At 39.7% G+C, this 572,397-nt stretch overlaps 10 protein-coding genes and 2 non-coding genes across 28 annotated transcripts; 6 read left to right on the top strand and 6 right to left on the bottom strand.

Annotated features, from left to right (window-relative positions):
• Positions 1–44,728: 44,728 nt before the first annotated feature.
• Cga (glycoprotein hormones, alpha polypeptide) lies at positions 44,729–65,858 on the bottom strand. The gene is made up of 4 exons (XM_090337714.1): positions 65,775–65,858; positions 48,062–48,168; positions 46,304–46,488; positions 44,729–44,957 (listed from the first exon to the last, which is right to left on the bottom strand). Exons 2-4 carry the CDS (start codon positions 48,159–48,161, stop codon positions 44,880–44,882), a joined length of 363 nt encoding a protein of 120 aa, XP_090193840.1. The 5' UTR covers positions 48,162–48,168; positions 65,775–65,858; the 3' UTR covers positions 44,729–44,879.
• A 42,864-nt stretch (positions 65,859–108,722) lies between these two features.
• Znf292 (zinc finger protein 292) lies at positions 108,723–174,549 on the top strand. 2 transcript variants are annotated; one of them, XM_090338471.1, is made up of 9 exons: positions 108,723–108,750; positions 109,046–109,242; positions 136,451–136,605; positions 136,787–136,865; positions 140,203–140,338; positions 152,310–152,512; positions 157,361–157,497; positions 161,289–161,430; positions 164,935–174,549. In XM_090338471.1, the coding sequence occupies exons 2-9, from the start codon at positions 109,075–109,077 to the stop codon at positions 172,030–172,032; spliced, it is 8,118 nt and encodes a 2,705-aa protein (XP_090194597.1). In that variant the 5' UTR covers positions 108,723–108,750; positions 109,046–109,074; the 3' UTR covers positions 172,033–174,549. The 2 variants fall into 2 exon arrangements, with proteins under 2 accessions (XP_090194597.1, XP_090194598.1); XM_090338472.1 differs by lacking the exon at positions 108,723–108,750 and having other exon boundaries at positions 109,159–109,242; positions 136,451–136,510.
• Positions 174,550–191,982: 17,433 nt separating this feature from the next.
• Gjb7 (gap junction protein beta 7) lies at positions 191,983–204,235 on the bottom strand. Its single transcript, XM_090337713.1, has 2 exons — positions 204,140–204,235; positions 191,983–193,232 (listed from the first exon to the last, which is right to left on the bottom strand). Exon 2 carries the CDS (start codon positions 193,204–193,206, stop codon positions 192,412–192,414), a length of 795 nt encoding a protein of 264 aa, XP_090193839.1. The 5' UTR covers positions 193,207–193,232; positions 204,140–204,235; the 3' UTR covers positions 191,983–192,411.
• Positions 204,236–217,477: 13,242 nt separating this feature from the next.
• Smim8 (small integral membrane protein 8) lies at positions 217,478–244,931 on the top strand. 7 transcript variants are annotated; one of them, XR_016536487.1, is made up of 6 exons: positions 217,792–217,981; positions 222,466–222,596; positions 228,052–228,209; positions 232,237–232,448; positions 233,863–234,078; positions 235,233–235,317. XR_016536487.1 is itself a non-coding variant. In XM_090338467.1 (4 exons), exons 3-4 carry the CDS (start codon positions 228,075–228,077, stop codon positions 232,393–232,395), a joined length of 294 nt encoding a protein of 97 aa, XP_090194593.1. In that variant the 5' UTR covers positions 217,478–217,549; positions 222,466–222,596; positions 228,052–228,074; the 3' UTR covers positions 232,396–232,665. The 7 variants fall into 7 exon arrangements, 5 of the variants coding, with proteins under 5 accessions (XP_090194593.1, XP_090194595.1, XP_090194594.1 ...); XR_016536488.1 differs by lacking the exons at positions 233,863–234,078; positions 235,233–235,317 and adding an exon at positions 244,841–244,931; XM_090338467.1 differs by lacking the exons at positions 217,792–217,981; positions 233,863–234,078; positions 235,233–235,317 and adding an exon at positions 217,478–217,549 and having other exon boundaries at positions 232,237–232,665.
• C8H6orf163 (chromosome 8 C6orf163 homolog) lies at positions 234,911–250,808 on the top strand. The gene is made up of 5 exons (XM_090338465.1): positions 234,911–235,322; positions 237,279–237,373; positions 239,693–239,800; positions 244,841–245,043; positions 250,304–250,808. Exons 1-5 carry the CDS (start codon positions 235,175–235,177, stop codon positions 250,734–250,736), a joined length of 987 nt encoding a protein of 328 aa, XP_090194591.1. The 5' UTR covers positions 234,911–235,174; the 3' UTR covers positions 250,737–250,808.
• A 13,108-nt stretch (positions 250,809–263,916) lies between these two features.
• Positions 263,917–309,855, top strand: Cfap206 (cilia and flagella associated protein 206). 4 transcript variants are annotated; one of them, XM_090338462.1, is made up of 13 exons: positions 263,917–264,131; positions 265,156–265,264; positions 267,453–267,536; positions 269,274–269,364; positions 273,280–273,468; positions 275,286–275,444; positions 276,731–276,939; positions 283,278–283,397; positions 286,415–286,613; positions 292,898–293,035; positions 295,263–295,456; positions 304,472–304,615; positions 309,423–309,855. In XM_090338462.1, the coding sequence occupies exons 2-13, from the start codon at positions 265,157–265,159 to the stop codon at positions 309,648–309,650; spliced, it is 1,863 nt and encodes a 620-aa protein (XP_090194588.1). In that variant the 5' UTR covers positions 263,917–264,131; position 265,156; the 3' UTR covers positions 309,651–309,855. The 4 variants fall into 4 exon arrangements, with proteins under 4 accessions (XP_090194588.1, XP_090194586.1, XP_090194590.1 ...); XM_090338460.1 differs by having other exon boundaries at positions 265,152–265,264; XM_090338464.1 differs by having other exon boundaries at positions 265,152–265,264; positions 304,472–304,679; positions 309,423–309,498.
• Positions 309,856–321,464: 11,609 nt separating this feature from the next.
• Positions 321,465–343,100, top strand: Slc35a1 (solute carrier family 35 member A1). Of its 3 annotated transcripts, XR_016536486.1 has the most exons (9): positions 321,465–321,543; positions 326,155–326,332; positions 332,129–332,288; positions 332,465–332,617; positions 337,276–337,342; positions 338,389–338,565; positions 338,983–339,117; positions 339,991–340,134; positions 342,193–342,258. XR_016536486.1 is itself a non-coding variant. In XM_090338458.1 (8 exons), the coding sequence occupies exons 1-8, from the start codon at positions 321,528–321,530 to the stop codon at positions 342,318–342,320; spliced, it is 1,014 nt and encodes a 337-aa protein (XP_090194584.1). In that variant the 5' UTR covers positions 321,465–321,527; the 3' UTR covers positions 342,321–343,100. The 3 variants fall into 3 exon arrangements, 2 of the variants coding, with proteins under 2 accessions (XP_090194584.1, XP_090194585.1); XM_090338458.1 differs by lacking the exon at positions 339,991–340,134 and having other exon boundaries at positions 342,193–343,100; XM_090338459.1 differs by lacking the exons at positions 321,465–321,543; positions 339,991–340,134 and adding an exon at positions 331,335–331,949 and having other exon boundaries at positions 326,255–326,332; positions 342,193–343,100.
• LOC150059961 (small Cajal body-specific RNA 18) lies at positions 327,308–327,385 on the bottom strand. Its single transcript, XR_016536545.1, has one exon.
• Positions 327,464–327,605, bottom strand: LOC150059960 (small Cajal body-specific RNA 17). Its single transcript, XR_016536509.1, has one exon.
• A 1,443-nt stretch (positions 343,101–344,543) lies between the features above and the next one.
• Rars2 (arginyl-tRNA synthetase 2, mitochondrial) lies at positions 344,544–389,919 on the bottom strand. 2 transcript variants are annotated; one of them, XM_090338456.1, is made up of 20 exons: positions 389,676–389,919; positions 385,016–385,089; positions 381,694–381,796; positions 379,379–379,462; positions 373,569–373,666; positions 371,197–371,252; positions 368,101–368,184; positions 363,679–363,755; positions 356,135–356,293; positions 354,347–354,453; positions 353,446–353,541; positions 351,215–351,275; positions 350,092–350,168; positions 349,311–349,435; positions 348,706–348,773; positions 348,512–348,621; positions 348,027–348,122; positions 346,833–346,907; positions 345,304–345,367; positions 344,544–344,665 (listed from the first exon to the last, which is right to left on the bottom strand). In XM_090338456.1, the coding sequence occupies exons 1-20, from the start codon at positions 389,745–389,747 to the stop codon at positions 344,579–344,581; spliced, it is 1,773 nt and encodes a 590-aa protein (XP_090194582.1). In that variant the 5' UTR covers positions 389,748–389,919; the 3' UTR covers positions 344,544–344,578. The 2 variants fall into 2 exon arrangements, with proteins under 2 accessions (XP_090194582.1, XP_090194583.1); XM_090338457.1 differs by lacking the exon at positions 389,676–389,919 and adding an exon at positions 389,494–389,575.
• On the top strand, positions 389,691–446,945 carry Orc3 (origin recognition complex subunit 3). Of its 4 annotated transcripts, none has more exons than XM_090338453.1 (21): positions 389,691–389,769; positions 392,018–392,072; positions 394,870–395,010; positions 399,965–400,062; positions 403,841–403,982; positions 407,722–407,826; positions 409,002–409,153; positions 410,295–410,425; positions 412,521–412,680; positions 415,094–415,207; positions 417,683–417,816; positions 419,027–419,090; positions 426,539–426,655; positions 427,645–427,724; positions 431,093–431,226; positions 434,133–434,209; positions 435,804–435,904; positions 441,451–441,592; positions 443,133–443,249; positions 444,070–444,149; positions 445,295–446,945. In XM_090338453.1, exons 1-21 carry the CDS (start codon positions 389,746–389,748, stop codon positions 445,398–445,400), a joined length of 2,274 nt encoding a protein of 757 aa, XP_090194579.1. In that variant the 5' UTR covers positions 389,691–389,745; the 3' UTR covers positions 445,401–446,945. The 4 variants fall into 4 exon arrangements, with proteins under 4 accessions (XP_090194579.1, XP_090194577.1, XP_090194580.1 ...); XM_090338451.1 differs by having other exon boundaries at positions 410,292–410,425; XM_090338454.1 differs by lacking the exon at positions 394,870–395,010 and having other exon boundaries at positions 410,292–410,425; positions 445,295–446,944.
• Positions 446,946–453,000: 6,055 nt separating this feature from the next.
• On the bottom strand, positions 453,001–472,174 carry Akirin2 (akirin 2). The gene is made up of 5 exons (XM_090338450.1): positions 471,855–472,174; positions 459,837–459,980; positions 456,140–456,289; positions 453,937–454,008; positions 453,001–453,681 (listed from the first exon to the last, which is right to left on the bottom strand). The coding sequence occupies exons 1-5, from the start codon at positions 472,087–472,089 to the stop codon at positions 453,671–453,673; spliced, it is 612 nt and encodes a 203-aa protein (XP_090194576.1). The 5' UTR covers positions 472,090–472,174; the 3' UTR covers positions 453,001–453,670.
• Positions 472,175–572,397: the final 100,223 nt, after the last annotated feature.

The following is a 572,397-nucleotide window of genomic DNA, read 5'->3' as shown; positions in this document are numbered from 1 at the left end:
AAGGTAGTGAGTACATTTCTTGTCAAACATTGTCATCCTCCCTAATCTTTTTTCCCTCATCCCCTAATAGCCCCCAGCTGTAAAGGTCATTTGCAACATATTGTCTTAGTATTGCTGTTACATTGGCTCACCCTTTGTCCTTTGTCTCACCATTTTATTGTTCCCTTCTCTTCCCCAATCCAGATAAATGTACATACAAGACACTGTATCAAAATCGAACACAAAGTTTCTAACAAAAGGAAAGCATGATCCACTCTGTGGTTTTGGAAAGCATCCTCCAATGGAAGACAGGGATAAAAACATGAAGACCACTCAGACAGGAGTTGAGAAAAGTCAGAGAGAGAGAAGGGGGAAATCTATTCAAGAAAGGAGGAATAAAGTGAGGGAAAGTGGAACAGGCACCAGTGACTTACACCTGTAATCTTAACTACTCAGGAGGCTGAGATCTGAGGATCATGGTTCAAAGCCAGTCCAAGCAGAAAGTCCATGCAACTCGTATCTCCAATTAACCACCATAAAAATAAAAGTGGTGTTGTGGCTCAAATTGGTAGAGTGCTGGCTCTCAGCACAAAAGCTCAGAGATAGCACTCCTTGGATCAACAAAAAGAGGAGAGGGGGGGAGAGAAATGAAAGAAAGAGAGGGAGGAAGGAAGGAAGGAAGGAAGGAAGGGAGGGAGGGAGGGAGGGAGGGAGGGAGGGAGGGAGAAAGGGAGAAAAGAAAAGAGGGAGTAGATGCTGTAGAGACATCAGAAATAAAATTAGAGGACAAACTCATAAGTGGGGCTAACTAGAATGCAACCTTTATAAATTGAAAGAGAACAAGACTTTGGGCTGCCAAAAACACCAGTTAAGCCTTTCAACAATAGAACATTAATTTCAGAATTGGAAGTTTTGGTAGAATAGACAAGTGACTTTGCCCTTGTTCCACTTTAGAGTTTGTCTACTCTTACTCAATCAGTCAAGTTGGCAGAAAATTCCATGTAAATTCTTAACTGATAGCACTACTCTTTCATTGAGACCTCCTAAACATATCGGTGACTTTCCAACTTGGCTAAACAAATGATACTTGCTCCAGCAATTATCCCCTATCTGTCATCTAACGCACACTTACTAAGCACCACAAGTTATGGTAGATCCTAGATATGCAATGATGAACCCAACAATACAGGTAACTTTCCTGACTGAGATTTCAGTACAATGAAAGACAAAGATGTAAAGCACGTTTCAATACAGTGTGTTAAAGAAAAATATTTCTCAATGCTAGCTGCTCAAGAGGCTGAGATGAATGAAAGTTTGGAGCCAGTTTAAGTGGGAAAGTCCATGAGACTCCTATCTCTAATTAAGCACCAAAAAAACTAGAAGTGGGGCTGTGGTTCAAGTGGCAGAGTACTAGCCTTGGGGGGGGACATCCCAAGGAGAGAACCCAAGTGGCCAGCTCAAGCCCCAGCAACAGCACCCCCCAAAAAAATTCTTTTTTCTTTTTTTAATTGTAATTAATAGAATGGTTACAGTTATATTCACCAGATAGAAGATGCATTACTACACATACATTGATAACCCTTCTCATGTTTTTGTCCCCATTGCCCTCCTCCCACCCCCTCCCCTCATCTTGTTTTCACCCCTTCCCTTTCCTATTTCAAATAAACAAATAACTATATATACAATATACCAGATGACCAGGTAAGATAGTATAACAATATGAGATAACCAAGGGACAACAAAAGAGATGAGAAATAACATAGTCTAATAAGAACAACAAGCACACATTATATGGCTCTTGTTTCCATATCCCAGAGTTCCTTTCATTTAGCCTCATCCTATATGTACTTATGTATCTAGGTTTTGAGCTATTATAATCCTCTGCTAGGAGAGTCCAAGGTTTCTACTGATTATGACGAATGAGAGAAACCATTGAGCTTATGTTCCTTTGAGTCTGGCTTACTTCACTTACTATGATTTTTTCCAAGTCTTTCCATTTCCATTGCCACATATTATTGATCCAATCATCTACTGAGGGGCATCTGGGTTGGTTCCATAACTTTGCTATGGTAAATAGTACTGCATTGAACATCGTTGTGCTTGTGGGTTTAGTATGTCCTTGTTTCTGGACGATTAGGTAAATGTCGAATAGTGGAACTGCTGGGTCATCCAAAAAAAAATTCTTGTATATGTGATTCTACAAATCCATAATATAGTCAAAGACTGTGTTTGTCAAGTGATGCTGACATTCTGTCTAGAGATCTCCCTTTAAAAACAAAGGATCACATGATTTAATATGTTACTCCATAAAGTCATTTAAATAAAAATTAATATGAAAATAAAATCCCCTAAGTTTTCCACATTTTATAGTTTGAGCAATAACAAGGAAAAGTTTTAAAAAAAAAAAAAAAAAGAAGGAATTCTGGGAAGATGGCAGAGTCATTCTGAGCTCTGGCCAAGATACCAATTTAGCACCAGTTCTAGCAGAAGGTTTGTAGCTACAGAGTGACACCAACTAAGCTGTAACAGCACAAAGAGGAAAAAGTCAGGCAGTCTGCTTAAGAAAACAGACTTGAGTCCATATCAGCAGCTGCAGTGGCAACAGCTGCCACTCCCCAGAGCAGCTGCACCAAGACAAAGGCACTGGAGCCTGAGCACTCAGTTCCTCACTTACCTGCAGCATAGACTGGGTGACTGACTACAAACAGAAATCTTCATCCTGCCAGCTACAGACAGATGCAGATCGCAGAAGGAGCTGAAAACCAAGGGGAAGTGTGAGTACCTCACTAAAGACATTCTCACTCCTGTTCAGCACAGCATTGGGAAGATAGCCCCTCCTCCACCAGCCGAGGAGCAGTGCCATCTTGGCTACTGGCAAAGACCCTACCAGACCAACTAGCAGGTAACTGGAGCCTGAGAAATGGTGCCAACAGCACCATTTCTCAAAAGGGCAAAGGATCTGACCAGTGGCAACTTAGCCAGGCAATTGGTTCCCTGCCCTGGAGGGAGCAATTCCTCCCTGGGTAGGGGCAGCTTTCCTCTCCCAGTAAACAGAGCCAGAGGCAGCCCCACACTAAGGCCACTCTCCCACTGAACTGGCAAAAACAATAGTGGCTCCAGGCTGGGTCAGAGTGAGTCCTGAATCTCCACATTGATTCTAGGTAGAATACAACTCCACTCACATTCAAGCTACCGAAAACAGCCAACTTTCTCCTGCATGACACATAAAGGTCATCACCCAGCCAGCAATTACCTCTGGTGAGCAGTCACAAAGACCCCTAAGTCTGTAAGGCAGAAATTTTTCTACCCACTCAAACAAACTGATTGGAAAAATCAACTAAGCCAAAGGAAAATGAATTATCTCAAGGAAATAAGAGACTTCATAAAGAGAACGGATCCTGAATTCAGTGGTGACGTAAGTTTCCCCAAAAAAAACTAAAGAATTTTTTTCTAATTATAATTTTTAAAATTTTAATGTTTTTGAATTATTTTCATTTATTCTTGTTCCTTTTTTGTGCATTTTCTCCATCTTTAGCCCCTCTTTTTTTTCCATTGTGGATCTGTTCACTCTTATAAACACAGTGACAGCAATTACTAGACAGCCTACTTCATATGCACATACTTGATTCAGATTATATTTTATTGACTCAATCGCCAATTTTTCAACTTTACTGTTTTTAATCTTAGCATTTAAGTACTCATAATTGTGAGGCTTTTTATTATTGATATCTTTTATACATTTTTATTTTATATTTTTATTCTTTTTTAAGTTTGACTTTTCTTAATTTTTTATTCATTTGTTTTCTTTCTCTCACTTTAGGTCACAGGTATCTGCACTCTATTCCTATCCTTCCCTGAATTACTGTTCTCTTATTTCTGCCTTTTGCTTTTTATAATACCTTTCTATTTCTGGTACCTTGCTCCTTCTTGGATTTCTATAGTTGGTGGATCTACAGTTGATTGTTGTTGACCCAGACTGTATATGAATGTGTTGAATTAAACTGTGGATCTAGAGTGATTTAAATCTCATGGGGATTGGATTTTGGTTTTTTGCATTTTGCCATAAAACTGTGGTCCATGATGGTATAGGATTTGTGTGTAAGCACACAAAAGGAGAGAGAGAGAGAGAGAGAGAGAGAGAGAGAGAGAGAGAGAGAGAGAGAGAGAGAGAGAGGGAGAGAGAGAGAGAGAGTGTGTAAATACCAGTTTATGATTGTGAAGCTCTATAGTCTGGGCAGCTATAGAGAACTAAGTTGGTTATTATCTGAAAATTGTAATCTTGTGTGGTATTAGTCTTGCTCCCATTTCCAAAAGGGCAGAACTAGAAACTCAAGAAAAATGGCAAGTCAAGGAATCACATCTCCCACTCAGAGCAGTCAATGGAAAACCCAGACAAGAGTCCTCTAATTGCTCCACAAATACTACTGGTAAACATGATCAATGAAAAGTTTGAAAGCATGAAGAGGGATATACATGAACAGGATGAAATCAATCAAAGAATAGCAAAGGAATTCATAGGATCCACAGACAAAAAGCTGAATGAATTCCAACAAAAGCCCAATGAGACTACAGCCTCTAAGCTAGAAGACTTCAAAGAGAGCACTCTAATCAAAATCAAGGAAGTAAAGAAGTCCATACAAGATCTAAAACAAGAGATGTAAGCCATCAAAAATAACCAACTGAAAGGAAGGGAGATGAAGAACAAAGCAGAAAGTATTAATAGCAGATTAGAAGACGCAGAAGAGAGAATATCTGGAATTGAAGATTGTCTAGAATTTATAAAGAAAGACCAGAAATTTATTCAAACCAAGTCCAAGAAATATGACAGATCTCTTCAAGAGCCCCAAAATATGATTAGGAAGCCTAATTTAAGGCTAATCAGTATTGCTGAGGGCCTGGGGAAGGTTAATGGAATTGGGAATATACTTCAGGGAATCATCTCAGAGAACTTCCCAAATATCCATAAGGACAGGCCCATTCCAGATACAAGAAGCTTTTAGAACCTGATGAGAAAAGGACAGCGACAGCCACATTATAATCCATATGGGATCAATAGAGACCAAGGAAAGGATCCTTAAAGCAGCCAAGAAGAGAACAATCACCTACAAAGGAAAATCAGAATAACAACTGATTTCTCAGCAGAGACTATGCAAACAAGAAGAGCATGGAATGATATATGCCATGCCCTAAAGACAACCAAGAATACTGTACATAGTTAAGTTCTCAGTCATAGCAGAGAGGAAAATAAAAACCTTCCACAGCAAGGAAAAATTGAAACAGTATATATTGACAAACCAACATTCCAGAAAATTCTCAAAGATGTTCTACACATTGAAAATCAACACAAACATGATATTGACAGATAAATGACACCTAAAAAGAATATCAGATAATTACAGCAAGAATTGACAAGTCACAGGCCCTAACAAAATAGGAAACATGGCAGGAACTGATAAATAATTTTCAATCCTAACCCTCAATATCAATGGAATTAACTCTCCAATTAAACAACACAGAGTGACTAATTGGGTCAAAAAGCAAGACCCATCTTTCTGCTATCTTCAAGAGACACATCTTGCCCAAGAAAACCAAACATATTTGATAGTCAGAAACTGGAATAAATCTATCAAGTAAATGGCCTCCATAAGCAGGCTGGAGTTGCTATCCTCATATCAGATAAAATAAACTAAAATTAGTGAGAAGAGACAAAGAAGGTTATCACATACTACTAAAGGGATCTCTCCTTCAGGAGGATCTAACCATCCTAAATATCTACACACCAAATGCCAGAGTACTCAACTTCATTAAACAAACTCTACTCATACTATAAACACACATAGATCCAAACACAGTGATTACTGAGGACTTTAAAACACCACCATCACCTATGGATAGATCAACCAGGCAAAAACTCAACAGAGAAACCTCAGAATTGAACAACCACATAGACCAACTAGACCTAACAGACATCTGCAGATCATTCCACCCAGCAACACCGGAATACATTTTTTTCAGCAGCGCATAGAACATTTTCTAAAACAGACCACATTTTAGAGCATACAGCAATCCTATGCAAAGTCAGAAACACTAAAATTGTTCCCAGCATTCTCTCAGACCACAACAGCATAAAATTGGAACTGAACACCAATCTCCACCAAGGAAAACCCTGTAACTCCTGGAGATTGAACAACGCATTGGTGAATCACCATGAGGTCATTGAGGAGATTAGAACAGACATTCAACAATTGATGGTATTTAACAAAAACGAACAAACAAAATACCAGCTCCCTTGAGACACAGTAAAGGCAGTACTCAGAGGAAAATATATTGCTCTAAGTGCCTACATTAACAAATCAGAAAATCTCAAACCAACAATTTAATGGAGCAACTTAAGCTCCTGGAAAAAGAGCAACAAACCAATCCCAGTTCCAGTAGAAGAATACAAATTATTATAATTAAAGCAAAATTAAAATGAATTAGAGTCCAAAAAAACTACCATGTACCTGGATTGGAAGAATTATCATGAAAATGGCAATCTTGGCAAGGACTATCTACAAATTCAATACAATACCCATCAATATCCCAATGTCCTTTTTAATGAAATAGAAGAAGCAATCCAAAATTTCATATGGAATAATAAAATCCCCAGTAGAGCAAAAACATAGAAAGAATCAACAAAATGAGGAATTGGTTCTTTGAAAAAGTTAACAAACCTGACAGACCCTTAGCAAATCTGATGGAAAAAAAAGAAGAGAGAACATCTGAAATATCATCACAGAATTTACCAACATTCAGAGCATCATATGGGAATACTTTTCAAACCTTTATGCCAACTAATTTCAGAATCTAGAAGGGATGGATGAATTTCTAGCAAATATTGACATACCCAACTGAACTGAGAAGATCCAAACCAACTAAACAGACCTATTTCAAGTAATGAAATATAAATGGAATTAAGAGACCTCCCTCCCATCCAAAAAAAAAAAAAGCCCAGGACCTGATGGATTCAAACTGAATTCTCTAAGATCATTAAAACAGAGCTCATACCAATATTGCTCAAACTCTTCAGTGAAATTAAAAGCAAAGGCTCCTTACCAAATTCATTCTATGAAGCCAGAAACCTCAGAATTGAACAACTGCATAGACAAACTAGACCTAACAGACATCTGCAGATTATTCCACCCAGCAACACCAGAATATACATTTTTTCAGCAGTGCAAGGAACATTTTCTAAAACAGACCACATTTTAGAGCATACAGCAATCCTGTGTAAATTTAGAAACAATCCTTAGCAGAAAGGACAGCACTGGAGGAATATCAAAACCAAACTTTAGACTCTATTGCAGAGCTACAGTAATCAAAACAGCTTGGTACTGGCACAAGAACAGGCCTGAGGACCAATGGAATAAAACTGAAGATGCAGAAATCAACCCACAGACCTATGGCCACCTAATCTTTGATAAGGGAAGCCTCTTCAACAAATGGTGTTGGCAGAATTGGTTAATCACCTGTAGAAAACTAAAGTTAAGCAGGGCACTGTGGCTCATGCCTGTAATTCTAGCTACTCTGGAGGCTGAGATATAAGGATCAAGGTTCAGAGCCAGCCCCAGCAATAAAGAATGAGAGAGACTCATCTCCAATTAATTACTAGAAAAAGAGAAATAGGACTGTCACTCAAGTGGTAGGGTGGTAGCCTTGAACCGAGGAGCTCAGGGACATCACCCAGGTCTAGAGTTCAAGCCCCATGACCCACAAAAAAAAAAAAACGAAAGAAAGAAAATTAAGTTGAATCTGTCTATGTCACCTGCACCATAATTAATTCCAAATGGATCAAAGACTTTTAGGTAAAAGCAGATACCCTGAAAACTTTACAAGAAGGAATAGGAGATACACTAGGACTCCTTGGCACAGGTCGAAACTTTCTTATTAAAGACCCAAAAACACAACAAATTAAAGAAAATTTGGACAAATGGAATTGCATTAAACTGTAGAGCTTCTGTATGGCAAATGACGTAGCTAGCAAGTTAAACAGAAAGCCCACAGAGTGGGAGAAGATCTTCATTAACTATACCACAGACAAAGGGCCTCATATCTCAAATATGCTTACAGCTCAAAAAATTGAATCTCTCAAAAACAAATCCTTAAAGAAACACTATCCCATTAAAGGTGGGCTAACAACTCAAAGAGAGGGGCCAGGAGTTTGGCCTAGTGGTAGAGTGCTTGCCTAGCATACATAAAAACCCGAGTTCAATACCTCGGTACCACATACATAGAAAAAAAAGCCAGAAGTGGTGCTGAGGCTGAAGTGGTAGAGCTCTAGCCTTGAGAAAGTCCAAGGACAGTGCTCAGGGCCTGAGCACTGGCAAAAGAAAAGAAAAGAAAAGAAAAAAGTCTAAAGAGAGACTTCTCTGAAGAGGAAAAAAAATGGCCTATAGACACATGAAAAAATGCTTGACATCTCTGGCCATAAAAGAAATACAAGTCAAATGACTTTCAGATTCCATCTCACTCCAGTTAGAATAGCCATGATCATGAACTCTAATAACAACAGATGCTGGAGGGGATGTGGCCAGGAGGGATCACTACTACGCTATTGGTGGTAGTGAAAACTCCTTTAACCACTATGGAAAGCAGTATGGCAGTTCCTCGAAAGACTAAACATAGAGCTCCTCTATGACCCAGCCATCCCACTCCTGGGCATTTACCCAAATGTCCAGAAACAAGGACATACTTAACTAACCAGCAAAATGATATTCTTTGCAGCATTATTTACCACTGCTAAGATATGGAACCAATGCAGATGCCCCCTCAGTAGATGAATGGATCATGAAGATGTGGTATTTATACACAATGGAATTCTACGCCATCAGAAAGAACAACATGCCCCCATTCGTAAAGAAATGGAAAGATTTGGGGAAAAAATCATATTAAGTGCAGTAAGCCAGGCACAAAGGAACATAGGCTCCATGGTTTCCCTCATTTGTAATAATTAGCACACATCTAGGACTCACCTAGCAGAGGATCACAATAACGCAAAAGCTAGATACATATGGTCATATAGGATGAGATTATACAAAATGAACTCTAGGGTCTGGAAACAAGTTTATCTTTGTGATTGTTCTCAATGCACTATCCACAGTTATTTCATTTCTCTTTTTTTTCTCCTGTGGTTACTGTATCTGACTTTTTCCATGTGGTTACTGTATCTGACTTTGTCACCTGGCATGTTGTATAAACGTTTATTTATTTGAAATAGGGAAGTGAAGGGAGAAAACAAGATGATTGGTGTGAAGGGAAAAGGGGCAAAAACATGAGATGGGGTATCAATGGAAAGGGGTTCAAGAATTAATGCACCCACTACCTGACCAATATAACTGTAACCTTTCCATACATTACTCCAACAATAAAATAAAGTAACAGCTCAGTGCTGGTGATAAAGATTAGAGTGCTTGTCTGTAATCCTAGCTGTTCAGGAGGCTGAAGAGAGAATTGCAATTCAAAGCTAGCTGGACAGACAATCTATGAGATTCTTATCTCAATTAACCAAAGAAAAAGGCAGAAGTAGAGGTGGGACTCAAGTGTGGCACCATTCTGAGTGAAAAAGCCAAGTGAGAGCAAAATACCTAGAATTCAAGCCCTGGCACCAGCACAAACTTAAAACTGCAAGCGTGTTGGCACAACCCCAATGAATTCTAGAGCAAGCTTGGAAAACAAACATGATGTAGATAAAAGTATCTGTCCACCTTTGAGCAGACACGTGGAACAAGAGCCATGCGAGCAAGGCCAAGACAGACTGCTCACTTCATCTCTAACTTTGACCATAGCTCAGCAGAGCAGTAAGTGTTTCAGACTTGACCCCAAACCATCTTAGGCTAGTGCTTTTTAAGTGATTTGCTCTATGTATTTATGCTTACATTAACTATACATAAGTACATTTCATCTTGTGGGTTTATATATTTCTGAACCAGTCCTTTTATGGTCCTAATAAAATCCCCAAATCTTGAATACCTCATTCAGGCAAGATTAAAGAACTAGAAGAACTTACCTAGCCAAGATCTGGAGACCATTGACTTTATCTCTCTGGTGTGTGTGTGTGTGTGTGTGTCTGTGTGTCTGTGTGTGTGCACATGTGCACTCGCACACTGGTCCTGGGGCTTGAACTCAGGGTCTGGGCACTGTCTCTGAGTTTCTTTTGGTCAAGGCTGGCACTCTACCACTTGAGCCAAGGCTCCCCTTTGTCTGGAATTTTGCATGCTGTGTGGGCCTTGTAACCACAGCATCCACGTTGTGTATTATTTAAACATAACTAGATTAGGAGACCAACACAAAGGCAGAAGAAGAAATTCAAGTCAGAATTAAAGAAAACCATAAACATTTTTATCAGTGAAGAATTGTGTCCACTAGTTCCTACTTACTGGGAAAATCTTAGAAATATATATGAGAGTAACCATAATTTATTACATTACTTCTCTCAAGTACCATATTTGGAATTAAGTTGGAACTTAACAATGGTAGATTGCAAAGAACGTTGAACTGAAAGTAAGACAACTTATGCCTAAATTTGTATTCCAAAGGTATTATGAGTCAGGTGTGGCTGGCTTATGCCTATGGTCCCAGCACAGAAGTATCGGAGGCAGGAGGACGGAAAGTATAGACTGGAGATTCTTGTCAAGAAAGAAGAGAAAGAGAGAGAGAGAGAAAGAGAGAGAGAGAGAGAGAGAGAGAGAGAGAGAGAGAGAGAGAGAGAGAGAGAGAGAGAGAGAGAGAGGAAAACCTGAATGTGAGTTTGAAATTTATTTAATCTCTCAGAGCCGTTACAAAAAATAAAGGTAAAAAGTGTCAATTTTCCAACTTGCTGCGAGTGTTAAATTACATATTTTTTTTAGTGCTTTGGTGAACTGTAAACTAGAGATAGGTGAAAGAAACACAACAGAAACAAAAAGAGATTGGGAGGGATGGCAAGAAAAAATTAGAAAAATCTCTAAAACTTCCTAAGATAAGACAATATTCAAATTGACATGTTTTGATACTGAGGAGCCAAATGTCAGAGTCTCATACCTATAATCTTAGCTACTCAGGAGACTAAGATCTGAGGATCACAGTTCGAATCCATCCTGGACAGGATGGATTCTCTTCTCTCCATTTGACCACCAAAAAGCCAGAAATGGAACTGCAGTTCAAGTGGCAAGTGGTAGAGCAAAAGAAGCAGAAGCACCTATACTGGCACAAAAATATAACAAAACAATAATAATAACAATATAGTAAATGAAACTGGATATACAGTATTCATCCAGAATGTTTAGGTAATTCTAAATCACACCCTGATTTTATAGAGCCTCATTCTCACCAGGTCTAATACAATAGGACTTCCGGTGATTGCCTTGAAGAATAAAGATTTGCCATCATGTTATATTGTGACTAGAAAAGACATTGGAGAGCATTTTCACAATCTCCCACATTGAAATGAGGAAACAGTAACACCAAAAAGCTTTACAAGTATTTCAAATGTAAGAAATCATATTATTTATTTTTAACTTAGCATTTTATGTTTTTCCTGTCTCAAAATTCAACTTACCATTTTAATATAAATAATACCATCTCTTATTTAAAATATATAATTAAGGCACATCTGTATTTATCGAGACCTGAAATTTGTCTTTAAACAGCAGTGCAAATATGATTATTTAAACACATTTACATTGTGAAATTATGTTATGCAGATGCTTTGGCTGAAATTGTCCTGCAATTAAAATGCCCATTATTTTGCCTTATTAAAATCTGTACTTAGGACAATTCCATGTCGCCCTCTACTGGCCATGATTTTATCATGCAATGCGCAGTCTGAATTATTTCTGCCTAGCCTTCTCGCCTACTTTATAATATTCTTAAACACTAGAAAGATTGATGTAGGAGATAAAGTAAGTAAATTTAAAAATATAGGTATTTACACCATACAAGAAAGAATGTATCAAAAACATTTAGGAAGAAAATAAGCCTAAAACAACTGATTACTAGGTATATTTTCTAATATTAAACAATCATAACATTGCCAAGTTTCACCTATAGTTAAGTGAGTATGCTTTCAGGATTTTTCCTAATGTAAATTTTTCTAAGTGCACAGAATTCTGCAAGGATGGTATACGGTAAAGGGCAGGAAACAGAAAAATCTGAGTAAGTAAAATCTGAGTAATCACTTAAGATAACCTTAGGACCAAAATTTCACTAACACATAGCCCTGATTCCAAACAATTTTACACATATGCGTTTATGTGTAGCGGTCATATGTACCTACAGCTTAAAACCACACATCTGACACACTGACAAACGGTAACCCCTAAAATGAACCAAATTACGACTAAGCTAAGATTGTGATTAAATCACCCAACAAAGCATCTGTGCCCTTCCATGGTTCAACTTTGCCATAGTTACACTGGCAGCATTATTTTCTCTACATTCCTTTTCTTCTTGTTCTTGTGTGCCCTGGCTTATAGTCTCAGATTTCTCTCTTATTTTCTACTTTTCCCCTGTCTTTTATATGTCAATCCAATGGATTAGCTTGCTAGGGCTGCTGTAATAAAATACCACAGACTGGTTGCCTTAAATAATAGAGATTTAGTTCCTTAATCGTGGAGACCAGAAGTCCAAGAACAAGGTGTTTTCAGATTTTCTTTCTCCCTTTCTCCGGAGGGTCTTCTCCTTAGCTTACAGATAACAACATGTCAGTTTCCTCTCAAGAGCTTTCTTGTGTGGGTATGCATTTCTAATGCCCAACTTTCTTCTCCTGATAAGGACATGATTTAGGTTGTCAAGAAGTAGAGCCTTCCTCCTAGTCTCATTTTATTACTTTAAACAACCAATCTCCAATTATAGTATTAAGGGGTCATAGACTCAAAATAAAAGTTTTGAGGAAACACAATTCCACACCACTAATGGTTACCTAATACAGAGGCTTCATAGCACTCTTTCTCAAGTGAAACTGGGATTATAGGCTCAGCCTCTGGGTGAGAGCCACTTCTGTTTCCCCACACATGCAAAAGTGCTGCTAACTGTTTGGCTCTACCCAAGTTTTCTCTTTCCATGAACTCAGAATCTTATCAGCCTTGGAAATTTCCCTATCCTTTCTGTCAGCCATTCAGTCATTTTTTTTTTCCAATTCTGGGCTTGAAGTCAAGATCTGGGAGCTGTCCCTGAGCTTTTTCAGCTCAAGGCTAATGCTCTACCACTTGAGCAACGGCCTCTTCATTTCCAGTTGTGTGTGTGTGTGTGTGTGTGTGTGTGTGTGTGATTAATTGGAGATAAGTATCCCATGGACTTCCCTGCCCAGTTTGCCTTTAAACTGAAATCCTCAGATCTCAGCCTCTTGAGTAGCTAAGATTACAGGCATGAGCTACCAGTATCTGGTTCATTATGTTTGTTCTTCTGTTCTACTAGGTGAGGCTCAAGTTGAGTCACAAGTTCATCATGTTTGCAAAATGTGACTTCTTCTACTATAACAATACCAATAATAATCATTATTATTATTATTAGCACATGTTCAAAAAATTAGGGGATGAATACTATTATTGTCTTCATTTTACATGTGAGAAGACATAGATTGCCATACTAAAGTGACATTTTCATAGTCAGATAGCCAGTGAGTGGCAGAATGTGATTAAAAGTTTCCTAACACCAAGTCCCATTCTTTTCAGCTATTTCCATATACTGTCCTGTTGTGGGCACACCCCAACATATTTCCTAACAGCCTCTCTTAGGAGTCAACCTTAGATGAAGCAACAACTAAAAACATTCTGTGACATTTTAAATAAAAATTCCACTAATAAACATATGCTTACACAAATCTCATTTTTTAAAAAAAAAAAGTCAGTAATGGAATGCCTGTAATTGCAGCATTCTGGAGACTGAAAAATAAGGATTCCAAGTTGAGAATAACCTGAACTAAATAGTAAGACCCTTTCTTTAAAAAGTAAAATAAATCCATGTGCCAGGGGCTCATGTCAGTAATCCTGGGATTACTGAGATCTGAGGATCACAGTTCGAAGCCAGCCTGGGCATGAAAGTCAGTGTAACTCTTATGTGCACTAAACTGGCTGAAAGTGAAGCTGTGGCTCATGTGATAGAGTACTGGCCTTGAGTACAGATAAAATCCCAGAGATAGCATCCCTCAGTTTAAGCTCCAGGACCAGCAAATACACACATACACACACACACACACACACACACACACACACACACACACACACAGAGTAAAATGAAGCACTGCATTGTTTGTGACATTTTATTTTATTTTGGCTCTAGCATACTACCACTTGTACCACCACTCTATTTTTTTTGGCTTTTATTGGTAGTTTAGTGGAAATAAGAGTCTCACAGTCTTTCCTGCCCAGGCTGGCTTTGAACGATGATCCTCAAATCTCAACCTCCTGGGTAGCTAGAATTATAGCATAAGTCATAGGCATAGCTATTTTAAAGATAGTGCCCAAATGATGTCCCCTTATCTCCATCTTGAGGTAAGGTCTCTTGTTCACTTTCTTTGAATCTAGAAAGATGTGTAACTTCTGGGATCAAAGTAGAACAGTATTATTCTCTGATTCCTGAGGCCAGACCACAAAAGGCCATTAGTTTTTACCTAGGCCTGTTAGAAAGTTTGCTCTGGATTCTCTGATTCCTGAGGCCAGACCACAAAAGGCCATTAGTTTTTACCTAGGCCTGTTAGAAAGTTTGCTCTGGATAAGGCCACCACCATAAAAGAGATGCTTGTACCCCAACCACTGTGCTGAGAGCACAGGGTAAGTGCTGTAATGGAGAGCCAGCATCAATGCCATGAGCCCAGTGTGAGCCTATGGATGCCTGCAGCCCCTGATTTGTGACAGGAAGTATGTGACACTCCAGGTAAAATCTGCCAACCAAAGGCCTTCAAAATGGCAAACGAATAAAAGATTGCTGCGAATTGGTATCTTTGGAGTCATTTCTTATACAGCAGTTACCACCAGTACATCACTCCATCAAATGTTTACTTCATAGTGGCATGTAATACCAGCTACTCAAGAGGCAGCAATAAAGAGGATCCATTTGAAGCCAGTCCTGGCCAAAATGTTAGCAAGAGCCCATCTCAAGCAATAATCTGGGCATAAGGTAATATAGAGTCCCAGCTACATGGGAAATAAGTAGGATCACAGTCTGATGCTAGTTTCAGAATAAACCAGGCCCTCTTTGAAAAACACCTAAATCAGAAAGTCTGCATTGTGTTTCAAGTGGTAGTGGTAGGGTAACTCATAAGGCTATGAGTTCAAACCCCAGTACTTCCAAAGAAAAAATGATTTCTCTTGTTACCTCAAGCTTTAGACCTTGTCCCAAATCTCCTAAAAACTGGCAATCACATTCAACTGTCATTGATATGTCTAAATAAATTTCTGACAAAGGCATCCAGAAACAAGAAATTCATGAAAGTAAAACAGAAGTATACAAACACAATTCTCTTTTCTTTCTTTCCTTCTTTCCTTCTGTCTCTGTCTACATTCTTTCTGCCTTTCTGTTTTTCTTTCTTTTTTGTGCTGGCTTGAACTCAGGGCCTAGGTGCTTGCTGTCTCTGAGCCTTTTAGCTCAAGGCTAGTGCTCTACCACTTGAGCAACAGCTCTACTTCTAGCTTTTGGGGGGTGGTGTTTTTAACTGAAGATAAGAGTCTCACAGACTTTTCTACCCAGGCTGGATTTGAACTATGATTCTCAGATCTCAGCCTCTGAATAGCTAGATTATAGGGCATGTGCTGACAGTACCTGGCTTATAGATACATTTCTGAACATTGTTGACTAGTTTCACTCTCTTTTTGTTCTTTTAGAAGTTAAGGTCCTGAACCTTATTTGCTCAAGGCTAGCATTCCACTACTTGAATCACAGCTCTGCTTCTGGCTTTCTTGGTAGTTTACTGGAGATGAGTCATACAGACTTTCCTGCCTAAGCTGACTTCAAAGCATAATCTCCAGATCCTCCAATCTCAGCCTCCTGAGTACCAAGGGTTACAGACATGAGCACTATGCCCAGACCTAGTTTCATTTTTTTAAATTAATAAAATGCTGTTGTTTGAAAGGAACATACAGAGAAGCATAAATGATTCAAGGCTGAAGTACTCTGGGAAAAATATGGCAGAAAGATTTCTCCTCCCATGATTCTCCTTCCCAGCACAATGGACTATTCCAAGGCATCTTGTCTATGGCCACTATATTTTTCCAAGACTCTGCTGTGGACATTGAGGCATCCAAGGCCTCACACACTTAACAGTGCACCTACCTTCTAGCCCAGTCAAGGTTCTAGATCGTCACAAATAGCATACACGACTTCCAAGGACATGGCCTTTCTCTACATACCTAATCCCAGCAGTTCACCCCACCTCTCCTTAAAGCAAAAGTCTCCACCTCAATTCACAAAAATCACACACACACACACACACACACACACACACACACACACACACACAGAGCTTCAACTTTTAACACTTAAAACTTTCAACTTTGCCTTGTGTCCATTGGTCCAAAGTGGCTGCATGGCTGCACAGGATGGGTGGTGGAATAAACCAGGGCAGTTAGAACAGTGGCTGGGGCTGAGGAGCAGCTGCCTGGGCCCCGAAGCTGCCACACTGGGTGACAGTCCAGGAGACATCTCCCCACCCCCTGGTGTGGGCGGCTCTTTTCCCTGGCCTCTGAATCCCAGCCTTTAATTTCCTTGGGAAGAGGCCGGTGAAGGGTCAATTCTCTCCAACAGTCTCCAATAAGAAGAACAAGATGGGGGGAGGCCATTAAGGATACATGCTCTTTTTAGAGGGTCTCCATGGCCGGGGGTGGGGGCAAGGGGGCTTGAAGGTAGGGGTTATTTGTGCAGGACCTCTGGGGCCTGCTGGAACCATGACCTGAGCAACAAGAGCCCAAGATCCAGCTCCCCTGAGCTGCCCAGCCTCAGCCAGCATGGCATGGGTAGAAGCCTCAGCAGAACTCCAGAGAGCCTGGTGGCAGAATTGTTCCAAGGTTGTAATATTAGTGGAAGAAAATGTGAGATGAAGGAGTTTCTTATTAATTTTTCCCAGCAAATAAGAGTCTGCGTATTCCAACTGTACTTTTTTCTCCAGCCCTAGGAATGACTGGATAATAATGTACATACACTTTAACAGGTTTTTTAACTTTTTTTGCCAGTCCTGGGGCTTGAACTCGGGTCTGAGCACTGTCCTTGGACTTTCTCAAGGCTAGAGCTTTACCACTTAAGCCATAACACCATTTCCAGCTTTTTCAATGTATATGTACCGAGGAATCAAACCCAGGTCTTCATTCATGCTAGGCAAGCACTCTTACTGCTAGGCCAAACTCCCAGCCACTTTAACAGTTTTTAAGAATTTGATCAATAAAATATGGCTTAGGGTCTTCATATGGCTTAGGGCTGCATGCTCAAACTCTTTATGGTTCACCATAAAACCTTACCTTGATTTATTTGGAGTAAACTCTGCTAATTTATTATTGATATTAGATGTCAGAATTGGCCCCAATTCTACCCTGACATTTATTGTGGGGGAGTCATGGGGCTTGAACTTGGGGCCTGGACACTGTTCCTAAGCTCTCCAACTCAAAGCTAGTGCTCTACCACATTGAGCCACAGCACCACTTCCGTTTTTCTGGTGGTTCACTGGAGATAAAAGTCTCACAGACTTTCATACCCTGGCTGGCAGCTTTGAACCGCGATCCTCAGACCTCAGCCTCCTGAGTATCTAGGAGTACATGCATGAGCCACCTGTGCCCAGCTCTGTGACTTTTTTTAACTAATATTTAACTCCTGTGATGACCCCCCCTCAGCTGATCATGCTGAAGACCACCTCAGAAGAACTAGCTTGTCCCATGACTTCAGTGTGACTCGGAAGAAGGAGATGCAGAAACTGCTACCGGAGCAGATGTAGACTGTTCTTGAGCTCCTGAGCGGTAACTTACTAAATAACCTGTAGCAGAGTCCTAGCTCAGCCAGATTTTGGAATCAGCCTATCTCCATCCTCCACACGAAGAGCTAATGGAGTATCTCTAGTCTTCAAGTGCCTGGCCTATCTGCTCAGTTGGATTCCTGTCTGCCTGCAACACTCCATCCCTCCTCACCACCATCTTCCAGTTTGCATGATTTGGTAGTGACATCCAGGCCACAGAGGTGGCATCTGTGAATGACAGAACTGTGTCTTGTGATAGGAATGTGACCAGCTGGGAGCACTGGCTATGTCCTGCATCAATGAACTCAAGTCCAAGAATCCCAGGCCTATGAAACTGGAGGAGTACTTGCTGCGCATGTCCCAGCAGACTACCTCCTGCAAAAGATTACCAGAGATCACAGTGCTCACATGGTGAAAAGAAGGCTGGAGGAGCTCCATGAAAGGTACATTGAGTTGACTGACTTTCTGTGGCTCTTCTAGGTGTACAAAAGAGTTGCCATTTTACAAAGCCATTTTTGAATCCAGTGCATCTTGACCCATATCTCCTCTTCCGATATTCTTATCCATCCCTCTGACGCCATCTTTAAGTATATATATATATATATATATATATATATATAATCAGATAAACAGAGGCTCCAAGAGAAAGTTGCTCAGGTTTATACCTGAAAAGCCAGGATTTAAAGCCACAGAGTCTGTTCTTGACTGCCTACACCTCTTGTTTGCATATGTGGCCACTTTTGGAGGGCTGACAAATTTAAAAGTCATTTGGGGGATAAGGAAGTAGTTCTCAACAGGCCAATGTGCTGTGAGCTCCAGAAAGTGGCCTTAACTGACACAAACTGGGATCTGAAGTATTTTGGAGGACAAAAGTAAACTTGATGACAAGAGTCTGAAAGTCTAGACTCTCCAAAAGCATATAACCCTTTGGTTTCCCTGAACTCTTATGCCAACCAGAGACAACATCATAAACTATTACCCTTCAAAGTCTTCAGCTAGGTGCAGTGGCTCATGCCTGTAATCCTAGCTATTCAGGAGGCTGACATCTGAGGATCAAGGTTCAAAGCCAGCCTGGGCACAAAAGGACCTGAGACTCTTATCTCCAATTAACCTCTAAAAAACAAGAAGTGGGGCTTGGCTCAAGAGTAGGGTAGTAGCCTGAGCTGAAGAGCTCAGGGACAGCCACCAGGCTAGATTCAAGCCCCATGATCCACAGAAGAAGCGGAAGCAGAGGCGGAAGCAGAGGAGAAAGAGGGGGAGGAGGAGGAGAGAAGAAGAAGAAGAAGAAGAAGAAGAAGAAGAAGAAGAAGAAGAAGAAGAAGGAGGAGGAGGAGGAGGAGGAGGAGGAGGAGGAGGAGGAGGAGGAGGAGGAGGAGGAGGAGGAGAAGGAGAAGGAGAAGGAGAAGGAGAAGGAGAAGGAGAAGGAGAAGACGACGACGACAACGTCATCTGGGAATGTGGGAATGTGTCTTAGTGATGGAGTGCTTGCCCAGTATGAAGGCCTGGGTTCCATTCCTCAGCACCACATAAACAGAAAAAGCCAGAAGTGGCACTGTGGCCCAAGTGGTAGAGTGCTAGACTTGAGCAAAAGAAGTTCAGTGGCAGTGCCCAGGCCCTGAATTCAAGCCCCAAGACTAAAAAAATAGAAGTCATTCATTTCACCAGTGAGGCTATCCTGACACACAGAAGACCAAGAGAAAACTACCAAGGAGCACATTTCTCAGCCCCAGTCCACTGTGACACCATCTTTCCTCCTGCCCCGCCCATAGCATCATAGAGGCGCCTTACAGCTAGAGTCCCAGCCTGATGTCCACATTTTGTTCACAAAATTCAGTCGTTTCAAATCCAAGAGCGAGAACCATGGCGTACACCACTGCTCGGTTACAGGATCTGGAAGCCGCTCACTCTGAACTACTTTTTGTAGTTAAGAATATTTTTAGTAATATTCTGATTGGAGGTCAACCTAAAGAGTAGAATGTCAAAAGGACAAGGCCCAAGCCCTCCCACCACTACCCCAAAGGGAGACCAAAGGGCAGAGAACAGAAGACTGAACCACCACCAACCCTTGAAGGCTGGAGGCCACAAGTGGATGAAGAATCCCAAGGTCATCTACTGAGGTGGCCATTCCTGTCATGAAGAAGAATTGTCAGCATCAACTCTCCTGGTGTGCCAACATAGGAAAATATCCAACCACCTTGTGTCCCCTCGGTAAGCATCCTCTACTATCTAGACTTAAATCAGGAAATCCTACAGGACCAAGCTGTTGCACTTCAGGATACAGAGTACAAATCACCAACAGAAGACAGTCAACCCTGCAGAACCTCCCCAACCAACAAGAAACACATAATGGTAAGCTCCAAAAGAGACTTCTAAACATCTGGGCCTCAGCTTCAGAAGTTAATCCATCCCTCATTTTAGGGCCCAATGATTGGACTTCAGTCCACCATAGCAAAACCTGCTGGTGATGAAGTTAAATCACACAGACCTGTCTCCACTATCAAGGGTATCCTAAACACCTGCACTGGCCAATGCATCAAAGAATGGGGAAGTCATTGGTATTCTGGCTGCCAGGAAACATTCAGCAGTCAAAGAGACTAAACCAGGAAAGGGCAAGGTGTCATTGAAGGTCCTTTCGACCATGTGATTTGACTGGAGCCCACCAAATGCTACTGAGCCTCCTGCTGCCGGGAATATATTGACAACTGAGGACACAAAATTGCTGCAGACCACCACACACACCAAAAAGGAGCATAAAGCAAAGATCTGCCCATTCATGGACAGCTATGCTGGATTCAAAGGTAAGTGTAAATTCATAGTCAAGAAGGACAAACACTGCAGGGCATCCTCGTGCCTATCACTTCAAATACACAAATACTGGAGGGACAAGATTTTAAATGTATTGACAAAAATAACTTTGAGCTACCAAAAAGTTGAGTACAAAAGTTGTTAGAAACACCATCACATCAGCAGATGATGTTAAATTAGACAGGACCTCCTCAAACATCACAAAGGTTCGACATGAGCCCCAAAAGACTGCTAGACTTATCCACTGTACACCTAGCCGCTTGAGATGCGGCCTTGGAGATTAAATGGTGCAAAGCTGCCTCTCCTGCAAACCCTCAAATCTCCAAAAGCAAAGGAGGAAACATAGACTCAAGACATCCAACTCCTATAGCAGTAGAGGATTTAAACCAAGATAAGGACACCTTGCTGAGCAAGAGCATGCAAGAAACTAAAAGCCCTCATCAGCTGAGCCACAGCTGTTGAAACCCTGGCTGCAGGGACATTGGAACTGGATGAGGCCACAGACAACACCAAGATCATGGGTCAAACTGTTAGCTCCACAAGGTGGTAGTGGGCCAACCCACTGGACTCCTGCCTGCTACAGCTAATCCCTCCCAAGATTTTAAGCTTATCAGGCCTTCAATAGTCACTAAAAATGTGTATCTCACCATGAATCCCCCAGGAGCAAAAGGCCATGCCACTGGACTTTTGGCTGCCAGGAGGAATTGAAAATCAAAGAAGCTTAACCATGCAAGGATGACTCAACAACAATAGTGCACTAAATCTGGTTCTTCAGACAAGTTAGACTTCTGTCTCCCAGGGTTAAAGGGAACAGAATTTAAATGACAGAGGGCCACCACAAGGAATAAGACTGCATGTGATCTTGGAATTACAGGTACCAACCTCAGTTGTTTTCATCCCCAAGTGCAAAAATTACATGAACTTACTAACCCTGGCCTCCCTTGCCTCCATTTTTCTCAGTCTCTCATGAATATCAAATGTACACCTGTAGGTGTACCCTAGTCTGAAAGTATTACCCTATGTTTCAGCCATGCTCCTGCATGGGAAAATATAATCCATTGTACATGGATTATAGAAATCGTAAATGGTAAAAAGAAAACCTTTAAATATAAATTTCCTTTTTAACTATATATAAAATATGTTTGTCTAAGATTAGGCTAGAATTTTTCAATGTGATTTCAAGTCCAGTATAAAACCTTTTCATGATATATATATATATATATAATTTATAAACTTTGAGACATATTTGCACATAGTATATACAATTTTTTCAGAAATTGTAAACAAAATAATTTTCCAGAAATCTTCCTTTATTTGCATGTGCAAATGAGTTTATATAAAAATTGGATGAAAAATTGCCCTCAAGTGTGGTCTAGTTTCAGCATTAGTATTTTTCATGTGTACTTTATGCTTTCAAGAATTTGTAGGGATTGCAAAATTTCCAAAGTAATTTTTCCCTATGACTTTAGAAAAAAATTGGACTAACACCAAATTCTCCTTCAATGCAGTTTTAAATACTAGCATTTACATTCTTAGGAAATGTGTTTAAATATATATAATTAAAATCATAAAAGAGGCTTACAGCTTCTCTCAGATTGTGTTTTCTAGGTACTATGTTTCTGGTAATATCTTCATTAGTTACTGACCCCACAGATAAATTCACTTATGAAACCTGTACAGATCATACTGCATTGAAATTTCCAAGTTTAAGCATACAATTAACTCCCCCCTTCCCAACCCCACCCAAGTAAAAACGAGCACATTCTTTGCCTAGATCTTCGCCTCTAACATTATTTTTTCAACAAAAAGAACCTGGACACGAAGGCCCAGGTTTGATTCCTCAGTACCACATACATAGAAAGAGCTGGAAGTGGTGCTATGGCTCAAGTAGTAGAGTACTAGTCTTGAGAAAGCTCAAGGACAGTGCCTAGGCCCTGAGTTCAAGCCCCAGAACTGGTAGAGAGAGTCAGAACTAGAGACAGATACAGAGAGGAATAAGAAAGAGTAATGAAGGGGCCAGGAGTTTGGCCTAGTGGTAGAGTGCTTGCCTATCAGCGCGAAGACCTGGGTTCGATTCCTCGGACTACATGCATAGAAAAAGCTGGAAGTGGTGCTGAGGCTCAAGTGGTAGAGCTCTAGCCTTGAGAAAGTCCAAGGACAGTGCTCAGACCCTGAGCCCAAGCCCAGGACTGGAAAAAAAAAAGAAAGAGTAATGAAGACAGTAAATATGACCAAAGGACATTACACGAAAGAAATATTATAAAGGACTCCCTTTGTACAATTAATTCATACATGCACACACACACACAGGTGTGTGTGTGTGTGTGTGTGTGTGTGTGTGTGTGTGTGTGTGTGTTTGTGTGTGCTGCTACTGAGGCTTGAACTCAGAGTCTCACATTTTCACTTGATTTTTCCCTCAAGGCTGGCACTCTATTATATTTCTAGTTCTGGTTTTTCAGTAGTTCATCAGCAATAAGAGTCTCAGGGACTTCCTGGGAGGGCTTTGAACTGTGATCCTCAGATCTCATCATCCTGAGTAGCTAGGTGTAAGCCACCAATGTACAGCATGACAATTTTCTTAACCAGAACCTTCCTCTTAACAAAAAGCAGTAGAAAGAAAATAAAATGAATCATTGTTTTGTTTATTAGTTATAACTCACATTTAGCTGGTTTGGTCTATAAATTAAGACCAAAAGAAAAGAAAAACCAAAACCAGTTGATTTGCACAGTGAATAAACCTATGCGATATATTAGGCCTACCCCATAAAGGTATTACCCAATGTGTCTTCAGTCTTCAGCTCTGACACTCTTAATGGAACCATATGTCAACTGAGTTTATTGCATATGAGTAGTATTCAGGAACAAACAGGAGAAATAATATGGGGTTCCCAGGAGGAAGTAAGAAGTTATTGATCTGGTGCAATAGAGTTCCTGCAGCTGCCTTGTGGGTGGATGGGTACGTGGGTGGGTAAGTGACTGGGTGGAGAAAAAAAACAGGTTGGTACAATAGAGCTCGCAGAAAGAGGAAGATACCCTTCTACACTTTGAGCAAATGTGATTTATGAGTATGAAATGCTACCACAGATTACCACCTAGCAACCACACTAAACCATCTGTACTTACCTAGTAACTGCTCCAAATAACTTGAATGCTTCTATTTACTGAGCTAGCAATATAAGACACTAAAGGAAATAGATAGGGAATTAATACTTTAGTGATTATAGATACTTTCCAATGCTGGACTTTACATTCTGGAAGACCTTCCTCAACCAAAATCCTACCTATAGGATACCTTCCACGATAACTTTGAAAATACTTTTATTTTTAATAAGCATTGCTTATAAGAAAAGATACTATAATTGGCCCTGCAGAAGCAAAAGGAGGAGGTGACCCAGGAGGGGAAGGAGGAGGAAGAGGAGAAAAGCAGAAGCAAAAGGAGGAGGAGAAGGAGGATGAGGACTACTTCAGGTGAAAGATCTAAGATACGAAAGAGAAAGAAGTGTTCTGCCCTTTTTGAAGGGCAGGTCATTCTGGGTCATGCCTAATGCAGCTGCTGTCTATTTTCATTTACACTCACATAAAAGCCATTCAAATTAGAGAAATCACCCCTGCATCTTTTCTTTGATGGTGATACCAGCCTCTAGAATTCAATAGAAGTTTTTTGTTGTTGTTGTTACAGCTAGTTTGACAGCAAACCTCCCACTAAAGGTGTTGAACCAAGCAATTCCCTGTGGGACTGATATGGCCTAGTGCTGATACTGTGCTGGGAGCAGATAAAGGGAACCAAGGCCTGGCTTAATCCTAAGAGGCAATAGCAAAGAGCTGTCAATCCTCGGTGCTTCCCAGAGTTGTTGTCTTGAGGTGCATCGCACTTCTATAAACATGGAGAGAAGAGGCAGCACGTTCCAAGAAGTGAACCAAGGAAAGGTCACATGCAGTGTTTATAATAACCCAGATGTCCCTCAACAGAGTGGACATACGAACATTCAGGCCACCCCTGGCAGGGCAGTGGTGGACCAGCCCCTCTGCTTCCTCACCAATGACCCCAGGAAGCAAGAACAAAACAGCAGACACTGCATATTTTCATTGTTCCAGGTCAACTGTGAGCCAAGTCAAGGATATAGTCCTTTTTATTTTCCGTAGTGTTACTGGGATTTGCCCTCAAGATCTTACTCCTATGTTTAGCCTTCTGAGGCACTGCCATACTGCTTTCTATAGTGGTTGAACGAGTTTGCACTCCCACCAACAGTGCAGTAGTGATCCCTCCTGGCCACATCCCCTCCAACATCTGTTGTTATTAGTTTTCTTGATCCTGGCCATTCTAACTGGAGTGAGGTGGAATCTTAGAGTTGTTTTGATTTGCATTTCATTTATGACCAGAGATGTTGAGCATTTCTTCATGTGTCTATAGGCCATTTTTGTTTCTTCTTCAGAGAAGACTCTCTTTAAGTCTTTGGCCCATTTTTTTAATGGGATGGTTGTTACTTTGGAGATAAGTTTTGGAGTGATTCAATTTTTTGAGCTGTTGATATTTTTTAGATATAAGGCATTTGTCTGCGGTATGGTTGGTGAAGATCTTCTCTGTACACTTCCTAATTAATTTACTAGCTATGTCCTTTGCCATACAAAAGCTCCACAGTTTAATGCAGTCCCATTTATCCAGCCTTTCTCTGATTTGTTGTGATTCTTGGTCCTTATTAAGAAAGTTTCGACTTGTGCCAAGGAGGCCTAGTATATCTGCTATTCCTTCTTGTAAAGTTTTCAGTGTGTCGGCTTTTACCTCCAGGTCTTTGATCCATTTGGAGTTAATTCTAGTGCAGGGTGACAAAGAAGGAACCAACTTTAGTTTTCTGCAGGTGCTTAACCAGTTCTGCCAGCACCACTTGTTGAAGAGGCTGTCGTTCTTCCATTCTATTTTTTTGGCTCTCGTCAAAAATTAGGTGGCCATAGGTCTGTGGTTTAATATCTGGGTCCTCAGTTCTATTCCATTGGTCTTCAGGCCTGTTCTTGTGCCAGTACCAAGCTGTTTTGATAATTATAGCTCTGTAATAGAGTCTAAAGTTTGGTATTGAAATTCCTCCTGCACTGTTCTTTCTGCTAAGAAGTGTTTTTGCTATACGGGGTCTTTTATTATTCTATATGAAATTTTGGATTGCTTCTTCTAGTTCTCTAAAGAATGACGTTGGGATATTGATGGGTATTGCATTGAATTTGTAGATAGCCCTTGGCAAGATTGCCATTTTCACAATATTGATTCTTCCATTCCGGGAGCATGGGAGGTTTTTCCATTTCCTCAGTTCTGCTTTAATTTCCTCTTTCAGGGTTTTAAAGTTTTCCTCAAAAAGATCCTTTACATTCTTAATTAAGATAATTCCTAGGTACTTCATTTTCTTTGAGGCTATTGCAAAAGGAGTTGCTTTCCTGATTGTTGCCTCATTCCTCTCACTGTTGGCATATAGGTAGGCAGTTGATATTTGAGGGTTAAATTTTATACCCTGCTACCCTTCCAAAGTTTTGAATCAGCTCAAGGAGCTTGGGAGTAGAGTTTATACTATTCTTTAAATACAGGATCATGTCATCTGCAAAGAGGGAAAGTTTTACTTCCTCTTTCCCTACTTGGATGCTTGCTTCTTGCCTTATTGCACTGGCTAGGAATTCTAATACTATGTTAAAGAGGAGTGGAGAGAGTGGGCATTCTTATCTCGTTCCTGATTTTAGAGGGAATGGCTTTAGCTTTTCACTATTAAGTATAATACTAGCTGTGGCTTTGTCATACGCAGCCTTTATTATATTGAGGAATGTTCCATGGATTCCTAGTTTCTCCAGAGCTTTGAACATAAAGGGGTGATGGATCTTGTTAAATGCCTCCTCTGCATCTATTGAGACAATCATGTGATTTTTGTCCTTGCTCCTGTTGATGTGTTGAATTATATTAATTGATTTCTGTATGTTGAACCAGCTTTGCCTCCCTGTGCTGTATCCTGTTTGATCATAGTGTATAATTTTTTGATGAGTTGTTGTAGACAGTTGGCCAGTATTTTGTTGAGAACTTTTGCATCGATGTTCATCAAAGAAATGGGTCTATACTTCTGTTTCTTTGATGAATCTCTGTCTGGTTTGGGGATGAGGATTATACTGGCTTCATTGACTGTGTTTGGTTAAAGAGCCTTCATTTTCAATTTCGTTGAAGAGCTTGAGGAGTATTGGTGTGAGCTCTCTTTGAAGACCTTATAGAATTCAGCTGTGAATCCATCTGGCCCTGGGCTTTTCTTAGGTGGAAGGTCTCATATTGTCATTTCTATTTCAGTGCTTGAAATAGGCCTGTTTAGTTGGGTTAGTTTTTCTTGTTTCAGTGTGGGAATGTTAATATTGGCTAGGAATTTATCCATTTCTTCTAGATTCTCAAATTTGTTGGTGTAAAGGATGCTCTGGATCTTGGTAATTTCTGTCATGATATTACCATTTTCGTCTGTGATTTTATTTTGGTATGCTTCCTTCTTTTTTTGGTAAGATTTGCTAAGGGCTTGTCAATTTTGTTAATTTTTTCAAAGAACCAACTCCTTGTTTTGTTGATTCTTTCTATGGTTTTTTTTGGACTCCAATTCATTTAATTCTGCTTTGATTTTAATAATTTGCTTCCTTCTACTGGGATTAGGATTGGTTTGTTGCTCTTTTTCCAGGAGCTTAAGGTGACACATTAAATTGTTGGTTTGCAATTTTTCCAATTTGTTATTATAGGCACTCAGAGCTATAAATTTTCCTCTGAGTACTGCCTTTGCCGTGTCCCAAAGGAGCTAGTATTTTGTGTGCTCCTTTTTGTTAAATTTCATAAACTGTTGGATTTCTGTTTTGATCTCTTGGATGACCCATTGGTGATTCAACAGAGTATTGTTCAATCTCCATGAGTTACAGGGTTTTCGTTGGTGGTGATGGGTATTCAGTTCCAATTTGATGCCCTTGTGGTCTGAGAGAGTGCAGGGAATAATTTCAGTGTTTCTGAATCTGCCCAGGTTTGTTTTATGCCCTAAAATGTGGTCTATTTTGGAAAATGTTCCATGTGTTGCTGAAAAGAGTGTATATTGTGTTGTTGCTGGGTGGAATAATCTGCAGATGTCTGTTAGATCTAGTTGGTCTATACAGTTGTTCAATTCTAAGGTTTCTCTATTGAGTTTTTGCCTGGTTGATCTGTCCGTAGATGAGAGTGGTGTGTTAAAGTCACCTTCTTTGTCTTTTCTCACTAATTTTAGTTTGAAGTCTATTTTATCTGATATGAGGATGGCAACTCCAGCCTGTTTATGGGGGCCATTAGCTTGATAAAGTTTATTCCAACCTCTCACTTTCAAAAAATGTTTGTTTTGGGGGGTAAGATGTGTCTCTTGAAGACAGCAGAACGATGGATCTTGCTTTTTGATCCAACTAGATAGTCTATGTCATTTAATTGGAGCATTAATTCCATTGATATTGAGAGTCAGGATTGAGAAATATTTATTAGTTCCTGCAATTTTTAAAAGCTTTCATTAGGGCCTGTGTCTTGACAGTTCTTGTGGTACTTAGATGGTATGAGTTTTAGGTTCCATTTCTTTCTCTGTATTACATTTGTGTTGATTTTCTATGTGTATAACATCTTTGAGAATGTTCTGTAATGTTGGTTTGCTTGCTACATAATGTTGAAGCTTTTCCCTGGAATGGAATGTTTTTATTGTTCCCTCAGTTATGAATGAGAGCTTAGCTGGGTACAGTATTCTTGGTTGGTAGGTATTTGACTTCAGGGCATGACATATATCCTTCCAATCTCTTCTTGCTTACATGGTCTCTGCTGAGAAATCTGGGGTTATTCTGATTGGTTTGCCTTTATAGGTGATTGTTCTCTTCTCCCTGGCTGCTTTTAGGATCCTTTCTTTGGTCTCTATTGATCCAGTTCAGATTATAACGTGGTGGTGGGAAGTCCTTTTCTGGTCAGGTCTGTTTGGGAGTCTAAAAGCTTCTTGTATCTAGATGGCCTGCCCTTCTGGATTTTTGGGAAGTTCTCTGAGATGATTCCCTGAAGTATATTTCCAATACCATTGACCTCTTTCTCCAGACCCACCTCAATACCAATTATCCTTAAATTAGGCTTCCTAATTGTATCTTGGACCTCCTGTAGCATTTTCTCATATTTTCTAGATTTGAATTGACTCATTTTCTGTTCTTTCTCTATAACAACTAAATTATCTTCAACCCTGGAAATTCTCTCTTCTGCATTGTCTAACCTGCTATCAAAGCTTTCTACTTTATTCTTCATCTCCCTTGCTTCTAATTGCTCATTTTTGATGCCTTGCATCTCTTCTTTTAGATCATGTATGGATTTCTTTAACTCCTTGATTTCCATTTGAGTGGTTAGCTCAGTAGCTTTATTCTCTTTGGACATTTGTTGGAGTTCAGTCACCTTTTTGTTTGTGGATTCTAGGAATCCATCCATTTTTCTTTGAAAAACCTTTATTATGGCCTCCTTTATGGCTTCCCCTTTTTCACATATCACCTTGTTTATGGTTTCCTCTTGTTTAGCTATGGCTTCGTCCCTTATCTCTTTATGTTTTCACACTTTTCATTAATGGTGTTTATCAATTGCATTTGTATAGCACTTGGAAGACTCTCCTCTAGATTTGCCACTGACTGCCCCATTGCCTGTTTATGTTGGTGGGAGATGCTGTTCCTTGATTTGACATTTTTCTTGAGTTTCTTGTTCTGCCCATTTGAAAATGGGAGCAAGATTAATACTAAACAAGATTATAATTTTTCAGATATAACCAGCCTAGACCTTTTTAGTTGGCTAACAATAGATGTTCACACTTTTAGATTGGTAATATATCACTCTCTCTTTCTTTTTGTGCACTTACATACAAATCTAATACAATCACAGATTACTGATTTATGACCAAAACAATAAGCCCCTCAACCCAATCTCTATTGTATTTAAGTCCCTCTGGACCTAGAGTATAGTTGAACACCTAGATACACAGCATTGCTCAAAAACCATCAAATGTAGATCCATGCATTATAAGAGTTGAAGGATGAACAGAGGACCAGAGATAGAAAAATAATATGAAAGACAATAAGGGAGGTAGGAAAAGAACAATGCAGGTGTGTAAGATTTTTATAGTAATGAAGAAAAGGTATCATGTAAGGATAACTGACCTAAGGTGATAGACAGGTAGAATATTTGAGTAGAAAGTTCTACCAGCAGAAGTGAAAACTTCTCCTCAGAACTACTCACAAATTGCTGGATTTTCTGGTTCCGTGAAGCTGGCAGGTCCGTGAACCGGCTCCGGGCTCACGCAGGCTCTGTGTGGCTCTGTCTGCAGCCCGCAGATCTGCGCTGACATGAAGCGCTGTCTGCTCCGCTGCTGGCAGGGCTTCACGCTGTCTTCTAGGCCGGTATTCTGCCTTTTTCCTCTCTGACTGAGATCTCTGTGTCACTAAAGCTTACTTAGGATCAATTTTTCTTAAAGAACTGTCCCCTACACTGCCAGAACTTGTATCTTGGCGGGAGCTCAGTACAACTCATACTGAACCACTGCCATCTTCCACCAATCTCCTTGTATCTTCTTTTATAATACTAGCAGCAAAATAAATTTTAAAATTGCACAAAAGAACCAAAGTTACAAAAAAAAAAGGAAAGAAAGCAAAGGCTCCTATTCTTGCCGTGTGTGTGTGTGTGTGTGTGTGTGTGTGTGTGTGTGTGTGTGTGTGTGCATGCTGATCTGGGGGCTTGAACTCAGGGTCTGAGCACTGTTCCTGAGCTTTTTTTACTCAAAGCTAGTCCTCTATTACTTGGGCCATAACTCCACTTTTTTTGCCAGTCCTGGGGCTTGAACTCAGCACCTGAGCATTGTCCTTGGGCTTTTCCTCAAGGCTAGCACCCTGCCACTTGAGCCACAGCACCACTTCCAGCTTTTTATCTTCTATGTATGTGGTATCGAGGAATTGAACCCTGGTCTTGGTGCATGCTAGGCAAGCCCTCTTCCATTAGGCCAAACTCCCAGCCCCCATAACTCCACTTCTACATTCTGATGATTCACTGGAGATAAAAGTCTCATGGACTTTATTTAGTCTGGTGTTGAATCTCAATTCTTGGATCTTGGTCTCCTGAGTAGCTAGGATTACAGGAATGACCTACCAATACCCAGCTACATTCTTGCTTTTGAAGCAGTAGGTTTTGTTGTTGTTGTTTGTTTTTTTGCCAGTCCTGGGCTTGAGCTCAGGGCCTGAGCACTCTTTGTGTTTTCTCAGGCTAGGGCTCTACTACTTGAGCCACAGCACCACTTCCAGCTTTTTCTATGTATGTGGTACTAAGGAATCAAACCCGATCTTCGTGCGTGCAAAGCAAGCACTCTACCACTCCCAGCCCCCTCATTGGGTTTTTTAAAATCTTACTTAAAGAAAAAACAATCAGAGATTTTCTTCCATTTCCAAATCCCTCTTTTGGTTTGTTGGTTGTTTTCTGGCTTGGGGAATTGGGGGTGGTTGCTCCTTCTTACCACTTGGTGGCACTCAAAGCCCACAGAAGATTTCAGAACGGCATTGAGCAAAAAATAGAAAACAGCCCCAGGAGGCTTTCAAACATCTACACACACATTTAAAATATTTTTTTTCTCTCTTACTAAGACACAAAGAAGCACAAACACTAAAGGAAAGGCAGTGGCCATCTTTAGAGAGAAAGAAAACAGCACCACCACCGAACAAAGCAAGAAACAAGCAAAAAAGTTAAAAATGTAAAAGGCAGCTGGCTGGGACAGAGATTATTACTAAAGTGGTTTCACCAATCAATACTGTGCAATCTCCTTTAGCTCAGGGTGTGACTCAGGGCTTACAGCAGTGATAGAATGAAGAACCTGTCAGAAAGGCTTGGATTCGTGATTTTAATCCGTTTGTTTTTCTTCAATTGCAAAGAAGCAACTGCAGCTTTTGCCACCCCTCAGCTAATTTTGCATGTGTGCAGTGCACTGTATGCCTGAGTGCATATGAATGATGAGGAGATGTTAAATGCATCTTGTAAGATGGCTCAGAGGCCGGCCCTTGGGTCCAGATGGTCCATCTGGCTCCAGTAACTATCACCTTGGGAAAAGCCAATACAAAATGCCACTCAGACAAGCAATTATTACTTTGTCTTAGATAAAGCAACCTAGACTTTCTCCCTTTGTCCAACCACTGAAAGAAAAGGGTACAAACCCAAGGAGAAAAAGAATAATGAGCTTTTTTTATTACCTATAGAGCAAGTGTTGAAAGGTCCTTTGCCAAAGAGAAGATCAGAATCGACTGGTTCCTACTCCATTAACATTTTCTTTTGTAGCTATTCTACCATTTCCCCTCATTTTCAGGATCTTATTCCTGTGCCCATTTATCAAATGCCTGTTTCACACAATATAGGTAAAGAATAACAAAATAGTGAATACTGAGGAGCATTTGTTACATGTCAGGTGTTAAGTACGTCACCTTCTCACTGGCCTTAATTGCTTCTAGTTTAGAAGTATGAAAAACCAAGCCTGAGCAATGCCAAGTGTGAGGATACAGAGCTAGGAAATGCACTGCTCAGCACAGATGCCATCTGAACCAGAGCACAAGCTCTTGCTTCCCCATGAGCACTCTGCATCTAAATCTTGGTGCATCCTTTCTCAGTAAAGGAGGACGTCCTGGGTAAGAGCCATCTGGCTGGCCCTGCCCCCATCTGGCTTCCGCATCCACAGAGCAGAGTTGTGGTGTGACCATGAAAAGAGATAATATTCTCGTTCTCCACTCACCCACCCACCCAAACTAAGTCAGCCCCCTCTCTGCTCTCAGCAGATAGATTCACAAGAGTTCCCATCACTGCCTTTGAGGAAGTTCAAACTTTAACCTCTGAAGATCCAGTCTTCAATCCAGTCTTGAATCTGCTGAAACAAACCAACACCAGATCAACGGGAGAAAGAGGCACAGAAATGTATTAAGATGCACATATGAGGACCATATGAAATATGAAACTCAGAGCTTCCATAACATCTTTATGAGAAGAAAGGGAGATGAGGTCTGGAAGGGCTGAATGAAGTCCCTGGATGAAGGAGAGACAATGGCCCTGGGTATGGAACCACTCCGGGACCCCAGTTCTTAGAGGCTCCACCATCTGAGATGTCACCAGTCCTGTGGGTGGCAGAGGTGATGTCCTAAGACATGGGAGTGTGGCCTAGTGGTAGAGTGCTTGCCTAGCATGCATGAAGCCCTGGATTCAATTTCTTAGTACCATATACACAGAAAAAAGCCAGAAGTAGTGCTGTGGATCAAGTGGTAGAGTACTAGCCTTGAGAAAGCCCAGGCCCTGAATCCAAGCCTAGGACTAGCAAAAAAAAAAAAAAGTCTCAGAGTTTGACCAAGTGATAGAGTGCCTACCTAGCTTGCACAAAGACCCAGGTTCGATTATTCAGTGTCACATACATAGAAAAAGCTGAAAGTGGTGCTATGGCTCAAGTGGCTCAAGTGTGGCTCATGTCTGATCCACAAAAACAAATATCTGGCCAGAAGTGATGAGTTTCTTACTCATAGCTCATTGGTCAGCATAAGTCACATGTCCCTACCTACTTTTCAGAGGAGAAATGCATGGAGACTTCTTGATAAGCATTCCTGCATTTGTTTAATTATCAGACACACTACTCTGCATCACTGCACTAAGATGCTCGTATTCCTGGACTTCTGTGAAAGTATAGGAATTGAAGAATGTATTTAACTAAGTCAGCCCATCAGAGAGACTGGATATTCTAAGCTGATGGCTGGGTCAGGAAATTAAATTCCTTCTGAGCCACAGCAACATCTGTTGTTCTGAGTTAAACTAGTCACCCAGATATTCTTGGGTATTTTTTCTTGGTGGAATGAGTATTGCATGTGACTGGAACAAACACCTTCTCCCTTTAGAGTAGACAAAGGACAGGAAACAAACACTCCAATGTGGTCAAACACAGGATGGAAGACAAGATTTCCCTGGTATGGTGATTTCATAGTGTGATTGGAAGGGTCATGTGGTCAGTTTTGCTTATGTCATCTGGGGATGAAGGTACACTGAGCACTCAGCCCACAATACCTTCCTTCATGCAGAAGTGAGACAAGGCAGGACAAACTACCCAGAAATGCCTCCAATTTGAGTGAAGCTGAAACTTCACTCAAGGGGTTAAAAACAATCATCATCACTGGTGGATCATGCCTGTAATCTTAAGTACTCAGGAGGGTAGGATCAGAGAATCACAGTTCAAAGCCAGCCCAGTCAGTAAAGTTTTGAGATTCTTGTCTCCAATTTACCAGCAAAAAGGTGAAAGTAGAGCTGTGCCTCAAGTGTGAAAGGACAAGCCTTGAGCTAGAAAGCTAAAGAATAGCACCCAGGCCCTGACAAGTCCCAGTACTGGCCCCAAACAAAAAGTGCCAATCATCATTGTTTCCTTTTGCTAATGCTTAACTCAAGATGTTTTCTTCTAGGCAGTTATATGGAGGAAGAAATGTAGACTACAGGATTTTCTAAAATATAGATCTAACCTCTCAAGGCAAGCAATTCAGAAGCAAAAAGACAAGTCCATTCTTACTTGGTCTCTTCTGTCCACCTAATGAAGCTTTTAGAAACAGAAGCTCTCAATTAAAGAAGTACATTAGCAACAAGTATGGTATTTTGTACTTGGCCTCAAACACTGGGAATTCTGATTCATGGGATCTAGGCTTAAGCAAAGGCAGAAGTATCTACAAGTGTTAGAATATGATTTTTTGCCAGTCCTGGGCTTGAGCTCAGGGCCTGAGCACTGTCCTTGGACTTTCTCAAGGCTAGAGCTCTACCACTTGAGCCTCAACACCACTTCTGGCTTTTTCTATATATGTGGTACCAAGGAATCAAACCTGGGTCTTCGTGCATGCTAGGCAAGCACTTTAACCACTAGGCCAAACTCCTGGCCCCGAATATGATTTTTTAAGCCAGGCAATGCAATAAATGCCTACAATCCCAGTACAAGGAAGGTTGAGACAGGAGGATAGAGATTTGAGGCCAGCCTAGGTGATATATGGAGCTCAAGGCCAATCTCTTTTACATAAACCTTGTCTCAAGACCTAACAATTCTAGGGAAGAACTCAACCAGTGTAATTCCTTAGAAAGGCAAAATCGTAAATTCAACAAAATAAACACCAGGAAAGAGGTACTTGAAAGAAATAGGATGCGATCAAAGGAAGATGAGTAGATAAATGAAGGAAGAATGGGGGTATGAGTGCAGTCAAAGTGCTATGTATATACTACAAAATGAAGAGTAAAGACGGGTAGGTTGGAATGGATGGGTGAGAATATTGAAAGGGGTGAGACATTGGTCAAAATGCATTTTACACATATGCTGCTTTGTTGAATGGCAACTCCTGTGTACAGCTACTTTAAGATAACAAAAATATTTTTAAAAGATTTAGAAATTTACTGAACAAAGGATTAATACGTAGAATATGTAAAGAGGTAAAAAAAAGTTCACCAAATTACAAATAATCCAACCAATAAATGGGCAAATGAGTAGAACAGTTTTCAAAAGAAAAAGTACAAATGGGGGCCTAGTTGGTAGAGTGTTTGCCTAGTATGCACAAAGCCCTGGGTTCAATTCCTCAGTACTACATACACAGCACCACATACCAGTAATGGTGCTGTGGCTCAAGTGGTAGAGTGCTAGCCTTGAGAAAGCCCAAGGACAGGGCCCAGGCCCTGAGTTTAAGCCCCAGGACTGGCAAAAAAAAGTATAAATGGCAAATAAGTACATAAAGAAATATTTAATGTCCTTAGGCATACAGAATTGAAAATCAAAATGACCTTGAGGGACCAGAAGTGTGGCCTAGTGGTAGAGTGCATGCCTAGAATATATGAAATTCTGGGTTTGATTCCTTGGTACCACATTCACAGAAAAAGCTGGAAGTGGTGCCGTGGATCAAGTGGTAGAGTGCTAGCCTTGAGAAATCTCAAGGACAGTGCCCAGGCCCCAAGTTCAAGTCCCAGGACTGGCAAAAAATAAAAAATAAAATAAAATAAGTGACCTTGAGGTGGAGTAAAAGGACTCACATCTGTAGTCCCAGCCACTTGGGAGACAGAGATAAGAGGATTAAGATATAAAGCCAGCTCAGGGTGGAGGGTGGGGGAAGAAAAAATGTAATGAGGCTCTGTTAAAGAACAAACTATGAATGGGTAGTTCTTGAACTTTTCTTTTTTCTTCCTTTTTTTTTTGTCAGTCCCAGGGCTTAAACTCAGGACCTGAGCACTGTCCTTGGGCTTTCTCAAGGCTGGAGCTCCACCACTTGAGCCACAGCACCACTTCTGGCTTTTTTCTATGTATGTGGTACTAAAGAATCAAACCGGGTGTTTGTGCATTCTAGGCAAGCACTTTACCACTAGGCCAAACCCCAGGCCCTCTTGAACTTTTTTCTACCATAAAGCTGTGGGGTTTTCCCCCAAGGTAGTGAATAAAATATACTGGAGCATTTAAGTGTGTTTTTATGTTTATTTAAGGTATAAACATGATGTGCTTATATCTATCTAGACAGTAGAATTATGGTTATAGGTAAGGACCTGCACAAACCATCATCTAACACAGTCAGAGCAGATACTTTTTGACCATAGACACATTTTGTTTCTTCTCTGAGGTATACCCACTAATTTAGCATCTAATGGTGGACCTTTATAGTCTTCCTACAATAGTGATGGCTATTTGTCTCCTTCCTTCCACATTGTGTCTGTGTATGCATATGTGAGAGAGAGAGAGAGAGAGAGAGAGAGAGAGAGAGAGAGAGAGAGAGAGAGAGAGAAAGAGAGAGAGAGAGAGAGAGAGAGAGCATTCCGATACTGAGGCTTGAACTAAGATACTCATGCTCTTGCTTAGCCTTTTCTCTCAAGGCTGGCACTCTACCACCTAAGCCACAGCTCCACTATCAGCTTTTTCCTGATCAATTAGAGATAAGAGCTTCACAGGCTTTTCTGCTTTGTCTGTCTTTGACCTTCTACCCTCAGATCTCAGCTTCCTAAATCACGAGGAAAAGCCACCAGCATATAGATTTCTTCCATTTTATTAATTGGAATTCTTCCAAAAGAAAGAGATAGCCCCCCCCCTCTCTCTCTCTCTTTCTCTCTCTCAATCCTTCTCCTCTCTCGCTCTCTCCCTCTTTCTCTTCTCCTCTCTCTCTGCATATATATATATATGCATTTGTGTGTGTATGTGTATGTGTTAATAATTCATATTATTGTAGATATGTGAATGCTTATTTTATGGGTAACAATCTGATAACATTCCTACTCATTTTGTTTCACTATACTCTACTCTGGGCCTTTGGGAGTTTTTATAGGTTGTCCCTGTGCTTTTCCTGCAGGCCTCTAGCAGTGGATGTTTCCAATTGGGAGGTTGTATTTCAGCTTTTAAAATACAATAAGCCTTGTAAAAAAAAATAAAAAAAAACAGCCTTGCTACACTCTATGCAGAAAAGCCTCTGCACCCATGTTTCTTCCAACCTGGGAAGAGGCTGATAGGGAATGGTTGGCTATACAGGGCTGGTATCAGGTGACATCATGTTTAAAATCATCTTCTGCTATCTTAGAGGTGGATGTGAGAACCCATGTAAATGGAGATGTTCTCTCCTAGAGTGTTAACATCATGTATCATTAGAGCCCTAAGAGAATCTCCTGCCATTTGCACAGAATACTTCGTTAATTGTGGTGGAAATAAACAAGAGAAATCCTGTTACAGAAAACTTGGGTTTGCTAACCACTATCCTGAGCTACATGGATTTGGCCATGGATTTGTTGTCCTTTTGTAACAGGACTTCAACCTGCAACTCCTTTGAGTTCTTAGGCACCTCTACCTTTCCAGAACAATTCTGGAAGGCAGAAGGGCCTTTGAGAGTCTATTTGGGGGAGGAGGATGGAAGAGCTGGGAGAATTTCCAGGGAACTAAAAGGAAAGGAAGAGATCTTTAATATTCTCAGTTATCACTCTCCAAGCAGTCTCCCAACCTTCAATTGCACCACACACTGCTTCTTTCTAGTCTTACATTACAGCTTTCCTTTCTTATGTTTTGGCTGAAATTAGGTCAGACTATAGAAAAAAATACTATTTCTGTTCTCAAATGGAATCAAAGATTTATTAGGTTCTGATATCTGAGATAAAAGGATCTAGAAACTTCAAAGGTTGATGCAACTGACTGCTGCCCTAGGTAGATTGTGGAATTGATCCTGAATTTCTTCAAAGATGTAGAAGGGGTAAAACTCTTTGATAGGGAGATTGCTGAAGTACCCAGAAAGACTACCCAGGTGCCTAAGTCCCCTGTATCTCTGCCACCCTTCCTTCTTCTTCTGTCTTTCCTGTTCTGAGGGAGTAAAAGGTACAAAGAGGGCAGCTGAGAGGTCCCGCTGCAAAGCTCCCATGTGAATTGCCAACAAACTGCATAGCTGGCTACCAGGAAGGAATCAGTGCTCTTCAAAGTCTGAGGTCATGGCCCCTTCCTTCTTTATAGTAAACTCAGCCTGCAACTCTCTGGAACCATAACAGCACATGATGTTCACCATTCTAGCCAATTCAGCTCTCAAGTTCACACATGATAAATGAGCGTGTATGTGTGTGTGTGTGTGTGTGTGTGTGTGTGTGTGTGACAGAGAGAGAGAGAGACAGACAGACAGAGAGAAAGTGTGTGTGTGTGTGTGTGTGTGTGTGTGTGTGTGTGTGTGTGTGTGTGTAGTTCTCTAACCTACTGCTTCCCATCCTTTCATCCCATGGTACATGTAATAAATTGATGTATTAGGATGTATTTGTAAATATCCATCCATACATATGGAGCTTTATTTGATAGACAGACACAGACAGACAGACAGACAGACAGACAGACAGACAGACAGAGACATAAGCTGAAGGTATGGTTCAGTAGTAAATCAGCTACATAGAAGTAAGGGGCCCCAAGTCCAAACCCTAGAACCACACACACACACACATACACAAAAAAAAGAACTTGCAAGGGCCAAGCATTTGGCCTAGTGGTAGAGTATTTGCCTAGCATGCACAAAGACCTAGGTTCCATTCCTCGGTACCACATACATAGAAAAGCCAGAAGTAGTGCTGTGGCTCAAGTGGTAGAGCTCTAGCCTTGAGGAAAGTCCAAGAACATTGCTCAGTTCCTGAGTTCAGCCCCCAAGACAGGGGGAAAAAACTTGCAAGAAAAAATACAGCTTCAGGCCGGGAGTTTGGCCTAGTGGAGAGTGCTTACCTAGCATGCACAAAGCCCTGGGTTTGATTCCTCAGTACCACATACACAGAAAAGGCCAGAAGTGACACCGTGGCTCAAGTAGCAGAGCTCTCGCCTTGAGAACAGTGCTCAGGCCCTGAGTTCCATCCCCAGGACTGCAAAAAAGAAAGAGAAAAGGAAAGGAAGGAAAAGAAAGGAATGGAAAGGAAAGGAAAGAAAGGAAAGGAAAGGAAAAGAAAAGAAAAGAAAGGGAAGAAAGGAAGGAAGGGAGGAAGGAAGGAAGGAAGGAAGGAAGGAAGGAAGGAAGGAAGGAAGGAAGGAAGCAAGGAAGGAAGCAAGGGAGGGAGGGAGGGAAAAGAAATGAAAAAATACAGGTTCAAATATGTGTAACTTTCTGATAAAATATTTTCCAAGCCAGGTGCTAATTACTCATGTCTGTAGTCCTAGCTTCTCACAAGGCTAAGATGTGGCCATTCAAAGCCACCAGGGGCAGAAAAGTCCCTAAGACTCTTATCTCCAATTAATAGCAAAAATCTGGAAGTGGAGCTGTGACTCAAGTGGTATAACACTAGCCTTGAGAAAAATGCACAAGGATAGCACCCAGGCCCTGAGTTCAAGTGCCAGGACCAGCACCAAGAAAAAAAAAGTCAAATGTCTGGATGAAAATCTTGAGCTTATTTCTTTAGTTTTACAATTGAAATGGAACTTATTAAATTCATTATTATGACGTTTTTAATGACAGTCAGTCCCCCCCTCAAAATTTATGCATTAAAGCCATTAGTTCACAATAATTCAAAGCTCAAAACAATTTAAACTATATGTGAAAGGCCTTAACGGTTTTTCCTTTTCTTTCATGTCATATGTAATGTTGAAATTGATATTAGTGGATGGATTTTGAAATTTAATTTAGCTTCTCAAATATTCCTAAACAATATCAAAGCTATTTGCCAAGTGTACATGCATTATAGCTATCACCTCTAGGGAAATGAACTCCAGGGAAAGAAAGCAGGAGAAGGGTTTTTTTGTTGTTATTTTTTTTACTTTTTGTCTTATTTGTTTATCTGTCTTTGGCAAGGGAAGAGGGGAGAATAGAAATGAAGAAACAAAGGTGAACAAATACAGCTGTGGCACTTACTAGACGCTTCGCTGAAAATGAAGTAGACAGCTTGTGGCTGGGGACAGGAGGGAAAAACAGAGGAGCAAAGGAAGGGGTGACAGTGTCCAAAAAGAAATCCATGCCTTACCTGACCTATCAAATTGCAACCCCTCTGTATATCACTTTTATTATAACAATTTAAAATTTCTAAAACCGAAAAAAACCACAACTAGTTCAATGCAACCAGGACACAGCAAAGACAAGTGACCAAGAGACCCTCCCACACACAAAGACACCCCTGCCTGGTGTCCTTAAAACATAGGGGCACCCTCTAGCTCTTCCAGGAGCAGCACATGGCTTGTCCACATGGGGCAGCAGTGAGCTCAGAAGCCATGGAAGAAGGAATAGATGAGAACTGAAGCTGGGCCAATCTCACAGACCACTCTGACCACCCAAAAAGGTGGACCCATCTCTGATGATCTGAGGATCTTCCGTGTCACAGCGTGGTCGCAGGGACAAGAATAACTGTGGTGGTGACCATAAGTAATTATGATTGCTACTGAATTCTCTCCCTAATACTCAAGGATAAGGTTTGACCCCATCCCACTATATCTTCAGCTCAAGCACCTAAGGAGCAATGCTTTAAACACAGCCCATTTCCCCACCTTCCACAAAGATACTGTTAGTTTCTAAGTCAAACCAAGGTTCCAGCTGGGCACAGTGGCTCACACCTGTAATTCTAGCTACTCAGGAGGCTGAGATCTGAGGATCGCAGTTCAAAGCCAGCCCGGGCACTAAAGTCAGTGAGACTCTTATCTCCAATTAACCTGCAGAATGGTGCTGTGGCTCAAGTGGTAGAGCATTAGCCGTGAGCTGAAGAGCTCAGGAACACGCCCAAGCCAAGAATTCAAGCCCGAGGACTGACTGACAACAGCAACAACAATAAACCCAAATGCCTTTTGATCCTTTCTCTTTATCCCACTAGAGCATCTTGGGAAAGCTCTTCCTCCTCAGCTCTAACACCAATTTGTCTAATTACCCCCAACATGAGTTGCAATTGAGAAAAACATGTGTAGAAGTAAATTTACACATATTGAAATTCTACTAGCTGTCAGCTTAGTTGAGAATCCATTACTGTTCACAGACAATTTACAACAAAATAAGTTGTTTGAATTTAAATGTACCTTCTGAACAAGAGCATTTAGAGAAAATAGATATAGTTTGAGTATTTTCCATAGGAGCAGGAGGGGGGGTGTGGGCCTGTAACCCCAATAGGATTACTGAGGAATTACTTCATAAGCTGTAGTATTAGCACAAGGAAAAGAAAAAGAACAAGAGCAGCTTTCTCTGTCTGACATTGGCTCCTCACCCAAAATAATTAGATGTGCCTCCTGACTCTTACAGGAGGAGCCCAAAGATGCGATGCCTATGTGCCTCTAATGATACAAAATATGTATCAAAATGAACTCCAGGAAACAGAAACTAGAAGAGTTCTTTTTATTTTTGTGTTTGCCTTCATTTCTTTTTTGTATAGTTTGATCATTTATCTTTTTGGGGAAGGTCAGGGGAGCATAGAAATGGACAAAGAGTGAACAAATGCAGCAGTGGTCCTCACTAAACACTATGTGGAAAACGAATTATACAATTTGTGTGTGGAGACATGAGGGAAAAACTAGAAGAAGCAAGAGAAGCGGTGACATTGTCCAAAAAGAAATGTACTCATTTCCTGGCTTATATAACTAACTCCTCTGAAAACCACTTCTCTAAAAACAATATTTAAAAAAGAAAGAAAGAAAGAAAAACATGTTTCCTGGAAAAGCAAATACATGGGAAAGTGACTCCTTCTGGCACAAAGTATTTGTCAAGAAGTGGACATTTGTCTTTTTAAAAAGTGTATGCCAATGGCTGGGAATATGGCTTAGTGGTAGAGTGCTTGCCTAGCATTCATGAAGCCCTGGGATCAATTCCTCAGTACCACATAAACACAGAAAAGTCTGGAAGTGGAAAAAAAAAAAGAAAAATACAGAAGTGGTGCTGTGGCTCAAGTGGTAGAGTTGCTAGCCTTGAGCAAAAGACACTCAGGGACAATGCTCACGTCCTGAGTTCAAGTCCCAGGACTGACAAAAGGTGCATGCCAGATGCATCCTTCTTTGAAGAGATGCCCAAACATCAGTTATCACAGCCTTAGAGACCTTGAGCCTACGTGATAACAGTGTAACACCAAGAGTGATTCAATGTGCCAGGTGTGAGAACAAAGAAAAAATGCTATCCTAGAATGACTGTAAGTCAAACTCTGCCTTTTATTATATATATATCCCTGATGTCAAGGGCTCAGTGTCTCCCAGTCTGCTTGCTTCCTTACTTAATAAAGCTCTGCCAAGGTTTCTTACCACTGTGGCTTGACCTGAAATCCTTATTCTGCAATCAAAGTCAAGGACTTGGGACTAACCCCTAAGTGTAGGGTCTCTACTTCTAAAGGGGAACTTTACAACCCTCACCTGGAACAGGCGGCAGAATTGTGACAAGTGTGGACTGTCACACATGCTCATGTTAGAATCCTTACACATTTCAACTCTGTGAGTCTTCAAGGAATGTGTCATCTTCCCTCTCTGCTGCCGCATACACCCTGTCCATTTCCCCAGGCATTGGCACAGTGTGCAGCCATTCACAACCCCAGGAATCCCCAACACACATCTTCATTTCTTCCTAATACACACATACCAAGATGTCCTCTGTCCTCATACATTACCTGGCCTATCACCCTGACAAAGAGAATTGCTTAGATCCCAACTAAAAATCCAGGTCCACGTTTCTCACCTTTCCAGTCTCCTTCATTTACTGCTCCAGTGGTTGTTATAAACCACAAAGCTGAGAACATTAGTCCTTCCATAGAACTTCTCGAAGTATTCCTTTCTGTATTTCTAAGGTGAGAAGATATGTTTGGGAAAATAGCTTCAGAGGGGTGAGAGGAGCAGGACTGAGAAGGTCCTACCCATAGCAGAAAGTCTCCTGTTGGTCCTTAGGTTCTTTAATTTGTTGCACTGGTGCGGTGGCAGGGGGAGTATTTTGAGGCACATCTCACTACATGGGCCTATGCTAGCCTCAAACTCATCCTCCAGCTTCAACCGCCAGAGTGTCGGGGTAATGGACAAGACTTAGCACATCTAGCTTTATGTCATTGCTTTAAATCCAGGTTTTGCAGATCTGTGTTCTATCCCATATCTATTGTTTAGTGCATACTCTGTTGCTTCAGGAACTCTCAGGCTTCATGTTATACAGAGGCCTCCTTGATAGGTCTATCTTGTTGATGTTGCACCCCTCCCTATCCAGCTTCCTGTAGCCCATTCACATTATAGTTAGAATTCTGTGACTTCATACAGTTTCCCATCTTGGGTGTTTGCTTGTGCTGGTTTTTCAAGCTAGAATGAACCTTTCCCACATTACTTACTTCTACTCTGGACCCAGTTCAAGTACCAGTTTGTCCTGGTATTTCCTGACAAACCCTAACTTCTTTTATGCCACTGAAACCCAGATCTCTCCCACAGCCTGTATCTTCTTTCCTCACTGCCCTGTGAACGGCTTCAGAGCATGGTGTGTGTCTTATGCATCTCAGGACCAGCAGCAGGCTTGCCACATGGTAAAATTTCACCCTTGATGCTCACCTAGGTTGATCTAGGAAACTGTGAGGTTGTCCCTTTCCTCAGTCAGCACAACCCGACTATCGCTTTCATTCCCTCTGTCAAATAAGAGGATCTCGGACCTACAACGCCACGTCAGTCAAGGGTGTGTTCATGTATTTCTTCCTCTGACAGATTCCAAACAAAGTCCCTACCCCTGACAGAGAACTGGGTCTCAGTGGACATCTACCAAACATTTGACTGAACCAATGATTAGCTTAATCTTTCAGATTAAACTAAGTTATCTTTTGTTAACCATAACTTCTAGATAATCCCCCTTTTATTTTTCCAGATCTGGGGCTTGAACTCAGGTTCTGGGCACTGTCCTTGAGCTTTCTCAATGCTAGCATTCTACCATTTGAGCCGCAGTACCAGTTTCAGACTTTTCTGTGTATGTGATACTGGGTATATACTAGGCAGGCACTCTACCACTAGGCCAAATTCCAGCTCCAAGAGAGAATCCTGATACCTCCAAACCCTTATGATCTAGCAAAGTATCCACTCAGAAATGGGCCTTCAATTAATGGCTTATAGACTTTTCTGCTTGGCCTAGCTTTGAATCATGAACCTCAGATCTCAGGCTCTTCTGTGTCTGTGTGTGTGTGTGTGTGTGTGTGTGTGTGTGTGTGTGTGTACTGGGGCTTGAACTCAGGGCCTGGGTACTCCCCCTTAACTTTTTGGCTCAAAGTTGGCATTCCACATGTCCACTTTAGACTTTCTACTGGAAAATTGGAGACAAGAGTCTCATGGACTTTCCTGCCCAAACCATATGCTTCAAACCATAATCCTCAGTTCTCTAAGCATTTAGGATTACAGATATGAGCCTCTGACGCCTGGCTTTGGCTTTACTTTAAAAAATAAAAAAGGTAATTCCATGGCTGGGTGATGATTTAAAAGAGTTTATTTCCAGTGGAACAAACTTTAAATGGTTATGAGATATGCTATATTTATCCCAAATGGAAAGATTGAGACTGCTGATTGCAGTGCACAGGGTAAGGAGGAAGGCGACAGAGCTGCAGTATGTTTCTGAAGCACACAAAATGGTCTGGCAGGGGGGCTGTGTTTCATAAGGCCGCAAGCACTGAACAACTTCATTTCCCATTCCATGAAATCAGCAGTCATCAACATAACGGTGTACAAAATACTTAAGATTTGTGATAATAGCAAGTATTACAGTGGCACTCGGTGTGGTTCTCCACTCTGGCATTTCCCATTACTGTGGCCTACAGGGAACAAAGGTGGAGGGATGGAGAGAGGGGTGGATAAACAGACAGACAACATTTGAAAACGTTAAGCAAAAATATTGGTAAATAAATAGGTGTTGCTACATTAACACACTCTGCCTTTCAAGGCTTCTTTTTACTCTAACAGCTGAAATTCATTTTATGTAAATATACTGTCCTGATTCCCAACCTCCCTGCAGTCATCTCTTTCCCTACTGTGAACAAATCCAAGCAGTACCAGGCTTCATTCGTTTTCCTTTCAGTACTTGGATTATCATTTTTGTTTCTTGTGTGGGAAGGGTTGTTTTGTCTTGGCTTGATTTGGTTCATTATAAAAAGTAAGCCTAGGGTTGTGTATATTCTAGGTCTTTGGCATATTCTCAGTTTATGAAAATACTCAACTTATTTTTATTTTGCCACAATCAGCATCAAACTCCAGGGCCTCACATACATCCCAACTCTTTTTTATATAACTTTATTTTTTACTGGCACATAACAATGTCATAATTTTATGGGCAAGCATAACAGTTTGATACGTACAAGTCATATAAAATAATCAACTCAGACTCACAGCATGGCCATCTCCTTGCATATGAGTTATTACTTTGTGGGAAGAACTTTTTAATTTCTTTCTTCTAGTTCTCTACAAAACACACAACAGGGCTGGGGTTGGTGCTCAAGTGGTAGAGCTCTAGCCTTAAGAAAGTCCAAGGACAGTGCTCAAGCCCTGAGTTCAAACCCCAAGACTGGGAATAAATAAATAAATTATAACAATGGGGTGAACTATTGCTAGCCTACTGTGCTGAGAAACATGAGAACTTTTTTTCTACGGGTGTGCAGGTTTTGGGGGGTTTTGTTTGTTTTTTTTTTTGTCAGTTGTGGGACTTTAATCTGGACCTAGGCACTGACCCTGAGCACTTCAGCTCAAGGCTACCACACTACACCTTGAGTCATAGTGCCACTTCCAGTTTCCAATGGCAAATTGGAGATAAGAGTCTCATACACTTTAATGCCCTGGCTGGTTTTGAACCATGATCCTCAGACCTCAGTCTTCCTAGTAGCTAGGATTACGGGTGTGAGCCAACAGCACCTGGCTGTCTGTAGTTTTGTACCCAATATCCAAACTTCTGTTTTCTTCCTCCCTACTTTTACCACTAGTCTACTCCCTACTTCTCTGAAATCAGCTTATTTTTAACCTTAGTTAACTCTGTTCATTTAAAGTTCAAATACAGCCCCTGCCCACACAAAAGCCTAACAGAAAAATGGGTATTACATTTCATGGGTGTTCTATGAACAATTCCCTGGTTTCATTGGCAGAAATCTTCTCAGATCCTTGAAGTTCTTACCTTTGTAAATGCTTTAGCCACACAGCACGTGGCCTCTGAGGTGATGTTTTTGGGGACGAGCATTGTCTTCTTGGACCTGGCTGGAGTGGGGTATGCCCTGGAGAAGCAGCAGCCCATGCACTGGTAAATAGGGGCCCCGAGCTTGGAGAAGTATTTGTTTTCCTTTAGTTTGCATTCTGGGCATCCTATCAAACAATAAAAAGAAAGAAGAAAGAAAAAACCAAAAGGATTCAAAGATACATTGAAAATTTCCATATAATAAGATGGAAAATAGTCCTTTTCATAGACAATGAAAGGGAAGTAACTTCTTTTGGTTACATGTTAATCTTCATATATAGTATTTCTATGAATTATGATCATGCTATGGGAAACCAACTTTTTTCAGAAATCTCACAGGAATTTCTCTCCCTTCCAGTATGAATTTATCTCAGTGCTAATCGTGTGTGTATAGAGAACATAAAACTTGACAGATGAAAATGCCACATTCTGAAGGGAGAATTTTGCCCAGAGGAAAAATATTTTCCCTTTAGAACTTGCTATTGTTATTTCCCTACAGGAACTCCAAATATTGACAGAGAAAAAAATATGTCAAAATTAAGATAGCTTAGTGAACACAGAGCGCCTGATATTAGATCAGCATCTGCACTTGGGATTGGGGATTAAAATATTACCATGTATCTAGAGGAAAAAGCATAACAAATAGTTGCTCATAATTTTATACCAATGGAATGAAAATTTTCAAACAATGCAGCAAAACAAATTGCTGCATAAAACTGGTTTTCGTGGGAAGTGGAGTTGTAGTCAAGTGGTAGAGCACAGGCCTTGAGCAGAAAAGCTCAGGAACAGTGCCCAGGCCCTGACTTTAAGCCCCAGGACAAACACAAACAAAGAACTCTGGGAGGGCCAGGAGTTAGGCTAGTGGTAGAGTGCTTACCTAGCATGCACGAAGACCCAGGTTCAATTCCTCAGTACCACATACATAGAAAAAGCCGGAAGTGGTGCTGTGGCTCAAGTGGTAGAGCTTTATCCTTGAGAAAGCCCAAGGACAGTGCTCAGGCCCTGAGTTCAAGCCCCAGGACTGGCAATAAATGAATAAATACATAAATACATAAATAATAAGAAAGAAAACAAAAACTCTGGTGGGGGGAAAAAAGGATTTAGCTAGGTATCAGAGGCTCACATCTATAATTCTAGCTACTCAGAAGGCTAAGGATTATAGTTCAAAGTCAGCTGGGGCACAAAAGTCCATGAGACTCATATCCAAATAAGCACCAGAAAACAAGAAGTAGCAATGTGGCTCAAGTGGTAGAGTGCTAGCCTTGAGCTGAAGAGCTCAAGGACAGAGCCCCAGGCCTAGAATTTAAGCCCCATGACCAATAACAACAACAAAAAAAAAGGTTTGTTTTTCACACTTGTTAACTGATATGACAATTTTCCAAATCATCCCAAATCTTCTGGGAGAAATGTAGAGGAAGAAAAAAACTGAGGTAAATGAATAAGGATGATTTTCTTGTAAAACTAATAAGGAGAAATAATGAGCCTGTTTCAAATGAAAATGTACCAGCTGCTACTTAAATGGATGTGTAATACACCATTTGCTCTGTACTGTTTCTGAACCTAATTTAATTGTATCTTCACCATCTTCAAATGCCTAGCTATGTATCCAGCAGTGAGGACTTATCACATTTGAAACTATTGATGTCCATCCAGAAATCTATGTTATCCTGATTAATTCAAACCCAAGTTTTGGCTTCATACCCTGCATGGTAAACTCTCCATCGGGGAAGGAGTGGAGAATATGCAGAAACACAGACAAGGTGGCCAAAACGACAGCTGCATATTTCCTGTAGTAATCCATGGCTCTCCTGTAAAACCGGATATTAAGAAAAAACAGTCATAACCATCTCATCCAGTAATAACAACAGCCAATAGTTTTAACATTATTCAAAATATTCAGGAATGGCTTGACCTCTCTGCCTTCAGTTCTACAGCCATGCAAATAAAACAAGTTCCTTTCCAGGACCAGGCTAGGAACTGAATCATTCCATTTCCCATAAAAACCACTAGAATCAGAGTTAATAATAACAATCAACACTTTGAAAAACATACCATCTTAGCTGGGCACTGCTGGCTCACACCTGTAATTCTATCTATTCAGAAAGCTAACATCTGAGGATTGCAGTTCAAAGCCAGACAGGGCACTAAAGTCTGTGAGGCTCTTATCTCCAATTAACCACCAGAAAACCAGAAGTGGCATTGTGGCTCAGGGACAGTACCCAGGCTCAGGGTTCAAGCCCCACACCAAAAAAAAAAAAAAAAAAATGTCATCTTGACCAGGAGTTTTGCCTAGTGGTAGAGTGCTGGCCTAGCATGCACGACGACCCGGGTTCAATTCCTTGGTACCACATACTTAGAAAAAAAAAGCTTCATTATGCTCATTGTTAAAATTTAAACTTAGGTATCTAATACATGTATGCATACACACACACACACACACACACACACACTCACAAGCTTACATATATTTACAAATGATATGTGTCTTTTCTATTCTCACATTCCCGGGCTAGAGAGCAGGAAAATAAAACAATATCCCTCTGGCTACTTGCTTACCAATGACCTGTAAGTCTCATTGCCTGTCATGTGGCAAGGGGACTCAGGAGAGAATGTCTATCACCATTTCCTACCTAGCACATTTAGCCCTCTGGAATCAGACCTGTGGATACAACTTTACCTAAGGACGCTGAGGACCTGAGGTCAGGCTTTCCAAGGTCAGCTAAGAGATGGGCCAGATTCAAGGATGATTTTGGTCTCACTGTATCTGCAATGGGTTGGGAGAAAACCCAGGGGGCATTTCAAGACATTGGTTTTATCAACATATGTCCAAAAATAAAAGCAATTTTATATAAGATTAGAGTGACAGCCGATCACCAGTGGCTCATGACCATAATCCTAGCTATTCCAGTGTCTGAGGTCTGAGGATCAAGGTTTAATGCCAGCATGGTCAGTAAAGTCCATGAAACTCTTTTCTCCTATTAACCAGTAAAGATATGGAAGTGATGGTGTGATTCAAATGGTAGAGCTCAAAACTTGAAGGAAAAAAGCCAAGCAAGAGCATGAAGCTCTGAGTTCAAACCTACTACTCCAGTACACACACACATACACACCAAAGGCAGATACTTGTATCTCTATTTTTAAGTGTAAGAGTTAGAAATTGCGCACACTCCAACCATGAGAGTTGAGAGAGTCAATATACAATACAATACAAAGTTTAGAAAATCTATGAAAAATATCCAGGACTTGGGACTAGGTGAATTGTTTTTAGACTTGACTGCCATAGTTTGATACATAAAAGAAAAGACTGAAGCTGAGTGGCAGTGGTTCATGCCTATGATCCCAACTACTCAGGAGAAGCTGAGATCTGGAAAAAATCTGAGATTCTTATCTCCAGTTAACCAGAATAAAACCAGATGTGGAGGTGTGGCTCAAGTGGCAGAGAACCATTCTTAAGTGAAAAAGCTAAGGGAGGGTCCGGGAGCTTGGCCTCCTGGTATAGTACTCGCCTAGCATGCACCAAGACTGGGGTTCCATTCCTCGGTATCACATATAGAAAAGCCAGAAGTGGTGCTGTGGCTCAAGTGGTAGAGTACTAGCCTTGAGAGAAAGCCCAAGGATAGTGCTCAGGCCCTGAGATCAAGCCCAGGACTGGCAGGAAAAGAAAAAAAAAAGCTAATGGACATTGTTCAGGCCCAGTGTTCAAGGCCCCATCCTGGTGCAAATATGTATATATATGTATATGTATGTATATATATATATATATATATATATTAAGAGAGTGGGGGAGAATTGCCCCCCATTTGTACTTTATTCAAATGGAAAGTATTCAGCATTCTTAGCCATTAAGGAAATTCAATTTCTAGCTACAATACTCTGAACTTCTCAAATAACACCCACTGCTGGCATAGATACAAAGAAATAGAATGAGTCAGACATTGCTTGCAAGAATTTAAAATGGTACAGACACTCTGGAAAATAGTTTCTTCTAAAACTAAATGTGAACTTACCTTATGACTCTTCAGTTTCACTCTTGGTCATTTATTTCAGAGAAACAATGGCTATGTTCACACAAGAAGACTACATGAATGTTCATATGAGCTTTACTTACAATAGCTAAAATTGAAAAATGCACCTATATGCAACAAACTAAGGTACACTAACCTTATTTGAAGCTTATTTGAAAATTTATTTTATGCAGTTTTAACCAAATATTGCCAAAAGTATACATTTTTAATTGAAAGAGATTTCAAAGGGAAAAGTTCAAATTTCTGTACACATATTATGCAGTTCAGTCCCACAATATTGTTGTATGAAAAGTGTTGTATAATCTTCTGGATGTTTCCTTGATATTAATTTGGTGGCAATGTTTTTCAACATGGAAATGTTGCCCCAAAAGCAAGGTAAAAGTGAATACACTAGCCAGTACCTAGCTACTCAGGAAGTTGAGATCTTGAGGATCAAGGTTCAAAGCCAGCTTGGGCAGAAAAGTTTGTGAATTTTTATCTCTAATCAATCAGCAAGAAGCCAGAAATGGAAGTGTGGTTTAAGTGCTGGCCTGAGTGAAAAAGCTAAGGGATAGGGCCTGAGTTAAGTTCCTAATACCAGGACAACATACACACATATACAGTGAAGATGCTGAATTGAAGTGATAAAGTGAAAATCTGAGATTAAATCAGCATGTCTTTGGCCTATATTGGGTGGTGTTAGGGAAAAAATGAATCAAGTAGCTACAATGTTTAAAGAGCATATGCCAGATGCAGTGGCTCGTAGTTGTAATCCTTGCTACTCAGCAGCTGAGATCTGAGGATTACAGTTCAAAGCCAGCCCAGGCACTAAAGACCAAGACCAAGAGACTCTTTTTTTGTTGCTTGGATATGGGATTCTTTTTTATTATTTTTGATGGACCAAGAGACTCTTATCTCCAATTAACCACTAGAAAACCATAAGTGGCATTGTGGCTCAAGGGGTAAAGTGGTAGCCAAGAGCTGAAGAGCTCAGGGACAGCGCTCAGGCCCAGAGTTCAAGCCCCATGACTGACAAAAAAAAAAAAAAAAAAGAGCATAAGTAAAGTCAAGAGCCAATGGTTTGTGCCTTTAATCCGAGCTACTCAGGAGGCTGTAGTCTGAGGATCAGGATTTGTTGATTGTTTGGATAAAAGAGTCTGCCTGAGCTGGCTTAGAACTTTGATCCTCAGATCTTACCCTGACTAGCTAGGACTATAGACATGAGCCACTAGTGTGCCGGGCTAAATATATGTATACTATGTGTGACTAATTATGGGTTTAATTTATCTTCATATGTAATTAACACTAAATAAACACTGCTTTTTTCTAAGTCAGTGGTTCTCAAAGTGAGATCCGAAGATTCCCAAATACCTTCCATATGTGTATGTATATGTCTGTGTGTGTGTGTGTGTGTGTGTGTGTGTGTGTGTGTGTGTGTGTGTGTGTGTGTATGTATGAGACCAAAATGATTCTCACTGCCTGTGAGATTCTTAATGTCCAATTAACCTTCAAAATTTCTGAAAGTGTAACAGTGGCTGAAGTGGTAGAGCACTAGCCTTCAGTATAAAAACTGAAGGACAAAAAAAAGGAAAAAAACAGGGGCCGGGAGTTTGGCCTAGTGGTAGAGTGCTTGCCTAACATTCACAAAGACCCGGGTTCGATACCTCGGTACCACATACATAGCAAAAAGCCAGAAGTGGTGCTGTCGCTCAAGTGGTAGAGCCCTTGCCTTGAGAAAAAAATCCAGGGACAGTGCTCAGGCCCTGAGCCCAAGCCCAGGACTGGCAAAAAAAAAAAAAGGAAAAAACATTGTGAAGAAAAAGGAACCGTACTGCACTGCTGGTGGGATTGTAAACAAGTTCAGCCACTCTGGAAAGCAGTTTGGAGGTTTCTTAAAGAACTGAAAATAGACCTTCCCTATGATCCCACCATACCACTCCTGGGGATCTATCCTGAACATCATGACCCAGGATATTACAAGGACACCTGCTCAGCTATGTTCATCTCTGTGCTATTCACAATAGCCAGGTGATGGAAACATTCCAGATGCCCTACTGCACATGAATGGATACAGAAAATGTGAGATAGGTAGATAGATAGATAGATTAGATAGATAGATAGATAGATAGATAGATAGATAGATAGATAGACAGACAGACAGACATATACATACAATGGAATTCTACATAGCCAACAGACAAGATAAAATAATGGCATTTTCAGGGAAGTGGATGAATCTAGAGGGAATCATGTTGGGTGAGACAAGTCAAGACCAAAGGAACAAAAGGCACATGGTATCCTTAATATGTGGCTATTAAATCCAAACAGTACAAGAGCAAGGACTCAATATTTGCATACCCAATGCTATGGACATGGTATTGGAAATATAAACACAACTACATAGACATAAAAATCTATGACTCTATAGACATAATGTTTTATTACATATATGTATCTATGACATATAAACCCTCAGCCTAATTTTAATTATGTTCTAAAATCTAAGTGCCAGTTATTGTATATAGAGATTCCCTTCCTGAATACTTGTTTGTTAAACACATCATTTGAAAAATGATGTAAAAATCAATGTTAATAAATTCTTTAAATAAAAAAGGAAAAAATAACAACAAGAAAAAACAAAAACAAAAACAAAAATGAGAAAAGCCAACTCAGTAACAGCAACCAGGCCTTTGACTTCAAGTCCCAGGATCAGTACAAGTAAACAAATAAATAAATAAATTCTTTTTATCATTCATTAAAACGTTTTGTTTCAGTATTTGGAAGAAAAATTAATGATTGGAGCAATAAAAGCAATTTAATTTACTTATAATTTAGATTGTTTAAAAAATATAGGAAATAGGGTCCGGGAGTTTTGCCTAGTGGTAGAGTGCTTGCCTAGCATGCAAGACCTGGGTTTGATTCCTCGGTACCACATACATAGCAAAAAGCCAGAAGTGGTGCTGTGGCTCAAGTGGTAGAGCCCTAGCCTTGAGAAAATCCTGGAACAGTGCTCAGGCCCTGAGCCCAAGCCCAGAACTGGCAAAAAAAAAAAAAAAATATATATATATATATATATATATATATATAGTTGGGGCTGGGAGTTTGGCCTAGTGTTAGAGTGCTTGACTTGCATGCATGAGGACCAGGGTTTGATTCCTCAGTACCACATACATAGAAAAAAGCCAGAAGTGGTGCTGAGGCTCAAGTGGTAGAGCTCTGGCCTTGAAAAAGCCCAAGGACAGTGCACAAGCCCCGAGTTCAAGCCCCAGGACTGGCCAAAAAAAAAAAAAATACCTTCAATATCATAGTCTCTATCCATCTAGCACCAGACTAATCTGCAGTGTCCACCCTCTTTCCCTCTGGCCACTCATCACATTAAAACAGCATGAATCCTCCCCAAAATGCATTTTCTCAAGTTGGCCTATATGGATTTTTTTCTCCTTTCTCAGCCCATTCACCTCGAGGTTCAACCCAAAGCCAGAATAAACAACTCTGCCCTGGATTCATCTATCATTCATGGATTCAGTAAATGGTGCTCATGCTATCTCTACGTCCATGTGAAGTTTTTAAGGGTGAAATTTCTAGCCCTAGATTAAGGCATGAGATAGATGTTTAGTATAATTACATTCCATTGTACTTTAGAGCAATAATAATGTTAGAAAAAAAAAGTTTTCCAACAGACTTGTCATTCACCATGAAGAAGAAGACAATTCTTGAATGAAAACTTAAAAGCTCAGTAAAATAAAATTTTCAAATAAATTCATCAGAGGCAGTATATTTGACTTAGCTATAGTTTGTTACCACCTAAAACATGGATCTGCAGGCATCATGTAGCCATAGGCAGGAGGCATCTTATGATAAGATACAAGCATCATATGAATTCAAAAGAAATGATTAATAGTAAGAATTATTTCATTGATATTCCTGAGACATTGAGATATCCTGGCCACTGGCTAGAGAACTTATCTAACCAAACACCTCCTTAATCTTAGAACATAGTCATTCTGTTCATACATTTACATATATATTTGATTTTGATTATTGGTTTTCTGATGAGCTGTTGGCTTTTTTATCAGAATTAGCTGTATATAAGAGAGTATATTGTTCTGAGCTAAATAAACCTCAATTCTTTATATACTAAAAAAAAGACTATACTTGTTCTATGATTTCTTCCTTTATATATTTATCATTTTCTCCTTGCATTAAAAAAATCAAGGGCTGGGAGTGTGGCTCAGTGGTAGAGTGCTTGCCTAGCATGCATGAAGTCCTGGGTTTGATTCCTCAGTACTATATACACAGAAAAGTCAGAGGTGGTACTGGGGCTCAAGTGGCTGATCTTGAGCAAAAGAAGTTCAAGGGCAGTTCCCAGGCCTTGAATTCAAGCCCCAGGACTGCCAAAAAAGAGATGACACTGATCAAGAAGTATTATATTCACAGACTGCTTTTTTATATGGCACCTTTTTTGTACAACTACTTAAAAATAATAATAAATCAAATACAGAAATTATCAGCACATCTCCACGTACATCAAAGCATTCACATTTATGGGGTGGGGTGCGTGTGCATGCAGATGCACACACACACACACACACACACACATGCCGCAGACCGACTCAGCGGGAGTGCGGGGAGTCTGGATTCACAGGTCAGGAATGGATTCGGCGATGACAGGCAGACACAAACGCAAGGGAGGTTTGAAATCTGCTGCGAAGCTTTACTTGTAAAATGTGAGATTATATACAGTCAAAGTAGAAGTACTTTCTTTCAGTTGGCATAAGGTCAAAAGATTACAATCATGTTTAAGAATGGTTACAGGGTACATTTTTCTGAGTAGAAAAGAAACTTCTCCCTCCATTCTAAGAAGCTATGGTTAATAAGTCAGACATTATGGTTAGGCGTCATCCGCCTTGGCATTAATCAATATTAGTTTTGTTTACCATTTGTTCCATTCTAGTTCTTCCTATGATTCTGTTTCTGAGTCAGTAATTATTACCCTGTGCCAGGAATTGTAAAACCTTAAACCTAAGAGTCCATTGTTGCTGTTCAGTTAGAGTACACTACGGTGCTCTAGCCCTTCTAATCCTTTCCCATGTGATTCATTATGTACTTGCAACATTTACACAAGTAATGCAGACGCATTAAAGGCATATTCAGGCAAACTAACATTTATTACTAATTCAAAGATCATATTTTCTGTTTTAGTTTCTAATTCTGTCTTATTATTAATAGAATGCATTGAGGTCATTAAGGCTGCTGTGGGTGCGTCTTGCGCCAGAGTAGCCGGGCATCCACTTTTAGTTCCTGGAACATCTAGTCGCTCAATCAATTGTTTAGGCCACTAGCTGGCACAGAATATTACTGCCATACCATCAACTATCAGAAATGAAAAGAGTGATAAAAGAATCCCAGCACCCAGCATTATGAGCATTCCATGCATATGTCCCGGTCTCTGCCAGGGACCTCCAGGAGGCCTGATCACCATTGGTGTGAACTTCAGGACTGGCAGTCATTCAAGCTCTTTCTGCTCCATGCTGCACAGACTCCACTGGAGTGGATGTAGCACACACACACACGTGCTCACACAGAGACTTGAACTCAGGGCCTTGCCCTTTCACTTGGCTTTCTCATTCACAGCTGATACCACACCTTTGATCAAACATTTTGCTCTTCAACTGAAAATAAGAGTCTCTCTGATTCTTCTGTTGGGGCCACAAGTCTCAGTTCTCAGTATCCTGAGCAGCTAGGATTACAGGTGTGACTCAGCACCACCTAGCTCACAATCCTTTAAAAAATATTTCTATTAGCATGTGTTAGTTGTACAAAGGGGTTTTGTGATATTTCCATATATTCATATAATGAATGCCAATCAAGCTCATTTTCTCCATCACTCTCTTTCTCTCATCTTTACTCCCTCTTCTTAAAACAATTTCAACAAGTTCCTTTGTTCTTTTTCATATGTGCATATAAACTCCTGGGTTCTTAAAATGATGTGACTGCAACAAAAGACAGCATTCTGGAAAATATAAAATTGCCATTCTTCAGCCTGGTACTGGCTCACACCTGTAATCCTAGCTACACAGGAAGCTGGGATTTGAGTATCAAGGTTCAGAGCTGGTGAGGGAAGACAAATCCATAAGGCTCTCATCTCCAATTAATCAGCAAAAAGTGAGAAGTGGACTAGCCCTTGAGCCATAGCGCCACTTCCCATTTTCTAGTGATTAATTGGAGACAAGTCCCTCAGTCTTTTGTGCCTGGGCTGGCTTCGAACCGTGATCATCAGATCTCAGCCTCCTGAGAAGCTAGGCTTACAGGCATGAGCCACTGCTCCCGGCTATACATATATTTTTGCTACACCAAGCCTAACATACACACCTAAGCACATATCTATAAAATACCATACCAGAAAGATTAAAAGTAGCTGAAACCATGTGATATTCTGACCGTCACTTTCAGCCTGCTCAAGCGAGGGAAGGTTTGTGGGTTTCTAATGGTGGTGATAGCTGGGGTGACTCATCCATGCACTCCACACCAGGAAGCTCCAGTGACACATAGCCAGTTTTTGAGATGACTAGCTAACATTTGGGGCACAATTCTATGGTAACTGACTTCTAGAGGTTAACCTAAGACTCTACTCCATGAGTTGCATCTAATCCAGCTACCTACCAAGGAAAGGAATTGGCTGTCTCCAGTTTTCATTAATGAAAGAAAACGTTTTAGGGCCTAGTGGGTCTATGGACAGGCTGTTTATGAAGCAGAGGACATGCCCAAGTGATAGCATCTTGTGTGGACCAGAAAAGATAGCTATAGCTGAGCTTCATGAAGTCTCTGAAGCAAAAACCCTGAAGAGAAAGTGGGATGGCTAAATCCTACCAGCTTCTAGTGGGTGGGTGTTAAGGAAACTCACCTTACAGTATGCCTGACTGCAGTTTTCCTTCCTTGTGATCCCATTTCAGGATTACTGGTATAATGTGTCTTGATCCCCCAAGTTGGCAGTGAGTATTTTTCATGTTCCTGCATTCCTTTTTCATCTTCATGAACTCTCTGACACCAATAGATGCTCAGAAGTCACCTTCAGGTATTTAAGTGACCTAAGCCTTTGCACATTTATTGATAGTTTCCCCCAAAAAGCAGTGACACAAGATACTACAATCTGCCTCATTCTATTTTCATTGTTACTTTAAGATGCTTCACAATGTTAATATAATAATTTAATAAAAATCTTGGTATTCTCCATTACTCTTCTGGCTTTTCTAGTACATCAGCATCTTTAAAAGTTTTACTGTATGCTGCCATCAGAAAGAACGACATCGCCCCATTTGTAAGGAAATGAAAAGATTTGGAAAAAATCATATTAAGTGAAGTAAGCCAGACCCAAAGGAACAAAGGCTCAATAGTTTCCCTCATTTGTAATAATTAGTACAAACCTTGGACTCTCCTAGCAGAGGATTACAATAGCTCAAAACCTAGATACATAAGGCCATATAGGATGAGGCTAAATGAAAGGGCCTCCAGGATATGGAAACAAGAGCCATATAATGTGTGATTGTTGTTCTTACGGTACTATGTAATTTCTCATCTCTTTCGTTGTCCCTTGGTTATTCTCATATTGTTACAGTATCTTACTTTGCTATCTGGTATGTTGTATATATGATTATTCATTTATTTGAAATAGAAAAGAGAAGGGGGAGTGAAATGGGAACAAAAAAGGGTATCAATGTGTGTGAAGTAATGCACCTTCTATTTGGTGAATATAACTGTAATCCTTCTATTAATTATAATAAAAAATGTAAAAAATTTACTGCATGCTGCAAATCTATATTGCAAAAACTCAATGTGAAAATTTCATAGGACAAACTCAGTATGCAATAAAATGTTACTCTTTCAAGGAGAAGTTCTAATGTTTGTCATTTAAAAATACTTCAGTTTTGGGGGCTGGGAGTTTGGCCTAGTGATAGAGTGCCTGCCTAGCATGCACGAAGACCCAGGTTCGATTCCTCAGTACCACATACATAGAAAAAGGCTGGAAGTGGTGCTGTGGATCAAGTGGCAGAGTGCTTGCCTTGAGAAAAGCCCAAGAACAGTGCTCAGGCCCTGAGCTCAAGCCCAGGACTGGCAAAAAGAAAAAGAAAAAAGAAAAATACTCCAGTTTTAAATTGAATATTGTTGGTGTAATAACTACTGTTAAGAATAAAATAATAGGGGCTGGGAGTTTGGCCTAGTGGTAGAGTGCTTGCCTAGCATGCACGAAGACCTGGGTTCAATTCCTCAGTACTACATACATAGAAAAAAGGGAGAAGTGGTCCTGAGGCTCAAGTGGTAGAGCTCTAGCCTTGAGAAAAGTCCAAGGACAGTGCTCAGGCCCTGAGCTCAAGCCCAGGACTGGCAAAAAAAAAAAAAAAAAAAAGGAAGAAGAAAAGAATAGCCATGTGGCTCACACCCATAATCCTAGCTACTCAGGAGTCCTGAGATCTGAGGATCACGGGTCAAAGCCAGCCTGGGCACTAAAGTGCATCAGACTCTTATCTCCAATTAACCACCAGAAAACTGGAAATGGCACTGTGGCTCAAGGGGTAGGCAGTAGCCTTGAGCTGAAGAGCTCAGGGACAACACCCAGGCCCAGATTTCAAGCCCCATGACTGACAAAAGAATAAAATAATAAAAGTAATAAACCAGACAATGGTGGCTCATGCCTATAATTCTAGCTACTCAGAAAGCTAAGACCTGAGAATCATAGTTTGAAGCCAGCTGAGCAGGGAAGTTCAGGAGACTTTTATCTCCAATTAGCCACAAGGAAACCGGAGGTGGCGATCTTGCTGCTCAAGTGGTATCCTTGAGCATAAGAAATTCAGGAACAACACCTAGATCCTGAGCTCAAGAACTAGGATTGATAAATACACACACACACACACACTCGCACGCACATTTGACACAATCATAGTGTTAAATGTTTTTTCAGAAATGTAAATTTCAGAAGCTAATATGGGACAGTATTATAGTAATATAATATTCTTCCTTGTAATTTATTAAATTTATGGATTATATTATGTTCTGTTTATTTGAGCTGTTTTTGTGACTCCTTTTGAAACAGTCTCATTTGGTAGTATTAAGGTAGTCCAGGAATCTAATTCAGTGATCCAGTAATGCCTAATAAACATAAGATGCTAGATTCGATCTCCAGCACTGAAAAAAAAAATGCAGGAGGGAACGGGGAGAAATGAATAGAATCATTAAGTCTTATGGTACTGGAGCTATAAAAAAAAAAGTGGGAGGAAGACAGAGAGAAACACAAAGTTAAAAAATATATGTAATTTTCCTGAAACTTTTCACTAACCAAATGAACTACTTTATTGGTTATCAGTCCTGGCACTTTATTTAGGAGGTAGTGATACATGCCTATAAACCCTAGGAGGATTATGAATTTGAAACCAGCCTCAGAACTGCAGTAAGTTCAAAGCCAGCCTGGGCTACATAGTAACAACTGTCCACTCTCCAAAAATAAATGGAAGCAAAGGAAGGAACGGAAGAAGAGATGAAAGGGAGGAAAATGGAAGGGATAAAGAAATAATTGTTTTATTTTGATAGCTAATTTTTTTATGATTAGAGGCACATAGGCATTTGCACCTTTGTGTTCCTCCCCTAAGAGGAGAAATAATTTTTATGTGATTAAAAAAAAAGGGGGGGGCTGGGAGTTTGGCCTAGTGGTAGAGTGCCTGCCTAGCATGCACGAAGACCCGGATTCAATTCCTCAGTACCACATACATAGAAAAATCCAGAAATGGTGTGGTGGCTCAGGGTAGAACACTAGCCTTGAGGAAAGCCCAAGGACAGTGCTCAGGCCCTGAGCTCAAGCCCAGGGCTGGCAAAAAAAAAAAAAAAAAAAAAAAAAATCGGCCGTGACTCACGCCTGTAATCCTAGCTACTCAGGAGGCTGAGATCTGAGGACGAAGGTTCGAAGCCAATCAGGCACAAAAGAACCTGAGACTCTTTTTATGTATTTTTTTATTGTAATTAATAGAAGGGTTACATGATATTACAAGAACCTGAGACTCTTATCTCCAATTAACCTCTAGAAAATGGAAATTGGAGCTTGGCTCAAGGGTAGGGCAGTAGCCTTGAGCTGAAGAGCTCAGGGACAGTGCCCAGGCCGAGATCAAGCCCCATGACCCCCCTACACACAAAAAACTGCAAAAAAAAATTGCAAAGAGAGGCCTTTAAGTGTTGATTTCTATGACAGGTCATATGTCCCAAAGATAGCCACAAAAGTTCTCTCAACAGCATGGCCTTGCCTCTTACATATCAAAACCTAGAATGTCTATCTCTGTGCCCATTGTATCTCAGTAACTGTTACAACTGCTGTAGCCATTAGAATATGGCAGAAGTGAAAAACATGAGTCATAGGTGTGCCCCTTACCTGACCTGGCAGCTCTACTTCCTGTCTCTTAGAAACTAGCTGATAAGAAATGCTGTAAGATACAGGTCCATATATTCACCCATAAGCAGTGGGACTAAAGTAGGATACTCTCTTTTTTGCCAGTCTTGGGGCTTGAACTCAGGGCCTGGGCACTGTCCTAGAGCTAGCACTCTACCACTTGAGCCACACTCCTAGCCCTAAAGGAGGATACTATTAAAATATGAACCCAAAATTGTAACTCCTCCAAACACTTAAAATAGTATTTATCAAACCGAATTCCAGGATATGGAAACATGCTTTTTGTTTCTGGTAGTGGAGGAGGAGTTTGTTTTCACTTTGGAATTTTTTGGTTGTTATTTCTGTTCTTTTTTGTCTTTTGGGGGGCAAGGGGATACAGAAATGGAGGGAGGAAGGGTGAACAAATGCAGGTATAGTACTCAGTAGACATGTGGAAAATGAATTGTGCAACTTATGGGCAAAGTGAAAAAGGGGGTGATATTGTCCAAAAAGCAATGCACTAGTTACCTGACTTATAAAATAGTAATCCCTCTACACAAAACCTTAATAATTATCAAATTATAGTTGAAAAATAAAAGATATGCTCTAAGAGTTGGAGGTGTGGGGGCCGGAAGTGTAGCCTAGTGGTATTGCCTGCCTAGCATGCATGAAACCTTGGATTCCACTTCTCATTACCACATACACAGAAATAGCTGAAAGTGGTGCTGAAGCTCATGTGATAGAGCACTAGCTTTGAAAAACCTCAAGGACAGTTGCCTGAGTTCAAGCCCCACATGTGGAGATGAGGGAAAGAGTCCCCATGGCTGACAAGAAAGTAAGCATGTGAGTGACAAGACCACCCCAGTTGTGCTGTCAGATGACTCCATCCCAAGCCACTGTCCTTCTGACTACACAGTATAAGAAATCCAAGTTAAGGACCATCCAGTTGAGCTTCCTCTACCAGTAGGATTCTGAATGACAATAATCATTTCTTGTTTTACCCACTAAGTTTTCAGGTAGTTTGATGCACAGCACAAGGATGACTAGAACAATTACGCTCTTCTAATAAAACTTTCAGCCAGGTCTCTGTGGCTCATACTTGGGATCCTAGCTACTCAGGAAGCTGAGAGTTGAGAATCACAGGTGAAAATTAGGCCTTACAGATAAGTCCCAGAGCCACTTCTTGGAAAAGCTCTCTTCTCCATTCAGCAAAAAGCCAGAAGTGAAGCTGAGACTCAAGAGACAGAGCATTAGCATTAAGCAAAAAAAAAAAAAAAATGCTAAGAACAATGCTCAGGCCTTGAGTTCAAACTCCAGTAGCAGCATGTGTGTGCACACCCGAACACACACACACACACACACACACACACACACACACACACACACACACACATTCTCCATCTAGTCTCTTTGCTTTCTCCCAGAATTCCCCAAACTCCCACCCCTACCCTGCTTCTATGTCCAACTGCAGCAATGGATACTATAAGAAATCTACCCATTTAAAATTCTAACAACTCTGTTACAGCAAAAGCAAAAACAAAACACTTTATAAAACCAGAGTTGAAATTGAAGTGAAAGCACATAAATCTTTTATAAACAATGACTACTCAAGTTTCTAAAACAATTCAAGAAAATAGCAAGGTATAATAATGCAATTTGGGTAACTAATATTTTGAATAACCGAATTGGTATTAAATTGAATAATTAAGATATATCTTTGGAAAGTTAAAATGATTCCTCATCTACTGTAAAATATATTGCTTCTGAGTGGGAAGGAAAAAAATATAGAGCATAGTTGGCATCAGTGGCTCATGTCTGTAATTATAGTAACTCAAAAGGCTGAGATCTGAGGACTATAGTTTGAAGGCAGCCCAGATAGAAAAATCTGTGAGATTCTGGTTTGTTTGTTTGTTTGTTTGTTTGTTTTTTTTTTGGTCACTCATAGGACTTGAGCTCTGGGCCTGAGTCCTCTCCCTGAACTCTTCAGCTCAAGGCTACTGCCCTACCCCTTGAGCCACAGCACCACTTCTGGTTTTCTGGTGGTTAATTGGAGTTAAGAGTCTCATGGTCTTTAGCATCCCGGCTGACTTTGAGCCTTGATCCTCAGATCTCAGCCTCCTGAGTAGCTAGGATTACAGGTGTGAGCTACCTGTGAGCCACCAGTGCCTGGCTGGAAGATTCTTATATCCAGTTAACTGGCAAAAAAGCCACAGTAGAGCTGTGTCTTAAGTGGTAGAACAGCAGCCTTGAGTGAAAAACCTGAGACAAGGTTCTGAGTTCAAACTTCAGTACACACACACACACACACATTGTAGAACCTCAGAAACAAAAAGTCTAGATGAAATTCCTTATGAATGAGTTTGAGCTTCTCTATGGCCAGTGGATACATTGGATCACTTTTCTTTTCTTTTTTTTTTTTTTTTTTTGCCAGTCCTAGGGCTTGAACTCGGGGCCTAGGCACTGTCCATGAGCCTCTTTGTATTCAAGGTTAGCACTCAATCCCTTGAGCCACAGCACTACTTTCAGCTTTTTCTGGGTAGTTTATTAGAGATTTAGTCACATAGTCTTTCCTGCCTGGGCTGGCTTCAAACCATTATCCCCAGATCTTAGCCTTCTGAGTATCTAGGATTACAGATATGAGGCACTGGTGCTTGGCTAGGCCTATAACCCTTTACATGCCCTTTACTTCAACACCAATAAAGAGGAAAAAAATACACTTTGGCTTTCTAATTTCAACTACTCAACAAGTCACCATTTCAACTAATGTAAATAAAACAACAAAGTATCCCTCAGCACCTGTGGGGTTTTGTTTTTGCCAAGACATTCTCATACCATTTAAAAGAAGTCAATAACATGACATGTCTACTTACAACCTAGGCACATTCTCCTGCATACTTAAACTACCTCCAGGTTGTCCACAATTTATAATATAATACAGGGCTGGGAATGCGGCTTAGTGGCAAAGTGCTTAGCTAGCACACATGAAGCCCTGAGTTCATTCTTCAGTACCACATACACAGAAAAGGCTGAAAATGGAAGTGATAGAATATTAGCCTTGAGCAACAAAAGCTCAGGGACAGTGCCCCACCTTGAGTTAAAGCCCCCTAAATTGGGGGGGAGGGGAACTAGTACCAATATTCGCTATAGTTTGTTTCAAAAATAAGATCATGCTCTATATACGAAATGTTTTATTACATAGATTAATATGTATCTACAGACCCTCAGCCTAATTTTAATTATGTTCTAAAATCTAAATGCCCTGATTGTATATAGAGATTTGCTTCTTGAATATTTGTTTGTTAAACACGTCATTTGAAATATGATGTAAAAATCAATGTTAATACATTCTTTAATAAAAAATAAGGTCAAGAAAAAAAATGTCTGTATGTGCAATTTTTTCAAACCTTTTTATTTGAGGGCCAAGAGTTTGGCCTAGTGGTAGAGTGCTTGCCTAACATGCATGAGGACCTGGGTTCAATTCCTTGGTACCACATACACAGAAAAAGCTGGAAGTAGTGCTGTGGCTCAAGTGGTAGAGCTCTAGCCTTGAGAAAGTCCAAGGACAGTGCTCAGACCCTGACTTCAAGCTCCAGGATTGGCAAAAAAAAATTACTTGAAATCTATTGAATCCATGGCTGTGGAACCTATATATTAAAAAGAAAGAAAGATTGGGGGTGGGGGGAGGGAAATGGGGACCAACACATGTGAAAGGGGATCAATGTATGGGAATTAATGCACCATCTATTTGGCAAATATCATGTAACCCTTCTATTAATTACAATAAAAAATATATGAAAAAAGAAAGAAAGAAAGAAAGAAAGAAAGAAAGAAAGAAAGAAAGAAAGAAAGAAAGAAAGAAAGAAAGAAAAGAAGGAAGGGAACCAGGTGTGGTGGTTCGAGCCTGTAATCCTAGCTACTCAGGAGGCTGAGATCTGAGGATCACAGTTCAAAAACCAGCCTGGGACTAAATACCATGAGACTCTTATCTCCAATTAACCACTAGAAAAGCAGAAGTGGTGCAATGACTCAAGGTGGTAGCCTTGAGCTGAATAGCTCAGGAGCAAAGCCCAGGCCCAGAGTTCAAGACTCATGACCAAAAAAAAAAAAAAAAAAAAAAATCCTATAGCTGATTTTTTTTCTTTTTCTTTCTTTCTTTTTTTTTCTTTTTGCCAGTCCTGGCTTGAACTCAGGACCTGAGCACTGTCCTTGTGCTTTCTCAAGGCTAGAGCTCTACCACTTGAGCCACAGAACCACTTCTGGCTTTTTTCTATGTATGTGGTTTGGAGGAATCAGAACCTGGGTCTTCGTGCCTAAGCAAGCACTCTACCACTAGGCCAAACTCCTGACCCTGCTGATTTTTTTTAAATGGAAAAATGATTTCAGAAATCCATCACAATTACCCAATCAGACTTGAGCAAGTAACATTACTGCAAAGCTGGAGAAACACTACCAGCCATTATTTTTGTAGCATTTTATGAAAGAAGAAAATGGAAACAGTATTCAAGAAATCCTGGTGTTACTATTCAGTGTTTCCATGGGTGTATTTATTCAAAATGTAATCAGAATATATGACCAAGTAGGCTACTTTATTGCTGGCCAACTTGAAGCTACAGTTTTACATCTTTTAAAAACATAATAAGACAGTATCACCAATATACATAATGTCTACTTGTCCTCTGTCTGGCCCCTTGCAACTAGTTAAAATAATTCCTTTCAAGTGACATAGAGTAATTCTTGAGAAAAAATATTTAGAGATAGATAAGCAGGCACTTGGAGCCTCATCAGGAGACATTTGATTTCTGTCTTCTGTTATATAACATTTGAGCTTATGATAACAGACCACAATTTTTCAGATTTCCTTCAACTTCCATCATGAATGCTGAAAAGAATAATGCCCACCTTTTATTTCTCCTTTTTACTAACATTTCTGCACAGACTTTAACCATTCCCATCCCCCTACTGTTTTGCAAATATTTTACTCATATTATTTCATTCGTATTACCTTCCTCTGGAGTTTTGTGCAGGATGTGTTCAGGGCAGTTGATTGTGGATCTGAAGAGGAATTATAATTTCTTCTTGTGATTCCCCAGTAACTGCAGTTAATAAAAATCTCACCTGGCTTTTATACCAGCAGAGTAATAAAAACTGCACGCCCCCACCCCTCCATCTAAGCCCAGGGATCAACAGTAAATTCCAGCCGATGATTGGATGGTACTTGCAGTAATTGCCATGACCTCAATTTGATCTTATCTTGTTTCAATCTTCAGATCATTTTTTGTTTTGAGCCATCTTCAGGTAGTGGTGATTGGAAGGTCAGTTTATGAAAAGAAGAAGATTTGGTCATTTTCTATGTAATTTTATCAAGACCTACACGCAACATCCTGAAAGCTGACACTTTCCTATAAACAAGACTCTTAAGAGTATCACAGTTAATTAGCTAAGTACTTGATGTTTTCATAAAGCAAGAAGAGCTACAACTCCAGTTAATAGATATGTAACCTTTCCGGAATTATTCCAGTAGGAAATAAAAACACAAAATATGACTATTTAGACTTTAAAAAAAATTAATGTGCATCTGGATTTAATAAAGATGCATAAAAAGGCACAAGGAAGTTCTGCTAAGGACTGCTGGCGTTCCTCGTTTTTATAAAGTTCAGTCTTTGCCTTAGAAAAAATCATATTAAGTGAAGTAAATCAGACTCAAAGGAACATAGGCCCAATAGTCTCCCTCATTTGTCATAATCAGTAGAAACCCTGGGCTCTCCTAGCAGAGATTTACAATAGAACAAAATCTAGAGACACTAGGCCAAATAGTATGACACTAAATGTAAGGACCTTCAGGAGAAGGAAACAAAAGCCATATAATGAGTGACTGTTGTCCTTAATGTACTGTTATCACTCATCTTTTTCACCATCCCTTGGTTATCTCATATTGTTACAGTATTTCACCTTGTTATCTGATATATTTTTTATGTGTCTAATTGGTTATTTGAAATTGGATAGGGAAGGGGGAAATCAAGATAAGGGAGGGAAATGGGAACCATGTCATGAGAAAGGGTATCAATGTTTGTGAAGTTATGCACCCTTCTCTTAATCACAATAAAAAAAATTATTTAAAAAAAAGTTCAGTCTTTGCCTCAACAGGAAAAATGACTTGTCACATCCAGAACACTCAGAGTGTTTATTTTTTTACCTTTTACTATTTTTCTATGCACGTGCACCAATGCTCGGGTTTCACCTTGGGCCCAGACACTGTCCCTCCACTTTTTAATTGATTAAGGCAGGTGCTCTACCACTTGAACGACACTTCTACCTCCTACTTTTTGAATTGGAGAAAAGAGTCTGGCTTTGAACCTCAATTTTCAGATTTCAGCCTCCTAGAAGCTCCATTTTTTCCACTTGGATAGCAGCGGGATTGGTGAGGGAAAAATACAAACACTGTTTTTCAGTCCTTTGCCATTGCCTACCAAAGGCTAAAATTTGAGTTTCCATCACAAAGAAAGTAAACCAGTCAAGGCAACTCACGAACTTTTCTGGATGAAGTTCTAGAAGTATGCAATGCTGCAAAGAACATGTCAGCACTTTTGCCTTGCAAAGTGCTATAACACAAAACACAATTAAGTATGTAAAACCTATGCTAAATGCAAAGACTTTTCCTAATGAAGAATCATCATTTACTCACTTTCTTTCCTTAAATAACCACATTTGTAAATGTTTTGTGTTTATCTAATTTGGTTTATTAACATAATCTGAGCTTCCTAATAGCAAAGTATGATTATCGCAAACATGTTGTAATTAGAACATGAGATACATAGATACATGAGATACATAAAATCATTGCTGTTTCTAATAGTTTTTTCTTCAGTAATTGCGATGCTATATTATATAATTTTTGGATTTTCAAGCAATAAAAAAGCAGACAATGAAAAAAAAAGTGTTCTTCTATTCCATAATCTTCGCTTCTACTTTGCAAGGTATCCATTTTTATTTATTTTTTCACCAGGCCTGAGGCTTGAACTCAGGGCCTGAGCACTGTCCTTGGGCTTTCCCAAGGCTAGAGCTCTACCATTTAAACCACAGCACCACTTCTGGCTTTTCTGTGTACATGGCACCAAGGAATCGAACCCAGGGCTTTCGTGCATGCTAGGCAAGCACTCTACATTCCTGGTACCCAGGTCTTCGCACATACTAGGCAAGCACTTTACCACTAGGCCATGCTCCTGGCATCATTTTTAATTTTTTGGATGCTATTACTGTGGTCCGGGCTCTGTCCCTTTGCTTTTGATACTTAAGGCTGGCATGCTACCAGTTGAGATAGTTGCATTCATTCTCTAACACATTCCTAATATTTTCAGAAATGTTCTACATATGGATAGACATGTGCTCTGAACTTTTGTTGCATGTACAGGGAAGCCCAAGAAACAAACACAATGTTCAGTGCCTTTCTTTCTTCTTTGTAAGCCTAGCAATATTTCAGTGAGCTATTCTTTCTCATATCTAAATGTGTGGATCTAACCCACATTGGGGGTGGAGGGTAGTCCTAGGGCTTGAACTTAGGGCCTGGGCACTATCCCTGGGCTTCTTTTACTCAAGGTTAGTGCCCTCCCTCTTGAGCCACAGCTTGACTTCTGGCTATTTTTGGTGTTTAATTAGAGATAAAAGTCTCATAGACTTTCTTGCCTGGGCTGGCTTCGAACCATGATTCTCATATATTAGCCTTCTGAGTAGTTTGGATTATAGGTGTGGATCAGCAGCACCCAGCTTAAGCCATGCTTTTTTTTTCTTTTTGCAGTCCTGGGGCTTGAATTCAGGGCCTGGGTATTGTCCTTGAGCTTTTTCAAGGCTAGTGCTCTACCACCTGAGCCACAGCACCACTTCTGGCTTTTCTGTGTGCATAGTACCAAAGAATCGAACCTAGGGCTTTCGTGCATGCTAGGCAAGCACTCTACATTCCTGGCCCTAAGCTACACTTTTTAATAACACAAAGTTATTGTGGGCATTTAATTAAACCGAAGACTAAAGGTATAGCTCAGGTTAGAACATTTGCATAGAATGTGGGATGTATTGAGTTTGAGTCATTTATTCATCAAAAATACTTACTGAACCAGCTCTTCCTTACGGATCACATAGCTCGGTGGTAGAGGGTCAAGAATTTGGGAGCTGAGGATCAGTCAAAGAATTTACTAAAGTGGGAGACTTTACACCATTAAAAGAAATAGTAAACAGTCAAAGGAGTACAGCTGTGCCAAGGCAGAATTCAGTGTCAGGTGTTTGTGTTTGTTTGTACTAGGGTTTGAATTCAGAGTGTTGTGTTCACTTGACTTGTTTGTTATGCTAGTGCACTATAACTTGAGCCACTCCTGCAACACTGCTTTTTATTGGTTATTTTGGAGATGGAGTCTCATAGACTTTTCTGTCCCAGCTATATTAATATACCTTATCATGAATAGCTAAGATGTCTAGCATCTATCTTGAATGTCGGACTTTATACCTTGATTTGAGCTACTTAGTTATTTGATTAGCTGACCTCCATATCATGGGCCTTGTTGATTGGTTTTTCCTTTCCCAGATCATGGTTTGAATTTGTTCATGGGAACACTTTGCAAGTTTAAGGCTGTTTTCTCATTCCATAATTTGAATTGCTCTTATGTGAAAATGTCTGCAGTGTGGGGCTGCCCCTTCCTCAATGAACCTCATTCTTGATATTCTGCTCTTCTTTCCTGGTCTCTTTAAGGAGATTTGCTTTCACATAGATCCTGGCATCGTAGCCAGCTTCTCACTGTCAAAACCAATACATGCCTATAAACCTAGCAATTCAGAAGGCTGATGTCTGAGAATTCAGAACCAGCCTGGGCAGGAAAAAAAGCCAGAAGTAGAGCTGTGGTTCAAGTGTAGAATACAAGCCTTGAGCCAAAAAAAAAAAAAAAAGCTTAGAAACAACTCCCAGGTCCTGAGTTCAAGCCCCAGGCATGGCACCCCCCCCTCTCCTCGCCACACCCATACTATAATTACTAATATGCTCTGGTTCCATGCACAGTTTTATTTCTAGAATAAATTTCTATTTATTTGCTTGTTTATTTACTTATTTGTGTGTGGGAATTGAACCTGTGGCCTCCTACTTATGAGCTAAATGCTAAGTATGAGCTCTACCACTGAGCTACGTCATCAGCCCTACTATGAGTTTTTAAAAATGGAATTGCTAATCAAAGAATATGAATATTTTAAACTTGAATAGAGATTGTTCGAAGGCTCTCCTCTACCTTTCCAAAGCTGGTTTCATGAGACTTGTTAATACTTTATGAAGCCAATAAATGAAAAAGAATATCTTATTTTTATTTACCTTTATTCAGTTTTGAGTAAGGTGGACAGCACCTCACAAATTACGAAGCACTTCAAATGCTCCTGTGGCCTGTTCAAAACTCTCAAGTTTTAAAATTTTGGTCTCTAATTTTGGCTTTTGATTCCTGTAGTACTTTTTACAGTATCATTATGTGGTCAAATTTATCTGTATTTTACTCTTAGACTTGCAAGTTTTATTGAATAAAATGTTATTAAAAGGGGGCTGGGAGTTTGGCCTAGTGGTAGAGTGATTGCCTAGCAAGCATAAAGACCCAGGTTCAATTCCTCGGTACCACATACATAGAAAAAGCTGGGAGTGGTGCTGTGGCTCAAGTGGTAGAGCTCTAGCATTGAGAAAGCCCAAGGACAGTGCTCAGACCCTGAGTTCAAGCCCCAGGACCGGCAAAAGAAAATGATATTTTAAAAAAGTGTCCATATTTTATCCTAGAATGTGTATGATTTCCTTTACTTTCCTTTTATTTCATATACAATTTTTTGGAGCATGAATATTACCAAGATAAAAGCTATGTCTTATGAAACATTGTTGGTAAGACCTCAGGATCGACTCAGATGTCAGGCAGTCTCTCAAAGGAGAATCACAGTCTTTTCCTAAGGAATCTCTTTCCCCTGATGTTACAGATGAAAACCCTAAATAATCTTCTAGTTTCACTCATTCTTGTCTGACTTGAAGATCACAGATTTTGGAAGTCACACAACTATGTAATGCATTGCTAACTCTCCACTAGCTTTACTGTAGGTAACACCTCTGCTACATGGGTTATGAGATTGATTATTACTTCTCAAGGACCTGAAGTTCAATTTGGATGAAAACACTGACTCTTCCTTTGGACCTGAAAGTATCCTATGACTGGCTGGAATAGAACAAGAAGGCTTAGTGTTTCAGATTTCATAATGCTGCTGTCCCTTTGTTGTCTTTGGCTCAAATTCAGTTCAGGTCTGCATGTAGACATGTTGATCATTTGAAAAAATGTTTCGTCTAGAACCTTAATGCAGAGTTAACTTGACCTAGACCTGCCTAATATTTCTCCTCCCCCTTGGAGACTAAAGGTATCTCCAGCCAACAGACCATAAAAGAATGGGAAAGAGGTGGAGCCTCAGTCCCAGGCTGCCTATTCCAGGAAAGGATGTGAACATTCCTCCTCCCTCGCTCTTTTTTTGCTTATCTCCCCCCTCACTATTCCTATTCTACACCTATTACAGCTCCTCAATACCCCTGTGGTTGAAGAGCTTCCTCTTCTTCCTTTTTGCCACTGAACTTCTTTCTCCCCAACACTCATCTCTCATCCATTGGTTTTTTCACAGGATGTGCTACTCGCCCTGCGTTGGGTAACATAAGAGGTAAAGGAGAAGCCAGGAGGCAACGACTCATGCCAGTAATTCTAGCTATTCAGAGTGTGAGAACTGAAGATCCCATTCAAAGCCAGCCCAGGCTGGAAATTCTGAGACACTCATCTCCAATTAACCACCAAAACACTGGAAGGAGAGTTGTAGTTCAGGTAAAGTAGACAGCCTATTTAGCAAGAAAGTTGAGGAATAGCACAAAGAAAAAGGAAAAGAAGGAGTTGTCCTATTTTTCTAAATCAAAATGACAAGCCCATCTCTGAAACAACATATATAGACAATCCTTTTTACTTTACTGATTTGGAAATACTATTACTATTACTCCTAAATATGTTACTTGGAGATCTATTATTTAATAATATGGGGGTCTTTGGCCAGAAGTGTAGCCTAGTGGTAAAGTGCCTGCCTAGCAAGTATGAAGACCCAGGTTTGGTTCCTCAGTACCACATACATAGAAAAAGCCAGAAATGGTGCAGTGGCTCAAGTGGTAGAGCTCTAGCCTTGAGAAAGCCCAAGGACAGTGCTCAGGCTCTGAGCTCAAACTCCAGGACTGGCAAAAAAAAAATAATAATGTGGGGGTCCATAATTAATATTTATTTTCAATAGATTACATTAAATGCTTTGAATTTGTTATTAGATTTCACTATTATTTTCTCTCTATCAGGTATATTAACCTGCATAATCAAGGGCATAAAATTGTCTGCAACATTGGGATTTACAGTCAACATTCCCTTTTGCTTCTCAGAGGCTACTAACATCCCTATTTCCTAATAGCCACTTGACTGATGTCATATAGCTGTGTCTCTCAAAAATGGGTTTCAAGACCAAGAACCAGTGGCTCACACCTGTAATCCTAGCTACTCAGGAGGCTGAGCTCTGAGGATCTCAGTTCAAAGCCAGCCTGGGCAGGAAAATCCACAAGACTCTTATCTCCAGTTAATCACCAGGAAACCAGAAGTGGTGCTGTGGTGAGAGAGTAGAACAGCAACCTTGAGCATAAGAGCTTAGGGACAGTACTCAGGCCTTGAGATCAAGCCCAGTGATAGAAATAAAAAAAAAAAAGGAAAGAAAGAAGGAAGGAAGGAAAGAAGGAAGGGAGCGAGGGGCAGAAGGGAGGGAAGAGAAGAAAGAAGGAAGGAAGAAAAGAAGAAAGGAAGGAAAGAAGGAAGGAAGAAAGGAGGGAAGGAAGAAAAGAAGGAAGGAAGAAAGGAGGGAAGGAAGAAAAGAAGGAAGGAAGGAAGGGAGGAAGGGCCATGTTTCAGCTTAACTCACAATTACCAGATCTTAGTCTAATATGCAGATTACTAGGTCACATGTGAAACTGGGTCAAGATCTTAGCTGATCCAGAAACTTATGTTTTATCTGTCAAAGCTTGAAAACCATGATTGCATTGTTTTAGTAAGCCAGAGATGTAGGTATAGCACAATATGATTTATTTTCAACTTTGATGGCCCCTGTGGCATAACTAAATTGAAAATGGTAAAGTCATTTGTTCAGCTGCGTGAGCCTCACTCTCCACAAACAGCTGAGCCACATCCAACAGTAACAATCCGTGATCAACTGATCAACATAGCCCCAAGCACAGAAACAATGCTCCTCTGGTCACAAACAGAAACAGGCAGCAGTTTCTTGGATGAGATAAGGTTTTTAATTAGAGCAGCAGAAGGCAAGGTGATATAACTGACAGTTAGAAAGAAGAACCTGAAATTCCCGGCTACAGTATCTCCCCAGAACTGATGGACGAGAAGCAGCTTCACTTGACACAGCCTAGAATGTTCTGCACTGATTCAGTCAGAACTGTGTGACCTAATCAATAATGCAAACATCCTGTGTCTCAGGATAACAACCTCTGTCACTTGAACACTCAGAGATAATGAAACTTCTGGTACAATTATACGTAATCTTCCTCCGGATAGAAATGTCAATAGACAGAGTACGCCGTGAAGAAAGGGAGGGGAAAAAAATCTCACAGGTGAAAAGTAATTGGTTGGACATTTTCCCATTCCTTTTTGTTTTGTTCATATCTCCTCCTGCTTCTATTTCTGAAACCTTTCAGTAATAGGCTATCAATGAAAGGCTTCACCAAAGAAGCGGGTATTGTACAAAAATAGAAAAAAACAAGCAGCAATTGCACTGACAGAGTGCTTCAATTATGCTTATCATACAGCATAGCTGGAGGGAATGAATGCCCCAAAGACCTCCTACTCTGATTTTAAGGGCAAACCTTAAGAGACATTGGATATTGCAGAGATTTGCTTAAAGATATGCATCCTAGAAGGCTGGTGAAAGGTAAGGGTGCACTCAGAGCCCTGTCCATTCTCCTCTTTCTCCATAACAATAGCTATGTGCAGCTCTGAAGTCGAGGAAGAGCTTGGTAGGAAGAAGTCAGGGCCCTTGTGCTAAGGGAAGGAGCCATCCCAATGGGTGATGCTTTTGGTGTGGGTAACAGGTACCTCATGTTTCCAATGAGAAAGACAGACTAGCCTAACAATCTCAACTCTTAAAGGATGGATATGCCAGGCAGCAGTGGCTCACGCTTGTAATTCTAGCTACTCAGGAGGCTGAGATCTAAGGATTGAAGTTTTTGGAGCCAGCCAGAGCAGGAGAGTCTGTGAGACACTGATCTTTAAATTAAATCACAGAAAAAGCTGGAAGCAGTGATGTGGCTCAAGTGGTAAGAGTACTAGCCTTGAGTAAAAGAAGCTCAGGGTCAGCACTCAGGCTCAGAGTTCAAGCCTCAGGATTGAGGGGAGAAAAAAGAATGAAAATGTGTTTTAGGAAGAAAAGAAGCTGGTGCCAGTGGCTCATACCTATCAATTAGCTACTCAGGATTTAAAGCTGAGATTTAAAGACCATTGTTCAAAACTAGTCCAGTAGTAAAGTTGGTGAGATTCTTACATTTAATTACCCAGGAAAAAGCCATAAGTGGAGTTGTGGCTCAAGTGTTAGAATGCCAGCTTTGAGCAAAAACGCGAAGGAGCAGCATTCAGACATTGACTACAAGCCTGAGTACCAACACACACACACACACACACACACACTCACACACGGCACACACACAAGCAAGAGGAAAGAGAGAGAGAGACTGAGTCACATTAGTCACAAACATTATGCCAGCAAGCCTCCATTCTTTCACCACTGAGCTCTGGCTGAATTGGAAAGAGATGGGGCCAGATGGGAGCAGGGGGGAAAGGTTGCCCCACTTTCTCTTCTCTGTGTCTGATCAGATTCAAAGGCCATTTGTGCCATATTTAGTTCTCCCAGCTTATTCTCCCTTGGAGTTGTTTTTACTTGAGTCATTCATTCATTGAAACACAAAAGTTGGGTTCCAAGAAGAAAAAGACATAAAACTTGTGTATACAGAGAATTACCAAGGAAACGGGATATCATAAAATATAGAATGACAGTCATCAACCACAACAGGGAGAGAAATCAATACCATTGTTATTTCAGTATCTAGTCCTTTCTCACTATCTTCCAAATGCCATACTTTTAAAATCAATCCTGTTTTGAAAAAAAAATTTATGTTGAGATAATTAAAGACATTTTGAACATAGTTCCAGAAACAGAGCTAGAATTTCTGGTCTAAAGTACAAAGCGCAGGCAGTTTCTGAAGTCAGAATTCTGAAAGCATCTTAGTTGGGTGGTTTGGGATGAAGATGACTCAGGAGGTGGCAGCCATATGGTCATAGGGGTTGTACTCATCTCAAAGCCCCACAAAGGCTGAAAAATCAACTTCTAAGCTCAGTCTCAGGGGTTTGGGCCAGCCTCAGTTCCTCCCAGGCTGGCAGACAGAAGCTTTACTACCTAACTATGTGGATATCTGTGTGACTGCAAACAACAGAGTGAATGGCTTTACTGGTGAGGGTACAGAGAAACTGGACACTCATATACTATATAATAACTATTTCAACAGTATTGGTGTGAGTACTAATAGTGAAGACTGGAAAAGACTATGATGGTTATAAAGTTGCATGTAACAAACATTTGTGGGTATGTGTGTATACATGTGATAGATATGTTATGATCCAGCAATCTCTCTATTAGGACTTTATCCAAGAGAAACTAAAATAGGTGCATACAAATATCTACACATAAAATGTCAAGTTGGGAAGATGGCTTACTAGTAGAGTGCTTGCCTAACATGCATGAAGCTTTGGGTTCAATTCCTCAGTACCACATAAACAGAAAAAGGAAGAAGTAGCACACTGGGTCAAGTGGTAGAGCACTGGCCTTGAACAAAAGAAGCTCAGGAATAGTGCCCAGGCTCTGAGTTATATCCCCATAACTGGCAATAAATAAATAAATGCATATATGTATAAGTATAGTTGCTCTAGGCATAAATCAAAAATCTGAAAACAATTCAATTTTTCTCAAATTAGTACATATATACATAATTTATAGCATATCCACATAAAGAAATATTACTAAGTAATAAAAAAGAAACATGCTACTGATCCATGAAACACCCTGGTGTCTCTCAAAAAATCATGCACTAAGTAAAAGAAGTCAGACATTAAGAGGGTAACAGTACAATCCATTTATATGGTATTCTGGAAAGAGTAAAACCATAGGCACTGAGATCAGATCAGTGGCTATGAGTAGAATAACTGGACAAACTACAAAGGGAGAACGCAAGGGGACACAAGGAACGTGTCCTTTATCTGTAGTAAGTGGTGGTTATGTAGTTTTGTCCATAGTCATACCTATGTCTATGTCTACAAAGAATAAGTTGTACTTGTCTTTATTTTTTTTTTTTTTTGGTCTTGAGGCTTAAACTCCAGGCTTGGGCACTGTCCTTGAGCTCTTCAGCTCAAGGCTACCACCCTACCCCTGGGCCTGGGCATTGTTCCTAAGCAGTTCAGCTCAAGGCTACCACCCTACTCCCTTGAGCCAAGTCCACTTCTGGTTTTCTAGTGGTTAACTGAAGATAAGAGTCTCATGGTCTTTAGTGCCTTAGCTGGCTTTGAACTGCAATCCTCAGATCTCAGCCTCTTGTGCAGCTAGGATTACAAGTGTGAGCCACTGAGCCTGGCTGTAACGCAAGTCTTGTGTAACTATAACCCCTCTGTACATCAACTTTACAATAAAAAAGATTAAGTTGTATATAAATTATATATCAGCAGAACTGCCTTTGAAAATAAAATAAAAATAGTTAAGCATGATGACTCACACCTGTAATCCAAGTACTTGGGAGGGCTGATAGAAGGATCATGTGTTTGAGGCCAGGTTGAGGTACATAGTTAGACTGGATGTGTCAGAGCCTGCTCCCCCAACCCCCACCAGGGATTGATCTTAGCTGCAATGCAGGTACTCAACATGTTTGAAGCCTGAGTCCAATCCCAGCACTATAATCCTAACAACAACAAAAAAGGAGGAAGAGTCAGAGGGAGGAGAAGAGGAAGAAGGAAAGTGAGAAGGACATTCTAATCAGAAGTAAGAGGAAAAGAACACAGAAGTATGCAATGAGATGTGTTTAAAATACTCCAAAAAAGTTCAGTGTCACAGGGCAGAACATTTCAGTGTCAATTTGCCAATAAAGTTAGGCTCTATGATGTACAGTGATTGACCTATTTTCATCCAGCAGGTTTGGGGGAATATTTTTGTTTATTTGTTTGTTTGTTTGTTTGTTTGGGGGGGATGTTGTTGTTGTTCATAGGGCTTGAACTCTGGTCCTGGGTACTGTCCCTGAGCTCTTCAACTCAAAGGTAGCACTCTACCACTTTGAGCCACAGTGCCTTTTCTGATTTTCTGGTGATTAATTGGAATCGCACGGACTTTCTTGCCTGGGCTGTCTTTGAACCATGATCCTCAGAGCTCAGCCTCCTGAGTAGCTAGGATTATAGGCGTGAGACTCTGGTGCCTGGCTAGTTATTAGTTTTCTGTACAGTTTGAAAATGAAGGACCCAGAGTATGTTCAGAGATAGAGACTTGTGCATGAGACTCTGGATTTGATTATCTGCAACACACACACACACACAATGAAGAGACAGACAACAAATTGACATAACATTTCAGAGGAAGAAATGAGATTTTTAAAGAAGAAGCTTTTTTGTGTTTGAGAATATGTATGTCAATGTTGTGGCTTGAACTCAGGGCCTTAGACACACTCCCATGACTTTTTCATTTAAGGCTAGAGTTCTACCATTCAATCCAGACCTCCACTTATTGTTTTTTGATGATTAATTGGAGATCAGAGTCTGACATATTTTTTCTGCCCAGGCTGTCTTTGAATTGTGAGCCTCTGATCTCAGCTTCCTGAGTAGTGAGGATTACAGGCAATAACCCCTAATTCTGACAGAAGCTATTTCAGATCAGAATATAATTACAAATTGCATTCATTTTATAAACCATACTGTCTATGTGACTTTTGTGAGATTGGTGGGGAACTTTAAAGGAAGAATTTGATCTAAACAGTTTAACAAATAAAAAAATGTAAAAATGTTCTGCTAAAAACTGAGAAACTGTATCCTCAGCATGTGCTGATTTCTGCTTGTGCATCAGTTGGAGATGACTGTGTGGGAGAGTTAACTGCTCTGTAAAATAGGGAATTAAAATTTAAAAGCTCTTATGCATATTTTTAGAGAACAGAAACAATTACAATGAAATGTAACTCAAAATCCAGTTAGTAGAGTTGGCATTTAAATTGGCTGTTTAATTAGCAAAATTCTATATGATTAAAGTAGTTACTTGAAAATGTCTTTCAAAAAAGTAAAGCATTTTTAATATGCTCTAGTTCTTAGATGATCTACATAACTTCATCTTTGCATCCTCCCACCCTGAAATCGACTTCTTCTATATTTTGAATTAATGAGCTCTTGGACTAATGCTTTAGAAGAAGCGGAAAATAAATGAAAGCAGAAAGAAAATCTTATTTGACAACAAAACATACTCAGCCTCAAAAAAAAAAAAACTGTCAAAGAGTACAAGAGCGAGGACTCAGTAACTGCATACCCAAAACTATGGACATGGTAATGGAAATATAAACATAACTATATAGACGTAAAAACCTATGATTCTATAGACATAATGTTTTATTTCATAAATTAATATGTTTGTATGACATACAAACCCTTAGCCTAATTTTGATTAAGTTCTCATAACTAAGTCCCAGTGATTGTAATTAGAGATTCCCTCCTTGAACACTTGTTTGTTAAACTTGTCATTTAAAATATGATGTAAAAATAAATTCTTTAATAAATTCTTTAATAAAAAAACTTCAATGATTAAATTAATATAAGGGAGAAAATGTTTGTCTTCATGTTCAGGTCTCAAGATCTTATCTTCTATTCCATCAGAATTATGAATGGGGTGACTGATCATCTTTGAGAGTGTTGATGAAACAGAGAATTCTTAAGCTTGTGATTTAAAAAAAAATCCTGCTGGGTGCAGTCAACTCATGCCTGTACTCTTAGCTACTCAGGAAGCTGAGATCTCTGGGTCTCTGTTCAAAGTCACCCATGGCAGAAAAATTCATGAGACATATCTCTCTAATGGACTACTAAAAAGCTGAAAATGGAAATGTAGCTCAAATGAGAGCACTGGCCTTGATTGAAAAAAAAGACAATTTTTAACAATTAATTTTTTTAAACTCTTACTTGTAACTCTAAGAAAGTCATTGAGAATTATTTCAGTCCCTATTTTTCACTTAGAACTAAACCAAATAAGAATCCTGCAACCCTAGCCAGCTACTCCTAAATACATTTCATCTTTCTAGAAAACTGTGCTTCCCAATTACCTTACATCTAAGGTGAAATCACATGGCCAGTTCTTGTGAGTGAAATGTAAGAAGGGATGTGCCACTGCCCAGTGGAGGCACAAAAGAGAGGCATCCCCCTCCTCCATTCTCATTTCCTTCCTTGGATGCCAGGAAGCTTTGAGGAGACTTGTTGAACATGGTAGAGCCTTCTCAAAGAACTGCATACAGCAGCTGGTCACACATACTGTGACACGCAGCCATCACTTTCCCAACCTCCACCAACAACTGCTTTGATCTTCAAGGTGAACAAGACATGAGCAACACTGTTATTAGAAGCCACTGGGGTTTGGAGATTCTTTTCCTAGGTTATTTATTTCCCCCAATAAGAAATTCTCACATCTGTAATCCTAGCTACTCAAGAGGCTGAGATCTAAGTATCAAAGTTTGAAGCCAGCCTAAGATGGCTACTAAGGACCATAAAAGCCAGAAGTGAAGCTGTGATTCAAGTGGTAAAACACCAGCCTTGAGTTTAAAAGCCCAGAAATAGCACCATGACCCCCTGAGTTCAAGGAAGGAAGGAGGAGGAAGACAAGGAGGAGGAAGAGGAAGAAGAAGAGAAACGGGAAAGTTGTTCCCACTATGACTAATCTAAATGTAGTATCTAAACAGGGTTGCCTCTGTGTTCTTATGCTTTAGTTGTCTATAGTAGATTTTGGCCTTTGGGGGACCAAGTACATTTTCAAACTTAAGAAAAATTTAAACTGCTTTCCCTAGGAAAACAAAGAAATACATAGGTGCTCAAGTTTTCATCTAAAATATCAAGAAGTTTTATGAAGTTCAAAAGGCTTAGTAAGGCTCAGGTTAAGAAATCCATTAGTAGCAATTAGTACACTAGAAATATGGAAGATCTCAGAAAAGTAAAAAGGAATATTATATCCAAGTTTTCTAATCTTGTCTTTCCTTTCTTCTATATCTTCCAGTCCTATTCATGTCATTGATGTTTGAACTTAAAAACAGAAATTTTAGGCCTTCAACATTGATTTTTCTGTCTCAAAGCAGAGTTGTCAATGTAACAGTCCTAATGCCAAACAATTCTGTGAGTTTGCCTTTTGATTTCTGTATTGATTGTGAACCATTTCTGCCTGAGAACAAACAGCAATGTGACAGTCAGTGTGCTATGTCAGGCACTACACAGATGCTCTTATATCTAGCATGCCTCTCAAGACCTTTCCAATTTTCCCTGGTTTCTCTCTGTATCCTCATCTTTTATCTCCTTTCTATGGATTTTGTGTACATTTGTCTATACCAGAGCTTAAACTTAGGGCCTAAATACTGTCCCTTAGCTTTATTCATTCAAGGCCTAGCACTCTACCACTTAAGCCTTCCTTATATTTCTGGCTTTTTTAAAAAAACTAATTGCACAGAAGAGTTTCACAGATTTCCTGCTCAGGCTGACTTTGAACATCCATTCTTAGATCTCAGCCTCCTGAATAGCTAGTACTATAATTGGGAGCCACCAGTGTGGCTTTCCCCCCATACATTCTTGTTCCTATATTATTATATTACTCATTCATATTGCACTGAATCTACCATATCCTTTATGCCTCTGTGACTGAGGGAATATCCTTTCCCTTGACAGCTGAAAAACTCCAATTATCATCAATGATGCAGTTCAAACACTGTTTTTATGGAAATCATGTCTAGTTCACCTACTCCTGAATAAAGTATCTCAAGTGCCTTTCAGATATCATCCATGCCCCTGCAATTGGATGGATCACATCCAGCTAGGATTTATGGCTTCTTTTCATTGCATTATTAGTTCTTTTGGAGTCAAGACTATATTATATATTCTTTGTGTCACATACACCATGACACACTTAGAAACATGTCATGCTCTCAAAGAATTCACCAAATGTTCTCCAAACAACCAAAACACATATCATATGTTCAAGATCCTAGTGGAATGAGCATAAATTATTGTGTGACTACATAGATAGAAAAATTAATTTCCAAAAGAGGAAGGTGATAGAGAAGGTGGAGAATGAAGGATATGTTCCCTTTTCATTGCTGTGGAAAATATACCTGTGAATAAAACTAACTTAAAAAGGGAAATATTCTTTTTATTCTTATTAATGTTAAACAGGTGTTGCAAGTCTGGTGTGGTGGCTCATGCCTGTAATCCTAGCTACTCAGGAGGATGAGATCTGAGAATCATGATTGAAAGCCAGCCCGGGCAATGCAAAGCCGTGAGACTCTTATCTCCAATTAATCACTAGAAAATGGGAAGTGGGGCTATGACTTAAGGGTAGGGTGGTAGCCATGAGCTGAAGAGCTCAGGGACAGTGCTTAGGCCAGAGTTCAAGCCCCATGAACCGCCCCCCCCCCCACAAAAAAAGGTGTTGCATTAGTAACAAAGGAGTTGCATTATGAAATTTTTATAGATGTATGCAGTGTATTTTGAGCAATATTATATATACCAGGCTTGGAATGTGGCGTAGGGGTAGAGTGCTTGCCTAGCATGCATGAAGCCCTAGGTTCAATTCCTCAGTACCCTGTAAACAGAAAAAACACGAAGTGGCACTGTAGCTCAAGTGGTAGAACACTAGCCTTGAGCAAAAATAGCTTAGGGACAGTCTAAGCTTGAGCAAAAGAAGTTCAGGGACAGTGTCCAGGCCCTGAGTTCAAGCCCTAAGACTGGCAAAAAAAATGTATGTATGTAAATCATATGTATGCGTATATGTCTATATTTCTATCCTGTTACCCCCAGGTACCCTCACCTGATACCTGGTACCCTCCTGATAACACCAGGCAATCCTTAGATTTATATTCAGATTTCATCGTCATCCTCATCCTTATCATCACTATCCCTTTAGATCTAGGTTCTACATAAGTGAAAACATGTTAGAAGCAGTAGCTTATAGTGATCATACTGCATTCTGGTACACTAAAGGTCAACAACTACTTGACTTTCAGAAAACATCTTTGTGCTGACAAGTGCAACTTGTTGATCTCACACAACTCAGACTATCAAAACGAAATCAAGTAGATGGCTGAAAGAAGAGGAATGTTGTAGAGGCTGAAAGTCCAAAGTCAAGTTGCCAATATAACAATATAATCCTGTTGTGGCAGAGAGAGAGAGAGAGAGAGAGAGAGAGAGAGAGAGAGAGAGGGAGAGACCACATATTCTGGCATCTCTTCTTATGAGTAATAATTACATTGTGTAAAAAGTATTCATTATGTCATTGACACCTAATTACTTCCTGAAATTTCCATCTCCAAATACCATCATGTTAGGTGTTCACCTAATAGCAGTCTTTATAACAAAATTACTTAGTAAGCAATGAAATAGTTATGCAGAAGCTGAGTTTGGTTTGTTGCTATTGTTGTTTGTTTTGTTTTTGTCAGTTCTGAGGCTTGAACTCAGGGTCTGGGCACTGTCCTTGAGCTTTCTCAAGATTAGTGCTGTAGTACTTGAGTGACAGTACTGCTTCTGGCCTTTTCTGTGTATATGGTACTGAGGAGTCGGACTCAGGGCTTCGTGCATGCTAGACAAGCACTGTACTACTAAGCCATTTTCCCAGTCTCCAGAAGCTGAATTTTGCAAGAAGGACTTGGAGGGTGTGATGAATCAAGAGGCTTATCCAAAAGGTAAAGGTGCAGGGACTTTATGGTGATCTGCATATGTTTGTGCTTGCATATGCTTTTGTGTGCACACATATGTGCATGTGTATGTGCGTGCATGAGTGCACACACACACACACACACACACACACACACTGATTTATGTCTTCAATTCAACATGCCAGTTTATGAGAACAACACATCTTCATCAATGTCCTCCTTTCCATCATTCTCCTGCATCTCTCCTAAGCTCATTCATGCCTTCAAGTTAATTGGTTCCATTGTCACATATGAGTATTATGACTATTTGTCTACCCCTCCTCTCTCCTGTCACACAGTGATTTCTTGGCAAAAGCACTTGAAAAATTCCTCTCATTTGTAGCATTTAGTTCTTAACAATCTGGAAGTATAGCTTAATGGTACAGCTCTTGGATTGTAAAACCTGAGTTACAAAACAAAACAAGCCAAGCCCAGATTGTTCAAACCTATAATCCTAGCTACTCAGGAGACTAAAATATAATGATCTTTATTCATAGTTTGAGAAGGAAATTCTGTAAGATTCTTATCTCCAATCAATCACCAAAGAAGCCAGAAGTGGAACTGTGGCTCAGATGACAGAGCACAGGCCTGACTGCTGATTCTCATAGGGAAATTTATATTTCAAAGTAATCCTTGTGGATTTTTTAAGCCATCTGAAGATTAATGAGAAAAGCAGAATCTAGGAGCATAACTCTCCCCAAACCTTTCACCTGCTGAAGTAGCTCCATAATCACAAAGAGGCCTTAACAAGAAACACTTCTCACCCACAACCAGTTAAAAAAATAAAGGAATTATAATTTGTTATATTTAACTGTTCTCCTTCTACATTTTTATGCTTCTAAGATGGAATTTGACCTAGAAGAGATCCCAGAACTAAAACATTATTCTTTCAAAGACCTATTCTTTCCTTGGCTGATTTTTGTGGAGGTCTTCGGTTCATTTTCACTAATGACCAAGTGTGTGTTTATCTTCTAACATATGACCATATTCTGGTCTGAATTTCCTTTCTATGATTCTTTTTTTTTTTTCCTTTAGAACAACTTGTTTGAATTCGGGATCTCTTGCTTGATTCAGGGCAGACATTTACCATTGAACCATACTTCCAGCCCTTTTTGTCCTTGAGAGGTGAGTTTCACTTTTAATGCAGGCCTTTGCCTGGACTTTGATCCATCTATTTGAGGCTTTCTGTTATAGTTAGGAGAACAAGAGAGGACTGCAATGCCCATCTATTGGTTGAGAAGTATTCTCATATGTATGCCTGGGTTGGCTTCAAACTGTGATCCTCATTACTCAATGTCCTTTATAGTTAGTATTACAGATGTGAGTCTCCAATATCAAGCTCTATGACTCCTAATACACTGATTGTAGGATATGGATGGAGCTCATTGGTAAATTTCTTGCCCAACATTCACAAGGCTCTGAGTTTGATCTCTATCATGCAAAATGAAATAAAATAAAACAAACCATAAAACTCACTGATTATACAGCTATGTAATAACTTCTTTAGCTTTTTTAACTAAATAAATATTTAATTGATCCATGGATATTCTTTTTTTTTTTTTTGGCCAGTCCTGGGGTTTGAACTCAGGGCCTGGGCACTGTCCCTGAGATTTCTCAAGGCTAGCACTTAACCACTTGAACCACAGTACCATTTCCTGCTTTTTCTACATATGTGGGACTGAAGAATTGGACCCAGGGCTTTGTGCATACTAAGCAAGCACTCCACCACTAGGCCAAACTCCCAGCCTGAATATTCTTTATAAATAGCTCTAGTTTATTAATTATGCATTTGTTGCATACAGTTTGTAAAATGAGAAGCTGAGAGAGCAAGTTGTTTGCAATTGAACTGCTTCCTGAATGTCCCTTTATTGATTGTGCCACCCAAAGCACTTTATCCCAAGCTCAGTGATGTACTATATAATACATGCTTAGCATTCTTGAGACCTGGTTCCAATCCCAGACCATTTTTTTTTATGGCTACATCGTCTCATCTGTTCCATAGGGCCACTAGTACAAAGTATGACACCATACCTGAGCACATTAGATGCCTGGCAGGCTTTAAACTTCAATTCTCAGAGTCTTCTCCAAAGAAAAAACAAAAATGGCCTATAGACACATGAAGAAATGCTCAACATCTCTAGTCATAAAAGAAATGCAAATGAAAACAACTCTAATATTCCACCTCACTCCAGTTAGAATGGCCAGGATCAGGAAAACTAATAACAACAGATGCTGGAGGGGATGTGGCCAGGAGAGATCACTACTACACTGTTGGTGGGAGTGCAAACTCGTTCAACCACTATGGAAAGCAGTATGGCAGTTCCTCAAAAGACTAAACATAGAGCTCCCCTATGACCCAGCAATTCCACTACTTGGCATTTACCCAATTGTCCAGAAACAAGGACGTACTAAATCCACTAGCATAATGATGTTCATTGCAGCACTATTTACCATAGCAAAGATATGGAACCAACCCAGATGTCCCTCAGTTGATGAGTGGATCAACAAGATGTGGTATTTGTACACAATGGAATTCTATGCTGCTGTCAGAAAGAATGACATTGCCCCATTTGTTAGGAAATGGAAAGACTTAGAAAAAATCATATTAAGTGAAGTAAGCCAGACTCAAAGGAACATAGGCTCAATGGTTTCCCTCATTTGTCATAATCAGTAGAAACCTTGGGCTCTCCTAGCAGAGATCTGCAATAGAGCAAAACCTAGATACATAAGGCCATATAGTATGACGCTAAATGAAAGGACCTCCAGGATATTGAAACAAAAGCCATATAATGAGTGATTGTTGTCCTTAATGTACTATGTTATCTCTCATCTCTTTTGCTGTCCCTATGTTATCTTATATTGTTACAGTATCTCACTTTGTTATCTGATATATTGAATATATTTGTATTTGGTTATTTGAAATTGGATAGGGAAGGGGGGAAAACAAGATGAGGGGTGAGGGTGGGGGGGAGGGAAATGGGGACCAAGACATGAGAAAAGGTATCAATGTATATGAATTAATGCACCTTCTATCTGGCAAATATAATGTAACCCTTCTATTAATTATAATAAAAATATATGAAAAAAAGAATAAATAAATAAATATCCTAAAAAAAAACTTCAATTCTCAGATCACAGTCTCTTGAGTATCTAGGATTATCAGTGTGGTCACCAGTGCCTGGCTACAGTAATTTTTTTTTTTTTTGCCAGTCCTGGAGCTTGAACTCAGGGCCTGAGCACTGTCCTTGGTCTTTCTCAAAGATAGAGCTCTATCACTTCAGCCACAGGAGCACCACTTCTGGCTTTTTCTATGTATGTGGTACAGAGGAATTGAACCCTCATCTTCGTGCATGCTGGGCAAGCGCTCTACCACTAGGCAACACTCCCAGCCCCTATAGTAGGATATTTTTGTGTGTATGTGGATCGAGGGGCTGAACTCTAGGCCTGGGCACCATCCCTGAGATCAAGGCTGCAGCCTTACCCTTTAAGCCACAGTGCCACTTCTACAGTAGGATATTTTGAGACATTTTTTTTTTTTTTGCTTGTCCTAGGTCTTAAACTCAGGGCCTTGGTGTTGTCCCTGAACCCCTTTGTGCTCAAGACTAGCATTCTACTACTTGAGCCACAGCCCCACTTCCAGTTTCTGGGCTGGCTTCAAACCTCCATCTTCAAATCTCAGCCTCCTGAATAGCTAGAATTACAGATGTGAACCTGGATTTGAGATAGCTTTTATTTATATGTTTTTTACATAGATCTTCAGTAAAAAAGAAAAGGGTTAGATGGGGCAGGTTTTTGGGGTTTTTTTGGTTTTTTTGTTTGTTTGTTTGTTTGTTTGTTTGTTTTTAACTAAGACAGCAGTATCAGGCTGATATCAGAACAAGCTACATGAAATGTGAAAAATATCCTTTCTCTTCTCATCTACTTTCTCCTCTTCCTCTTTCTCCTCCTCCTTTTTTCTCCTCCACCTCCTGCTCCTTCTTTTGTTGAGATTGTTTTTGACAACTTGATGATAGTAAACACATGCAAGACTTCAGGCATTCTCACACAGTAAGACTAAAGAATATTCTTAGGAGAGGAAACAAAGGCTCAATGTGTCTGTGCATCTAATCATATAAAATATTTATCAAAATGAATTTCAGAAAATGGAAACAAAGTTATTTTCTTTGTCGCTATTTTTGTTTCATTTTTGCCATGTATTTTTGTTTTCTTTTTGTCATGTTTGTTTGTCTGTCTTTAGGAGCATAAGGGAAAGCACAAACATGAAGGGACAAGGGCGAATAAATATAGCAGAGATTCTCACTAAACACTGTGTTGAAAATGAACTATACAGCTTGTGTGTGGAGATGGGAGGGGAAAACTGGGAGAGAGCAAGGAAAGAGGCAACATTGTTCAAAAAGAAATATACTCATTACCTGACTTCTGTAACTGTAACCCCCTGTGCATAGCCTTCATAATAACAATAAAATTTTAAGTCTGCTTCTAAAAAGCAAATTTTTTTAAAAATAAATGAATGTGGAGCCAGGAGTTTGGCCTAGTGGTAGAGTGCTTGCCTAGCATGCACAAAGACCAGGGTTCCATTCCTCGTACCACATATACAGAAAAGCCAGAACTGGTGCTATGGCTCAAGTGGTACAGCATTAACCTTGAGGAAAGCCCAAGGATAGAGCTCAGGCCCTGAGTTCAGTCCCCAGGACTGGCAATAAATAGATAGATAGATAGATAGATAGATAGATAGATAGATAAATGCATCCAACTCCCAAAACTAAAAGGAGACAACTTAGAGCTATTAGAGCTAAAGTTACTGAAGATATTACAACATTTTAGTTAGAATAGTATTCATCAATAGTAGAAGCAGAAAGGGAAAAACAGAAAACTAAAAAACATGGCTGAGAATAAGTTCATATATCCAAGAATCAAGGTAGCAACTAGAGGTCTTGGTAAAGAAAATTAGACCATTACAGGTCTGGAATACTTAGAGATGATAGAAATGAGCAACTGCCATGCGAGAAGCCAAGCTTTCATCCATTAGTTTGCTTGTATGAAGGTGCCTGGAAACTCCTGCTCTCTATGATGCCATTTTCATGAGATGGACTACAGTCCATCCAAGTAGTCCAGCCTGTCATACTTACTTGGGTTCTGTAAACCATCTGCAGGTTTCTCTTACCTGCCAGGAGGAATTTAATGATTAAAATCTCCCAAAGAATAGTACTCATATATTTTGACATGGTACTCTATTAATAAGGATAGAAGCATATTCGTTTGACTTTTAAAAAAAACTCACTGTAATTATTTTTTACCACACTGTTTTCATTGAATTAATTTAGTGTTGTTTGAAATGTCAACTTGGATGTCTAGGCACATGTAATGAAAGCTTCCCAAGAAATGCTTTGATAATAAAGGAGTAAAAAGAAAAGACTAGTATTTGTTATAGTACTGGGTTTGAATTCTGAGTTTCATACTGTCTAATCAGGTTCTCAACTTCTTCAGCAAATCATGTTTCTATAGCTTCAGATTTTTATAAAAATAAAAATATAGCAGCCAGAACACGATGCCCACTCTCTCCCCTTCTCTGGAACCCTTAGCCAGAGCAATAAGGCAAGAGAAGAACATCAAAGGGATCCACATGGGGAAAGAAGAAATTAAACTATCCCTGTTTGCAGATGACATGATCCTCTACCTGAATTACTCAATAAGCTCCACTCCCAAACTCCTAGAATTAATAAACCACTTTAGTAAAGTGGCAGGATACAAAATTAACCTGCAAAAGTCAGTAGCCTTCTTGTACGCCAACAATACACAAACAGAAGGCCAAATCAAGAAAATGATACCATTTGCAATGGCCTCCAAAAGAATAAAATACTTAGGAATTAACTTAACCAAAGATGTAAAAGAATTATTTAATGAAAACTATAAAAAAACCAACAAAAGAAATTAAAGAGGACACCAGGAAATGAAAAGACATCTCATGCTCATGGGTAGGGAGAATCAACATAGTGAAAATGGCTATACTGCCAAAATTGATATACAAATTCAATGCAATCCCCATCAAAATCCCAAAGACATTCTTTACTGAAATAGAAGATATAATACAAAGGTTCATATGGAACAAGAAAAGACCTAGAATAGCCAAAACAATTCTAGGCAAAAAAGAGCAATGAAGGTGGTATTACAATACCAGACTTCAAACTCTACTATAGAGCCATAATAACAAAAACAGCATGGTATTGGCACAAAAATAGACCAGAAGATCAATGTAACAGAATAGAAGATCCAGAAATAGAACCACATGTCTATAGTCAATTTGTATTTGACAAAGGAGCCAAAGATATACAGTCGAACAAAAGAATCCTATTCAATTATTGGTGCTGGCAAAACTGGGCAGCTACATGCAGAAAACTAAAAATTGACCCTAGCCTTTCACCATGCACAAGCATTAACTCAAAGTGGATCAAAGACCTCAATGTTAGACCGGAAACCATGAAACTGTTACATGATAGAGTAGGAGAGACCCTGGAACTCATAGGCACAGGTAAAAGATTCCTGAACAGAATCCCAGGGTCTCAGCAGATTGGAGACTCAATAAATGTGACTACCTATAAATAAAAAGTTTCTGCACAGATAAAAGCATAGCCACAAAAGTATAGAGACAGCCAACCAACTGGGAAGATATTTACCAATAATACATCAGACAAATGCTTAATATCCAGTATCTACAGGGAACTCAAGAAACAAATCACCCCCCCAAACCCAACAAACCAATCACTAAATGGACAAGGGAACTAGAGAGAGACTTATCAAAAGAAGAGTTTAAAATGGCAGAAAAGCATATGAGAAACTGCTCATCATCCATGGTCATAAAGGAAATGCAAATAAAAGCAACCCTAAGATACCACCTTACCCCAACAAGAATGGCCAAGATTTTGAACTCGGACAATGACAGGTGCTGGTGGGGTTATGGAGAAAAAGGATCCCTACTGCACTGCCAGTGGGATTATAAACAAGTTCGGCCACTCTGGAAAGCAGTGTGTTGGTTTCTTAAAGAACTGAAAATAGACCTTCCTTAAGATCCCGCCATACCATTCCTGGGCATCTATCCTGAACATCATAACCCAGGATATGATAAGGACACCTGCTCAGCTATGTTCATCTCTGCACTATTCACAATAGCCAGGCTATAGTAACAATCCAGATGAATGGATACAAAAAATGTGGTATATCTATATACAATGGAATTCTACATAGCCACAGTCAAGATAAAATAATGGCATTTGCAGGGAAGTGGATGAATCTAGAGCAAATCATGTTGAGTGAGACAAGTCAAGACCAAAGGAACAAAAGGCGCATGGTATCCTTAATATGTGGCTATTAGATCCAAACAGTACAAGAGCAAGGACTCAATATTTGCGTACCCGATGCTATGGACATGGTATTGGAAATATAAACACAACTACATAGGCATAAAATTTATGACTCTACAGACATAATGTTTTATTACATAGATTAATATGTATCTATGACATTCAAATCCTCAGCTTAATTTTAATTATGTTCTAAAAATCTAAGTGCCAGCGTTTGTATATAGATTCCCTTCTTGAATACTTGTTTGTTAAATACCTCTTTTGAAATATGATGTAAAAATCAATGTTAATAAATTATTTAATTAAAAAAGTTAACAGCCAGAAACAAATTTCTACAAGAAGAAAGGAACTGTATAAAATCAACTATAAACACTCTGAGCCTCTCTCTCTCTCTCTCTCTCTCTCTCTCTCTCTCTCTCTGTCTCTCTCTCTCTCATCATGTTAATGACACAAACTTCAGAGAGATTCCGTCTCCTTCATCCTGATCTTTTATAAATAAATAAATAAATGTTATTTTAAAGGCCAAAAAGCAGCAAGAGAATAAGGGCCACTTAATATTTGCAATTTGTGAGAAGTTAGGGCATCAGGTCAGTTGCAAAGACCTTTTTCCTCTTCTCCCCTTCTCCCCTCCCCTTGCTCTCTCTCCTCCTTCTTCTCCTTCTCTTCTTCCTTCTTCTCTTTTAAAAAGATTGTTTTATTGTTTCATAAGTCAGGTAAAGAATACTTTTATTTTTATTTTTTGCCAGTTCTGGGGCTTGAACTCAGGGCCTGGCACTTTCCTTGGGCTTCTATTGCTGAAGGCTAGCACTCTACCACTTGATCTACAATACCACTTCTGGCTTTTTCTGCTTATGTGGTACTGGGGAATCAAACCCAGGGCTTCATGCATGTTAGACAAGCACTCCACCATTAAGGCACATTCTCAGCTAAGAATACATTTCTTTGAGGGCAATGTCATCTCTTCCCTGGTTCTCTCCCAGTTTTCCTCTCCTATCTCCACCCACAGGTTACATAGTTCATTTTCTACATGGTGTCTGATGAATAGCACTGCTGCATTTGTTCACCGCTTGTCCTTTCTTCTTTTTGTTCTAGTAAGGGGGCTTGAATTCAGAGCCTTGATCTCTTGCTTCACTTTTTTCTGCTTAAGATGGTATTATACCATTTGAGGCACACCTCCAATTAACCAGGACTTTTCCTGGTTATAGGTCAGAATTTTTCAGATCTGTCTTTCCAGGCTGGTTTTAAGTCCAGATCCTCATATTGTACTCAGATCTTAGGCTCCTGAGTAGCTAGGATTACAGGAGAGAGCCATTGGTGCCTGACTAAGCAGAAACTTCTTGACTTTCTTGTGGTTAATGTGCTTTGTAGAATGTGGTACAACTCCAATATATGGTACTTGATCAAAAGTTAGAATCTGAATTAGGGTAACAATTATCACTTAAATGCTTAATTAGAGGCACCCTTTAAAATAAGGTGCCTTTTCAAAACCTTACATACATACAACAACAAAAATTACCTTTTATGAATAAGAATAAGGTAGATTTTAGGCCAGGAATGTAGCCTAGAGGTAGAGAACTTGCCTAGCATGCACAAAGACCTGAGTTAGCTTCCTAAGTACCATGTACACAGAAAAGGCCACAAGTGATGCTGCAGCTCAAGTGGCAGAGCACTAGCCTTGAGAAAGCTAAAGGACAGTGCCCAGGCACCAGGCAAAAAAAACAAACAAAAGAATAGATTCTTACCAGATTAATACCTTGTTTTCAGGGGGCCAGGTTCTCATTTTATGTAACTTTGGAAAATCAAATTGCACCAAAAGGTAATTTTCCGCAGGGGAAACTGGTTACACATGTGAACGTTCTGAGACCACTAGTGAAATTCTAAATCCAGCTAATGTTGGTTGAGTGCAACACACTTTAATAGGAATGTGAATCATTCTAGTAATTTAAACAAAGGATGAACGGAATGATTAAAAGGCTTCCCTGTTCTCTAAGTATATGCCACTGAACACATGCACAGATGACCTCTGCACCAAGAATTGTTTTTCTATTCAGTATTCCATCCTTCCCTCCAGCAGTAACATAGGCAGCTGTTTTTTGTTGTTTGTTTGTGGGTTATGGGGCTTGAACTCGGCCTGGATGCTGTCCCTGAGCTCTTCAGTTCAAAGCTACTGCCCTACCCTGGAGCCAAAACCCACTTCCCATTTTTCTAGAGGCTAATTGGAGATAAGAGTCTCAGGTCCTTTTGTGCCTGGGCTGGCTTTGAACCTTGATCCTCAAATCTCAGCCTCCTGAGTAGCTAGCATTACAAGAGAGAGCCACCACACCTGGCTTAGCAGCTGCTTTGATAAATTATTAGATGTCTCATTTTATGCTTATCTAACATCTGCCTTAAACATATTCATTTCAATGTGTTGCTTCTGAAATTGTTTAAACGGTAGCATCCTCCATTTTCAGACACACATTTCTTAGAGTTTCCTAGGATGGCTTTACCCAATTATCCTAAATGTATGACTTAAGACAATACAAATGTATTTTATTTTCATGAGAGAGACCAGATGCACTGCATGGAGCCAGGCACTGTGGCTCACATCTTTAATCAGAGCTACTCTGGAGGCTCAAAGTAGGAGAACCACATTTGGAGGCCAGCCCAGGCAACTGATACTCTGGACACAGTAATACTTATCTGTCATTCCTGCTACATGAGAAGTGTAAACAGAAAAATTACAGCCCAGGCTGATCAGGGCATAAATACGAGACCCAATTAAGAACAAAATAACAAAAGCAAATGGGACTGAGAGATGTGTGGCTCATGTACACTTGCTCAGCAGAGAGTAGGTGCAAGGTCCTTAGTTCAAACCTCACGACTAAAAAGAAAGGAAAACTCCAAATGGGTCTGATTGTGCTGAAATCAAGGTAATACCATTGCTGATGTCCCTCTGCAAGGTCTAAGAGAGTGCCTACATTTGTGCATTTTCATTGCTAGAGGCAGCGACAGTCCTTGTCTTGTGGCCCCTTTCATCTTCAGAGCCAGCAATGCCTGTCAAGTCTTCCTCAAATGGGATCACTCTGACCTACAGCCTATGTCTTCCATATTTAAAGGATCCTGTAATCACATTGTGCACCAACCCAGATATTCCTGAATAACTACCTTATATTAGTAATCCTGCAAGTTCAACTTTTTCTTGCCATATAACCGAAAACATTTGCAAATTCTGGGGGCCAGGATATAAACACTTTTGGAAAACCATTATTTTGACCAATAGAGCACTGTAGTTTTACTGCAAGTTATCATATTCCCCAGACACATTTGTAGATATTTTTTTTGCCAGTCCTGGCGCTTTGAACTCAGGGCCTGAGCACTCTCCTTGGGCTTTCTCAAGGCTAGCATTCCACCACTTAAGCCACAGTACCACTTCCAGCTTTTTCTATGTATGTGATACTGAGGAATCAAACCCAGGTCTTTGTATATGCTAAGCAAGATTTTTACCACTAGGCCTGACTCCTGGCCTCTCATTTGTAGATCTATAGGTGAAAATCTCTTATGGGCCCAATGATATATTCTTCTCTGTCTCTCTGTCTCTCTGTCTCTGTTTCTGTCTCTCTGTCTCTGTCTCTCTGTCTCTCTCTCTCCTTTCTCTCTCTCTCTAATCAGTAATAGGACATGAACTCTCTCTCTCCCTCATCAGTTATAGGACATGAACTCAGAGCCTGGATGCTGTTCCTGTGCTATTTTGCTCAAGGATAGTGTTCTACCACTTTGGGCCATAGCTCTACTTCCAGTTTTTGAGTGGTTAATTGGACATAAGAATCTCACAGGGATTTTTCTGCCTGGGCTCGCTTTACTACATTCCTCAGATCTCAGCCTCTTGAATAGTGAGGATTATAGTCATGAGCCACTGGCACCTGACTCAATATTTATACTGTAAACCAGGATCTCTCTCTTCTCTCTCTCTCTCTCTCTCTCTCTCTCTCTCTCTCTCTATATATATATATATATATATATATATATATATATATGTATATACTGGTACTCTATCACTTGAGCTCTGGCTTTTTGCTGGTTGATTAGAGATAAGAGTCGCATGAACTATCTGACTAGACTGACTTTGAACTACAATCCCCAGATCTTAACCTTCTAAGTGTCTAGTGTCGGAGTTTGTAGTCCTCGGACTCTCATGACCCACAGGAGGGATAGAGAGAACACGCCCTGACCAGGACAAACTGTGAAAGGAAGGGTCACTCGCACCCAGTCCTCCCTCACCTGAGGACAATCAGACATGTCAGGGAGACCAGTCAAGGCTGGAGCTCCTTTGTTGAGGAAGTACATTTAGCTAATATAGGGTGCAGGAGTCTATCAGCACAAAGGTGGGCAGGGTCGGGGTAGGTACTCTCATTGAGGAAGTAGGATGCATGTGTTGTCTGAGAGGGCGGAAGGGTTCGATCCCAGAGGTGACCTTACAAACCACAGCCATGCCTTCCAACCAGGCAGCAGGCACCATCTCAGCCAGGTGCGGTCCCAAGACCAGGGAATGAGCACTGGGCCATGAGTTAGGCCTCCTTTTAACAGCATAGGTTTCCATTTCCCTGATGTGACATGCCCCATAGTCTAGGATTTACAGGCATGGTAGAAATAGGATCTTTGCAGAGGTACTTAGATCAAGATAAGGTCATTTGCTTGGGCTTTAATCTGACTATTGTGCTTATTAGAAGTGGAAACTGCTATGTGACGTCTAGACAGAATGATACATGGACACACATAGATTACAGGTATAAGCCACCATGCCTGGCCTGAGTGGATACTTTCTATTCTATAGTAATTTTTTAATCATCATGGATTCCAGAATATGCAAAGCTTTACATAAAATGGAGATGTACCCAAAGACCAGTGATGTTGAGCTTTCTGCATTTCTTTCAAAACTTCTTTGTTTAGAAGTATTTGAGGGTTTTTATTTTACATTTTTTAACACAATTTTCCATTGCATTTTGAGGCCTTGTAGTATCTAATCAATGCTATGGTGTTCTCTGCAGCCTATGTAAATTATAAATTCAACCTCACTTTTGATATTGGTGGTGTGTTTTTAGCACTCTCACAATAAATTTATTCTTTTCTGAAGAACTGTACTCAAGGCACTGATGCAAGAGTGATAAGAAAAAGGTGAAGATGACAAACACTCCATACAGAAGACCTTGTCTCCTGAAATAGGAAGCATCATGGGAGCATTTTATCCTGAATGGACTTTCTTTGAAGACTTCCTGGTGCACACAGGAGGATACCCTGGCAGCTGTGCCTACACAATATGACCCTGTCTGCTGCTAAAACTGAGTGGGTTACACATGTACCATCTGATTCTCTTTCTCAAGAATTTGGAATTGGGGTCAAGGGTTCTTTAGTTGGTAAGCAGAACTACGTGAATGGAAATATGGAAATAAAAGTCCTAGAGGTGCATCAATTCTGAGTACAGGGAGAACTAGAGAAAACAAATGTACAGAAATCAATGGAATCTATTTGTCTCCAGAATGAATATAACTGAAGCAGGATTTCTATTGTTCCTGATCAATTTCCATGTACTGGCTAACTCTCACCTATGAGGGTGATTGCCAGCTTTTTATTTTCTTAACTTACTTTATAGGAAGTATAAGTCATTTGTAACCAACAAAATGTTGACCAAGATAGGGGAAATTAAATAACCAGCTATAAGACAAAGTACAAGAAAACATCTGAAGTAAGTGACAATTAAGACAGCTTTTCTTAGGAGAGATTTATTATGAAAAACACTGGGAAATTACTTTGGAGTGATGGAGAAAAATGATATTAAGATTTATTGCTAAGTCTGACCATGTGTGGCCTATTTGGAAAAGAAAGTAGTCAAAACTCAATTCATGGCCCAGAATCTAAAGCTTGGAACAATATCAATTTCCTGAACAAGAAATAGGAGGACCAAAAGCCAGCTTTGAAGCTGGACACTGGTCCTCATATCTGAGGACTCTTCTTTCCAATTAATCACCGAAAAGCTAAAAGTGTTGTGGCTCAAGTGGTAGTGTGTACCCTTGAACAAAATCTCAAGGACAGCACCCAGGCCCTGAGTTCAAGCCTCAAGACCATCACAAACAAACAAAAAGCTTACCTAGGTGAGGGAAAGCATGGCAGGAAACCTGACAAATTCATTTTGGGATTGAGATACTTGTAAACACATCTAAATGGATCTATCGAGCAACCAAAGTAAATATGTCAAGTTGTAGTTCAAGGGGAAAAATGATTTGGCAATATGTTCATAAAATAACAATTTTAAAACCACAAAAATGGATGATGACAAGAGTACCAAAATACAGGTTATAATGCAAAGGTTGGTGGCAGAAACCTAGAAAACACATTCAGCAGCCTGAAGGAGTTTCCAGCAAGAGCTAAAAATCACCATAGTAGAAACCCATTATATCGTGGGTTGGGAGAGTAAAGGGTGGGAGAAATTAATTACTCAATGTCCTGAGTAACTAAATGCAAATCCAGGTCTTATATATTTCAGAAGCAATGCTCCTACAATTAGAAACTCAGCAGTTGTATCAAGCAGTATTAAATGTGTTACAGGTGGAGAAATTATCTCCTACAATACCACAGCTGGACAGACAATGGCTTTCTGAGATTAATGGTAGAAATAATAAGTTTGAGCTTTATTTCATGAAGGTCCTCACTACAGACTTTCTAGGTATCCTACACTGTACATTGCAAAGTGCATGTATGATCCTGCGGTCATCACCAGAATAAAATGCTTTGCTTTTTCTGGGCTTTAAGGAAAATATTTGAAGTAACCGAAAGCACCAAATGCATAAAGCTCATACAGGAAAGTAATCGTGATCAGTTATCCTCTGAAAAAACAAAAAATAGTTGCTGTGCACACTAGTGGTTCAGATCTCAGGCTGAGATCTGAAGACTATAGTTTGAAGTCAACCTTGGTAGGAAAATTTATCCAGCAAAAGCTGGAAGTAAAGCTGTGACTCAATTAATTGAGCTCTAGCCTTGAGCAAAAACGCTCAGGGATAGTGCTCAGGCTCTGAGTTCAAGCCCCATGATGACAAATATAAAAAATGGAAGGAAGGAAGGAAAGAAGGAAGGAAGGAAGGGAAAAAAGGAAGGAAGGGCCAGTTAATGGAGAGAAGGGTAGATGGATGCAGTCATAATATGTAATATACATTTGTGAAAATAAAACCAAGTAATTTGAGGGGATAGGTGAGGTTGGGAAATGATGGAAGGAGTGACACTGCCCAACGTGAATTGAAACTCCTAGGTACAATGATTTAATGGCAAAATAAATTAATTACTAAAGATAACAAGAATTAGCTTACAAATAGCTCAAATATTTTTTAAAAAGTAAAATACTCCAAAAAGCTGAGTTTATCATAAACCTAGTTTTCTTAGAGCCTTATAACTTCAAACATATACCCAGCAGTTTCTAATACTTCTGTAAGGAGAAACACATACTGATCCTTTGGAAGTTTAAAAAAATAACACTTTGACTTTAATCTTGAAAGTTCATTAGAAGCACATTTGATTCATTTTGAAGTCCTAGTTTTATGTATTTTATAGGGAAAGAAAACATATAAATTTCTCATGGTTTCTCCTTTCAGCTTTATGCTCCTGCTGTGTTGCACAAGTCAGTGCTTTGCAAGAAATGATTCTTGCCTTCTAAATGATGATCCAGTGCTGCACACCGCTGTGTGCTTAGAGAGTTCTGTTACTTTCTGAACAGGAAGTAGGTCAGCGCATTAAGGAAGGAAATCCTGCAGTGGAATGGAAATGACAGCAAAATGCAGGCACCCTAAAGTAAAGGTGAAGTGTCTCCTTGCCTCCTCACATGTGTTCTATATAAAACAAGTGATGGCATTGGTGGCTCACACCTGTAATTCTAGCTACTTCTAAGAAGGCTGAAATCTGAGAATCATAGTTCAAAGCCAGCCCAGGAAATCTTGAACTCCAATTAACCACCAAAAAAGCTGTGGTTCAAGTAGTAGAATGCTAGCCTTGAGCAAAAAGCTCAGAGACAGTACCCAGGCCTTTAGTTCAAGCCCCATGACTCACATCAAAAAAAAAAAAAAAAAAAGTTAAGCAACTGGGAATCAAACCTCTCTCTTATGTCACTAATTCCAAAGGAGAATAGACACTGTTTGAATGGCAGAAATTTCAAAATAGAAAAAATCAGTTGTGTATTTCTATCCTTTATTGATTTGAGAGAGTATGTGGCCCTCTTCATGGTACATTTCATATTTCCTTAATGAACAATTAATTTCAAGCTAACTATATTTTATGAAATTTCATATTAATGTAAAACAGTTAATAATTGCTTGAGATAGTCCCAGTATTAATCATATCTTTAAAATTATTAGCAACTATGAATAAGTTAAAAGATTCATAAATTGATCTAAAACTATGTTTAACAAAATGAGGTATTATTTAAAATTCTAAAGATTTTTTTTCAGTCCTGGGGCTTGACCTCAGGGCCTAGGCACTGTTCTTGAGCTTTCTCAAGACTAGCACTGTACCACCTGAGCCACAATACCACTTCTGGCTTTTCCCATGTATGTGATAACTAAGGAATCAAACCCAGGGTTTTGGGCATGCTAGGCAAGCACTCTATCACTAAGCCATACTCTTGGCCCCCAGGCAGTAATTCTTAATTAAACTTTTTTTTGGGTGCCGGTCCTGGGGCTTGAACTCAGGGCCTGAGCACTGTCCTTGGGCTTTCTCAAGACTAGAGCTCTACCACTTGAGCCATAGCACCATTTCCAGCTTTTTTCTATGTATGTGTTACTGAGAAATCGAACCCCAGGGCTTCATGCACGCTAGGCAAACTCCCAGCCCGATAAACTTTCTTGACTTAAATCTTTAGGGCATGAACTAGTGGTAGAGTATTTGACTAGCATGCATGAAGCCCTGGGTTCGATTCCTCAGTACCACATGCACAGAAAAAAGCCAGAAATGGTGCTATGGCTCAAGTGGTACTGTGCTAGCCTTGAGGAAAGCCCAAGGATAGTGCTCAGTTCCTAAGTTCAAGCCCCAGGACTGGCCAGAGAGAGAGAAAGAGAGAGGGGGGAGAGGGAGGGAGTCAGAGAGAAGGGGGGAGGGAGAGAAAGGGAGAGAGAAAGAGAAAGGGAAATTACTGCCTGGTACTGGTCTTCGTACCTGTTATCCTAGGGAGGCTGAGATGTGAGGATTGAAGTTCAAAGCCAGCCTGGACAAAGATCCACAACTGGCGATATGGCTCAAATGCTAGAGCACAAGCCTTAAGTAAAAAAGGCAAGTGAATATGAAGGCTCCTGAGTTCAAGCCCCAGGACCAGCACACACACACACACACACACACACACACACACACACACACACACACACACACACACACATTCACTCTCACTGTGTGTGTGTGTGTGTGTGTGTGTGTGAGAGAGAGAGAGAGAGAGAGAGAGAGAGAGAGAGAGAGAGAGAGAGAGAGAGAGAGAGAGAGAGAGGTTGAAATTCTGATGTTTGCAATGTAGTTCTGTAGATGCTTAGTGCAACAAATTCAAAGAAAACAGATTTTCTTCTCCAAAACTGATGGAAATATTACTTGGCCAACATTTTGGAAGGGAACTTTGGCACTGTAACAATTAAACTGTGCTACATTTTATCTGTTTGTTTAATTTCTTCTGTGTTGGAGATCAAATCCAGGATGTTCAGCCTGCTAGGCAGACTCTTTACCACTGAATCATAACCCAGCCTTTTTATTGATATAATAAAAGATTTCCCCAAAACTGATTTGCTTCGTGTGAAATTTACTCCATAGACATCTACTTACCTAAATAGGCATATATAAACACAAGGGGTGCTTATGGGTTCTTGTTTTTATCTTTTTGGGGTGGTTTGGGGGCTTGAGATCAGGGCTTCACAGTTGTTAGGCAGGCAGTCCATTGCTTGAGACATGTACCAACATTTTAAAGCTCCCTTTGCTGGCTGGGAGTTTGGCCTAGTGGTAGAGTGCTTGCCTAGCATGCACTAGCATGCCTAGCAGACCCAGGTTCAATTCCTTGGTACCAATGCAAAGAAAAAAGCCGGAAGTGGTGCTGAGGCTCAAGTGGTAGAGCTCTAGCCTTAGTTCAAGGACAGGGTTCAGTCCCTGAGCTCAAGCCCAGGACTGGTTAAAAAAAAAAAAATCTCCCTTTGCTATAGTCACTTAATTATTTCACTGAGTTAAGGTCTTGCTTTTGTGCCTTGATGGGCCTGGATAACAATCCCTCTACTTATACTATTTCCTGTAGATGGGGTGGCAGGTGCATGTTATTATGTCTAGCTTTTTATGTTGACAGAGTTTTCATAAAGTTTTTGTCCAGGCTGGAACTGAACCACAATTCTCCTGATCTAGCATCTGAAGTATCTAGGATGATAGATGTTAGCTACCATTTCTACCTGAAAAAGGAGGATTTTTAGTAATAACAAAAACACTTCAAATAATGTAGTCATCAATGGTTAAATTTTTTATTATTCATTATTTTTATACCATGGAATACAATGTGGCCATTAAAATAATGTTGATATGTACTGATTTCTAAGAAAATGTAAGGTTGGGGTGGGGATGTCAGTTAATGGTAGGTAGGGCACTGATCATAGAAGTGTAAAATCCTGATTTGATACCCAGCACTGAAAAAAAAAAAAAAAAAAAAAACAAGAAACAAAATTCAGTTAGAGGACAATCCATGTGAGTTGCTATAATCTGATTTAAGAAAGTCACACTGGTCACAGTGGCTAACGCCTATAATCCTAGTTACTCAGGAGGCTGAGAGCTGAGGATCATGGTTCAAAGCCAGCCCAGGCACTAAAGACTGTGAGACTCATCTCCAATTAACCACTAGAAAACTGGAAGTGGTGCTGTAGCTCAAGGAGCAGGGCAGTAGCCTTGAGCTGAAGAGCCCAGAGACAGTGCCCAGGCCCAGAGTTCAAGCGCCACGACTAACAAAAAAAAAAACAAAAACAAAAGTCAGATGGGGGCTGGGAAGGTGGTTTAGTAGTAGAGTGTTTGCCTAGAACGCATGAAGCCCTGGCTTCAACTCATCAGTACCATATGAACAGAGGAATCCAAAGTGGAGCTGTGGCTCAATGGTAGAGTGCTAGCCATGAGCAAAAGTGCCCAGGCCCTGAGTTCAAGCCCCAGTTAATGGCAAAAAGAAAAAAGAAAGTCAGAATTTTTTTTTAAATCAGGGTGTGTGGGGGGGGGGCGGTACTGGGGTTGAAACTGAGAGTCTCAAGCTCTCACATGGCTTTTCTGCTCAAGAAAGGTGCTCTGCCACTGGAGCCACACCTTTACTTTTGGCTGGTTAATTAGATATAAAAGTATCATGGATTTTTCTGCTTTGGATGGCTTCAAAGAGTAATCCTTAGATCTCAATCCTTATAACTAGGATTATAGGCATGAGCCACCAGCATCTGATGTGATTTTATTTTCCGTTTTGTCCCTTTACTGCTTGAAGATTTTATCACAAACAGAATTATATATATATATATATATATATCTCCATATGCCCTTATATATGAAACAAGAAAAATGGCTTTCACTGTAGCAGATACAGAGAATGTTTTGTTTACAATGCTGGGGATCGGATAGATAAAGCCCCTATCCTTGCAAACTCTTTTTGATAATGTTAAGAAGTACTGCAATTCAGACCGTTTTAAAGTGGTTTCTGCACTGGAGTAGAGGTGGGGAAAGTGTGAGGTAAGAGTGTGTTCAGAATTCTTTTGTCTTTTAGGTAAAATTGATGCAAGTGCCTTCAGTTTAAGGGAAAGAAGAAGGCACAATTAAACAGCCAATGTTTTAGAATAGCTTGATTCAAAAGAGTTGGGAATGCAAGTTTCCAGAGCCAACCTCAGTCAAGTATATCAGATATTGTAGAGTTATGTTCTAAGAATGTGCATATTGATCAAATTGAGTACTTTTTATAGACTTGGCAATTCAAGAGGCTGTGCTTGTCTGTTGGTTGGTTCCTGCCAGTAATCTTATTTACCCGAGAGGCTGAGGATTAAGCTTCAAAGAGAGCCACAGCAGAAAAGTCTGTTAAGACTCTTATCTCCAATTAACCAGCAAAAAGCAGGAAGAGGAGGTGTGGCTCAAGTGGTAGATTCCTAGCTTGGAGCGAAAAAGTTCAGAGACAGCCTTCAGGCCATGAGTTCAATACCTGGACCAACACCAAAAAAAAAAAAAAGAATCTCTCTCCCCTCCACCTCTCTCTCCCTCCCTCCCTACCCCCCCTCACACACACACACACACACACACACACACACACACACACACACACACTACAATTACTAATAGAGTTATAGAATCTTTGGAGCATGCATGAGGAGGAATCTAGAACAAATAAGTCACATCTACTCTGGTTACAGGTATTGCATCCGACACTACAATTACTAATAGAGTTATAGAATCTTTGGAGCATGCATGAGGAGGAATCTAGAACAAATAAGTCACATCTACTCTGGTTACAGGTATTGCATCCGGATTTGATTTTACCAGAGCAGATTAAGGAAAGTGCCACACAGCAATGCTGGTTATAGCGGAACACAAAAGCTTGAGGATTTAAACGGAGGAATAGTAAGAGCATATTTCTCTAAAGAAGTGATAGTATTTGGTGGGAATAATCCTTGTTCAATATATGAACACATACAACTCAGTGATTAAATTACTGTTGTTGTTACATTGAAAAGTACGAGTTTAAGATTCACAGAGCAGGGCACGGTGGCTCATACCTGTAATCCTACTGGCTAAGGAGGCTGAGATCTAAGGATTGCAGTTCAAAGCCAATCCTGGTAGAAAAATCCCCAAGACACTCATCTCCAATCAACCACCAGAAAGCTGGAAGTAAGAGTTGTGCTTGATAGTGGTAGAACATTAGCCTTGAGCAAAAGAGCTCAAGGATAGCTCAAGGACCCTAAGTTCAAGTTCCACCACCACCACCAACAGCAAAGATTGATAGAGATCTGCAAAACTCCTAAAAAGCTGTAAAGTTGATATCTAAAAGAGGGAGATAGCCCCATATATACCCAAGTTTATTACATTTCAACAGTCTTATATTTTAAACCTACAATGTCACATAAGTGATAGCTACATATTTTTAACTGATACTAGATTTCTGATGAAGTAAATGATATACAATGATTAAAATTCAGAAATATAAGGCCAGGGATGCAGCTCAGTTATGCAGTGCATGTCCCAATTCAAGGTCTTGTTTTCACTCCCCACCACCACAATAAGTAAAATATGTTAGACATATTAGTGAAAGGAGGTGCCTACGCTTTTCTCTTCATTTATTTGGAGAAGGGCTAGGAATAAATTGTCAATTTTCCATAGAGATTGTGTACATCACATTTATCATTCTAAAGTTTTATTTTCCCTATTTCATGATTATTTTCATCTTGATAAATTAGAAGTTTGGATAATTGAGGCTCTCATTAAAGCATTTTCTTTTTTCCCTTTGTGCCTGTGTGGGCATCTGCCTGTCCGTCTGTACTGGGACCATCTCTTAGCGTTTTGTGCTCAAGGTTGTCGCTCTACCATTCGACCATATCTCTCCCTCCGGATTTTCAGTGTTTAATTGGAGACAAGTGTCTCACAGACTTTTCTGCCTGGGCTGGCTGATCCTCAGATCTGAGTCTCCGGAGTAGCTAAGATTATACACAGTGAACCATAGGTGCCCGGCCTCATTTTGTATTTTAGCTTTTCCTCAATTGGAAAGGAAAAACATTCAAATAAAATGTAAAGAAATCCTAGAAGTTGATATGCTAGACTTTTGGCCAGGACAGAGAGAGAGAGAGAGAAAGGGGGGGGGTGGGCGAGAGAGAGAGAGAGAGAGAGAGAGAGAGAGAGAGAGAGAGAGAGAGAGAGAGAGAGAGAGAGAGAGAGAGAAAGAGAGATATCCCAGGACCGAACTGAAAATAACCCTCTGAAATGTGAGCTTAACGTTTGCTGTGTTTGGAGATCATTTCCATATGCCGCACAGCACCTGCTGTATGTTTTCAACATGTTGACTCGTCTGCTCTTCCTCTCCAGGAAAATGTCTTCCCTGGAAACGTGTGGTGTGTTCCTAACAGATGCAAATAGCGCTTCAACTCCTGCACCCTCAGAGTCCGTGGGCACGGCAGATTCCCAGACTCTCCAGGGACTTTCTATTGGCCCCAGTTCCAAACAGACTCCAGGCCTACGTGGTGCGATCCCAAAGCTGCGTGGGGCCTGGCCGGCCCTGCCCTTTGGAAGAAGGCAGAATGAGCGCGCTGGAGACGGAACAGCAGTGTGCGCCCCGCGGCCTCCGCAGCACTCCGGAGCAGCCCTTCCCGGGCGTTTTCCGGAGGTCCAGCACCCACCCTAACGCCCCGGAGAGGCTCCCCAATCTGTCGAACTGGAGGCCCCGGAGGCCTCTCGTGGTATCCAAGCCCGGAGCCACACCGTCCGGCTGCGGGTTTGATCTGCAGCGCTGGGTGGTGGAAGGCTGGAGCTTGCAAACGTCGCCAGCTCCGACCGAACGCTGGGCGGCGGCGTGCAGGCCCCCGAGCCGGAGCTGGGCAAGATCCGAGGCGCCGCCGAGGCTGGGGGGGTGGGGTGGGGGCGCCCAGCTGGGCTCCGGCCGGCCGGGGAGGGGCAGACAGGGGGTAGTGGAGCGGAATGCAGAGAGCCGGTGCCCGTTCCGGCTCAGCTCCCCGGGGCCCAGGGTGAGAGCTGGGGAAGACAGAGGGAGGGGCGCGCGCTCCCCGCTCTGCAGGGCGGGTCTCGCTCTTTTCCCCGGGGCCCGGCTGGCCAGCGCCTCGGGGCTGGAGACAGGGAGAGCTACTGGGAGCTTCTGGCTGGAGCGATCACACGCCTTGCTCGCTGCGTTCCTGAGGCGCCCCTCTGGCTCGGCCCTGCCGGCCTGTCACCCGCACGGGCCCAGCTCCCTTCCCGGCCTGCGGCTCGGTTATTTCCAGAATGCCGGAGCGCGCCCTGGGCGGCCGTGCCGTGCGCCTAGGCGACTCGCAGCACCAGCTTCCGTCCCCCGGAAGCGTCGCCTCCACCCCCTCCCAAGCGGTGCCCCCCGCCCCGGCTTTCATCGATCGCAGAGGTGGGGGAGCAATCTGTATCTGCCTCCCAGATTTACCCTGAAACCCAGTGCGGCCTGTATGTGTACACCACGCCCATAACCGTCGTGCCGAGTGCAAAATGGGTGGTTTCTCGGTGTGGATATGCACTTCCGTGGAGACGCGGAGCTCTGGGTCCGTCCTGGGGCCCGTTTTCGCTTTATGGAATGGGTTTTGGATTTCCTCTAGGAACTGTGTGTGTGTGTGTGTGTGTGTGTGTGTGTGTGTGTGTGTGTGTGTGTGTGTGTGACAGAGACAGAGATACCAACAGAACTAGCCAAGGCACCCTGTGTATACTTGTTGTTGCATTGTTTCTATAGATAACAATGAGATTTCTGAAATCTCCAAAATCCACTTGTGAAGGGCTATTTACAATTCTTTTCATTTAATTAAAAGCAAAACCTCTCACCTCTGTAGAGACTCCGAGGCCATCTAGTCCCACTAGATAGCACCCTGGGCTATGGCGATGTTTGGGATTGCAGGTCACTTTTTCCACAAAATGTTCACGTTCCTTCAAAGAAAGGGTAGTTTTTATTCACTTCTAATTTTCCAAAAACAGGTAGTACCCATGAATATTAAGTATTTCCTAAATATTGATGGTACTCACCCTCTGTCCTTACATTTCCAGGGAGCTCTACATATTTCTACATGAATGCAAAAAAACATAAAAAGAAAGCAGTGTCCACAGGCACTAAATGAAAAGTGAAGGATATAGCTGTCTGTGGTGATAGATATTTTTTAAACAGTAGTAGTGCTCAGAATCAATTTGCTAACCAAGACTCCTTAGCTATAAAGTTATCATGAGCATGAGAAGGAATGACTGACATTCCTACATTTTCAGGCAATTCCCTGCCCCTCCCCCATCCAAGCCAGGTTCAGCACTTGTACTTTATCACAGAGCTACTCCAAAGCACTCCTTTAAAAAAAAATTCGGTATTTTGGTATATTTCTCTTTGGATATTTCTCTTTTCTCTCCATTTTCTTCTTTACTATAGATTTTGTGTGGTGTAAGTCATTGCAATGAAACTGAAAATGAGGTAACCTTTATCCCTAGTTTTTCTAGTGCATTTGGCTAACCTCCTTTTTCTTTTCAGATTGTTCAGTGGAATTAAGATAATACTGAACAGTGCTGGGTGGTGTGGCCTGGTGGCTCATGCCTGTAATCCTAGCTACTCAGGAGATCTGAGGATCATGGTTCAAAGCCAGCAGGGCACTAAAGACCATGAGACTCTTCTCTGTAACTAACCACTAGAAAACCAGAAGTGGTGCTGTGGCTGAGGGAGTAGTGGGGGGGAGTCTTGATTCAGCTCAGGGACAGCACCCAGGCCCAGAGTTCAAGCCCCACGACTGAAAAAAAAAAAAAGAGATAATACTTAAATATTGAAGTTTCACTTGCAATTTCATTTGTACCTAAATTATATAACAAGGGAAAGTAAGGTATAAATACTAAAAATCATTGGGACACTGTTGGTTTATTTGCTTCAAAGGCAGACTGAGCAGGAGAGTCTATAAGATTTAGCTCCAACTAACCATCAAAAAGCTGGAAGTAGAGCTGTGGTTCAAGTGGTAGAGCACTAGCCTTGAGCAAAACAGGCTCAAAGGCAGCTCTCAAGCCCTGACTTTAAGCCCCAGGACCAATGCCAGGGGGGAAAAAAAATCACTAAAAGTTGGCTGGTTTAGAACATTAGAGAGTATGGGCAAAGCCCAAGCTCAGGGAAAGCACCCAGGACCAGACTCCAAGCCACATGATTGGGGGGGGGGAGTACCCCCCCAAACTTCCGTAATTGTTGCATTTCAGCTCTCAAAGATACTGTTGTATCCTTTCTCAGTTTTTCACACTGTTCTCTGGCCTCTACTACAAGTAAGCACTTGAAGATTCTAACTTGTTAATATGTAATATACTGATACTGTTTCTCCTAAGGACTTTGTATCTGTTTACCTTATACATTTGCTCTTTTTTTTTTTTTTTTTTTTTTTTTTTGCTAGCTGGGGCTTGGACTCAGGGCCTGAGCACTGTCCTTGGGTTTTCTCAAGGCTAGAGCTCTACCACTTGAACCTCAGCACCACTTCTGGCTTTTTTTCTATGTATGTGGTACCGAGGAATTGAACTTGGGTCTTCGTGCATAGTAGGCAAGCACTCTACCACTAGGCCAAACTCCCGGCCCTATACATTTGCTCTTCAAACATGACAGCGGGCTAACATTACAGAACATTCTGTTAAAACAGCATATATGGGATTTTTTCTATCACTATTAGAAATTTTTGGAAAAGAATTCTGCACAATGGACTTTAAAAAAATTTTTTTTTCTTTTAACACAGTATTTCTATGTGGCTTTCAATTCTGAATCCTTCTGTCTCAGTCTCCCTAGGACTCTGGTTTCAGATGTGCACCATCTCGCCAGAAATTTTTTTTTAAAGATGTTTGTAGTAGAAGGTACAATTCAGCCAAAATAGAATAGTGGAATATCTAGATGTACCTACATCATTGTTTAATTCCTGTAGACCAAAAGGAAAATAGGCCTCTTGGCTCTAATATTAACAAAAATGTTACGAGCTTTAGGACTTAGATTTTTCTGTACTAACCCTTCTACTCTTTTAATTCCAGGTATTCATTCCTTTCTGTTTAAAATTTGATACAGAATGCCATCTCTATTTGAAGCACCCGGGAGGAAAATGCTATTTTTGATAATTCTTTTAACAACCTTGTTTTTTTTTTCTTTCCAGCCTCAATTTTCTCTCTTCCATTATGATTTTAGTAGACCATTTATTGCTGTATTTTTTTTTCCTCGACCTACTTTCAAGTGCTTTCATACATGCTCTCAATCTCGATGATGTCTGTGGTGCCTCAAACCCCAGTGAGGCAGATTTTAGTTGATTACCCTTTACTTGAGAAAAAAAAAATATCGTGTGGTTTAAAAAGATCTGGTTGCAGCGTTCCTAATTTCATCGTCTGGATTCTTTAAAAACTACTTCATACGGGTTTGCTGCATTCTGCACACCTCATTCAGTGCTGACCCAACGGATATTTTTCTTTGTTGCCTCCCGTCCCTCCAGAGCATGAGTTTCCAGGGGAGAGGCTTGCTTGGGCTGAAGCGAAGAGTCCGGTGGGACGAGGCCGGGGACCCCGCGATCCCGCCTCCCGGGCCTGGGGAGACGCCACCGTCGGTCCTGACAGCTCGTCCTCTAGCTCCGACTCACGTTCCCGCTCCTCGGATGGATTTCACCTTCTCCCCCATCCCCTCCTCCCTGGCCTGTGAGCAGCCATTGCCCCAGGCCGCCCGGACCTGCCGCCGGCTCAGTCCGGTCGCAGGGCTCCGGGACGGCCGCGCGGGGACGGCCGGGCAGCCCCTCCCCGGGCCTTTCCCAGTCTCGGCCCCCACGTGACCGTGAGCAGGTCTCCACGGGCCCGCCCCTTTCGGCCGCGGCGGCCCGCTTCCCGCTGGGGTAAGTAGCCCGCCGTTTCCCGCCCCGCCTCCCTCCCGCCCTTCTCCGCCCTCCCCCCTCACCCCCGGGGCCGCCCGGGCCAGCACCTCCGGCGCCGCGGCTCGGCGCGCCGCTGTCCCCGTCCCCGCCCTCCCTCCTCCCCCTCCCCCCGCACGGCCCGGCCCCCACTCTCACACCCCCGCCCTGCGCCCCGCGCCCGCCCCCTCCCGCGGCCCTTTGTACGTGCTCGGCGGCGAGCGAGCGCGCCCGGCACGTGACCCCGCCGAACGTGGCATTGTGTTATCACGTGACCCAGGTGCGTACGCGACGGAGCGGGGTGTGAAGATGGCGGACGACGAGGCCGAGCAGGAGAGGTTGAGTGGCGGGCGAGGCGGCTGCGTCGTCGAGCTGCAGCGCCTGGGCGAGCGGCTCCAGGAGCTGGAACGGCAGCTTCGGGAGAGCCGGGTGCCGGCCGTGGAAGCGGCCACCGACTACTGTCAGCAGCTCTGCCAGGTGAGGGCGCCGGGGTCCCCTCCCCCTTTCCCCGGCTAGGCGGGGGGAACCGGGGCGCGCGGGCTCCCGGCGGCCGAGCGGGGGTCGCCGCCGTCTCCGGCCTCGTCGGCGCCGCCGCCCGGGTGCGAGCGGGGAGGAGGAGGACGGCGCCTTTGTGTGGCCGCCGCGGTGGCGGCTGTTGTCGCCCGCAGCTCTGGGCTTCACTGGGGGGGAAGGGAGTTGTGGTCAGGGCGGAAAAATCCTCCCTCCCTTTCCACTCCCGGGAGTCGGGGCCGCGCGGTCCCGGGGGCCGCGGCGGAGCCCGCGAGCCGGGAGAGGGCGGCGGGAGGCCGGAGGCCGGGGCTTCTTCCTCTTCTCATTGTGCGCGGGGGATTACCCGGTCCCGCGGCCCGGCTTCCCACTCCGGCGGGCCTCCGCCTGCCTCCCCGGCCCGGGAGTCCGCCGCCGTCCCGCCCCCGGCGCCGTCCTCCCCGGCTCCCTCCCGGCCTTTGTTGTGGGAGTTTCTCGGCCGGCGTCTGAAGGGGTCTTTGTTGATGTTCCACGGGGGCCGTCCCCGCCGACCCCTCCGAGCTGGGCGAGCCCCTCCGTAGAGGGGGCGGAGGTTGTCCACTGCTGCCCGGGCTAGCTCCACTCATCTCCGCGGGAGGGGAGCCTTTCCTCCACGGCCAGGAGCTGTCTCTCCATCCATTCGAGGAGGATCACTTGTCCTCCGGGGCGGCCTTTCCAAAAGCGTCTCCTCCTTGGCTTTCCCCCTCTGGAGGAGAACGTGTTCTACCCTTCTTTGCACTTTCCTCCCCACTCCTCATTTCCTACAGTCCTCCCTGTTTTGGTCTCTTGGCGAATGGGAGAAGGTCATGTACTGGTCAGTTTCAGATCTTTCCATCCTTTTCTCGACCAAGGACATTGCTTACCAGCAACTGCGTTCCAGGCAACGTTTAGAATTTTTTTTTTTTTTTAGTAGTCTTAAGAGAAAGATTGGAGTTTAGGCCCTTCCAGTTTACGTTTGATGTTTCATTAAGATGTTGCTGGCTTTGAAGATCTTAAATTCTGTTCATTGAGGCGGGGGTGGGGGGAGGGAGGACCCACACAATTTTTACAAGTCACCTTAAGAGTTAACTCGTGAACCTATTACTTCAGAGAATTTACTTTGGGCATACTGGACTTTAGGATGGACAATGGGGTAAAGACGATTTTCACTTTTTATAGTAGGTTATAATTTCACTTAGGTTTTAGCCTCCAAATTCTTCAATCTTTCTTCATAAAAACAGGGATGGATACTTGGTCGCATACAAAAGAATCTCCATTGCGGTGTGCCCATTGTTGTCAAGAATTAATTCATTATTTTAACAAGAACTTGATGAGATCAAGTAGTGACTGTCTTAAGTAATATAAGTCTGAAGGTAAAACTAAAACGATTTGTCATTTCTTTGAATCTCTTAAGCATAAAAGAGTTGTTGAAATTTGCAGGTTTCTCTGCCCTGAAAGTACCTACTTACTCTTACTTGGTTTTTAGATGGAAAGATTTAGAGAGTCTTCTATTTACAAGTAGACTCAGTATTTGTTGTTGTGAGATCAGAACTCGAACTCCCCGTGTCTGATGCTTTTGTCCATAGGTTTCCACTGTAGCTCTACCATCTGAGCCACGCCTCCAACCCCGCAGCTTTTTAATCCGTGAAAGGTATTAAAATTGTAGCATTGCTGGTTATTCCCCTGATAGTGTCTGCTTATGACTCAAGGTTAATTATTACTAATTATTATATACTTAACTAGCAGCATTTATAGGTGAGGTTAATAATTCTTGGAAAATGGAATATTTGAAGCTGATATTACATGATTACTTTCAGCTGGGCCTAGTTGCTCATAACTAACCTTAGCAACTCCCAAGCCCCCAACCCCCGTCCTTTGGTGATATTAAGAATTGAACTCAGGCCCTCACACTTAGAGGCACCCTATCACTTGAACTATGCCTTTATAGCCCCTTTGAATGTTGGTTATCTAGGTAGGGTCTCGCTTTATAACCTGGTCACCTGAGCTATGATGCTCCTACTTCTGCTTTACTGTTCCAGATGACAGGAACATCTCCCTGTGCCTTTTGAACCCTTTGTCTAAGTTGGTCTCCAACCAGGAGCCCCAGTCTCCTAATTTCTTCCTCCTAAGTAGCCAAGATTATAGGCTTGTTGAACCACTTTTCTGAATCCTAGCTACTTTTCAGGCTGAGGGTTCAAGGTCAGCCCAAGCAAAAAGTTTACAGGACCTCATCTCAACCAGTAAAAAAGCTAGTGTTAGTATATGCTCTTATCATTTCAGCTGTGAGGGAAATGTAAATAGGTCCTATGTATACATGTGAGATCCTATTTGGAAATTAAAGAAAGCAAAAAGGGTTGGGGATATGGCTCATGTGGTAGAGCCGGCCTAAAGTCCTGAGTTCAAAGTCCAGTACTGCCCACCATTACATGTAAATTTATCACTTTAATGATGGTTTTAATGAATAAAACAATATTTAAAAAATCAGAAAGTATCACATGTGAATTGCTACTGTTACTAGTGCTGATGGAAAACATCAAACAGAAATGAAATGGATTTCAAGAATTACAGATTATGTGTCTTGCATTTCAGTTCCATAATAGTATGCACTTAGAAGTGATCTCTATTATTTGAAGAGGATATATTTGATAATGTTTGATTTGCTGTAAAATATTTCTATTGATGTTTGATTCTCACTAGAATATTTCTATTTTTTAAAAATAGCATATTTTAATGATCCTATCAAATGGAAGATAACTTGGAACATTATTTTACAATTGTATCTTAACTATTATCAATTGGGCTTTTTTCTGGGGAGGGGGTTTTAATCTTTGAAGTAAAAAAAAGCATCACTAGGGAGTGAGAGTTTGGCCTAGTGGTAGAGTGCTTGCCTATTATGCATGAAGACCCGGGTTCGATTCTTCAGTACCACATACATAGAAAAAAAAAAGCCAGAAGTGGTGCTGAAGCTCAAGTGGTAGAGTTCTAGCCTTGAGAAAGTCCAAGGACAGTGCTCAGGACCTCAGCTTGTGCTCAGGACCTCAGCTCAAGCCCAGGACTGGCAAAAAAAAAACCCCAAAACAAAAAACGAATCACTATCAATAAGGTCATTTCATTTTTCTTCCCTTCTCCAGTTTTTACATGAATATTCTATTAATTTGAGGAAAAAGTCAAATACTTTCACCAAGTACTTTGTTAAATTATCATAAAAAGAAAATGGTAATGGGTTGGGAGTGTTTTATTTTTTGTGAAATAATAATTAAAAAGTTTATTGTTGGGGTGATGTACAGAGGGGTTACAGTTGCATTCATCAGGTAATGATACATTACTTCTTGAACACTGTTACCCCTTCTCATGTTTTTCTCCCCCTCCCACTTATCTTGTTTTTCCCTTACCTTCCCATTTTCAAATGCACAAATAAATGTATATACAATATGCCAGGTACCAAAGTCAGATACAGTAACAACATGAGATAAACCTTATTATTTTTTGATACTAATGTTTGAACTTGGTACTTTAATTTGCTAAGCCATGCTTCTAGACCATTCCCTAGCATTTTGATAGGAAGTTGAGCAAAGCAGTGTGTTGTGTGTGTGTGTGTGTGTGTATAGTTTATTAGAGCAGTGTAAATAATAGTGTTCACACTAAGAGGGCTGGGAATGTGGCTTAGTGGTTAGGAGGCTTGCCTACTAAGAGTTAGAAATTATGGCTGGGAGTTTGGCCTAGTGGTAGAGTGCTTGCCTAGCATGCACGAAGACCCGGGTTCGATTCCTCGGTACCACATACGTAGCAAAAAGCCAGAAGTGGTGCTGTGGCTCAAGTGGTAGAGCCCTAGCCTTGAGAAAATCCAGGGATAGTGCTCAGGCCCTGAGCCCAAGCCCAGGACTGGCAAAAAAAAAAGGGGGGGGGGAAATTATGGCCAGGCTGCCAGTGGCTCATGCCTATGACCCTAGTTGCTTGGGAGACTGAGATCTGAGGATCGGTTTACATGGCTTAACCACCAGAAAAGCCAAAAATGGCCTTGTGGCTCAAAGTGGTAGAGCGCTAGCCTTGAGCTGAAACGCTCAGGGATAGTACCTAGCCCAGAGTTCAAGCCCCATGACCAACCAAAAAGAAAGAAATTATATCTTTTTCAACTTTATTTTTTTCTAAGATTTTCCTACTGGGATATTGACATACTTCAAGAAGGTCAAGATGGACAACCTTTTTTTAAGAGTTAATAGGCCTCAGGGTTGACATTCAGTATCTTTGTGATGAGACTGTTCCCTTGCCTAGCTATTTTGAAATATATGTGACATTATTGCTGACTATATTACCCTTCTTAGTAATAGTATATTTTATTTATTTGATTGTAACTATACTATTGACTAGTCTCCTTTGAGTTTTCTTCCTTTTACCAGTAACTGGTAATACCATTCTACCACCACCACCTACTCCTCCTCCTCCTCCTCCTCCTCTTTTTTTTTGCCAGTCCTGGAGCTTGAACTCAGGACCCGGGTACTGGCCTTGGGCTTTCTCAAGGCTAATGCTCTACCACTGCAGCCACAGCACCATTTCTGGCTTTTTCTATGTATGTGGCACCAAGAAATTGAACCAGAGTCTTAGTGAATGTTAGGCAAGCACTCTACCACTAGGCCAAACTCCTGGCCTCAATAATACCTTTCTTATTCCTTCTGTGAACACCTGTGAATGAAGGCATTCATTTTCTTATTCCTTGCTAATTTCATTGAACATTTCATCCAGTTCCATCCATTTTGGCATAAATCACAGAAGGCATCCTTTTTTATGGCTAAATGGTGTTCCATTGTGTGTGCATGTGTATAGTATTTTTTGTCAGTTGATAGATACATGTAATGTAAGTTGATTGTGTATCTTGGCTGTTATGAACAGTGCTGCATGATGTATAAAACTGCAGTTCTTGGATATATATTGAATGGTAGGATTGTTGGATCATATGGTAGTTGCTTTGTCTTTTTGATATTACTGAGGGGAAGAGATGCTTTTCTTTGTGGGGACCTCCCCTCTTTGATATGGGGATTATGTACTCTTTCCTGCTGTTTTAGTGAAGTTGAGAAATTTTTCATATACATATGCACTTCATAAACCTTTTGGCCATGTATAGATCTTCTGAGAAAATTCTATTGAAGTCTATTGCCCATTTTTTTATTTTATTTTATTTATTTTTTTGCCAGTCCTGGGCTTGAGCTCAGGGCCTGAGCACTGTCCTTGGACTTTCTCAAGGCTAGAACTCTACCACTTGAGCCTCAGCACCACTTTTGGCTTTTTCTATATATGTGGTACCAAGGAATTGAACCCGGGTCTTCGTGCATCCTAGGCAAGCACTTTAACCACTAGGCCAAATTCCCGGGCTCGTATTGCCCATTTTTTAAAATCAAATTTGAGGGGTTTTTTTTTTGTTTTGTTTTTTTTTTGCCAGTCCTGGGCTATGAGCTCAGGGCCTGAGCATTGTCCTTGGACTTTCTCAAGGCTAGAGCTCTACCACTTGAGCCTCAGCACCACTTCCGGCTTTTTTCTATGTATGTGGTACCGAGGAATCGAACCCGGGTCTTCATGCATGCTAGGCAAGCACTTTAACCACTAGGCCAAACTCCTGGTCCCTAATTTGAGTTTCTTATATATTTTGGATATTAACCCTTTATCAGATTGTAAAAATTTCCTCCTGTTGAGCAGATTGTCTCTTTGCTTTTCTTTTCTGCATTATACAGAACTCTGAAGAATCTTTTTTAGTTTGCTATAATCCCATTTTCTTTCCAAAAAGCCCTTGTCCAGTTCAATGTTTTTGTACTATTTCTCCTATGATTTCTTCTAGTAGGCATATAGTTTTAGGTTTTTAAATCTTCAGTCCATTTTGTTTTGTATATAATGAGAAAAGTTCAATTCTCTACATGTGGTTATCTATAATTTTTCCATTTATTAGAGATTGTATGTTTCCCCAATGTATGTTTTTCTTACCTAGGTAAAAGATCAGTTGAATGTAATTGTATGAATTAAAAATAAATTCATTTGTATTTTGAATTTTTACCTTAGTAGAAAGTGTGCCGGAGGATAATAGCGAAACCCACAAATACAGAAGTTGCTTAGGAGCCCCAGTTTATAGATTCCCCCCTTGCCCCCCCCTCTCTCTCTGTCTCTCTCTGTGTCTCTGTGTCTGTCTGTGTCTGTCTGTCTCTCTCTCTCTCTCTCTCTCTCTCTCTCTCTCTCTCTCTCTCTCTCTCTCTCTCTCTCTCTCTCTCTCTTTTTTTTTGCCAGTCCTGGGGCTTGAACTCAGCCTGAGCACTGTCCTTAGGCTTTCTCAAGGCTAGAGCTCTACCACTTGAGCCTCAGCACCACTTCTGGCTTTTTTCTATGTATGTGGTACCGAGGAATCGAACCCAGGTCTTCGTGCATGCTAGGCAAGCACTAGGCCAAACTCCCTGTCCAGATTCTCTTTTTTTAAATGATGTAGGATGAATAACAGATTTCTTGAGTTCAGAGAAATAGAATAGAAATGAAATGTTTTTCTTATTGTTAACAAGTTGTTTTGCTCCTTATTTTGGGTTGCTTCCTGGAAACAAGTTCCACTGTTTGTTATTTAAATGAGCATTTGTAGGGCTGTAGAAACTTCTTAGTGGAAGAGTTCTGGCTTAGCATGTACTAGCCCTAGTATGCATTCTTAGTGCACACACATATGCACACATACACATAAATGCACAGAAGTAAAACAAATGAGAAGGGTAGATACAACATACACCTATGAAAGTACCTGTAATAAATCTTAAAAACCTTCTGTCTTTTGAAAGTCAGCATTAGTATGGATAATATAGGAAATTTATACTTTAAATTTTTATTTATAATGTGATGATAGAATATCCAGAAATCACTTCTTACACTTATCTGCTCTGGAGTCATTATTATATTTACTATATATAAAAACTGGCTATAGTTGAAGCCTCTGGGACTATTTTGTAGGGCTAGTAATTACTAATATAGTACTTCCATTGAGTACCTATTATTTTTGAGCCAAGCAGTTGGATCACAATTTCTGGCTTCAAGTAGCATGCTGTGTCTAGAAGAAGGTAGGCAAATAATTTTAGGAAATTAAATCATTTATATTAGGGATAAATATAGCAAAGAAAAGTTAATTATTTGGAAATTTAAACAAATATTCCAACAGCAGAATTTTTTTTGCAGGATATTAGATAATCACTGAAGAGAATTAAACAGTGGTTTGTCATACATATGACAGGAGTGGCAGTTGCTGCTATACTTTTGGTAGCTGACACCTGTTTGAAATTTTTTAACTTGTTTCTGTGATTCTCAAAATTGAACCCAAGAACTTCTGCATGCTAAGCAAGTGTTCTACCACTGAACTGCACCTAAAGTGCAGCTTATGTTTTAAATAATTGAATTGCATTTGCAGAACCATGTATGTTATATATGTGTATGTGTGTATAAATATGTATGCATATATATATATATGTATTGTGTGTGTATGGGTGCTTACAATTTCTCAGTTCATATAACCAGTGCTTCTCAGTTGGCATCCTTCTCTTTTCTAGAGAATTTACATTATGCTTTACCTATGGATAGTGGCCTTTAGCACCTATAGACAGTCCTGTCCATGGAGATTTATCCTCCTGCCTAAATACAGTGCCCCTTTGAAAAACACTATAAACCAAAATGAAAGCATTGTATTCTGACATAATTTTGTAGTTGTTACATTCTTCTCATATTAAGGTAACTAAGCTCCAGAAATAGTTTGGAACAGGTCCAAGTAAAGACTCTTCATCCAAGTCAAAATATACTGAACATGAGAAGAAACTTTCTACAGGATCCTAGCCTCTGTGTGTGTGAGTGGGTGTGTGTGTTTATGTGTATGTACATGTATATGTCTGTGTACCTGTGCACCTCCCCTCCCCCCCACATGTCCTGGAGTTTGAACTCAGGAGGAGAACACTGTTCCTTAGCTTTTTCTACTTTTTAGTGGGAACTAGGGTTTAAATTCTGGCCTGGGCATTTTCTCTGAGCTCCTTTTTCTCAAGGCTAGCAGTCTACCACTTGAGCCAAGGCTCCACTATGACTTTTTCTGTGATGATCAATTGGACATAAAAGTCTCACAGACTTTCCTACCTGGGCTGGCATTGAACCACAATCCTCAAATATCAGCTTACTGAGTAGCTAGATTTACATATGTGAGCCAGCCATACTGGCTGCAACCAATTATTATGCTGCTGCTGCTTCTCCTCCTGGGGCTTAGGGCCTGGGCATTATCCCTGAGTGTTTCTGCCCAAGGCTATAGTACCTTACCACTTGAGCTCCCCCTCTTAACTTTTTGATGGTTAAATTGGAGTCTCATCAGCTTTCCTGCCTGGGCTGGCTCTGAACCTCAATCCCCATATCTCTGTCTCCTGAGTAGGATTACAAGCATGAGCCACCAGTACCCAACAACCAATTATTTTAACTGCTGTTTCAAACAACTTGCAGGCCATTAGTTTAACATCAGCTAAAGATCTGGTGCTTAGCATACAATAATTTCAGTAGAGTTCAAAGTAAGCCTTGGGGGCATGGTCAAAGTGCATATGCTTAGCAGGTGAAAGGTCCTGAGTTCAAAACCCAGTACCACACACTTACATTTCAGAATAGCTGATAAGCACACAGACCTAGTATATTTGAGGACACTGAATTTGAACTGACATTTATTGCTTTTACTAACAAATTTGGCATGCTTCATTGTCTTGTCTAAAGCAGGGTAGGTGGTCCATTGCATCCAATACCAGCACTAGGGAGACTGTGGTAGTCAGATGCTGACGTGTACTATGTAGTGAGACCTTGTCTCCAGAAAACAAAGCCGTCTCCCCCCCCCCCACAAAAAAAATCAGCTGAATAAACAAAAACCCAAAGGCAAGGACTTTTGGTATCATTGACAGTCTGTCTTTTAGATATTACGGAGGATGTAAGATACAGGAGTCTCTAGTGGAATATAAATTAATAAGATAATACTTAAATATCTCTTCGTGGAGACCATTGAAGAGATGTCAGAAGGTAGTAGCTAATGAATTTTGCTTTATTTTTTTAGCTTTTTATTAAAAATGTAGTTATATTCACAACAAGGACTACAGTATGATAGTAGATGCCATTCTAGCACCTTGGGTCAGGGGGAGGGGAGTAAGCTGTACTACCCTCTAATATTTACAAAATAGTAACAAAATTACCTAGTGGTGTAGTTGCTCAGAATGTATTCCTGAGGTTAAGCCAAAGATGACTGTACATAAACTTGGTCAAAAATAAAAGATATTGAAAGGAGGCTTCGAACCCAGGGCTTCATACATGGTAGGCAAGCACTCTACCTCTAGGCCAAGCTCTAGCCTCACAAGTTGGTTCTTTTGTTTATCCATGTTTTGTTTGGATTTAGTCATGGGGGGGGAGGGGGGATGTTTGAAGCTAGAATCTTTTTGCTAGTCCTTGTGCTAGAACTCAGGGCCTGGGCACTGTCCTTGGGCTTTCTGAAGGCTAGCATCTTACTTCTTGAGCCAAAGCACCACTTCCAGCTTTTTTTAAATGTGTATGTGATACCAAGGAATCGAACCCAGGGATTCATGCTTGCTAGGCTTAGCATTCTACCACTAGGCCATGCTCCTGGCCAACTTTTTTCTTTTTAGATATTAGAGGCTAATTTGTAGGACACATTAAATCAGAAAAAAATATGACTTGCTTGTTAATTAGTGATAATTACTTTAGGTATTGAGGGACTAATAAGTCATTTAAACTTTCAAAGTTTAGATAGTACTCATGGGAAATATTTTCTAAAATGTTTATAATTAGTATGATTACATACTAGAAATATTAAATTCCACTTTCCAGATTATACTTATGCCAATTTTAACAAAGGGAAAATTTTCACCAAGCTTTGCTTGACTGCAAAACCTAGTGACTTAGAGAAAAGCCATTTTTTTATGGGTGGGAGGAAGGGATATGTGGTGCTTGTCATTCATGCTTACAATCCTGGCCTTTCAGGAAGCTGAAGTCTGCAAAGTTTTGAAGCATGCAATGACAGACAAGTCTGAGAAACTCTTGTCTCCAGTTAATTAGTAAAAGCTGGAACTGAATAGTAGAGAATCAACCATTATTGAAAAAGCCCAGTGAGAGCACATAGCCACAGTACTGGGACTCAAAGAGAAACATAGGAACTGGGTGCTGGTGCCTCCTATAATCCTAGTTACTCAGGAGACTGAGATCTGAAGTCTGCAGTTTGAACTCAGCCTGGGCAGGAAAGTACTTGAGACTTTTTATCTCCATTTGATCATCAGAAAACTGGAAGTGGAACTGTGCCTCAAAGTGGTAGAGCTCTAGGCTCAGGGATAGTACCTAGGTCCTGAGTTCAAGCCTATGACCAACAAAAAAGAAGCATAAGGCTGGGTGGGGGATCTGAAATGGTAAAGTGCATGCCTGCAAGCAAGCCAAAGAGTTTGAGTTCAAACCTCAGTACCACCCCCCACAAAGTCATTTTTATTACTGTTCATATATCTACAGGTCCACTGCCACATTGCGGGCTAAGTAGTTATATGTTTATTGTCCGTCAGTAGGATTTATTGGACTATTTCTCATTCTTACCTTTTGAACTCAGTTAACTTGTTTTTCTCTTATTTTTTTATTGTAATTAATAGAGGGGTTACAGTTAGTTATATTTGCCAGATAGAAGGAGCATTACTTCACACACATTGATACCCCTTCTCATGTTTTGTCCCCATTTCCCTCTCCCCACCCTCTCCCCTCATCTTGTTCCCCCCTTCCCTTTCCTATTTCAAATAAACAAATGAACGCATATGCAATATACCAGATTACAAGATAAGGTACTGTAACAATATAAGAATAACCAAGGGACAACAAAAGAGATGAGAAATAACATAGTACATTAAGAACAACAATCACACAAGATAAAGCTCTTGTTTCCCTATCCTGGAGATCCTTTCATTTAGTCTCATCCTATATGGCCTTATGTATCTAGGTTTTGCGCTATTGTAATCCTCTGCTGGGAGAGTCCTGGGTGTGTACTAATTATTACAAATAAGGGAAACCATGGAGCCTATGTTCCTTTGGGTCTGGCTTACTTAATATGATTTTTTTCCAAGCCTTTCCATTTCCTTACTAATGGGGCAATGTCATTCTTTCTAATGGCAGCATAGAATTCCATTGTGTATAAGTATCACATCTTGTTGATCGAATCATCTACCGAGGGGCATCTGGGTTGGTTTCATATCTTTGTTCTGGTAAATAGTGCTGCAGTGAACATCGTTGTGCTAGTGGATTTAGTATGTCCTTGTTTCTGGATGATTGGGTAAATGCCAAGTAGTGGAATTGCTGGGTCATAGGGGAGTTCTGTGTTTAGTCTTTTGAGGAACTGCCATACTACTTTCCACAGTGGTTGAACGAGTTTGCAACTCCCACCAACAGTGTAGTAGTGATCCCTCCTGGCCACATCCCTGCCAGCATCTGTTATATTAGATTTCTTGATTCTGGCCATTCTAACTGGATTGAGGTGGAATCTTAAGAGTTTTTTTGATTTGCATTTCTTTTATGGCCAGAGATGTGGAGCATTTAGGCCTTTCTTACTTCTTCTTCAGAGAAGTCTCTCTTTAAGTCTTTAGCCCATCTTAATGAGGTGATTGTTTCTTTGAAGATTGTTTTGGAATGATTCAATTCTTTGAGCTGTTGATATATTTTAGATATGAGGCCTTTGTCTGTTGTATGGTTAGTGAAGATCTTCTCCCCTCTGTGGGCTTTCTATTTAGCTTGCTATCTATGTCCTTTGCCATACAGAAGCTCCGCAGTTCAATGCAGTCCCATTTATCCAAACTTTCTTTGATTTGTTTGTTGTGTTTCTGGGTCTTTTTAAAGAAATTTCTGACCTGTGCCAAGGAAATCTAGCGTATCTCCTATTCCTTCTTGTAAAGTTTTCAGTGTATCTGCTTTTATACATCGAGGTATTTGATCCATTTGGAGTTAATCCTGGTGCAGGGTGACATAGAAGGATCTGCAGGTGCCTTACCAGTTCTGCCAACACCAATTGTTGGAGAGGCTGTCTTTCTTCCATCTTATTTTTTTGGCTCCCTTATCAAAGATTAGGTGGCCATAGGTCTATGGGTTCATTTCTGGGTCTTCAGTTCTATTCCATTGGTCTTCAGGCCTGTTCTTGTGCCAGTACCAAGCTGTTTTGGTTACTATAGCTCTGTGATAGAGTCTAAAGTTTGATATTGAAATTCCTCCTGTGCTTTTCTTTCTGCTAAGAATTATTTTTGGTATATGGGGTCTTTTATTATTTCATATGAAATTTTGGATTGCTTCTTCTATTTCCTTAAAGAATGACATTGGGATATTGATGGGTATTGCACTGAATTTGTTGTCACTGTTTTGTCCTTTATTTAGTAGCCTACTTTCAGCAGGAAGAGTGTAAGTCCTATTGCCCTGGTGCTTTTCTTTGTAAGCCACACACATGTTTATTAATATCCCCTTGAATTCTGTAAGTTGCATGGTCAAACCTAGTCTCTGTGGGGAAGACACTGATTTCCTTTTATTCTCCACTATAATTCTGGACATTTTTATAGATGTTTACATTTGTTCCCCTCCACTTCTGTCATCCAGGTACATCTGATTACGTGTTTTTTTCCTGCTTTCTAATCTTAGTCTTTAAAAGAATTAAAAATGTCCTATCCCAACATTATGACTTTGGAAAATTAAAGGAATGACCTCTTTTATTTTACCATAGTTCTTGACCTTAATATTAAATCTTGTCTGAATTTTGTGAATAGTGTTACAGTCTAATAATAGCACATATTGTCCTAGTCTTGGACTTCTTTTTTTCTTAACTGATGTGAACTTGCTTTTAACTTTGTAAAATTTCCTGAAGTGTCTTCCTACTTCAGTGGCAGCTTTTTTGAAGCCTAATTTTAGAGAATTTGATTTTATAATAATCCATTAAAGATGCTTTTCCAGCATGAGGCGAGTTTCCATTGATGAATGTGGATATGCCAGTAGAAGATTTGTTACCTTTATAATTCAGGTCTTTCCTTTGTCCAAAAGACAAAAAACAAACACTTTTAAGTGTAGAATTTGAATAACTGGAAATGAGAAAGAATTTAGGATTACACAATTGACTAAAAGTATAGATTATGAACTACAATTTGTATCCCGGCTTCATCACTTCTGGTGAGATCACAGATGTATTTTGCCTCTGTTGTCATATAAGTCCTATATAGCTTTAAAGCTGTAAGACAAGCTGGGCTCTGGTAGCTGATGCCTATAATCCTAGCTACTCCTGAGGCTGAGACCTAAGGATCTCTGTTCAAAGCCAGTGCAGGGCAGGAAAGTCTGTGAGACTTGATTCCATTTAACCACCCAAAAGCTAGAAGTGGAGCTATGACCCAATAATGGCTTATGTTAGATAGAACTCCAAGCTTTGAGCAAAACAGCTCAGAAACAGTACCCAGGCCCTGAGTTCAAGCCCCAGGACGATCACAGATAAACAAAACAAAACATTTCCCCAAAGCTGTAAGGCGCAGCTGAGCTCTTTGCTTATGATACTGAAATTACAGACTCAAGATTAGCAACTAATACATTTATGAGGAATTCATGTGAGATTCCCCTTCATAAAAGAACATTAATTTTAGTGAAATGTTCAGTTTCTTGTCTGAATAGTGGCTTTCAAGTAAGAGACAGGGAGAGGGAGAGGACAGAGGACAGATGGCAATAGGCAGAAGGCAGAGGGCAGAGACATAGACATGGAGTGCACACTTATTATCCTGCATTTACTTACAGGAGACAGGAGTATCTTGAGTGTAGGCTACATTGAGTTACATAAGTTCCAAGTCAGACTGGAAAACAGCAAGGTCTAGTCTCATAGAATCAAACGAAACAGAAAAAACACCTTACCAAAGTCTTGTCTAATACCTTGAGCATTAAACTCTTCAGGTGGGAAAATCTAAAAATTTACGGTGATGCTGGCAGAAATTTTAGAATTCAAGCATAATTCTCTTCCTAAACAGGTGTTTATTTTCTTTTTTTTTTTTTTTTTTTTTTTTTTTTGCCAGTCCTGGGCTTGAGCTCAGGGCCTGAGCACTGTCCTTGGACTTTCTCAAGGCTAGAGCTCTACCACTTAAGCCTCAGCGCCACTTCCGGCTTTTTTCTATGTATGTGGTGCCGAGGAGTTGAACCCGGGTCTTCATGCATGCTAGGCAAGCACTCTACCACTAGGCCAAACTCCCGGCCAGGTGTTTATTTTCTTAAGTTTCCCTGTTCTGATTCCTTTTCTGTACTCTACCAAAGACAGCAAGTGTTGATTGTCTTAGAGACATAATAAAGCTTACTCAAGACTTTCATGTTTTATTTATAAAGATTTGTGCCATTTATTCTTTTCTTACATAGTAAAGTATACTAAATGTTTATTTTTTGGTACCCAAAGCTTATGTCTGAAATCATGGCACTGTTAGTATGTATAGAGTATAATTACATGCATGGTGCTTTATCAGTGGAGTAGCAAATATTAGCTAATAGTAAAATGTGTGCACAAATAGTTTCACAAAAAATACTTGCTAAGATTGAATTCTCAGAATTTATTTGAGAAGGCTTTATCTGCAGTTTTTATTGCCTTTCTTTGTTTTCCAAGGAAGAAATAGTGTTCAGTTTCTAGTGGGTCTTTTTTATCTATATACTTGCTACTCACTTCCAACCTTTCTAATTTTCTGTCTTCTTTCCAGCATCCTTGTCTTTAGATATATAACCTGCATATGTCTCTGCTTTTTACTTCATTGATTATCCTCAGCTCTCATCTTTCATCTGTCTCTGTTTCTTCACATGTGTTGAAACTTCTATGTTGAAGAAAGTTTTAACTTGTTTTCTAATCTTTATTGCCAGATTTCTTGGAAAGGTACAATATACCCACCCACCCCCCTCCCCCCCAGTCCTGGGGCTTGAATTCAGGGCATAGGCACTGTCCTTGCTTCTTTTGCTTAAGGCTAGCATTCTACCAATTGACCACAGAGCCACTTCTTGCTTTTTCTGTTTATGTGGTACTGAGGAATTGAAACCAAGGCTTCATGCATGCTAGGCAAACACTATTACTATGCCATGTACTCAGCCCCAGTATTGCTATTTCTTTATCTTCCATTGCAGCTTGAATTTTGTTGTTCACTACTACAAAGAAAACAGTTCATTTGGAAATGAACTTTACAACTTAGGAGGAAAGTAGGAAAAAAACATGGAAGGGGGGTAACTGTTGGACAAGAAATGTATTCTTTTTACCTTATGTATGTAACTGTAACCCCTCTGTACATAACCTTGACAATAAAATTAAATTAAAAAAATAGTTCATTTTGAGTGTCATTTGCTCTTACTTGTAATCGTAACTACTCAGGAGCCTGAGATCAAGGATCACGGTTCAAAGCAAGCCTAGCCAAGAATGTCTATGAGACTCTTTTCTCCAATTAATTACCAAAAAGTCAAAAATGGTGCTGTGGTTCAAAGTGGTGGAGCATTATCTGTGAGCATAGAAGCCCAGGGACAGCACCCAAGCAGTACATAGGTCTCAAGATCCAGGACTAAATAATGTGTACACACACTCATACCCAAAGTATTACTCAGGTATTATCTTTCCAATCATGTACTTTTCACTTAAGAGGTAACTAGTTGCCAAACTTAATCTTGTTTTAGGTATTTTACTGTGGAATTCTGAATACAGTTCATTTATATTTAAATGCTCAAATATATTGATGTTTTTATTTCAGCAGTCTGGATTCCCAGGCATTTTTATTTTTTATTTATATTTTATTACCTTATCGAAGTTATACAGGGCAGTTTATTGCTACATTTCCGCAAATACTAACAATATATTCCAATCAGTTTTATCTCTTCTATCATTTTCATTTTTCTCCCTCCCTCAAACTATTTCAACAGATTTTATTGTATTGTTTTTTTTCGTTGTTGTTGTTGGTCTTGGGGTTTGAACTCTGGGCCTGGACGTTGTTCCTGAGCTCTTCAGCTCAAGGCTAATGCCACAGCTCAAGGGCTCAAAGGCTATGTATGCCCTGAGCCACAATCCCATTTTTCCTTTTTTCTAGTGGTTAATTGGAGATAAGAATCTCAGGGTATTTAGTGCCCGGGCTGGCTTTGAACCATGATCCTCAGATCTCAGCCTCCTGAGTAGCTTACATTATAGGCGTAGCCACCAGGCTGGAAGTATTCTCATCATTTTTATACTCCTTGTTAGCCTAAGGTATGCCTCCCTAACCCCCAAGCTGATTTCTCATCCCCTGCCTCTCCTCACTCCCCTACTGGTTAACAGATTTTATTGAGGCTTTTTTGTTTGTTTTATTTTGTTTTGGTCACTGGGGCTTCAACTCAGGGAGCTGCTGTCCCTGAGCTTTTCTGCCTAAGGCTAGTGCTTTACCACTTTGAGCCACACCTCTACTTCCAGTTTTCTTTGGTTAATTGGAGATAAGTCTCATGGACTTTTCTGCCTGGGCTGGTTCCAAACCTCAATTCTCAGATCTCAACCTCTTAAGTAGCTAGAATTACAGGCATGAACCATCAGTACCCAGCTTTCATTGAGGCCTTTAATATTGCTTTCCTATGTTGTTGCAATATATTAAAAAATTATTCACTTCCCCCCCAGTTTATTCATCCTTTCTTTCTCCCGTCCCCCTTTCTTCCTAGGTATTTAGACTTATATTCAGTATTTATGCATATGCATTATGCACATAAGTGTATTTATGTCTGTAATATTGTAATATATATGTATGTGTCTATATATATATATAGTCATCTTTTGTTCAACACTTCAGCTACTATAAACAATGCATCAGCTATCTTTTTTGGTAAATTGATTTACTTCTTCGAATATATGCCATATAGTAATGTGGTAGGATCATAAGGTTGGTTTGATTTTTGTCTTTTGATGAAACTCCACACTGAGTTCCATAATTTTTGCAGCAGTTTACATTCCCACTAACAGTGTGCTTTTCCCCTACCTCCTCACCAGTATTCATTGTTTTGTTAAGTTAATGGTAGCCTTTCTGATTGGGGGAGATGGGTCTTAATGTGGTTTTTATAGCTAAGGATGTTGAACATTACTTTATGTATCTGCTAGCCATTCTTCTTGTGGGAACTGTTCAGTTGCCCATTTATTGACTTGTTTCACTTGACGTTTATTATGTTTTTTTTTTAATTATTTCTGGATGTTTGTCCTTTATCTGTTAAATAGCTGGCAAAGATATTCTTCCATTCCATAGTTGACTCTTGGGTCTATAGAGTCTGTTTCATTTGCTCTGCAGAAACTCTTTAATTTGATATAGTCAATTCCATTTGTTAATTCTTGCTCCCAACCTCTGGAGTCCCATTCAGAGACATTTACATTTCCCTCCACATTTTCCTGTAATAAGTTTAACTAAGTTTCAGTTTTTTGTTGTTGTTGTTTGTTTTTGCCAGTCCGGGAGGGGGTTGTACTCAGGGCCTGAGCACTGTCTTTGGGCTTTCACAAGGCTAGAACTTTACCACTTGAACCACAGCACTACTTCCTGCTTTTTCCTATGTATGTGGTACTGAGGATTCAACTCGGTCCTCATGCATGCTAGGCAAGCACTCTACCACTAGGCCAAATTCCTGGCCAAGTTTCAGGTGTTTTTACTTGATTTTGGTACAGGGTAGAAGATAAAGGTCCAATTTAAATCTCTTGCAAGTGGATAACCAGTTGTCCCAACACCATTTACTGAAGACAGTATCTTTTCTCCAATACATATTTCTGGCTTTTTTGCCACATATTATAATGCTTGGCTGTAGCTATGTTGTTTTTTCTTGGTCTACTATACTGTTCTGTTGGTCTTCAAGACTGCTTTTGTGTAATACTGAACTGTTTTCATTACTATAGCTTTGTAGTGTCCTTTGAAGTTTGGTATTGTGGTACTTCCAGTAGTGGTCTAGTTTCATTAGAATTGCTTTTGCAATTCTTCTATGCTTCCATATACATTTTTGGATCTGTTTTCCTTATTCTGTGAGCAATGGTAGAATTTCAATAAACACTGCATTGAATTTGTAGGTTGCTTTTGGTGGTATGAATGTCTTTCTTTTATTTATTTTGTAAGTATATATCTATTAATTGAATCCAGGGCCTCATACATGCTAGGCAAGGGAAAAAAAAGCTTTACCACTTGAATGAGGACCTCAATTCCCCAAGATTTTTTTTTTTAATTTTTTTTTTTTTATTTTTTTGCCAGTTCTGGGGTTTGAACTCTGTTTATGTGATACTGAAGAATTGAACTCAGGGCTTCAATGCATGTTAGGCTAGACAAGCACTCTTCCATCAAGCCACATCCTAGCCCCCCGAAGACTTTTAGTAGACTAAAAATAAATACGTTTACCAAGAGTTCTTAAGACTTTTTAAATAACAGACATTAGATAGAATAATTTGTCTGAGCAGAACTTTTTTCTATACATATGTACACTTTTTTTTTTTTTTTTTTTTTTTTTTTTTTTGCCAATCCTGGGCCTTGAGCTCAGAGTCTGAGTACTGTCCTTGGACTTTCTCAAGGATAGAACTCTACCACATGAGCCACAGCACCACTTCTGGCTTTTTCTAAGCATGTGGTACCGAGCAATCGAACCCGGGTCTTCGTGCGTGCTAGGCAAGCACTCTACCACTAGGCCAAACTCCCAGCCCCCCCCCTCCTTTTTTTTAAAATCCTAATAAAGAAATTAATGATACTCTGTAACTTTGTAAGTTTGGGGCATGACAGCAAAGCTATAAAGGGAGCTGAAATGAAGACATCAGAAAGGGAGATGAAATAGCTCAGAGATCTACTGGAGAAGAGTATAGGGAGATAGAAGTAGTCCACTCTAGAATCTAAAGATCTTGTCCTTTCCTGGGGGGATGGGAACAGGTAGGAGGGTTAATCAGGGGGAATTGAAGCTTGAGAAAGTCCGTATGGGAATGTAAACAGTAGTCACATCAAAAAATTTGAGTCTTGGGCCAGGAGTGAGGCCTACTGGTAGAATGCTTGCCTAACATGCACAAAGCCCTTGGCTAGATTCCTTGGTATCATATACATAGAAGAAACTGAAAATGCTCTGTCACTTGAACCACAGCACAACTTCTGCTTTTTCTAAGTAGTTTTTTGGAGATGAGTCTCACAAACTTTCCTGCCTGGACTGACTTTGAGCCAGGATCCTCAGATCTCAGCCTGAGGTGTGAGCTCTAAGCCTTGAACTTTCTCCTTAAGGCTAGAGCTCTACCACTTGAGTCACAACTCCTTTTTTTTGCTAGTGTTTTGTTTTGTTTTGCCGGTCCTGGGCTTAAGCTCAGGGCCTGAGGACTGTCCTTGGATTTTTCTCAAGGCTAGAACTCTACCACTTGAGCCTCAGCACCACTTCTGGCTTTTTCTAAGCATGTGGTACAGAGGAATCGAACCTAGGCAAGCACGCTGCCAGTAGGCCAAACTCCTGGCCCCTTTTTTTTTTGCTAGTTTATTGAAGATAAGTGTCTCATGGACTTTATACTTCATGGGCTGGCTTTGAAACACAATGGCTGGCTCTCTACCATTTGAGCCATAGCTCCATTTCTGAGTTAATTTTCTTCTTTTTGTGGGGGTCAGGGATGGGTACTTAACTGGAGATAAGAGTCTCAGAATTTTCTGCTCAGGCTGATTTTGCTTAAATCTCAGCCTCCTGAGTAGCTGGGATTACAGGTGTGAGCCCATTAGTACCTGTATATTTTTTAATATTTACATTTGAGTAGAATTACAAATTGATGTTGAATTTTGATGACTTTTTATGGATTTCTTTTATATGCATTGCCTGCAGTATGACAGACAAGAACCATTGAATGTCTACGGTTTATATAAACACTGCAGTAAATATGATAGCTTGAAAAACTAGGAAAAGATCTAAAATTCATTTGTGGAAGTAGACATCAGAAAGAAAGTCTTAGAGAAGGGATGCAATTTGTGGGTTATTGTGAAATGGAAGAAGACTTCTGAAATTGAACAGAAGGTTCTAACACCAGGCACAAATGAGTATTGCTAATACAACTTGATGAATTGAAGTGGTTAGTAGAATGTACATATTTTATATTCTGGCATAGCTCAGTTCAATTGGCTTGTAGCTTTTACCTAATTATTCTTACTCCCTTCTTCCCCCCAAAACATACAAGCAGCCAGGGAATTTGTTTCATTTACTGTTGGAACAATGTGTGTGCACGTATGTGTGTGTGTTTTAAAGTTACAGTAAAAACATTCAAATGTATAGATTTGTCTTAAGGTACATGCCGGCGTTTAGTCTAGTAGTAGAGTGCTTGCCTAGTATGCATGAAGACCTGAGTTCTATTCCTCAGTACACATTTATAGGAAAAGCTGGAAGTGATAGAGCTGTAGCCCTGAGAAAGCCCAAGACACTGCTCAGACTCTGAGTTCAAGTCCTAGGACTGGCAAAAAAAAAAAAAAAAAGAAAAAGAATCCTAGCTACAGCCTACAAATTTTGTATGTTCGATTTATCATGTAGTTTGTGTCAGAATATTCTGATTTATCATTTCTCCTATTCATGACAGCACATCTAAAAATTAACAGTGGTGCTTGTCTTTGTAGTTGATACATAAAGTTGACTTGATACCCCCTTTCTCTGCTCCTCCCCCTCCCCCTCCCTCCCTCCCTCCCTCCCTCCCTCCCTCCTCTCTCCTCTTCCTAGACCTCCCCCCCTTGTGGGGCTTAAATTTGGCATGGGTGCTGTCCCTAAGGCTATTGTTTTACCCAAGGCTAGTGTTCTGTTACTTGAGCCACAGCTCCACTTCTGGCTTTTTTTTTTTAATTTACTTTTTTATTGTTACTGTAAAAGGTAAAGTGCCACTATTTACCTTGCTCTTTCCTAGTTTTTCTCTCCTATTCCTACCTACAAGTTGTATAGTTCATTTTCAACATAGTGTCTAGTGAATACCATTGCACTCTGGCTTTTGTGATGGTTAAAGATTAGAGTCTGGTGAAAGTTCCTGTTCTGTGTGGCATTGAACTGTGATCCTCAGATCTCAGCCTCCTAAGTAGCCAGGATTACTGGCACGAGTCTCTGGTGCCTAACTTGATCCTGACATTGTATCCCCATCTTCTCTCTCATTTTAGAGGAACGTACTCCTGATTCACAAATCCTCTGGTGTTTTTGAAGAGTTGCCCACCTCCTTTTAAAATAGAACCTACTTAGGAGTTTTCATAGTGTTAATACTTATCAGGCCTTTTGTTTCTTGTTATTATTTTAGGGGACTCTGGAGGATTGAAACCAGGGACTTAAGATACACCAAGTACTTTCTACTCCTGAGTAACATTAGTTTTCTGCTTTCCAATTTAAAATTTTTAATTTATTTTCCTGCAATCCTGTTTTCCTCTTTTTTTTGAGTTTATGGAAGTATTATAGTTTTAATGAAGTCTAGAGATTGCAGGCTATCAGATATATGTGTCCAACTGTATACATCTTTCAGAAAACGAGAAAATACTTTGTTTTTAATAGTACTAGATATTATACCCAGGGTTGCAAGTGCAACCTGCTCCAGCCCAATCTCACTAAACAGTCTGTGAGCTAGATCATGACCTTGCTTCGTAACTCAATCGCCTAATGCTAGGATTATAACTTTGTGCCCACGCCCAACAAAAATGAATGTTTTTATGCATGAACCAGAGGTTTGGCGTAAAGGTCAAAGTTATAAGATATTATTTGCCTTCTTAGTTTGTATGCAGGAGAAATTTGAAGAAAATACTTGATAGATGATACTGTAAAAGATTAAGCTCAGACAGAAGCTTATAGAGTGATTGTAGAGATTTGAGAACTGTAAAGAAGTGTCACGTTCTAATTGTTTCTTAGAAAATATAGCTTTTGGTGGGCATGTGGTGGCTCACACCTGTAATCCTAAGGTTGAGATCTAAGGATCATAGTTTGTAGCCAGCTCAGGCAGAAAAATCCATGACACTTATCTCCAGATAACTGCCAAAAAAGCTGGAGGTGGAGCTGTGGCTCAAGTACTCTAGCACTAACTTTGAAGCAAAAAAGCTTAGGGAATTAATGGCATACAAAAAAAGGAAATACAGCTTTAATTAAGAATGCCTATTTATGGTAACACAATGACTTTGCTATCTTAAATTTGTTTATAGATGTACAATTTTGAAGTGCCGGATTTTATTTTGCATATGGTGAATATCAATAGTTGTAACCCACACAAAGATTGTTATTTTCAGTAAGTTTTAAGAAAGTATAGCCCCACAAGACTAAAACATTTGAGAACCTGCACTCCAGAGAACCTACACTCCAGAGAATCCTAGATGTAAGTTAGAATCCTAGATGTAAGTTAGAACATGACTATAACACTAAAACATATCCTACACGCCACTAGTCTTATATTTATATAGAACAATAAGTAATTTAATCCTTATGTTCATTAAATTAAACACCTCTGTGAATTCATTTCTGTTTTGTTTTCTCTTCTGAAAATCCTTGAGGGAACTGAAGGAAGCTCCTGAAAGTCAATTTATTATCTCTTCCCCCAGAGAATGTGTTACTCGGTACTGATTTAAATAGTGAGAAATCGTCTTACAGGCTTATCTACTGAAAATGCATTTTTCTTCCCCATGAGGTAAAACCTGGCTTTTAGCGAGCAAAAGAACTTAATTTAGTTGTTTTTGGACCATAGATTTGGTTTATCTTTAACATTAACATGTTATTTGGGATAGGGAAGGATGGAGAGGCTTGTAAGAAAAAGAGATGGAGAAAGTATTGTTAATGATAGAACAATATACTATAACCTATCTTATCATTGTATTTCTTTTGCCTGTACCAGGTTTGTCCTATAATTAATATACACTTTAGAGTCTGTTCTACACTTGAGGGTCTGTTCTGTCCTCTTTACCATTTCTCCTGTATCACCTATTTAAACTACATTTTTTAAAGATTTTATTAACATTGACTTTTACATCATATTTCAAATGTCATGTTTAACAAACAAGTATTCAAGAAGAAAATCTATGTACAATCATTGGCACATAAATTTTAGAACATAATTAAAATTAAGCTGAGGGTTTATGTCATAGATACATATTAATCTATGTAATAAAACATGATGTCTATAGAGTATATACCCATCATAGATTTTTTTTTTTTTGCCAGTCCTGGGCTTTGAACTCAGGGCCTGGGCACAGTCTTTGGACTTTCTCAAGGTTAGAGCTCTACCACTTGAGCTACAGCACCACTTCTGGCTTTTTTCTATGTATATGGTACCAAGGAATTAAACCCCGGTCTTTATGCATGCTAGGCAAGCACCCTACCACTAGGCTAAACTCCCCGCCCCCCATCATAGATTTTATGTCTATGTAGCTGTTTATGTCTCCATAACCTTGGGTACCAAATATTGAGTCATTGCTCTTGTACTATTTGGGTCTAATATCCACATATTAAGGATACCATGTTCCTTTTGTTCCTTTGGTCTTGACTATTCTCACTCAACATGATTCACTCTTTCATTCACTTCCCAGTGAATGCCATTATTTTATCTTGTCTGTTGGCTATGTAGAATTCCATTCACAGTTTTTGTATCCATTCATCTGCTGTAGGGCATCTGGGTTGTTTCTATCACTTGGCTATTGTGAATAATGCAGAGATGTACATGGCTGAGCAGGTGTCCTTATCATATCCTGTATTATGATGTTCAGGTTTTAAACTACATTTTAAGTAGTGACTTTCATCTGTGTGTATGTGTGTATAAATAGAGAAGTTGACACATTTATTTCTGTGAAAGGGCAAAGGAATAAAATATTAGTGGGGAAAAGTTATGGGGCTTTGGGTCTTCCTGTGTAAATAAAAATCATATTCTTTCCTCTACATGGCTTTTTACTTTTGAAAATGAAGGCCCTCAGTCTCTGGATTGATTCTTCAGCTTTGAAGAATAGATTCTTACTAGCTTTAAAATCAACCATCATCATGGGGTTGGGAATGTGGCTTAGTGGTAGAGTGCTTGCCTAGCATGCAATACCACATAAACAGAAAAGCCCAAAAATAGTAGTGCCGTGTGGCTTAAGTGGTAGAGTGCTAGCCTTGATCAAAAGAGGCTCAGGGACAGTGCCCAGGCTCTTAGTTCAAGTCCCAGGCCTGGCCAAAAAAGGGGGAAAAATCAGCTATCATCAACTTATAACCTACTCTTTCCGCCGCCCCCCCCCTTCCCCTTCCCAGTTGTGGGGCCTGAACTGGAGGCCTGAGTACTATCCTTGAGTTTTTCTGTTCTATCACTTTAAAGCCACAGCATCACTTTCTATTTTATAGTGGTTAATTGGTGATAAGAGTCTCATGGATTTCTCTGCCCTGTCTGGGGTGGATTTGAATCTCAATCCTGAGTAGCTAGCATGAATCACCTGCACCCAGTGTCATCTGCTTTTTAATTCTCTCTGTGTGTCTCTGTGTGTCTCTCTCTCAATATTGGATCTAGGGCTTTTTACATGCTAAATACTTTATCACTGATCTATACCCTCTGCTCTTGAAATCATCCTTTTACTTTTTTTCTTTTGGGGGGAGGAGTGGGGCTTGAACTCAGCCTGAGCACTGTCCCTGAGTTCTTAAGCTCAAGGCTACTGCCCCACCTGTGGGCCTGGGTGTTGTCACTTGAGCTCTTTAGCTCCAGGCTACTGCCCTACCCTTGAGCCAAGCCCCACTTCCCGCTTTCTAGAGGTTAATTGGAGATAAGAGTCTCAGGAGGTCCTTTTGTGCCCAGGGTTGGCTTTGAACCTTGATCCTCAGATCTCAGGCTCCGGAGAGGCTAGGATTGCAGGTGTGAGTAAAGCTCCTTTTACATTTTTTAAATTCAATTTTCTGAAGTACATTGTGTTTCCACTAACTTTTTCCTAACTCTCCAATAGCTAACCAGTGTTCCACAATTCTGTTCAATTCTGACACTCATTTTTTAGTGGTACTGTGACTTCTCAGATTTAACGGCTCACTTTCACAAAGCTTCTCTCTCTCTCTCTCTCTCTCTCTCTCTCTCTCTCTCTCTCTCTATCTCTCTATCTCTCTATCTCTCTATCTCTATCTCTCCTCTATCCAATAGAGGATACTAGAGCCCTAGGTACTCTGCACTCTGCCAAACCCAACTACGAAGAGACTCTGCCTTTCATTTAGATATGATAATTTGTTAGGATGACAGAAAATACTATAGTTGCTATTATAATTTATCATAAAGTATAGAGCTAGAAGTATAATGGAAGTCTGAAGACCCCACATGCAAAAAGCCTTTGTGTCTGTGGAGTTGGAATATGCTAACCCTCTTGGCACATGGATATATGATATTCAGAAGCTCATTGAACCCTATAGTTTAGGAGTTCACACACAGTTTTTATTACAAAGGTATAATTCATTAAGTTTCACTCTAGTCATGATTTGATCTTTCTGCCAATCAGATCCCACTTTGAAGCTGTATAGATGTTCCCTAGCCAAAAACTATCACAGTAACATGTAATAGAGACATTGATCACTCACATTTTTCAGAGACTTTCGGTCTTTGTCTGAAACTGAATTTCTGAAAAAAAAAAACAAACACCATTTGTTTGCCATACCTTTATGCATATGGCACAAGCCATGTTGAGGTAATGTCTAGAGGAGTTACAGTTATATTTGTCAGGTAGTAGGTGTGTTTCTTCTCATGCATTGATACCCCTTCTCATGTTTTTGTCCCCATTTTTTTTTTTTTTGCCAGTCCTTGGCTTGAGTTCAGGTCCTGAGCACTGTCCTTGGACTTTCCTCAAGGCTAGTGTTCTACCCTGAGCCACCGCACCACTTCTGGTTTTTTCTATGTATGTGGTACCGAGGAATCGAACCTGGGTCTTCGTGCATGCTAGGCAGGCACTCTACCACTAGGCCAAACTCCCGGCCCCTTTGTCCCCATTTTCATTGCGACTTTTATCTCCAATTAACCACTGGAAAATCAGAAGTGGTATAGTGGCTAAAATTGGTAGAGCACTAGCTTTGAGCAAAAAGAGCTTAGGGACAGAGTCCAGGCCCTGAATTCAAGCCCAAAACTGAAAAGAGGAGGCTGGAGGAATGATTTGAATGATACAGCACCTGCCTAGCAAGTGGAAAACCCAGGGTTCAATCCCTAGCACCACAAATAACTAAATTCAGCCTTGTTGGTTTTAATGACTTACTCCTGTAATCCTAGCTACTTAGAGGTGGAGTTGGAAGGATTGTGATTTGAGGCTGTTTGGGCCAAATTTTAGTGAAACTCTCATCTCACTAAGCCTGGCATAGTGGTTTGAGCCAGTGATTCCAATGTTAAGCAGAAGGCTGTAAGGAGGAGGGTCAGGGTCAGAGGCTGGGCCCAAGCAAAAACATGAAAGAACTTGACTTTAAAAAAAAAATCAAATTTAGGCTAAGGGTTTTATTTCATAAATTAATATGTATCTATGATATACAAACCCTTAGCCTAATTTTGATTGTGTTCTAAATACTAAGTGCCAGTGATTGTATATAGAGATTCCCTTCTTGAACACTTGTTTGTTAAACATGTCATTTGAAATATAATGTAAAAATCAATGTTAATAAATTATTTAATAAAAAATAAAGTGGTATTTCAAAATAAAAAAAAATAAAATTAACAAAAAGGGTGCAGCGGGGCAGGAGTTTGACCTACTGGTAGAGTGCTTGCCCAGCATGCATGAAGACCCAGGTTTGATTCCTCAGTACCACATATATAGAAAGCCGGAAGTGGTGCTGTGGCTGAAGTGGTAGAGTACTAGCCTTGAAAAAGCCCCGAGGACATGCCCCTGAGTTCAAGTCCCAGGACTAATCCTCCCCCCGCCCCCCCAAATTACCTGGTGATGGTGGGTCCCGCCTATAATCCTAGCTGAGATTTGAGGCTCATGGTTCAAACCCAGCCCAACCCAGCCTGTGCAGTAAAGTTCCTGAGACTCTATCTCCAATAAACTACTTAGAAAAAGCCAAATGTGGCACTGTGACTCAAGTGGTAGAGCATTAGCCATAAACACAAAAAAGCTCAGGGAGAGTGCTCCAGGACTGCAAAAAGGAAAAAGCAAAAATAAAAATCACCCAAAGCAAAACTAAATTTTTTTCTACAAAAAGAAAAAGTCAATGTATTTTTCTATTTTGAATAAGTTTATTATTTCTTCCAAAACAGACACTCCTTGAATATGCAGAGAAATGGAAAACTTCAGAAGATCCCTTACCTTTATTGGAGGTATACACAGTGGCTATCCAAAGTTATGTTAAAGCTCGACCTTATCTTACCTCTGAATGTGAAAATGTAGCATTGGTTCTGGAACGCTTGGCATTGTGAGTAAACCCTTAACAAGTAAATTCAGAAAACATTTAGCATTTTTTTTAGTGCATTGTGTTTCAGGCCTTTTGATAATTTAACTTAAAATAGATGTATGGGAGTCTACTGATATTAGAATTACTGAATTTATTGTGAATTTTAATAATTGTTTGTATCCTTACCAACTTTTGTTTTTAGAAGCTGTGTTGAACTTTTATTGTGTCTGCCTGTTGAATTATCAGATAAACAGTGGCAACAGTTTCAGGCGCTGGTACAGGTGAGTATTTTTACCTCTAGTAAGATTTTTTTTTATTAAAGAATTTATTAACATTGGTTTTTACATCATATTTCAAATGACAAGTTTAACAAGTAAGTGTTCAAGAAGAGAATCTCTATAAAGATTTTTTTAAATATTTGTTTTTATTAAATAGTTGTACAAAGGGGTTTAAGTTGCACAAGTCAGGTTATTACCATAATACATCTTGGTCAATGTCATTCCTACTCTTTTCCTCCATCTTTTTGTCTAATAGATTTAATATGGGTATATCTTACCAGTTTTTTATATTTTTTTAAAAATTGGGTAATCTTGAGAAAGTCCAAGAACAGTACTCAGGCCCTAAGCTCAAGCGCAGGACTTCCCCCCCCCCCCCCAAAAAAAAATGGCTAAGCAAAGTGTCTATAATCCTAGTTACTTTATTAAAGAGGCTAAGATCTGAAAATTGTGGTTTGAAGCCAACGTTGGCAGGAATGTTCATGGGACTCTTTATGTCCAAGAAACCACTATAAAGCTGGAAATGGAGCTGTGGCCCAAGTGGCAGAAAAATCTCAAGAACATTGGCCTAGGCCCTGAATTCAGTCCCTAGAACTGGCAATAAAAAAAATAAAGTCTTAAGTTTTAACACACTGAAGGAATGACACACTGAAGGAATGACAACTATCAATTGTTAGTTTGCATATGATACATACATGTTTGCTAATTGAGCTTAAATATTGTGCAATTATTTAAGATGAAATAATCAGGGATTTGCCAGAGCTTTAAAGGAAAACAGAATAAAATGCTCTCATTAGATTTAGAATCAGTACAATTACTAATGATCTGTAATATGCTTTGTTGTAAGAATTTAATATCTATCATTCAATTCTTATGATTATGTTGGTTGTAAAAGATGTATTTCTACACTTTGAAAGATGAGGAAACTTAGTCAAGGACTAAGTATTAAAAGATATTAAATTCTTAAGACAACGTTGGTTGTGAAAGATGTATTTCTACATTTGAAAGATGAGTAAACTTAGTCAAGTACTCTTAAAATATTTATCTGAGCCAGGCACCAGTGTCTTAACCTGTAATCCTAGTACTTAGGAGGCTGAGAACTGACGATCCAGGTTTGAGGCTAGCTCTCACACAAAAGTATGTGAGACGTTTATGTCCAGTTAACCATGAAAAAATCTGGAAGTGGTGCTGTGGTTCTAGTGGTAGAGTGCTAGACTTGATCAAAAGGAGGCCAGGGACAGCACCCAGACCCAGAGTTTAAACCCAAGAACCAGCACAAAATAATAAAAAAAAGAAAGAAAGAAAGAAAAGAAAAAAATATATATTTGTTAAAACTCAATAAAACTAATATCACAGAAGAGTTATTTGAACCTAGATTCAAAGCTTTTCCTCCTGTATCTGGGAGTGCCTGCTTTGGTTGCTTTATTAATGCTATTTTTCTACTTATGGACAGTACCATAGAATTATGCAATGTGTCTGCTTTTAGAGCATTTTCAAAAATGCCAATTTTCAAGTACTAGATTATGCTGACTGTATTATTGCTTCAAGTGAAATTTCATTAATTGTTAAACAGTATGTTTCTCTTGTCCCCCTCTCCCCTCCCCTCCCACCACTTGCCTTCTTTCTTTTCTTTTTCCCCCCTCTTCTTTTCCCTGCTCTTCTTTCTCTCCCCCTGCCCCTGACGCTCCAGAATTCTTAACATTTGGGCCTCATATTCCTCTGCAACAAATATTTTGAAGAGGGGTTAGCCTTAATTAAGTATGTGAAGCAAGATATATCTAGGCAGAGAAATGTGTTTTTCTATTTGAATGTTAAACATTATTAAGCTGGGCGCGGTGGTTCACATTTGTAATCCTAGGCACTCAGGAGGCCGAGATCTAAGGATCAAGGTTCAAAGCCAGCTGGGGTGCAAAAAGACCTGAGACTCTTATCTCCAACTAACCTCTAGAAAATGGGAAGTGGGGCTTGGCTCAAGGGTAGCATGGTAGCCTTGAGCAGAAGAGTCAGGAACAATGCCCAGGCCCAGGGATAGGGCGGTAGCCTTGAGCTTAAGAGCTCAGGGACCATGCCCACGCCAAGTTCAAGCTCCATGACCCACAAAACAACAACAACAACAAAAATTGAAATCTATGCCTAATGCGCAGTGCTTATTGAGTACCAAAGGGTTTCACAGCATCTTACATATAGATTTTTAATAACTGTTGAAATGAATGTGTCTTACCTTGTTTGTCCTTTATCATACTTTAGCATAGTAGTAACTTGTTCCTTAGAAGTTGTTTTTCTCAAGGCCGGGAGTTTGACCTAGTGGTAGAGTGCTTGCCTAGCATGCACAAAGACCGGGTTCAATTCCTTGGTCAGTACCACATACATAGAAAAGGCCAGAAGTGGTTCCGTGGCTCAAGTGGGGTAGAGCGCTAGCCTTGAGAAAGCCCAAGGACAGTGCTCAGGCCCTGAGTTTAAACTTCAGGACTGGCAAAATGAAATAAAATAAAAGTTGTTTTTCTTCCCCAGCAAGCATTTTATTTTTAGGCAAATAGATATTTCAGAACTTACTTTGTTTAGCTTTCAGATGGATTCTAACACCAAATTAAATATTTTTCAAGTTAAAGATTTCTTACAAAGACTACTGAACAACTTATAATTTATTTATTACTTATTTTTTGGTCAGTCCTGGGGCTTGAACTCAGGGCCTCGGCACTGTTGTTCGAGACTTTTTGCTCAAGGCTAGCACTCTGCCACTTGAGCCACAGCGCCACTTGCAGATTTTTTCTGTGGTACCTAGAAATCGAACACAGGTCTTTAAGCTACACTCTCTGCCCCGCAACTTATACTTCTGATTTTGTTTCCCAGTGTTTAATAAACTTTTAAGCTTTCACTTTTGAGATAAAAGCACTGCTTGATCCCTTTTTGTGTAGGTTAATAAGAACACTATTGCAGAAGTGGAAGGAGGGATGCCAGGGAAGTAGTTGGTAAGCACTGTAACACGAGCTTCATTCCCAGCCTAGATAGTAGTGTGAATCCTTGTGTGTTCAGCTGCTGCTCAAAAAAAATTTTTTTTCTTAAAACATATGAACTTGGGCAGAATAACAAGTTTTTGTTTTTTACTCTAGACATTGTCATTTAACAACTTTACATGTTTCCATTTCATTTTGCTCTCATTTTTGAGCAATTGGTACTCTTGAAATTCATTTTTAAATATTAGTATAGAATTCATCCATTGATACGGTGATATAAAATTTTAAGATAAAATTCTGCTTTTCAGAAGTGTAGTTATATTTAAAACCTGTTAATATTATTTTAGAAATCTGTTGTAATTCTTTGGTTGTTTATTTAATATTTATAGGTAGCTCATGAGAAACTGATGGAGAATGGCAGCTGTGAATTGCAGTTTTTAGCTACTCTAGCTCAAGAGATTGGGGTATGGAAAAACCCAGTACTGCGCACTATTCTTTCCCAGGATCCCTTGGAAAAGGATAAAGGTAAATTTTCTAGAGAAAGAATGGGATGGGGTGAGAGACATTAGGCTTCAAAAACATATGTATCTAAAGTAATTTAGACATAATTTATCTTCCAAGACAGGTCTGTTTACTTAAATGTTATCTGAGGTACTTGAAGTCCTTTGTTTTAATGAAAAATATTTTTTTCCCATGTTTTCAACAGGCATTCACTATAGCATCCTGGCAAGTGTCAGTGTCAGTTATGTTTAATGATTTATTTAATATAAGGAAAATACAAATAGGACAATTTTCCTCAAAATAGAAATCAGTGCTATAACTTCAAATCTTCTGTCTGTACGATTATGGGCTGGGATATAGATAGATTAGTGGCAAAGCACTTATCCAGCAAGTGCAGTGTCCTGGGTTTGATCCCTAGTACCAAAACAGAAAAAAGACAATAAGAAAATTGCTACATTCTCAAACATTATTTTATATTGTGTTGATGTAATATGAGCTCAGGCAATTAAAAATGACAGTGAAACCAGCAGATATTCTATTGGAAGTAGATGGCTAAGTCACTACTATATACAATCATATTGAGTGTTTTAAGTTATGTATATTATGATGAAAAAGCCTAGTTGTCTTCTAGATAGACTTTTATTTTGGGGGGAGGTGGGGGATGCAGTTCTGGGGCTTGAATTCAGGGCTTGAGCACTGTCCTTGGGCTTCTTCAAGGCTAGCACTCTACCACTTGAGCCATACCACCATTTCCAGCCTTTTCTATGTATGTGGTGCTGAAGAATCAAACCCAGATCTTCATGCATGCTAGGCAAGCACTCTACCACTAGGCCAAACTCCAGGCCATACACATCCCATTTTTAAAACTTCTCTTTAAAACACTGATTCCTGTCTACTTCCTTTTCTGCAATTTTCCCCATGCTTTTCTAGACTGTTACCTGTTTTTTAGTTCCCACAAGAAATGTTAGCATCCATTTTCTTCAAAGATATCCACAGTTACTATAGTGTTCATAAGATCTTGAGAAATGGAAAATAGTAGACCCTAATTATTTAAAATAATAGCAAGAAATTTGAAAAGAGAATCTTTGCCAGTTTTTTTTTGTTTGTTTGTTTGTTTTTTTCCTTTTTGCCAGTCCTGGGCTTGAGCTCAGGGCCTGAGCACTGTCCTTGGACTTTCTCAAGGCTAGAGCTCTGCCACTTGAGCCTCAGCACCACTTCTGGCTATTTTTTGTATGTATGTGGTACCGAGAAATCGAACCCGGGTCTTTGTGCATGCTAGGCAAGCACTTTAACCACTAGGCCAAACTCCTGGCCCTGCCAGCTTTTTTGTTTTGTTTTGTTTTTGCCAGTCCTGGGCCTTGAACTCAGGGTCAAGCATTCAGGGCCAAGTCCTTGGGCTTTCTCAAGCTTAGAGCTCTACCACTTGAGCCACAGCACCATTTCTGGCTTTTTTTTCTCCTCATGTATGTGGTACCGAGGAATCAAACCTGGGTCTTTGTGCATGCTAGGCAAGCACTCTACCAGTAGGCCAAACTCCCAGCCCTGAAAAGAGGATCTTTTTTCCAATAACTGATTTATCTCTAATAGATTAATACTAGTTTATTTCTGGCATTATATTATACTTTCTGATACTCACTTTCAGAGCTACTGGGTGATGATATATTAGTAGTAATATCAAGTTTATATAATTGTATAGTTTTATGTAGTTTCTAACAATACAGAAAGTGTTTATGAATGATTTAATACTCAAAATGATCCTGTGATAAAGATCTTTTACAGATGGTGAGTGGAGGCTCAAAAAGATGTAGTTTCCCTTTCATAGTGCTCATGGAAAGAGGCAAAGCAAGGGATTAAATCAGGGCTTCAGTACTATATCCTTTTCTAATATTCTCTTGAAGTTGGCCTAATAAAATTACAGCTTATCTAAATAAAAAATTAACTTCTCTTTTCCATTGCTGGCACCCAAATAGAATTTTGACAGATCCACATATTATAAGAAAAAGAAGCTCCTACCTTACCAGAAGTTTAAACTTCATTTTAAAAGATAGTGTGTTTACTAGGCACCAGTGGCTCATATCTATAATCAAAGCTACTCAGGAGGCTGAGATCTGTGGATTGCAGTTTGAAGCCAGCCTAGGCAGGAAAGTTCACAAGACTCTTATCTCCAGTTAACCACCAAAAAACCAGGAGTGGTTTAAATGGCTTTGAATAAAAAGCTCAGGGACAACACCCAGACCTTAAGTTCAATCCCCCAAACAGTGCATGCTTGCTAGCGCTCTGTGTCTCTTTGTGTCTGTCTGTCACTCTGTCCAGTTCTCCCTCCCTCCCTCTCCCCCTCGACCCCCCCCCTTGTCGTATGCTCTTGTTTGCTTACTCATGCCTAACATTGTCTTTATTGAGTGATACCTGTCACTGCCAGTGTCTTGGCCACCTTCCCAGATCTCTGTTGCTGTACTTCTTGATCTTTACCTGATCTAGCCACTGAAGGAATTTGTACTATGTTTCCAGAAATTTCTTCAGAGTAAATGGGTTGTCCAGTTCTAATAAAACTATGAAGCACCTAGAGAATTAATGTGATTTGAGTTTGTAGCCACATTCTTTTTTAGTCTTCTATTAAAATCATAGACCACAAATGTTTTTTTTATATTTTAAGACCCCACTTTGTGTTGTAAATTCTATAGATTTTGACTAATGTGTAGAGTCATATGTCCGAACACATGTACAATATTGGGATTTGCTTTACTGTGTAGAACAATACTAGTTGTTTTTTGTTTTCGTTTTTTGCCAGTCCTAGGTGTGAACTCAGGGCCTGAGCACTGTCCTCTGGCTTTCTCAAGGCTAGAGCTCTACCACTTTAGCCACAGCACCAGTTCCAGCTTTTTTCTATGTATGTGGTACCGAGGAATTGAACCCTAGGTAAGCACTCTACCACTAGGCCACAGTCCCAGCCCCCAATACTAGCTGTTTTATCTGCTTAGCCTTCTCTCAAAGACCTGATAATCTATTCACTATTTGTGTAGTTTTGCCTTTTCTATAGTATTATATAATTTGAGTTAAGAATGTGGCCTAATGATAGAGTGCTTGCCTAGCATGCACAAAGCTCTGGATTCGATTCCTTGGTACCACATACAAAGAACAAGCTGGAAGTGGTACTGTGGCTCAAGTGGTAGAGCTCTAGCCTTGATCAAAAGTGCTCAAGGACAGTGCTCAGGTCTGGAGTTCAAGCCCTACAACTGGCAAAACACACACACACACACACACACACACACACGTTTCAAGGACTTATAAAGGATTTAGGCAGTTGGGAATTCTTGTCAGCAGTGAATTGTAATTCTCTTTTCTCCAGTCTTTTACTTGCAGTTGGTAGTCTTTAGCTATTCTAATATACTTGTGGTGGTATCAAATTACTGTTTGAATTTGCATTTCAGTAGTGACATGATATTGAACATCTTTTCAAATTAATATTCTAGATCATACTACTTTTGGGGTAGGGGTGATATGTTTAGTCCTGGAGCTTGAACAGAGGTCCTGGGCACTTCCCTTGAGCACTTTTGCTCAAGGCTGGCACTTTACCACTTAAGCCACTTCCAGCTTTTTCTGTGTATATGGTACAGAGGAATCCAACCCAGGGCTTTGTGTACATGCTAGGCAAACACTACCACTAGACCATACTTGTGGCCCTAACAATACTTTTTTTATTAGATACATGAGTTGCTAATATTGTATCCAATTACTTTTCTGTTTTACTCTTGATACTGTTATTTTCCTGTATACCATTTTAAGTTTGATACTCTCATATATCCTTCACTTACTTTTAGTATCATTGCCAAGAAAGTACTATTAAACCCAATGCCATAAAATTCCTAGGTATTTTATAGTTTGGAATGTTGTTTAGGTATTTATTCCATTTTGAGTTAGGATATTGTGCATGATAAAAGTTCAGCTTCATTTTTTCACATGTGGATATACAGATTCTCCAGCACCATTTTTTGAAGAGATTTTCTTTTCTCCATTAAGTTATATTAGTATCACTTTTGAAAATAATTTCACCAAATTCAGTAGGGTTTCTTTCTTGACTGTTCATGGTTTATGTCCTTTTTTTGTCAGTACCACATTGTTTTGATTACCCAAGGTTAAGAAGATGATTTCAAGCCTGGAAGTATGGTATTTGCCACTTTATAGAATCTTTTCAAGTTATTTTACTTATGTTTGAGTCTTTATGATTCAGAATTTTAGGATGAAACTTTTTGACTTTTAAAAACTGCCATGATACTTGATAGAGATTGGGTTGACTCTGTAAATTTCTTAACATCATTCCTCAAATCCAGTTATTTGTGTTACCTTTTAATTTCTTTCAGTAATGTTTTAATAGTTCTCAAATGTGCAATCTTCCTGCCTCTTTTTAGTTTTCTTTATTAGTTTTATACTATTGTTACATGGGTTTTTTTCTGAGTTTTTAAAATTGTAAACACAGAAATATAAATGTTTTTATGGTTTGGTGTCTCAGTTCTTTTTACGTAATTGTTATTATAAAGGTGCTGTTCAGAGTTACATGTCAGTGTTACAGTTACATGTCAGGTAAAGAGTACAATTTCTTTTTGAACAATGTCACTCCGTCCCTCTCTCCCAGTTTTCTCCTCCCATTCTCCCACGCAAGTTCTTTTTTTTTTTTTTTTTTTTGCCAGTCCTGGGCTTGAGCTCAGGGCCTGAAGACTGTCCTTAGATTTTTCTCAAGGCTAGAACTCTACCACTTGAGCCTCAGCATCACTTCTGGCTTTCTCTAAGTATGTGGTACCAAGGAATCGAACCCGGCCGGGTCTTCGTGCATGCTAGGCAAGCACTCTACCCCTAGGCCAAACTCCTGGCCCCTCTCCCACGCAAGTTCTATAGTTCATTTTCACCATAGTATCTAGAGAGTACCACTGCTGCATTGTTTTGTTGTTTTTTTTTTAACCTTTAAAATTTAGTAAGTTTTTTGTTGTTGTTGTTTTTGTTTTTGTTTTTTGCCATTCCTGGGCTTGAGCTAGGGCTGGAGCACTGTCCTTGGGATTTCTCAGGGCTATAGCTCTACCAAGTGAGCTTCAGCACCACTTCCGGCTTTTTTCTATGTATATGGTACCGAGGAATCAACCCAGGTCTTCGTGCGTGCTAGGCAAGTAGTCTACCACTAGGCCAAACTCCTGGCCCAAATTTTTAGATTTTTTTAAAAAACTTAATTCCATATTATTTGCTGAAATGATGATTTACTTCTTTGGAATGTCATATTTCTTTCTCTTGCCTAGTTATTAAATTACATCTAAGAGGAAATACCTGGCTGGTGTCCTTTTCCACTCGACCCCCACACCTTTGAAGGCAAGGGAAAGCCACTGAAAGTTTTTCATGGTTTTACCTCTTCAAAAAAAAAAAAAGTATATGCTTTAAAAGCTGAACTCATAAGTATCCTGGGTAACTAAAAGGAGAAGTTATGAGAGGGTCTGAGTAATATGAAAGAGGGACAGACCTAGAAGATGGTCTGATTGCTGATTTGATCTGGGAGTGGAGCTGCTGTGGTGGAGAGTGGACATAGAAAAATGGTAGAATGAATAGAGTAGCACAACTAGGTAATAGACAGGATGTGTGGGCATGTATCCATTATAGTTTATATCAAGACTATTTCTGAAACCAGCTCTAAATCTCTGGCCTATGCTAGCTCAGGAGATGGAGTTGTTTTGGTGATACATATTGTTGTATGAAATTTTTATATGGTGCTTGAGTTGAGAAGCTGTGAGAAAAATATAATGTAAAGGCCATTGTATGCACACTTGGGTAGGGGACTGTGAACTCAGTAAATAAGTTGGCCCTACTTTAAAGGAATCTGAGGAACTAGAAGAGATGTGTTACATAATTCTCAAAAAAAAAAATCATGGTCAGATTTATGCTGTGATTTATTTGTTATGAAAACCACAGTGCTTTCAATTCTTACATGGGTACTAATTTTCTTGTTTTATATTATACAAGTTATTCTTTATGGGAAGAAGGCTTTTTTTTTTTTTTACTTTGATAAATTGGCTCATGCATTTACCTTGATCTCATTTATTTATTTATTTATTTACTTACTTACTTACTTACTTATTTAGTCGATCTTAGGGTTTGAATTCCGGGCCTGAGTGCTGTCCCTTTTGCTTACGCTTAAGTTCTTTTACTTAATACTAGTGCTTACCACTTTAAGCCACAGCACTACTTGAAATTTTCTGGTGGGTAATTGTTGAGTCTCACAGACTTCCTTGCCCAGGCTAGTTTTGAACCATGATACTCAGATCTCAGCCTCCTGAGTAGCTAAGATTACAGATGTGAACCACCAGCACCCAGTATCTTGACATCTTTTCTAGAAGTCTGGCAAGCACTAAAGCAGGTGGCCTTCATTATAGTTTCTATGAAGAAAATCATGTCCTTGTTGGAGAGAGTAATGAAAGTTGTAGTGGTGGAAAAAAGAATGAATATGCTTGAGTATATTCTTTCTTTGAATCATGATTTTCAGAATATGTATTTAGTTTCTTTTGATGACTAATACTACACAGTTGTTGCTGTTTTTTACCATTAAAAAGCATTATTTTGATTAGAAGTAAATAAATTAGTCATATGGTGGAATTTCTTTTCCTGATCAAGATAGATGTCCCCTACCTTTACCTCTAGTCCTGATTTTGTTATTGGGTAGTCTTCTGCCCTAATATTCTATATTTGTTTCCTTTGTAATTTTAAAAAATCCATTTTACCTTAGTTTGGCATTGGTCTCCAACATTATAAACAAGTATGTGGGGCCAGGAGTGTAGCCTAATGGTAGGATGCTCACCTATTATGCACAAAGCCCTGGGTTCGATTCCATAGTACTTCATACACAGAAAAAACCAGAAGTGATTCTATGGCTCAAGTGGCAGAATGCTAGCTTTGAGCAAAAAGTGTTCAAGCGCAGTGCCCAGGCACTGAGTTCAAGCCCTAGGACTGGCAAAAAACAACACCAGCAATTTAACAAAAAAGCATGTCTAGCTTCGAAAGTTTTTAATAAATGTTCTTTTCATAAATGATTTACCATGGAAATTATTTCACATAATTTTCCATTCTAACTTGCATGATGTTTTTTAAAACTACTTTTTATGTTTTTAAGTACTTGTACAAAGGAGTTATTCAACAAATCCGTTTATAAACATGATGCATTTTGATAGATGTCATCCACATGATGCTTTCTTGAGATTTATTTAAAGGGATGATTTGCAGTCTACCTCTTAGGAACAGTTACTTTAGTTAGATACTTGACATCTTTGTTTTGCCATAATCTTTCAGATACTGTTTATTATGAGTTTGGGTGAGAGTATTATACTCCTAAAGATTTCTTATGAGATAGTTGGGTTAGGAAACTGAGGTTATTAGTGGTGGTGGGTTTTTGCTTTTGTGGTGTTTTTAATTACATTGCTAGGGTAATGTATAGAAGAGTTGCATTCATGAGGTAGTGAGTACATTACTTCTTCAACATTGTTACCCTTCTCCAGGTTTTTCTCTCACTTTCCCTTCCCTGACTTCCTCCCAAGCTGTAAAGTTCATTTTTAATGTCAATTACTTATAACCAGGATAGCATTATATTAATTTTATTTCTCATAAATCTTTCATTTAAAATCCTTAGAGGCTGAGAATGTGGCTTAGTGGTAGAGTGCTTGCTTGCCTAGCATGCATGAAGCCCTGAGTTCGATTCTTCAATACCACATAAACAGAAAAGGCTGGAAGTTAAAAAACAAAACAAAAAACCAGAAGTGATGCTGTGACTCAGTGGTAGAGTCCTAGCCTTGAGCAGAAGTGTCCAAGGACACTGAGCTCAGTGGCAGTACTTAGGCCCTGAGTTCAAGCCCCAGAACTGGCAGAGAGAGGTGATGGGGAGGGTGGGAGGGAGAGAAGAAAAAGGGGAGGGGGGAGGGAGGAAGGAAGGAATCCTTAGAATTGGCTTTGATATTGAACTTTACATGTAAATATATTTCCAACATAATGACGACCAGTGGGTTCTGCATATGCTGTTTGTGCTTTTTTCAAGGCAACAAACTCATGTTTTTAGTTTGCTTATATTCATTCTGTATTCTTTTTGTTTGGCTAACATAAAGAATAAGTAGTAGGTTTAAAAGTCTAGAAAGATGAAATTTGGGATCTTGTGTTATCTTGCTTATATATTTATGATTCTAATACTGAGGAGCCATGTTTATATGGACAAATCTTGCAGTACAAAGTATAGTTAAATGTAAAAATAAAGGTACTAGAAAGAAGCACAGGATAAAGACCATTACTCATTTTCTATCTTTTAATTCACAAACTAGAAAAAGTAATGAAGTTTATATATAAACCATTTTAAATTTAATTGTTAAAAGTTTTCCAAAGGATTCAGGCTAGCTGTCACCAAATGTATGTTTGAAAATGATTGTAATAAAGAAAACCTGGGGGCATGCACAAAGACCCAGGTTCGATTTCCTTGGTGTACCATATATCTAGTAAAAGCTGGACTTGGTACTGTGCTAGCCTTGAGAAAGCCCTAGGACAGTGCTTAGGCCCTGAGATCAAGCAGGACTGGCGGGGAATACTTTAAATTTGAGCTTGCTAAGATTTTTTTTTCCTTTCATATATTTTTAATTGTAATTAATAGAAGGGTTACATTATATTCACCAGATGGAAGGTGCATTACTTCACAAACATTGATACCCTTTCTCATGCCTTGGTCCCCATTTCCCTCCCCCCACCCCCGCCCCTCATCTTGTTTTCCCCCCTTCCCTGTCCTATTTCAGATAACCAAATAGAGCTTGCTAAGATTTAAATTCTCCTTCATAGGTACAAAATATATTAATCCTATTTGAAGATGACCAAAAGAGAATAATGAAACCCATAGGTTTGAATAAAATAGAAATATTTTATGCATAAGTGTTTAGGCATATATTGAAGTTTATCAATTGAGACTTCAAAAAATAACTTAAACCCACAAAAGGTTTAAAAGATTTGTTCTTAAACATTTTCCCCTTCTAACTTACCTCCTCTCTCTCTCTGTCTCTCTCTGTCTCTCTCTGTCTCTCTCTGTTTCTCTCTGTCTCTCTTCCCCCCTCCCACGGCCTCTGTCTCTAAGACTAGTACTCTACCACTGAGCCACAACTCCATTTCCAGATGTTTTGGTAGTTAATGGAGATGAGAGTTTTACAAACTTTCCTGCCTGAACTGGCTTTGAGCTGTGATCTTCAGATCTCAGCCTCCTGAGTAGCTAGGATTACAGGAGTGATCCACCAGCAGTCAGCCTAACTTAAATTTCAGTAGATATTTTGATTCATTCTAAAAGATTTATTTTTTAAAAGATAGATGTGGGATGAGAATGTGAGCAGTCTCAAGCACAGAGAGGCTCAGAGATGATACCCAGTCCCTGGGTTCAAGCCCCAGGACTGGCCAAAATAAATAAATAAAAGTAGGGCTGGGAGTTTTGCCTAGTGGTAGCATGCTTGCCTACCATGCACGAAGACCCGGGTTCGATTCCTCGGTACCACATACGTAGAAAAAAGCTGGAAATGGTGCTGAGGCTCAAGTGGTAGAGCTCTAGCCTTGAGAAAATCCAAGGACAGTGCTCAGGCCCTGAGCTCAAGCCCAGGACTAGCAATAAAAAAATAAAAATAAAAAAATAAAAGTAGACTTCATCTTTGTGAAATAACATTGTCATTAATGAACTAAATATCAGTTAACTTTATTTTTTTGGAACACCCAGATGTCCTTTTGTGGTTGCTCAAAAATCTACCTACTATTCTAGCGTTATACATTTTAGGAATATTAAACACTGTGATTGAAGAGTAACTGTTAGCCAAGTGTTGGTGGCTCATGCCTGTAATCCTAACTACCCAGGAGGCTAAGATCTGAAGATCACAGTTCAAAGCCAGTCCAGCCATGAAAGTCCGTGAGACTCATATCTCCAGTTAACTACCGAAAACCAGAAGTGGCACTGTGGCTCAAGTGGTAGAACACTAGCCTTGATCTGAAGAGCTCAGGAACAGTGCCCAGGCCCAGGGTTCAAGCCCCACAACTGACCAAAAAAAATACAGAGAATAGCTGTTATAGTAATAATGATACATTATAATTTTAATGGAATTATAGAATTTAATGTACAATTATTTTTATCAACAAGAAACTTATTTTGAACCCATTCTGGATGACACTGTAATAGGCAAAATTATTTTAATGCAGTTTTTTTAAAGTTGGCAACTAGCTTATCACTACTCATGTATGCCTGTAATCCTGGTTACTTAGGAGTCTGAGATCTGAGGGTCATGGTTGAAAGCCAGCCCAAGTGGGAAAGTCTGTAAGATTCGTATCTCCAATTAACCACCACAAAAGTCAGAAATAGAGCTATGAGTCAAGTGGTAGAATGGTAGCCTTGAGCAATAAAGCTTACCTAGACTCTTTAAGACTTACATCAACATATGTGCGTCTGCATGTGCATGCACGCACGCACACACCCACACACAGAGTCAGAAAATGAAATAGATGATACACGCCTATAAACCAGTACTCAGTAGGCTGAGGCAGGAAGATTGTCAGTCAAAGGCTAGACTAGCTCTGTAGAGAGTGCAAATTTAGCTTTGAAACCTCATCTCAGAATTTTTTTTTCTTTTTTTTTAAATTAAGATTTTTTTACTCATTTACAATAAAATAACTAAGTGAAGTTACAAAAGGCATATATTATTGCGAAAAGAACATATACTCCACATTTTATCGATTAATAATGGTAATCATAATTTAACATAATAAAAGAATATATATATATTGCTTTCCATCATACTTGATAAATACAGTATGAACAAAAATTTCAATGTATACTTTTCACAAAATAATAAATAAGTTAAATAGGGTTTTTTTTTCCATATTGAGTTGTGGTGCAGTGGTGGAATCAACTCAAAACAGCTAAAAATTCAGCAGTTATTCCCCAACAATTACAAACTAAGCTCTGCCCAAGGCTTCCAGAGAGCAGACAAATGGTTCTAAACTAAGCACCCCAAGTGGTGACAATGAAACCAGTAACCAGTATTAAACTTTGGAATGCAAGGATCCCCCCCAAGACATATAACTGTTAAAACTTAAAAACAAAAAACAAAACCACACAACAAAAAGACAAACCCAACCCTAAGGGTCTGAGTACTACTTCTATCAAGGCATATTCTTGGCAGATTCTAAAAGCTTACAGTTGAGCAAGGTGGTGGCTGGCTGGTTTGTTTACACTGGTCTGAGACAGTTAGGAACTTCCTTCCCGAGTTCCTACATCTGGACTGTCACTAATGCTTTTCAAGTGAATGGAATGGTGGTTGGTAGCTGCTGGTGCTGGGCTGACTTTTCCTAGTCTCAAACTCAAGAGACCTCAGTCGTGGAGATGGACAGGCCGCTGAAGATGGGCAGGCGGCTGAAGATGGGCAGGCGGCCGCCGGGGTCGAGTCTGGGGGACTCGGAGCCGCTGAGGCTGCCCGAGCTCAGGGAGAGAGCGGGGAGGGACTGAAAGTTATGCTGGAGTGGGGGGCGAGAAAGAGGGCAGAGGAGGGCAGAGTGGACGGGCAGAGGCGCCCGGAGTGCGGAGCGGCGTGTGGGGGGAGGAAAGGAAAGCAGAGCACGCACCTCGGCGCCCGGGGTGCCCGGCCCGGAGCCTGCGGCAGCTTGCGGGCTGCTGGAACTCCTGGAACTCGGCGCAGCCTATATAGAGCCCTGGAGCGCTGTGGTGCCGGGGGAGGGCGCAGAGCACTGACCCCGCTGGGTTCTCCAGGCAACGCCGCCTGCCCTCATCTCAGAAATTTTAAAGAAAAAAAATATAAAAAGGTGACAGTGAAAACCTGAAGTATTATGTAATGGCCTAATTTGCAATAATAGAGAATAGAAAAAGTGAGTTTTCTTTTTTTTTCTGTATGAATATGTGAATTACAAGTGAATTATTACCAAATGTTAATAATCTATTATGTCTTGTTTTTTAAAGTGAATGAATTTTTAGCTTTTGAGGGTCCCATCTTGTTGGATATGAGGATTAAACATCTAATCAAAACGAATCAGTTAAGTCAAGCAACTGCTCTAGCAAAGCTGTGTTCTGACCATCCAGAGATTGGTACAAAAGGTAGTTTTAAGCAAACTTACCTTGTCTGTCTTTGCACATCATCACCAAATGAAAAACTAATTGAAGAGGTGAGTATATTTTTGTTAGTAGAAAAACTAATTTTTAATTATATTGTAATGCCTTACTTCCCTCTGCGCAAATAGTTAATGGATGTTGACAATCAGCCTATTTTATTATGCTCTTGGGTAGGGTCAACTTCATTCTAAGCAGCTATCAGATTATACGTAAGCTTTTTATTTATCTTCTATTTTGAATAATGTGGATCTCTTGATTGGTTTGACTAAATATGGGGAAGATGATGATATTTAGGCAGTATACTTGGAAATATTTTGAACTTGCTAATTTAAATAACAAAGTTTGTAGAAATGAATCATATAAATTCTCTAAATATGTGTAATATATAGGAATATATACATTTTATGTAATATATAAAGTACATTAAGAGTAAATATTCTATGCACATATCTGTATAAGTTTATTTACATGTGTTTTATGATTTCAGAATTCTGAATCATAATGTAACTGAGAATTTTACATTTCAAACTCAGCTTTAAAGTGAAGTTGGCAACAAGGAATATTGAAAGACAATGTCTAACAACTTGTTAAGGAATTCAAATAAATCTTAGGAGTATATTGAGCAGTGTACAGTGAACTCTGAATGTATAAAAATACTTGTATCTCTCTAGGCTCCGGTGGTTTGTGCCTGTAATCCTAGTTACTCAGGAGGCTAAGATCTGAAGATCACAGATTGAAAACAGCCTGGGTGGGAAAATCTGCCAGACTCCTGGATTAGCCATGAAAAAGCCAGAAGTAGCTCAAGTGGTAGAATGCTATACTTGAGCAAAAGAGCTCAGCGTCACTACCTAATCCCTGAATTCATGCCCCAACTGGCAAAAAAATAAAATAAAAATATATAACTTTGTATGTTTATTCTAGAGCAGTAGAGAGAGGAAAGCAAAGGAGTTTAGAATAGACTTAAGGATATATTAAGAGAAAAGCTGGGATATAAGATAAATGACAAACCTGGAACAACAATTTATAATAGTAATCTTGCTGTTCAAGAGGGTAGAGAGCAGAATGATCACAGACGAGGCCAGCTCATACACAAAGTTCACAAAACCTTAGCTCAGCCAGTAAAAAGCTGGGAACTGAGGGGTAGCCTGTCATCCTAGCTAATGAAAGAAGTGTAAAGAGGAGGGTCACAGATCATATTTGAAAAATAGCTAGACAAAAATGGATAGGGATGTAATTTAAGTGGTAGATTTTGTAACCTAGTTAGCACAAGAACCTGAATTCAAACCCCAGTCCCACTTAAAAAAAAAAAAATACAATGACAAATTACAATCCATTTGAGTAGACAAAAGAGATTATAATTAGAAACTAGAAAAAACTTAGTAATCCCATGAAGTTAGAGATCATGAGTACATGATGGTTGTGTGCTTTTTCTTGAGAAGGTGAGCAGGTAGGCTATAAACTTAGACCAAGGTAAGAAATGAGCGTGTCCAATATGCTGAGAGTACTGACAATACTAGGATTAATGATTACAGGCAATTTCTAGGCTGAAGTAAAATCACAAGGCATTTTCCCATTAGTTTGGACATTAGACAGTCTGTAGAGTTTTTTTCCCTCTTTCTCTTTTCACAAGTAATAACTAGACAATTGACACTGATGTATAATATTTCTTGAAATAGCCTTTAAAACGTGTGTAACATTAAGTGCACAGTATATGATTTGTAGTTAGTGAGGTGTTAAATGTGAATATGGCTAGGCCCCAACTCAAAGAAGCATAGTTTCTAGTGGGAGGTCATCTAAACTTAGGGTTTAATCATTTGAAGTTGAAGGAATGAATTTGTAATCTCATAAACATCTGTATTTCTGTAACGGCTCAAATGATACTAAGCACCTGCCTAGCATATACAAAGCCCTGATCTGAGCCTCAGTAACTACCCCCCCCCCAACAGATCAGAGATGTTTGAAGTATCTTGTATACATATGAGTAATTACACGTACAAAAATGTGCATTTTCAAGTGGAGTAGGCTAGCCCCAGTGACTTACTCTGTAATCCTGGCTGCGTGGGAAATCTAAAATTGGTAGGCTCACATTTTGAAACGAGACCTAACAAAAAGTTTGTGAGCCCCTATCCGCATCAACACCCAGTGCAGTCTACCTGTGTGGATGTTTGGTTCTAAACCAGCCAAGGCAAGAATCTCACAAGACCCTACCTCAACAGAAAAATCTTCCTATGCAGGGAATAAACCGTATCAGATCGGTACCATACATTAAATAAGGGAAAGAGAGTAAGTAGGGGAGGGATGAGTCCAAAGGAGTGACATGGACAAGTTACATTGTACACATAAACTGCCTTGTTAAATAAATAAAACTGTAGCATAAAGTAGGGGAACATAGCTCAAATGGTAGAACCTAGAAAACATGGACAGCCTTTAATTTAAACTCGACTCCTACCAAAAGAGATGGGGGCCAAAGAGGATAATTCCATTGGGAAATAAAATCTCTTTATAAAGAAAGAGATACCACCATTAATGGGATTAACTTAGGTTGAAAAGAAACTCAAGCATGATCAGTAACATCTTCAAACATAATATTTATATAAAATTATAATTATAATACCTATATAGATGTTGAATTATTGATTGATAATCATGATTGAATGGTAATTCTTCAGTCCTGTTTTGTTTTGTTTTGAGCCAGTCCTGGGGCTTCAAGTCAGGGCCTGGGCTTTCTCAAGGCTAGCATTCTACCACTTAAACCCAATGCCACTTCTGGCTTTTTCTGTGTATGTGGTACCAAGGAATCGAACTTGGGGCTTGATTAGGCCATGCTCCTGTCCCCCAATCCCTTCCATTTAAATGAAATAGAGTAGTTTTTAGATAAAAATTTGCTAGGTATAGGTTGTTTATAGATAGAAAGTGTAAAAGGAATTGAATTGTAAAAAAGCATTGCCCAGAGGCTTTTTATTCTGCCAGGGGGGCATTGTTTGTTCTGTGACAGTCCTAGGACTTGAACTCAGGGCTTGAGCACTATTCCTGAACTCTTTTGTTCAAAGCTAGCTCTCTACCACTTGAACCACAGCCCCACTTTTGCCTTTTTCTTTGTGATTAATTGGAAATAAAAGTCTCACAGACTTTCCTCCCCAGACTCACTTTCAATCATGATCCTCAGATCTCAGGCTCCTAAGTAGCTAGAATTACAATTATGAGCCATCAGCGTCAAGCTCTTTGTTTTTGAAAACAGTGTTTGACTACTTAGGCCCTTGGTAAGTAGCCTCAGTCACCTTAGTGCTGAGAATATAGATATGAACAACTATACCCAGATTAAGTTTCAGTCTTTATTTTGTTGCTAATTATACTATCTTTGAGAAATCATTGTTATTAATTACACAATTTGATACATTTTAGTCCTTTTAATGTTTCCTACCCAATTTCATATATATATATATATATATATATATATATATATATATATAATGAAATTGCCACATCACACTTACTGTCATTATCAGAGATCAACCTTGGAGCTGGGAGTTTGGCCTAGTGGTAGAGTGCTTGTCTAGCATGCACAAAGCCCTTGGTTCAATTCCTTGGTACCACATATACAGGGGAAATAAAAAAAGAATTAAAGATCTACCTTAAGAATACCTGTATCGCCAGGCTCGGTGACTCAGGAGCTAGCTACTCAGGAGGCTGAGATCTGAGGATTGAGATTCAAAGCCAGCCCAGGCACAAAAGGACCTGAGACTCTTATCTCCAGTTATCCTGTAGAAAATGGGAAGTGGGGTTTGGCTCAAGAGTAGGGTGGTAGCCTTGAGCTGAAGAGGTCAGGACAGTACCCAGGCTGAGTTCAAGCCCCATGACCCACAAAAAGGAAGGAAGGAAGGAAGGAAAGAAGGGAGGGAGAGAGAGAGAGAGAGTACCTGTATCATCCATTTGCATAAACACTTGTTCAGTCCCAAACACTTGATATTTTATACCTATGCACACTTTTGCTTACCCAGTATTTGATGAGGAGAAAAAGATGACCAACTAGGAGAGATCCAGTCAGTTCTTTGGTACATGGGTGTTAATGATCTGTGTTCTGTCTTCATTCTACTTTTTGCCATATGTCATTGTGCTGTGTGGTAAGTAGTTTTTCTATTCTGGGGAACACAACCTGATTTGCTATTTTGAAATGCTTATCACAATCCTTGTAGCAAATGGTTGCAAAGGCGATAGAAATGTATAAAGTACATCAGTGTAAAGAGGAGTAGTAAGTTTACCTTAAGAAAGAGTAATAGATGTGAGTATATCATTAAGTGAAGCAAATGGCTTTCAGCTAGGTTATATGAACATATGCATAAATGTTGAAAAGCTTTGAAATGGAGTACATTTCAATGAAAACCAGTATAGTGGAAAGTTGTAAAAACCTAACGCAAGCCTATTTTTATAGTGATGTAGCTATATAAAATGTTTATTTCCTCCAACAAATAGTTTTAGTCTGTCCATTATAACACCCACCTTTCTACTGATTCCCAATATTCATTTAAATCAGGTAAAGCTGAGAAAAATACTACATTTTCCTTTTTCAGTGTCAGGATCTCATTTAATGGGCAATAGGTGCTTATAATTAATATTAGTTATTTAGTGAAATTTTTTAAATTCTCCTGGTTGGTTTCCCTGTTTCTTGTCTGTCATACTTTGTATACTTCACATATATTTTACTGGCTATGAAGAAAGATTATCTCTTAAAGCTATCACCTAGTCTTTGTCTCAGTAATGAACAACTTGATAGTGTGAAAGTTATGGCATTTTATTGATGAAAACATTAAGATGTTGTAGTGAAAATCTGAAGCTATTACTACAGAATATTCTAATTTAAAATATGCCTTTTTATGGCACATTTCTGTGTCTTTTTTCTGTAGATTTCAGAAGTTGACTGCAAAGATGCACTAGAAATGATCTGTAACTTAGAATCTGAAGGTGATGAGAAAAGTGCTCTTGTTTTGTGTACTGCATTTTTATCACGTCAGCTCCAGCAAGGAGATATGTACTGTGCTTGGTGAGTTGGTTTTCTTTTTCAAGGGACAGTTTGTTAAATAGCAATACAAAATTGGTCTTAAGAATTCAGATAGTTTAGAAATACTTTTTAAAATCTTTTTAAACCTCACCAAGATTGAAATCACATTTTTCAGATACTGTGTGTGTTGTAATGCTTGCCGTTAGCATGTACAAACCCTGGGTTGATTCCTTGGTACCATATATGCAGAAAAAGCTGGAAATGGTGCTGTGACTCAAGTGGTAGAGTGCTAGCCAAGGATAGTGCTCAGGCCCTGAGATCAAGCCCCAAGACTGGCAAAAAAAAACCCCAAAACTGATTACCAAGTAGTTTATGTATTTTGGCCTTCCTTAAAACTTTTTTGTATTAACCACATAATCCCTTAGCAAGCATGCTATTTAAGTTATCATGTCAACAAAACTTTAAATGTTGAAGTTATCTAATACCACCCTGGAACTTTTCAACTTCATAAGCAATTTGTGGTTCAGTGTGTGCATTTTTTTCTTCTGCTTAATTTCTTAGCTGCTTCACTAGATGTTATCATTTATATTTGGAAATCTAATTCATTTTCTAACAGTCAATGAGAAATTATTCTACTTTACTAGCTTCTAAAATGTTCTCCTTCAGTGTATACTTCATTGTGTGGTATATTTCCAAACAAATTGTTTAGGAAACCACAACTAAAGTTAGCTTCTATTAACTTAGAGGACTTAAGGCTATTTGTTTTTCATTAATGTTAATTTATCTTGTCAGCCAACAACATTATTAGTCTTTCATGTTGTAGTTATTATGACAACACAAACGTTGATTTATAACAATCTGTCATTTAAAAATATCAACTGATATGTGACATACGTAAGAATATAGGACAGGGTCATTAAATGGTTGTATAATCAAAGAACTTACAATGAGAATTATCAAGGTTTACTGAGCAGTTGATTTGTATTATGAAGGAAAAAATATACATGTACTTTAGAATAGAATGACTTAAAATCAAGTAGAAAAATTATGGAGATAATAACAGATTTATTAAAGCAAAGTAGGCTTTATAGGCATAATAGTATGGAAATAAGCAGTAACTAACAAGTCTGTGCTCTTTTGGTTTAAAAAGGCATTGACGCCTGAATTTTAGGGAATAAACAAGAGCAATCTACCAGACTTTTAAATAGAAGGCAGATATGTACATTAATGTATAAGAAGCACTCTTTTGGAAAAGAGTAATAGGCATTTATGGAAGAGGAAGTTAATCATACAGAGCTGAGAAAAATGCCAACCAGAAAGCCAATGAATACTATAGCTAGGAAGTTATAAAGTTCTCCTTATACATATGGTGTGAAGTAAAAAAAATAACAAAGCTTCCAATTTCCAGGATAGTAAAAAGGAAAGATTCAATGATAATGATGCAGTAAATTAAAGATGGTGAATTGAGGAGAATAGCTTGTCACCTTTTCATTTACAGTCATACATTGTTTAACAACAGGACACATTTTAAGAAAAATGGTTAAAGGCACTTTTGTCATTAGACAAATACTACAGAATGTAGTTAAAGCAAGAGGCTGCAGTGGCATTACATCACAAGATTGTGTGGTCCTTTTAGGGCCATCCTCTGGCATGGCTCCAGTGACTGAAAATGTAGGATGCATGACTACGGATTTCAGGTTTCAGAAGAGATCAAATGGAAAAGACTTGCAAAGAATGAGAGTAGTAAGAGTGTAGGAGAATTTCACTTAAATCACTTATGACTTAGAATTCAAAGAATCAAAGAAATTATGGACAAGGGACTAGGAGTATGGCCCAGTGATAGAGTGCTTATCTAGTATTTATGAAGCCCTGGATTTAGTTCCTTGGTACCACATACACAGAAAAAATGGTGCTGTGGTCAGGTGGTAGAGCACTAGCCTTGAGAAAGCTCTAGGACAGTGCCTAGGCCCTGAGTTCTAGCTGGAGGGCAGCCCCCCCCCCCCAAAAAAAAAAGAACAAGCCAGGCACTGGTGGCTCAAACCTGTTATCCTAGTTACTCAGGAGGCTGAGGTCATGGTTCAGTGCTAGCCCAGGCACAGAAGTCCATGAGACTCTTCTCTCAATTAACCACCAGAAAACCAGAAGTGGCACTGTGGTTCAAGGGGTAGGGCAGTAGCCTTGAGCTGAAGAGCTTAGGTATAGCACCTAGGCCCAGAGTTCAAGCCCAAGACCAACAAGAAAGGTGAAAGTAGTTAAGACTTGTGAAACAAATTTTTGAAAGTCATTATGTAGGTTAAAATCTAATAAATGAGCAAAATGTTCAAGTTGGCAGAAGTAGAAACAAGAAGTTTAGTTATAAAGACCTGGTGGAAAATGTTGAAGCTATGGAGTACATAGAGAAAAAGGAGAATAAAAATGAGGTAAGGGGCCGGGAGTTTGGCCTAGTGGTAGAGTGCTTGCCTAGCATGCACAAAGACCCAGGTTCAATTCCTCGGTACCACATACAGAGAAAAAAGCTGGAAGTGGTGCTATGGCTCAAGTGGTAAGAGTTCTAACCTTGAGAAAGCCCAAGGACAGTGCTCAAGCCCAGGTCTGGCAAAAAAAAAAAAAAAAAAATGAGGTAAATTTATTACTCTACTCAGATTGTTTCCTATGTAAAACTATTTCATTTAAATTTCAAAGTTAATTTTGTTTTCACAATAGACAGGTGCCTGTGGCTCACACTTGTAATTCCAGCTCCTTGAGAGGCTGAGATCAGGACAATTTTGGTTTATAGCCCACCCAGGCATACACACCAAACCCCTCCTTAGCCCCCATTCTACTGGCTCAGTAGGATGTGACAGTCATTCTAGCTGTATGAGAAACTGAGATTGAGCTTAGGCAGAAAAGTCTTATGAAATTCCTCTCTCAACAGAAACTGGGCATGGTGACATGCACTTGTCATCCCAGTTATTGTAGAAAGGGAAACTAGGAAGATCACAGTCCAGTCACATGCATAGCAGTGAGTCTCTTATCCCAAAAGTAAAAAGAGCAGAAAAAGATTTGGAGGCACCTGCCTAGCAAGTGCAAGATTAATACTGTCCCCCTAAAAGTATTGGCTTACCACAGATTAGTTTCTTCTATATTTTGTCTCAACCATGATTCCTTTATGCATCAAAAATAACTTTAGTTGATTTTAATTTAAAGGATGGATGAGTTTTGTTTGTATGTTGTGGTAGGATTGAAGCCAGGGTCTCACACACTCTAAACAATGCTGCACTACTGAGCAATATCACCCCTAGCCCTAGAAAAAAATGCTTTTAAAAAATCATCTTTTCACTTTTTTTTCATATGCACTTACACATATACTGACAGATTAAAAAAACTATTCCTTTTTTTTCCCCAAAGTTCTATAACTTGTGCAAATGTTAAATGCTTTCTTAATAAAAGATATGCTGGGGCAAGGAGTTTGGCCGAGTGGTAGAGTGCTTGCCTCGCATGCATAAAGGCCCAGGTTCAGTTCCTCGGTACCACATACATAGAAAAAAGCTAGAAGTGGTGCTGTGGCTCAAGTGGTGGAGCTCTAGCCTTGAGAAAAGTCCAAGGGCGGTGCTCAGGCCTGCAGTTCAAGTCCCATGACTGGCAAAAAAAAAAAAAAAAGTGCTACTGGGACTGAAAAAGAATAGAGATGAATAAAGTATTTGTTCTTTAGAAATAGTCTGAATCTGTTACCTTGCATTCCACATGTATCATTAGTATCAAAACCAGTTTTCAAATACAATGAAAAGACTGACATATAGTCTATGATTATTATATTATTGCTCCAACTTATCTCTTTACTTTTTGTTTTTAAGGGAACTCACTCTTTTTTGGAGTAAATTACAACAAAGGGTAGAACCATCAATACAAGTGTACCTAGAGAGGTGTCGTCAACTTTCTTTGTTAACAAAGACTGTATATCACATTTTCTTCCTGATTAAAGTTATTAATTCAGAGGTAAGAATAAACATGGTATCTTTTCTTAAGTTAAAATTAATAAAATATTTAAAATTATATTATTTCAATACTACTTCAAGTGATTTTTTTATTGTTTAAGATAGTGATTTTCTTATTAATCCTGTGATACATTTGATCCAGAAAAAATTAAGAATGCAATTGAAAAGGAAGGGCTTGCTATTAACCTTATAGGAAAGTAGTACACAAAATAATAGGATTTCTATTCTTCAGTTTTGTTACTAGGTATTATACTACTTTGAGAATATGGCTATTTAGAAATGTACAAAGTATAAAACAAGTATAAAGCAATATAAAAAATTTCAGGGCCAGGAGCATTGCTAGTGGTAGAGTATTCTCGCATGTTCAAAGCCCTGGGTGTGATTCCTTGATACCACATATACAGAAAAAGCCAAAAGTGGTACTATGCCTCAAGTGGCAGAGCAGCAGTAGCCTTGAGTAAAATGTGTCCAAGGACAGTGCCCAGGTCCTGTTCAAGCCCCAGAACTAACAACAAAAGAAAAAGAAAAAATTTTATTGCTAGCATTATGTATTTGCCAGGTGTTGGTGGCTCATTCCAGTAAGGCTACTAGTAGCTATTCAGGAGACCAAGATCTGAGGAGATTCCTGGTTCAAAGCCCTCATGGGCAGCAAAGTTTGTAAGACTCCTTTCTCCATTAACTACCAGGAAAAGAATAGAAAAGCTGGAAGAGGAGCTGTGGCTCAAGAGGTAGAGTGCTAGTCTTGAGCAAAAAAAGCTCAGGAACAGTGTCTAGGCCCTGAGTTCGAGCTTTAGGTTGGCACATACACACACACATACACACACACACACACACAACCCTTATGCTACGAAATAGCCACAGATGTCTGTAAAATAAAACAGGTAACTTACTTTACAGCTAAGGTTGCAGGAATATTAAGGAAATTTGTAGGTTTTTCTTGATAAAGTTGAAACTATACTAGAACAGAAAATGTAAACTAATGGGTTCTTGGTCTTGCCTAACCTGGTGGAGATTAGGATAGGAAGTAGCTCAGGTTTAAATATTCTCATAACAATAGGAGATAGCTATATGGAGATCAGAGAGAAGTCCTTGGGCCCTCTCATGTTGAAGAGTTAAAGAGAGTTACATCTGAGCCCTTACTATACTATCCTTCACCTTTCCCACCCTATGCACACATGTGCTTGATAAGGCATGTCACAGATGAGAATGTTTGGCTATAAATATTGTGGGGCTCAGATCTATCTTAAAATGGATTAAAATAACCGCTCAAGCTATGTGAAAGCTGTAAGTAGCCAGGTGATCCCACCTCTTTTCCAGTTGTCCTTTTTTCCTGTGTGTGTGTGTGTGTGTGTGTGTGCACGCGCGCGTGCGTGTGTGAGTGCATGTCTATCTGTCTGTGTCTGTGCCTCTGTGTGCTCATGCGTGTCTGACTGTCTGTGTCAGTTTGTGCCTCTGTGTGCTCATGTGTGTTGAACACATTCATACATACAAGCACACATTTGCTTCCTCATACCTAGACCTGGGTGCTGCCTCTGAGATTTTTGTGCTAGAAGCTAATGCTCTACCACTTGAGCCACAACTCCATTTTTGGCTTTTAGCTAATTGGATATAAGAGTCAGTCCCAGGCTGGCTTTGAACTTTAATCCTCAGAATTTCAGTCTCCTAGTAGTTTTAGGATTTACAGAATTGAGCCATTGGCTCCTGGCTTTTAATAGGTTTCCTGCCAGGCACCAGTAACTCAAACTATAATCCTAGCTACTGTAGAGGCTAGAAAGAAAAGACCATGATTCGAGGCCAGCTTGGACAGAAAAGTCTACAAGACTTCACCTGCAAAATAATGGTCAAAAAGCTGGGCTGTAGGTGTGGGCTCAAGTGGTAGCAAGCCATTAGGACAAGAAAGCCAAGTAAAGCTGGGCATTGATGGCTCATACCTGTAATCCTAGGTACTCAGGAGACTGAAATCCAAGGATCATGGTTCAAAGTCAGTCTGGGCAGAAGAATTCACATGTGAATTTTATCTCCAGTTAACCACTCAAAAAGTGGTATTGTGGTTCAAATGGTAGACCACCACCCTTGAGCACAAAGACCACTCAGGGACAGCACCTAGCCCCACAGTCATCAGGGAAAAATAAGGAAAAGAAAAGCCAAGGAAGAATGAGGTCCTGAGTTAAAACCCCAAAGTAAAAATAACAACAATCATAATCGTAGATCATAATTATCGGTCCTATTTTCTGAAAGTTAGGCTTACTAGACAGATGTCCTACTACTTGAGCCATGACTTATAGCCCTTTTTGCTTCATTTTTACATAGGCTCTTGATTTTCCCTGGGACCAGGCTTGGGCTATACTGTTATCTTCCTATCTCTACCTCCCATTTAGTTGGGATTACAGACTTGGACCTGAGAACAAAGGAGGAGTTGTTAACCTTTGAGGAAGGTCTCACTAATGTTCTTGCCTTAAACTGCAATTCTTGTCTTTACTTCCCCCTCTCCCCTCCAATAGCTGAGATTGTAGGCCTGAGACAGAAGCCTGGCCCTCTAAGCTATAGGCTATTCTTTTAGAGTAATATTTTACTTCTCTTTTGGCCTGTGAATACAAACACTCAGTTTTTTGTACTTTTTGTATGTGTGTTTGTTGCTCTTAGGGCTTGAACTCAGGCCTGGGCACTGTCGAGCTTTTTCGCTCAAGTCTAGTGCTCTACCTCTTGAGCTCCCTTTCGGCTTTTGAGGGGTTAATTGTGGATGTTTCATGGACTTTCAGCCTCCTGACTATTTTTTTTTAATTCCCTATTACAAATACTCCAGTTCATGAATGTGACCACATCCTGTAGCTGGCTGGTTTCTTGTAAACTGTTCCCATTTATTCTTAAGAACCCATTTGACCTTTTTATACTGTTCATCTTTCTAGCAACTCCCACCTTCATAACTCATAGCTAATAATAGTTACAGATGTCCATTTAAAAAAAAAAAACAACCTGCTTAACCATAAAGTAGGTACTTTAACACTAACCCCCCCCTTCACACACACACGCATACACACACTAAAAATAAAAAACATTTTGCTATACTTGAAAATTTTCCCATTACTAACCAGTTGGGGAATTTGAGCACTTTCTCAGTTTTCTTACTAAAAGCATTACATTTTGAAAGGATTGTAAGGAAGTGGGCTTAATGATAAAGATGACTTCTATTTATCATTTAGTCATGTATAAGATATTATATTAAATTCTACCAGGTCGTATATACATTTGATCTCACTTAAAGTCAGAAATGTTAAAAAGTTTAAGTGCTATTTTGACTTAAAAGGAATGTTTTATACCTGGGTCTTAACTTGTAGTACTTACGCTTGTGTCTGCTATACTATGTAGTTTATTTTATACAAACACAACCACACACCACAGTATACTTCAGTAAGATTTGAGAAAGAACACCTTGATCTTAAATACCAAATTCCAAAATAACTCTGTTCTAATCAGTTTAGAATAACATTTTTTATTTGTTTTTCAGACTGAAGGGGCTGGTCTTGCTACCTGTATAGAACTATGTGTAAAAGCTCTTCGCTTGGAATCTACAGAAAATACAGAAGTGAAAATATCAATTTGCAAGACCATTTCTTGTTTGTTACCTGATGATTTGGAAGTTAAACGTGCTTGTCAACTGAGCGAATTTTTGATTGAGCCCACAGTAGATGCATATTATGCTGTGGAAATGTTGTATAACCAGCCAGACCAAAAGTATGATGAAGAGAATCTTCCTATACCAAATTCACTGCGCTGTGAGCTCTTACTTGTTCTGAAAACACAATGGCCTTTTGATCCCGAATTCTGGGATTGGAAAACCTTAAAACGACAGTGTCTTGCCCTAATGGGAGAGGAAGCATCCATTGTGTCTTCAATCGATGAATTAAATGATAGTGAAGTATATGAGAAAGTAATAGACTACCAGGAAGAGAATAAAGGAACTTCTGTGAATGGACTTTCTGGTGGAGTTGGTGCTAACTCTGGTTTTTTTAAAGACATTGGTGAAGACAAGCAGAAAAAGAAAGAGATAAAACAATTAAGAGAGAGGGGATTTATATCTGCTAGGTTTAGGAATTGGCAGGCCTACATGCAGTATTGTGTGCTATGTGACAAAGAATTCCTTGGACATCGGATAGTACGGCATGCTCAGAAACATTACAAAGATGGAATTTACAGTTGTCCCATATGTGCAAAGAATTTTAATTCTAAAGAAACTTTTGTCCCTCATGTCACATTGCATGTTAAACAATCTAGTAAAGAGAGACTAGCCGCTATGAAGCCATTAAGAAGATTGGGAAGGCCTCCTAAAATCACAACCACGCATGAGAACCAGAAGACTAATACTGTTACTAAGCAGGAACAGAGGCCTATAAAAAAGAATAGTCTCTATTCAACAGATTTTATAGTATTTAATGACAATGATGGTTCAGATGATGAAAATGATGACAAAGATAAATCTTATGAGCCAGAAGTAATTCCAGTCCAGAAGCCAGTACCTGTTAATGAATTTAATTGCCCTGTAACTTTTTGCAAAAAGGGCTTTAAGTACTTTAAAAATTTAATTGCTCATGTAAAGGGGCATAAAGATAATGAAGATGCCAAGCGCTTTCTTGAAATGCAAAGCAAAAAAGTAATTTGCCAGTACTGTAGACGGCACTTTGTGAGTGTTACTCATCTCAATGATCATTTACAAATGCACTGTGGTAGTAAACCCTACATCTGTATACAGATGAAATGTAAGGCTGGTTTTAATAGTTATGCAGAACTTTTAACCCATCGGAAGGAACATCAAGTCTTTAGAGCAAAGTGCATGTTTCCCAAATGTGGAAGAATTTTTTCAGAAGCTTATTTATTGTATGATCATGAAGCACAACATTATAATACCTACACTTGTAAGTTTACAGGTTGTGGTAAAGTGTATCGTTCTCAGAGTGAATTAGAAAAGCACCTAGATGAACATAATACTCCTGAAAAAGTTCTACCTCTTGAAGATCAACTTAGTTCACCAGGAGAATCCATTCAGCCTTCCAGAGTAAATCAGAGCACAGAAGAGAATAGTGAGAAAGACAAACCAGTGCTTCCTTCAGAAAACATTGAGAACAGTAGACCAGTAGATACAAGTAATGTTTGGGATAAAAGCAAAGCAGAGTCCACTGTCAAACAAGACCACATCTCTGCCTCTGAACTCAGGCAAGCCAATGGACAATTGTCAAATGATTTGGAAAACCCTACTACAACTACTTTGCTTCAAGCTAGTGAAGTAGCTGTGTCCATCAAGGTGTCTCTTAATCAAGGAATAGAGAATAACTTTGGAAAGCAAGAAAACTCAACTGTGGAAGGCAATGGTGAGCCGCTGGTCAGGAATTTATGTACACCAGTTAAAGATACTTGCAATGATCTGTGTCATCCAAGTTTCCAAGAGAGGAAAGAACAGAATTGCTTTCATGAGACCCAGATTGCTCAGAATGCTTTAATAAATTCAGAAACCCTTAAAATAGAAGACCTTAACCCTGAAAACTTAGAAAGACAAGTCAACAGTCTGATGACCTTTTCTGTGCAAAACCAGGCTGGATTTCAAAACAGTTTGCCAACTTCCAAGTTTGAATGCGGAGATAATGTGAAAGCATCATCTAATCTTTATAATTTACCTCTTAAGACATTAGAAAGTATCACATTTGTTCCATCCCAATCCAACCTAAGTAGTCCAGTAGGGACTCCATCAGTGCCTCCAAAAGCTCCAGTTCAGAAATTTAGCTGCCAGGTAGAGGGATGTACTCGAACTTATAACTCTTCACAGAGTATTGGGAAACACATGAAAACAGCACACCCTGACCAGTATGCCGCATTTAAGATGCAGTGCAAAAGTAAAAAAGGCCAAAAGTCAAACAACTTAAATACACCAAATAATGGAAAGTTTGTTTATTTTCTGCCGTCACAGGTGAGCAGCCCTAGTAATGCATTTTTCACATCACAGACCAAAGTCAATGGGAATCCTACCTGTTCCACCCAGCATGCTTCACCTTCCATCTTCCCAGCTCATTTAGCAAATGTGTCAGCTCCATTATTGCCCCCAGTGGAAAGTGTCATGAATCCAAATATTTCTTCTCAGGATAAAAATGAACAAGGTAGTGTGTTATGTTCTCAAATGGAAAATTTGTCTAATACTACCTTGCCAGCACAAATGGAAGATCTAACCAAAACAGTTTTGCCATTGAATATTGACAGTGGCTCAGATCCTTTCCTTCCTTTACCTGCAGAAAGTAGCTCGATGTCTCTCTTCCCTTCACCAGCAGACAGTGGAACTAATTCTGTTTTTTCCCAAGTGGAAAGTAATACAAATCATTATTCATCACAGATTGAAGGAACCACAGATTCCTCCTTTCTAAAGGGGGGCAGTGGTGAAAATGCAGTTTTTCCTGTTTCCAGTGACTTTAGTAATGCCATTGCTCAACAGTCCGTACCTGAGAAAGTAAAACAAGATCGAGGGCGGGGCCCTAATGGGAAGGAAAGAAAACCCAAGCACAACAAAAGGGCTAAATGGCCTGCAATTATCAGAGATGGGAAATTCATCTGTAGCAGGTGTTACAGAGCTTTTACTAACCCCAGGTCATTGGGTGGACACTTATCTAAGAGGTCTTACTGTAAACCACTGGATGGAGCAGAAATTGCTCAAGAACTTTTGCAGAATAATGGACAGCCTTCTCTTCTTGCCAGCATGATTCTTTCCACAAATGCAGTAAATTTGCAGCAGCCTCAACAGTCCACTTTCAGTCCAGAAGCCTGTTTTAAAGATCCATCATTCCTGCAGCTCCTTGCTGCTGAAAGTCGCTCCTCAACCTTTCTACCAAATACATTTCCTCGCGTGAGTAATTTTAATACCAATGTTAGTCAAGAAGGAAGTGAAATTATTAAGCAGGCTTTGGAAACTGCTGGCATTCCCAGTACATTTGAGAGTGCTGAGATGCTTTCTCAGGTTGTGGGAACAAGTTGTGTCTCAGATGCAGCACAAGTAAATGCTACAGTGATGCCAAATCCAGCTGGGCCAACCTTGTTGCCGACTGTATGCCACCCAAACACTCTGCTCAACACCCAGAATAGGATACCAAACTCCAAAGCTTCCACTCTTGAAGAAGGTAGCAGTTTGCCTGTTTTTCCTACAAATGACTTATTACTAAAGACTGCTGAAAATGGTTTGTGCTCTAGTTCATTCGTTAATTCTACTGGGCCATCACAAAACTTTAATAGCAACAGTTCACGTGTTTCAGTGATAAGTGGTCCTCAAAATGCAAGATGCAGTCATTTAAATAAAAAAGGAAACAGTGCATCTAAGAGAAGAAAGAAAGTTGCTCCTCCACTAATTGCTCCTAATGCTTCCCAAAGCTTGGCACCAAGTGAGTTACCAACAGTGGGGTTTATAGCGAAGAGCGCTGAGATCCCTACTACTAACCTTCATTCAAACTGTGAACCTCAGGTTTTGGTGGAAAATATAACACAAAAATTAAATAATGTTGACAATCAGTTTGTGACTGATGTAAAAGAGAATTTCAAAACAAACCTTGAGGCCCAAACGGCATTAGCTCCTTTAACATTAAAAACTGAAAATGGTGATTCTCAAATGATGGCTTTGAATTCATGCACAGCAGTGAATTCTGATTTACAGATTTCCGAAGATAATGTTATACAGAACTTTGAAAAAACTCTTGAAATTATTAAAACTGCTATGAATTCTCAAATACTTGAGGTAAAAAGTGGATCTCAGGGTGTTGGTGAACCATCACAGAATGCTGTGAATTACAGCATTCCACTTCCTTCAGTACACCCTGTACAAGATAACAAATTACCTGATTCTTCTCAATTTTCCTCTTTCCTAAGTGTCATGCCAACAAAAAGTAACATTCCACAGTCTGAAATATTGCATAAAGAAGATCAGATACAGGAAATTTTAGAAGGCTTACAAAAACTGAAATTAGAGAATGATCTATCCACTCCAACAACCCAGTGTATGCTAGTAAATGCATCAGTGACACTGCCTCCTCCCACTAAGCCAATTCCAAATGTCACAGTTGTTCAGCCAGCTTCTGAAATGATACACATTCAGTTTGGTGATAGAGTTAATAAACCTTTTGTGTGTCAAAACCAAGGCTGTAACTACAGTGCTATGACAAAAGATGCATTATTTAAGCACTATGGTAAAATCCATCAATACACTCCAGAGATGATTCTTGAAATTAAGAAGAATCAGTTGAAATTTGCTCCATTTAAATGTGTGGTACCTACATGTACAAAAACATTTACAAGAAATTCTAATCTCCGGGCACACTGTCAGTTGGTACATCATTTCACAACAGAAGAAATGGTAAAGTTAAAAATAAAAAGGCCTTATGGAAGGAAATCTCAGAGTGAAAACTTGTTGACCTCACGAGTTATACAAGTAAATAAACAGCCAGCTATAACAGAGGAAAATAAAAGGGAATTCCAGCCTGCTTTAGAATTGGGATCAGAGGCAGAAAATGCCCTCACTAATGTTGCATTGATCCCAGAAAAACAGCTTACAGAAAAAAAAAGTCCTGACAAAACAGAAATTCCTTCACAATTAATTACAGTTGTATCTGAACCATTTAATCCCAATTCTCTCACAAACATACAAACCAAAGTCCGGAAAATTAGAAAGCATAGGAAAGAAAAGGAAGAGAAAAAACGCAAGAAGCCAACATCCCAGTCTCTCGAACTTCCAACCAGATATAGTCCGTACAGACCTTACCGTTGTGTTCACCAGGGATGCTTCGCTGCCTTTACAATACAACAAAACTTGATCCTTCATTACCAGGCCGTGCACAAATCAGATCTTCCTGCATTCTCTGCAGAGGTTGAAGAGGAAAGTGAAGCTTTTAAAGAAAGTGAAGAAACTGAAACTAAAATCATGAAAGAATTTCGGTGTCAGGTTAGTGATTGTTCTCGAATTTTCCAAGCAATCACTGGCCTGATACAACACTATATGAAACTTCATGAAATGACTCCTGAGGAAATTGAAAGTATGACTGCCTCTGTTGATGTTGGCAAATTTCCATGTGACCAGTTAGAGTGTAAGTCTTCATTTACAACCTATTTGAACTATGTTATTCATCTTGAGGCAGACCATGGAATTGGATCAAGGACAAGTAAAACAGAGGATGATGGCATATACAAATGTGACTGTGAAGGCTGTGACAGGATATATGCAACGCGATCTAATCTCCTCCGACACATTTTTAATAAACATAATGACAAACATAAAGCTCATTTGATTCGGCCAAGAAAACTAACAACTGGTCAGGAAAATATCTCAAGCAAGGCAAACCAAGAAAAATCAAAGCCAAAACATCGGGGAACGAAACACAACAGATCAGGAAAGGAAGGAATCAAAATGCCTAAGACCAAGCGAAAGAAAAAAATTAATTTAGAAAGCAAGAATGCAAAGATTGTGCAGATTGAGGAAAATAAACCCTATTCTCTGAAACGTGGAAAACATGTGTATTCCATAAAAGCCCGAAATGATGCCTTGTCTGAGTGTACAAGCAGATTTGTAACCCAGTATCCATGTATGATAAAGGGATGTACTTCAGTTGTTACAAGTGAGAGCAATATAATTAGACATTATAAATGCCATAAACTATCTAAGGCATTTACATCACAACACCGCAATCTTCTTATTGTCTTCAAAAAGTGTGACAACTCTCAAGTGAAGGAAGCTTCTGAACAAGAAAGTGATAACAGCGATGTGAAAGCTTCTGACACATGTGTGTCAGAGACCAGCGACAGCTCAAAAACAACCACAGTTTCACAGAAGGAATTTGAAAATAGTGAAAAAGATGAAGTGGATGAGCTGACAGAATTATTTATTACAAAGTTAATCAATGAAGATAGCACAAGTGTGGAGGCACCAGCTAATACCTCTTCAAGTATAAATAATGATTTTCAGGAAAAGAATCCCTGCCAACCAGAAAGACAGAAGGCAGGTAATCTGAAAAGAGTTAATAAAGAAAAAACCATTCCACAAACTAAAAAAAGGAAAGTTGAGAAAACAGAACCAGAACTTACAGTTGAGTTAGGCAACATAAGGAAAGAGGAAGACACTGCTGTTGGGATCCAGACCACTGAGGAGCATCCTGCATCTTTTGACTGGAGTTCATTTAAACCCATGGGATTTGAGGTATCATTCCTGAAATTTCTTGAAGAGTCTGCAGTAAAGCAGAAGAAAAATGCTGACAAAGACAATCCACATAGTGGAAATAAAAGAACCTCTCATTCAAATTCAAGGAGAAACACTGATAAGACTGCTATGACTAGTGGAAATCATGTATGTTCTTGTAAAGAAAGTGAAATCTTTGTACATTTTGCCAATCCCTCTCAGCTTCAGTGCAGTGATAATGTAAAAATTGTTTTGGACAAGACTCTAAAAGATTACACTGAACTTGTCCTAAAGCAGCTTCAGGAAATGAAACCTACCGTCAGTCTGCAAAAACTTGAAGTTCATTCAAATGACTTAGATATGTCTGTCATGAAAGAAATCTGTGTGGGTAAAGCCACAGGCAGAGGGCAGTACTGATAACTAATGTACCATATGTCATTTATAGTTTTATTTTAAGTAGGAAGCCATTGAGCATGCTGTAATTGTGAAAGGTTTTTTTTTTAAATTTTTTTGTTGATATGATTTAATCTGCCCCTTTCCCAAAGAAAAACTGAAAAAAAAGAAAAAAAAAAACCATGACATTTGTCATGTAGTACTTTTTTTTTTATCCCTATGGGACTTGAGGAACAGAATGAATGCTTTAGTCATTGTAAATATTTGAGTTAAGCCTCAGATTTCTATCTATGCCCCTTTTCCTGATAAACTAGCCAGAATTCTGTGTGATTGGTATGTTTCACCATGTCACTGCTCATGTATAACAGTAATCTTTATTTGTAGATACCTTTTTTTGTATATATTTATTATTGTAAATCATTTGCTGCCACCAGCAGTCTGTAAGTCTAAACTATTAAATGAGACATTTATATTTGGAATTTTAATTTTTAACTAAGTGATCAAGTTTTTAAAACTTTTATTGTTTTAAATTAACTTTTTTGAACTAAAAATAGAAACTGCCATAGTTCATTGATTTTTACATGAAACATATATCTTCGAGATGATCTTAAGGTTGTTTCACAAAGTAGGCATATTATAACAACACTTTGTCCTGTTTTGTAAATTTGCCATCCAGAATTTTTGGGTGGCATGTGAAATTAAGCACTCTTTAGTAGTTTCTTAGCTACAATTTCATTTTTTCTTCATTACTTCTAATTGGACATAGTTATTATGAGTCCATGAAATCTAATAGAAATGTGAGTAAAGGATTTCCTACATCGAAGATTTTAAACATTGGTATTTTAACAACAAAATCCCTTTGTGAATGTGATAGAAACTAGTAGTGTGGAGCAGTGTAAATATTTGAGATGGTGATTTGTGAAGTAGCCCAGTATTGCCTTAAATAAAATCACATTTCATTTCTTGTTTTATACATGTGAACTCTTAAGGTTCTCCCCCCTCCATTTTCTGAGATTCATAGATTGGTGTATAGCTTTAAACTGTATAAACTTTTGTGGAAAGAATTTTTTAAACATTTTTACAAATCTTGAAATTGGTATCATCTAAGTGAGCCCATCTTGTGTTTATAAAATACAAGAATCCTTAACATTTATAGTTACATGAAACACTTTCTATAAGGAAGTTGGATGTTTTGATTTTACTGTTTATAGATGTTAGATTGTACAGATTTGTCTGTATTTTCTCAGCATATCTAATGATACATTTTTTTTCATTAGATCAGTCTTCAAAAACAGTATTAGTTGTAATTGATTATTTTGATTATTCACTATATAGTTCTAGTTTAGTTTTATTCACCTTATTTATATTGTGGATTTATGCCCAGAAGTAGAAGTTATTTTAGCAAAATTGAGGATCTTCATTTAATATCCAACTAAAATTAATACTAGAAACAAAAGAAACATCCTTTGAATATTTACTTTTTGTTTATCAGAAATAGCAGCATTACTGTTTTACATTGTGTTATGAACAGATACATTCACAATATTATTAGCCTGAGATATTAATGATATTGTGATGATACAAAAAAAATATGTATATTCCCTGTGCAGCATCAGATTTACAGAACAAATTGAAGCACTTAACTGAAATTGCTGGTATTCTGAATAAATAAGCATGGTCAAGGTGTGAACTTTTCTTTTGGAAAATATTTTTTAGTATTATAGTTTTATTTTTAAGGCATCATGGTTATGTTGAATAGTAGGGCTCACCTACTTAGGGTTTATTTTCAGTATGCATAAAACTGGACACATTTAAGGCTCCTACACTTCAGTAGGTTCACTGTTAATTTAAAAAAGGTTTCTTAATGTGTAATTAATATATGCCTTCTTTAAACAGTTACCAAATTTTAATATTAAAAATTTTTTGGCCAGTCCTGGGGCTCGAATTTGGGCCTGGGCACTGTCCTTGGACCTCCTCAAGGCTAGTGCTCTACCACATGAGCCACAGTACCACTTCCAGCTTTTTTTGTGTATGTATATGGTGCCAAGGAATTGAATCCGGGGTTTCACAAAAGCTCTCTACCACTAGGCCATACTCCAGGCCCTAATACTAATTTTTAACAGTTGAGAATGTTTTCATTAAGTTTTCTTGGGAGTTGACCTCACCTTTAAAGGTAGGCAGTTAACAAAACAAAAACAAGTAGATTTACTTCTAATTATTGTTTGATGAGTCACTGTTATGTGAAAATACCAATATATTGGAGCCTTTCTTTTCCTTTCTTATTAACTGAAGAAAATTGACCACTAGACATTCCTATAAATGTCCTCCTCTCATATTTTAGAGAGTTTACACGGAGTGCTGGGGTTTTTGTTGTTTTAATATTCTGGGTACTATGTGCTCAAAATAATTATGGAAATGTGGCTTTTTTAGTGTGAAATAGAAAAATCTAGTATAAAACAATGAGCTTACAGGATAGCATGTTGGTAAAATTTGAGATGAAATGTAATGCCTAAGTATTAAAACATCCTAAATTGTTTTTCATAGTATAGTCTTTGAAATGTCTTTTTCCCACAACCTCACCTCAACTTGCTCAAGCTTTTGACATTAAAAAAAAATTTTCCCCTCTTTAACACTTAGAGAATATTAACATTACAGCTCAGAATTGTCGTGGTTACATCATTATGTTAATGTTTAAGTTTTGTCAGTGTTTAATTCATTAAGGTTTAATTGTTTTAAAAGGCCAGATAGATAAAGATTTTAAATGAGAAAAGGGGGTTGAATGTATTTAAGTTGAGTAATTTAACCGGGTGCTAATTTTAGAGAGATAATTGACTTTATATAAAGGATGAAGATTGGATGAATAAAATTAGCAAAGAAACTTGAAAAATAGTCATTGCAACAAAACAAGCAGATGGAAGCAGAGTCTGCTGTAAATGGAGTTGGAAAAGAAACTGTTTATAGGAGATGCTAGAAAGTAATACATTATGAAGTAGCTTTTCTCAGAACTTTTTATATCAGGGCCATGAAAATGAGTTATAATTAAAATTTTCTAAATTGTGTGTTATAATAGCTCCCTCTTAAAAAAAATCTAGTGTCCATTAGCATATTGAAGATTGAAAAGTTCTATAAAGAAAGCATGCCAATAGTTTCAGCAGAAATTTTCTAGGCTAAATTGAATACATTTGTTCTTTTTTGAAGTTAATGATTATATCACACTGAATTACTACTCTAAAGAACAAACTAAGAAATGCTGATCTAAAATGATTTGTCATTTATTTGTGTACCAGGTCACTGTATCAGCTATATATAAAGGGTGATTCGTCTCATCTCTTTATACAAAGTAATTCTTGTACTGTATTGACTCTTAATATCATCTTATATCCAAAAGTAGTTGTTGGATGTCAGCTAAATGTAGCCAGTCATTTATGCAGGTAAGTTCAAGTCCTTAGGACTGGTGCAAACAAAAACAAAAAATCCAGTTTCCTTCCTTGTTCATCAAAGCTGCCCACCTGTCCAGACATTTGTATCCCACTTCCTGTTTGCTACTGTTTAATCCCCACTACCACCCCAGGTTTCAACTTAGTGTCCTAAACACACTGCCAGGCTTACATGCCTATAGCTGGTGTTCTACCATATAATCCATTCCTTCAGCCTGGCTTTTGGCTAGACCTGGAAACTTTTATTCTTGCATATTTGTTAGATGTTTAATCACTTTACCTTCTGTCACTACTATTTGATGAAGTAAATGATACTACTGGTGTCCTGTTCAAACTATATCTGATTTAAAAACCAAAACAAAATTTCTACCTTATCACAACTCCCATTTGCAAATGATATGCCATCACTTGTCCTCAGATTATTGTGCCTAGAGACTGAATTCCATTGTTCTATACTCTCCTTTGCAAAAACCTTCAACATGTTTTCCCCCTTCATAATTTTCCTGTAAGAATCCTAAAATCGTTCATCTACTTGAGCCATTGAGTTGAAGAAAATTACTCAAAAACTTGATAATCTCAAAACTTAAGTATTTTCACCAGGAATTGGTAGTTCATGACTGTAATCCTAGCTACGTGAGAGGCTGAGATCTGACGGTTGTGATTCAAAGCCAGGACAGGCAAAGCCCTCAGAAAAAGCTTGAATTGGTGGTATGGGTCAAGTGGTGAAGTGCAAATGTAGAACAAAAGCTCAGAGATAGCACCCAGGCCTTGAGTTGAAGTCCCAGGGCCAGCACAAAAAAATAATAAAACAGGGCCGGGAGTGTCGCCTAGCAGTAAGAGTCTTTGGCTAGTGTGGATGAAGCCTTGGGTTCAATTCCTCCTTACACATACCAAGAAAAATCCGGGAGTAGCACTATTACTCAAGTGGCAGAGTGCTATCCTTGAGCAAAATGTCCAGACAGTTCACATACCCTGAATCAAGTCCCAGGACTGGCAATAATAATAGTAAATTCTCCCCAAAACAGGACCTTTAACTTGATTCCACAAGCACAAATGGTACATTTTCCTGATGAAAACTTAAAATTGTGCATTACCTTTTTCAACTCGACCTCCAATTTGTGTCCTAAAAATCACAATCACCACCCTCTTCCAAGCTGTCATCAAAGGCTCTTTTTAAGCCTTTGCTTTGCTGGGGCATTCAGTAGGGGTTAATGGCTCTTTCCTTAATATTCTTAATGGTTTTCTTGACTTTTGTTTTCTCTATCTGTCTTGGTTCCTTTATCTCTGACTTTACCCCCTACTTAATCTCCTAGAACCTGACCTTCAGCCATTATATATCTCTACTTTGAATGATTTTAGTCTCTTCTATAGAGTTAAGTATGTTTCAGTAACAAACTTTTCATTATCCTAATTGCATGTACAAGTAACTGAATTGTCTTATATCCAACTTATTTTTTCCCATTTCCACGATCTGTCCCTCTGCCAGGATTGCCATGTATGAAATGTGATGTCTCTGCGTGAAGGCTCTTGGATGTTATCCTAATAACCAATCGGGGACCTCTGCCTATATTTACAGTGATTGCTCTCCATGTCATCATAACCTAAATCACAGTCCTTTCTTGCCTTGCCTGTCAGAGCTGATCTCGATATTACCTTCTCAAATTACGTTGTTATAAATCTGATACAGAAGGTTTACAGTAAAGAGTATATTTCTTTCTTTTTTTTTTTTTTTTTTTTTTTTTTGCCAGTCCTGGGCTTGGGCTCAGGGCCGGAGCACTGTCCTTGGACTTTCTCAAGGCTAGCACTCTACCACTTGAACCTCAGCACCACTTCTGACTTTTTGCTATGTATGTGGGGTACCGAGGAATCAAACCCGGGTCTAGGCAAGCATTCTACCACTAGGCCAAACTCCCGGCCCCTAAAGAGTATATTTCTTTTTGGGCATTGTCACTCTTGCACTCTCCCTGTATTGTCTTTATTCCAGATTATTCCCCCACCAAACAGCTACATTTAAAAAAAAAATTTCCAGTCCTGGGCTTTAGCTCAAGACCTGAGCACTGTCCTTGGACTTTGTCTAGGCTAGAACTTTACCACTTGAACCTCAGCACCACTTGCAGCTGTTTTCTTTGTATGTGGTGCTGAAGAATCAAACCCGGGTCTTTGTGCATGCCAGGCAAGCATTCTACCACTAGGCTGAACTGGTCCAACAGTGACATTTTTAATCTTGAGGGAGATGTTGTTATCCGAGTCACATTGCATTTTTAATATTGATTTTTTTTTTTTTTGTCTTGCTTCAGCTCAGGGCCTGAGCACTGTCCTTTGGCTTTCTCAAGGCTAGGGCTTTACCACTTGAGCCATAGCACTAGTTCTGGCTCTTTGTATGTATGTGGTACTGAGGAATCAGACTCAGGTCTTCATGCATACTAGACAAACACTATCACTAGGCCACACTCCTGGGCCCCAGTACTGTTTTTGTTTTTGTTTTGCCAGTCCTGGGCTTGAACTCAGGGCCTGAGCACTGTCCTTGGATTTTTCAAGGCTACAGCTCTACCACTTGAGCCTCAGCACCACTTCTGGCTTTTTTTTTCTATGTATGTGGTACTGAGGAATCGAACCTGGGTCTTCATGCATGCTAGGCAAGCACTCAACCACTAGGCCAAACTCCCAGCCCCGCCCCAGTACTGGTTTTTTGTTTGTTTTTTAACTACGGTGAAAGTAATCAGTAGTGAATATTCAATGCTTGGATAAAAATACCTCATTTTGATTCGGGCGAATTGCAGAGTTATCCTAGTGTACAAGATTTGTGCCCAGCTCAATGGCTCATGCCTGTAGTCCTAGCAACTCAAGAGGCTGATATCTGAGGATCGCAATTCAGAGCCACCAGAGCACAAAGTCTGAGACTTCAAATAACCACCACAAAATCGGAAGTAGCACTGTTGCTCAGGGGATAGGGCAGAAGCCTTGAACTGAATAGCTCAGGGACAGTTCAGGCTCAGAATTCAAGTCCCATGACCAACCCAAATAATAATAATGAATGAATACTGAGAAGGGAGGTCAGGCTGAAATCAAAAAAGGGGATGGACTATTACTGAACCTGGCAGGAAGATTGAGGATGACAAGTGATATTTTCAAGAAATCAATACTAATAAAGCACTATTCAAATTTTAGCTGATACTAATATTGTTTGAGTATATTTTCCACCTCCTTAGGAGGTAGAAGTTGCATAGAAGATGGAACCTGGACCCATGGATAAAGTTGGTGGTGGTGATACATAAAATGGGATGCATCTTAGACTATCTGATAAATGGTTCTTGTTGGGAAGAAAGAAAAACTTGGAACAGCTAGCCTTGTAAATGGAGGAAGTGAAGATCAGAATGGTAAATGTTTGAGATGAATGGGGGAGCCACGTATAGGTGTTTCATAATGCACAAAGACAACTGATTGGATAAGGAATGCAACGTCTCACATTGACGGCATTGAGATTATATGATTTTTCCTTCCCCTCTGCATACATTTACCTTGTGCTGGCCCATAATTTTCTCTCCCCACAATACACTCCTGCCTGAACCACATGGCGGTTTTGTTTTTACTTTTAGCAAACCTTCCTTGCATCTGTTGCCAAAGACCCAGGAAGGGATGGTCAGGAGTCACTGGATTCTCTCCTCTCTCTGAGAATCAATCCACCTCCATCACCCCCCTCCTTGGAGGGTGCCAGGTGCTGGCTATGCATCTGCCACACACTCTTCTCTCTACATCTGGCCCTGGAAACTGAGGCCCAACCATCAAATGTGCTTTGCTAGCAAAGATGTCTAATCATTCTGTTGTTGGCTATCTAAGTTCGTTATCTGTACATAACTCTGTTGTCAAAGAAAAAAGGTTATGTGGTTTTTCTAATGGTGATACTCAGTTTCATTTGTGAGGTAGAGAATGAGGATTTTTCAGTCCTGGTCAAAGTAATTCATCAATGAACAAGAATAAACAGGAAATAAGCCAAGAGGACCAAAGAAGATGGTTAAGGGATTTGAAGTCTTAATAGAATATGAGAGAGAATATCATGGGAATACAGCCAATTGGTACAAAAGACTGGGACACAGACTTAGGACTTGAGGAGCAATGAATTTGTTAATGTCTGGAAATGGCCATAGAGGAAGATTACTAAAATAGACTTGAGATGAAGGAATAGTTGGTATTTGATGAGCTCTAAATGAAAATGTGCTTAGAATTAGTGTGAAAAGACTAGACCATGTCCTAAGATCCAAAATTATAGCAGTGTTTCTAGCATGTGTGGTACATTATTATTATTATCATTATTTTATTATCATTATAGCCAGTCCAGCCTGTGTCTTGAATTCTAAGCCTGGGCACTGTCCTTGAGCTTTCTCAAGACTAATGCTCTACCACTTGAGCCACAGCACCACTTCCTATTTTTTCTGTATGTTCTCAGGGCTTCCTGCATGCCCGGTGTGTACTCTACCACTAGACCACTCCCAGTCTGTGGTACATAGCTTTTTAAAAAGCTTGGAAGGATGTTCTTGACCCAGCCATGCAGGAAGATCCAAATTCAATTTAGTTGTAATAGCCAGATATATAAAACCAGCTTTCACGAGGCAGAAGCGGAAGAATCATGAATTTGAGGCAAAGCTGGGCCTCATGTCTCATTTCAAAAAGATAATGATGGCTGGACATAGTGGCTCACGCCTGTAATCCTAGCTACTGAGAAGGCTGAGATCTGAGGATCAAAGTTCAAAGCCATCTCGGGCACAAAAGGACCTGAGACTCTTTATCTCCAATTAACCTCTAGAATATGGGAAGTGGGGCTTGGCTCAAGGGTTGGATGACAGCCTTGAGCTGAAGAGCTCAGGGACAGTGCCCAGGCTGAGTTCAAGCCCCATGACCCACCAAAAAAAAAAAAGTAATAATGGTGAAGTTGTAGTGTGTAGTTTTTGAAACAAAAATAGAGTAAGCTCCATTATGCATTCTAGGAAGGACATAACGAGCAGAAGGTAGGCAAATGTAGTATTTGGAATGGAAGTCTTAAGTGTAATAGAATAGAAACTAAGAGAAGAAAAACAAATTTTGTAATTATTCAAGCCTAGTTACCATATTTTCAATCTGTTAATGATAATTAACACCTATCAATAGAACTTTCTGTTTCCTCCTCCTCTTTTTCTTCCAGTCCTAGGGCTTTAACTCAGCCTGGGAACAGTCCTTTGAGCTTTCTCAAGGCTAACACTCAACCACTTGAGCCACAGTGCCAATTCCAATCCAGCTTTTTCTGTGTATGTGGTACTGAGGAATTGTACCCAGGGCTTTGTGCATACTATGTAAGCACTCTCAACACTAGGCCACTTTCCAGGCTCCTTTGCTTATATTTCTTGCTCAAAGTTTTTTTTTTTAAGACTTTTTTGTGTTGCAGTTTTTTTCATTAAAGAATTTATTAACATTGATTTTTATATCATATTTCAAATGACATGTTTCACTGACACTTTAGAACATAATTAAAATTAGGCTGAGGGTTTGTATGTCATAGATACATATTAATCTATGTAATAAAACATGTCTATAGAGTCATAAATTTTTATGTCTATGTAGTTGTGTTTATATTTCCAATACCATGTCCATAGCATTGGGTATGCAAATATTGAGTCCTTGCTCTTGCTCTTGTACTGCTTGGATCTAATAGACATACATTAAGGATACCATGTGCCTTTTGTTCCTTTGGTCTTGACTTGCCTTGCTCAACATGATTTGCTCTAGATTCATCCACTTCCCTACAAATGCCATTATTTTATCTTGTCTGTTGGCTATGCAGAATTCCATTTTATGTATATATACATATATATATTACATTTTTTGTATCCATTCATCTGCAGTAGGGAATCTGGATCATTTCCATCACCTAGCTTTTGTGAATAGTGCAAAGATGAACATAGCTGAGCAGGTGTCCTTATCATATCCTGGGTTATGATGCGCAGGATAGATGCCCAGGAGTGGTATGGTGGGATCATAGGGAAGGTCTGTTTTTAGTTTTTTAAGAAACCTCCACACTGCTTTCCAGAGTGGCTGAACTTGCTCCCTCCAGCAGTACAGTAGGGTTTCTTTTTCTCCAGCATCTGTCACTGAGTTCAGAGTCTTCGCCATTCTTGTTTGTGTAAGGTGGTATCTTAGGGTTGCTTTTATTTGCATTTCCTTTATGACCATGGATGATGAGCATTTTCTCATATGCTTTTCTGCCATTTTAACGTCTTCTTTTGATAAGTCTCACTTTAGTTCCCTTGCCCATTTAGTGATTGGTTTGTTGGGGGGGGATTTGTTTCTTGATATTGAGCATTTTGTCATGCATTATTGGTAAATACCTTTTCCCAATTGGTTGGCTGTCTTTCTACTTTAGTAGCTATGCTTTTATCTGGGCAGAAACTTTTTATTTTTAGGTAGTCCCATTTATTGAGTTTCTCCAATCTGTTGTGACCCTGGGATTCTGTTCAGGAAGTTTTTGCAAGACAGGTGTTGCAGTCACCTTTTAAGGTGAGGAAATTGAATAAGATTAGGAAATGTTAGTTATCTTACCAAAAAGATATATGATTAAGACAGTAAGTGGCAGAACTGAAAGTTAAAACCAGCAAACCAACTCCAGCTTGTGCATGCGTAGATTTGGAATATATATGCAGTTGAGTAACATTATAGACTGTTCAATGTTTTTAGCTAGAAATAAAAGAAATTGCCCTGGTACCTGAAAAGAAAATGTTCTGTAGGTGACAAGGAAACTATTAGAAACCAATGTCCACGTGAGTGATATTCTTTTAAGGGCTGTGGGTATATGTGTGTCTGTGTATGTGTACACGTGTGTGTGTGCATGCATGCATGTGCATGCACATGCTGAGCTTTTTTGGTCAAGGCTAGTATTCTATCACTTGTATAGCTCCACTTTCAACTTTTTATTTGTTGATTGGAGATAAGAATCCCTTGAACGTTTCCTCCTTGTACTGGTTTCAAACTGTAAGCCTCAGGTCTTAACTTCCTGAGGAGACGGAATTACAGACATGAGCCACCAGGGCCAGGGACGGCTCTTTATTTTGTGTGCATTTTTCTTATTTGACTAATATTCACACCAAAGGTTTAAAAAGAACATCCTGGAACCCGATCTGTGTGAGGTGAGTAGGGAATGGGGGGAGCAAAGGGGCAACGACAACTAATTACCTGGTAATGTATAAGGCAGTTCTCATTTTGGTTCAATGTGCCTAAAGCAAAGCAGACAAAAACAGGGCTTGCCTGTTGCTTTAGATGTCCATTCTTGGTTTTCTTTTTTTCTTTTTCTTTTTCTTTCTTTTTTTTTTTTTTTGCCAGTCCTGGGACTTAAACTCAGGGCCTGGGTGTGGTCCCTGAGCTTCTTTTGCTCAAGACTAGCTCTCTGTCCCTTTAGCCACAGTGACATTTCTGGCTTTTTCTGTTTATGTAGTACAGAAGAATCAAACCCAGGGCTTCATGCATGCTATGCAAGCCCTCTACCACTAAGTCACACCCCAGCCCCATTCTTGGTTTTGACACAAGGTGCAATTCTTAATGGAGCTACTCAGATTGTGCTGTTGCTGCATATAAAAGAACTTTTGCAAAGTACAGACAAAAAATAATGAGCCAGTAGTAGCTTTCCAGGCAATTATTGCTGATCACATACCACAAACGAGGGAATGCTGGAAGATGAACAACTTGGGGTTTCAGCTTCTTTCCTACTCAGAAGAGTTGGGTAGCTGGAACAGATCCAGCATATGCTTGAATCAAATGTCATACTTTCAAAGAAAGAAATGGCAGGAAATTGACCATGGTTCACATATTTACTACCATTGCTTTTTTAATAAATTTGGAGGCCAGGTGTGGTGGCTCACATCTGTAATCCTTAGCTACTCAGGAAGCTGAGATCTGAGGACCACGTGCCAACCCGGGTACTAAAGAATAAGAGATTCTTTAACAATAGAAAATGAGAAGTGGGGCTGTGGCTCAGGGCCAGCACCCAGGACCAGAGTTCAAGCCCCATGAACCACAAAATAAAAAGAAATTTGGAAAAGTGTCTCCTGAATGTAAAATACAAGATAATCTATGCTGCACCTGTGTGCCCTAAATTAGAGAAGCTAGGAGAAATGGGAATGAACCAGTGTGCAGAAGCAGAGAGTTTTCTGCCTAGCTTCCGGTTGTAGTTGGTGTGTATGGAGAGTGTTGTAAATTACAGCATGATGTTTCATTTGCCTCCATCAAGGAACTAAGTTTTTTGTTCCCCAAAATTGCTGGATGGAAGTGGATTTTCAGTTTCAGGTTTCATGTACACAGCCTTTAGTACAATACTGGCTGGGTACCCACAGGTTGGGTATAAGAAGAGTGAATGATTACAGGGATCCTTGCTTGCCAAGATCCTTTGATAGCTGCTAAATTTTCACATTTACTTAATAAAGTGCAGTCATCTTTTAAAAAACTGAATTTCAGGCTGGAGGTAAACCTCAGTGGAAGAGTTCTTACCTCATTTGTACTGGGACAACAATGTATTTGCTAAACCTACTTAGACACAACCGTATCTACTGCCATAGTACAGAATTTTTTTTTCCTTTTGCCAGTCCTGGCCACTGTCCTTAAGTTTTGTCAGAGCTAGCATTCTACTACTTGAGCCACAGCACCACTTCCAGCTCTTCCTGTGTATGCAGTACCAAGAAATCAACCCAGGGCTTTGTGCATGCTAAGCAGGCACTCTACCACTGGGCCATACTCCAGGCCCTACAGAGTATTTTCATAAGTCCATATGCTCCCAAAAAAGGTTTATCTAATGCCATTGTGGCAGCTTGGTTTGTTTACTTACACATGAGCCTCATGAAAGCATTATTGATGGGAAGAATTAGAAAATTAGCACTTTGACCTTACAAAAACTGGCATGGGGAATTTAGCAACATCCTACAAAGCAGGTCTCCTCATGCCTGGCTTAGACCACTTTCTACAGTGCTGCTTGATGGTATTGCCATTTCCAAGCAGAATGATGGTGGAAAGTGTCATGATCACATAATGATATGAATACGCAAGAGCACACCATGCTCTCAATTGGGTACAGTAAAATTTGAAGTCATTTCACATGGCATACATTGAGTAACCGTAAAAGCTGAACATTTTCATGTGATTATTACCAGGCTTTTTCCAACTGTGTGTGTGTGTGGGGGGGGTTATAGGTTCTGGGCCTTCAACTCAGAGCCTTGGCACTGTCCTGAGTTTTTTGCTCAAGACTAGCATTTGGTACCCACTTGAGCCAAACTCCACTTACCGTTTTTTTGCAGTTTAGTTGGAGATGGAGTCTCACCCACTTTCCTATGTGGGCTGGATTTGAACCATGTGATCCTCAAATTTCAGCCATGTGAATAGCTGGGATGATAGGTGTGAGCCAGGAGCTCCTAGTTCCAACAAAATTTTGACCACCACACACTGTAGATGAACAAGTAGTATACAAAGAGACCACTGCTCTGCCAAAGATGAAAGACAAAAACAGCCCAGTTTGTTCTGTGGCAATGATGTGATCCTTTACCACATGATGAAATGGTTGAGTTAGATTTAAGCTTTAGGTGTGGCTGGGTTTTCTTAACCTCCATCGCTCAAAGATGATATCCTTGACAGAAGATAATTTGAAAGTGCTAGGGACTAGAGAAATAGCTCAGTGGTCAAATACTTTCCTGACATTTATTTGCAAGACCAATGCACTGCTTAAACACAAGACCATATCCTGGAAGCCAGCATCCCGGGGGCCTACTTATCCCTCCACCCCACCCCTTTCCTTTTTTGACTAAACACATTTTTCTCTGAAGTAGTAGGTTGAAGCAAAAAGACAAACACGATCAGAAGAGAACTGAAGTCTTTTTCTACCCAGGACCAAGGCCTTAGTACTGCCACAGCTAAGAGACTCTAACTCAAAAGATTCCAAATGGCTTGGAAACTGGTCCTACCTAGATAGTAGGAACAACAGGTAATCCTAAATAGCTAGGTGCCACACCCTATCCTCATTTCTTACACATCAGTTCATTATCACTTCATTATCACTGTGAGGAGTTAATGCTGCTGGTGATAGTTTACTCATACGGCACCACTTGACACAGCTCTCCTAAGAGACATGTTCTTGCTGAGGTTAAATCCTAAACACTATTTGAAGGAAAAGTTACATAGTAGGTAATGTACATATATGTACATATACCTTTTGCTTCAACAAAGCAAACAGGTTCTATAATCCTGATAAAAATTTGGCAAAATTTACGTTCAATCTACATTGACTTTCCCACCTTTATCAGAGGCCTAATTGAAAAAATTACATATACTTTTTAGAATATATAGATATATGTATATATTCCTGGGACTTGAACTCAGGGCCTGAGTACTGTCCTTGGGCTTGTCCTCAAGGCTAGCTCTCTGCCACTTGAGCCACATCACCATTTTTGGCTTTTCTATGTATGTGATACCGAGGAATCCAATCTGGGCCTTTGTGCATGCTAAGCAAGCCCTCTACCACTATGTTTTATTATTTTTGACAATGTCTTGCTATGTAGCTCAGGCTGGATCTTGAACTTGAGACTCTCCCTGCTGACATGCCCTGGCACACCCATCTGCACAGTCATTTTTAGTAATGTGTATAACATTCAATATGTGCCAATGATTTTTAGTACCTGTCACAGCTTATTTTTTGTAATTAGGAGGTTTGCTTTCCTTGTAAGTTCCTAGAATGTCTTCCAGGCTTAACATTGGTCAGCTTTTGCTGGGATGAAGTTAGCTCAGTGTACTTTAATTTACATACATATTCCACAGGCCTAACCCTACAAATAGTTGTATTTGTACACAGGAGTATATGGCCACACGATGGCAGACTAACACTAGGAATATACATTTTGGGCTAATTCTAGTAAGTTAAGCTCAGTTTTATAAAAGGACAATTAAGCCTTTAGCAATAGTTCTACCTTAGAATGATGGATACATCGGCATTCATAATGGAAATAGTTGAGACAATATCGATTCTATGTGTTTAGTTTTCTAATAAGGTTAAAAAATAGCAATAATAGCCAGGCTCTGTGGCTCACACTTATAATCCTAACTATTCGGGAGGCTGGGATCTGAGGATCATGGTTCAAAGCCAGCTGGGGGAACTAAAGTCTGTGAGACTCTTATCTCTAATTAACCACCAGAAAACTGGAAGTGGGGCTGTGGCTCAAAGTGTAGCACGGTAGCCTTGAGCTAAAGAACTCAGGGATAATGCCCAGGCCCAGAAGGGTGGTAGCCTTGAGCTGAAGAGCTCAGGGAGATGCCCAGGCCCAGAGTTCAAGCCTCATGATTGACCAAAGGAAAAAAATAGTGATAATACACGGTGGTGTTAATATTGCAAAGCTCTTTGAAACAAGTCCAAGAGATTTCTGAAACACTGGATTTGGATTTTTTAACTGGATACCAGCTGTGTCACTTTGTGAAACATTGGGCAAATCATTGTTTATTTTATCTTGCAGGAGTTGATTTGTATTGTTGATATAAAATTTTAATATGTTTTTCCAGTCATGGGGCTTGAACTCAGGGCCTGAGCAGTGTCCTGGAACTTTCTCAAGGCTAGTGCTCCACCACTTGAGCCACAGCACCACTTCTGGCTTTTTCTGTGTATGTGGTACCGAGGAATCAGGTCTTCATGAATGCTAGGCAAGCACTGTACCACTAGGGCAAACTCCTAGCTCCATGAATTAAATTTTATAGCATAACTATAGTGTAAGCTTTAAAAATATGTTCATTGGTGCTTGTCAAACTGCTGTGGACTAAACCCAGAAAGTAAAATGATGGGGAACACGATGATCACCTGCGGTTGAGATGCTGCTGCCAATTCAGAGGCCTGGGGACATCGCTCAAATGCCAGAGCATTTGCCCAGCAAGTTGGAAGACCCGAGTGCAGGCCTCAGTACTACAATAAAAAGAAAAAAAATATATGTGAGCAAATGACATAAAGATAAGTAAGTGATAAATCCATGTGTGGTTTATTGTAATACCTAATAGGGTTGGGGGGGGGGGTTGTTCCAGTCCTGGGGCTTGAACTCAGAGACTGGACACTGTCCCTGAACTTTCTCAAGGTTAATGCTCTACCACTTGAGCCACAGTGCCACTTCTTTTCTGTGTATGTGGTACCAAGGAAATGAACCCAGGAGCTTTATGTATACTAGGCAAACATTCTACCACTAGGCCACGCTTCTGGCCTCACCTGACAGTTTTTTTTTAATAACCACCACGTGTCAGTGAGCTTCATGGCTCATCTCATTGATTCAATAGCCCTGCCATGTTCTATTTTGTATCCCCATTTTGCATTATATTTTGTTCTCTGACAGTAAAATTTGACCCAAACATTGCCAGAGAACTTTTTCCAAGGTGCAGTAAAAAATGAAATTATAGAACATATTGAGTAAGTACTTTGCATGTTACTATAATGCCATAATTGTCAAGAAAATAAATTTTCTATTTTAGTCAAGTTGCCTAAATGCTTCATTATAAAGAAATAGCTTGTTGCCCATGAAATCTGTTCTTTATAATTCTGCTGCACAGACATATTTCTGTGTACTCAGCTCATGTAGGGAGAGAGCCAAAACAAAGTCTCATTTTGCCATTGTCCAACACACATTCTAGAAACTAGAACCATAGCTGAAGGAAATTTGGAGAAAATCCCACTACACCACCATATAACTCAGAAGCATTCTTTTAACATCCCTTCTAGTGTCTTGTGTCCTTATTGTTTTTATAAAGTGATCATTTTATTGGGGAAGTTCAAATTAATAGAAATTTCCTGTATTAGACCTTATATCTCTTTGATTTTGCTGCCATTTGTCCTGGTCCTCAGCCAATACAATGTTGGAATACAAAATGAGCTGTTTCCTCTTTGAGTACTGGAAATGGCGTTCCCTATAGTATGAATACAGTCATCTGTTTATAGAAGCTTAAAGTAATCATTTTAAAAAATAGTCTCCTCCTATACTTTGCTCATCTTAAGGAAGTGTACAGTTAGAATTCCAAGGACCTCGTGTTGCAAAATAAAATCAGTGCTGTTCTGAGAAGATTGATGTAGACAATTACTTCTTACACATCACTTATTCTGAACAAAATTCTATCCTACTAAGATGATTAGCATGTTTCAGTTTTGCATCCAACATACTAGCCTTTTTCGTATGTTTTCAGTACAAATATGTATGCCTTCTATGTCTCTATGCTAGTCACTAATGTGAATATATTTAGGAATTGGGTTAACTGAAGGAGATGAGCATGTTGTAGCTGGGCTTCCTCAAGACTAGCACTCTACCACTTGAGCCACAGCACCACTTCTGGCTTCTTCTGTGTATGTGGTACCAGGGAACTGAACCCAGAGCTTCATGCATGCTAGGTAAGCACTCTAACACTAGGCCATATCCCCAGCCCAAATTGCTAATCATTTTCAAAATAGGAAATTTGTTTGACACAGTGGGAACAAACAAAATGGGTATGTGAGAAATTGTCAGAATTGTTCTCAATCCCCAGGATCATTTACAGCTGGAGAAAGATTTGCTTTGATAGAAAAGCTCTGCATGTTTATTTTAGAGAAGAATTTGTAGGCCTGTTACAGAAATTCTCTCTCAGGTTCTGGTCTAAAAGCTCCAGTTGAAATCTGACATACTTTCTCCTGTGTTCTCCACTTCTCATCAATTTGATTTTTTAAAAAGATTTTATTAACATTGATTTTTTTACATCATATTTCAAATGTCATGTTTAACAAACAAGTATTCAAGAAGGGATTCTCTATACACAATAGCTAGCACATAGATTTTTTTTTGTCAGTTGTGGGGCTTGAACTCAGGGCCTGAGCACTGTCCTTGGACTTTTTCTCAAGGCTAGAGCTCTACCCTTGAGCCACAGCACCACTTCCTGCTTTTTTTTTTTCTATGTATGTGGTGCCGAGGAATCGAGCCCTGGTCTTCGTGCATGCTAGGCAAGCACTCTACCACTAGGCCAAACTCCTAGCCCTGGCACATAGATTTTAGAACATAACTAAAGTTAAGCTGAGGGTTTGTATGTCAAAAATATATATCAATCTATATAATATAACATCTATAGAGTATCCCATCATATCTGTTTTTTGCCAGTCCTGGGCCTTGAACTCAGGACCTGGGCACTGTCATTGGGCTTTCTCAAGGCTAGAGCTCTATCACTTGAACCATAGCACCATTTCTGGCTTTTTTCTATGTATGTGGTACTGAGGAATCGAACCCGGGTCCTTGTGCATGCTAGGCAAGCCTCTACCATTAGGCTAAACTCTCAGCCCCCCATCATATATTTTTCTGTCTATGTAGTTATGTTTATATCCCCAAGACCATTCCCATAATATTGGGTACCCAAATATTGAGTAATCACTCTAGTACTGTTTGGATCTGATATCCACATATTAAGGATACCATGTGCCTTTTGTTCCTTTTGTCTTGCCCAACATGGTTTGCTCTAGATTCATCCACTTCCCAGCAAATGCCATTATTTTATCTTGTCTGTTGGCTATGCAGAATTCCAGCGCCCAGATTTGGGGGCTTTAATAAGTAAAACTCTTGAGAATGTTCTTATAAGAAGCTCATTTTGTGAGTTAAAGTTATACCAACAAACTTAGCATAAAAATAATTTTCTATTTAAATATAACGTCATTTCTACTGTCCTTCTTTACATATCTTTTCATTTCTTTTCTCTATAAAGAAGAAAAGCAAGGGATACATGTGCCCAGTAATCAGATCTGATATCTTGGGCATCACTTACCATAATGGGCAGGAAGAGGTTGAACGTCAAAAAGATATGTTTGATAGCAAACTCATTTTCTCCATGAAACAAGCCTTTGTCTCTATTCTAGCTCTGCACCTGAAACTGTATTTTCTAGATTTCACCTCAAAAACCTTAAATTTCTTTAACCACCTATGCATAAGCAACACCCAAAGGCAAAAGACTTGGTAATCTCTTAAATCCAGCAACAATCCATAGGATTAAGTGAAGAAAGGAGAAATCACAAAGATCCCTTCTTGCTCTGTTCAGTACACAATGTTTAAGGAAGATTATAAGCACCAATTGTAACATAGTCTGTAGACTACATAATGACCCAGATTATCTTCTCTGTGTGTGAATTGTAATGAAACATTTTATTCTAAGGAGGTCAGGGCAGAAAAGACAGGAATAATTGGTTTTAGTTTAAATTATGTTGTACACTGAATTTTTGGTTAAGAAATTCTCAGAGGGGAACAATTTTAGCTATCTTACCAGTCTTGCAAATTTTGTTCTAAACTTATCAGAACAAATGTTTTATTTTACAAAATAATCATAATCAGTGAAACAAAATATCACAAATCATTTTCAAAAATAATGTATCTGTGATTTAAAAAACAAAAGTAACAGAAAGTTCTGGTTTTCAAAACAAGTGAGTAAACTTTTACATTATATACTACAGTGTAACAATATAGAATATATTTTATTTGTTCTAGATAACCTGTGTTATTAATATGTTATTAAATGTTAAGCAAATCGTGTCATCTTTTTGGATATTGTGAACTCCTGTTATCTGTAGTAATTTATACACAATTTCAATATTCTTATGGTCAAAAGGTTTGTGAGCAGGTTTGTTGTTTTTGTTGTTTTGCCAGTCCTGGGGTTTGAACTCAGGGCCTGAGCACTGTCCTTGGGGATTTTCCTTCAAGGCTGGTGCTCTGCCACTTGTGCCACAGTACCACTTCCAGCTTTTCTATGTATGTGGTACCAAGGAATCGAACCCGGGTCTTTGTGAATGTTAGGCGAACACTCTACCACCAGGCCAAACTCCCTGCCATGCATGTTTTTCTGTGGCCTCTCCTGCTCCTGGTTAGTGTGCTACTTTCACTGAGCATTCCATTGCCTTGTGTCTCTGGAATTACGCTTTCAGATGCCTGCTGTCTTTTGGGTTAAATATGCAATGACTTTTATTTCTAATAGTCCACTTACAACCAAGGACCGTAATCTTCAGAGTTTTGAATTCTCTCATTGACCATACATCTCTTGCCCCCTTTCTTTACAAAGTCTGAGGCTTCCTGAGGGAGTTGAAGCCTTGAACACCACTTTAGAGAAATTGCCAGGACTTCCACAGAGGAAGAGTCACTTTTTATATTAGCCACTTCATTGTACATGCATTATGATAAGATAGTTACTTTAAAAAGAATTAAGAAAAGCTTAAAGTTTCTATTCTGACCCATCTAAATTCTTTTTTTTTTTTTTCCAGAGCTGAGGACCAAACTCAGGGCCTTGCACTTGCCAGGCAAGGGCTGTTCCGCTGAGCTAAATCCCCAACCTCCCATTTAAATTCTTGAAAGAATGCATACATTGCCTTTCTTTTTCTTTCTTTTCTCTTCTGTCTTTTTCTATTCCTCCTCTTACTTTCCCCCTTCCCCCTTCTCTTCTCCTCCTCCCCCCTTCTCCTCCCCCTCTTTTCCCTCCCTTCTCCCCCCTCCCCTCTCTTCCTCCCCCTCCTCTTCCTCCCCCTCCTCCTCCTCTACTGAGTCTTGAACTTAGGAGCTTGCACTCTTGCTTGGCTTTTTCATACAAAGCTGGTGCTCTACACTTGACCCATACCTCTACTACTGGCTTTTTATTGGTTGATTGAAGGTAAAAGTCTCATGAACTTTTTTCCTGGGCTGGCTTTGAAACTAAATGGTCAGGTCCCAATGTCCCAAATAGCTAGGAGTACAGGCATGAGCTGTCAGTTCCATTTCTCCAGGCTAATTTACATTATCTAGTAAAAACACAACTTGTTTATCCAAAAAGAATGCTACAACAAAATAAGGAATCCTTTGCAGCATTTAGAACTAAGAGATACTTAAAATTTTTTAATTTCTCTCAAATAATATCGACACTAACACCCCTAGTTTTCCAACCCAGTAAAGATCTTGCTTAAGAAGGATGCAAGATTTCTTTAATTTTCTTGTGTATCAAAAAGTAACTTTGCTTCAGGTTTCTGGGGTGTACCTGTGGCCAAACCTAAATGATGGTTATAAAGCTGGGGAGCAGCGTCCATCTCACCACATTCAACATAACTGCCATGACGGCTCTCGTATTCTGAGCACTTGAGCTTTGTAGAATGTTTTTGGAGACTGCACTTGAGAACCAAAAAACTCAGTTCAGCAAAATTCAATCCAATGCACAAGCATGAGGCAATGACCAAGAAGAAGATGAAGATTGTTTTCTCCGTGGGTTTGGAGATGAAGCAGTCCACAGTGTTGGGACAGGGCTTCAAATCACACTTCATAATGTGGGAAACACTAAAACCACCATATAATTTACAAAATAAAACAAGGAAGCCAATTTCAAATCCAGTTTTCACGATGAGGCTGATCAGGTAAGTGTACCATAGGCCTCCATCCATGGCACCTGGGCTGACATAGAGTTTCTTTCTGTGCCTTTGCTCTCTGTTCTCTCGATAGGCTACGTGTAGGACCACCAGGAGAGAAGGCGTGGATACCATAATCAGCTGTAAGGCCCAAAGTCTGACCTGGGAGATGGGGAAGAAGTAGTCAAAACACACATTTTCGCAGCCAGGCTGTCGAGTGTTGCACTCAAACTGCTTGTCTTCATCCTTCCACACGTGCTCTGCGGCCACCATGTAGACTAGCAATCGAAAGACGAACACAACAGCCAACCAGATGCGCCCGATCCCGGTTGAGTATTTGTTGACTCCACTTAGGAGGTCTCTGAGGAACATCCAGCTCATGATTCCGGCTCACAGGTGGCAAGAATCTGCAAAAGAGCACAATTCCATGTTTCCTTTGTTTCTATCCCATTGACCATCTCACTGTTTTCTAGAATCTAGAGATCAGAACTGCAAAAGGAGATGACACAACTGGTCCATAAACGCAGTGCTTCCTTGCCCACTTTGGTTAGTCATTCCCCTCCCAATCCTCACTCAATTCTCTCCCTAACTCTCTCTCCCTCACTTTCTCCTCTCTCTGTAAAATCTCTTTCTGTGGACCCAACTATTACTACCAGGTTGCTGACTCTCAAATCTGTAGCTCCACCCCAGATTTCTGCTTCCCACTTAATCGTCACCTAAACGTCCCACAGAAATCACAAGTTCGATCTGTGCACACAGAATATCCTACTTCCCCTGCCTTCTGACACTGTTATCTTGTTGAACAGGAAGACCAACAGCCAAACAAGTTAGAAATCTCATATTCATCTTGGAATTCCTCTTCCATGAGTCTTTTATTTATTGCCCATCAAGTTCTTATTCCATCTAAACATCTCTTAAATTTCAAGGTGCTTCTGAAATCTCTCACCCATACATCCCCTATTTCTAGTACCATCCTCTCCTCTCCTTTGATAGCATATGCTCAATGATACTTAGTTCTCTCTGTCTCTGTCTCTCTTTTTCTCTTTCTCTCTCTCTGTGTGTGTGTGTGTGTGTGTGTGTGTGTGTGTGTGTGTGTGTGTGTGTGTGTGTGTGTGTGTGTGTGTGTGAATGCTGATCCTGGATCCTGAACTCAGTGACTGGGCTGTTCTAAGCTTTTTTTTTTTTTTTTGCCAATCCTGGGCTTGAGCTCAGGGCCTGAGCACTGTCCTTGGACTTTCTCAAGGCTAGAGCTGTACCACTTGAGCCTCAGCACCACTTCCAGCTTTTTTTTCTATGTATGTGGTGCCAAGGAATCGAACCCAGGTCTTCATGCATGCTAGGCAAGCACTTTAACCACTAGGCCAAACTCCCGGCCCCTCTAAGCTTTTTTTTTTTAACAAGGCTACCTACCATTGGACCCACAGCTCCACTTATGGCTTTTTAGTAGTTAATTGGAAATAAGAGTTTCATGGAATTTCTTGCTTTCATAGTTGGGCTGGCTTCCAACCATGATTCTCAGAACTCCGCCTCTTGAGTAGCTAGCATTACAGATAAGAGCCACCAGTGCCTGACTGCTACTTGGTTGTCTTATATTTGCCTCTATCTCTTGCTCTTTTCAGTCTAAAAGTTAGTAGAAAATTGGGGGTAATTTCTGTTTAATTTCAGTGACATTTGTTTTCTGGCACTTGTCTGCTCCCATCTTGCCAGGACTGAACTCAGCGGGTTAAGTCCTAATTTTTACTTACCAGACCCAGTGTATGTGGAGTTCTAATCAGTACCTTTGAGTTGGTTTCTCAGGGCCACCTGGTAAGGTAGATTGTTTTGCTTTGTTTTTGTCTGTTTGCTTTATGGTTGTTATAGTTTTGTTCTGTGAAATGAGGAAGCTGAATCTGAGAAAAGAAGCCATTTTTCCAAAGTCACAAAGTAGCAACAGGGGGACAGTACTCCAGGCCTGCCATGAACTTGCTCTGATTTCTCAGGAAAAATTTTTACCTTTTCATGTCCTGTTTTCTGTTATGGAAATTCATTTTCTCCCCACAGAATCAGCTAACAAAGTATCACAGAAATTGTGTTGTAGGTCAGGAGTTTGGCCTAGTGGTAAGAAGACCTAGGTTCAATTCCTCAGTACCACATACATAGAAAAAAGCTGAAAGTGGTGCTGTGGCTCAAGTGGTAGAATTCTAGCCTTGAGAAAGCCCAGTACTCTCAGTGCTCAGGCCTTGAGTTCAGTCCATATGGCTGGCAAAAAAAGAAATAGTGTTGTGAAGAGAGCCAAGGGGGAAAAAAATTGGAATATTGTTATAACAGCATACCTACTGGAATCTATTACATTCTCTCTTACAGAAGGAACAGTATTGAACAAGCCCACACATTAAAACCCTGAAAAGACAAATTAAGGTTAAGAGGTATTTTTGGAATGAACACATACGTGTATACAATGTCCTATTCAATAGAGAATGAATATTTCAATGTCCTTGTTTTCAGAACAAAACAAAATTGTATTAAGTAAAGAGTAGCTTCAATCTATCTGAAAGGTTAATGTCTTTATGAAATATTGAAAAACAAAGCTCCAAAGATTAAAAAAGGAAAACAAAAGCTTTTATGTTTATGACATGTCATTAAGCATTTATCCATATTACTCAAGGGTATTTATATAATGTCACAAAACATTTTAGAGAAAAATGAAGAGTCAATACAGATGCATTGCTAAAACCAAAGAAAACAATATTTAAGCAATTGACCCACTGAGTGGAATCGGAGGACTAGAGCTATCAAATTGCAGGATTGCTCATCCTATATCAGATTCTTGGCTGATGGAAAAGTAGTGGCTTTTCTCATTGTGGAATGGTAGTGTAATGTTACTTCACTTTTAATTGAGTGACTTAGCATGTGGGTAAAAGCTTGGCCACAATGGAGAACTTTCTGATTCAAGTTGAAGCTCATCAGTGACAGTGATGGACCCTACATGACTTACAGGGCTGGTAAGGCTTTTTTTTTGTCCTGGGCTTCAGCTCAGGGCCTGAGCACTGTCCTTGGACTTCCTCAAGGCTAGAGCTCTACCACTTGAGCCACAGCACCACTTCCAGCTTTTTTTCTATGTATGTGGTACCGAGGAATCGAACCCAGGTCTTTGTGCATGCAAGGCAAGCACTCTACCACTAGGCCAAACTCCTGGCACCCTGGTGAGGCTTTTATGAGCCCTCAAAACAAGTACAAGATAGATCAATGCTCAGTATGAACTATGAATATCACTTTCCCTTGCCACTGTAAACATTTTCTCCATGTCAAAGTCTTACCACTTCATAAATGTAATATTCACTAATTTAGTTGCACATAATTCAATGCACATTGAGTGTATTGTGTTTAAATTCCTAGTAAATTCAATACATTTAAATGTATTGAATGGTGGGCAGAATGTTTTCCTAGAATGTGTGAAAGTCATAGGTTCAATTCCCATCACTGCAAAAAATGAAAGTATTGAATGCAAAACACACACCTTCTCTGTTTCACACATGGTAAATAATAATCAAGAATCTCCACATGGGCCAGGATTTGGCCTACTGATAGAGTGCCTGCCTAACATGCACAAAGACCTGGGTTCCTCTGTACCACATACATAGAACAAAAAGCCAGAAATGGTGCTGTGGCTCAAAGTGGAAGAGCTCTAGCCTTGAGAAAACCCAAGGACAGTGCCCAGGCCCTGAGTTCAAGGCTCAGGACTGGCAAAAAAAATCTCCATGTAATAGATCTCAAGCATTTTTGGAAGTACTTCATTAGGTAAATTGATTGTGTGTGTGTGTGTGATGGTCCTGGGGCTTAAACTCAGGGTTTGGGCATTGTCTCTAAGCTTTTGTGGTCAAGGCTATGGTTCTACACTTGAGCTACAACACCATTTTTTGGTGCTTAATTGGAGATGAGACTCATGAACTTACTTGCCTAGGCTAGCTCCAAATCACCATCCTCCAGTCTCAGCTAGGATTACAAATATGAGCTATGAACCATGAACACCGCACTAATGTCTTTTTTATTTCCAGTCCTGGGGCTTGAACTCAAGCCTGGGCACTGTCCTTGGACTTTCTCAACATTAGTGCTCTACCACTTGAGCCACAGCACCACCTCTGGCTTTTTCTGTGTATGTGGTACTGAGAAATCCAACCCAAGCCTTTGTGCATGCTAGGCAAGCACTCTACCTTTAGGCCACATTCTCAGCCATTAAAAAAAATCTATTAGTTTCAGTCATTTTAAAAGTGTTCAATGGGGGCCAGGAGTTTGGTCTTGTGGTAAGAGTGCTTGTCTAGCATGCACGAAGACTCAGGTTTGATTCCTTGGTACCACACATATAGAAAAAATATAAGCTGGAAATGGTGCTATGTCTCCAGTGGTATAGCTGTAGCCTTGAGAAGCCCAAGGACAATGCTTAGGCCTCGAGTTCATAGCCCAGGACTGGCAAAAAAAAAAAAAAGAGTTTAATGCATCCTTTTTCTTAAATTTCCAGTGATCACTTTGTATTTTGAGAGTTGTCACTTTTTTACTTTGGTTTTTTGTTTATGTAGTGCTGGGAGAAAAACACAGGATTTCAGACATAATGGGCAAGTGCTCTGCCCCTAAGCTACATGCTGAGTTCCATTTGATTATTTTTAATTAATTAGTTAATTAATCTTGCCAGTCCTGGGGCTTGAACTCAGGGCCTGAGTGCTGTCCCTGAGCTCTTTTCCTCAAGACTAATGTTGAACCACTTAAGCCACAGGCTCCACTTCTAGGGTTTTTTTTTTGTTTGTTTGTTTATTTGTTTGGGGTTTTTTTTTGGTGGTTAATTGAAGCTACGAGTCTCACTGGACTTTTTTGACTGGTCTGACTGAACCATGATCCTTAGATCTCAGCCTCCTGAGTAGTGAAGACTACAGGTATGAACAAACCACCAGCACCCAGGTCCACTTACCTATTCTAAAGTCTCAGTTCTTCTATAACTTCCTCTTCTCTGCTCTGAAGTAACAGTTTACCTCACAGAAATTTAGTATGGGCAATTCAGTTAAAATATTTTAGAAAGTAAAATGTTCAATATTTCCAGTACCAAGAATAAATCAGAAAAGTTACGAATTCTCCCCCCAGTTGATAAAATTTCAAAGAAGAGAGAGGAGAGCTAATGGGATGATTAATTTTCCCCATGCAAAAGAATTCAGTTGGACCCTGTCATTCACAAAAATTAATTCAAACTGCATTTACAACCTAAATATGACAGGTAAATCTATTAACCTATTGGAAGAAAACATAGGGCAAAATCTTCATGACCTTCGATTTGATAATGGCCAGACCACAAAAGAAGAAAAAAGAAATTGAAACTTAACCAAGATTTAAAGCTTTTGTATATCAAAGGATTTACCAAGAAAGTGAAAAGACAATGCATAGACTGGTATTTGTTAATATGTGTAAATTATGTATCTGATAAGGATTTATATTCAGAATGTATAAAATGTTATAACAAGAATACTACTTAAAAATGCAAAGGAGTTTCTCCAAAGATGTACAAATGGTCAACAAACACATGGAAACATCACTAGTCCTTAGAGGAATACAAAACTTTAATGCAGTACCACTTCATATGAGTTTGACTACAATTTAAAAAATTCAGGTGTTGGATAGGAAGTGGAGAACTGGAGCCCTTGCTCATTGCTCATGCAAATATGAAATAGTGCAACCCCTATGCCAGGAAAAGCCTGGCAATTTCTTAAAAAGGTAAACAGAAAATCACCATAAAATGGCCCAGCTAGTTTACTCCCAGGAATATACCCCAAAGAACGGAGCAGAGGATCAAACATATTTGCTCAGCAAGGTTAACTGTAGCATTACACTGAAAGCCAACATGTGAAAATGAGCCAAGGGTGTACTTGCAGATTAACACTGTTTTTTACATCATATTTCAAATGACATGTTTAACAAGTATTCAAGAAGGGGATCTGTCAATGCAATCACTGGCACATAAATTTTAGAACATAACTAAAATTAAGCTGAGAGTTTGTCATAGATACATATCGATCTATATAATATAACATTATGTCTATAGAGTATATATCCTATCATAGATTTTTATGTATATGTAGTTATATATCCAAGATCGTGTCAATAACCTTGGGTACCTGAATATTGAGTCATCCCTCTTGTACTATTTGGGTCTAATATCCACATATCAAGGAGACCATGCGCCTTCTCTTGACTTATCTCATTCAACCTGATTCACTCTAGTTGCATCCATTTTCCAGCGAATGCCATTATTTTATCATGTCTGTTGGCTATGTAGAATTCTATTGTGTATATGTACCACATTTTTTTGTGTCCACTCATCCTTAGTGGGGCATCTGGGTTATTTCCATCGCTTGGTTCTTGTGAATAGTGCAACGATGAACATGGCTGTGCAGCTGTCCTTATCAATCATTTCAGTTTTAAAGAGTGTAGCCTAGTGGTGCTGTGGCTCAAAGGGTAGGGTGATATAGCCTTGAGCTGAAGAGCTCAGGGACAACACCCAGGCCCAGAGTTCAAGTCCCACAACCACACAAAACAAAAAAAGGAAAAATTCCCTGACTTTTTAAAAATAAAAATGAGGATCTGTGGGCTTCCTATGAGTTTGTTGTTATATGCTTAAGGATATATAGGGGGTGGGTTATGTTTGTGTATGCTATTCTGTGTGTGTGTGCCTGTGAATGTGCATGCATGCATGCAAGCTTATGTGCCAGTCCTGAAGCTTAAACTACCCCTGAGCTTTTGTCCTGAAGGCTAGCACTCTATCACTTTGAACTACAGCTCTATTTCCAGCTCTTTTGTAGGAAATTGGAGGTAAGAGTCTCATAGACTTTCCTGATCAGTCTGGCTTTTAACTACAATCCTCAAACCTCAGCCTCCTGACTAGCTAGGATTACAGGCATCAGCCACTGGTACTTGGCTTTGTGTGTGTGTGTGTGTGCACACACATGACCAGTACAAGGACTTCAAATCAAGGCCTGTATCTTTTTCCACTCAAGATTCATGCTCCACTTCCAGCTTTTTGGTAGTTAATTGGATTTTTCTACATGGACAGGCTTTGAACTGCCATCCTCAGAACTCAGCTTATTATTTCCATTTAGAAACACACAAAAGAGGGGCCAGGAGTTTGGCCTAGTGGAAGAGTGCTTGTCTAGCATGCACAAAGACCCAGGTACCATTCCTCCATGCCACATATTTAGAAAAAAGCTGGAAGTGGTGCTGAGGCTCAAGTGATAAGAGCCTTGAGAAAGTCCAAGGACAGTGCTCAGGCCCTGAGCTCAAGCCCAGGAGTGGCAACCACCCCTCCCCCACCACACACACACACACACACACACACACACACACACACACACACACACAAGACGGGGCTGGGAGTTTGGCTTAGTGGTAGAGGGCTCACCTAGCATGCACGAAGACCTGGGTTCAATTCCTTGGTACCACATACCTAGAAAAAAAGCCAGAAGTGGTGCTATGGCACTAATGGTAGAGCTCTAGACTTGAGAAAGCCCAAGGACAGTGCTCAGGCCCTGAATTCAAGCCCAGGACTGGAAACACACACGCACACACACACACACACACACACACACACAAATTAGAAATTAGAAATACAGGATGACTAGCTCATAACAGGATCTCAGCATTGATGCATTCACACTTATGAGAAATCCACAAGACACAAAGCCCTCACACCAAGCCTGTTTACCACTTTTCTTGCACATATGTGCTCAAGATACAACCAAACAAATCCTCTATCATTGTCTATCACTGCTTTTACTTTACAACTACAGGATTCAGTATTTTCAAAACCTAAAATATTTATTACCTAGTTCTTGGCACAAAATGTTGGACATTGATCAAGATGTATTGTACATATAAAAAGAAAACATAATGAGTGGGTTTCAGCAGGAAGCAAGCCTGTCCATAATTGGAATGGAGACCAATAGTAGATAACAAACCATCACTTGGCCCATGGAACAATAGGCCTGTGGCAGACCAGAAGATTACATGACAGAGAAATTAAAAATAATAAATATGGGCTGGGAGTTTGGCCTAGTGGTGGAGTGCTTGCCTAGCATGCATGAAGGCCCGGGTTCAATTCCTCCGTACCACATACTTAGAAAAAAGCAGGAAGTGGTGCTGTGGCTCAAGTGGTAGAGCTCTAGCCTTGAGGAAAGCCCAAGGACAGTGCTCAGGCCCTCAGATAAAGCCCAGGACTGGCAAAATAATATAATAATAATAATAATAATAATAAATATACTGAACAGGCCAAAATTCAGTAATTAAAACAGAAACAGGAAGTAAAGGCTGAAAAACAATGAACTTGTCGCCTCTATCCCCTTTCTTTTTAGGTGTCCTTAAATAATCTTTAAATAAGTTAAGTAGAAGCTAAAAATGACACATTTGGCAAATGAATGCTCTGAATATTACACATTGTTTCATGTCTTGAATAATAAGCTCATCTGAGACCATTTAGTCTTCAGATTTTGAGTAATTATAACACTCACGTAAACCAGGATTTAGGTTATAAACCCACCCTAAACCCATTTTCTCCATGTGTGCAAACAGTGGAATGATGATGGGGTTCTAGATGACATGACATCTAGGTGAGAATTAAAGATGGAGTCCCACAGACAAATACTAAGAAAGGATGTCATGTTAAATCTTCCGTCCTATTTCCTGCATGTTTAAATAGGAGGCACTTCTTTTTTTATTTTTATTTTTTGTCGGGGGGGAGGGCAGTGGGTCAGTCATAGAACTTGAACTCTGGTTCTGGGCTCTGTCCTGAGCTCTTCAGCTCAAGGCTATCGCCCTACCCCTTGAGCCACTTCTGGTTTTCTGGTGCTTAATTGGAGATGAGTCTCATGGACTTTAGTGCCCAGGCTGGCTTTGATCCTCAGATCTCAGCCTTCTGAGTAGCTAGGATTATAGGCATGAGCCACCACGCCCAGCATGGCGATACTTCCTCTTCCCTAAGTCTCCCTACTTTATCCAAGTCTGCAAAATATATCCATGTTAAACCCCTACCTACTGTGTTGAGGCAGGAGAGATTAGCAAAGTGGGGCATGATAAATAGCAGCGAACAGCCAGGAATTCACAGATGAGCATTGTATTTGAGTAGTTCAATTAGAAATGCAGAAGCACTTATCTTTCTTTGCTTTAACCAGTATAGTCTTTATGAGGTGCATAGTAGCACAAGGAAAAAAAAATAAGAACAGCTTTCTTCATCTGACTTTGTCTGCCGGCCCCAAATAATTAGTGTACTCTGAAAACTGATCAAGGATACCCTAGAGAAAGACACGTGTTCTGCAAAAGGAAATACTTAGGAAAATTATTCTTGTGGCATGAAATACTTCTAATCAAGGATGGACCTTTGTCTGTAAAAAGTGGATCCATGGGGCTGGGAGTTTGGCCTAGTGGTAGAGTGCTTGCCTAGCATGCATGAAGACCCGGGTTCGATTCCTTGGTACCACATAGAAAAAAAGCTGGAAGTGGTGCTGAGGCTCACGTGGTAGAGTTCTAGCCTTGAGAAAGTCCAAGGACAGTGCTCAAGCCCTGATCTCAAGCCCAGGACTGGCAAAAAAAAAAAGTGGATCCATTCTTTGAAAGGATGCCCAAACATCAACAATCAAAGTGTGACAAGCAGATGAGTCTTAGTGATGCTGGACACAAGTGATAAAAGTGTAACACCAGAAGTGATTAAATGTGCTACTTGTGAGTACAAAGAAAAACACCCTAAAATAACAAGTCAAATCCTGCCTTTAATCATATATATCCTGATGTCAAAGAGCTTGGCATGTCTTCCTTTGAGCACCAACTCTTTATCTGCTTCAGTGTGCCTTCACCTTCTGCTTGCTTATTTACTCAATAAACCTCTTACAAGGTGTTTTTTGTTTCTTTTTTGTTGTGACTTCTACCCATGTGCACCATCCGCACACATAGAAGAGTCTCAGGGACTTTCTTTCTTACCTGGGCTAGCTGCAAGCCACAGTCTTCAGATCTCAACCTCCTTAGTAGCTAGGCTTATAAGCATGATCAAAGACAAGTACCTGGGACTAAAGCCATAAATGAGGGTCCACACATCTACTGGGAAATTTCACAACCCCTTACCTGGAAACTGAGCCAGTGTAAGAGTCTCATTCTGTGAAATACCTTGAAAAGCTTTTTGTCATGGTTGTTCTTATGATTTGCATAGCAACTGGAAAGGTGAGGGACCTACCCTCTTTCCCACTAGCAGGCCCACCTTCAAAGAACCCTGGTTTCTGACTCCCTCAATGAGAGATTGAATTTCAGTGAAACAATATACCTTTTTGTTTGCTGACTTCCTCAATGAGGGATTAAATTTCAGCAAAAAAATTTTTTTTGTTTCTTTGCCAGTCCTAGGGCTTGAACTCTGTCCTTGGACTCCATTTTCTGAAGACTAGTACTCTGCTACTTGAGCCACAGCACCACTTCCAGCTTCTTCTATGTATGTGGTACCAAGGAATTGAACCCAGGGCTTTGTGCATGCTAGGCAAGCACTCTACCAGTAGGCCAGGCTCCCAGCTTCACACTTCCGACTTTTTCTGTGTTGAACTGGAGATAAGAGTCTCAGACTTTCCTGCCCCAGCTGTCTTGGAATCATGATCCTCAGACCCCATCCTCCTGAGTATGATTATGGGTGTGAGCAATTGGCACCAGCTCTAAAACATCCTTTGTCCAGTAAATGTTCCTTAAGTTTTATTTGATTGGTTTTGTGCTATTTGATATTTCCTTTGTGAATGTAGATGCAAAAGCGCTGCCAAGTTTAAGGCCCTTTACATCTAGTTTTATGTTGTGTACATGTAAATGACATGTTAGTTCAGAACAAAATGTTAGCCTCAGGAGTCCATGAGAAACATGGAGATGAAAGAACACCTACTCAGCCCAACACACCACTTGCAGGGTATTTTAATTCCTGTATAAATACTGGCATCGTCATTTTTAGAGCATCTCCAATCAGGAACAATACTAAGGTTGCTCTCATCCCACACGATAGGTCACCAACAGGTCCCAGGCTGTAGTTGTTGGCTGTCTTGCTCATTGCACTGACCCACTGTACTCTGAGCTCCAGAGAGAAGTTTGTCCTTGACCCATGCCTCCAAAGGTCCTGTACTGAATCCCTTCATTCCACATGCTGACTGACAGAACATTAACTTTTGTAATCATTCACATTACTGCTTTCACGGAAACAGTTTCGAACCAAGTAACGACTACTTAATTACAAGAAAAATGCGATCGTTCCATTCCATTCACAAAGCCTGTATATGAAAAATAAGCTTACCTCTCAGTACAGATGTGGAGATTTAGAAGAAATCCAGTCACTCATTTGATTGTTTTTAAAGCACGAGTCGATTACATTATTTCCCTGAGAACAAACTTGTGCTTGAAGCCCAGGGAAATGGAATCTAGTGGTTTCCAAGGTAGTTTGAGCCAAATAGGTGTAACCTGATCCTTTGTTTTGGCTCATAACTTAGATGTGGGTTGCTGGGTCTCTGCTATTTGCAAAGTATATGAAAAGAACTGAAACTGGAAATATGAATTCAAAGTCCCTGTCTCTCTCACACACACAGTTCATTGTATATTCCTTTCTATAAAAGCTTATCCTTACAAAGATGCTGCAACAATGAGACTGCTTCATCTGTGTAAATGATTTTTCCAAGGCATTATCAAATGCTATCTAATAAAAAAATCAATAGGCAAAGAACAGTTTAGGCAATCTATCTTTAATGAGCTTATTTGATCTCACTTTATATATCTTAGTCTTAGAAATTTAGAAAGTAGCTAGGCATGGTGCTAATTCTAGCTCTTGGGAGGTAGAGGCTAGAGGATTACATGAATTTGAGCTCAGCCTCAACTACATAGGGAGACTGTCTAAAAACCAAATGTTGTCTAATAAGAAATGTACTCTTTGTGTGACATATAACTAACTCCTCTGTTGTTGTTGGGTTTTTTTTTTAGCATTTTCACATAGAAACAAAAAATAAAAATCCAGAAAATAGAAAGACATGGTTTTTGTGTTCACATTTTTTAAAATAACTGTAATGTATACTCTTACCGTGAGGTTGGGATATAACAGGAATAAAAAGAGTAAAGATATTTCTCAAATTCAAAAATCCTTGATAATGGATATTTCCTAGGTATATGACAGAAGCAGAGAAAGAACTTTAAAATCTTAAAGCATTTATAGAGAACAATTTCTAGTATGTTTTTGTCTAGAATTAGAAGATAGATAACAGGGAAAATGAAATTATTTCCTCTGAGAATAAGAATAGCTTAGAAACAGAGTTTTACAGTTGGAAATATTAGATGTCATAAAATATAATGTTTTCATTTAAAAAATGCTTCAGGTGGCAGAGCCTCTATGGAAATAGAAGGATTGGAGACGGAATCCACATCTGAGAGTTTTTCTTTTATGATAAGGGATTATACATACATGGATCCTGAGAGATTCAGGGCAGGTTTTCTCTGATGGCTCTTTTGCTCATGACTTTAAGCTTAATTCTCAGCTAGGTGCTGGTAACTCACACCTGTCATCCTAGCTACTGAGAAGGCTGAGATCTGAGGATCACAGTTCAAAGCCAGCCCAGGCAGGAAAGGTTGCAAGGCTCTTCTTTCCAATTAACCTTGAAAAATTTGGAAGTGGAACTGGGATAGAGTGTGAGTTGTTAATAAAAAAAGCTCAAGGACAGTGCCCAGGCACTGAATTCAAGCCCAAGTTACCAGAACAAAACAAAACAAAATTAGTTTATCTCTATGTATTAAATTCAAAAAAGAGTATAATGTATTTATTTTAAAAAATCAGCACTAAATAAAGCTATTCATTTCTGTTACTGGATAATTATTGGAGAAACTTCCTTCAGATCCAATACAAAAAATTTGTTCTTCATTTTTTTCTTTCCATTTATTGCAGTACTATCTTATAGATAACTTATTTAAAATTTAATTTTTGAAATTGTTATTTTAAAGGTGATTCTCCAGAGCAGTTACCATTTTGTAAGTCAGGCAATGAGTACAGTTCTGTTTCAGCATGTCAGCCCTTCCTTCACACTCTCCCAGTTTTTCCCTCCCACAACCACAAGTTCGTTTCCTTTTTTTTTTTTTTTTGCCAATCCTGAGCTTGAACTTAGGGCCTGAGCACTGTCCTTGACTTTTTCAAGACGAGAGTTCTACCACTTGAGCCACAGCACCACTCGTGGCTTTTTTTTTTCTCTACATGTGGTACTGAGGAATCGAACCCAGGTCTTCATGCATGCTAGGCAAGCATGCTACCACTAGGCCAAACTCCTGGCCCTTATTTCCTTTTTATAGAGATCCCAGGACCCCAGATGGTTGTTCCCACTGACATTTGGGATGAGATTCCAAAGTTTGTCTCTGGAACTATTTATCTGTTTTGGTTTCCACTTCTTTGTTCATAATTAAAGACTCAGCAACTTTTGCCTGTTTGTCCTGAGACACTTTCTGCTAGAACAGTTGAGCTGTTTGTTGTTAGGCCGGTAGTTTGTTGTTAGGACAACCTTGAAGGTAACCTTCCTGAACAGCTGAGCATTAAGATTCAGAGCGTCTTTCAGTAATGCCAGCACTAAGCCACATAAACACATCACATAGCGATCCGCTCAGGCACGGCTGCAATTTCTGACAACAGTTCACAATGCTCTTTCAGTATCTCACACAAAAGCTAGAAGAAAGTGCTACCAGGGCAGAAGGTGATGAGGAAAGACTCTAGAGAGAGGTGGAATACAAGTCAGATCTTTATGGAATGAGAGGTATGGACACCAGGACACTGCTATAATTTAGGAAAAGAAATTTAATTCTTCTGCTTCCATTTTGGTTTGAGAGAAACAAATATTAAAAAAAGACTAGAGGATTATCACATAACATCATCTTGAAGTCAGAAATTTTCAGATGAGGACAGGCGCCCATGCCTCATGTCTCTTATCCTAGCTACTCAGGTCTGGCAGGAAAAAAAATAAGAATAATATTGTTTTCTGCTCCATTTATTTATGTAGTCATTCATTCATTTTATATTTGTACTGATACTGGGACTTGTTCAGCCTTCTTTTTCCTGTCTTGTGTTCTACGTTTAGAATCATGCCTCCATCTAATATTAGTTGATTAGTTGGAGAGTGTCTTGGACTTTTCTTCCTGGGCTGGCTTTGAATAAGTGATTCTCAGATCTCAGCCTCCTGAGTAGCTAGGGTTATGGACATGAGCCACCATGCCTGGCCTCTACCTTTTAGGTTTCTATTTTGACAGCTACCTCTTCAACATGAGAAGGTGGTTTTGTGAGATGACCAGCAAGAGCTCAGAGCAGACTGAGCCTTTGAAGGACCAAAATATCCCCCTGAAGGGACCGTCCTGAGGTCAGAACTAGAGGGATATCATCTTACCAATCAGGTTGTTAAGAATTTCCACAGAAGCCAAGGGATGATGACCTGTGATCCTAGCTCTCAGGAGGCTGAGGTTTGAGGATAATGGTGGGAGGTTACACTTAACAGGAAAGTCCCTGATCCTCTTATGTCCACTGATCTTCAATCTTCCTCTTATTTCCAATTAACCAGAAAAAAAGCCAGAAATGGAGCTCTATTAAAAAATTAGTGTTTTGAGGGGAAAAAGAAAAAAAGTTCAGGAACAGCACCCACCCAGACCCTGAGTTCAAGCACCAGGACTGACACACAAAAATTGCAAGGTGGGGAGCACAGAGGAAGTGGAGGTGTGACTCAGTAGTAGAGTGCCAGCCTTCAGCAATAAAGCTAAGGGACAGCTCCGAGGCCATGAGTACAAGCTCCAGTTACCTATCCCCCCTCCCCCCCCCCCCCGCCCGCACACACGACACACACACGATGTATCCTTGACATTATCCAGGAAAAGGGTACAGCCTCTGACATTTCTCTGATTTGTTCTATCTGGCACTTCTGGGAACATGTCTTCTTGACAGTTCTGGACTCAGACATCATTTTCACAATTAACTTCTAGATTTACTGAGCAATTGTAATGCATACAAAATTACTCCCTACACAATGGATGGGTGCAGGCTGAGCAGGCCTTACCTGAAATGAGTAAAGCCAATACTATACTGGATTTTGGGGGTCTATATACATTGTATTTTGAAGATTAGAGTTGTAAGCACAACATTATTTCTGTTTCACACATATCTTAAACACATGCATAGTCTGGGATAATTTTAGATGATATTTGTAATACCTTTGTGGCATGAAGCACAGTTTTTATATGGCAGTAACAGGGCTGCCGTACACAAGATGGCTCTTCCCTTGAAGATGTTGAGTAAACTATGGTCACCTGCTTTTCCTTCCTTCCTCCCCGCCCCCCCCCCCCTTGTGCTGGTACTAGGACTTAATCTCAGGGCCTGAGCACTGTTCCTTAGCTTAATGTACAGTGGCATGTTCCACTTCTACCATTTTGGTGATTACATGGAGATAAATCTTACAAACTTGCATAACCGGGCTGGCTTCAAACCACAATTCTACAGCCATCAAAATCCTGCTTTTAACCATGATGCATTACCAGTTCAAGTGTTAGGTGCGGAATCAGAAACTTTTTGGTCTCTGGAGCTGAATTTTAAGTTTTCTGATTCGGGATACTTAATATACAAGATAAAGTTGATAAAATTTAATCCACTAGCAGAAGGATAATATATTTATTTTAATTTTTATTGTAATACGTAACACTTGTTATGTATTATGGAGTATGTTATATATTATGTATTATGGAGTTGTCCTCCATGCAAGTGATACATGAGAAGAATATGACCAAGACATTAATGTTAGCATCAGAGCGGGCTACAAAATTGAAAGTACTTTCATTGCTGGTGAATACAGCACTCTCCTCTGAACTTGACCTTTATTATTTCTCAACACAGGATCTCTCCCAACAGTGGTAAGGTTCTGGTCTTTTGGGTTCTAGTTAGAGACACTTGAGACTTTAGTTGTGGCCAAAGCTGAACCATTGGCAAACTCAATTAGGTCAAGAAGATAGTGACTAGGTGATGAGGATATCTAACCACATTATTTAAAAAAAAAAAGTAAGCCAGGCACCACTGGCTCACACCTATAATCCTAGCTACTCAGGGGGCTGAGATCTGAGGATCATGGTTCAAAGACAGCCTGGGCTCTTAGCTCCAATTAACCACCAGAAAACTGGAAGTGGCTCTGTGGCTCAAGTGGTAGAATGCTAGCCTTGAGCTGAAGAGCTCAGGGACAGCACCCAGACCCAGGGCCTGACAACCCTATCACCCCCCAAAAAACAGCAAAAATAAAATAGCTGAAGCACCTGCATAAGCAAAGTACAAGGGAATTACTATCAAAATCTGATGTTTCCTCTGTTTCAAGATTTTCTGCTTTTCAAGGGATCCCATAGACTGAGTCTGAGTGCTGGTCCTCTTTCTTTCTTAGCTTTGGGGACTTGTTTAAGATTATTAACTTTAGCCCCCATGAAGTTATTTCAAGAAGTCATGCCTCAGTTTGCATCAGAAAACATAAAGGAGAGAAATTGTATGAATGCAACAACTGTGGAATGACCTTTATTAAGAATTCATGGCTCGGGGCCGGGAGTTTGGCCTAGTGTTAGAGTGCTTGCCTAGCATGCACGAAGACCCAGGTTCGATTCCTCGGTACCACATACATAGCAAAAAGCTGGAAGTGTGCTGAGGCTCACGTGGTAGAGCGCTAGCCTTGAGAAAGTCCAAGGACAGTGCTCAAGCCCTAAGCCCAAGCCCAGGACTGGCAAATAAAAAAAAGAATTCATGGCTCTGTACTTATAAAACACACAGGAGAGAGAAATCTGATTAAGAATCATGGAAAACCTTTGCGCCTCAGTGTTTATTAGAGAAGTGATTTTCATAGAAAAAAAGTAGCAAACAGAACAAATGTTCAATGACTTTTAATCAGTCAAGAATATGGAAAGCATCGATTTCTCCACTACTCCTCTAAAGACTCCCATTGTATGTGGGGTCCATGCATTATAATAATGACATACTACATCCAGTGCAATTTTTGAATGGAAGATGTAATTCCATGTTTATTATAAAATTTGCACTGAAGTCAAATCTCTCAACACTATTTTTTTGGTGGGTCATAGAGGTTGAACTCTGGGTTTGGGCACTGTCCCTGAGCTCTCCAGCTTAAGGCTATCGCCCTGTCCCATTCAACCACAGCCCTGCTTCCCCTTTTCTAGTGATTAATTGGAGATAAGAGTCTCTTGGTCTTTAATGGTCTTTACTGTCCAGGCTGGCTGTGAAAGTCAATTTTCAGATCTCAGCCTCCTGAGTAGCTAGGATTACAGATGTGAGCCACCATACCTGTTAACAACTTTTATTCCCTTGTTCATTCCTGAAACATTCAAAGAATATGGAAGGACACGCAGTTGGGTATATATTTTCTTTGTGTGTTGGTACAAGTCTTGGCAGCTTGAACTCAGAGCCTAGGCACTGTTCCTAAGCACTTTTGCTCAAAGTTAATGCTCTACCATTTGAGCCACTGCACCAATTCTGGTTCTTTGGTGGGTAAATAAAGAGATGAGTCTTTAGAATTTTGATGAGTAACCCCCAAATGACTAGTTTTTTCCTTTATATTGAATTAATCACTAGTTATGTGTTGTTTGAGACTATTTACTCTTGCCAATTCTGTTTTTTTCTGAGTTATAATAAAACATCAGTGTGGATAATATGAAAAAAAAGATTATTAACTTCTCTGAACCTCTATTTTCATGTCTAGCAAATGGGAAAAGCATTCCTTACTTTAGTGTTCTTGCAGTGGTTAAGTGAAACAATAGCTACTCAGTAAATGATCCTTGAGAACAACATTCACCTGGTGTTGTGAAATTTCCTGGTCAGAAACTAACCCAAGAAATGACAGAAGTATGCACTGATTTCAAAACACAAAACCAAACCAAATTAGCTGTTATTATGGGCATCAAAATGCTTATAGGGAGGACTTGTCTCTATATTTCAGAACAACTGTTTCTTGCTATGATTTGGAAACATAAAACTACGTAAAGAAGGAAGTACTTATCTCATCCTAAGTCTATCACAGTAATTTTGAGCTATGCCAGGCATTTGTAAATTTACATCAGTTAGAACAACTTTAGAAATTGAAGAAGCATTTTTTTTTTTGCTAGTCTTGGGGCTTGAGTGCAAGGCCTGAGCACTGTCCTTGGACTTTCTCAAGGCTAGAGCTCTACCACTTGAGCCTCAGCAACACTGTCTGGCTTTTTTTTTTCTATGTATGTGGCACTGAGGCATCAAATCCAGGTCTTTGTCCATGCTAGGCAAGCACTCTACCTCTAGGCCAAACTCCCAGCCCCTGAAGCATTTCTTAATAATGATTGACATAATAATGATTGACATAGTGGTTGAACGAGTTTGCACTCCCACCAACAGTGTAGTAGTGATCCCTCCTGGCCACATCCCCTCCAGCATCTGTTGTTATTAGATTTCTTGATCCTGGCCATTCTAACTGGAGTGAGGTGGAATCTTAGAGTTGTTTTGATTTGCATTTATTTTATGACCGGAGATGTCGAGCGTATCTTCTTGTGTCTATAGGCCATTTTTGTTTCTTCTTCAGAGAAGACTCTCTTTAAGTCTTTGGCCCATCTTTTTTTTTTTTGGCCAGTCCTGGGCTTGAGTTTCTCCAGGCTAGAGTCCCAACACTTGAGCCACAGCACCATTTCCAGCTTTTTTCCATATATGTGGTACTGAGGAATTGAACCAAAGTCTTTGTGCATTCTAGGCAAGCACTCTACCACTAGGCCAAACTCCCTGCTCTTTGGCCCATCTTTTAATGGGATGGTTGTTACTTTGGAGATTAGTTTTGAAGTGATTCAATTTTTTGAGATGTTGATATATTTTAGATATGAGGCCTTTGTCCGTTTGTATGGTTAGTGAAGATCTTCCCCCCTTCTGTAGGTTTCCTAATTAATTTACCAGCTATGTCCTTTGCCATACAGAAGCTCTGCAGTTTAATGCAGTCCCACTTATCCAGCCTTTCTCTGATTTGTTGTGTTTCTTGGTCCTTATTGAGAAAGTTTCGACCTGTGCCAAGGAGGCCTAGTGTATCTCCTATTCCTTCTTGTAAAGTTTTCAGTGTGTCAGCTTTTACCTCAAGGTCTTTGATCCATTTGGAGTTAATTCTAGTGCAAGGTGACAAAGAAGGATCCAGCTTTAGTTTTCTGCAGGTGCTTAACCAGTTCTGCCAGCACAACTTGTTGAAGAGGCTGTCTTTCTTCCATTCTATTTTTTTGGCTCCCTTGTCAAAGATTAGGTGGCCATAGGTCTGTGGTTTAATATCTGGGTCCTCAGTTCTATTCCATTGGTCTTCAGGCCTGTTCCTGTGCCTGTACCAAGCTGTTTTGATAATTATAGCTCTGTAATAGAGTCTAAAGTTTGGAATTGAAATTCCTCCTGCGCTGTTCTTTCTGCTAAGAAGTGTTTTTGCTATACGAGGTCTTTTATTATTCCATATGAAATTTTGGATTGCCTCTTCTATTTCTTTTTTTTTTTTTGCCAGTCCTGGGCTTGAGCTCAGGGCCTAAGCACTGTCCTTGGACTTTCTCAAGGCTAGAGCTCTACCACTTGAGCCTCAGCACCACTTCCGGCTTTTTTCTATGTATGTGGTACCAAGGAATCGAACCCGGGTCTTCATGCATGCTAGGCAAGCACTCTACCACTAGGCCAAACTCCCGGCCCTGCCTCTTCTATTTCTTTAAAGAATGACATTGGAATATTGATGGGTATTGCGTTGAATTTGTAGATAGCTCTTGGCAAGATTGTCATTTTCACAATGTTGATTCTTCCAATCCAGGAGCATGGGAGGTTTTTCCATTTCCTCAGTTCTGCTTTAATTTCCTTTTTCAGAGTTTTGAAGTTTTCACCAAAAAGGTCCTTTACATTCTTAGTTAAGATAATGCCTAGGTTCTTTGTTTTCTTTGAGGCTACTGCAAAAGGAGTTGCTTTCATGATCTGGTGAATATAATGTAACCCCTCTATTAATCACAATAAAAATTATTTAAAAATGATTGACATTTGTGACTTTAAGTCACATGTCCAATGTGAATAACACTTGGTTCTCCGATTTACCAAAATGGTAAGAGTGGGTTGAGTGACTGTGTGCTTTCAGTTGTTGCCTCCAAGAAAGTTCATACATCTTGTGACTAACTGATAGTAAAAGGACTAGGGAAAAATATAGCACACAGGTGCTGACTATCCGGGGCACATAGAAATGATCTCATTTGAGCGCCATTTCTATGTCTAAAATTTATTTTCAGCCCTTTACATGTGAACCTTGATTTTTGTCACAGTTGAGCCCTTCCTGACAACATGGTGACAACGAGTGTGTCCCATGTAACAGCCAGGCATTGGCAAAGCCGCAGGGCCCAGTCTTGGGCCCAGCCAGACTCCATGTCTCCTCCCAGAAACTGAACAGACTTGGTGTATTTGCATATTGAGTATTGTATATTTTCCTTCTTTCTTCTTCCTTTCTGTCTTTCTCTCTCTCTTCCCTCTCTCCCCACCCCTCTCTTTTCTCTCTTTGTTGGTTGGGGCTTGAACTCAGGGCCTGGGCACTATACCTGAGGTTTTCTGCTTAAGGCTAGTGTACTACCACTTAGAGCCACACCTCCACTTCCAGTTTGGGGGTGGTTAATTGGAGATAAGAGCTCATGGACTTCCCTACCCCATTTGGCTTTGAACTATCATCCAGAGATCTCAGACTTCTGAGTAGCTAGGATTACAGATATGAGCCACCAGCAACCGGCTTCCGTGTGGAAGAGAGCTGCTTACCATTGCTTAGCTATTATCAGTTTACCTAGGATACTGAATGGCAATTCTAGTCACTTAACCTTACTGACAGAAAGTTAACTATCAGTTCTAAGCTGTCCTTACCCACACACACTTGCATGTAAGAGCAAAATGAATTGGAAGTTGTCGTGCTTGATAATTTGAGACGTCACAGTATAAAAATGAGTATGTTTTTAATGTCTTCAAATCAAAGAACTATTCCTTAAAAAACTTGTATCAAGGGGTAAGAAGAACAATTGATTTTATACATTGAACTCTTGATTGAAGTTGCCCTGAAGGCTTCTAAGTGTCTGTGTGTGATAGATCTGGAAGGCTGACGCCCTAGTGTTAATGAAATTGATATGCTTGGCATATGTAAAAGGTTTTTTCTTCCTCTTCGCCTGTGAATAAGTTTATGTTGGGATAGAGCTTACCAAGTTTGGTATAGATAATGCACTCATCTAACTGTGCCTCTGAAAACCTCATGGTATTAGACTATTTCATAAATAACTGTTTTTATGGTCTGTGGTGGGGCTTGAATTCAGGGCCTGGGCATTTTCTTTGAGTGCTTCAGCTCAAGGCTAGCACTCTACCACTTGAGCTACATTGCCAATTCTGGCTTTCTAGTGGTTATTTGGAGATAAGAGTCTCACAGTCTCTTATGTTTGGGCTGGCTTTGAACCAAGATCCTCAGATCTCACCCTTCTGAGTAACAAGGATCACAGGCATGAGTCACCAGCACCCGGCTTTCATAAATAACTTTTAATCCAAACATAGAGATATGTTAACATTTTTTTAAATCACCAGTTGCCAACATGATGTGGATAGTTCATCTGGGCTCTGCAGCTGATTCCAGTTTGACAGCTGTCTACTGATATCTGATATTAATAGGAAAATACCTATCTTCACATAAGTTCTAAGTGATGCTCTTTCTTCCTTCTGCTGCATAATTTGGTACATCTTGCCTCTGTAACCATTTCATAATTTATGGCAGAAGTTTGATTCTCCCAACTATTTATGTTTGGCCATGTTTACTCAGAATACATACCTGAATGCTATAGCTTCACACACACACACACACACACACACACACACACACACACACACACACACACACAGTAGAATGAAAAATAACTTAAATGCAAGTTTATACTAAAATTTCAACTTGCGTGATGATGAGTTTTGTGATACTACTTTGCTAATAATATAACCATTCTTTCATTTTTACTATTAAAAAGTAGAAATTCCAAGGCCCCACTGGAGACCTATAGGATCAGAGGCTATGGAGAGAATGTATCTTGGCTCTGCCCTATGTATTTTTCATCTCCAATGGGCCTGTTGGAACATGCTTTCTAGTTTCACTGCTTTTTAGCCTCTCTCACATCACATGTATTCATATCATATTTCTCAAAGGAAATCATAAGCCCAACCCCAGAGTCCAAGTGGGAGGGCATGGAGAAAGAAGTAGAAGCAGGAGGTGAAGAACTGGCAGGTTTGGAAATTATCAGAGCACACTTAATTTTCATGTAAATTGGTCAAAGGAGTTGGATATACTCCATCCATGTTCACTGTATCATTTATTTTGGCTCAGCTTTAAAGAAAAGTCAGAGTTTATGTTATTTTCAAAGCCCTGTCTTTGACAAAACACTGCATGTTGTTTTTATTAATATTGTAAGTCAACTGTGAAATCTTTCCTGGCAAAAAAATTGTCAAAAGCATCAGTGCCATTAGTGATCCCTTGAGAAGCTGCCAGGCCACCAGTGTCACCAGTTTCAGAGCATAACCTGGGAACCTCTTTTGAGCTTACTTATCTTTCACTGATTTGATTGTGTTTTCACACAGAGGGTCCCCTTCTTTATGCAATTCCATAAAAAATAAAGCCTCCTGTTAAAACACTATTCAATATTTATATAGCTGTTCATGAGTAAACATTATAAATGTACCCAGACTGGCATTGCTTTTCAAAGTAATAATCTCTTGAAAGAATTATTTAGTCATATCACTTGCACTATAAAATTGGTAAGGGCTTTATGCTACTTCCTGTTCTTTTTAGTTTATGCCCTCCTCCTCCTCCTCTTTCCTTTTTCCTCTTTCTCTTCAGTTATGGAGACTGAACTCAGGGCCAGGGTGCTGTTCCTGACCCTCTTTGTGCTCACAGGTCTCTATTACTTGAGCCACAGCACCACTTCTAGTTTTGAGTGGTGCACTGGAGATAAGAGTCCCATTGGAGACTTTTCTACCTGGCTGGCTTCAAACTGCAATCATCAGATCTTACTGAGTATTAGAATTACAGGTGTAAACCACCAGCACCCAGCTTTAGTTTATGCTCCATTCAACTATTTATTGGATTACTTGGGATTGCTCTCGTCTTGCTTTTGCCTCCATACTGATACTCAGCATGGTTAAGATTAGTGAAAATCTTAAGGGATAAAGTTTGGGTCTGTTGATAATGAAACACAGCAAAGTTTGGTAGCCCTGAAGTTGTTCTTAACTTGGGACCAGTTTCGTCATGGGATTTATTTATTTAGCCAGTCTTGGGGCTTGAACTCAGGGCCTGAATGCTGTCCTTGGGCTTTCTCAAGGCTAGAGCTCTACCACTTGAGCCACAGCACCACTCGTGGCTTTTTCTATGCATGTGGTACTGAGGTGTCAAACCCGTGCATGCTAGGTGAGCACACCACTAGGCCAAACTCTCCAAACTCTCAGCTCCTTTGTTTTTTTAAAGAATGTCTAGTAACAATGAATTTTTAAAAAATTAACCTTGAAATAAAATTAGGTTTAATTTGACTTGGAAGAACAAGTTTTAAATTCAAAAATCCAAAGATTGACATACACCCATCCCCAAATTTGGGTACCTGTTGATATAACTTACCTCTCAACAAACTTAAACATCAAAAAGTATGTAGAGCAGGGATTCATACCTGTAATCCCAGATCTCAGGAGACTGAGATCTAAGAATCACAGTTGGACTCTAGTCTAGGTAGGGAAAGTCCATGAGACTCTTATCTCCAATTAACCATCAAAAAGCTACAAGCGGAGCTGTGGCTCAATTGGTACAGTGCTAGCCTTGAGCAAAGAAGCTCAAGGGCAGGGGCTAAACTCTGATATCAAGTCCCAGGACTGGCATGAGAGGAAGGAAGGAAGGAAGGAAGGAAGGGAGGGAGGGAGGGAGGGAGGGAGGGAGGGAGGGAGGGAGGGAGGGAGGGAGGGAGGGAGGGAGGGAAGGTAGAGAATAACTATGGTCTCAAATATAACTGCAGACATTTTGCATTTTAGAATCTCAAAACCCTTAATAGAATGCGCATGTAAATTGCTCCGCCTCTAAAGCCACCATAGTTTGGAAAGAGCCCAGATATAAGCCTTCAAATCAAAATGCCCCCCACTTCCATGAAATAAATACATATTTCTAGATGCGTACATTTTGGGGGGGGAGGAAGGGGGTCGGTCATGGGGTGAACTCTGCCGCGATCCTGGAGCTTTTCTGCTCAAGGCCAGCACACTACCACAGCTGCACCGCCCCCAACCCTTCTGGGGGTCATTGGAGATAAAGAGTCTTGCGGCCGCGCCTGTCCCATCTGACTTCAACCCCAGGTCCTCAGATCTCAGGCTCCAGAGTAGCATGGACAACAGGCACGAGACAACAGCGTCCGGCTGGATTTGTTTATGCAGAACTCATACTGGAAACCCAATGGAAGTCTGAAAAGGAAAAGTTTCAAGAAAAAGGAACCTACAACAAGCCTTCCAGTCACCTAGCGCGGGGGGCAGCCGGTGCGCGGGGACCTCCAGGGCGCAGGGGGCGCTGTGGGGCGCCTTGCGCGTGCCGGGCGTGCTCGGCCGCTCCGCCCCGCAGGCGCCGGCCAGGCCGAGCGCGGGCGGCGCGCTGCGGAGTGGACCCTGCGGAAGGTGAGCGTCACCGCGATGGCGGCGGCGGACTCGGGGACGCGGGCTCGGGGACGCGGGGCGCAGCCTGGAAGGGAACGTCGGTTGTGCGGGGCCTCCGTCCCAGGGGGGACGGGCCTGGGCGCCTTCCCTCGTGGTGGCCCGCCGGTGTCCTCCCCCGCAGCGCCCGAGCGCGCCGGCCCGCCGTTTCCCGGACGTGACGCGCGACGCGCCGGCGCGGGCCCGGGCCAGGCCGCCCCGCTCCCCGGGCCCTCGCGGGGATGCGGCTGTGGTGAAGGGACTGTCGGGGCGTCTCCACGCCCGGAACGGCGTCCGCGGCCGTTTCCCTGCGAGTCGGCGCGCCCTGGCCTCGGCGCAGGCCCGCGGGAGCGAGGGGACCCCAGAGCCCCAGGAGGGCTGCGACAGCCGTGGAACAAACCTTTCTCCGTTTCTCGGGTACAATGAATAACAAGGGCTGGGTGTGTGCGCCCGCACCGGGCTTGAGCCCCGGGCCTAGGTTCCCCGGGGTTGCCCCTTAGCCTTTTCTGCCTAAGTGCTGGCGTTCTCCCACCCGAACCACGCCTCCACTTCTGGCTTTTTTTATTTATTTATTTTATTTTTTGGCTAATTGGAGTCGGAGTTTTATGTACTTTCCTGCCTCGGCGGCCTTAGCACTGCAATCCTCAGATCCCAGCCTTCTCAGGTAGCTAGGTTTCACAGACATGGGCTGATGGGCCCTGGTGGAAAACGTCTTCTCCATTAAAAACTCACTTACGTTTAAGTCGTGTCATAACGTGTCAATGCAGTCTTTCTGTCCTTTTAAAGATGGAGTGAAGTGGTAGGAGTGGGTTGGAAATGGGGAGATCTTCCTACCGGTGCATAATGGCCCTGGCTGGGATTCTCTTAGGTTAAAGGAGGGTGGACAGTAGGACGAAATAGTGCGGATGATGACACGGCTTCTGTTTTCTGAACCTCTAAGCCTTTTCACTGTTAGTTAATCCGTGTATATTTTAATCAGCACCTGTTAATAAAGATAAGATTTGAAGCTATAGTCTGGTGTTAGTGGCTCCAATCTAGACTCCCAACTATTCAAGAAGCTTAAATACAGGATCCTGGTTCCTGGTCATTCCTAGCAGACAAATCTGAGAGGCTCTTAGCTCCAGTTAACCAGCAAGGGCTGAAAGTAGAGGTGGTAGACACAAGCCATTGGTGAAAAAGTCATGTTGTTCTGCCCAAGTCTCAGGACCACCAAGAGACAACCGAGAGTCAGACGTTTGGAAATGCAAAAGCAAGGCTTTATTCAGGCGGGCTGTCAGCTCGGGCTTGGTCCCACACTCCCATACAGAAGGAGCCTAGGAGAAGCCCGGAACAGCTTTTCTACAGGGCTTTTAAAGGCAAAGACTACAGATTTACATTAACACAGCAATCAGCTATTGGAGTGAGATAAGGTAGGGGTTAGGGACAGTTCAGAGCAGTTCATGGGAGATTCCCATGCCAGTAGAGTCCTAATTAGCAGTCTGAGGGTAGTTGTATGGTTTTAGAAAAACGAATGTCATCCCTTGAATTTACACGAGTTCTGCTTTAGAAAACAAATGCCATCCCTTGAATTTACACGAGTTCTGGTTAATTTTAACACAGACAGGTCAGTTCCTGGAACTTAATGGCACCACAATTCTGTTTTTTTTAATTTTGTGCACTTTTGGGTCACTCCCAGTTTACATAAACAACAAGATGGCTGCTTCAGAATGGGGGTGCTTTTTTTAGCTCCTCAATATGAAAATGTAAAGACTAAGAGCAAGAGTGTGGCCTAGTGGTAGAGTGCTTTCCTAGCTTTACACGAAGCCTTGGGTTCAATTCCTCCGTGGCACATACATAGAAAAAGCCAGAAGTAGGGCCGGGAGTTTGGCCTAGTGGTTAAAGTGCTTGCCTAGCATGCATGAAGACCCGGGTTCGATTCCTCGGTACCATATACATAGAAAAAAGCCAGAAGTGGTGCTGACGCTCAGGTGGTAGAGCTCTAGCCTTGAGAAAAGTCCAAGGACAGTGCTCAGGCCCTGAGCTCAAGTCCAGGACTGGCAAAAAAAAAAAAAAAAGAAAAAGCCAGAAGTGGTACTGTGGTGTGGAGAAAACTCAAGAATAGTGCCCAGGCCTGAGTTCAAGCCCTAGGACTGGCCAAAAGAAAAACAAGAAGAAGAAGAAAGTATTAATGCCCTGGACCATTTAATACTTACTTCTTCTCCTAACTACTAGATGAAGATTGTGGTTCAAATTAAGCATACTAGAAAATAAGTCTAGACTCTACTCTGTAATTAACCAACCAAAGGCTGGAAAGATGTGGTAGACAGCCAGCTTTGAGGAGGGAAAGCCAAGAGATAGAGATCAATGCTTTGAGTTCTAGTCCTACTGCTGGGTTTGTTTAAAAGAAAAATTGAAGCTCTCCTAGAGTCAGCCAAGCTTTAAAAACCTCTATTCTGTACTAAACTTGACTTTTAAATTATTTTAAAGGTGTTGTGCCACAGAGTTCAATTTATCTTCTAGGATAGTATGAAACTAAAGTGTATTTTTACTCACAATTAAAATAGTTTCCTTGGTTTGGAGATCAGGTTCAGTTGATAAAGCACTAGCTAATGAATGGAAGTGTCAGGTACCAAGTTGCAGTCCTGGTCCAGTCCTGGGCTAGGACCTAATAAAATATATACTGTTTTCATTTAATAATTCCCTGAGTCTTTTAAAAGAAATGTTGTGATGATTGTTGAGGTTTCTGCTCAGAAACTTTCTACCATTGTAATTTTAATTACAGAAGGGTTTGTTTCTAAAATGTATATTAGAAAATGGATTTCCCACCCAAATTCTTTCATTATTTATATCTTGATCTAATTTTCAGGTACAGTATAATACCAGTTGTTAGATACATTCTAGATTATCCCCTAAGCAAAATTTTACTGAGGTAGAGAAAAATCACTAAAAAATGACCAGTCCTAATTCTGCCTGACTTCTAGTAGTGTGTGCCATTATTGATGGAATCCCATTTTTACAGTTTCACATTTTCACACAAATGCCCTCGAAGAGTTGTATAAAGGGGCCAGTCCTGGTTCTCTATTGCTCCATTTCCACATTGCATGATTCTTTTCCAGGAAGGAAGGACAGAGGAAAAAGATAAATTGAGCAGGTAAACAGGAAGGGACATGTAAGATATGGGGCATAGGATGGGTCTTTTTCTAGGCAAATATTTTTATGCATGTGTATACATATACACATATACTATATGGAAAGTAATGTACGCATACATTGCATGTGTATATGTGCTCACATATATACAAACAACAGTTTCTTGATCATAATGTAAATAAGAAGTGGGTGATAGGAAAAAGAGGAAATCAGAATAAGGATATCTGGACAGATCATACAGCCTACAGTGCTTGATTTATTACTTGCAAGTTGGCCCACACACAATTCAAAACTAAATTACTTTGGAGCAGTGTGGTATTGAGTTTCTTTCACCCCCAGTAAGGTGTGTTTGTATGTTTGATTTCTCCTTTTAATACAACAAAGGAGAGTCATACATGTATACTTTAATTCAGCTTAAAAATTAAGTAGATTTTGATTAAGTTCTAAATACTAAGTCCCAGTGATTATAAATAGAGATTCCCCCCTTGAACACTTGATTGTTAAGCTTGTCCTTTAAAATATGATGTAAAAATCAATGTTAATAAATTCTTTAATAAAAAAATTAAGTAGAGACTGGTTAGTGTTCTATGCATATATTAGTTACTTGGAGTGGTTTGGAGAGAGAAGTGGAGGATATGATCAGACTTAGAAAGGTCTGATGGAAATGTATTTTTTGTTATTTCCTCTGAATGGCAGTGTCAGAATAACTTACTCACCAAGGTGCTAGTGGCTCTTGCTTGTAATCCTAGTTATTCAGTAGGCTGAGATCTGAGGATTGCAGTTCTAAGTTGGCCTGGGCAGGAAAGTCCAAGAAACTTCATCCAGCTAGCTACCAGAAAACAGAAGTGGAACTCTGGCTCAAAGTGGTAGAATGCCTGCTAGCTTTGAGCAAAGAACTCAGGGACAGTGTCTGGGCCCTGAGTCAAGCCCCAGGACTGACCCCCCCCCCCAAAAAAAAAACAACCCCAGAACAGTTTATTGCTATGTTTTGAGAATGTGGTTCATTTTTCAGCTTTGATTTGTATAGTTTACCTTGTTTATGCAAGAGGTTTGTTTTCCCCAAAAGTATCGACAGTGAAGAAACAACTAATATTTTGTGTTCTTTATACATACACTGTATATATGAGCTAGTCACATGAATCGCACATGGAAAAGTTTTTTTATTCTTAATGGTTTTCATATATACAACAAATTCTTGGCTACTAAGACCCTTTCTGGCCCCAGTAATCTCATTTTATTGATAGTATATGTAGTTGGGAAAAGTTTCTTGTTAGTATAATTAAATATATAAACAAGTTCTTGCAATTTTGGAAGGACTTTTTAAATATCTTCATTGCTTGGCTCACAAGGAAAAACATAGTAAAGCTGAACTGACTGACCCCACTTATAATAAAAGATGAAATAATGAGAAATATTATTTTTATCCTTTACAGAGTATCATAAGCAGTAGAAATTGTGGTTATATTGGTGCTTTTGAAATATACATATGTTTTGCAGCCTAAGTATTCTTCACTAATTTGGGTAAAGGCTAAAGACTTACAGTGCTTTATTAAGGTGAATATAAACATGATGTACAGATTACTTATTTTCATGATTACAAAGGAAGTACATGCTTATTTCAGGAGGAAAGGAGTTGAAGGTATCTTGGAACAGTTAGAATTTGTGTTGAACCATTGGAGAGATGATTATGGCTTTTTTTTATTAACCTCTATCACATAGGTTGAATTTCGTGACATTCACCATCACTACATCCCTTTAATTTCAAAATACAGGTTGAGCATTCCAATCTGAAAATTGGAACTCTGAAGTACTCCAAAATCTGAAACTTTTGCTTATCAACCTGATGCCACAAATGGAAAATTCCATAGTTGACCTCAAGTGACAGGTTGGAGTCAAGATAAAGGTACACAGTGTGCAGTTTATTCAGCATCCCCAAGAGAAAAATATTACCCTCTCAGGCCCCTTGAGCTACAATAATTCTTTTCTGTACATGCCCTCCCTGGGAGATGAAATGGCATGTGTGCAGGCCCAGTGGGCCTGTGACAGGCACCAGGATCCCAATGGAGCCAAGACCTTTGTACTCTACTTGCTGTAATGTTTGGCTTCTCCATTACTCAGTGGAATAATAACACTGAAAATGTCAAAAAGACCTTCAGATTCCCCTATGGGTACCAGTGATAAAAAAAAGAGAAAGCATTTATGTTTATCGATAGCACAAAAAGTAAAACTATTGGAAAAATTAGACAGTGGTATAAGTGTAAAACATCTTACTGAAGAATATGGTGTTGGAATGACTACTATATATGACTTAAAGAAACAGAAGGAAAAACTGTTGAAGTTCTATGCAGAAAGTGATGAGCCAAAGTTGATGAAGGATAGAAAAACACTACATAAAGCTAAAAACGAAGACCTTGATCGGGTATTGAAAGAGTGGATCCGCCAGCGTCGCCATGAGCGCATGCCACTGAATGGCGTGCTGATCATGAAGCAAGCAAAGATCTATCACAATGAATTAAAAATTGAAGGGAACTATGAGTACTCAACCGGCTGGCTGCAGAAATTTAAGAAAAGACATGGCATTAAATTTTTAAATATTTATGGTGATAAGGCATCTGTTTCCAAAGCTGCAGAGAAATTCACTGAAGTGTGTAATGGTAATGATTCTCCAGTTGTTCAGTCATTGACCAAGGGTGAACTGGATGAACGGGCTGAGAATCAAGGTGATCATGGTCATAGTGATGATGCAGACAGCGTGGCTAACACGTCAGGGAAAGTGCCCCTTGATGACATGGTGCGGCTGTGTGACGGGCTCATCAGAGGACTAGAGCAACGCGCATTCATTACGGAACAAGAAGTCATATCTGTTTGTAAAATCAAAGGGAGACTTCTAAGACAAAAAAGGGTGTTCATGAGAGAAACGACTCTAGGAAAAACACTTAAAAGCGCCATCCAGCAGAACGCGTCTTCATCCTAGAGGACCCACTTCCTGGTCCCTCAACTAACTGCTTTTGATGTTTTTTTAGCCACTTAAAAAGGAAAAAGTCCTTGGTACCACATACATAGAAAAAAGCCACAAGTGGTGCTGAGTCTCAAGTGGTAGAGCTCTAGCCTTGAGAAAGCCCAAGGACAGTGCTCAGGTTCTGAGTTTAAGCCCCAGGACTGGCAAAAAAAAAAAGGAAAAAGTACAGGGCCCAGTTGGTTTTTAATCAAGCACAGGTGTTATTTGACGCTGAGGTGGGATTTGGCAGCTGCTGTGCTGCTTAGTTCCCGTGAGCACATGAGCTCACTGTACAATGTTATACCATGGTTTTTAGTCACTATTTGTGTGTAAGAGGAAGAAAATGGTTCTTATCACTAATAGCATAAGAGTTCAGTGTCAATGAGGGTGAGGCCAGGTTACCACAGACCATACGTGTGGATGGCTAAATAGTCACTGTAGGCAGCCCTTATTTCATGCCCCACATGATTAAAAATATTGCGTAAAATTACCTTCAGGCTATGTGTATACGATTTATACAAGGGGCCGGGAGTTTGGCCTAGTGGTTAAAGTGCTTGCCTAGCATGCACGAAGACCCGGGTTCGATTCCTTGGTACCACATACATAGAAAAAAGCCAGAAGTGGTGCTGAGGCTCAAGTGGTAGATCTCTAACCTTGGGAAAGCCCAAGGACAGTTCTCAGGTCCTGGGCTCAAGCCCAGGACTGGCAAAAAAAAAAAAAATTAAAAAAAATATATATACATATATATTTTTATACAAAATCTTAAAAAAATTTACATTTAATCTTCGGTATCATTCTCTGTGTATAAATATTCTAAGGCCCAAAATAAACTGTTAAACATATATTTAGAGCCAGGCACCAGTGGCTCACTCCTGTAATCCTAGCTACTCAGGAGGCTGAGAACTGAGGATTGCAGTTCAAAGCCAGCAGACCCAAAAGACCGTGAGACTCTAACTAACCACCAGAAAAGGAAGTGATACTGTAGCTCAGGGGTAGAGCACTAGCCTTGAGCTGAAGAGTGCGGGGACAGTGCCAGGGTTCAAGCCCCACTATTGAACAAAAACCAAAAAATAACCCAAAGCATTTTTGGTCCCAAACATTTTATGTAAGGGATACTCGACAACTAGTGAAATTTGTGTTGAGTAGAACTATGTGTCCCCATATGTATATAAGCATATGTATGTGTATGAGAGTGAGAGATGGAGTGATTTAACAATATTTCATTCCCAGTACTTTTTGATAAGCTGCTCTGAGGTCCTCCTGTGCTCTATGATATATATTCTGTGTACCTGCTTCCCCCATTACCTTGCCTTCCCTGTGAACAACTTCATTCCACTTTCCATAGGATATCTTTGTTTTAATTGTCTGCAGCTACTTTCTAATAATAAAAGGAAAATACTGTTTCTATTACTGTTTCGGGATAGACTTTTTACCTTGATACATTAACTTTTGGGGGCGGGAGGCCTTCCTAGTATTTCTTTTCTCCATCTAGCCCCAGTAGTAGAAAACTCTGAGGCCATGATTCAAAGCTAATAGCATGGCATTGTTTCCTATGTAACATTTCTTGCAGATATGGCCTGTTAACAGTCTTGAATTATAATTTTACTTTAGTGATTTTTAGAATCTTACTCTTTCCTCACAATTGTAGTCTAACAGGATTTAAGCAGGGAGAGAAACATCATTGATAACAATTTATGGCACCTGGCAGTCAGTATTTATTACTTAAAATCTAAATACATTTATAGACATCATCATATACCATTCTGTTTAAGAGGAGGAAAATAGAGCACTCATTTTCAATAGTGAAAATACCAGAAGCAGTAGATTGATGCCACAGGAGAAATGGGGAAAGCACTTAGAGTTATCCCCTGTTCCCCAAACGTATTTGTCTAAGCTTCTGAAAGACTGATTCAAAATTGAAAAAATAAAATGTTTACATGCATGTGTATATGCTGGTATTAGGGGTTTAATTCAGGGCTATACATTCTTGCTTGGCTTTTTGGCCCAAATCTAGCATTCTACCACCTCTTCATTTCTAGTTTTTTTGCTGGTTGACTGGATATGAGTCTCAGACTTGTCTGGTCGGGCTGGTTTCCAGCCTTAATCCTCAGATCTCAGCCTCCTGAGTAGATAGGATTACAAGCATGAGACACCAGTGCCCAGTTGAAGTGAATTTTTTTTGTTGTTGTTGTTTTTTTGCCAGTCTTGTCCTTGGACTTTCTCAAGGCTAGAGCTCTTATTACTTGAGCCTCAGCACCACTTGTGGTTTTTTTCTTTGTATGTGGTATGGAGGAATCGAACCTGGGTCTTTGTGCATGCTAGGCAAGCACTCTGCCACTAATGAGGCCAAACTCCGGCCCAAAGGGAAATTTTTTTTTTTTTTTGCCAGTCCTGGGCTTGAGCTCAGGGACTGAGCTCTGTCCTTGGGATTTCTCAAGGCTAGAGCTCTACCACTTGAGCCTCAGCACCACTTGTGGCTTTTTTCCTATATATGTGGTACCAAGGAATCGAACCCAGGTCTTCGTACATGCTGGGCAGGCACTCTACCACTAGGCCAAACTCTGGGCCCCCAAAGGGAAAATTTTTAAGAGAGATTCTGGGACTAAAAAAAAAGTGAAAAGTCCCTTCAGATGTTGCCCATAGTGAATTAAACAGCAGATAAAAATAGTAATTTGTGTGGAAGAAAAAAATTACTGGATACAGTTTGAATGATGAGGAAAGTGCTTTAGTAGTCGTTACCTCATATGCTGGTAAATGAAGTGACAAATTGACAACTGCTTTGTTCTATGTAGTGTATTTTACTGTCATTTCCCAAGTTAGCTAATTCCCAGAATTTTCATTTGTTTCCCTGTAATTACCAAGGCAATAACATGCCCAGATAATAACAAACTTACTGATGACTGAAAAAAACTGACAGGAGCAAAACAGTATTTTTAAAAATCAAATCAGCCATTATGCCCACCACATTCCCTCACTTAGTTTATGTGTTGAGTTTCATTCCTTCAAATCTATCATTCTGTAGCCTTCAGCCGAAGGAATAATTCACATAGTGAAAGGTCATTACTGAAGCCAGTAGTAGGAGAAAAAATTCAGATTTTAGGTGAGGAAGGAGAATGGAAACTACCAACATGAAGCATCCATTGACATGACTGCTGGAACACAGATGTCCATAAAATCACCTAGTGGAGTGAAATGTGAGATCCCTGAAGTATTCCTGGAAGACTGCAACTATCATGAAATTTAAACCTCTCTAATTTGGAAGAATTTAAACCTATCTAATTTACAAGAAGCAACCTATTCTCGGGAGTTAGCAAATCTTGAAATTTCTACAGGAGCGCTCACGGAAATAAAAATGGAACTACAAAGCTGTAGTGAGGAAAGCATCAAAAATGATAACTAAAACATGCATGGAGAAATAGTGGTGAAACAGCCTACAGTGAGCATTTGTGGAGAAGTCTTCACCTTCAAACAGATGTTCATGACAAGGTATTTACATTTTAAGTGCTTTAAGTGAATGCTTTTTGATCACTGCAGCACAAATAGTTTGAACAACCGAGCTGATTTTCTCCATAAAGTTGCATATTTTAAAGTATATAAAATGGAAGAATAATGAATAAAGAATACTTACACAAAACAAGCATCAGTGACTGTCTAAATGTGAATGTTTGGCCCTTCATAATGTTTATTGTACAGAAAGTTGTGGCATGTCTCCCAAAGAGTTTTATCTTACACTGTCATTAATTTCAGCCTTTGGAAGGTTTCTTTCTCTACTTCTTATTTCCCACCTTACCATTCGGTGACAGGAATGATGGTACCTGGAAGAGAAAAAATATAAAATGTTAATGCTTCAAATTAGAAGAACCAGAAAACAAAAGACACACTTGGTTCTAACTGGACAGATTTAGAGTAGCTGAAAGAGAAAGGATATTTAGACTAAGGAGTTTACAGAACATAATCTTTCCAGAGAGTCACTGATAAGCAAGGGTGAAAGCAGGAACAACTACTGATTTACCTTTCCTGCTCTGGACAGTGGATGCTTGGGTGAACCCACAGAGGAAGGCAGAGACTATGGGGATTATCCCTGGGACGATCCTTCATGTTGTACTAGTTTAGTATCAGAAATCCATTCTGTAGACTTCTTTTAGCTTCGTGATTTATTGGTTTGATTTGGGGTTTTTTGTCTCTCTTTTTTAGATTATAATTTACCAAATAAAATTTGAAACATCACTTAGATAGTAAGAATTGACATCTACTTTGGGTGCTTGTCCAGATTTCAAAAGAAGAAAGTATTAGTGATTTCATTTTTTAAAAAAAGGTTTATCAAAGAAACAATAATGAAAGAAAAATATCTTGTTTTCAGGTAATAAAACATTGTCAGTCAAGATGTCTTCAGCACCTGAGCCTCCATCATTTAAAAAGGAACCACCCAAAGAGAAAGACTTTCCAAACCCAGGGCTCAGAGGAGTTCGTACAACGACCTTATTTCGAGCTGTGAATCCAGAACTCTTCATTAAACCTGTAAGAAAGACAGGATATGACTTGACTCAGGCTATGAGAAATATCTCCTATTTTTCAGTAGTATTTGGTCTTATTGTAGACACGTTGACTAATAAGACCTCTCTGAATAAAAACAAATGAAAATGTTAAAAGCCACTTTACCTATAAATATGTATTTAAGACATTTTTGAGGCATTTGGGTGTTATAATGAAAATGGTTACATATTCATTTATTAACTGCAATTAATATTTTTATTGTATTAATATGAAGGTAATTTTATGGTTTAATAAGGTGCTATTAGGTAAATAAGTCTCCTGAAATGGAGACCAAAATGAAAAGCTGGTAAGTCTTACAGGCTGAAATCTAGTCTTTACTAATTTTTACAGTGTAAGTGATATCATAAACAATTTTTGGTGTGTTCATGCTGGTCCTGGAGCTTGAACTCAAGGCCAGAGCATTGTCTGAGCTCTTTTGCTCAAGGCTCGAACCACAGTTCTGCTTTCTTGCCTTTTGTGCTTAATTGGAAATTAAGAGCCTCATAGAAGTTTTCCACCCAGGCTAGCTTTGAACCTGACCCTCAGATTTCAGACTCATGAGTAGCTAGAATTCCAGGTATGAACCACCAGCATCCAGCTGATACTGTTACGGGTCTGGATTTGCGAACAGTGAGACCACTTTAGTCATAATCCGGAATGGAAAAGATGTTTTGTTGAGCTAGAAATGGCTGATGCATCAGGATGACTACCGAAGTCGTGATCTCAGAATGTCATGCAAGGCTGTCTCTGGGGACTCCCTTTAACCTTGAAAATCACAGGAATTTCCCTCCCTGCCTAGTTTGAATGTTTTGCTTATTTCTTGGGAACCTGGGAAACGAGGCAGGAAACAGATCAGAAACCATTTGGTAGCACAATAAGAGTTGCCTCCTGGAGTTGGGGGAGCTTCTGGTGCAAATAGGCCACTATAGTCACTACAAGCTAGTGGGGGAGGGCTTTGGGTAGGAGTGGGACAAAGCAATTTCAGACACTTCAATCACTAGAGCCCGGTGGCTGCATAAAAACAGTAGAACAATACTGGCTTTTTCTGGTAAAGGATCTGCCTCGTTACCTTCTGAAATATATAGCCAGTGTCCTTTTTTTTTTTTTTTTTTTGTCAGTCATGGTGCTTGAACTCTGGGCCTGGGCGCTGTTCCTGAGCTTTTCAGCTCAAGGCTACAGCTCTACCCCTTGAGTCCTTGAGTCACAGCGTCACTTTCTACAGTCAGCATCTTACAAGTATAGGTCATACAGAGCAAAATAGATTGAGGACAAGTACAAATTCAAACCAAGTTTAGCAAGTATGGCTACAGGGCTTTTTGGTAGGGGTTAGCACCAATCAATAGAATAATACTGGCATTACAAATAATATTGGAATACTAAAAATTGGAACAAATTAAAACAACTTGTTTACCCCACTTCAATATCATAACACTATGAAAAATTGTAAAATACATGTTTGTATACTGTTGTGGAAGTAGCTGATCATTTATATTGTATGAGTATATTTGATTTAATGAATTTCTTTTTGAAAAAAATATCTTCCAGTTTAAAATAAAATCAGCTGGGAGCTGATGGCTCACACTTGTAATCATAGCTACCCAAGAGGTTTAGATCTGAGGATTGCAGTTCAAAAGCTAGACTGGACAGGAAAGTCCACTAAACCTCCAATTAACCACCAGAAAACCATAAGTGGTTCTGTGGCTCAAACTAATAGAGTGCTAGCTTTGAACAAAAGGGTTCAGGAACAGTGCCCAGGCTCTGAGTTCAGCCCCTATGATCACCACCACCACCACCACCAAAAATGAAATTATGAAACTAACATTTAAATTTTTAGTTATGGTAGTCATTATAAATTGTTTTAAGGCAAGTTATTTTATATAACTAAGCTAACAAACTTTGAACTAATATATTTCATTGCTATAGGTTTGACATTGTTTTACAATTAAGCTTTGAAATAGCAGTATAGAACTTATCCTTGTGTGCTTTCATTTCGGAAGTTTTGCTATGAGCAATGACCTTAGCATCTTTTCTTCTCTGGAGAATGAGACCATATTCACTTATGTGCTTACAGCCATTTGTTCCAAATGTTCTATTTTTTGTTAATATCTTTCTGTGCCTAATTTATAAATTAAACATTTTATCCATATGTATGTTTAGACAAAACATAGTCTAAATGTATATAGGATTTGGTTTCAGACTTGGGTCTTAGATCTTGGGTCTTAAATCCAGACTGGGTAACTACTGTAAGTCAGCAGGTATGAAACAAGCAGAAAATACTATTTGGAGCTGCTGTGGCTCACAACTGTAATCTAGTTACTCAGGAGACTGTTTGCTGTTTGAAGCCAGCTCAGGCAAGAAAGCCCATAAGACTTTTATCTCCAATAAACTGCTCATAAAAAGCTGGAGTGGACCTAAGGAACAAAAGGTGCATGGTATCCTTAATATGCGGTTATTAAATCCAAAGTGTACAAGAGCGAGGACTCATAACTGCATACTCAAAGCAATGGACATGGTAATGGAAATACAAACATAACTATATAGACAAAAAAACCTATGACTCTATAATCATAATGTTTCATTTCATAAACTGATATGTTTCTATGACATACAAACCGTTAGCTTAATTTTGATTAAGTTCTAAAGACTAAGTCCCAGTAATTAGAGATTTCCTCCTTGAACAATTGTTTGTTAAACTTGTCATTTAAAATATGATGTAAACATAAGCCATATAATTAATGATTGTTGTTCTTAAGGTACTATGTTATCTCTCATCACTTCTACTGTCCCTTGGTTATCTCATATTGTTACACTATCTCACTTTGTTATCTGATATATCGGATATAATTGTATTTGGTTATCTGAAACTGGATAGGGAATGGGGGAAAACAAGATGAGGGGTGGGGGAGGAGGGAAGGGAAATGGGGACCATGACATGTGAAAGGGTATCAATGTGTGGGAATTAAGGCACCATTTATCTGGCAAATATCATGTAACCCTTCTATTAATTACAATAAAAAATATATTAAAAAAAAAAGCTGGAGTGGCCCTCTGGTTCAAGTGGTAGAGTGCTAACCTTGAGCAAAAAGAAATTCAGGTACAGTGCCCAGGCCCTGAGTTCAAGCCCCAGGACTTGCCAAGAAAAAAAAGGAAAAAAAGACTTTATATCACTGTCATGCATTTCCATTAACCTAAAGAAAGGGCAATTTGTTGGAACACAATCATTTAAAATGGGGTGTCTGCTGAAGGTCAGGTTATAATAGAGAAAACACTTCCCTGGAAGCTTTTCTGTATTTAAATCTCTCCTAATCTTCACCCTTGTTCAAGTTACATCACTTTGCATAATATTTGTTCCAATCACTAAACTTCTTTTTTATTCTTTTTTTATATTTTTATTGTAATTGATAAAAGGGTTACATGATATTTGCCAGATAGAAGGTGCATTATCACTAAACTTCTTAAAATAATAGAGCAGGTTTCCAGAAAAGAGTATATGCATTATTATTATCGCTGTACCTAATTTAGGTTATGAGAGGCTCTTTGACAGTTATTTGTGGGCAAGAAAAATAGCATGGGTACTTTATCCTCACTTGTTAGTCCGCTAAATTGGGTTTGCGAATGGGAAGACTGGAGCACAGAGAAGTTAAGAAACGTCTCCCCGTTACACAGATACCACTGAAGATGCTGAGCACAGAGCAATAGCCATGGCTCTTTTGCTCATCTCTCTTCTTTTACCCATCTGAGAGTAGATGGCCAATATATCCAGGCTGGAGAGAGGCTGGAGAGAGCACGAGCAAGAGTCTCTGTAATCTGTAAATAATCAGTAGTTGAACTAATTGAATTAGAATTGCTTGATTATAATAGAAACACTGTTTTTGGACTGCTAGTGTGGTGGTAAGGAGTTGGCAGCATATCTGGAGGAACACAAGAGCTATTTTAATCTCTTCATATTTCTAGTCTTAGTGGGGCTTTACAATTTTTTGTTGTTGTTTTGTTGTTTGTTTGTTTTTGACAGAACAAACCAGTAATGGCTTTTGGATTGGTGACCCTTTCGCTTTGTGTGGCTTACCTTGGTTATCTACACGCAACACAAGACAATAAGAAGGACCTCTATGAAGCTATTGACAGTGAAGGACATAGTTATATGAGAAGGAAAACGTCTAAATGGGATTGAAGTGCTGATTCCTGCAGATAGAGCTTCCTTAGAAACCTTCCACTGGAAGCGTTGTGAGTGAGCACAGTCATATTTGGTGTCATATAAAATGGTAAAATGTGGTGGCCCCCAGTACACTCTAGTAATACGTCCCATTACACTTAGCAGTTGTTACCTCATTCTTTTCCCACAGATTTTGCCAATATTCCCATCCTCTTGTAAAAGTGCCTTAAGGATAGAAGTTATTCTTGTTAATTGTTGTGTTCTGCAAAATAAAAGTATCTAGTGCTATTAAATTTGCACGGAGTTTTTAATGTTTTAAACCTGTGTCTTCACAAGTGATAGGAAAATTTAGTTGTTGGTTTTTTGTGTAGTTGTTTGTGGAGGAAATTTTCATTTTCTACCTGACATAGAACCTGTATATGTAAATAAATCATAATTTTAAAGCCTCGAGTCAACATTAAAGTATGAAAAATAAGAACTGATTTGGCTCTGAAATAATTTTTATAGCCATAGATGGCTCATGTATTTTGATTTCTAGTCCATCTATTTTTGGTTCAGAATTTTAATTGGCAAGATACCTTTCCTCAGTTACTAAAATAATGAAGTGGAAGGATGGTATAAATAGTGAGTTTTTCTTAAAGTATATTGTACTGGGCTATGGTGGGCTTTTTTGTTTGTTTATTTGGTTTTTGTTGGTGGTAGTGAGGGGGGGAGGTCTTGAATTCAGAGCCTGTGCACTGTCCCTGAGCTCTTTTTCTAAAGGCTAGTGCTCTACCACTTTGAGCCACAGCACCACTTCCAGTTTTTGAGTGAAGATAAGAATCTCATTGAGACTCAGCCTCTTAAATAGCTAAGATTACAGTTGAGAGCCACCACTGGCATGTGTCCTGGGCTATGTTTTTATTTGACTATCAAATGTTTCCTGGTTTTGTTTTGTGTATTGTTTTTGTTGTTGTTTTGGTGATACTAGGCTTTGAATTCATGGCTTCTACTTTCTAGGCTGGCATTCCACCACTGAGCCACACCTACAGCACAGCTTTTTGCTGATTGTTTTGGAAATGGAGTCTTATGAACTTTCCTTGTGAATTTGAAGGCTCAGGCTGCCTTCCAACCACAATTCTCAGGATCTCTTAAGTAGCTAAGTTTACAAGTGTGAGCTACTGGCACCAGCATTAATTCTAGTTTTTAAATAACTAGTTTAACTAGTCTCGCTACTTAAGAGGCTGATATCCTGAGAATTGTGGCTTAAAGTTGATTTGCACTGGAAAGTCCACTATATTCCATTTCCAAAATAACCAGCAGAAAGCTCTAGTTGTAGAGTGCCAGCCCGTGAAGCAAGTTACGAATGTGTGAGGCCCTGAGTTCAAACCCCAGTATTGGAAAGAAACACACACAACAACAACTAGAATTATGCATGAGGCAATAAGTATAAAATAGTATTTCCTTATTATAGTTGTCGCAGATCTAAGGTTCTTTTGTTTTCAGCTTCGGTACTTGATGTCACATTGCCATTGTTTGAAATTATTTTGCTCTTCAACAAAATAAGTTGCTACTCGGTGTCAGGGGAAATACTGATCCAGTGAACTGTCTGAAGGTTATTATCATGGCACAGGCAAGCAACAGAAACTACATGGGATGCAGCCAGCCTGAAGCCATATAACATCCATGTAAAGGAACCAAGACAGCAAAAGATACTGTCAGGTACTAGTTGTGAAAAGTAAGGTGACAGAAGAGTAACATTGCATTTTAGGAACAAATGCTTAGTTAACGTTCTACAGGGTAGTTAACAGGTTATAGTACACCTTTGTGTGTGTAACGTTTCAGAGATTGTCAGACTGCACTGATTGCTTCCATCCATTCTCTGTCAAGTAAGGATGTTGCCAGCAAAATAAAATTCAGTCATAAGATTTTGAACATGCAATTTTGCCTGGTTGGATCATGTCTGTTTCTGGTTAAGATAATGGTGGGTTAAGAGTGAAAAGATTTACCCATGCTCACAGAAATTCTAAATTAGGATAGAAACGTAGATCTCCTTGCTTCAAAGTCTAAGGATATTTTTGGCCTTTCTATACCTCCCTATATGATAAATGTTTATGACAAAATTAAGCAGTCACATTATCCTCATATGAGATGTTCAGGTCTTAATTACTGAAACAATTTTGAAACAATTATCTAAAGGATTGGACCTTTAGTAAAAGTACCTTTAGTCTAAGCGAAACCAAGTTTTGGAAAATAGCAGTTTGTTTTTAAAAAGGGATGGTCAGGGAAGACAGTTACAGTGTTTACAGTATTTACAGAGTCCAACTCGTTAAAAACTATCTTTCTGTGGAAATTTGCTTGAGATGGACAAAATGGACAGATTGGATCTTAAAGCAAGTTTTGATAAGAAAACAACTTCGTATTATCTTTAAGGCATGTAATTAGTTACATCAGACTAATACTGTCATAAAAATGAGTGGCTGCCTCATGCTGCTTTTTCCCCATTATTTCAAGTTGCTTTTATGAGCAAAGCCTGTCTTACCCAGCAACAGTTGCTAAGAAATTAGCATATTAGCAAGACCAGAAACAGTTAAATCTGCCCAAATCCAATGCCCATGCCGTATGACAGAGGTTTTTAGCACCATTCTTGAACCTTGGGCACGTAACTTCTACCTGATCATGACCATTTCCTCCTTCCCAGCCTGTTGCATTTTCTTAGGATCTAATCATCTTTCAGCTTTCTAAACTTTTAGCTTCTCTTGAAACCGTTGATTATCCTAAGATTATTTTAACTAAAATTAGAAGCTGAAACCTAACAATGATAAAGAATCCAGATTATACAAATTTTGTTTGTTGTGCTGTTTGTAATAAAATAGTTCCACCAGCCCCTTTTGGGGACACCTTCAAACGGATCTATGAATACAAGCCATTTAAGACCCGCTTTTACACCCACAAAGATATACTGGGTAAGTGATTGAATTCTTTTCCTTTGTCCTAACATTTAATAGCATTTTATATTACTCTTCCAGTAACATGAGTTGTTATATGGAGCTGGGTGCCAGGGCTCTTGCCTGTAATCCTAGCTCTTCAGGAGGCTGAGATCTGAGGATTGCAACTCAAAGCCAGCCTGGGTACGAAAGTCCATGAGACTAATCAGTTAACCACCAGAAAACCAGAAGTGACACTGTGGCTCAAATGGTAGGGTGATAATCTTGAGCAGAAAAGCTCAAGGATAGTGCCCAGGCCCAGAGTTCGAGTCCCATGACTGACCAAAAAAATTTTGTTATATGGACTTTTATAAGCTTTTCCTTATCCCAAGTTGCTTGTCCCTACAGGACTTCTGATATGGAAGGGTCTGTGCTGGAGTTAAGCTTCTTCACTTACCAGTTAGGTAGGATATTTAGCCTCTCACTCCATTTCCTTATATGTTAATAACAATATGCTGGTTGTTATGAAGCTTTAATGAAATATCTGTGTCTATTATACCAAGCTAGAACATCATAGTAAATGTGAGTTCTTTTACTCTTGGCCTTTACTTGAGACTTTCCATATGTAGAGGAGAGGAAAATGTTCTAAATAATAATAAATAAATGAAAGAATATAGCTTCTAAATAGTAGCTAATGATGAAAGTAGAAACATAAATAGCATACTTATATGCATATATACATATAATGCAAAAATAAGTCAAAGCATAATTACATAGTAATTTAATGAGTAAAGATGTGAGGAATGAAGAATAAGTATGATAAGATTTTAGAGTGAAAATCACTGTAATTTCAATACACAAAAGGTTTGTTTCTCACAATTATAAGCCACCTCCCACAATTACTCAGATGAAAATGGGCAAAACAATGACTAGCCAGCTCTAAGCACTCAGTTCTTGGTATCAGGTCCAGCTCTTCCCCTGCTTATCTCCTCTAACTTTGTAAACTTATTACCTTATCTGACTAGAAAGGGTATTATTATGGGTTCTTATTATTTAAAAATCCAATTAGAACACTAACAGAAACAGTAAACTAGCCCTGAGCTCAATCTCATAGCTAATAAAACTCATGAAAATCTACACGTTAGAGGAAGTATATTCATAATGTGTTAAAGAAGACATTTGGGTTTCGCTCTTGAAGCAGAAGGCTCCAGCACTGAAAAGAGTAAGAAGAAAGGAGTTAGATGATGTGCTAATATCTCTGAGGTCTTGTCCTTCTACCTTGAGTTCACAAAAAGTCCATTTTCTGCAGGGTATTTATTTCATGTAACTACCCAAGTTGCCTGCTGTCTGGACTGAGTACAGTAAGAGCCTAACAGTGCTGCCTGATTCATTGCTTCAGCTCAGTTAGGGAGAAATTTTCTCTTCTGATGGATTTTTTTTTTTTTTTTTTTTTTTGCCAGTCATGGGCTTGAGCTCAGGGCCTGAGCACTGTCCTTACTTTCTCAAGGTTAGAGCTCTACCACTTGAGCCTCAGCACCATTTCTGGCTTTTTTCTATGTATGTGGTACCGAGGAATTGAACCCGGGTCTTCGTGCATGCTAGGCAAGCACTCTACCACTAGGCCAAACTCCCGGCCCCTCTGATGGATGTTTTTAGAGAAAAATGTACTGACTGGGTTTGTAGCTCAGTGGTAGAATGTGTTGTTTAGCGTGTGAAGTTCAAGGTAAAAAAGAACTACAAGTTATTTTAAAATAATTAGATTTGGAGCTAGGAGTATGGCCTAGTGGTAGAGTGCTTGCCTAGCATGCATGAAGCCCTGAGTTTGATTCCTTAGTACCACATACACAGAAAAACCCAAAAGTGGTGCTGTGGTTCAGGTTGCAGAGTGCTAGCTTTTAGAAAGCCCAAGGACAGTGCCCAGGCCCTGAATTCAAGCCCCAGGACTAATAAAAAAATAATAATTAGATTTGTGATTATTTCTCTCCAAACACACAGCTATTGGGGCAAATATTCTAAAGCATGAAGACCAGTTTCGGGAGGAAAAACTCAAAGAAAAAATTGCAAGAGCAGAAGCTAAAGTATGGGATCAGGTAAAAAGTTTAAAAAACAACCTGAAGAACATCTTTTGACAGTTTCTTCACTCTGGATTTGTGTTGAAACAATAAACACCCTATCGTAGGAAAGAGCATAAGCTACAGAGTCTGACAGAACTGACTGAAAAGCTGGGCATGGTGGCTCATTCCTGTAATCCTAGCTATTCAGGAGTATCTTGGTTCAAAGCCAACTCGGGCACTAAAGTCAAGTCCGTGAGACCTTTATTTCCAATTAACCACCCGGAAACCAGAAGTGGTGCTGTGGCTCAAGGGGTAGGGTGGTGGTCTTGAGCTGAAGAGGTTAAGGATAACACCCAGGCCCAGAGTTCAAGTTCCACAACTGACAGAAAAGAAAAGAAAAGAACTGTCTGAGTCTTGGCTAGCTGTGGGATCTAGGGCAAGGTCTTAAAGCTCTTCAGTCTTACCTTCTTCAACCATGAAAGGGTCACAATGATGCCCTTTTAGGATTCTTGCAATGGCTCAGTGAAACTGGTGCCTGGCACACAGCAAGTACTCAGTAAGGAGTGGGCCTCCATCAGGAGTATCCTTTTAGACTATGCTTTCTGTAGTTGATTTCTGTTTTCCTGATTCTCATTCAGTTACAACTTAAATAGGAAAAGAGCATCTGTGTTGTAAGTGGTTTATCATGACCTATGTAACATAAATTAATGGCATCTTTGTGTGCAGTATGGAATACATCTGTACAAGATGCCTGGTTTATCATGGTCTAATTCTCTTTGCATCATCTGTCTCCATCCTTCATACTGCTGGTATGGTAGTGAACAGCTGCAGTCCCAGCTACTTGGGAGTCTAGAGCAGATCAATTAAGCATATCACTTCAAAGACCAGAGCCAGGGCAGCATATTTGAAGACAACCAGGCAAAAGATTGTAAGGCCTGATCTCAACTAATAGCTGGGGGATGGTGGTGTGTACTTGCAGGAGGCATAATTAGAGGATCACAGTCCATGCCAGCCTGGGCAAAAAGGGAGATCCTATCTGAGGGGGAGGGAGAGAGAGAGAGGAGAAAGGAGAGAGAATCAAAGCAGTAGAGCACTTGTATACTTAGCTGTGAAACTGAATTCAAACCCTAGTAACTACCAAAAAAGGAAAGAAGGAAGGCAGGAAGGAAGGCAGGCAGGCAGGAAGGCAGGCCCCATCTCAATAAGCCAGGTGATAAATGTCAGGGGCACCTGTACTCACTGTAAGAAGGAAGATCATGGCTAATGTTCGCCTGAGTAAAAGAACATGAGGCAATACCAGTAAAATAACCAAAGCAACAAAAGGGCTGACAGTACAGCTTAAGTGGTAAAACAAGACCCTCAATTCAAACCCGAGGGGGGGGGGAATTAAAATACTTGCAGGGCAGGACAAGCCACAGTACTGAGAATATTTTTTATTTCTTCATAAAAATAGATTACAGAAAATAGTATTGTAATTGCCCAATATTAATACTAGCAAAAGCTTAGTAAATATATATTTTCAACATACAAAATAGTCTACTGCAAAATTTGAGGGTTTTTTTTTGTTGTTGTTGTTGGTGGTGGTGGTGGTGGTGGTGGTGGTTATGGGGCTTGAATATAAAGCGTAGGCACTATCCCTGGGCTCTTTTGCCCAAGGCTAGATCTCTATCCCTTTGAGCCACAGGACCCACTTTTGATTTTCCGGTGGTTAACTGAAGATAATGGTCTCATGGATTTTCCCGCTCGGGCTGGCTTTGAACCATGACCTCTGATCTCAACCTCCTGAGTAGTTAGGATTACAGGCCTGAGCCACCAGTTCCTGGCTTGAGTCATCTATCTTTATTTTAATAAAGTTTCAATTTATTATGAGCCATGAACTACTTATTCTTCCCACCGTAAGGGGACATTCTGGACAGCCTCCAGTTTAAACGTAAGCATATCTCCCATTCTAAGTATTCTCTTCAAATAAATAGCAGAACTTCTTTCTGAGCCACCAGATGGTACTCAGCTTCTCTCTCAACCCCTTCTAGTTTTGCACATCAGTTCACTTAATCTGTTTTCCAGATTATGATGAGCATACATTAACTAATGTGCCAGAGAGAAGACAACAACTGAACAGTGATGCCCTGTTTGTCCACAGCTCCTGATACAGGAGTTAGCCAAGGAAAGCAGTTGTGCTGGGCATCTCTGGCTAAAAGATCCTGCCTGCTGAGGGGGTAGAAGGGGAATCAGATGAGCACCTGTGTTAGTTGCTGCCATTATGGTAATAAACATGAATAGCAATATAGCCAGGTGACAAGTTTTCCTGTGTTTATCGTGATTAAATGAACTCTGTTGTGTTTTTTCCCCCCAAAGGCCAGTGAACTCCAAAAACAAGCAGTGGAGAAAGCACTAGAAGATGCAGATTCTAGACACAAATTCGAAATTCTGGTTTTGGAAGAGAAACATCAAAAAGATTTACAGGTTTTATTATTGTTTTAACAAAAATTTGTTATCTTAAATTACTTAAGTTAGTAAAGAAAAGTAAGTACCTAAGTTGTCAAAGGGAATTAGAGCAAAATTAATAATTTGCAAAGTCTAGGAGTTTGTTTGTGCCAATAAAAGTCTTGAACTCAGAGTGTTAGTTTTTTCACTCGAGTGGTGTTCTACCAGTTGATCAGTAGCACTCCTTCCAGCTTTTGAAAGGCTAATTGGAGATAAGAGTCTCATAAGCTTTCCTGTTCAAGCTGGCTTGGAACTGTGATCCTTAGGTCTCAGCTTCATCAGTAGATAGTATTGTAGGCATGAGCCAAGCCACATTGCCAAGGTGTCTTGCAGAGGCTAAGAGAAAGGCACTGAAGTTGCATCAAAGAGCTACTAAGTTCCATAGGCTCAAAGGTTTCCTCATTGTCCTAATCAGTAGAAACCTTGGGCTCTTCTAGCAGAGATTTACAATAGAACAAAACCTATATACATAAGGCCATATAGTACGACGCTAAATGAAAGGACCTCCAGGATATAGAAACAAAAGCCATATAATGAGTGATTGTTGTCCTTAATGTACTATGTTATCTCTCATCTCTTTTGCTGTCCCTTAGTTATCTCGTACTGTTACAGTATTTCACCTTGGTGTCTGATATATTGTATATATATATATATATATATATATATATGCTTATTTGGTTATTTGCAATAGGATAGGGAAGGGGGGAAAACAAGATGAGGGGCGGGGGTGAGGGAGGGAAATAGGGACCAAGACATGAGAAAGGGTATCAATGTATGTGAAGTAATGCATCTTCTATCTGGTGAATATAATGTAACCCTTCTATTAATTACAAGAAAAATATATGAAAAAAAAGAGCGACTAAGTTCCATGAGGCAGCAATGCTTACTTCTTTACTGAATCTAGATTGTTAAGAAATATCTAGATATTTCATTATTCTTTTTGTGTGAAGCAAATGTTAGAAATAGTGAGGAGGGTGCTGCTGGCAATGTCATTCTTTCTGATGGAAACATATAATATATATATATAATGTATATAATATATATATATCTTTTTTTTTTTGCCAGTCCTGGGCTTTTTAGCTCAGGACCTGAGCACCATCCTTGGACTGTCTCAAGACTAGTGCTCTACCACTAGTGCCACAGCACCACATCAGGCCTTTTCTATGTATGTGGTACTGAGGAATACACCACATTTTCTTAATACAGTCATCTACAGATGGGCAACTGGGTTGGTTCCATATTTTAGCTACGGTAGATAATATTGCAGTGAACTTGTGCTGGTAGCTTCTTTGTGGTCATTTGGGTAAATTCCCAGGAGTGGGATTGCTGGGTCATTAGGGGAGCTCTACGTTTAGTCTTTTGAGGAATCGCCATACTGCTTTCCAGAGTGGTCAAACAAGTTTGCACTCCCACCAACAGTGTAGTAGTGATCCCTTCTGACCACATCCCCACCAGCATCTGTTGTTAGTATATTTCTTGATCATGGCCATTCTAACTGGGATGAGGTGGAATCTCAAAGTTTTTTTGATTTGCAATTCCTTTATGGCCAGAGATGTGGAACCTTTCTTCATGTGTCTATTGGCCATTCTTATTTCCATATGAAGTCTCTTTTAGAGAGATTCCTAGACTTAATTTCTTCTGTTGCCTATTTCATTTTTGAAAGTTTTTACCGTTGGCGGGGGCCAGGAGTTTAGCCTAGTGGTAGAGTGCATGCCTAGCATGCACAAAGACCTAGGTTCAATTCCTCGGTACCACATACATAGGAAAAAAAGCCAGAAATGGTGCTGTGGCTCAAGTGGTAGAGCTCTAGCCTTGAGAATGCCCAAGGACAGTGCCCAGGCCCTGAGTTCAAGGTCCAGGACTGGCAAAAAAAAAAAAAGATTTTACCATTGGGGTAATCAGAGTGAGAATTTGAAAACAATCTGAAGCCTATGGGTTATTGCAGAGAATCGAATTCAGGGACTCATAGGTAAGTATTCTGTTAGTGAGTCACAACTCTTGCCCTCATAATAACTACTTAAATTGTGTAAGTAATTTCTAAAAGCCCGAAGTGAAGTTCAATTCCCCTTGAAATCTGGGTGCTCTTGGCCTGGAGCTTCAGATAAAGATGTTCTCTGGGCACAGAAAATGACTCTGGGTCCTGGGCCTCCACAAAGAAAGAGGTGTTAGGAAAGATCAAGTGGATGAAAAGAAAGAAGGCAGAGACCTCAGCAGACCAGGACAGTCATTAATCATGGCTGCAGAGGGACTCCGCGGAACACCAAGCAGCGTTGGAAAACCAAGGAGTGGGTCATGTGGGGAGTTTTACATTTTTATACATTCCACAATTCGTTGTCCTGTCCAGCTGGGGATTTATTGTCTGACCTGTCCTGTTTGGGATGAACAGTGCAAACAATCTTGTTTGGGGTTTTATGGTAGAGGTGACAGTCCTGCACTTTCAGATAAGGTCAGGGGTGAAGTTTTCCTGAGAACCGGAGGGGTCTCCAGGGGAAGGTGGCTAGTGGGCCCGGAGAGCAACTTGGAATTATGAGAATAAAGCAGATTCCCAGCAAGAGGCTAGTGAGAGTTAGGGAATTTTTAGGCAGGAGAATTCTGTTTTTTATTCCTTTCTGCTCTGGGTAAGATGTCATTTGAAGAAGATTCTGCAGCAAGGAAGGAATGGAGGTTGGGAGGGAGGAGAGGAGAAGGAAAGGAAGAAGGGAGGGGAAAAGGGAAAGAGGAAGGGAGAAGGGATAGGAAGGGAAGCAGGGGGAGAAAGAAGGAGGGAGGGAGGGAGGGAGGGCAGAAAAAGAGGAGGGAGGGGGGAAAGAAAAGAGGCCTAATATATGTATATATACATATATATATATATACATGTGTTTATATAATTATCTTAAGATTGCATCTGGGGTTTCAGAATGAAATTAAATTGATGAATGAATCTCCTGAAAGACTGAGTATTTCAGCCAGTGATGGAGGAAAGAACTGATAGTTTGGGTGGATATTTTTTTTTTTTGGTTGATAGTGGGGCTTGAACTCTGGGCCTTGGCTTTGTCTCTGGGCTTTTCAGCTCAAGGCTAGCACTCTACCACTTGAGCCACAGCACTATTTCTGGTTTTCTGGTGGTTAATTGGACTTTCATGCCTAGGCTGGCTTTGAACTGTAATCCTCAGACCTCAGCCTTCTGAATAGCTAAGATTACAGGCATGAGCCAGTGGCACATGATGGTTTTTTTTTTTTTTGCTTTGTTTTGTTTTTGTTTGTTGGTCTTGGGTCTTGAACTCACAGCTTGGGTTCTGCCCATAAGCTTTTTCCGCTCAAGCTTTTTCTCCCACTTTGAGCTACAGTGCCATTTCTGGTGTTCAGGTGGTTAATTAGAGATCAGAGTCTTACAGACTTTCCTGCCTGGGCCGGCTTTGAGCCCTAATCCTCAGATCTCATCCTCCTAAGTAGCTAGGATTACGGGTGTTAGCCACCAGCACCTGGTTTAGAATGGACACTTTTGAACCCTGGTTTCCATCCATAGTTTTTTCACTGACTTGCCAGGTGAACTGACTTATTTTTGTTACGTTTTCTTGATGTCTTTCCTAATGTAATATCCCAGCCATTTTGGGGTCCCCGAATCCCTCAGCAATGGAGTCACCAGCACTCAGTGACTGGAGCTAGGAGTCAGTTTAATAGCAGTGTTACTGTTCGCCTTTGGGCTGATAGAGAGCAGCCCTGCCCTTCCATGCGGCTGAGCTTTTAAAAAGGAGAGGACCACACACAGGTGGTCCTGTTTGCCAGGAAAACACCACACAGCAAGCAGTTTGTGTTTTTACAAAAAAATAAATCAATAAAATTAGTCCGCTAATCCTGATAATACTACACTAAAACAGAGAGAAAAACCTACCTTTAAAAGAAACCCTTGATACTTGTGGACAGATTTCTTTCTTGCATATATTTCTATCCCAACACCCATTCCACAATTAGGTCATTCTCTTCCAGTTGCAGTGAATCTTCTGGGAACAAGGATACAAGCCCTCCAAGGTAACATCTGGGCCAGCAGTGCTGGCACACAGTAGAGTTAGGTATGCATTTCTAAAAGGATAACATGGTTTTCCATTAGGAATGTTTGTGAGGCTCTTCTCTGCAGGTCTTGGTCTGTTTTCTTTCTGTGTTCCATCATGAGGTGTTCCTACTCCACACCACTGGAGCTCCTGTCCCACCACTAAAGAGATGCAATGTCTGAACAATGGCAAGGTCTAGAAGGCAGGTGTTTAAACCTGCAGTGACCACTCCAGTCTTCACCAGAGCTCGGGGTCCCTCCTATCCTGCAGGCACTCGGGAGGCAAAATAACACCTGAAATTTACCAGACTTACTGAAGTAGAATTTTATGATATATTTCTAACAGTGTGTGATCATAGTATGACAATTAAAATTTTAAAAACCTCTGTGCTCTGGCACTGGTGGCTCATATCTGTAGTCCTAGCTACTCAGAAGGCTGACGTCTGAGGGTCATTCCAAAACTAGTCTGGGTAGATAAATTCAAGGCCTTTATCTCCAAATAACTAGCAAAAATTTTAAAAATATTTTCATTGTAATTAATAGAGGAGTTACAGTTATATCCGCCAGACAGAAGGTGCATTACTTCACACACATTGATACCCCTTTTCATGTTTTTGTCCCCATTTCCCTTCCCCCACACTGACTTAATTTTTTTTTAAAAGAAAGACTGTGAGGCCGTGAGTTCAAGTCCCACTCTCAATACCAGATAAAGGAGGCCCTAGGTCCCATCCTCACCAGTAAAATGAAAACAAAAAATCCTTTTACCCATCTGTTTTCATTTCAATATAATCTCTATGTCATATCTATTTATACCACATAAGTTGGTCCTTTAGATTTTGTTTAATAGCATATTAATGAAAGTCTTTCATAGGATTCTCAGTGCTTCTCAGGTAACAGGCACACCTTCCGTTATGGTTTACAGCTGAGCTTCAGTGTTCATTTTTCCAACATCAATGCCAACACATCTAAACTAAGTTTTTCCTTTGCTAAAGGATATAGAAGCTAAAACCAAAATGGAGATGTTTAAAAACATGGATGCAGAAATGCAGAGAGAGCACTCAGCTGCTGAACAGCGTATGGTCCACAGAATCCAGAGAATCATGATGGAGTGCCACAGGGAGAAGATGGAGGCCGTGAAGAAAGCTAGGGAAGAGGAAAGGCTCATCGCTCACAAAGCAATACTGGCACAGAAATGGTATTCCACAGAATTTGTGCGCAACTTAGTGTCTGCCTCTATCAAAATCCTCCTGAGGAAAGGGAGAGGTTAAGGTGGACAGGTGGACATGACCTAGCTTTTACCACCTGTCCGTCCATCCGTCTATCTATCTATCTATCTATCTATCTATCTATCTATCTATCTATCTATCTATCTATCTACCTATCTATCTATCTTCAATACTAGAGATTGTTCTTAGGGGTGTGTGTGTGTGTGTATGCCAGGTCTGGGTTTGAACCTAGGGCCTGAGCCCTGTTCCTGAGCTTTTTGCTTAAGGCTATTGTTCTACCACTTGAGCCATAGCTCCCTCCATCCTTTTCCTGGTTAATTGGAGTTAAGTTTCATGGACTTTCCAGCCTGGCCTGGCTTCAAACCATTATTCTCAGTTCTCAGCCTCCTGAACTACATCACACATGAACTACCAGAGCCCAGCTATTTTTCCAACTTTATGATTATGTAGTTATATGGAGAGATAACAATTCCATAGGTTAGACTATGAGTAAAATGCATCTTGATCAATGTCACCCCTCCATCATTCTCTCCTATTTTTCTCCTTCCCGTTCCTCCCCTCAGTGTTACTTTGGTTTTACCTAACTTTTCTCAGGCTGGTATCAACTTACGATCCTCCTGTTTCTGTCTACTGAAACTTGGATTATAGGAATACACTACTATATCCAGCTGTTGTTCACATTTTTTGAAACATATCTAACATGTATTGGAGTGAGTATGTGTGTGTGTGTGTGTGTGTGTGTGTGTGTGCGTGCGTGTATGTGTGTGTGTTTCAAAGGAAAGTAGTGAAGTATTTATTATGTAGAAGAACCTAACAAAAGGGATTGATATTTGTCATTATTTCTGAAGTTCTATATGGTCTTTCTCAGTCATTTCCCCTCAGCCCTCTTCTCAAGAGGTAACTATTCTCCTAAACACGCTGTTTTTCATTCTGTATCTGAGGATAAAAGGAATCAAGAAGCCCCTTTCCCTAGCCTCGCTCATACTCTACTATAGATGTGTTACTTCTTCATATTAGTATCATTACAAATGAATCTATGTTGTCTAAAAGGCTGACTTCATGGGAAAGTATAGAACAAAACTTGCATGTCCTGACTCCTTGCTTTCTCCTGCCAACTGCCTCCCACACTCAGTCATTTTGCATAACAGGGTCACACTCTTCATACTCTTCTCAGTATTCATAGACACAAAAAAGCTCATAATCACAACTTCCTTTACAAAAGTCATTAGTCCCCGAGTTTGTCTGAAGCAAGAGAAAACCACTGTTTCCAGATGTTACGTGATTTGCTCATGGCTCCTGAGCTGTAGCAGCAGGACTGGCATAGAGACCTCCTTGTTGGCCTTCTGATTGTCCCTTGTCCCTTTCTCTTTGCTGTCTGACTCAACAGACATATTCAAGTGTAGATAATTAACAAGTAAAACTATTTCTCTTTAGAACTGTGTGGAAGAGATGAGGGCCATGATAGAGGCAATTTCAGGGCAACCCTCCCCCTTCGGCCTAGAGAATAATCACTGTGTGTGGAGGAAAGAAAGGCAAAAGGATGTATCTGGAGGAAGCAGAGTCCTGGGAAATAGCAGTTGTAAGTCATGAGGGGGCCAGAATAAAGAAAGGGCAGAAAGTGAACTCAACAGACTCACAGGTTTCCTTCAGGAATGTAGCCTGAGAGGATGACCTCGTCTCCTCCAGCCCAGCCAAAGGGGAAATGGCCCATCCCTCTTACAACTAGAATCTCTTTAAATATTAGGCAGAAAAAGTGAAAAACGGGTGAGATAAGACAGTAAGTGGGGTAGGTAAGCAATGTTATTTTGACTGAGGAGTTTCAAGGTCTCAGCAGTTTATCAGGGGTATCAGTATCAGATGTGGCCTCGGTCTCAAGTTCTCTTCCAAGACTGTTGGTGCATTTTTCCAGGAGTAAAGGGAGAGGAGATGATTCAGCAGGGCCAGGAGCAAGGACAGTTCTAAGCTATGGCTGTGAGGTGGGAGGTGGGTGTTTAGGTTAAATCATTTTCCATCAACAGTCGTGTAGAGAAAGGGAAATCCTCCTCCCTTCCTCCTTTTCCTTCTCCCTACACCTCCCTCCCCCAGCCCCCGCCTCTGAGTCCACTCCTCACTCATACCTGTGAGCTTCTTCTATTGTCCCTATTCTGGTCCTTTCCTCTGGGATGCTTAATTGAAAGCCTTTCGGTGTGCATCTTGGAGGTAATAAATAAAGCTTAGGGAACTGACATGTTTTTGTTTGAATATGCCTGATTAGAATGTCTGTTTTGTCCAGTGATGTTTCTCAAGCCCTGGCATATGATCAACCTTCCTTGTATTTACTGAACAAGGTCCAGTATGTGATCAGTTGAGCTCGACCACATACCAGATTTCGTTTCCAGACATTGATACACTCCAAGGATTTTTTTCTTTTGTTTTCTAACATTTGCAGAGGGTAATTTATTCAGGGAAACCTCTGATTAAAATTCTACTGGAGAGCCTTTGTTTAGCTACCAGTGTTCATCTAAGACAGGAATTCAGAACAGTTACTTACGAGAGATTTCTGAAATACGTGGAGTAAGATGATAAGAATCTAAAGAGATGGTCCAGAAAATATTAGACCCTTAAGTTAAAAAAATTTAAATATCCCCACTCGGAAAAGGTTTCATTGTTTTATAGCCCAAGGCAAGACATGAATAAAGCAGCTGCTCAGGAATTTTCATGGCCACGGCTGTAATTCCTAATGACAACTACCTTTTATTCAATACCCAGTACCCACAGAGTCTTTCGTATAACCTTTGTATAAGCCTTTTCTAACCTCCTGTCTATATGAAGATTAAGACCCAGAGTCTTAGAGAGAAATGAAGCAAACTGACCAAGGTTAGCTGGATAGGAGGTGACAGGGTTTAATTTGGATCCTGGCCTTTATGATGCCAAAGCTTGAGACCTTCTATTATCCTCTGCTGCCCTATAGGAAGTTATGTGAGTTATCTAGAGCACTGGGCCACTTCACTAGAGATTGTTAAGTGTCTTCTGTGTGGCAGCACTGAACTCTGCCACAGAGAAATCACGATCTTGCCTGGTACTGTACACCTGTCATCCCAATGCCAGGAAGGCTGAGGGAGGAAGAAGAAGCCTGGAAGCCAGCCTGGGTTACAAAGAAAAAGAAAAAGGAAAGTAATCAGGCCCTTCCTCAACTTTATGTGAAGTAACCAAAGTAGGGTCGCCTTTCTGGAATAAGGTTGAGTACACCCTGCTACAAATAACACTAGGGCACTAGGGGAGTTCAAAGTCCTGAAATATTAAGCAAAGCCTAGATGGGGTCTATGGCAAGGTAGGGGTTTTGGGTGATTTATTCTTTGAGGAAATTAGTCTTGGGTTGAGTGCTAGGAAATGGAAGTCCCATTTGTGAGAGAGGAAACAGAACAGAAAGAGCAGAGATGCGTAATAACAGGGCCAGCAAAGTGCAAGAGTTCTAGTAACTCTTAGGATGCAGAAGACTGGAATCTTGGCCTGGCCTCTACACCTATCACTTCTGTAATTCCTGCCTGAGTAGCCCACTGGTCCTCCAACCAGCCCTGGAGCCATGGCTCCCCAGAATCCCCAGTTAAAGATCTGAATACATTAGGAAAACGTATTGCGTTCTCATCTTTGGGAGCACAATGACTATATCTGAAATAGACATAGTCATATAACAGTCCTGATGTTCACATGGAAATGGATGAATAGCCTATTATGGGCTATCCAGGCAAATGATTTGCTCTGCTCACTTTGGCTCCATTTTATGTACTAATGAGTTTGGGAATGCATTTCACCATAGCTTAGGAATTGCTAATGAGAAAAATGCCCTGTTGGTTCTTACTATCTTTGAAGCTAGTGTTTTTATTGGTGCATATAGAAAAGGGGTTATTAAGAAAAACATGCTGTGTTAGCACATATATAAGGAAGTGAAAATTATATTTAACAGGTAGGTTGGAAGAAACACCCAGATATTTTTTCTTTAAACTTATGAGCAATATATCTTCTAACCATTTCAACAGCCTTCCAAACATAATGAGAAAGAGTGCTGAAGAAGTCCAAAAGAGAGACTGGAACACTGGCTCATACCTGTAATCCCAGCTACTCAGAAGGATTGCAATTTGAACCAAAATTTAGCCACACCCCTTCTCAACAAATAAGCTGGACTTTATGATCAATGCCTGCAATCCCAGCTATGTGGAATTGTATATGTATGATCTGAGGCTAGCCCCAGGCAAAAAGCTCAGTAAACCTATTTGAAAAATAAAAGCAAAAAAAAATGGAGGCATTGCTAAGTGATAAAATATCTGCCTATCTATGAGTTCAAACCCTAGGCCTGCCAAATTAAAAAAAGAAAGAAAGAAAGAAAAAGAAAAAGAACAGAGGTCAAATCAACTATTGAAATGGCTTTTCCATGCTTTTTGACACAGCAAATGCTCAATAAACACCAGTCCTTGCTGTGAATGGTGTATATCCTAACTGGTAGGAAAACCAAAGAAACTAAAGACCAATGATATTTGCTTCAAGACCAGAAGTGGGGCAGGCTTAAAAGTCATGATGAAAGAACCAGAGAAAGTGAGACTTGTATACTGGGTTTGGGGTTTCATTGAAGATGAGAGTTTCATGGACTTACCTTCCCAGACTGGCTTCTAACCATGGTCCTTAGAGCTAAGCCTCTTGAGTAGCTTGAATTTCAGATGTGAACCACTAGTGCCTGGACTCTTTATGGTTAAACATAATTCACTTACGATTTTTCTGACTCGGTAGCCTCAGAGCCCAAAGTTGCCATGACACATTGGACTAATGACCTTTCCCTGGGCAGCTTCCTTGTCCCAGGAAATACTTTTTTTTTTTTTGGCTAGTCCTGGGACTTGAACTCAGAGCCTAGGCTCTCTCCCTAAGTATCTTTTTGCTCAAGGCTAGCACTCTATCACTTGAACCACACTGCCACTTGGTTTTTTCTGAGTAGTATATTGGAGATATGAGTCTCATGGACTTTTCTGGCCAGGCTGGCTTCGAACCTCAAGCCACAGATCTCAGCCTCCTAAATAGCTAGATGTGAGCTACAGCACTCAACGAGGACATCCTTTCTAATTGGGTGTTAATAGCTAATGCTATCTAAACATTTGATCTGTACTAACCTGTTTACTTAGGATGGACCTAACAACATGATGGTTTATCTTTTGTGAAGGCAAAATGATGGACTAATTTATCCATTTGTATGATGTTTTCTAGCAAGGCCATGGAGGAGTTCCTGACCACTGGTGCAACAGCTATGAAAGACCAAAAGGAGAGCATGGGCCGGTTGATGAAGGCCAAGGAACATGAAATGAATGTGTACTATGGCATGGCTCAAAAGCAGAAGCAAGAAGAGGCACAGGAGGTGCTGCAGGAAGCCGAGAAGACACACCAGGCCTTGCTTGGCACTGTGAAGGATAAGCTGGTGAACACCCAGGATGAGCTGCTGTCAGTTGCCAAGCAATTGGGGATCATGACCAACTGGAAGAATTTCCTGGAGGAGGAGTTAGAGGAAACTAGAGAAGCGTTCCAAAAATACATCAATTTCACTTTCCCTAAGCTTTCACCAGGACATGCTGATTTTATTTTGCCAGAAAGGAAGAAAACACCTTCGGATCTTGTTCAGGAAGATGAGTCCATTTTTGATTAGAAGTTATCAGCTGAAATATCCCCTTCAAAGAGAGCATTCATCTCCAAAACAAAATAAATATACTCAACACAATGGATTGATCCTCAGTTTTATGCTGGGTACTATTGGGCTATCAGTTAATATTTTGATGGAATGCCAAAATATTCAAAAGGACATTTAAGGGTGTGGCTCAAGTGGTAGAGTACTTGACTAGAATGCAAAAGGACCTGAATTCAAGTCCTGGCACCACCAAAACAAAAATATATTTAAAATCAAGCAGAAGTGTCATGGAGAGAAATCAAACTGATTAGGAGGAAATGTTTCTTGAGAGAGTCTGAACACACCAGGGTGTCTGTCTGTCTTTACCTGTGTCTATACCAAACACATAACTATGCTAGTGCTTGTTGGGTAGATGAGACGTGAAGGGACATGTTAATTGCAGTAGAGAGATTACTGTGTGACAAACAAAAATAGTGATATCCCCTCTAATTTGGTGAAACAATATTTGAAATCTCAGACCTGAGTGTAAAATAATTCAGCAAAGACTAAATTATTTTTGCTGGTTGTGAAAGAAAAATGTGTCTGTAGAGGTCAGATATCCTCCTCCACAATGGTAAATCTCCTGTGTTTAATAGCCAACCCCACACTGGGGTAAGGAGCCTTGAGTTAATGCTGCAAATCTTGAAGAAGCACAATGTTCTGAACCAACATGTCGACATTTAGTAAGTCAAAATGGAAGAACACCAAAATCATTAAAATTTCTCATAAAATTTACTCACTGCAAGGTAATATTAATAACTATTCAACTTATAATTAATATAATCAACTTATTATTGAGTGCCTAAGAACAACGAAACTGAAAGCGTGTTTCAGGTAACTGAGTGCCAGGTCTAGGCACTCAGAGTCTGGGCCCTGTCCCAGACAAGCCATAGCTCCACTTCTGGGTTTTGGTGGTTAACTGAAGAATCTCAGGAATTTTCCTGCCTGGCTTGTTTTTTTTTGCCAGTCCTGGGCTTGAGCTCAGGGCCTGAGCACTGTCCTTGGAGTTTCTCAAGGCTAGAGCTCTACCACTTGAGCCTCAGCACCACTTCCGGCTTTTTTCTATGTATGTGGTACCGAGGAATCGAACCCGGGTCTTCATGCATGCTAGGCAAGCACTTTAACCACTAGGCCAAACTCCCGGTCCCCTGGCTTGGTTTTGAACCATGATCCTCAGATCTCAGCCTCTTGAGTAGCTAGGATTGCAGGTGTTATTCACCAGTGCCTAGTGCAAAATTCCATTCTTGAGCAAGCTTTGGATGGATTTTTGATGTCATTGTAGGCTTTCCTTAGGGTAAAAGCAGCAGCTTGGTTATAGTTGCAGTGTGGCCTCTGCCTGGTATAATGTCTCTGTTCTAGAGATCATGGGACAACTGCAAGATGATGGACTGCTGAAGAGCAGGAAATTATGGCTATACTGCTTTGCAATGTACCTTGTTCACCAGAAATGTAGAAGAAAGGCAGGACAGAAGTGGTTGCTACCCAATTTGACAGATGTTACAAACCACCATCTCTCCACATGTGTACATGTATGGAACATGATAATCACATTATAGTTTAAAGTTGGAAGTTGAGGCATTCTCTCAAAGCCAATCAGCTAATTGGAGCAGAACCTATATCAACCCTACTAACACATGTTAGTACATCAGGCTCCTTGCTTAGCTTAGCATGCTCTTCTCCTAGGCACCACTAGGCCCAATTACGAAGTAAATAAATAATCAGCTTCCACCTCCTTTTACCTTGAGATGGCCCTCCTTTAGGGCAGCTGTGACCATATAAGGCAGTAAGGTCCCCTTAGAGTGACTTTCAGGCCTGGGCAACTGCTAAACCCCTGTCTACTACCTGCTATAAGTACTAGCCACCATGATGAAGTCCTAAGCTGGCAGGTCCACACCAGATGCCTGCCTCTTAGGGGAGACACCCCTACCACCATGGATTATAAGTAGTCACCTCAGACATACAGGAACCTTTGCTCCCTGTGAGAATTGGCCTTGTCAGTGTCTTTGCTGGCAATAAACTTTTCTTTGTTCTATGTGACTATGTGCCTGCCTGGTTTTCTGCATTGGAGCTCACAGTACAACATCTTGGAAAGTCCAAAGCCAAAATAAGCATAAGTAGCAAGGAATAAGAGTAGAGGTCAGATGAGCACAGGAATTATTTCCAAAGCAATGTTCTCTGCAATCAAAGAAGAGCGTAAAGATTTTATTCTGGGAGCCTATAGTTACATATTTAGAACATCAGAAGCTGAAGAAGCTGGGGCTTAGTGGTAAGAGTGCTTGCCTAGCATGCACAAAGACCTGGGTTTGCTTCCTCAGTAGTACATACACAGAAATAGCTGAAAGTGGTGCTGTTGCTCAAGTGATAGAGCTCTAACCTTGGGAAAGCCAAGGACAGTGCTCAGGCCCTGAGTTTGAGCCCCAGGACTGGCAAAAAGAAAAAAAAAACTGAGCAAGCTCATTTGAAGGACACCGTTTAAAAGATGAAGATGGAGGACTCAATCAGCCTTAGCCGGATCAAGGAGCAGGTGATGAAGTGGGTGCACTGGGGCAGGAGAACTTCCGGCATGCTGTCTTTTTTTTCTCCTAAACAGTTTTAACTGCCATTATGCACAAGTGATATCTATGAAGAGTTAATGTTTCTCTTCGATTCTTTCTATGAAATCAGAAATTCAGCTGGAGGAAAAATTATTTACTTGCAATTTTTTTGCCAGTCCTGGGCTTGAGCTCAGGGCCTGACCACTGTCCTTGGACTTTCTCAAGGTTAGAGCTCAACCACTTGAGCCACAGCACTACATCCAGCTTTTTCTATGTATATCGTACCGAGGAATCAAACCCAGGGCTTCGTGCATACTAGGCAAGTACTCTACCACTAGGCCACCATCCCGGCTCCAAGGAGAATTTATTGAACACGTCCCCTCTTTTTATTTTGGGCAATGATTCACTAAAGATGCTATCAAGGCCACAGATATTGTAGAGGTTGGTGAATTAAGAAGACAAGAAGGCAAGCCAGGTGCCGGTAGCTCAGGACTGTAATCCTAGCTACTCAGAGGCTGAGATCTGAAGATCACAGTTCAAAACTAGCACCTGCACAGAAGTCTGAGAGATTCTTATCTCCAATTAACCACCAGAAAACAGGAAGTGGTTCTGTGGTTCAAGGGGTAAGGTGGTAGCCTTGATTTGAAGAGCTCAAAGACAGCGCTCAAGCTCAGAATTCAAGTCCCACAACTGACAAAAAAAAGTGCACTAGTACTGCAAACAAAATAAAATAGAGAATGTATAAAGTCATAAAAATTATTAAAAGGAAATACAGGACTATGGTTAGTGTTAAGACTGGAAAAAGGAAATAGGACACTTGTCTATGGGGGATATTTTCCCTGAACTTGATAACAGAAAGCACAGTAGCTTTTAGAGGAAAGAGCTTTTGAATTTTAACAAAATTAATTTCTTAGTTGCTAAGAAATTTGAGCTGAAAATGTATTGCCTTTACTGCCAGAGTAAATGCCATGAATCTCCTAGATGACCTTCTGTGGCCATTAATGATATTACCTTGTTAGCAAATTGAGGACATTGGTGGATCAAATGTTTCGAACCTTAGTAAAGCATCAGTAACACTTTAAAAAACAATGATCGCGTAACTAGACACATTTTCTTTAGAGAGATCTTCTTACCAATGCTATCAACTACATTCTCTTTCAAGTCTAGATCCAAATGTCATTTTTTTCCCCTAACATTATTGTCATATTTTTGGAGCCATTCAGAGAAATACATAATTGAATACTTTCTAGATGACGGAAATTCAAAGTGAAGCCGTCCTGTGACATGCAAAGGAACCTAAAGCCCTGTTAGAGGTCACGTCAGCTCTCAAATTCATGGGCTAAATTTCTTTGTAAGTTACCTAGTCTTGGGCATTTTGTTATAAGACACAAAATACAACACAAGGGAATCTGTTACAGTATGCCAGAGACTGGCAAACATCATCTGTAAAGAATCAAATAGAAACTAATTTAGTCTTCACAGGTCAACAATCTCTGTTGCAACTATTCAACTATTTCTTTGCTGATCAAACAAATCTTAGATGCTACATAAATGAATAGGCATGCCATTTCTAATGAAACATTTTATGGATATTGCAATCTGAATGTCCTATGTCATAAAAATATTATTGTTCATAGGCTTTTTCCCAAGTCCTTAACAATATGAAGCCCACTCTTAGCTTGCAAGTTGTTGTTTAGGTCTTAAAATATCTTGCAGAGTCTCTCACATTGAGGATTAGGCACAGCAATGTGATCAGATACTAAAGGGCTCTCATGGGTTCATCCATTGATGGGTTAATAATTGCATGGCCTAGGGGATGTGGTAGAAGCTATAGGAAGTGGTAGCTAGTTGAAAGAAGTGGCAGGGGATAGATCTGATGAGTATATCTTTCCTGCCCTCCCCCAGTCCCTCCTGCCCTCCCTCCTGTCCACCATAAGGTAAACTACTTTATCACAAGCTCCCTGCTGTGATGTTGTCAGCCCAGAAGCAATGGTGCCAAGTGACCATGAATTGAGAGGCAAAATCAGTTGTTCAAGTTGACTTTCTGAGATATTCTTGCCACTGCAATGAAAAGATGACTGACATACATCCACAAACAGGGAGAGGAGCAGGCCAGATGTGACCTGCTCTGGATTCTAGGGCCTAGCTCTATCTGAAGAGATCACAGATATAAAAGATGATTATGGAAGATCTTCTTATAGAATTACTTCCACCAAGAAACAGAATCAGTACTTTATCAATAACTGAGCAAGAAGGGAATGTTTTTAAGTAGAATAAGCTATTTCATTTATTTTCCCTGATAACTACTGAGCCTACTGAACTTTAAACATTTGGGATACGCTGGGTTAGATGGAACTGGTAGAGGACATGGAATTTATATGAGGCTGAATGAGGTAAGGATTCAGAAGAGGGCAAAGTCCAAATGAATACCAAAGGCAAGCTCTAGAAAAGAATCTTGTAGATAAAACATTATTACAGATTAAGAAATAGTTGTAGGTTGGGCCTCTGTAATCCTAGCTACTTAGGATACTGAGATCTGAGGATCATGGTTCAAAGCTAGCCTAGGCAAAAAAGTTCATTAGACTTTTATTTCCAGTTAACTACAAAAAAAAGGGAAGTGGAGCAATGGCTCAAGTAGTGGAGCACTAGACGAGCACAAAGCTCCTAGGCTTTGAGTTCAAGTTCCAGGATAGGCATTAAAAAAAAGAAGATAGGAAGGAAGGAAGGAAGGAAGGCAGGAAGGCAGACAGGCAGGCAGGCAGGCAAGGAGAGAGGAAGGGAGGGAAGGAAGGAAAAAGAAGAAAGAAGGGAAGGAAGGAAGGAAGGAAGGAAGGAAGGAAGGAAGGAAGGAAGGAAGGAAGGAAGGAAAAAAGGAAGGAAGAAGGGAGGGAGGGAGCGAGGGAGGGAGGGAGGGAGGGAGAAATGAAGAAGAAAAAGAGAGAGAGGGAGGAAAAGAGAGAGGAAAGAAGCAATAGTTGTGTCATTTATTATATAAAGAAAAACATAGATCAGGGATGTAGGGTAAATGAATGAGTAGTTTCTTGAACACCTATAGTGATGAGGCTGATTCTTCAACCCAGTAGCTGGGGACAAACATGTTTGGTGCAGTGTGAAGTGTGCAGTGTGAAGTGCTCACAAACATGTGGCATTCTCCATTTTGCCTCCACATGCAATCTAGCTGTCTCACCTCCTAGCCATCTAGGCATTAAATTACAGTTTCTGGAAACCAAAATGCACCTGCCACCTTCCTGCTCTGTGCTCGCAGGTTCCTGTGCGCATGTTCCCAGGACTGACAGAGTGTGCTCCTGCCTACAGTCTCATTAACTTGGTTTCTCTTGAGTGCTTGGACACACACCCTAGTAAGTGAATGCCTTTCATCCTGACACCCTGACCTAAGGAGTTCATTTGTGACCACCTAGACCTCTGTAATTATAATGCACAAATTAGACTTGTTGTGGTGCTCTGGTGTCCATTTGAGCTGCATAGCAACAACACCTTAGACTGGGTAATTCACAAATAACAGAAATTACCATGGTTCGGGAGGTACCAGCAGATTCTGTGTCTGGTTGAAGACTCTGTGTGGCCGCCCATGTCAGGATGGGCCAGCCAGCTCCTTTTCAGTAAGGGTGTAAATCTCATGGAGGAGGGCTTGACCTTTATGACCTGATTACCTCCCAAAGGCCTAGTTCACCAACACCAGTCATGTGTGACACATGAATTTGGGAGACACACACACACTTTCAGATAATAAGATGAATACAGGTCACATTCCTGTAGCCACTGGCTGAAGAGAGGGCAAAACTCCAAGAGAGGGGTCATCCACAATGCCCAGCATACAGGAAAGAGATTAGCCCTCACACTAAACACAAATGCTGAACTCTCACCTCTTCAAGAGACTTCTATTTCATTCCTTTGTAAGCCCAATTTTGCTCTATTTTGTTCAAGCCTCAAACAGTCAGGGGGGGCGGGGGTCACATCTTGTAAACAGATTATGGTGCTCTGTATTATATCTCTTCCTTAATTTGTTTTATTACTCTGGATGTTAGTAATCCTGGTTTAAATATTTAAATTTAAATCCTAAAGGATGTTTTAAAATGAGTTTGTTAAAAGGAGAGCAGTGCCCCCATGAGGCCATATCTAGAACGGCAGCTGTGTCTTTTGAGCGCCCTGAAGGGATAAAACTCACCATCTGGAGGAAATGTGCATGAGCCTTTCTGTGCAGACTCTGGCCTAAATGAATTCTACAGGATTAGAAGTCATGGCTCTTGAAAGAAGTCCTTTTTTAAGGTATATTCTCTGCCATTCGTCAATCATCTTGCACACAAATGTTTTCACAAAGCACCTGTGAGATGACATCTATGTCACACATAGGCTGAGACTGTCTGACCTTAGGCAAGTTACTCCATCTCTGTGCTTCCACTTTCTCATTTATAAAATATGTACAATAATTCCCTGCTGAGGGCCAGGAGTTTGTGGTAGAGTGGTTCGATTCCTGTGTCCAATTCCTTGATTACCACAAACACAGAAAAGCCCTGGGTTTGATTCTTTGATTACTACAGACACAGAAAAAGCCAGAAGTGGTACCTTAGCTTAAGTGTAGAGCACTGCCTTCGAGAAGGCTCAAGGACAGTGCCCAGGCCCTAAATTCAAGCCCCTGAAAATAATAATAATAATAATAATAATAATAATAATAATTCCCTGCTGAAATAACTCATTTTCAGGATTAAATGATACATAAAATGTTTAACACAGTGTCAGGCTTATTGTACATGTTTAGCACAAGTTCCTCATTATAGCTCCTGTATCTTGTTGAAGCTCTCTTTCTTTTTTTAAGTTTTATTGTAAAGGTGATGCACAGAGTTATATAAGTCAGGTAATGAGGACATTTCTTTTTGAACAGTGTTACTTCCTCTCTTGTTTTCTCACAGATTTTCTCCTCCTGACCCACCCCCGAAGATGTATATAACGTCCATTTCTAGTAAATATCACTGCTGAATTGGTTCATTTTTTTTTGGAGGGTTATGGGGCTTGAACTCAGCCTGGGCACTGTCCCTGAGCTCTTCCGCTCAAGATTACCACCCTGCCCTTGAGCCAAGCCCCACTTCCCATTTTCTAGAGGTTAATTGGAGATCTCTGGTCCTTTTGTGCCCAGGCTGGCTTTGAATCACAATCTTCAGATCTCAGCTTCCTGAGTAGCTGAGATTATAGGTGTGAGCCACTGCGCCAGGCTGGTTCATTCTTTTTTTTTGTCAGTAGTGGGGCTTGAACTCTGGTCTTGGGCACTGTCCGTGAGCTCTTTAGCCGAAGGCTAGTACTCTACCACAGTGAGCCACAGTACCACTTCTAATTTTCTAGTGGTTAATTGGAGACAAAAGTCTCACGGACTTTTATGCAGGGCTGGCTTTGAACTGTGATCCTCAGATCTCAGCCTCCTGAGTAGCTAGGATTACAGGCTTGAGCCACCAGGGTCTGGCTTTGGTTCATTCTTTGTTTCTGTGCATCTCCTTTTGCTCCCCAAATCAGATAAACTTATATACAAGACAAAGGGTTCAGAAATTTTAAAAAAAGCAACAAAAAGGAATAAACCAAAAGAAAAAGAAAAAAAGTGAACTGAAAACAGTACAATAAAAATAACCTTTTCAGGGTGTGGTGGCTCACGCCCGTAATCCTAGCTACTCAGGAGGCTGAGATCTGAGGTTGCGGTTCAAAGCCAGCCTAGGCATCCAAGACTGAGACCAAGATTGAGATCTCCAATTAATCACTAGAAAATGGGAAGTGGGACTGTGGCTTCAGGGGTAGGGCAGTGGCCTTGAGCTGAAGAGCTCAGGGACAATGCCCAGGCCCAGAGTTCAAGTCCCATGTCAACAACAACAACAATAACCAAAAAACAAAACCTTTGTTTTTCTTTCTTGGAGTTCATTTCCTCCAATCATAAACACACAGCTATTGAGCCCTGTGATCATCTCCTAAGAGCACCCTTCTTTGTTCTCATTGAGAATGTGCCATTTAATCAATCATGTCCAAGTGTAATTGTCTTTTACTATCCATTGGGTTTACTTGTAGATTTGTAGGCACATTCTAATACAAATGAGGGAAACCATGCAGCCTATGTTTCTTTGGATCTCCCTTATTTGCTTAGCACAATTCTTGCCAACTCTTTCCATTTCCTTAAATGAGGCTATGTCATTCTTTCTGATGGATCTTTCTTCTCTTTTTCATGCCAATACTAGGGCTTGAAGTCAGGACCTGGGTGCTGTCCCTTAAGTTTTCCACTCAAGGATGGGCACTCTTTAACTTGAACTACACTCTCCACTCTAGCTTTTTAGTGGTTAATTGAGGATAAGAGTCTCATGACCTTCCCCTCTGGACTAGCTTCAAACTGCAATCCTCATATCTCAGTCTTCTAAGTAGCTATGATTACAGGTGTGAGCCAGCCCATTTCATTTTTAATCAGCCCGATTAATAGGAAGGGGGGAGAAACTACCATCATACTTTGCTGGGAAATTGGTAGACTGTGGTAAAACTGTAAACATCAGTCGTAAGATCCCAGCCTGAATATAGGTATACCATAGTCATCAACAAAAGAAATTCAGAATGTGGCCCTCATGCTCCCATATGGGAGCATGGCAAAGGCTTACATCTTGAAACTGCTGAGTAGGAGATTCACTGACCTTGGACATTTCCTTTCTTGCTTGCTTGCTTTTTTTCCCTCTTTCTTTCTTTTTTGTGGAACATGGGGCTTGACCTGTGGGCCTGGGTGCTGTTCCTGAGCTCTTGAGCTCAAGGCTACTGCCCTACCCCTGGAGCCATAGCCCCACTACCCATTTTCTAGTGATTAATTGGAGATCAGAGTCTCTCAGTCTTGGGTGCCGGGCTGACTTCGAACTGCAAACCTCAGATCTCAGTCTCCTGAGTAGCTAGGATTACAGGCATGAGCCGCTTTTTTTTTTTTTTTTTTTGGCCAGTCCTGGGGCCTGACCTCAGGGCCTGAGCACTGTCATTGGACTTTCCTCAAGGCTAGCACTCTACCACTTGAGCCACAGCACCACTTCCAGTTTTTCTACGGATGTGGTACCAATGAATCAAACCCAGGTTTTTGTGCATGTTAGGCAAGCGCTCTACCACTAGGCCAAACTTCCGGCCCCTCATTTTCAAAACTTCTCTAGGCTTCAGTTTCCATTTTGTCAAGTACAAATTATACTAGTCACAACCTAACAGAGCTAATATAGATCCTTGGTGGTAGTATGTGCCCCAGGGGATGTGAGGGCTCAGGAACAGGGCAGCCAGACAGAAGTCAAAGCAGAGAGTAGGCCATGCCAATTCGGGCTAGAGCTGGAGAGGCTCTCCATGGAAGAGTAAGGCTCCACTGATCTTGAAGCTTAGATAGGATTGGGACAGGCAAGACCAAATTCAGGAAGGAATAGTATTATCCAAAATGCTGAGAAGGAAATTGGAAGGAGTATTAATTACTGCAGATAATGTTTTAATTCCAGTGTTGATCATTGTATGTGGATAAATAGATAAGTACTTAATGGATAGTTTCTGATTTCCAGGATACTGTGCATTATTTCTTTCTAAAAAAAATTATTTTTTGCCCAGAGAGGTGGCTCACGCCTGTAATCCTAGCTACTCAGGAGGCTGAGATCTGAGGATCATGGTTCAAAGCCAGCCCAGGCACTAAAGTCCATGAGACTCTTATCTCCAATTAACCACCAGAAAACCAGAAGTGGTGGTGTGGCTTAATGGATAGGGTGGTAGCCTTGAGCTGAAGAGCTTAGGGACAATGCCCAGAGTTCAAGTTCCACGAATGCCAAAAAAAAATTTTTTTGTCAGCTTCTTTATAGGAGAATCCGTAGATCTTGCATTTTGAGTGTATGCAATTGTATAGTTGGAGGTGTGGAAGAATTAGTAATTGTAGTGCCTTTTTAAGCCACCAAGCGGCTCCCTTACACATGAGAAAGCTCTAGTGTCAGGCCAGCCAGGAAATTTTTTTAAAAAAAATGTTTTTATCAAGGTGATACACAGAGAGGTTGCAGTTCCATAAACCTAGTAAAGAGTACAGTTCTCTTTTGATGTTACCCTTTCCCCTGCTGTCTCCCAGTTTTTCCCTCCCATCCCCACTCCCAAGTTGTGTAGTTCATTTTCAATGTGAATTGTATATTTCATTTTCAACATAGTATCTAGTGAGTGAATACCACTGCTGCATCTGGTCCTCCTTTGTCTCTCCATTTCTACACAGGAAATCTTAACTCATTTAAGTAGTTGTCTCATACTTTATATTCTGGAGCTGAATTTGGAAGCAATGTTTCCCCCTGGTATGAAAGATGGCATTAAAACAGCAGGAAGGAACATCTCCCTTCTTAGCAGCTGCGTTCGCCTTGTCAACTTGTGTTTTTCCATCTGGGAATGGAAGTGAGGTCCTTGGCAGGACTCATGGCTCCGAATTCTGTCATAGAGATTTGGATTTAACAGCGCCTCATTTGCACATGCTTGTAGGCTGTACAGATTTGGATATCTAGCAATTCCAAAAATCGGGGTTCAACAGTGACAGCAGTGACATGCCACCATTCCCCAATCTATGATATGAAGTGCCACAGATCTCTGCTTTGTATAGGAAGTAGTATTGTTGGAAGTAGAGTAATTAGCCTCTCTTTTTATCAAGTGGATCTCCCAAAAGAACTCAGCTGATAGACTGAGCTGCCACCTAGCCATCTTGGCTCATAAAGCTATCCTATTTTTTTTTTGCCAGTCCTGGGCTTGGGCTCAGGGCCTGAGCACTGTCCTTGGGTTTTCTCAAGGCTAGAGCTCTACCACTTGAGCCACAGCACCATTTCTGACTTTTTTCTATGTATGTGGGACCAAGGAATCAAACCCACATCTTTGTGCATACCAGGAAGCACTCTATCACTAGGCCTAACTCCCAGCACCAGCTATCCCCCTAAGGAAAAAAATAAGTCTACTATCAATAGTTTTTTTCCTTAGGGGGGAAATCATTAAAGAGGCTCATATCTGTAATCCTAGCTACCCAGGAGGCTGAGACATGAGAATCACAGTTGGAAGCCAGCTTGTGCAGGAAACTCTATGAGGTTCTTATCTCCAATTAACTGACAGAAAAAGCCAGAAATGGAGCTGGGGCTAAAATGGTAGGCCACTAACCTTGACCACAAAACAATACAAACACACTAGGGACAGCGACCAGACCCTGAGTTCAAACTCCAGAACTGGCACACATATACACAAAAAAAGTGAAAGAGTAGGTTTAGTTTTTATAATGGAAAGCATCCAAGTAAACTATATAGAGAGAGTCAGGGTCTTGCTATGTACTCTAAGCTAGTCTTAAATGAATAATACACCTATCAGTCTCCTGAGCACTGGAATTAGACATGTGCCATTCTGCATGACTACACTAAACTATTTTTAACACATTTATAAGCTTAACAGATATTTGAATGAGTAGGGAAAATTTCATGCATTTAATATTGTAGGACAGTAGTAAAATATTAAGAATATTTAACAAATGAATTTAACTGAAAACAAATTGCTATTATTGTCTGTCAACTCAAACCATAGGTATTCCCAGCTGAAGGACTATGCAGTGGAAACAATCCAGCAGAATCCCTGGCATTTATTCAATGACAGGGAAACAGCTCCTGCTATTCTAATGTGGATCTTTTAGAAAGTTCAGCAAAGGTGAAAGGAGATTGAAAAAAAAAAGCTCACAAATTTGAGAATCTGTGCATTACAAAGCCGGGCAGAGAAAATATTTTTCTTTTAAAGTCTGTCCTTTTAGTGCTTTACAGAATAGGAGAGATCATTCCAATCGGGGTATATCATTTCCACCTCACTCCTCCTCTCCCAAGAGCCTCTAACCCTCTGCTCAGTCAGTACAATGTCAGCCTTCTGTAGCCAGGGAAACTTTCCAACTCATTTAAAAGACATAAAACTTCATTGTCCTTTCCCCCTCCCCTTCCCTTCCTCCCCCTCTCTCATCGATCTTGGGGCTTGAATCTGCCTGGAAGCTGTCCCTGAGCTCTTCAGTCAAGGCTAGCACTCTACCACTTCAGCCACAGCGCCACTTAAATTGGAGATAAGAGCCTCACGGATTTTAGTGCCCGGGCTGGCTTTGAACAGCAATTCTCAGATCTCAGCCTCCTGAAGTAACTAGGATTACAGGCGTGGGACCACCTGGCTCCTGCTGACTTTGCACTGCGATCGATCCTCACACACATCTCGGCCTCCCGAGTAGCTAGGAATACAGGTGTGACCCACCGGTGCCTGGCTTCGTTCATGATCTTGAAAGCACTTTTCCCTTTTAGCATCTTGGCGTAACCTGCTGCAGACTGTTTTTGGTAACAAGACACAACACTATTAACACTAGATAGTGCTATAAGAACTACAAGTTCCCACCCTAGCAAGTTGCTCTTTTAGGCAATCTTGTGTTTTTGAGTTTTAATCGCTGAGGTTGTTGGTAAGCAACCCTTTCCGGCCTAGGATTTGGGTCCTCTGTTTTGTCTGTTTCAACTGGCCCCGCCTTCCCCGAGACCCCGCCTCCTCCCAAGGCCCCGCCCACCCCCAGAAGGCTCCGCCTCGGCTCGAGAGCTCTGTCTCCATGGTTACGCGTCCACCACTTAGAGCAACTAGCAGCCGCTAGGGCGCAGGAGAGGGCTTGGGCTCCGCGGCAGCTCCGGACTCCGGTCAAGGTCGGTCCTTTCGGGGCTCGGCGCCCTTGAACGGCGGGTGTACGTCACGAGAACACGAGCGTCCGGCAGCGAGCAGAGCCGGAGGTCCGTGGTCCCTGAGTGGAAACGGCGGAGACTTTCTTCGGAGGCGCCCAAGTCCGCAGGTCAGACCTGGGCCGCCCCCTGCTGGCGCCACTCGCTCTCCCAGCAACCGGAGGAGCGTCCTTAGCAACCGCGGGGCCTGGCCCTAGCAGAAATACCCCCAAACCCCACAGCCCTACGCATGCGCACTCGTAACTACTTGAGTACCTATTCCAAGGAGCTGTTTAAAGTGCTTACCACCTAGGTAGATTCACCCAGTCCCCGAACGTCAGGAAAATGCAGCCACAGTACCGTGGTTATTCAGATGAGGAATCCGCCTACCCAAGAGGCCGTTCAGTGTGCACAGAGCTGGACAGCCGATGGGTCAGGTCTCGACCATCCGGCTTATAACGGGGCAAAACCCCTCCAAAATGGTGCTCTAGGAACGCTGACTTAACCTTACCTTCTGTTACCTTCATTATATGTGCCACTCTAGCCGCGAAAGTTACTCTCCGGCAAATCAGGAAGCTTGATTGGTTTATCACCAATGGGATTAATTACGAGTTCCTTTTCTGCTGTGGTGTACAACTCTCATGTTTTGAGTTGCCCTTGTTTCCTGAAATGCGGATCTCAACTTGGATAGGCAGAAAAGAGAAATTAGATGATCTGAGCAAGAGGTTTGTTTTTATTTTACCGCAGAACTCCCTTACAATTATGAAAGGTCGCTTAGAGAATGTGCTGGAATAAGCCTTTCCTTGTCCACCTGTATTTTGCTACTCTCACAGAGTTGGCTTCTTACCAAAGTCTTTCCTCCCTTCCAAAAAAAAATTTAAACAACTACAATAGGTAAACTCACCTTTGATAGCCACCATCATTTAAACAAATAAGAAATCTGGTCAGTCTTTTGATGTCTCAGTTGTTTTTTGTCATCAACAAAGTCCATGGGGGTTGGGGGAACCAGAAGAGACCTGGATACTAAGAATTATGATGATAATAGGTTAGTCGGCAATATTATGATTATAAATAAGAGTGGAGGAGAACTCTGAAGAGGAGAAAATGATATGTAAATGGATTTATTACGAACCACTTATTGCTTTATTTAGCCAGAATGCCTCCCACGCAAGCTGAAAGTGTTATAAAGAACATCATACGGGAAATAGAACAGGAATGTGCAGCCCAAGGAGAAATTGTTTCTGAAACTGTGGTTGCTTTCATGGTAAGAATAACTTTTTTAAAAATAAATTATTGATTAACAAAAACTAAATGTGATGCTCATTTTCCTTACAGTTTAGCATAGTTTTCCTAGATATCTTTTTGTCAAAAACATAGTAAAATAATCAAATTAGTGGAAAAATACCTTTTAAAACTCTAATATTGTGAGCTGTATATGGTCACCATTGGGTAAAACCTTGCAATCTTCACGCAATATTGCCACACACAGAGAGCAGTGCAATTTCTGATGATCAAATGTCAGGACCTTGGTTTCTGGAGAGGAATTTTTTTAAGTTGTTGTTTTATTTATTTTTTCTGTTTAGGTGGTCCTGAGGAATCTAACCCAGGGCCTCAGAGTGCTAGGCAAGCACTCTACCCCCATAAGCCACATTCCCAGCCAAGAACTTGGTTTCTAAGCTACATAAGCCCCCATCCTCTGAGCTCTTCTGAGGGAGCAGCTGAAGTTTCTCCAGAATGCTTGACCTAAAACACAGCTCTGTTATTTTCATGAACAAAATGCCACTGAGACAATTTCAGTATCTTTCTAAACATTTTTATTATTATAAAGGTGATGTACAGTTACATAAATAAGGTAAAAAGTACATTTCTTTTTGGGCACTGTCACCCCTTCCATGAGTACTACTGCCATATTTGTTCACCCTTTGCCTCTGCATTTCTGTGCCAGTATCTATCTTAAAAAATGCTGTTTCCATTACTGAAGCAGCAAATAACAATAAGAAAAAAGGGTCAGCATTTTCTTCTTAGTAAGATTTAGAAATAAGGTTTTTGTTGTCATGAAAAATCCCTAAAGGAGAAAGATAGGAAAGAAAGAAAAAAAAACAAATACTTTTCCAGTTCTGGTTAACTGTTTCTAAACAGACAAAAAGAAACTAGATAAAAGGGAAGTTGTGAAGGCCGGGAGTTTGGCCTAGTGGTTAAAGTGCTTGCCTAGCATGGACGAAGACCTGGGTTCGATTCCTTGGTACCACATACATAGAAAAAAGCTGGAAGTGGTGCTGTGGCTCGAGTGGTGGAGCTCTAGCCTTGAAAAAAAGTCCAATGACAGTGCTCAGGCCCTGAGTTCAAGCCCCAGTACTGTCAAAAAAGGGGAGAAGTATTTTTAGAACTGAGGGGACAGATTGCTTCTCTATATGAAGTAGTCTAGAAGTTATTTACTATGTATAGTGTTATGAGCAGCTACATTTTATGGATGTATTTGTAGTGTTATTCTTTTATACTTCATGTCATGTTTGTTTCTTCACTATTGAATTTGTAGAAAGACAGCCATTTTGTAGGAGAAAATTGAATTTTCAAAAACTGTTAAGCGATTCTCACGATGTGTGTGGAGCCTTACTTTCAGACATGTTTATTATTAGGTCCTAAGGACATTTCCTAGGAAGTGGAGAGACTTGAATTTTACATTTCTCACACTTCCTAGTTATTTGAGCTTATTACTCATTGTTTTATACTTGGCAGAGTTCATACTTAAATCAGAATTATGGAAAAAAAATCCCCTAGTGTTTTTAAATTAAAGAAATTTCATTAGTGCTTATATTACTGTTTCTTGTGACTTTTTATCATTGTCAAATCTTAACTTCTCAGAGATTTTTTTCTTTTTTTGCCAGTCCTGGAGCTTGAACTCAGGGCCTGAGCATTGTCCTTGGGCTTTCTCAAGGCTACAGCTCTACCACTTGAGCCACAGCACGACTTCCACCTTTTTCTATGTATGTGGTACCGAGGAATCAAACCTGGGTCTTCAGGCATGCTAGGCAACTGCTCTACTACTAGGCCAAACTCCTGGCTCTGACTGCTGCTTTTCTTCACCTACAAATGTAAGGTTTGACAAATTGAGTTATAAGGCTTAAAATATCAAGCCCTAGGAAATCATGAGATAATGGCTGTAGAAAGTGGAAATGTAAAAGAATATGGGGGGGGGCGGGAGTTTGGCCTAGTGGTTAAAGTGCTTGCCTAGCATGCATGAAGACCGGGGTTCGATTCCTCGGTACCACATACATAGAAAAAAGCCTGAAGTGGTGCTGAGGCTCAAGTGGTAGAGCTCTAGCCTTGAGAAAAAGTCCAAGGACGGTGCTCAGGCCCTGAGCCCAAGCCCAGGACTGGCAAAAAAAAAAAAAAAAAGAATATGGGGATGTTTTGAGTGAATTTCTCAGTAATAAGGACACTCTTCCTCCCAGGTGAAAGCTGTTGTCCTGGATCCCAGTAATGCCTTTAACATGGATAGAACCCTCATCAAAAGTGATGTGCAGAAACTTGTTAAGGTTATTATCCAATAATGCTCGCTTGAAATTACTTTTTATCTTACTTTTAAATACAGTATTCATTTGTGCTAGCTGCATAAGAAAGGCTATGAAAATGATACAAATAAATGAGGGATTTGGGGACCAGGAGTTTGGCCCAGTGGTAGAGTGCTTGCCTAGCATGCAGAAAGACCCAGGTCCAGTTCCTTGGTACCACATACAAAGAAAAAAGCCAGAAGTGGTGCTGTGGCTCAAGTGGTAGAACCCTAGCCTTGAGAAAATCCAGGGACAGTGCTCAGGCCCTGAGCTCATGCCCAGGACTGGCAAACACAAAATCTATTCATGTACCATCTAATGTCCTGTTTGCCTGGGCTGCCATGTGACTTTCATCCATGCTCACAAAGTAGTTAATCTACCTGGAGGTGGAAAGATGGGGAAGGCCAAGAACAGAATATGTGCACCAATGAGTCAGTCTCTCCCCCCACTCCTCCCTCCTCCCCCGCCTCCTCCCCCCTCCTTCCCTCTCCTCCCCCCTCACTCCCTCTTTCTCTCTTCCTCTCTCCTTTCCTCTCTTTCTCTCTCTGTACTGGGGCTTGAACTAAGGGCCTAGGCATTGTCTCTTCGAATTTTTTCCACTAAAGACTGGCACTCTACTACTTGAGGCATGTCTCCACTTTTGGCTTTTTGCTGATTAATTGGAGATAAGAGTCAATTCTTTATCCAGAAACAGAATTGTTAGCTGGGCACCAGTGGCTCATGCCTCTAATCCTAACTACTTAGGAGGCTGAGATCTGAGGATCAAGGTTCAAAGCCAGATGGAGCAGGAAAGTCCTATGAGACTCTTATCTACAATTAACCACCAGAAAACCAGAAGTGGCACTATAGCTCAAGTGGTAGTGTGCTAGCCTTGATCTGAAGAGCGCAGGGACAGTGCCCAGGACCATAATATTATTGGCCATAATATTGGAGGTGACCCTGGGGCATTGATTAAATGATTCCTACTCCAAATTGGGGTCTGTATTAGTAAGAGTGAGCTTGTATAATCCCATCTTGATATCTTATTAATTTTTACATTGAAAAATGATCAATTTCTGTCATATACTTGTACTGTAAAGTTAAATAACTCTACTTTAAAATTTAAGTAATTCAATATAATTTATGCTTTTCATTGCTAAAGAAAAAATCAAACGCAAAATAATCTTGTAAAACAAGTATGTATTTCTGAAAAACAATTTTAAGAATTAAGTTCATGGAGCACCAGTAATGAAATCTAGTTACCCAGAAGCCTGAGGTCCAGAGAACCGTGGTTTGTAGCCAGCATCCACAGAAAAGTCTGTGAGACTAGCCAGCAAAAATAATCAGCAAAAAGCAGGGCTTGGAGGCCTGGCTAAAATGGAGACTACCAGCCAAGCAAGCAAACCTTAGTTCAAACCCTAGACTCCAGGATTCTGGAGCATCTTTCCATATTTAGACCACTCACACTTAGTAAGTAGATTGGGCTTCTTGCCTTCAGCTAGATATTAACCACCAGCGTGTGATGATAGAAGGGAACACAAGGCAGATTGCTGACTACTTGGTATGTGTTATTGGGTGAGTGATTTGTCAAGCCTGAAGTTGTCAAGGAGATTAAGAACAATGAAAGGGGTTGTTGGTGGATAAGCATCGCAAACTACTGCTTTGATGTGTCCCTGTGTTTCTGAAAATAACTCAGCATATTCTAGAGTGTAACAAAAATACTTGCTGGCTGTTCTTTTCTAGCTGTGTGTGACTCGGCTATTGGATAGTAAGAATCCATCCCTGGATACTATTAAGATGCAAGTCTACTTTGATATGAATTACACAAGTCGAGGTAATGCATGTAATTATGCTCAAAGTTTTAAAAATATAGTGAGATAAGTCAAGACCAAAGAAACAAAAAGGCGCATGGTATCCTTAATATGTGGCTATTAGATCCAAACAGTACAAGAGCGAGGACTCAATATTTGCATACCCAGTGCTATGGACATGGTAAGGGAAATATAAACACAACTACATAGACATAAAAATTTATGACTCTATAGACATAATGTTTTATTACATAGATTAATATATATCTGTGATATACAAACCCTTAACCTAATTTTGTTTGTTTATGTTCTAAAAACTAAGTGCGAGGGATTGTATATAGAGATTCCCTTCTTGAACACTTGTTTGTTTAACAAGTCATTTGAAATATGATGTAAAAATCAATGTTAATAAATTCTTTAATAAAAAAAAATATATTCAAGGCCAGGAGTTTGGCCTAGTGGTAGAATGCTTGCCTAGCATGCACAAGGACCTGGGTTTTATTCTTTGTACCACATACTTTGGAAAATCTGGAAATATTTCTGTGGCTCAAGTGGTAGAGCTCTAGCCTTGAGAAAGCCCAAGAACAGGACTCAAAGCTCTGGGACTGGCAAAAGAAAATGTTCAAAAATGTTTCAACATACTGATCAAAGTTTTTGTCTTGTATTTCAGATAAAGACTTCATTTGGGCCAGGAGTTTAGCCTAGTGGTAGAGTGCTTGCCTAGCATGCATGAGGACCTGGGTTCGATTCCTTGGTACCACATACATAGAAAAAAATCCAGAAATGGTGCTGTGGCTCAAGTGGTAGAGCTCTAACCTTGAGAATGCCCAAGGACAGTGCCAAGGCCATGAGTTCAAGGCCCAGGACAAGTAAAAGAAAGAAAGAAAGAAAGAACGAAAGAAAGAAAGAATATATTTCATTTGGTTGATAATGAATTTAAATGTTTGATAAAATAACTTAAAAAGCAAAGAAAAATAATTTGAATTCAGGCCCCAATGCTTGCCAAGCAAGTATTCTACTGCTTGAAGTACATATGCTTCAGGCTTTTTTGATTGAGTTCCCATCTAGGGCCTTGTACTTTTGATTGAGGCAGGCCTTGGACTGTAGTCCTCCATTTCCCAAATATATAGCTGGAACCACAGGAATGAGCTGCCATGCTCAGATTGTTTTGCTGTAGTCCCTGCCTCTCCTGGGCTGGGCTAGAACCATGATCCTCCTATTTTTGTCTTCCAAGTAGCTTATGGATATAAGCCACTTATGTTCACCTAAGTTGGGGGACAGTACAGGACTTTGTGCTTGCTAGGCAAGCTCTACCACTTGAGTCATACCTCTAGTTCTTATTGCTTTAGTTTGTTTTTCTGATTGTGTCTCCTACTTTTATCTGTTATTAGCCTTGGACTGTAATTATACCACTGCCTCCTATGTCACTGAGGTTGCAGTCATGACTCACTTTCCAGCTTGTGGGGGGGGGGGTTGAGATTAGATTTAACTTCTGCCTATGATAGCCTCAAATTTCAGTCCCCCAATCTCTGACTCTCTGATAAGTTCTTTGTCAGTTTTTTGAAATGTTTTTAATTTAAAGTTTTACTTAACTTTCTGTTACCATAACTTTCAGTTATTTGTAAATACTTGAGACCATCAATTTGTACCAAAAAAAACGGTTTCTTTTGGGTCACAGTGTTACAGGTCAGGCATGATCAGCTGATTCTATTGATTTGGTCTGTGGTGGCACATCGTGGCATGAACAGGTGTCAGTGGCAAAAGCCACTCACCTCATGGCTGGAAAGCAAAAGAGTGGAAGAGCCTGGAGGCCCCACAAGGCCTCCTGACCCAAACATCTCCATCTAATGTTTTCCCATCTCCCAGTCATGCCATGGGCTCGGGACCCAGCCTATAGCATGTGGACAGGCTTTTGACAGATACCACCCTGAACCATGGTATTGGAAGAATTTAAACTTGTTAGGAATTTGAAATGAGAAAAATATTAATGACCTTTATGAATGTTAAAAGTCAACTTGTTTTTTGTTAACTTAAATTTCTTTGCTCATAAAAATTATGGTTCTAAGCCACGCACGGTGGCTCATGCCTATAATCCTAGCTACTCAGGAGGCTGAGATCTGAGGATCAAGGTTCAAAGCCAGCCAAGGCACAAAAGGACCTGAAACTCTCATCTCCAATTAACCTCCAGAAAACGGGAAGTGGGGCTTGGCTCAAGGGTAGGGTGGTAGCCTGAGCTGAAGAGCTCAGGAACAGTGCCTAGGCCAAGTTCAAGCCTCATGATGCCCCCCCCCCACAAAAAATTATGGTTCCAGGGGCCAGGAGTTTGACCTAATGGTAGAGCGCTTGCCTAGCATGCATGAAGACTGGGGTACGATTCCTCGGTACCACATACATAGGAAAAGCCAGAAGTATTACTGTGGCTCAAGTGGTAGAGCTTTAGCCTTGAAAAAGTCCAAGAACAGGGCTCAGCCCCTGAGTTCAAGCTCCAGGACTGGCAGCAAATAAAAATCATGGTTCCAAGCATATTGATTGATTGATTGAGTGAGTGTTTAAAGCAGACAGAATAAGTTTATTGAAAAGTGAGAGAAAAGTAACACCACTTTCTGTTTGGAGAGCGGCCCCAAAGAGCAGTCCCAGTGGCCTGCTTTTAAACCTATGCCACTAGTACGTAATAGTTAGAAATTATACCAGTCCATTGAAGTTCAGGTTTTTAATGTGTAAATCTATTACTACTTGTTTATTATTATTATTATTATTATTATTATTATTATCATCATCATCATCATCATCATCATCATCTTTGTGGGTCAGAGGGCTTGAACTCAGCCTGGGTGCTGTCCCTGAGCTCTTATCTCAAGGCTACCACCCTATCCTCCTATCCTCGAGCCAAGCCCTACTTCCCATTTTCCAGTTTTCCAGAGATTAATTGGAGATAAGAGTCTCAGGTCCTTTTGTGCCTGGGCTGGCTTTGAACCTTGATCCTCAGATATCAGCCTTCTGAGTAGCTAGGATTATAGGCATGAACCACTGAGCCCAGCTTTGGTTTATTTTTTATAGTATATATGTGACTTTCTAGCTGCCTCACAATGGCAGATAGAAACTTAAGTTTTCTATAATTTAGAATGTGCCTCCATACATATATATATGTACATAGACAGTTGAACACACATATGTGGTATATACCATACAGATAACATATTAATCATATATGCCATATATATAATATAAGGTAGTTATCTGTGATGAATTGGAAATGAAAGAAAAATAAACAAAATTCCTTTGCAGATTGCCTCTGTTGCCTCTGACAACAATTAATGTAGCCATTAATTGTTTGATTTCCTTTATCTTTTGTTCTTTCTGTAAGTAGTTTGTTATGCTATACATGTCAAATGGTATCTTTTGCTTTTTCTACTTTATAATAGTGAAATTAGAAATTGATAAAATAGTCAAAGGCCTGGAGAAGATTAATTTTCCTTTTAAACTTGTGAAAGTTCTCAGCATAGTGTGGTGTCACAGGAAATTTATCTAGGACCTGATTAGAAAGAAGAAGGTAATTTATAACACAGGTGTTTTCATATAGTACAAATATAAAGCATGTATTTACAATGTTTATATATACTAGTATTTTTTGCATGTAGTGTAGAGTATGGGGGGATGTTTGTAGAAATGGGTTTTTAAGCACTTTCTGCTCAACTGAGAAGTTCTAGTCCACTCTTATACTGTTTGGCTTGTCTGTTTCAAGACAGTATTCTACTGTAATGTGCTTCCCACTGGATTTCATTCTGAGGTTACTTGCTGGCAACTCATTATTATTTTTCATCTATAAAAATGCTTGTTTTGTGTAGTAAAGTTGACAGATCCATGGCAGATTTTTCTCAGACCTTATCTGAGAAGAATTCTAAATATAAATATATGAAGTGCTGTTATGTCAATTTTAGAGGATTTTCTTGAAGAACATCACCGGGTCCTTGAGTCTCGATTAAGCTCAATTAGCAGAGAAATTACGGATAACAGAGCATGTGCTAGAGAGGAACTGGAAAGTCTCTACCGAAAGATTGTCAGCTATGTTTTACTCCGCTCTGGGCTTGGGTCCCCTACAGACATCAAGATTGTCAGAGAAACAACAGGTAAGAAAACAACAAAATTCTCCACCATTACATTGTATAAAATATATAAGAGTGTGAAGGATTGAAGTAGCTAGGATTGATCCTAGCTACTCAGGAGACTGAGACCTGAGGACTGAAGTACGAAGCCAACTTGGGCAGAAAAGTCTGTAAGACCCTTATCTCCAATTAACCACCAAAAAGCAGAAAGTGGAGCTATTGCCCAAGTGGTAGAATAGTAGCCTTCAGCACAAAAGCTTAGGGATAGGGCTAGGAATGTGGATTAGTGGTAGAGTGCTTGCCTAGCATACATGAATTCCTGGGTTCCATTCCTCAGTAATACATAAACAGGAAGTGGCACTGTGGCTCAAGTGGTAGAGCACTAGCCTTGAGCAAAAGAAGCTCAGGGACAGTGCCCAGGCTCTGAATTCAAGCCCCAGGACTGGCAAAAAAAAAAAAAGCTTAAGGATAGCACCCAGCCCCTTAGTTCAAACCCCAGAAGCAGTGCGCACAAACTGCACAGATATCCATGCGCGCGTGTGTGCGCGCGCACACACACACACACACACACACACACGAAGAAAAAACAACCTTAAAGATTTATTTGCAGCCCACACCTCCCAAGGTAAGGTACTGTTCATTTCCTCAGAGTTGTAATACCTGGGTGGTGAGTGGTGGGCAGTGGAGCAGGTGAAAGGAATGGAGTCTAAACTGTCAACGGCAGTGACTTAACTGCAAAAAACACCCAATTCATCCTTTCAAATGAAAGGATAGATGGTAATGTGTGTGTGTGTATGTGTGCACACACACATGTATGCTCATACATATCTGCACTGGTACTGGGTATTGAACTCAGGGACTTGCATTCCGGCATGTCTGTCTCTGCTCAAAGCTAGCTCTCTACTACTTGAGCCATACTTCAGCTTCTGGCTTTTTGACAATTGAAAATAAGACTCTTACAGACTTTCCTGCCCAGACTGCTTGGAACCATAATCTTTGGAATTCAGCCTCCTGGGTAGCTAAGATTATAGGTATAAGCCACCAGTGCCTGGCCCATGATGTTTTAAAAGTACTAATTTTTCAATTCAAAGCCTTAAAAGGCTTATTTCCAGACATAGTTTTCAGTGGTAGAAAGCCTACCTAGAAAGTTTGTTTTAATACCTATTGCCACAAAACTGCTAATGGATCATAATTGTAAGGCCTCAGTCAAGCCAGTGGCATGCTCAGTAGAGTGCTTGCCTTAAGGAAGAAGCTAAGGAACAGTGCCCAGGACCTGAGTTCAAGCCCCAGTACTGGCACACATAAAAAGGACATAAGAGAAAGGAAGGATAAGGAAATGCAGTCATTATACTCATTGCATAATATGTAAAAATTGAACTACATAACTGGAGGGTAAGGCCAGGTGACATATGGAATTGTGGCCTCTTTGTACAACCATTTAAATTAACACGAGTGGCATTTTTAATAGTTCCCCTGTATAAAATAGAATAAACTTTGCTATGTAATTTTTTTGGCTAGTCCTGGGGCCTGAGCCCAGGACTCAGGGCCTGAGCACTGTCCTTGAGCTTTCCTCAAGGCTAGAGCTGTAGCACTTGAGCCACAGCATCCCTTCTGGCTTTTTCTATGTATGTGGTACCAAGGAATTGAACTTGGGTCTTCATGTAAGCTAGGCAAGCATTCTACCACTAGGCCAAACTTCCCGTCCCCTTTGCTATGTATTCTACAATCAGGTATCATCCATATAAGGGATTGTTTAGATTACATGATTCCACTGAAGGAAAGAACCATGTCATTGGTAATGGATCTAGGCCATTATTTTCCCTTTTCACAATCTGTTCCAGCTGCCCTCCAGAGCGTTTTTCCTCAGGCTGAGCTTGGAACATTTCTTACTCTTGGTCGGAAGGACAAAGAACGGCAAATGGTGGAACTTACCATGATTATTACTGGAATCCGCTTATTTAACCGAGACTGTGGGAAAGGAGGAGAAGGCATCGACGACTGTATGTGCATCATTTGATGAACACAGCCCATTCCATGGCATAGATACACAACACCCTAGCATTCCCCATGGGGAGGTTGGCAGTGTGTGTGTGTGTGTGTGTGTGTGTGTGTGTGTGTGTGTGTGTGTGCCTGTCTTGGGTCCTGAACAGAGAAACACAGAGCTTGGGCACTGTCCCTGATTTTTTTCCCTTAAAGCTAACACTCTACCACTTGAGCCACAATGCCACTTCCAATTGTTTTTTGGTTTTTTGGAAAGGTGATTATTTGGAGACGAGTCTCACAGGCTTTTCTGCCCTGGCTGGCTTCAAAGCTTGGTCCTCAGATCTCCCCTGAGTAGCTAGGATTACACATGGTTTCTTAGGAACCATCCTCATTTGTATTCTACTAAGGCAAGACCATGAAGCTAGAGTGAGAAAGGGAGTCCCCAAAAGAAGTGAGGGGTCCCCCACAGGCCTAGCCTTCCCAGCCCAGAGGAGATAGGTATTTACTCAATCAAAACAAGAAAAGTCAGCACCTGGACTAAAGGGGACCCTGGAAAGAAATAGTTGTTGATACAGATTATGCAATGAAAGGTCCCAAAGTAAGTATTTGCAAACTTATACATTCAGTAATGTATAGCATGTTTTATGTATATTGCCTTGTCTTGTGTGTGTGTGTGTGTGTGTGTGTGTGTGTGTGTGTGTGTGTGTGTGCATTCACATGTGCATGTGCATGTAAGTGTGTGCTGGAATATTACTGGAGTTTGAGTTCAGGGTCTTGTACTCTTGTCTTTTTCCCTCAAGACTGGCCCTCTATCACTTCAACCTTTCTCTTTCCAGATGCCTTGCTTTTTTTTTTTTTTTTTGCCAGTCCTGGGCTTGAGCTCAGGGCCTGAGCAATGTCTTTGGACTTTCTCAAGGCTAGAGCTCTACCACTTGAGCCTCAGCACCACTTCCGGCTTTTTTCTATGTATGTGGTACCGAGGAATCGAACCTGGGTCTTCATGCATGCTAGGCAAGCACTTTAACCACTAGGCCAAACTCCCAGCCCCCCCTGCTTTTTTGTTTTTCTTTCTTCTCTCTTCAATACTGGGGTTTGAACTCATGGCCTTGGGCTTGCAAGGCAGATACTTTATCACTGAACCACACCCCTGGACCTGTTTGGTTTTTGTAAGCTGGGATCAAACTAGAGCTTTGTACATGTTAGGCAAGCACTCTTAGCTACATCTGCAGCCCTTTCTGGGCTCTTTCTCCTTAATTCTTTCCAGACTCCCTCATTTCTGTCTTCTCATATGCTTTATAAACAGTGCCAGAGATTCTCCGTGAAGCAATCCCAGCCACCACACATCACATTGACTACCAGCTTCAGATTACCCAGGAACTTGCGTATCGCTATACAGCCATCCTGGAGAAAATCTCCAAGAACCCACTGTTAGTTAAGGAGTTTCAGTCACTTCTGATAAAGGAAGCACTATACAATGTTCGACAATATGAAATTTTCCTTCAGATCATTTTGGTGAGTTAATGTTATAAGAGCCAGTCTTTTCCGTATAGCCTGATGTCTTTAGAGCAGACGACTAATTGAGGAGGCAACAACAGGAGTGTCTCCATTCATGTTGCATTGATAAGACTGAGAATTAAAGTAGCCAATTTTAGCTGGGTACAGTGACTCGTGCCTGTAATCCTAGTTACTCAAGAGGCTGAGATCTGAGAATCGAGGTTCAAAGCCAGCCCGGGCACTAAAGAATATGAGACTCTTATCTCCAATTAACCACTAGAAAACCAGAAGTGGCGCTGTGGCTCCAGGGGTAGTGTGGTAGTCTTGAGCTGAAGAGCTCAGAGACAACGCCCAGGCCTGGGGGTAGAGTGGTAGCCTGGAGCTGAAGAGTTCAGGGACAAAGTACAGGCCAGAGTTCAAACCCCACAATCGAAATAATAAATAAAAATAAATAAAATAAAATAGTCAAATTTTGGTTGAATTAACATGTCAATGTACTTTAAAACTGTTGAAATGCAGCACTACCCTTTTTATTTTATTTTATTTTTGGTCAAGGCTAGTGCTCCACCACTTGAGTCACAGCACCACTTCTGGCTTTTGTGTGTGTGTGTGTATGCAATATCCAAGAATTGAACCCAGGGCTTTATGCATGCTGGGAGCACTCTACCACTAGGCTATGCTCCTGGCCTGGCAGTGCCCTTTCTTTGAGATGAAAAGCCACTCAGAACTTTTATATTAACCAGGTGCAGTGGTGGGCACCACCTCAGAATTAGAATAGTCTTATAACCATGTTGGATGACTTTAGATCAGAGAATTTATTCTTTTTTTTCCTCCCAGTTCTAGGGCATGAACTCAGGGCCTGAGCACTGTCCTTGGGCTTTCTCACGGCTAGTGCTTTACCACTTGAGCCAAAGTACCACTTCTGGCTTTTTTTATGTATGTGGTACTAAGGAATTGAACCCAGGGCTTTGTGTATACTAGGCAAGCACTCTACCCCTAGGCCACACTCCTGGCCCATCCTAGGAGGGAGGGAGGAGGAAGGATTTATCTCTGTTCATTGTTGCTTCACCCATTTTCTTGGGCAGAACATCATGGCGATGGGAGTATGTGGTAGGCAAGGTTCTTCATATGATGGACAGGAAGTAGGAAGAGAGGCAGACAGAAAAAGAGAGGCAGACAGAGAGAGAAAGAAAGGAGGGAGAAAAGGAGGAGGAAGGGAGAGAGAGAAGGAGGAAGAAAGAAAAAAAGGAAGGGAGGAAAGAAAAAAAAAGAAGAGTGAGCAAGCAAGTGAGTGGCCATAACAAGATAGAGACATGACCCCAGTGACATACTTCCTCCAGAAAGGCCCACATCCAGAAGTTTCCAGAACTTCCCAGTGTAGCACCCAGTAGTCCCAATATTAGCCTGTTGGGGACACACCATTTCATGTAGATAAGGTAGAGCAGTACCTTGCGATGCTGATGTCGATATTGCTGTGTGTGACATGCTTCGGCCATGGCAGTGTAGCTGCTTGCTCCATTTTGGAAGGGAACAGGCTGAAGGAACGTTATTTTTCCCTGTGCTCACTTTATTGATCAGGTATCCAATGTAGTTTCTACCTATCAGTTTCATCCTCTCTGTAGTTAGGAGTGGACTGAAGTCTCTTCATTTTCTCTTTGATGCTCACAGTTGTCCTTTCAACTGTTATAAGGAAATACGGTTGATTTTTATAGAATGAGTGTTAGTACAACTAATATTATCTCTTGGCTATAAAGTATCCATGTCTATTTTGCTCAAACTTCTAGTCTTGAAGTCTATGGCTATATTTTTAAACAATTAGATCGTATGAAGAGATATTGGTAAAAAGTTTTGAGGTTCTGAATTTGGCTTTAAAGACTGTCTCTTGCCAAAGTGAAACTTAGTTTACATAAACATTTTTTTTAACCCAATCGTATCGTGGGTAAAGTTGTGAGTTGTTTTACTTTGTCATGATCAGGATTTTACCTAAAAAGAAAAGGAAAACTTGTCCTGTCCTCTGCCTTGCTGAGAGAAGAGAATTCCTTCCAACAGAAAATAGTGCTGCAGTTATGGTTTTGTGATAGAAGCTCCTGTCTAGCAAGCATGAAAACCACAAGTTCAAAATCCCAATGTTATATCCTCTAGACTCTAAAAAAAACACACATCAAGATTTTTTTTTTTAGAATTTCACATTTTCCAATGTCTCCAAGGTCTCTTCACAAATGAGTCAATATAGGGAACTTTGATTTTTCCTGAGAAGTAAAACTTCAAGTGAATGTGTATGATTTGGTGTATGCTGGTCCCGGGACTTGAACCTGGGGCCTGGGTAGAGTCTGTCAGCCTTTGTACTCAAAGCTAGTGAGCCACCACTTGAGCCATAGCTCCATTTCCAAGGTTTGGATGGTTAATTGGAAATAACAGTCTCAACAGAATGCCTGCCTGGGCTGGCTTTTCCTCAAATCTCAGCCTCCTGAGTCGATGGTGCTAGCTCCTGACACTGGGCCAATTATGTTCTTTTTCTTGCATATCTAACACAAAATGATCCTGATAACATTCTTTTTATTGTATTTTATTGTTGGGGTATGCACAGAGGTGTTACAGTTACATTCGTCAAGTAGTGGGTACATTACTTCTTTTTTATTTTTTTGCCAGTCCTGGGCTTGAACTCAGGGCCTGAGCACTGTCCTTGGGCTTTCTTAAGGCTAGAGCTCTACCACTTGAGCCTCAGCACCACTTCTGGCTTTTTTCTATATATATGGTACCAAGGAATCGAACCCGGGTATTCATGCATGCTAGGCAAGCACTCCACCACTAGGCCAAACTCCTGGCCCCATACTTCTTGAACATTGATACCCCTTCCCATGTTTTTCTCTTACGTTCCCTCCCCCTACTACCCCCAATCATCTTGTTTTTCTCCTTCCCTTCCCTATTTCAAATAAACAAATAAGCATATATACAATATGCCAGGTACCAACCAACGTCAGATATAGTAACAGCATGAAATAAACCATAAGGGGATAAAGAAAGAGAAAAGAAAGAACTGGCACTTTTAAGAAAAGCAATGACAAAGATGAACCTCTTGTTTCCACATCCTGGACTTCATTTAGCTTTGCCTCATCCTATATGGCCATGTGCTGAGAACCCCTTTTAGGAGCACAGTGCGGTATTGTTATTAGCTCTAGGCACAACACTGGACAGAAGATCTGTAAGCTGCTTTGTCTCCCATCACCTCAACTCCCTGTTCCTCTTCTCCTCTCTAGCTTCGTATCTTTTTTCAGACTTGTTCAAAGTTGTTCACAGAAGACAGTATGAGGAACTTATAGATGTAAAACAGAACAAAAGAGATAATGCTGGTATCACATATGTTCTGGAATTATTAGGAAAAGTCAAGAAGTTGCATGTACCTGCCCACTTCATGATGAGACCATGCTTGGTGCATTGGGCCCTGGAGTGCCATTTATTGTAGGTCAATGTAAGTGTCGAGTGTTATATGATGTAGACTTTTTTTTTTTTTTTTTGCCAGTCCTGGGCTTCAGCTCAGGGCCTGAGCACTGTCCTTGGACTTTCTCAACGCTAGAACTCTACCACTTGAACCTTAGCACCACTTCTGGCTTTTTCTAAGTATATGGTACCAAGGAATCGACCCGGGTCTTTGTGCATGCTAGGCAAGCACTCTACCACTAGGCCAAACTCCCAGCCCTGATGTAGACTTTTTTTTTTGTATTTTTTATTAAAGAATTTATTAACATTGATTTTTACATCATATTTCAAATGACGTATTTAACAAACAAGTATTCAAGAAGGGAATCTCTATATACAATCACTGGCACTTAGATTTCAGAATATAATTAAAATTAGGCTGAGGGTTTGTATGTCATAGATACATACTAATCTATGTAATAAAACATAATGTCTATAGAGTCACAGATTTTATGTCTATGTAGTTGTGTTTATATTTCCAATACCACGTCCATAGCATTGGGTATGCAAATATTGAGTCCTCGCTCTTGTACTGTTGGATCTAATAGCCACATATTAAGGATACCATGCGCCTTTTGTTCCTTTGGTCCTGACTTGTCTCACTCAACATGATTCGCTCTAGATTCATCCACTTATGAAGTAGACTTTTGTGTTTTGTGTCGAACAAACTGAAATCTTTGAAGGCTTCAGTGCATTTTCATATCTGATTCCTAAAACAAAACTAACAAAATGAGGAGATGTATGTGATAGACAATAATTTTTGTGCAACCATAAAGCATGAAAGGGATAATATTTACTTAGCATTCTGGATAAAGCAGAACGCATGTCCCATTTATGAGTAAAACTTACGTTGGATGAAGTATGTTGACACTGTTTCGTATGAAGTAACAACTTTTTGAATAATTAATGATTTAGAAACAATTACTTCATAATTCATTTTTGTTACTTAGAAAACATGCCACACAGCTGGGGGTACAGCTCAGTGGTAGAGTACTTGCTTGCCTAGTTATGTGTGAAGCCCCAGGTCTGATCTACAGCACTGAAAAAAACAAAAAAAGGGTAGTAAAGAATACAGAGTATCAGCTGGGCTCTGGTGGCTCACACCTATAATCCTAGCTACTCAGGAAGCTGAGATCTGAGGATCATGGTTCAAAGCCAGCCCAGACACTAAAGTCCGTGAGACTCTTATCTCTAATTAACCGCCAGAAAACCAAGAAGTGGTGCTGTGGCTCTAGGGGTAGGGTTGTGTACCCAGGCCTCACAACTGACAAAATACAGAGTATTGACCAAAAGCCATGGCCTAGTGGTACAGTGCTTGCCCAGCATGCATGAAGCCCCGAGTTTGATTCTTCGATACCATACACACACAAAAAGCCAGGAGTGATGCTGTGGCTCAAGTGGGAGAGCGCTAGCCTTGAGAAAAACCCAAGGACAGTGCCCTGGCCCTGAGTTCAAGCCCAGGACTGGCAAAAAATAAATAAAAAGAATACAGAATATAATTAAACTGTACATTGCAATTTTTTGTCTCTTTAATAAATGTCATTCTGCTGGGTATAGTGAGTGGCACACCCTTGTAATTCCAGCACTGAGGCAGAAGAATTATGAGTCTAGGGCAGCCTGACCTAAACAGCAAGACTCTGTCTGAAGGGGAAAAAAAGAAAAAAGAAAAAAATATTATTTAACTGTACTAACCAACTTACCATGGTTTCTAGTCCTCGTTAAGGTCATGCAGTAGGATGGATGAGGGCTGGGCTCTGTGCTTTGAGGCAGCTTACCTTTTTGTCCTTCATCATTTTATTCTCACCTGTTCTACCCTTACAAGTATTTTAAGTGTTGTTTAGCATCTAATAAAACAGATGTTTGTAAGTATTACAAATTCAGCATTTGGTGACTTATTTTCACATAGGTGTATCACAACCACAGTTGTATCAGAAATAGTGAGGGTTTTTTTTATTGTTGTGGGTTTTGTGGGTTTTGTGTGTGTGTGTGTGTGTGTGTGTGTGTTGGTATTAGGGATTGAATGCAGGGCTTTATGCCTATTTTGTTCAAGGCTAGCCCTCTATCACTTGAGCCACACCTCTATCTGGATTTTGCTGCTTTATTGGAGAAAAGGGTTCCTAAGGTTTGTCTTCCTGGACTGTCTACCTTAATCTTTAGTTCTCATCCTCTAGAGTAGATAGAATTACAGGTGTGAGCCATCAGTGCCTAGCTGCAGTAGGGTTTTTGTTGTTGTTGATGCTGTGCCTTTTAAATTTTTACATAATTTATTAAATCTTGGTGTCAAAACCATTTTCAGGATTGGGAGTTTGGCTTAGTGGTAGAGTGATTGCCTAGCACGCACGAAGACCCAGACTCTATTCCTCAGTACCGAATACAAAGGAAAAAGCCAGAAATGGTGCTGTGGCTCAAGTGATAGAGTTCTACCCTCGAGAAAGCCCCAGGACAGTGCTCAGGCCCTGAGTTCAAGGCCCAGGACTGGCAAAAACAAAACTAAACAAAACCATTTTCTTTTCAATGGAATATTTGTGAGAGTTATCAAGATAAATGGGAAAATAATAACCACACAGCTATGCAAAATGGATTCCCAGAAAACTATCTCAGAAGGATAGCTAGATTTCATATTTAAGAAAACTGTGTACATTTGAGAACAATTCTACCCACTGTATCTCAAGGGATTCCTCCATCCTACAAATACTAGCAGAGCATCATCAAATGCCATTCCTGTTGTGGGTGTTAAGAAAGCCTTGGAGAGTGGTTCTCTGTTGTCACAGAACCCAGAGTTATAGTGTCAACAGGAACAGGGAGAGAAGATGGAGCTTATAACACACGGGAATCCCACTGAAATGATGAAAACATTAATGCGACTGTTTTCTTCACAGTCAGATATAATTAGTTGTGCTCAGGAAGTGGAACTGATGATAAGGCAGTTAGGAGCCCAGATGGAACTATTGAAAACAACTGTAAAGTCAAAGACAGCTGTCCCAACCTCACAAGTCTTTGTAAGTATTTGTCATCAACTCTGACTGTTGTAATTTTTTTTAATGGTACTGGAAATCAAACCCAGGACAATCTCATGCTAGGCAAGTGTTCTACCACTGATTTATTATACAACTAGAATACATTATATGCAGTATGTTTAATGCTGATCATGAGGCTTGAACCCAGGGCCTGGATACTGTCCCTAATTATTTTGCCCAAACTACCATTCTGCTACTTAAGCCACAGCTCCACTTCTAGCTTTTTGGTGGTTAATTGGAGATACAGCTCACTGACTTACGTGCATGGGCTTTGAACCTGAATAGATGGGATTACAGACATGAGCCCACCAGCACTTGGTCTTTGGTTTCTCTTTGCAACCTGTTACATAGCCCAGGCTTGCCTTTAACTCGTGATCCTTCTGGCTCTGCCTTTTGAGCGCTGGGATTACAGTGAGCGTGTGGCATAACTTAGATCTTCTTAAAAACAAGCTTATCAAGAAAGTGTAATATATATATATATATATAGGAATATATAGGAGTATATATATTCCTATATATGGCTATCTATCTATCTGTCTATCTAGGAACTATCTATATATCTTATGTATCTCTCTATCTAGGAATTCTTTGCTGCCATCAGAAAGAATGAGAGTGCCCCATTTGTAAAAGTTGGAAAGACTTGGAAAAATTATATTTAGTAAAACCAAAGAAACCCCATGGTTTCCCTCATTTTGTAATAATTAGCATGTCTAGGATTTTCATAGTGGAGTATCACAATAGCTCAATAGTACATAAAACCATATAAGATGATGCTAAGTGAAATGAACTCCAAGTTATGGGAAACAAGAGGTTTTGCTTTGTGGTTGTTGGGGTTTTTTTTGTAATATACTGTGTGAAGTTATTTCTTTTTTCATTTCATTTTTTCTTCCCTATAGCTTATCCCCTGTTGTCACTGTATTTAATTTTGGTACTCTGTGTATTGTGTATACTTTTATCTGAATTAGGGAAGGGAAGGAAAACAACAAAATGGTGAGACAAAGGGTGAACAAATACAACAGTGATACTCAAAAGACAATATGATGGAAATGAATTTTACAACTTGGGGAGGGGGTTGGAAGGGAGGGAAAGTGGGAGAAAAATGTGGGAAGTAAACACTATTCCACAAGAAATGTACTTACTACCTTACTATGTAACTATAAACCCTCATTACATCACACCAACAATTAAATTAAATTTAAAAATCAAAAAAGCAAACTTACTTTTTGAAAAGTAGAATTTAGATATAAAGTAGGATTTTCATATAGAAAACTCCATTTCACAGAAGAAATGGTAAATCTTTGCAGCTTCTGTTGCACCAGGTATTGAAAGTAAAAACACAAAACAAAAAAAATGATTTTGAAATCACTGCAAATTTTCAAGCACAGTGCTTTGGTAACTAAAAAGCAATGTGGTTCATGATCTGTGGAAAAAAAGACAGCTCAGGAACAATGAATTATGGGTATCAGAACCACCTTCTCACCACCAAGCAAGACAAAATTCTTTGAAATAAAATACAAGTTTATTTTCTTATAAATCCAACTTTTATCTATTGTGCAGTTTCACAAAACTTTCTCTTAAAGGACAACTATACTTCTTTTTAAATATCCTGTTATTATAAAGGTGATGTACAAAGGGTTTACAGTTACATAAGTCAGATAATGAGTATATTTCTTTTTGAACCATATCACCCCTTCCCTCACTGTCTCCCATTCCTTCCCCTCCCGTCCCTACCCACAACATGTAAAGTCCATTTTCCACATCGTCTCTAGAGAGTACCATTGTTGTATTTGTTCTCCTTTTTGTTCTACCTTTTCTTTGACAAGACAAAAGGAAAAGACAACACAAACAGCAACAACAACATCAAATCTCTTGTTTCCTTTTCTTGGAGTTTATTTTGTAAAATATTATTTTCTATGAGCATATGCACATAGCTGTTGAACCTCTGTGCCCCACTCTTATGAATATCCTCTTTTGGTCTCATTGTGTGAATATTGTGTGTACAGTTTATCATTTCCCAGTGTATTTATTTAAACCATCCATTGTTTTAGCGTGTAGAATTGTAGGCACATTCTAGTTACCACAAATGATGGAAACCATGCAGCCTGTGGTGTGGAGGATTTCACTTATTTATTTATTTATTTATTTATTTATTTATTTATTTTTTGCCAGTCCTGGGCTTGACCTCAGGGCCTGAGCACTGTCCTTGGATTTTCTCAAGGCTAGAGCTCTACCACTTGAGCCTCAGCACCACTTCCGGCTTTTTTCTATGTATGTGGTACCGAGGAATCGAACCCGGGTCCTCATGCATGCTAGGCAAGCACCTTAACCACTAGGCCAAACTCCCGGCCCTTCACTTATTTATTTTAATATAACTTTTTTCTAAATATTTCTATTTCCTTATGAATGGTACAATATTATTCTTTCTGATGGAACATAGAATTCCATTGTGTGTATATACTACATTTTCTTGAGCCATTCATCCACTGAGCAGCATCCTACATCAGAACCAATTCTAAAAGACTTCGATGTAAGACCAAATACCATGAAAATATTACAGGAAGGGATTAGGTAAACACTAGGGCTCCTTGGTATGGGTCAAAACTTCCTAAGTAAGGATCCTAACACATCAAAGAAAGACTGGATACATAAGATCATATCAAACTGAAGAATTTCTGCACTGCAAAGGACATTGCTAACAAGATAGATAGCCCACAGAATGGGAGATTTTTTTTTTAACAAGCTATGCCTTAGACACGATTCTCATATCTAAAATATACTTAGAGCTAAAAAAAAAAAGCACCTCAAAAATAAAGCTCAAGTGGTCGAGTACAAGTCATGTGCAAATAAAGCCCTGGGTCTAAGCCCCAGTACCTGCACACACACACACACACACACACACACACACACACACACACACACACACACACACACACTATGGAATACAATGACTTATACATTTTTTCACACATTGCAATGTGGGTTATTTTTCTCTCCCTCAGCCCATCTTCATTGCGCTGGCCAACCTCTGGACCAGCTTTCAGGATGAAACTGTTTTGATTAGCGTCCTCAGTAACCTGACCACACATCTGGAGCCATTCCTGGGCACTCATGAACTTCTCTTTCCTGACAAACTCATGCAAGAACTTCTTGAAGGTGTCATTGTGAAGACGGATGTGTACAGAATCAAAGAGCATATGGGTAATGAAGACTACCCCATCATGCTCCCTCCTTTGTAGATGCTTTCTGGGTTAAGCTCACTTTTTCTTTAATACTTTCACATTATAAGTCTCTGGTAAAGCACTGAGTGTCTTTCTTGGTTGTCAAATTACTACTGCTCATTATGGCAAGCACAAATTATGTAAACTTTTATCTAGCAATGACCATTCTGGATGCTAGTCTTCATAGTTTTGTGAATAATGATTATATAATAGGGTTATTAGAGACAGTATTAGTTTGGTAATGTTGAGATTTGAACTCAGAGCATTGTACTTGACAGGCAATTATTCTGCCACTTAAATTATATACCTCAGTCTTTTTTGCTTCATATAGCGTATGACAAATAAATATTAGTATAGGCTTCCACTTGAGATCCTTCCATATTTTTCTAGATGGCATAATAGACACGAAAGATACCTATTCCCTAGAGATTTTGTTCTTGATGTGTATGTAGTAGGAAAGGATATTAATCCTTGCTATAGTTGTTAGAAATAAATCCCTAGAATGCCATTTGCTAAGTATTTACCTCAGATCAAGTTAAGAATTTATAAACCAACAGGCCAGGAGTTTGGCCTAGTGCTAGAGTGCTTGCCTAAGCATGCATGAAGATCCAGGTTCGATTCCTCGGTATCTCATACATAGAAAACACCTGAAGCAGTGCTGCGGCTCAAGGGATAGAGCTCTAGCCTTAAGAAAGCCCAAGGACAGGCACTGAATTCAAGCCCCAGGACTGGTAAAGAAAAAAAAGAATTTATAAACCAATACCTTTTGTCCCTGTAAAATTAAGCTTATTTTAGGTCCTTCAAGAGGTATGCTGATTCTTTTTTTTTTTTTTTTTTTTTTTTTGCCAGTCCTGGGCTTGAGCTCTGGGCCTAAGCACTGTCCTTGGACTTTCTCAAGGCTAGAGCTCTTCTGCTTGAGCCTCAGCACCACTTCCGGCTTTTTTTTCTATGTATGTGGTACCGAAGAATCGAACCTGGGTCTTCATGCATGCTAGGCAAGCACTTTAACCACTAGGCCAAACTCCCGGCCCGGTATGCTGATTCTTATAGATTGCCTGTATTGACAAACTTTTTAACCTTTTGGTCTTTTCTATCTTAAAGACAATCCATAATTCATGAGAAATGCCAAAGGAGAGTCAGGACCTAGAGTTAGTACCTAAAATTAAAGTTTTTTTCAGAATATTAAATTAGATATATCAATTTCCTTTTCAAATCCTATTTTGGTAAAAATAGAAAAATGTTCCAATAATTTCCTTTCTTGCATATTTATATGTGGAAATGTTTATAAGTTGAACACTAAATCAGACTCAAAATTATCTTGTCAGTTTGGGATTTTAATACTTATTTCACTTCCTTACAACTGTATGTGTAGAAAAAAAACAAACCCAGCAAGAGCCTACCTGAAAATGTAAAGCAAAAAGGGTGGGGTCTAGATCAAATAGTACAATTTTGTCTAGTAAGTGTAAGGTCCTGAGTTCAAGCCCCAGGTCTACCAAGAAACAAGCAAGTAAAAAAGACAGTATGTCTAAGCAAATGTGAAATGAAATCACACAGTGAAAGTCACCACATCCACTGAGCTCAGCCCTGTTCCTTTTACCAGGGTCATTCACCCATGACTTCTGAGATCTAGATGTCTTATCTCAAGGTCAAACCCCACCATCACCAGAACTTTGTCTTCATTAGAACACACTGTCAGGGTATTCTCCAGTGAATTTTAAGAGAGCCAATTTGTGTGTGTGTGTGTGTAAGTATGTGTGCTTGCACATGTACCAGTACCAGGATTTGAACTCAGGATCTGTGCTCTTTCTTATCTTGCTTTCTTGGCTGGTACTCTACCATGTGAGTCCTATCCAGCCCTTGATCCCCAGGTCTCAGCTGGTCAAGGAGTTAGGATTATAGGCATGAGCCACCGGTACACAACTCCAGTGTTCTTTTAAAATAATTTAATTTACACCTGTCTAACATATCCTTGCTAGAGGCCTTGAGATTACCCAGGAAAACTCAGAGATATATTTTTCCAGATTATGTATTAATTTCTCATTGTAGCTATAAGGTTATTTGTAGGTCTACTGTTTGTGTTTACAATCATGTATGGAGATGAAAATGGGACTGTAAAAATTAAGAATTTTAGGGAAATAATGAATTCTTAATACATTATTGTTTGTGTGAAAGAGTCAGTTTCATAGCAAATAAGTAAACTAATAGATATAAGGAACAATCTTTAAAATTTAATGAACAAATTTAAATGCTACTTTAATAAACATCAAGTTAGTAAGATAATTCTTGGACTTCTGTTTTTCAGATTCACTGTCCTAAAAAGAAACATTTTGTTCTTTTTCGCTGGTCGTGGGGCTTGAAATCTTGGTCTAGGAGCTGTCTCTGAGCTCTTCATTTCAAGGCTAGCACTCTACCACCTGAGCCACAGTACCACTTCCAGCTTTTTTTGCTTATGTGGTACTGAGGATTTGAACCCAGGGTTTCATGCATGCTAGGCAAGCACTCTACCATTAAGCAACAGTCCCAGCCCTCAGCTAGTAATATTTTTTGCCAGACCTGGGGCATGAACTCAGGGCCTGAGCACTGTCCTTGGGCTTTTCTCAAGGATAGCACTCTACCACTTGCACCACAGCACCACTTTGGGCTTTTTCTTGCATGTGGTACCAAGGAAGCACTTGCATGTGATACCAGGCAAGCACTCTACCACTAGGCCAAACTCCCGGCCCTTCAGCTAGTACTTTTTTTTTTTAAAGAACTCTCCCATCTTGAAGAAGTTTCTCGTAAGGAAGGTCTGGGCCAGCAGGAAATCGAATGCCCTGGCAGATGTGCATTGGTCAGCTCTGTCATTGTAGAATATTCTTTTTTTCAAGGAGCCTCTCCTGTGTGTCCATTCTGAGGCAAAGTCCTACTTCTCATTTTTTTCCATTAAGTTATGTTGACCTTGGAAAATCACTGTGATCATTTGTAGTTGGAACTCAAGATTTTATGGGTTGTTTTTTTTTTCCCAAGGAGACTGGCATAGGACTGATCTTTTTACCTCTGCTTCCAGTATAGTTGGTATCACAGGAACATACCACCGTGCCTGCTTATTGGTTGAGATGTGAGTGGGGGGCTTGTCTTACTAAATTTTTCTCCAGACTGGTCTTGAACCTTGATCTTCATAATCTCTGCCTCTTGAGTATCTGGGATTATAGGTATGAATCAACATGCCTGGCCCTCGTTTGTATTTCTTTGCATAAACAGCCTCACCTGAAATCTGCTTTATAAATTATTATTGTACTCTTTAAGTGGTTGTACAAAGGAGTTACCGTTCAATAAATCAGTTTATGAATATAACACATCTTGATCTACATTATTTCTTTCATCATTCTTCCTCATCCTTCCTAACCCTACCCCTCCTGTCCATTTTTTTTAATTTTGTAAGAGATGCATTAATTATTTTTGTCAGTCCCAGGGCTTGAGCTCAGGGTCTGAGTGCTGTCCTTGTGCTTTCTCAAGGCTAGAGCTCTACCACTTGAGCCACACTACCATTTCCGTTTTTTTTTTCTTTTTGTATAGTACCAAAGAATCGAACCTGGGTCTTCGTGCATGCCAGGCAAGCATTCTACCACTAGGTCAAACTCCCGGCCCCAGAGATGCACTAAACTTTATGACTACACTCTCCTGTCCTTCTCTTTATTCATCTACTCTGCTCCCTTTGGCCCTTCCCCCTCTTTGTTATTTTACTGGACTGTGAGTTAGTCTTTAATGGAATTATACCATCTGAATTATTGCTTGAAAATACCATATTTCAATTAACACATCTATGCATACTTGTATAGAGCCCTGAAATATTTACTAGTACACGTATAAATTAGTTCTAGCTTTCACATATGAGAGAAAACATTGTTCCTTTGTTTCTTTGGGCCTGACTTAATTCACTTAGCATGAATTTTTCTAGATCCATTCATTTGTTTATAAATGATACAGTATCATTCTTTCTAATAGATGACTAAAATTCTGTTGTACATATATACCACATTTTCTTGATCCTCTCATCCATTGAGGGGGCATGTGGACTGATTCTATGCCTTGGCTGTGGTAAATAGTGCCACCGTGAGTGTGGTTGTGCTGTTGGCTTTACTGTATCCTGATTTGGGACATAATCCCCAAGAGTGGAATTTCTGGAGCGTAGGGTAGTTCTTTTTTTTTTTTTTTTTTTTGTCAGTCATGGGGCTTAGACTCTGGGCCTGGGCACTATCCCTGAGCTCTTCAGCTCAAGGCTACCACCCTATCCCAGGAGCCATAGTGACACTTCTGGTTTTTTAGTGGTTAATTGGTGATAAGAGTCTCACAGACTTCAGTGCCTGGGCTGACTTTGATCTGTGATCCTCAGATCTGAGCCTCCTGAGTAGCTAAGATTACAGGGATGAGCCACCATAGCCAGCTATAGGGTAGTTATATGTTTAATTTTTGTTTGTTTGGAATCCCTGTACTGCTTTCTGAACAAGTTTATATTCCTACCAATACTGTATTAGGGTCTTTCCCCCCTACACCCATACCAGCATCTGTTATTTTTGTATTTTTAATTTTTTTGTTAGTCCTGCACTTTGAACTCTGGGCCTGGGTACTGTCCCTAGGCTCCTTTAGCACAAGGCTAGTACTCTAGAATTCTACCAGTTGAGTCACAGCATCACTCTAGCTTTTTCTGTGATTATCTGGAGATGAGTCTCACAGACGTTCCTTCACTGGCTGGCTTCCAACTGTGATCCTCAGATCTCAGTCTCTTGAGTAGCTAGGATTATAAGGGAATCCAGCTCAAGTATCTGTTATTGTTTATATTCTTGATAATGTCCATTCCAACTGAGGTGAAATGGACCCTCAATGTTGTTTTGATTTACATTTCCTTTATGGCCAGAGTTGTTGAGGATTTCTTCATGTGTCTATTAGCCTTTGAACTTCTTCCGAAAAGGCCTTGTTTAGCACACTCATTTATTAATCAGGTGGTTGATTCTTTGAGGGTTTAGTTTTTTAAGCTCTTCATATATTCTAGATACTAGGCTACTGTCTGATTATAGCCGGCAAAGATCTTCTCACACATTCTATAGGTTGTCTATTTAGCATGTTAAGTAGACAATAGCTTGCCCTTTGCTGTGCAGAAACTTCTGAGTTTCCTTGATATGCTGAGCCCCTGGAGCTTTACTCAGAATGTTCTTGCTTGTTCTGAGAAGTTGTACAGGTCTCATATCCAAGTCTTTGATCCATTTTGAATTGATATTAGTACAGGTGACAAATAGGGCTCTTGTTCAGTTTTCCACACATGAAACACTTATAGAGATTGTCTTTTTTTTCCAGTCTATGTTTTTAGCTTATTAAATATTAGGTGGCTATAGATCCTCTTGAATATTAGATGGGTATAGATCTGTGGCTTTATTTCTGGGTCTTCTATTTTGTTCCTTTGGTCTTTGGGCCTGTTTGTTCTGGTACCAAGCTATATTTATTATTTTAGCTCGTGTAGTTAGAGTTTGAAGTAAGGAATTATTATTCTTATGACACTGTTTTTTTCTGCCCAGGATTTCTTTTGTGATTTATGGTTTATGATTTTTATTTATTTTTATTTAGCCAGTCCTGGGCTTGAGCTCAGGGCCTGAGCACTGTCCTTGGACTTTCTCAAGGCTAGAGCTCTACCACTATGTCAAACTCCCGGCCCTATGATTTTTTTTTTTTGCCAGTTGTGGGGCTTGAATTCACAGCTGGGGCACTGTCCTTTAGTGTCCAAGGACACTCTTTGGCAAGTGCTTAAGGCTCACACTCTGCCACTTGAGCCAAAGCACCACTTCTGGTTTTTACTGTGTATGTGGTTCCAGGGAATCAAACCCAGGGCTTTGTGCTTGCTAGGTGCACACGCTACCACTAGGCCATGCTCCATGAATGTTTATGGTTCCTTTTGTGCTGGTACTGGGGCTTAAACTCAAGGTGTGGGCACTGTTCGTGAACTTTTTTGCTCAAAGCTCCACTACTGGTTGTGTGTGTGTGTGTGTGTGTGTGTGTGTGTGTGTGTGTGTGTGTTTAAAATTACAGATAAGAATCTCAGCCTGCTGAATAGCTAGGACTACAGGTATAAGCCTCTGATGCTTAGCTAACAATGTGGTTTTGTGTCAAGGTTTTATCAATCACAAAAAGTGCAAAGCAATAAAAAGCTAATGTCTGTAACAAAGCATTACTAATTGGTTTTGAAAGTTTAATCTTTTCAATGAATGCAAGTTTTCCTACTTATTTTCATTTTAGAGGAAAGAGTACCTTTGGATATCAGAAAACTAGAATGGCTTTTTCCAGAAACCACAGCAAATTTTGACAAATTGTTAATTCAGTATCGTGGATTTTGTGGGTATACATTTGCCACGACAGATGGTCTTCTCCTACCAGGTACATTTCTGATAATGCTGCTCCTCCCCTGTACCCAGTGCTCATTGTAACTCAGTAGTTGATGCTTTAATGCTTCCTGGGATTGGATGGTAAATTGGAAAAGACACTACTATGTCTCCATATTGAAGATACATGCAGTACAACCTGGTACCTTTGCATGATTGCAAGTGATAAGTGATAGCATGTTTATGCAGTTTGCATGTCCTTCAACTGCAATGCTTGTGATAAGATATATTGCAGATATTAAAGTACTTTGAGTTCAATAAATATGCATATTCGTAATGAGATTTGTTGGGGATGGAGCTCTAATCTTAATATATTTACGTATACATTGGATATACAGAACCCGAAGATATCCAGTATTTTTAATGCACCTGCATTTTGACCAGGTCACATGTACACTCTGCCACTTAGGACATTATCGGGGAGACATTCAAAATGTTCTTGATTTGGGTTACTTCACAGTTCAGAGTAGGGATGATCGATCAGCTGTGTTGTAGAACATGGCTATATTATGAAACATGTTCCACTGGCTCATGCCTGTAATCTTTGTTGCCTGCCCAGCCCAGATAGCAAAGTTCTCAAAGCCATCTCCCATCCCCCCCTAAAAATGCTGAACTGGTTAAATTGAAGCTAAAAGTCTCACACATAGGCTGGGCATGTGACCTAATAGTGGAGTGCTTGCCTAGCATGAATACAGCCCTGGGTTTTTATTCCTGGGTACCACATGCACAGAAAACGCTAGAAGTGGTGCTGTGGCTCAAGTGGGAGAGCGCTAGTTTTGAGAAAACTCAAGGACAGTGCCTAGACCCTGAGTTCAAGACCCAGGACTGGCAAAAAAAAAAAAGTCTCACAGACTTTCCTACCTGGGCTGGGATTCTCAAAATTTAGTCTCCTGAATAACTAGAATAACAGGTAGGAGCCACTGGCACCCAGCCCTTTTCTTCTAAGAGAAAAGAAGACAGAGGAATGTAGAAGGACTTGCCAGACTTTAGGAGGAGTTCAGATTTTCTCCTGAAGAAGCTAATCCTGACTACTTTATTTCTGTGGACAGCATCTTTTTTTTACTACATGGCTTTCTAGGTGGCAGCACCAGCTGCATGATCCCATGGGGATTTTGTAGGGCTTCCCTCCTCCTACCTGGCACACTTACACCCTCAGGGGATGCTATGACTTGTTCACAATCACTGTCTTTTTCAGATGACTCCAGTTACTTCACTGCCCACCACCCTTGTCCTGGCTCCCACTGACCCAACCACACTGTCCTTGCTGTTCAGAAACGCTTCCTTGCACCAATGATTCTTTTGGAGGAAAGCTCCCCCAAGTGGCTCATGCTCTGTGCCAGGCTTGCCATCCAAGCTCTAGCAGAAAGTACAGTTAGTAGGCTATAGTCCAGGCCAGTCAGGGAACAGGGGCACTCTTTCAAAAATAATCAGAACAAAAAAAAGGCTAGAGGAGTGATTCAGATGGTAGAGCACTTGACTAGTAAGTGTGAAGCCCTGAATTCAAATTCCAGTACTACAAAACTAAAATAAAATCTAAACTATAGTTAGCTTAATATAAACTTCACACTTACCATTCAATAATACATATAACTATAAACTGACACATTAGCAACATAAAAAATGTAATTGATATAGTAAAAATAGAAGCTGGGCTCATGCCTATAATCCTAGCAATTCAGAAGGTGGAGATCTGAGCATCACCATTCAAAAGCCAGCCCAGGCACTAAAATCTGTGAGACTCTTATCTCCAATTAACTACTAGAAAACTGAAAGTGGGACTGTAGCTCAAAGGGAAGGTGGTAGCCTTGAGCTGAAGAGCTCAGGGACAATGCCCAGGTGCAGAGTCAAGCCCCAAGATCAACCAAAATAATAATAATAATAATAAAAAGAGTATGTGGACTGAGATGTGGCTTAGAGGTAAAGCACTTGTCCAAAGCTCTGTTTGATCCCATCTACACACACACACACACACACACACACACACACACACACACACACACACTCACACTCACACATGCACATGGGTACACATGTATATACACACTCTCAAGCAAAGAAACCAGGAATGTAGAGGAATAGTTCTATGGGTTGTGATAAACAGAATCACTTAATAATACATACTTGGGCTGCGTAAGATGCTTAGCCACCAGTACCAGCACCAAAATTAGTAACAGCAGGAGTAGTAACAATTCTCATACCTATTTCCATTGTTGTTCTTTCAGGAAACCCAGCAATTGGAATTTTGAAATATAAAGATAACTATTACACTTTCAATACCAGAGAGGCTGCATGCTCATTTGCAGACAATCCTGAACACTTTATTAATTTAATCAAAGAAAAGGCCAAGAAGAATGCAGAGTTAATCCAGCTACTGGAACTTCACCAGCAATTTGAGACCCTCATTCCATATTCACAGGTAAGCAAGCTCAATGCTTTACGAGTATATCACATTTAAAAGTGTGGTTTGTTCAAAAGTTATACTCTAAAACCAGGCATTGGTGGCTCACACCTGTAATCCTAGCTGTTCAGGGAGATAAATTCAGTGCATAATGATTTTGAAGCCTGTATGGGCCAGAAAGTCCATGAGACTCTTATCTCCAAATAACCACAAAAAAAAGGAGTGGAAGTATTTATTACTCAAGTAGTCAAGCACCAGCCTTTAGTGAAAAAAAACCCTAAGAAACAGAGACCAGGTCCTGAGTACCAGGAACAAAAAGATTTTTATTCTGTAGAATGATTCTCAAGTACAGACAGAAACAAGGACAGAGGAAGGTGTTTATAATTGTTCAGGAGGGATTCCAACTTGAAAATGAATCCATGCTATATGAATCTACAAAGTTTAATAAAACAACATTTCAAATCACACTGATGAGTTAAAGACAAAAACAAAATTTGAAGGATAAAAGCTTTTAGTTAAAAACTTGAAATGACAATATTTCTGGATTCAAGTGATGGAAACCGCGTTGTTTTTATATCTAAAATTAAAGACACTCATTGAGCATGGATAACATGGAGTTAGAAAGCAAGTAAACAAGTTTAAACTGGAGCACGTGGAAAGGCCACAAAGTGGACCGAAGATGTGGTTAGTGTACATCTATGCCCGTTCTTAATTTGCCAATCATGTGCTCAGTATGGACCTATTGTGTGCCAGGCATGATTCCTAGCATGGTAGAATGAATACAGAGCATGTCCTGCTCAGTCACACCCACAGGCTCCGTGTGACTCCTGTCTCTCTCAGCCCTCACTTTTAGCTGGGCATTCTTTTGCTCTGTCATTAAGTTCATCTCTTTTATCATTTTTAGAATTGTTAGTATAAAGTTGATGTACAGTTCAGTCAGGTAATGAGTACTTGTCTTTAGGGACAATGTCACTCCTTCCCTCACTTTCTCCCAGTTTTCCCCTCCTCTCCCCACTCACAAGTTGTATGGTTCTTTTTCAACAGTGACTAGTGAATACGACTGCTGCATTTCTTCACCCCTTTGTCTCTCCACTTACCCTATCAAAGACTGATAAATGAACAAACAAGACAATAACAAAGAAATAATGTGGCTTAGGTGTGGAGAGCTTGCCTAGCATGCATGAATCCCCGGGTTTGATTCCTCAATACCACATAAAGAGAAAAAGTCAGAAGTGGCACTGTGATTTGAGTAGTAGTGTGCTAGCCTTGAGCAAGAGCAGCTCAGGGACAGTGCGCATGCCTGGAGTAAGCCCCAGGACTGACAAAACAAACAAACAACAACAACAAAAACTTCCTGTTCCTATTTCCTAGAATTCATTTGATAAATATCATTTTAGAGCCAGGAGCATGGCCTAGTGGTAGAGTCCTTGCCTAGCATGCACAAAGACCCGGGTTCAATTCCACATACATAGAAAAAGCTGGAAGTGATGCTGTGGCTCAAGTGGTAGAGCTCTAGCCTTGAGAAAGCCCAAGGACAGTGCTCAGGTCCTGAGCTCAAGCCACAGGACTGGCAGAAAAAAAAACATTATTTTATATGATCATAGGCACATAACTATTACACTGTTGTTTCTACCCTAAGAATATGCTTCTTTGGTCTCACTGTGTGTGAATGCCTAGAGTGATGTATAACTCATCATGCCCTAGTGTTCTTTTAGATATAGCTTCTGCATAAGAGTTTGGCTTACATCACTTAGCATGATTTGTTCTAGGTCCTTCCATTTCCTTGAAAATGACATATTATTCTAGTGGCTATGTGCAACTCCATTGTGTATAAGTATCACATTTTCTTTTGGTCCACTCATCTGTTGCGCATCTGGGTTGGTTCCTGTCTTTAAACTGTATGGTTGAAAATGATTATTCCTGAGTTTATTCCTTTTTTCTGATATGAGGCTGGATCTTGAACTTGGTGCCAGCCACCACTTTCATTCATTGGCTGGCATTCTACCAACTGAACCACACTTCCAACCCCATATTGCTCTGTGTGTGTGTGTGTGTGTGTGTGTGTGTGTGTGTGTGTGTGTGTGTTTAAATTATGAAGCTTATGGGTTTCGGTACCACTAAGCCAGCCTGCAGGGAGTCATGCAGTAATTGCACTGTCCTGCTGGCCACAGAGGATATTCAGGGCGCATGGCTGAGGGGAACAATGACTTAGTGTGCAGGATGTGTGGGAAGGAACTGCAGTGGTCAGGACCCTGGACAGCGTAGTTGGCACTGTTCTGCGATTGTGCTAACTGAGCAGAACACTATGTACTGCAGACACTATGTACTTTATCTTTTGAATCAAGCTGTTCTGCAGAGCCTTCTAGTTTCCTCCTGCTGTGGCAAGGCATCAACAACACTGTCTTTTCATCTCCTTCTGTGCGTGGACAAAATGGTAGGTTTAAGTCTTTGCCTTAACTGATGGGTTACTCTCAAAGTGATTACCCATTCTGCTGCCATATACCTAGGTTTGAAATTTTTGACAATTTGACAAGATTTGTCATTTTATTATGTAGTTTTTGTATGTATTTTTCTGATAGTGAAATTCAACATTCCCTCCTTCCTCCCTTCTTTTCTTTTTTCTAACTTGGTACTGGGATTTGAACTTGACTTGTACTCTACAACTTGAGCCATTTCTCCAGCTCTCAGTATTATAAAGCATTCTGGTTTTGACTTTTTATATTCTGAGCCAGTTTTCCTAACATAATTTACTGGAAAGTGTATGCTTTTCCCCCTGAATATGATGCTCATCAAGTATACTAAAAGTTTTCCTATTAAATGGGTCTGTTCATAGTCTTTTAATCTGTTCCATTGGTCTATATTTGTGTGTCTGTGGTGATGTTGCTCTGTGGTAATTGCTATTGCTTTGTAATACAGTTACTCATTGTTGTCCGGCATTCCTTGAATACCAGAATCTTGAGAAGGCTCAAATCCTTTATATAAAATGGTAGAACTTTTCATATGACCTACAAATATTCTCACACATACTTAAATCATCTCTATATTAGTTATACTACCTAGTACAATATAAATACTATGAAAATGGTTGTTATATTCTTTAAGGAATGACAATAAGAAAAAAGCCTGTACATGTTCAGCACATACTTTTCCACCCAAAATATTTCTGCTGGTTGAATCCAGAGCCTGAGCTATGAAAGGTTCTTAACAAATCAACCTTGTTGACCCTCAAGTCATCTGGGATTCCAACTGGAATTGTATTAAGCTAGTGAAATAATACATAGATGAATTTGTAATCTCTTATGTAATAAATTAGTTTTCTTCATAAAGTAGTCCTTTCCTTGTATATTTTATATTGCTATTACATCAGTTATAAAACTTCACCACTTTAGGATATTTTTATTGTTTATTTTTATTGTTTATTTTTTTGGTTGGTTGTGGGGCTTGAACTCTGGGCCAGGGTGCTATCCCTGAGCTCTTCAGCTCAAGGCTATTGCCCTACTCCTAGAGCCACAATACCACTTCTGGTTTTCTAGTGGTTAATTGGAGATAAGAGTATCACAGTCTTTAGTGCCATGGCTGGCTTTGAACTGTGATCCTCAGATCTTAGCAGCCTGAGTAGGGAGGATTAGGATTACAGACATGAGCCACTGCACCCAGCTCCCATCTTACTTAATATTAGGTTAGGTACTGATTTTTTTTTTTGCCCTTCAACAAAGCAGTGTACATGTGCAATGCATCCTGATCCGTGTCCACTCCCACATTTTCACCACCTTGGCCCATCCCTTACCTTCTACTTCTCAGTTCTGTGGTATATCTGATGAATTCTTGTCTGCATTCTCTCCCTTTCCCTTTCATTATTCTGCTCCTTTCCCCCTTAGCCCCACACTCCCCACTCACAAGTACTCATTTCTTGGTACTTATTTTGTTGACCTTTGTCTCATTCTTTTTAAAACATTATTCTGTTTGCACTTTGCATAACACCCAGTGTGTTTACTTGTATATGTGTAGGCCTATTCTAGCTACCAGAAATAAGGGAAACCATGCAATCTATTTTTTCTGGGTCTGTCTTACTTCACTTGATATTTTTTCCAAGTCTTTCCATTTTTCAAACATTATGTATCACTGGGGCCAGGAGTTTGGCTAGTGGTAGAGTGCTTGCCTAGCATTCATGGAGACCCAGGTTTGATTCCTTGGTACCACATACATAGAAAAAAGCCAGAAGTGGTACTGTGGCTCAAGTGGTAGAGTTCTAGCCTTGAGAAAGCTCAAGGAGAGTGCTCAGGCCCTGAGCTCAAGGCCCAGGACTGGCAAAGAGAAAATTACATATCACCAAGTACTGATGGGTTGTGTGATAACAAACCAAGAAACTCTTAACTATAATTAAACAGCCAAAAGCCAGAAGTGGAACTGTGATTCAAGTGGTAGAGGATTAGCTATGAGCAAATAAAAGCTACAGGAGGGAGGGGGTACCCACCTAGTTCCTGAGTTCAAGTCCCAGTGATTACACTTACACACACAATTATACAGCAATTCTGACCAAATAAAATAAAAGGCTAAAAAGAAAAACTACATGGGGTAGAAATGCATCCTTCTCCATAATAGCTTTGTATGGGGAATGGTGGGTATTGAGGCTTGAACTCATCCCTGGACACTGTCCCTGTGTGTTTTGATCAAGGCTAGCGTTCTACTACTTGAATAAAGCTCCATTTCCATTTTTTTTTGTTGTGGTTGGTTAATTGGAGGTAAGAGTTCATGGACTTTTCTGCTGAGGCTGACTTTAAACCACGATATTTTTTTGAAGTTTTGAAGTCTCTGCTTTTGAATTTTGGGGGGGTCATGGGACTTGAACTCTGGGAGCAGGCGCCGTCCCTGAGCTCCTCAGCTCAAGGCTACTGCCCTACCCTTGAGCCACAGCACCACTTCCTGTTTTCTGGTGGTTAATTGGAGATAGGAGTCTCGTGGCCTTTAGTGCCCAGGTTGGCTTTGAACTGCAATCCTCAGATCTTAGTCTCCTAAAGTAGCTAGGATTACAGATGTGAGCCACCAGCACCCAGCACTTCTGGCCTTTTATGAGCAGTTTATTAGAGATAAGAGTCTTACAGACTTTTTCCTGCCTGTGCTGGCTTTGAACTATGATCCTCAGATCTCCGCTTCCTGAGTAGCTAGGATTACAGGCATGTGCCACAGACACCTGGTTATGCTGCTGATTTTTTTTTTTAGAATTGAGTTTTGATTACTTCCCTGAGGATGCTTAAGCTTGCATATTGAACTCCTGCTTAGCAACCTTACTAAATTATCTTCTTAATTCCAGTAATTAGTATGTTGAGAGTCTGTTGATATTTTCAGTATGCTGATTTTTTCATGTAACTGTCAGCAATCACATCTGCAAACAGTATTAGTTTTCCTCCCAGTTTTTATGCTTTCCTTTATTTTCTTTGAAACACTGAACATTTTTTTTAAACCCAGTTTATTGCCTTATTTCAAGGGAAGTGTTTGGGGGAACCCCATGATGTGGAAAAAAATATCAAGGCTAGTAGATACAGAGAAAATAGTTTTGAAACAACAATATACAAAATGAATAATTGCAATCATTTAAAAAAAGAAGATTCTTGGAGGAAAACCTTTAATTGCTGTTGCAGGAAGTATGAAGTAGAAATTGATCAAATCTAGAACACGTAATTGGTTTGTAAAGTTCTGGCAGCAATGTAGTATCCCAGATGGTTAGGTTGAGCTAGCATTGGATGAGAAGGAAAGCCTATGGGGGGCTTTGGATAGTTCCTAAAGGAATATTACAATTGTACATAACCAAACTATGATTCCATGTTATAAAGTTTTATATGGCAAAGTGATATTTTTTTTAAATAATCAAGCACTGCAGTTTCACGGCAATAGTGGCAGAGAAAATCTAAACAGAATCATTCAGGTGCGATATCTAACTCCTTGTCACAACTCAACATGACTACCCTGTCCTCACGTGTAAGCCAGGCCACAGATACCAGGGGAAAGCATATACCACCTTCCACGAGCAGTCTGTGTGTGTGTGTGTGTGTGTGTGTGTGTGTGTGTGTGTGTGTGTGTGTGTGTGTATACATGCTGTTCCTGGGGCTTGAACTCAGAAGCTTGGGTTCTCACCCCCCCCCCGCCCTCTGCCTCCATTTGTGTGCCAGTCCTGGGGCTTGAACTCAGGGCCTGGACACTGTTCCTGAGCTGCTTTGCTCAAGGATGACATTCTACCCCTTGAACCATAGATCCATTTCTGGCTTTTTGTTAGTTGGAGATAAAATTCTCCATGGACTTTCCTACCTAAAATGGTTTTGAAATCATGATCCTTACATCTCAGCCTCCTGAATAGCTGGGATTACAGGCGTGAGCCTCCAGTGCCTACCTAAGAATTATTTTTTAATGTGAGCTTTTCTGTGACTTTTAAAAGGTACTTTCCCATCTCATAAAATATGAGATTGTTTTTTTGAATAAAAAGGCCTATGAATAGATAATGTACTATGTGTATATGTCGAATGTACGATGTCTATATGTCTATTTGTCTATAACTATGTATGTAATTTTGGAGGTATAATATGGCCTCTTGTCACATTAAGCTCCAATGTTATTTTCACTCCAAATTACCACCAAATTAATTTACTTTTTAACTCCAGTTGTCAAATTCGTTCAAGTTGTACTGTACTTACACATCATACATAATGCCTGTGATATGGGTTAGAAATGTTTCTATCTTAGGTCTAAGTAATTAGTGGGATTCTGTTTTGTACAAAACTTTGATTCAGAAAAAAAAACTGTTACAGGAGCTATTTCCAAAAATTTATTTGGTTAACTATCAGAAAACTGGAAGTGCAACTAAGTGGTAGAGCACTAGCTTTGAGCTGAAGAGCTCAGGGACAGTACCCAGGCCCAGAGTTCAAGCCTCACAACTGACAAAAACAAAATACAAAAACACTGTAAAGGTGATGTACAGAGGGGTTACAGTTACAGTACATAAATCAGATATACATACATTTCCTTTTGAGCCTAAAATTTCTATAAATTAGAAAAATATTGACCATTGCTATTGGTCAATAAAATGGACCATCTTATTCTGACTTTAGTGTTTGACCAGGAGTTTGGCCTAGTAGTAGAGTGCTTTCCTAGCATGCACAAAGACCCGGGTTTGTTTCCTTGGTACCACATGGTGAAAAGCTGGAAGTGGTGCTGTGGCCCAAGTGGTAGAGCTCTAGCCTTGAGAAAGCCCAAGGACAGTGCTCAGGTCCTGAATTCAAGCCTCAGACTAGCAAAAAGATGACTAAAAGATGACAAAAAGATGACTAAAATCATGAACCAGCTGCAAGAAAAATTTTGTTGAAAAATGTAATAAATTCATCTGTCAATGGATGGAAAAAGTAGAAAATGCTAACAGACACACTTGTATATTAGAAACATTCAAATAAATGTGCAAATAATGATGACAGTGTTTTTTTTTCCCACATGGGGAAGAGAAAGTCAAAGGACCCACTGCAGTCAGGATAGACTTCGCTTGCCAATAGACAAAAAGTTATTTAACAGAAAGAGAAGGAAAAGTCAGGTGTGCCAAGGCTGCTGCCATGAATGTGTCTGTCCCTTGGTCCTGGCTCCTTTTCAGTGGCTTCAAGGGCTGCAGACCTGAGTCTCCCTCTCCAGCTCCCATGGGATCTTGATTGTGATCCTATTCACTTACATTTGTTTCTGCTGTACTGCACTGTTGTCTTTTGGTGTGCTTTTATCTAACTAGATTACAAGATACTGTTAGCCAGCATCAATGGCTCATGTCTGCAATCCTAGATACTTGAGCTTTCAGTTTGGAACCAGCCTAGGCAAATAAATCTGTAAGACTTTTATCTCCAATTAACCAGTATAAAGCCAAGTGGGGATTTGGCTCAAGTGCCAGTGTCAGCTTGAATTTAAAAAAAAAAAAACTAAAAAGAGTGCAAGGTCCTAAATTCAAGCTGGAGTAACCAAAAAAAATGCTCTATGTCAAATGGTGAGCATTAAATGATGTTCTGTGATTGATATGGGGAGAGTAGTATCTTCTTCCTCCACCCTGTCGATCACTCCAGTCATATTAAATGCAGCTCCGGTGTGGCTTATTTAGCATGAAACCCCCAAATCCTCAGTGCTGGGCATATCAGCAGGAAATCAGTCTATTCTACAGCAAACAAAAAACAACAAAACACTGAAAACCTAGCATCATATGCTATGTATGCCTAAGTTTAAGTTCAAGATATATTTTAATGAGGGTTTAAACTGATGTGATATATGATTTATGATATTTAGTGGCCACTTATTGTCCATTTTAAATTTCAAACTACTTCCACTAAATTATGTACTTAGTTTACCAATTGTGGAAAACGGGCAAGGACGTTTGAGGAACTCAGAGTCATTCTCATCTTCATTAATATACCTCCTCCCATTTCAGAGAATTACACACAAAGCCAGGCTATGAGGAAAAATGGACATTGAGTTTACTGATTATGAGCTTATTTACAAGTCTGTTCTATAGTCAAGAATTCTTATTTTTCCAGGCTTAATTATCTGTATATTGCGCTTTATTCTTTGTGTTTGTGCCAGTACTTGGGTATGAACTTGTTCTGAACTCAGAGCCTTAGCTTTTTCACTTGAGGCTGGCACTCTATCACTTGAGTCACACCTCTACGTCCAGCTTTCTGTAGAGATAAGAGTCTGTTGGACTTGTCTGCCTATGCTGGCTTTGAATTAGTTATTCAGGAGGATACCAAGTGTCCAACTTAATGGGTTTTCAGTTTTCATGCCCGTCCTAGGAGTTGAACTCAGGGCTGAGCACTGTCCCGAACTGTTGTTTTCAAGGTGAGCTCTCTTGAGCCACAGATCTCCTTTGGCTTTTGGTGGTTAACTGGACACAAGTCTAATGGATGATCCTGACCAGGCTGGCTTTCTTGAACCTCAGCTGCAGGCATGAGGCACTGGTGCCCAGCTCAACTTAAGTGTTTTACTCTTCACAAGCACTAACTACAAAACTCCATTTTTTAGATGAGAGATATCGACAAACATTACATAAAGCCGATCACCAAGTGTGAAAGCAGCACCCAGACCGACACACACATACTGCCACCCAACATCGTGCGGGCCTACGAGTGGAACGAGTGGGAATTAAGAAGAAAAGCCATAAAACTGGTGTGTAGCAGGACTTGCTAAATTAGTTGGTTGGGGAATTTTTATAGGCTGTTGCTCGTCTTTGGTAAGTTATTTATAAATTCTACAGTTCTTTGCTAAGATGAAAATTAGCATTATTTATAATGTGCAGCTTAAATTGTGACATTGCGACACTAAAGGAAATGGGGCTATGGCTCAAGTGGTAGAATGCCATCCTTGAATTAAAAAGCTAAGAGACAAGACCCAGTATCAAAAACAGAAGATTATAAAAACTTTTTTTGTAATATCCCAGCCATTTAGGGGGAACCTCAACAGTCCCAGTAACTGAGTCACCAGCACTCAGTGAACTGAGCTGGGAGTCATTTTAACAGCAGTGCAGTGGCTACTCTCTACCTCGGGCTGATAGAGAGCAGCCCTGAGCTTGTGGGGCTGAGCTATTAAAGGTAAACATCACTTGCAGGTGAGCTGAACTACATACACAGGTGGTCGTCGTCGTGTGACGTCACCCAGTCAATAACCACAAGGATGGAACCACACGCAGGTGATCGGAACCACACGTAGGTAGTTGAGCAGGTTACGCATTTTTACAGAACAGAATTTGGCAGCTAAGCTTGCCAGGTTATTACTATTTTAAACTATAGTGTTAGGAAAATGGAGAATGGAAAAGGAATAGCTGGTCTAGATCGTTAACAGGTGAGGACTGAGGACCAGCAAGGGGCAGAGACCTTCCCGTGGGATTGGAGGTTGTACAGCTAAGCTGGGACAGGAGCTGGGGTTTCATGGGGTCTAAGCAAGTGGGGGGCAGAAGTCAAATACAAAAGCCATTGGGTTAAGGGGTCTAGGGCCTTCCTGGTTGGAGTTGCAATGGGATGCTTACAGCTAGGCTTAGATAACTTACCCTGCTGGAGTCAGGCAGTCTGGTGGCTTACCTGGTTATCTGCATGAATTGGGAAAAACAGGATGAAAGTCAGTCCTTTATATTCCATTTTTGGATACATAGAATGGGTAGAGAGGGGAGCAACACAGAGTTATGGAACCATTTTGGGGTGCTTGTAAGAATTACAAGCACCATCACTGTACTAAGAATTCCATAGCATATGCCTCACTTAAAAGAAATATATTCAAGTACCAAATGATATTGAGAACAAATTACATCACACAGATAGACTTAACTTTTTTAAACCTTTAACCCTCTTTTTAGTTTCCTAGGGGGAAATTTTTGGAAATCCAAGTCATCATCCACATCAGATTTCCAATGTCATGTCTGCAAGGAAAAAGAATGAAGTTGGTCCACTCAGCCCAACTGAGTTCAACAAGGTTTAGATGAGCTGTCTTCATGCCAGCTTATTCTCGTCTACCATGTGTGGACTTCTCTTAGGCCTGTCCGTTTCTCTTGATACTTAGATACCCAAGTGGTTTTAGATGCCCAGAACAGAGTAAGTTTCTGCACTAGTAGACCTTCACATTTAAATTTCTGATACTTGAAGGATTATCCCTCCCCGGGTTTTCCCAGGTGCATAGACACCAGGCCCGCCACCCCAGTGCAGACTGCTTGTCCCGAGCAGGGCAATCTATCCAAGCCTAGCTGTAAACATACCATCGTGGGCTCAGCAGAGAAGCCCTTCATGTCCCTTTATCTCCTTATTTAGACCTCACAAAAACCCAACTCTTGCTTCTAGCTGGGACAGTCTCCAAGCCTGAGAGAAGGCTGTGTTCCTTACTGCTCTGTCTCAGTAAGTCCTCGCCTGTGGAAGATCAAGTCTGGCCTGTCGCCTTCATTTTCCTAATAATTCTTGACCCCAGATTTTAGCCAAAGGAAATAAATCCCAAATTCTCTGATGCTTTTTTTCTTAAGCCTGAATAACCTGATTATAGTGTAAACAGCTTTATGCCTTAAAATACCAGATCTCACTTGGTCGGTGATAGGGCTTCATCTCAGGGCCTGGACGCTGTCCTTAGGCTTTCTCGAGGCTAAAATTCTACCACCTGAGCCACAGCACCCTCGTGGCTTTTTCTGTATATGCGGTACTGAGTAATCGAACTCTGGTCTTCGAACCCTGGAAGAGGGGTCATGACTGAAACATCGATAGGCTTTTCCTCTCCTTTTGCTGTCGGCCTAGCTGTTTTGTCAATATCCTTGTTTCTCCTTTCCTCCAGGGATCCATTCCTTTTGTGGCCTGGGCAGTGTATAATGGTCACCTTCCGGGGAGCCAGACTATCCAACATGGCTGAGATGTCTTCCACATGGTTTTCCTGCTGACGTTAATCGGCCTCTTTCTCTGTATAGTACTGCATGGACATAAGCTGTGGCAAAAGCCTATCTGCTATCCGTGAAGAAGTTTCTAGTCTTTCCTTTTGTCCTTCCAGCTTTAGGGCAATCAATTCTGCTTTTACTATACCCCTTTGCTCAGAGATGGAAAGCTAGAAAGACTTTTGAAAATAGGGAAGGGTCAAGGCTGGTACCAATATCAGTGCCTGCTTTAATGAGTCAAAGGCCTGTTGCTCCTCCCCAACTTAGGGGAGTATCTCCACCAGTGGAAGTCAAATACAAAAGCTTAGCTACTTCAACAAATCCTGGTTGAAAGGGAAGTATCTTTAGAATGGCTTCAATTCTCTTTTTGGACAGGGTTTGCATAGCCCAGATAAGTAGCCTGGAATGCAAAGTTGTACTTCCTTTTGTTTGTTTGTTTGTTTGTTTGTTTGTTTTTTTGCCAGTCCTGGGCTGGAGTTTAGGGCCTGTCCTTGGACTTTCTCAAAGCTAGAGCTCTACCACTTGAGCCTCAGCACCAGTTCCACCTTTTTCTATGTATGTGGTACTGAGGAATTGAACCCAGGCCTTCATGCATGCTAGGCAAGCCCTCTACCACTAAGCCAAACTCCCGGCCCACAAAGTTGTGCTTTCTTAACTGATACCTTGTAGATCAAATGCTCAAGCTGTTTGAGCAAGACTAGGGTAGCCTACTCACAAACCTCCTTGCTTGAGGCTATAAGGAGGAGGTCATCACCATTGCAGGAGTTACTTCTGGATGTTTTGTGCAAAAAGCTGCCAGGTCTTGACTTGGGCCTTCAAAGAGTTGAGAAGAGTTCTTGAAACCTTGCAGAAGCCTTAGTCCAGGTTAGCTGGCTAGAGAAGCAAACCTTCTGGGGCTGTTCATTTGAAGGTAAAGATGAACTGACTGGATTTTGCCAAGGGCAGGCTTTAGGCTGCTGTTCTGCCACACTGGTTTCAGTCTCCTAGAAGGTGATTGTGGCATGCAGCTTTGAAACCACCTGACCCCTCCAATCTCACTCCTCGGAGATAAAGAGGATCTGTAAAACCTACTGTCAACCATTCCAAGTGGGTTAGTGAATAAAGAAAATAGACTCAAGGAGTTAAAACCTGGGGTTTCCAGAAAAAGGAGGGGTTAAGTTATCTTGGAGTCTCCCGTGCTTCTAAAGAACTAGGGGATCTGATTTTGGGGGCTGGCTCCCCAAAGATGATCCTATGAACTGCATAAAGAAGTAGATTAAAGGAGCCCTCGGATGGCCAGTTTACATTGAACTCCTGCCCTTCAAGCTCCCCGGAGTCCATAGATGGCCTATGAGCACTGGCTCTACTGAAATAAGAAACATTCAAGCATTAATTCCACTAGGGTAGAGACTGATGTCAGTTGTCCCATGTTGTCCCATTGGTAAATGGAAAACAGCTATGCACAAAGACAAACAAGTGACCACACAAACTTGGGTGGGACTCAAACCCACCCAAAGTCAGTTCAGTTTCAATTCAGGTTCATTTTGTACACAGAACATAAAACACCAGTGTAACTGGTGTCAGCCTGTTTCAGTTGGAACGTGGGACACCTCATCAGTCTGTTTCAACTGGTGCCAACTAGATTCAGTTGGTCCAACAGTGATACAGCATCTCACCACCACTCAGGTTGGTGTGTTCAGCCACGTCCAACTCACCCACGAACCTATCCAAGGCCGGCTCACACCAGCCTGTTTCACCAAATGCTCACCAATCTGTTTCAATCGGTGCACCAGACACAAGACAAGACACTCAACAGGTGTCTGTTTCAACTGCACAGGACACAAGACACTCAACTAGTCTATCAGTGCACAAAACACAAAACACTCATCAGTCTGTCAGTAAACGAAACACTCACCTGCTTACTGTTGATCATGGGAAATATCTGGCTGGGAAAAGCTACCACCCTTCTCTGGGGCTAAGAGGATTTTCTCTGTGGCCATCCACTTTGAAATGTTAGGGCTCAGTACTAGTACTGCCAAAAATAAGTCACACTGTTATTGTGAAAAAAGCCAAGCTTTATGAATCTCAAGGTCTGAGTTCACTGTAACTCTGAATCTGCTGTTTTCCTTCTTTCAAAATTCTCTGTTTTCCTACTTAATAAGGAAAAATAATTTTTTGTGTGTGCACTCTACCAAGTGGGCCCTGTCTCCCAGCCCTTTTTGCTTTTAGTTTGCTTTTCAGAGAGGGTCTCACACCTTCATCCAGGCCAGTCTCTTCAACAATGATTTATTATTTTGTACTACTTTGAGCTGGGATTTCAAGTATGAACTACCACATCTGATTTGTTCTTTGAATTAAGATCTCACTGACTTTTTGCACAGACCAACCTCAACACAGGATTCTCTTATTTCTATCTTCCAAGTAGCTGGAAGTATAAGCATGAGCTACCATACCCAGACAGGATATTTTCTATTACCTTCTAGACTTTTGAATGTTTGAATGTTTATGTTTACTTTCTTGGTTGTGTTTCTTAGTGCTTGATAATCTTTTCTATAATTTGTTAAAGAAACATCACTTCTGTTTTCTCTTTCCACTTAGGCTAATTTGCGTCAGAAAATGACTCACTCAGTACAGACTAATCTGAGTCACATGAGAAGAGACAATTACTCACAGGTATATCCTTCCAAAGACGTGAGTACACAGACCATGAAGCAAAACAGCACTGGTGTACCCAGGCCACAGATTTACTTAGCGGGCCTGCGTGGAAAGATCAAAACCACCCGTGAGGTCAAGGTCAACCTCACTCGAGCTGTTGATGAAACCTAGATGGCAGCATTTGTGGAGCTATGGAAAGATACTGATAAGTACTTGTACTTCTGTGAATTTTAATGTCCATTAGTGTCTTAACCTAATTCATAAACATTCCCTGCTTGTGTGAATATTTATGGGTTTCCCATAATCTGCACAACTGCTATGAAAAACTCCAGGTTAATTATTTCATTGAAAATTAAAATCAATGAGTAAAATGATGTCCATTTATCTTTTGACTTCTCTTTAGAAAAGGGTTTGTGGCATACTGATTGACATCATGATGCTGTAGAGGTAATATAAAATACAAATTTCAAGATGCTTATTGCTAGGGAACTTTGTTTCTAAAGTCTTATTTAATATTAAAACACTAAAAATTTAGGTAGGGCACTGGTGGCTCATGCCTGTAATCCTAGTTACTCAGAAGGCTGAAATCTGAAGATCACCGTTCAAAGCTCAGACAGGAAAGTGTGGGAGAATCTTATTTCCAATTAGCTGGAAGTAGAGCTATGGCTCAAATGTTAGTATGCCCAGCCTTGAGCTAAATTGCCCAGGGACAGTGCCCAAGTCCTGAGTTCAAGCCCCAGGACTGACACACACACACACACACACACACACACACACACACACACACACACACACACACACACACACACACACACACACCGGAAAAGAATGGATTGCGCAACATCAAGATTGACATTGTGGGAATATATTGCTACATTATCATTAGAAGATTTTATTTCTAAAATCCCAATTAATATTAAAACTCTAAAAATGGGGGCCAGGAGTGTGTGGCCTAGTGGTAGAGTGCTTGCCTAGCATGCATTGAGCCCTGAGTTAGATTCCTTGGTATCACATACACAGAAAAAGACTGGAAGTGATACTGGGGTTCAAGTGGTAGAGTGCTAGTTTGAGAAAGCTCTAGGATATCCAGGCCCTGAGTTCAAGCCCCAGGACACACCAAAAAAAACTTCTAAAAATGTAAAACATTTTTCCTGAGCACTAGTGGTTTATGCCTATAATTCTAGCTACACAAAGGACTGAGATCTGAGAATCATGAGAACCAGGCAGATAAACCTGAGGGACTTTTATCTCCAAAAATCCAGCAAAAGGTTGGAAGTAAAGGCTTGGCTCAAGTGGTAGAGTATATCAGCCTAGAGTGAAAAAGCTGAGAAAGAGTTGAAGTCTTGAGTTCAAGTCCCAGTACCCATGGAAAGTCACTGTGGGTGGGAAAACAAGATGTGGATGTAGCAACACACACAATTGTTCTTGCACAGGGCTGCCAAAACTGTGGTGACTCAAGACACAGTGTTGGCCCAAGACACACAGTGCTTCCGTACTCAGGAGCTAAAGCTTACTGGATTCTGAGAAACAGGCAGTTCAAGTGTTCTCATCAAGCTGGAATGGTGCTTGTCTACCCTGTGACACAGGCTCTGGATGGTCGACGACTGGTCAGTGGGTGCTGTGGACTCCGGGGTCAGGTTGTGGCTCCTTATAGATTAGATGAAACGATGGCTTGCATCATCTGTTGCTCTGCAGTGTCCATCATTTCAGGCGCTGGCTTTTCTGATGTGGCTTTGGTAAGCCTATATGTTCCCAATTTAATTTGGCAAATGTTTTGTTAGTTTTATTATTTTGTGCTGGTACTAGGATTTGAACTCAGAGCCTCACAGTCTGTCTTGGCTGTTTTTGTTCACTGCTGGTTCTCTCAACTTGAGCCACTCCCCCACTGCAATTTAATTTGTTAAGTTCTTATTTGCCTCAGTTACTCATCCATCTCTGGCCCATGGTCATGCTAGGAAGGTGTTGCTTACTTACACAAATAAGATGGAGGGCCAGGACAGTGGCCTAGTGGTAGAGTGCTTGCCTTGCATGCACGAAGAGCTAGGTTCAATTCCTTAGTACCACACACATAAAAAAGCTGGAAGTGGTGCTGTGGGTCAAGTTTAGGGTTCTAGCTTTGAGAAAGCCCAAGGACAGTGCTCAGGCCTGGAGCTCAAGCCCAGGGCTGGCAAAAAAGAAATGGACACTCATTCTGCCTCAGAGTTTGCAAACTGCTTTTCATGCAATGGAGTCAGTCAGGGCAAGACAGCCTGGAAGCTGTCTATATAATATGGAGAAACAAGAGCAGGCCACAACCTGACCTCTCAAGGTCACTTGGTAAGCTCAGCAGTATGTGAGGGAGGAGCCACCCTCAGATGACACACAGCTTCTCTCAGTGCCCTGGCTGTCCAAGCTCCATCCAGCTAAAGATTTCTGGGCTATCACCTTATAGCTGATGGACACTCATTTATTTTATTTTATTGTTGGGGTGATGTACAGAGGGGTCGCAGTTACACTCATCAGGTAGTGGGTACATCACTTCTGGAACATCTTGTTTTTCCCTTACCTTCCCTTTTTCAAATACACAAATAAACGTATATACAATGTACCAAGTACCAAAGGCAGATACAATAACAACATGAGATAAACCTTAAAAGGAAAAGAAGAAAAAAAGAAATAGCTTCACATAGTACACTGAGAACAACAATCACAAAGATAAACCTCTTGCTTCCATATCTTGGAGTGCATTTACCTTAGCTGTATCCAATATGGACATATGTACATAACGTTTGAGCTATCATAATCATGTTAGGAGAATCCTAAACATATACTGATTGTTACAAATGAGGGAAACCATGGAGCCTATGTTCTTTTGAGTCTGGCTCACTTCACTTAATATGATTTTTTTCCAAGTCTTTCCATTTCCTTACAAATGGGGTGATGTCGTTCTTTCTGATGGCAGCATGGACTTCCATGGTATAAATATACCACATCTTCATGATCTATGCATCTACTGAGGGGCATCTGGGTTAGTTCCATATCTTAGCTATGGTGAATAATGCTGCAATGAACATGGTTATGCTGGCAGGCTTAGTATGTCCTTATTTCTGGATATTTGGGTAAATGTATAGAGATGAAAAATAACTATCCCCAGACCCAAAATTATTCCCCTTCAGTAAACAGAATAAAAAAACCTCCAATTCGAAAAATTTCCAAGAACCGAGAGGCTGCACAAAGAGAAACTTCTGAACCCCAGTCAGCCATTGTTCGCACAGGTGTCCATAAGCTCCAGGAACTAACCTATTTTGTGTCAAAATTAGACTGCTTAGACTGCACGTATAGCATCATATAGCATTTGCTTCCCAAGCCATAAAACAACTATCTGACAGTTGAATGGGACCCAACCGGCGTGAGAACTTTCTGTCAGTTTCCACCAGCCTGGGAAGCTCCCTAATCCCTATCTTATCTCACTCGACCACCTGATGGGTGCAAACCTGTGATTTTTGCCTTTAAAAAGACTATGTAAACCCTGATTAACAACTCCTCCTCCCGACTCACTGGGTGTGGGTGGAAGAGTACCCGGCCTGGCTAGTAACCTGCAATAAACCTTGATTTTGCATTTCAGACGCCTCTATCTCGGTGGTTTTCTTTGGGGACCCCATCTTAGGGCACAACAACTGCCTAGAGCAGAATTGCTGGGTCATAGGGGAGCTCTATGTTTAGTCTTTTTTTTTTTTTTTTTTTTTTGCCAGTCCTGGGCTTGAGCTCAGGGCCTGAGCACTGTCCTTGGACTTTCTCAAGGCTAGAGCTCTACCACTTGAGCCTCAGCACCACTTCTGGCTTTTTTCTATGTATGTGGTACCGAGGAATCGAACCCGGGTCTTCATGCATGCTAGGCAAGCACTTTAACCACTAGGCCAAACTCCCGGCCCCCTATGTTTAGTCTTTTGAGGAACCGCTATACTGCTTTCCATAGTGGTTGGACAAGTTTACACTCCCACCAACAGTGCAGTAGTGATCCCTTTTGACCACAACCCTGCCAGCATTGGTTGTTATTAAATTTCTTGATAATCGCTGTTCTAACTAGGGTGAGGTAGAATCTCAAGGTTGTTTTGATTTGCATTTCTTTTATGGCCAGAGATGCCAGCATTTCTTCATGTGTGTATAGACCCTTCTTATTTTCTCTTCAGTGAAGGCTCTAAGTCATTAGCCCAACTTTTAACAGATAGTTGTTTCTTTGAAGGTTTGTTTCTGGAAGATTTAATTTCTTTCTTTCTTTCTTTCTTTCTTTCTTTCTTTCTTTTTTTCTTTTTTCTTTTTTTTGGTTGGTCATGGAGCTTAAATTCTGGTCCTGGGCACAGTCCCTGAGCTCTTCATTCAAGGCTACTGCCCTACTCCTTGAGCAACAGCCCACTTTTAGTTTTCTTAGCTTTGCTTTTCCCAGAGCTGAGGACCAAACTCAGGGCCTTGCACTTGCTAGGCAATGGCTCTTCCACTGAGCTAAATCCCCAAGCCCCCCACTTCCAGTTTTCTAGTGGTTAATTGGAGATAAGTGTCTCATGGACTTCAAAGCCCAGGGTGGCTTTGAACTGTGATCCTCAGATCTCAGGCTCCTGATTGCTAGGGTTACAGGCGTGAGCTACCGTGTCCAGCAGGGAAGATTTAATTTCTTGAGCTGTAGGCATATTTTAGATATAAGACCTTTGTCTGTTATATGGCAAGTGAAATTTGTTTCCCACTCTGTGGGCTTCCCCTGCTGGCTATGTCCTTTGCCATATACTAACTCTGCAGTTTAATGCACTCCCATTGGTCCAAACTTTTTTGATTTGTTGTGTTTCTGAGCCTTTATGAAGAAAGTTTTGATCCTTGCCAAGTGTGTCTCCTATTTCTTCCTGTAAGATCTTCAGAGTATCTGCTTTTACCTCAAGGTCTTTGATCCATTTGGAGTTGATTCTGGTGCAGGGAGACAGACAAGGATTCAACTTTAGTTTTCAATGTATGTAGCCAGTTCTGCCAGCACCATTTGTTGAAGAGGCTGTCTTTGTTCCAACCAGTATTTGTGGCTCCTTTATCAAAGATTAGGAGGGCCACTCTCATTTCAGGAGGTCACAGGCTGCAATGATCACTTGTCTGCACTTGTTTCTCCTTTACAGTGAATGTCCTCTGTGGTGAAGTGCATCCCCAACTGTTGATGACCTAAGTTAAAAGAGCTTTCTAGGCTGGCTTTCTCCCACAGTCCCTGAATGAAGATAATTTCCAAGCCCTGCTCATTTGGAGTGACTTGTCCTGGCGATCCAGGCATTCCTATTGTCCCCACTGCCACCATGCCTCAGTGTTGTCCTCTATTTTTCACAAGATAATTTAGGAAATGTTTCCTAATGCATGATGATGCTAGAAGCTGGTGTCTCATGCCTATAATCCTAGCTACGCAAAAAGTTGAGAGCTGAGGATCATGGTGGAGTCAGTCCTAGGCAAAATTAGTCCCCCTCTCCCTCTCTCCCCCTCCCCCTCTCCCTCTCTTCCCCTCCTTTCTTCCTACCCTCTCCCCTCTCTCTCTCTCTCTCTCTCTCTCTCTCTCTCTCTCTCTCTCTCTCTCTCTCTCTCTCACACACACACACACACACACACACACACACACACACGACACCTGGATTCCTCACTCCAGCTGCATTTCCTTTGCTTAAGAACTCACCAAGACACTTTTTTTTTCCTGCTACCTAAAGATAAGGAAAACAAGAACAAAAAAACAAAATAAAAAACTCTTATTACATGAGTTCCTGAGTTCAAACCTAAGTACTGCCAAAATCAATCCCTTTCCTTTCCATATTATGTAAAACTTTTCAAAAAATTTCTCTCCTTTTATTTTCAGTCCCATATTCTTCCTGTGTCCTACTGTTTCCATATGTGTTAGCCACTTAGGCTCTAAAGTCTTCACAGAAATTGTGGCCTTTCATAGCTGCTTTCTCCTGGAATGTTCTTCATGATGCCCCACATGCATGGATTCCATGTTTTCTATGAAAGCTTTTCTCATCAACTAGGAAAAATTAGTTATACCAGTCTTTAGGTTTCCATTGAAGTTTTTTTTGTCTTTTATTTTTATTTTTTCATATATTTATTATTATAATTAATAGAAGGGTTACATGATATTTGTCAGATAGATGGTGCATTAATTCCCATACATTGATACCTTTTCACATGTCTTGGTCCCCATTTCTCTCCCCCACACCCCCACCCCTCATTTTGTTTTCCCCCCTTCCCAATCCAATTTCAAATAACCAAATACAAATATATCCGATATATCAGGTAACAAAGTGAGATACGGTAACAATATGAGATAACCAAGGGACAGCAAAAGAGATGAGAGATAACATAGTACCTTAAGAACAACAATCATTCTTTATATGGCTTATGTTTCTATATCCTAGAGATCCTTTCATTTAGCGTCCTACTATATGCCTTTTGTATCAAGGTTTTGCTCTATTGCAAATCTCTGCCAGGAGAGCCCAAGGTTTCTACTGATTATGACAAGTGAGGGAAACCATTGAACCTAAGTTCCTTTGAGTCTGGCTTACTTCACTTAATATGATCTTTTCTAAGTCTTTCCATTTCCTAACAAATGGGGCAATGTCATTCTTTCTGACAGCAGCATAGAATTCCATTCTGTACAAATACCACATCTTGTTGATCCACTCATCAACTGAAGGACATCTGGGTTGGTTCCATATCTTTGCTATGGTCAATAGTGCTGCAATGAACATTGTTGTGCTGGTGGATTTAGTATGTCCTTGTTTCTGGATGATTGGGTAAATGCCAAGTAGTGGAATTGCTGGGTCATAGGGGAGTTCTATGTTTAGTCTTTTGAGGAACTGCCATACTGCTTTCCATAGTGGTTGAATGAGTTTGCACTCCCACCAACAGTGTAGTAGTGATCCCTCCTGGCCACATCCCCTCCAGCATCTGTTTTTATTAGTTTTCCTGATCCTGGCCATTCTAACTGTAGTGAGGTGGAATCTTAGAGTTGTTTTGATTTGCATTTCTTTTATGACCAGAGATGTTGAGCATTTCTTCATGTGTCTCCATTGAACTTTGCTCATACTCTTACTATATTATTTAAATGGGCATAGGCATGCTATTAGGTGTTTATATCCCTTAGTTAGGTTGCAATTATTTTTGTTTTTTCTTTTATGGTTTCAGTATTAGGACTTGAATTCAGAGCCTTGATCTCTCACTTGTCTTTCTCACTCAAACCTGTTGCTTTACCACTTGAGCCATACCTCCAATTCCTAGTCTGTGAATTTTTTGGAATTAGAAAATGTTTTAGTCATCTTTACATCTCTGGTATTTGTATAGTAGCATGTCAGATGAATGAATAGCCTTAAAAAGAAAGAAGCAATAGCCAGGTGCTGGTGGTTCACACCTATCTACTCAGGAAGCTAAGAGTTGAGGATTGTGGTTCAAAGCCAGCCTAGTAAAGAGTGAGAAGGCTTAGAGCTGGACATAAGTAATTTGGGGAAGACATCACCACAGGAAGTGGGTCCATAGAGGAGAATGAGAAAACCAAATTTGATGACCAACAGACACCAAGTAGAAAAAGACAAATGGGAATCTCCATGCTCATACAAGAGCACACTAGCTTTGGAGGTGAGTGTGTGGCTCAAGTGGGAGAGGGTCAGCCTTGAGGGAAAAAGCCAAAGGAGAGCTCCAGGTTTTGAGTTCAAGTCCCAGTACTGATACAAAAGAAAAAAAGAAAGACAGAGAAAGAGAAAAACAATCTAGCTCTATTCATCTTTCTCTGCTGAAGTCTCTTTAGATCAAAGGTGGGGATACTAACAGCATGCAACTCATTGGGCCTTCAAGAGGGTTTGCAGATGCCACGAGTCATAACAAGCTTGAATGGGAGAGGTTGAGGGATGAGAGACCTTCCAGTGCTCCTCTGCTTTCTACGTCTTTTGCTTTTCTAGCCCCCAGTTACTGCCTAGGACCATCATTGCCCTTCTGACTTTCAATAGATGCTGAGTACACAGAGGAGAAGGAATGCTGACAAGTGAATCACTGGGTAGGCGGCTTCTGAGTGTTCTTCTTCGGATGGGGCTATTCAGATGGTAGCAAGTTAAGCAGAAAATGGTAGAAGTGGATATAGATTGCATATCAGTTACTGTTGGGCAGGAAAAGAAAAAGGAAGATATGATAACTGGAAAAGGAAGTGGAGACAGAGGGCTTTAGGCTCAATAAGAACCATTTGCACTTCAATGATTTAACTCTCCTGGACTCTGCATTTTACATCATTTCACATATCTACATTTTTTCAGTCATAAAATACAACATTTCTTCTGGCTATTTCATCATATTCCACCACAGGAAAGGAATGTTTTATATTAACAATGCCTAACAAATTGGTATTGGATGTCTTTATTTTATTTTATTTTTTTGTCAGTCTGGGGGCTTGAACTCAGGGCCTGAGCACTGTCCTTGGGCTTTCTTCAAGGTTAGAGCTCTACTACTTGAGCCCACAGCACCATTTCTGGCCTTGTTTTCTATGTATGTACCAAGGAATCTAACCGGGGTCTAGTGCTTGCTAGGCAAGCACTCTACCCCTAGGCCAAACTCCTGGCTGGATGTCTTTCTTAATAGCAGAATGAAATGCATATACTTCAACTGTTAGAGAAACTGTTTTATTTAGGTACCTGATTTGTGTAAACATATCTTATGGTTAGTTGTTTAGTAGATGTCAAACATTAGCATGTTTAATAAACTATTAAAGCTGAGTTCTGGGCTGGGAATGTAGCCTAGTGGTAGAGTGCTTACCAAGCATACACAAAGCTCTGGGTTTGATTCTTTGGTGCCACATGCACAGAAAAAGCCAGAAGTGGTGCTGTGGCTCAAGGGGTAGAGCTCTAGTCTTGAGAAAGCCCAGGGATAGTGTTCAGGCCCTGAGTTCAAGCCCCAGGACTGGCAAAAAATAAATAAATAGAGCTGGATACTGGTGGCACATACCTGTGTCCTAGTTACTCAGGAGGCTGAGACTGAAATTCAGAGAGCCTGGGCAGATAAATCTGAGAAACTCATATCACCAAGCAATCAGCAAACAGCTGATGATCAATTGGTAGAGCATCCACTTCAGGTGGAAAAGCTAAGTGAGAATATATCACCCCGAGTTCATTCCCAAGCACCACTGCCCAGGCCCTGAGTTCAGTCCTCACACCCAACCCAAACACAAAACAAAAGAAAACTCTATTAAACACTTTGCACATTTGAATTTAGGAGTCACCCTCTTATCTATGTCCTGTACAGCCCTTTTCTTAAGTTATCTTATTACCAGTGGTCTGGTTCTGGGTTTCCTTTTCTATAATGCATAGTCAGGGGTAGCTGACATACTGGAAACAGAAATCCACGGGTATCAAGGCAAATACTGCAGTTAGTGACAGGTTAGGAAGCTCAGGATGTGTCACGTGACAATAGCAACAGCAGACTAAAGCACTGGAGGACTGATTTCTCAGGTATGGGCCACCTGAGTACATGCTGAAGGCGGCTGATCCTTGTTCTAACTGGGCGTAAGAAAGCTAGGCATGCATTTAAAAGATAGTCAAGTCTATACTTCTTTTCCACTAAGATTTGGGACAACTCAGAACAGGAACATAAAATGTAGCTCAGATTAGGTTAAGACCAAACATCTGCTTGGCCACTTAATTGAGCTTGGTTAATAAACAGAGATAAAGTCAGTCCAATGTTAACAGGAAATAGTATTTCTGCCAAGGATTTGTTGAAGTAGGAAAGTGTACTCACAACTTTTGAATGTTTATTTTCTATCTCCCTGAAAACTTTTCTTTCGGATGCATGTTTTCTCTCATCTGTGGAAGCTAGACAGGGTAAATTATACAAGACTGTCAGTCACACACAACGAGGCCAAAGGAAGACACTTTTAGGGGAGGAACACAAAAGTGCAATGTCTGTGTGCCTCTGATCATATAAAATAATCTTTATCAAACTGGAAAGGAGAAAATGGAAAGCAGATTTTATCATTATTAAAAATTTTATTTCTTAAAAAATTGTTTCTTGTTTAAGATGTACCCACTACCTGATGAATGTAACTGTAACCACTATTTGTATCACCACAACAATAAAATACAATAAAAATAAATTACACACTGTGATGGAACTTACGTTTAAAACTCTTATCAGTAAGCTGAGCACGGTGTCTCATGCCTGTAATCCTAGCTACTCAGGAGGCTGAGATCTGAGGATTGTGGTTCAAAACCAGCCCAGCACTAAAGTCCATGAGACTTATTTCCAGTTAAACACTATGACATTCCACATATCGAGTAACCTTGCAGTTTCCAAGAAATGGAATCCCAAGAATACTCCCTTTGTATGCTTTTTTGTTTGTTTGTTTGTTTTTGTTTTTTGCCAGTCCTGGCCTTGAGCTCAGGGCTTGAGCACTGTCCTTGGACTTTCTCAAGGCTAGAGCTCTACCACTTGAGCCTCAGCACCACTTCCGGCTTTTTTCTATGTATGTGGTACTGAGGAATTGAACCTGGGTCTTCGTGCATGCTAGGCAAGCGCTTTAACCACTAGAAAAATACTGATGAAAAAGCTGGCAGCAGGGGCCAGCAGTTCGGCCTAGTGGTTAAAGTGCCGCGCCCTTTGTATGTTTTGGAGAGCACTAGAGTTTGAACTCAGAGCTCTAAAGGCTTGAGCCATGTCTCTAGCTCTTTTTTGCTTCAGTCATTTTCAGATAGGACATGACACTTCTGCCTGATGAGTGTAGAATGGCAATTCTCCTACCTATGCCTTTCGTGAAGCTGGGATCATAGGCATGGGTCACTGTGCCCAGCCAGTTCTGAGATGTGGACCTATTTACATGGAGCTGTGCTTTGAGTCTGTCAAAACAGTCTCCTTTAAATTTCATCTGTAGCTATTCCTAGAACTACAAATCTGTCATTTGTTTTATGAGACACCCTCAGCTCCTCTAGTCACCATTTTCCCTCATTAGGTCAGTACACTGGCCTTTGACAGTAGTTTGGCAGGTTTGTTGTTCCTGGTGGTCTGGGACTGTTTGAGTCGGGACTAGGGCATCAAAATCAGTTTAGTTTAAGCAGAGGGAATAAAATGTGTTTTAGGGCAATGAAAATTCTACAGGAAAAGGATGGTTCAGAAGAAGGTGTACCCGGAAATGTCACAAGAAGATTTGACAGTATTTTACTCATTATTCCAGTTGTGGTGTGTGTGTGTGTGAGAAAGAGAGACAGACAGACAGACAGACAGACAGACAGACAGACAGAGACAGAGACGGGGGGGGGGGGGGGAGGGAGAGTCACTATTTTCTAAGCTCAGTGGATACTGCAACCTAGGACTGGGAAAAATTAAGTTTCATCTGCAATATCTTGACACTAGAAACACAACTTTTTGGAGAAGATAATGCCGACTTTAAACATGGGCAGGCTTACAGGGGTCCTAAAGGGGAAATCTGAGCTTCCCGAGGAGAGCAGTTACGGTAAATTGAAGAAACTTGAGATCATGATGATATTCCAAATCGAAAGCAATGAGCTGTGCAGAGCAGTAGTTGTAAAAACAAGAGTTTGACGGGACATTTACATCTTTAAATTGCAGGTACATGTATGCTTTTTTTTCTTCTTTCCCGTTTAACTGTACGTGCATGTACATTTCCAGTCGGGACCTGAGTAACTCCGTGGACGGGTCTGTCTGCATGCACGTCCAAGGGGACCCTGTCCGGAGTCAGGGATTTCCCAGGCCCTTTGCTTGTCTGGCTAGGCCCGCTAAGCGCAGCCTGTCACCTCGCAGACTACAATTCCCAGAAGGCCACGCTCGCCTCCCGCCTCGGCTCCCTCAGCTGATGTGGTCTCCGCCTTGAGGCCTTGGCCTCGCCCAGCGCCCTGGGCTTTAGGGCTGGGCGGGTTGAGGCCCGTGGCCCGCGGGCGGAGGCGGGGCGCTCTAGGCCGGACGCCGTCGTCTCTATGACCTCGGAGGCCGTCCGCGGTGTCCGGCGGGGGCGCGCGGCGGGAGCGCGCGGCGGGCACGCGCGTCCGTTCCGCGCGGGGCTGTGCGAGCACCATGGCCGCCCCGAGAGGTGCGTGCGGGGCCGCGGGGGCTGCAGGGGAGCGGAGGGGCGCGTCGGAGCTTGCTGCTCCTGCTCGGTGGTGGAGGAGCCGTGCGTCCGCTGGGAGCCTCCGGGACGGCCGGGGCAGCTGCTTCCAGCCGCTGCGGGTCGGATGCGGGGCCGGGGGCCCAGGCCGCGCGCGTGCGGGGTCTAGGGACCTAGCTCCAAGCCGCGGGGGGCTCGGGTTTTGGCGGGCCGGGGCTGCGGCGGACCCGGGCGGGACGTGCGTCCTCCAGCCCGGGTCCGCATCGCTGCCCCTCCCGGCGCCCATCCCGGTCGCGCCGCCCCCACTGCGGCGCCCCCACGGGTCGCGCGTGGAGGTCGAGGCTCCCAGGCTCGCTCCGGGCGGAGCCGCTGCCAGCGTCCCCGGCAGCAGCAGACCCGGTGTGCTGGGGCGGGCGGGGAGGCTCTGTCCGCAGTGCTCCCGGGACCGACTGCGGGGGAGTGGATGGAGGACCAGGCGCTGGGGGCCCCCTCGCGGGCGTTGGTGTAAGTTGGGAGCCAGCGGCGTTTTCGTTGTGTGGAGCAGCCGCTGGGAGAGGCTGGGAGACACCGGATCTTTCTCCACCCTTCGCTCACACAGCACTTGGCTTCACTAATAAAGAAACGTTGACCAAATATCCTCTCGTGCATGGATGCCAAATGGTTCTGCTTGTTTAGGAGTCGACATTGACACATCCGCCCTTGGCCGGAGTGATAGCTGTAGGTGCATATGCTTCTCTGTATGCATTACCCCATTTCAAGTGATGACAGCTTTGATTACCAACCCAAGATACAGCATTACCTTTTGGTAACTCACACAACATGGGGATAGCAAGGTGAAGGGTGAGCGAATACTTAAGATGATTACCTGCCAGTAACTTATTTTGTATCTTGTTTGTGTTACAAGATTTATGTGAATGTTGCAATGAATACTCTGAAATTAGTTTCTATTGTTTCCTGCTTTTTACAGAGGATTTATCTGGGACTTCCTGAATGTCCTAAATTTGCAGGTATTACAACAATGACTCATAAAATAGAGCTGAAAAACAAATGTGTAACTCCAGACTCTCACACAGACCCATTGTGGGTGAGCTAATGAGACCCTGTGAAAGTGGGGGCCACAGGATGATTGAGATGGGACCTCCACAGCCGCGTTCTAAGCTAGGTTTATAGTTGCTGGCTTGAGCATCATTTGAATTTTAAGGAAAACTTAAAAAGTATTTACATACCGCGCGCGCGCGCGCGTGTGTGTGTGTGTGTGTGTGTGTGTGTGTGTCCTGGGACTTGAATTTAGGGCCAAGGAGCTGTCCCTGAGCTTCTTTTGCTCAAGGTTAGTGCTGTACCACTGAGCCTCAGTTCCACTTATGCTTTTTTGGGGGTGGGGGTGGGGGAAGGCAGTTTATTGGAGCTACAAGCCTCCCAGACTTTCCTGTCCTGTGGGGCTTTGAACTTCAATCCTCAAATTTTAGCCATTGGCGCGGCCCCACTTGACGCACTGTATTTTATAAGTTAAAGAAGTTGAGACTACTGACATCATTGAAATTTCATGCTGAAGATTTGTGAATGTTCAAGTAGTAAACTGAAATGTCAGAATAAATCATGGTTAAAAATTCCTTTTTTTTTTTTTTTTTTTTGCCAGATGCCAGCCAATGGCTTATGCCTATAATCCTAGCTATTCAAGAAACAGATCTGAGAATCATCATTTAAAGCCAGCTCCCTCATGAAACTGTGTGAAACTCGTATCTCCAATTAATCACCATAAAGCCAGAAGTGGAGGTGTGGCTCAAGTTGTAGAACATTAAACTTGAGCAAAAAAAACTAAGGGACAGTGCCCAGGCTCTGAGTTGAAGCCCCAAGGACTGGTGCACACACCCACCCATGCACACAGTTATTTTTAGAAGTGGAAATGTTTCTAAAATTGTATTACATTCTAAAATTGTATTACATTTTTACAAGTAGCTAAATTTGATAACTACTGCAATTATTTCCCTTGTAATTACTATGCAAATATTTTTCCAAGTTCATGACAAAACATTATAGGTCAGAGTATGTTTGGAGCTATCATACTGCATTTAGTGTATAATGTTCATTATGTGTTTTCAGAACCAGCAACCTATATACAAGCCAGAATGAATTAGGTTTGAGTTTGCACTCCTAACTCTTCTTATTGATAAAGTAAGATAATCTAGAACATAGCAGCACAAAGTCTCTGAAAAGTGCTGGTGGTCTCTCTAAGTGTTTGGTGCAAATGAGTGAGTGTGGCTGTGTTTGATTATAATGTTACTTATGGACTTATACCAGTTTCCTGTGTCATAAAGCGTTGCCCAATGGTTAACCATTTAGAGATAAGAAAGCTGAGCTCCCTTGAAAACAAGGAAAGTGCATTCCAGAAGAGAGTTACTGTTCTTGTTTACGCTGTACTCTTGTGTATGAAGGTTTTAAAACAAAGGAAGCATTGTAGTGGTCTTCACTTCCTTTTACAGCAACATTGAGTTCTGTACTTCTCCACCCTTTCTACAAAGAAAGATGAGGGGGTTTCAGGCTCTATTTCTCTTTTACCATATTCTTTTTCTAGTTAAGATCTGATTTATTGTCAAAACTTAATTCATTCAGGGGAAAATAGTTGAATGGACCACCTGTTTTGTTGTTGAGCTCCTGGGTTAACAATGTGTTTGAAACACTTAATTTCCTGTGAAAGTTGTCTTTGAGCTGTGCGTCCAGAGCTGGAACAAGAATATTCAGTGCAGATGGTGGATACAGCAGCCACCTGGACTCACCTCACGTTCTCCAACTCTTAATTTTCATTGGCAAAGCATGATCCACTGTTAAGCGCAGCCCATTATTTAGCCAGTACTGAGGATGGAACTCAGCACCTTATACTTCCAAAGCTTGCTTGCTCTGTTGGCACTCTACCAGTTGAGCCATGCCTCCAGCCTAGATTTTTGCTGGTTATTTTGGAGTTGGAGTCTCTTGGGCTTTTCTGCCTGGACTGGCTTATCTTTTAGATTTAGATTACAGCTAGGATTGTAGGTGTTAGTCTCCTTGTTCCTGCCTCCATTGTTTTTGTTTTGTCTGGCCTTCTTAGGCAATTCCTTATTAGTGGATCCTGATTGGAAAGAATTGTACTCAATTTTAATTTTTAAAAAATGTGGAAATTTGTTTTCTTGCAACATAATTACCCTATAGGATATCATTTTGTCTTGAAAAGAAAATAGACACAGTTCATGTCTTGGGCGAGGGAAGGAAACCCAATCTCAGGACTTGTGGTTTAATGAGAAGGTGTTGGACTGGTTCTGGCCCTCTGGTGTTGGCTGCCACTCATATACACTTGCAGGCAGTTTTAAATTGACTACCTGTAAGTTCTCTATTTCCTGCATTTCAATTTTTCTTTAATTTTCTTTTTTGCCAATCTTGGGGCTTGAACTTAGGGTCTGGACATTATCCCTGGGCTTTCTCAAAGCTAGTGCTCTACCACTTCCAGCTTTTTCTGTGTACTGAGGAGTTGAACCCAGGGTTTCGTACATGTCAGGCAAACACTCTACCACTAGGCCACACTCCCGATCTGCATTTCAATTTTTATGGAGCTTTGTTTTTAATATTGTTTGTGTTACGAATTATTAATGTCAAATGAGAGGCAATTTGGTTCTGAATTGAACTCTATGTTTGCTTAAGACATTTTTTAGATAGCCCAGAGTGGCCTTACACTGTCTCCCAAGTACTGGGGATGGTAGGGATGCAGCAATGCCCATCTCAAATCCTCCCCTCTTTTTTTGTGGTCCCAGGCATTGAGCCTAGTGCCTTGCATATATCATCCAGATACTCTACAACTGAGCTACACTCGCAGTGCTGTTTTATTTCTTATTTTGAGATATCTTGCAAGGCTGCCTAAGCTGCCCTTGAACTTACTATGTATTGCAGGTCTGAGCTTTCACATCTGGGGTTACACATATATACCACAATGGCTTTATCCCTACTTTATTATTTATTTATTTATTTATTTGTTGGTAATGCAGCTTGAACTCTGGGTCTGGACGCTGTCCCTGAGCTCTTCAGGTTAAGGCTATCCCCCTATCCCTTGAGCCCACAGTGTCACTTCCAGTTTTCTGGTGATTAATTGGAGATAAGAGTCTCATGTTCTTTAGTACCCAGGCTGGCTTTGAACTACGATCCTTAGATCTCAACCTCCTGAGCAGTTAGAAATACAGGTATGAGCCACCAACCCCAGCTTGGTACTTTATCAGTTGTTCCTTTTGTTTCCTTTCTACTGTCTTTAGCTTTCACTTATATTCACTCTGCTTTCATACTTGGCTTCTACAGTTTGCAATTATAAAGTTAATTAAAATAGGTAACAGATAACATCTTAAACTAGAGTTATTTTGTACACAGTCTTGCAATCTATGCCTAACAAGTATTGACTTAAAGTCAGCTGGGTTTTGTGGTCATGTAATTGAAAAGTATTATTTTGAAATAGAATTTTAAGGGCTGTATGTTTAAGAAACATCTTGCACTGGAAATAAGAAAGCACTTAGAGTTATAAGTAGATTCGTTTTATAAAAATGGTGTCCACTAAGTCATGCTTTTATTTCACCTATTTTCCAGAAAATGTCAGTTTGCTCTTCAAGTTGTACTGCTTGGCAGTGATGACTCTTGTGGCTGCAGCTTACACCGTGGCATTAAGATACACGAGGACAACAGACCAGGACCTCTACTTTTCCACCACAGCTGTGTGTATCACAGAAGTTATAAAGTTATTGCTAAGTGTTGGACTTTTAGCTAAGTAAGTCAAAATACCTTTCATGTCTTAAATTACTTTGCCATTTTGTGAGGTCATTTTCTTGAGTAGAAAATTCTAGCTCCAGGTTTAAGTGCTTGTTCTATAAAAGTGTGTCTCAGCTAGGAGATGTTTTCCATTGTCATGACCCAGGGAGATGACACCAGCATCTCGCAGGCAGGGTGGCTGCTGCTGGCACAGCCTCTACTGTGCCACCTGTGAGTGCTGCTGAGGCTGAAGCCCACGCTGAGCTGGACCAGGCAAACTGTCCTCCGTGGGCCAACTATAGTTTGCTGCCAGCTTCTCTTGGCTTATGAAGCCGAAAATATCATATTGAATTTATTTGTATTTGGTTATTTGAAATTTGATAGGGAAGGGGGGAAAACCAAGATGGGTAGGGGGTAATGGGGGGGAGGGTAATGGGTACCAAGACATGTGAAAGGGTATCAATGTATGTGAATTAATGCACCTTCTATCTGGCAAATATCATGTAACCCTTTTATTAAATACAATTAAAAAAAAAAGAAAATATCAGCAGGGAACTGGTGGCTTAAGCCTATAATCCTAGCTACTCAGGAGGCTGAGATCTGTGGATTTCGGTTTAGAGCCAGCTTGGGCATGAAAGATGTGAGATTCTTATCTCCAGTTATCACCAGAAAACTAGAAGTGGTGCTGTGGCTCAAGTGGTAGAGCACTAGCCTTGAGCTCAAGAGCTCAGGGGCAGCACCCAGGTTCTCTCAGAGTTCAAGCCCTACAACCAAAGAAAAAAACAGTTGAAGAAGAGTCAGAAATACTATACATGAAGCAATGCAAAGCACAGAAACAAAACCCAAGGTCTACATGAGAATCTGGGAGAAGAATAGCCCAGCTGTTAGGCTTCACTAACTTTAAATACTGTCTAAATAATCGGTACATACAGTATGGCATAAATACTTGATGCATGCCATAAAATGAATAGTTTAAAGTCCTCCTCTTGCCCCCTGGCTTCAGTCAGTTCGCACACTCCATTGTCTGGTTCCCGGAACTCAGACTGCACAGATGTCACATCATCATTGGTAGGGCTCATAGTTCCTGTGGCAGGTCCCCTCACTTCCCTCTGGCCCAGCCTCAACTTCTGCCTCGCCCCTCTTTTCTCCGCTCCAAGTCCCCTGGGCTGCACTTTACCTGTCACGTTCTTACAAGCTTCTCAGGCCCCAGCAAGCAGTGCCACCCACAAAGGGCCTGATCACATAAGGAAGATACTGTGTGCTCACTAGGGGCTGTATCAGGCACTCAGGAGTGCTCTGCCCTACTATGCTTCCTGCACCCAGCCCTACTATGCTCTGCATCCACCCAACTCTAAAGGCTTTTTTTTTGTCAGTTGTGGTACTTGAATTCCGGGCCTGGGTGTTGTCCCTGAGTTCTTCAGCTCAAGGCTACTGCCCTACCCTAAAGGGGTTTATATATGTGACTAGATAGCCATATAAGCATGTGTATGTGCATATACGTGCACATGCGTACACATACACTCAACCTGTTATCAAACATTAAATTTAAAAAGCAGTCCCAAAGGGCTGGGACTAGTGCTAGAATGCTTGAAGCCCAGGGTTTGATTCCTCAATACCACATATACAGGAAAAAATGCTAGAAGTGGTGCTGTGGCTCAAGTGGTAGAGTGCTAGCCTTGAGAAAAGCCCAAGGACGGCGCTCAGGCCCTGAGTTCAAGCCCCAGGACAGCAAAACAAACAAACAAACAAACAAAAAGAGCTGTCCCCAAATCAGCAGCAAAAGCTACTTGAATTCAAAGCATTGTCCATTATTTTTTATAGCACAGACAAGTACAAACTCCAGTGACATGAACCAAGTTTGTAGCTTTGACTACAACCATCACTAGCATCCTGCTTCCTGCCTAGGTGCCTGCCTGTGTCACAGTCTGTGTAATTTTATGCTTCGTGTTGTAGCTAGAGTGCTGAGTATTTCCCCCTGTGGAGACCAGTCTTCTAGACTTTTCTTCCCTTGCTGGCCTGGTACTCTGATCCACCCAATCTCAGCCTTTTGTGTACCTTGGGATAAGAGGCACTGCCTCTGTGCCCAGCTGTAGATTGAAATAGGGTCTCGTGAACTTTCCTGCTTGAGCTGACTGCTGACGTTGCTTGCTGTTCTTAACCTCTTCTATAAATGGGGTTACAGGTATGAGCCACTGGAGCCTGACTGGGAATAACTTTGAACTGTTTTCTTTCCCCCAATCTTTCCTCTAAGATAGAGTGCTTAATACTTTATATAGAGTAGATAGAAATATCCTAGAGCTTCAACTTCATTTGAACTATGCAAAGGTTAGTTTCACTGTAGACTGCTCATTTAGGCTGTTTATTTACTTTGATTTTACAATCATGCCTTTTGTAATGTTTAGTCTTGGCTGATTGTTAAAGGAATTTTATATCACTTTTATGTTCTGTTGATAAAGGACAGAAATTTCTCAGTGTTCTATAATTCATTTCTTTTTTTTTTTTTTGCCAGTCCTGGGCTTGAGCTCAGGGCCTGAGCACTGTCCTTGGACTTTCTCAAGGCTAGAGCTCTACCACTTGAGCCTCAGCACCACTTCCGGCTTTTTTCTATGTATGTGGTACCGAGGAATCGAACCCCGGTCTTCATGCATGCTAGGCAAGCACTTTAACCACTAGGCCAAACTCCTGGCCCTCTATAATTCATTTCTACTTTGAGAAATGTTACATTCAGATAATCCATGCTTCTAATATCTTCAGCACATAATCATGCTAAGAGTATTTCAAGATACTGTTAATAATGCAATGGGGTTGTCATATTCATTTAGCAAATATTTATCAAGGTTAATACTGTGATACAAGAAACATAGTGGCAAGCCAAAAAGGTATGGTTTTGCTCTTGTGAAACATAGAGTCTATTTGAAAATTAAATTTTACAATAAGCAAATAATAAACTGAACTTGCTATGAAGGCAAAAACCAGGAAGCTGTGAAGAGGTAAACAGAGGATCTGAATTTGGACTGAAAGGTTTCTTTTTGGGGAAGCTGCACTTAAATTGAGACCTGAAGACTAAGAAGAAAAGAGCACAGGGAGCAAATAACCATTGAAATGAGGAACCTTCTTGACTTCTTTTATATTTACAGTCTTGACTTCTTTTTATCTTTTCTATGTCCGGTGCTTGAGTCAGAGCCTCAGACCCTTGCTTGGATTTTTTTGTGCTAGTCCTGGGCCTTGAGCTCAAGACCTGTGTGCTGACCTTGAACTTTTTTGCTAAAAGCCTGCATTGTACCACTTGAGCCAAAGCTATACTTGAGCTGAGGGCTTGAGCACTGTCCTTGGACTTTCTCAAGGCTAGAGCTCTACCACTCGAGTCTCAGCACCACTTCTGGCTTTTTTCTATGTATGTGGTACTGAGGAATTGAACCCAGGTCTTCGAGATGCTAGGCAAGCACTCTACCACTAGGCCAAACTCTCGGACCTCTATAAAATTCTTGATTCTTAGGCAACATCAGTGTTCCCTGAGTGCTGTTAGAGGAGAGTGGTGCTAAGATAAAGCAGAATGGTCATTAAGATGTTGAGAGTAATTTTCTGGGAAACTAGGCCAGGTGGGTCATGTATGTAATCCTAACTACTGAGGGAGCTGAGATTTGGAGGATTGAAAATTGAGGCTGGTCCAGATAAAGTCTATGAGACTCTCAAGCAGTTCTTGAGGGTGGTAGTGTGTGCTTGTCATCCCAGCTATGTGAGAAGTTGAGATCAGGAGGATCATGGTTCCAGGATGACCCTGGCAAAGAAGGTCGCAAGATTTCCATATCCGCAGAAAAAGTGGATATCATGATGTATGTGTTTGTCATCCCAACTGAAGAAGTAAAAGTAGGACAGTGCCCTAAACCAGAGAAAAAAGTGTGACCTTGTCTCAAAAATAACCAGAGCAAAAAGGGCATGGAAGGTAGGGCGATAGCCTTGAGCTGAAGAACTCAGGGACAGCGCCCAGGCCCAGGGGTAGGGCGGTAGCCTTGACCTGAAGAGATCAGGAATGGTGCCAAGGCCAGGTGCACATCGTATCTATTTGTCCTGTTTTTGTTGATTTAACATTGACTACTGATTTCCTTTTGCCACTGCCAGTAACAAGTTACGTCTTTGTAACTAACAAGTATCTTGTAGAGAGATAGTTCGAGACTTCATAAATGTCTTTTTTTCATTCTACTTTCAAGGGCTACTCTTACTGCACATTAATATTATCCAGTGCTAAGTTCTGTATTCCTTGTTCCTCATCCACTTACTGGGCTTCAAAGCAAAACATTCTCTACAAAAAGAAAAATCAGCTTCTTCATTTACAGCTTCTGACACATTGCTGCTCATCCAGCCTCCAAAACAGAATTTATGATGCTCTTTTTTAGCTTATGCAGGATCTCCCATTGTGACACAAGTGTACCTCAGTGTATGTACTAAGATCATTGCCACTCCTTTATTTGTACCAAAAGACAGTAAACAACCCAAAATGTCCATCTTGCCTCACCATGTAGCTTTCAGGGAAAAATTTTGAGTAATATTAGTATCAGGAGGCACAGGTGCTGGTATATATTGCTTATATTATTCCTTTCTTTAGCAGCCATGGTGGTGCATACTTGTAATCTCAGCTACTTGGGAGACAGAGATAGGAAAAGCAAGATTTGAGGCCAGCCAGGCAAAAATAAGGCAGAACTCTACCTCTGAAATAAGTATTTGGAAACATGGCTCAAATGACAGAGTACTCACACAGCAAGCACAAGCTCCTGAGTTCAATCCTTACACTTAAAGAAAAGGAAGAAGAAAAAAAAGGCTTGTATTAAATTTTAGATACAGTGTTTTTCTTCCTATTAGAGTTCCTATTTGAAGAATGTGATTCTTTCTCTGATCCGGGAGCTTGGATCAGATAGTGGTAGCTCTATATAAATAGGGCAATTTTTCTTTTTCTGTATTTTTTCCTCTCTCCCTCTGTCCCCCCTCCCCCCGCCCAACTTCCCCCTCCTCTTTTCTTTTCCCAGGCATTCTCAAGGCTAGAGCGCTACTACTTGAGCCACAGCACCATTTCCAGCCCTTTCTATGTGGTACTGAGGAATCGAACCTGGGTCTCCGTGCATGCTAGGCAAGCAATCTACCATTAGGCCAAACTCCAAGCCCTTCTTTTACTGTATTTTCTAAATAGAAATTTTAACTTTTAAAATGAGAATGAATCAACTAAAATTAGTTGGACATTACTTTTTAGAAGCCTGCTAAATTATTTCATGGGTATAACAACATAACTATACTGTGTATAAAGGAGTCTCAATAAAAGAGTACTCTTGGCTGGATGCCAGTGGCTCATTCCTATAATCCTAGCTACTCAGGAGGCAGAGAGCTGAGGATTGCGATTCAAAAGTCCCGAGACTCTTATCTCCAACTAACCACCAGAAAACTGGAAGTGGCAATGTGGCTCAAGGAGTAGAGTGCTAGCCTTGAGCTGAAGACCTCAGGGACAGCACTCAGGCCCAGAATTCAAGCCCCACGACCAACCCCTAACCCCCCCAAAAGCTCTGAGTATGGTGGTACATGGCTATAATCCCTGCAGTTGGGAGACAGAGAGAATGGAAAGAGAATGGAAACTTTGGAGGCCAACCTAGGTAAGCCTGTCCCAAAAATCCAAGTAACTCAGTGGTACTGAACTTGTTTAGTATGCATAAGGCCCTGGTTCTACCCCCATCATTGTGATTTAAAAAAAAAAAATAGCAAGGACAGAAGGGAAACAAATGCTTGGCAATTATCTGCCATGTCACCCTTTCATATCCTTTTGTTTCCAAAGAGAAACTGGTAGTTTTGGTAGATTCAAGGCATCGTTGAGTGAAAACGTCTTGGGAAGCCCCAAGGAGCTGATGAAGTTGAGTGTGCCATCTCTAGTGTATGCTGTGCAGAACAACATGGCCTTCCTGGCACTCAGTAACCTGGATGCAGCCGTGTACCAGGTAGGTGGAGCTAACAACAGTCAGCAGCTTTGCAGTTTAGACAGTGGTTTTGTGGTGAACAGATTTTAATTCACTCTGCTGTATCATCCAATATTTTTTTTCTCAGTTTTATTAAGGGAATTCTAAACAATATAACAGAGTCTAAATGAGTGTACTAATTCAAGTTCTGTTTTTAGGTGACATACCAATTGAAAATTCCCTGTACTGCTTTATGCACTGTGTTGATGTTGAACCGGACACTCAGCAAATTACAATGGATTTCAGTTTTTATGTTGTGTGGTGGAGTCGCATTAGTTCAGTGGAAGCCAGCTCAAGCTACAAAAGTTGTGGTAAGAAATTCATACAGTAAGTAAAATAGGGACCATTTTGAATGTGCTTTAGTCTTGTACAATTTGGCCACTCTGCTGAACGTGCACAATCGCATTTAACTTAAAACAAATGATGTGATGATAAGGAATAATGATACTTAATCATTTTCATTGCTTGAAGGAGAATATTACTCAATGTATTTCACCTTGTTTGATGGATAACAAAAAATTCTAGCTAGTAACCTATCTACAGATAGTAATTAAGTGTGACTGAAACTGTATGGTGTGTAAGTTCAGAACTTTTAGATGGCTGAGGACTTGAAGATTCTGATCCAAAGAAGTCTAGGCAGAAAAGCCCTTAAGGCTCCATCTCCAAAATAACCTGCAAAACGCTGGACCAGAGATCTGGCTGGAGTAGCAGAGGGCCCGCAATGTAAGCATGCCAAGCAAGTATAAGACTGAGTTCAAACTCCAGTACTTTTGCCTCTCTTCACAAACCCCTTACTTAAAAGGTATAAAGAATAAATATTAAGATATTTACCTCTTCTTTTTCATACAGTTTGCTTTTTATTTTCCTTAGAAGTAGGAAGTAGAACTTGAGTTAATGATTTTCTGAAGGTTGGGTTTCCCTCTATAATGAACATTCTCTTTTAACACTCGCTTTAGATCATAGTTCTTGAATAGAAGGCAGCTGGGAATATACACAGAAAACTGGTAAAAGTAGAAAGTTGTTTTTTTTTAAGTGTATTTTTTTTAAAATAGCTATTCTCTAGTTTGGTAGAGAAATGTCAGAAAACAAGTTGATAGTTGTTGCTCTCAGATGAATTTAAGGCTTTCTTATACTATTGGTGATATCTCAAAATATCAAATAAGCAATGCATATTTAACTCAATTGTAGAACTTTAGAGAAATAATTTGAGAAGGCAAATGTGTTAAATGTGCACTCAATACCTCACCATTAGCAAAGTCCAGCTAATAGCATGTGAAAAGCTGTTAGCTTAAGCAGAGTGAGTACGGGGCAGTCTACCTGATTTTGGTCATTATTTTAAGCAGAATGCAGCTTCCAATACTACCTCTCTTAATTCTGCCTTTGTCACAATAGTATAAATCCTTCCATGTGAAACACTAGTGAATGAGCATGTCACATTCCCAGTCTGCTCAGGAACTGTCCCACAGCACCATTTTTAAATACTACTGCTACTTCCTGTGGTATGATTTCTTGACAGCATTTTTTTTTTTTTGTCCGTCGTGGGAGTTGAACTCTAGGCCTGGGTGTTGTCCCTGAGCTCTTCAGCTCAAGGCTGTCACCCTACCCCTTGAGCAACTTCCAGTTTTCTGGTGGTTAATTAGAGATGAATCTCAGTCTTAAGTGCCCAGGTTAACTTTGAACCTCGATCCTCAGATCTCAGCCTCCTGAGTAGGATTATAGGCATGAGCCATCGTGCCTGGTTAGACGGCATTTTTCTGCATGAGCATATCTGTTTAGGTATTTTTACTACTATAAGGTGTGCATTTTTTTCTTTTTACGTTGGCCACAGGGCTTGGACTCTGGGCCTGAGCCCTGTTCCTGAGTTCCTCAGCTCAAGCTAGCGTTCAACCACTTTGAGCCACAGTGCCACTTCTGGTTTTCTGGTGGTTAATTGGAGATTAGTCTCAAGGACTTTCATGCCAGAACTGGCTTTGAACCACAATCCTTAGATCCCAGCCTCCTGAGTAGTTAGGATTACAGGCATGAGCTACTGGTGCCTGGCCAGATAGCGCTTTTTTTTTTTGTCAGTCTCAGGGCTTGAACTCAGGGCCTGAGCACTGTTCTTGGGCTTTCTCAAGGCTAGCACTCTACCACTTGAGCCACAGCACCATTTCCGACCTTTTCTATGTATGTGGTACCAAGGAATTGAACCCAGGTCTTTGTGCATGCTAGGCAAGCACTCTACCACTAGGTTAAACTCCCTGCCCAAGAGGGTGAATTTTTTAGTACAAAGTTCTCATGTATACAGAACAACTTGTTGGGCCTTTCTCACTTCTATTTTGTCTTAATCCCATTTGGATGTGTCTGCAATCCTTTTCTCTTGATGTGGTTGGAGTAGACTCTTACTGCAATGTGATGACAAGGTGGTGTTGGGAAGAGGATGCTTTAAGAAGCAATGTGCTTTTGCCAAAGAAGCGGCTTTGTCTGGTGGGGAGCAGGCAGTCAGGAAGCTGTGCCCTCTCTGAGCCTGTAGCTCCCATCTCCATGGAGAGCTCCCTATCTCTCAACTCTGGGAATCCTCAGTGAGGAATTGTGGCATGTTTATCCTTTACGCTTAAGTTGTTCAGGTCATCAGTAATTGTTTTGGCAGTCAAAGGAACAATGACTGCTGTAGTCACTCAGTTTCACTAGCATTATATTCAATGTGCTCCTTCACTGACTTTTTAAAATGGAAACTTGGTTTGGGTTAATTTTATATTCTTGCTATCTACTTCAAGGCTCATGTTTTCCTTCATGAATAAATTCTTTTAAAAGCCTTCTTTGATGTTTCACATGTTTGAGATTGTGCTTACTCTGAGTTTTTAATGAGCATTAAAAAAGTTTCCTATATTCTTTTGATGATCTGTAAGTTCTTTTGTTCTTAAACTCAGAAGATGCTCTTATACATCATGTTTCTCTTTTTTCTTTTGAATTCAAGCCCTTGGGCACTGTTCTTGAGCTTTTATATTCAAGGCTAATGCTCTACCACTTTGAGCCACAGTGCTACCTTCGGCTTTTGAGTGGTTAATTGGAGATAGTCTCATGGGGACTTTTCTGCCAGGCTGGCTTCAAACCCAGGTCCTCAGACTTCAGACTTTGGAGTAACTAGGATTATAGGTATGAGGCACCAATGTTTGGCTCATCCCTCTTTCTTCATTCCTTTTTCTTATTTCTTTCTTACTGTACTGGGTTTGAGCTCAGTGTCTCTCACTTGTCAAGCATTCTCTCTTGGATTACAGTCACAGCCCTCATGTTCATTTGTGTACTTTTGAATCTTCACCAGAACTTCATTGTCAGACCTCTTAATCCCTCTTTAATCAACTTCTCACCAGCTATGGAAGTCTACCTTGAAGTCTGATTTTTTTTCTTTTAAATTTGTAGTCCTGGAGATTCAACTCAGGGCCTTCTACTTGCTAAGCAAATTTCCTATGATGTGAGCACAATTCTAGTCCTATTTTACATTGGTTATGTTTTAGGTACAGTCTTCCTTTATGCCTGGGCCAGCCTGGGCTGTGATCTGTTTGTGTGGGGATGGCACAATGCCCAGCCATTGTGCATCCCGAATAACTGGAATAACAGGTAGGTGTCCAGCTGTTGACTTTTATGTTAGGCTGGCCTCAGACCTTGATCCCCTGATCTCTGTCTCTAGAGTAGTTAAGATTATAGGGTTGAACTTACTTGATTTACTCAGGATTGGAACTCATGTTCTTTTAACTGTTCTGTGTGACAGTTACTTATCTGGCATGTCTGCTTTCTTCTTCTAAAGTTTCTGTCATGCCCATGTCAGCATTTAGCAGTTTCTTTCACTGTTCTAAATGGACAGGAATGCAAATATTGATTCACCTCTATTTTTAGATGATGTTAGGTGAAATTGTTTCATAATTCGTGTCTGGAAAGCATCCATGTTAATCAGTTTAGTCTATGGTGTAGCAACAGCTCTCAAAGTTTTAGTGTACAACTGGAAAGTTACTTGAAACTAAGTGCTGGGCCCATCCTCAGTTTATGGTTCAGTAGGTCTGGGGCAGGGCCTGACAATTTCCATTTCTAATAAATTCCCAGGTGATGCTGATGCTGCTGGTCCAGGGACCATACTTTGAGAGCCACTGGTCTACAATGTCTTCTGTTTCTCCTTTTTCTCTTCATACAAACATTTTAGATCAAGCTTTCTCTCTCAGGTACTTATTCTCCTTACATTAGGCTTATTTATTTTGAACAAGGTATATACATCCTTATTTATAGTACTGAGGCTCACCCCTCTAATTTCACTGATGTTGAGAGAGTGTCTTTCTCAGGAAAGACACATACATAGATGTAAAGAGTTAGTTCAGGGAAGAAAAGAAATAAATAGTTGAAATAGTAGATGGGGGCTAATAACATGCATCTGTTGGGACTGACTTACAGTATTGTAATTATGAATGCTTATCAATCTCCTATCCATGAAGTCATTTAAGAACCAGAACTTGTACCGTCACATTCTTTATTATTGCTACAATTACTATTAGCTCATTATATAGCAGTGATTCTGGTATATAGTAGGTATACTATAAATACTTAGTCAAAATTCATCGAAGTCTCCAAAGCTAGCACTTAACCTATAGGTGATAGGGAATAAACAAGCAAAATCATTACCATTCCCAGGAATGATGCTGTAGGGCTTCAGTTTAGGGCAGTGGCAGAAATGAAAATGAAGTAGCAGGCCAATTATGCAAGCCATACTTATTGGTATTAAGATGTGGGAGGTAAATGTCACATTACTTATATCTTATGTCTATGATGGAAAGAACACACTTAATTCTAGAATGATCTTTTAATTTGGTTTGGTCCTGTTATAAAAACAGATGTATCTGACACGAAATAGACTTTTAGTAGAACTATAACATTTTTTTCATTTGCTAAAACCATATAGTGTAAATTCTATTACTAGAAGTAACTTTAAAAATTAATATTGCAGGTGGAACAGAATCCATTACTAGGGTTTGGTGCTATAGCTATTGCTGTACTGTGCTCAGGATTTGCAGGTAAGTTAGCAAAGTATCATTTTATCCTGTTGCCACATTGGTTTTAAACACTTTTCTAGTAAATTATGGCCCTACTTGCCTCAGTTCAGACTTCAACCCTGATGGTTAACACAGAACATATGTCTGTCATTCTTGACCACTGTCAAGAACACAAAAGAAAATGGAAAAAAAGACATCTGAAAATGTAGCAAATTAGCTTTCAAGTACCCCTGTATTTTTTTTTCCCCTTCTGGAGAGTTCACGTTATCCTTAAAGGAACTTCTGCTGCTATAGGTGGTTAATAGAACGTACTCCATATCTATTTTATTTCATAGTCTCAGTTCTTCTATCTCAATAGACAGAATTGGATGAAGTTGTAATATAGAAAAGTAGCAGCCAAAAGGGGCGAGAAAACATAAAATTACTTAAAACCAGCAAACAAGGTCTATCACATATATACCAATAACCAGTTTTCTAACCAATCAAATAAAGCCTAAATACTAAAACCAAAAACAAAACCTAAATGCCAGGTGTGTGTGTGGGGGGGCAATAATTCTAGCTATTTAGGAATTGGAGGCAGAAGGATTGTAAGTTCCAAAGTTAGTCTAGCTTTATTTTATATGGCTCAAGAAATAGGTGTAAAAAGATTTATTTTTTTTAGGAGAACAGGCAGGATTTGAAAATAGAATATTGCCTGTTTTGTTGGAAAGGGAAAACCTGAATTTGGGAATTAACCACAGTATTAAACCCCTTATGGACTCTCAACTTCAGAAATTATTAGGAAATTCTAACAGTTTTTCAAATGACCAAAGCATCTCCTAAAGGGATAAACTGTCTTAATAATTTAACAACCCTTTGTCACTGTAGCTTATAATGATCCCTCTTAGGCATTAATCTATATGTGCTATAAAAAAGCACATTGTAATGTTCAATATGGCATGTCATGACATGAATAGTATTTGTGTAACTAACAATAATTAGATTTGCTCCCCAAATCATACACTTTATTCACATCTAAGTGGAAGACATTTTAATACATCAAATGTTTCTATGATATCTTCTTTCAGGAGTATATTTTGAAAAGGTTTTAAAGAGTTCAGATACGTCCCTTTGGGTGAGAAACATTCAGATGTATCTATCTGGGATTGTTGTGACCTTAGCTGGTGCCTACTTGTCAGATGGAGCCGAAATTAAACACAAAGGATTTTTCTATGGTTACACGTACTATGTCTGGTTTGTCATTTGTAAGTATCCAAGAATTAAGTTTCTGAGTAGATACCCCCCTTTTTTTTTCCCTTAAAGCTAGATGTTTTAAGCCTGTATTGCATTCTGAAATTATTCCTTTGACAGTGTGAATAAGTTTAAAAGTGTTATTTTGGTTTTATTGACTTTTATGGGATAGCTATCCTAAAGCAATCTTGCCTTCACAATAAAACGAATGTAATGTGTGTTAATAACTGTGTGTAAGCTCACAGACCACAAAGCCCTTTGGGCATCTGAGGAACAGTGCTAAATAGGACCTACAATTCAATCTTAGCAGCCTGTTTTCAAGGAAAATAGTTTTTCTAAGTAAATTAGTGTAGCATGTCTGGGGATGAGGAGTACCTGTTAAGCACTGTCTCATTTATTTTATTAACTGTTACTTATTTCTCTGTCTCAAGTTCTTGCAAGTGTTGGAGGCCTCTACACATCTGTTGTCGTCAAGTACACAGACAACATTATGAAAGGCTTTTCTGCGGCCGCAGCTATTGTCCTTTCTACCATTGCTTCAGTGGTACTATTTGGACTACAGATAAGTATGTCTTAGTTTCCACCGAGTCCACTGTAACGTGGAGAACACTATCACTTCCATGATTTATTTCACCTTGTAGTGGAAGTGGCAGTTGGTCAGTGTCAAGACAAATTCTTTTGTAAGAGGTAATCAGGGAAAGAAAATTCTACTTTCATTACCACAGTTGCTGATATAAGTGCAGCAGTTTTATCGTTGTGGGATGTGAGTTAGCAGCGCTGCTGCTGTTGCTCACACAGTCCTATAGCTTAAGCTGCAAGTGCTGGTTTTGTGGTAAAGTAGGCCTCACTGTTCCCAGGGGGTTAGACCCAGGACAACAGCTGGCCCTTCTCATCTACAAAATAACCAAGAACAATTTGCATCTGTACTAAATGAGTAGTTTCTTCTTGTTGGTATTCCCTCAAGTCTAGAATGAATTTTACATAGTATTTATTTTGGATTGAATAATTTTGTATAGGAGGATGTGTGTGAGTTATATGCATATGCTACATTATCTTATTTGAGACCTCAGTATTGGCAGGGTGGGTACCTGAGCAGGACTGTGGGAACCAGTTTGTGGATGGCTAGTGCATGATTAGGTACTCAAACAGACAAGAACTTGAGGAAATGATTACTTTCAGAATCAAACTGTAAGGCTTATTTCAAGGAAAGAAAAAAATCTCACCTCTTTAGCTTGTATTTTCTTCTTTTGAACTTCAAAATTAGTTTACAACCCAAAGCCCATGGTTCACACCTGTATCTGTAGCTACTTGGAGGCTGAAATCTGAGTAATGCAGTTCAAAGGCAATTCTCAGAGGTCCGCTTTCTAAATAGCTAGATTACAAGCGTAAGTCTGGCCTGAATGAATTTTCTTTTTTCTTTTCTTTTTTTTTTTTGTCAGTCCTGGGGCTTGAACTCAGGATCTGAGCACTGTCCTTGGACTTTCTCAAGGCTAGAGCTCTACCACTTGAGCCACAGCACCTCTTCTGGCTTTTTCTGTGTCTGTGGATAGAGGAATCAGACCCAATGCTTCGCGCATTACTAGGTAAGCATTGTACCACCACTAGGCCATACTCCTGGATCCCCAGAGTGAACTTTATTTTTATTTTTTTTTCCAGTTGCAGAGTTTGACATTTGTGCCTGGGTGCTGTCTCTGAGCTCTTCAGTTCAAAGCTATAACTCTTACCTGTGAGCCACCAGTACACAGCTCTGAGTGAACTTTTTAATTGCAGTTCTGATCAATCCTGTCTTTATTCCTGAGGAAAATGTGTTAATAATATAAAATGTTTTTGTTCAATGTTCTAGCATCTACCTTTTCTGAAGTCAAAGCTGGCATTCTCTTTTTCTTTTTTTTTGAGGGTCAGTCATGGGTCTTGAACTCTGGGCCTGGGAACCTGTCCCTAAGCTCTTCAGCTCAAGGCTAGCGCTCTACCACGTGAGCCACAGTGCCACTTCTGGTTTTCTGATGGTTAACTGGAGATAAGAGTCTGATGTACTTTTGTGCCTGGGCTGCCCTTGAACTGCAATTCTCAGATCTCAGCCTCCTGAGTAGTTAAGATTATCGGTGTGAGCCATCTGCACCCGGCTTATAGCTGGTATTTTCTAGTAGAGGGTGAACTAAAGTCATTGCTTGTCATCATTTATGTATATGCCATTTATAAATGTTGCCACTTTATGCTTATTTTTCATAGAATGTACTTTTTGGGGGCGAATTCTAGGTGTGGGTGCTGTCCCTGACCTATTCAGCTCAAGGCTATGGCCCTTCCCCTTGAGCTATAGTGTCACTTAACGGTTTTCTAGTGGTTAATTGGAGATAAGAATCTCATGGTCTTTAGTCCAAAGCTGGCTTTGAAGTGCAGTCTTCAGACCTCAGCCTCCTGAGTAGCTAGGATTACAGGCGTGAGCCACCAGGCCTGGCTCGACTGTAGTTTTAATGTAAGCATTTACTTATATAATGTTTACATGTCAAGATGAGCCTAACTGTAATTCAGTTTCTTACATCCTGATTTTCAAGATTGACTTTAAAAGAAAGTAACTCTGTTAGGAAATGTGTTTCTATACAGTAAATTACCATCTCATCTCCTATTCAGACATTTTCAGTGGTTTATTTCACTGGTCACAAACATTTTATGCAACCATCTTTTAAACATTTTTGGTAGTACTAGGGTTTTAAACTTGGGACCTTATCTTTGCTAGGTGGGTGTGCACTACCATTTGAGCCACACTTCTACCCAGGCCAGCCTAGATAGATTGTAAATCTTCAGTGTACCTTTCCTCCCATAGCTAGGAAGACAGCTATGCACTACCATGCCCAGCTTTTTGTTGAGATAGGGTTTTGTGAGTTTTTGCCCAGGTTGGCCTTGGCCTTTGATCCTCCAAATCTCCATGCCTCCAGAGTAGCTAATATTATAGGTGCGAGTAGCAGCAGTATCTGGCTAACCTATCTTCTGAACTTCTACAGATTTTTGGTATCATGGAAAAGCCATACCTACTGTATTTTCTATCGTGTCTATTTCCATTTTCTTCTCTATTGTGTGTGTGTATATATATATATACACATATATTACATATTACACATGTCATATTACATAGTAATATGTATTACACATATATTACATAGTAATATGACAAATTATATAGATTTGTATCTAGATATTCTTTGTAAGTGTGGTATAAGAACTGGGGGAAGGCAAAGGAAGGGGTGACATTGTCCAAAAAAAGAAATGTACTCATTACCTGCCTTATGAATGTTAGCACCTCTATACACCTTAATAAAATTCAAGAAAAATTCCCATACAGAACACATACCAAGAAGCAGGAGTAACCTTATGAATAATAAATATTTGCATCTGAAAGGAAAAAGTAGTCTAAGACAGAGATAAATTATGTGAGAAGTTACATATGGTCACTGATCATAACCTTGGTTTTACCAGTTTTACTAGACTAAGATAACTTTTCTAAATGTTACATCATAAAACAGAATACTTATTTTTGTTTCTCATGTGACCTAGTGGTGTAACCCCACAATTATTTATTTTAAAAACGGATGGTTTTTAATAGTCTTAAAGGCACAAACACACATGAAACTTATTTTTCTTTTCAGCACTCACCTTTGCTCTGGGAGCCCTTCTTGTATGTATTTCCATATATCTCTACGGATTACCCAAACAAGATACTACTTCCATTCAACAAGGAGAAACTGCTTCAAAGGAGAGAATCATTGGCGTGTGATCATTGGCCTGTAAGATTCATACTGGGACTGAACTGTTTGCACTGGACTAGAGCCTTAAGTCAATCCCAGAAGGGAGGTTAAAGAACCACAATCAGTGAACTGTATGGCATAGAATTAAGAAGAAAGCTGTATACAGGAAATGTGAATACAGAGATTTCATGTGAGCTGTTTGGACCAAGCTGTATTGTTTTACAATGAAGGAATTTAATTGCTGTATATATACATCTATAATATGCATAGAAATGGGGAGATATTTAAAATCATGTGAAGCTACAATATTCAAGTAACAAAGCTGGGGCTAGGTTTAAGCTTTAAGTGCCAAAGCCTTCTTCTGTCCTGTTGTCCTGTTCAGGCACTGGGGAGAAGATGACCCCTCCTTGTTCTCTGGCTCAAGTATAGTATTCGTCTCAGCAGCAGTAAAGTGCTTTTCTTAGAAAAGAGAGGCCGAGACAGGACAGGCTAGTTCAGATACATACCGAATGTTTTAACTTCTGAAATGGAATCGGTCTCCAAACTCAGTGATTCCTGAGTGGTAACTGAGAACTCCTTTAGTGCTGTATTTATTTGTGCCGTTCTCTCTCTGATTCATATTCTTTTGCTGTAGATGATATTCTTTTCCAAAAAACTTTCTAATGTCACTTTTCTACTTTTTTTAAAAAATATATAAAGTATGGTTAATTAATGGGCTCTCAATTTGTTACATCTCAGTGATTTTTTTAAATCTTTCTATAATATTAATTGGGAAATTCTGCAATAAACCTTATTTATCAGTTGTTTAATTTTTGGTTCTGCAATTACATAAAATAAGACTGTTTCCATGTAATGACTACAACCCTGTTTCAGTACATCTTACATAAAATGACTGCAAGCTGGGTGTTGGTGTAGGCTCATGCCTGCAATCGTAGCCACTCAAAACTGAGATATGAGGATTGAAGTTCGAAGCCAGCCTGCGCAGGAAAAATGTATAAGACTTTCATCTCAAAAAAACAGAAATGAGCCGGGTGCAGTGGCTCACGCCTGTAATCCTAGCTATTCAGGAGGCTGAGGTTCAAAGCCAGTCCTAGCATGCACTAAAGTCCATGAGACTCTTATCTCCAATTAACGACCAGAAAACTGGAAGTGGTGCTGAGGCTGAAGGGCCTTGAGCTGAAGAGCTCAGGAAGAATACCCAGGCCTAGTGTAGAGGCCACGCCAAATTCCAAGTCCCAGAACAGCACCAGAAAAAAAGAAAAAAGAAAAGGACTATAATCAGGACCAGTGTGCTCACTAGGATATAGGAACTAGAAAATAAGTCTTCACAGAAGCAGCTCCCTGGAAAGACTGTCAGCATCACTGTCCTTATAACATTTCATTCAAAATATTAGAAGAAGAAAAGTGTTTTCCAAAGAAGTGAAAAGGGATACTGGGTATGCAAAATATATCCTGACTCTACAGTATTTCCATTCCATGGCTAGTCTGTGCTAATGGAATCTTTATGCTACATCAGAAAATTAGCAGTCTGCAAGCCAATTTAATTATAAGGTGCACGGATAACTCTTCTCTAGGATGACGAAGGTAAGCCGTTCTTGTTAATGTAAATCAACTTTTCTGCTCATTGGGGAAGTTTTGGTTCATGTTTGTTTCTCTTTACCTCCAAATGGATGGCCATGCTGATCAGGGATTCATGTGATTGAAACTGAGCTGAGCTCATTCATACTAAGTCACACAGAGTCGACTTATCTAATATGTAGATATATGGAAACTTAAAAACTTCTATTTCAAATTATAGTGCCACTGATGGACTGTATTTTATGAAATGATGTACAAGTAATTCCTCACTATTCTGAATTTACATAATAAGGTACATATATAAAAGGTAAGCAAGAATAGTTCTCTTCAGGCAATTGTCAGTTATTTTTTTGGATCTGTTTGTTCAGTATAGATCCAGATAGCCATTCCCCCCTCCTCTACAACATTTGATAATAACACTAGATCTCAGTTATAAGAACAGTTTATGGAAGAATGATATTATAAGAGACCTTAAGCCAGAGTTTAACTCCTAATTCTTTTGTTTAAAAGGTTCAACTTAGTTTTTCAAATACCTAATTAGATTCCTGATGACTATGAGAGAATTCATTTAACTTATTTTTATGGATAAAATAGATTTAATTACTCAATAAATTCTGGTGTAGAATTAGAACCTAAATTCTATTCTGTACAAGTCATCTAAAATAAACAGTTCCTTTTTAATATTTTAAAAATCCATTTTAATTAGACATTACATCTTACATACAGGTGTTATTCCAAGAAGTTTCATTCCATTGACTAGAACAGAACGGACAGCTTTGAAGAGTTGAAGTCTGGCCTACAAAATAAAGAATATCCAATAACATGCTGGCTACAAGTAAATAAAAATGGTTGGGTTTGTTGTTATTTTTGTTTTGTTAGTCATGGGACTTGAACTCAGGTCCTGGGTACTGTCCCTTAGTTTTTCCCAAGGCTCTACACTTTGAGTCATAAATCCACTTTGAGTTTTCGAGTTGTTAATTGGAGATAATATTTTCACTGGGGCTTTTCTGCCCTGGCTGGCTTTGAACGGCGATCCTCAGATCTCAGCCTCTTGAGTTATAGGTATGAAATACTTTGCATCTGGCAGTGGTTTTATACATCTTTAAAGTAAGAACAACACTTTACAGTGCTGTAGATTGACTACAGGAGAGGAAAAATAAATTCTAGCATATACTACAGTAAGAGTGACACAAAAATGTTTGTGTAGAATAGAAGTTCCCTTCACACCTAATGAAGGGAAATGTGTTTCACAGTGTATTTTGAGAAGGATATGAACACTGGTTGTCACGGCCCAATTAAAATTAGTATCTAAGTCAGGAAGTACAGAGCTATGTCTAAATGATGTTATTTTAGAAAATTTTACAGGATCATTACTAGTACTTTATTAGACTGAGGCTGCTAAGGATTATGAAGAAGATAGAAAGCATAACATACCGCAGCCACTTCGGGTGGACTGTCTTTTATCTGTAGTGTTTTGTGAGCCACAGCTGCAAGATGACTGAAACAAAAATAGGGAGAAAATCTTAATGAGAATCAGCAGTAATTGCCTATTATAGATATAAGCCTGATATCCAGTCAACTTAAGTTGAAGCCTATTAGCTCTAAAGAAAGCCAAAGCTGAGACTGGAGTTCAGTACTTTTCTATTTCTGAACCCATGTTTTAGCTTTTTCGTCTTGATTCTACTATCAAGAGGCAGGTTCTTCAGATTTTGTTGTCAGTTAAAATTTTTTTAACAGTTTCCCTTACTTAGCCTTTAAAATAAAAGGGCAGGGTCTTTTCCTTTTGGTAGAATGGGAAGTCTGAAGAGAGACTGGTTTTTAACCTGCTCTGCATACACACTGATGCTCTTCCTAAGGTAACTTTGCTGTTGAGATATGGCAGAAAGTAGAATAACATGTTTCAGAAAAGATGTGAGGAAATTCCTATAGTGACTGACTGACATTTCAAAAGACTTTCTGGCTTCTTTGGCTATATAGAAGTAGTACTTAAAGAAGGAAAAAAAAAGCTTATTTAAAACTGAGTCAGACAGGATTAAAAAAAAATGTATAACCAAGAAAATAGCCATAGAAAGTCTCCAACTTCTCTAGATTTTGAGCAAATGAAGAACTTCCTTTCTTAGGTTTATGGGGAGACACAGGTGTTGTTATATTAAGAGTAGACTCAACTTTTATTCAGAGCCTTATAAAAACCATGGAATTTTTTTTTTTTGGTGTGTGTGTCTGTGTGTGTGTGTGTGTGTGTGCCAGTCCTGGGCTTGCTCAGGGCCTGAACACTGTCCTTGGACTTTCTCAAGGCTAGAGCTCTACCACTTGAGTCTCAGCACCACTTCCAGCCAGCATTTTTTCTATGTATGTGGTACTGAGGAATCGAACCCATGTCTTTGTGCATGCGAGGCAAGCACTCTACCACTAGGCCAAAGTCCTGGCCCAACAACGGAATTTTTATCAAGTTGTCACTGATAACTTGTATTCCAATTCTTTCTCTACCTTCCAGCTGAATTGATTTTTCTGGGCCACACCTTAAAACCTTATGGGTCCTACCACCCCACAAAAAGTAGTCTAAACAGCTCAATGGCCCACACAGATAATTTTTCATCCCTCCAAATGACTGTTCTTAGACTTCTTGCACTACCTGGGCTTTTTCTCCTTTCTCACTTCTTGCTTCTTCTAATTAGTATCTCCTGCCTTTCCCTGAGAGCTCTGTGATCTCTTAAGGCTGGCTGGGTGAACATCATCTCCTATCACAACAAATATGGCACTTGCGTAACTCCTTGATCATTATTACTATGTCATGGAATGATACAGAGACTATTCATCAGACTCTATATCATGGAATGAATGTCCATGACTTACTAGTTGGCAAAGATGAGGCAAAAGCATACTAATTTTTAGGGAAAAGGATTTACTTACAGGTAATCTTTAGCTACAAGAAAATGCCTTGAACGTTGGAAGATTATACTTACCTTAGAGTTAGAAGGTAACTAACAATGTGCCTGGGTTGAAGGTCCTGAGATGTTCTATAAATTATCTCATCAAACCTAAAAGACAATAGGAACAGCAAGCAGGGATATATGGTGTACGTTACACTAAAGTAAGATGTTAAGATGCTCAAGGATGGTGGGTATAAGACTGACTTGACATCATTAAGAAAAAGAATACAAAACATTAAAAATAAAAACAATATATAAAGGCAAATGAAGACTGCAAGTAAAGACCTAAATCATGAAAGTTAGAATATACAAAGTCTGTAGCCATGCTGAAAAATCTGTAAGCTAGCAAAGTTTACCCCCAAGGCTAAGTAAGGTTGGGTTGTCTTTTCTTCCCCATTAGATAGATATAGCCAGGTGCTGATGGCTCATGCCTGTAATCCTTAGTTACTCAGGAGGCTCAGATCTGAGGATCATGGTTCAAAGCCAGCCTGTGTAGGAAAATCACACCTTACATCCAACTAGAAAATCAGAAATGCACTGTGGCTCTAAGTGGTAGAGCTCTTTCCTTGAGCAAGAGCTTAGGGACTTCATCCAGGCCTCAAGTTCAAGCCCCATAACTGACCAAAACAAAACAAAAAGCAAAACAAAACAACAAAAAAACTCCCAAATTAGATGTCAACAAATTTTCCCAGAAAAAGAAAAATGCCTGTTCATAACCAACTACAACTCTTCTGAAAACTAATCTCTACTGACACATCTATACTATAAAGTGTGGTTTTCTACACTTTCCTCTACAGTGTAGAAGAAATTAGATTTGAGACTAAGCTGAAGCATGAGGCAAGACAAAGACTTAAGGTCTGTGGAAAGCTGCACAAAGGGAGGGATTTCCCTGACTGGTCCTAGAGGTCAAGAAGATGCTCTTTTCTAAAACTAAATGCTTATCTTTTCATCGAGTTTTACTTTCCAGACTGTGGATTAAAGGAGTGCTAGGCATCTGTGCTAATTGAGTGGTGTAATATTTTTGAGATTCAAAGACTGGCTTGAGCAATGGTTTAATATGTGCCCTGCATTTGCCCTCAAATGTAACAATCGACACTTGGGGCATTACTTTAGGTAAAGGCTAAAGGTGGGAGGCAACCAATGGTCTACAACCCTAATTATCAGCAAAAACAACAACTAACAATCAATTGAACAAACAGGAACAAAACTGTTAGAAAACCCTCATACCTGAGAAGATGCTGGAGAATTGAAACAGACTGTGGCTCTTGTAAACATGCAGTATTGAAGTCATTCAGATAACCACATCCAAACGTCTCTTCCAAACTGTTAGCAAGGATTACAGTTAAAAACATTCAAGAAACACACAGATCATCTGAGGGCATATAGCTGCATGTGATGAATACTTCCTAACATATTAATAATGCTGTCTCTTTAGTATGGCCCTAGACTTGTATGTCAAGATTGTGTGACAGGAATCCTCAATTATTCTAACATATTTTTTTCTGTATAATATCATAGGTAACCCTTCTCTGGCATTGTTATCCTGATAGTAAGTTAAAGTAATATACATAAAAGCACTTATTACATCGTGCTTAATAAATATGCTATCTTTTAGTTTTAAAAGATGTTGGAAAAGGCGAAAAAACAAAGCCTGATTTGAAACCCACACTACTCACTTCTCAACCTGGGGAAGGATGGTGGCCTTGTCTTACCTGTGGAGGCGAGCATGTGTGTATTGGAGGAAGACTCCTGTGTCTCCTCGACTCTGGAAAATACGATCCCAGCTGAATTGATAGTCAGATACAAGTAAACCTCTGAAGTCCTAAGATGAGAGGAAGTTTTCAGCTCTAGGATCTGTTCAAGTACCAGACCCAAAAGACTCGTAAGTGAAGGAGTCCTGGCAGACCTGAATGATGAGTGCTGCGAGTCCCACCCTCTCTGCAGTCTGCTGGGGGTCCTCGAGTCTTTTACTGGCTGAAACAGACAAAGACACCTCTCTTTAACTTGAAGGACTCTTGAGTTATGATTAAAGTGGAGGAAAAAAAAATCTGCCCAGAATGACAATCAAGAATAAACAAACGCGTTTAGCAAGGTAATTTACAAGATAAACAAATTTTTCTGCCTATATTACAGGGAAGAAATGTGAATTTTTTGAACAAATATTTTGATATATATCTAATGCTTATTTTTCCAGGGGATCAGGTTAAAGTCATATAAACTTATGACTTGAATCCAACCTGTTAGTTGTAACACAGGAATTTCACAGAATGATTTGGACAATTGGATTATACTAAAGCTGTTCATGAAAAGAGGACCAACTCAGATGATAAAAATAGCTCCTGAGCAACCAGCCTAAAATACTTGGCATTTCAAATTGGTACAAGCTATTTTTGGCACTGTTAGTGAAAGTTCAATGACAGGACAGTTACAATAAATCACACTGCTCCAAGTCCAGCAAAACACAGAAGTGCCATGTAAGTAAGGTATGACTTTAAGAAAAAGTGGACTCACTCTTAATGGAGGCCATGTTCTGTAGCATCCTTAACCGAATCTCATTTAAAACATCTTCCAGAAAAGTGACCTCTCCTCTTCGAGTCTTCATTCCCTGCACTACTCCAAAGGGCACATGCAGGCATCTAAAATAAAAGGGCAGATTGTCAACCAGAAGCTGCAACTGTGTTCTAATATCAGTTTACACAGTAGCCTGACTTTTATTCTTATATTGGAGGTCTTAAGAATAAAGGCAATAAGGGCCAGGAGTTTGGCCTAGTAGTAGAGTGCTTGCCTAGCACTCATGAAGACTGAGGTTCGATTCCTTGGTACCACATACATAGAGAAAGCTGGAAGTGGTGCTGTGGCTGAAGTGGTAGAGTGCTAGCCTTGAGGAAAGCTCAAGGACGGTGTTCAGACGGTGTCAGACCTTGGGTGTTCAAACCCAAGGTCTGACAAAAAAAAAACCAAAAAAAACCAAAGGCAATGAAAGAAGATGTGAATTGCTGTATGCAATAAAGCATATTGGGCATAGAGCTTCATCTCTCTGACCTCATTACTAGCATGTGATTAAATCATTGGTTGCTTTTATGAGGACAGAAGGGGAAGAGTGCTGTTGGAAATCCAAGACCCTAAGATTAGATATCTATAAACATTTATCAGGACAAATATTACTATGAAAATTAAATCTGCTTAACTTCAAGTTTGAATGGAAATCAAGGTAGGTATTTTTTCAAAGTTGGATGACCTAAAAAAGCATTAGTAACCCTAAACAGGTAACTGTGAATCATGCAGACATTACCTTTCTGCCCAGTTGTATCCCATGATCTTCAGTATTTGAAACACTTGCTGAAAGTGCTTCTTTTGCCCTTTATCTGTCTTGGAAGAAAATATATTTAAAAATTAAAAACATTATCATCAGCAACAACAAAAAACCCAGTGATAAGCCAATATATAAATATAAGGTCAAATCTGAATCACATGAATATACATATATATACATATACACACAGTTTTGACAAATTGAAGTCACTGTTGATCAACATGTTACAAATAAACACAAAAGACAATATTTTGTGTGTGCGCATGTGTGTGAGAGTGCATGTGCACGCTGGTGTCAGCTTAAATTCAGGACCCTAAGTTCTTACTTGCTCAATCACTTGAGCCAGGCCTTGAGTCCTGGCATTTGCTGGGTATTTTGGAGATGGAGTCTTACGGACTTTTCTGCTTGGGCTGTCTCTGAACCTTAATCTAGTAACCTCAGCTTCCTGAGTAGCTAGGATTATAGGCAAAAACTACCAGTACCTGAACTTGTCAAGAAGTTTTTTTTGGGGGATGAGGGGGTAAGGGAAGGAGGGAGGAAGTAAAGGAAGGAGGAAAGAAGGACAGAATGGAGAGAGGGTGAGCCAATGAAGTAATTATATTCAATGTAGGCATTGTAAAAAATGATCTCAGCCTCCTGAGATCCTAAATTTACAGGCTTGAGCCACCAGCACATACTTCACCAGTGCCAAATAGATATTTAAGTCTTGTAAGTCAATATCTAAACAGAAGTTGCCACTCGATATTAAATAATGAATTCTCTCCAAAGCTTGACAAATAGTTTTTCCTCAATTTTGCTACATGGCATCTAATTTCTATCTCCTTGGTTTTTATGAGATAGGTATCACAACCTTTCATTCTTTTTGTATTTTTTGCCAATCTTGAGTCTTGAATTCAGGGTCTGTGGGCTGTCTCTGAGCTTTTATTGCTCAAGACTAGGTCTCTACCATTTGAGCTACAGCTCCACTGAATTTTTGGCAAATAACTGGAGATAAAAGAGTCTTCCACACTTTCTTGCCCTGGCAGGCTTTGAACTGAGATCCTTAGATCTCAGCTTCTTGAGTAGGTAGGATTACCTTTTATTCTTTATACTGATTACTTACCACATAAATCATTGTATCAAAATTATATTTAGCCATTCGATCCATTGCAGCTGCAAGATCTCTGAAAAATACGGGTAAAGTTATACAGTTATAATTACTTTAACCAGTTTAATAAAAATAAGACTTTTCTACTTATGAATTCTTATAGCCTAAGTGCATGCTTACCTGGTCACATTATACTGTGAAACAAAATATTCACAAAGTTATAGTTTGGAAATTATAAATGCTCTTGGGAAAGTGATTTTAAAAAACACTTGCTAAAAAGAAAAAGAAAAAAAAAACACTTGCTAAATTTTTTCTTGTAATTTTTTTCTTTCCAGTCCTGGGCTTGATCTCAGGGCCTGAGCACTGTCCTTGGGCTTTCTCTCTCAAAGCTAGCACTCTACCACTTGAGCCAGAGCACCACTTCTGGCTTTTCTATGTATGTGGTACTGAGGAATTGAACCCGGGTCTTCATGCATGCTAGGCAAGCACTCTACCACTAGGCCAAACTTCTGGCCCAACTTGTGATTTTTTAAAAAAGAAAACAACTAAAACAGCTTTGGGCAAAATACCTTGTAGGTAAATGTTTTGTGATTAAGACTCAATTAAAAAGAATCCTCTAAATGTTACTATTTTCCAGTACATTTTATTAAAAAATTAGAGTTAAAATATTATATATATATATATATATATATATGTGATGAAGTAGATAAAGAAGTCTGTTTTAGCTACTCTTTTATTGGTACTATTAAGAACTTTCAAAATCTTGGGTCACCCAAAAGCTATCTTCTAGTGCATTTTCGTTTTCCTACTTTATTTTTTGGCAGTACTGGGGTTTGAACTCAGACTTCATGTTGAGCACGTGCTCTGGTAGTTAAGTCTTTCTCCTGTATTTTAAAGTCCATAAAACTACAGGTATAAAGTAACATGTTTTGTGTTCTAATATAAAGCTTACTTAGATGGGACTATTTGGGCCTGAGCCCAAATTTGAGGACAGCCTGGAGCAGTAGAGGGCCTTCTGCTGCAGTCCAGGCTGAAAAGGTCAAGGGCTTGGTCAGTTCAAGTTTATGTTGTTTGTATTAGGAAGTATCAAAAATGGAAAAGGGCACTGATGAGATTTTTGAAAAACAGATCCTGGTCATTTGTAGAGCCCTAGTACAGGGGGAAGAGGATGCCTGTCCTAAGGACTTAAAGTCATGACACAGTTGAAGAGTAAAACATGTTTGACATATTGCCAGTTTTGAGTGAGACATTTGACAAACAGCAGGTACAAGGTAACCCTGGCCTTGATAGTGTTTCTTAAAAGCAGGAGATAAATTTCCCACATGAAAGATGCCTTTGCTGTACCAGTAACAGGCTTATCACCAAAGGCTGGGAGTTCAAGCCAAGGGAAATCTATACAGATCCTTAATTAAAATAAACTTGGATCTTTTAGTCTCCACACAGGAACTAATTACTGTTTTTCATAATATGCTATACTCTTCAGTATGTAAATATTCAACTCTAATAGCATTTTAGTTCTTCATTTCCTTATGAAGGCTTCCAGGTCACTTATATAAACCCGCATTCTTATCTTCTGTTAAAAAATAATTAAGCTTAGGCCTGGGATCCACTACAGTCTTTTGTCAACAGTTCTTGGGTTTGACCATATTGCTTGACTGTTTTATCGTCCTTCCTTCTTCCTATTGGCTTAATTCCAGAAATCATGTGTGCTTAATAAACCTGGTTCCTATAAACAGTGGCCACTCCCTCCCATAAAGTAAGTCATGGAGTAGGGCAAAACAATACAAGCAGTATGTGTAAAATGCCATGTTCTTTATTCTAAGATTAATGAAAGAAAATCATTGTGACTCTGGTATTCCGACACTAATATGCATGAAGGATGGCCTTTAATTTGTTCAGACACAACTGAGTAGTTGATGCTTTTCTGGTATATATTTTCTGCCAATATGCAAGTATGAAAGTACTAAGTGATTGTAAGAAAAAAACCCATCATTTTAATAATTTCTGGTATAATGTATTCTGCTGTAACATTTAAGATGTCCAATGATGGATGTTCAACAAATTATAGGCAGTTTTTGGGTCCCTTTTCTGACAATAAATAGAAACTCAAATAAAATACTGAAAGCAAAAGACCTATCTATAGCCAGCAGTAGGTAACAATTTTGAGGGTGAAGTGTATTACCTTTCATTATTCATAAGATGAAGAAAATGACATTTTACACATTCCAACACCAGAGGCTACAAACCTGGTTGCATAAAGAGAAGTCCCATCACTTCGCATCACAGTACAGAAGGAAGAGGGGTCACCTTTCCCAGAGAGGTCCACCACAGCAGTTCCCTTCCTAGAAATGCAAAAGGTAATTAACTGTGAATCCCCATAATCAATCAAGACTTCAAAGTAGATTATCTACTCTAGTAAACCTGAAGCCAAAGAAGCAGTTGTCACCCAAGTAGCAATAAGCAAGTCATTCAAGCTACAACTAATAAGAACTATGAGTAAGAATCTAGTAAAAGTGGATCTGACTTAAGTATTTTAATTACCTTGACTCAAATATTCTACAATGTGTACACACACACACACACAATCAACAATATATGCAATATATAAAACCTGTCAAAACTTTTTTTGTAAGGAAAGAACTCTATCTAGTAAATTCTACTTTCTTTTTCAAATTCTACCTTGACAGTTTGTGAGACCTGAGGCAGATCTCTCATTTCTTCTGGTTCATCCCTCTCCTTTGAGAATAGGCTTTTGCTACTGACAGAAAAAGTACTTTGAGCACAGGAAAAATGCTTAGACAATGACTAAAAAGCTGGGGGTCTGTGGCTCACGCCTGTAATCCTAGCTACTCAGGAGTCTGAGATCTGAGGATCGCAGGCTGGGCATGAAAGCCTAGGAGACTTTTTTTTTTTTAAACTGTACTTTATTGTTGGGGTAATATGTAGAGTGGTTACAGCTACATTTGTCAGGAAGTGGGCCCATGAGACTCTTATCTCCAGTTAGCCATAGGAAACCAGAAGTGGCTCAAGTGGTAGAGCTGAAGAGCTCAGAGTACAAGCCCCGTAACTGACAAAAAAAAAAAAAAAAAAAAAAAAAAAATCAAAGCACACCCTTAACTTTACTAAAGAATAGTGACCTGGTCATACATTGTTTTCTGTAGGAGTCCTTTACTGTCCAACAACTTCAAGACTTCCTGAGATTTTTCCCGATAAAAAGATTCTCCAGAATATTCATCGAAGTATATTCCTAGACGCTAAAAGGATTCACACAAAAAAAATAATGTTGGTTAACTCTCCAATTATATTAACACTATGACAAAATTAAGCATGCTTTAACAGTGGCAAAGAGATGAGGAAAATAAAATGTGAATCAATTTACTCCTTTGTGTATATGCCTCTAAGCATATCAATGAAACTTGCTTTTCAATACCAAGGTCATAAGGTCCATGTAAAACTGAGAATATTGGGGCCCAGAGTTTGGCCTAGTGGTAGAATGCTTGCATAGCATACACAAAGACCTGGGTTCTATTCCTTGGTACCATATCCACAGAAAAAAGCCAGAAGTGGTACTGTGACTCAAGTGGTGGAGCTCTAGTTCTGAGAAAGTCCAATGACAGTGCTCAGCCCCTGAGTTCAAGGCCTAGGACTGGCATAAAAAAATAAATAACTGGGACTGTTTATGTGGGTACATCTCTGTAAAGCTCATCCAGCAAACAGTTAACATTAATAATGTTAATTAATAATTAGTGCATTATCAATGACAATGTCACCATTGTCAATTTTGACAATGCATTATTCATGATTATAATAATTAATTTCCTTATAATTACTTTTACTATACAATTATAATTTTATCATAAGTAACAAAATGCAGGACCATGTTAAAAATGAATAAACTGAGGATTTAGTTTCCCAGGCATACTACACATACTTTTGAGCATTCTTAGCCACCTTGTGGCCAGTGACTGCCACTGTGGATAGCAAAGATCCAGAAAATTCCTTCCTCAGCAGAAAGCTACAGAACACAGTCTTAGAAAACAGTATATACATGCCCTATCTACAGCCTCTTCAATTTTGTCCTAGTGCTCCCCATATTGTTTATTTATTCCAGGTTATAGGCTTTTTACCAAAACTCTGCTCTTTGCACACTGTTGATCACATTGTGTATGCTATCAGACTGTCAACCTCTTGTTTACTTTGTTTTATCTTTAACTTGCTTGATTTGCTCTATATCCACTTGCTAGTATGTAAGTTCCACAACAGCAAAAACTTTTGTCTCTTGCATACTTTTAATTTCAAATATTCATTAAATGAAGGAATTGCATACCTTTCATATACAGACCTGAGGAAGTGAAAGAAGAAAAATAAGAAAAAGTGAAGAGGGCTGGAAGTATAGCTTAGTGGTAGAGCTTGCCTATCATGCATGAAACCCTGGGCTTGATTTCTCAGTACTACAAACACAGAAAAAGCCAGAAATGGTGCTGTGGCTCAAGTAGTAGAGTGCCAGCCTTGAGAAAGCTTAAGGATGGTGTCCAGGCCCTGAGTTCAAGTCCTAGGACCACTCCTCTCACCCCGCACGCACACACATCGAAAAAGTAAAAAAATGACAGAAGGAAAGAAAAACCAAATGTCATCTGACACTGATTCAAGATTATCTGTAGCTCAATTCATCTAAACAATCTTCGAGTTCTAATTTTTCATTCAACCTTGTCTTCTTTATTTTATTTTCATCATTAAGTAGTCATACAAAGGAGTTACCATTCAAGAAAGCAGTATACAAAGTCACTCATCATTCTACCCTGCATCTCTCCCAACCCCACTAAATCCCTAAGTCTATGCTAAAACCCAAGCTTAAAGAGCACCTTTAGGAAGCAGTAGTGCAACAGAGAGCTGTACATGCCCTTCAAGGGTAGAACACAGGATAATTTACAGTACCTTGTAAACATGAGTGTACTCTTCAACACTCAAATCCCGAAATCTTTGCCACAGTGAAAGGGCTTGCACGTCACCCAGTTCCAAACGCTGGAAGAATTCCTGTGCCAATTTTGCTATATTTTTATCATCTGCTGCTTCTTTATTAATTTGCACATAAACCTGAAAAGTATAATAGCTCATTAAATGGAGTATATTACCCGACGCAGTTATCTCTAGTGCAGACAGGAAAACAGCTGGGCACCAGTGGCCCCCATCTGTAATCCTAGGTACTTAGGAAGCCGGGAACTAGTGGATCAGATTTCTGAAGCCACCCTGGGAAGCAAAGTCTGCAAGACTATTTTCCAAACAGCCAGCAAAAAGCCAGTTGGAGCCATGGTATGAGTGGTAGAATGCCAGCTGAGCAGGCAATGAAGACAAGTTTAAGTCATAGTATTGACAAAAACCAAAAATAAATGCAGTACTGACACTCAATAGATAATATGTCGAAAATAAACTATACAATTTGTAGGTGAGGACAGGAAGGGAAACCAGAAAAGCAAAAAGGATGACACTACCCAAAAAAGAAATGTACTCATTACCTAACTGTAACTCCTTTGTAATCACCTTTATAACAAAAAATGGAAATAATAAATAAAATAAAAAATAATAGTGAGATTTTACAGTTAAAAGTATTCTCATGACAAAAGCTCATTATGAGCTTTTGGTGAAACCTATAGACAACTGTCTCAAAATGTTTATAAATGTATAAAAGGATTATAAAAATTGCAGAGACATATACTTAGCCACATAGGAAAAAATGAATTTATGATATGACACTAGAAGCAAATGCTTTCTTTCTGATAAAGGTTAGTGAAAATAAAGAGCAACTTTTTCCTCCCAGCCAAGTTCATAGTCCCCTAGGTTAAGAAGGCCTGGTGTCCCATACTGCCAATTATTCCTGCACATCTCTGAGAAACATGAAGAGAACAGGGTAACTCCATCCAGGAAAGGAAAGGCCAAGATTCAGCAGATGCTTTAATGACAGATTTTGAAAATGGTCTCCAGATTCTGTGAGACAGTCAAAAAGACTGAGGATGGTATATAGTACGAAAGGCCTTTTGGGCAGGATTCCTAAGAACATGTGGATCACTCATTTCTGCTGTTTTAGCACTATCCATCTTGACTGCTTCTGTGCTGCACCTACTCAGTCACAGGTGTGGGGGTGATGATTTCAGAAGGGCTCACTTCTAATCACCTTCTAGTCTCTAAAATATAGTAATTGTAAGTAATAAATTATCCTCGTTTCAATTAGCACTGAATTATAGACTACAAAGATTTTCTTTACAAGTTGTAACTTACTTCCAGGTGGACACATCAATGACAGGTTACTATTACATCCTGAAAACTACTAAAGTAATAAGAAAGCAACAACAATTAGTAAATGAGCTACAGAAGAGACTAATAATATAGTAACATCAAAATACCAAGGCAACATATGAGTAGAAAAGCCGTAAGTGGCTTGGTGGCTTAAGTGGCAGTGCTCACCTTGAGCAAAAGTTCAGGGATAGTGCCCCGCCCCAGTTCAAGCACCAGGACTGGCTGAATGAATGAATGAATGATAGGATGCCAGGCACGTGGCTCATGCCTGTAATCCTAGCTATTCAGGAGGCTGAGATCTGAGGATCTTGGTTCAAAGCCACCCTGGGCAGTAAAGAATGAGAGACTCATCTCCAATTAACTACTAGGAAACTGGAAGTGGGGCTGTGGCTCAAGGAGTAGGGCAGTAGCTTTGAGCTGCTCAGGGACAGTTACCAGGCCCAGAGTTCAAGCCCCATGACTGACAAAAAATAAAAAGGAAATCTCTAAGTGGTGATGTTTAATTCTAGAATAATGCATAGAAATCAACTAAAGATAAACAAGAAGTTGGTAATGTGTAGGAAAACAGCAAACTGAAGACTTGTGAAGTCAGAAGTCAAGACTTCTGAAGTATCTAGTCCTTGACAACTGCTCAGCAGCCTACACTTATTTTTTTTTTCAAAGTTGGCTCTGGATATAGGGAATGAAGGATCAAATCTATATGACATGAGCTTACTTAGAGTTATGTTATCCTTCAACACTCTACTTCTCTTCTAATAAATGCCCTTTTACAAAGGGGCAAAATAGATACAATGAATAGACTATGTATGGGTAATTTTGAATTAAGAAAACATGTACACTACTCATCTTAATAGATTTCTTTTTTAATTTTTTTTTCATTTTTAGAAATGTAGTCATTACCCAACTTATGAAATGTTAACTCCCCTCTACTCACTTTTATAATACTTTTTTTGCAAATGGGCAAAAAAATCAATTAAATAAATCCATTAATATGGCAGGCAGGCTTAGTGTACGTATTTCTGAAGGTACTCTGGTACCTCATATCAACGTCTATTCAAATAGTTTCAATCCAGGAGGAATCCTGAGAAGCTATTCCAAAAAGTATTAAAGATTGGAGGCGGGGCCGGGAGTTTGGCCTAGTGGTTAAAGTGCTTGCCTAGCATGCATGAAGACCCAGGTTCGATTCCTTGGTACCACATACATAGAAAAAAGCCGGAAGTGGTGCTGAGGCTCAAGTGGTAGAGCTCTAGCCTTGAGAAAGTCCAAGGACAGTGCTCAGGCCCTGAGCTCAAGCCCAGGACTGGCAAAAAAAAAAGATTGGAGGCATGGCTCAAGTGGTAGAGTGCCTGTCTAGACCTGAATTAAAAATCTCAATACTGTCCTCCCCCCGCAAAAAATGTTATTATTTTTTGAAAGATACTAAAAATGCATGGACCTAGAACAAATCATATTGAGGTAAGCCAAGTTCAGAGACAAATGACACATTTTCTCTCATATGCAGAAGGCAGACCTAAAATACATGAAATACAGGACTGTAGGCATCCATAGAGTGAGACCAAAGGAGGAAACTTTTAGGAGAGGAATACCAAAGTGTAAGGCCTATATGCATCTGATCTTATAATATTTATCAAAAGGAACTCTAGGAAAAAGAAAAAAACATACTAGGCATCCACTGTCCAGACCAAACTACTTTCTGAACTACAACTATACTGAGAAAATTCTGTGCTCCCAGTGACAACTAATGGCAATGGGAAGCTAGAAAGGCATCTATAATGTCAGTTGGGGTCAGTGCCATACAGCCTGTATTATTCTAATAAATAATAATTAGTATATCCTACAATACTTAGTCCTACTCTGAACTCACAGTAGATTTATATTGTACAATTAAAGCTAAGTGTGCTTTGGGCCTGCAATTCTATCACTTAAATGTTGAGGGAGGAACATCAAGTGTCTGAGGCCTGCTGGGTCTGCTGTGTGTTTAGAATCTGTCTAAAACACACACACACACACACACACACACACACACACACACACACACACACACACACACACACACACCAGGAATACACAAAACAAGAGGGGACAAAAGAGCAAAATATGAAATCAAATTCATTCAACCCTTACTATATAGCTTGGTGTGCAGAGCTAATGAAGAATCAGGAAAAAACATCTTTCCTCTTAAAGAGCTCACAGCTACCAAGTTCAATAAGGAAGAAACAAGCTGGAAGTTTGGCTTAGTGGTAAAGTGCTTGCCTAAGCATGCACGAAGCCCTGAGTTCGATTCCTTGGTACTACATATTCAGAAAAAGCCAGAAGTGGAGCTGTGGCTCAAGTGGTAGAACACTAGCCTTGAGCATAGAGAGGCTCAGGGGTAGAGTCCAGGCCTTGAGTTTAAGCTCCAAGACTGGCAAAAAACAAAAAACAAAAAAACTAGTTTACTAATTGAGTCAGAGTAGGAAAAAGGTAACAGGAATAATTTTCAGGGCAAACTGTATTCTAAATCAATGGTACAAGGTCTGCAAGAAGGTATTTCTATTTTCTGGGCCATGCCATATTCTCTAGAGTTCTATATCTGGTGAAAGCTTTGCTAAGTTTGTGGTAAAAAATATTTTCCATTATTTAGCCGGGCACAGTGGCTTACACTTGTCATACTAGCTACGCAGGAGGCTGAGATCTAGGATCATGGTTCAAAGACAGCTGGGGCATTAAAAAGTCTATGAGACTCTTATCACTAATTAATCACCAGAAAACCGGAAGTGGGCAGTGGCTCAAGGGGTAGGGTGGTAGCCTTGAGCTGAAGAGCTCAGGGATAGCACCCAGGCCCAGAGTTCAAGTCTCATGACTGACAAAAAAAAATCATTATTCTAAGTATCAAAATGTAATTGGTAGAGTGTTTGCTAAACATGCATGGAGTCCTGGGTTCAATTCCTCAGTACCATATAATCAGAAAAAGCCAGAAGTAGTGCTGTGGCTCAAGTGGGAGAATGCTAGCCTTTAGCAAAAGAAGCTTGGAGAAAGTGTCCAGGCCCTGAGTTCAAGCCCCTGGAGTGGCAAAACAAAGCAATTTTCAAGCACTAAGAATGCTTTCAGATAACAATATAGTTATTAATTTTTATAATAATCTCTTATCCATCAATAAAACTCTTCATCATGTATGTTTACAAAAAGTTAACATACATAAAATATAAGCATTAAAATGCACTGCAGAGATAAACTCAGGAGGAATGACAAACCTCTAAAGGCCTTTAAGAATTAAAAGACCCCATATAGCAAAGACACTTCTTAGCAGAAAGAACAGCACTGGAGGAATTGCAATACCAAACTTTAGACTCTATTACAGAGCTATAATAATCAAAACAGCTTGGTACTGGCACAAGAACAGGCCTGAAGACGAATGGAATAGAACTGAGGACCCAGATATTAAACCACAGACTTATGGCCACCTAATCTTTGATAAGGGAGCCAAAAAAAATAGAATGGAAGAAAAACAACCTCTTCAACAAGTGGTGCTGGCAGAACGGGTTAAGCACCTACAGAAAACTAAAGTTGGATCCTTCTTTGTCACTCTGCACTAGAATTAACTCCAAATGGATCAAAGACCTCGAGGTAAAAGCAGATACACTGAAAAGTTTACAAGAAGGAATAGGAGATACACTAGGTCTCCTTGGCACAGGTCGAAACTTTCTCATTAAGGACCAAGAAACACAACAAATGAGAGAAAGGCTGAATAAGTAGGACTGCATTAAACTGCAGAGCTTCTGTAAGGCAAAGGACATAGCTAGTAAATTAATTAGGAAGCCTACAGAATGGGAGAAGTTCTTCACTAACCATACAAAGGACAAAGGCCTCATATCTAAAATATATCAACAGCTCAAAAAATTAAATCAACCCAAAACTAATCTCCAAAGTAACAACCATCCCATTAAAAGATGGGCCAAAGACTTAAAGAGAGTCTTCTCTGAAGAAGAAACAAAAATGGCCTATAGACACATGAAGAAATGCTCAACATCTCTGGCCATAAAAGAAATGCAAATCAAAACAACTCTAAGATTCCATCTCACTCCAGTTAGAATGGCCAGAATCAAGAAAACTAATAACAACTGATGCTGGAGGGGATGTGGCCAGGAGGGATCACTACTACACTGTTGGTGGGAGTGCAAACTCGTTCAACCACTATGGAAAGCAGTAAACATAGAGCTCCCCTATGACCCAGCAATTCCACTACTTGGCATTTACCCAATTGTCCAGAAACAAGGACATACTAAATCCACTTGCACAACGATGTTCATTGCAGCACTATTTACCATAGCAAAGATATGGAACCAACCCAGATGTCCCACAGTTGATGAGTGGATCAACAAGATGTGGTATTTATACACAATGGAATTCTATGCTGCTGTCAGAAAGAACGACATCACCCCATTTGTAAGGAAATGGAAAGACTTAGAAAAAATTATATTAAGTGAAGTAAGCCAGACTCAAAGGAACATAGGCCCAATAGTCTCCCTCATTTGTCATAATCAGTAGAAACCTTGGGCTCTCCTAGCAGAGATTTACAATAGAACAAAATCTAGAGACATTAGGCCAAATAGTATGACACAAAATGTAAGGACCTCCAGGAGAAGGAAACAAAAGCCATATAATGAATGACTGTTGTTCTTAAGGTACTATGTTATCTCTCATCTCTTTTGTCATCCCTTGGTTATCTCATGTTGTTACAATATTTCACATTGTTATCTGATATATTTTATATATGCTTAATTGGTTATTTGAAATTGGATAGGGAAAGGGGGAAATCAAGATAAGCGGGGGGAGGGTGGGAGGGAAAAGGGGACCATGTCATAAGAAGAGGTATTAATGTTTGTGAAGTTATGCACTATCTGGTGAATATAATGTAATCCCTCTATTAATCATAGTAAAAAAATAAGAAAAAAAATCAGCAACAAAAAACCCCCAGAAAAAACAAAAAAAAACCCCAAACAAACAGAAAAGAATTAGTATCAAAAAATTTAAATGCAAAGTTAGAGGAAAGAAAAAAATCAAGTTAAGAAGGAAATGATAGGCCGGGGGTTTGGTCTAGTGGTAGAGTGCTTGCCTAGCATGCACAAAGACCCAGGTTTGATTCCTCAGTACCACATATATAGAAAAAAGCCGGAAGTGGTGCTGAGGCTCAAGCGGTAGAGCTCTATCTAGCCTTGAGAAAGTCCAAGGACAGTGCTAACGCCCTGAGCTCAAGCCCAGGACTGGCAAAAAAAAAAGAAGAAGGAAATGATAAAGTGTTCTTTGACGTGTTGGCAGAAGTAGTAAGAAATTCTTTTGGCAAAGCTCTTGCTCACACACAGAAGGACACTGGAGTGTGAAGTTTGGTGTGTCACCAGGATGGCCAACAAACAGCACAGATACTGACTGGAAAGTACATGGATAAGAACAGCTTTATTAGTGAATGCCAGGCACAGCCGAAGATACAAAAACAAACTATCCAAAGAACGCAATGAAGAAGAATAGAAAGGAGTGCATATTAGGCAAAAGCTGAAAAAATAAGCTACATGACATAATGGAAAAAACCATAGACAAATTGGGACAGAAGTACATCTTGTTTCCCTTCATTCATGAAAATAAATTGAAAGAGCAAGAAAGTATATAATCATGTTTCATAAGACTAAATCAGTCTTACTAAGAAGAAAGCTGTAGTTATAGTGACTGACAGAAAACAAAAATTTCTCTTAAGTGTCCAGTTTACGTAAATACTTGAGAAAATAACTGTCTCTAGTTAACCAAAATTGCAATGAAAGAAACACTTAGAAATAAACTCCATGGCAATATATTTTCAATTATGTTTTAGAAAAAAAAATCAATTAAAATTCGGTTCCAAGTTTTAAGGAACACTTCTTTTTTAAAATTTAGGTTTAAAAATTGTTACCAAGTGAAGCCAGGAGTTTGGCCTAATGGTAGAGTACTTGCCTAACATGCATGAAGGCCCGTGTTCGATTCCTCGGTACCACATACATAGAAAAAAAAAGCCAGAAGTGGTGCTGAGGCTCAAGTGGTATACCACTAGCCTTGAGAAAGTCTAAGGACAGTGCTCAGGCTCTGAGTTCAAGCCCAGGATTGGCCCCCCCCCAAAAAATTGTTACTAAGTAACAAGAAAATGATGAACATCTTTCTAATATCATTTCTTGTCAACTCACCTCAAAGAGATGCTGTAAAGGATTGGACTGGAGTTTTTCTTCATAGCCAAACAGTTGGAAGCCAGTTCCCAGAAGACCTACCATGACAATCCATACATAAAAAACTATAGAGTAGAATAGATTAGCATATAGAAAGATTATATATCCGAGACTAATACTAATCTATTTTCACTTTCTGTAAAGGTGTAAATGTTCAAAGTATATTCTGTATTAAACAAAAGAATATAATGAACTACGTATTTCATACTGCAAATTTAATAGAATATGGAAATAACAATCACATTCAGTTTGATGAAACTGCAAACTCATTAAAGGCAGGGACCACTACTGTTTTGTCTATGTACTAACAGTGCCCGGGCCCAGCACGATCCAAATAGACAATAAAAAACCAAACATTGAATAAGAGCTCTTTTGTAAGGCAACAGGAACTACTGAAAATAAACTAATAGAGGTGATTTCACACTTTCCTTTTAAACTTGTATGTTAAAACATTAAGGTATACTTGTTATAGTATTAGTTCTTAAACAAGTAATAGAAAGAAAAACAGGATCTTGGTTAATTCTCTCAAAATACCCAACTGACAAAATTCTTTTTTTATTTTTTTGGTCAGTCATGGGGTTTGAACTCTGGACCGGGGAGCTCTCCAGCCAAAATTCCTTTATTCACACATACATGATTTTTCAGTCTTTGATAACTTCAGAGATAATATCAGAAATTCCTAAGATAAAACTGTGAATATCTGGGCTGGGAGCAAGGCCTAGTTGCAGAGTGCTTGCCTAGCATGCATGAAGCCCTGGGTTCAATTCCTCGCTACCACATACACAGAAAAAGCCAGAAGTGGTGCTGTAGCTCAAGTGGAAGAACACTAGCCTTGAGAAAGCCCAAGGACAGTGCGTAGGCCTTGAGCTCAAGTCCTAGGACTGACAATTTTTTTTAAAAGTTGTGAATATTTATATTAAGAAACTCAAGAAATTTATATTGAGAACTTAAACATTTTATATTAAGAACTCAAAGAAATTAAAAAGCAAGAAAACACTCCTATCAAAAATAAGCAAGCAAACTGAACACATAGTTCTTTAAAAAAAGAATTACAAATGGCTAAGATATATGAAAAAGTATTCAACATCCTTTGTCATAAAGGAAATGCAAATTAAAATCACACTAAGGTTCTATCACATTTTAGTTAGATTGTAAAGAAAGCAAAGCACAACAACTTTTGATAAGGATTGAGGTAAGAGGATCCCTAATTCATTGTTAGTGGGAATGTAAAGTAGTGCAGCCTCTTTGGAGAACAGTATGGAGATTCCTCAAAGGCCTAAAATACATCTTCCCTATGACTTCCTCCTACCACTATTGGACATATATCCAAAGGAGAGTAAATTAATGCAGCAGAAAGATTCCTGCCTATTCATGTTTATTACAAACTCTATTCACAACAGCTAACTGAGGTGCCCCAGAACAGAATGGACAAAGAAACTGCAGTATGTTTAGTATGCACACACATACACATATACACACAGATATATAGTCATAAAACAATGAAATGTCATGTATACGAATATAAACACGAGAGGACACTCATGAGACAAATCAAAATTAAAAATCAAAATATAAGCTGGGTGCTGGTAGCTCACCCCTGTAATTTTAGCTACTCAGGAGGCTGAGATCTAAGAATCACAGCTCAAAATCAGTCTAGGCAGGAAAGTCAAAAGTTCATTAAGACTCCCATCTCCAATTGACCACCAGAAAACCAGAAGTGGTGTTGTGGCTCAAGTGGTAGAGTGCTAGCCTTGAGAAAGCCCAAGGACAGTGCTCAGGCCCTGAATTCAAGCCCCAGATCTGCCAAAAAAAATTTTTTTAATAAATATACTAAATGAAGTTTATAAACAAGGATAGGAAATTACTAATAGACTATACTATTTATAGTGAGATTTTGCTAAAAGATGATCACAATTTGAGGTTAGAAGGATAAACACAACCTGAACCAAGAGTAGTAATTAAGCAGTTTCATTATTCTGAAAAACTAATGTTTCTGTGGCTATGTCAATTACTAAATTCAGACCTAAATATCTTTACAATACTCAAATTAGAACATAGGCACACACAACACTTTGGAGCTTAGATAGCAATAGAGGGACAACTACAGCTCTGTTTGCTTTAAAGTAAAACTACATTTTATTATGATTCAGGATCTTAGGAACAGGATATGGAAAGATGCCCAGTGTGTTCTAAAAAAACAGAAAATGGGAAAAGGAAATGTTATTCAATCCAATATATGTCCAAAAGCTTAGGATTTTGTGCTTAGGATCCATCTGCCAACTTTCACACAAGGATGCCCAAAACAGCAAAATTATAATTCTTCAACAATGATGATTATAATGGAAATGTTGACAGATCATTAACCAAAGTAGCCCTTTAGACCACTATCATAAACCTTGAGGTTAAAATTCAATGAATAGCATCATTGCATATTTACTAATGCCTGTAAAATGACAAAGTTAGTCAAACTAATCCAAGGTGGCCACCATCTATTAATTCTGACTGTTTTGCCCAAAGCTGTAACTATGAACTGCTGAGGACTGCCACTGGATTTTTCAACATACAAGACACATTTTGTGACTCTTTCTCAGTGAATAGTAATGATACTGGGGTCTGAAAATGATTTTTATTAGCTAAAAAGGTAATATTTTTTTTGGATTTTTTTTATTGTAATTAGTAAAAGGGTTACATGATATTTGCCAGATAGAAGGTGCATTAATTCACATACATTGATACCCTTTCACATGTCTTGGTACCCATTCCCCCCCCCCCCCCCCCCCCCCGCCTGACACTCCCCACCCATCTTGGTTTTCCCCCCTTCCCTATCAAATTTCAAATATCCAAATAAAAAGGTAATATTCTTAAGAGGTGGACATACTAAATCTCTTCTCCAAATGAACTGATATTTCTTTTAGAACCTGTCATTTCACCATAGTAGCTGAAGAACATTAAAGATCAGAGAACTGGGGCCGGGAGTTTGGCCTAGTGCTTGCCTAGCATGCAGGAAGACCGGGGTTCAATTCTTCGGTACCACATATATAGGAAAAAAGCCGGAAGTGGTGCTGAGGCTCAAGTGGTAGAGCTCTAGTCTTAAGAAAGTCCAAGGACAGTGCTCAGGCCCTGAGCTCAAGCCCAGGACTGGCAAAAAAAAAAAGAAAGATCAGAGAACTTCAGAGTTGGCAATGTGTACTACATACTTTTGTGCAGTTCTAAAATATTATCTAGATCCCTTTAGGATTAGCTAATCCTAATCCCCAGGCCCAAATCTCTTACTCTGAGTGTCCTGTAGGTGCAAGGCATTGTGGATACAAAAAGAACTAATAAAGTCTATATCTTGAAGGAACATATCACCTAGTAGGGGAGAGAAGCACACAAACAGAAGGCTATAGACAAAAGTTTCCTCAAGCTGGGCAAGGACGTGTCTGAGTGTCAGAGAATACTTTATAGATTGGAACTAGGAATGCATCTTAAAACCCTAGAAAGTTAACTTGTTATTTGAAATATGATGTAAAAATCAATGTTAATAAATTCTTTAATAAAAAAAAGCATAAAAAAAAAAAACCTAGAAAGTTGATATTGAACCCGGTGCCAGGGGCTCACCGATGTAATCCTTAGTACCCAGGATGCTGAGATCTGAGGACTGTGGTTGGAAGCTAGCCCAGCAAGCCTTGAGTTGAAGCCCTGCCAACCTCCCTTACCTCCCCCCCGCCACACACGCACAAAAATTTGTTTCACATGCTACCAGCTTTTCACTACTTTAACAGGATTTTTGCTTTCCAACATCTGCATAACTGGCTCATGTGAGCTAAGATGTTGAGGAAACAGATATTTGAAATTATTTATGCTACTGAAAAGTCCCATGCTTGGGGCTCATTCTTTGCCTGAGACCCTTGCCCCCTACTACCATATAGTTCAAGGGGAAGACAAAGTATCACATTTCATTTTTCCCTGGGCCACTGTCCATATTTCAGTAGCAGATCTCATTTCATGTAGGAGCCCAGGGAGGCTGGACCACCATAGATTTAAACATGAAAGGGCTGTGGCTGAGAAGTATATACACATCTAGATTTAACCTTTCTATATTCTTGCTTCTACATTTAATTAATAAGTGTATGCTACTTTAAGATTAAAAAAACATACCTTTCAGGCCTTGTTCTGAATATGATATATTTAAACAAAACAACATTATGGGCTGGGGAATGTAGCTCACTAGTAAAGAGTATGTCATCTTGACTTGAGGTTCCAGTTTGATATTCAGAACCACAAGAAAAACAGGCAGGGCTCCCTACTTTGTTTATATTCTTTTCAGATGATCAAGTGATATCATATTAAAAAAAAAAAAAACCTGCAATGCAATGAGAAAAAAGTCTGAAACATACTCACCAAACTGCATACCCCAGTCTCCAAGGTAATTTATTCTTGTTACTTGATGTCCTAAAGCTTCCTTAAGATTTGCTATAAAATTTCCTAGTAATCAATAAAATATAGGTTACCTTTGTTAGTTACTTTGGCTTACGTAAAACTTACATGCTTCTGTGATACCAAGGCTTAACACAGAAAATCATGTTCATAAAATTTACCAACTTTTTTACTAAAAATTAATGATTGTGTTTTCATTTGTCACATAAAAAGGAGGAAGTTACTACAAAGAACCTCACAATTTTCGCAAGAACAGAATTTTCATCATTATTAAAGTGACTTGAGAAAACATGTTACGATACTTGTTATATCTAATCAACTCTATGGATGGAAAATAACAGAATCTTCATTAACAAGAAGGCTATACCCTAAGAAACTAAGCCACAATATCCAACATTTCTAAATAGCTTATACTATGTCAATTCAATCACTAATGCCTTTCTTTCACACGGTTGCTCCCCAATAGCACATAGAGCTTCAAGGCCATCCGTGTGCTGTTCTGTTGATGCTGAACTGACATTCAGCATCCCTTACACCCCATAGTGCAAAGGCTAGAAATCTTGTGGTTAGGGTTCCAGGAGTTCTCCAGCTTGGGGCAATCAGATACATTTTTTTTTAAGATTTGGAAGGGGAGTTACTTCTGTTTTTGCTGACAATCAAAGTTATAGGACTTTGAGAGTTTTTGTTTGCTCTGTCTTGCTGGTATTACTAAAAAGAGATCCTACTTATTTCAAGCATCTTATCAAGACATGATACGAATAGTGGCAATTTTCAGATTGTAGGTGTTGTAGCTTAGGCCTAGAGTGTGAGGAGAATGATGGCAGTAGAGCTTTCCAACCAAATTCTTAGGGGTTTTTTTTGTTGTTGTTTTGTTTTTTTTTTTGCCAGTCCTGAGGCTTGACCCTAGGGCCTGAGTACTGTCCTTGGGGCTTTCTCAAGGCTAGAGCTCTACCTTCTGGCTTTTTCTATGTATGTGGTACCAAGGAATTGAAACCAGGTCTTTGTGCATGTTAGCCAAGCACTCTACCACTAGGCCAAGCAAGTATCTGATCCTTAGGTTTAGTTTTAAGACTTTTTTTTTGGGGGGGGGGTGTCATGGGGCTTGAACTTGGCCTGGGTGCTGTCCCTGAGCTCTTCAGCTCAAAGCTATTGACCTACCCTTGAGCCAAGCCCCAGTTCCCTTGTTTTCTAGAGGTTAATTGGAGATAGGAATCTCAGGTCCTTTTGTTCCAGGGCTGGCTTTAAACTTTGATCCTCAGATATCAGCCTCCTGAGTAGGTAGGATTACAGGCGTAAGCCAACGTACCCAGCAAGGTTTTTTAAAATGCCAGCTTAACTCAAACCTTCTTCATAACTAAGTTGTTAGGACAGCTGATGGGATAGCATCCTTTCTGCTTTAAATAGGATTCGCTTTAGTTTTCTTCAAATAAGTATCACTGACACAGAGGTGGACTTATTACAGCTACTTTCTTTGCCATCTTTCCTGTTGCTAGTCCATATAGTTCCAGCAACTGGAACCACTTCTTCAACTGCTACTCATCTTAACTTTTTCTTAGCATCTTATTTCCTGGCAGATCCAATTAAATATTGGAACCTAGTCTTTCGGAATTAGATTAATTTTAATTCTAGGCTATAGTATCTACTAGCCATGTGATCTTATTAAAGTTAATTGCTATGTTTGAATTTCTTCACTCATAAATCAGAGTTAGCCAGGGGTGATTAGCAAAGTTAAGTTCTCAATAAACACTCTTCTTGCCCCAATATTTTCCTTAACAAATGTGAAAACCACCACTTTATCATGTCATACATACCCATCCCTTTACACATCCCTTTACTTTTGAACTGTCTCTAATTTTTGTTATATGTTTCTTTCTTTCTTTTTTTTTTTTTGTCAGTCCTGGGGCTTGAACTCAAGGCCTGAGCACTGTCCTTGGGATTTCTAGCACTCTACCACTTGAGCCACAGCACCACTTCCGGCCTTTTTCTATATATGTGGCACTGAGGAATTGAACCCAGGTCTTTGTGCATGCTAGGCAGGCATTCTTACCACTAGGCCAAACGCTCAGCCCTGTTATACATTTCTTATACTGTTTTTTTCATATGGTTCTTATACTTTTTTTTTCTTTAAGTCTTATCACTTCCTCTCATAAAATGATGTTCAAGAACTCTGTGACAATGACAACTATTTCAATAATTTATGCCAGGAGTACTAATTTGTCCAGTTTTAAATATACTAAACTGTGGGTTTAAATGACTTTCTTTTGAGCATGATTTTTACCTACATTGAAAGCCAGATTAGGAGACCAACTCCAAAGTCTCTTCCAATTCAAATTATATAATTATAATTTGAGTTTTAAATGTTTGAAATAAGTGGAAATCAAAGTTATACAATGAAGTATTATGCACTGAGGCATTTTCATACATAGACGCACTGAAGACATAAAGTACTATAGTATCTCTATTAGAATAGTCTTAATTTCTAGTTTTGAAATAGTTCTTGATGAAATTTTTTTAATAGAAAATACATTGTATGAACAAGAAATAATCTAAAGGGTGACTACCATTCCCACATGACTTTTTATTTTTGTCTCAGTTCATATGTTTTCAGAAAATTAAAAATTGTTACTTATCAATTAAAACAGATTTCTGAGTTAATCTCTTGATTTTGAACTATATTAATTTCTAGACCAATTTTCTCATTTCAAGCATATTTAATTTGGATAGGAGCAACTGAAACTTTTTTGGTTTTTCTTCCATTTTTCAAACATTAAACTCTTTTTTTTTTTTGCCAGTCCTGGGCTTAAGCTCAGGGCCTGAACACTGTCCTTGGACTTTTTTTTTCTCAAGGCTAGAGCTCTACCACTTGAGCCTCAGCACCACTTCTGGCTTTTTTTAAGTATGTGGTACCAAGGAATCGAACCCGGGTCTTCGTGCATGCTAGGCAAGCACTTTAACCACTAGGCCAAACTCCCGGCCCCTCAAACATTAAACTCTTATGCTGTACTATTACATACTTCCTCAAAGGCATGCTTAGCATTTTCTATGAAAATGAACACTTACCTATGAGAGTAGAACGTAAATGTCCAACATGAAATTTTTTGGCAACATTAGGTGAGCTGCAAAAAAATTTGTAAGATTTTTTTTTAAGTTCTAAAACAAAGAGTTCTAGAAATGGTCTGGGTCAAGCCTTCACTGGTTGACTTAATTAGGAACTGTGGGCCTTTGGCATTTTAGGGCAAAAACACATCAAAGATTAAAAATTTAAAGAAATATTAGAATTAAGAAAGAATTATGTTAGTGAGATTGATCCTGAGATTTATGATGAGTATCATACACACTTTTGTAGCAAGTACTTTTAAATACGATTAAAAGGACGAATACGCTGGGAACTAGTAGCTCATGCTTATACTTCTAGTTACTTGGGAGACTGAGATTGTTAGAAGTCTCAGTTCAAGTTCAGAAAAAAGTTTCAGTTCATATGATTCCTTTGCAATAAAATGCTGGACATGGTGGTAGTATATGCCTATTATCCTAACTACCAGAAAGCCTACCACAGGTAAATTGTGCTCAGCACATGTCCATATGTCCAGCTCACACCCAGTCAGGAGTGTAAACCTACCAAAAAAAATAAGGAGCAAAAAAATCAGGGTACTTGTAGATTTTTTAACTGTATAGAAAAGACTGTCATAGCAAAAAGGACATAAGTTAGTTTCAATTATTTCAGCAAATCTGTGATGGATAGCAAGCTATCCTAGCTCTTTACTTTCTGACTAAAATACATGACAATTCACACTTTGTATCAGGGAGGCACTCAACATTAGCTACAGCAGATTTCTGCAATCTGTAGGCATATGGTTTCAAGGACTGAGGAAAAACCTTGAATGCTTAGAATACACAGACTTAAATCACAACTGAGACGGGGACTAGAGCTTCTTTCCATCAAGTCAGCTGAGTGCTCAAAACAGCATACAATAAATTTGGTGTCACGGGCTTGTAATTCCAACTACTTGGAAGGCGGAGACAGGAGAAATGGGAGTTCCTGGCTGCCACAGGGATATACTGCTTCAAAGTGTGGTGATGCACATCTATACGCTGGGAGGCAGAAGCAGGAGGATCACTCTCAGAGACCAGTAAAGACAAAAGGCACAGAACTTAATCTCATAAAAACTACAAACAAAACGGGTATAATGTTGCCCAAGTGACAGAATGCTTGTCTAAGTACAAACCTCTGAGTTCAAGTCCCATTACTATAAGAGAGGGAAAAAAAAAAGTCTATCCTTGAACCTGGAGAGATTTTTTCCACTTACTTTGTTTAGCAGAATGTGGCCTGCTTTTAAAGCTGGATGGTTTCACACTATCTTAGAGCCCTGAGCACATTTGAAAAGAGGTCTGGTTCCATTGCTTTGGAGACAATGTGGACAGGGAAAGATGCCTAAGCAGGTAGGTCAATAGGCTGCCTTAGAGTTCTAACTCAGTAAAACATTCAGATGAAGAAGTTACATAAGAGACCACAGGCAAATAAAAAACATTGAGTTAAACGTAACCTATAAGCATTATGTTTTTAATAATCAGGGCTGCAAACATAAGAACCAGAGTTCAAACTCTAACATTGCCCAAGAAAAGGAGAGAAAAAAGATTACAAAATTTAGAAATATTGTTTTGATTAAAAACAACAAATTACTTGAATTAATTTAGTGTTTTGGTTCTGAAAAATCTTTATCTTCTTAAATAATATTAAGGAACTCAAATAAATTTTGTTCATGAGTAATGTAATACTGCATCAGACATTAAAATTGGAAAGTATAAAATGTTTATTCATAAGACCTCCCATAATAATCAAAACTGTCTAATTTTTCCAAATTTCTAAACAGATATATCACTTCTTTCTGAATTTGAGTTGTAATTCATCATTAATTGTAGTAGATGCCTTAGTTGTAGTACCTGCCATAGTTTCAAGCAAGTTACTTGAATAAACTCATCTAGTAACTCACAGATATTGTTTGGTGATTATGCAAAATTTTGTTTTTTACTATTAAGATAAAATTAACTTAATCCTAGCTAGTTAAAAGAGCTCAAATTCTGTTCTGCCTCCAATGTCTTGTTATATACTCTTTTATGAAGAGTATATATTTATGTATAAATTATGAATTTGAAAGCTTGATCCCATGGATAGATGAGAAAATTATGGGATTTAATGAAGTATTACTTCATTTTAAAATAGTATAACAAACATATTCTGCCATATAAAATGAATAAAACAGTTCTTCAAATCTTGTTTAATTTAAAAATAACAGAGCATAATCACTAATGAGTTTGATATCCAAAAAAATTCTAATTTTAATCATGTTCATGATTTAAAGATCATAATATAATTGTGCTGTATATGCCCAAACAATTGGATTCGTAAGTATGTAAAATGGGTAGGCACTCACCTGAAGTCAATTACTATCCTCCTCTGAGGAAGACCGGAAAAAAGTTCACTTTTCAATCCATATTTTGAGCCATCTTCAATTACTTGTTGCAGCACAGCCTGAAAAATAAAACTAGAATCTAATGATACAAAAAACTTTTTGTTCTTAATTACCTTGTTACTGAGAACTAAATGTTATTAGCTTATTCTAACTTATTAAGACACTGTCACCAGCACCACGTCTAGCACTAACTTCCCTTATTGCTCAGCCACACAGTTCTAACATGAGATGATACTGATGCACCCACTGCTTATTAGACCTATTCACCTACTGGACCTATTCATCCCTCCAGGAAATCAATGATGTAGATACTTCCAGATGAGGTATAATAACCTGGCAGGCTTAGCTACCAAATTGTTTCTGTTTTGTAAAAATAATTAACCAGCTCAACCACCTGCAAGTGGTTACAATCACCTGCATTTGGTTTCATCCTGTGTGGGGTGTTTATCTTTACAAGCTTAGTTCAGTGAAGGAGAGTGCTCTCTATCAGTCCAAAGGTAGAGAGCAGCTGCTGCACTGCTATTAAACTGACTCCTAACTTGGTTTATTGAATGTTGGTGACTCTATTGCTGGGGGGGCCCAGGGCCCCCTGAAATAGCTGGGATATTACAGAGGAAACAGGAGGTTTGAGAGACTAAGCAACTGTCCAAAACCCCACAGTACAGGGTAATAACAAAGCCAGAATCAACATCTAAATTTTTTTAATATACATTATATTGAAAGGACTGTGCTAAATATTATATATATTAGCTCATTTAGTTCACATAGCAGCCTCAGAAGCAGTATTTTTGAATACTGGGAAAGAAAAGCACAGAAAAAGTTAAGTAATTTACCAAAAAAAAAAATGACAGTTATTAAGTCATGTAATGAAAACTTTCACTAGTTCTCAGTGATTATTATGTTAATGATTACTGCTTACAAGCTTTTATAAAATAGATCACAAATAATGGTAGAAATGAGTAAAATAATAATTAAATGCCTATTGGCTCTACAAGTGAAAAAAACCTCAAAATTTCAAAACATATTCTAAGTAAATTTTCAGTTAGTAACATAGAACTATTACATAATTCATTTCTTTTTATTACTGGTAATAAGTTTCTCGAAACAGGTTTTGTTTCACTTTATCTATTCTAATATTGGTTTTGTTTCACTAAGTACATTTAGAGCACTAAGTGTATTTTGAGTTCATGATGTGAAGAATTTTATTAGAACAATTTTATTATCAGACAGTTGGCTAAGATGGTCCCTAATGGAACAGCAGAAAAGACAGCAGCAGGTAGCAAAACAATACAGAACATCCAGGACTCAGAAGCTGAACATTGAAATGCCAATGCAGGAGAATTGTGAGCTTGAGGTCAATGAGGGCTATATATCATGAGTACCAGGCCAGCTGGGGTTACATATCAAAATCTCAAACAATTGAGTAGAAGGGAGTGAATCAGGAGTAGGAGAAGAAAGTACTTTGAATGCTAGATTCAAGATTTCTGTGTTATCTTCAAGCTCCCTAAACAATATTTTCCATTTAAAGCAACAATTAAAATTCAAATATATTATGTATCTGTATAAGGACAAAGGGAAAATAAGATTCTCTTCACCTTCACTGTTTAGTAGGAAACATAGAAAATATTGATAATAGAGAAGTTAAACTGAACAGTGTGTGTTATGTAACTAGGTTCTCAAATGTTTTAGAACATGTATGAAAAGAAAACTCCAAGTGAAGAGGTAGCTTAATAGGAAGGAATTCATATTCAAATTATTTTAAAACTAAAACCAACAAAATCTTTTTCAGCCAGGTAGCTCATGCCTGTAATGCTAGCAGCTCAGCAGCCTGAAATTTGAGGATCATGTAAAGTCAGGCTGGGCACAACTATTATCTTCAAATATCCATCAAAAAAGGGAAGTGGTACTATGGCTCAAATGGTAGAGTGCTAACCTCGAGCTGAAGAGCTCAAAGACAACATCCAGGCCTAGAGTTCAAGCCCCACAATGGACCAAAAATCAAACAAATAAAAATCTTTTTAATTTCCTTTGTATGTAATGCAAATAATATACAGAATTAAATATTGTTAGAATTTCCTAACAATTACTCTTCATTCACAAATTACTATGGTTTAAACAATTTTAATAAAAGATTCTCTTACAGAATTCATTTTCAAATCTTCCACTGACGGGCCGGGAGTTTGGCCTAGTGGTAGAGTGCTTGCCTAGCATGCACGAGACCCGGGTTCGATTCCTTGGTACCACATACTTAGAAAAAGCCGGAAGTGGCTGAGGTTCAATTGGTAGAGCTCTAGCCTTGAGAAAAATCCAAGGACAGTGCTCATGACTGTTACAGAGTAAGTAACAGTCATGAGCAATGTGAAATGTAAAGAGAACCAAAAATGAAGGATCACAAAGCCTGAGAGAATGCATAGTAATTAAGCTTTCCAATTTACAAGTGAACAGCTGAGGTAGTTACCAAGTTCACAAAAGGTCACAATATGGTTTTGGTTTGTTTTTTAGTTCTCCACCCATCTAAGTATTACCAACACACTTCATTCCAGCATAATTCAAACAGATCTTAATTTACCTACCTAAACCTATAAGCCATGTCCGAGAAGTCAATATAATTCAGTAAACTTTCTCAACCTGTGAGAGACTGTCTTTTTCTATCAAGGTATAGTTGCTTAAAAGTTCCTGCTTTGGCCATATAGAATGAGCTAAATGAAAGGACCTCCAGGATATAGAAACAAAAGCCATATAATGAGTGATTGCTGTCCTTAATATACTATGCTATCTCCCAACTCTTGCTGTCCCTGGTTATCTCATATTGTTACATTATTTCACCTGGTTATCTGCTATATTATATATGTGTATTTGGTTATTTGAAGTTGGATAGGGAAGGGGGAAAACAAGATGAGAGGTGAGGGTGGGAGAAGGGAAATGGGGACCAAGACATGTAGAAAGGGTATCAATCAATGTATGTGAAGTAATGCATCTTCTGTCTGGTGAATATAATGTAACCCTCCTATTAATTAAATAAAAAATATGAAAAAAAAAAGTTCCTGCTTTGGCCTAGTGGTGTGGCTTTTGTTAAGGAAAAAAAGAACTACTTTGGGATAAGAATGGATTTTAAGAATATAAGGTCCTGGGCCCAGGGTTTGGCCTAGTGGTAGAGTGCTTGCCTACATGCACGAAGACCCGGGTTCGATTCCTCAGTACCACATCCATAGAAAAAAGCCAGAAGTAATGCTGAGTCTCAAGTGGTAGAGCTTTAGCCTTGAGAAAGTCTAAGGACAGGCTCAGGTCCTGAGCTCAAGCCCAGGACAGGCACCAAAAAAAAAAAAAAAAGGAGAAAAGGTCTTATCTTAAATTGGTGTTTTTTTTCCCCAAGACAGAATTAAGACACACCAGCAGACTGTTCAAGACATAGAGTGTGGGTATATTTTGAGATTACATGTGAACTGTTGATCTTATTTCAAAATCACCCTTTGTAAATACATAGAGAGCAGATGGTGAATTTGAGCTTCACCAATCTAGGGAGAGGGGCAGGGCAGGCTGCCTTAAGGATAAATATCAGAGCAGACTGCCTGCTGTGTGCTTGCCAGATTTTTGGCTGATGGTTTACCCTTCTGTGCAGAAGCAAATTTCATCTTGCCAAGAGAATTCTTTATTCTTGTTCTAACATTGTGACTGCAATGGTTCTTAGAGAATAAAAAGAAAGTGCCTACTTACCTATATTCACATTTAAGTGTTAAGCTGTGCTCTGTACACAAATACTGATACATAAAGGTTTTTAAAGAGAAATAAGTCTAAAATTTCTAGTTTCTATCTGGAAGGCTGGCTCAAGAGTCAGAGGACTGGCATACCACCTGTAAAGTTCAAACCCCAGTACTGGGGGGAAAAAAAAAAAGCACTCATGGGCTAGGAATATGGCCTAGTAGCAGAGTGCTTGTCTAACATGCACAAAATCCTGGGTTAGATTCCTGAGTACTACATACAGAGAAAAAGCTGGAAGTGGTGCTGTAGCTCAAGTGGTAGAGCTCTAGCCTTGAGAAAGCTCAAGGACAGTACCCAGGCCCTGTGTTCAAGCCCCAGGATTGGCAATGAAAAAAGAAAAAGCAATGCATTCATTACTGACTTATATAATTGTAATCCCTCTGTATATTTTATCACCTTTATAATAACAATAAAATTTTAAAAACTGCTTTAGCAAATTAATGAATATTCCAAGTGGTACTCCTCTGTGTCTATCACCATCATCTTTTTTTCTGTGAATGTTTCATTATTTGACTCAGTTGACTAGAGTTATTTCCCAATGGCTGTCATTAGGACTTCTGTGGAAATTTATTACTACTTGGTCATTACTTTGTCCAGCCGAGAAGTGATTTAAATCATTCCCTCTTCCTTATATTCATGGAAACCACACATAACCTGAATGAAGAGTAGATTTGCTCAGTGTCACAGGAAATATTAAGTGCATCTGTGCCATACGTTATCATTCTATTGCTGTATGCTAGAATACTAAAAATTCGGTTTACTCAGTGCTTAAATTATCTACATGTGGCTCCATTATTTTTAAGCCCTAGACAATGGTTATTTGGGTCTAATGAACTTTTCAGATAACATCAAGAAACAAATTCCATATTCCTCAGGAATGAGTTACTAATTTTCTGCTTTATATTAAGATTCAGATCCTCAGTGCTGCAATGAACAGACAAGGTCCAAGCACAAGTAGCTGCACTTGAAAGCTCCCACTCTTGGCTCTTCATTGTCAATTGAGGGTGGTAGTATCAGGTTTAGAACTCAACACTTGCTAGGTAGTTATGTCACCAACTGAGCCATAGGCCCTTGTCCCCCTGCCCCTTTAGTTGAGGGAAAATTTCAATTTTTTGTCCAGGCTGGCTTGGAGGATGACCATCTACTCTTCAATAACTGTGATTATAGGAGTGCACCACCATGCTCATAATTTTTTTTTCCCCAGACAGTTTCACTATGTAACCTAGGCTGGCCTTGAACTTGCAAACCTTCTTCCTTAGCCTCTGGAGTGCTGGGAAGATAGCAATGCAGCATCACATTCAGAAATGGAAATATCTTTAATAAGGCATCTATAAACCAGAGAATATTCTCTGTATAACTGTGAAAAATTATAAAAATGCATAGCCATTATAATATTAAGTTGGTCACTAGTGGCTCACACCCGTAATCATAGCTACTTGGGAGGCCAAGAACAGGATCGTGGTTTGAATACAACATGGGCAGAAAAGTTGTAGATCTTGGTATAGTGTCATATGCAATAGATACTATGTATTCATTAAACATGTAAGTTATCTAGCATTTACCACATGCCAGGCCCTGTGCTAAAAACTAAAAATTCATCAGTGAGAATGACCTGGTATGAATGGGAATTAGAATTTGAAGAGCAAGTGACACTAATCAAATAAAAATGGCAACTATAATTTGTTCTGTATAAGAGCAGTAATACTGTGAAGACTACAAATGAAAAAACAAAAAAATAAAAAATACTACTGCCAAGCAAGGGCAGCTCAATGGCACAGCAATTTCCTAAACATATGCAAGGGTCTAGTTTCCATGCCAGCACTGTACCTGCACACATACAATGAGGAAAAATTATATAATGGTTAAGTAGGTATTAACTTGGAGCAGCACTCAGCAGCAGTGAGCAGTATGGATAAAAGGTTCAGAAAAGGAAACAATGAGTCTACAGGCTGGAGTAAGATCAGTATGGCTAAAGCAGAGCGAAAACACAACAGCCAGATAATAATTCTTACCTTTGTTAACAGTTCTCGGTTTATTTTAAAATTTACTGTCCTAGGACCAGTGCTGATTTCACTCACCACTGTATCACATTTAAGCTGAAAAAATAAATCACATAAAATAGGTATATTTTATTACAGCTTGATCTTGATCTTGGCTAGTCTCTTCAGTCTACCATGGACCTGGAAAAACAACCCCCACCCCCATCACCCCCACCCCCATCACCCCCACCCCTGACTGCAATTTTTTTTTTTTTTTTGCCAGTCCTGGGCTTGAGCTCAGGGCCTGACCACTGTCCTTGGATTTTCTCAAAGCTAGAGCTGTACCACTTGAGCCTCAGCACCACTTCCGGCTTTTTTCTACGTATGTGGTACCGAGGAATTGAACCTGGGTCTTCATGCATGCTAGGCAAGCACTTTAACCACTAGGCCAAACTCCTGGCCCCGCCAACTGCAATTTTGTATTCACATTCTCTTCTCTTGCTTTTCTTCACCTAAAATACTCAATCTGTCATGAAGTGACACTATAACTCATTCATCTTTGGGATTCTGACAGTGCCGCTGCTAAAACATTTGCACCAAGACATAGGAAGTAATCTGTTTACTTACTAACCAGCTACACATTCAACTCCCTGATAGACCTATGAAGCTAAAGATACCTGTCTTCACTGAAGAGCCACTAGTCTTTGACAAATTCCAAGAAATGGGGAAAGGGTTAAATAGTCTCGGGAGAGGAGGAGGAGGGTCATGGGGTTTGAACTCTGAGTCTGGGCATTATCCCTGGGATCTTCAGCTCAAGGCTACCACCCTACCCTTGAGACATAGCACACTTCCAATTTTCTAGTGGTTACTAGAGATAAGAGTCTCATGGACATTAGAGCATCCTTGGGCTGGCATTAAACGGTGATCCTCAGATCTCAGCCTCCTGAGTAGCTAGGATTACAGGCATGAGCCACGGTGCCCAGCAAATATTCTAATTCTACTATAGATATACTTCCTAATAAAAGTGAGAAGATTTTGTAATCAAATATTTACTGAGGGCTCTATGTTGGTGGCTCACACTTAAAATCCTAGCTACTCAGAAGATGAAGACTGTGAGGCTCCACAAAAGGTACATGAAACCTCCTTTCAACCAACGGCTGGGTGAAGTGACATAGACCTGTCCTAGTTACTGTGGCAAGCATAAAATGGAGAATTTCAACCCAGTCTATACTGACCAAAAAGCAAGAATTACCTCAGAAATAACTAGGGCAAAAGGAATAGGTGCATGGCTCAGTGCTTGGGAAACACAACGTTCAGAGTTTAAGACCACAAAATACTACCAAAAAACAAAATACAAGCTGGCACCACTGGCTTACACCTGAAATCCTACCTTCTTTCCAGGAGGCTAAGATCTGAGGATCATGGTTCAAAGCCAGCCTGGAAGGAGAGTCCATGAGACTCTGATCTCCAATTACTCACCAGAAAACTGGGAAGTGGTGCTGTGACTCAAGTTGTAGAGTACTAGTTTTGAGCTGAAGGGGACAGTGCCCAGGCCCAGAGTTCAGGCCATACAATAAAAACAACAACAACAAAAAACAAAACCCAACCCCCTCAGTTACCCAGACTCCTTTATTATGATCATTCTCTAGCTTATTTTTTTTTTTTTAGCAAGTAGAGGCACAGAAATATAGTCTCATAATGCCAGCCACGCTGGTCATGAACTCACTATGCAGCACAGGCTGGTCTTGAACTCAATTCCTCTACCTGAAGCTGCTTAAGTGCTAGGATTATAGGTAGGTGCCACCGTGTCCCAGCTTTCCCAAATAACTCTTCTGCACTAATAAAACTTACTCAAAATCTGCTTTTTGTGAGTAATGCACTAATAATTTACATTTAATCACAATTCCACTTTTAGAATACAAAACCCACCAGAAAATTTACAAATGTAGGTTTATTAAAATCATCTACTTCTGTGCAATCATGACTATTTATACCTAATTATTTATTCTCTTTTAATGCTCTTAGAAACTCATTTTAAAACTTGCTACCCACTTGTCTAATTTATCAAGCTTGATTCAAAAATTCAATCAACATCAATGTATAAAATTAATCAACACTTTACTCTCTTGTAAGTAGTTAATAAAAAAAATTTTGAACAATGCCAGTTTAAGAATGCTTCACAACTAATTTCAAATCATTGTAAACTTCTAGTATATGGTAAAACTGAGTTTAAATGGTAGCTTCCAAGATCTTACAAACAAAAATACTAAGAAATTCATGCTAGTAGACTGCTGTTGTTCCCCTTTAGCCCCTAACTTCATTAATAATGTTAAATAGAAACAAAATACCTTCTCTGCCAGTCTCTTGGCTTGAACCTGAATATCTGGTCTTGAAAGGTCACTGTTGTTTTCCAGTAAAGAATCCACAGAAAGTTGAAAATCTGCTACTTCTCTAAAGATAGATATTGAAATGAAAAAGGGATTGTGTCACCTTACAAGCATTTCTGGTATAAACAAGGACTAAGCACTGTGCTCCCAATACCAATTTCGTTTTATCAGATGTTACCTCTACAAAACCAAAGGAAAAGGAATTAGTAATTTACCCGAATTTTTTTTCTTTAAATCTCCCTTTTCTACTCCCTAATTGCAATTTTATGTTATTTCTGAAGTAGGGAGAGATTTAAAGTTAAAAATTTCTCCCTTGGGCCTTGTTGCAACTAATAAGCAGAGTTTAAAAAGCCCAGGTTTCTTGGTCTCTTTTAAAATACTGCCTCTTTCTTAATGCTTGCTAGCAGTCATCTCCAAACATAAAAGCAAAAAACATTTTTTTTTTCTTTTTTGCTAGTCCTGGGCTTGAGCTCAGGGTTTGAGCACTGTCCTTGGACTTTCTCAAGGCTAGCACTCTACCACTTGAGCCTCCGCACCACTTCCAGCTTTTTGCTATGTATGTGGGGCACCGAGGAATCAAACCTGGGTCTTCGTGCATGATAGGCAAGCATCTACTACTAGGCCAAACTCCCAGCCCCACAAAAAACTTTTTAAAATGTCATTTGAGTTTCAACATGAAGGCAAGAAGAAAAGAGTATCATTCTTAACACTCAGCCTGGTAGTTCATTAAAGGACACTGCTAATTGTACTTTTCTTCCAGGTGAAGATAAAGCAATGTAAAAATAACTCCAATGCAATCCATGAGCAACAATAATACTGGTTGATAACAGCAGTCATCTCTAAGAAGGGAGGGGATAAAGTCAACAGATTTCAGTGACTTGAACAGTATAACATTTTATTACTGAAACAAAAATTGTCACAAAAATGAAAAAGAGTTTAGAAAGATAAATTTCACAATTTAGAAGACCACCTGGGTGTTCATAACATTTACCATACTAGTTTTTCTGTGGGTATGAAATAATCCAAAGTATACAATGTACTTCCCCTTCCCTATAAGACATTTTTTTAAAAAAATTAACAAATATCTATGTAACTACCCACACTAATAGCTGATGTTCAACAGGAAACTAAAAAATTGGCAGAGTAAGATGCACCATGTTTGTCTAGGTTGTTTCACAAAAAGGACATATTCTAACAGGGACACAAATGACCACTCATAAAATTCAGGAAAATGACTAAAATTTCTGTGTGACTTCTAGTTAACATCCCATTAAAAAAAAAAAACAAAAAAAAAACCTCGTCTATAATAACCGTTAAGAATTTTCCTGGGCCAGGAGTGTAGCCTAGTGGTAAAGTGCTCGCCTCCCATGCACAAAGCCCTGGGTTCAATTCCTTGGTACCACATACACAGAAAAAGCTGGATGTGGAGTTGTGGCTCAAGTGGCAGAGCACTAGCCTTGAGCAAAAAGTGTCCAAGGACAATGCCAAGGCCCTGAGTTCAAGCCTGGCTGGCAAAAAAGAAAATTTTCCTGGGCGTGGTAGCCTCTTGAGCTACTTGGGAGACAAAACTGAATCAAAATTTCAAGCTGGCCCACCGAAAAACTAGTAAAATCCTATTTCAGTCAATAAGCTAGGTGGCCTACAACTTTGATCCCCTAATATAATAGTACTAACACTATTTTTAAATCATCTCTATAAAACCACCAAAATTCTACTGGATAACACATTTCCTGACATTACTCACTGGCTGAAAGTACAGTCATTCTTTGGTATCTTCAAGGGAGTTGGCTCTAAGACACCTTGTGGATACCCAAATCCCTAGTCACTCAAGTCCATTATATAAAAGTGTAATGTCTGAACATATCCTACATAAATTTGCTGAATACTTTAAACTCTGTATTAAATATAATATCTAATACAGTGTGAGTGTTATGTAAGTTATTGTACTATACTTTAGAAAATAATGACAAGAAAAAAAAGTCTGGACATGTTTAGTACTGATGCAGATGCAATTTCTTTTCCTTGAATATTTTTAACCAGGCAGACTAGGGGAGATGCAATACTGAAGTTTCCTACTCAAATGGAATATAAGGATACTTATAGTTATGCTAACTAAACTCACTGAAGACAGATATTTCCTTACAGCTAAAAAAAACAAAAAAACAAAAAACTGGGCCAGGAGAAGTTTGGCCTGATGGTAGAGTGCTTGCCTCGCATGCATGAAGACCCGGGGTTCTATTCCTTGGTACCAGATACATAGAAAAAGCTAGAAGTGGTGCTGTAGCTTAAGTAATAGGGTTCCTAGCCTTGAGAAAGCCCAAGACAGTGCTCAGGCCTTAAGCTCAAGCCCAGGACTGGCAAAAACAACAACAACAAAACTATGAGTAAATACTTCCTTCTAAATGGAATCTCAAAAAATGAAAACAAAACTATGCAATAGCTAAATATGGTACAACTATCCAAAGTCTTTAAAAACTTCAAAAACCTTGACTATAATCACATTTTAATCCTTTTGTTATACAATTCAACAATTTTACTTCCATAGTTAGATATAAATTTCATTAGTAGCATAGCAAACACACAGAAATATATCAGATCTAAAACACATTTTGTTTTGGGTGCTAGTCTTGGGACTTAAAATTCAGGGCCTGCGCACTGCCCTTAAGTTTCTTTTGCTCAAGGTTAGTGCTGTCTATTGCTTGAGTCATAACTCCACTACACTTCAGGCTTTTTTTTTTTTTTGGAGTAATTCATTGTATATAAGAGTCAAAACTTCCATGCCCTCATTTGCTATGAACTGTGTGATACTCAGATCTCAATCTCCTGAGTCTAGGATTATAGAAATGAGCCACCTATGCTCAGCTACCAATTTAGTTTTTTTTAAGATAAGTGGAATTTGGATGAATAGAATATAGCATAGTTTACAATTAACTTTAAGGACTATTCTATAAATTGAAGCATAACGAGTTTTCGGGTTTTTTTGTTGTTGTTGTTCATGCGGTTTGAACTCTGGGCTTGGGTGTTGTCCCTGAGCTCTTCAGCTCAAAGCTACCGCCCTACCCCTTGAGACACAGCACCACTTCCATTTTTCTGGTGGTTAATTGGATATAAGAGTCTCACGGACTTTAGTGCCTGGGCTGGCCTAGAACCATGATCCTCAGATCTCACCCTCCTGAACAGCTAGGATTATAGCCACCTCCTTGGGCTCTGGTTTTGTTTTTTTGAACTGCAAAAGAAATTCAACATTTAAGCTTAATATTTTAAGCAATATACTGCACTTAACTCTTTTTTGGAAATTGGAATTGCAGATATTGACTTGATCAAGTTTTCTGGTGGAAGATCCAAAACTCTGGAAAGCTGAAAAGTCAAAAGAAACAGAACAGGGCAAGACTGTTGGTTAGACATACTGGTTAGAAATTGAATGGAACACTACTTAGCAAAAGGAAATACACTACTGATATTAAACAACTAATTCTTAAATGCATCATGCTAAATCAAAGAAGCCTGAACAAATCTTTTGTTATTACCAGAAACACAGAAAGAGAACATTCACTTTAATTTCTTTGGCATTCTGGAAAATCTAAAACTGTAAGGATTAAGAATAGATACATGAGCCAGGCGCTGTGTCTCACACCTGTAATCCTAGCTACTGAGGAGGGTGAGATCTGAGGATCAAGGTTCAAAGCCATCCCAGGCACAAAAGGACCTGAGACTCTCATCTCCAATAGGGGCTTGGCTGAAGGGTAGGGTGGTTGCCTTGAGCTGAAGAGCTCAAGGACAGCCCCAGGCCTAGTTCAAGCCCCATGACCCACAACAACAACAAAAAGAATAGACATACAAGGGACTGGGAGTTTGGCCTAGTGGTAGAGTACTTGCCTAGCACACACAAAGACCTGGGTCCAATTTCTTAGTACCACATATACATAGAAAAGCCAGAAATGGTGCTGTGGGTCAAGAGGTAGAGCTCTAGCCTTGAGAAAGCCCAATGACAGTGCTCAGGCCCTGAGTTCAAGGCCCAGGACTGGCAAAAAAAAAAAAAAAAGATACATAAAAGTCTGAGGTGTGACTTAAGTGGTAAAGCCATCAGCCAGTAAGTAAAAAAGGGATAGTGGCTGCCAAGAGTTGAAAGCCAAGAAAGAGTATCAAAGTACAGAACTGTTGTCTTTGAGGATTAAAATTTATGTTTGTAAATTTAAAAATTAAGAAAAAACTTTATGAAAAAGATCTACAATGAAGACTCAAGGATATTCTTCTTTTGGAACCAGGAAACTTGAGACTGGTGTGGAAAGGGACAGGGAGAAGAAGGATGGAAGTAGTTAAACTAATAAAAACTAATCAAGATGCATTTTACACCTAAACAGATGTTAAACTGAAACCCCCTTGAACACTATTTGACACAGACATATATATAACTTAATGCATATATAATTTAAGTATCTAGGCACAAATAAACATTACCACCCAATTCCCCCAACCATTAAACTTCCTCAAGACCAAGTAAGACTAATAGGACCAAACTTTTCATAAAACTTCATTCTAAAACCAGGTTGTCTTATTAACACACACACAAAAATGAGCTCTAAAAGCTTCAATACTAGTTTTTTTGTTTTTGTTTTTGTTTTTTTGGTCAGAGCTTGAACTCTGGGCCTGGGTGCTGTCCCTAAGCTTTCCAGCTAAAGGCTACCGCCCTACGCCTGGGCATTGTCCCTGAGCTCTTCAGCTCAAGGCTACCACCCCACTACTTGAGCCACAGCACCACTTCCGGTTTTCTAGTGGTTAATTGGAGATAAGAGTTTCATGGACTTTAGTGCCAGGGCTGGCTTTGAACCTCAATCCTCAGATCTCAGCCTCCTGAGTAGCTAGGATTACGGGCCACCTCACCCAGCTCAATAGTACTTTTTAAAAGGCACAAATAGTCCTGTAAGACACAAATTTAAGAATGAAAGGGAAGGGTGTTGGAAGTATGGGGAATTAAGAAGATGGTGCCGCCAGGCCAGGTGGCTCATGCTACTCAGGAGGCTGAGATCTGAGGTTTAACCAGTCAGAGCAGGAAAAGTCCGGGAGACTCTTATCTCCAGCTAACCAACAGAAAACTGGAAGTGGAGCTGTGGCTCAAAGTGGTAGAGCACTATCCTTGAGCCAACGAGCTCAAGGACAGCACCGAATTCAAGCCCTACAACCTATCAAAAAAAGAAAAAAAAGGAAGATTATTTTAATTACTGGAAACAAAAGTATGTTTCTGAAAGAACTAAGAGAAAACAGGTTCTTGTTTTTTTGTTTTGTTTTTTATTGTTTTTTTTTTTTTTTTTGCCAGTCCTGGGCTTGAGCTCAGGGCCTGAGCACTGTCCTTGGATTTTCTCAAGGCTAGAGCTGTACCACTTGAGCCTCAGCACCACTTTTGGCTTTTCTCTATGTATGTGGTACCGAGGAATCGAACCCGGGTCTTCATGCATGCTAGGCAAGCACTTTAACCACTAGGCCAAACTCCCGGCCCGTGTTTTTGTTTTTTTTTGTCAGTCTTGGGCTTGAGGCTCAGCGGCTGAGCACTACCCTTGGGCTTTCTCAAGACTAGAGCTCTACCACTTGAGCCTCAGCACCACATCCACTTTTTTCCATGTATGTGGTACCGAGGAATCGAACCCGGGTGTTCGTGCATAGTAGGCAAGCACTCTATCACTAGGCTAAATTCCCGGCCCAAGAGAAAACAGGTTTTTTAAAAACAGAGATTAAAGCAGAGAAAAAAAGAGATAAAGCTTGGAATGAGATAATCAATTGAACCTTAGATAAACAGGGGTCCCAGAGACACAAAAATAATGACAGGGAAATAGGTAAACACAGGAAAGTAGGACAGAGAAACAAAGTGTAAAGCCACACTGCTAAAATAAAGATTCTGAAGCAGATGTGAGTAGTCTCATTAGGCTGGCCCCTAACAAGAGCCATAGATATAGACCAACATAACTCTGATTACTGGATAAAATTCTTGGAATACTAAACCCAGACCTTTCTAGTCTTTAGCCACACTAAAGCTCAAGAATGTTAATAGCCTTAGAAACTTGTAAAAAAAAAATTCCTTGCCTTTGAAAGAACACCTGAATTCCATACAATAGATTCCCAGCTCTAGTTTGCCTACTTGATGATATCCCCTACTTTCTAAATGATGATTAAAATTTTTACCATTTAGTAGAAAAAGCACATTAAATGGCCTATGGGCAGTCCTTAGTCCCTCATTTCTCTGACATAAAGGCAAACGATTCCTAACCTAGTACCAAGACACTGAATACAAGATCAAGAATTGTAAGTCTGGCTCTAGACAGGTGCTAAATTTGGTTAGGAGTTAAAACTTGACAGGTCCAGAATCTAATTATGACAACTGTATAAAATCCCCACTGTATAAAATCCCCAATTTTGCTATCTTGACTTAAGGGCTGGAAAGGCAAAGCATTAACTTAATAACTAAACCAATCTATCAGCCTGGAAATAGTTCACTATAACTGGACATCATTATTGCTTTTGTCTTTATTAGCTAACTTTACAATCTTGGGAGACTTCCAAATAACTTGTTTGACATAGAAGCTTCTTGAAAAACTTATCAGTTCTTCAGTAGAAAGCAAAACACCAATACTTTTGGCCTTAAGATTCCTTACATTTCTTGCCCAGGTCTTTCCACATAAACAGTAGGATTCTTATCCTGCTATTGTTCTCACCCACCTCCACCATCTGTCACTGCCAAATCAGTAAATCTTAACCACATTTTCCCAGTTTGAGGTTACCAAGAGCATAGATGAGATAGTGTTTTCCTTTACCCAAGGAAGTAGTAAGTTCAGGTTTATCCATAAAAGGTAATGTTGGTAGCCAGAAGCGGTTGCTCACGCCTGTAATCCTAGCTACTCAGGAGGCTGAGATCTGAGGATCAAGGTTCTAAGCCAGCACGGCACATAAGGACCAGAGACTCTTATCTCTAATTAAACTGAGCTGAAGAGCTCAGGGACAGTACCCAGGCAGAGTTCAAGCCCTATGACCCCCCCCCCCAAAAGTTGGTGACCTTTGGGAATCTAACACTGGACACAGTAACAATGACAGGAATTCCCTTTCAAATGCCTAGACACAATAAAAACGACCTGAGGTGAGTAATACACCGGACAAGTTATGTTCACTAGTATGTCCATTAGTAAGACGTATTTTCAGACCCGGAGTATAACATTTCATTGGAAAATTCTACAGGTGGGTAGTGAATTTTTTAAAATTTCTCTTGCTGAATCCTAGATCTTTCATAGTTTTTTTTTTAATCTTCCTCCTTATAAAACTGCTCGAATGTGACTGAAGCAAAAAAAAATCGTGTCATGTATTTGTTTGAAATTTACCAAAAAAAAAAAATTAGGCCAAGTCTACATAAGAAAATGCAAGAGAAATAATCAACTTTTAAATTAGTTTTTCTTCAGAACAGTAATTCGGAGCCATTGTCAACTTCACTTAAGTGTGCGGAATGCTCATTTCTATAGGGTCCAATGGCCCCCGAGGCTTTCCACCAGGGTTGAGCAGCCTCTCGGACTCCACAGCGCTTTTGGGGGTTTCCTTTTCGCTTCAATACGGAGGTCCTCGCGACATTCCCGACCGCACCCGGACTTCGCCCAGCGCCGGGGTCGATGGCGGGCAAGCAGGAGTCCGCAGAACCTGCTGAACCACGGGCCAGTCCCACGCAGCCAAGAGGTTCGGGGGCCTCTGCCCCCCACTCCCACCTACCCCATACTCCGGGACAAATACCTGACTGGCAATGGACCTGCGGAAACCGCACGCCATCCCCGCCTCAGCCTGCGCGTAGCGGCGGCCAGCGCGCCCCAGGATTCGCTCGTACTTCCCTGCGCACGCCCCGCCCCCTCAGGCCGGAAGCCCGAATCCGGGGAGCGAGGCCAGCCAATCAACAGGCGGTGTAGTACGCCACTGACCTTTGCACTGCTGCCGCGAGGGCGCGCGGGAAATTTCCCTGCCCCTGGCCGACGCCGTGGAATTAGGACCATGGCTACCTCCTCAGTGTCCAAGGTACGTGGGGGCGGGCGTGCGTGGTGGCTCCGTCACCACCCGAAGCTCCTTTGAAGAAGAGTTGGAGTGGAGGTCTGTAGGTTTCGGCTACCCGGCCGCAGGGACGAAGCGGTTTGCTCCGGGTCCAGTCGAGGCCAGCTCCTGTGGGGCGGGAAGTCGCGGGTCTCCCTCGCGGTGCCGCCGGGAGGACCGCTACGTTCTGTCTTCTGGAGGTGTGCTGTCCCGAGGAAGCGCCCCATCATTCTTCCCACCGCTTCCGCCATAAATATTTACTGTGCGCCTAGCACTCCGTTAGGTAGAGAGCGCGAGAGAAGCAATGCAGACCGTTTTTGCACAAAAGAAAGACCTTCATACGTTGATATTCCTAAGTGCTAGCGAGGGGAAAAGTTCCAAGAGAGTAAGAAGAGTGGGAAAATTTTAGCACCGGGGAGGATCCGCTAAGTGTTTTTGATGAAAAATGAGTAGAAGCTTGGCAGGTGTAGAATTGAGGGGAGGGAATGAATAGCCTAACACCTTTTTTTTTTTTTTTTTTTTTGCGTTAGCAGATAAAATGAAGTGGGATAGTAAACAACAAATGGAGAAATCAGGAAGTAGTAGAGAAAGAATAGGAGCATTAGGAGAATTAAGAATGAAAAAAGTAATGCCATTATGTGGCATTGTGGAGTGGAGATTCCGTAGACTCCCTCAGGTAGACTGCCTAGGTGACTCAAGTCCGAAAGTCACCAAAGTGTAGTTGCTAAGATCAGTCCTCAAGTTTTACAGTCCAGTGTGTTATTTTTAAGCTACATATAGCTAATTACATTTGAATTAAACTTCAATACAATTTAAAGTTCAGTTCTTTAGTAGCACAAAGCCACATTTTGAGCTGTTAATAACTCTTGGTAACCATTGCTACATCAGAACAGATGTATAAGAATTCGACCATTATAGAAAGTTGTGCTATATAGTGTGTTATGGACCATGTTGTGTTCTAAATGCATAGGGAGGCCCCTAAAGTTAGGCTGTCCGATGAAAAATATAGGTGAAGAAATTGTACAGACATTTCTCCCTATTAAAGCTGTCCCGGACGTGCCTCTCTCCCTTCCCCCCCCCTCTCCCTCCCTCCCTCCCTCCCTCCCTCCCTCCCTCCCTCCCCCCCCCCTCTCTCTCCTCTTTTTTGTGGGTCATGGGGCTTGAACCCTGCCTGGGCACTGTTCCTGAGCTCTTCAGCTCAAGGCTACCACCCTACCCTTGAGCCAAACCCCACTTCCCATTTTTAGAAGTTAATTGGAGATAAGAGTCTGAGGTCCTTTTATGCCCAGGCTGGCTTTGAACCTTGATCCTCAGATCTCAGCCTCCTGACTAGCTAGGATTACAGGAGTGAGCCACATCGCCCTGCTCGAAACATCTCATTTTTAACTGATTAAAATGGTCTATGAGAGACAAAGGAGGAAGTGCAAACCCTGAGGTTTAAAGTTTCAGCAGACTGATGCCAGCTTCAAAGCCAGAGAAATTTAACTGTACTCATTTTTATTTGAATGATGATTTTTTTTCTTCTAGTTCTTTAGGATTTGAGTGGTTAGTCTTCAGTGCTGTTTGTTGTATAACATCTCTTACTTTTTTGTATCTTATTGAAAATGAGAGTTTTAGGAAAGAATATTTATATTGGGATGATTTTGAAGTAGACCTAATTAATTATTATTTTTTGTTGTTACTGGACTAGTCCTGGGGCTTAAACTCAAGGCTTGGTTTCTGTGGTTTCCCCCCCCCCCCCCCAAGACTAGTGTTCTACTCCCTTCTGGCTTTTTGGTTGTTAATTGAAGATAAGTTTCACAGACTTTCTGTTTGGGCTGGTTTTGAACTACAGCCCTCAGTTCCCTGTCTCCTGAATAGAATAGGTAAGATTACAGATGTGAGCCACCAGTACCTGGCAATAGTGAACTTCTTTTGGAATGAATATCATTATTTTTAACATGGTTGATCTTCATTTTAGTGCATAGTATTTATGTTCTCTTCCACTAAGTTTCATGAAAATGGAACCTTTCTAAAGTTATATTTAATCAGCTTTTATTTTCTTCAAATACTTAATAGAGTAAGTATCAAAGAATAAAAATGAAACATAAGTAAATGTGCTTTCTTAGAAGCAACAACAAAAATTTCCCTCCCTCCTTTTTAAATCTGCTTGTACATGCTTGGGCAGAATTTTCTGCTATGTACTTAATTTGACTTTATGCTTGTTCTCCCTTCCCCCCATTCTTTTTTAAAATAGGGCTGTTTTGTGTTTAAACCAAGCTTCAAGAAGAGAAAAATCTCTGTGCCAGTAGGTAAGTGTCTCAACATCAAATATTTTGACTATTTCTTCTCCCATTTCATCTTCAATTTGAATAACTATGCCTAATTTAATAAATTTCTTTTCTAAGCTTGGCTTTCTCTGTATGTTGCTGTAAAAGATATGTTCCAATAATGATATTGACTGAAAGGAGAAAGGAATGTCTCAGGGTTATGGGGTAAAGGAGAATATCAGTGTATACTCAAAAGGCAAGCTCTAAAATAAGTTTCTTTTAAGGATTTATCTGCCATAATTGTTTTATTTACAACTTCTGAAATGAAAAAGTCATTTTCTACTAGAAAAGTAGTTTGATCTTTGAGCAAATAAAACAAATGCTTATTAGTAACATAGGTGTCTAGTAATGAATGAAATATATATACACATAAATATGTATATATAATAAAATAACAGAAGTACAAAAAATAATAATTTCTATTTTCTACTGAAAATTATGTAAGTCACTAGATGAAATAAATAATGTTAGGCTGAGTATATACCTGTATTCCAACTTTTTAAGTAGAGACAGAGAATTGAGATTCAAGGCTGACTTAAGCAAAAGGTAACTAAGATTCTTTCTCAAAACCAAGCCTGAGCCAGGCGCGGTAGATCAGGCCTGTAATCCTAGCTAGTCAGGAGGCTGAGATCTGAGGATCAAAGTTCAAAGCTAACCAGGGCACAGAAGAACCTGCCAGTCATGGGCTTGCCAGTCCTGGGCTTGAGCTCAGGGCCTAGGCACTGTCCTTGGACTTTCTTAAGGCTAGAACTCTACCACTTGAGCCTCAGCACCACTTCTGGCTTTTTTATCTATATGTGGTTGTGGTACTGGGGAATCAAACCCAGGTTTTTGTGCATGTTAGGCAAGCACTCTACCACTAGGCCAAACTCCCAGCACCAAACCTAAGACTCTTACCTCCACTTAACCTCTAGAAAATGGGAAGTGGGTCTTGGCTCAAAGATGGGGTGGCATCCTTGAGCTGAAGAGCTCAGGGATATCGCCTAGGCAGTAGCCTTGAGCTGAAGCGGTCAGGAACAGTGCCCAGGTTGAGTTCAAGTCCCATGACCCACAAAAACAAAAAAACCCCAAACTTGACTGGCTCTTGTCTGTAATTCCAGCTACTTGGGAGATGACGATTGGGAGGATCACAGTTCAAACTGTCCTGGACAAAAAATTAGCAAGACCCCCATCTTAACAAACCCCTAAAATAGGTAGGACGATCTCTGAGTCTAGCCCTGAACAAAAATGTAAGACACTACCTGAAAAATAGCTAAAGGAGACTGCAGGTTCTACTCAAGTACTAAAGTGCCTAGCAAGTGAGAGGGCCTGAGTCTGCAGTGCAGTGCCACACAAAACAAACAGAAAAGTCTGGAGTGGTCTAATGAACCTATAGTCCTAGCAAATAGCGACTTGGAAGGTGAAGCTAGGAGGGTCAAGGTTTGAAGCTAACTGGGCAAGGTGAGTGTGGGAATCTTATCTGAAAAAAACTAAAAGCCATAGGACTAGTTGTAGAACACTTGCCTACCAAGCGAAAATTCCTGGAGGCAGTCCCTTGCACCCAAAAGAGTGGGGGAATGCAATAGTACAAAGAGACCTGAAGATACTTAAAATCTGTAACATGAGCTGGACACTAATGACTCCTGCTTTTAATCTTTGCTAATCAGGGTATTGAAATCCAGAGGACGGAGATTCAAAGTCATTCCAGGCAATAAAAGCTGGCAGATTCCATCTCTAGAATAAGCACAAAAAGCTGGTTTGGAGTCATGGCTCAAGAGGTAGAGTGCTACCTGAATAAGCAATCTGAGTGAAAGGCCCTGAATTTAAATTTCAGGATTGGAAAAACAAAAAAGCCCAACTGGTTATAGTATTCCATTTTATAAATAAATTTGCTATGATGGATAACTTTGTCAATTTATTCAGATTAAGCAATAACTAGATGATACTTCTCGGTGTCAGTGATGGTATTTCTAGAGATGACTGGATCATGGTGGGCCTTGGCACAATTAATGATTTTATACATTAATGGATGTATAAATTGAGTGGACTATTGAAGGGTGGTGCAGAAACTATAAGGGGGTGTCTAATAAGAGGAAGTGGCTTACTGGAGTGGTACTTGTAGGGTATATCTTGTTTCTGGCAACCTGAAGTGATCAGTCTCCTCCTGATCCACCAGCTGCCCAGATGTTCCACCTTGCTCCAGGCCCAAAGTAATGGAGCCAGTAGACTTCAGACAGAAATGTCTCCGCACAAAATAAATCTTTTCTTTAAATTTCTGTCACAGTGACAGAATGTTTAATATAATGTTTAATGTACAATCAGTTTAATGTAGTTGGCAAGACAAAGAAAAACAATCTGAATAGAATAGTAGTGATGAGCTTTGTAACTGCATATATGATAAATGGAGTGTTCTAATTTAGGGAATAATAGTGATGAGTTTTGTAACTGCATGTATGATAAATGGAATGTTCTAATTTAGGAATACACTCCATGCACACTGAAGTCCTAGATCTCTCTAAAGTAATTCTACCAAGTTATAGACTCACCTAGATTAGAACTAAAGAAACTCAGAATGTGCACCTGACCCTAACTAGTTGTATGGCCTTTGCTCTGATGTTTAATGTTTCCCTAGTTCTTCATATCTCTAAAGGCAGGGTGTAGATTGGTTTATTAAGATTTTTATTTTCATCTCATTTTATTCCTCTAAAAGTTAACAGGGCTTTGTGATTAGTATTTTGTGTTACGGTGATCAGGTACCTTAGCCTTGTAGTTTGTGTTCTAAGATTCCATCTCTCAACAGCTGGAAGGAAGGGAAAAGCTGAAAATGAGCAGCAGAAGACATTCTGCTCTCAAAGATGGGGCAGATTTGCTGCCTGTTTTAATCCTTCACACCTTTTCTACCAGTTTCTGCTACCAATACAGAAGTATCAGTTTCCTGAGAGTAAGTAGAACATTGGTTGTGAAAAGGCAAGAGGAAACTTGGGTATAATGGAATTGTTACCTATTTTGATTACCTTCAAGAGGTGGTTATGTGAATATATACTGTGTCTGAATGTAACAAGTTGCTACAATAATGTATGTTATTTATAAATTATATTTCAATAAAACTAAGCTTAACGTGCCTTCATTTTTAAAATTTATCTTTAGATAATCTGTTTAGTAATCGTGTTAACAAGACCTGTCAAGCAAATTACATGATTGTTAGTCAAAAAGTGGTTATTACATTGGTTGCCAATTGTAGCTGTATATTAGAGTCACTTTGGGGAACTTTTTATCCCGATACAATTGTAGATTCATATGCAGTTGTAAAAATATGTAGAGTTCTCTACCCTTTACCTAGTTATCCTCAATAGTACAGACTTACAGAAAGTATCCAATTGGTTTTGTGTATGTGTGTGTGTGTATGTGTATGTGTATGTGTATGTGTATGTGTATGTGTATGTTTCTGGAGATTGAACCCAGGGTTTCATACATGCTAGGTGAGTGCTTTACAAACTAGCCAAACAGTTCCTTAAGCTGAGTAATCACCTGAACTTTAAACTATTTAGGCATTTTAAATATCTTTATATTTCTAAGAGTATTTCAAAGAGTGTTTCTCTCCATTAAAATCCATGAAGCTAGGTTTGTTGGCTCACGCCTGTAATCCTAGCACTCAAGAGGCTGACATCTGAGTATCAAGGTTCGAAGCCAGCACAAAAGGACCCAAGACTCTTATTGCTAATTAACCTCTAGAAAATGGAAAGTGGTAGCCTTGAGCTGAAAAGCTCAGGGACAACGCCCAGGCCCTGGGTAGGATTGTAGCCGTGAACTGAAGAGCTCAGGGACAGTGCCCTGGCTGAGTTCAAGCCCCATGACCCACAAAATAAATAAATAAATAAATAAATATACATGTATAAAGAACTTTTTCAATGTTAAAATGCTATAAATAGTTGAGTAAGATTTGAACCCAGCTGTCTGATTCCGAGCCCATGGTCTATTACTTAATAGTATCACCTCTGTGTGAAGCAAGTAGTTGCTTAGAACTTTTTGTTCTGAAATTCCAGTTGTAATGTAATTGGATTTATTTTCAGTATGTAGTGCTTTTAAACATAATGTGCACAGTTGCATAATTTGAGGTGTTTTAGAACTTTGATAAGGTTTTTATTGTGCCAATAAGACCAACAAATACTGTTATAATAGGAAAATCTTCAAGAAATTGACCCCAGTTATGAAACAGATGGAACAAGAATGAGGAAAATATATACACTCTTAGCACTTGCCTTCACTAACTGCAATTATTGAAACAGATTGTCTGGAGAAGTAGAAAGATGTGCTGCATTTTCCCCACCATCTGTCTCTGACTTGAAGATGCTTGGGCAAGTCCCTGAGAGACAATGGTAACTGATAGCTTCCTCTCCTCAGTATTCTCTAAATGACTGCATATTGCAATTTCTTCACCATGTATTTCAATGCACTGTTCAGCAAATAAATTCATGCCTTGATTTGCCACTTAACGTTTTACTGTGATTCCACCAATTTTCAATATAAAATGATGTTTAAAGTTCCCTTGTTATTGTTTTACCTCTATTGTATCACTTGCTTTTCTTCTCTTTCTATTTTTATTTATTTTTTTTTGCATCTTAATACTGTAACTTTGCCTTTGTTTACTGTAGAGCTTAGAGTTCTATACAATAAGAAATATGAAGGAAATTACAAAATTCTATTGAATGAAAAATATTTGATTAAACAAAGACTGTGATGCCTTTTGTATATAAAATTTATTTTTCTTTCTCTCTGTTGCTCACTTTCTTGTTTATGACAGGGTTTTGCTGTGTAGCCCAGGCTGGCTTCAGACTTGCAGTTGTACTATTGCTGGGATTACCATTGTGCACTGGTGTTTTAGGCCTAGCTTACACATGAATTTTTTTTTTAATTGGCTTATATCAGTTTCTGGGAAGAGGAGGGGTTATCATTTTATCTATACACAGACATGAATTATTTTAAAAATTCTTATGTTATCAGAATACCTGTAGCTGGGCACGGTAATTCACGCCTGTAATCCTAGCTACTCTGGAGGCTGAGATTTGAGGATCACGGTTCAGAGCCAGCCTGGGTACTAAAGACCATGAGTCTCTTATCTCCAATGAATCACTAGAAAAGGGGAAGTGGGGCTGTGGCTCAAAGGGTAGGACAGTAGCCTTGACAGCCCCCAAGATCAGAGTTCAATCCCCATGACCCACCAAAAAAAAAAAAAAAAAGAAAGAAAAGAAAAAGAAATACCTGTAATAATTTTTGAGAAATTCCAATAAAGTTATTTTATAGAAAGGCCTAAGGTTTTTTTGTTGTTATTGTTTTGTTTTGTTTTGTTTTTTTGTCAGTTCCAGGGCTTGAACTCAGGGCCTGAACACTGTCCTTTTCCTCAAGAAAAGCACTAGGCTTTCTCCTCAAGGCTAGTGCTCTACCTATTGAGCCACAGTACCACTTCTGGCTTTTTCTGATATGTGTGGTACTGAGGAATCAAACCCAAGGCTTCGTGCATGCTAGGCGAGCACTCTACCACTAGGCCATGCTCCTGACCTGTGTTTCGTTTTGTTTTGTTTTTCATATGAGGAATCAGTCTACAATGTCTCCAAGTTAGAATGTATCTTGATTTTTATAAACATTTAATTTATGTACTACTGAGGAATCATCTCCGGGTCTTATGCATGTTAGGCAAGCATTCTACCATATTCTAAGCCTGTTTGATATTTTCTCCAAATTGTTAGCCATTTGTCAAAAATACCCTTATTGTACTGTTTTAGAAACTACAAAACACATTAAGGAATACATTTTATACCCACATTTAACACAGAAACAAAGCTGGGCATGGTGGCTCACGCCTGTAATCCTAGCTACTCAGGAGGCTAAGATTTGAGGATCGTGGTTCAAAGCCCGTCTGGGCACTAAAGACCGTTAAGCACTAGAAAACCACAAGTGGCACTGTGGCTCAAGGGTAGGGTGGTAGCGTTGAGCTGAAGAGCTCAGGGACAACACCCCATCCCAGGGCAGTGACTTTGAGCTGGAAAGCTCAGGGACAGCACCCAGACCCAAAGTTTAAACCCCGTGACCAACAAAAACATAAAAAAGAAAAAGAAAGAAAGAATCCCATGGAACAATCCTTATGTAAGAGCGAATGTTTTCTTGTTGCATGGCTTGTTTGTTTTTTTTAATGTAAAGAGTAACATTGATTGGTGACGTACACTATATTCGATACTTTAAAGAATTCTAGATTAAAAATGAAAGATAAAGTTGAAAAATAGGTCAAAATGAATATACAAATATTTAGATGAAAAGGGCATCTTAAATCAGTGGGAATAGATTATTCAGTAAATGAATAGTATTTTTCCCCCAAATTAGAGGTTATAAACCATTGTGAATTATGAAATTAATTTAGTGAATCATGCAACAAGAAAACATTTGCTCTTACATACGATTGTTCTATGGGATTTTTGTTTTTGTTTCTGTGTTCAATGCAGGTGTAAAGTATATTCCTTAATGTAAATCATGGTTCAAGCCCTGTTACCAGCACAAATAATAATTTTAAAAACAAATGAGACTGGACTAAAGTATGTCAGTAGAATCAAAATAGTAAAAGAACGATTAGAGTTCAAGCAGAAACATAAGCCAAAGTATATGAAGATAATTAAATATGAATAATGAGAATAAGTAATGAAAACATTAGTAGTTAATGTATATGCTTCAAACCAGAAACCAAATAAAAACTGTTAGATCTGGAGCAGTAGCTCATGCCCATAATTATAGTTATTCAAGAGGCCAAGATCAGGAGGATAGTGGTTAGAGACCAGCCTGGCATGATGTTTATGAGACTGCCTCAACCAGTAAAAATCTGGGCACAGTGGCAAGTACTTGTCCTCCCAGGAGCTTAGAAGGATAATAGTACAGGCTGGGCCAAGCATAAATGTCAGAACCTATTTGACAAGTAAAGCAGAAAGGGTTGGGCATGGCTCAAATGGTAGAACACTGGCCTAACAAGCCAGTACAGTTAAAAAATGAAACAGCCTGGGGCCGGGAGTTTGGCCTAGTGGTAGAGTGCTTGCCTACTATGCACAAAGGCCCGGGTTCAATTCCTTGGTACCACATACATAGAAAAAAGCCGGTAGTAGTGCTGAGGCTCAAGTGGTAGAGCTCTAGCCTTGAGAAAGTCCAAGGACAGTGCTTAGGCCCTCGGCTCAAGCCCAGGACTGGAAAAAAAAAAACAACAAAAAAAAACAGCCTAGAAATTGAAAAGGTAACATAAATTATTATTATTATTATTATTATTATTATTATTATTATTATTATTGTAGTACTGGAGTTGGAGACTGGGACCTGGACCTTGCTGTATCACTTGAGCTATATTCTAGCTTTAAAGACATTTTAATCATAAAGTTAATATGGGGGGGGAAACATGTACTTACAGAATAACTTCGTATGTATACACATGCACAGAATTTTTGTGTGTTTAGAAAAAAACCTTAAATCTATTTCTCACTATGTGGCTCTATAACTATTTCAGGTTTTTAGTGTATAAAAACCTTGAACTGAAGAGCTCAGGGATAGAGCCCAGGCCCAGAGTTCAAGTCCCACAACCAACAGAGAAAGAAAGAAAGAAAGAAAAAGGAAGGAAGGAAGGAATCTGACTTATTTCTTTTTTTTTTTTTTGCCAGTCCTGGGGCTTGAACCCAGGGCCTAGGCACTGTCCCTGAGCTTCTTTTGCTTAAGGTTAGCACTCTGTCACTTGAGTTATAGCACCACTTCTGACTTTTTCTGTTTATGTGGTACCGACAAATCAAATCCAGGGCTTCCTGCATGCTAGGCAAGCACTGGACCACTGAGCCATATTACCATCCCTGAATTATTTCTTTCTTCACTTTTAGAGGACTATTTTAGCAAAGGGAAAAATGAGTCCGAAGACAGTAAACTTCGATTTGAAACTTACCATTTGCTATGGCAACAGATGAAATCTGAAACTGAGGTGAGTGCCTTTTCTCTTTTCTCTAATGCTTATAGTGTTCTACTGCCTCCATCTTTCTACCAATTTACAAGAGTTTTGATGAACTACAGGAAATATTGCTTCAGAATATTCACTCTAAAATGGCTCATATTCATTGAGTTTTAGATTCTTCATGATAGCTGCTAAGGTCATATGGTGCTACTCTTAAAACTGTCCTTCAGTTAATAAATTCTACAAGTATGAAATCAGATTATTAAAACTAAACTCCATCATCCTTACATGTAGGTACTGTATTTTCTATATTCCAGCTCTGAAAGATGGCAGTTGGTACCTCTAGGATGAGCATGTCACATCTAAAACCACTGAGGGAGATCAAAATAAACTACTACAAAGTAGACATGTTTAGCATATTCATCTGACTATGCAGAAGGTTGCAGACACAGACATGCTTCTGAGAAGCAATCATGTTGTAAAAATATATTTATATTGGGCCAGGAGTTTAGCCTACTGGTAGAGTGCTTGCTTAGCATACATGAAGACCTGGGTTCAATTCCTCAGTACCACATACATATAAAAAAGCCAGAAATGGTTCTGTGGCTCAAGTGGTCGAGCACTGATCTTGAGAAAGCCCAATGACAGTGCTTAGACCCTGAGTTCAAGGCCCAGGGCTGGAAAAAAAAAATTTAATCTATCTACATTAGTAAACATTGGATTCTAGTAGAGACTTCTGTCTCTATAGATATTCACCTGAAGGACCTTTCTTAGGAAGAAAAGATTGAAAATCTCCACACTTGCCCCAGATAGAAATGATCACAGATGGTCCTGGGAATGTGGCTTACTGATAGAGTGCTTGTGTCACATGCCTAAAGCCCAGGTTTCTATTCCTCAATACTACATAAACAGGAAAAGCTGGAAGTGATGTTGTGGCTCAAGTGATAGAGTACTAGCCTTGAGCAAAGAAGCCTGGGGACAGTGCTCAGGACCTGTGTTCAAGCCCCAGGACTGCCCCCCCCCAAAAAAAACAAAGAAAAAAAAATGATCACAGATGACCTAATGACTTAATGACTGTATCCAGGAAATTTTATCACTATAAAAAGGCAGCCTTCGCATCCATTCATGTTGAAAGCACTAGAAAAAATAGGAATAAGAGGTACATTCCTCAAAATAGTAAAAGCCATATATGAAAAACCTACAGCCAGTATTATACTAAATGGTGAAAGACTGGAACCATTCACCTTAAAATCAGGAACTAGAAAGGGATACCCACTCTCTCCACTTCTCTTCAATATAGTGCTGGAACCCTTAGCCAGAGCAATAAGGCAAGAAAAGGACATCAAAGGGTCCACATAGGGAAAGAAGAAATTAAACTATCCCTATTTGCAGATGACATGATCCTCTACTTCAGTGACCCAACAAACTCCACTCCCAAACTTCTAGAATTAATAAACTACTTTAGCAAAGTAGCAGGATTCAAAATTAACCTTCAGAAGTCAGTATCTTCTTGTACACCAACAATACACAAACAGAAGGCCAAATCAAGAAAATAATCCCATTCGCAATAGCCCCCAAAAGAATAAAATACTTAGGAATATACTTAACCAAAGATGTAAAGGAATTATTCAATGAAAACTACAAAAGCCTAATGAAAGAAATTAAAGAGGACACTAGGAAATGGAAAGACATCCCATACTCATGGGTAGGGAGAACCAGCATAGTGAAAATGGCTATACTGCCAAAATTGATATCAAATTCAATGCAATCCCCATCAAAATCCCAAAGACATTCTTTACAGAAATAGAAGATATAATCCAAACATTCATATGGGACAAGAAAAGACCTAGAATAGCCAAAACAATTCTAGGCAAAAAGAGCAATGCTGGTGATATTATAATACCAGACTTCAAACTCTACTATAGAGCCATAATAACAAAAATTGCTTGGTATTGGCACAAAAACAGACCAGAAGAGCAGTGGAACAGAATAGAAGACCCAGAAATAGAACCACATACCTATAGGCAACTTGTATTTGACAGAGGAGCCAAAGATATACAGTGGAACAAACACAGTCTATTCAATTATTGGTGCTGGCAAAACTGGGCAGCCACATGCAGAAAACTAAAAATTGACCCTAGCCTTTCGCCATGCACAAGCATTAACTCAAAGTAGATCAAAGACCTCAACGTCAGACCAGAAACCATGAAACTGCTGCATGATAAAATAGGAGAACCACTGGAACTTGTAGGCACAGGCAAAAGATTCCTGAACAGAATCCCAGGGTCACAACAGATTGGAGAGAGACTCGATAAATGGGACTACCTAAAAATAAAAAGTTTCTGTACAGATAAAAACATAGTCGCAAAAGTAGAGAGACAGCCAATCAACTGGGAAAAGATATTCACCAACAATACATTTGACAAATGCTTAATACCCAGTATCTACAGGGAACTCAAGAAACTAATCCCCCCCCAAACCCAATAAACCATTCACTAAATGGGCAAGGGAACTAAAGAGAGACCTATCAGAAGAAGAGATTAAAATGGCAGAAAAGCATATGAGAAAATGTTCATCATCTATGGTCATAAAGGAAATGCAAATAAAAACAACCCTAAGATACCACCTTACCCCAACAAGAATGGCCAAGATTTTGAACTCAGACAATGACAGTTGCTGGCAGGGTTGTGGAGAAAAAGGAACCCTACTACACTGCTGGTGGGAATGTAGACTAGTTCAGCCACTCTGGAAAGCAGTGTGGAGGTTTCTTAAAGAACTGAAAATAGACCTTCCCTGTGATCCCGCCATACCACTTCTGGGCATCTATCCTGAACATCATGACCCAAGATATTATAAGGACACCTGCTCAGCTATGTTCATCTCTGCACTATTCACAATAGCCAGGCAATGGAAACAATCCAGATGCCCTACTGCAGATGAATGGATACAGAAAACGTGGTATATATACACAATGGAATTGTACATAGCCAACAGACAAGATAAAATAATCGCATTCACAGGGAAGTGGATGAATCTAGAGCTAATCATGTTGAGTGACACAAGTCAAGACTTAAGGAACAAAAGGCACATGGTATCCTTAATATGTGGCTACTAAATCCAAAGAGTACAAGAGCGAGGACTCAGTAACTGCATACCCAAAGCTATGGACATGGTAATGGAAATATAAACATAACTATATAGACATAAAAACCTATGACTCTATAGACATGTTTTATTTCATAAATTAATATGTTTCTATGACATACAAACCCTTAGCCTAATTTTGATTAAGTTCTAAATACTAAGTCCCAGTGATTGTAAATAGAGATTCCCTCCTTGAACACTTGTTTGTTAAACTTGTCATTTAAAATATGATGTAAAAATCAACGTTAATAAATTCTTTAATAAAAAATAAATAAAAAGGCAGCCTTTGTTTCTTGGATTTTCTTCTCCCACTCTCATAACCTGTTGCCATTTGCACTCTCACAACTATTACATCCCAACAAACCAGCCCCAGCACCATGATTTCTTTCTCTACTCCAAAATACATTTTAAGCTACACCCATCTGGCTCTTGTTTTGAGTCATTTACTCTGGGTCTGGCACATTATATGTTAATACCCTAATTAGGAGTTTAGTTTCCTCCTGTAAATGTATTTTCAGCTTATTTTACAGATTGAAATTATTAAACATTCAAAGGGAAGAGAAAATAGGAAATTTCTTTTTATCAGTAAAGACACATCATGTTACTATCAACTGATAATTTATATAGCTTTGTGAGTTATTTTTGTTTTTTTTTTTTTTGGTAGCAATTACAGGAAGAATTAAATAAAAACCTGTTTGACAGCCTAATTCAATTTCTCCAAAAGTCTCATTCTGGATTTCACAATTCAAATGACTGGAGCTGCCAAATAAAACTCAAAGAAATTCCAACTGCTGCCCTCATTCTTGGTATGTACAAACAAATGTGTATATATTTTTTAATTTTTCTATTTCTGAGAATTGTGGGGAATAACTTACAATGAATAATTTTTAGTTGCAAAATGAAATTGTAGTTTGTTTTACATATTTTCAAAACCAATAAAAATGTTTTGTACCAATTAAATTTAAATGGAAAACAGCTGTACAGCTAGTGCTTTCTTTAACTTTTGTCATAAGGAGGAACTACATTTGTTTTATTCTTGCTTATCTATGTTAAGAGTATATGAGATTTGGATTCACTGAAAAGTCAGCAAGCCTGACTTTCTTCTTTTAAAACAAGCATATCTTAATACTAAAATATATTAAGTAATCTATAATTTTTTGTTTCGTTGTGCTGAGTTTTTCAGTTTCAGATTGTATTGTATTAATATTAACTGCCTTAGGGAAGGACTTGGGTGACTTGTAGATTACAGGTTGAAAAATTTAAAAAATCCATCACTAGTACCTATCTTTACTAAACATGTGAATTCCAAGAGCATAAAGAAAGAATTCTCCAAAATTTCTGTCCTTTTTTAAAAAAGAAAAAAATACACCTTACCCCAACAAGAATAACCAAGATTTTGACCTCAGGCAATGACAGATGCTGGCAGGGTTGTGGAAAAAAGGGAACCCTACTACACTGCTGGTGGGATTGTAAACTAATTCAGCCACTCTGGAAAGCAGTGTGGAGGTTTTTTAAAGAACTGAAAATTGACCTTTCCCATGATCTCACCATACCACTTCTGGTTATCTGCCCTGAACATCATAACTGAAGATATAATAAGGACACCTGCTCAGCTATGTTCATCTCTGCACTATTCACAATAGCCAGGCGATGGAAACAATCCAGATGCTCTACTGCAGATGAATGGATACAGAAAATGTGGTATACACACACACACACACACACACACACACACACACACAATGGAATTGTACTTAGCCAACAGACAAGATAAAATAATGGCATTTGCAGAGAAGTGGATGAATCTAGAGGGAATCATGTTGAGTGAGACAAGTCAAGACCAAAGGAACAAAGGGCACATGGTATCCTTAATATGTGGCTATTAGATCCAAATATTACAAGAGTGAGGACTCAAAAGTTGCATACTCAATGCTATGGACATGGTATTGGAAATATAAACACAACTACATAGTCATAAAAACTTATGACTCTGTAGACATAATGTTTTATTACAAAGATTATTATTTATCTATGACATACAAACCCTCAGCCTAATTTTGATTATGTTCTAAAATCTAAGTGCCAGAGATTGTATATAGAGATTCCCTTCTTGAATACCTGTTTGCTAAACACATCATTTGAAAAATTCTGTAAAAGTTAATGTTAATAAATTCTTTAATAAAATATGTAAAAAATCAATGTTAATAAATTCTTTAATTAAAAAAAGAAAAAAGTAGATTTTTCCCCTCTCTGAGTATGTATATATTTTTTATGTGTATTTTGGTACTGCAGATTGAACCCAGGAATTCAGGCATGCTAAGCCATGTGATCTTATACTGAACTACATCCCAGACTCTACAACTGCAACCCTTTTGAAAATAAAACTTGTCTTTTAGGGTTTGTTGCCTGAAGGGTATAAGAAATAAGTTCAATTTTTTTTATAGTACTTCTGATGCTTTTCATTGCCCAAGTTTTAGATCGTCATGCTATCAACCAGCTTTCTAGTGCAACTTATCTAATTATAGGCCCTCCTTTCATCTGTGGATGGGAAACTTTGATCCAGTGATTAGTCATTTATCCTGTTAAATGTGTTCTCTAGTGGAAGAGTATAACAGTTAGAGGGTTACAGATGAGGCACAGTCAAGAGAGATGGCTACAGAGGTAGTTGTCAGACCCTTTCCTACCTACTGTCAGAAAAGAGATAAAGCTAATGGAAATCACATTCTTTAAAGTTATAATCTCAGAATGATTTTTCCAGTTAAAGACATAGTTGAATAACTTCTTTGCATTAGATAATCTATTGTTTTAAGAAACAATGTTAACTAGTTTGTAAAGTCAGTAATAGACAAAACAAGCCATTGTTTTACTGAATTCTTATGTTTGTTTAGAGTTGCATTATTATAGTGATGCATGCTAGAAAGTACTTTAGATGCTTAAATACAGTTGCACATTTTATTTTTTGGTTTTCCTGAGAGGGGATAAAAAGCTTATAGATGGATGGCATGAATGTGTGTGTAGGTTTTTGATTTTTCCAATCAGTGGAAGTCTTACAAAGTGTTAAGTAGTTTGAAGATATGTGCTGATGACACCTGCCTGAGCACATATTGTTGGATTAGGAAAGGCCCAATGTACTGGGAAAATTTCTGATTATGTGGAACATTAAAGTTGATTTGTAGAATTTGAAATAAAGGGCTTAAACTAAATTTCAAAACAAAAACCCTATAGCTTTAATTCTTTTTTTCCCTTTCTTCCTTTGTTTCTTTCTCTCTCATTTTTTTTTGTGTGTGGGTGGGGGGGGGGCATGGGGCTTGAATTTGGCCTGGGCATTGTCCCTGAGTTCTTCAGCTCAATGCTACCTCCCTATCCTCCAGCCAAGCCCCAGTTCCCATTTTCTAGAGGTTAATTGGAGTTAAGAGTCTCTGGGACTTTAGTGCTCAGGCGGGCTGTGAATGTGGGATCCTCAGATCTCAGCCTCCTGAGTAGCTAGGATTACAGGTGTGAGGCACCATTCTGGGCTCTATAGCTTTAATTCTATTTTAGCTTCCTCCCTTAGAAGAAATGAACAGTTACTGTACAGCTCTAAGCAGTACTGGGATTTTGGTAACATTATTGCTGGATTATCATTTAATTCACTTCAGTTGTGCAAAGTCACAATGAAGATAGAGTCCATAGCCCTGTGTTTTTGTTTGTTTTTTTTTTTAATGCTAGTCCTGGAAATCTTTATTAAACCCAACTTCCAAACCAAGCTGCCTTTTGTTTTTGAATGATTAAAAAGCAATAAACTTGACATAGTAATGAAATCACTCCTGTTTTTAAAGATCAGCTACCCATATTCACTAAATTTCCAAAGAGGAATTTTGCTAAATATTTTCCTGAATAAACTAGTTGTGTTAGTCAGCATTCTGATTCCATGACAGAATACACAGTAGCATGATAAAGAAAAAAACATTTGTTTTGGCTCATGATTTTAGTGGTTTCAGTTTTTTGTTTGTGGTTTCTTGCTTTCCTGGTCCGTGTCAAGGCAGTCCATCATGGTAAGGAGTATAAGTAGAGCAAAGCTGATCCTTTCATGGCAGCCAGAAAGCAAAGAGTAAAGGGGCTGGGAGTCATAATATCACTTTCAAGGAGACATACAGAACAGTCTAACTTCCTTCCAGAGTTCCATCCCCTTCCAAAAAGTACCAACCCTTTAGTACATAAGACTTTTGGGGAATGTTCAGGAACCAAACTTTGTCTTTAACATAAACCTTTACAATTACATTTATATATAATTATATCATGTATAATTGAATGGTCCCTCATTTCTGTGGTATATTTTCTTTGTTTCTGTGAATCATTTTTAAATGTTTTAGTTGGTAGTTTGCTTAATGTTTTGAATACCTATTTCCCCCTTCTTCCCCACCTTTTTTTTTTTTTTTTTTTTTTTTGCCGGTGATAGGGTTTGAACTTAAAAGTCTCATGGTCTTGGTTCAGATGAGCCATGTCTCTAGTACCTTTTATTGTTGTAAAATTATAATTAAATTGTACTAATGTATTGTTTCTTAGGTGTGAATGTCACAGATCATGATTTAATATTCAGAAGTCTAACAGAAGCCATTCAGAATAATGTTACACCACATGTAGTTGCATTGAAAGCTAAAGATTGTCCAGGTAAACTATAAACACAAGTTCTTTGATGAGATGTTACAGATTATTTCTGTTCTTTTCTCTCGTGTCTTTTTTTTTTTTTTTTTTTTTTTTACCAGTCCTGGGCTTGAGCTCAGGGCCTGAGCACTGTCCTTGGACTTTCTCAAGGCTAGAGCTCTACCACTTGAGCCTCAGCACCACTTCTGGCTTTTTTTCTATGTATGTGGTACCGAGGTAATCGAACCCGGGTCTTCATGCATGCTAGGCAAGCACTTTAACCACTAGGCCAAACTCCCGGGCCTCTCTCATGTCTTTTTAATTCCTTTTTATTTGTGGGAAAAACGTAGTACTGCAGCATGAAACTTCAGAGGTTTAATGTCATAGAGTATAATTTTGGCTCCCCAGAATAATCTCGCCTGTTATAGTACTTTTAGCCAGCTCTTGTGCCTTTTATTTTGGTCTTGTTCCTGTTGTATCAGTGCTTCACTGCCGGTAATGGTGAATGCATTTCATAATATATATTCCGTAACAGTGAATCTTCTAGTAGGATCAAAAGTTTGGAACACAAGCAGAAAACTGGGAAATAGGAAGCTTATATTTAGCCTAATAATGCAGAATCCACAGGTTTATGTTTATAGATATGTCATCATATTTTCTATTTTAGAAGGCTACCAATGGTAAAGATAGTTGAATTTGGCATTAGAGAGTCTAAAGCCATGAAATTATAGTGTTGTGTATGCTAATGTACCAAAATTGGTTTGTGTTTGGAAATAAGACATATTTATTTTACTTCTGTTTTCATAAGCTGATCTGAATTTTTTTAATCTAAAAATTTTTAAATGTTTATAAAGGCAGACTTATAAGTAATAAGACAATTCATGTAAATTACAATATTGATTTTTTTTTTTAGGATCCTTGGAATCTTTTCGTTCAATATGATTTAAATATGCATTGTTTCTATGTTTACACATTTGCCTAGGTAATACTTTAATAGATGTTTTAGTCTTAAGTAAGAACTAATGAAATTAAGTATTAGAGAGAGAGTATACTAATGAGCATTAATAATTTACATGTTAAATATTATTTTGTCTATATTGATAAATACCAGAAAATACATTCAAATAATATGATGTATTAGTCAAGATGTTTCAAGGGCTTTTAGAGAATATTAATGTTCTTTTTTTCTTATTATTTTTCAGATATAAAACATTTTTTGCAAAAGTTTGTCACACAGTTGACAGAGTGCTGTGGAAATGTAAAAGCCAAAGAGGAAGAAAGTGTTGAGGTCACGCAGAGGAAGACAAATTGTTCCATGGACTCACTTACTGCTTGGTATAAGGCTGTTACAAAGGTAAACACAAACTGGTGATTTTCTTCTTGAAAATGGTGTATAAGGCTTAAAGTTGAATTTGTACTGCTTTTTTGTTCTAGTTAACGTGTTTGTACTACAGGTATCAGTATAATAGTAATATTTTTATTAATATACATTTCTATTAAACCTAATTTCTAGAAAGAGCTTAGGTTCTTACAGATACATTTTATTTATGGGACAGTGTAATGTAATGACAAAAACCAAAAAGGTAAAATCATATCAGAGGTAGGTTCTGTTATAGATATAATTTCTCTAACAGTAATTGTACTTCATTATGCTTGCTTCAGTATTTGCTTTTGTGTCATAGAACCATGCTTCCACTTCCTTGTGTTAATTTAGTCCTCTGGGGAATAACCATGTTTTGTTTTTTAAATATAGCTTGTTCTATGTCTAGAACTCGTAGGGAACACTTTATTTCAACAAAGGGGATTCCTAAAAATAAATTATATATACTGAAAACACTCTTGTTATCTGTATATAGAACCACAGATTTATTTTATAATGTTGTTTAGTCAGACAGTGTGGATTAAAAAAAAAAATCCTGTGGTGACATTTTCACCCAGTATTTTTGCTGATGTCATCATAAGTTTCTTTTGCTTTGTATAAGGCACTAAACTAGGTCATATGCTTCCCACAGTACCTTAATTTCATCCACACTTTAGTTTTTTTAGAAATCAAACATGATTTGCAATTTAGGGTTCTTTTTTTTAAGCTTGAAATTTCACAGTAGCAGTAGTAGAGCAGATACTTTTAATTAGAAAGCATTTTTACTTTCTTCTTAAAGCAAAGCAAAATAAAACTTTCTTCCGACAAGGAAAATCAATTGTGTATAAAATTTCTCTTAATGCTTTTATCTTTTTTTTTCCTTGATAGAAAATATGTTCTTTTGAGTTACTGATTTTACTGAATGTTTTCTTCTTGGTTATTATTTCCATATCAGTCATAGAAATATCCTGCTAGTAATTGTTGGAATGAGCTTCTGATTATTAAATGAGAAAAATAAAAGAAACATTATCACTGTGAAATATAAAAGAAAATACATCAGTATTTGGCATTATAATATTGTTTGAGTGGTAAGGCTTACTTTTAACTCCTTCTTTCCACAATGGCTTAAAAGAAGACAGGCCCAAAAATGCCAAGCAAAAAGAGGATTACTTCTAGTCAATGGCAGTCTCCTCCTGTTGTGCTTATCTTAAAGGATATGGAAAGCTTCTCCACAAAAGTACTCCAAGACTTCATAATTATCAGCAGGTAGATGGTGTGTCACTTGGCTTTTGTGCAATTTTTTCTTTCTGTTAAGAAAACATTACTTTTAGCTAGAAACTAGTATCTTCACGTTAAGGCCAATTTAATAGAATTCAACATGATTTCAGTTTTTTGAATGTTCAAAGTTCCTACCAAATTTTTCATTTACATTTTAACCCAAGAATGAAAATCAAGTATTTAGTCTGTTTTTAATTATCATGCTAAGGAAATATAAAATAGGTAAGCTACTCCAGATTATTTTTTTTAAGTCAAGCTTTATTTTCTGATATATTATTTTTTTTGTCCCTGTGACAAAGTATCAGACATAAACCCTTTGAGGGGAGCAGGAAAAATTTAATTTTGCACCTGCTTTCCGAAGTTTTAGTCTATCCTAGCAGGGAGAGCATTGTAGAACTGAGTTGTTCAACTGGCACTCGCACCCACAAGCTAAGAGAGACCGAAAAGGGCTAGTGGCAAGATATTCTAAGGACTAGTTACAATTGACCTAACTTCTTTAGCTAGGCCCCATTTCCCAAAGTTTCCAGAATTTCCCAAAATAGTTCCACTACTGGGGACCTAGACTTTTTGTTGTTGTTGTTGGGGACAAGAAGGGAGAGGTAGTTTTATAACACCTGTCTTTAGAAGATTTGAGTTTGCATATAGCTTTACTGACAAAGGTTGTTTTACAAATGACATTATCTTATGTTCATATAATATCTGTAGCAAAAACTGCTTTTGTGATATCATAGAATCTTCAAGGCATTCCTAGCACACTCAATGGTTGAAGTAACTAATTCTAATTTAAAATCTTACGGTGTGCATTTCCTGTAGTATATATTTTAGGATGTCATTTACTTTTGCTTCCTTTATATGTCTGCTTGCCTCTTCAACAGTTGCCTGAAGTTGTATTGGTTAATAATTTATAATATATTTTGATAGTTTTCTTTGTCTTTCTCTTTATTTACAACTGTTCTACAGGCTATATTTGTTTGTTTGTTTGTTTTAACTGTGCTGAGCATGGAACCCAAGCCTTCTTTTTTTAAAAATAGGTTCAGCATGGAATCCAAAGCCTCATACATATGAGGCAAGAACATTTCTAGGCTTCTGTCCCACACTAAACTGCTTTCTGTGCTGGGAAAAGTACACAATACAGTATAGCGATAAAACCAAAACAAAGCATCATACTTTTTGGAACTCATACTTGGTACTACTTTAGCTAATAAAAATAAAGAACTTCTGGGACTGGGAATTTGGCCTAGTGGTAGAGTGCTTGCCTAGCATGCAGAAAGGCCTGGGTTTGATTCCTCAGTACTATATACATAGAAAAAGCTGTGGCTCAAGAGGTAGAGTTCTAGCCTTGAGAAAACTAAAGAACTTGTAATGACACTAAGAGAATCCCAGCATTTTATTATTTAAAAATAGAACTGTATACCACTAGAATATTAAGAAACAGGAGCTGACAGGAGAGCATAGACAGAATCATCAGCCATAGTACTGTGACTTAATTGAGTTTATTGTAGTATTGCAAAGAATAAATCTTGTTCAATATATGTTTAAAATAAGAATGAAAGGAAGGGACGAAACATTTAATGATACCCAGGAAAGGACACGTTATTTTTTGTATAAGGACTTGGGCGAAGCAGGGAAATGTATGAGACAAGTTTGGATAAAATAGTGTCTGATAGAAATGTCCGTAAGTAGAATCAGTTATCTTGAGAATGAATGAACTTCATGTCACTGAACTCTGAAAGGAAGATGGACATAGGCAGTGTGGCTCAGACTAGGAGTGAAGTTATAGTGGATATTACCCTAAAATGTCTTTGCATAGTGAAAAAACTGCTCATAGGGCTATGTTTGTTCATTTTTATACCTCTGTGTTCTTATGTATAAAATGAAAGGATCCATTCAAGGCTAGAAGGCCTGAAGTCACTATATTTTATTACGTTAACATAAAATGATTGACAAATAGTTTTCATATTTAAAATGATACTTGTTAGCAGTATCTTATAAAATAGACATTAAAGTAGAAACTTGTCTTAAAGGATGATGTATTGAAATAGATTTGCTAAACAAATTTCACTTTTGTATCTTTATGAACTAGTCAACACCTGCATGAATTTCCATTGATACTTATTTTTGGAATTGCCACATCTCCTATTATCATCCACCGATTGCTTCCTCATGCAGTGTCATCTTTATTGTGTATAGAGCTGTTCCAGTCTTTGTCTTGCAAGGAGCATCTGACAACCATACTTGATAAGGTAAAAAATAAATAAAAGAGAAGAGTGATTCAGGGCCGGGAGTTTGGCCTAGTGGTTAAAGTGCTTGCCTAGCATGCATGAAGACCCGGGTTCGATTCCTCAGTACCACATACATAGAAAAAAAAAAAGCCTGAAGTGGTGCTGAGGCTCAAGTGGTAGAGCTGTAGCCTTGAGAAAGTCCAAGGACAATGCTCAGGCCCTGAGCTCAAGCCCAGGACTGGCAAAAAAAAAAAAAGAGGAGAGTGATTCAGACTGAAAGGAAAACTTTTAAGCATAGATTGTACATACACATATTTATGATAGTTTTTGAAGAGTAACATATTCATTTATATATTTTAATGTTTTATTTAATGATTATGATTTATTTCCTATGTTTTTATAGTGATTTTGTTTTGAATTATCTCTTTTTTTTAATTTATTTTTTTATTGTAATTAATAGAAGGGTTACATTATATTCACCAGATAGAAGGTGTATTACTTCACAAACATTGATACCCTTTCTCATGACATGGTCCCCATTTCCCTCCTCCCTCCCCCCACTCTTTTTGATTTCCCCCCTTCCCTATTCAATTTCAAATAACTAATTAAGCACATAGAAAATATATCAGATAACAAGGTGAAATATTGTAACAATATGATATAACCAAGGGATAACAAACAAGATAAGAGATAACATAGTACATTAAGGATAACAATCACTCTTTATATGGCTTTTAAATAAAATTTAGATGTTACAAGAGAATAATCATGTGTATATTTGTATTATTTATATTCATAGAATTAGTGAAAATTTACAGGCTTTTAAAAAATTTATAGAAAATATAGACTTTGTTGCCCACACTTGAATTCTCTTGCCTCAGCTTCCAGGATTACAAGCTTATGCTATTACAGGTAGTTACTAACATGTTTTATCTTACTTTAGTATATTCCTTCCTATCATGGGTTTTTTTGTTGTTATTGTTTATTTGGTTTAGGTTTGGTTTTTTTGTTTTTTGTTTTTTCTGGTACCAGTCCTGGGCCCTGAATTCTGGGTGCTGTCCTCGAGCTGCATGTTTTTTTGTTTTGTTTTGTTTTTTGTGTGTGGTTAAGGCTAGTGCTTTATCATTTGAGCACAGCTCTACATCTAGCTTTTGATGGCTATTTGAAGATAAGAGTCTGACAGACTTTCCTTCTGAGTTATTTTTGAACCAGCTGGAATCCTCAGATCTCAACCTCCTGAGTAGCTAGGGTAATAAGCATAGCCATTGTATCTGGCTTATCTTGACAACAAATGCTAAAATGAAGCCTTGCATTCAAATCCAGGTACTAACAAAAGAAAAAAACAAAGAGTCCTAGAATGATTTTTCATTTTTAGATGTAAAACTTGCTGTAGATAATTGAAAATGGAAATTAAATTATTGTACATTTTAAAGTAAAAACCAGTTATTTTGTCTTTTTCACTTAGTATTGTATAATGTATCTTTATTTAAATCAGTAGGGATGAAGGAAATCTTAGTAAAAATTACAAAACCTGTGGCTTCTTTAGTGGCCTCTGTGGTGAAAAAATGGTTACATGGTTAATAGACAATAATTTAAATTTGATGCCTGACTTAAAAATTAAAAACAAAGGATTGGAGCATAGCCTAGTGGTAGAGTGCATGCCTAGCATTCATGAAGCCCTGGATTCAATTCCTCAGTACCACATACACAGAAAAAGCTGGGAATGGCACTGTGGCTCAAGTGGTAGAGTGCTAGCCTTGAGCAAAAAGTGTTCAAGGACAGTGCCCAAGCCCTGAGTTCAGGCCCCAGCACTGGAAAAAAAAAATTAAAGATAAGATGGAGTATGGTGGGCATCTTTGGTTGTGAGATTGTAGTAAAAATTACTTCTTTTTATTTATTTATTTTTTGTGCCCGTATTGAGGCTTGAACTCTGGGCTTGGGTGTTCCCTTCCTGGTCTTAGCCCTTTTACTTCTTTGGTTTTTCAAGGGAAGAAAGGGTTGGGGGGCTGGTCTTAAGGCTTGAACTCAGGGCCTAAGGCTTGAACTCAGGGCCTAGATGCTCTCCCTGAGCTTTTTTGCTCAAGGCTAACACTCTACCACTTAAGTCATATCTCTCCTTCCAGCTTTTTGTGGTTGAGTTAAGAGTCTCAGGGACATTTTCTGCCAGAGGTGCCTTCAAACCTTGGTCCTCAGATCTCAGCCTCCTGATTAGCTAGGATCGTAGGCATGAGCCACTGGTGTCCAGCTTCTTTTTGTAATTGTTAATCTCGTATAAATTAAAATTTTCATTGTTATATCACCTAAAAAGTATATCTACCTTTTTTTTTCATAATTACCATTTCATGGTATCATTCTTTGTCTCATTGTTTATAGTTCATATTTATGAAGACTGAAGAATAAGTGTGTTTCTTCCCTCCCTCTTTATCTCTTTCAGCTACTTCTTACAACTCAGTTTCCCTTTAAAATAAATGAAAAAGTGTTACAGGTTCTGACCAACATCTTTTTGTATCATGATTTCTCAATTCAAAACTTCATAAAAGGACTTCAGGTAAGTGTTTGAAAATTTACAAGCTGGTTCAAAATAGTTTGCATGTTATTTGAGACTGTTTATTTGATAATTAAAGCATTTTCAGTGGCAAAATCTAGAGTAAATACATCCAAGTGTTTTTTCTCCCCTAGGTTCTACTGTCATTCCTTTGTTAAGACCCAACCAAATAGAAAATGCATTAATTATCATATCAATAAAGGAAAAAGTTCTTTCCATTCAACCTGTGGGAAGTCTGGAGAAGAGTGTTTTGATGAAAACTTATGTAAAGCAGACTTATTTTATAATGAGCCACAGAGTAGACACTATCATTATCTTTTCTGCTACTTCTTTAATTATTCTTTAAAGTTTTAAAATATTTTTAGTTCCTGGGTCATACACAAATAAATTGTATTCTATGGTTATATGTCTGCTTGCATATATATGTATTCATGTATAAGGTTTCATGAATTGTTAAAAGCTAATTTCTTTTCTTTTTTTTTGACAGTCATGGGACTTGAACTCTGGGAGCTCTGGGCCTGGGCACTGTCCCTAGCTCTTCTACTCAAGGTTACCGCCCTACCCGTGAGCCAAGCCCCACTCCCTGTTTTCTAGAGGTTAATTGGATACGAGTCTTAGGTCCTTTTGTGCCTGGACTGGCTTTGAACCTTGATCCTCAGATCTCAGCCTCCTGATTAGCTAGGCTTACAGGCGTGAGCCACCGCACCAGCTAAAAAAGCTAATTCTTAAATTGGATTTCATAACATTTGCTCTAACATAAAAGATCACATTCTCCAGTGGTTTAAAAGTGAATGTACATTTTTTGTTTTGGGAAATACTACATTATCTTACAAAGTAGGTATTGTGAATATTTGCCCATTGTAAAGTTCATTAAGATCAGTATGCTGGTAACCTGTGGGAAAATCCAGTATAATACTCATATTTGTGTAGTACATTGAGGTTATTAATTCTCATATGTAATTTTCTGCCACTCAAGACAGAATAATGGCTTCATATGCTGGTGTGGAGGTTTTTTTTATTTTTTCAAGATTTACTTCTTAAAGCGAGTATTTGAAATCTAGGAAACCTTATTTGCCCTCACAATGTATGAGATTAAATGATACTGAAATAATCTCCTAAATTTCTTCTCATACATTTCATTTCTTATTTACTACTCATAAAAACCAAGAACTGACAGAGAAGCAGGCACTATATTGAACCCTTGATATATATATTAAAAAGAAATCACCTTCAAATAGAAAACAAGGAAAAAGAATAAATGCTCTACTAGAGTTAGGAGAAGAAGCTGGCTGACACCTAGTCCTAGCTACTCAGGAGGCTGAGATCTGAGGATCTCAGTTCAAAGCCAGCCTGGCACCAAAGTCTGAGATATTCTTATCTAGTTGACCACCAGAAAACCAGAAGTGGTACTGTGGCTCAAGTGGTAGAGCACTAGCCTTGAGTTGAAGAGCTCAGGAACAGTGCCCAGGCCCAGAGTTCAAGCCCATAGAGAGAGAGAGAAAGTGGCGGGGGGCGGGGGGAAGAGACTGGCTCTTGCTTATCATAGCTACTCAGGAGGCTGAGATCTGAGGATCATGGTTCAAAGCCAACCCAGGCACAAAAGGACCTGAGACTCTTATCTTTAATTAACCTCTAGAAATTGGGAAGTGGGGCTTGGCTCAAGGGTAGGGTGGTAGGCTTGAGCTATTGAACTCAGGGACACTGCCCAGGCCCAGGGGTAGGGTGGTATCCTTGAGTTGAAGGGCTGGCACAGGAAAAAAAAAAAAAAACCTAGAAGAGTATTCCAAGCAAAAGCAACAAACAGTAAAGGAAAGGAGCTCTGTTAAAGAACTAATGTAGAACAGAAATAAGAGGCAAACATTTGAAATGTCTGGCGAACATTTTGCCTGATCATACCTTAAACCATTATGTTCCAACTTATGCCTCCCAAGTAGCTTAAGATTACAGGTTTGAGCCATTACATTTGGCTAGATATAATATTAATTTTAGAATTTTAGATTGGTATCTTCTTTTTCTAGAGATGTGGTATTGGAAACAGGGTCTTGACAAATAGCTGGTCTTGAACTCCTGATTCTTCTGCCTCAAGTATGGCTTTGGATTGATATCTTTCTATGAATAGTGGGGTATCAGACCTTTAGGTCACATACAACCCAATCCCATCCATACTATACTTAAAATCATTGGGAATTGCTGCTTCAGGGAATCTACCCATTTTCGTTAGTATTTTGTTTAGCTTGTATTTTCTGAGATTACCATTCAAACCTTGTCCATAAAACCGTGGCCTTAAAAATACTAGGAATATATAGCTATTTATATGTTGGCTATGTTGTTATTGTGACATTATTAAATATATCTGTGCCGTAAATACATGAGCTCTCAAAAAAAAACCTTAAAAATATGCAGTATAGGACAAAAGATCTATTACATATATATTATATGAATTAATATATATATATCTAACCTGTGCATTTATTTCAGCTGTCCCTATTAGAGCATTTTTATTCCCAGCCCCTAAGTGTTCTGTGCTGCAATCTCCTTGAAGCCAAGAAAAGAATAAATTTTTTATCATTTAATCAGTGTGAACACATTCGACGTCTTCCATCATTTAGGAGGTAAAAAGAGAAGTACATACTCATCTTTTACTAGAGACAGACAAAATAGAGGATTTCAGGTCTAGTTGGTTTGGAAGTAAGGAATGCAAATATAATTTTATTTTAATTAGAGTAATGTAAAATGATTGTTTTTAATTATGGGATTTCTTCACTGGCTTGGAAAATTGGGCATAAAGAAAAATATTTATTGCCAGGCGCGGTGGCTCATGCCTGTAATCCTAGCTACTCAGGAGGCTGAGATCTGAGGGGCAAGGTTCAAAGCCAGCCTGGGCACAAAAAGACCTGAGACTCTTATCTCCATTTAATCTCTAGAAAATGGGAAATGGGGCTTGGCTCAGGGTAAGATGGTAGGTAACCTTGAGCTGAAGAGCTCAGGGACAGTGCCCAGGCTGAGTTCAAGCCCCATGACCCACAAAAGGACAAAAAAAAAAAAAAGAAAAAAAATATTTCTTCACTTAATTATTTTTGCTGGTCCTGGGGCTTGAACTGTGGGCCTTGCCTCTGTTCCTGTGCTCCTTGTCCTCAGCGCTAGCACTCTACTTCTTGAGCCACAGTACCACTTCCAGCTTTTTCCGGGATTAATTAGAGATAACAGTTTCATGGCTTTCCTGTCCAAGCTGGCTTCTTTAAAGCAATCCTCAGATTTCAGTCGCCTGAATAGCTAGTATTACAGGCAAAAAAAGTTTTCATTTTCTTTTTCTTGTTTTTTTTTTTTGGTTGGTGCCAGTTCCTGGGGCTTGAACTCCAGGTCTGGGCTCTGTACCTGAGCTGCTTTTGCTCACCTCTAGTGCCCCAGCACTGGAGCTCAACTCTACTTCCAGCTCTTTTGGTAGTTAATTGGGGCCAAGCCTTACAGACTTCCTTACCTGGCTTGGCTTCAAACCATGATCCTCATATCTCAGCCTTGTGAGTAGCTAAGGTTACAGGCACCCAGCAGGAAAAATATTTTTTACAAAGGAATATAGTACACAAGTTCTCCAGAATAAATTTTTTGAAACAGCATTTATATTTCTGTGGTTTGTTGCCTTATTATTAAGTGTAGGTAATTTAATTTAAAATTGCCATTAAATCATGACTACCATCTTAAATTTAATTTTGAGAAGAAGTTTTAAGTTGTGGCCAGTAGTTAAGGAATTATTTCCCACTATGCTGCCCAAACACATATAATGCTTCATTTTCTCTTTTTCTGTATGGCATGTAAAAATTATAGGTATGTAGAAAAGCAAGCTTCAGAAAAGCAAGTCGCACTTTTGACCAATGAGAGAATTTTGAAGGTAAGATTGTAAGTGTATTTTAGTTTCAGACTCCTCTTTGTCATCATGAAAAAGAGTGTGCACATAAATATTCATTGAGTTATATATGTTTATATAATCAAATACTCTCATATTTGTATTATGAATACTGATTCTTTTTTTTTTTTTTTTTCAGTCCTGAGGCTTGAACTCAAGGCTTGGGCTTTCTCAAGGCTAGCGCTCTGCCACTTGAGCCACAGCACCATCTCTGGCTTTTTCTATGTATATGATACTGAAGAATCAAACCTGGGGCTTCATGCATGCTAGCACTACCACTAGGCCACACTCCAAGCCCATAAATACTGATTCTTGATAGCCAATTAGGAATGTAAATATTTACGAGGACACAAAACCTCAACTCTAAAAGATAAATTTTTTCTCATCAAGAAAAAATAATAGGAAGGACAAAGGATGGTCTGTTTTCTGAATTCATCTAGATGTGCAGAAATGTGCTTTCTAGATAACTTTTCACATAGCACATTTAAAATTCATCGGTAATATCATTCAGTATTCTTTTAGAGGCCATAATAAAAGCAGGTAGAAACCAGGCTGCTTATGCACCTACTGCTAAGTGGGAGCGATTTTATTTGAAGATAGATTATTATACATTGGTAATGTGAATGCCAGAGAAGGGATGAGGCTAAAATTTATGAACCATATAATACTCCGATTGCCAAAAAGAAGTTTTGTTTTGTTTTTCTTTTGAGTGAGTAGATTATACTTGGACATGAATTAGATGGTAATTCAAAAAAAAAAAAAAAAACAAATTGAATTACTTTTATCTTCCAGTTACCTGTTTCCCTTCTTGAGTATACCCAGTGTTTCCAGTTTCTTATGTAGCATTCTAGAATTATTCTCCATATTTACCAGTAAATATATATTATATATGAGGGCTTCCCTCTTCTGAAAGCACATATATATAACACTATACTGTACTTTGTTTTATTTTACACTTATTCTTGGTTATATATACCAAAAAATGTGGTATAGTTTTCAGTTCAGTGAATAAACCTTCATTATAATGAGTCATTTGCTCATGGACATTTTGAAGCATATGATGTCTCATATATTTTTATACCCCTATGCCTTTTTAAAGGAAAAAAAAAAGCTATTAGAAAAACAGGGCTGGGAGTTTGGCCTAGTGGTAGTGTGCTTGCCTAGCATGCACGAAGTCCTGGGTTCAATGCCTTGTTACCACATACACAGAAAAGGCTAGAAGTGGTGCTGTGGCTCAAGCGGTAGAACTTGGCCTTGAGAAAGCCCAAGGACAGTGCCCAGGCCCTGAATTTAAGCCACAGGACTAGCAAAAGAAAAAGAAAACAAACAAAAAAAAGAATAAGATAATACAAGCCGGACACAGTGTCTCACGCCTTTAATCCTAGGTACTCAGGAGGCTGAGATCTGAGGGTTGCAGTTCAAAGCCAGCCCAGGCACTAAATTTATTGAGACTCTTATCTCCAGTTAACCATCAGAAAACCGGAAATGGTGCTGTGCGTCAAGGGGTGGGATAGTAGCCTTGAGCTGAAGAGCTCAGGGACAGTGCCCAGGCCCAAAGTTCAAGTCCCACAACCAACGCCCTCCCCCCCCAAAAAAAAGAAAAGAAAAACATAATACAATTAAGATGAGCTTGTAAGTAAGCCTGGTGCTTAAGTGTGAGTTTTGTTGACACATACTGTTTTTCATGTTTTGTACAAAAGAATATCAGATTCTAGAGGGCATATTCTCAGCATAGTTATAAATGTAAATTTTCCTTCATTATAAAATATGAAAAGAACTTAAAATGGCTTCTATTTAGCATTTTCTTTTCTAGGATTCATACTTGGTTATATCATTTCTAGATTAGATCCAGTAATCATTTGAATATTTCTATAACTTTTTGAATGCTATATGGGAAGTCCTTAGATCCCAGTACAGATTATTTCAGTAGGGGAAATTTCAGAAAGGATATGTATATATTAATTTTAAGATCAGCTAATCTGTAACTGCTGAGTCTTCTAGAACTTTCTGTCCAATTGTTCTTTCAAAAGCCAGGAGCAAAATACCTTTTAACTATGACAAAAAGAACGTCCAAGGACATCTACGTTGGTTCCATATCTTTGCTATGGTAAATAGTGTCGCAATGAACATTGTTGTGCTGGTGGATTTAGTATGTCCTTGTTTCTGGATGATTGGGTAAATGCCAAGTAGTGGAATTGCTGGGTCATAGGGGAGCTTTATGTTTAGTCTTTGAGGAACTGCCATACTGCTTTCCATAGTGGTTGAACGAGTTTGCACTCCCACCAACAGTGTAGTAGTGATCCCTCCTGGCCACATCCCCTCCAGCATCCTTTGTTATTCGTTTTCTTGATCCTGACCATTCCAACTGGAGTGAGGTGGAATCTTAGAGTTGTTTTGATTTGCATTTCTTTTATGACCAGAGATGTTGAACATTTCTTCATGTGTCTATAGGCCATTTTTGTTTCTTCTTCAGAGAAGACTCTCTTTAAGTCTTTGGCCCATCTTTTAATGGGATGGTTGTTACTTTGGAGATTAGTTTTGGATTGATTCAATTTTTTGAGCTGTTGATATATTTTAGATATGAGGCCTTTGTCTGTTGTATGGTTGGTGAAGATCTTCTCCCACTCAGTAGGCTTCCTAGTTTCCTAGCTATGTCCTTTACCATACAAAAGCTCTGCAGTTTAATGCAGTCCCACTTATCCAGCCTTTCTCTGATTTGTTGTGATTCTTGGTCCTTATTGAGAAAGTTTCGACCTGTGTCAAGGAGGCCTAGTGTATCTCCTATTCCTTCCTGTAGAGTTTTCAGAGTGTCGGCTTTTACCTCCAGATCTTTGATCTATTTGGAGTTAATTCTAGTACAGGGTGACAAAGAAGGATCCAACTTTAGTTTTCTGCATGTGCTTAACCAGTTCTGCCAGCACTACTTGTGGAAGAGGCTATCTTTCTTCCTAGATGTCCCTCAGTTGATGAGTGGATCAACAAGATGTGCTATTTGTACACAATGGAATTCTATGTTGCTGTCAGAAAGAATGACATTGCCCCATTTGTTAGGAAATGGAAAGATTTAGAAAAGATCATATTAAGTGAAGTAAGCCAGACTCAAAGGAACTTAGGCTCAGTGGTTTCCCTCATTTGTCATAATCAGTAGAAACCTTGGGCTCTCCTAGCAGAGATTTGCAATAGAACAAAACCTTGATACAAAAGGCCATATAGTAGGATGCTGAATGAAAGGCTCTCTAGGATATAGAAACATAAGCCATAAAATGAATGATTGTTGTTCTTAAGGTACTATGTTATCTCTCATCTCTTTTGCTTTCCCATGGTAATCTCATATTGTTACAGTATCTCACTTTGTTATCTGATATATTAGATATATTTGTATTTGGTTATTTGAACTTGGATAGGGAGTGGGAGAAAACAAGATGAGGGGTAGGGTTGGGGGGGAGGGAAATGGGGACCAAGACATGTGAAAGGGTATCAATGTATGGAAATTAATGCACCATCTATCTGGCAAATATCATGTAACCCTTCTATTAATTACAATAAAAATATATGAAAAGAAAGAACGTCCAAGGAAATAGCATGATGTTTGTATCTGTTTTTTAGACTTCTTGCATAACTTATGAATATTGATTTAGGAACATTGATTTATAATATTGTACTTTGTCTTGTCTTATTGGCACCATTTTCATCTTTGCAGTATTTCAGGGTTGTGTATTTTGTCATTTAAGGGCATATTTTCTTGAGACTGACGTAGGGAGAACTATGAAGGAGTATAAAAATTTTCTAACCTTATCTAAAAATGCTATTTGTAGGTTATTTACTAAATTCAGGCAGAAAGTGTATATGAAAACATTAATGTATAACCAGACACTGATGGCTCATGTATGTACTAGCTCATGTTGAGCTTCTCAAATGCTCAGAACTGTGGTTTCAAGCCAGTTTAGAGCCAATGTGAGCAGAAAGTCTATCAAGTTGACTTGGTTTTATTGTCTGGCTGTTCAAGGAAAGCTTACTGAGCTACTGTGAGCTTCATTTAGGTTGTCAAAAGGTGCTGTTTTCTAGATCTGTGAGAGAAATAAAGTAACATATAGATAAAGAAAGTATAACTGGGCTCTAGCTTATGCCTGTAATCCTAGCTACTCAGGAAGCTGAGATCTGAGGATCGTGGTTTTGATTCTTATCTCCAGTTAACCACAGGAAACCGGAAGTAAAAACCGGAATTTTTTTTAAAAAAAGCATAAAGCAGGTAGTAAACTTGCTCTTTTTTTTGGTGGGGGGGCGGGGGACAGACATGGAACTTGAACTCTGGGCCTAAGCATTGTCCCTGAGCTCTTCACCTGAAGGCCCCCACCCTACCCTTGAGCACAGCCCCACTTCCAGTTTTCTAGTGTTTAATTGGAGATAAGAGTCTCATGGACTTTAATGCCTGGGCTGGCTTTGAACCATGATCCTCAGATCTCAGCCTCCTGAGTATCTAGGATTACAGGCATGAGCCACCGCACCCAGCCTAAACTTGCTCTTTCTTAGTAATATAAAGTGAGTTTTATTATGTTATTTGTAATGAAAAAGGTAAATTTATTTAGGAGATGCAAGGAAAAGATTAAATATATAAAGTTTGTATCTATCTTTTTCTTTTTTTGTGATTAACTGGAGCTAAGAGTCTCGTGGACATTCCTGGCTTAGCTGTCTTTAGACCATGGTCCTCAGATCTCAATTGCCTGAGTAGCAAGGATTTCAGGCATAAGCTACTGGTACCCTGAAAAAGTTTGTTTTTTGAGGAAAAATTTATAAAATCTTTGAAGTTACATTGATCACTTTGTTAACATTCCCATTATTTTTTCTAAATTCATTTATTGAGCTCTAATAAACTAATAATTTATATCTTAGTTATGCTTGCAAAATATGTTTTGAGGTCTGGAGTTTGGCCTAGTGGTAGCGTACTTGCCTAGCATGCACAAGGACCTGAGTTCAATTCCTAGGTACCATATACATAGAAAAAAGCTGGAAATGGTGCTATGGCTCAAGTGGTAGGGCTCTCGCCTTGAGAAAGCCCAATGACAGTGCTCAGGCCCTGAGTTCAAGCCCCAGGACTGGCAAAAAAAATGTTTTGAAAATAAAATATTTGCAAAGGTCAAAACAATGAATAAGTATATTCACAATGTTGAGAATCTGGAAAAGTAGAAGCTGTCTCAGTGTACTTGTGTAAGATCTAGTAGATGACCTTGCTTCTGAATCATTTTTTTCTATTTCTTTTCTTTTTTTGGCCTGTTTTGTGGTTTGGTCTCAGGGCCTGGGTGCTGTCTCTGAGCCTCTTTGTGCTCAAAGCTAGCACTCTACCACTTGAACCACAGCTCCACTTCCAGCTCTTTTAACTAGCTTATTGCAGATGAGTCTCTTGGGGACTTTTCTGCCCAGACTGGCTTTGAACTGCATTCCTCAGAACTCGGCCTCCTTAGTAGCAAGGATTACAAGTGTAAACCACCAGCACCAGGAAAATATACTCATTTTTGAATAAGTATGAAGTGAGAGAATGAGATAGGATATAGTCTACAAGCATTAATGATTCAAATACCCTACATCTACTCAGTTGGTTGTTTTGTGTAGGCATTTTCTAAAAAGAGGAGCATTCATTTGGTGCTAGTTCAAACTGCACTTTGTGGTTATTTCCTTGCCCTGATAAAATGTGCCAGTAATTGTCAAGGTTGTTCATGGGTGAGATGTTAAAGATTAACATGCTTCTACAAAGTAAGTTTTTGTATCTCAGGAACAATTCTTGGAACATGCAATGTCTTCCCAAAACTTTTTACCTTCTTTGATGTGATAGTATCAATGTTCCAAGCAATAAGACAGAAAAGAATATAATTACTGGCACAGTAGACCTGCATCATTCTAGTTTTAATTAAGTATTACTCAGAGTGAAACTATTATGTTCAATTTTTCTACTCCTGTAAACACTGGGTAAACATTTCCTGATACTTTTGGTAACATTTGAAGGATTCATAGACATTTAGTTTCATCATTTTAAGATTTTTCTGTTCAGTAATAAAGTATATTAAAGCATAACTACTAGGTGATAGCATTCAGTAAAGAATCATACCACTGGTCTTTACATGATAATTACTGACTACATGGTATTTGCTTTACTTATGAGCCATGAGACTGTTCCATTAAAATTTGCAAATATGTGTCAAAAACCTGTAATCCTAGCTATTCAGGAGGCTGACATCTACAAGAATAAAATTCAAAGCCAACTTTGACAGAAAAAAAGAGATTCAATTTCCAAAATAGTCAGCAAGAAATTGGGCTAAATGCATGACTCAAGTGGTAGAGCACTTGTTGCCCAGCAGACAAGCACAAGGCTCGATTCAAACCTTGGTAAAAGTGGGAAAAAACAAAGGAAGCACCAATTGAATTGATAGAACTGTCACTGTCACAGTATGTGCTTGTTCTATCAAAGTGAACTTAGTGTTATTTTGTACAACTTATGACCATATTCCATTGTGATATGCTTTAGCACATACCTTCTCACAATGCATAGTAAGTCATGTTTCTTCTGGGAGTTCCATAGTCCTTTGGCTTTATTGTTACTGGTCAGTGGTGAGGCAGAATGTGGTAGGAAGCATATGGAAAAGCAGAGTTATTCCCCTCATCGTGCCTCAAAAGCGGAAGTAACATCCACACCCCGAATATTGTACTTTCTGGGTCCTGAATTATTTCCTTTTTTTTTTTTTTGCTAGTACCAGGGTTTTAACGCAGGGCCTGAGCACTCTCCTTGGACTTTCTCAAGGCTAGAGCTCTACCACTTGAACCACACAAACACTTTTGGCTTTTTCTATGTATGTGGTACCAAGCAATCAACCCCAGGTCTTCATGCATGCTAGGCAAGCACTCTATCACTAGGCCAAACCCCTGTCCCCTGGGTCCTGAATTATAAAGTCTGTTTAATCTCACATTTCCCTTCACTTTTCATTTGTCAGTAAATTGAGTAAAACCTTGTATTGAAGAGACTCACTAAGAGACAAGAATTTTATCAGACTCAACAACATCTCTTAGTTTCCTTCTTCCCCTCCACATAAGTCAAGCAGTAATTGCAGAAATCATACATCATAAGCAGACCTTTCACCAATGTTAACATAGGTACTATGCTCTCTGGTGATAACCTGACCTTTCTAATTCCAGTGAGGTAGAGGACAATGGACCATCCCTCCCAAAGTATACACCAGGTGATTGTTACTGACTGGTGTATGATAATGAGCTCTTTTGTACACTTGTAATTTAGATGACCAATACTAGGGTGATATAAGAACTACCAGGAAATTAAATAAGTATCAGTTTTGATGCATGCATATATATGTGTGATAAATATGTATATTCATATGTAGTTGATTTTATCTTTATCCCAAATTAATAATGTATTCTATGATTTTTAGGTGGAAACTCAATCATTACTAGAAAATTTGCATGTTTATCATGTGAATTACTTTCTGGTTTTGAGATGTCTTCATAATTTTACCTCTTCTCTTCCCAAGTATCCACTGGGTCGACAGGTAAATAAGGCCTACTCATTTGAAATCTACAAAATAGTGCTCTTTTTACTTTGATTCTTTCAGGCATCAGAACTTGAAGTGGATCCAGTTCTTATAAGAACACAATCCATTCCAGCTGTACAAATTACCAGTAATTGCAACATGATTTTTTTCTTCTGGAACTAGAAACACATGCATTCCAGTAGAATTCTTTCTGTGGCATTGTATTTATACTATAGCATGTAAGCCTTCTTGTTTAACACTTCTATTCCACCTATATGTAGAGAGAACTAGTTCACCACTTGTAGATAACTAGAAAATGGAATCTGTTTGACAGTGCTAAATGGTTAACCTTGCCTTGTACCAATAATTAAATAAAACACACTACTTTCTGCTCCAAGCAAAATTCTGCTTAGCTGATCTTTGTGTTTTACCCTAAACTCAAGAGCCATCTGAAGAGTGGATGTTCATGAGAGGATTTTTTTTTTTTTGTACCAGTCCTGGGGCTTGAACTCAGGGCCTGAGCACTGTCCTTGGGTTTTGATCTTTCTCAAGGCTAGAGCTCTACCCCTTGAGCCACAGCACCACTTCCTGCTTTGTCTATGTATGTGGTATCAAGGAATTGGACCCAGACCTTCACTCATGCTGGGCAAGTACTCTACCACTAGACCAAACTCCAGGCCCCATGAAAGGATTTCATAACTCAGTTTTAGAGAACAAATTTGAGAATTTCAGAATGAGTTGTATATGAGATGAACTCATCCATTTTTTTCTTTTTTGTCCTTTATTTCCTTATTGCAAAATGATATCAGCCAGTCTCCATATAATTTCATTTTACTTTTATGTAAGTTACTTTTTTATACTTACTCTTATTATACATACTATGAAGTCTATTGTCATTTGAAGACCCTGGTTTTTATTTTGTGTGTGTTGATCATACAGGATTTTGCCAGAATAGTAGTATATAAACTTAGTGTATGATTTTTGGCTCTTATGCTGTTCACTTACAGATCAGAGAGTTGTACTGTGCATGTTTAGAAAAGAGCATATGGGATTCAGAGGACTATGGATCGGCCTTGCAGTTGCTGAGGTACTTCTTCATTTTATGTTTCCTTTTTTGTGTGCTCTCAGCCTGTCTGTAAATAACACCTTCCTCCAGACTCTGCCTGCCAAAAAAGTTTCGTAAGTAGCCATATTGTGTCTAAGAAGATGTATATATATCTTGAATTTATACTTGTAGCTTATGGTGTTTTTAAGGTAACAACCATACATTTTTTTTTAATGGTTCTACCTTTAAGGAAAAAACCTGTGGTTCTTTAAATATTGACACTACATGAGGAGAATTTAGGTATGGATTATTTTAAATCAGCATAACATCATAGTCAAGAAACAGCTCACTACTGGTCCCTATTTGATTGGCAGAGAATAGAGAAACAGGAATTATCACTGAGTTACACTCTGTGAAGGAGATCACTATATGATTAGGAGCAACATGAGGAGACAGCGTCCCACATGCTTTCTTCCACCTAAGCTTCATCTATGCGCATTAGCATTGAATAATCCAGAAATCACTTATCTAATGCATAAGTGGGTATCTTTGTGTTATCAAATATCAAAGAACTCTTATCCCTAGCAATATACCTTAGAAAGTTATAATCATTTATATTCTTAGCTTTACTTTCTGTGCTTTATTACTGTTATTTTAGTTTGGTGTTTTGAGATAGGGTCTCACTATATCGTCCAAGCTGACCTCAAACTCCCAGTCCTCCTGTCTCAGTCTCCCAAGTACTGGATTACAGATAGGAAGACGCCACCATACCCACGTGTATACTGTGACTTCTTAGTCTACTATTAAAATTATGACCATTACATTTACCCAATCATCCAGAAACAAGGACATACTAAATTCACTAGCACAACGATGTTCATTGCAGCACTATTTACCGTAGCAAAGATATGGAACCAACCCAGATGCCCCTCAGTTGATGAGTGGATCAACAAGATGTAGTATTTATGCACAATGGAATTCTGTGCTGCTGTCAGAAAGAACGACATCACCCCATTTGTAAGGAAATAGAAAGACTTAGAAAAAATCATATTAAGTGAAGTAAGCCAGACTCAAAGGAACATAGGCTCAATGGTTTCCCTCATTTGTCATAATCAGTAGACACCTTGGGCTCTCCTAGCAAAGATTTATAATAGATCAAAACCTAAATACATAAAGCCATATAGTATGATGCTAAATGAAAGGACCTCCAGGATACAGAAACAAAAGCCATATAATGAATGATTGTTGTACTTAATGTACTATGTTATCTGTCATCTCTTTTGCTGTCCCTTGGTTATCTCATATTGTTACAGTATTTCACCTTGTTATCTGATATATTGTATATATACGTATTTGGTTATTTGAAGTCGGATAGAGAAGGGAGGAAAACAAGATGAGGGGCGGGGTTGGGGGGAGAAATGGAGACCAAGACATGAGAAAGGGTATCAATGTATGTGAAGTAATGCACCTTCTATCTGGTGAATATAATGTAACCCTTCTATTAATTACAATGAAAAACATGAAAAAATTATGATCATTAGCTAGAGAGTAAAAGAAATCAAATGGATGTAAGGTAGGTTCTACACACTGCATTATATAAATTTTTATATGAACGTACAATAAGGAAGTCTAGAAACTAGGTTTTTGTTTTGTTTTGTTTTTTAGTTCTAGTTAGCTCTGGGCCTACAAGAAAAGAACAGATGCACATAGTAGGTGGCAAACTCACACTGATAGCACTTTGAGTCCAAAAACTTAGTAATACAAATTTAAGTGATCTTAGGAGGTACAGAGTAAGGTGAAAATTAATTTGATGTTATCTGGAAAAATAATTCTCCAAGGAAATACCATTGCCACTAAAACGCTGAATTTTACCTAGCTAACAGACAGGATGAAATAATGGCATTTGCAGAGAAATAGATGAATCTAGGGGGAATCATGTTGAGTGAGACAAGTCAAGACCAAAGGAACAAAAGGTATCCTTAATATGTGGCTATTAGATTCAAATATTATAAGAGCGAGGACTGAAAAGTTGCATACTCAATGCTATGGACATGGTATTGGAAATATAAACACAACTACATAGTCATAAAAACGTATGACTCTGGGGGCTGGGAGTTTGGCCTAGTGGTAGAGTGCTTGCCTAGCATGCTCAAAGACCCCGGTTCGATTCCCTGGTTCCAGAAATGGTGCTGAGGCTCAAGTGGCAGAGTTCTAGCCTTGAGAAAAATCCAAGGACCGTCCTCAGGCCCTGATCTCAAGCCCAGGACTGGCAAAAAAAAAAAAAAAAAAAAGAAAACTTATGACTCTGTAGACATAATGTTTTATTACGTAGATTATTATGTATCTATGACATACAAACCCTCAGCCTAATTTTTTATTATGTTCTAAAATCTAAGTGCCGGTGGTTATATATAGAGATTCCCTTCTTGAATCCCTGTTTGTTAAACACGTCATTTGAAATATGATGTAAAAATCAATGTTAATATATTCTTTAATAAAAAGCTGAATTTTATTATTTTCTTAATCCTAATAAACTGGGTCTATGCATTTATAAGCTTGAACTATAATATACCTGGAATTTGTTGTCTATTCAGGTAAACCTCTATATCTTAAATACCCAGTTAATTCTTATGAGGGTTTTTTATTTTAATTTCATAACTAATGATTATCTTCTCTTCAGTTGCTATTCCCAAATTCATAGATTTCTTTGTCAAGGAGGACTTAATCCTTTTTTTTTTTTTTTTTTTTTGCCAGTTTTGGGCTTAAGCTCAGGGCCTGAGCACTGTCCTGGAGACCCTTATATCCAATTAGCCACTAGAAAATCAGAAGAGCACTGTGGCTCCAGGGGTAGGGTGGTAGCCTTGAGCTGAAGAGCTCAGGGACAATGCCCAGGGTCCAAGTTCAAGCCCCATGACCAACTCAAAAAAAAAAAAAAAAAAAGATTAGTAGATTTACTGAGTAATGTTTATAAAGCCCTTAGGAGATGTAAAGCGTAGTGCAAATGGTAATACTTAGAAAAATGTACTTTTGGTACTTTTAAATGAGCATTCACTTAATTACCTTCTTCACTTAATTATTATTAAGCCTTCATCTAACATCTCTGATACATCAGTTATTACTTCCATTTTACAGACAAGAAAACCAAGGATCAGAGATATGTAATAAACGAGTTCTGTATTATAATGTAATAAATTCAGTCTTTGTATGTTTTCTAAGATTAAGTTTTATGATGAGAGCCCTTCAAGAATACTTCTCACTGTCCATATAGTGAGGATAATCTCTTCAAAGGAAAGTGGAAACTAGTAATGAAGAATTTATACCATCTCCTTTGACCAGAAATATTTAATAAATAGGAAATATTTTAAGTGTATTGATTTTACAGTTCGGTTACATCTGTCACTCTTTTCTAGAATGTTGGCAAAGGATGAACTGATGACCATACTAAAGAAATGTGTCAAGGTTTTTAATGCCTCTTCTGAAAAGCAGCTTGGCGGCACAGCAAAGAAAATAGAAGAATTCCTGGCTGAGTTTCAGAACCTTGATGGTAAAAATATAATATCCTACCAGTTCTCCTGACAATGAAGTCAGTTCACCAAAATACAGTTCATGGTCAGTCAGTATACTAAGCTTCGGTATTTTACACCCTAATAGTCATCACTAGTCAGCTTGCTTCTATTCTAGATGTGACTGTCATATCCAGGCACCAGGGGCTTACTCCTGTAATCCTCCCTACTGAGGAAGCTGAGATCTGAGGAATATGATTCAGGGCCAGCCCTGGCAAGAAAGTCCATGGGACTCTTATCTCCAGTAACCATCAGAAAGCTGAAAGAAGAGTTGTGGTTCAAGTAGTAGAGTACTAGCTTGGAGCAAAAGAGCTTAGGGACAATTCTCAGGCCCTAAGTTCAAGCCCTAGGACTAGGACCAAATATTAGATGGGCAGAAAAGATCTTTAGATTTTTCTAAGCAAAAGGCAATAGAAAGGAAAAGAGAGAATAGCAGATCATCATATTTAAGAACTCATTTAGAAATATTAAGTATTTCATCAAGTTCTTTATGTAGATTTCAAAAACTATATAAATCATTCATAAGCCTGATCTGCTTTTATAGCAAGAAGGCTCATTGGTATGCCAAGTATCAAAATATTCATGAAACTTGGTTTAATGAGATTAACAAAAACATGAATCTTTTAGTCCTGAACGAACTGAGACAACTTGGCACTCCTCAGTGTTCTGGCACCAAATCGTTAGGTTTGGTTTTCTTTTAAAAATGTGTACTTTTCTCCTATTGAGAGAAAGTTTTAATGACATTTGGAAAAAGGGGACCACTTGTTATGTAACCAGATAGAAATGGACATTATAGTGAAAATAGCTTACTTGAATTACCCATTTTTCTATGTTTACCAAGTGTTCTTTTGTTTAAAAAAAAAAAAAAACTTTTGGAATTGGAAACTGCTTTTGCAGAAATCACTCCAAGTTTCTCTGTCATTCTAGTATAGGAAATCTGATGAATTCTGAGTTTCAGAAGATGAAAGTTTGCCTGAGTAGAGTAGCATGGATACATGGAATAGAAAGTTCTTCACTAAGTTATCGCCAGCTTACGTGTGGACCTTGTTCTTTTACCACCACAGTAAAATAATACTTCTTTAGGAAAGAAACCCAACATTTTTCCAACCCCCCAAAAATGTTACAGGGCTGGAAGTTGGTATAATTTACCCAGCTTCAACCAGAAGGAAAGTAACTTGCTTGAGTCATCACCTAGCTAGTGTAGTGTCCAGACTGTAGCCTTCGCTACTAGCCCACTTATTGGTCCCTGGACCAGTGAGGGTTATCTTTTTGGACTTAATAATGTAAAAGTCTTAGAAGAAAAAAGATAAATTAGGTAAATTTGATTATCTTACAAAATCAGACTCAAATCTCTAATGATTGCTGTAAAAAGAAACCGCCCTAATTTTATTCATGGTACAGGTAGCATGTTCAAGTGATCAAATTCTGTGATTGCTAGCACTAAATAAAGAAATACATATTTTTGAAATGTGAACATGGAAAATTAAATGTTTAACAGCACAAGGAATAAAGACTATGACAAGTTTAAAGCAAGAATGTTATCTTGAAGAAATATCTGTGTTTTCTTAATTTTCAAAACATAGTAAGTGTAATTTAAATTACACTTCTCACATTGGAAAAGTAGAAATGTGTGACTCATTTGTGGTCTCTGGTACTTTAGTTCTAATTCGATATTACAAATTGAAGACAGGTAAGTAAGGCGGAATGTCATACCAATTATTTTTAAGGCTGTGCTTAGTGAAATAGAATAAACAATTTAGTAGGTTTATTGACCTTGAATTATGCCTTTTTTGAGACAAATTACAGCCAAGAAGAAACTTATCCTTTGAGAATGATATATATTCTCTAGCTTTATCTTCTTTTTTAGATTTGGGCCAAACTTTGTGAATGTCAGGTCCCAAGACTTAAGGAGGGCATCAGTGCTTCTGCTCTCCAAAAAAACCACAGTACATTTTACCTGTTAATGGTTTTCTTCATTTTGCTAAGGAGCTATGTCATACTATGTTTTAGTAGATTACTTCACGATTTTTATACATTACCTGCTTCCTAATAGGCACTGTTGTGTCAGAAATAGTTACTTGAGGCCGAGAGCTTGGCCCAGTGGTAGACTGTTTGCCTAGAATGCAAGAAGCCCTGGGTTTGATTCCTCGGTACCACATGCACAGAAAAAAAAAAGCTGGAAGTGGAGCTGTGGCTCAAGTGATAGAGCACTATCCTTTAGAAAAACCAAGGACAGTGCCCAGAACCCGAGTTCACGCCCAGGACTGACGAAAAAAGAAAGAGAGAGAGTGTAGGGTGGGGAGAAAAAGAAAGAAAGAAACTTGAAATGTAAAGTTTGTCAGGGATTATGTTATTCCCAATCTGTACATAAAGAAAAATAGTTTTACATTCGCATGATTTTTTTTTTAAAGGTGCTATAACAGGACTAGGAGTTTGGCCTAGTGGTAGAATGCTTGCCTAGCATGCACAAAGAGCCGGGTTCAATTCCTCGGTACTACATACATAGGAAAAAGCCAAAAGTGGTGCTGTGGCTCAAGTGGTAGAGCTCTAGCTTTGAGAAAACCCAAGGACAATGCTCAGGTCCTGAGCTCAAGCCAAGGACTGGCAAAATAATAATAATAATAATAATAATAATAATAATACTTTTTGTTGTTGATACGAGAGGATTGTTTTTATTATGACACACTTAAAATTCAGTAGGTGGCCTTTGAAGGACTTATGGCACCATTAATTATGTAATATTAATTGACCTGTGGTTGAACAAATGATTTACTTATTAACACCGTGATCCCTTGCCACATTTTACTTCATTTGGATTCATACAATGTTGGTTCTATTGATTTGGATTTATCCTAATTATTGTATATTGATTATCTGTTGAAAACAGAAGCCAAAGAGGAAGAAGATGCTTCTGGGTCACAGTCAAAGGGGCTTCAGAAGACAGATCTCTATCATCTTCAGAAGGTCAAGTCTCATTTGCAACATCATATGATACTCCTTTCAGTGTATGCTCTAGATTAACTATGCCATAACTCATAACAATGTACACTTTGTAATACACTTTCAGATTCAACATGCTTTTCATCCTACTGCTCTCTTCAACTCTACATGCACAGAGTCTGTGTGTAGAAGATAGTCAGGTGGAAACTATTTTTGTAGGCTCAGAGTAAAACATGAAGAAAATGGAAACAAAACAAACGTAGTTGTAAAACTTACCCATACCAGATTGTTAACCAAAGTATTTGTTTTTCTGATGGGTCAGATTTGAAGATCTTCAGAGGGGGAACTCACTCATTTTAGATACTTTTTTTGATTTTTTTTTTTAGTGCACGTTTATAGTATAGAATAGAAACTACCACTGCTTGTCCAGTATTACTTTTCAATTAGTTATAATCCTAAGAACTAAGTGACAATCAAGAATATTGTTGGTACTGGTACAATAATGCTAGGTCATGTAGATAGAATATTTCACACTTGAATAAAACAAAACGCGTGAAATCTTTTCAGTTACTATTTCCAAAAGGCCTAGTGGTTATTAATGATCTCTTCTTTCATCTTCTCTTCATGTTTCACTCTGTCTCTTCTACTTTCTCCTGCTTTCTCTTATCCAGTTTCATTCCTTTCTTTAAATGAATAAATAGATTCTGAGTACTGAGTTCTTTACAATATAACTGACCAGTGAAGTGAACTATACTTTTCCTTTCTCCCTGAAAATTGATTTGTTTAAGCAAAACATCTCAGAGTCTTGCCGGATGTTTTTTGTTTGTTTTGTGTTGTTGCTGTTTTTTTTTAAAAAGGGTACATTTGACTTGGCTCTTAGTACATTCTGCCTGTGGAAAAAAATCAGTTGCCCATACCTAGTAATAACACCTACGGCTGGAAGTGTGGCCTACTGGTAGAGTTCTGAGCTAGTATGCATGAAGTCCTGGGTTCTAGTCTTCAGTACCACATACACAGAAAAAGCTGGAAGTGGGGCGGGAATGTGGCCTAGTCGCAAGCACAATGCCCTGAGTTTGATTCCACTACTTACAGAAAAAGCCAGAAGTGACACAGCACTAGTCTTGAGCAAAAAATGTCCAAGGGCAGTGACCAGGCCCTGAGCTCAAGCCCTAGAACTGGCAAAAAGAAAAGAAAAAGCTGAGCCAGATATAGTAGCTCACTCCTTTAATCCTAGCTACGCAGGGGGCTAAGATCTGAGGATCGCTGTTCAAAGCCAGCCTGGGCACTAAAGAACAGAGACTCTTATCTCCAATTAACCTCTAGAAAATGTGAAGTGGGGCCGTGGCTCAAGTTATAGGGCGATAGCCTTGAGAGCTCAGGGACAACATCCAGGCCCAGGGATAGGGCGGTAGCCTTGAGCTGAAAAGCTCAGGGACAAAAAAAGAAAAGAAAAAGCAGGAAGTGGTGCTGTGTGGTTCAAATGGAAAGCTCAAGTACAGTTTCCAGGAATAGTTCCCAGGCCTGGAATTAAAGCCCAGAACTGGAAAAAAAAAAAAACCCTCAGGAAATTTTTCTATCTCTGAATCACCAGAAAAATGTATGTTCTTTTCATCCATAGTCCTTATTGGAAATGAAAGAATTAAGAAGAACAAGTAAGAAGCAAACCAAGTTTGAAATACTGCGAGAAAAAGTTGTGAATTTCATCGACTCTCTGGTGAGGTGTGTCTGTTGGTTGTGTTCACAATTGTCCTGGTCCTGGGAAAAATACTATGACTATTCACCAACAACCCAGGGTATTTTTTTTTAGTCTTTTATATTCCTCCATTCAACTTAGAATTATCAGTTTTATTCCTTTTCTGTTCTTATTAAGGTATCAAATCAGATTATTTAGTTCACTCATATTGTCAGCTTAAAAAATGCAAGTTTAAAATTAATTCATAAGGTCATGTTAGAAAAGACAGTTGAGTTACAAAGTGTTTTTCCCCCCATTTACTTTGTTAAAGTGCTTGTGTCTCATTTTGTCATTGTTCTGTCTTTGCTAGAAGTAAATATGAATGTGGGTCATGCCTAGAAAGCAGACTAGCCATGCTGCTCCATTTTGTCCTGAATGAAGAACTTCTAAAAGATACCAGAACAATTCTTTATCAGCATGAGATCCATTGTTGAGCCATCTCTTCAGTAAATATAGACATCTCCCACTGTCCTGGATTCTTGGACCTAGATCATTCTGAATAATAGTTATTTAACAGTAAAATCACCTATGTAAAGCCACTTTTTGGAAACTGGACCATGCTTCAGACAAAAAGGAGTATGCAAAAGGAAAAAGTAGAAGCACGCTTTATTCTAGGTTTTCTGTTTGTTTGTTTTCAGTGGCAGTTGAAACCCAATAGCATGCACATCACTGAGTGGAACAAAGTACTGAAAAAATAATAATAACAACATAGTTATTGAGGACAGTAAAATTTAGCAGATAACGTACCTTTCCTCAAAGTAAAAATTTCTATTTTCTAGGACAATGTGAGGGCAGAATCATTCCTAGTTACTGAACAAAATATAAATGCCAGAAAAAAAGATCAACCGTCTGACAAGAAGAAAGTTAAAAGACAATTGTGATAATGAAGCAATATCTTTTCTATTAAATGAAACTATTGGTCAAGAATTATTTTTCAGGGCAGGAGTTTGGCCTAGTGGTTAAAGTGCTTGCCTAGCATGCACGAAGACCCGGGTTCAATTCCTCGGTACCACATACATAGAAAAAAGCCAGAGTGGTGCTGAGGCTCAAGTGGTAGAGCTAGCCTTGAGAAAGTCTAAGGACAGTGCTCAGGCCCTTAACTCAAGCCCAGGACTGGCAAAAAAAAAACAAAAACAAAAAAAAAAGAATTATTTTTCAGGACTAATGGACCAACCTTGCCCAAGGAGACTTGCCAAGTTCTGACCATTGCAGTCACTCAGAATTATTTCACCATGTGATTTAACAGACTTACCTAAATGGCAGCTCTCTCTGGCCTTACGTATCCCAAACTGTGAGCTATGAAACTCTACCAACTCTTCCCTGTTCATGATCTTTATCCTAATGGCTGGCTTCTGAGCAGTTACTGAATAATGCTGAGCATGATTGAAATGTGAAATCACAGATCGCTTATTTTCACGCTTACTGTCGTTACTAAGTTTATCTTTCCTGAGAGGGAAGAATTTAGAATTGTAGCATATTAAAACTAAAAGACAAAAGTAAAAGAAAGCTGAAGAAGCAAAAGAAAATAAGTTAAAAGACATGAAGATTATGTGCTAGCTAGAACCTAGAAAGGTATGGCAGACAACCAGTGTTATGCCATCTAAGTCACCTCTGACATCTGACAACAGTTCCTGTTTGTCCACCTTCCCCTGAATGCCCCAACGCTGAGCTTGTAGGTATTCAACTAATGTAGCCTACTGGGACCAAAATAAGGCATGTTTTGCCTAGATTAGAGACTTTTCAGGGGAAAAAAATAGCATTTTGCCTGAGTTTTCTAAACATTAAATGTAAAGACATTAAAAAAAGGGTGGGAGCACAAATGTGAAACAGTTGTTTATTTTTGTAACTGACTAATGCTTTGGGGGTTTCCAGTTGTCGATTGCATATGAAGATTCCAATAAAGTTTCAGTCATTGTACCCCTTCCCTCCACTACTGAGGATGGAGCCAAGCCCTGGAGTGCATAACCTTGTACCCAGCCTTTAAATGGCAGCTGCAATAGCCCCTGGAGAAAAACTGCATAAGGTTGGCTTAGAAGGGATGTGGGAAGGTTTAGATTTATGGAGAATTTAGGGACATAAGTTACAAATTAGGCATTCTGTGGCATCCAGAGTGCCACCAGTATCACAGAAACCATTTCCTGAAGTAGTAGCTTAATTAGCCGAGTGCTAAGTAATTGAGACAAAAGCAGAATGTTCCCTTAGTAAGAGTCAACTCAAAACCTTACACTGTAGATGGGGTTTGCTCTCCTGGCTCTGGAGAAGGAGCAGCATTTGGAATTAGAATAGGATGAGGAGTGCTTGAGATGGGAGGAGGTAGAGGATGAGTGATGTGCATGTTAATATCCTCCTCTCATCTGCATGCCACTGACTACCTCAGACTAGAGTATTCATAAGGAGACTTTAATAGGAAGTGGTCTCCTTTCCAAGAGATTAGAAAGTCAGGACTCAAAAAAGAGGACAAATGTCTGGTGGCAGGGATGAGGTATCTCTTTGCTATCCCTACACTGAGGGAAATGGGCCTGGTATAGCTAACACACTTCAAGCTCAGAACTGGACTAAGTCCTAGGAATCTTTATGCACTTCTGTGAATTGACAACTTAAATCCAGTTGGTAACCTATTACCAGCCTTCAGTTGTGTGCACCCAAGCTTGTCCTGTTTGCCAGTGACCTATATTACGGATCCAAAGTGTCTTTGTAATTCTGTACTTTTTAAGTTTTATTAAAATTAGTTTGCTGCTTGGTACATAGGTGAAAAATAGGAATTCTAAGTTATGCTAGGAATTCTGGCATGAGTATAAGCATCTGGGTTGGTTCCATATCTTTGCTATGGTAAATAGTGCTGCAATGAACATCGTTGTGCTAGTGGATTTAGTATGTCCTTGTTTCTGGACAATTGGGTAAATGCCAAGTAGTGGACTTGCTGGGTCATAGGGGAGCTCTATGTTTAATCTTTTGAGGAACTGCCATACTGCTTTTCATAGTGGTTCAACGAGTTTACACTCACACCAACAATGTAATAGCAATCCTTCCTGGTCATATTCCCGCCAGCATCTGTTGTTATTAAATTTCTTGATAATGGCTGTTCTAACTAGTATGAGGTAGAATCTCAAAGTTGTTTTGATTTGAATTTCTTTTATGGCTAGAGATGTCGAGCATTTCTTCATGTGTCTATAGGCCATTCTTATTTCCTCTTCAGAGAAGTCTCTCTTTAAGTCAGATATGAGGCCTTTGTCTGTTGTATGGCTAGTGAAGACTTTCTCCCACTCCATAGGCTTTTTATTTAACTTGCAAGGTATGTCCTTTGCCATACAGAAACTCTGTAGTTTAATGCAGTCCCATTTCTGTAGTTTAATGCAGTCCCATTTGTCCAAACTTTCTTCAATTTCTTATGTTTCTGGGTCTTTATTAAGAAAGTTTCGACCTGTGCCAAGGGGACTTAGTGTATTTCCTATTCCTTCTTGTAAAGTTTTCAGAGTATCTGCTTTTACCTCGAGGTCTTTGATCCATTTGGAATTAATCCTGGTGCAGGGTGACATAGAAGGATCCAACTTTGGTTTTCTAAAAGTGCTTAACCAATTCTGCCAGCACCACTTGTTGAAGAGGCTGTCTTTCTTCCATTCTGTTTTTTTGGCTCCCTTATCAAAGATTAGGTGGCCATTTGTCTGCTGGTTGATTTCTGGGTCTTCAGTTCTATTCCATTGGTCTTCAGGCCTGTTCTTGTGCCAGTACCAAGCTGTTTTGGTTATTATAGCTCTGTAATAGTCTAAAGTTTGGTATTTTTCTAGCACTGTTCTTTCTGCTAAGGATTGTTTTTGCTATATGGGGTCTTTTATTATTCCATATGAAATTTTAAATTGCTTCTTCTATTTCCTTAAAGAATGACATTGGGATATTGATGGGTATTGAGTTGAATTTGTAGATAGCCCTTAGCAGGATTGCCATTTTCACAGTGTTAATTCTTCTAATCCAGGAGCATGGGAGGTTTTTCCACTTCCTCAGTTCTGCTTTAATTTCCTTTTTTAGGATTTTAAGGTTTTCATCATAAAGGTCCTTTACAATTCTTAGTTAAGTCCTAATAACTTTATTTACTTTGAGGCCATTGCAAAAGGAGTTGCTTTCCTGATTTCTGCCTCCAAGAGCTCTCATTTTTAAAAAATTACAATGCCTGCAGGTTGTGTACATAGAGTAATCCTGAAGTGAAAATTTAGATGTAGATTCTCTGGTCATCAGGCAAGAAAGCAGGATCAGGGGTACAGAGCACATAATCAGACAGACCCATGTACGAGCTTCCCCTGCCATCCTCAGTTGACATTAAGTAGTTCCCAAACTAGAAGAAGAGATAGTACAAAAGAAAAAGATATTCCAGAAGATAATGAAGAGATGAAAACTTTCAGCACAGAAATAAATTTAGCATAAAATAAATGTAAATGAAGGGAAAAAAAGTCACTAAGGCCAAAGGCAATAGCTGATACCTGTAATCTGAGCTATAAGAGGCAGAAATTGGGAGGATCAAAGTTTAGTCAACCTGAGCAAAGTTAGTTAGATTCCCTCTTTCCCCACCCCTTATCTTGAACAAAGAAGCCAAGCTGTGCTGGAGGCATTCGTGGTACAAGGCCAGCCTCATAGATGTTTTCTAAAAATAACTGCAGCAAACATGAGTTGCAAGTCACTGAAGTGGTAGAAAGTACCTAGCAAGCATGAGTCCCTGAGTTCAAAACACCAACACTGCTAGATTATTTATTCATACTTTAAATTCTACTTTAAAGATTAAGAGTATAACTTCTGTAAAGAATATCAAGGAAGCCGGGCACAGTGGTTCATGCCTGTAATTGTAGCTACCTGGGCTGAGATCTGAGGATCAAGGTTCAAAGCCAGCCTGAGCCCAAAAGGACCTGAGACTCTCATCTCCAAGTAACCTCTAGAAAATGGGAACTGGGACTTGGCTCAAGGGTAGGACAGTAGTCTAGAGCTGAGGAGCTCAGGGACAGCGCCCAGGCCTAGTTCCAAGCTCCATAATCCACAAAAAACCAAAAAAAAGAATATCCAGGAATCTGGATGCCACCTGTTCACATTGATAATCCCAGGTACTCCAGCAGCCAAGAGATCTGAGGATTATGGTTCAAAGACAGCCCAGGCAGACAAGTTCATGGGAATTATTGCCAATAAACTAAAAAAAAAAAAAAACAAAAAAAACAAAAAACTTGGAGCTGTGGCTCAAGTGATAAAGCATTAGCCTTGAGCAAAAGAAGGTCAAGGAGAGTGCTCAGACCCTTAGTTCAAGCCAAAAAAAAAAAAAAACCAAAAAAAAAATGTAAAAGACTTTATTAGATAGATAGATAGGGTATAATTCTGAATCAAATCATACTGGATATGATATTTTGAGTTTTATTTCATTTGGCTCATGTTGTTTTTTTTTTTTTAGTACATTGTTCAGTTGATTGAAAAGAGGGTCGTGTGTGTGAGTGTGTGTGTGTGTGTGTGTGTGTGTGTGTGTGTGTGTGTGTGTGTAAAAGCTTCTGACTGGCTATTTCAGGGAATACCTTCTGCCTCCTGAGACCCAGCCTCTCCACGAGGTGGTGTACTTCAGTTCGGCCCATAGCCTTCGAGAGCACCTTAATGCAGCTCCCAGAATCACCCTCCACACCGCACTCAACAACCCCTACTACTATCTAAAGGTAAGAAGGGATTTGGTTCTTAGACCGAAGCTTACTCCTTGGGCTTTCTTGCAACAAAATATTCCTGTTTGCAAGTCTGGTTTAATGAACAAAATTCAAAACTAAGTGAAAACATCAATCAGTGCTGCACATTGACCACACATAAACTCTACCTTTCCTATGATACAGCCAGATCCTAGGCACAGGATGGAGGAAATAATGTTACTTGATCTTGTGGAAAAAAGAAATGTCTCCTGCAGACATTATTATTTAATATAAATCATAACCCATATATAAATGAATTTGGACAGTTACTAGCTACCAACTCATTTAGTTATATACCTACAATAATTATACAAAAATTACTTAAAAGTGACCCACTGAGCCATGTTCCATTGGCTCACACTCTAATCCTGGCTACTCAGGCTAAGATAGGAGGATCCCATTCAAAGCCAGCCCAGGCAGGAAAACCTGTGAGACTCACATCTCCAGTTACCAATCAAAAAGCCCGAAGTGGAACTGTGGCTCAAGAGTTCGATTGTTAACTTTGAGCAGTAAAAACAAAATAAAAACAAACAAACAAAAAACTTAGGAACGGTGCCCAGACCTTGACTAAAAGCACCAGGACCAGCACTAAAAAAATCAAATTTAAAAAGTGACCTACTGAAGCCTGTGAGGTATCTTCACACGCTGGTTTTCTGTTGTAGAATGACACACAGCATGCTAACTACTACAAGACAACCCTGAGTAGTGGAAAGATTCAAATCTGGTTTTGAATGAGGGATAGTAGTGAACTTGTCAACTGCATATTAAGGAATAATAAAATAACAATTACTTTTACTGTATAAGCCACATATTAAAACTCTTCTAAAAACTTAGTAGTGGTATCACAAAGAAAAAAAAATGGATGTGATTTAGGAGGAAGGGGGGTTCATAGCTTGTACAGTTTATGTATGTGATTGTGTTCTCAGGGAACCATGGATTTCAAATACTGTGGATTGAAAAAGATAGTGATAGCTTCTACGGTGTTTAAGACTGACAGCGTTGATAGTCTTTTCTTTGAGAGATAACTCTTACCTCAGCTAGTTAAAGAATTCCATAATTTGGTATTACAACTACAAATATAGTTTCAGGATATAATTTATGATTAAAATGAATATTTTTGCCTTCTTTCCTGTTAATATTTTTCTAGTGACCAGGAGCTAAAGAGATTATGACTAAGACCTAAAGCTTAATAAGAGCTTTAATCTTTTTCTTTTTTTTGCCAGTCCTAGGGACTGAGCTCAGAGTCTTGAGCACAGTCAAGTCTAGAGCTCTACCACTTGAGCCACAGCAACTCTTCTGGCTTTTCTATGTATGTGGTACCGAAGACTTGAACCCCAATCTTTGCGTATGCTAGGCAAGCACTCTACCACTAGGCCAAACACCTGGCCAAGAGCTTTAAACTTCTAAATGAGTAGATTGACTAGAGAAAACAGATTACGGTTTACTAGAGAAATTGATTAATGCCTCATTTTTCTTGTCACTTTGGCTTGCCTTTTTGTTTTGTTTTGTTTTTTAGAATGAAGCCCTGAAGAGTGAAGAAGGCTGCATTCCAAATATTGCCCCTGATATCTGCATAGCATACAAACTGCACCTGGAGTGTAGCAGGCTGATCAATCTTGTGGACTGGTCAGAGGTAGGTCATGAAGAAAAGAACAAACTCTGGATTTGGCAAGTTTCCTGGAATATTTTCATACTTTTCAATTGGTCTTTTAATGTCTTTTACTTGAAAAGCACAAACTGCCTCATTCTTCAAAAGCTCAGCAGTCCTCATTCCCAGTCTACTGTCTGATCCTACATTCCTCAACCAAGCCAATTCTGTGTTCAGGCCAGGTCAAAAAAAGTATGTGATCTGATATTATAGCATTAAGGAAAGCTAAACAATTTAGGTCTGTTTTGTGGTATTCTACAAAGTAAGTATATTAGCTGGCATTTCTCTCTTGTATAAAAGAAAATTGAAAGGACTGCACAAAATTAGCAGTCAAGAAGTACAAGTGATAGACAACTATCATTGTCCTTTAAAATATTTTTTTTCCTTCTCAGAATAGTATTATAGAGATCTAAGCTCTTCAGAAAGTCTTACTTGTTTTCTCACCATTAAAAAATACCCCAATTACCTGCTTCTAAGTGAAGAAGGCCAATTTCCCGGGGTAAAGGGGATTGAAAGTAGAAGATAAAGAATTATCTTGGCCTTTTCATTTTGATTTGCTTTGTTTCTTTGTTCTCTGAAAACTTCGTGGTTTTATGAAATAAGATTATTCAGGAGCCATTATGTTACCTTTTAATGTATAATTTAAATAATTGTCAGTTTTAAGGATGTGACATTTCATATAAAGGAAAAATATGGCAGCTATCAGCAGTATTAAATACAGCTTAATTTTGGGAAAATCAAAGAAAATATAGTAAAAGATGCTTGGTGACTGTGGAAATTTCTTATTTTCTTCTGTGTACTCAAGGCTTTTGCAACAGTCGTGACAGCTGCTGAACAAATGGATGGGAATGCTAGCACCTCAGAAGAAAGGAACGAAATTATACAGTATCCTTTTTAAAGGAAATTAGGTTGGGGCCGGGAGTTTGGCCTAGTGATAGAGTGCTTGCGTAGCATGCATGAAGGCCCCGGTTCAATTCCTCGGTACCACATACATATAAAAAAGCAGGAAGTGGTGCTGTGGCTCAAGTGGTAGAGCTTTAGCCCTGAGGAAGTCCAATCCAAGACAGTGCTCAGGCCCTGAGCTCAAGCCCAAGACTGGCAACAAAAAAAAAAAGGAAAATTAGGTCTGCAGGGTTCAAGTTCAGAGTATTAGGAGTTTGGGGTAGGTGGGAGCATCTCATTAACAAGCATTTACTAACAAGTATAATCTCATGGGTCCAGTTCCCAGAACTGCAAAAGAAAAAGAAAAAAGTATAGTGTTTAAAAAGTTGATAGGAGATTTCTTGGACTATGAAATGTTGCTCAGTAGTAGAGCCCTGCTAAGCATACACAGGCTTAGCACCAGAAGGGGGAAAAAAAAGCTTGTAGTTCCTGTAGATCTGCACTAGTGTATTGTAAAGATGTTGACTTTTTTTTTCCTACTTCAAACCTGGGGCTTGAATTCAGGGCCTGGACTGAGCTTTTTCAGTTGGCCTGAGCTTTTTTGCTCAAGGCCAACTATCTGTCACTTGTACCATAGCTTGAGTTTTTTGATAATTAGACATTCTTACAGATTTTTGTGCCCTAGCTGGCATTAAACCATAATCCTAAATCCTCAACCACCTGAGTAGCTAGGATTACAGGCGTGAGCCACTGGCATCCAGATAAGAAGTCACTTTTTAGCATTAACTATGTCATCATAGAAAAAATGTAATTTCTAAATATTTTGAGTTGAATCTTAAGCAAGACTGATCTGAAATAGTCATTATTGAATTCTCTACTTTCCTAAGGTTTGTTTCAAAGAGAGAGAGGGCAGTTTTCATACTGTTTGAAAATTTAGACTTGGGGTAAGTGTTCATTCATGACTTTTCTGTTTATATATTGATGGTGTATTTTAATTTCATTTAATGTTTTCTGTTAGGAGTTATTTTCATTAATTTGAGGAATATATAATTCAACTACCTTCTCCAATTTAATATTTTAACATTGAAATTTTTTAACCTCTTTGTCAAAAATATAACATGGTTAGTTTCCTTACCTAGACTCTCCAGTGCTCGGTTTGTTAGAGCTGTTTCTGAACTAGAACTTTTAGGCTTCATCAAACCTACAAAACAGAAGACTGACCATGTAGCAAGGCTAACGTGGGGAGGCTGCTAAGGAATGATGAGTGAGCCAAGTATCACATTTACCTAAAGCACAAAAGGAGGCCATTCACATAAGCCACCAAAGGAGATTCCTGATGAAGAGAGACTTGTGATCACTGCTAACCCCAGACAGATGGGTATTATGTCTTTAGTATACTTTAGAATACAGCATATAAGCACACCCGTGGTATAACTCAAACTTTCATTCTCGTTATACTTTTCACAGTCCTTACTAAGTTTTGAGTAGGTCATTCTTGACAATAGAGTGTAAATTAATAAATTTATTGAACTAGGAATCTAGATTATGTGTGTGACTGGTACTCAAGCCTTCTCCCCAGTTTTTATACAATGGTCTTCCTCACTTTAGTATATTGTATAATAGGAAGGAATGCAGGAGGTTTCTTTCTTCCAGTGATTGACTACAAAGATTCAAAAACCACCTCTACCTTCCCATTTCTTTTAGGGTTGCAAAATTCAAGCTGTTTAATATTATACTTAAAATATATAACCTTTGGATAAGTGCTTATGAAGTCTTAAATCCAATAAGGCCTTTACAAATCACATCCCAAACATAGAAACCAGGTAAGAAAACTGAGGCCCCAATGACCTTTGGAGCTCTTCCATGACAAGACATGCTAAGACTAAGATACCTGAAGCTCATTATTTAATGTCGTATCCTAGAGTGCACTGTGGGACTTTATTCAGTAACATATCAGAAGCATTATGCAAATATGGCTGGGTGGTCTAGGGGCAGTACATGTCCTGGCAGAAAAAAACTGATACCGGTGGTAGTGGGGGGCAAGGAGCAGGTACACACAGGTACTTTGAAGATAATTTTAAGTAAATTTATTGTGGAGAGTAAAAAGATGTGACAAAATAACATGTATCTGGAATATTCTTAGACTTCTGATGGGTTAGGGGACAGGGAATACTAAGTGATGCCCAATCCAGCTTCAACCCACAAACATGCTACATGAAACATAGCCCCAAATAAATTGTCAGATATGTCACCAAAGGTCCCCACAATTAAAACTCTCACCCTAACAAAGTAATAAAGATAAATACAAATATAGGCTTTGATACCTTAGATCAAAAGCTGGGCCTGTCATCGTAAGGGTCATTTTTTCTTTTTCCTTTTCTTTTTTCTTTTTTTTTTTGGGCGGGGGGTCAGTGCTGGGGCTGGAACTCAGGGCCTAGACACTGTCTTTGGACATTTTTTGCTGAAGGCTAGTGTAAGGTTTGCCGAAAGGAAACTCCACGCAGTTTAAGAGAAGAGGGTTTATTGCTGTGAGGAAAGGCAGACTCCTGCCACCCAAGATGGAGTTGGGTGAGCAAGAGGGCTTATGGCGGGAAGTGAATGATTATATAGAGGGAGGGGTATAGACACAGCGGAAGTGGATGTGATCTCAGAGGATGGGGAAATACCTCAGTGGGGACCTCCCACTGCCCCCGGTTTTGCCAGTTGCCAGGGTTACAGGGGCTGGGCGGGGATTTCCAGGGTGCAGTGGGAGAGAGCCAAGGGAAGAAGTCATTTCTTCCAGTCGGACCTAACAGCTAGCACTCTGCTACTTGAGCAGCAATATCACTTCTAGCTTTTTCTATGTCTATGGTATTGAAAAATGAACCCAGGGCTTCGTGCATGCTAGGCTATGCTCCCAGGCCCCTTTTTCCCTTTTATATGTTTGTTTGTGTTGCAGCTTGAACTCAGGACCTCTCACTTTCCCTTGGCTTTTATGCTCGTGACTAGTGCTTTATCACTTGAGCTACACCTCTACTTTCCTAAGGGTCCTTGAACTGGCACAAAGCAGATGTTCTACTAAAAGAATGAGATTTAAAAAATCAGTAAGATTCCATGCTTTACCCTTACAGTCAGTGCCAACAAATGTCCCTAAGCCTCCTTGTGCTTAAGACTAGTGCTGTACCACTTGAGACACAGTCACTGTTTCCAGTCTGTACCACCACAGACACCACTTCCAGCTTTTTCTTTTTTTTTTTCCATATATTTTTTTATTGTAATTGCTAGAAGGGTTACATGATAATCACCAGATAGAAGGTGCATTACTTCACACCTTGATACCCTTTCTCATGTCTTGGTCCCCATTTCCCTCCCACCACCCCCACCCCTCATCTTGTTTTCCCCCCTTCCCTATCCAATTTCAAATAAGCATATATACAATATATTAGATAACAAGGTGAAATACTGTAACAATATGAGATAACCAAGGGACAGCAAAAGAGATGACAGATAACATAGTATATTAAGGACAACAATCACTCATTATATGGTTTTTGTTTCTATATCCTGGAGGTCCTTTCATTTAGCATCATCCTATATGGCCTTATGTATCTAGGTTTTGTTCTATTGTAAATCTCTACTAGGAGAGCCCAAGGTTTCTACTGGTTATGACCAATGAGGGAAACCATTGAGCCTATGTTCCTTTGAGTCTGGCTTACTTCACTTAATATGATTTTTTCTAAGTCTTTCTATTTCCTTACAAATGGGGTGATGTGGTTCTTTCTGACAGCAGCATAGAATTCCATTGTGCATAAATACCACATCTTGTTGATCCACTCATCAACTGAGGGACATCTGGGTTGGTTCCATATCTTTGCTATGGTAAATAGTGCTGCAATGAACATCATTGTGCTAGTGGATTTAGTATGTCCTTGTTTCTGGACAATTGGGTAAATGCCAAGTAGTGGAATTGCTGGGTCATAGGGGAGCTCTATGTTTAGTCTTTTGAGGCACTGCCACACTGCTTTCCATAGTGGTTGAACGAGTTTTCACTCCCACCAACAGTGTAGTAGTGATCCCTCCTGGCCACATTCCCTCCAGCATCTGTTATTAGATTTCTTGATCCTGGCCATTCTAACTGGAGTGAGGTGTAATCGTAGAGTTGTTTCGACTTGCATTTCTTTTATGGCCAGAGATGTTGAGCATTTCTTCATTTGTCTATAGGCCATTCTTATTTCTTCTTCAGGGAAGACTCTCTAAGTCTTTGGCCCATCTTTTAATGGGACACTTCTAGCTTTTTCTGAGTAACTTATTGAAGATCAGAGTCTCATGGACTTCTGCCTTGGCTGGCTTCAAACAGCCTTCCTACCAGCTAGAGCTCAGGGACTGTGCCCAGGCCGAATTCAAGCCCTATGACCTGCCTCACCCCCCTCAAAAAAATAAAGACCCATGAAGGTGAGCCTGACCCCTGTAGCCCACCTGGGGAGACTGCATCTCGATTTCCAATACTTTGGCCCTTTAACAAAAAAAGGAGTGTGAGGTCTAGAACCCAGGCTGGGGCTCTTGTCTCCTGGATGCTAGGGAACAAAAGCATGAGATTTAGGGGTTTGGGGACCCTTTATAATTGTGAGGTGAATCTGGTACAGCCAGGACTGCCTTCTGTCCCTCCCTTCCCTGGGAGTTCCTTTCCTAGTCTCTCTCAGCCTTCTCTGCCTTTTATCTCTCCATTTGCCCCTGGGAAGCAGTTCTTAAGAATTTCTTGAGTGATTTTGGGGATTACTTTTAGTTGAAAACAAATATCCTATAATTAAGGAAAATTCAAACTCAGCAATTTCTGCCTATTCCAGCTTTCTTTTCCTATCCTTTTGGTTTTATGATGGAGGCATTGGTAGATACCCCACTGTCGTTTCCAACTCAATGTGTTTCTGCCTAATGTATGGGGTGATCTTTTTGATACTGTAAATTCAGTTCACTGACATAATAGCTAAGTATGAAAAAGGGGTTTTGGAGAAAAGAAAATAGATGATTAGTTTTGCCAGGCAAATTTTTTTAAAATTTCAGTTGTGGGGCTGGGAGTTTAGCCTAGTGGTAGAGTGCTTGCCTAGCATGCACGAAGACCGGGGTTCGATTCCTTGGTACCACATACATAGCAAAAAGCCAGAAATGGTGCTGTGGCTCAAGTGGTAAAGCTATCTAGCCTTGAGAAAGCCCACGGACAGTGCCCAGGCCCTGAGTTCAAGGCCCAGGATTGGCAAAAAAAAAAAAAAAATTCAGTCTTGGGCTGGGAGTTTGGCCTATTGGTAGAGTGCTTGCCCCAGTGTGCACGAAGAGCAGGGTTCAGTTCCTCAGTACCAGATATGTAGAAAAAGGTGGAAGTGGTGCTGTGGCTTAAAGTGGTAGAGCTCTAGCCCAAGAACCATGTTCAGGCCCAGAGTTCAAGCCCTAGGACTGGCAAAAAAAAAAAAAAAATTAATAGTCCTACTACTATTTCAAAAAACAAAAAGTTACTTTGAGGCAGGGTCTTTAAAGGAGAGCCTGGCGGAATAGGCTTTCACATGATCTGGGGCAGGCTGGTGATCATGGGCCTGCTCATTTCACTACGTGCTGGATGTTTATCCAGTCCTGTGGGAACATGAGAGGATTGTGATGGCCATCTTTTTCAGTGCTGAGGTTTGAACCAAGGGCCTCATGTCTCCTGAGCCACACCACCATCCATTTGGCATTTGTTATTTTCATAGAAGGGTCTCACTTTATGCCATCTTGCCTTGTGATCCTACTTGTGCTTCCTTCACAGCTGAAATAAAAAATGTGCACTGGCTGCAAAATAGTTTCTTAAAGGGATAAGTCCAGGGAAGGAAGATACAGAAGGAAAAAAAAAAAAAAAAAAAACTTTTTAAAAGTTGCTTAAGTGAGCCGGAGTTTGGCCTAGTGGTAGAGTGTTTGCCTAGCATGCACAAAGACCCGGGTTTGATTCCTTGGTACCACATAGATAGAAAAAAAGTTGCTTATGCGAAAGCAGGCTGGGTTTTTTTTCAGGGACAGTGCATGTGGCTCATGCCTGTAAACTTAGTTGCTCAGGAGGCTGAGATATGAGGATCATGGTTCAAAGCCAACCCCGGCACAAAAGTCTGTGAGACTTTTATCTCCAGTTAACCAACAGAAAACAGGAAGTAGTGCTGTATGTGACTCAAAAGTGGTAGAGCTAGGCTTGAGGCTGAAGAGCTCAGGGGCAGTGACCAGGCCCAGAGTTCAAGCCCCAAGACCAATATTGCCCCCCCACACACACACACACAAAAAGCCCTATATTTGTTGAGCATTATTTGGTTGTCTATTTCATCTTGACTTAGGTTTAGTGAATTTGCAGGGTAAAGAACCCATTTGCTTTTTAAATACATGGTAATATTTGCAGTATAACAATCCTTCCTACAATTGCTTTGCTATTACATCAAATTGCATTTTTCTACAGGATCTATATAGGGTTCATTAGCCAACCTCCCTAAATTCTGCTTCAGAAAAGCAAGCACACTGAATGTTAAAATTACCCATGAAGGTTTATGGGAAGAAAGTCCATAGCAGTAGCAAATGTCCCATTATGCTGGCTAGAACTGCAGAAGTGACCAGTGTGTAATCCTAGCTACTCAGAATGCTGAGATCCAAGGATTGTTATTCAAAGCCACCCTTGGCAGGAAAGTCTGTGGAAGTCTTATTAACCACTGGAAAACCACAAGTGGCACAGTGCTTCAAGTAGTAGAGCACTAACCCTGATTGAAAAAAGCTCAGGGACAGTGCCCAGGCCCTGAGTTCAAGCCCTAAGACCAACAAAAAAAAGTGACCATTACAGGTAAGGCACGGTGAGTGACCAAGTGCAATTCGAGTTCGATGGCTAAAGTGCAGGTAATTAGGGTTCCACAGAGTATTTTAATAGACAAGGAAGCCATCTAAAACAGTCACTGGCACAAGGTCTCATACTTGGACACAGATGAGGTTTTTTAAAAAAACAAGGGTTTGCCATGTTTTGGCAGTTTTCCCCAAGCCCATGTTGACAAGACAAGTTTCCAGGATAGTGCTATATTGAAAGGAGTAGAACCTTTGGGTGAGGACTACATAGAGGTTCTGAGGTCATTGAGCCATCCTGGCAAGTCTAATGTTCCCTTTGCTTCCCAGCTGAAGCAAACTTGCTCCATGATGAATTGCCTCCCCATAGATCCAAGGCAATGAGGATGACTGAAGGACTGAATCTCCAAAACTACAGGACCTTTGTAAGTTAGTTGCAAGTGTTTTAGTGAGAGAGCTACTTCAGAGGTGAGTAACGAGTTGGATTTGAATAAATTTTGAGATGTCTTATCATCCAAGTGGAAATATCAACCAGGCACACTAGTAAATGAGATCTTTAAAAAAATCAAGGGGCCTAACTCCAACTTCTAGGACATGCCTGTGCAGTCCAGAGAAGTGAAGATTGGGCTAGGAGCAAAAGATTAACTTAGGAGCCACAACTAAGTCACTGATTTTCTGACTTGCAAGCTATTTGGATTTTGAAAATCCAATGTTAGATTTATTATTGCAAAAATCTTTGGTGATTGTTATCTGATATATTGTATATATGCTTGGTTATTAAAAACTGGATAGGGGGGAGGAAAATGGGAACCATGACATGAGAAAGGGTATCAATGTATGTGAAGCACCTTCACCAAGACAATAGCCCTGAGTCTTGAAGGGAAATGGGAAAACTCTTGTGCCAAACAGGAAAGTATGAATCCAGATCTGATGTTCAATTAGGGAGATAATGGTACTGAAGTTATGTAAAAAGTTACTATTCCTGGGAGAAATGTTCTATGCATATTGAAAATGATTTTGTGTACATATGTAGTTTTCAATGAAATTTTCCATAATAAAACAAGTTGGCATGTACTCAGATATTTAGGGAACATGGTTGTCACTTGGATACAGCTAGAATCTAACAATTGTGGCAAGAGCTACTGGTAAGCTTTCAACCCTCAATACACAAGTATGTCCTATCTCCCCACATCCCACAATCAATTATCTGCAATACTGAGAAATTGACAGTCTCTATCCAACTATTTTTTTCCCCCTGCTTCTAAAAGCAGACTTGCCTACTTTAAGGTCATGGTGTGTGGTAACCAATGTTCTCAGATACTACTAATGGGACTGAAAAACTGCCTGGGGATCTTAGGCAAAGTCTACACCAATGAAATACAATTACCTCAGTCACCAAGAAAGCATACTTTCTTTTACCAATTGGGTCAAATATAAATGTACACATCTCAGTACATTTAGGATTGGAGTTAATAAATGGAAATACATTAAAATTCAATAGAAACCACTTCCTTGTTTCAGGTTTAGTGTAAGAAAGCTATGTAGCTGTGTTTGGAAACTATGCATGGAAAGTGAGTTACACTTGCCAAATCATGCTTTCACCTATTAAGTTCTTTTGGAGGGAGAAGAACAATATTCTATTTACTGACAACTTTAGTGATTCTATAGCAGGAGCCAGGAATGGCCTAGTGGTAGTGCTTTCCTATCATGTGGGAAGCCCTGGGCTCAATTCCTCAGTACCACACACACACACAGAAAACCAGATGTAGTACTCAAGTGGCAGATGGCTAGCCTTGAGAAAGCTCAAGGGCAGCACCCAGGCCCTGAGTTCAAGCGCCAGGACTGTCCAAAAAAAAAAAAAAATTAAGATTCTATAGCTGCTTATGTGAATGTATTATCATACAGTAAGTTACAGAAGAAATTGCAAGTTTCTTTGTAAATCTTACCAAACAATGAAGAGATCACTGATTGCTAGAAACACTTACATTTAAAACACTTGCTTTATTCAAATACTACCCTCTGTACATTTAAAAAAAACTCTGAACAGAAGTAAATGTTTTATTCTTCGAACTAAATTCCAGTACTACAAGGGCAGTAAAACAATGATACACTTGGGGGTGGGGGGAGGAGATGCAGCAATAAACATTTTTTTAAAAGACTGATAGAATAAATAAAACTACCAAAAAAAATCATATAAACTCATTTTTGAAACCCCAGAAAGTCCTGGAATACAGAAATGCCCTCCTTCACAATTTCATAGGAAGCACTGTAGGCTATTTGCTTAATATTGTCTTCAGATTACATTCTAAATTATTAATAACTGGTTACAGCTTGGTTGTAGTGCACAATTAAAATCACACTAACTTCATCTCAAGTGCCATTCTACAGTTTTATTTACACAACCAGTGAAGGGCATGTTCTCAATACCAGCTTTAATCCTTTTCAAACACATTACTATAAGAAGCCAAATTGTAATGATACAGCAAAAGAGGCCACTGGTATTAATACAGGTAGCAAAGGTCCACATCCAGGTGGTACTGACATCAGGGAAATTTCCAAAACCAGTTGCTGCTGCCTAAGAGTGGTTGCCACTGACGAAAGCTTGAAGACACCTGTATTCACAGGAGGTATATTGCCATGGCTGCATGTCATAATCAGGACTTCCTGCTACAACCAACAAGGAACAAGGCAGCCCACAATTGCAGTGACGTGATTCATGAGACATCTAGAGGAGAAAAGGAAAAATCAGTGCATTGAACTGATCAAAATGCCAGCATATTCAAAGCAAAACTCAAACCTACCAGACACCAATTGTATTTTCCCTAGCCACTGAAGTAACTACCAGGAATCCTTGCTTGTGCTGCTTATTTCCTCCAGGCTTTTGCTTCCATGACTGTTAAATTCTCTTCTTGAATTTGAAAGTATTTCCTCCTTAATGCTACCTTGTTTGCAGAGTACAAGTCAAAGATCAAATACTTACAACTAGCAGGCTGTTCCCCATATCGTCGCATTATTTGATCGTGCGTAAACTTCACAAATGCATCATATTGTTCTAGAAATAAAAGTACACATCAGTCATATGACTTGCAAAATACTTTCTCTAATATATTTAACCTAGACAACACTCTGAAAATGTAAGGAATAGTCTAAGCAGATACTTTAGCCATACCCAAGACCGTAGTAATAAGCAAAATGAAAAGAGCACTGAGTTTTTAGTCAGGATAAGAGACAGTCAATGATCCACAAAAAAAAAAGTAATTTGCCTTAAAATCCCAAAGAAAAGTCTTTGGAGTTAACTGCACAGCTCAGTGTTGATATATAATCTAAGGTTTAGTTCAAATGCCTTCATGATTTAGTCCAATGCATGCTGGGTATCATTTCTTTACTAAGAATGAAAAGCACAAGGCTTGCATTACAACTTCAGCAAGGTACCTGTGACTCATGCTTGTAATCCTAACTACTCAAGTGACTGAAATCTGAGGATCCAGGTTCAAAGCCAGACTGGGAAGGAAAGTTTAGGAGGCTCTTAGCTCCAATTAACTACAAAAAAAAAAAAAAAAAACCTGGAAGTAGGGCTGTGGTGTAGTTCAGATGGTAGTGATAGCACAGAGCAAAAATGTTCAAGGAGAAGCCTCAAGACTGGAGGGGGGGTGGTTCTTTCTACTGTGAAACTTTATTCTAATGCCAACTTACTGAATGCAACAATCAAAAACAAAATACCTATACCTTAGCAGATGTCACAAAAATGATACATAAGGAAGCAAATTCTGTTGCCTACATGGACATCTTGTTTTAAGGTGTTAAGGGTCAAAACTGCTAGGCATCACTAATAGCTGTAATCCCAGCTACTGGGAGGCTGTGTTCTACACGACTACAGTTTGGTGCCAACCCAGGAACAAAGCTTGGAACTCCTCAATCCAACTAGTTGGGCAGGGCACAGTGTACCCATCATCCCAGCTTCATTAAAAAGCACATAGTATATGTTTTATTTCATAAATTAATATGTATCTGATATACAAACCTTCAGCCTAATTTTGATTAGTGCCAGTGATTGTATAGATTCCCTTCTTGAACACTTGTTTGTTAAACATGTCATTTGAAATGAGATGTAAAAATCAAAAAAAAAAAAAAAAAGCATATAGCAGGAGAATCTTGGATCACGGCATGGCACTGGCCATGGGTCAGTAACAGAACACCTGCCTGGGAAGTTCAAACCCCAGTACCACCTAAATGAGTATACCAAGAATGGAAAAGCTTATAATATGATGGTATAAAATAATATCTATTGACATGAGGTCCAAAAAATGGAAACAAAACTTTTTTGTTGTTGTCTTTTTTATCTGTCTTTGGGAAAGCAATGGCGGTGCAGAAATAGAGGGACAAAGGATGAACAAATACAGCAACAGTGCTCATTACACACTTGAAAATAGGACATGTGGGTGAGGATGGGAAGGAGTGACTGGGAGGACGTGGGAAGGGTGACATTGTGAAGAAAAGAAATGTACCCTTTACCCCTCTGTACATTATCTTAAAAAAATTTTTTACTAAAAGTTTTAGACAATAATATGTCTTATTAAGGTGGGGGGATTCTGATCAAATTAGCACACATAATTTTACTTACTATACTTAAACAGTATTTTTTAATAATGAGTTCCATAGCTAATACTCTAAAATGATATACACACTGACAATTTCAGGTGTCTTCAGTGATGGCAAGGTTATCATGAAAGTCTAAAATTCTGTAATGCAGGTGAGTAAACAGCTAAAGTTAATTTTTAGCTAAGGATTATTTACATAAAAAGAAAAATAAAGTTCCTTAATACTGCTATGATCTTACATGAATAAGTTACTGAACGAGGTCTGAGCTTAAAGAAAGTTGAAAATGGGCACCCATGGATCACACCTGTAAACCTAGCTATTGGGAGGCTGAGAACTGAGGATCACATTCAAAGCCAGCTTAGGCAAGAAAGTCTATGAGACTCTTATCCCCAAGTCATCACAGAAAAAGCCATAAGTGGCACTGTGTCACAAATGGTAGAGAGACTGCCTTGAGCAATAAGGAGCTCAGGGACAGGACAGGGCCCAGGCAAGAGTTCAAGCCCCAGGAATAGTGCAAAAGGAAAAAAATTGAACTGAAATCCTCCTCTGATAAGAAGTATATGTCTGGGACACTTATCTCTTACCTGCAAGTTTTGTGTTCAGTATTTCTTCATACTCTTCTCGAACTTTCTCTTCACGTTCTTTCAACAAACGTTCACAGATCATTCCAACTTGCCGTAGAGTAAATAAGGGCTGTTCTTTTTTCAATGGTGAAGATGCTGCAGATGAAGTCCCTATGTATAAAACAGAAACAGCACTTCATTTAGAACCATGATATAAATCATTCTTTTTTCTTTGGTTTTGTCATGGGGCTTAAATTCTGGGTTGGGTATTGTCATTGAGCTATTCAGCTGAAGGCTAGTGCTCTACAACTTGTGCCATAGCACCACTTTCCAGTTTTCTGGCGGTTTAATTGGAGATAAAGTCTCATGAACTTTTTTGTGCCCAGGCTGGCTTTGAACTGTGGTCCTCAGATATATCAGCCTCCTGAGTAGCTAGGATTACAGGCATGAGCCTGTGCCTGGCTATAAATAATTTTCTAAATATAAAAGGTCCATTTGGATCTTTTCACTGTTAATATAAAAGCATTTTGGGCTGGGAGTTTGGCCTAGTGGTAGATGCACGAAAACCTGGGTTCAATTCCTCGGTACCACATACACAGAAGAAAGCTGGAAGTGGTGTTGTGGCTCAAGTGGTAGAGCTCTAGCCTTGAGAAGAAGTCCAAGGACAGTGCCCAGGCCCTGAGTTTAAGCCGCACAACTGACCAAAAAAAAAAAAAAAAAAGGCATTTCCATCATTTTTAGTCACAAGATTTCCCAGAAGTCCTAAAACAGGTTTAATAAAACTTCTATAAAACCAAGATGGGGTGGGGGGGGAGGGTAATGGGGATCAAGACATGTGAAGGGTATCAATATGTGAATTAATACACCTTCTATCTGGCAAATATCATGTAACCCTTTTATTACAATAAAAAATAAAAAAAAACTTCTATAAGCCTGTGACTCGAATATAGCAAGTAATTAAGTTTAAGGGGGAAAGTCTGAAGAGTATGCTAGAGTCCCACTCTAGCACACTCTTACCATAAACTGTGTAACTGACTAGTCTGCAAGTTTTTCTAGACATACAAAAAAAAACCTTCTTGCTATAAACATAAGCCAATCACTGGTAGCTCACACCCATAATCCTAACTACTCAGGAGCTTCAAGATCAGAAGAATGCAAGACTGCAATTAACGAAAAGAAACAAGGCTGGAGGAAGAAATCAAGTGGTAGAGTGCCAGCCATGAGCAAGACAAGAAAGTCTAAGTGCAAGTCTGAGACCAAACCTCATGGGAGAGGCAGTATAGCACAAACCCTTTGAAAAGATATTCTAAAGAACACTGGGGCCAGTAGTTTGGCCTAGTGGTACCCGGGTTTGATTCATTGATACCACATACATAGAAAAAGCTGAAAGTTGGTGCTGTGGCTCAAGTGGTAGAGCACTACCCTTGAGAAAGCCCAAGGACAGTGCTCAGACCTCGAGTTCAAGACCCAGGTCTGACAAAAACAAAAAAATACTGGAATCTAGATACTCATTGATAAAGAAGCATAACCGATTCTGTTTTAAACAGTGATCATTGTCGGTAGTGGTTCATGCCTGTAATCTTAGCTACTCTGAAGGCTGAGATCTGAGGATCAAGGTTCAAAGGTAGCCTGGGCACAAAAGGACCTGAGACTCTTATCTCTAATTAAGCTCTAGAAAACAGGAGGTGGGGCTTGGCTCAAGGGTGGGGTGGTATCCTTGAGCTGAAGAGCTCAGGGTCAGGGCCCAGGCTGACCCTCCCCCCCCCATAAAAGGATCTCAATTTCCAAAGTAATGTACTTAGACTCACCTAGAAATTAAGTGCAAGACTGAGTGTTTACTCAAAATTATATACTCCAAACTCTTAACAGTTTCATACTGTCACCACATTAAGTGTCTAAGAGCAACTCTGTACCAAGGCAGTTTCCATATTTATGTCTATTTCACTGAATTAGCAGTATTACTTCAGTACATATCTACTTGAAATTTATCAGTATTACTTAATATTACTAAATATTATTTTCATGTACACCAGGTAGAAATTTTTAGAGAAATACTATTTTGTAGCAGTAACTTTTAAGACACTAAGCAATTCTATTAAAAGTTTATGGAATGCTAAGTACACTGAGAAACTAATTCATGAGCAAAGACTTGAGAGAAGTTCATTTTTGCTCCTCTGAATTCTTTTTTTTTCCTAGCAGCTTTGTTTTTGGTTATCTATACTGTTTTGTAAAAATATCTTGACAATCAAGACCTAATATTCAACACTAAAATTGATTCAGAATCCTTAAAGATTGCTAGTGTCAATAGTCACCTGGTATACCTCAGTGCATCAAAGAAGGTATTTTGAGCTTCTAAAAACAAAATTCCCAGCTTAAGAACATCTGCCATTCATCTTTTTGAGCACTTAGGATTATGACGGCCATCTATACAATATTACTGTCTAAAGTATCTTAAATGCACAAGCACACATTCATTTGCTATCAACTGCTTTTTGGTGTTCATTTTGGTTTGTGTATTTGCTGTTACTCTTCTCTGCACTAGCTCCTTTATAACCTGCATAGCTGGGAATAGTTATAACTATTCATTAGAACTGAGTCTGCTACAATAAAGTACAGCACACCATTAGACCAAAACTACTAAAGATTATCTCAACTTGTTTTCAAATTACCAGCTTTTTGTAAAGATTGCTAGTTAAACTGATCTTCAAAGAAGTGAACATACATCACAAACATGGTAACTTCAGTTTCCTGCTAATATAGTCAACCTTCCCTTGGCATGCTTTACCCTCTCATACATTCTCATTCCCCAAACTGACAGGAGTACTACAGTAGTTTTTTTGTTTGTTTTTGGTGGCTTGAACTAGGCCTGAGCATTGTCCCTGAGCTCTTGAGCTCAAAGCTACTGTCTTACCCCTGGGGCCTGTCCCAAGCTTTTCAGCTCAAGGCTACCACCCTACCCTTGAGCCAAGCCCCACTTCCCACTTTCTGGAGATTAACTGGAGATAAAGAGTCTTAGGTCCTTTTGTGCCTAGGCTGGCTTTGAACCTTGATCCTCAGATCTCAGCCTCCTGAGTAGCTAGGATTACAGGCATGAGCCACTGCGGCTACTATAGTAGCTTTGAGCAACTTTATATTCCCTGATCTAATATCTGGCTTTGAATTTTTTTTTCATTCTGCCAGGTTTTCCTGTCCTTGTTGAGAGGGAAGAAATCAAATGCTAACACAAGACAAACCAGATTTGCTATAGACATGTCTTGATTGACTGTTCTTTTTCAGTTAAGAAGTTCCAAGCTTTCCCATTCAAATAGTACTTGTTTTTCCACCTTAAATAGTTTATTTGAAAACCACTCCCTCCAAAAGGTAGTTAAGACTAGATACAGAATAAGAAAGTCCCTTTTAGAAATCCAGCCCAATAAGACAGGTGACAGGTGAAAGGTGTTAAGTAGTATACAGAAATACTTCTATAAATCTTGTAAAAGCAGGATTCAGTAGAAAAGAAGCAAAATTTAGTGCTGTAATTTTTTTTTAATGGAGGCTACAAATAATAGTCCTTATACCATGTCTACTGATTTATCTTTGGTGGGAATCCAAATAATGACTACTTATTTCGTCTTATATTTTTAAGGTATAATACATTACTTATATATAGGATTTTTTTTAACTCATAGGAGTTTAAGTGACTGAAGGCATTTGGAGTGCATTTTTATTAAGTTATTACCTGGTGAAGCTGGTCCACTGAGGAGAAATGCATGTGGCTGTGCATCAGAACTACAACCTGGATCTGTCTGCTGGAAACTAGTTTCTAAATGTCTTCTCTTCTGCATTCGTTTATACTCTTGTTTTATGTTGTACAGAATTTGTTCTAAAAGAAAAAAGAAATGCTTAAAATTTAGCAAAGTACAAGCTTTCACATCATCAATTATTTAGGAGAACCAATATATCCAAAATCATTCCCTTTAAATGGCACACTAAAACTCACATTCTGTGAGGAGTCTTTCAGCAAAATGAGGGTAACTCAATCACCTGGGATTCAACTATTCAATAATCAGTTGCACATTGACTAGCAAAAAAATTAAGCATTTCATTCACAGTAATGGCCAGGAAGTCTGAACTAAAACACAAATTTTACTCAGATTCTTATGTCACAATATATATTCATTACATATGTAACTACTAAACAGGTATTTCAAAGCCCATAAATAATTAGAAAAAAAGTAGGATCCTATGTATTATTCAACAACATACCAGTAAGAAGTGACTGTAAGTCTACCAAATGACAAAATAGATGTCAACTAAGGTTCAACTGAGTTTAATGGTAATGGATATGACCAAAGAGTCCAGCCTTAACAGACAAGCATTCTGAATCTTGAGGGAAAAATCCATGAAGTTAATTAGTATGTAACAGGTCCTCTCAATAAGTAGGAACCACTATACCACACCAATTATCTCTAACCACAACCACTAAAACAGGGTATCTTTTAAGCCAATGTGATTCACTTTGAAAAGATTTTTAAATCAGAACAGCTACAGAATGCCTGCCGGAGGTGTCCATTCTCCCTTCGAGCTTTCTCACTACCAGTCTCAAGCACTCAATTTGTAAAAATTTATATCCCAAGCCTAATCCAAATCAAAATTAAACAAAAACAAAAAAGCAGTAATGGGTAATAAAAACTATTTAAAAATTTAGTGTAGTGAACAATGATGCTTTAAGAACTAAAAACTTTGTACACAAAAAAAACCTATGTGTAGCAATAAACCTATTGTCTTTTTCTTAATTTCCCTAGGGGAATTGCAGAATTCTTGAGGTATTTAACTAATTCCTTGAAATATTTAAGTACTGCCAATATTTTAAGTATTGCCAATTTCATTCCTGTAAGTGGATTACACATTTATACAAAAAAATAAATATGGTCAAGAGCTCCACTCTAATCAGTAGCTGCTGGGAAGCTGAGATCCTAGGATCTAAGTCAATATGGGTAAACAAATCCAAGAGACTAATGTCCAGTTAACTATCAAAAAGCAGGAAGTGAAGGTATGGCTCAAGTAAGTGGCAGAGCACCAGAAAACCTGAGCAAGAGTGAGAGGCCTTCAAGTCCCAATACCACCACACACACACACACACACACACACACACACACACACACACACACACACACACACACACACACAAAGGTAAAACTCACACACACACACACATACACACAAAGGTAAAACTATTTGGGAACCAGGAGCATAGCCTAGTGGTATCATGCTTGCCTAGCATGCATGAAGCCTTGGGTTCTATTCCTTAGTACCACATACGATAAAAAAGCTGAAGTGGTGCTGTGGCTCAAATGGCAGAGTGCTACCTTTGAGAAAGCTCATGCCCTGAGTTCAAAGCCCCAGGACTGGCCAAAAAAAAAGCTATTTTAATTGTTATATAAAAAAATGGCTATGTGTATAAAAATGTGAATAAAATACAATAATTATGCTTTGCAATGATTAACTTCATGTATGCTGCATCTACTAGTAAAATTCCCTTTTTTATACTTATTCATTATGTTAATACACATATGAACAATTAATTTGTCCATTCTTCTACTATGAATGAGGAATGGACATTTGTTTCCAACTTGGGACTATGATTAATATGCAAGCACTAGTCTTGGGTATGTGTTTTGTTTTCGGAGCAAGTTCTAGGGCTTGAAATAAGGGCAGGTCCTGTCCCTCAACTTTTTTGCTCAAGACATAAGCCATATTAGAGACTGTATGGGCTGACTTAAACTGTGATCCTCAGATCTCAGCCTATGGCACTATAAGCATGAGACACTGGTGCCTGACTTTGCCAATTTTACTTTGTAAGAAACTGCCAAACTATGTTCCAGAATGATTTTGCCACTTGGCATTTCAACTGCCTAACCGCATGAAAATTCCAGCTGTTCCACATCCTTGCCAACACATGATACTGTCAATAAAAGAGCTGAAGAATTCTGAATTACCTGTACTGGTTTTCACATTTAATATGATGCAACAATCTCATCTATGTCACAGTGTACCCTCAAATGTTCGATACCAGTAACATGTGACCATCATCATGCAGTAAATGGTACAATTTAACTTGGTCACCAGCAACAAACTAGAAGGGTCAAGCCTCAACTTATTTCACTTCATGGATATGAGCAGTTTGGAAGTTTATCCAAGTAATGTCCCAATATTCCACAGTACAGAATAAAAAATACAGAACATATCCAACTCAAACTGCTATCATATTACATTGGCTGTATATATAGGCCTTCTCAGTTTCTTGTAAGCTAGAGCTAACTACCTTTCAACAATTGACATTTCAAGTATTTAATTTCAAGAATGTATATGAGTATTGTCCATTAAAGAAAAATAAAATTCAAATAAAGCTTCATGTGTATTATGAGTCAAATATTCCAGTTTTAACCAGATAGCCATCATGACACTTAAGACTGAATTTTTTTTTTTTTTGGTTGGTCATGGGGCTTGAATTCTGGGCCTGGGCACTATCCCTGAGCTCTTCAGCTCAAGGCTACCCACTTGGACTGATTATTTAGAGCAAAGTAATTATTTTCCAGCCAAGCCAAATCACAAATAACTGTATAAACCTTTTGTACAATCCTAAAATCTACATCATTCTTCTGCCATTAAATACTAAGTGAAAGTAATAGCCAATTCTGAATCATGGCATTTTTCAATCCCAAATTTAATAAATGCCATTAAGAATGCTAATAAAAATTCTCCTCTTAGTAGGTCAGAAATACAAGTAAAGTCAGCACTTATTCTTTCAGAATATTTTGCTTTTTATTTTTGTTGGTCATGGGGCTTGAACTCTGGGCCTGAGCACTGACCCTGAGCTCTTTAGCTCAATGCCAGCACTCTACCACTTGAGGTCCACTTGAACCACGGGACCAATTTCAGTTTTCTGGTGGTTAACTGGAGATAAGAATCTCATGGACTTAGGCGCTTAGTGGTAGAGTGCTTGCCTAGCATGCACCAAGACTGGGGCTTGATTCCTCGGTACCACATACAAAGAAAAAAGCCGGAAGTCGTTGCTGAGGCTCAAGTGGTAGAGCTCTAGCCTTGAGAAAGCCCAAGGACAGTGCTCAAGCCCTGAGCTCAAGCCCAGGACTGCCCCCCCCCCCAAAAAAAACTCTCATAATTGGGAACTGTTCCCAACTTTACAAACCAGCTATTTTCCCAGGAACATGTTTAGAAACCAAAATACTTCTTATTGTTCTGCATGAAGAACCCATAAGAGCCCAACACAGTGGTTCACACCTGTAATCCTAGCTACTCAGGAAGCTGAGATCACAGTTCAAAGCCAGCCCAGGCACTAAAGATCATGAGACACTTATCTCCAACTAGTCACTAGAAAAGGGGAAGTGGGGCTGTGTCTCAAGGAGTAGGGTGGTAGCCTTGAGCTGCTACTCAGGAAGCTGAGATCGCAGTTCAAAGTCAGCCAGACACTAAAGATCATGAGACACTTATCTCCAACTAGTCACTAGAAAAGGGGAAGTGGGGCTGTGGCTCAAGGAGTAAGGTGGTAGCCTTGAACTGAAGAGCTCAGGGATAGTGCCAGGTCCAGAAGTCAAGCCTCATGTGCCACCAAAAAAAAAAAAAAAAAAAAAAAAAACGAGCCCTAGGAACAAAGACTTGCTAAGAGCTATCTGATTAAAAGGATGGACTGATGGCTTTAAATTCACTGTTATATATCCAACTTGAATGTGTAACAAATTACAACAGCAGTCAATATGTAGCTATAATGTTAACTCTTATCTGGATTAACATGAATCTTAATAAGCACAATTCAGTTGTACATAATTACATACACTAAGGTACCTACAGTAATTTAAAGCAACTGGTCTCTTAAGTTTACATCATATAACATTTGTTGCATATGAGGTATTGATTTATATACCTACAGGAGGAAAAAAGCAATAATGATACAAAGTCAACTATATTATTTTATTACCAATGTTTGAAATAAAGTACTCCATTTGTTAAGGCCCTGCAGGTAATAATTTTTGCAAACTGCACAATGAATTTCACTTGTGTAAACAGTTTAACAATTCTCAAAACACAGATGGATTCTCTATATCTAATAAGCTCCAGTTTCTACTACACCAAGAGGATATGCAAACCTTGTTGCTTTTGTCATAAAGCTCCTTACTATTTACAGATATCTTCTGAAGTACTTTATAAGCTAGTTTTGGGGTTTTTTGGCTTTGTTTTACTTTTTATCATGGGGCTTGACCTCAGCCTGGGCGCTGTCCCTGAGGGTCAAGGTTCAAAGCCAGCTCGGACTTTTATCTCCATATTATTCCACCAGAAGAGTGGAAGTAGTGCTGTGGCTCAAAGTAGTAGAGCACCAGTCTTGAGCAAAAAAAATCCAAGGGACAATGTCAAGACAATCCTAGAAGGCAAAAACTATAATGTTCACATTACCAAAAAGGAGAAAAACAAGACACTAGCTCACTGCCCTATTCTGAAAGGCCAGTCTACATTACAATAATTTAGATTTTGGGGGCTGGTAATGTGGCTCACAGGTAGAGTGCTTGCTTAGTATGACTAAAAGCCCTGGGTTCAATTCCACAGTACCAAATAAACAGAAAAACCTGGAAATGGTGCTGTGGCTCAAGTACCTAGAGCAAAGAAAGTTCAGTAATGGTGCCCAAGCCCCAGGATTGGCATATGGGAGTGTGTGTGTGTGTGTGTATGCATAGGGGCGTGTCGTACATGCACACACACAAAGGTTTTTAATGTTGAGAAAAGTAGATCCTAGAAATTTAAGATTGTCATATTCAAAGCTTGTATAAGTGAAAATATAAATTAATATCGTAACACAGCATTAGTACATCTCAGGATTTAGGACATAAAATTAATACTGTAGGATTTTAAAGGTAAAAACATGGAAGTTCTATTAAAAACTAAACTACATCCTGAGTTACTTTTCTAGTGCTACGTTACATACCTCACCACCACCACCACCGACCTTTTTAAAAATTCTACTTTCACAAAGGATTACAAAACCTATCTATCATATACGGTAAAATTCTGGCCAGTATCTAAAATACCAAGGCTAACAAATGAAAATACATTAGGATTTTAAATTACCTTCATGGAGCCCCTGTTCGCTGTAACTACATCATTCATCTGGGGAAAAATCTGCTATAACTTAAATTATTTAATTCTCTAAAAATAAAACCAGAATTTTTTATATTTTCTCCTCAAAACTTTATAAAAAGTTTTTAAGTAATACTTTAAATGAGTACACTATTAGCTAGTATATGCCTATCATCCAGAAAGAGGGTGAATATTGACAATGTCCCAAAAGGTCTTCTATTGCAGCATTTGTATCCTAACTCATTTGTATCACAATTTTCTCCTAAAATGTCACAAGTTCTAAATTGTTGCAAAACAGCCTAAAACCATATTATTCTCCATTTTAAGTACCAATATCCAAGTTAGGAAATGCCAACACTTGAATGCTAAGAAAACGTTACATCTTAAAGCTTTGTGATGGAGCATTCCTATGAGAGAAGGTAACACTAACACTAAAAATTCAGGAGGCAGCCTTGCTCAAGAGTCAGTACTAGCAACACTATTGCTAATGGTTCATTAATCAGTTGTTTTTAGAAAGTTACATTAAGGTAAGATGAGTTCTACAATTCCTACACTCAGCAATATAATTAGGCTTGAATAGTATTTCCATTATTCATACCTTTTTCAAGATGGGTAGTGTTATCAAAAGCAAGAAATTCACTGTGGTGGCTGGGAATATGGCTAAGTTAGAGTGCTTGCCTAGCATGCATGAAGCCCTCAGTTGGATTCTTTAGAAGCACATAAACAGAACAAGCCCAAAGTGGCTGTGGCTCAAGTGGTAGAGCATTAAAAAAAAAAAAAAAAAAAAAGCTCAGAAAAAGTGCCCAGGCCCTGAGTTCAGGCCCCGCCCCTGGCCTAAAGAAAGAAAGGAGGGAGAGAGAGAGAGAGAGAGAGAGAGAGAGAGAGAGAGAGAGAGAGAGAGAGAGAGAGAGAGAGAGAGAGAGAGAGAGAGAGAGAGAGAGAGAGAGAGAATTGACTGGTTTTACCCATGCAGAGAAATTAATTCTGTTGGTCAAAAAGAACTAAGGATACTAAGGACAGCGAACTGCAAAACTCATAAAATGATGGTTGCCTACTTTAGTTAAAATTTAAGGTAACTGAAAATAGCTACCCCATTCTCTAGTTTTATGAATCAGCTAGCCTCATTCTCTGGTTTTAGGAACCAGCTATCCAAGGAGGGCAACTTAATGTTATCCCACTTTAATACCACCTTTAAGGAGGTGTTTTCATAGTAATATGTATATAACATTTTCTGACAACAATGATACAAATACTGCAATGACAGATTTAAAACAATGTAAGAAAAGACTTAAAATAATGTTTTCATAGGAAAAATATACAAAACTAGATACTTCTATTGAATGTCTATTTTCAACTTCTCAAAAGTGCTTTCATCCTGGGCTGGCAGTTTGGCCTAGTGGTAGAGTGTTTGCTGAGCATGCTGGAAGTCCCAAGTTCGATTCCTTGGTACCACATACATAGAAAAAAGCCAGAAGCGGTACTGAGGCTCAAGTGGTAGAACTCTAGCCTTGAGAAAGTCCAAGGACAGTGCTCAGGCCCTGAGCTCAAGCCCAGAACTGGTACCAAAAAAAAAAAAAAAAAAAAAAGTGCTTTTACTCCTGGCTCCACTCAATATTCACTAAGAAAAATACACCTGAGTAACACATATTGTATTATTTTTCCTGTACAGCCATTTTGGAACTGAAAAAAATTATTCTCCTTTATATCTCATATTATGTCTGTATGGGGCAACTATGGAAGTTAGCTGCAACGATACCTACCCAAAGAGAGCCTAACCTCTCAAATCTAGGCATCTACCCTATGGCTACCCTATGCATTTCTATGCTCAAATTAAGTTTCATTCTTCTACCCGCTCCTCCCAAAAAACCTTCAAAGGTGAGTACAACTGCACTCTTCTTTAAGAGCCATAAACTTTTCAATCACAGGGCTGAGTATGCAACACAAAATCAGGCTCACGCTATACAAGCCCTCCCCCACTGACCTTCACCTCAGTCTCATCTTACAGGATTCTTCAATAATTCATGGCACTACATCATCCTAAATATCAGTTTTAAAATCCACAGTACAAAGTGAAGAAAAAGGTGGCATTGTCTAAAAAAGAAATGTACTTATTACCCAACTGATGAAATGGTAAACTCTGTACAACAGCTTAACAACAAAATTACAGTTAGCTTAGTAACAACAAAATTACTTTTTTTTTTTTTTTGCCAAATCCAACTTAACAGCTGCCTAAATAACCACACCAATAAAAAAAATTAAAACCCACTTCTGGCTCAATACAAATGATATCTGAAGTGAGATGCTGCCTGCTCCAACAGACATCTCATTTGTTTGCCTAGAACCATTTATAATTCCTGTAAGTCAGCCGGTGTCTCCATTTGCAGACATGCATCAATGTCTAGTGAACAATCTATGTTCCTGTAAACTCTTTCCCATTCACAAGCTGTGGCTTCCATTTTTAATGGCTAGCTTCCAGCAGATACAATGGAGCTCTTACAAAAGAATTTAACTCTTCATCCAGCTCAATTTCTATGGCAAATGGATCATGATAGCAAGCCATATATTAATTATCGCAAGCCATAAACAACGTATATTGTTAATTTACTAGTAAACTCACACAAAAGCATTGACATCCACAAAAGGTTCTCTTCATCAGTCCATTAATTCTCAGAACAAGTATAAAAACAATGTGCTGGATTTGACTGACAGTCTCTTGTAATGTCACATAAATATCTTGGTTTTATTAAACAACTTTTTCTTGGGAATATCACGACAATGTCTGGGCTAAATGATAATATCATAGATTCTTCAAAAAATGAGTAAAGACAGAACACTTTGAATTTGTTTTCAACTAATTTGCCAAGGTAAGTATTTTTCTGCAGTTACTAGATGCATTCATTTCGCCAACCATATTTATGCTTCTCTCCCCAGACCAATTTTCATTCATAATCCACTTTCACTTTTACATAGCCAGGAGAATTAAATCTCACTGTTAACACTCTTAGATCAGAGTGCACAAACTTTTTCTGCAAAAGACCAGTCAGTAAATATGATCTCTAGGACAATAGTCTGTCACAACTTTTCAATCCTATTATTATAATCTGTAGTGGACAAAACGTGAAGGGAAGAATCTCAACTCCAATTACCAGCAAAAACTAAAGTGGGCCACAAGCCTTAACAACAAAAATATCTAAGCAAGAACTCAATGACCCAAGTCCTAGCTCCACAAATAATAAGAATGAACTTAAAATGTGAAAGACATTCTCAGCTCCCAGGCTGTACAAAATCACAACCAAATTTTATCAACTCTACCCTCACCTGTTTTTTTAATCAGTAATTCAGTGTTCCAAAAAGCAGATCTGGGACACGTAGTGTGAGAGAGAGGATCCCAAAACAAGCCAAGACATAATTTTTATAATAAAGATTCCAAGTCTTAAATATATGAAAGCAAGTTACCCTTCCTTCAGTTCAATCAGTCCTTCCCAATTTAAGTTGCAACAACTTGAAAATATTGATTTAAGTAAGAACAGCCATTTAAGTAAAACTTTGGAATTTTCCTGGAATGATCAAAGTAACAATAAAACCCTTAATACAGATGTCTAAGTTCCTGAAGCTACCAAGAAGCGATAACTTAAGCTATACCACCAAAACAAACTAGTACTAGTACTCAAAAAACATTGACAAAGGGGCCAAGAGTCTGACCTAGTGGTAGAGTGCTTGCCTAGCATGCACCAAGACCGGAAGTGGTGCCGTGGCTCAAGTGGTAGAGCTCTAGCCTTGAGAAAGTCCAAGGACAGTGCTTGGGCCCTGAGCCCAAGCCTAGGACAGGCAAAAACAAACAAACAAACAAAATTTGACAAAACTGTAGACCATACATGCTCTGAAAAATTTCATTTCTTGAGTTTTTAAATTATTTAAACTTTGAGGACCATTAAGTCTGGCCTCTACAGTGCTTGCCTAGCACGCACAAAGATCTGGGTTTGCTTCCTCAATATCATATACATAGGAAAATGTCAGAAGTAGCGCTGTGGCTCAAGTGGTAGGGCTCTAGCCTTGAGAAAGCCCAAGGACAGTGCTCAGGCCCTGAGTTCAAGCCCCAGGACTGGCATTAAGTAAATAAGCATATATATATATATACATATATATATATACATATATATATATGCAATTATCTCAGTCTGCCTCAATTTAGTAAGCTACTGTTCACTTTCAATCCTACAGTTATTTTCAACTAAGGATACATGGGTATTCACTGTTATCAAACTTAGAAATCACTGTAGTTAAATATTAAAACAGGTACCTGGGACAATTATTTCCAAATCCAATAAAAGGAAAACTGGAAAGCTCTTTGATATCTGCCCAACACTGCAGCTCCCATTATGACATTATTACAAAACCATACAAGAGCACACCAAAAACTGGTCACTTACAGAAGACACATTTTCCATGTCATTAAAAATTAGTTAAACATGTATATTTCAGCCAGATGCTGGTGGCTGATGCCTGTAATCCTAGAGACTCAACAGGCTGAGATCTGAGGATCACAGTTCAAGGACTGCCCAGGCAGTAAAGACTTGCATCATTTTGCAAAAAATTGGAAGTGACAGAGCTAGCCTTGAGAGAAAAGAAAGCTCTGACCCAGTGCCCAGGCCCCTAGTTTAAGCCCCAGGACTGTTTCCCCTATCCCACCCACAGAAGTTTTTGTTTTTGTTGGTTTTGGGGGTTTTTATAGCACATTTAAATCAGAGATTTTAACTGGTTTCTGGAGTAAACATTTTAATATTCAAATTATTTGAGATAACTAATTTCTGGCAGACCCAATAAAACCTGTTAGGAAGGTGACTTTAGGTTTCAGGCTATGATCTAACTTCCAAAGAAGGTGTCAATAAATATCGTGGGAGGAAAAAAAGAAGATTTGGAAAATGTGAAATTGAATCCACTGATTTAAACTTACTTTAGTATTTTTTAAACTTATAATCTACTTTATTGAAATCAGAGGTGAGAAAAGATTTACTACAAATGTATCAATGAAATACAAATCTGAAATAGGATCCTAATTCAGTCTCTTTAAAGTGAACTTCCTGTTGTATTATAGTCAAGACTACTTTAACAGCACTGAGATATACTTTTAAGTCATAATTATAACACAACAGAGTCTCTGACCAAATTTATTGCTGCTTATAAGCTATATTAAAATGGTTTAACAGTTCTAAAATTCTAAAATGGATTAATAGTTAAGTACAGAGGCCCTGACACCATTTAGTTTTCAAAGGTAGCATTTCACCAAATAGACATACTAAAGATATCTACATAAAGAACTCATTCTTGAAACCGTTGGACATTTCTTAAAAACAAAAGCAATCATGAAAGCCTTTATAAGACAAGTAAAAACAGTGTGTCTGTAAGTTATAGCAAATTTTTAATAGCAAAAATGGTTGTGTAATGGAGACCCCAAGGATTTAGTTAATTTTAGGGAAAAAAAACTTGTGAAAAATAGAAATATGTACTTGTTACCTTAAGAAGAAAAAAAAAGCTAATGATGAGGCATTTCAAATTAAGCTAATCAAAGGCTGTTTTGTTTAATTAAGTGACTTTACCAAAGGCTCAAATGCAAAACCTTTCCACTGTACACACAAAGGAAAGAGATTTACACTTCAAATGCACAAAATCCTATCACAGGATGTGAGAACACAGATTTTAAAGTATGGTGATGGGGGGGAGAACAACACCTGGGCACACACATGCTCTCTTTACACAGCAGCCAAAAGGCATTCCTCCACATCACGTTCAGAAAACATTTCAAGATGCAAATGAACTCTCAAGTCCCTAGGAATCCGGCTTTGCTGCCTTATTATTCTCTAAGTTGTTTTCTCTCAACATACTTTGCAAGACAGAAATAAAGCATTGTCTGACAAATAATATGCAAGTCCGCAGCCCCGACTGGATTTTTTCAATAAAAGTTCCCGATTTCTCAAGGTCTAGCCGCTCCGTGTGTTCACCTCAGAGTACTCGGGAAGTGCATTCTCTTTGTTGTTGACCCTGCTAGGGAAACAGGTCTTGACTCAGCCAAAGTGGCGTTCTTGTGGGTGATTAATGACAGGCCTAGATCTCGCCCCAGTGACATCCCTCCCCACCCCCCACCCCCTCCCTCGGCACTAAAATCAGCCATGTCTGAACTGGAGGAGGGGCCGCCGGCTCGCCTCAAACCACCCAGTCCTGGAGTTAATTCTGCAATCATTCGATGATCCCGGCCAACAGATGTCGAGATCCGGGTGAAATGTGACCTTCCCTCGCCTCATTTAGGAATAATATCGCCTCCCCTGATCATTTCCGCCGGCTCGCTCCACTTACGACGGAAACACTCGAGCCCGGCGATTCCGCCCCAAGAGAAGGGACCTTCCTCTTCCCCCACGATACCGGCTAAGCCCTCCCTGCCCCCCAACACTCCCACCCCCGAATCTCAGGCCGTTCCCATTGTGTCCCACACCCCGAGAGCCACTTGAGAGAAACGGGGTTGCCCGACTTCCCGGTCAGCGAGGGGTCCCGTCGCGACCCCCACCCCGCGCCCCGGGACCCCGCCGCCCCCGCCCGCCCCAAGACCCAGTCCCACCTGTGGTGAGGCGGGAGGAGACGTCGCCGAAAGGGGACGGCTCCATCCGGAGGTACTTCTGCGGCGAGGCGGCCGCGGCCGAGAAGCAGGCGGCGGTGGCCGCAGCCGCTGCCGCCGGGGAGGCGGCGGCCGAGGTGGGCGCCGACAATGGCGCACAGCGCCTCCGCTTCGGGGACGCGGGACTCAGCAGCGGGTCGAAATCCAGAGTCCTTTTCAGAGTCGCTCCACACGCCATGGCGAGGGGCGGCCGCGGCGCCCGACTCGGGCGCGGTCGGGGGAGGCAGGGAGGTTACGAGCCGGGGACTCGCCAAGCGCCCAACCGACGGGCGCAGGAGGAGCCGGTGGGTGTCGGGGCGCCCGCCGAGGATCGCGCCGCCGCCTGCGCCGCCGCCGCCGCTGCCTCCGCGGCAGGGGCAGTGGCCAGGGCCAGCCCGGGTGAGGGCGGGAGGGGCGGTGGCCGCACGCACGCCGGCCGCGTCAGGGGGGGCTCTTCCGCCTCCGCCGCCGCGGCTCCCCGGGAGAGGCTCCCGCCGCCCCGCCGTCCGTCCGTCCGGGCTCCGGAGCCTCCGAGCACAGACCGGCTCCCTTCGGAAGTCGATCGCGGTCCCGGGAGGAACGAGGCTGGAACGCAGAGTACGCTCGGAAGCTGCTGGCGAGCGGCGGCAGATGAGAAGGGGTGGCGTATTGGCTGCGGCGGCGGGAGCTCTAACGAACACGTCCAGCCGCTTCCTCGGTCACGGTACGACTCTTCCACCCGCCGCCGGCCCCAATATGGCGTCAATAACAACGCCGCCGATTCAAATCCTGCGGCCTCAGTGCGCCTGCGCGTAGGGGCGGGTTCACCCGAGGGTGCATCCTGGGAATTGTGGGTTTTCGCTCAAGAGAGGTATCGGCGTGACAGGCGGTTAGGCCAGAGTCAGAGAAACTACATCTCCCGTCACGCACTGCGCGCTACTCTGAGTTCCGGGTTGGAATTTAAATCCCCCCACATAGCTGGAGAGTAAAAGAGAAAGAAAAGGTTCAGAGACTAGGAGTGAACAGGGCAGACCCGTACGGGAAGCGGGCAAGACTTAGAACCCTCGGGATCTGTTGAAGACGGGAAATAGAAAAAAAGCCATCGTAGTAGTCGAATTCATAGTCGATATTAATTTCTGTACATAGAGTGCACCAAAACTTGTCACATCGTGGAGAAGAGGAAATAAAAGATCTCGAAGCTACTGGAGAGAAAACAGTAATAGAACTAGATTACAGAATCCTTATTTGAACCCAGTGCTTTGCCCTATGTACACTTTGTTTTTGTGAATAGGGTTTAGACAGTACAGACCAAATTGTTTTACTCTGCATAAAAGGTGAATAATACCAGAAATCGAAATTGTTGCATGTTTTCTGAACCGTGTGTGTACGTTTATGTGTGTACACACATGTATAATATTGGCCCCATTTTGTAAGCAGAAGGAAAATTATCTCTAAAACTTGTAATTAAGGACTTAAAATGAAGATTAAATATAGCATTCACGTAAAAGTAGTAGAGAGGACTGTATTTTCCTTGCTTATGGATGCTATCTCTAGACCAAATAAAATTAGGTGAAGGCCACATACTAAAATGATTATAAATACCAAGCTATCAATTTTTATTTAGTCTATTCAGTAGTCAACGTGTGTTGGGGTTATTTTGACTATATTTCTTTATACTATTGTATACCATTTCCATGTATTCTTGTTTTATAGAATTGTTCAACATCAGAAGCTTATATATATATAATATTAGTATCAAAAAGTAAGCCATACACAATTTAAGAAGACATTTAGGTCCATGAGACTCTCATCTAAAGTAAACTACTCAGAAAAAGCCAGAAGTGATGCTGTGGATCAAGTGATAGAGTGATACCTTTGAGCAAAGAGGACCAGAGACAGTGTGCAGGCCCCGAGTTCAAGCCTCAGGACCAGCAAAAACAACAACAACAACAACAGCATTTAGCAAATTCTAAATACTTCATTAAATTTGTGTTCTTATGAAATTAACCGAATGCACATAAGGTAATAAGTGGAAAAAATTCTTGACTAATTAATATTTGAGTAAATTCTTGACAAATTGGTATTTTTTAGTTTAATATTTTGAAATTAATAAATTTTAAATTTTGGAGGTCGGGAAATGCGGCTTAGTGATAGAATGCTTGCCTAGCATTCATAAAGCCCTGGCTCTAATTCCCCAGTACTACACACAGAAAAAGTCAGAAGTGGCGCTGTGGCAAAAATGGTACAGTGCTAACCTTAAGCAAAAGAAGCTCAATCCTTGGTGGCTCATGCCTATAATCCTAGCTACTTAGGAGGCTGAGATCTGAAGATCTAGGTTCAAAGCCAGCCTGGGGAACAAAAGGACCAAAGACTCCAATTAGCCTCTAGAAAAAAAACAGGAAATGGGTCTTGGCTGAAGGTGGGGGGGTGGTGATAGCCTTGAGCTAAAGAGCTCAGGGACAGTTCCCAGGCCCAGAGTTCAAGCCCTTTGACCCCCCCTACACACACACACACACACACAACAGCTCAGGGACAGTGCCCAGGGCCTTGAATTCAAGCCCCAGAAGGCAAAACATAAAAAAAAAAAAAATGACATTGGAAGATGTTATTGAGTTCCAATGCCTGTGTTTAAGTGTTCTGTCACAATCCTCAGTATCTCAAGATTTATCAGTATCTCAGGCTTTATTTGGAAATGGGGTCATTTCCAAAGTAATTAAAGATGAGGTCATATTGGAGTTGGGTGAGGCCCCTAATCCAATATGATATGACTGATATTCTTGTGTGTGTGTGTGTCTGTCATGGGGCTTGAACCTGGGCTCTGTCCCTGAGCTGTTCAGCTCAAGGCTAGGGCTCCACCCCTTGAGCCACAGTGCCACTTCAAGCTTTCTGGTGGTTAATTGGAGATCAGAGTCTCATCGACTTCAGTGCCCAGGCTGGCTTAAAACCACCCTCACATCTCAGTCTCCTGAGTAGCTAGGATTACAGGCATGGGCCACAGGCATCAGCTATGACTGACATTCTCATAAAAGGGGAAATCCAAGACAGCTAGAATATAACATAAATAAGAAGAGATAAGAGTGATACATTTCAAAACTAAGGAACAGCAATTTAACTGCTCACCCCTAGCAGCTAGGACAGAAGCACAGAACAGATTTGCCCTCCCCACCCTGAGGACACTTCAGTTTTAGAATTCTATTCTCCAAGACTGTGAGACCTGATGCTTCTGTTAAGCCACTTCATTTGTGATACTGTTATGGCAGCTGTAGGAAACCAATATGGGGTTATGATTAGCATTTGAGATATATATAAGACTGCCTGGAAAATGAGGAGTTACCTTTAAAGGTGGTGAGGGATTTCTGGGAAACTTAGTTTAGTCATAATAGCTGTTCATATGGTCACTGCACAACTTATCTGCAAAAGGTGTTCAACATGTAACAGTGACCAGGGCAGAGGACCTCCCTTCTTTGAAGGACTACCGATCTGTTTTCACCTATTCACCTCTGTGGTGTTGTTGATCAGGCTTTCTGGTCCATACCTTTTGCCATTCACTTTTTAAAACTTAGCCACAGCACCCAGCTTAGCTTCAACTTTTAAGATAAATAAATACAAAAATACTATAACCACTTTCAAAGCAGAAGGGAAATCTCAGAATAAAAATGCCTACAAAAAAATTCCTTGTGGCGAGATGACCCACACCTGTAATCCTAGCTACTCAGGAGACTGAGATCTGAATCAAGGTTCAGAGCTAGAGGATGCACAAAAGGACCTGACACTCTTACCTCCAGTTAACCTCCAGAAAATTGGAAGTGGGGCTTGGCTCAAGGGTAGGGCTGTAGCCTGGAGCTGAAGAGCTCAGGGACAGCGCCCAGGCCCAGAGTTCAAAACCCACCAAAAAAAAAAAAAAAGGCTGAAGTTGAAAGTAAAAATAACACTTGAAAAGCGTAAGTTTTAGCACAATTTAGGAGTGAATTTTTGTTTGGCAGCTCAAGAGAAAAAAAGACAACTATATTTAGCACATTAATGTATTGAATTAGGTCATTGGCAATCTAAATATATAGTAGAGCTAATGATTCTTGTGCCCTACACAAACCAAAATTGCTCTTCTCGTGAGTCAAAGGCAAGTTTTAAAGGCTTGGGATATTTAGAGTAGTTTGGACACCATATAACTAGTAATTTCTGATTTGTACACTATCCGAAGTCCCAGAAGAAAATCAAATTCTTTTACCTAGATACTAATCTTTGCTTGGTATTAGATTTTTCGGACGCAAACTATTTCTCAGATCTGATTCTTACGAGTCATTGTTTGATTAAAGCCAGTGTCAGTAGATATAGCTGAATACACCAGACCTTACATCCCTGGGCCTAAAAATCCTCTTCATACTACAAATCATTTTCAAACAATTTTTCTAACATCAGATAAAGATAAATGCTCATGTATAAGGTGTGGAGAAGTGTTTGCTGGCTTTTCATGCTGAGGTTGAATAATTATAGGCTAGACACCAGGAACAGCCATTCTAATTTAGGAGCCACTTCAAATCTATATTCAGAACAAGCATTGCCTAGGGCAGAAAAAATTGTTAATTGTGTAAATGAGTGCAGTTAGGGGAGAGTAGACATTGTTTGTCCTTATTTTGCAGGCTGGCGAGACCTCTTTTTAGAACACATGGTATTTTGTGTTATAGATAAAATAATGAATATAAAAATTAGCCAGCATCTTAAGTTGATTGGATAGACCATAAAGTAATAAGAATCATAAACACATTTTTTAACTTACAATAGGGCTAAATTCCAAGAAACTCATTGTAAGTTGAAAATATAAGGCTCCAGGATGAGAGTTCAAGCCCCACTACTACTGCTACTAACAACAACAACAACAACAAACCATCACAGGTGGGCACCGGTAGCTCATATCCGTAATCCTAGATGCACAGGAGGCTGACATCTGAGGATCACTTTCAAAGCCAGTACTGGTGTGGAAGTTCATCAGACTCTTATCTTTGAGCTCTGTGGCTCAAAGTGGTAGAACACAATCCTTGAGTTGAAGAGCTCAGGCACAGCACCCAGACTAGAGCTCAAGCCCCTCGATTGACTAAATGAATAAAAAATACATCAACACAGTAGGTTGTAACTATCATTTGTTTCCCATTCAGATCATGTGGTTTGAATGGGACTATTACATTACAGATTACAATACTAATACAGGACTACTAGCTAGGCAAAAAAAAAAATCAAAGTTCAAAAAACTACAGTTTCTACTGAATGAATATTGCTTTTGCATCACCATTGTGAAGTCACTTTTTTTTTTTTTTTTTTTTTTTTTTTGCCAGTCCTGGGCTTAGGCTCAGGGCCTGAGCACTGTCCTTGGACTTTCTCAAGGCTAGCACTCTACCACCTGAGCCTCAGCACCACTTCCGGCTTTTTGCTATGTATGTGATACCGAGGAATCGAACCCGGGTCTTCGTGCATGCTAGGCAAGCACTCTACCACTAGGCCAAACTCCCGGCCCTGAAGTCACCTATTTGCAAGTTGAATCATCATAAGTCAGAGACTGTTTCTGGAAGTTATTTTAATAGGCCACATAGTGAAGTCCCCAGCCACAAGGCAAGATTACCTGTAATCAAGCCAGATCGGGTAGCTGCCTAGGTCTTCCTAAAGATTTTCGGGAAGAACATCAAGAACCCTGCACAAATTGTAAAAATATTATTGCAAATTTTCTATTTCTAGCATTTCTTTTTCTTTTTCTTTGCCAATCCTGGGGCTTCATCTCAGGGCGTAAGCACTGTCCTTGGACACTCTCAAGGCTCTACCACTTGTGTCATGGCACCACTCCAGCTTTTTCTATGTATGTGGTACTAAGGAATCAAACCGGCAAGCACTCTTACCACTAGGCAAAATTCCCAGCCCCCTAGCATTTATTTCTTTTCTGACAGAAGGTAACTTCTAATGTACAGTTCCCTATCAAGAACAATGCATTCAAAATAAGACTTCAGAGCCATGAGACATCATGAGCCAAACTGACCCTCCCACAAGAGAGTGGGGGGGGAGAAAGAAAGGAAATGGCAGCCAACATGGCCACGAAATATTGCAGAGGTATGATATCTTTAAGGAATCTTGTGATAGAGGAATGAGTGGAAGTGGAAAGTGGCAGAACATTAGGATAGTGGAAGTTCAAGGAAAGGACATTATTTTAGAAGCTTTTTAAGGAGTTTAAAAAAGTGCCCTCTCTCTCTGACATAAAATTGGGTCATGTGTCTTTTCATATTAAAGTTTAGGGTCATATGCCTTTTCATATTAAAAGTTTAGTTAAGGGGCTGGGAGTTTGGCCTAGTGGTAGAGTGCCTGCCTAGCATGCACGAAGACCCAGGTTCGATTCCTCAGAAAAAGCCAGAAGTGGTGCGGTGGCTCAGGGTAGAACACTAGCCTTGAGGAAAGTCCAAGGACAATGTTCAGGCCCTGAACTCAAGCCCAGGACTGGCAAAAAAAAAAAAAAAAGTTTAGTTAAATAAACCTTTATAATAGCCAAAAGGGAAGAGCAACACATTCAAGAAAACAAGTTACGACTTACTTAGCCTAAAAATCTTTAAAATAATTCACCTGTCCAACCTGGGGAAATCGAATTAAGAATTGATGAAGTTCTTGTTTTAAAATCTACATACTTTGCCACATATACACCTTCAAGTACAGGTACTGCTCAGAAATGACTTTTATTTTACAAAAAAAAAAATCAATAAGGTTTGCGGATATTTTTCCCAGCCTGAATCAATTAATAGAATGAAATAGAAGGGGAGGAAAACAAGACTTACAAATACAATAAGCTGGCTTCAACAAGCAATGCAATAACTAGAAACCAAGAAAGAGCCTTGGAAAAAACTCAGAATTCAAGAAGTACAACAGCCTTGGGTAGGGCAGTAGCCTTGAGCTGAAGAGCTTAGGGATAGCACCCAGGGGCAGAGTTCAAGTCCCCCAAGACCCCCCAAGAAAAAAAGTACAACAACCTTAAGAGTATGGTTGGTCCTACCATAACTCACCTGCAGTTGAGGAGCCACCATATTATTATAGCACTGTATAATAAAGGTAATGTCAGACTTAACAAATCAAAATAAGCTACCCAATTAAACTTGAACTTCAGATAAAAAATGGACATAATTTTTATACTAACTATATAACACGTTTAGCTGATATGTAACTATATTATCTGAAATACTAACTATATAAAATCTTTTACTGAATATCTGGTATTTAGTCAACCCATTAGAAGATGGTAACCCCAAGTCATCTAGAATAGCACAAACTATTAAAAGGACCAGCATTGTGGCCTAGTGGTAGAGTTCTTACCCAGCATGCATGAAGCCCTGGGTTTGATTCCTCAGTACCACATACACAGAAAAAGCCAGAAGTGGTGTTATAGCTCAAACGGTAGAGTGCTGGCCTTGAGAGAGCTCAAGGCCAGTGCCCAGGCCCTGAGTTCAAGCCCCACTGGCAAAAAGACAAAAAAAAATTAAGTGTATCAAAAATGTATTTTAAAATTTCCCCTGGAGCCAGGTGCCAGCAGCTCATACCTGTAATCCCAGTTATGAAGCTAAGATCTGAGGATCTCAGTTCAAATCCAGTCTGAACAGGAAAGTTTGTGAGATTCTTATCCTCAATTAACCATCAAAAACTTAGAAAAGGAGCTGGTAGAGTGCTAGCTAGCCTTAAACACAAAAATCAAAGGACACACTCAAGCCCTGAGTTCACACACACACACACACACACACACACACACACACACACACACACACAATTTCCCATGTACAGTATTTAAGAGAAAATCACAATTTCACTTATTTGGAGAGTAAATTTACATGAAATAGTTTGGGCCCCATGTGCTCTAATCACTAGAAAATGCTGGGCGGGAAATCCAGGTAAACATTTTATAACTAATGAGAAGCTTATCCACTATCTCACCATTGAGGAGCCCCCTTCACTCCTGAAGGGTGCCCCTAGCTTTGGGCAGTCACTTAGTTTTACAATGTCTTCACACCTTTAACTGCCGGTGTCATTTTCATTTGCTTGCTTGAGTCCAATCCTTTCTCAGAGTCACTGTCTGTATCAGATTCTCGTTCCCTCTTTTGTCTTTTGCTCTGTGTTTCCATGATGCCACTTTGAACTTCCTCTGGTGAAGAGTGTTGAAGAGAATGAGATGGTCTCTATTCCTTTGCAGTATTTTGGGCTTCCTTAGGCAAGCCCATTATTATAAGGGTCAGCCAGCCAGGTGTATGATGTAAGGGAACTAAGAAAAAGGGCCTAGTCTTATCCCAGGCGCAGCTTTTGCAACCCCACCCACTGATAACAAACATCACCCTGAGACCAATTATTAGTCATGTGCAGCCTTGATGGACCTGTGTTAAGGCCAGGGTTTCACTGGGTGCCAGAGAAATTGCTATGTTTCACCAGGAACTTGTGTCCTGTGATTATTCTTTGTGGCCAGTTTAGTCCAAGAAATTGGTTCCATGTGAAATTTAAAAGAGCCAGTCTACATTTGTAGTGAAATTTGCCTCAGATGGTAGGTCATAGATTAGATACAATAAATATTTTTCAACTTCAAACAAGCTCATTTTCTACCTTATGTATTTAAAGATTCTTTTCCGAAAGTCTCACTTGTCATAATAATTTGGCAAATGGAAGTAAAATTTTGTGTTTTTCCTAGAGGAAAAAAAAAAAGTAGTCATCCAATTACCACGAGTTTGCAACTAAGCCAGTCTCTTTCACAACAGTGTCAGTAAACCCTTCGTAAGTGAAGGCTATTTTGTGCTAAGAAAAAATCCAAAATCACCCCCCCAATCTATGATAACAGATGAATCTCAAGTATCTTCTTGTCACTAGGCTGCTCAAAGGCCAATTATATGAGCTAGAGTCCAGATTTTGAGTCCATTGTCCCCTTTCACAAATACCCCTCACCTGTTTTCCCAAGTACACTAATTACAAGGGCATCTGCTCTATTGCTGCTCTCTTTTTACTTCTTTTTTTTTTCTTTTGTTCTGATCCTGAGGCTTGACTTTGTAATAACCTGGCAGGCTTAGCTGCCAAATTGTTTTTGTTTTTGTGAAAGTGCTTAACCTGCTCGACCACCTGTAAGTGGTTCCATTCTTGTGGTTATAAAGTATGGGCCTCATAAGGTGACATCATACTGTGACTACCACCTCTGTGTGGTGTTCACCTCAAAAAGCTCAGCCTCGGCCGGGTAGAGTGCTTGCCTAGCATGCAAAAAGACCAGGGTTCAATTCCTCGGTACCACATAGACAAAAAGAAGCCGGAAGTGGTGCTGAGGCTCAAGTGGTAGAGCACTAGCCTTGAGAAAAACCCAAGCACAGTGCTCAGGCCCTGAACTCAAGCCCAGGATTGGCAAAAAATAAAATTCAACCCCACTGAAGTTTGGGGCTGCTCTCTATCAGCCTGAAGGTGGAGAATAGTCGCTGCACAGCTATTAAACTGACAGCTAGTTTGGTTCAATGAGTGCTGGTGACTCTTGCTGGGGGGGTTGGGGCACCCTAAAATGGCTGGGATATTACAGAACTCAGGGCCTGGGGCTGTCCCTGAGGGTTTGTTTTTTTTCCCCTCTCAAGATTAGCGCTCTATTGCTTGAGCCACAGCTCAAATTCTAACTTTTTGGTGATTATTGGAAATGAGTCTGACAGACTTTCCTGCTAAGCTGGCTTCAATCCATGACCCTCCCATCTCAGACTCCTGAGTAGCTAGGATTACAGGTATGAACCACTGGCACCTGGCTTCAATTTTGTCTTACGTCTAGCTAATGACCCAAACTCTTACCTCTCATTACAGTTCTGTGGTGGTTCCTTATTACCATCTGTTGCATTTCAAAATCTTCCTCTCATATAGTTCTTTCCAAATATAAATGACAACCTTCCTTTCACCAAACTATCCTTGTTGGGGACCCACTGTGGGGTCAGTGACTGTGACTGTGGGGTCAGTGACCTTGGACCCGCACAATTGAGTACACAAGGAAGTAAGCTCTTATCATGATTTGGGGCTGTGTCAATAGCTTCTCATTTAACCTGTTTGGGACTTGATAGCTTCTCATTTAACCTGTTTGGGACTTGATCGCTTCTCATTCAACCTATTTGAGACTTGATACTGTTTGTATGAATGTAGCCTCTGGCAGTTCCCTAGTTTAAAGAAGTGTATTTAAGGTCAGAATTGGAAATAAACTGTGCTACAGTCTTGGGCTACAGGCTTCTTAAGCTGTGGCTCCTGATTTGGGCTGTAGCCCTCCGGAACCCCATCTGTTTGTCTCTCTTCTATTTTTTCCTAGTCCCTGCCCCCTATTTCAGGAATCCCAATCTGCGAACCCTGGTTTGCTGCCAGCTGGCCCCGGCATATCCTCCCACCAAACTATCCTCCCACTTCAAATTGAAGCTTCACTTTGTTGTTGTTTTGTTTATTCACAATTATCTGTCCCAAACTCAGGACGTTTAGAAACAAAGTCCACATTTATTGAAAGTCAATCAAGAAATCAGCTCAACTTGAACGTTCCCTGACAACAAGCCAACTGTCAAGATTTCTGACCCCTAAAATTCACAGCTGCTTCTTAGATCACAAGATATTAGTCATTGGGCTAACTAAACTAGTAGGTTTAGTATGTTGACAAGTTATTTGCCACATGAAACGTGACAAAAGATGTGATTAAATTTTTTTTTTCAGTCCTGGGGTTTGAGCCTGGGCACTGTCTTTGAGCTTTCTCAAGCCAGTGCTCTACCACTTGAGCCACAGCACCACTTCTGGCATTCTCTATGTATGTGGTACTACGGAATTGAACCCACTGTTTCGTGGATGCTGGGTAAGCACTCTACCACTAGGCCACCCTTCCAGCACTTGAAACCATTTTTAAACTCTGAGGATGGTTTTCCTTTTTTAGATACCATATACTTGGAACTTGGGAGTCTGCTTTGCCTTTTTTTTTTTTTTTTGTGGATCATGGGGCTTGAACTCTGGGCCTGGGCACTGTCTCTGAGCTCTTCAGCTCAAGGCTGGTGTTCTACCACTTTGAGCCACAGGACCACAACCCATACCCTGGCTGGCCTTGAACCGTGATCCTCAGATCTCAGCCTCCTAAGCATAGGATTACAGGTGTGAGCCCCAGGAGACAGGCTGGAGTCTGGTCTTTCAAAGCCACATAGGCTAGGTAGATGAAAACAACTTCCTTCCTTCAAGGAAGCTTGCAGTCTGGTGGGGGGATATATATACATAGATAGATAGATAGATATAATTTGTACATGGATATATTATCTATTTGTGAATGTATATATTCCATTAGTAAATGTATATATTCCATTAAGGAATATATAATATATACACAAATACATTTACAAGTAACTCAAGAAAGTACAAAAGAGAAAACTGAGAATAGCTCAGTTCCAAATCTGTGAAATGGGTTATAAGTTACGCTTATTTAACCCCACTTGGAAAGATGAGTTAGCACTTAAGTAGGCAATATTTTGGGGTTGGGATAATCTTAGTTTATGAATGTTATGTCCCAGCCACTTTGGGGTCCCAAACCCCCTCCAGCTATGGAGTCACCAGCACTCAGTGAACAGAGGTAGGAGTCAGTTTAATAGCAGCGCAGCAACTACCCTCCCCTTTGGGCTGATAGAGAGCACCCCTGACCTTCCATGGGGCTGAGCAAGCTTGAAACCCTGAGTTCAAGTCCCAGTACCCTCAAAAAGAAAAAAAAGAAAAGATAGTAGTACTAGTCCCATTTTACTGCTGAACTTGGTCTAAAATGGAGAGAGTTGAGAGTTATTCCAAAATTTACAAAATCCTCCATTCATTCTACACTGCTGACCTGGGCCACAAAGAAACCTAGAAGGAAAGAGATGTTCATTGAAACTTTACAAAGTAGTATGATGTACATAAGTGGTTAATAAAAATATTTTTATTTATTTTTTGACAATCCTGGGGCTTGAACTCAGGGCCTGAACACGGTCCTTCGGCTTTCTCAAAGCTAGTGCTCTTCCACTTGAGCCACAGCACTACTTCCACCTTTTTGCTATGTATGCGGTACCGAGGAATCAAACTCTGGTCTTCATGCATGCTAGGCAGGCACTCTACCACTAGGCCAAACTCCTGGTCCATTAAAAATATTTTTAAAGGAGGATCTCAACATGGATTGTAGAACACAGTCACCTACGACTGCTTCAGTGGGTTTTGTTTTCTCTATGGCACCTGGCTTTTGAGTATCCAGCTTCAAAAGATGATTGATTGTTGCAGTTTCATGTTCTATTCTAGGCAACTCTGACTTCCCAGAGGGTGTTGTGAAATGACATGACCCATATGCCTTTTATTTTGTCCTCAATAGCCTTTTATTGTGTCTCCAAAGCATCACATACCTACAGACCACTAAAAAAAGCCATTACTACCAGGTACCAGTGGCTCATGCCTGTAATTCTAGCTCCTCAGAAGACTGAGATCTGAGTGTCACGGTTCAAAGTTAAAGCAGGCAGAAAGTTTCAGATTCTAGTTTCTAAGGAACCACCAAAAAAAAACTAGTAATAGAGCTGTGGCTCAAGTGGCACAGTGCTAACCTTGAGCACAAAAGCTTAGAGACATCACCTAAGTCCTGAATTCAAACCCCACACACACACACACACACACACACACACACACACACACACACACACACACGTGTCATTCCTAAATCATATCTTTTACTGTGTTTGCTAGCAAGTATCTACACAGGAATGCAGCTTCTTTTCATTCTTCCTACCTTCTTGCTTCTGACAATATGGCCCACGAACCAGAATCACTGGCATCACCTGGAAATACATCTGGAATGACTGCATCAAAAATGGCATTTTAACAAGACCCCAGGTGATTTGTGTCACATTGTATTTGGTCGCTGTACTTCACTTAGCTAGCTTCTCCCTGGCAGATGTGCTAATAACATTCTGCCCCAGGTATGTGCCATGCCCTCTGTGAGTCCTCATTTATACCAAGATAATAAAGACACACTCTCTCTGACAGGGAGAAGGTAGAATAAAAGAGCCTATGCAATCAGTCTAAAAAATACCTACCTGGGTCAATGAAAAATGTGGTATGTAAATGTTCTCTCCAGCTTATGTGTAGAGTTCAGAATGGCTTTCAATGGAGCCCACTATTGTCTTTGCTTTTCAAGAGCTCATAAATCAGCAAGTAGCGATAAGGAAAAAGGAATAACGTACATATCTTCTATACTTTGAAACAGCTGTTGCATTTCTTAGTAATTGTCCTTCCATAGTACTCCAACAGCAATGTAAGAAAAGATAAGCTTCTGGAAATGCTTTCAGTATTTACTGAGTGTTTACTAGCTGTTCAGCTCTGTATGAACAGATAAACACAACTCATGCCAGCCTTCATGGGAGCTTACAGGTGAATTTAAATATAAACACAAGGTGGTGGCTTACAGATCAAAAGAAAAGAACTAATTCTTCCCTAGTATTCCCCTCCACCCGCTGTAAACGTCACAATATTACCTCTATGCCAAGAAATTTCTCTTTTTCTTATTCTTTTTTTTTAATTCTTTTTTTTTTTTTGCCAGTCCTGGGCTTGAGCTCAGGGCCTGAGCACTGTCCTTGAACTTTCTCAAGGCTAGAGCTCTACCACTTGAGCCACAGCACCACTACTGGTGTTTTTTTATGTATGTGGTACCGAGGAATTGAACCCGGGTCTTTGTGCATGCTAGGCAAGCACTCTACCACTAGGCCAAACTCCTGGCCCCTTCTTATTCTTTTTTGTTGTTGTTGTTATCAGGGTGATGTATAGGGGGGTTACAGCTACATTCATCAGGCAGTGGGTACATTACTTCTTGAATATTGTTACCCCTTCCCATGTTTTTCTCCCAGTTGCCCTCTCCTATCCCCTCCCAGCCATCTTGATTTTCCCCTTCCCATTCCCTATTTCAAATAAACATATATACAATATACCTGGTACCAACATCAGGTACAGTAATAACATAAAATAAACCATGAAATAAAAGAGAAAAAAAAGAAATAACTTCACACAGTAGGCTAAGAACAACAAACACAAAAATAAAACTCCTATTTCCATATCCTAGAGTTCATTTCACTTATCCTCATCCTATATGGCCATATTTTAAAAAATTAAATTTCTTTAGTAATGAACATGGAAGTTTTTAAATTGGAGAGATATCTTTCTTCAGAAGTAGGATGGATTTGGGTTAAAAGTATTGACAAGGGGCCGGGAGTTTGGCCTAGTGGTAGAGTGCTTGCCTAGCATGCACGAAGACCTGGGTTCGATTCCTTGGTACCACATACTTAGAAAAAGCCAGAAGTGGTGCTGAGGCTCAAGTGGTAGAGTTCTAGCCTTGAGAAAAATCCAAGGACAGTGCTCAGGCCTTGAGCTTATTAAGCCCAAGACTGGTAAAAAAAAAAAAAAAGAAAAAGAAAAAAAAGAAAAACTCAGCAAATAAACAGTATATCATTAAAAAAAAAAAACATGTATAGATAGAATGCATGCATCACTTTTGTACCAGTAAGAATTATTTAAGGCTAAAGTTGTCAGCTATTGCCCTCAAGTCTCTACAATCCAGAATTCAGTGTACCCATGCGTTTATCAAACCTAATGCAAATTCAACTATACAGAATCAGTTTTGGAACTGACTACAGATGAAAGATGGAAGATGAATGTTAACTGTATAACATCACATACTTTGTATTTCCACATGAGCTGAAACTACTTAGAGCTTAAAGAAACTATTTTAAATGCCTTTTCCTTCACAGACTTTTCATTCATTGCATTGCTATGAATGTTATTAAAACAAATGTAGCAAATGTTAAGATACACAGAGTTCCTGTTAGGAGTGTTGTCCTTTATCCAATCTAGATTAGATACATTAACAAACAAAAAAAGAGAATACCTGTAATTCTAGCTACTCAAGAGGCTGAGATTTGAGAATTAGGAAAGTTGTGAAACTTGTCTTCCGTTATGCACCCCAAAAGCCCGAAGTAGAATAGTGGTTCAAATGGTAGAGTGCCAGCCTTGAGGGAAAAAAAAAAAAGAAAGAAAAGGTCAGGAACAACTCAGTCCTGAGTTCAAATCTCTAGACCTGCACCAAAAAAACCTGCTCAATTAGTTTTAAATATTGATATACAAAGTATTTGGTTCAGTGTGCATATTAGTACATATGAGAATTTCCATTTCATTTTCTTTGTATTGTCCTGTTGTTGGAAATATGAAACAACACAAAGATATTGAAGCAAGACTCTAGTAATAACCATACTCAACTTTCACTGAAGAGTGCTTACATTGTTGTAACTTATTTTTCCTGTTTTTCCTCTGATTAGAGTTTTGACATGTACATTATTGAATCTAGTAATTTAAAAATAGTAGGTTTGCAGTTTTACATCTTCTCTTTTTAGTTTCATTTTTCTGATAGTTCATTTTTGTTCTATTTACAGATCAACATAAGGAGAGTACAACTATTCTCTTTACCCCAATTTGTGAACATCTTTTCTATAGAAACCTACTTGTTAATGACTATTATTGTAAAAATGAGCATGGTAAAAAAGAAAGAACTTTTATACTAGTACATGGTAGAATTAATTAGCTAATATGTATAAAATGTTGAATAGGTGCCAGGTACTATTATGAATGCCTTATGTGTACTAAGTCATTTATGCCTAAGAATTAACTGTTGTTCTATCCCCATATTACTGATGAAAAAACTGTGACACAGAGAATGAATCCCTTGTCCAAAATAACACAGCTCCAAAATGTCAGAACCCAGCTCCACAGTTCAACTCCAGGGACATAAAACATGTATTGTAGTCATTGTTTTGGGCTTAGGTGAGCTTTTAACCCCTGTAGGAAAAGAAAAGAAAGAATTAGAAAAGATAACCAAAACTTTATGCCAATCATTGAGTTAAGTGCTTTACATGTATGATCTCAGTGTCTTTCAAATGTAGGATAACACAGGAAGTGGTTTTCAAGTGACAAGGAAGATGATTTAATGGCACATGGGTGAACTCACATTTTAATACTTTTATTGTATAACCCAGTGAGAAAGCTATTTCCTTTTCTGGTGTCTGACCCCCTTCTGATTTACATCTGGTAAAGTCTCTCTTTGACTAACTTACTTCCCTTTGCAACAGGATCTTTTAAAATTTTTGTTCAACCTTTAGTTTTGGACAAGTGATATTCCATACATAATGGGGATATAACATTTTCTTTTGAACTATTAATTTAAATTTAAAAAGTTAGCATGGATTGAAGGTGTAGTGTTGATCAAGATGCATTATATATTAGATGGGTGGCTCATGCTTGTAATCCTAACTACATAGGAGGCTGGGATCTGAGTACCGCAGTTCCAGCCAGGCTGGAAAGTCCATGAGACTCTAATCTCCAATTCATTACTAAAAAAAAAAAATTGCTGAAAGTGACATTGTGGCTCAAGTGATAGAAGACAAACCTTGAGTGAGTAGGCTAAGGGAGAGTGTGCAAGTCTTAAGTCTCACTACCAGCATAAAAAGGGAATAAAAAATGCATTATATTAAAAAAACTGATCCCCTTATGTACAACTACTTAAAAAGTTTTTGTTTTTATTTTGTTGGTCCTAGTGCTTGAACTCAGGGCCTGAGCACTGTCCTGGAGCTCCTTTGTGTTCAAGGCCAGTACTCTACCACTTGAGCCACTTCCAGGTGTTTTTTTGTTTTGCTTTGTTTTGTTTTGTTTTGTTTTGTTGAGTAGCAACTGGAGGTAAGTGTCTTATGGACTTTCCTACATGAGCTGGCTTCAAAATGGGATCCTCAGATCTCAGCTTCTTGAGTAGAAAGAATTACAGGCATAAGTTAAAGACTTTTGTTAAATGACCTTTGAGAAACTAAGGATGAAAACAGGCTAAGTCTTTCATGGGATTGGCAAAAGTTATGGCTTAATGAAGTTCAAAACTTCTCTTTTGGTTATTGCTTTTTGTGCCTATAGTGGGGCTTGAACTCAGGGCCTTGAGCTCTCACTTGGCTTTTTCTACTCAAGAATAGTGCTCTAGTGGTAGAGTGCTTGCCTAGCATGCATGAAGCCCTGTGTTTGATTTCTTGGTACCACATACAGAGAAAAGTCCAGAAGCGATGCTGTGGCTCAAGTGGTGGAGGGCTAGCCTTGAGAAAGCTCAAGGACAGTGCCCAGGCCCTGAGTTCAAGAACCAGACTTGGCAAAAAAAAAAAAAAAAGAATAGTGCTGTAGTCTGGGAACATGACTTAATGGTTGAGTGCTTGCCTAACATGCTTGAAGCCCTGTTTCAATTCCTCAGTACCACATAAACAGAAAAAGCTGGAAGTGGCACTGTGGCTCAAGTGCTATCCATGAGCAAAAGAAGCTCAAAGACAGAACTCATGCCCTGAGTTCAAGCCCCAGGACCGAGAAAAAAAAAATCATGCTCTACAATCTGAGCCACCGATTCTCTTTAAACTTTAGGATAGTTAATTGAAGATAACAGTCATACAGACTTTCCTGCTAAGGCTGGTTTTGGATTGAAATTCTCAGATCTCAGCCTCCTGAGTAGCTACAGGCATTAGTTATCATCACTAGTTCCTGAAGTTTCTTTATTATTGTCTTTTAGCAACTCAGTAAGGCAGCTGCTATTTCCAATCCAAAAGTAGAAGATCTTGTTTTAGAAAGATGCAGTAATTTTCCCAGAGCCCCTTTCTATTCAGATAGGCAGTCCTAAGTTTCATTTCCTTAGAAGAGGGACACAACAGATTAGAAAGCAGAAATGGTGTTTTTAGTTTGAGTCCACTAAGGAAATTATACTAATTGCTTTGAAGCAATAATAACAAAATGGAGTAAGTACTACTGAGGGAAAGTAAAATGGTAGAACTAAGAGGGCGGCTTCTCAAGACCACAAGAATATTTCTCATTTCTGAGTGTGGATATGAAAAAGAGCAAAGATGAGTTACTTAAGGCATCAGAAAAGAGAAGTCAGAGTTGAAGAGGCCAGAAAGACAGAAACTAGACCCTGTTCAGCACAGCCTTCAGACTGCACAGGAACAAGTAACTGCCACTGTGTGAGTCTGGAATTTCAGAAGCAGCTAATAAGCTGCAGCTCCATGAGTGACACTATTTGACTCATCCAACCCAGTTCGCTGCATCTTCAAAACATCTTCAGTTCACTGGAAACCATGAGGGCCAGGAGTCATAATCACAGAGACCCAGATTCTGCCTGCTCTCCTTTGTGTGTATGTGTGTGCACGCGCGTGTGTGTGTGTGTGTGTGTGTGTGTGTGTGTGTGTGTGTGCTTAATTGGAGATGTATCTTACTGATGTCCCTGCCTGGGCTGGCTTTGAACTGTCATCCTCAGATCTCTGCCTTCTGAGTAGCCAGGATGACAGGGATGAATCACAGATGCTCTGCTCCAATGCCCCCTTAGTTCTGGGTTGTAGCAGCCGAATCTGGCCAGCAATAGCTACAGCAGAATTACTGGATGGAAACAGAATCCTGCTCAACAACTTCAGGTAAGTGTTCTTGGATAATTTACTAGACCTTCCTAAGCATCATTTCCTCTTTGGCTAAATTGAGTGACAATATACCTCATTTGGTTCAAGGATTTATATGCAAAGCACTTAGCAAGTATATAGTCAGTACTCAATAAAGCGAGTCATTGCCATGGCTAAGTGGACAGTTCTGATGTGGTTCCTACAGGGAGCTGAGTAGCAGCAGGGACCCAGGTTGAGGCTGGATGAGGAGTTCTAGTACAAATCAAAGAACAAGTACAGTGAAGACACTTTTAGTCTATTGTGCAATGTCTGCTGTAACTTCCCCTCATGTTAGAGAATCACCAGTTTCTTAGGTCCCTGTTGTTGGGTTTAACTTCCCAGTGTCTGCCACATTCTGATACATTCAGAATGGAGCTGGGAGCATCAAAGTGGAGACTTACAAGTTCAAACAGTTCATAAAGGAAGAGAACTGAGGCTGGGAGTTTGGGTGAAAAACTTAAGGAGCATTATAAATGTCCTTTGGTGGAAGGTAGACATTAGTGTGCAAAGGACTACTGAGAGATTATGGGAAAGGATGAGATGAGTACTTATATAAAGCCAAAGAGCCCTAAAAAGGAAAAAAACAACAACAAAAAAATCCCAGCAAGCAACAGAAATGAGTAGATGATTTTTAAAAAAATATAGAGCATATATTGTATTGTATTCGGAGTAAATAATATACATGTGTGTATATTTACCTTCCTGTATGGGAAAGATACAAAAGTTCATCTGGGAATAGAATGATGAGGAGTTGCTATTTTCTTTTATCTTTTCTTTTTTTATTTTCTGTCAGTCCTGGGGTTTAAACTGGGGGCCTGAGTACTTTCCTTGAGCTTTCTTAAAATTGGCGCTCTACCACTTGAGCCACAGGCTATTCCTGTGTATGTGGCACCCAGGAATCAAACCCAGGGCTTTGTGCATGCTAGGCAACATTCTACAACTAGACCACACTCTTGGCACTCTCTTTTTTTTCATCAGTTGTGGGGCTTGAACTCTGGGCCTGGGTGCTCTCCCTAAGCGCTTCAGCTCAAGGCTACTGCTCTACCACTTTGAGTCACAGTGTGACTTCTGGTTTTTGGTGGTTAATTGGAGATGAGTCTCACACTTTTGTGCCTGGTCTGGCTTTGAACCATAATCCTCAGATCTCAGCCTCCTGAGTAGCTAGGATTATAGGTGTGAGCCACTGGCGCTGGTAATGTTATTTTCTTAATATATTCATTTCTAAATTGTTGAATTTTTAAAATTTGAGCATAGCTTATTATTTTTATTATTGTATAGAAGGGTTACAGTTGCATTTGTCAGGTAGTTGGTATGTTACTTCTCTCATTTTGCTACCCCTTCTCATGATTTTGTTCCCCTTTCCCCCCACTCCTTCTCAATCATCCTGGTTTTCCCCCTTCTCTTCCCTATTTTAAATAAACAAATAAATGTATATACAATACACCAGGTAACAAATTCAGATACAGTGACTACCTGAGATAAACCATAAGAGGGAAAAAAGAAAAAAAAACTTCACAGAGTACATTGAGAATCACAATCACAAAGATAAACCTCTTGTTTCCATATCCTAAAGTTCATTTAATTTAGTCTCATCCTATATGACCATATGTACATAGCCTTTGAGCTACTGTGATCCTCTGCTAGGAGAGTCCTAGATGTGTACTAATTATTACAAATAAGGGAAACCATGGAGCCTATGTTCCTTTGGGTCTGGCTTACTTCACTTAATAGGATTTTTTCTAAGTCTTCCCATTTCCTTACAAATGGTGTAATATCATTCTTTCTGATGGCAGCATAGAATTCCATTGTGTATAAGGACCACATCTTCTCAATCCAATCATCCTCTGAGGGGCATCTGGGTTGGTTCCATATCATAGCTATGGTAAATAGTGCTGCAGTGAATATCTTTGTGCTAGTAAGTTTAGTAGAGCATAGATTATTTTTATGAGCAAAAAGCAAGCAGGCTCCTTTGGGGGGTGAGCAAGAAAATGAGTTTGATATATGAAAGGAAGTATTTCATAGGAGACAATTAAAACTCCAGCCTTCTAATGGCACACAGGCAAGCACAGCAGATGGCAACATGGACTGTCCCATCCTGCCATTATTGGAGAGAACTGATGTGTTTTTGTTTGTTTGTTTTTGGTGCCAGTACTGGTGCTTGTCAGTAAAGGAGGGTAAGGGTGCTATCCTTTGGTTTTTGTTTGTTTGTTTAAGGCCAGTACTATATCACTTGAACCAGAGCTCCACTTCCAGCTTTTTGCTATTTAATTGGAGTTGAGTCTCATAGACTTTTCTGCCTGGGCTGGCTTTGAACTATGATCCTAAGGTCTCAGCCCACTGAGTAGTTACAATGACAGTTCCTGTCTAGAAGAAGCTCTTGAATGTGGAGAAGGGAAAGGCCAGCTCTTCCAAGCACCAGTCTGATAGCTCTATCCCACTTTGAACACATGGCTCACCCACAACCCAAGCTGCCCCTCCACTTCAAATGAACTAATGAACTTGAGTTGAACTCTTTAGCTCCGATATATTATACAAATCATATATTTCTGGGGGAGGGAAATGGGGACAAAAGCATGAGAAGGGGTATCAATGTGTGAGAAGTAATACACCTGCTATCTGGTGAATATAACTGTAACCCCTCTATACACTACAATAAGAAAAGAAATATTTCTATACTTAACTATGAAAAGAGGAGGCAGGTGAATGATGAGAGTTGAGATGTACAACTGAGGAAGGGCTTACATATAGGAAGAATTGGCATTAACTTAGGAAAGGAGGTGGCCCAATTCCAGAAGCACATTTACTTGCTATCAGTTATGAGTTTGTGTGGGCTACTTGAAGCTCTTTTAAAAGGCATTCCAATAGGCTAGGAAATTGAAATCCTCATGGGATTATTTTTTAAGTGTTTCCCTCTGCATCCTTTCTTGATAGGAATAATCTCAATGTTCACACCACGGTGGGTTCCAGTGGGAGAAATATTAATCTTACTGTGTAGGCAAAACACAGTAATCCTTCAATTTCACATGCTGGAAGATAGCTGTATTAATTTGGCATAGACAGAAAGCAATTTCAATTAACGCGGTCTTTTGTCTTCATTTGCAGCAGGCAGCTCACCAATAATGATTTGGGAGCATTGTTTAGCAGTAGCATGAGAAATGAGTGGATTTTGTTAGAACCGAAGCATGTATTCACCAACAGTGCATTTTCAAGCCTCTAATACCTGGTCAGGCAAACACTTGAGTTTAAGGCTTGTTTTCTTTTTCTTTTATAATTCCCTCCTAAGCAAGAAGCATTTGCAGAATGTCTAGCTAGGGACTACTGTATTGCTAACCCATGTACTAGCCTCCCACAATGTTTACAACGATGGGAAGGCTGGGGATAATATACCACTGATCTTATTGCACATAGGTTTTTGAATGTTTTTTCTGCATATGAAATCCTCCAAATCATTGATATTAGAAATGGTCATTCCTTACATTATGAGATTCTTCAGATGAAAATAACCAGCAAGGAGATTATTTTGCTCAGTTTCTTGTGGTTCTGTATGAGGAAATAAGTATTTAAGAAATTAAGAATATTGTCTAGCTGGGTGCAATGGCTCATGCCTGTAATCCTAGCTACTCATGATGCTGAGATCTCAGGATCCAGCCCAGGCACAAAAGGACAGGAGATTCTTATCTCCCATGAACCTCTAGAAAAATGGGAAGTGGGGTTTGGTACAAAGGTAGGGCAGTAGCTTTGAGCTGAAGAGCTCAGGGAAGGGACAGTGCCTGGGCAGAGTTCAAGCCCCATGACCCACCAAAAAAAAAGAAAGGAAGAAAAAAGAATATTGTCTATAATTTCATGACTAAGAAATTGTAAAAAAAAAATTTCCTTCCAAACCCATGGTTTTGGGGGGGTTTTGTCCTTGATTTTTTTGTTTTGTTTTTGCTTTTTAATCATGGCTAAGCAAGCCTCTTTCTGCCTCCTATCTGTCTGCAAGATACCAAGCATTCTCTTCTTCCTACCCACATTCCACCTTGGAATCTCTGTCCCACTCCTAACTTGGGCGGGACAGTATATTACACCACGTGACTAACTCCAGGACAGACATCTGATCTCAGCTTGGTTGATCAAGCTTTCTCCCAGGAATTTGGAACCTGGACAAAGAAGTTGAGTCATTTAGTTGTGAAGGGCCAAGCTACTACAAGGTCATGCCCAGCTGGCTTGCTACAACAGGCCAAAGCTTCATGCTAGTCCCAACAGCAAAGGGAAAGCTGAGAAACCAAACCATGAGTCAACAGAAAAGGGCAATCTGCAAACAGAGAAACCCAAGGATAGAGCAGGCTCATCCCCAAGACACAGAGAGATCATCTACCTCAGAGGGAAGTGCCATGGTGTGTAACGCCTTTCTTGGTCCTATACGTCTAAATAGAGCTGTATCTCTTCCTCTCACATCCTCTGTCTTTCAACTTACCCTCTTTTTATTCAAGCTTAGTAGAATTGTGTGCTTTACACCCCAGTTCTTCCTGAGGCACTTCACAGTTTATGTGGAATTTATTTTGAGATGGTAAGACTGCACACATTCATGATGACTACAAACATTGAGGTCTTATCTCAAACCCCACAGGGTGAAGAATAGCTGCTGCTTCTTCTTTTTTCACTCTCCTCACTAATTATCTAGACTCTGGAGACTGAACTGTCAAGGAGAATGGGTTTTTAGGACTTTTTATATGAGTTAGACTCATTCCAGATCTTTCCCCAAGGATATCCTAGAGATGTTTGGTCTGGGAATAAAGATCTTATTATGGGCTATGGCTACAACTTGAGGAACATATGTTAGGATTTCCAAAATCTATCTAAAGTTTAAAAAAAAAACAACAAGGATTGAGTAGAATTTCTCATAAAGCCCTCTTGTTTATTTGGTCATATTTTGGGGTGTGGGGTTGTGGGGGTAGGTACTGGGCCTTTAGCTTATTATGCAAGTGTTTTACCATGAGTCACATTCTGGTCCTCTTATTTTTTCCTTTTTTGTGACACTAGAAGTCACACACAGGGCCTCCTGCTTTTCAAGTAAATTCTCTACACTGAGCTATATCCCTAACCCACTTTTTTTTATATACAGTTATGGAATCTAGGGGTGACCAACCAGGGACATAGGCATGTGGGGTGTGTGAGTGGCGGGGTACTGGGGCACAAGCTTAGGGCCTGGGCACTGTCCCTTAGCTTTTTCATTCAGGACTGGTGCTCTACCACTTGGGCCCACAGTTCTAGTCCAGCTTTTCCCTGATTAAGTTTCAGGGAATTTTCTGCTCAGGGACTTTGCTACTCAGGTCTCAGCCTCCTGAGAATCTAGAATTACAGGTGTGAGCCATTGGCACTCAACAGAGACCTTTTGTTTTATATCATATAGATTCCAATAACTATATTTAGGTTGATTTCTTTTTTCCTGTTCACTAATCTTCCAAATTTGTGACAAGGTAGAAATGTGACTCTTCCACTGTACTAATAACTTCTGTAGTCTCTGAGACTATCTTTAAGGCTTAGATGGAAGGGAAAGCTCCGTATTCTTCCTTTCCCTCTTCTTCAAGAGGAAAAAAAAGCAAAGATTGTAGATTGAGAGCCACCTGAAAGACTTCATTTCATTACAAGAAAGCCCTTTTATGACTCTTCAGTCCCCATTATGACAAGTCTCTTTGCAGGAAAGTCTCTTTGCAGGAAGAGGTAAACATTGGTTTCTCACTATGTGGCTGCTTAGTTATTTCACATCTCTCCCTGTAGACAGTTATTGTCTTCATGGCCACTCATTATCTCTTGAAAGCCCTTTCCATAGCAAAGAAACTGACATCATGAGTCCTTCCTTCTTAGGATAAAACTGGAACTTTCTGTCCTGGCCTTTTTTTGCAACCAGGATGCAGATGTGTAACCTAGTTTCTTTACAATCAGATGCAGCCACCCAAGGCAGAGCTACAGAAGAAAAAACCACCAGATAGCATGTGTGTGAAGCTTGGCAGGGGCACAGAATGGCTTGCAATCCTAGCGTTGGTACCCCTAACAGAGGGCTATCAGTGTGGCCTGAGAGCAGGTGTGGGTGGTGGTCTCTACAGAGTAGTCTGGAATGAATTGTTTTATTTTATTTTAGTTTGTTTTGTGAAAGCACTGGGGCTTAAACTCAGAGCCTCCTGCATTTGCTTTTTTTTTTTCACTCAAAGGTGGTGCTCTCTCACTTGAGCCACACCTCTACATTAAAAAAAAAAAATGAAGGAAAGAAAGGAAAAAAAAAAGTTCTCTTCCTAAGACTCAGACTTAGGACTGAGCAGAGGGAATCAGATCCGTACTGCCTATCTTTTCCACTTCCTAATTCTTTCTCCAACCAAGAAATGTTCTACTCCGTCCTCCTCCGTGCATGCAAATCAACACACGTACACTGACATCACATGGGTAGCCTTGAATTGCCAATCCTGCTTCTACTTCCCAAATGCTGGAATTAAAGGTCTCTATTACTAGGCTCAGCCAAGTCAGTGGCTTTCTGAAGCCTTATTTGTTTTATTCTTCAACATGTGTCAGCATGCCACCTCAGAGATGTTTCCTTCTCTATCCTCCCCACTCTGCCCCCTGTCAGAGCATTTGTCTATGAACAGAATGCAGACAGCTTTTTTGGCAAGGCCATCCAGAATGTCAGCATAAGCACTGAGTCTTAGGAAACTGACACAATTAGGGAGTTTTGCAGCAGTCTCACTGCAAGTTTCCCTGGGCACTAGTAACAATGTTTACTTTAACGACTTTAATCAGGACATTTTACTCACCCTAACTCAGAAGCGCAAGGTTTTAGAGATCAACAGAGGATTCAATGTATTGTACTCTTGCTTTACAGAAATGACTGGGTGGAGTTTTGCAGTGAGTAAATGGAGCAGTAAAAATCCCTCCTTACCACCACTTTCCACCCTGCTTTGCCATTTGGCATCCGTCCAGCCATAGTTATTTTAACAATTCCAGCTTATGGTTCATAAAAGATCATAAAGTAATATTATGCCCACAGATTGAGTTTTGCAAATAACATCTAAACATCTTTCCTCTAGAAAATGCTACAAAAATGTTTCAGAATTCAAAAGGGACAAGATTTCCATTGCGTTTTAGATCTGTATTATGAGTCTGTGGGGAAACACTTGTTCCTGTGTAGTGGAATTCCTAGAGCTTTTTCAATATTCATCAGAGGGCAAAGGAATGGAATCTCTGGTGACCGTGACAGTGACATCAGTAACATTAAGAGGGAGATATTTCCCAAGCTGCCAAGGTAGCCCTAAAGGAATTTCAGGGAAGAGAGATTCCAAGGAAGATATACACACTTTCAGTTTGATTTCAAACCAGAAATGTATTCTGGAGAGATTTGATGGTCAAACTATCGCAGGAGTATATAGTTTTTTTAGTTGAATCCTACAGGGAAAATGAGAATTTTTTCTTTTGTCTTTATTTTTTGAGGCTGTGGTAAGACAACAAGCTACATGAGGTAGGGTAGCAGGAGCCCCAGAGGGGCAGTGTGGGGGTATATGCGGAGGATGGTTTGGCTCAGCGAGAAGATGATCTCTTCCTCAGTGCCTACTTCCACTTCTGGAATGAAATATCTATCCTCTTTCACATTTGCTAACAACCAATTTCAAAAAACATCCATAAGGATAGTTACAAAATATCCAGAGGGCTGCAGATAAAAATTTAAAATACGTAACCAAGCATGAACTAAGCCACAGTTTTATATGTATATAAACCCAACCATCCGCTCACTGTACTAATGGTTAGGGTAGATTGAAAATGGAGAGTGCAGAGAGAGAGAGAGAAAGAGAGAGAGAGGGAGAGAGGAGAGAGAGAGAGAGAGAGAGAGAGAGAGAGAGAGAGAGAGAGAGAGAGAGAGAGAGAGAGGAATGATTCAGTGATTTTTTGTGGGATTTGAAGTCTCACGGGACCTGTATGAGCAACAAGAAACCTTAAAAATGCATTCATTGCAGGCTCAAGTAGTTCTGAAATAAAGTATGATTTTGGTTAGTATACCTAAAATACAGTTGGAGTTTGAGCACAGATAAGGATTTTCTCAGATCTTGTGCTTTCTTTTTGTTTTATTTTTCTCATGTTTATTAGCAGAGAGAAGACAGAATCTAGAAGAAGGCGAATAGTTTTTTGAGTTCTACCTATAAAAAGCCAAGTGAATCATTTGCTCAAACACCAGCCCAGTCGTTTTATCTCCTGTACTCAGCCTGCTCCAGGCCTCCCTCCAGTTGGTAAAAGGATCTCTGCAGGTGGCAAGACAGAATGGGGAAGGGCTGGATCAGCCGTTTCTGACTCCCTTCTTGTCCACTGCTGGCAGTCTGCACAGAGACCATTCTCTATCTTGATTCTGCAAGCATGTTTTCAATATCGTTCATCACTGGCCAAATCAGAACCCCAAGTCTCTGTGGAAATGTTTTTTCCTCCTCCTCCTTCTTCATCTTCTTCATGCTTGTACTGACTTGAACTCAGTGTCTGTCTCTTAGCTCCTTTTTTCCCCTCAAGTTGGGCACTCTACCATTTCAGCCACAACTCTACTTCCGGCTTTTTGGTGGTTAATGGGACATGAGAGTTTCATGAACTTTCCTACTTGGGCTGGCTTCAAGCTCTCATCCTCAGATCTTAGTTTCCTGAGTAGCTAGGATTAGGCCTGAGCCACCACCACATGGTCACTATTACTTCCTGACTCAAAGGGATGTGACCTGTAGTGTTACCGGAATGATCCCTAGAGGAGAGATGTAGGCTGGGTGTTCCCAGCTTGCGCCAGGCACCTCTGTGTGTGTGTGTGTGTGTGTGTGTGTGTGTGTGTGTGTGTGAGAGAGAGAGAGAGAGAGAGAGAGAGAGAGAGAGAGAGAGAGAGAGAGAGAGAGAGAGGGAGGGAGGGAGGGAGGGAGGGAGGGAGGGAGGGAGGGAGGGGGAGGGAGACTCGGGTTTGAACCTGGGTGCTTCTCCTTAACTTTTCCATTCAGAGCTAGCATTGTACCACTTGAGCCACAGCCCTGCTTCCAAATCAAAACATTTTAGAAGAGGAAATGTGTGCTGTGGTTCTTGGAAAGAACCAGGCAGGGTACAATATGCACAGCAGCACTTCTACTAGGAAATACACAAATGTGACTGTCTCTAGAGTAGAACTCAGGGGCGCTACTGCACTACTGAGGCACTACTGAGCCTCCAGTAGTAGAAATCAACCAGCAGCTCATGCCCAGCCTAGGCTGCTCTACAGAAACTGCAAACATCCCAGTCACTTTCTTCTGCAGAAGGGGTGGGAAGTGTTCCTTTCTACTTTAGCTTTCTATCATGATAATTACAAAATGAGCAAAGAACTGAGTTTCAGGAAACTCTGTGGCTTCTTTGGTGAAGTAAAGCAGTTTGGTTCAAAGAGAGGTGAGCATCTCCTTCCTGAATCATTGTGTAATTGGCCTTTGACATGCACAAAGCCCTGAAGAGATGCAGTGGCGAAGGAAGTGAGTGAGCCAAGTGCCTTGGCTCAGTGCCCAGAGGAACACCCAGCTTGGAGGATAAAATTGCACCTTTTGTGCCAGCAGTTAAGGCAAGGGATCCTAGACAGATAATGCTTAGACTTCAATAGAAGAGCAAGCTGAAAGCAATCTAGGTATGTCAATGACAATGGGTAAGCGCCCTTTTTTGCTGGGTTTGTTTGCTCGCTTGCCTTAGCTCAAGTGATGAGATGAGGGCATTATCAACCCACCCATATGATCTCAGCTGCATCTGTTTAGATGACGCAGAGGGGGCCTCAGCCAGGTAAAAGAGGGTGTGGAAACCTGCTACCTCACACTTCCCTCCTAAGTAAATGAAAAGCCAAGGGCTATTATAAAAAGTAATTTGTGTCCAGCTCCTAGGGCAGGGAAGTATTTGCATGCTGACAATTCACCCTCCAAATTTTTACCTAGTGCTGTTTCCTGCTCTTGCTCATAAATGGATTCGTCTGACTTTAAGTAGCTAGAGCTTCTTCAGAGAAGTGGAACACGTGTGGAATCACACGTCATGGCTTATTCTGGAGGAAAGGGAAGTCAGGGGAGGATCAGTCATTTCATCAGCCTCATAAGCACACAAGTTTCCCAGGCTAAAAATGATCTTTAGTCATTCTTCCATTTATGCTTTTTCCAGTTTCTCTCTCTCTCCCCCCTCCCATCTCTGCTGACTACTTTTAACTTAATTCTTCCTTTTGTCAAGTGCCAGTGGCTAATGCCTATAATCTTAGTTAGTCAGTAGGTTGAGATCTGATGATTGCTATTCAAAGCCAGACTAGACAGGAATGCCCATAAGATTCTTATCTCCAGGTGACCACCAGAAAATTGGAAGTAGTTCTGTGGCTCAAAGCACTAGCCTTGAAAAAGAAAAGCTCAGGGACAGTGCCCAGGCCCTGATATAAAGCCCCACAATTATTAAAAAAAAAAATCTTCTTTTTGTCCTAACTTCTCAGGAGGCTAAGTTCTGAGGGTCCCAGTTTTAAGCCAGTCTAGACAAATTCATGAGACTCTTATCTCCAGTTAACCAGCAAAAGCCAGAATTGGAGGTGTGGTTCAAGTGGTAGAGTGCCAGCCTTGAGTGTAATATCCAGGTTAGAGCATGAGGCCCTGAATTCAACCCCAGTACCAATACCCCCCCCCCCAAAAAAAAGAATGAAGAAGAGAGGAAGAAAGAAAGAGAGAAAGGGCAGAAGGAATTGGGAGATCTCCTAATTCTATGAAAATCTAAAGAAGAGAAAGGGAAGACCCTCTCTCTTTAGTTTCTTTGTTGTAATCAATAAATCACAAGGGATCTTCATGTACCAGGCACTGGTGGCTCACACCTGTAATCCTAGCTGTGCAGGAGGCTGAGATCTCAGAATCATAGTTCAAAGCCAGCCTAGGCACTAAAGTCTGTGAGACTCTTATCTTCCATTAACCACCAGAAAACCAGAAGTGGCACTGTGGCTCAAGTGGTATTGTGCTAGTCTTGAGCTGAAGTGTTCAAGGACAGAGACCAGGCCCAGAGTTAAAGCTCCATGACTGACAAAAAATAAATAAATAAAATAAAAAGGAAGAAAGAAACCATATGGCTAAATTCAATGAGCTTAGTACATGGAAGTCATAGATTGGTTGTGTGCATTGTAGCCACACTGAGGTAAGGATGGATACTAATTTAGTGGCATCACAAAGGAGAACAAGAATGTCAAGATCTAACCATAAACACACGATGTGGTGAAATAACTTATAGGAGTTGACTGTGCACTAACTGCTCTAATCACCTTATACCTAGTAACTTCTTTAACCTTCAAAACAATTCCACTAGACATTTACCATTATTATTCTCATATTTCACATCAGGAAACTGAGGCATAAGAGGGTGCTTGCAATAAACACAGAGATACACTGTCCAGACTTTCCTTAAAGAACTTCAGGTGGCACAGCTTCTATTCCTTCTTTTATCTGTCAGCTTCTTCAAAACTGGCTTCAGCTCTTGGATCCAAAGTCATAGCTTTTTTTTTTTTTTTTTTTTTTTTTTAGGTCACAGGGCTTGAACTCAGCCTGGGCACTGTCCCTGAGCTCTTCACCTCAAGGCTGCCACCCTACCCTTGAGCCAAGCCCCACTTCCCATTTTCTAGAGGTTAACTGGAGATAAAGAGTCTCAGGTCCTTTTGTGTCTGGGCTGGCTTTGAACCTTGATCCTCAGATCTCAGCCTCCCGAATTGCTAGGATTACAGGTGTAACAAAGTCATAGTTTTTCCAGGGAAGTCTTTACTGAATGACTGAAGCAAGGTATCAAAGCCTAGTCAGCTCAGCATTGGACAAAGCTGATAAGTCATGATAATAGTCACAACAGAGCTCCCTGTCTGCTTAGCAGCTTTGAGAGTCTGGCCTGCATCTCACCTCTGCCTCAGCCTGGGTGACCACTGGCGCAGTTTACCCACGAGGCTCCTGATTGTAGCACAGACTTTCCACACAAAAACATATTTCTTCCAGGCAACCCAGGATGATCAATTACTCAGCCCTGTAGCTTTGTTGTGTTTCCTTTCACAGCCTTTATCTCAATGTTTTCTGTGTGTGTGTGTGTGTGTGTGTGTGTGTGTGTGTGTGTGTGTGTGTGTGCGCGCGCGTGCGCACGCGCGCACGCACATGTGTGCTAGTACAAGCTCCTTAACTCAGCTCCTCTTCCAGATTTGGGGTAGTAATTTAGAGATGACAGTCTCATGAACTCTCCTACCAGGATGTCTTCAAACTCTGATTCAGCCTCCTGAGTATCTAGGATTTACAGGCATAAACCACCATTGCCCAGCTCAATTGTAAGCCATTTAAATTTAAACCTTTGTCTTCTCAAAGTTTCCCTAAGTCTGACTGAGAAGGCTCTAGTATTTGATGTGTGTGTGTAAACCACAAGTGTTTGCCTAAGCAGAGAGCAGGAGTTAACAGAAGCAAAAACTTCAGACTTGGGTGTACCATGTGACAGCCCTCTCCAAATTCCCCTCACTCCAATCTGCCTTCAGGCATGAAGGAATGTGCAGAGGTTTCAGAGGTTATTGGACTTTTCATTGGCAGGAAATAGATGCAAACCAAATTTATCTTCATTGTTAGGGGCAGGGAGATTTCAGATGACAGCTTGGCAGCCCAAGAATAAGTTTACTAAGATAAATAACCCCCCTCCCCTCCACCCCTACCCCAGAAAGAAATCTATCTAGAGTAGCTAAGTAGGAAATGGGTAATTTGTGTTTGTTTTTCTGAAGGTTTTCCAAATTTTAGCAACAAATACACAGTAGCATTACAGTCTGAGAAGAGAACAATAAATAATCAAAATGATGAGGTCAGCCTCTAGTTTCCCTGTGCTCAGGATTCTAGAGATTTCTATCTGTTGCCCTATCACTACAAAAGAACAGATTAAACAAATTCCTATAAACCAGGCCATTGATTGATATCTAGATAGTCACATAGTTACAGAAAAATAGTGCATATGAGGATTCACCACTTTAGTGATTGAGTACACAAAATGTTCTGAGTTAGTACAAAATGTTTTGGCTCCAGGACAAAGATTCTTTGTCAATATCTAGATTAAGCCAAGGTGAAGACTAAATGAGCCATGTTTTTTAGTCCTGATTGCATTCTTAACACGAGTAATTTTGAGTATTCAGGCAATTTTCTCTTCATAGGTTTTTCCTAGGTGACCAATATTATTTGCAAATAGATAATACTTACAAAACATTTTGTGGCCTGAGAACTTAAGATTTTATATAAAAGGGAATTTACAATTTTGGCACATGCCATTTTCACTGATCAAGCAGTGTTCAACCCTCAAAACAGAAATAAGAAGTTATCAACGAATTTTCTTGTCTTTCAAATAACACAAACCCTAATATTAATAAAAAGGATAATTCAGAACATGAATTTTGTCAGCCAGTGTCTCACACTTCTATAATTCTGGCTACCCAGGGGGCTGAGATCAGGATCACAATTTGAGATCAGCTTGGGCAAAAAAAGTGTTTACAATACTCCATCTCAATTAAGAAAAGTTGAGGAGCGGGAGTTTGGCTTAGTGGTAGAGTGCTTGCCTAGAATGTACAAAGACCAGGGTTTGATTCCTCAGTAGCATTAACACAGAAAAAGCTGGAAGAGGGTGCTGTGGCTCAAGTGGTAGCGCTCTATCCTTGAGAAAGCCCAAGGACAGTGCTCAGGCCCTGAGTTCAAGTCCCAGGACTGGCAAAAAAAAAGTTGGGTATGGTGGTATCTATCTTTCATCCTGGCTATCATAGACAGTCCATGCTAATCTGAATAGGAAGTGAGATTCTATCTCAAATATAACCACAACAAGGCTGCCGCCCTACCCCTGTGCCTGGGTGCTGTCCCTGAGCTCTTCAGCTCAAGGCTACTGCCTTACCCCTGAGCCAGAGCTCTACTTCCACTTTTCTAGAGATAAATTGGAGATGACTCTCTCATTTTGTGTCTTTGTATTGCCAGGGCTAGCTTTGCTAGCTTTGAACAGTGATCCTCAAATCTCAGCCTCCTGAGTAGCTAGGATTACAGGTTTCAAGCTGCCACCGCCGCCGCTGCTGCTGCTGCTGCTACTGCTGCTGTCTGAGGTAGGACTAGAGAATCTTATCTCCAGTTAAACGCTTGGCTCGAGGGTAGGTTCGTAGCCTTGAGCTGAAGAGCTCAGGGACAGGGCCCTGGCCAAGCTCAAGCTCCATGACCTGCACACACAAACAGAAATGCTTTAGGGTGCATTAGAGTGAAAGATCTAACATTTTCATGTTTCCTTCTTTTCTTTTTTGGTACTGGAGATTGAACCCAGGACATTCCACTTGCTAGGCAAAGTGATTTGCCACTGAGCTACATCCCAGCCTCTAACATGTCATGTTTTATGCTTTCATTTTTGTCTTGCTATTTTCTGCATTCAGGTAGGGAATGACTGACCAATGAATGTTTATTGTGTTTATTTATTTATTTATTTATTTATTTATTTTTCCAGTCCTGGGCTTGAGCTCAGGGCCTGAGCACTGTCCTTGGACTTTCTCAAGGTTAGAGCTCTACCACTTGAGCCTCAGCACCACTACCGGCTTTTTTCTATGTATGTGGTACTGAGGAATCGAACCTGGGTCGTCGTGTATGCTAGGCAAGCACTCTACCACTAGGCCAAACTCCCGGCCCCTATTGTGTGTTTATTTAAAAAACAAACCTGGAATGAAAGCCTGGGAAGTGTCCTTATAAAGGGAAAAAAAATTTGTTGGCCTTTAGCTCCATGTCACCTTGACTGGAAGCTCAAGTACCCTCAAGTCCCCAATTCACGGGTTCCTAAAACCTGGCCCTGCTGTTTTGTCTGTTCTGTTGAACAGGTGTGCTGCCAAGTTGCTGCTTCTGCTTCTGGCATATTGGCACCACTTACCTTTGTGAGTCAACATACATGCCAATGCATTTGAGGCTTATAGAGCTCCTAAGATTTTCTTATTACCAGAATCACAAGGATATTAATTTTATCAATGGTGGTAAATTTTTATTGTAATTAATAGAAGGGTTACATTATATTCGCCAGATAGAGGGTGCATTACTTCTCACACACATTGCTACCCCTCCTCATGTTTTTGTCCCCATTTCCCTCCCCCCCGCCCCTCCCCTCATCTTGTTTTCCCCCTTCCCTTTCCTATTTCAAATAAACAAATCATCAGATATACAATATACCAGATAACAAGGTAAGATACTGTAACAAAATGAGAATAACCAAGGGACAACAAAAGAGATGAGAAATAAATATAGTACATTAAGAACAACAATCACACATTATATGGCTCTTGTTTCCATATTCTGGAGGTCCTTTCAATTAGCCTCATCCTATATGGCCTTATGTATCTAGGTTTTGAGCTGTTGTAATCCTCTGCTAGGAGAGTCCAAGGGTTATACTAATTTTTCCAAATGAGGGAAATAGTGGTAAATTTTTGAAAACTGAAAGAGTTTGCAAATATTTTAATATCATGCATATAACATCTATGGACTACAATGACAGCAAGGAAATATTTTTAATGAGATATAAAATTAAAAATTCTGGCATCTAAGGTAGATTCTATTTTCAGGGTTTTTTTAAAACAATTAAAAAATATGTTTCTCTGAAAAATACATTTAAGGGATGATTACAAGAAAACATAGATATGAACTAAAAATTTAGTGATTGGAAGAAATTCATTCTGGGCCATAATCTTATTTTAGCTGTAGAGAAAAGTATTCTTTTTTTTTCTTTGTTAGTCATGGTGCTTGAATTCTGGGCCTGGGCACTCTCCCTGAGCTCTTCAGCTCAAGGTTGGAGCTCTACTACTTTGAGCCACAGCACCACTTCCAGAAACAATTTTTTTTCAATTGTTCAAAAAAATAAAACCCTGAAAATAGGATGTTACCTTAGATGCCAGACTTTTAAATTTTACAGTGAATTAAAAGTATTTTCTTGCTGTCATTGTAGACCATCGGTATCACATGCATGTCTTCTTCTTCTTCCTCGTCCTCTTCCTCCTCCTTCTTCTTCTTCTTCCGATTCCATTTCTGCTTCTTCTCCTTTTCCTTCTCCTTATCACCACCACCATCATCATCATCATCATTATCGTCATCGTTGTCATCATCATCATCAACATCATATTGCCATTTTGGGCCTAGATTTTGCATTCATGATTATTTTCTTTGTCAAACACTTGTCTGAAATATATTAGTATTCTCTTCATTGCTTGGAAGAGTGGAAGACAAAGTATAAAATAGCAAATTGCTAGTTAGTTATCCAATATTTGAGTTTTGACAAATCTGGAATTCATGTTTATGGTCTATTGAATTTCAAATGTAAAGCTAAATCTAGAAAACCAAAAGTCTTGTGATAAGGATTTAAATGATAAATGAATTTGAAAATAAACCCAGAAAGAGTTCAAAAAGAAAACCATTTCAGCTTACCCATTTCCTCCCCGTGATTCTTTTTTGTAAGTCAGGTCAAACATATGTCATTACGTGCCTTTAATTGAAGTTCTGTGTGTGTGTGTGTGTGTGTGTGTGTGTGTGTGTGTGTGTGTGTGTGTAAGTCTGGGCCTTGAACTCAAGGCCTGAGCATTTTTCCTTGGACTTTCTTAAGGCTAGAGCTCTACCACTGAGCCACAGCACCATTTCTGCCTTTTTTTTTTTCTATGTATGTGGTACTGGGGAATTGAACTGGGTCTTTGTACATGATAGGCAAGCACTCTACCATTAGGCAAAACTCCCACCCCTTTAATTGATGTTCTATGCACAAGAAGATAAAGCTGCAAAGAGAATTGGGTTCACTTACTCAATAGTGTCCAGTGGTTTTGTTGCTAAAAAATTTCAATTTAAAGTATACATTTCCATCAGGGACTTTTTCAAATTGTAGGATAACTGAATCTTTGTTTTCAAGTTTTTCACTGTGCCTTATTAACTTAGTTAAACTTACCAAACACAATTATCTAGATGGGAGTGAGTGTAGTCTTTGCTGAACATAATTTAGGATCTATCTATCTATCATCTAATTTTATTGGCAGTATTGAGCTTCGAACTCAGGACATTGCCTTTGCTAAGGGCAGGTACTGTACCATTTAACCTCACTCCCAGCTCTTCTTGATTTAGTTATTATTATTATAATTTTTTGTGTGGGGGGGGTCATGGGGCTTGAACTCTACCTGGTGCTATCCCTGAGCTCTTCAGCTCAGGCTACCACTCTACCCTTGAGCCAAGCCCCACTTCCTGTTTTGGAGAGGTTAATTGGAGATAAAGAGTCTCAGGCTCCTTTGTGCCCGGGCTGGCTTTGAACCTTGATCCTCAGATCTCAGCCTCCTGAGTAGCTAGGATTACAGGTATGAGCCACGGCACCCAGCTGATTTAGTTATTATTCAGGTAGGGTCTCCATGAGATTTTGCATGGGGTTGAACTTGGACTGTGATTGTACTACAGCATCTCTTGTAGCTAGAAGTCTGAGTACAGACTACCACAGTTGACTTACGGATTGACATACAGCCTTGCTTTTTCTTCCAGATTATTCTTGTCCCAGGATTCATCTACTCTTCTGCTATTTATTTATTTATTTATTTAGGAGAAAGGTTCTAGCTCCGTAGTCAAGCCTGGTCTTGAGCTGTAGATCCTCTTACCTCTGCGCTACCAAACTGGAATTATAGGCATGTACCACCATGCCTGGCATTGCCTAATTTCTTAGTCCCAAAGACAAGGTGGATATAACATTGGACGAGTATCATGTGGCTTCTCAGATGATGCAGTGAAAGAAGATGAGAGGAAAGACACTGCATCAGGGAAGAATGCAGGCAGGCAAACGGGGCCCTTGGTTCTTACCCAGCTCTGCTATATACTATGTAACCCAGACATAGCCATTCACCTGTCTGGGCCTCACCCTTTTTTTTAATTGACTTTGGGTAGATGGCTCACCCTGTGTGTGTCTGCTAGCTATTGTCTTTCATGTCTATGCATGGCAAGGTTTCACAATATCCAGTGTGAAGCAGGGCACGGGCTTTGGAGTACGATCATCTTGGATCACAGTGATTGAGCCTATGGCTCCATTCCAGTGATCAGTCTTTACTTCTGTAAAGTGGGATAATGACAAACTTTATGTTATGGAGCTACTGTGGGGGTCTAAATGTGTTAATGCACCTAAAGCCCTTAGAATAGATCCTGACATAAATGTTGGCTGACATTTGAATTAAAATGCATGTTTTCCTTCCAGATGGATTTTTCTGAGTTTAGCATTTTTGCCTGGTCACCACCCCCAAATGTCTGGAATGGCCATATGTGCCCTGTGAATATATCGTGACTTTCGTTATTCCTTGGAAATGTTTGATGGATTTTCTGCATGGCTATTAAAGATCTAATTTTCAAGCTGTAACAAAAAAGTAAAAATTGCTAAGAAAAAAACCCCTAAGCTTTAAATCCCTTTAACTTTTTTTTTTCTTTCAGTCTCACTATTGTGTGCCTCTACATGACATTAAATATAGAATCCAGTGTCAGGATATAAAGTAAGGTAATGGCTTCCACTGTTTTCAAGTCATTAGGCTCTGCCTACATCCTAGCTCACAGGTATTCATTCCTTTTTGTGTGTGTGCCAGTCCTGGGGCTTGAACTCAGGCTGTCCCTGAGCTTCTTTTGCTCAAGGCTAACACTCTACCACTTGAGCCACAGCTCTACTTCTGTTTTTCCTCCTCCGCCCCCAGAGTAGTTTGTTGGGGATAAGAGTCTCTTGGAACTTTCCTGTCCAGGCTGTCTTCAAACTGCAATCATCAGATCTTGGTCTCCTGAGAAGTTTGGATGACAAGTATGAGCCACTAGTGCCCAGGGACTTGCAAGCTTTGATTGAGTACTTGCTACGGGTCAGTCACAGTGTAAAGGAATACATGGTTCTCCTCTGGAAGAGAGCAGAACCAGAAAGACAAATGAAAACATGTGTAAATGACCAAAGGGATAATTGCTGGCACAAGGACTTAAGTAAAATACTGTGGGAGCCCAGAGAACCAAGCGGCTTACTGTACCTAAAGGGTCCATTGACTATGGAAGAGGGTCTTGAACGGCAGGTGGAGTTTTGTGTGATTGTGTGTGTTTGTTTGTCTTGGGCATTCTAAGGCCAGGGAAACAGCAAAGGCCATGGTGACAGAAGCTGAGAATTGTTGGGAGACACAGTTTATATATCTTGGAAATGCAAATTAATTTTTTCCCCAATTTTATAATTTTCTTCTTTTATAAACTTCAGACTTTCTTGAACATCAGATCACAGTTTACAAAACAGCAGCCTATGGAATATACTATTGGGCAGGCAAAGTAGATTTGAACCTGCAGCAATGAAATCCCTTCAGGAAAGACTGACTTGCTCAAGGTGATCACAGTCTCCACATAACAGCTCCTCACACTGACAGCAAATTTATTTTTTAAATTCCAAGAGAAAACTGGGTATCAACCTCTTCTGATTTCCTACCTTCCTTCTGGAATAAGATTATTTACACTAGATATACTGTTGGTAAGGGGAATGTCTCTCTAGGATACTTAAAAGTCAAGGCTTAGACTCAAAAGAAGGTGTATAATAATTTTTGTTTTGGTCAGTCATGGGACTTGAACTCTAGACCTGGGCACTGTCCCGGAGCTCTTTAGTTCAATGCTAGCACTCTATCACTTAAACCACAGTGCCACTTCCAGTTTTCTGGTGGTTAATTGGAGATAAGAGTCTCACGGATTGTCCCAGACTGGCTTTGAACCATGATCCTCAGATGTCAGCCTCCTGAATAGCTAGGAGTACAGGCATGACCCACCGTTCCCAGCTCCATAACCAAAGAACTTTAGAGAAAATAAGGGAAATGGATATCACAATACAGAAGATTCATTTAACCCAAAGGAGCAGTCAAAAATTGCTGCAGTTTGAATGCTGAGTATCACCCAAAGGCCTAAATGTCAAAAGGCCTTTCCACTGTTGGTAGGTTGTGAGCCTTTCAGAGGCCATGCTTAAGTTAGTGGGAGGTCTTTAGGTCATTGTAGACTTGTTCCCGAAGGAAATGATGTGATTCAAGCTCCTTGCTCTCCTTTGCTTCCTAGTTATGAAGTGAGCACTTTTGTTCTTTTTTTTTTTTGTATGTATGTGGTACTGAGGAACTGAACCCGGGTCTTTGTGTATGCTAGGCAAGCACTCTACCACTAGGCCAAACTCCCGGCGCACTTTTGTTCTTCTGTGCACTTTCAGTATGACTTTTGGCTTCACCACAGACACAAAGCAACAAAGCATGGACTGGAAATTCCAAATCTGTGAGCCAAAATAAACCTTTTTATAAGTTGATTATGTGAGAGTTGTTATAGTAATAGAAAGCTAAATAACACCTAGACCTACCAACTAAGTGAACGTCTTTCTACTGTATCATAATCAATATATGATTTATCAATCATTTAAAATAAAATAACAGATGTCATGATATTTTACCTTGAAATATTTTCATACATATGTCCCCAAATTACATTCTCTAATGTAACCAACTAACAGTCATGAATGTCATTTCCTAATTTGGAATATTTAGTTCAAACTTTTCCTTTCTTTGTTGCTCCTAAATTATGTTTTATAGCTTTTCTTTTGGATAAGACAATTACGTATATAAACATATATATATACATATATATAAGTTTTTTTGGCTGTCTTGGACATGGATCAATAATAATTTCTAATTCAAATTGGATTTTGTGCCCTACCAAATTGATTTGAAGATTGAAATAGCACTTGGACATGTATAAGTCCATCTACATGTGTCAGTGACATGGATTTTTCTATTGAAAAAGGCAAAAGAAAAGAAGGGCTGAGGTTTAGAGAAAAGTCATAGTCTAAAAACCTTATCCTTGCAGGCTGAGTAGCTCAAAAACATTGGGTTCACTTTTTTCCTAGCAGAGAGTCCTAGAGAGATTAAATTGATCATAGAACAAAAATGCTAGCAGATGCTCTTTAACTTTTCTTCTTGACACTTCACAGTGGACTTGGGTATTTTAATCACTAAAAAAGAAAAAGTGAAGCAAGAACATTCTGACTGCTTTTCAAAATCATTTCTCACACCTCTCCTCACTCTTACACACCACCCAGGATTCAATCAGCACTGTACAGCTCCTGCCAGACTCCACAGCCCAGGCCAGGACATCTCTGATGGAAGGGGTCTGCCTGCAGATGCTCTGACTCCTGAATAATGAATGCTACTTATCTCTGCCACAACAGAAACAACAGCAGAAGAGAGAAGACTTAGTACATTTGAAGATAAATGATATTTATTAAAATCTTTGAAATAATCTCCAATTTTTAGAAAAGTTCCAAGTACAAAGATTTTCCCCCCCCCGAATCATGAGAAGACATTACCAATGTATCTCCTTCCTTCCTTTCTTCCCTCCTTCCTCCCTCCCTCCTTCCTTCCCTCCCTCCCTTCCTTCCTTCCTTCGTTCTTCCTGTCTTTCTCTCTCTCTTTTTCTCACCCCCCTTTTTTTGGCCAGTCCTGGGGCTTGAACTCAGGGCCTGGGCATTGTCCTTGAGCTTTCTCAAGGTTAGCGCTCTACCACTTGAGTCACATCATTACTTCTGGCTTTTTCTGGTCATGTGGTACCAAGGAATCAAACCTAGGGTTTCATGCATGCTAGGTAAGCTCTACCATTAGGCTACAATCCTGACCCCCAAACTCTCTTTTAATGTAGCTTTTTCTCAAGTATATCACGATAGCAATGAAAACAGACTAATAGTTTCCTCATTTCATTTTTAGAACCATCAGCTTTAGCTTCTCTAAATCTCTCCCTCCCTTCTTTCTCCTCTGTTTCTCCTATTGCATGTAACTCACTTTTTGTGTTTATACTTGGATAATTCTTTCAGAATTATCTCCCCTTCTTAAGGTCCTTCACTCAGAGACTCTTGCAAAATCACCCCCCCCCATCTTTTTTTTTTGTGTGTGAGTAACATAACATTCACAGGTTTCAGAGATTGAAATGCAGACATCTTTGTGAAGGGGAATCTGTTTTTCTATTTCTCAATATGTATACACATTTATTTCTTTATCTAAATATATTGAAAATCACTTGGATACCTCTAATTTCACTCCAGAGACTACACAGCTCATTCTATGTCTCTCGGTTTCACTATTGTCTACTCCCCTTCTCCAATCGTAAGGAATCTGCCTCTCGTGATCTTTAATAAGTTATTATTGAAGTAATTCCTTGGTAACCAGCTTCCTATTCCACAGACGCCCCCCGACCCATTTAATTGGGTATCCTACTTTTGTGCTTGGCCTATGACTCTTTACCCCTGATTGCCCTCCTGATAACCCTTCTGTGGGGACACCCATATCACCCCACTGGGATCTACCATGACACAGCAGGCTGTCCCGATAGGAACCTGACCTGGCCTGTGCAGGCCGACTAACCCTCCTACTCACCCTTTCAGGGTACAAAACCCAGCTCTGGTGACCACACCTCTTCCCAGTAGAACCAGAGGCTACCTTGCCTCTTTCCACTGTGGTTTTAGGATCAAATCACTGAGAGGGAAAAAGAAGAAAAGAAAAGCCCAAGTGACATGTTTTTTAGAAGGAGAAAGGGCACTTCAAGTTCAGTCCACACAGAGGTGAGAAATGCAGAATGTTAAGCACTGGGGAAGGAGGGTGAAGTGCAGAGAGGAGGATGTTAAATACACGGTAGAGGACTTGAGGCTTGAAGACATGCTATGTATTGCGAGTGTTCTCATTCTTCAGCCCAGTTGAATGTTTGAGGAGTCCACGCATATTTTTCTGGGCTGAGAATGTTGCCACCCACTTGGGGCTTCATCAAATCACTTTTTATTTATTTTTTTTTTAAATTCACCCTTCAGCTCCTGATTTTTATGCTGATTAAGAACACTGACGTGGCTAAAAGAACAAGGGAGTTCATTGTTACTCTGTCTCTCAAAGCAAGGGAGGCTTTTGATCAAGTTGAGTGGAAGTTTATGTATGAGGTACTATAAGAAATGAAATTCAAAGAAAAGTTATGAACTGAACTTTAACTGTATTTCAAGTTCAGTAAACAGAAATCCTTTTAATCTGGAAAAAGCCCATGCAATTGCTTTTCTAATCCCTTCCTTTTTTAAAGATCAAACTCCTTCTTAAGTTGCTTATCATTCATCTATTGACTGAGAAGCTGAGATTAATGATATTTCAAGTGTTGTTTTTTTTTTCTTTTCTTTCTTCCCAAGAAGATGGAAAACCTGGTTTGGATGCCTTCTCGTTTTTACCCACCATTGAGAGAATAAGGTTCAGGAGTGATTGAAAAGACCACGTCTCATTGACTGCATGGAAAGCAGAAACATGTGGGTTTAAATCACACTTTCTGAGCTCCTCTATAGCTTCTGAATAGATGACTTTATTGATTTTGTATGTGTATGCATGTATGTACTCTCATGTGCTGGGACTTGAGGCCTGGACACTCTCTTAGCTTTTTTGATCAAGGCTGGTGCTCTACCACTTGAACCACAGCTCCACTTATGGCTTTTTGGTGATTAATTGGAGACAAGAGTCTCACAGACTTTCCTGACTGGGTTGGTGATTTGAACCTCATTCCTTAAATTTTATCTTCTTAGGATTACAGATGTGAGCTACCACCACCCCAATTTTTATGCTCTTTTTTGTGTGTGGGGGGGGTGGTGTCAGTATTGGGACTTGAACTCAGGACCTCTGCACTGTCTTTTGTATTTTAGCTAAGAGCTGGAACTCTACCAATTGAGCCACAACTTCACTTCTGGCTTTTAGGTGATTAATTGGAGGTAAGAGTCTGGTAGACATCTTGCCTAGAGTGACTTTGACCCAAGATCCTCAGATCTCATCCTCTCGAGAAGCTAGGATTACAGGCGCTTGGCTGGCGTGACTGTAAATGAGCTATTGAATTCCTACATTTGGTCCACATTTGGAGCTAATGCTACTCTTCATCCATTTATCTCATAGAGATGTTGTAAGGGCTGGTGAATGAATACAGCCAGTAGAACATCATGCATGCCCAATGAGCTAAGAAAAATGAGACCAGAGTCCAGAGACTTCTTCCAATTACAGCTGACACTGCCTTTAGGAATGAGCCTATGCTTATGGTGCTGGTACTATTTTGGCTGTTTGTTTGTCTTATTCATTCAACTCACTCCATTATTAATTATATCCATAATGATATGCTTGGTTTAACAGAGATGAAGTCATCCATTCCAATATTTTTTATGTACTTTCTCTGTGCTTGACACTCTATCAGAATGGGAAAACCTAAGCAAGTCAGACACTAGGAAAGACACTTAGGGGTTTTCTCTTCTCCCTATTAAGATGAAAAGGGACTAAAGTTGTTTAGTGGGGAAAGGAGAAATAGATGAGGAGACATGGATATTATCTCCTCTCCCTCTCCCTCTCCCTCTCCCTCTCCTTCTCTCTTTCTCCTCCCATCCCACCCTCCCTTCCTTCCTTGCTTTCTTTCTTTGTTTCCTTTTTTCTTCTTGCGAGTCCTGGGGCTTGAATTCAGGGCCTGGGCACTGTCTTTGAGCCTTCTCAAGGCTAGCGCTCTACCACTTGAGTCACAGAGCCATTTCTGGCTTTTTCTATGTATGTGGTGCCAAGGAATTGAACCCAGGTCTTAGTGTATGCTAGGCAAGCACTCTACCACTAGGCCAAACTCCCTACCCCATGCCTCCATGTTTTGATGGGCCCAGAGACATCCCTACATTTTAGAATGTTAAGCAACTTCCATCTTGGCTACCCCCAGAACCATTGCCTAAGTGTTGGGGGTTGCTAGACAACCACAAATATTCCCCCAGCTCAGGAAGAATAATGGTAGCAGGTAACAGCTGCCATGTTTCTTGCTGGATGACTCCTTTTCTCTTTCCTCTCTAAATTCCTTGCTTTATCACTTAAAAGAAAAAAAAAGGAAACCTAAGCAAAATCAAATGAAATGATGAGGTCAGACATGATGCAGTATTTGTGATCAAATTCATGCTCATTTTGCTATGGCTAACTCTGATGATTAATTGTTTTTTGAGTGGTCAATTTTCTTTTTATCACATAAATTATTTGAGGGAAGCTGAGCTTTAGCTTTCCCTGTATTAGTGGAATTAGCCATTTCTTTCCTTTTTGAAAGGAATGGCTCCCTGTTAGGAAACTTTTGACAGAATGTATGGGATTCTGCTTAATGAAAGTGGACATAATTGTTCTGTTGCCAGAAAACTGTGATATCTTTGTCTCTATGGTCTCAAAAAATAAGTTCCTGGACACAGAGGAGATGTAAAATAGAAAAGATTTACTTAAGAAAAACAGAAGCAGAGGGGGCCGGGACTTTGGCCTAGTGGTTAAAGTGCTTGCCTAGCATGCATGAAGACCTGGGTTCTATTCTTGCGTACCACATACATAGAAAAAAAGCTGGAAGTGGTGCTGAGGCTCAAGTGGTAGAGCTCTAACCTTGAGAAAGTCCAAGGACAGGGCTCAGGCCCTGAGCTCAAGCCCAGGGCTGGCAAAAACAAAACAAAACAAAAAACAAAAATAGAAGCAGAGGCCAGGCACCAGTGGCTCATGCCTGTAATCTTAGCTACTAAGGAGGCTGATATCTGAGGAGTCCTGACAGGAAAGACAGTGAGACTCTTATCTCCAATAAACTAGAGTGATAGAACACTAGCCTTGAACAAAAGAAGGTTAGGGACAGCTCTCAGGCCCAGAGTTCAAAGCCCCAGGACAGAGGGAAATACATATATATTATAAATACACTCACACATATATTAGCAGAGCTCCTGCTAGAGGGGATAGATTCTGAAGGAGGGTACTACCTGCACCACCTGGAGTACATTGTTGTGCAGAGGTTAATATGGTATCCTTAGGAGAGAGCTCGTGGAATTTTAAGATCATTGGACAGCTCGCCAGCCGTATCAGTCCCCAGACCCAATCAGAGGGTCCTCACAACCTGCATGAGCTCTCCATGTATCCTTCAGCTACTCTGCCTGGATTTGGTACACTCTTCCGGGGTCAAATCAGCCCATTGTTCATGTGTACTCGAGTCTTCCGGGGGCCTGGGCCATGATATGATATCCAGGGCCTGGAATGAGTGACTGCTCAAGACACTGGGGAGGGATGCAAAATCTCAATGGCAGGGGCCTTTCCCCTGATTGCCTTGCTGGACTCTTTTTTGCTCTTAATTCTTTACTAAGAAAAGGCACTAATAGGGCTGGGAGTGTGGCCTAGTGGTAGTGTGCTTGCCTAGCATGCACAAAGCCCTGGGTTTGATTCCTCAGAGCCACATACACAGAAAAAGCCAGAAGTGTCACTGAGGCTCAAGTGACAGAGTGCTAGCCTGGAGCAAAAAGACAGTGCCCAGGCCTTGAGTTCAAGCCCCAGGACTGGCAAAAAAAAAAAAAAAAAAAAAAAAAGATACTAATCGAAATGAGTTCTGTCCCTTTGTAGTGAATTAGTGAATGTTCAATAGAGGGGTGTTAAGCCATATCTATCCCACACGAACTGGAAATGACACCCAAAATGATTATTTAAAAAAATCATAAAAAAGATTTTCCTGCTTTTCCAGTATCCCCCACCAGCAGATGGTCACTGCCTTTAATGGCATTGTCTTTGAACTTGCAACAGCAGGAATGTTTCATAGTTCTACACCAACCAGAGCTGACATCCAAGTTCAAAATGCCAAGGGAAAAATGAAAATACACAGAATAATATAACACAGAGTGGGACAGAAGGGCTCGGCAACTTTGTCTCCAGCTGTTGGCTTTGGCTCTGAGCAGGGCTTCTGGTTGGCCTCCATAGGAAAACTTTTGGACTATTTTCGACAGACCACATGAAATTTCTATTATTACTTCAACCTTGGCCGCCTCTGGGGCACAGAACCAGCTGCCTTATGTCCCTTATTCTGGCACATGGTATTTTAGAATATGGTCTGGTACATAGGGGCTCCCCAGGAACCCTGTTTGGGGAACTATTACCTCCTTAGGAGTGAGAGCATCTCCAGAAATACCTTTGCTATTCTGATGCTAATACTGGGTGCTGTTTCTGGAGGACAATCAAAGACAGTCTGATTTTTCTTTTCAAAACACTGTCATAATGAATTGTATGAAAATGAAAGGTATGGCCAGTCACTAGTGGTTCCTGCCTGTTATCCTAGCTACTCAGGAGGCTGACATTTGAGAATACCGGTTCAAAGCCAGCTCTGGCAGACAACTCTGAGAGACTCTTCTCCCCAATTCTCTCCAGTTAGCCAGCAAAAAGCCAGAAATAGAAATGTGGCTCAAGAAGTTGATTGCTACCCTTGAGTGAAAAAAACCAAGTGAATTCAAGGATCTGAGTATAAGCCCTGTTACCAGAATGCACACACACACACACACACACACACACACACACACACACACACACGCAAAGGTCCCAAGAAGCTCTTAAGTCAGAAATTAGGTGAAAATTTATGAACTGCAACACACAAAAGAAGTGCTGAGTATGAGAACCATCTAGAATGTTACCAGCTCTCTAGACAGCTTCCACATGGAAAGCTTGATCTTGTTTCCCCAAACCCCATTTTCTCCTCTGTGTAAGAAGGATGGAGTTAGTCTAAAGGTTTAACACTTTCTTGGGATTTAAATAGTATCCATGAAGCTTCAGGTGATCAAGTAATAACTTAAATTTTAAAATCAATCAATCTATCTATCTATCTATCTATCTATCTATCTATCTATCTATCTATCTATCTATCTATCTTTTAACTTTAGGCATGGAAAACCCTCTAGAGGCCTATGGCCTCCTCTACTGACATTCATGCTTTCTCACCTCCTGGGATTTGTCCATTTCTCTAGACTTTGTAGGGCATAAAGTTCACTCGGTGGTGTGTCAGAGGTTGGTATTAGTTAATTTTTATTCTACTTGAGTTTTAGGAAGATGGAATTTTTGCTTTTATGTTGTGCTGGTCTTAGGACTTGAACTAGGGCCTGGGCACTGTCCCTGAGTCCTTTTGCTCAAGACTAGTACTCTACAAGTTTGAGCCATCACTCCACTTCTAATTTTCTGGTGGTTATTTAGACATAAGGGTCTCACATATTTTCCTGCCTGGGCTGCCTTTGAACCATGATCCTTAGATCTCAGCCTCCTGAATAACTAAGATTATAGGCAAGAGCCACCAGCACTAGGCGAGTCTAGCTTTTTTTTTGGTGGTTAATTGGTACTAAGAGTCTTACAGATTTTCCTGCCTGGGGCTGGCATTGAACCATGATCTTCAGATCTGAACCTTCTGATAAGAAGTATGTCTTTATATAGATTGATGGATGAAAAACAGAATCAAGAAGCATCCAGAATACCAGGAAGTTCTGCCATTAGTAGAATGATTTTGACACAGGGTTTATGGTATGTGGATAGACTGTCTGACTTTGGAAGCAGATTATCTGCTTTAATTCTAACTCTGTGACTTTTAACTATTTGACTTAAGACATGGTACTTCATTTATCTCTGTGCCTCAGTTTCTGTGTCTATCTGAGTATAATAGTATCTACCTGATAGGACTGTTGTGAAGATACATAAGATGATACAGGTAAAATACATGCTACATAGCACCTAGTCAGTGTTATTATTGCTATTATTTTAGTTATCTGGAGTTAGTATTGATCTCATTATGACCTATATTTCAATACATAGAGCAATAAGTACAAATAGAAGCTTACCTTTAGTCTAGCTTTTTTTAAAAAAATATTCAGACACTTTATATGAGTCAAAATTTCAAGATGCATTGCAGCTGTGAATGCTCTAGAAATATTTCCCAATGACCTCCAAATGCCAGCAAATATAATGAAGAGGCAAAGTGATGCGAGGACAGAAGACTGGGAGATCCCTGTCCTACCATTATCACATTGGGGCTAAGCCCAGCCATTTATAAGATTCCCCAGCAGCGTCTTCCCAACAATTATTTGAGGTGGCATTTGGCTTTTATAAGCATTAATTAGTAACTTGGATAAGGAATGGTTTAGGTCAAGTCACTCTCCAGACTGGATTAGTTAGAAATAAACAAATGCTTAGAGATAAGTGAGTCAAGTGTTCATTTACTTACAAAGACAGGGGAACCTAAAGCAATGGAAACCAGGGAAGAAGCCAGGGGGTGTTTGGGTTGAGCTGGCTCTTCTCCATCTTTCCTGGCTTCTCTCCTGCTTTTCTCCCTCACCATACCCTCACTGTCTTCAGTTCTGCTTCTCCAAGGATCTGTGGCTACCCTGTGATCAGACTTTTCACTCATGTTGATGCTCTTGGGAAGTTTCTGTTCTCATTCTGTTGCACCCCCACCCCTACCCTCACGTTAGTATTAGGATTCGAACGAGGCCTCATGTTCTCATTTGACTTTTTTTCACTTAAAGTTGGTGCTCTTTCACTTGAGCCACATCTCCACACTGGGTTTTGGCTGCTTGATTGGAAATAAAAGTCTCATGGACTTTGCTGCATGGGCTGCTTTGAACTATGATCCTCAGTTGTCAGCCTGCCAGCCTCTGAAGTAGCTAGGATGACAGGCATGAGCCATTAGCATACCTGACTTTTATTCATTCTTTAAGGCCTTAGGCAAACACTTTTGTCCTTAAATCTCCAGCAATGGCAGGAATTACAGATGCTAAGTCACAAAATTCTTTTTTTGTTATGGCCAAAAATACTATGTCCCAGAAAATGATAAATGATGAATACATTCCTTTTCAAAAAATGTCCGTTGTTAAAAAAAATGTCCATTGTTGCACATTTTTTGGGGGGGGCAGAATAATTATTTTATTTTATTTTTATTGTAATTAATAGAAGGGTTACATTATATTCACCAGATAGAAGGTGCATTACTTCACAAACATTGATCCCCTTTCTCATGTTTTGGTCCCCATTTCCCTCCCCCTAGGGCAGAATAATTTTATATAAGGCATCCTCATAAATGAGGTCCTCTCATTTGGTGATTTCTTCCTTTAGTTCTGGAAGCATGATTTTGTGGTGATAATAGCTTAGTGAGCATTGGAATTAACCAGAATTCCTTGCTATCCATGGAAATAAGATGAGTTATATCTTCAGAATAAAATCCAACTGGTGTTTATTTGTTTGGATCCTGTAATATGGATACTTTCATGATAAGTTTTGAGCTCAGGAATGCTATCGAAAAGGAATGCTACAAGTAGCTTTAGTTGTCAAGATTATTCCTTTTAACATATTATTCTTCCTGAATACAAAGTATCCTATGTTATTATTTAAATATTCAAATATTTTTAGAATTTAAAATTTTAATGTGTAGTAGTCTAATGTCCACCAATATGTTGGAAAAAAAAACACAGAGGGCTATTTTTGTGACCTTTATTATGTTATGTCACTCATATATGGACTAAGTCTACAAAAAGGAAACCAAGGAAATGGAAACATGCTATTGTCAATACTTTCATGTGACACAGTCATCTACATAAGAAAGCGCAAGATAAACACTTAACAATCTTTTCAATCTTGTAATATTAAAGCTTTTTTCCTGGGTCATGGGGCTTGAACCCTGCCTGGAGGCTGTCCCTGAGCTCTTCAGCTCAAGGCTACCGCCCTATCATTGAGCCAAGCCCCACACATTGTTGCACATTTTTTGAATGCCTACCGTGTGACACATCTGTGCTAGCAGCCAAAGATAATGGATTACTATTCTCATTTTATAATTGTGTGTGTGTGTGTGTGTGTGTGTGTGTGTGTGTGTGTGTGTGTGTATGAGGGGGTGCTGGTAGTATGGCATGAACTCAGCTTTTGCTTAGTTTTTGTGCCAAAGTTTAGCTCTCTAACACTTGAGCCACATCTCCACTGCCTCATAGATTTTTTTGTTTTAATGAACATTTAGATTTTTAGTCCCTTTCTCAAGCCCTCATAGCTCCCGAAAGAATGGGATTTAAGTCTGGTCTGTCCTTTTTCAGATTTCCTGGAGAATCACATGTATCGAACATGCACAAGTTATAGTGAGTAGGCGGGAGGCCTAGGAAGACTGGAGGACGGACGTCTTGAATCTGAGCCTGACCAGAGGGATTAGATTGGTTGCCAGGAGTCAGACATGGTAGTGCATACCTATAATCTTAGCAGTTAGGACATGGAGGCAGGGCAAATGCAAGTTCAAGACTAGCCTGGACTGCACAGCAATGGTTACCAGATTGAGAGTTGAGTTGGATGAGGTAAGGTGGGAAGAGTGTTTGGAACTGAGGACAAAAACTAATGAGAGAGCAAACCAATCCAGATAGGTGACCAGAAGTACATGAAGCTTTGGAGGCAATAAAGGTGGGGTGGCTTTGGCTTCCTCTTTTGGGGGCAGTTGTGACTAAATCAGATAAGTGCTGACCAAAGTACCAATGCCCAAGTAAGAGTTATCCCAAACAGCCAAGTAACGAAGATGAATATAAATTTTGACTCCAGAAAGTACAAAGGCAAAAGCTGCAATTTGTTCAGTCACTAAAGCTAGCATTTGAGAGTGAGACAGACCCAGAATAGGAGACTGAGTACCAGGACCTGCATGGATACTAGAATACTGTGGAATAACAATGGAAGCAGAGCTTGAGTCCAGGGCACAGGAATGAACAGAACTGGCAGGCAGGGGGCTTGCTTGAAATGGCTTCAGGGGCAAGGACAGACCTGTGTGATTATAAACGTAAGGCCTAGACAAAAAAATAGAAGTAACAAAGAAAGGCCTTGGGATATTCTTGGAAGGGGTGCTTTTGAAAAGGTGTCATAGTTCCCTGAGGTAGGAGTAACTAGGCCTGGTGGGGATGGGAGAGGCGGGAGCTAGACTGGCAGGGACAGAATCAGTTCATTCATTGGTGACAAAGTTCATAAACTAGGAGCAACAGAGATTGGCCTAAAACTTCCTGCCCCAAAGAGCTTCAGAGTGAAGTACAAAGTAGTCAGTGAAGTCATTGTGGGGAAGTTCCATGGCTGTCCAGGTAGGCTTCTGTAGACAGCTAAGGGATATTTGTAGATTTATGGCACTTGTGATTTCTTTTCTTTCTTTTTGCCAGTATTCTGGCTCAGGGCTGTCTCTGAGCTTTTTTGCACAAGACGTAGTGCTCTACCACTAGAGCCACAGCTCTACTTCTAACTTCTTGTTGTTTTTTGGTAGCTGGGCTGGCTTCAAACATTGATCCTCAGATCTCAGCCTCCTGAGTAGCTGGGATTGCAGGTATGAGGCCCTGACACCCGGTCATGATTCCTTTTCTTTCAGAAATATTCCTTGACTCATTGTCTGATGTACATATGGATTGAGCTGAGTATTCTCTCGGGTACTGGGAAACAGTACCTCCCTGGGAAAGAGTGGGAAGCAAGGCCTTGATATCCATGGAGACTTATTTTAGCAGAGGCGACCACAATAGAACACATGCGCTAATGGAGTGGTAAGTTTGGAAAGTGAGTGCTATGAGAGACTCACCAAGAGGATGTAATATAGACTGGGCTGAGTGGGGAGGCCTCTTTGGAGAACTGATAGCTAAGCAGAGAACTGAAGGATCAAAGAAAACGTCAAACATGAAGAGACCTCCATGTTTACAGAATGGCCAGTGCAAAAATCCTTGAGATAGGAAAGTATAAATTACAGTGTGAAAGGAAACAAAGGACAGTGTATTGTGTTGTTGACATTCAGTTAGCAAAGGAGATGTGGGCTGGAGAAACAGGCTGGGTGTAGATGTGGAGGAACTCATGGCATTCATGCTTTCTCTTGTCTTCAAAGGGAAGCCAGGAGAGAATGTTGAACAGGGAAATGACACAATACATGTTTTAACTCTAGTTGCTGCTGGAAAATAGGAAAGATGGCAATGAGAAGACCAATTTAGAGGCTACTCTGGGTTAGGCACGGCGGCTCATACCTGTATTCCTAGCTACTCTGGAGGCTGAGATCTGAGGATCACAGCTCAAAGCCAACCTGGCCAACAAAGTCTATGAGGCTCCAATTAATCACCAGAAAGCCAGAAGTAACTACATTCAGAAGGAATAATGGAAGTGATGATGAAGAGGTAAGACTACAAACTATATTGTCTAAGTCAAGGTAAAATCTAAAGGATTTTAGTCATGACATGACTTCTGAAAGAGAAATAATTCTTTAAAATTACACGGAATGTGAGGTTATAACTGAACATTTGTTTTGATGCCAAAGTTTCAATAAGACGCTGAATTCTTTCCAACATAACCAAGAAGGAAAGCAGATTATGTGTCTTTTCTTGATGATCCCAGCAAGTCGGCACATTAGGTTATGAGCTGAAGTTGTGTGCTTTACAATTCTTGAAGCCAATGTTCTTTTACGTGTGATCATTAATCTCTTGTCAGCTCCAGTTATATTTGTTTATATAAGACTGCAGGCTGGATGAATTTCACTAGATCTGAGCCTCCTTCATGAGAGGGTCACAAAAGGACAGGGGGATGTTATGTGGGCTGATATCAAGAGCACAGCACAGAGCAACAGAGACTATTCCTTATGATGTTTGCTTAATGCTGCATAAATCTCTGTTTTGAGAAGAACATCCATCTCCTTACAAAAGTTTTCATTCCTGTTGGCAAAGCAGTTACTATAACATTTGCAAATGATAATAGCATAAAACGGATGTACAGATAGCCTTAGACTTCAAAGCAAGAATATTAAAAAGATCTATAAAGAATTTCTGCTGGTGGCTTACACCTGTAATACTAGCTATTCAGGAGGCTGAGATTTGAGGATGTTTCTAATCCAGCAGAAAGCTGGAAGTGGAGATGTAGTTCAATTTGTACAGTGCCAGCCTCTAGCAAAAGAGCTATGAGACATCACTTAGGCCCTGAATTCAAACCCCAGAACAACACAACCCCCAAACCCTTTCATCACTTTCCAGTTACTCTCCCCACTCTAGCTATAATCCAGGAAAATATTTCTAAAACATAAGCAATAGGATAATCTTCTCTTCTCTCTTTCCTCCCAATGTCCTCTTCTTCATTCTCTCAAAGAACCTTAAAAAAAAAGTCTTCAAATAAAAAAATCTGGAAGAGTAATTCATTGTGAATGTCTAATTTGATTCCCTTTGGATATACAGTATGTGATAATATTTCTGTTTCCTTCATTCAGAATGTTGGGATGAGAAATGTCTTTGCTTTGTCTTTTTGAACTGCAGTCAAGGCTGTGAAGTAGGACACAATTGGTAAACACATTTGAATAATGAACAGGGCCCCAGAGAATCTGTAATGTTCTTACAAGACAGACAGGGTCTGGGTTTAGAGTCTCTTTTCTGAGGACTCCAAACAGAAAAGGAGATGAGAAAGATCTGAAGAGGAAAACAAGAAGGGAACCTAAGGAGGCAAGCAAGCAAGAGCAACTTACAGCTGGATTTGTGCATTTTCTCAACTTCCATGGGTCTGATATCCTTATGAAGGTGGTAACTGAACCCCTCAGTAGATATCTTGTTGGTGGCTCATTTCTGTAATCCTAGCTACTCACAGGCTCAGATCTGAGAATAGAGGTTTGAAGCCCACACAGGGAAGCCCATAAGACTCTTATTTCCAGCTAATCATGAAAAAGCCAAAAATGGAACTATGGCTCATGGTAAAGTGCTAATATTGAGTGGAAAAACCAAGGGACAGCACCCCAGCCCTGAGTTCAAGCCTCTTCTCATCAAAGGAAAAACCATCAAGGTACCCTGATTGTACCTTGTTGCTATTACCAGGAAATAGTAGAATCCCTAGTTAAATAAATATTAAAATATAGTTCAGTGCTAATGAATCAGTCACTTTGCTCATTCAACGTGGTACAATGGGAGAGAGTCTTATCTTCCTAGTTAGGAAAACATTGGATTCATTTGGGTGGCGGGGAGGGGGGGTTGGCTTGAACTATCCTAAGCTTTTTGGCTCAAAGCTAATGCTCTACTAGTTGAACGACACCACTGACAGCCTTTTCTGAGTAGTTTATTGGAAATAAGAGTCTTACAAACTTTTCTGCCTGGGATGGCTTCAATCCATAATCCTCAGATCTCTGCCTCCTGAGTAGCTAGGATTCCAGATGTGAGAATTATGGGATCATACAATGAGATATCTGACAAACTCAGCAAGATTGCAAAAGACAATTTTGAGGATATGACATTGAAAATTTAATCTAGAGAGTGTCTTCTTCCTGTTATCCTGGCTAGTTGGGAAAGGAAGTTTAGGACTGGGGTTTCAGCAAGACCAGACTGTACAAAATGTTAGGAGATCTGAATGGGAGTGTGGTCTAGTGGTAGAATACTTGCCTAGCATGCATACATGAATCCCTTGTGCTGCGGCTCAAGTGGTAGAGCCCTAGCCTTGAGAAAGGCCAAGGACAGTGCCCAGGCCCTGAGTTTGCCCCAGGACTGGCAAAAAAAAAAAAAAAATGTTAGGAGATATAAACCAATCAAAGGCTGAGTGTGGAGGCACTTGCCTGTCTTCCCAGTTACAGAAAAGCAAGAGTAGGTAGATTGTGATCTAGGAGGGACTGGTCATAAATGAGAGACTTTATTTAAGAAGAAAAAGAAAAAAATACCTAAGCCAAATGGTAATGGACCATAGCTTTAGAGCTGAGTGCCTGCTAGCAAGTGTGAAGCACTGACTTCCAAAATCCCCATACCACCACCAACAAGAAAAAGAAAGCTATAAAATATAATGAGACTGACAGTTTAGAAGTATAGCTCAGTGGTCCAGCCTGTATGAGGTTCTGGATGCAGGACCGCCATAAAATAAAATAGAATGAAACCTAAGGAAAGGATGACAAGAAGTCTTAAACAGAGGAAACAAACAAGGGAATGCTAGAGTCCAGGAAGAAGGTGGTTTACTTAAAACATGAGAGGCTGAGGGTGGCTGGGAAAACAGAAACTGATAGAGAAAGGCAGGCAAGGAGATAAAAGGACAGATCTTGTTTGTTCAGAAGCGTTTGTTTAGATGGTTAAAGGTCCCTAAAGAACAGTACATTATATTTGTATGTAAATACTCTTCCCAGCATGACATTAAAATGTTGGCCAATGGCAGCACATGCGTCCGGATTCTGTTTTCTGGTTGATAGTTTTTCTTGAATTCCCTGTGTTCTTCAATAGAGCTAACATCTCTGCAAAGGTGCTGCTCAAATAGACACGTAAAAGGTTCGTGAGCAAACTGGTAAAAAGTACAAGTACAACAAGTACTTGAAAGAGAAGAAGGGAAAACAAATTATGCCTGGGGGTAACAATGCAATTGAAGTTCTTCCAGGGTTCTCACTAACCAGTCTTCTCTGGTCAGGTGTTTTTAATAGCATCAGTCACTTTCATAACAACTCTTTGAGGTATTAAACTTCTCTCTTTATATCAAAGCTCAGAACTGACTTCATCCACTTAGCAAGTACTTGCTGGATGTTTTATTCTGTGCTGGTTCCTCAGAATCTGAGCTCCTAGAACTTACCCTACAGCTGATAAATTGAACCCGAGCAGAGGTCTGATGGCTCACATCTATAATCCTAGCTACTCAGGAGGCAGAGATCTGAGGATCAAGGGTTGAAGCCATCCCAGGCAGAAAAGTCTGTGAGACTCTTATTTCCAGTAAACTACTCAGAAAAGGCCATCAATGATGTTGTGGCTCAACTAGTAGAGCACTAGCTTTGCGCCAAAAAAGCTAAGGAACAGCATCCAGACCTTGAGTTCAACCCCCCACCCTGCCCACCCACAATCCCGCCAGAATGAACCCAATATTTTCCTAACTAGGAAAATAAGACTCTCACCTTTTGTACTACATTCTGGTTTTTGTTGAAGGCTGTGGCATTTCCTTTTCTTATACTAATTAAAAAAATTTTTTTTGGTTGTGGATCTTGAACTCAGAGCCTGGGCATTGTTCCTATGCTCTTTCACTCAAGGCTTTGAGCTATAGCTCTACTTCCAGTTTCTCTGTCTCTGTCTCTGTCTCTCTGTCTGTCTGTCTGTCTGTCTGTCTCTCCCTCCCCCCCCTCTTCCTGGCAGTACTGAGTTTTGAACTCATAGAGTCATAATTGCTAGGCAGGCATTCTAACTTTGAGCCACACCTTCATTTAAAGTAATGTGGCTTTCAATAAGATACAGACTTATGTAGCATATTTAACTGATTTTTTTAACCTAATTTTTTAAACATTAGTTAAGTAAGGTTATTTTTTCATTCTGGTATTTTAAGCAAATGATTTGCATGTTCTATGCTGCATTTTCAGTATTGATAAACTTGTATAATACCAGGACTATACTGAAGATTTACTGAAATGATGGCATAAAATTGTTAGAATATTAATAATATTCTATTATTTATTATATTTCTATATATAATCTATATTCTATTCTATATTCTATATATTTAGAATAAAATATGTTCTATATATTCTATTTTATATATTCCATTATTTATTATATATTCTATTATATATTAATAATATTCTATTATAATAATAATATTATTTTGTAGGAGGAGGAAGTAAGGGAAGGAGAAACGGAGACAGAGAAAGACAGAGAGAGAACAGGGATAGAAGATGAGAAAATTATCAGGACTTCTCTTTGAATTTCAGAGTGCTTAAAAGTCTCTAATAGAGTAGTAACAGCAAAACCAGTGGAATAAAGCTGGGTACTTGTGGCCACCTATAATCCTAACCACTCAGGAGGCTGAGGTCTGCAGACTGAGTCAACTCAGGCAGGAAAATCCACTAGACTCTTATCTCCAATTAAACTAAAAAGTCAGAAGTGCAGCTGCAGCTCAAGTGGTAGAGCATTAGCCTTGAGCACTAAAGCTCAGAGACAGTGATCAGGCCTTGACTTCAAGCATCAGGATCGGCACAAACACATGTGTGCGCATGTGCACACACACATACACACACACACACACACACACACACACACACACACACTAATAAATGAAGTTTAAAAACCAGTAGAACCAGCCACAGTGGCTCACGCCTATAATCCTAGCTACTCTGGACGCTGAGATCTGAAGATCACAATTCAAAGCCAGCCTGGGCACTAAAGACAGTGAGACCCTTATCTCCAATTAATCACTAGAAAATGGGAAGTGGGGCTGTAGCTCAAGGGTAGGGTAGTAGTCTTGAGCTGAAGAGCTCAGGGATAGCCCTCAGGCCCAGAGTTCAAACCCCATGAGTCCCTCTACCCCCCCACCCCCGGAAACAACAACAACAAAAATAACAAAAACCAATGGAGTGAGGACCTATGAAAATCCTTTCCTTTATGAAAGAACAAGGAAAATGCAAAGAATGTCAGAAGAAACATTTTTGGAACTTAGAAATGAATCAAAAGCCTATGGCAATGAAGATAGCATCCCCCTCCCCCCCCACAAATAGCTGAATCTCAGGGGAAAAAAATAGGCTTTGTGGCATTTTAATTTGCCCTATTCCCACCCCTCCTGGTCATTGGCAACCTAGATCCAGCAGTCCATTGTCATGCCATGTCAGCAGTGTGCTAGCCATCCATGACCCTCCAGCTCGATCACATTCAAAGCCTCATTCTCAGAGGGCAGTTGTTACTTCACTTGTCTGATGGTTCTCTGGAAAACCTATTTACAAGACTCTATTTATTTAACCTAAGTTGGAAGTTACCCAATTTTACAGCTAAAGGCCTTCCCCCCTGAGATGTGCTATTTGTTGAAAATATTTAGAAGTAATTGTTTAACTTTGTGACTACTGGGAACATTGGATAAAGTTGGAGCAGAAAATAGGCTAATCAGAAAGCTTAAAAGGAAAATGTGATGAGGAAGAATTCTATAGAGACTGCAAAGTTCTGACAAATTCCTGTAAATTTGCAAGCCTATGTGCTTGTGTAGCTCTGTGTATGTCAAGAGTTGTGTGTATCTATGCTCTGGAAGGCCTGAAAAAAAAAAAAAACACCTTGAACTCCCATCTTTGACTGACCTTGAAGCTGTGCAGAAAGTGAAGGCTAAAGCAAAGCTGTCAAGCATCTGGTTAAATATTGATCCAGTATGTACACAGAGGCTTTCAACAAAAACCAGAAGACTTACCAGTTCTAGAAGTTTAAATATCGCTGTCCAATTACCACTAAGTTAACTAAGCAGAACAAGAAACTTTATTAGTTGTATGCATGAAAAGAATTCAGATGTTGAAGAATTAGTTCAGAAAAGTTACTAAATAAATAATAGTCAATAGCATCAACAAATCTTGAGCAAAGGAAAGAATTTAATTTCCAGAGCTATTATATTTGTTTGTCCTTTATATATTATATGTCCATTTTCTACACAAAGCTGTAGACTTTCACAAAAAGAACCAAATATGATTATACACAGGGCAAAAGTCAGTCTAAAATCTCCCTGAAGATTTAGCCATTGGATTTACTAGATAAAGAGTTTAGATCAGCTAGTTTAAATCAAGGAACTAGGGGATGGTAAAAGAATGATGTCTCACTAAGTAGAGAATATCAGTAAACAGAGGGCATAAAGAGAAGAATCAAATATAAATTCTACAGTTGAAAAGATTATAACATACCACTTTATTCACCAGAAGAGTTCAACAGCATAGTTAAATAAGTAGAAGGAGGAATGAGCAAATGTGGAGGTAGGACAATCATATTGTTTGAGGAACAGAATGAAAAAAGAAAACTACCTCCAGGGGCTGGTGGCTCACACCCATAATCCTAGCTACTCAGGAGGCTGAGACCTGAGGATCTTTGTTCAAAGCCAGTCCAGCAGCACAAAAATCTATGAGACTTGTTTCCAATTAACCACCAGAAAACCAGAAGTAGTGCTGTGGCTCAGGGGTAGGGTGGTCACCTTGAGCTGAAGAGCTCAGGGACAGTGCCCAGGCCCAGAGTTCAAGTCGACAAAAGAAAGAAAGAAGGAAAGGAAGGAAGGAAAGAAAGGAAGGAAGGAAAGAAAGGAAGGAAGGAAGGAAAACTACAATGAATAAATAATAATAAAAGACAAAACCAAGGTACACCAATATATACATAACTGGAATTCCAAAAGGAAATAAGAAAGAGAAATCAGAATGTTTTTGTGAAAAAATATCTGAAAATCCTCCAAGTTTGATGAAAATTCTGTAACAGATACAGTAGCCAAAGAACCAAAACACTTTCAATCTCTTAAGAGCCAGTATTTGAGAATAGGACTGCTTTATGATTTAGGGTATATCATTTACACAAGATGCCAGGGAGCTAGCACAATGATGTCAGAGATGATTCTAGCCAGACGGGAAGAATACAAGACTGCTTTCTGGACTATCTGGAGATGCTCAGACATTTGAAGAAGAAACTTGAGATGTTTATAGTTTTTGTAATTTATCTTCCTCTCTCAAGACCAAAATTCTGGTTGGACATCACTAGAAAACCTGAAGAAGTATGAGGATTCCATCCAGAGCTCTGTGCCATTTTAGAGGGGGATGTCACAATAGGAAAAAGAGAAAGTACAGTGTGTTTAAATGGGGAACATATGACAGAGTTCACCATTTACCCTCTTTCATCCCCAAAGCATTTTTCAATTCATGGGGCTAGAATAAATCTGAAAATTACTTTTCATGGTTTATTGAGACCTAGAATGAGGTTTGTAACCAAAAGTGGGTCATTAAGTTGTAAAACCAAGGGATCCACTCTTGAGTAAAGGTCTTAGGAGGACAGTCAAGCAAAAGATGGGGTGAGGGATGTGACTGAGTGGCAGTGAATCTGCACTGCCTGCCCTTAGGAGACAATATGGAAGAAATCAGCAAGCCCCAGGCAGTGCTGGAGTACTTAAGTGGCAAAGGAGATGTTTTCACAAAGGTCTGACCTTGTCTGCCACCCTATAGAGATTGAAGCTACTGCTCCAGACAGAGTAAAATAAGCCCCAAGAAGGCCAATGAGATGACACATGGACTAGGTGCTGAGATAGGTAATTCCCACAGGAATTTTAGCTGTGCTGGGAAAGAAAGAATGTAAAAGGAAAAAAGAAAAGAGCCTCATGAGATGCCATCTTAAGGATGCAAGTGACTTGAATCCCTGGAATTGGGCTAATTTCAATCTCGATGAAATTTTCTATCAGAAGAAATGGGGATCTTGAGAACTAAATCAATTTGAGTCCAAGACCAAGAAAATTATGGTCTTGCACATCCGGACTGACTGGTGAAAATGTATTCCCACTGGACAGCATTAGATGATTCCCCTTTTTGTTCAAAATTATTCCGTATCATATATGCATCTAACTGCAAAAAGAAAGAGAAATATTCTTTGAATAGTGGGGGAGGATCCACCCACTAGTCCATACACTGTGAGCATATGTGCCTGAGTAAATGTGAGCTAAGACATGCAAATTAACCATCTCTAGCTCTGTTTCATACCCAGGCCTTCTTAGAGTGAGCATCTCTCAGCTGAGCTCAGTTCTATTGTTGAGACCATTTCCCCACTTGTATTTTTGTGTGTTAATGCTACATTAGCAGTAGGGGTCATTGTGATATTCTCATACATGCTCTCATACACGCATAGCTTATGTCACATTCCCATCTGCCATGTTGCCCTCCCTTCCAACCTCTGTCAAATGTAAGACAAATATAAGGCTCAACTCAAGAGACATCAATCTGCTATGTGACAGTAGAACAAACAGTGTCTGTCGACATTAACGAGAAAGGGTAATGGTGTTTAATATGGACTCTTTCTAAAGATCTTCAAAGGGAATTTTCCTCATGTACTTTTCTCTAGACCTAAGTTCTTTAACTAAGATAAGACTCCACTGAATAGTCCGATTTCAACAGTCTGGTTGAATATCCAGAGTGCAGTAATAGTCATACTGCAGTTGAAGAGGCTTTATGTTGCCTTTAATAACTTTACAGATCAAGTTAGCTGAATATTTACTTTTCTCAAAATGTTGAGATGACTGACCTTTCTAAATTAAGTTGAAATGTGGTAGGTTCATACATGCTTTTAACAAAGTACTAATGTTTGAGGAAAAAGATTGCCTTGTGGATTTAGTTTCATATATACTGAGGTCCCTCAAAGATGAACAAATATTTGAAGCCAGCTGGAATTTGATGCTGAGTGAAGGCATTCAGCTAGCTAAGCTCAGTTGCCAAGGCCTTGGGCAGAGATCCTGGAATGGGAGCCATGACAGGTGGGGCCTGTTTGTAAGTCTCCACAGACTCTACAGTATATCTGGGCATCTTTCCCTCTTCTACTGGTTAAGAAGCCAAAATGGGGAATTCAGTATTGACAAGCTTTTTCTCCCCACCTTTTCTCTTTCTCTTTCTCTTTAGGCAGTTTAAGGACTGCCTTTGTTTAAAATGGAACTTTTGGGCTGAGAGGTAGAGCACCTGCCTAGTAAGAATCTGAGTTCAAATCCTAATGTTGCCAAAATACAAAACAAAATACTCTGACCTTCTATTTCCTTTATAATAGTGTACTCAGCGTTTCTTTGTCTCCTAATTGCCTTCTCTATGAATTAAAAACTTTTAAGAGTTTGAAAAACACTTCCCAAAATAACTAAAACAAAATGTGATTTTCTGGAATTTACTTCCATGTTTCTATAGAATATATTGCGATCGTGGTTGTTCAGTTTTACATATTATCTGTCGATTTCTTGCCATGGAGGATGAGGGTTTCATTTGCTGTGCTCTAAACCCCATTGTACACATGAGTGTATGGTAACTATCATGTGGGTGAAGGTTCACTAGGTGGAAGCTGTGGCCATAGGTCAAAGGTCATAACTGCTGCCCAAATGCCATAGACTGGTGGTGATCATAGTGTGTGTTTGTGTGTGTATGTCTCTGTGTTTTTGTGTATTTCTGTGTGTGTGTGCTTAGATGGCTTTTTTCCCCCAGCATAAGTTTTTAGAGTTTCTATAGATAGCAGTCCAATCATTCCTCAGTATTAGAGAACCAGAGGCTGAGATAGAGCACTATTGGAATTACACAGTGTACAGTTATTATATACTTGCAGGAACTGATCACCAAGGCAATAGCTGCAGCAGAGGGTTGGGGCTGAAAGAAGGAACATTGTGTAGAAGAAGTGCTCAAACGATTATATTTGTTGTTGATTTCAGCCCAAGTGATACAGACCAGAAATCCTCGCACTCTTCCCAGTGCTGAACTCTGTGTTTACATCTTGGAGGAGCAGTTTTGACATCTGATTAAGCATAGCTACTTGAATACATATATTTTCCTTTTCTCCCTGCCAAAAATCCCACTAAATGGAGGTGAAACAAAACATGAGAAGAACAGACAAAGGAAATCAGTACAATATTTGGAAGCTAGAAGGCACATGGAAAAGTAGTAATTGATTTAACACAGTAGGGAAGTTTAGACTTGTAAGAGAGGCAGTGAGAATATTGATCATAAGCATCACTGATGGCCTTACAAATTAGGCAGTAGGACATGCTAAAGGCAATCAGAGAGATGGGGCTAAAAGCAGCATCACTGTGTAAGTCCAACCCAGCCTTCAGAGCACCTCACCCCTCCCTTACTCTGTTCAGCTGCAAGACTGAGCTTTTCTTTCTGACAAAAATGAACCAGACAGATTCTAAGGGTGAAACTGATTGAATAGCCACAGTGCTAGCATTGAAGAAGAATTCTCATTCCTGTCAGCACATTTGGGGATGAATTATTGGCAGGTACTATCGAAAGGAAGACTTTGAGACAAAAGCATTTTGAAAAGAAAAAAAAAAACAACTTTATCCAACCTTAGAAGGATTGGCTCATGAAGTTAAAGACAAAAGTGTTTAAAGAAGAATTTAAAGAAAATTCATCTCCCTCCACATACCAAACTACTAAAATAACATTGTAAATATTCAAAGGAATCAACCACTAAAATGACATTGTAAACTTACAAGGGAATTTTACATAGGGCACAGAAGTCTTGAGAGAACTGACCAAGAACATTACATGTCCAGTCAATGTTAGATACGGGATATATAAAGGTACTAAGTAGTCTACTGCTTTCTTGACTAATAATGAGTTAAAGTAAAGATAGTAAATGACATGGTAAGAAAATCACAGTAAATCATAATCATCTAATATATTACTATGCCTTCTAGAAGGTCTTGAGTTTATTGGTGATAAGGTCCCTATCTTTGAGAAACTCAATGATCTCCCTTCATAGAATTGCATCTTATATTTATCAGTAAGGATGTTGGTATTCCAGAATGGAGATGTCAGATATCGGTACTTAACTATCAGAGGAAAAGGGACCCTTACTTACTCAGGGAAAGTAAGGATGGGGATCTAAGTTCCTTAACCTGTAGATAGTGCTAGTATAGCCTAGGATTTGTAAGAATGAGATAGCTAATTAGAATGTCACTACGTACTAAGACACACACACCCCCCCCACACAGAATAGATGTTGGACTTTGTAGAAATGAGATAGCTAATTAGGATACCACCATATAATGAGAGACAGAGAAAGAGCTAGAGATGAGAGACAGAAAAAGGGACAGACGGACAGAGAGACAGACAGAATTGAGACCTGATAAGTAGGCAAATTTTAAAAACTGCAAAATATACGTTTGGCACCTCACCCAGTTTCTAGAGTTAAATCAGCTAGGAGATTAAAATTTCTGTGTTTGAAAGAGAGGATAGCTTTTCTTGAGGAATGAACTTATAATATGTTACCATTACATAGTCAAACATTTTTCTTCTCTTTCATGAGAAGATGTGACACTCAAAAGGGTAACTACACTGAGAAAAATGGAATGTCCAACTTCAAAGACCAAGTTGCTTCTTATACCTGATCTTGAACCTTCAGGCAGAGTGAGTACTCTTGCAAGCTATATGCTGAGTGGAGTTTTGGCCCAAATCTATCTCACAGTGAGTGCAGTGGGACTGGGAGACAATCTTCCTGTTATTTTCCATTCTCTGAGGGTGTATTAGACCTACCTAGCACTAGAAGAATGCTCACACGGGCACCCTAACTAGTCGAATAAGGGCCATTATGAAGCAAAGAATAAGCAGGAGCTCCTAAAGCTGCTCCTCCCTGCTGTTCTGTCCTCTCAGCCTGGATAATATGTCAGATGCACACTGTATGCCAGGAGGAATTGCAGAGATGGAAAAGATAAAGTTCTTGTGGTTTTTGTCATTTTGCCTGTAGAGTTCCTGTAAAATCTTGATAGCTCATTGTGGATTACAGACGCTCATCAACTTCATTAGGTATACAACTCAATTATTTCTCTCTCCCCTGGATGTTGTTCCCTCAGGTTCCTATCAACATAGCATCTAATAAGTAGCAATTGACCTGATGAATCCATGTTGTTCAAAAGGAAGATTAGTAGTTTGGTTTCAGAGAACCCACCCACACTTTATCCCAGGATTATGCAGATGCCCTTGTTCTCTATCGTGGGGATTTCAGTCAGGTTAAAAGTTACCAGATCACAATACTGCATCTTGCTAAATGGATGTGGTAAGCTAGAAATGCTGGCTACTGATATGCTTTAATAAAAGCATATGTGTCAAAGATAATGCCAATGAAGATTCAATGTTTTGTTGCATTAGCAAATTTGGGGACATCTTTTGGTCTGGAGCAGGCCAAGACATTCCTTGTAAGAGAAACAAAACAAAACCTGAAGAAATCTGCATCACCTACCTTCGACTACTAACATTGTGTTTCCAGAGCTCTGCGCTTGGCTAATGAGGAAGGATTGCAAGCTTGGTGGTTGTCTCAGTAGCCCTCTGGCTTTCAAAAAGCAGTCTTTGAATCAGCAGTTGGTTGTCTTGAGTCTGTCATTTTCTCTTTTAAAGCTTGTCATTCTGTGAGTTGCAGTAAGGCTGTCCCACAATTGCTCCCAGACCTTTGAAGTACCACAGCCTTTGCCTCATCTTCCAATTTCACCTGGTATCCAATACATCCACGTGAGAGGCTTAGAACTTGTGATGTCATGGCATGCAAGGAATTTCCATCCTGCTTACTACTAATAACAGGAAACCTATTGTTTTCAGATCAGTAAATAAACCTAGTTCCATATTATCCTCAAGGCCCTCTCTCTGGGACCACTGATAGGTAGCAACACCAGAATTCTGAGATGATCTCCAACAGCTCATGCTTTGTCTGGTTCGTTTTCCTTTGAGTATGAGTAGAACTTATATGACCAAAGGGGTTTTGCAGATATAATTAAGATTCTAAATCAGTCGGCTTTCAAAGAGAGGGATTATCCAGCTCTTTGCTAATCACATGAGTCATCACAAGCTGAGTCTAGAACTCAGAAACAGATCAGAGGGATTTGGAGTGCAAGAGTGTGCCTTTGCTAGCTGGCAAGATGGAGTAAGATATAGAGGACCTTGAAAGGAGAAAACAAACCCCAGCTGGTAGCCAACAACATAATAGGAACCTCAGTCCTATAATTGTGAGGACCTGAGTTTGGATACAACCCAGTGATCTTTGTAGAAGATTTTGAGCTCCTAAAGAGACCACGGTTTAGCCTGCATGGTGATTTCAGTCTTGTGAAAACTTGAGCTAGACCCAATTGGTAGCTTTCTGTCCTACAAAATTATGTACTACGAAATGGGTATTGTTTTAAGCCATAAAGTTTAGGGCAATTTGTCATACAGCAATAGAAAACAAATACATTCTAAGCCCATCTTGCTAAAAAGCAGAACTCAAGTCCAAGGATTATGTGCTACTCCGTTATTAGGAACACAGTATTCTAATGGAGCAGCAAGAGGGAGAAGGCACGTAAGGATGTTTATGAAGGGAACTGATTTTTTAAAAAAATCTTGGAACTCTTTATTGAGAAACATAAATAATAGCTTTGCAGGATAGTTCTCCAAATGATAAAAAGGAGGATTCTTTGTTGGCTCCCATTGCTATTTGGTCAAAGATTCTCCTCACTTCATTGTCCTCGCTATAATCTCCCACACTGGCGTCCCATAGCTTGGCATCAACAAGAAAGGTGCAGGATAGGGGAGCGGAGATGTGTCTTCAGTCAGTCAATCAGTCAGTATAGGCAGGCAAGAAAATGGTTGAAATATACACAGTGCTGGCTGCCACAGTGTCCTCTAGGCTGGAACAAGAGGCTAAAGATCACAGAGAAGGAAGCCTAAGAAGATCTGAAGAGGCGTGTGAAAGGTGACTGATTTCGTTGGAATGATGTCTTCTTTAATGTGGAGAGAGCTGAAGAAGTGGTTAAAATTTATTATATTTTGTTCTGACCTAATTCTGTCTTTGACAGCGATCACTAACTACAGTTGCAAAATCCATCATAATGTTTGTTGTAAACAGGATATCTAACGCTGACCCCTGGGGAACTTCAATGTCCCAAAGCAACCCTTCATTGTCAAGTTTTTATTTTTCAGAATGAACATGATGGTTTTCTCTAGGACTTTTTTCTTTTTTCCTAAACCTGATCTCATGATTTATTTATTTATTTTTTTTTATTTCCTACAGTGTTTGATTTGGAAAGTGTCTGAAGAGTTAGACACAATTCTTTGATCTATAAGGCAGTCTCTAAAAGTAAACACAGATTTGTAATATCAACCCCTCTGAAGTTCAAATTACACTGGCTTTTGCCTGGACTTGCTTTGAAGAGTCTCCATTTCCTCCCTTAATTTCTGTGCCCAGGGAAAGGATAAGCTTTCTTTTGTAGCTATTATTGTTATCACAGAGAAAAAAGGTTGCACCGGAAGTCTTTCAGCAGATTTACCCTTATGTCTTCTTGATCAGATCAGCATTACTCTTCCACCCCTAGCTGCAAGAGAAGCGGGGAAAGGCTGAGTCTGGCCCTTTGAAAAACAAGGAAGAAAAGGGAAGAAATGTTAATTACTCTTAATTATTTATTTTCACTTTAATCACTTCTATCTCCCAGATTTTTCCCTATATAACGACTAAAAATGGAGATGGCATCTTATTAATCACTGATTTCAAGGTAGACAATTTCTATATAATGTTCACCTCATCCACTCTGTGTTGATTCTTTCTATGGTCATTTTCAGAGGGTCCCCTTCCTGTTAGGTTCAGGGTAAGGCTTATTCCCCACAAAACACAAAATAAGAGCCACAACTTTTGACCTACACAATTTTAAAGTCACATTTAGTTTTGAGTTTTACTGTGTTTTGTTTGAATCCCTAAAGCTACTTTACATATTTATTACTTCTGTTGATACCTGAGCCATCTGAGCTTGCAAATACTGGGAACAAAATCAATTGCATATTTACTGGGAAAATTGCATACAAAAATATAGATTAACTATCCAGAATAGAGGCACTTATTCCTTAAAGTATCAGACATTTCTAATTTTAGTTACTTCAAATAAAAACTATCTTTTTCCTCAAAAGAATTAAAAAATCTTTTATATCTACATATAGAATTACAGAGGCTACATAATATACTTTAAGCATATCTCTGTAATTGCAGTATAGGCTATCAACATACCTACCTCTGGCTTAGGGGTATGGATCAGTAGTAGAGCATTTGCTTGGCAAAGACAAGGTCCTGAGTTCAAGCTCCAGTACTGGAGTCACAGATGAATCTGTTTTCAAGGTATATTGCATGTGTATATGGACATGTCAAAATGAAACCCCTTTGTACAACCTAATAAAAAATGTGAGGGGGGGGAAAAAGAGGATCTAGTATAAAGTATAAATAAGCATTATCTGACTTGTGGGCTAAGTTTCCCATTAGTTTGTTCCTAGAACAATTCCTTATTGAGGAAGAAAAAAACCACCTTAAGAAAGGTGGCTAGTGCTAGTGAGGAAGGATGTCTTGGAAAAAGGGGGAATCTCAATAATAAAAACTTCACTGTTGACATTTCAGGATGGAATGAGAACACTGTGCCTTCTCTTTAGCTAAGTGGGAGCACTTTTACTAGATTTTATTCTTGGCTCTTCCTACCTTTAGGAGAAATCGAGCATACACTATGCAGTCTTTTTTTTTTTTTCCTTCTCCCTCTTTTAAAGATTGCTTTTTCTACTGTGGCCTTTGACATGTTTTAAGTGACCTGCCTTTGAAGGAATGCCAGTAGGGGGCCAGTTGTGCTTGTTTAAGTCAAGATAAAGTCATTTGAACCCACTATGGCCATTTATCAAAGCCATGCTCTTCTGTTTTTCTGTTAGTGAGCAAACTGGTGTTCTGTTTTCCATTTGTTAAACTTCTGTGTCTATATCTCACTGATTTCCAAGATTTGGAAACAACTTAAAAATCTTTCAGTAGTCTCTTCTGACTTGTCTTATTTATTTACTTATTTATTCATTGAGAAATGGGCTTCAGTGAAGACTTCATGACAGATGGTATCACAATGTAGAAGTGTGCAGATTAAGATTCAGGGGTCAGGCTGTGCTGGAGAAAACTAACATTCCCACAAAGGCTACATTACACTGTTCCCATGACCATATATCTTCATTAATTACCTCGAATGAAGCTCCACCTTTTAAAGGCTCCACCTACTCTTAGCATCACTATTCTGAGGATCCAACTTTGAACACATGAGACTTTTGGAGATATTCAGACCAGAATCAATTACCCTTTCTTGAGTATCTATTACCCTTTATTGAGAATATTCAATTCAAAGATCACATGAAAAACTTTATATGAATTATGTTGTTGACTCTGCTTAGAAATCCTAAAGGTTGGGTCCTATTAGAGATGAGAACCTGTGCATGTTTAAGGTGGTTAGTGAATTCTAGAACCAGTTTCAAATGCATTTCCTCCTCTTCCTCCTTGTTCTTTGCTCTTCCTAAAGTTTGAACTTAGGACCTTGTGTGATTGGCTATTGCTCTACTACTAGAGTCACACCTCCACCTGTGCTATTTTTGCCTGCTGTTTTGGAGATAGGTTCTTGTAGACTTTTCTTTCCAGTCTGGCTTTGAATCTCAGTCCTTTAAATCTTAATTGAGCAGCTAGTATTAGAGGTGTGACCCACCAACACCAGGGTCTCGTCTTCTCTGAGCTTTTTTGCTCACGGCATCCTATCACTTGAATCATTGATCCATGTTGGGTTTTTTATTTTTTATTTTTTTAAGAGTTTACTGGAGATAAAAGAGTGTCATAGACTTCCTCTATGAGCTGGCTTTGAACCTTGATCCTAAGGTCTCAACCTCCTAAGTAGATAGGATTACCGTCATGAATCATCAGCACCTGACTTCTTTCTTCTTCCCCCCCCCCCTGTATGTCAGCACTGGGGCTTGAGCTCAGCCTTTGAGCTTTATTTGCTCAAGGTTAGTGCTCTACTGCTTAAGGTATACCTTCTCCACTTTTAGCTTTTTGCTGATTAATTGAACATAAGAGTCTTATGAACTTTTCTGCCTGGACTGGCTTTGAACTATGACTATCAGATCTCAGCTTCCTAAGTAGCAAGGATTATAGGTTTGAGCCATAGATATCGGACTAGTTTTTCAGTTTTTTTTTCCTTCATAATTCTTGGTCCATTGTTGATTCTCAGTAATCAACACTGATTAATTCACGTTAGGACACCAAGCCTTTAGAAAAATATTAAAACCTTACAATGACAAAACTTTTCCACTTGAAAATGCAGGATTGTTAATATTGACTTCCTTTTCTAAGGATGGATAAAATTAATTATATGCAGTTTGTAATATACTTTAAGGAAGGATGAATAGGCACTGACTTTTGCAGCTGGACAGATCCTACTGCATCTATATGCACACCCCATATGCAGCCTGAAAGGAGTATTTTTGTTTTTTTCTAATGGCTTCCTCAAAATAGCTTAGCACCAGTTGCATAATATTGAAAAGTGGGATCTTGAAACTAATCTCAACTCTTGATTTCCCTTTCCCACGATTGTAAAATGTGTGATATTTATAATGATCTTTGCTGAGTCAATCTCCTTGGGGGAGGGATACAATTTCATCATCTCAAAACATCCCAGCAAAACTCCAGCTCATTTACGTGTGCTAACTTGCAAAGCAGGGTCATTCCCAGACAGCTGGGCGTACAACCCAGGCATCCTAAGGAGAAGAACAGCTGCCAAAGACAAAGCAGAAAAACTGTGTAGCCAGTCACATATTCTGAGCAAATCCAGTTGGTAACAGAGAAGACTGGCAAAGGAGAAGTCCTCTTTTAGGGCTAGAGTTCCGATGAGTAGAAAGGAAGAGAGCAATAGCATGGCAGGGAAGACTGGTTAATAAAGATTTGTGTTCCTTTCTGAGTTCTTGTTTTCTTACCTACACAGGGCTTCTCTCAATTCAATAAGTTCTTCGATAGTTGAGCCAGGCCGTGAAAAGCATGCTAGGGAACAGGAATCAATAGGAAGGGAGGAGGAGGAAAAGTCACACCTTACTGCTGGGTTTGATGGGCTACCTGCAGTCTTCTCTATGACTTGTTTAACAAGCCTCTGATTAGTGTAGAGAGTTCCAATGGGAAGCAATGACTCTCTCCGGTGAGCTGTGGAGAAGGTCTTCTGTGTGATCATGGGAAACCTGGGAAATACAATATCCTGATTCGATTCACAATCACAGCAAGTTGCCCTTACCCAACCCCAAGCCTATTTATTCTGTTGCTTAGTATTTTAACTAATGTCACCAAACTAAGCTTGGTCCTTGGTTAAACTGTATTCTAACCTTCAAGTCTACTTTGGGCTTTATTGAAGGAAAGGTTTACTTAAAGAGACAAAGAGAGGCTGGGCGCCATGGCTCCTGCCTGTGACCCTAGATTCTCAGGAAGCTGAGATAGGAGGTCTAGTTCAAAGCTAGCCTGGAAAGAAGAGTCCTTGAGACTCTCTTATCTCCAATTAACACCAAGAAGCTGGAAGTGGAACTGTGACACAAGGGCTAGAACACCAGCCTTAAGCAAAGAAAAAGCTCAAGGGCAGCACCCAGGCCCTGAGTTCAAGCATCAGAATTGGCACCTTCCCCCCCACCCCCCACACAAAGAGGCAAAAGCATACAGTTCTTCTAGACTTCCCAAATACCCTTTGACTTTCTCAAAAACACTTGAATGTGACCAACTGGTTTCTCAGGAACTTTGTTCTAAAATTTTCCCATGGCAAGCTCTACTACTTCTCTACTCTTCAGCACTTTCCTTACATATCGGTTTAATGCTCTAGGCAAGAACTTATTTTGATTTATTTTTACAAAGCAATAGATTTTAATTGGTCATTCATTCCAGCCTTTTGAGCAACTCCTAATATGTGATGGGAGACCTTAAATTCAAGAAGTGAATCTTTAGTGAATGTCAGCTAGGAACTAATCTGTCATTGTTACATTGTTTCAGGAGGGACATCCATTGTTACATAAGCACATCCCTGGAGATAGTAAGATAGATGAGCAGAGTTTTGTTTTGTTTTATACTTTCTATAAATCAGAAAACCTTGGGCTTTGGGTCTTTTCATTTCCCTCTATTAATGTCTTCTCATCACAACATATTCACTAACTCTGAATCGGTTACCTCTCAAAATGACTTTTTGAGAGCAAGAATAAATGGACACAGTTCAGAAAAAAAGAGGAGAAAACACAGAAAGGGGCGGGGCTAGTAGTATTGTTGGGATTGATGTATAGAAATATAATGAGAGCAAATGTACTTTTACATAATCTGGCAGCTGCATTACAAGTCAAATTTGTATTTGCTATTTATCTTCCACGTATAGCATAATCTCAAGCCAAGCTTGCTACATGTTGCTGGTGACCCCATATTGAATGATCTCTGTGGTTATTTTCCTGCTGTGATTGTGTATCACAGGCTTTGCTTTGAAACTCTGAGGCTAGATTGTGTGGAAAAGCAGGCTTTGCTTTGTATATTTTAAAAACAAGCTGTTGGTTTCTAGCTTTCATCTTCATTTCCTCTTGGCTCAGCCTACTTGAAATAATATTGTAAAATTGATACTGGGTGAAAGGGATTAGGGGAAACTGGATTGCAGCTGATGGATCAAAGCCAGTCTCCCTAAATGTCTGCTTCTCTATTTAGAGCTAATGTTTCTTTCTCATGTGGGAAATCTCTAGCCAGTCTACCACATTGAAAAAAAGATGGATAGAATGCAATTTCTAGAGTAGTTCACTAGATAATACATAATATACTCTCACATTTTATTCTTTTTGTTTATTTGCTTATAAATGTTTGCTATGTAGCCCATGCAAGCCTACAATTTTCCATTTTTTCTGTCCCAGCCTCCTGACTGCCGGGATTAGAGGCATGTATTACCACACCCAACTATAAATGATTCCTGGGTATCTAGGACTACAGATGTGAGCCATGGGCTCTGGGCAAAAGTAACATTCTTTTTCCATATAAGGTTGCGCTTTACTGGTAGCAATCTAGTGTAGAAAGAAGTCAGGTTTGTTCCTGTGAGAGGTGAAGGAGTGGCCAACATTATAGGGTGAGGATTAGTTAGATCCTAGGGTCTTCTCTGCATCTGGTTGCCCAGAGCTCAGGAAAAGTAGGAAACCTTTACTCTTCTGCTCAATTTTCTTTTCATAGTGATAAGGTCTAGGCAGGGAGTTCTAAGTCTTTGTCCTTTACCTGTCCTCCAAAAAGGCACCAAGGCATGACAGACCTGCACCTAAAATCAGAAGGTGGACCTTTGGACACTTCTTTTTTCTTCCTGATTGTGCAGGTTATTAGACCTCTTTCTGTTCTTTCATCATGGTGGTCTGATGTTTATGTTGCAGGGCTGTTGGAGGGTTTGAATGAGGTATGGGGTTTAAAAACACCTGAGAATCCTCAGGAGACTGAGATCTGAAGATTGTGGCTAATAGAGTCTGTGAGACTCTTACTTGCAATAAACCACTTAGAAAAGACTGGAAGTGGCTCTGTGGCTCAAGTGGTAGGGCCATTATCTTGAGCAAAAGAAGCTCCAGGGACAGCGGGCAGGCCCTGCATTCAGGCCCCAGGACATGCAAAAACAAACAAAACAAAGGAGAAAAACAAACAAAAAATCCTCCACAAACAACAACAAAAACACCCAGGAATCTATAAAACTTTGTACATACTTCAACTGTGAATAGTGTTCTGGGGAAGGTCCAAATACATGCCGTGGTGATTCCAAATCTTGTGAAAATTTGTGGGTCTCTTAGCTCTACCCTATCCTCCTTCTCAGCTCTGACAGATTTGCCCATTTCAGCAGACACCTAGCTCAAGTTGACTGACAGATTTTTCTGTGTGGAAACCAGACCAAGAGAGTTGATTAATTGCTTGAATTAAAAATAAAATTGTAGCTGGGTAAGGTGGCTCACATCTGTAATCGTAGTACTCAGGAGGCTGAGATTTGAGGATTGTGGTTCAAAGCCAGCCCTACGGGCACTAACGTCTGTGAAATTCTTACCTCCAATTAACCACCAGAAACAGGAAGTGGTGCTATGGCTCAAGGGGTAGGTCAGTAGCATTGAGCTGAAGAGCTCAGGGACAGCACCCAGACCCAGAGATCAAGCTCTACAACCGACAAAAAAAAAAAAAAAAAAAAAAAAAAAAGAAAAGAAAAGAAAAAGAAAAAGAAAAGCCAGCCCAGGCATTGAAGTATGTGAGATTCTTATCTCCAATTAACCATTGGGAGTGGTGCTGTGGCTCAAGTGGTAGAGTGGTAGCTTTGAGTTGAAGGACCCAGGGACAGTGCCCAGGCCCAGAGTTCAAGTCCCACGACTGACAAAATAAAATAAAATGAACAATAATAAAATTGTAACTGTGTTCAAAGTTTGGTATTTGGATCCCTGAGACTGTCAGAGGGGGTCCTCAAAATTGAAACAATTTTTATTTTTATAGTAGTACTGAAGAGTATATTTGTGTGTGTGTGTGTGTGTGTGTGTGTGTGTGTGTGTGTGTGTGTGTGTGTGTGTGTACCAGTACTCAGGCTTGAGCTCATGGCTTGGGTACTTTCCCTTAGCATTTTTGCTAAAGGCTGGCACTTTACCTCTTGAGGCTGGGGCAGAAAAATGGAAAGTTGTAGACATGCATTTTTTTTGTTGTTGTTGGTAGTGGGGCCTGAACTCTGGGCCTGGGTGCTGTTCCTGAGCTCTTGAGCTCTTTAGCTCAAGGCTAACACTCTACCACTTGAGCCACAGTGCTACTTCCCTTTCCCATGCTTTTTAACTAATGCTGTGACATCAATGATGAGAAATCATACTGGCATTTTAACATAAGGCAGTAGCATTCATTGTAGTCTTTATATTTACTACTGTACATGTACACGTATACACACATATACATGTGCATGCACACACACATAATCAAAAGCTATCATTTCGTTAGGGAATAATATCTAGAGGGCTAGAGGCATGGCTCAAGTGGTAGATCCCTTACCTAGCAAGCATGAGACCCTGAGTTCAAACCCTAGTACTGCCAAAATAATGAAGATGATGATGTTGATGGTAATGTTCTTCAGAGATAGGGGGTGAATTTGATTCAAATACATTATATTCATATATGGAAATAGCACAATGAAATTCTTTTGTATGGTTAAAATAAAATATACAAAAGAGAAAGAATATGCTTGGTGAAGTTTTGAAAGTTATAAATTGTATTCCATCTTGACTCTTGAGTATGTGACTTGCCAATATTTTTTTGTGATAAAATGGTCAGTATGCAGGCCTCACATCTCCTGAGCACCGTTGGGTCTGCCAACACTGCTTGCCTCACTGCTTGAGGTGTAAACTAACCAAGTGGCGGGGCCTGGAGTTTAGCTTAGTGGTGGAGTGCTTGCCTAGCATGCACGAAGACCCGAGTTCGATTCCTGGGTTCCACATACATAGAAAAAAAAGTCGGAAGTGTTGCTGAGGCTCAAGTGGTAGAGCTCTAGCCTTGAGAAAGTCCAAGGACAGTGCTCAGGTTGAACTCAAACCCAGGACAGGCAAAATAAAATAAAATAAAATAACCAAATGGCTTCTGTCCCACAGACAGTAATGTCACCTTGAAGGATAAATGATAGTTTTTCACATCCAACTACTTCTGCAGCTATTTGCTTGAAAAGGAAGGAACTTTTCTTATCATGTCAAGGCAAACAACAAATAACATTTGTGTCAATAATAAAGCTTGAATATATAAATGAAAAGTAGAATTTGTTTCCACTTTGGGAATCACATGTAGGATATTTTGCATGCTAGAAAATACTCTATCATAGAGTCACATACCCAGCCTTGAAAAGTAGACTTTTGAAAGGCTTGTAACTATGATCATGAGCCTCACAGTTGTGCAATATTTAAAGGCTTCTGATGGGATCAGTGGTGGTATTGATAGCCTTAATTTTAAATATATATGCGTGTGAAATACAGCAACTGAGAGAAGATGTGATATATAATTCATCCAACCAATGTTTTCCAAGTGATAATTGCATGAGTAAAAGACCTTTGTGAAGTGCTAGATAAAATAGTGAATTTCAAACTATCACCTCCCCCCAAAAACAAACCCCCCCAAAATAGAAAAGTACATTTATATGATTTTAGATTCCACATTATACCTAAACTTTAAGAAGACCCTGTTTACTGTGTTTAGGGAGAATATAAAAATTATACTTAATACCCTCTCTAAAAATAAAAAAAAAACCTATAAAATATCCCATTATTTTAAAGCTACATATCTATATGAGGCTTCATATACTACATAATTTTATTTGTGTTGAAATGACAAATCGCAACAGATTGAGTGCAGATTGAATACATATAGGAATTCATGCTTTTTATTAGTCTCATTAGAGGGATTTTCAAAAAAATGAAAATATTGTCACTGTAAGCTTAAAAACAAAAAGAAAACAAAAAATCAGCTGGGCACTGATGGGTAATCTTAACACTGAGGAGGTCGAGATCTGAGGATGCTGGTTTGAGGCCAGCTGGGGCAAAACTCTTATCTCCAGTTAAACACACACATACACACATACACACACACAGAGTTGGAAGTGGTGCTGTGGCTCAATGTGGTAGAGCACTGGCCTTGAGCAAAAAAACCCCAAATCCTCAAAGCCCTGAGTTCAAGCCCCAGGACGGGCACATACATACAAAACAAATGGACAGAGAAAATCAGATGTTTACATTCATGTTCAGCTCAGCTCATATGTGCAAAGTGAATAAACTAGGAAGTGAGAGAGAAGGGACAGAGAGTGCAGACAGAAGCAGAGATCAAAGACTCTGTGTGTGTGTGTGTGTGTGTGTGTGTGTGTGTGTGTGTGTGTGTGTTTAGAGTTCTAAAAGTTTTCTGTGTATTCTTTCAATAGTCTCATTTTGTTAAAGCCAAGTTTTAAGGGGAAGGGATCATTTCCCTATGTGGTGCTCCTGAATTTCAGCCTGTACCCTCAGGTCAGTAACAGTTGACACCTTCCAATACTTTCTGGAAATCAGTACTATGTTATCTTCAGACCTACATTCTGGTGGGTTATGTCTTTCTGGAGGTTTCCCCATCTATTTCCAATTGGGTGGCTTCATCTGGGAAGTCTGCTCTCATGAAGCTGACAGGCAGAAGTTGTTCATGGCGTCTGAAGTTGCTTCTCTCTGCCATCCTGAGGAAGGGTCCCTTTTCAGTCTTGGTGAGACTTGTCTTAGACATGTAGGAAAAAAACAAAGACAATTCTGCTCATTTTGTTTGTTTGTTTGGTTGGTTTTCTTGAGATAGTGACAGCGGATACGGAATGCTTGGATTCTGTTTCCATAGTAGCCAGAATAGAGAGAAAGGGTCCATTTGCCCAGAGGCCGTGTGATGATGCTTTGTGACTCAGCTCCCTCTCCTTACCACATCTTGCATTTGCAAAAATGAATTCTTCGACTGGGAATATGGCTTAGTGCTAGAGTGCTTGCCTAGCATGCATGAAACCCTGGGCTCAGTTGCTCAGTGCCACATAAACAGAAGACACTGGAAGTGGCGCTGTGGCTCAAGTGGTAGAATGCTATCCTTGAGCACATAGAGGCGTAGGAATAGAGCCCCTAAGTTCAAGACTTTCCAGAGAGGCAGGGCAGAGAGGGCAGGGAAGAGGGAGAATTCTTTCTTTGTAGGGCTTCCTTTTACCTGAGAACGTACTTTTTTCCATCAGCACCTCAACTCCCCTCCACCCCCCCCATTCATTAGGACTGACCCTAGGAAATCCATGTGAGTTTTGATGGCACAAAAAGGGATTTGAGGACCCCACTGTTCTTGTCTTCACATTTCCTTAGGCTGTGCTCTGTCCTTCTACTTCTATCTCTGTTCTTCCTTTATATTTCTTACACTATCCCCATAGCCCTCATCCACGCATGCCTACATCCAACTGGCCTTGTCAAGGCAGTGAGGGGCAGGCAGGGAGGTCAAAGGGATGCATCCTCCAGAGGACTAGAGCCCAGCAATGCAGGAGCTGAGGTTAATGGGAAGTACAAACAGTTCCAGCACCAGACAGGAGTGCAAGATACCAGGAGGAGGGCAGAGCCAAGGGTATAACAGGACAGCTATGTCTGGACCATGCATGTCTGTGTGTGCACTGACCTGGCTCCTAGCTGGCTTGTCTGTCATCTGCTCCTTCCCATTCTGCTTCTGTAATGGCATTTTTGGAATCTCTAATTTGGATGTTAAAAAAAAATTTAAAAAAGAGAGAGAGAGAGAAGCTATTTTGTTGCTTCTGTGGAGAAGGGTCTAATTGTTCAAAATTACCAAACACATTTTTTTTTTTTAAATCAGGGATGAGGACTTCCTTGATTCCCCCATTGAAGTCAGTCGGGGGCCAGTCAGGTCCACGTTCAGCCGAATCTCCCAGCATTTTGTGTCAATCGTGACACTGTTTCATCTGCAGTGTTTCAGAGCTCAGCTGGAGGCTCTGGGAAGCAAGCACAGCCAGAGCCTGAGAACAATCGAAAAGCATGGCCCAGCATCACACACTGGGAATCACAGAGGCACAGAGGCCCTGGCAGGACCCAAGGCTTTCAAAGCAACTTCTCTATGGGAAGCACGGATTCTGCACCGCTTTGTCTCTAGGCAGCGCTACAGCCTCCTCTTCTGGCACCAGGGAGGCGCTCTTCCATTCAGGCTTTCTGGCACCTTCAAAGGTGAAAGGAGGCAAGAGCAAACCGCTCCTCCCCGCGCTGGGTGGACAAGAACCCACCGCGGGGCGCCCCGGAGGGTGCTGGCTGGGTGAAGGGTGGCCTGCCAGAAAGACAGATTTCATTTTTGTAAAACAGAGCTCAGTGCTTCATTCGCACTGCCTACATTAAGCTCACACTTTGTCAGTCTGACAGCCTGTGGGTTTGGGCTGGATTTGCAGCTTTATTAGGCACGGCAACAGCTGAACAGACTTTTGCTTTCCTTTATCCTTTTTGGAAACTCCATTTTCTCTTAGATTAATCATTCCTAGACTTTTCTTGAATACTAATTTTTTTTAGAGTTATGAAATGTGATAGTGATGGAAATGATCAGAGGAGAAAGAAACAGATCAGTAAACACCTCGAATATCAATATCCATTTCTTCCTTTCAGAATACATCCCTCTTCCATCATTCCCTTCCTGGTCTTTTACCTCCTTGCTTTTTACTCTCTGGAGTGGAGGCACTTGCTGGTCTTGGGCTTGAAAGTTGAGCTGTGAGCTTTTCTGCACAAGGTTGGCATTTCACCACTTGAGCCACAGATGCCACTTCTGACTCTGGTGGTCAATGGGACACGTGTCTCATGGACTTTCCTGTACAGGCTGGCTTCCAACTGCAATCCTCAGATCTCAGCCTCCTGAGTAGCAAGGATTACCAGCCATGGGGGTCTGGCTTCCTCCTTGATTTTAATGTGATTGTGTCTGAACATCTCCTTATGTTTTAGTATCTAAGCATTCATCTAGAAATCATTTGGTCTGGCATGTTTTCAAATGCATATAAATTCATGCATATAATGGGATCCCACAATTATTTCACTGCTGATTTTTCTCATTTTTGTTGCCTATAGTTTATGGTTCCGTAGAACTTTACTTTGCTTATTTTCATAGATATATTATATTCCATTGAGTGGACACCCATCAGCATGTTTATTCTACTGCTGCAGGATATTTTAGCTGTCTCTCGTTTTTGACTACTACCAGTCAAACCGCTCTAGACCTTCTTGTTCAGATTTCTTGGTACACAACTCTTCCTAAAAAGAAAGCTGTGATTCTGCTTTCTCTTGGAGCTGGGACATGAGCCTTCTAATGCTGAGATGTAGGGAGGCCCTTATGACCAAGATGATGTTCCAGTCAATTTCCTGCTAGCCCCTTCAATGAGCTCATGTGTCTTGCAGATCACTCTTACTAGAATTCTCCCTAAAAATCAACATGGGAAGAAGCAAAAACTTTTCAGGCAGGCTAAAGGGAACAACTTGAAAGAATGTTGAACTAGAGATCAAAAAGCCCTTCATGCTGTTGGTTTTTGATGTTTCCCTAACTGTACACCCTGCGGTAATTAACTAACTTATCTTCAGAGCTCGCTCCTCTTTCCCTCCCCTGCACCTCTTAATCAGCCATGCTTGGTTGAAGGCTCTCACCACTGTCTTCACACGTGAGGTTGCCTTGGGCTGTTGCTAGGACTCAGCGCTGCTGGAATGGCTCTGGGGAAAGTCTTTGAAGCTCTCTTACACAGGCTGCAGAACCAGAGGAAGTTGGAACCGAAAGTCCTAGAAATTTCTTAGGCAGATTCTATGACTATTTACAGGCCTGCAGGGGTAAGTGGAATTTGAATGGAAAGTAAGCAGTGTCGGTTTTCATTTGGGTTCAGCAAGGAACTCTATTCTCCTATTTGCTTTCTTTTGTCTTTCTCAGCCCCACATCTCTTAGATTAATTGAGTTAATTGTTCAATTATTTTCAGCTTTGAGGAGAGATTCAACTATTCCCCCAAATAGGCCTTTGCCAGTGGTGTCTATAGAGCCTTCAAGGTAGTGATGGAACACAGAGGACTGGGGAGGTAGGAAAAGGAGAGGTAGGAAAGGTGATCTGCAGTTACAGAGGTAAGAAAGATGACACCTTGTGGGAAGAGATTTGAGGGAATGTGGCAGGGAGCCAGAACATTTGAACCATTGGTCTTTATAGTTCCATGTGTGCATTCACTAAGCTAAGTACTTAAGTGGAGGTAAGTTGTATAATGGAGGAAGGAAGGATGGAGGGAAGGAAGGAAGGAAGGAAAGGAAAGGAAAGGAAAGGAAAGGAAAGGATGGAATATGAAGGAAAGAAAGGATGGAAGGAAGGAAAGAAAGAAAAGCGACCAGGCTCTGGTGGCTTAGGCCTGTACTCCTAACTACTCAGGAGGTTCAGATCTAAGGATCATGATTTGAAGTCAACCCAGACAGCAAAGTCCATGAGACTCTTACCTATAATTAACCACTAAAATGCTGGAAGTGGAACTGTATCCCAAGTGATAGAGCACTGGCCTGGCCTTGAGTGAAAAAGGAAGAATGCTCAAGGATGGTACCCATGCCTTGAGTTCAAGCCCCAGTACCAGCACTAAAAAAAAAAAAAGTTGCTTAGGGAACCTCTGACACTGGCCACCTAAGCTTTTATCTCAACATCCTCTTTGTACTCCTTGGGGTTATATGTATTCTATATTTGTGTGCTATAAACTCTGTCATATAACACTGTCATTATGTTTCTGTGTGTGCCAGTCCTGGGGCTTATGCTCAAGGCTTGGGTTTTATCCTTGAACGTTTGTGCTCAAGGCTAGCACTTTCCCACTTGAGCCACATCTCTTGGGTGATTATCTGGAGGTAAGAGTCTCAAGGACTTTCCTGCCCAGGTTTGCTTTGAACAGTGATCTTCAGATCTCAGCCTCCTGTGGTTGCTAAGATTACAGGTAGGCATCATCGTGTCAACATTGTCATTTTTTTTTTTTTTTTTGGCCAGTGATGGGGCTTTAACTCAGGGCCTGAACACTGTCCCTGGGCTTTCCTCAACACTAGAGTTCTACCACTTGAGCCACGGCACCACTTCCAGCTTTGTTTTCTTTTTTTCTATGTATGTGGTACCAAGAAATCAAACCCGGGTCTGCATGCATGCTAGGCAAGCACTTACCACTAGGCCAAACTCCAAGAAAATAAGAGAGGATGGTTTCTTATATTTACCCACATATTTGCCATTTGTGGAGTTTCTTTCAGAAGATTCAAGTTTCCATCTGCTATAATTTCTCTTTAGTCTGAAAAACACTTTTTCGGAAGCATTTCTTATAGTGCTAACAACAAACATTCTTAGTTTTCATTTATCTGAAACTGTCTTCAGGCTGCCTTTAATCTCAAAGGATCTTTTTACTAGATATAAAATTCCAGTCCCAGGTTTAAATTTTTTCTTTCAACCCTTTATAAATATTGCTTCACTCTCTTCTGACAGCTTTTTTTTTCTCCCCCCCATGAGAAGTTAGCTGTCATCTGTATCATTGCTTTCTTTCTTGGTGGTACTAAGATTTGAACTCAAAGCTTCATTCTTCCATGGTTGGCACTTTGCCACTTGAACCATGCTTCCATCCCTACTTTTTGCTCTCTATCTTGGAAATAAAGTCTCAATAGACTTTTTTTTTTTTTTTGCCCGGGCTGGCCTTGGACTTTAATTCTCAGGATCTCAGCCTCCTCAGTAGCTAGGAATTCCAGTGTGATTCACTAGTGTTTGGTTTTATTGTTTTCTTTGGTGCTGTTTTAAATTTAAAAAAAAATTTATTTTTCAACTAGCATAATTCCCACATGCATATATACAGTTCACTTTGAACATATTCGTTATTTTCTTATGTTTGTTGCTTTAGAAAATTTTCTTTTGGGTTTTGAATTTCAGCATTTTGGTTCATGTATACACAGGTTTAAATATTATTCCCTGTTTTCTCACAAGTCCCTGAGACTGACTTAACTTTTTCATTTTTCCTTCTCTGTTTTAGATTGGATAACTTCTTGACCTATGTTCATATTAACATATTATTTCATTTATCATTTCTAATCCCTTAAACTCACCTGTGAAGTTTTATTTCATATGTATACATATAAATATTTAATTCTAGGATTTCCATTTGGTTCAAAATACTTTCTATTTTTTTGTTTTGATTTTTTTTAATCTTCACATTCATTATGTTTTCTTTTTTTAAGAACTCAGAACTGGATGTGCTTTCTGATTTCTTTGCTCAAGACTAGCGGTCTTCTTGAGTCATAGCTCAATTCCTGTTTTTTTTTTTTTTCTTTTTTTTTTTTTGGGTGTCATGGTGCTTGAACTCCGGGACTGGGTGCTGTCCCTGAGCTCTTCAGCTCAAGACAACCCCCCTACTGCTGCAGCCACAGCCCTGCTTCCCGTTTTCTAGTGATTAATTAAAGATAAGAATCTCATGTTCTTTAGTGCCAGGCTTGAACCTCGATCCTCAGATCTCAGCCTCCTGAGTAGTTAGTATTATAGGAGTGAGCCACCACACCCAGCGTTCCTGGCCTTCTTGATAGTTTACTAGAGGCTCATGGACTTTTGTTTCCATGCTGGATTTGAACCATGATACTCAAATCTCAGCCTCTTGAATAGCTAAGATTATAGACATGAGTCACTAATACCAAGCTTTCCTCATATTTCTTTTATTGTATTTTATTGTCTGGATAATGTATAGAGAGGTTACAGTTACATAGGTCAGGTAATGGTTACATTACTTCTTGAATCTTGATATAACCTTCTCTATGTTTTGTCCTCCTTTTCCTCCCCCCCACCCCTCCTAATCATCTTGTTTTCCCCCTTCCCTTCCCTATTTCAAATAAACAAATAAACTTATATACAATATAAACAAAGTCAGTACAGTAACCACATGAGATTAGCCATGAGTGGAAAAAAGAGAGAAAAGAAATAACTTTGCACAGTATATTAAGAACAACAATCACAAAAACAAACCTCTTGTTTCCATATCCTAGAGTTCATTAGTCTCATCCTGTATGACCATATGTACATAGCTTTTGAGCTATTGTGATCATCTGTTAGGAAAATCCTAGATGTGTTCTAATTATTCCAAATGAGGGAAACAATGAAACCTATGTTTTTTTGGGGGGTCTGGCTTACTTCACTTTATATGATATTTTTCCCAAGTCTTTTCATTTCCTTATGAATGGGACAATGTCATTTCCTCATATTTTTGAGCAAAATTGAAATGGCTGCTTTAAAACATTTGTTTGTTGATTCCAGTGTATAAACCTCTGGGACTTAGTCCCTGTGATTGTCATCTCTCCTGCTTCTTCCTGTATGCAAGAATTTTGGATTGTGCCATGTATTCTGCAAATACTGCAATGCCAGTATCTACTGAATTCTGTATGTTACTCTGGAAAGTTCAGTTTGTTTAGTCTTAATTAGGCTTCTTTTTTAAATCTATTCAGCGTATGTTTAATTTGGAGGTTAGCTAGAGATTCAGGAAGAGTTTGTATATGGAATTTGGAGACTTCCTCCATGGCTCTCCTCTTTTCAATATTCCTCCCTTCATTTTCCTACTGATTTTACTCAGAATTTTCTCTTCTGATTTCTTAGCTAGTAAGGTTTCTATTTAGGTCTTCATTATCTTCTTATGCTGTTCTAAAACAAACAAAAATCCAGGCAATGATCGGCGTCATATTCTTCCTCTAAATATTGACCATCTCCATCTCAAGTTTCACCAGTTTTACACAATTTCCAAATGGCTTTCGACTTCTTTGTGTTATATCCAGAGTTTGTAATTGCCATTTGGGGAGGGTAGGTCATATGTGAAATACTCCATAGAAATGGAATCTGACATCTAATCTTGCCTAATAAACTTGTGGCTTGATTTCTTATTTATTCTGTTAAAAATATGGTAGACTGATAAGAAATTAATATGCATTAAATTTTGAAAAGTGAATGACAGTAAAACTTTCTAGAGTACTAAGAACCAGTGAATGTTGGGAGGGCCAATGGAAAAGAGGAATCTAGTGAAGTATTTATGTGTGTGTGAGTGTGTGAAAACACAACAATAAGCCTGTTAAATTGTTTTATAAAGGAAGTCATGAGCTGGGAATGTGACTTAGTGGTAGAGTTCTTGCCTAGCATGCATGAAGCCCTGGGTTCAATTCCTCAATACCACATAAACAAAAAAAGCTGGAAGTGGCAATGAGGCTCAAGTGGTAGAGTGCTAGCCTTGAGCAAAAGAAGTTAAGGGACAGTGCCCAGGCTCTGAGTTCAAGCCCCACGACTGGCAAAACAACAACAATAACAACAAAATAGAGGAAGTTGGAGGGATAAAGAAGAGAGATGGGGGTGAGCCTAATAGGATACATTATAAGCACAAATGGAAATGTTAGTGAAACTTCCTTGTACGAGTAATATATGCTCATAACTAATGTTTAAAAATATTTAATTTGCTGGGTGCTGGTGGCCATGCCTGTAATCCTAGCTATTCGGGAGGCTGAGATCTGAGGATCTCAGTTCAAAGCCAGCCCAGGCCCTAAAAAGTCCATGAGACTTATCTCCAGTTAACCACAGAAAACCAGAAGTGGTGCTATGGCTCAAGCGGTAGAGCAGTAGCCTTGAGCTGAAGAGCACAGGGACAGCACTCAGGCCCAGAGTTCAAGTCCCATTACTGACAAAAAAAAATTAGTTCAAATCAGAAATGCTTTGAACATTGAATATTAGTTAATAATAAAAAGCACAGTAATTAAAAAAATTCAGATTCTAATAACTGCTGTACTTAGCAAAGATCTGGAGATATTTTTTGAAAATTGGAGAACATCCACAGATGTGATCAGAATCACTGAAGAAATTTAAGAACTTAAAACAAAAGATTCTTTTTTCCAGAATCTATTTCCACAGAAAAGCAGAAATTCTTCTCTCTTTTTGCTTGCTTCAAATCTTTATCTTCCAGAATCCTCTTTTATATTAATTTGTTCAATGTGTGTGTACTGAAATAGCTCTCGAAGTTTATAGAACTCTGTGGTAAAAGAGTAGAGTTGGGTGGGAAAAAAATAGAGAATCTTCATTACTTCATGACACGATCTTGGAAGGATTCTCCTTGTCTTTATTTTTGGTTCAGACTGAAAATGTTTAGGGATTAAAAAAAATCCATAGCTTTCTCTGCATTATATAACATCATTCTGTGGAAATTGGACTGTTTCCTTTGGTCAATTTATTGTCCTATCGGACTGATGAGCCCTTAGTTTCTCATGAGACACTGGGGTTAATGCTATCGTTAGAATGCAGGGAAAGAAGAGGTTGAAATCCTTATGGTTCTGCTTAGTAATGAATCTTGAATTGTAAAGCTCTCCAATCTTTCCTATATTAAAAAAATGCACACATTTATGTTAGCTGTGGTTAAACTTGAGTGACTAAGATTTGTGGGCATCACTGTTCTTAGAACCATATTTCCTGATAATCATTTCTTTCAAAATATTCTCTGTTAATATGAGACTTATTTAGCCATGTCCTATTTTATAGATGCTTAAATATGACATGCAAAGCCTTTTGGGAGGGGTGATTAGCATGAAAAGAAACCAAATAAATATTATCAGAGATCAGCATAAAAGAAGTAATTAATAGATAAAATAAAAATTATTTATGAGGGCTCAAATGCATGTCATTTAATTTTCTTTCACTCAATGCCAGGTTTTTTGTTTTTTAAATTAAAATGAAACAGCATTTCCTTGAAGTACATCTTGGGTGGTCAAAGACAAAGAAAGTCTTTTTACCAGGCGCAATGCATTTTGCATAAGTAAGAAAGAGACTTCCTTATATGGCTACTAATTAGCATCATCCTCATCCTATTCCCATTACATCTTGCCAAACCACTGACTCAGAACAGCTGGAAGAAGTTTGTATTCCAAATTATGAGAAGCATCTAACAAAAATGTCAACCACTAGGCTTTATGAAAGGTATAAAATATAAATAAACATTTTATTATTTGAGTGAAATGTAAACATTTTAATTGGTTTACCAATTGGGCTGTTGATTAAATTTTTTTCTTCAAAATATTATTGTTTTTTGTGATTATGACTGAGCCTTTGATGCTTTGTTACATTCACTCATGAGGTTAAGCCAAAGGTACTAGATTTTAGTTTCTTGTTTTGCACAATATTGGGGTTTTGTACTTGCAACTGAGGTGCTCTACCACTTAAACCACACCCCATTGCCTAGTTCTTTGAAAATTATAGAATGAAGAAGAATTTAAATGTTTCCCGAGGAAATTTACAGAAAAGTTTTAAAGTAAAAAGTAAGGAAAGCAGAGAATATGCTTCAAATTAATTGATTCTAACTTGCCAACTCTCTGAGGTTATTTCCTACCTCTTTATTATGGTGTGTCAGGTCCCAGACCTGGACCATGTTTGGCAGGATCTGGTGGGAGCAGATCCTAGACAGTAGCTTGCTACTCAGGAGGCCGAGAAATGAGAATTGCAGTGGATGGTCTGTGAAACTCTTATTTCTAATCAATTTGTAAAAGAGCTGGAAGTGGAGTTTTGGCTCAAATGGTTGAATATTTGTCTTGAGCAAAAGAGTCTCAGGGACAGTGCCCAGACCCTGATCAGGATTCAAACTCCTGGACAACACATCACAATGAAATAAAACTAATTAGGAATCACAGAGGTAGAATTTTACCTTCTTGTTTTCATAAGAGTCATTTTTTTTATCCTTGAGCAGGGGCAGGGTAGGCTTCAAGGAAATCCTTTTTTGATTCATTTCACTGGAAAATACTGACACTGGGTAAAGAAAATCAAACCACCTAAATATTTTGTATTGTCAACCAAAGATAGAAAATGAGGGTGAAGAAAGTTTGTGAGGCATTCAGATAGTAGTGATCATTTCTTAATTTCTAATTTCATGTGACTTTGAAAGGGCCCCAAAGGGCTATACAGGAAATCTTAAATTTCCCATTTTGTTTTTTTTTCTCTGTTGGTTTGGAACAGAATAAAAGAATGAAGAATCAATTTTAGATAGGATAGAGTCAGATTTACTTGAAACTGGTTGAAAAGTGGTGATTGTTTTTCTTCTAAGCCAGAAGTAAAACTTCAGTTAAGGTTCCAAGAAACTGCTCTTTTGATCAAGGTAGAAATAGAAGATTGGGAGTAGATCCAGTATCACCATTACTAAAGCTAAATATATTTGAATTTTGCCCTATGTGAAGGTAGTGTTTCCCCAGATCAGAACAGCTCAGGGAACCTATCGCTTGTGTTTGTTTTGTTTTGTTTGCTGATTTGGGGGCTTGAACTCAGGCCTGGGACTATCCCAGCACCTCTTTGTGCTCAAGGTTAGTGCTCTACTAGGTAAGCCATGGTGCCACTGCTGGCTTTTTAAAAGTAGTTTATTGGAGATAAGAGTCTAACAGACTTTCCTGCCTGGGCTGGTTTCGAATAGCAGTCCTCAGATCTCAGTCTCCTGAGTAGCTAGAACTATAGTCCTGAGCCATCAGCATCAGACAAGCTAGCTGAATGTAATGGGCTAGTGGCTATCTCAGAGGCATCGTTTCCTGGCATGTTCTCCTTTGGGGTAGGTACTCCCAGGACACCAGACCCAAGTTATCATATATACACCAATTCCCAAAGCATAAAGACATCCATCCGATCTGTGAATACTGATATGCTAAGCAATGAAACAGTGAAAACAAGGAACGCATCAAATAATCACTAGATCTCAGGTGTTATGCTAAGCATTTGCCATCTTGTGTCATTCAGTCCTTACCATAGTAAATAGCATAATCAAGGCTATCTAAAAAGTGGGGACACTAGGAAGTGGAGGTGTAACTTGAGTGGTAGAATAAGCAGAAAAAGCTAAATGACAATGTGAGGCCCAGAGTTCAAGTCCCAGTACACGGGCGCACAAAAAGTGAGGTCACTGAGGCTTACTCAGTTAACTTGGAGAGGAACCTCTCTGCCAAGCTTTATTTTTTAAATTTTTTTGGTATATGTTATTAATCAAACAAATGCACCAAATATCTTACTTGTCAATTAAAATGGAAGGTAAAGGGCACCTTGCGCCTTGAAGCCAATATATCTGAGAAGCTCTGCTCTGGTATAACTTCTAGGTTTAATTGTTGAACACATTGTTCTTCTCTTTCTTCATATTGTTTTTCAACAAGGAAACTTGTAACCTAAGTGGATTTGGAAAGACAGGGTTTTTCATTCTAAGGTAGATATCTTCCAGCTTGCAATGCCTCTCAGAGGGATTGTCATGGCTGCCACATTTGTAGAAAGGGCACTATCTCACTGTAGCTATTGGCCGAAACAGAGTAAGCCTATTCAATTCTTTTTTTTTGTCATGGGGCTTGAACTCTGGGACTGGGTGCTGTCCCTGAGCTCTTTAGCTCAAGGTTACTGCCCTAGCCTTTGAGCCACAGCCCCACTTCCCATTTTCTAGTGGTTAATTGGAGATAAGAGTCTTACAGACTTTAGTGCCCGGGCTGGCTTTGAACCTTGATCCTTAGATCTCAGCCTCCTGAGTAGTTAGGATTTACAGGTGTGGGCCACTGCACCCAGACTATTTAATTCTTACACTCAAGAATTTGGTGCTAGGACCTGGCTCTGGTGGCTCATGCCTGTAATCCTAGATACAAGAGGTTGAGATCTGAGGATTGCAGTTCCAAGCCAGCCCGGGCACTGAAGTACATGAGACTCTGATCTCCAATTAATCACCAGAAAGCTAGAAGTGGTGCTGTCGGTGAAGTGATAGAGTGCTAGTCTTGAATGAAGAGCTCAGGGACAAGGCCCAGGCCCAGGGTTCAAAGCCCATGACCAAAAAAAAAAGAACTTGGTGTTAAGACCCAGTAACAGCCAGTCATTTTTTTTGTTACGGCTAGAATTGAGGCGGTGAAACTCAGGCAGTAGGAAAGCTTCCAAGAAATATGATTTGAAGAGAACAAAGAGGTACCTGTGCTAAAAGAGCAAAGCAACTAAGGGTCCCAAAAGCTTTCTTGATTTTGTTTCTAGATTTTTCTGAAACTTGGCTGACTTCATAATCCTGGGTAATCTTTTTTTTCCTTTATTAAAACTTTTTATTAAAATTGAATTTTTATATCATATTTCAAATGTCATGTTCAATAGTCAAGTATTCAAGAAAAAATTCTCTATATGCAATCACTGGCACATACCTTTAAGGCCATAATTAAAATTAAGCTGAATTTTGTATGTCATGGGTACATATCAATATAAGTCTATGGAATATATATCATATATAGACCAATATGTCTATATAGATATATTTATATCTCCAAATTCATGTCAATGACGTGGAGTACTTGAATTTGAGTCATTACCCTTGTACTGTTTGAATCTAATATCCACATATCAAAAGGCCTTTTGTTCCTTTGGTCTTGGCTTATCTTACTCAACATGATTTGCTCTAGTTCTGTACACTTCTCCTAGGTAACCTTTCATGAATCAGCCTGGTTACCTTAGAATCAATTTCTTATTTCAATGAAGCTAGCTCATGTTGATTTCTATTATTGTCAACCTAACAGGTCTTAACTGACAACCTCAGTTTCTGTAAAGCTAAAATTCTTACAGAGGCTAGATATGATATATTTTTTTAAAATTTCAAGGCTGCAAAAATATAATGGAAATTATCTCCAAAAAAAAGATCTCAGAAGTATCTCAGAAAAAGAAGTTGTTATGAGAACAGGAACATTCATAAGATGGATCAGATAATCTCTCTTCCAAATTTTACCAGTCTTTACGGACATCATTGGCTTCAGAAGAGCTAATGTCTATGAAGAAACTGCCAGGGAAATACAGGACAGCTGTTTTTTCTGGTCTTCTGTCCTTCCCTCCGGTTTTCCCTGTGTAATAGGAGTAAGTGGGGTGGGGTGTGGGGAGGGGTGGGATGGGATGTGGGGAGGGAGGTAATGCTAGAGCAAACCATAGCTATGGCCCAGCCACTTTACTTACACTGTTTTATTCTCCACTGAACTTGGTGGGGCCACCTGTCTTGTTCTCCACTGGATCTCCAGGGACTTTGAACTCTGCAACAGTGAGGGACATGCAGTACAGATTGTTCTAAGCCAATAAATACATGACTGTTTTAAATAGTCGTGAAGGAGGTCTCTTACATAAAATTTTGTGAGTCAAGTCTCACTAAAATTTTACTTGGGTTCTAGATTTTAAAAGAGAAAAATCTCACCAAAATGACACACTGTTTTTTTTGTTTTTTTTTGTTTTTTTTTGTTTTTTTGTAAAGTAGAAAGTCTATGGAAGTAAGTTGGGATTTTCTTTGTTAAAATAATTTTTTTGAGGGGGGGGTCATGGGGTTTGGACTCAGCCTGGGTGCTGTCCCTGAGCTCTTCAGCTCAAGGCTACTCCCCTACCCCTGAGCCTGGGCATTGTCCCTGAGTTCTTCAAATCAAGGCTACTGCCCTACCCTTAAGCCATGCCCCACTTCTCAATTTCTAGAGATTAACTGGAGATAAGAGTCTCAGGCCCTTTTATGCCCAGGCTGGCTTTGAACTTTGATTCTCAGATCTTAGCCTCTGAATAGCTAGGATTACAGGCATGAACTACCACGCCTGGCTGTTAAAATAATTTTGAAAAATACTAAAAAAAAGTTCTGGGAGTTTGGCCTGGTGGTAGAGTGCTTGCGTTGCATGCACAAAACCCTGGGTTTGATTTCCAGATACCACATGCATAGAAAAACGACGAAAGTGGTGCTGTGACTTAAGTTGTAGACCATTAACCTGGAGAAATCTCAAGGACGGTGATTAGGCCCAAGTCTGGCAAAAAACAACAACAACAAAAAACCAAAACAACCCCCCCAAAAAAACCCTAAAAAATTAGATCTAAACTAGCCCCTCCCTTCTCTCAAATCAAATTTCAAATCTATAGTCTCCTAATAGTAAGATTCTATCATGGCTGTATACGAAAGGAAAGTAGCAGGAAATAAGTAAAATGAAAATATGAACATTATGTTAATACTTAAACAATTGAGACCAGATCATTAAGACATTTGCAGTTGGAAAGACTTGGCTTTATCTGGTGAATGGTAGGATACCCTCGAGTAGTATTAAAAGCACAGTTCTTATCTGAAGAAATGCAGCTTCTGGGGAAGTTCATAGGGGCTCACAGCATAGAATGCACTGCAAATCCAGAGCCACTGTCTAGGAGGCCAACAATGTGGAGTCAACATATAGAGAAATAGACCCGGGAATGTTTCTTCTGAGGACAACAGAAGGTGGTTAAGAACTCTTCCCAGAATTTTAAAGAAGAAGCAGTAGTACACTCTGTCTTCTAAAGACCTTGGTGCTCTGACCATAGCATAGGCAGGGGAATACAATGAACTTAGTTGATATATTTCTGTAGTTTTTGTGATTGTGATGATTTCCTGCCTTCTTGCCACTTTTGCTGTTATTCTGCCAAGCTAGACAATCACTCCTTAGTCTCCTCTGGTCCAAATTCACTTCTCCCTCAAGGTGCATGCCTCTTGGTCATCTTCTCTTCAGCTATGGCTCTATGTAGAAATAACTAATTTCTTTCTTAGCCCCCTTCACCTTATGCAATGCCCTTGTATGCCTCATACAATGGTTCAATCTGGAGGTCAGGGTCACCCCACAGGGCCTCATCCATGTCTCTGTGGTTAGCTAAGGATGCTCTTCATATAGCATGCACATTGAGGCATGTTTCCAAAGTGAACATATTGTTTCTCTTCCTTCCCTCTCTTTCTCTTTCTCTTTTTCTCTCTCGTTCCTCCCTCTGCCCCCTTCTCTCTTTATTTCTTTCTTTTCTTTGTGCTGGTCCTAGGGCTTGAACTCAGCCTGGGTACTGTTCCAGACCTTCTATTTGTTCAAGGCTGGCAGTCTGCCATTTGAGCCACAGCTTCACTTCTCTTTTTTGTTTTTTTTTTTGTGTTTGTTTGTTTGGTTTTGTAATCAACTGGAGATGGGCATTTCATGAACTTTCCTCCGCCGGCTGGCTTCAAACGATGATCCTCAGGTTTCAGTCTCTTGACTAGTTAGGATTATAGGCGTGAGCCACTGGTTCCTAGTTTTAGAAAATAAGTTCTATTATTTTCATTATCTTTAAGGGGTTGAACAAGAGTTACCATTCAACAAATCAGTTTTATCCATACAATTCATCTAGCAGAATTTTTCTGATATCCTGTTTATCTGAGAATCCATTATATGAGATACTTTATTTATGCACAGTGCTCACAACATTGTAAAATCCAATGATTCTAGTTAAAGGTGTGAAAATCATATATTCTTTTCACACCTACTGCTTTCCAACCTGCTGAGCAGCCATGGAAATGCCTTCTATGGCCATTGCATTTCTTTCCTGAATATTAACTAAACACCAAGATTACAGGGTGAACTTTTAAGTGACTGCTTCAGAGCTGCATTCCTCCTCTTCAAACCCCTGCTTCTTTTGGTGATTCAATAGCATATAATTTAACTCGATGGGCTTAACATGGCTGACAATAAATGGTGTGTGTGTGTGATTTCAAAGGCTTCATTGGTTCCATCTAACAACTTGACTGCACCTTTTGGAACACGACTCATTAGGACTCATTCAGTGAAAGGAGTTGGTACACAGGAGTGGTTCGTGACTCAGATGGTATAAATGCCTTTTACAAGTTTGTAGCAGAGGAAAGGGAACCAACAGAGGTAATGAGGGAACCTATAGTGGTAATCACTCTGAACTTGGGTTTATGTAATCTTTCACCCAAGGATTGTGCCCAAAGTACTTTGTTGCTTCAACACAAATTCTTGCTATTTAATCACAGCTTCTTCCTCTTCTGGGTGAGGTTGAGTACACAGTCGAGACCAGTTGCTCAATTCAGTTGCATCTTGGCTACAGAAATCTGAACTCCTCTATAGAAGATTAAGGAGATGTTATTTGATCATATTGAAATTTATTTTTTGGAGCTTGACTATCATATGACAGAACAGACTCTTAAATTGCAGTACTGAGATTATGGAACACCTGACAAACAGAGGCAAAGACCATGATATTGCCTATAGCAAGAAAAAGAGGTATGGGGAAGTTCTCCTGATGTGTCTAAGAGGCCTGGGCTGCTCTCTTTGTTGTCAAATCTTGGATGTGAGCATGCAGTCTATGTACAAGTACAGCAAATTCCACAATGGATTGTGTTTTGAGAGAAGTTAATGTCTGGGGTTCTCAGTGGTCTCATAATCATGAATACCCTGGTTGTAGCCAGTTGGGTCTTCAGAGAAGCAGCAAAAGACACAGGAACAGGTGTCTACCTTATGTCTGTAATTTAGCAAAAGCAATGGTATCTGCTGGTCCATTTGGCTTTTTGTTTCCAGCTTAATCCCTGCTTTGTGCTCAGCCCAAGAGAACAAATGGAACAATTGCTGCTGCTTTGGAAGACTGGTTACAGCGGGGATTACGATTTAGAATGTACTGTAACCTGTTAATAAGTTAGAGCTGTGCCTTGGAGGTAGTATAGTTCCATGCTGTTTGTTCTCCATCATAGGATACAGAGCTCCTGCCACCAGCACTGACAAATTCAGTCACTTGAAAGTTTTTAAGAGCCGATTTCATACCTGGCACTGGGCTAGACACCATAACAACATAGATAACATCATAACTTGCTTTCTATTAAACCATAATGCTGATGGAATGTGAGAAATGCTATGGCATAGATATGCCAAGGGCCTGGTGGTGGTGGTGGTGTGTCATTGCTTCCAGCTGACTGGAGATAGTAAAGGAAGTCTTCCTGAAGGAAGGGAAGCCTGAAGAGTGGAGTGACTTGCTGAGAATGGACAAGTGGCAATATTCTTGGCAGATGGACCAGAGTGGTCAAAGATGCAATGATTTTAATAAGCACAAGTGCATGTGGAATCCATTGTCAATGAATGGACTATTGGGGATAGTACTTTTCTGATTAGTTTAATGGCCAAAAAGACTTTGGTTAAAAAATAAGATTTTCCTAGTCAGATCGGAATACTTTATGGTAGAATCAGCAACAGTTATTTGTGCCCAGCGTATGAGATTCCTTCCTGAGAATTCTCTGAACTCCTTACTAAAAGTTTCGCTTTAGAATTACAGCCAAGAAGACTCAGCCATCTGGGAAGTGTTAGGATTTCTGACAGGAAGTTTATGATTAAATGGCCTTTTTTTCATAATGGTTTATTTATTTTATTAAAAAATTTATTTACATTGATTTTTACATCATATTTCAAATGACGTGTTTAACAAACAAGTATCAAGAAGGGAATCTCTATATACAATCACTGGCACTTAGATTTTAGAACATAATCAAAATTTGGCTGAGGGTTTGTAAGTCATAAAACATTATGTCTATAGAGTCATAAGTTTTTATGTCTATGTAGTTGTGTTTATATTTCCAGTACCATGTCCATAGCATTGGGTATACAAATATTGAGTCCTTGCTCTTGTACTGTTTGGATCTAATAGCCACATATTAAGGATACCATGCACCTTTTGTTCCTTTGGTCTTGACTTGTCTCACTCAACATGATTCGCTCTCAAATGACTTTTTGACATTTTTGTCTTGAAAACAATGCTTATTTGTTTGATTTTTGTAAAATTGTTTTCCAAGATCTATTCTTTTAGGATGGACAGTGTCCATACATATTCTGAAATATGCACAAGTATACATTTCTTTTTTTTTTGCCAGTCTTGGGCTTGAACTCAAGGCCTGAGCACTGTCCTTGGACTTTCTCAAGGCTAGAGCTCTATCATTTGAGCCTCAGCACCACTTCCAGATTTTTTTCTAAGTATGTGGTACTGAGGAATCGAACCCGGGTCTTAGTGTATGCTAGGCAAGCATTCCATCACTAGGCCAAACTCCTGGCCCCATGCATTTCTAAGTGCTTTGTATCTACCAAGGTGGACAAGCCAGACTAGAAAAACTGATTGTCTGCATCTGAAAAATGCCTTCTGACTTAGTCATGACTGCAGAAGCATCCACCAGATTTTGTCTTTTTTGGTTTCAATTTTAGGAACTCTCAGCCTAGTTAAACTTGCCATTGATTTGTGGATAAATAAAATCATTTAATTTGTCATCAAGTCTTGGCACTGTGTTTTGTATATAGGTTGAAAATACAACCAATAGGTTGAAATACAACCAAAATATTTGGTTGTATGAAATTTTGAAATACGAAATGAGTTATCAAGGGTTCCTATCCATATATATATATACATATGAAATGTATGTTTCATGTATATATATAAGTATATATACAAATACATATGATTCACGTATCTATACACACACACACATATATACAGACACACATCCAATTTAGGGGTAATCTTAAAATAATTTTGTTACATGAAACAAAATTTCATGGTATGGACTTACAGCATTATGTTAGCTCTCAAAAATGCTAGGAGCATTATGATGTTTGAATGAGAGATTCCCAGCCTATGTAAAACTTTCATACTGTTAAAACTTTATTTTCTCTCATGTAAACAAAGCCAACTTTTAACCGAGGAGGCCAGGCTATACAGATATCAGGGAGATAGGATTTTATAACTTTCTGCTCCCCTCTTCTAGTGATGTTCAATTTCAGCATCACTTCAGAATCTCAGGCGGCTCCTGGGTACTGAACACTGCATGGGGAATCCATGGGGGGCATAGAGAAAAAAGAGGACCAAAAAGGATTCTGTCCTGATGAGATAGTTCTTTCCTGCCCAAGCTGTCTTTGGATTGCAATTCAAAGAGTAGCTAGAATTATGGGTAGGAACCACGAGTGTCTGGTGAGATCGTTCTATCAAGATAGGTTCCCAGAAGTCTCAGTTATTCTCTCATTTTATTCCATTGCCTAGTACTTGGGCTCCTGGCTGATAGAGACACTGGGAAATTGGCTTCTTAGTTATTACCATTCCCTCCCAAATAAAATCATAGCTCGAAGCTTAAGACATGGTCCAGGTGATAGAATGCCAGCTTAGCAAATGAAAATTTCTGTGTTCAAATGTTTAGTGACAAAAAGGAAAAATCATGACCCTTACTCAAGAAGAAGATAAATGTATGTATGAAAGAAGAATGGGAACTCTGTACTAAAACCTTTGCTTCTAAACCTTTTATTCTGTATGGAATAGCCTTCCTTCAAATAGACACCCAAGGATATTGAAGAATCTAGGATTAACTATATAGGTTAATTGAGTGTGTGTGTATGTGCCCGCGCGTGCGTGTCTGTAAACATTGTACTGGGCTTAAACTCAGGACATCAACCTTGTTTCTTACCCTTGGCTTTTTTTGTTCAAGGCAAGCACTCTACCGCTGGAGCCACAGCTCTACTTTTGATGTTTTGTTGGTTGGTTGAAAATAAGGGGCTCAGGGACTTGCCTGATCCTTAGATCTTAGCCTCCTGATTAGCTAGGATTACAGATGAGAGCCATCAATGTCTGGATGGCAAGCACTAAAGATAGTTGTTGTAGACAAGATATTGATATTTCTCATTAGCTATGGTAGAGAGAGATACTTAAATTGTCACCCATATAAATCTTTGGAAGTGACTATCACAAGAAATCACTATGGAAAACACATGAAGAATATGAGATCTGCGAGTCTTGTTTACTCATTCAAATGACTTAGGGAACATGAAAAGATCAAGAATGAAATTCTAGCTCAGTGAATGATTATAACACCAAAACATTTCTCTCCCTCCTAGAAGAATTTTTAAAAATACTAGTACCAAATGATTTCTGAGACTGAAATCATATGCTGTCTAATTCTGTGAGCTGCTAAATTACAGGCTGAATTCACAGTTTTTATAGATATTTCAAGTAAAGATGAGGACATTAATAGGGAAGAGGGGGCTTCTAGGATTGGCATGAGGATATTTGGAATGAGTTGCTGGACTGAGAACTTCAAATTTATAAATTTTTGGCTTTGATTTCAACAGCTACTTTGTTTCAACTTTTTATAGATAATAGAGTCCACACTGATTAAGGCATAACCAGGAAGTTGCATCACCAATGCCAACATCCTACTACTATCCACAATATAATCATATGATCTTATACAGCTGCAAGCAGATCTGGGAAATAATCTATAGTTGGATAGCCATGAGTCCCAATCAAAGTATAGAAATAAGAACTAGAGAGAAAAATCAAGGATTTTTTTTTTTAGTTAACTTTGGGAAATCTGAATCGAGATATTCAGTAAGGTGGGCAGGAAAAAGGAGCCTTGCTCAGGCAGTAGAATGAGAAAAGACAGGCAACACTGAAGGATGACATGGAGGAACATGAAACTTTGGGAAGAATCTAGAAAAGGGCGGAGAGAAAAGAAGGAGAATTAGGAGAAGTTACTAAGAAGGTTAGAGAAGCCAAAGAGGGATAAGGTACTTATCCAGAGTGACCAGTGCTGTGGAAAGGATAGGCAAGACAGGGCTAAGGAAGGTCTTTTGCTTGGTCCTTAGTTCACACAATGGCTTAGAGGAGGGCTGGAGACAAATTCCCATGGGCGTAGTAATAGTGAGATGGTGAAGAAATGGGGATGTGGAGGGTGTATAGGCAGCTGATAAAGGTAGCAGATTGGTTAACATTTTAGCACTCTTTTTTAAAAAATAAAGTTCTTGTTTTATTGTAATTAATAGAAGGGTTACAGTTATATTCACCAGAGAGAAGGTGCATCACTTCCCATACACTGATACCCCTTCGCTTGTTTCTGTCCCCATTTCCCTCTTCCCACCTACTCCCCTCATCTTGTTTCCCCCTTCCCTTTCCTATTTCAAATTAACAAGTAAACATATATACAATTTACCAGGTAACAAGGTAAGATACTGTAACAATATGAGAATAATCAAGGGGCAACAAAAGAGATGAGAAATAACATAGTACATTAAGAATAACAATCACATTATATGGCTCTTGTTTCCATATCCTGGAGGTCCTTTCATTTAGCCTCATCCTATATGGCCTTTTGTATCTAGATTTTAGCTATTGTGATCCTCTGCTTGGAGAGTCCAAGATTTGTACTAATTATTACAAATGAGAGAAACCATTGAGCCTATCTTCTTTTGAGTCTGGCTTACTTCACTTAATATGATTTTTTCCAAGTCTTTCCATTTCCTTACAAATGGGGCCATGTCATTCTTTCTGAGGGACTAAGAGCTCTTAACCATTTCTGTAGGCTGAGGGCATGGGTGGAAAGGAGAGGAGATTGCAATGCTGAGAAGAGAGGAAACTAGCAGTGTACAAGGGTGATGGTTAGTGGGATGGTTGTTGGAGAAGAGGAAGGTTTCTTCTTTTGGGCGGATAAGAAAAAATATGATAATAGTCAAAAACAAGTGAAGATATATGGAGCCAATATTTTCAAGTGATGATTTTTGCTAATATTTAGATTCTGGAGCTCAGTGCAGTACATCTTTTTTCTTTCTTTTTCCTTTTTTTTTTTTTTGTTGCTGTGGGGCTTGAACTATGGGCCTGGGCACTGTCCCTGAGCTCTTCAGCTCAAGGCAAACACTGTACCTCTTGAGACACAGTGCCACTTCCGGTTTTCTGGAGGTTAATTGGAGATAAGAGTCTGAAGGATTTTCATGCTGGGCTGGTTTTGAACTGCAGTACTCAGATCTCAGCCTCTTGAGTAGCTAGGATACAAGCATGAGCCACTGGTGTCCAGCTTCAGAGTACAGTACACTTAAAAAAAAAGTGTTTTTCTGGGTCAGGAGTTTGGCCTAGTGGTAGAGTGCTTGCCTAGCATGCACAAAGATCCGGTACCACATACACAGAAAAAACCCGGAAGTGGTGCCAAGGATCATGGTAGAGCTCTAGTGGACTGGCCAAAAAAAAAAAAAGTGTTTACCATTCAGATATACATTCAGGCCTAGGAGTAAACAGCCCAATTCTCCAACAAAAGCTCCAGTTTTTAGATAAACATCGTTTCCTTTGTTGATGTTTTGCAAACATAGAGGATGCTAGGGACATTTCAGAACAAAAAGAAGCAGCATTAAATATTATTTTTCAGGAGGCACCATGATTATCAGTCATTTACAGCTGGACCCTGGAGAGCTTATAGTCCCAGGGATTTACTGACCTTCAGATGCCTTGAGGAGACATAGTATGGAAAAAAAAAACTTGGTGCTCTCCCAAGAAGTATCTCAGCAATGGACTACAGTTGTTCAGTGGAACTTTAAAACATTGTTGGTGTGGATGGTAAAATCATTATTGGAGGCCATCAGAGAGCTTCCATGACTCACTGTTTAATGATTTCCAGCAGGATTACAAAGGATTGAAAAGTAAGCTTGAAGCTATTGAGAATAAATACTCTGCCAAGAATATTAGCCTGCTTTGGGTTTTACATTCTACAAAAACTGCATTGTTAATTTAGAAAAAAAATAATACAAACTAGATTTCTGAGTCTCTAGAAGTCTGTTGTTTTTCTAATGTCATTTGGCTTCTCTTAGCAAGATATTTGACATTCAAAAATGCTAAGCTGAGGAAGGGGACTATTTAAAATCTGAGACCTTCTGAGGAGCAAAAATGTATTGATTGGGGTGAGTGGTGAAGTAGATGAGAGTTGGGAAATGGGGAGCAGAGCACAGTGAAAAGAAAGGATCAGGAATGGTGACCCTCTTCCCTTACCCAAACCAGAAGTTAGATTTTTTTTAATTTTATTTATTTATTTTTTAAATTTTTACGTCCTCCTTTTAGAAATAGCCATCCTGCTTATCACCAACACTGTGCAGTCAGTCTGACTCTTTGGCTAGATTTGTCTCAGAGCTACCAAGGATAAGAGAAAAAAGGCAATCTCAAGAAATCTTCCTTCCCAATGGCTTTCTGAGGTTGACAGTCAAATTGTAATTCTATGACATACTGGTAGCTCAGTCTAGGCAGTGGTAGGTATGTTTATTCATCAACAGTTTTGAAGAATTTTGGTTTTTTTTCCTACCTCCTACTAGAGACTCAACATATGACACTTAGTCCTTTTGAGGAAGCCAGAAGCTAGTGGCTCTTTCTCCTAGCTATTCAGAAGGCTGAGATCTGATGATCGCTTGGCTCTTTTTTTTTTTTTTTTTAAATTTTTGGTGGTGCTTGAACTTGGCCTGGGCGCTGTCCCTGAGCTCTTCAGCTCAAGGCTACCATCCTACCCTTGGGCCTGAGAGATGTCCCTGAGCTCTTCGGCTCAAGCCTACTGCTTACCCTGTAGCATTATTCACCATAGCAAAGATATGGAACCAACCTAGATGTCCCTCAGTTGCTGAGTGGATCAACAAGATGTGATATCTGTTCACAATGGAATTCTATGCTGCTGCCAGAAAAAACGACATCGCCCCATTTGTTAGGAAATGGAAAGACTTAGAAAAAATCATATTAAGTGAAGTAAGCCAGACTCAAAGGAACTTAGGCTCAATGGTTTCCCTCATTTGTCATAATCAGTAGAAACCTTGGGCTCTACTAGCAGAGATCTGCAATAGAGCAAAACCTTGATACAAAAGGCCATATAGTAGGACGCTGAATGAAAGGACCTCCAGGATATTGAAACAAAAGCCATATAATGAATGATTGTTGTCCTTAATGTACTATGTTGTCTCTCATCTCCTTTGCTGTCCCTTGGGTATCTCATATTATTATAGTATCTCACTTTGTTATCTGATATATTGAATTTATTTGTATTTGGTTATTTGAAATTTTATAGGGAAGGGGGGAAAACAAAGTGGGGGGGATAGGGGGAGGGTAATGGGGACCAAGACATGTGAAAGGGTATCAATGTATGTGAATTAATGAACCTTCTATCTGGCAAATATCATGTAACCCTTTTATTAATTACAATAATAAAAAAAAAGACTAGAGCTCTGCCACTTGAGCCACAGTTCCACTTGTAACTTTTTTTTCTTTTCTATCTTTGTTTTGTTTTTTTTTTTTTTTTGGTTTATTGGAGATAAGAGTCTCATGGACTTTCCTGCTCAGGCTTTGAACAATGATCCTGAGATTTCAGCCTTCTGAGTAACAAGAATTATAGACACGAGCCACTTGTACATTGCCGCATATTTAATTTTTTTAAAGGCCACTGAAGGTCTTTGGAGTTTTGGGCATATTTCTGTTTGGAAGCTAAGCGGGTTTGCAGGTGACTGCTCTATTGTGAAGTACTTTGCTCCTATCTACCAGCCTTCTCCCAAGAACAGGCTCCCTGTTCCTCTTGAAATGGGGCTTAGTGGCTACTGTGGGAAAGTGAAGCTCTATGGAGCCTTTCATCCCAGGACCTCAAAGCCTCAACAAAGCTCCTGGTGTTCAAAGAGCCAACCTGGCATTTTCAAAGCACTCTGCCACTATTAATTGGTGAAGCTATAACTGAGCTTTAGGAGTTAGCAAAGTCTTTGCTCCGCTTTTCTTTTTCCATTTGAAGATGTTTGTTAAGAAAGATGAAGGAAAACCTCTGGTTTCTCAGAGTGAGCTAATGTGGGCCAAGGCAGCAAGGCATGATGGGAAGAGGGTGAGGCAGAGAGTCAGG

Source organism: Megascapheus bottae, chromosome 8 (assembly GCF_031878675.1).
Source record: "Megascapheus bottae isolate mThoBot1 chromosome 8, mThoBot2.hap1, whole genome shotgun sequence".
Classification (NCBI taxonomy): domain Eukaryota; kingdom Metazoa; phylum Chordata; class Mammalia; order Rodentia; family Geomyidae; genus Megascapheus; species Megascapheus bottae.
This window is presented reverse-complemented; position numbering and strand designations above follow the sequence as displayed.

Coding starts and splice junctions, on each gene's coding strand:
- Cga (XM_090337714.1), bottom strand. CDS start 48,161: ATGGATTACTACAGGAAATATGCAGCTGTCGTTTTGGCCACCTTGTCT. Junction 46,489..48,061: donor TGGAGAGTTTACCATGCAGG/GTATGAAGCCAA, acceptor ATTGTTTGATAG/GATGCCCAGAATGCAAACTA. Junction 44,958..46,303: donor TGGCTAAAGCATTTACAAAG/GTAAGAACTTCA, acceptor TGTTCCCTGTAG/GCCACAGTAATGGGAAATGC.
- Znf292 (XM_090338471.1), top strand. CDS start 109,075: ATGGCGGACGACGAGGCCGAGCAGGAGAGGTTGAGTGGCGGGCGAGGC. Junction 140,339..152,309: donor TCCCTTGGAAAAGGATAAAG/GTAAATTTTCTA, acceptor TGTTTTTTAAAG/TGAATGAATTTTTAGCTTTT. Junction 161,431..164,934: donor TTAAAGTTATTAATTCAGAG/GTAAGAATAAAC, acceptor TTTGTTTTTCAG/ACTGAAGGGGCTGGTCTTGC.
- Gjb7 (XM_090337713.1), bottom strand. CDS start 193,206: ATGAGCTGGATGTTCCTCAGAGACCTCCTAAGTGGAGTCAACAAATAC.
- Smim8 (XM_090338467.1), top strand. CDS start 228,075: ATGTCTTCAGCACCTGAGCCTCCATCATTTAAAAAGGAACCACCCAAA. Junction 228,210..232,236: donor CAGAACTCTTCATTAAACCT/GTAAGAAAGACA, acceptor TGTTTTTGACAG/AACAAACCAGTAATGGCTTT.
- C8H6orf163 (XM_090338465.1), top strand. CDS start 235,175: ATGATAAAGAATCCAGATTATACAAATTTTGTTTGTTGTGCTGTTTGT. Junction 237,374..239,692: donor AAGCTAAAGTATGGGATCAG/GTAAAAAGTTTA, acceptor TTCCCCCCAAAG/GCCAGTGAACTCCAAAAACA. Junction 239,801..244,840: donor AACATCAAAAAGATTTACAG/GTTTTATTATTG, acceptor CCTTTGCTAAAG/GATATAGAAGCTAAAACCAA.
- Cfap206 (XM_090338462.1), top strand. CDS start 265,157: ATGCCTCCCACGCAAGCTGAAAGTGTTATAAAGAACATCATACGGGAA. Junction 269,365..273,279: donor TATGAATTACACAAGTCGAG/GTAATGCATGTA, acceptor TGTCAATTTTAG/AGGATTTTCTTGAAGAACAT. Junction 273,469..275,285: donor GATTGTCAGAGAAACAACAG/GTAAGAAAACAA, acceptor AATCTGTTCCAG/CTGCCCTCCAGAGCGTTTTT.
- Slc35a1 (XM_090338458.1), top strand. Junction 332,618..337,275: donor CTCAAGCTACAAAAGTTGTG/GTAAGAAATTCA, acceptor TTAATATTGCAG/GTGGAACAGAATCCATTACT. Junction 338,566..338,982: donor CTATGTCTGGTTTGTCATTT/GTAAGTATCCAA, acceptor CTCTGTCTCAAG/TTCTTGCAAGTGTTGGAGGC.
- Orc3 (XM_090338451.1), top strand. CDS start 389,746: ATGGCTACCTCCTCAGTGTCCAAG. Junction 395,011..399,964: donor GAAGTATCAGTTTCCTGAGA/GTAAGTAGAACA, acceptor CTTCACTTTTAG/AGGACTATTTTAGCAAAGGG. Junction 419,091..426,538: donor CCAATGAGAGAATTTTGAAG/GTAAGATTGTAA, acceptor TATGATTTTTAG/GTGGAAACTCAATCATTACT.
- Rars2 (XM_090338456.1), bottom strand. CDS start 389,747: ATGGTCCTAATTCCACGGCGTCGGCCAGGGGCAGGGAAATTTCCCGCG. Junction 373,667..379,378: donor ACCGAGAACTGTTAACAAAG/GTAAGAATTATT, acceptor TTTATTTTTCAG/GCTGTGCTGCAACAAGTAAT. Junction 368,185..371,196: donor TTTACGTTCTACTCTCATAG/GTAAGTGTTCAT, acceptor ATTGATTACTAG/GAAATTTTATAGCAAATCTT.
- Akirin2 (XM_090338450.1), bottom strand. CDS start 472,089: ATGGCGTGTGGAGCGACTCTGAAAAGGACTCTGGATTTCGACCCGCTG. Junction 459,981..471,854: donor CTCCTCCCGCCTCACCACAG/GTGGGACTGGGT, acceptor TTTTTCTTTTAG/AACAAATTCTGTACAACATA. Junction 454,009..456,139: donor ACTGAACACAAAACTTGCAG/GTAAGAGATAAG, acceptor TTTTATTTCTAG/AACAATATGATGCATTTGTG.